This window comes from Ovis aries, chromosome 1, assembly GCF_016772045.2.
Source record: "Ovis aries strain OAR_USU_Benz2616 breed Rambouillet chromosome 1, ARS-UI_Ramb_v3.0, whole genome shotgun sequence".
Lineage (NCBI taxonomy): Eukaryota > Metazoa > Chordata > Mammalia > Artiodactyla > Bovidae > Ovis > Ovis aries.
The window spans coordinates 19,037,039-19,522,095 of NC_056054.1; the positions used below are offsets into that span (position 1 = coordinate 19,037,039).

Below are 485,057 nucleotides of genomic sequence, written 5' to 3' on the forward strand. Positions count from 1 at the left end.
ATTGCAGTTAACATGTGTCCAGCTAAGGGATTTGCTGATTATATTAACTAGTTTTAGTTGAACATTTTCATAGAATGGACTGATGGTTTTAAAAGATTCCTACAAAGAAAACATGACTTTTAAATAATACTCCCAAAATGCAAGCCCAAGCAATCACTTCTATTCCTAGTAGGAGTTCTTAGTCAGATTATCAGATTAAAAACAATTACAAGTTTATCAAATTTGACAAGAAGTCATCAAAAACTTTAAAAAATTATTTAGAAAAGTAGAAGAGTTTGTGAAATATGGGTTTACACAATCATTACAAAATTTCCACTATTGTACCTTGATATATTAGCTAAGAATAGTAATCTAGAAATAAATATCTTAAGGGGGTGTGTGCTTTTTTCTTAGTAAGTATGCATGGTTAAGAAATCTGGAGATCACTATTTTAGCTTGTCTGTGGCTCAGGTCTTGTCAAAAATAATTATTGTTTTTCAGAATAGTAATAAAACTTCATTTCTCTTAATTTGTGGTATGTTATCTAGTGTCTGACTGTCATTTCCTATCTATGAAACCTTGTACAAGTATCTCAAAATTTTCTGACCTTTGCTTTGCTTACCTATAAATCATTATAAGGTTATCTTAGGGATTATATTAAAATGTTTAAATGTCACTCACATTGTGAGTGTGAAAGTTGCTCAGTCGTGTCTGACTCTTTGTGACCCAATGGACTGTAGCCTGCCAGGTTCCTCTGTACATGGAATTTTCCAAGCAAGAATACTGGAGTGGGTAGCCGTTCCCTCCTCCAGGGGATCTTCCCAACCCAGGGATCGAACCTAAGTCTCCCACATTGCAGGTGGTTGTTTACCGTCTAAGCCACTAGGAAGCCAGCCCTTGGTAAATAGTTGGCATCAGTACAAAGAAAGAGATTGCTAAGCCAAATTAAGAGGATTAACAAATTAATAGGATAAACAATATTTTAGCATGACACTTTTTAAAAACTTATTTTATGGAAGTATAGCTGATTTTCAGTGTTGTATTACTTTCTGCTATACAGCAAAGTGATTCATTTATACATATTTTTCATATTGTCCTTCATATTCTTTTGCATTATGTTTTATGTCAGGATACTGAATATAGTTCCTCGTGCTACACAGTAGGACCTTGTATTTCCATTCTATATATAATGGTTTGCGCCTGCTAATCCCAAACTCCAGTCCCTCCCTCCCCCTCCTCCCTCTCCCCCTTGGCAACCACAAGTCTATTCTGTATGTCTGTGAGTCTGTTTCCGTTTCAGAGATAAGTTCGCTTGTGTCATATTTTAGATCCCACATGTAAGTGATATCATATGGCATTCGTCTAATTTGCCAAAGGCTCTGTGGTCCAGAGTTTGGAGCTGGGCTGCCTGGGTTACTGCAGCAGCTGTCTGACTAGTCTCCCTGCGTTCAGTGTCCTCCACTGTTTCCTAACTTCAGCTTCCATTTTCAAGTGACCAAGACACCAGTCCTCCTCTTCACTTTCATCACTCATTTCCATGCCTGAATACCTTCCATGGCTCTTTTGTCCTAGACAATTATCTGCCTGTCCTGTACTATCTTGTCTTGTTCAATGACTTTTCTTTGTTAGACTTCTCTTCCCAGGTAAAACTCTTCTAGTTAGCACTTAAAACTTACAAATAAGGAACTTCAAGTTGCCCTTGAGAGACTTTAACTTAATCAGCAGGTGATGAAAGGAACCCAAGTTCTCCTAGGCCCCTTGGAACAGTTACTTGATTTCTAATCAGTGGTATTAACACACCTAAAGAAAGGAAGCTTCAGGATGGTCTGCAATATAGGAAAGAGAGGAAAGGCAGAGGAATAAACTTTGGCTGAATGCATCCAGCAAAGTCCATGGGAGAAAGTTATTGGACACAGGGGAACCTGAACACTTCAGTCATTAGTCTTCAGGGCTGCTACTTCCTCCACCCAGGAGAGGTCCTGCTCCACTGTCCCTTCTACTTCCCTAGGTAAGATACCCAGCATTCTTCTCATCTGTGACCTCCTGGGTGAAAATTCCCCTCTTTTAATTACAGTCGACCCTTGAACAATGCAGTGGTCACTGGTACTGACCCTTCATGCAGCCGAAAATCTGTGTGCAACTTGTAACTGGCCCTCCAACTACAAGTTTCTTCCGTATCTGAGGATTCATACCCACAGATTCAACCAACTATGGATTATGTAGTGTTTTCTATCAAAAAAAATCAGCAAGTAAGCGGACCCATGAAGTTCAAAGCCATGTTGTTCAAGGGTCAACTGTACTAGTTCTGAGAATACCCTCAGCACACCAGTTTACTAATTCTGCTTCCTATGTACCTCCAGAGAGAGATGGAAAATTATATCTCCATTGTTTATGTGAGTATGATAATCAAAGTTTGGTAATCTTAGTTTATGTAAAGCTGATAATTAGATAAGGATCGAAGTGAAAAAGATGAAACTTATAGACCATGAGAAAATAGTGCAGAACATTTTTTAAAATCTTGCAGTTGACATGTTCCTTTTAAGTAAGACATAACATGTCGATACTGTAAAGCAAACATTTAACTAAGGAAGAAAATTCAAATTCTATACAAAGGAAAACACTGTAATTCGAAAGATGTTATGGACTGGGATTACATATTTGCAATATATAGGATAAATAAAGGATGAAGATCCACAATATATGAACAGAACTTAATAATGAATAAGGAAAAGGCAACCCAATAGAAAAATGAGCAAAGATATGAATTAGGAAAGTCGCAGAAAATACATCCAATATTAATATGTCTCACAGGCAGTTGAAAATGATTCAAGTTCTCTTTTAACTAAGGAAATGAATTTTAAGAAGCAGTGATATTTCCCTTCCATAAGATTGATATATAATTTTTTAAAGATATGAGAGGGGTGTAGAACTAGTATTTAATTGAAATTTTTATAATGTCTTTAACACAATTGATGAGGGTGTGAGGAAACAGGTATTCTCAAAATACTGCTAGTAGGATATCCATTGGTACAGCTACTTTTTGAGGATCATTTGGAAGTATTTATTAAAACGTGACTCTTGTGGCCAGCTTCCCTGGTGGCTCAGATGGTAAAGCGTCTGCCTGCCATGTGGGAGACCCAGGTTCGATCCCTGAGTTGGGACAATCCCCTGGAGAAGGAAACGACAACCCACTCCAGTATTCTTGCCTGGAAAATCCCACGGACAGAGAAGCCTTGTAGGCTACAGTCCATGGGGTCACAAAGAGTCGGACACGCCTGAGCGACTTCTCTTTCTTTCTTTTCCTGTGGAACTTCCCGGGTGGCCCAGTGGCTAAGACTTTGTGCTCCCAGAGCAGGGGACCTAGGTTCCATCCCTGCATCAGTTCGATCTGGTCAGGGAACTAGATTTGCTGCAACTAAATCCCAGTGCAGCCAAATAAATAAATAAAAATTTTAAATGTTACAACAATAAAATGTTACTTTTTAATAATACAGTTGAAAGACAACTTGCCTAAAAATGGGTTGCGTTTTCTCCCCCTCAGAACCCAAAGTCCGTGGCTCTATTGCTTTGTGATGTTGCGTGTTCCTTTAGTTCTTTTATCCCGGCATTTTCATTCATCTCTTGATGGGTTTGATTTCATCTTAAGTTTTTGTTTTGTGTTTTGTTTTCAGGAAAGGATTATATGTTCTTTATTCCCTAAGTTCTTGCTTGTTTAAAAATATGTGTCTTGGTATGTTTATTTAAATGATAAGTTGACCAGATATGATATTCTTGGGCTCACTTTATTTCCCTAGAAAGCTTGCAGCCATTGAATCTGGTGGAAAAGTCTGAGATCTCTTTTAAGTGACCTGTTTTTTCTGCCTGAATGCCTGAGGAATTCCTTCTTCCTCCTTAAAGCTGAAGGACTTAATCAAGATCTATCCTGGTTTCAGTTGTTTGTAACTGGTTTTTCTTGGAACACAGTATGTCCTTTTAATGAGTACATTCAGTTCTCCATAGGTCATATCAGGAAAAATTTCTTCTGTTATACATTAAAACACATTTATTTTTAACTTGTTGCATTCTCTGAGAACATCAATTTTCCATAAGCTGTATCATCTTTATGTGTCTCTCATATTTTTAGAAATCTTATCTCAATTTTTTTAATAAAATTGCCTTTTTTCCTCTGATTCACCAATATTAAACCAAGAATCATTTTGTTCCTTCTTGTTTTACTTAATTTATAAGTTATACAATAGTGTTCATTGAGTCTCTAATTTTCTCTGCTCTATATACCTCTTTTCATCTCATTCTGTTGTTTTATCATGTTACCTTTGAATTCTTTTACTTAATCTATGCTTTTAGAAATTTCTTTTGTAGCATGAACCATTCATGGTCAATTTTCTTTTCCTCTGGTTATATTTTCCTCAACAGTGTGCATTCTTTGTTTTTTGCATGCCATATTCCTTTCTTTCTTTTTTTCTTTTTTATTTGCCATATTATGATTACACATTTACCATGCTATTATTGTGGAGGAATTCCATATATATATATATATATATATATATATATACACAACATTGTATACTTGAAACATCAACTATTGTACATCAACTATTACCTCATTAAAAATAATATCTTCTTAAAAAGAAAATGGTCATCATAACAGCTAAGCATCCCTCACCGTCCTTGTATGTTCTCAGGCTTCAGATATGTAGGTACGCTACCCCAATCCTCCCTAAATTGTAGCTCTTAGGGAAAAACAAATCTCAATTCTAGCGTCATCTCCTCAGAAAGGTTTCCTCCAATGACTCTTTCTTAGAGTACCCACACTCTGGTTACTCTCTCAAAGCATCTAGTTTTATGTCTTCAAAGTGTCCATCACTATTTGAGATAGATTACAGTGACCAGTCAGGGTGAAGGTGGTGGGGGTTCTTACAAAGAGGTGAAGAAGCAGCGGACTTCTAGTGCCACTTAGGAATTTCTCCTCGCCTGACACTACATAGGGGTGAGACTATGAGCAGACATTACTGGGAAGAGTTGCGGGGAAAGTACTGAAAAGAGAGCCAGGTTTAGATAAGACAAGAAGCAGAAAGAACATTCAGAGAAGTGACTGAAGGCATAGAGGACTTGGAATTTCCAGAGGGCTAAAGGAAAGTTTTAGCATGGAAAAGAAGGGGATTTGATTAGGCTGAAGAAAGGGTAGCACATTTTAGGCATGACACTCCATAGAGGACAAATTTAGGAGGGCAGCAGATACTTTTGCTTCAGTCTTTGATCTATGAAAATAGGAACAAAGCTTGGCAGGTTTGGTCACAACTGACTTTCATGCATTGGAGAAGGACATGGCAACCCACTCCAGTGTTCTTGCCTGGAGAATCCCAGGGACGGGGGAGCCTGGTGGGCTGCCGTCTATGGGGTCACACAGAGTCGGACACGACTGATGCGACTTAGCAGCAGCAGCAGCAGACCCATGGAAAACAGTGGACACGGGGCTTAATAAAAGTCGACTATGGTCTGGAAGGTTCTGCAAGTGCTTGTTTTTTTGTAGACATATGATTAGTCACAGCAGATGCAGCAGAGGTGAGCGGTGGGAGCAAAGAAGCTTGAAGTTCAAGGCTCTTTGAAGGGAGTGGTGAAAAGCTGACCTAAGAAGATGAAACTCTTGGGCTCAGTATCCACTGGTGTCCTATTTAATCAGAGGTTGGAGATCTTGGTGCTTGCGGGTGGGGTGTATGGAGGGGAGGGACTTAGTAGTGGCCCAGGAATCTAGCCTAGATTTCCATGTGCAGATAAGGTTTAGAACTTCTATTACAGCACAATCTTTATTTTCATTCTCCACATATAGAAATTATACCTAAACTATTACTTTAAAATATTTACACTTTCAGGCTCAAATTTTACATGATTTGGGCCATTTCCCCCCCCAATTTCTTTATTTTAGCTTATTATTTGCTCAATTTTTTAATTAAAAATTTTTAAAATTTTCAACATTCATGGCATTGGGTCCCATCACGTCATGGCAAATCAATGGGGAAACAATGGAAACAGTGACAGACTTCATTTTCTTGGGCTCCAAAATCATTGCAGATGGTGACTGCAGCCATGAAATTAAAAGATGCTTGTTCCTTGGAAGAAAAGCTGTGGCCAACCTAGACAGCCTATTAAAAAGCAGAGACATTATTTTGGTGACAAAGGTCCATCTAGCCTAGTCAAAGCTATGGTTTTTCCAGTAGTCATGTATGGATGTGAGAGTTGGACTATAAAGAAAGCTGAGCACCAAAGAATCGATGCTTTTGAACTGTGGTGTTGGAGAAGACTCTTGAGAGTCCCTTGGACTGCAAGGAGATCCAACCAGTCAATCCTAAAGGAAATCAGTCCTGAATATTCACTGGAAGGACTGATGTTGAAGCTCCAATACTTCAGCCACCTGATGCAAAGAACTGACTCATTGGAAAAGACCCTGATGCCGGAAAAGATTGAAGGCAGGAGGAGAAGGGGATGGCAGAGGATGAGATGATTGGATGGCATCACCAACTTGATGGACATGAGTTTGAGCATGCTCTGGGAGTTGGTGATGGACAGGGAAGTCTGGCGTGCTGCAGTCCATGGGATCGCAAAGAGTCGGACACGACTGGGTGACTGAACAGATTTTTTTTAAATCTGATTAATTTTTAATTTAAAAATTGGGAGTTTAAGTTAAAATTTCCAACACAAGAGAAGTCATGGAGTTAGAAGTCTTAACAAAACTTAAAGTTGTCATGTTTAAGGGGGGAAGTATAAACCTTAATTTTTAATTTGTTCCTTCTTACAACACCTTATAGAATCAATAGGAAATACATTAGCAGAACTAGGCTAGAATTATACACAGTGAGGCTCCTTGTGACTTCTTGCTCCACTAAACTTCTGGGATCCTTTTGAATCCAATACTCGAAGCTTTTTATGGGTATATTCCATTATTTTCTCACTGTGGAAGTTCTTTATTTTTAACCCACATACAATCACTCCTAAGATACATATTTTCCACATTGTGGAAAACAGTTTTGATATAGGGATGGAAATTCTTTGATTACATGAACTGTAGTACTTACTAGCACATCCCCATAAGATAAGTCCTGACACATAGCAAGCACTGAACAAATGTTTGTCTGTTGTTTGACTAATACGTACTTTAAGAAGGGATCATTCAATTCTAATTACTTCTTCAACCAAACTTTAACTAGACCTCTGGCATTCCTTCAATCTCTTAAGGTCCCTAAGTCTTTAGTCAATGAAACATTAGATTGTTAAAAAAAAAAAAAATAGAAGGAAGAAATAATGAAAGTGTAATTAGTCAACTGCTTTTATGACTTTTAAATGGACTTAATACTTGGTAGGTGTTCCATAATAATACCTACCTTACTTTTGTATAGGATTTGTCACCAAAGCCCTCCTATAATACAGGTAGGGAAAAAGAGTAATAAAGCATATGATTCGCTCAAGTTCCACAACTAGTCAGTGCCTTGCATTCCTGGTTCTTTTCACTAGTCTGTGTTGTCCCATGGAAAGGCAGATGGACCGAAAGCATTCTTAAAGGAAACTCATTTTTGCAGAGGGCTTCTTCAAACTGATTGCCATGAAGTGAAATTCAAACTGCACATGTGCTGTCGCCTTCATCTCTTTCTAGTCTACAACAGAAAGCGTGGGAGAAGATACCGCAGAGCTAAAGCATAATTGCTTATTAGGCATCATTCAATGAGGGAGGCAGTAAAAAGCGAAACTACTATTATTGCACAGTAAAGAGCGCCTTATTTAGCTCTTGGGAAAGACTGAAGGATACTTACTGCTAAAATACAATTTTCACTCACTTTGAAGAAATTATCACAAGCGTCAACTCCTTTTCCAACTTAGCACCTTTAAGTCATTCTCATGAAATGTTTATATTCATTTGTCTTGCATGGCTCTTCTGCACACTCCTCCTCGTGTTCCTCCACTGCTTAGCTTCTGTTTGACTTTTGCAATAGTTTTCACTTCTACACTCGCATTTCCAGGCTCTCCTTAGGTTATCCCTTTCCTGCTCACGTGTCACTGCAATGATATATTATCTGACATCCATTTTAACTAAGATTAACTTCCATTTGCCCACAACCCTCTCCGGTATTCTCGCCTGGAGAATCCCAGGGACAGAGGAGCCTAGTGGGCTGCTGTCTATGGGGTCGCACAGAGTCGGACACAACTGAGGCACCTTAGCAGCAGCAGCAGCAGCCCCTGAATATTTGATTTTTCTCTACCTGAGAGCTTGTTTTGAAGCCAGAAGTGTCCCAGTATGGAAGGGTCTATTTTCCAATTTTACTGAAGTTACTTTTTGGATTTAATTCCCTCTTGGGAAAAACAGAGTGCCTTTCAATGAAGGTCACTACTCCAGAAAATAATGGGCACTGATTCAACAGGTTACAGCAAAGGAGCCTGGTAGTAGCGGTTGGCCTGCACTGTGGTCAATCTATCATACTGGTGCCTTATCTCTTCCTTTCTACCCAAACTGCTTGCAAGGCACCTCCAGTGACTTCCAGATAGTTCTGCCTTTGGCTTGTTTTTTCCAATTATTTGTTTATATTTCATTATTTTTCCTTTTTAGCTATGTTTTAGCTAAATTTTGAGCAGGTTACTTAATCTGAGCATCAATTATTTTAACTGCAAAATATAGATGAAAATACCTACCTATAGGGGGTTTTGTAAGAGTTAAGTGACAGCACTTATTTAAGAGCAGCTAGCTATTTCATTTCATAGTTAACTCCTCAAAAATGTCCCTCAGGTCAGTACATTCCTTCACTATTTGCAACCTGAAATCACTCTGATCCCTTGCCATGCTCTTGTCCTAAATATTCCTCTCCTGAACTCATTCAACTTTTCCAAATTCACGTGGTCTTCTAGTAGACTGACCATATAATTTATCTGGACACTTTTTGAGAGTATAAGGGGGAGGGAACCATCAATTGTTATGCTAGGACAACAGGTGTCAACTGGGACTGTCCTAAACAAATTCAAAGGTCACCTATTCATTAGCCCCCTTCTGGCTCCAGCAGACTGCCTCCTACCCTGGGAAATATCTTCATGGTTGTCCTTTCAAGTCTCAGTTGCTTCACTGACCTTCCTACTCAGTAAATTTTTCCTTCTGTCACCACTGCTGTCAATACCTATGTTAACAACTGCATATGTTTATTTCTAAACCACCCTCCAATACCAACTTCTCCATTTCTACTGAAGGCTAGACCATAGTTCAGAGTTATCTTTGGCTTTCCATATTCATTCATATCCAGCTGGCTGGCAGAGTTTGTCAAATTCAATTCTATAAACACTTAATGAGCGTTTACTTTGTTCCAGGGACTAAGTGAAGGAGTAAGGATATAAAAAAAAGACACAATCCCAATGTACAAGAAGCTCACATTAAATAATAAACATGTAGATAAGCAATTGCTATTTAGTATCTGAAGTCCAAAAATAGAAGTAGTGTTTTCAGTAAAGTGATGATGTCAACATGGAAGTTACCAACTTTGGGGGTTCAAGAAAGTATTTACAGAAATAAAGATGAAGTTGGCCTGTGGCTTATTATATGAATGAATTAATATTTTATTAACTATAATTTGCTAAAGTGCTATGCTATACACTGCCCTTCAAAATCTTCAAATTACTGGACAGTTGCACTCATTTCCCATGCTAGTAAGGTTATGTTCGTGCTTCTTTTGTGCTTACTCAGTCGTGTCCTACTCTTTGCCACCCTTTGGGCTGTAGCCCAACATACTCCTCTCTCCATGAGATTTTCCAGGCAAGGATACTGGAGTGGGTTGCCATTTTCCTTCTGCAGGGGATCTTCCTGGTCCAGGAATCAAACTGGGGTCTCCTGCACTGCAGGTAGATTCTTTACAAGCTGAGCTACCAAGGAAGCCCCAAGCTATGTTCAAAATCCTTCAAACAAAGCTTCAGCAGTATGTATTCCAAGAACTTCCAGATTTACAAGCGGGTTTAGAAAAAGCAGAGGAACCAGAGATCAAATTGCCAACATATGGTGGATCATAGAGAAAGCAAGGGAATTCCAGAGAAATTTTTACTTCCTTGACTACTCGAAAGCCTTTGACTGTGTGAATCACAACAGACTGTGGAAAATTCTTAAAGAGATAGGAATATCACCTTACCTGTCTCCCAAGAAACCTGTATGCGGGTCAAGAAGCAACAGTTAGAACCTTATATGGAACAACTGACTAGTTCAAAATTGGTCACCCTGTTTATTTAACTTATATCTAGAGTACATCATGTGAAATGCCAAACAGGATGAGTCACAAGCTGGAATCAAGATTTCTAGGAGAAATATCAACAACCTCAGATATGTAGATGATACCACTCTGAAGGTAGGAAGTGAAGGAGAACTGAAGAGCCTCTTGATGAGGAACCTCAACATTCAAAAAGCTAGGATCGTGGTCTCTGGTCCCATCACCTCATGTCAAATAGAAGGGCAAAAAGTAGAAGCAGTGACAGATTTTCCTTTCTTGGGCTCCAAAATCACTGTGGACGATGACTGCAGCCATGAAATTAAACGCTTGCTCTTTGGAAGAAAAGCTGTGACCATCCTAGACAGGGTATTAAGAAGCAAAGACATCATCTGTATAGTCAAAGCTATGGTTTTTCCAGTAGTCATGTGAGAGTTGGACCATAAAGAAAGCTGAGGAATGAACAACTGATGTTTTTGAATTGTGGTGCTGGAGAAGACTCTTGAGAAGCTCCAATACTTTGGCCACCTGATGGAAAGAGTGAACTCATTGGAAAAGATCCTGATGCTGGGAAAGATTGACAGCAAAAGGAGAAGAGGGTGACAGAGGATGAGACGGTTAGATAGCATCACCAACTCAATGGACATGAACTTGAACAAACTCCGGGAGACAGTGAAGCACAGGGAAGCCTGGTGTGCTACAGTCCGTGGGGTCATGAAGAGTCAGACACAACATAGCAACTGAACAACAACCAATGCTATGGACATGGAATACATTGATAGATGAGAAAGGTATGACACTTGTCCTCTTGAAGCTTATAGGGCTATTTACTAGGGAAGACAGACAGTATAATGGTGATGAGTATTAGAAAAGGGGGGGCATCATGTGAATACATAAAAGGAGAACTAACCAACTATGCAACTAAGTCCAGAACAGTTAAGCTGAAATAAGAAAAGATGAAAAGAAGTTAGGTGAAGGGCAGAGATTGATAGGAGCGGGAAAGAGACCAAGATCTTGAGGTGGAGAGAATATGATGACTTAAAACACTGAGAAGAGATCAACATGACAGGAGAGGAAAGAGGAGTGGGGGAAACGGACATGGCATGAAATTGGAAATGCAGGCAGGAGTCAGAACTTCTAAGACTTTGTAGACCCTATTAAGGACTGCGAACTTTACCCTAGGTCAATGGGCAGCCATAATCTAAGCACGGAAAGTGATGTAAACAGATTCACTCTTTCTAGAAGGAGGCTGGAGAAGGAAATGGCAACCCGCTCCAGTGTTCTTGCCTGGAGAATCCCAGGGACGGGGGAGCCTGGTGGGCTGCCGTCTATGGGGTCACACAGAGTCGGATACGACTGAAGCGACTTAGCAGCAGCAGCAGCAGCAGAAGAAGAAGGCTGTTGCAGCAGCTTAGAGATGATGGTAGTAGAAATGGAGAAAAGTATGATTTTTAGAAATATCTAGAAGGCATAATGACAAAATCAGTGATTGATTTGTTATGAAAGGTGAAGAAGAAATGATTGAGGATGGTTCCCCAAACAGCTGGCACTGTTATTGACTGAGGTAAGGAACATCAGAGAAGGACCAGGTTTGGGAATGAAGATAATGAGTCCAGGTTTAGATATGCTGAATTTGAGGTACCAGCAAAATATTCAGGTGGGGAGCTCAGTTGGATCCGTTTGTCTGGAGCTACTGATTTGGCAGTTTTAGGTATATCCGTGGTGATACAGCCGGGGAGGTGGATGCATTTACGTTAGGAAAAATTCAATTGTGGGAAGAGATGTTAGAAGAGAATATGTAAAACATTTAATGGTTGCATGAAAGAAAATCTATCAAAAATGGTTAAAAGGGAGCAGCTAGAGAAGAAAGAAGAAAATCCCAAACATGTGATGTGACAAAAGCCAAGGAAGAAAGCATTTAAAAGAGGGAATCGTGAAAAATGAAACTGGAAGGTCTTACTGAGGACGGTTTTCGAGAAATGGCAGGTGCAAAATCCAGATTAGTGGGTCTAGGAGTGAGCGGGAGGTGAGAAAATAGAGGCAGAGTATATAGGTAACTCGCCGTAAGTTTGGGAAGGAGAGAGGAGAGCTGAAGAAACATGTAGATGAAGAATTAAGGGGGTCTTTCGTGTCCTGTGAGAGCTACTTGAATACATTTAAATACTGAATAGAAAGAACCGCTAGAGAGGAAGACTGGAAACAGGAAAGAGACAAACCAGTGCAAAGGTTCCCAAAGGTAGCCAGGGCTCCAAAGCACAGATGAGAGTCCAGCCTTTAAAGGCGCAGAGGGGCCTTGTCCTTCCCACCCTCTCTGCAATAGGAGAGAACAAGAAGAGAGAGGTTCAGGTGCAAGTAGGAGGCGGGAAGTGAAGTTGTTTCCACTTGATGGCTTTTCACATTTCAAAAACAGGTGCTCAATAAATATTTATTCAATCAATGACTAAATAAATGCAAGTAACAGGAATCTGAAATCTGCAAAGTTCCCTGCTTTCCACTAGAAGCATTCTATTGTCTAGAAAATTTTGGAGATGACTGTAGAGGTGAGAGGATTCAGAGTACTTGTTCAGTAAGAATAGCTTTAGGAAGAGTACTTTTAGGAAGGAATGTCTCAAATCAACAATAAGGATACTGAAGTCTTACTCCAAATGGAAACCAGCAGGGGAAATGCTGCTCTGTTGGACAGAGTGAAAGCAAGAGAGCGGGTGACCTGTTCTCTACAGGTTTGTTTTTTACTTTTTTTCAGTTAAAGCAATCTTTTTCAATCCCTAGAAGTTTCAGACTACAAACTTTGGCTTTGAGGGCAGAGCAAGGATCTATCAGCCACTGAGCACTTATTTGCTACAAATGGTGAAGAATAACTCCCCACACTGGAGAGTAATCAATAAGTGGTAGCTGCTGCTGCTAAGTCACTTCAATAGTGTTGGACTCTGTGTGACCCCATAGACGGCAGCCCACCAGGATCCCCCGTCCCCAGGACTCTCCAGGCAAGAACACTGGAGTGGGTTGCCATTTCCTTCTCCAGCGCATGAAAGTGAAAAGTGAAAGTGAAGTCGCTCAGTCGTGTCTGACTCTTCGTGACCCCATGGACTGCAGCCCACCAAGCTCCTCTGTCCATGGGATTTTGAAACAGGATCAATCTCAGACTTTGTCTTCACTCATTTTTAACTGCAGAGTTCTACTTCCACCTCAGATTTTAATAACTCTTACCATTGCAGTCTTTACAGTGCCATCATGAGTAAATTGTTTCTCGACAACAATGCCATGGGTGCTATTTTTGTGATGTTTTGCACTCTTCAGTATTCAAATCCTAACTCCTTTAAGCCCTACTTAAATCCCACCTTCTCCCAAAACACTTCAGGACACCTGAAATCCTGATGGTCTCTCTGGCCTTTAAAATCATATGACAGTCTGCCTGTGTTACTCATTCGATAAATTTAATCTGCATACAATTGAGTTGGATATTATTTAACTTTTCTTTGATTATGACTTGGGCTTCCCTCGCCGCTCAGATAATAAAGAATCTGCCTACAATGAAGGAGACCTGGGTTCAATCCCTGGGTTGGGAAGATCCCCTGAAGAAGGGAAAGGCTACCCACTCCTGTATTTTGGCCTGGAGAATTCCATGGGTTGTATAGTTCATGGGGTCGCAAGGAGTCGGACATGACTGAGTGACTTTCACTTGATTATGGCTTAACATCACAAATCCATAAGCTTCTCAGAGGATAGAAAATGCATCTTATTATGTCTCTTTTTTTGGACATCTTTTAAAACTTTGTCCTAATGCCTTATCCATAGTATGCTGCCAGTAAATATTTGTTGATTGATTGCTGGGTCCGTCTCATCATCAATGTTGGTTGAACATCTCTGAGAGCTGTCTGCAACCACTTCAGAAAGTTTCCTGTTGATATCATTCTGAGAAATGGAGGAGTTTTTATTTCTGCTGTGGATTTATTTTTTTCCTTTCTGGTTATAAAGCTGGGAATCTCAAAAAGACTATTGGTTTGTATGTGTGTGCAGGGGGGTTCCTTTTGAAAGGGAGTATGGAAAAAAAAAGGCAGACTTTTTATTTTGTAAAGGTTTTTTGAAGCTTACAAGTTCTCATAAAAAAGTCCAAATTGGTTGAACTTGAAGTTCCCCTCCTCCTTTCTCCTCCTGCAGAGCCTTTTTCTAAACCTACTTCCCTTAAAATGACTTTTATTGATTTTCACTCATTGAGAGTTATTCTTCAGAATGAGGATGGAGGGGTCAGAGAGAGAAATTTACCCTGTGCTACCTGTGGAATAGGTGTACCTCCGTATCTAGTCTTGCTTTATTTGTTCTGTTTCCTGGATCCAGAAACCTGCACGCTGGGGATCATTAGGTCCTCTGTGTCTTGGTCGGAACTTGAGTACAGTATACTAATAGATCAATTTATGTGTTCATTCATTCAGCAAACATTTATTGAGCAGGCATGTCCTAGGCATTGGAGATACTAAGATGAATAAGACGTAATCGCTGCCCTCAGTGACCTCCAGATGTACATGGAGGCACCAGCGTAATGGGGGTTGGGGTCAGAGAAGGCTTCCTAAACGAGGTAACTGAATATCCTCTGTTTGACAATCCTAAAAGAAGGAAGAAATCAGCCCTGTAAAATAAATATAAACATTTAATCAAGTTAGCCAATTAGAAAGACATTTCTTAAGACAGTATTTTACCAGTATGTCCTATGTTTCTTTTGCAATTTCCCCCTAATTTCTTTGTTTCCCAGGTGGCGCTCGTGCTAAAGAACCTGCCTGCCAGTGCAGGAGACATAAGAGACATGGGTTCGATCCCTGGGTCGGGAAGATCCCCTGGAAGAGGGCACAGGCAACCCACTCCAGTATTCTTGCCTGGAGAATTCCCATGGACAGAGGAGCCTGGCAGGCTACAGTCCATAGGGTTGCAAAGAGTCAGACATGACAGAGCTGCTTAGCACACATAGTCTATGTTTAAAATTGCCTCTAACCTTATTTTTCTAAACCCTGATCTGATCCTGTCATCCCTGTCTTGAGAATTTGTAATGGCTACTCATTCATTCATTCTGCATATTCATCCATCACCTACTGTGCTGTGTCAGGCGAATACTGTTTGGGATGCAGTGTTTGTGAGCAACCAGTTCCTCCCTTCAAGAAGCTTTCGGTCTAGATCGAGAGACAGACAGGTAAGCAGACAGTATTGGTACAGTCTCATATTAGCAGTCACAGGGTAGGCGCAAGATTCTGTGGGAGTACAGAGAGGAGCGCCTTATCCTGTCCCTGCTTCCTAAGTCTTGTCCTCAGATTTAAATCAATGCAGCCCAACAGATACCAGTATCTATTGTGCTAAGTACTATGCAAAACAACTGCTTTTAAGCAGATCAAAGTCTAGTGGAGGAGCCTGAGAATTTAATCAATAATTCCAGCACAATGTGGTAAGTGGATAGATAAATGCATTGGATGCTAGGTTAACAGCGGTTGAAGAGGAGAGAGGACTGGTAGACAGCAAAGCTTCCTGGAAGAGACCATGCCTAAGCCGAGTCTTGAAGTACAAATAGGAGTTAGCTAGACTCTGAAGCATCCAGTCCCTTAGCGTGACAAACAAAACCCTTCACAACCTGTTGCTTCACATTTCCACTGCACCCTATGTCTTATATACCTTTGTTTTTCAAGTTAGGAACAAGAATCCCTAGAGGATCATTTAGTGTTATACATCGGATACAAGGAAGCCCTGGGTAAATGTGGTGCATCTTTACGGGGCATCAGTTTTACCAGATGATAAATAATTTAAAGTATTGTTTTGTATGAAAGCACAATATATTTGTGAACTTGAAGGCAACATTTCCATTGTTTTTTTAAAAGATAAAACAAGATACATAGAAAGTCATTTCAAGCTTGTCCTCAGATACTACCTCTTTCTTGTGGAAAAGTTTGAAATGCAGTATTTTAATGTGCCAAGAACTTTCAGGTCTCTGAGGCTTAGCATATGCTATTCCCTTATCCTGAGTGCGGTCCTTAGTTTCTCCCTAGGTAAACCACTCAAATGGCAGAAAGTGAAGAGGAACTAAAAAGCGTCTTGATGATGATGAGAGATGAGAGTGAAAAAGCTGGCTTAAAACTCAACATTCAAAAAACTAAGATCATGGCATCCAGTCCCATCTGCTGCTACTGCTAAGTCACCTCAGTCATGTCTGACTCTGTGCGACCCCATAGATGGCAGCCCACCAGGCTCCCCCATCCCTGGGATTCTCCAGGCAAGAACACTGGAGTGGGTGGCCATTTCCTTCTCCAATGCATGAAAGTGAAAAGTGAAAGTGAAGTCGCTCAGTCATGTCTGACTCTTCGTGATCCCATGGACTGCAGCCTACCAGGCTCCTCCACCCATGGGATTTTCCAGGCAAGAGTACTGGAGTGGATTGCCATTGACTTCTCCGATCCAGTCCCATCACTTCATGGCAAATAGATGAGGAAAAAGTGCAAACAGTGACAGATTTTATTTTCTTGATCTCCAAAATCACTGTAGATGGTGACTGCAGCCAAGAAATTGAGACACTTACTTCTTGGGAGGGAAGCTATGACAAATCTAGACAGTGTATTAAAAACCAGAGACATCACTTTGCCAACAAAGGTCCATGTGTTCAAAGCTATGGTTTTCCCAGTGGTCATATATAAATGTCAGAGTTGGACCATGAAGAAGGCTGAGGGCTGAAGAACTAATCCTTTTGACTTGTGGTGCTGGAGAAGACTCTTGAGATTCCCTTGAACTGCAAGGAGATCAAAGTAGTCAGTCCTTAAGGAAATCAACCCTGAATATCCATTGGAAGGACTATGCTGAAGCTAAAGTTCCAACACCTTGGCCACCTGATGTGAAGAACGGACTCATTAGAAAAGACCCTGATGCTGGGAAAAGACTGAAGGCAAAAGAAGGGGGTGGCAGAGGATGAGATGGTTGGATGGCATCACCAACTCAATGGACATGAGTCTGAGCAAACTCCAGGAGATGGTGAAGGATAGGGAAGCCTGGAGTGCTGCAGTTCATAGGGTCACAAAGAGTCAGACACGACTTAGCAACTGAACAACAAACTCTATTTACCCTTCAAATTTCGATTTAAGTGTCATCCCATAAGAGTCATTTTTTAACAGTTTAAATGTCATCCCATACAAAGTTACTCTTTGAACATCCACTTACATTTTGCCTCCTTTCCTAATAGTGCCAGGCAGAGTTCGGACCACCCTCCTTTGTGTTCCCACCACCTTTTACCCAGAGTTTCGGTTACAGCACTACTCACATTGTACAGCGCTGCTCACTGTTCTATCCATTTCTGCTGCTGCTACACTGTAAGCTTCTCGAGGGCAGGGACTAGTTTTAAATTTATCTTTGTCTCCTTAGTGACTGGCTCTTGCTAGAACTTCAATCAATATTTCTTGAATATTGAGTTTACGGACCATCTCCTCTGCATCCCCTCTGCTCTTACATAAAGTAATATCTCCTCTCCTTCTCATCGTTAGGGAGTGATGTGTTCCACAAAAGTCTATTTTCCAGGCAACTGAAATTTACTTCCTAAAGTATCAAAACCTGCTTTCAGTGGGAATTTATTTTTTTAAGTTTTCACATGCCTCCTCTCTTAAGTAAAATATACTAAGCATAATGTGTTCCTTGATGACTTATCCCTGAAAGCACCAACCTTATGCTGGTTTGGAATCCATGACATCCTCTGGGGACACTGATGGGATAGGACTTCTTGCCTGCACACCAAATAACTCCATCCTCTTCTGGGTTGAGAGGTCTTATGCTCGATTCTTGTGTTTTGGTCACGACTTGGCATCAGTGTGCTCCCTCTAACAACACTGCCTTTTGTTCCTATTTTGTCTTTTAATGAATATTAAAGTTATAAAAGAATATGTTCACTGACACAGAAACAGAAGCATTCCAAGTAAAAACTCAAAGTCCTCCCTCCTTCTTGGCTCCCCACCTTGCCCCTCCCCCACACCCACACTCACTCTCAAGGTACAACCATTGTTAGCAGTGCCATGTGTATCCTTTCCGGTCATTTTCTGTCCATGCATATGTATACTCGTGTATACACAAATATCAAGTCAGCTTCTGCACAACGTTCTATAACTGGCTTTTCTTCCCACTCCACAATACAATAGGTATCTTTACATGTCAGTATATTCGAGTCTATCTCATTCTTTTTAATGGCTGCCCCCTTTTAATTTGACAATCTTAATCAGCTGTGAATGGGAAAGCCAAATAATCAAGCTTATTAGAATTGTACCTAAGAAAGAGTAAATCAGCTCTGAGTGAAGGCTTGAGGAATTCTCCTAGGGGTAAAATGTGTTAACTTTAGTGCATGGTCTTTGTAATGTTTATTTTGGCTATTCTGGGACCCCTTTTGCTTATTTCCTGGTTCACTGTGTTTTGGATAGCTGAGGTTGCTGGACGTATGCCCTGTGAATTAGTGAGGTATTGCATATTCGATTTTGCATTATAGGATAATACTATGGTTTTGTGGGAGTTGTGCATTTGATTTTTTAATTTAGATTGTCTTTGTAGACAGGGATTATTTCTTCTGATCCTAAGTACTTACATCATAGTGCAGATGGTAGAATATGGTAGCAATTAGAATGTTTGGCTTGGTGATTGACATGGGGCTTCTTATCAGTATCATCTACCTGCACTGGATTTGTGGGAACTCTGTAAGCTCATCTGAAGAAGCCTTTTATTACTAACGGACATTAAAGTACTGATAGCATCTTGCCCTATGATAATAAAATACTATTTAGGATTTATATGGGGTTTTCTGCTTTCATCAACTATAGTAAATGGCTAAATCCTGTTAATTCCACCTTTTAGATTTCACAGTAATTTGTCCTCTCTTCTCCATTCCCACAGCCCCAGTGCCTTGGTTCAGGCCCTATTACATTCCAAGTGAATTACCTTTAACAGACTCCTTAATTGGTCTCCCTACCTCCAGTCAAAACTCTACTCTGCTCACATAGTAACTAGTGCTCTTCTTACCAAAGAAATTCTATCATGTCACATCCCTGAAAAACCCTCTAGGTGTTTCTCATCAGCTGTAGCATAAGTCCACAGTCCTTTGCCCCACTTCTCCTGATTTTCTCTTGTAGTCAGAGCTCATACTACAAGTGGCTTATAGTTTCTCCAACACACCACACAAGAAAGTTCCCAATAAATGCTTGCTAAATTAATGAATGAAACACCTCACCTAGTTAGAGTGACCATTCAGTTCACTTGGTTCAGGATTCCCTTCCATCCCAGCCTAATGATTAATAGTGCTTTTCCCTATTAAACTTGTCTGAGGCCAATAAATTACATGGTCCCCTAATCACAGCACACATCAAATTTTTTTCTAACTCTAGTCCTACCTACTAGATAATGGAAGCAGAAATTTTGTTCATTTTACTTGTATATCTTCATTTATTCAAATAAGAGAATGACACTGTTAGATGCTGAGGTATAATGCTAAATAAAACAAACCTGATTCTTGCCTTCATGAAGCTTATAATCCAGCAGGAAAGACTAATCTAGTGGGAAGAATAGTGCCTAATACATTAAATGCTGCTGTGTGAATGAATGACTCAACGTGGAGACAGATATAGTCATAGCATAGAACTCTAGGTTGATCAAATTAACTATTTAAAGAGTTGCTAACTAAAAAAACTAAACACAAACAACACATACAACACATTAAACATATATAATATTTTTAGATGCTACTTTAATGTGTAAGAAATTGTGAGGAAAAAGGAGACCATGAAACAATAGCAAGAATGAGACTGTGAGGGCTCTTTGTTTTTTATGTAAGCAATTTGTAATCCATGTGGTTCTTTGGAGGACAGATTATCAGTATGCATTCTACCCCCGGCCTTTCTTTTTGAGATGAGAAATCTGTGGTTTTAGAAACGAGCCACAAAAGAAAGGAGTGATGCCATAAACTGGGGTTAGATTTTGGTTGGGTTTCACTACTTGCTATCCTAGACTAGTTACCCATGTTCCCATGGACAAGTTACAAAACCCTTTCAACCTCACTTTCCTCTTCTGTATATAAAATAGTGCTAATATTATGTCCAGAATTGATCTAAGGATTAAATGAGACTATGTAAAGGCATTTAGTCCCATAACCCAGCTTCTAGAAGGCACTCAGGGAATGTTAGTTCTCTATCCATTTCTCCTATTTATCTTTCTGTATGTGGTGAATTAAAGGATGATATAAAATTATTTAAAAAGAACGAACTGTAAATATAAACACCAATAACATTTTTTATTCTCAAATATGGGTGCCAACCCAGGCCCTCTCCATCCCTTCTGCCAGTACCAGTTTTATTTATATTCATTTATTATCTTATTTTTATAGGCAAAGACTCAGAGAAGCATTCCAGGAGCAAGGCGATAGGCAAGATTTTTCTGGGAAAAAGGCAGAGTTTATGAGGGAGTCATTCAGCTGCAGTGGGTGTCTGTTTTAAAGATAACCATTTACTCTTGATCGCTTTTGGTTCAAGAAAGGAAGAACAGTCATCCATCCACGGAGATCTTTCAGTGGTGGGGGTAAACGTGAACAAAAGCAGGATCTCTCTTCTCGCGACCCCAGGACTTTCCAGCTCTTTCGCGAGTGTCCTGGGTCTGGACTCCATTTCCCAGAGTCCCTTAGTGCCCTAATGTATTCAGGGCTCAGAGTGCCTGTATGTGTGTGAGTGTGAGAGAATGTGCGCGTGTGTGCGTGTGTGTGTGTGTGCGTGCGCGCGTGTGTCTCCGAGTCCCTGGGAGAGTGGAGGCTCATTCACTGATTAGAGCCAGCGCTGAGAGGCAGCACTGCTCCTTCTCTCACACCAACCAAGTCTCTTGATCTGTACATGCAATCCCAGGCAGCTCGCGAACACAAACCCGGGGCCAGCCGCCTACTGCTGCTGCCGCCGCCGCCGCCGCCTCTGCCTCCGCCGGCTCTGCGCACCCGGGACTTTTCATGCACCACACTCACAGCCTCCTTCCCTCTGTGTCCTGAAAAGTGCGACCGTTCTCCCAAGGAATTTCCACGGCAAGTACGGAGACCAGAAAAGGGTGTGGATGCGTGTGCGTACACCCGAGGGGTGGGTGCGAGGGCGGCCGGCTGTCTCAGGAACCCGGCTAACTTTCCGGGTCGCTTTCCTAGGGATTCGGGCGGCTCCCCGGCGATAGGGGCAGGGGCTGGGACCTGGACTGGCGCGTCTCGGATCTTCGCGACGGTGCCTCCCGGCATCGGTGCCCTGCGCACTCAGTGCGCTGCCTCACTCAAACTTTCCGTCTTGAGTTTTCCTTAATGTGTTTTATTTGGGGGGTGCGAGGGGGAGGGACCAGGCGCGGGAATTGGACAGGCAGGGAGGGTGAGGGGGCAGGGGCAGTGAGGGAAGGGAGCAGGACTCTTTTTCTCCATCTTTTAATAAGCCACATTCCCACTTTGTTTGGGTCGAGCGCCGGAATGCCCTGTCGCCCGGCTTCCCCGTGGATCCCGCGGTGATTTCCGGCGGGGCCGGAGCCGGGTGGTACTCAGCGGGGTGCCCGAGGCGGCTGGCGGGATGGGAAAGGGGCGATCCGAATGAGAAAGGACCTCGACCGCCCCCACACAACACGCGGCCGGCCCGGGTGGGGTGCTCGGCGAGAGGCTGGAAGCCTGGGCCCCCCGGGGGCTCGGCTTACTTTCCTGGAGGGGGCGGGGGTGAAGGGCGTGGAGGAGGTGGGGGTGGGCTGGGGGGAGCCGCCGCGAGCAGCAAGGAGGCAGGTGCTGGCCCAGAGGTGGACCGCTCGAAACGCAGCCGGTAAACTCGCGCTCCGCCCGGCCCGCCGGCCTGGCCTCAGAGCAGCCCGACCCGTGGAGGCGGGGGGGTTGTCTCCGGGATTTCCCGGGCCGGGACTCTCTCCCAGCGGTTCCACCGAGCGGGGTGGGAGGACCGCGGCACAGACAGCAACGCGTGGCTCTTTTTGTAGTTTTATTTTTAATCTTAGACTTGCCTTAAACTGAGTAACAATTTCTCTTCCTCCGACTTGAGAACAAAACTTTTCAGCGAGCACGGCGGGCATTGCAGTCCTGCGGCCGCCACAGCCGCGCTCGTCAGCCGCGGCGGACCGACCTTGTCCGCGCGGAGCCTGGCCCGCCACCGCGCTCCCGAGCCTTCGGCCGCCCCCTCCCCAACCCCGGGCTTTTCAGGGCTCCGCCTGGGCGTTTCGCCTTTGTGCTTTGTAAGGGAAAACCTTTTCTTCCAGGGCACAACAAACTTGGGCGGAGAGCTTCCGTGTGGCCCCCCGGGCGAGGCCGCCCACGGTGGTGAGGCCATCTGAGGGGATGCCCGGTCTGTCCTCCGCTCCAGGAGCCCCTCCAAGAGCTAGAGACCCGGGTGGACCCCGGCCGACGGGAGCCCAGAAGTAGCCGGGGCTCGGGCTGCTCGGAGGCAGGGGAAGAGCTCTCGCTTCCCGATCAGAACGCGCTGTCTCGGGCCGGGCCGCGGCTCCAGCGGAGGGTCAGGGCCCGGGCCCCCAGCCGGGCGCGAGTGGCACCGGGCGCGGGTGTATGGGGCGGGGGCGCTCGGCGTGGGGCTCAGCTCTGCCCGGTGGGGCCGGGCCGGCAGTCTGGGGTTCCTGGCCTCCTGCCCCGGAGCAGCTCAGAAGGAAAACTCTCTGCCCACGATGCCCACCAGCCACGTCTCTCCTCTCGTCCTCCCCAACCAGACTCGGCTTGATGGGCAAAGGGGAAAGAAAGGAAAAATAAAGAGGAAAAAAGGGGCGGGCCGGGAGGAAGCTGCGGGTCAGGCTGGAGGGAGCAGACTGGGCAGGGGTGCCGGCCTCCTCCTCTGCCCGCCTCAGGGGTTCTTCCCGCAAATGGAAAATGAGCCGAGGAGGGAAAGGCAGGAAGAGCGTCGAGGAAGAGCGACGAGGGCGTCTTCGGTGCCGATCCCTCCCGGCCCGCGGAAACCCGGCAAAAGTGGCGTTGAGTTCGCTCGCGGCAGTCCGGGACGAGCGGGGAAAGGCCGAGGACAGGGCGGCGCCGCGCCGCCGGTGACAGAAGGTGTCGGGGCCGTGCACTGAGCGAGCGGGGACACACACCTGTTCTGCGAATCGCGTCGTGTGCGGCGGCCGAGCGGCCGCGGCGCGAGAGGCGGAGCCCTCCCTCCCGTACCCCAGGCCCGCTGTCCGGGAACCGGGAGGGCCCGGCTGCCCCCGCGCCGGCTCGCCTAGGCAGGAGCCCCGCAGTCCAGGAGCCCGGGGGCTGCCCTGCGAAGCGGTGGCGTGCGGCGCCGGGACCCGGCTGACCCGCGGGGCGGGGCTGTTCAGGGGGCGAGGTCCTTGCACTCTGATGGAAGGTAGTCTCCTCCGAGCTGCAGCCCCGCAGGTCAGACCCAGCCGCGCACCAGGGCCCATCGCATTTAGCGGTTCTTCCCCGGCCGGAGCCCTGGTTCCCCAAAGTTACAAACATGTTTCGTGCGGAGGTTGTTGGGATCTAAAGTATTCTTTGTGCAAAGGCAACCGAGAGGTCAGGCCGAGGACTGGTGGGCTCGGCTCTGCGTCGGCCCTAAGTTTATGTAGGTTTCGCCTTTACTTCTTCCTTTTCCCTAAATGAGTTGGGTTTTCCCGGTGAAGATGTAGCGACCGAACTGTGCACCCGCGGCCCCGCGGGCCCGCACTCTCGGACTGGCCAGATGGTCACCCGCCGGCCAAGTCCGACCTGAGTCGGGATCCAAATCTGGGACGGATACCCAGCCACGTCTGAACCGCAGGCGTTGGCCCCAGCCGTGGAACCAGGTTAGCCTTCTGCTTCCTGAGCTCATGCAGATGGCGGTAAAATTTCTGCAAGAGCGGTGTTTCCAAATACCCCCCGGGCATTTAGTGTGCGGGAATTCTCTTCCAGCGAAGCAGTCTGTGAACTTAAAAAAAAAAAAACTTTCCTGAGTTCTTAACAACCCCCCACTACCCTGGCCCCATTTCCCATTGTTCTTTGCTTTTTAAGTTGCCTGTTAATTTTTTAAAAGTTTATTTATGCAAAGGGAAAATATCGTTTAATTTGTTCTATTATTTTAATTCTTGGCTTTTGGAAATGGTTCAGACCACAAAAATGTCACCTGTTGTAATAAGCAGAGGAGGGTTGTGTGTGCGATTTAATTACCGGCAGAGTCGTAGTTTGGTGGGCGTTCAGAGCTCGGGCTCCGGGAAAGAGGCTTTTGCAGCTTTCTTTGTGGCAGTCATTTACAAGTGGGTTTGGCTCCGGGCTGCAGCAGGAGCAGCAGCAGCGGAGCTTCCTTCTACGCCGATCCAGGGCGCGGGTCAGGAAGCCCAGACCCTGGACAGGGATGGTCAGAGGCTGGGGTGGGAGATTGCCCGCTCTCTGAGACTTTCTCTCTGGCTTTCGGTTTTTCAACGCGAAAGTGGCTAGTTCGCGCGGGAGAGCGAGGAGCGCTGCGCATCAGCCCAGTTTCAGACATCTTCACATTCCAAACGTCACCTTCTTCGTTTCATTTGTCTTGGTTCTGGCATGTTTAACAACGCAGTTAGTAATCTCACTAATTATTCAGTTAGCTGGCGTTTTGTAATCACTTTAAACCAGGGTCGGATGTGTGATTTAACAAACTGCCACACAGACACTCCTAAACCAAAACCATCACGTCAAGGATTTGAGATTTTTAAAACTCAATATTTGTTGGTCCCTCAGTCCAACCTCACTGCCTGCTAGACAATTTATTTAGCTTCGTGAATTGATCCCTCCTCCTTGTTTAGTTAATTCAACAAAGACTTTTTGCAATCTGTTTGGAGTTTGTCTGATGCCGTGGAAAAGTAGCTGATGATTTATTTGGTTGCTTTTCGATTTCTGTCTTCAGCCCTTCTTTCTCCTCCTTTCAGCAGGGATGTCAGCTGTTATTACTTCCTATTGATCCCTTTGCAAAGTGAGAAGTGAACTAAAATTAATGTCAATTCCACTGCTCGGATCAATAGCTGGAGTTATTTTAATCTGGATTTGCACGAAGTGCTAAATTAAAAAAAATCAGCATAGAGGCAGAAAAGTAACAGTTACTTACTTTCCCTTTGCCTGGCTCTTTACAGTCCCCCAAATGCTCCATCAAGCTGATTATCTTACAATCCATATTTTTTTAATTAAGAGGGTCAGTTAGTTTTCTTATTTGGGGTTCTGTGTTTAAACCCATGACATTTTGACATTGGGAGTGTATTAACTATAGATTTTCATAATGACTGTGGTCTGCTGAAGCCTCATCTATACAAGTTGTTAATGTGAAGAGGGGGGGAAGAAAGAAAAAGGAAAAGAAAACCGGCACCCCCCCTTCCCCCACAGAGACCAACACCCACACAGTAGAGTAAAAGAGATGTGGCCTGGGAAAATATTGTTGATTTATTTTCAGTATAATGAAGTTTCAAATGAATAACCAGGTTTGAGTGATTCACCGTGTTCTGTTGGAGTGTCCGGTGCTGTCGCCAGATTACTAATTTATGAAACTCATTTAACATAATGAGGTGATCCAGGAAGTAAAAATAGAAGGGCGAATCCTCTGGGTGATGGTTATTTTTGGGGAAAAAAATCCCACCCCTCACCCCTAGTGTATTATGTTTGCCCTTTTCTCCAGCTTGCCTCATGTAGTATTGCCTGTGTGACAGACAAGTAGTTCGTTATTTCTTTTGTGAGGAGCTGCTTAGAACCCTTGGAACAGCCCTGGACCCACTTTCAGAGCATCCATGTTGTATGACCATTAATCTGACTTGAAAACAGCCAAGAACAGTATTCCCAGACTTGTCAGGCTAACTGGCTGTCCTTGGCAGATCATTCCCTGCACTGCTATAACTTGACAGGAAAGTTATTTAAAATTTGGAAGAGAGAAAAATCCGTTAATGTGAGATACATAATCTGGTAATTTAGCAATGATGTCTATAAGGAAAGATGCCAAATGAGGAAGCAGTCTGATGGTGTGCACTCATCTTCCCAATTAATAACAGTCATTGACACGTCTGCTACAGGATGGGAGAAGGAAATACTCTCTATGCACTGCATTAAGCCGGGAGGATTCATCTAGTGCTTAGCTGAGATCTCTCTGTTTGAGGGAATAGCAAAGATACTCCTTTATCTAGATGGTTTTTTTTTTTTTTTTTAAGGAAGGGGACAAATTTTATTTGAGACATGATTGTTAGTTTAGAGGTTATAATTTGTAACAGATGGTGCTTTTTGGTTACACTTTGAGTTTCATTAAGTTTTTATTTAGAGTATATTTCTGAAGCTAATAAGTCCTAGTGTTCATCTTATGTTATCCTGACTCATCTACAGCCCTTCTCACACCCTTACTCAAAATAAATTTTGCAACAGGATCAGTGTCTATGAAAATGTACAACCTAAATTTAAAAGGGAAATTGAAGGAGGTCTTTCTGAACTCCAGTTTGTTCCAGGGGCCTTCAGCGGACATCAACTCTGACTGGGCCAATAAGCAGAGGAAAATAAGTCAGAAATTTTGTTAACATTTTGCTCTAAATGTTAATGGCAAATTCAAGGCAGTTTACAAATCTACTTAAGAGTGAGTGCATTAGTAACTAAAATTACCAATCCGTTCTTTGCTGCCCCTGGAAGACAGACGTTTCCCCGCAACATATGCCAAAGGCACCCATTATGTTTTTAAATATTGTCAGAGATGGCAGGCGCTTTATTGATGAAGGTTTTGTTCCTTCTCAGAAAAGCGAAAGCCTATGTGATTAAAGAGGGGTGTGGATCAAAAATAATGCTGCTGTTGTTTCTTCACATAGTACTTCTTTCTGGAAAGAGACTTAGATGATACATGAAGATGTGTGTTTATGTATGTGCCAATATGTGTGATTTATCCACACATACAATTTGTACCAACTAACATGTGGAGATATTCATGGTTTAAATGTGCTTGATTTAGGGGTTTTTCAGTCTCCGAGCATTGTTAGGGAAGATGAGAGGATGCAAATGTAGAGGGGTCTTATAGTAGAACCTGGCCTCTGTTTGAACATCAGGCCTGTCATGAGTGGTGTATGCAGGTGCAGGCCCTTTAAAATAGAGACCCCACCTCATCTACTGGGTGGCTTGGCCTTCCAAAGCTCATTTGCTCAGGGAATATTGTATTTGGAGGTTTTATGATTTTTTTTTCCTTTGCTGGGCTCAGGCGCATTTCACCCGGAACGTGTAGGGACCAAAGTCAGCTACGCGTACATCACAGTAAGTTGTCTATTGATTTTCCTGAATGAAAATGGTCTGATGCTGCTGCCCACTGGCTCCTAAAGCCTGTGGTGTCTCATGCCCGAGCATCTGTAAGCCAGAAGGATGGTGTTTCAATCACTTGGGGTTTCCCTTGTCTTTCCTCCCCCTGACCTTCCTCCCCCCTTTTTTTTCCTCTTTGCTGTTTCCACAGGTCTTAAAAGGGGACGATGCCCCAGTAATACTCCCTGCCCTGCTCCCAGGTGCCACTCCCTCCCAGGGAAGACTGCTTCTTGTGTGACGCGGGCCATAGAGAGAGACTCCGATGGACTTACACCGGGCAGCCTTCAAGATGGAGAACTCATCCTACCTCCCCAACCCGCTGGCATCCCCAGCCCTGATGGTCCTGGCGTCCACGGCTGAGGCCAGCCGTGATGCATCCATCCCTTGTCAGCAGCCACGACCCTTCGGTGTACCTGTCTCAGTAGACAAGGACGTGCATATTCCGTTCACCAATGGTTCCTACACCTTTGCCTCTATGTACCATCGGCAAGGTGGGGTACCAGGGACTTTTGCCAATCGCGATTTTCCCCCTTCGTTGCTACATCTCCACCCGCAGTTTGCTCCCCCAAATCTAGATTGCACCCCAATCAGTATGCTGAATCACAGCGGAGTGGGGGCTTTCCGTCCCTTTGCTTCCACTGAGGACCGGGAGAGTTATCAGTCAGCCTTCACGCCCGCCAAGCGACTTAAAAACTGCCATGACACAGAGTCTCCCCACTTGCGCTTCTCAGATGCAGATGGCAAGGAATATGACTTTGGGACACAGCTGCCATCTAGCTCCCCCGGTTCACTTAAGGTTGACGACACTGGGAAGAAGATTTTTGCTGTCTCTGGCCTCATTTCAGATCGGGAAGCCTCATCTAGCCCAGAAGATCGGAATGACAGATGTAAGTACCTTGGTGCAGCCCTCCCCTAACCCCAGTAGGCCCTGCCTTACAGTAGTATTCAACAGGTCGGTGGCATTTTTCATGCTCCTCGTAATGGGAAGGGCTGACTCTCCCATTCAGGAGCTGTGGAGTGCTGACATTTACTTGTGTCTTGTCAATGAGCATTGATAGTTCTTGTAGGAAACGTTTTTCTGAAGGTAGCTGGAGGCATGCTGGCCTGCACTGCCCTTCCTTCCGGGGCACGAGTGGCTTATTCTCTGGGGACTCTGGAGTGGAGGGGGGTGCCGTACATATACCGGAGTGAATGTCATTTCATTAGTAAGCATAGGTTCCTAGGGAATTTGTGTGTTGGAGGCGGGCCGCTGAAGACACCCGTCCATCCCTCTTCCCTTTGCTCTCCTCATTATGTTTCTCTGACCTCGGTATTATTTTTTAGCTTTTCCATTGTACCACATCTAGCAGACTCCACGTGATTTTATTTTCACAACTCTCAGCCCTTGTCCAAATCAGGCTATTTTTCAGAGAAGGACAAAGGTGTCGTCAATCACCATAAAGCATTTCAAACAGCTGTGTTTTCCTTGCAATCGTGAGGCTAGAAAGCCAAGTTCTCTTGGGATTTAACAGGTTTGCTGGGTGCTTATCCTGGGGCTCCCTTGTAGAACTAGACAGGTTGGTCTATGTGACTGCTGTTTTTGTTTTTTTTTTTTTTCCTTTTGTTGATGCTCACAACTGTTACCAATTTCTGCTTAAGAAACAGCTCTGTCATATTCTCCAAGGGCCTTGATGGGCTCTGGCTACACTCACTAATAGTTGGGGCTAAACCTTTGCTTGGAACTTGTAGACTAGGAATGTTGAACCCTGCCATCCTCACCTCTCATGTAATCAGAAAATAATTGTGTTTTGAAGCTTTTGGACTATGGGTAGACCCCCACAGGGCAGTTTTCTTCAAGCCTGGTGAGAATTTATGAACTGGGGATGTTTTTTTCCAACCAACCCTTTGTTCTAAGATTTGCTCCATTTTATTTTCTTAAGAAAACTACATTTGAGGTTTGCTTTCCCTCTTCTCGGTTTTTTGTGCTCCCCAGTCCTCTCTATAGCCACCATCACGAATGCCATTTTTTTCTCTTCTCTTTATGACGCCGAGGAGAGTAATAGAGACGTTGCTGCTCTCTCCCCTGTCGGCACTGCTTCCTCAGGCTGTCTCCTTGAATTAGGCACTGTGTTAACTTTCCTGCGCTAAAAGGCATCTGCCTAAACCCAGCGTACCTTTTCAATAAAAGTCATCATAAAATCAACCTGCCTTGTAAATCCATCGCTCTTTGGTTTTGAAATATGTTGCGAGTGTGTCTTTTATGTCAGCGTCTGTAAGCCTGAGACCTCCCCACTTCAGGGAGAAGGCTGTATCTGACAGCACAACTGCCTGTATTCTGTCTTTTGCTTTAGCTCCTATTCCCCCTTTCCCCCTTTCTGTACAGCTGACGTGTGTGTGTGCGTGTGTGCGTGCGTGCTCGCAATGATCCTGCTTTGGGCATATACTCGCTGAATGCCGTTGTGTCTGTCTGTTTCAGTTTAGTTGAGTTTTCATTTGTCAATGTGCAAGTGATCAAGGCGAGCTTTAACCTGACCTCTGGCCAAAACTGCCCTGGTTTCGGGTGTGACCAAGTCTGCTCCTTTTTTTCTCCAAACACAAGTTGAAAATGAAACCCTCTCAAAACTAACATGCCACAAAGTAACACCTGGAGATCAAGAAACCTTTCTTCTCTCCTAACAAATCCAGCTTGTCTCCATTTTTCCATTTTTTAGCCCAAACCTGTATCAGACCCCCAGAGTAGGAGGAAGCTTGTTAGTCGAGTCAGAACTCACAGACGCGGATATCCATTCCCCTCCGAGTGTCAAAGCCATAACTCTTCTGTTTGCCTGGTTCGCCTCGTGTGGGGGTGTCATCCCCCATGGAGATGGATCCCTCAGACAGGAATACGCCTGGGTGGAGAAAAATTAAATGAGTCTGTCTCCCAAAGTGAAATGGAATTCTGACCTTGAAATTAATGAGATTCTGATCAGAAGGGTGGGGAAACTTCTTTATTTCAAATTGTAGTGTTGTATAAATTTGAGCCCTTCCCCCTTTTGTTTAAAACATCCTTCCTTTAGTGAGTATTTTGTGTTCTCTTTTTTCCTCTTAAACAAATGTTAGATCTATAGGCATGCCTGAGTGTAGAATGTCTGTCCACTCACATTATCTAGAGTTGCATTTGTGACTGATCTTAAATGAGAAATAAAGGCACAAAGTGCATGGGAGAGTGTTATCTTGTGATAACCCTGGATTTGTGTTCCTTTCTCTTTTCCTTCTCTTGGGTGGGGTAGCAACCATCACAAGGGTTGTCCTGGGGAACATTTGTGCTTCGGATTTTGAGTTTTGGAAGGCTGGGAAACATTTTTCTGTAGGGAAGGGTCGAAGAGGCACCGTGACCAAGTCTGCTGCAGCCTTCTTGCCTGCTGTCATATGCCGACGTGTGTCAGAATATTTATGGTCTGTTTTATGTAAATACATATTTAAGGGCCGTTAGAAGGCCTGATTATTCCCACTAGATGCCTTTCAGGTCCTCCCTACAGAACCGTTTTGAAATAAGTAATATTTCTCAGATAATCGAGTGACAGTATACAAGACTGCTTCCAAGGGGAGCGCTTGAGGGGCAGATGGGGCAGTAAGGGGGCGGGGGTGGGGAGGCAAGAAAAGAGAGGACAGAAAGTGTTCAAGAGCACAGTGATAGGATACTGTGGCTTTTTGCCCAGATTGCCAAAAATTAACCATGTATATTTTAGGTTTTGTAATTCTTAAAATTTAGAGCTAATCCTTGATATAGTTGACTGATTTTTCAGTTCTCTTCATATAAATAAAATTTTTTTCACAAACTGTAAGAGAAGCTATAATTAAATCCAACAGTAAATCTCCTAAACAAGCATGTAGCTTGAGGGTTTTGTTGAGGGGGCGGGGTGAGTACGGGTGTGTGTGTCCCTTAGAGTAGAAGTTTTATGACTGAGTTTTAGGTCAATGAAAAAATCAGTTTTACAATGGAAACACTGACAGTTTTTACTGTCGCAGCCACCCCCTGCTCACACACTGCATCCATATGCAGATATGTCCACATCTGAGAGCATTTGAAAGAAGGGCCTGCAGACATGGTGTAATGCTCACGTGTTCTTTCCTTCAATCTGGGTACTGATAGGAAGGATTTCTTTTGTGGTTAAATACCTGTTTTTGTAGAAAGCAACACAGCTCCTTGGGTAAAGTATTATCTCTCCTAATAGATGATTCCATTTTGCTGTTCATCTACCTGGCATCACAGGTGATTCCTGAGGTAGGTGTTGGGCTCTATGGAAAAAAGAAGGCTTTACTCAACAGGACTGACTTATTTCCCCTGGAAATAGAAGTATTTGATGAGAAGCCATTCGTGGAGGATGCATGATTCCCCAAGAAGGGGACTGAGGTAACTCCTGTTTATTGTCATTCCCTGAACCCAAGGCTCCTTGTCCATGTCCTGGGAAATGATGCGAAAATTTATGGACCAATTACAAATAGTCCACGTGTGTCTTATATACCAAGTGTCTACAGATATGTTTCCCAAGGCTTTTAAAATAAACATTTCCTCATTAAGGAAACTTTACAACAAAAGGGAAAATAGGTCTTCTTTGCTGCTTTGTACTAGAATCTATACATATATGACCCCCTGAGCACTCTGGCTCTTATCCTGTGCATTTCCTGATTGTTCTCTATAGGCCACTCCAGGGCCCAATGCCTGTGGGAGACCCAGTCTTTGGCCAGCCTGCCAGTCTATCCACTCAGCCCAAATTGGAATTGGCCAGGATGCATGTTCACCCTGAGGGCTGAGAGGGACAGGAACTGCCCTTGGGGAGCCATGATGGGCCCTGCCTTGTGGCTCACCTCAGAGGTGGGTACTGGGCACTGGCTTCAGGTGGCCTTCTTTCCTGACCCTTCCCTGTGGTCAGGGAGCCTGGATGCTCCCAGATGCAGTTTCCAGATGTTGTGCTTTGCTCTCATCTTTGATATATTTAAAAAGTCACTCAAATCTGAAAAGCGCCGAGAAGGAGATGGTATTTTGTACTCTGAGATGTGTCTTTCCAAAGGCACCTATCATTGAAAACCCTATGTTCTAAAAGAATCACGTCAACTGAACCCACATAGGCCCAGGGCAGCCTGAAAGGAGCTGGCTGGCTGCATCATTGGAGTGTTAGGGGGCTACATCCCAAGGGCTCTGGGACTGGGGTGGGTAGGGACCCTGCTCTGAGCTTTTAAGAGAATTGCTCTTGGTGGAGAGGATGTTTGGGGGCACTTCTCAGGTCACTGGGCTCAACTTCTGGATCGTTGCTGGAGCAGATGACCACTCTGAAAGGGCATGGACATCATCAGAGATGGGTCAGATGGTTCCCGCTGTGCTGACTGCCCAGACCTAGCCCAACTGTCGACTGTCGGCTCAGCTGCACCCGGCTTCTCCCGGAGTCCCTATTCCTTACCCATCTGGGGTGGGGGGAGGGGAGGGGCAAGAACTCCTGTGATGTGTGTGGTTGTTTCTGGTTGTTCGCTCCCAACACAGTCATGGAGACTCCTTTTCATGCTGCTGGGTTTAATTGTCTTGTTGGGATAAAGAAATGTTTGCACAGCTAAAGTGGGGCCGGGCTGGACGGGAGCAGTCCCTGATGGCTGCAGAGCCATCTGGCCTGGCTTGGCTTGGCTCGGCGCGCCGCTGGCCCGCCCGCCCGCCGGGCGGCTGGGCTCGCTCCCGCTCCCGCTCTCTTCCCCTGCCCTCGCTCCACGCCGCGCCGCTCTGGTCGGCGGCCGCCTCCTCGCACGGCCGGAATGCCTAATCACCATGGTGAGAAAACGGACACCGCAGCCGTCCTCCCTCCTCGCCTCGCGCCCTCCCTCCCATCAATTGTCATGCAGAAGTGATCCGGGCTGCCGTTTCCTCGCGGCCGCCAGCCAGCCCCTCGCCGCTCCCGGCAGAAGGGTGGCTGGTAATTGATCGTTTGGGGGGAGGGGGCGCGGAGAGGCGCGAGGCCGGCCCGGGGGAGGGAAGAAGGACCACAGAGTGGGCCCCGTTGGCTCACTTGAAAAGGACCCCCCTCCCCCAGCCTCCGTCACGGAGATGGCGTTCAAGTGGTTTCAGAAATGTTGGTGACCTCGCCGTCGCTCGGCCGGACTGCGGGAAAACTCCGGGAGCTGCCCCCGCGGGCCGGGTCCGGGGGCCGCGCCCCGGGGGCCGCCGGGTCCCCCACCCCCGCTCCGCCCTCCACGCCCAGCGCCTCCAGGTCGCGCTGAGAACCGAGCCCCAGGCGGGTTTCCCAAACGTCGTCCGAGCAGCAGAGAGATGGGGTCGGAGCGAGGGAGTGGGCGGGGGTGTAAACCTAGGAGGGGGCGCGACCACGCGGAGGTCCGGGTGATCCAGGACCCGGCGGGAGGTGCAGAGGGGTGGGTGGCGGAGTGAGGAGGCTAGGGGACACTGCGAGGGGAGGGGGCTGGGGGACGAGGCCAGGGGAGGCGGGAGCCGGGAGGATGGACGTGTGTGCACGCGCGCATCTGGACCTAGCGTTGCCCTCGGCACCCTAGGACTTGGGGTTTCTCACGTAGGTTCGAAATGTTTTCCGCGTTCGTCTTGCTTTTCAAGTCGGGGAATGTTTTCCCAAGTCCCGGGGTTCGTGAATCGCCAGGATGGCTGGTATTCGGGCGAGGCGAGTGGACTTAGCCTCTGACCGTACGAGGCTCGTAGCCAGCACAGCGGGGTTCGTTAATGTCGCGGCAATTTCTGGAACTCTTCCCACGGGAAGTTTTCCGGGGCTGCCTTCCGGTCAGCGGCCCCAGGTTGATTATTTGGTGGCCCTTTTTTGTTTGAAAACAAAAAACACACATTGTATCCAAATAACAAAAGTTGCTCTCCCTCCCCACCCCCTTTCCTCATTAGGCAGGGAAGAGGAAACTGAAAAATAGAATTATATTTTTATATTGGTTTTCCTTATATTTAACCCTTATTAACTTCACCCATCTGGTTAATAAATATTGGCACACGTTGAACTAGTTTTTGTAAATACTCAGAATTTGGACTGATAGTACATTTAGTCGAGTTATATTTTTATGATGGATTTTCATATTTTTAACTCTTTAACCACATCCATCTGGTCAATAAATATCAGAATACATTTTGGAAGGTACTCTTTATAAATACTTGAGACTCAGAGTGATGATACATTTTATTGTAAAACCCACAGGATTTCAACACCAAACTAACAATAATATTTGGAATCAAATCTTCCCTTCAGACAGTTGAGCTACATTCTCCAGTGCCATTTCACCCTCCCTAAAAAGAGATGCAGGAGAGGCTGGTTCCATCTCTGGGTGGGGAAGACCCCCTTAGGGAAGGAAATGGCAACCCACTCCAGTATTCTTGCCTGGGAAATCCCATGGATAGAGGAGCCTGGTGGGCTACGGTGCACTGGGTCGAGAAAGAGCTGGACATGACTAAGCAACTGAACAGCAACAACAGAGAGGGATGAGCTGCAGACCTCAGGATAACATTGCTATATAGCAGCTAAAATGCCTTAAATCCTTTTTTTTTTTTTAAATGTCATTTAATTTGTGGCATTTGTGGTTGAACAGAGTGTGATTTTATCCTTTGGAACCTCAAAGTATGTGCTCCAGGGTGGAAATTCCTAAATATCTCTTTCTTTGGGGCAAGGAGGAGAATTTTCTGCAAAAGAACTTTCACCTACTTAGTCACTTTGTTGTGCCTTTTCCAGGAAAAGATCCTGAACTGGGGCTATGAGTTTAGGCCTGGAGAAATGAGAGGCTGTGGTATAAATCAGTCAATCTAGTAGATGCTAAGTAAATAGGAATAATTCATACCCTTACAGCCTTACCCAATGGATCAGACTTTTCTATTATCTCAATCACATTTTACTGCTAGTGTTAAAAAAAATTTACACTAAATCAGTACCAATCACAGCAAAGGGTTCAGTGTTAGTTGAGTATTGAATAAATTGATGGCGGTGATTATAATCTGATTTCTAAAGTTTTCATCAATTTGTCACACTTCAGCCTTACTCTAGATAATATCCAGAAAACTGGGCTGTCCCACAGGTATAGTGGTTTGAGGAAAGGAAGAATTTATATGCCTTGAGATTTGATAAGGATAAAGGTAGGTAGGCAATTTTTCAAGACATATGTGCAATTACCTTTCTCAAATATAGATTTATTTTGTTGATTATTTTGGTTAAAAAAATCTTTCATAACTTAAAAAGTAGTTTAAAATTTGCTTTTCTCTCTTTACTCTAGAAACCTAAGATTAGAGTCTATCCCCTTCCCAAATGTTTTCCCACAGCATCACATCCCCTATCATGGAGTCCACAAATACAGATCTGCTTTGTGTGTATTTTAGGAAAAAAAAGTTTCTACCTGGATCCTGACTGGAGCTGGAAACAGACAAGTGATATGTGGGTTTTGTAAACACATATAACCATCTGGCAATTCAGACATTTCACCGTCAGTTTTCTCTGTGGAATGTGTTCTGATCGAAGATGACCTAGAGGAAATGAAAGCTGTGTTTTGGGTGGGGGAACGTGGCGCTGTGTCCAGTGCATTCTGTTCAGCAGACAAGGAGCTTTAGGAAAGTCTAGACCTGAATGTGTGAAGGAGGAACCTTTTGGTACAGTCTCATGAGAAATCAAGCCCAGTAAGCCTGAATGTGACTCACCAGATGAGGGTTGTCTTTTTCCACTGAAATTCATTTGTAGGCTGAGACTTATGGCTTTGCATCCATCTTAGAGCAGCAGACAGTCAGAAAGCTGTAGGGAGGGGGCAAGGGCCAGCCCTGGAGAGACCTTTGCTTTATCTTCAGGTATATGATTCCCATTTAGGTGCTAGCTAATCCTATACTGCTCTCACTTGATCTTGCTTTTCAGGGTTTGATTTAAACTGAATCAGAATGGCTTAGCATAATAAATACCTGTTAGAGGGATAAATGCTGTGTTTGCCCCTTTGAGCCTCAACTTGAAGCTGTTACAGATCAAAAGTAGGGACGCAATATAACATAGTGGCTATGAGTTCAGCCTCTGGAGTAAAATCATGACCCTTTAGCTTACTTGCTCTGTGACCCTAGGCAAATTATTTAACCTCTCTGGGCCTCAGTACTGTTATCTGTAAAGTGGGAATTACACAGCCTAAAAGGGTTGTTGTGAAGGACTGAATGAGATTAAGCAAACTAATAATGCTCAGAACAGTTCCTCACACATACTAAGTGTTCAATACATAATGACTATTATTATTTCAAGGACAATCTGGTGGTATAATCGTCCTTGTTAGAAGCACTGATGTAGTCAAACACAGGGTCATTAATGGCTAGCATGTATGTAGGATCCTTTCATGCACTCATGGCTTATGGTGCTGTGGAAAGAGGGGAGGGAGAGAGGCTCAGCTCTTTTCTGTGATAGCAGCTGCTTCACCTCTCTGCATTATTATCCATCCACCAGGATTAGCCCTGGTGGCCCTCTGACCCCTTTCTCCCTTCATTTTATTGAGAAACAAGGTAATATTACAGTTAAAGAAACTGAGTCTCTGAGCCAGGAAGGGACTTAACTAGGGCTAGATATCTAACCTAGTGGCCCAGGTTAGAAAATCCAAATCTCACCAGATTGTCTTATTCTAGAATTTTGTATTATCAGATATTATTTGAAATAGATGGGTCATTAGAATTTGTGTGTGCTAGAAATTTGGGCCATATATAATCAGATTTGCTATAATGGTATTTGACTAGTACTAGAATTCAAAGTCCCAGAGTTTCTAATATTTCCTCAGATTTTAAGTTATACAAGCACTTTCTCCCCCTCTCGCCTATGTGAGAGAAATCTGTGAACCTTCCCCCATCTGTGTGTGTCACAGTCCCACAGCATGATGGATTGTCTCTGCTTGGGGGAGGCTTAGGATGGGGCTTGAAGGGGCCTTGTAGGTCAGGAGAGAAATACAGCAGCAGGACTCAGCTGGGGGGGCTACTGGGGAGGGATTAGCAGGGGAAGGGGAGGGCAGAGTTGGGCGGGGACAGACCTCTTCCATAGTGTCTGTGTGCATTCTCCTAGGAGTAAAAGAAGGCTGTCCATTACCCTGAGCGCACAAATAAACTCAGTGTTTTTCTCTTTGTAGAAAGAAAGCCCCAGGGGACTTGGGAACACCAGAAGCTGACCGCCTGTCAGTGGGAGAGTTGGGAAGTAGGGGGATAGGAGTGAGAAAGACTGACCCTCTGCCTGAGGACCTTGGATTTGGGTCTGTTATCTGAATATAACAGCTCAAAGTTGAAAAGGCTTCTGTTCAAATACGTGTGTAGCAGAAATAGCCATTGGAGGCCAGTTGTCCGATACCTCAATCCCCATCAGTTCCTTCATGGCTCCGTTTAAGAGAAGGGGTTCTGGTCACTTTGAGGGCCATAATGTCTCCATAGATCATGGAGCACCCATTTTCCTCTCTCCCAGGCCCCAGTTCTTTCTACTCACAGACTTGGAGGCATATGGGAAGTAAGAAGGGAAATGTTGAATGTTAATGTTCAGTTTTTAAAGAAGGGGAGAAAAGTCTGGGATTTAGGCTCCAATGCCATAGTCATGGTTAGGAAGGAACTCGAGGAAAGGAAAGAGTTGGGTCTGAGAGGTAGATAGGGAGGCGAAGGCAGCAGTGCATGCGAGGGTAAGTAATCAGCAGGACCGCAGTTAGGGCCTAGGCTTTGGCTTCCTTCCTGAGCAGTAAAATGTAAAAAAAAAGCCTTAGAACAACAAAAGTCTGGACGCATGGGCTTCCTTCCTGACAGGCCAACCTGGTGGGGCTTCATTCAGCCTGAGCAGCAGTCAAGGCTGATTTACGGGTAAGAGGTCCAGACAGACATGTGTGCTTAACCCCTTCCTAGCTGTAGAGATGACTCCTTGTAAACGCTACCCTCCTCTCCCAGCTTCCCTTCATGGGGCGGGTAGCTCTTTATTGTTATTGTTTCTTTATTCGAAGAGAGTCCCTGCTGCTGAAGGACCCAAAATCATCTTCATGAAGAAGCTGGGTCTCTGAGAAACTGAATGACTTGAAAGAGATCTTACCATCCAGCTGGTACTGTGGCTTCTGGCAAGTGTAACTAACAGGCTCTCGGTGATGTTACATTGACTTTGGAATGTTGTGTCCTTCTTAGATCATGGGAAGTAGCTTCTGGAATCTCTATTGGGGTGATCTGTGAGTCTCTGTTCCACATCTGTAAAATACTGGTACTGCAGAAGGAAGGGTGCTGCTCATCGAGGGTGTTTTTAGGTGGCACTGTGGATAAAACTGAGGCTTCCAGGTGGCGCAGTGGTAAAAAAAAAAATCTGCCTGCCAATGCAGGAGATGCAAGAGATGCTGGTTTGATCCCGGGTCGGGAAGATCTCCCAGAGGAGGAAATGGCAACCAACTCCAGTGTTCTTGGCTGGAAAATTCCATGGACAGAAGAGTCTAATGGGCTACAGTTCATAGGGTTGCAAAGAGACAAGACTGAGCGCCTGAACACTCATGCATGTGGATAAACCTATGGCAGAGTACAGGAGGCATGGTTCAGTTTCCATCTGATAGTATGATATGTTCATTAGTTTATTTAATCATTCAGGTATTATTTTCTGAATACCTGTGTCCTTCCAGACACTGTGCTGGGTGCTGGTGATATGATGATGGGCAAGACAGATTAGAGTCCCTGCCTTATTGGAGCTGGAAGCTTAACAACCAATTGCAGGATGTCGTGAAAAGTACTCTAATAGAGGAAATGTAAAATGCCATGAGGTTAGAATCAGAAGCACCTAATCTTGTCTATGAGTCAGGGATAGTTTTCTAAAGGGAAACTATGGGATAAGCTGATATCTTAAGATCAGGGGGTCACTCAAAGAGGCTAGGTGTGACACTTTGGTTTTCTGGACAAAGTATGGCATCTGAGTGTGGAAGAAAGAGCTCCAGAGCTGCCAAGCATTACTCATAATGGTGAGTGTGTGTGTGTATGTTAGTCGCTCAGTTATGTCCAACTCTTTGCAACCCCATGGACTATAACCTGCCAGGCTCCTCTGTTCATGGAATTCTCCAGGCAAGAAAGCCCCATGATGGTGAGTAAGAATAGGATTTCTCTCTGCCAGGGCCTCAGAGCTGACTTTGGATCTCTATTATATTTCATCCTATAGCCAGGCATTCTTGAGACTGTCTGTCTGGTGCTTATATGGTTCTGAGGCTCAGCATCATGTAGGATCTTTCTTGTAAAGTAGCTTTCTAAAGATCAATCACTAGCAAATACTTTCTGATGACATATATCTTAAGAACCATGAGCACCCACAACCATGCTTGGGATGGAGCAGCCACTTGGGAAATATTTGCCAAATGCAGGACAACCTTGACCCTAATGGTGTTTAGGGGGTAGGTCAAGGGCCCTAAGTTTTATCCTAGAGTTCCTGTTCGACTCTATACTTGCCTTGCCTGAAGACTTGATGGGTCTCAAGATCCTGAGTACTCCTGGCCGTTAAACTAAGCCACATAGCACCCAGGATTCTTGGCAGGATTTCTTGGCAAAGTTTCCTGTAGGAGGTGCATTGCACAGACTTGACTTTCATGACGGAGGTTAGGAGTATAGTGCCAAGACTATTGAAGGAAAGAAAGAAGGCGAAACCAACCGTTGTCCTTGCCTGGCACGCGTAGGCATACTAACATCAGTTCCTTTCAACCGGGGCCGCGGGACTCTGCTGTCTCTGCTGTGGTTTTCTTTCCCCCAAAGCCTCTTATCACCATCGTGGTCTATATCCACAGCATTTCCTGAGCTCTGTATGTAGAGCCTTGTGCTCCGCGCTGTTTGCAAGGGAGTCAAAGAATCAGGAGATGATACTTCCTCTTTTTGAGGGCCTTATGGTTAAGGTGCGTAGTTAACATGTACATGGGAGGAAATAAACGATAATGTAAAATAACAGACAGATAAGGCTCTGGGATCTCAAGAGAAGGAGTAATTCCCAAGGCTGCTTTCTTAAAATGGGATCTAAGGACCACCTGCGTCCTGATCACTTGCCAGTGTGAAGGAGGAGTGGGTGGCCTGGCGTTGGGGTGGTGGTGAATGCGATTTACAATGCAGATTCCTAGGGCCCACACCAGACCTGCCAATCAGAATCACAGGGACTATGCCCTGGAAATCTGCATATTGAACAAGTAGGTGATTTGCCTTAAAGTTTATGAACCCCTCTTCCAGGGTGAGAATACTCAGAGGGAAGCTTTGGCAGAGGAGTGTGACTTTGGAGGAAGGGGAATCAAAGCTAGGCAGTGGGGAGGGAACAAACGCAGGGGGCCAGAGGTGGTAAGGGTGAAGACCCGGGGTCTGCCCACAGTGGTACCTTCTCCAGTCGCCTGTTGTGGATGAAATCTGGCCAGCTGCCTCCGGGTACCCCCTTTGCCTTCGCTCCTCCTATGGTTGTTTCCCTTTTCCTCCTTTATTGGCGATCAGCTAACGGTATGGGCGCAGACCTCCCCTTTCTTGGGCGGCATTGTAATTATGAGGCAGCCCAGCGGAGGGGTTGGCGGTGCTTAGCCAGATGTGAGGGAGGCCGGTGTGCACTTCAGTGCTCCTTGGGTTCCAGCCAGCTCATCTTCCACTGCTGTTATACTGCTGAGAATGGGCTGGAGAGTATTTTTTTGCCAGCCTTCTATCTCCTCTCCCCCAACCCCGAGGCTTATTTCTTATGCTGAAATGCTCGTTTGTAAGTTTGTAAGGAAATAAGGGTGAGAGGAATTTCGCAGTGGCAGCATTGGTGATCAGTACCTGCAGGCTGGCTCTGTGCTTCAAGCTTTAACCCTTCTGGGGGCAGCTGCCAGTGGGCAGGAGGTTAAATGAGCTAGACATAGGGGCCTGGTTCAATGTTTAGGTGGCTGCAGACACCTGTACGCTAGTGGTTGCTCTCGGCCCTGCGAATGGGCTTGGGGTGGTGTTCTTTTCCAACATACTCCGTCCTTCTTAAGCATTCATCACTTTGTATTGTAATTATTTGCTTAATTGTCCTGCCTCCGAGGATTCCTGTCCATCTCCTTGTGTGATTCTATCCACTATTTCTCCTCGTGTAGCACCTGGCTTAATAAATATTTGTTGTGAGAGTAAGTGAACCCTGGATCTCTGTTTTCTGGGCCCAGTTATGCTGAGCATTACCATCTGGCTCTATGCATTGACAGTCTGAAGAACCACACAGGATCCACCGAAGGCTGAGCACCTCGTGGCTCATTTTCAAGTGGGAGGTGATGACAAGCAATAGAGGCATTGGGAACAGCTCAGCAGTAGGACAGGATCACAGAGCCAGATTCTCTGTCTTGTCATTTACTAGTGTTTGACCTTGGGTAAGTTGCTTCATTTCTCTGGGCTCCAGCTCCTATATATTATATACCATGAGAGGTGACAGACAATCCTTGCCCTACTGTAAGTGTGTGGGCAAGCTAAGTCGCTCAGTCATGTCCGACTCTTTGCGACCCCGTGGACTGTAGCCCATCAGGCTCCTCTGTCCGTGGGATTCGCTAGGCAGGGATACTGAAGTGGGTTGCCATTTCCTTCTCCAGGGGATCTTCCCGACCCAGGGATCGAACCTGCATCTCTTGCATCTTGAATCAGAGAAGATAATACAGATGTGTTTTGGTTTTCTAAAAGTAACCATATAAATGACATACAATGTATTATGGATATATATATATACACACATATGTGTGTGTGTGTGTATATATATATATAATATATACCTCTTCCCCTTCCAAGAACATCTGTCTAAAGAGAAGACTGGCCATAGGAAACCAAAGTATCAATAATCTATGAAGTACCTGAGTGTTCGGCCTGGAGGGAGCCCTTTGACACACTGTTCCTTGAAGTTGGCTCCAGAATAGGCTGCACTCCCTGACACTGGCTACAGCTGTTTATTTTCCTAGGAGGTTTGGGACAAAAGTTGTGTAGACGTTTTGCGAACGTAGGTTGGCAGGCCCCTTTCTGTCACAGATCTGTGACAGCTCCACTGAAATTTTATCTTGCCAGATTGCCACTGAAAGGAATGTGCCTTCTGCCTTTCTTCTCAACAAAATTCAAAGTGCCTTTATTTTTTGGTTTCCAGGGCCAGTGAGTCTGTTCCTGCTTCCTGGAGGGAAATGTTTTGGCTCAGAGGCATAATGCCCTGGCCTAAGGAATGATGGGCAGAATCAAATTGAAGAGGGCTTTGCCCTGGAGACCTTTCCTAGGCTGCGAGAACAGCCCTGTTCTCCAGGCGTTCTCCAGGCGAGCAGGACAAGATGAAGAGGCCCCTGTCAGATTGGAAGGATTTGGAAGGGCTTGCCCTTAAGGGAGAGCTTTAGAAGTCAGAGCTGGGCCAGGAGGATTGGAAAGAGCAAGCATTTGAAAAAGGCTTTACTTGTGCGGTAAACTTCATTGTGTGATTATTTAATAGACTATTAACAAGCAGATTCATTAACAAGATCTTAATTAACAAGTTCCAGGGTTATTCCTCCAAACTCCCAAGGGAACTGTTCTCCTTCTATTTAGTCCCAGAGACTTCCTATCCTCCTTAAACTAACCGTACCAGATGCGTTTAAATTCAGTCTTTTTATTGCGAGTGGAATGACTGCGGGCCCAGACAGGCACAGAGGCTGCTCCTAATAAGAATAATAACACTTTTGGAGCGCTTTCTAGGTGTCAGGCCCAACTCTGAGTGCTTTACAGGCAATTGTTTATTTAATCCTAATAAAATCCCTATGGGATGGATATTGTTATTTCCATTTTACAGATGAGGAAACTGAGGCCCAGTGTTTAAGCAATATATTCATTGTCACAACAGCAAGAAATAGCAGAGATGAGATTCACATCCAGGCAGTCAGGCTCCAGAGCCGATGAGAAGGAGGATAAACCCCAGGAGAGGGAGGTCTGTGGGTTAGATTTGTGAGGGAATAAGAATCCTTGAATCCTGCTCACCCATGCGGGACAGTTCTCAGCACCACACCTACATCTGTCAGGCTGGGTCCTTACTCAAAGTCTCCTGTAGTGAACAGCCCTTAGGCACCATCTGCTCGGCCCTTCACAAGCCTTTGTCACTGTGTCTACCCTGTGAGTTCTGTGAAGTGGTGACTGTGTCATCTCTGTTGTCAGTGCCGAGTGTGTTGCCTGGAATGTACTAGTTATGGTTCAAACCAAAACAAAAACCAGTGTGTCCAATGTTCCGCTTGATGGGAAGGGGAAGATGTTTCAGCATCTGCTGAGTCCTGGTGCTTCTTGCAGTGTAGGCCCTGCTTTGGGGATACTCTGCACTTTACAGATACCACAATTCAGAAGAGCCAGCTCCTGAGACAGGACAGTGACATCTCACCCTTTTGTGCCTCGGTTTCCTCAGGGTAAAGTGGAATTGGCACTGTATCAGTCCCCTTTTAAAGACGCTTACTCCTTGGAAGAAAAACTGACGAACCGAGATAGTGTATTAAAAAGCTGAGACATCACTTTGCTGACAAAAATCTGTATAGTCAAGGCTATGGTTTTTCCAGTAGTCATGTACGGATGTAAGAGTTGGACCATAAAGAAGGCTGAGCACTGAAGAATTGATGCTCTTGAACTGTGGAGTTGGAGAAGACTCTTGAGAGTCCCTTGGACTGCAAGAAGATCCAACCAGTCCATCCTAAAGGAGATCAGTCCTGGGAGTTCATTGGAAGGACTGATATTGAAGCTGAAGGCAGAAGGAGAAGAGGGCAGCAGAGGATGAAATGGTTAGATAACATCACCGACTCAATGGACATGAATTTGAACAAACTCCAGGAGATAGTGGAAGACAGAGGAGCCCGGTGTGCTGTAGTTCATAGCATCACAAAGAGTCGGACACAACTTATCACTGAACAACAGCATCAATCCCCGAGGGTTATTATAAGGGTTAAATGAGTTCATATAAAATATAAATCAAGTCCTAAGACAGGGCCTGGCGAAAACTAAGCCTTTAATACATGTTAGCTAGAATCACTGTTACCAGGGCTTGAGCACAGATGTGGAGTCTCTTGAATCAGGCTCTTTCCCTCCACCCCACACCCTCAACCTCTGCTTTTGGTAACATTACAGGGATACTGATTCTGGTGAGCCTTGATCTCTTATGGGTTTGTACAGATTGTGACAGGTCTTTCTATAGCCGAAAGAAATTCCTGATTGATATTCCTGGTACCCACAATGTTGTCCCTCCTTGACTCCACTTAAATGGGGTTGGGGTGAGGAGGGCTCGAAATCACCTGATGATGATTCCCCTTTTTAACTACCCTCAAAGGCTTAGGGTGGAAATAACTAGAACTCCTACCCAGGAAAGGACAGTGAGCCATCAGGACTTTCTTTTGGGATCAAAGGTTTGGTTACTGTTGTGTTGTTTGTTTTTTAATTTTTGGCTGTGCAGGATCTTATTGCTGTATGTGGGCTTTCTCCAGTTGCAGCCAGCAGGGGCTCCTCTCTAGTCAAAGTGTACGGATTTCTCATTATGATGGCATCTCTTGTTGCAGAGCAGAGGTGCTAGAGTTTCAGTAATTGTGGCACACGGGCTTAGTTGCCCCATGGCATGTGGGGTTTTCCCAGACCAGAGATCAAACCGGTGTCCCCTGCATTGCAGTGTGGATTCTTGACCAGTGGACCTCCAGGGAATCCCTGGTTAGTCTTGTTCTTGGCCTCTGCCCTGCCAGTCACTGAGATAGCGAGCCTCTGGGCTCTTTGCCAGCTATATTGGGGAGAGGAGAAGGGAGTGGCAGAATGCCTAGAATCATTGGGAAATTTGAGCTAGGAAGGAACTATTGCAGGTTGCTTGATTTATTTTATTGTCTAATTACTTACATGAAGCTTAAGACTGATTGATTTCCCTTTGGTGTGCTAAGTCTCTTCAGTGTGTCCGACTCTTTACAACCCAATGGACTATAGCCTGCCAAGCTCCTCTGTCCATGAGATTCTCCAGGCAAGAATACTGGAGTGGGTTGCCACACCTTCCTCCAGGGGATCTTCCCGACCGAGGGCTCGAACCTGCATCTCTATGTCTCCTGCATTGGCAAGTGGGTTCTTTAGCATTAGTGCCGCGTGGGAAGCCCAATTTCCCCTTTATCCTAAGGAAAAAATATTCCTTTATTTACTATCCAGATTTTCATCCCATTTGTAGTGTACAAATATCCTCTCTTCAATCTCAACTGGAAGACTTGAAGACTTCTGAAAGCCCCATTCTCACCGCTGGCCACTTTTGCTCCCACTTCAGTCTCCACCATCATCTGTAGTTAAGGATATATTGATGCTCATAAACCCCCAAACTGGCCTCCCTCTTCCCAACTTAGCATCTTTGTGTTCTTTCTAAGTAGCTTGGCCACAATATCACTTTCTTAGCAGCATTCTAACTTCTAAGAAGCTTAATAGGCAAGGAGATTGTGGGGTCTTTGACTTTCTCTGAGCCTCAGCCCTAAGTGGTTTATTCTATTAAGCTGATTCCTGATGGTGCATAGGGCTTTGCTGGATAAGAAGTTGGGGGTAGTGGCGGATGGTGGGTGGGGTTAGAGGAACAAGATGCTTTCACTCCCTCTTCCATTCTGCCCTACCATCCAACCCATTCCTACCCCATGATTCTGTTTTCAGAGCTCAGGAGTGAAGGGAATGGTGATGAAGCCAAAGTATAGAACTTTTCTTAGAGGACTTAAGTTGGCTTTTTCCTGAGCTGTACTTTGCCCCCTCCCCACTACCCTTCCTGCCCATTTGTTCCTGTGCTTCGATGAACTGCTTTGGGATTTTTTTTTCTCTCTTTCTTTCCTTCCACCTTAACTTTTGCCTCCATTCCAATTCTAGCCACACACACACAAAAGAGTAGTGAATAAAAAATTAAGAACTGTTGATTCAAAGGGAGGAAATCCAGGTGTGGAATATAGGAAAAAATAACAGATTAAGTTCTAGCAAGGAAACAATGCAGAATTCTTCTTGATGTTTTTTTCCCTCAGAATTATGGCAGGATGAATTTATTCCTTCTGATATTTTGATCCAGGTTAAAGATTTTTGAGTTTCCCTATTAACATGCCTTATTGGTTCTGGATGGCCAGCAGGTTGAGAGAGTAGAATAGTCTGTTTTTTCTTTTCTTTTCTTTCTTTTTTTTTTTTTTACTGAATCATGATGAGCTGCAGAGAAACTTTAGGGGAACTTTGTGAGCATAAAAAATGAAGTTGTAAAAAAAAATGAAGTTATTAGTAAAGTGAGGAAAGGGTATCAGGAGTATAAATGTAGAAAAAATATAAGACAGTTTTCACAGAGGGAGGCAGGAAGAAAACGGAAAGTGACCAGAAAGCAAAAAAAGAAAGAAAACCTGAAGAAGGAGGCAGGAAGACAATGGAAGTTTTGAAGCATTTCAAGGAATTACATGTCTTGTTTGTAACATAGCCACTGATGAAAGTATGGGGAAACAGGATCCCATACACAGCACTGAGTGGAGTATAAAGTGGTATAGTCTCTTGGGAGGGCAGTTTGGCAATATTTGCCTATGAACATTTTAAATGCAAATATCCTTTGATGAGATTCAACAGTAAGAAATTATCCTACATGTATTTGGTCAAGTACATAAAGAAGTATGTACTTTATTGTATTGTTTGTAATTTGAAAAAAAACCCAGAAACAATGTACACTGATGCATTTATTGGTAAAATAAATTATAATACATCTATATAATAGAATATTAGGTAGTGGTTTTTTAAAATGAGTTAGGGCCATATGTGCTTATATGTAAAACAAGGTACAGAGAAGTATATGACCCCTTTGTATGGAAAAGAAGAGCCTCTGTATATATCTTTGTATATGCATATAGAACTCTTGAAAAAGAAATTACTAACAGTATCTCCTTTGAGGAATATGACTGAGATGGGAAGTAGGATTAATACTTTAATTATGTTCTTCTGTAGTATTTGAATAGTTAACGTGCATACATTACTTTTATGATTTAAAAATCTGATTTATGATTTAAAACAGATAATTTGGAAGCAGTGGAACAGAAAAATTTGTTGTTTAGTGGCGAAGTTGTGTCTGACTTTTGCAACCACATGGCCTGTCCTCTGTCCATGGGATTTCCCAGGCAAGAATACTGGAGTGGGTTGCCATTTCCTTCTCCAGGGTATCTTCCTGACCTAGGAATCAAACCTGCATCTCTTGCATTACAGATGGATTCTTTACCACTGAGCCATGGGGAAGCCCTTGTTAATGGGAAAAACTCATTAATTTGAATAAAACTCTAAAAATTTGAATAAAATATAGACTTTAGTTAATAATAGTGTATTGATATTGGCTCAGTAATTATGACCAATTACCATACTAAAATAAGATGTTAATATTGATAATAGGGGAGACTGAGTGTGAGGAATTTGGGAACTCTCTGTACTCCCTTTGCAATTTTTCTATAAATCTAAAAGCTATTCTTAAAGGTTTATTTTTAAAAAGACAACCTGGAAGACTATATTATGGGACAGACCCATAACCTAGCGTCTAAAGATTGAATCTTGGAGAGATGAATTGATAAAATTGAATGATTCCTCTGGTTCTAGAACTAATTACTAATTGGTTCCATTTCTTTCATGGCCAAATGGTATGGGATATATAGTCACAATTTCTGGGCAAGTGTCTGATTTCTTGTTGTTGTTTATTAATTTTCTTTTCTGAATTAGTTTGTAAAAAGTTTAACTGATGGTTGTTTCAGTTTCAATGTCCCAAAAGTATAGACTGGTCTGGGAGCTATATGGGGACAGGGGTTCAAAAATGAAGAGACTTAAAGGTGGTCTGATGATGCCGCTTTCTTTAAATGAGCAGGGTGGGGTGGACAGAGGACAGATGTGAGTGGTACGTGGAGTCCCACTTAACTGTCTCTGTTTGTGGCCATTTCTGTAAGATCGGCTCCTCTTGTGGGGCACTGTGGCCACATAGGAGCGGGCCAGAAGACTCTATCCTTCACCATCCTCTAAGTGGGGTCTCTTTCCTCCATGCGCCATCAGGGCCCTTACTGTCCACTGGCAGTTCTTTGCAGCTTTAGGGTCTAGAAAACACACCTACCATTGGCTCAATATGTGTCCACATCTGTCTTTCTCACCGATGATAAGAAATGGTAAAGACCACACATAAGATGACCCGAGGGATGGTTCAGGGAGGGAGGTGAGAGGAGAGTTCAGCATGGGGAACGTGTTCGCCTGTGGCAGATTCATGTTGATGTGTGGCAAAACCAATACAATAGTGTAAAGTAATTAGCCTCCAATTAAAATAAATAAATTTAAATTAAAAAAAAAAGTAAAATACAGCTTCAAAAAAAAAAAAAAAAAAGAAATGTTTCCTCTGAATTAGTTTACATGGCAGCCAGAGGAAGGAGGCCTTGGTTTTCCCTTCCCATGGAGTGGAGGGAGGTCTCTGGGCCCTCCCATTGGCCTTGGCACCTGCTTCACGGGAGGGGTCCTCTATAGTACTGGATGCAATTGATGACGTCATCCTTCTTGGAACTCCCCTCCCTTGGCTTCTGGGACATGATACTCCTTTGGTTCTTTTTCTACTTCTTTAACCCTGTTTTTATTCCCATAATACCTGGTTTTCCCCCTGTTGCAGCATTTTTTATCATGATAAGATAGTGAAGTATGCATTTGTGAGGGGAGTAATTTAGCTATGTTACCCTATAGAGGAATTTTAAAACAACAATCAACTAAAAGTTTATGTACTTTTAAATACCAGGCTGGCAGTTTTAAACAATGTTGATTATAAAATGGTTCTCTCAGAAAGCACCTTTTGTCGGTCTAGGATTTGAAAGATTGCTGTGGTTCTTGAATTTTAATCTTACATATGTAAATTTCAGGGCGTCCAGGTGACCCTAGTGGTAAAGAGCCTGCCTGCCAATGCAGGAGACATAGGAGATGCAAGTTCGAACCTTGGGGCGGGAAGATCCCCTGGAGAAGGAAGTGGCAACCCACTCCAGTATTCTTGCCTAGAAAATCCCATGGAAAGAGGAGCTTGGCAGGTTACACAGTCCATAGGGTTGCGAAGAGTCGGACAGGATTGAAGCAACTTAGCATGCACACACGCTTGTAAGTTTCAAGTCTGCACCTTTTCTATTATTCATTCTTTAATAAACATTGTGTTCTATAAGGAAGACCTGGGAGAACTTCCAGTTACACTGTGGGCCCCAACAGCTGTAGATTCACTTCAAGTGAAAGCACCTAAGAGCTCAGCAACATCTGCGCTCACTCAGGGCAGTTTCTATTCCCAAGTCCTATATATACTGCATATTCTGCATGTGAACAGCATATTCACAGTAAACAGTGAGAGCATGTTAATTGTTATTTCAATTTTTTGTGACCACTTGGTGTTTTCATTTATGTTTAAATTTTGGAACAGTGAAACAAGCTGTAAACTGAGGTGAGTGACGTTTTTGTTTGGTCTGTGCAAATTTTAGTTCATCTAGTGAACAGTTTACTGAGCTAGAAAATCTTTAAAAATAAAACATTCTTTTAAAATTGTTAATCACTTATATTAAAACTAAAGAATTAATCAAAAAATAGTTTGTGCCTGATTATGACATGATTGTTATAAAAAAAACTATGCTGTGTCAAATATGCCTGATATACCTCTGAAGGTGATGTTTAAATTGAAATATGAATGATGATTAGGTGACCATCACACAAGTGTTTGGAAGCAGAGTGTGTTGGCTCATTGAAAGAGCACAGAGAAAGTTGGAGGGCTAGGATGGGGTGAACTTGGGGGAATACAGAGGAAATGAACTGGGGAGGGGCTCAACTTCAGAATCTTTTAGATCATTTTGTTCTAGGAGGCCACATGCCTCCTATGCCATGCAACAGGAGGACACAGTGTTTAAACAGTAAAATAACCATGTTGTGATTTATCATTTAAAAAGATTACTCAGGCTGCCGTGCTATGCGAATAACCAATTGAAGGAAGGTAAGTGCCAATAAAAGAGGACCGCTGTCAAAAGGCAGTAGCCACAGTAGAACAGGGGGCAGGAATCATGTCTTACAGTTCTTGAAATCGCCACAGTGCCTTTCCCATAGTAGGTACTTAATAAATACTAAATAAACAAATGTATAAAGCACTGTCTTTAAAAACCGCAAAACTGCAACCAAACAGATGCTGCATGACAGGATGTTAGGCCAAGAACATTGACGTTGATGCTTAACAGATTGGGTTTTAGTTACAGCTTGAGCACTTAATAGCTGTGCTGCTTTGGTGCAGGTCATTTAAACTTTTTGAGCCTCAGTTTTCATGTCTGCAAAATGGGAATAGCTAACTCATGTTTTTGTTTTCTTGAACAAATGAAGTGAGATAATATATTTATAGCATGGTACCTGATCTGGTGGCTCAGACAGTAAAGAATCTGCCAGCAATGTGGGAGACTCAGGTTCGATTCCTGGGTTAGGAAGATTCGTGGAGAAGGGAATGGCAGCCCATTCCTTTATTCTTGCCTGGGAAAGCGTATGGACAGAGGAGTGTGGGATTGAGCGACTGATACTTTCACTTTCACCTGATATACAGTAACCACTCACTAAATAGTGACTATGATGGTTAGCGGGCTTCCCTGGTAGCTCAGCTGTAAAGAATCTGCCTGCAATGCAAGAGACCCTGGTTCAATTCCTGGGTCAGGAAGAACCCTGGAGAAGAGATAGACTACCTCCAGTGTTCTTGGACTTCCCCCATGGCTCAAACGGTAAAGAATCCACCTGCAACGCAGGAGACCTGGGTTTGATACGTGGGTTGGGAAGATCTCCTGGACGAGGGCATGACAACCCACTCTAGTATTCTTGCCTGGAGAATCCTCACGGACAGAGGGGCCTGGCAGGCCCCATGCAACAGTCCATGGGGTCTCAAAGAGTCAGACATGACTGAGTGACTAAGCATAGCACATGGGATAGCAGGACATGAGACAGTGGTTACTGGAGCTTTGATGTAGTTCCAGCCTTGAGAACAGGGTATCTGAGGGTACCTTAGGGTGTTACAAACACTTTGAATCTTTTCACAGTTGAGATCCTGTCTCCTGAATCTAAACTTTCACTGACTCTTGCGTAACGGGATTTTCAAATCTAAAGATGAAAAATAAGAGAACTCTGGAAAGATAAACTTAGATATAACCCTAAATATTATCCTCTCAGCTAAGTTCTTCCCTTTGATTTTGCTGTTTGGTTGCTAAGTCATTTCCAATCTCTTTGCGACCCCATGAACTGTGGCACAGCAGGCTTCCCTGTCCTTCACTCTCTCCTGGAGTTTTGCTCCAACTTCTGTCCATTGAGTCAGTGGTGCCATCCAACCATCTCATCCTCTGTCACCCCCTTCTCCTCCTGCCCTCAGTCTTTCCCAGCATCAGGGTCTTTTCCAGTGAGTCGACTCTTCGCATCAGATGGCCAAAGTATTGGTGCTTCAGCTTCAGTATCAGTCCTTCCAATGAATATTCAGGGTTGATTTCCTTTAGGATGGACTGCTTTGATCGCCTTGCTGTCCAAGGGACTCTGAGGCATACTTCTCCAACACAAGTCAAAAACATCAGTTCTTCAGTGCTCAGCCTTCTTTATGGCCCGATTCTTACATCAGTACATGACAACTGGAAAACTCTTTAATGTTAGGAGGAGTCAAGTCTCCTGTCACTTCATTCCCAAATGAAACAGTGAAATCCTAAGGTAGGTGCTTCCTTCGCGTGCACCATAGCTACTCCCCAAAGCAAGTTTCCAGTTTTCTCTGCAAAAGCTCCCTGGAGCACCGGGATCTCTAGTCTTGTACCTAGTTAAATGCCCCTATTAAGGATGTAATCATAGCTGTTTGACTCTGTGAATCATTTGAGGCCCACCTGGAGCATTCCAGGTCTCTGAGACTGCAGCTGTGGCCATTCAGAATCTCTGAGGACAGGTGGAGTGGGGCACTGCTTTCATCCTCAGTGGAGAGGTGAGAGCCACTTCTTTGGGGGTGATATAGCTTTCTTTCTCATAAGGTTTTCTTGCCAAGATATGTGTCTGTGCATGTGTGTGTGAAAGAGAGAGTAAGTGAAAAGAAGTGAAAAGGGGGAACGGGCCAACAGTGTACAGAAACTGTTAGCACAAAGGCCAGGGGAGGGACTTGCCGAGGAAGACAAGGAAGTGATTTTGCCCAGTTTAAATCCCACTTGAACCGTGTGGTTTCTGAGTCCTGAACCTTTTGAGGTTCAAGTTGAGTGCACTCTCGACAAAACGTGATTTTCTGGTTCACATCAAAAAGGCTTTAAAAGACTTCGAAGTCTTTTCCTTGGGACATCAAACAGCCCTCCACAAAGCAGGGTGCTGATGAGATGCGTGCAAATGCACAGATTAAACTCTCCTGTGAGGATTAGAGGCTCCTTAAGAAGCATGTGAAGTCAGATACACGGGAGCGCCGCCAAACAAACTCCCACGCGGGGACCCGGGAGCCCTCGTGCCTGTTTACCCTCAGTGCCTCCTGGGCCTGGAGGCTGACCTTATTTGTTATCAGGTTCACATCGAAGCACCCAGGGAATTAGGAGCTGGAAACAAACTCTTCTGTATTCTCTATCTTGCCTAAGGCAACACTTAGGTCCCCCAATAAAAGGTGCAAATTAACTTAGAAAAGATAGGTCATTCCTTTGAAAAATTGTCAGTTGTCTAGGTAGCTTAGAGCAGAATTTTGCTTATTGAACCAGCCCTAATCTTTAGAGAAATAAGGACTTAAATGTCTGCTCCCTTACGGTAAGTGGACTGGCCGACTTTGGGATTAGGGTAGCAAACCAGTGGGGTAGACTCTATTTCAGAGCCAGCAGCAGATGCTATCTGCATGGACGCGGCTGTGGGTGGGTCTTCGGCATTTACATCGTCTCTGAGCTGAGCAACTAAAATATTAATGATTAGCTTTAAGGTGAAGCAACTCAAACTGAGGCCCCTCTCTTGAAGAAACCATAATTAGCAATTAAAGCATATTTAAAGAACTGTTCCAACCAGCAGCTTCTAAATAAATAATTGTCACTGCTGATTGAACTTGTTTTCTTTCCTTGTGTTTTTTCTTATCTTTCCCCCCCTCCCCTTGCATAACTTACAACCCTGTAAATGCTCAGTAGCTTTTAATATGATTCTGTCAATACGTTTACCATGGTGACTTGGGCTGTATTTGGCGAGCATTTGAAGAAATCAGTCACTGGTTGGAGGGAGGAAAGACAAGCTGTCGATATCCAGGGAGAAATGCTAATAACCCTGGTGACAAATCGTCCTCTGGATTCTCCAAGGGTTAAGGAAAAGCACCTCTTAGACATGGGAGCTCAGGGCTAAGTGGTGGCGACTTGTTAGGAAGCACAAACATTAGCTGTCACGAACCTGCAATGTCCTTTTCATCGTCTTATTTTGTATCTCTCGAAGCCGTGGATGGATTTTGGACACAAATGGACCTGGATTTAGGTCCTGATTCCCCTGTTTTTTTAACTGTGTGACCTTGAGTGACTGCCAAACCTTCATTTTCTCATCTGTGAGTTAGAAATTGCAATACCTAGCGTCAGAAGGGGGTGGGAGAGGCCTTGCACAAAGATGTTGTTCACTGCTTTTCACACTCTTCTGGGAAAGGACACAGATGATAGAAGAAAGTAAATTTCTGGCCCCAGCATTGTAAGGGTGAATAAAGAGTAAAGCTTATTTAGGAATCTTTCATTATCTTAAGTTTTGTGAATTACACATTCTGGCTTTAATTTGTCAATATTTAAATATGCTTTATTGTTAACAGAATTGGTGTTCTGGTATGATGCATTAATTCGACACATATTTATTGGATGCCTATTATGTGCTAGGCAGTTATAAACACAGAGGATGCTGCGGTGAATAAAACAGGTAAGGTCCAGATGACCAGAGAGTCTACAGCTGCATCAGTCAGGACACCTAGTACTGGATAAATCTGAGGTCCTCTGTGACCCACGTGAGAGAACATCAAACCCTGCACAAGAGAATCCCAGGGAGGCCTGGCTAGTTATCATGATTTTAAGCAGGGAGAAATAGTGAAACATCTTCACTGAACTATTAATATTTTGGCATATATCCTTCAAGATTCTTTTTATGAGTAGATAGATAAGTTGACCAAAAGTTTTTATCAAAGTAAAATTATATTAACATGCTGGCTTGTGACTTTCTTTTCACTTTTTCATTTATTTTAGATAGTGCTCCATACTGGTAAATACAGATCTAAATAGCACCACTCTTGATAGTTACTCAGTATTCCATAGCAGGGATATATTGTATTTTATTTAACCAACCTCTGATTGTCTAATTAGAGTGTTCTCAGCTTTTCAGTATTATAAACAACACTTACAGAGAACATCTTTATAAATTCACCTCTGTCAAATGCCTGGTCATTTTCAGAGGATATATTCCTAAAAGTAGACTGCTGGATAAAAATATGCTTATGTCGATTTTTGTGCTTCTTGCCAGGTTACTTATCAACACATGCTCTTATCAATATATTATGATGCAACTTTTTAATCTTTGCCAATTTAATAAGCAAAAATGGTATTATGTTCATTTAATCTGTATTTATTACTAGTAAAGTTAAACATTTTTAAATATTTTTGAGATTAGTTTTTTTTTTCTTTTCTTTTCTGGATTGCCTGTTCATTTCTTTTATCCCTGTGGTGCCCATTTTTCTTTTACTGATTTTAAGCACTCTTTTTATTAATACTTTTTTATGTATACATTATGTTTTATATTTTTTCCCAGTTTATCATTTGTCTTGATATATTGGTGGGGCTTTATTGTTGTTTATTTTGCGTATATAATGAGACATTTTATTATTCCTTTCCTATTTCATTTCTAACTTTTAGCTTATCATTTCTGGGCTTCCCTGGTCACTCAGGCAGTCAAGACTGTGTTCCTGCATTCCAGGAAACCTGAGTTTGATCCCTGATTTGGGAAGATCCCCTGGGGAAGGGAATGGCTACCCACCCCAGTATTCCTGCCCAGAGAATTCCATGGATAGAGGAGCCTGGTGGGCTACAGTCCACGGGGTCACAATGAGTTGGCCAAGACTGAGAGACTAACTCTTTCACTTTCGCTTTGAAAGGTATAAGGCACACCTAATTAATCCTTAAAGCTTCCAATCTGTAGAAATTGCCTCAAAGATAATAGTTCCCAACCTGGAAAGGGTCTAAATCCTAAGGTCCCATGGGTGTCCACTCAAAGGGAAGGTAAGAAGTATCTATACTTGAGAGAAGACATTTGTAGGGCCCCAAGAACACCAATGAAGTTTATATCCTGATGGAAAATACAAAACAGTAATTTTTAAAAATGTGTTAAGTGATATTGTAGGAGAAGTGTAGAGGATGCTATGGAAGTAACAGAGAAGAAACTGAACTGGGTCCAGGGTCTTAGGATATGCATCCTGGAAGAATAGATGTGAAGCTTGAACTTTTAAGACTAAGTAGAAGTTAGGCAGGTGAAGAGTGGGGAAATGACAAATGCAAAGATTTACAGTTTAGAACTCTTTAAGTTATGATAGCCGCTAGCCATATGGAGCTATTTAAATTAATTAAAATTGAAGAAGATTGAAATTTTATCTCACTGATCCCATTAGCTACATTCAAGTGCTGACTACCCCCACAAGGCTATGGATATTTTAGTGGGCTGCTTTAATATGGAGATTTTCCTTTTCTTTTTTTTTTTTTTTTTGCCACATGCGCACCTGTGGGATCTTCATTCTCCAACCAGGGAATGAACCCAGGCCTTCATTAGTGAAAGCAGAGTCCTAACCACTGAACTGCCAAGGAATTCCCTAATATGGAACTTTGTCATCCTGCAGAAAGTTCTTTTTATTATTATTATAGAAAGTTCTATTGTACCATTTCTGTGAAGAAAGAGCTCTATGTGTTCAGGGAACTGAAAAGAGTTCATTCCAGCAGGTACATACTATGCAAGGGAGAAGGGCGAAAGATGAAGAGGACATAGCAAAGAATGGAGGAACTTTGTCAAAGCTGACCCTGGGGTTGGGGCTGATGCTCCCAGCCTGTTATGGAAGAAGTGAAAGGGAAACCGGGATTTCCCTGTCTCAGTTCAGTTCATTCGCTCAGTCGTGTCTGACTCTTTGCGATCCCATGGACTGCAGCACACCAGGCCTCCCTGTCCATCACCAACTCCCGGAGTTCACTCAAACTCATGTCCGTCGAGTTGGTGATGCCATCCAACCATCTCATCCTCTGTTGTCCCCTTCTCCTCCAGCCCTCAATCTTTCCCAGCATCGGGGTCTTTTCAAATGAGTCAGTTCTTCCCATCAGGTGGCCAAAGTATTGGAGTTTCAGCCTCAACATCAGTCCTTCCAAAGAATATTCAGGACTGATTTCCCTTAGGATGGACTGGTTGGATCTCCTTGCAGTCCAAGGGACTCTCAAGAGTCTTCTCCAACACCACAGTTCAAATGCATCAGTTATTTGGTACTCAGCTTTCTTTATAGTCCAACTCTCACATCCATACATGACTACAGGAAAAACCATAGCTTTGACTAAACGGACCTTTGTTGGGAAAGTAATGTCTCTGCTTTAGCAGTATGAACTGCTTCTGTTAGGTCCATACAATTTCTGTTCTTTATTGAGCCCATCTTTGCATGAAATGTTTCCTTAGTATCTCTAATTTTCTTGAAGAGATCTCTAGTCATTCCCATTCTATTATTTTCCTCTGTTTCTTTGCATAGATTACTGAGGAAGGCTTTCTTATCTCTCCTTGCTATTCTTTGGAACTCTGCATTCAGATGCTTATATCTTTTCTTTTCTCCTATGCTTTTCACTTCTCTACTTTTCACAGCTATTTGTAAGGCCTCCTCAGACAGCCATTTTGCTTTTTTGCATTTCTTTTTCTTGGGGATGGTCTTGATCCCTACCTCCTGTACAGTGTCACAAACCTCCGTCCATAGTTCATCAGGCACTCTGTCTATCAGATCTAGTCCCTTAACAACCCTTCAGGTAGATATATCTCCATTTTATGGACTCAGAGTATTTAAGACACTGACCAATACACAGCTAGTTAGTGGCAGAGCTGGGATTCAAAGTCAGACTTGTGCTGATGCCAAAAACTCATGCTCTTTTCCTGTATCTCTGCAACAGATTGCAGAACTCTCTGCAAAATTCTCTCTTCAATCAAGGTAAAAGGGATTCTGACTTAGAACAGACTCCTTTTCAACATGGTCCTTCTTCTGTTGAGGGAATGTTAATCATGGGTGAGCTTGGGACCCCACCTTAAAGTAAGTGTAAGAGAGAGCTTAGAGGCAGAGTATTTTCTGGAGTCTTGGCCTCCTGTTCTTAGAGTCTGAAAGGAAACCTCCTTTAGGTTCCTGAGAAGCTTTGACATTAGCCACATTCAAGGGGGAGCTCTCCCCAGGGCCCGCCCCTCAGACCCACGACAGTGTTGCCAAGGAGAGCAGCCCACTTGGAGCATCACATCTGAAGCCCGGCAGAGGCATTTCTATATAGCATAATGTGTGACTTGATTCATCCCCTGCCCTAGAGCCTATTGTGGCCACTTCCAAGGTTCTATCTTTAGAAAGAAAGAGTGCTTGTCCCCCTTTTTAAAATGGGAAGTCCTTTCCCTAGTACAATTCCATTTCATCCAGCCGTTGAAAGATGTGTTAGGCTATGGCTGCCCCAGCCCTAAGCAGCCATGGAGACCAAGGCTTTTAGTCTGCTATCACAACTCCAGGGATTTTCTGAGCCTGTGAAAGTCATGCATGACAGGATATTAAAGAGAATTACCATCAGTATGTGAATTCTAGATTAGTCTGTTTCCCTAAGTATAGCATCTAGTATTTTCCAGGGTGAACATGGTACCTTCACATCATCTGAGCTGGTGTGATTATGAATGAGGGGAAGATTAAATGTATAATCATTCAGAACAGGAATAATGAAGGATGCAAATCTGAGGAAGAAGTACGAGAGATACGGTCAAGGTGATAGATAAAGGATTAGCCTTGGAGATGAGCAGTTATTCTGAGAAGGGTATGTCAAAATGAGAATGTTATAATTAGAAATAAAGAGGTAAAGAATATTTCCTTCAGTTAAATAGTATAATTGGAACTTTTAACTCTTAAACATAGCTTTTTAAAATGCATGGTTGATAATTTTATTTGTTGTCAATAATGAATAGCTTATTAATGTTTTCCTCACCTCTAATAGTGAATTTTAAATTGCAAAAAATTGGCCAGTAGCTTTAATTTAAAAATAAAACTAGATATTGAAATAAATTTGATACTTAAAAAAAAATAATTTTAATTGATAGGGAGAAAGATTCTAGTGGCCTCTACATTTAAAGTAGGAATTAGAGATCTGTGGAGGAAAGGACAGAGTAGCAGCTGGAAGCTTAATACATGGAGAAGGTTTATGGTCTCCACTGAATATAATGCATAGACCACTCTAGACATGATTATAAGGGGAGCAAGCAGCATTTCTTCATTCCACAAATTTATGGAGTACTGTACTGTACCTATTATCGGAGAAGGAGATAGCACCCCACTTCAGTACTCTTGCCTGGAAAATCCCATGGACAGAGGAGCCTGGTGGGCTGCAGTCCATGGGGTCGCTGGGAGTCAGACACGACTGAGTGACTTTACTTGACTTTTCACTTTCATGCACTGGAGAAGGAAATGGCAACCCACTCCAGTGTTCTTGCCTGGAGAATCCCAGGGATGGCGGAGCCTGGTGGGCTGCCGTCTATGGGGTCGCACAGAGTCGGACACGACTGAAGCAACTTAGCAGCAGCAGCAGTACCTATTATAGGGACGTCCCTAATGGCACAGAAGTAAAGAATCCACCTGCTGTGGAGATGGAGGAGACGCGTGTTTGACCCCTGGGTCAGGATGATCCTCTGGGGGAGGAAATGGCCACCCATTCCAGTATTCTTGTCTGGGAAATCCCATGGACAGAAGAGCCTGGCGGGCTACAGTTCACAGGATCGCAAAGAATCAGACACAACTGAGCGACTGAACATATACACAAACACACTATACTACTATACATTGTGAACTGGTAGGTCATAATAATCCAATTAAACAAGACTCAGCTTCTTTTCTTCAAGAAACTTACAGTTGTGAACATAGATATATAAGTAGTCAAATATGTTACATTGTAGCAAGTATTTTAAGACAGATAAGTACATGGTATAGTTCACAGGAATTAGGTCAAGGAATCCTTTTTTTTTTTTTTTTTCAGTTTTATAACTTGATTTCACAGTCAGTCATAAATTCTCACCAATATTGACTGCAGATTTTTTAAAGCAGTATATAGATATCTGGCGTACACAGTTTATTTGGTAAACTTCATTCTCAGTATGTTTTCTAGACAACCACACCAGAATGGCTTCAGTATGCTGCTGCTGCTGCTGCTGCTGCTAAGTCGCTTCAGTCATGTCCGACTCTGTGCGACCCCATAGATGGCAGCCTACCAGGCTCCCCCGTCCCCAGGACTCTCCAGGCAAGAACATTGGAGTGGGTTGCCATTTCTTCTCCAATGCATGAAAGGGAAAAGTGAAAGTGAAGTTGCTCAGCCGTGTCTGGCTTCAGTATAGAGCATTCCTTATTCCTTTGGCCCAGACAAATTTATTGAGCCTGGTATCAGTGCACTCATCTGGAGTTGTTTTTTTTTTTTTTTAATGGCAAATTTCCAGATCTGAGTGCCTGAGGGATATACTTCTTGAAATCTACACCGTGGTGGTGGTGGTTGTTCAGTTGCTAAGTCATGTCCGACTCTTTGTGACCCCATGGAGTGTAGCACATCAGACCTCCCTGTCCCTTACTATCTCCTGGAGTTTGTTAATGTCCATTTGAGTCAGTTAATGTCCATTGAGTCAGTGATAAGCCCTGAATTTTACAATAAGGAGCTCATGATCTGATCCACAGTTGGCTCCAGGTCTTGCTTTTGCTGACTGTATAGAGCTTCTCTATCTTTGGCTGCAAAGAATGTAATCAGTCTGATTTTGGTATTGACCATCTGGTGATGTCCATGTGTAGAGTCTTCTCTTGTGTTGTTGGAAAAATGTGTTTGCTATGACCAGTGCGTTCTCTTGGTAAAACCCTGGTAGCCTTTCCCCTGCTTCATTTTGTTCTCTAAGGCCAAACTTGCCTGTTACTCCAGGTATCTCTTGGTTTCCTACTTTTGCATTCCAGTCCCCTGGATGAATAGGACATCTTTTTATGGTGTTAGTTCTAGGAAGTCTTATTGGTCTTCATAGAACTGGTCAACTTCAGCTTCTTTGGCATCAGTGGTTGGGGCATAGACTTGGATTACTGTGATGCTGAATGGTTTGCCTTGGAAACAAACCGAAATCATTCTGTCATTTTTGATGTGCCTGTAATTGTTAATGGTGTAGTCTGTGGTCACTACCTCACTGATGCCAGAACAGTCCTCATTCACTCCAGCCTTCTTTGCAGGACCTAGGTTGGAAAGCAGGGAATCCTTTATGTTTCGATTCGCAGGTATCTTCTATGTGAAGCCTTTTCTGATTTTTAATTCTCAACAAAAATAGCTTTTCACTTATAAATGCATCTAGCAGTATACTATTGTTAATGTGCCTCTTGGTTTTTTCCTAAGTGCCTTACTTTTTCTTTTATATTGTGAAATATAGATTCCCTAGAGAAAGGTTCACAAAACATATGGGTACAGTTAAACAAATAATTGAACACTCAGTGAAACCGCAGCCACCCCAAGAAACAACACTTCCAGCATCCTAAAAGTCCTTGTATCCTTTGCCTTGATCACAACCCACCCCTCCCTTAACTGGATATTCACTCCCTTCATTTTTCTTTAACTCTGTTTGTTTATTTGGCTGTACCAGGTCTTGTTGTGGCACTCGGGATCTTCAGTCTTCGTTGTGGCAGGCGCGATGGTTAGTTGCGACATGTGAACTCTTAGTTGCGGCATGAGGAATCCAGTTCCCTGACCAGAGGTTGAACCCAAGCCCCCTTCATTGAGAGCTCAGAGTCTTAGTCACTGAACCACCAGGGAAGTTCCTCCCTTGACTTTTATAATGATTCCTTTCAGTTTTTCTTTATAATTTTATTACATATATCTCTATCCCTAAACAATTAGTGCTTTTGGATATTTATATGGGTAAAATTTTTGCCAAAGTGAAAACAACACCTAGTTGTGGATGTGACTGGTGATAGTAGTAAAGTCCGATGCTGTAAAGAACAATATTGTGTAGGAACCTAGTATGTTAGGTCCATGAATCAGGGTGAATTGGAAGTGGTCAAACAGGAGATGGAAAGAGTGAACATTGAGATTTTAGGAATCAGTGAACTAAAATAGACTGGAATGGGTGAATTTAACTCAGATGACTGTTATATCTACTAATGTGGACAAGAATTCCTTAGAAGAAATGGAGTAGCCCTCATAGTCAACAAAAGAGTCCAAAATGCAGTACTTGGGTGCAATCTCAAAAATGACAGAATTATCTCCAATCATTTCCAAGGCAAACCATTCAGTATCTCAGTAATCCCAGTCTATGCCCCGACCAGTAACGCTGAAGAAGCTGCAGTTGAACGATTCTATGAAGACCTACAAGACCTTCTAGAACTAACACCCAAAAAAGATGTGCTTTTCATTATAGGAGACTGGAATCCAAAAGTAGGAAGTCAAGAGACACCTGGAGTAACAGGCAAATTTGGCCTTAGAATACAAAATGAAGCAGGGCAAAGGCTAACAGTTTTGCCAAGAGAATGCACTGGTCATAGCAAACACCCTCTTCTACCAACACAAGAGAAGACTCTACACATGGATATCACCATGGAGAGAGGTTTGTGACATTGTATAGGAGGCAGGGATCAAGACCATCCCCAAGAAAAAGAAGTGCAAAAAGACAAAATGGTCACCTGAGGAGGCCTTATAAATAGCTGTGAAAAGAAAACAAGTGAAAAGCAAAGGAGAAAAGGAAAGATATAAGCATCTAAATGCAGAGTTCCAAAGAATAGCAAGGAGAGATAAGGAAGCCTTCCTCAGTAATCTATGCAAAAAAATAGAGGAAAATAATAGAATGGGAATGACTAGAGATCTCTTCAAGAAAATGAGAGATACCAAGGGAACATTTCATGCAAAGATGGGCTCAGCAAAGGACAGAAATGGTATGGACCTAACAGAAGCAGAAGATATTAAGAAGACGTGGCAAGAATACACAGAAGAACGGTACAAAACACATCTTCATGACCCAGATAATCACGATGGTGTGATCACTCACCTAGAGCCAGACACCCTGGAATGCAAAGTCAAGTGCCTTAGAAAGCATCACTACGAACAAAGCTAGTGGAGGTGATAGAATTCCAGCTGAGCTATTTCAAATCCTGAAAGATGATGCTGTGAAAGTGCTGCACTCAATATGCCAGCAAATTTGGAAAACTCAGCAGCGGCCACAGGACTGGAGAAGGTCAGTTTTCATTCCAATCCCAAGGAAAGGCAGTGCCAAAGAATGCTCAAACTACCACACAATTGCATTCATCTCACATGCTAGCAAATCGATGCTCAAAATTCTCCAAGCCAGGCTCTAGCAGTATATGAACCGAGAACTTCCAGATGTTTAGGCTGGTTTTAGAAAAGGCAGAGGAACCAGAGATCAAATTGCCAACATCCATTGGATCATCAAAAAAGCAAGAGAGATTCTGAGCCTAGTATGGTGCCGAGCGCAGCAAGCTTTGCAGGCAGCGGTGGCAGCGGTGGCGGCGGCGGCCTGAGCTTCGGGGCAGCCCGCTTCCCTCCTCCCAATCGCTTCGCTTCCTTTCCCCGCGGTCTGCATGAAAGCCTTCAGTCCAGTGAGATCCATTAGGAAAAACAGCCTTTCGGACCACAGCCTGGGCATCTCCCGGAGCAAAACCCCGGTGGACGACCCGATGAGCCTGCTGTGCAACATGAAGGACTGCTACTCCAAGCTCAAGGAGCTGGTGCCGGCATCCCCAAAACAAGAAGGTGAGCAAGATGGAAATCCTGCAGCACGTCATCGACTGCATCTGGGACTTGCAGATCGCGCTGGACTCGCACCCCACCGTCGTTAGCGTGCACCACCGTCGACCCGGAGCCAGGCCTCCAGGATGCTGCTCACCACCCTCAACACCGACGTCAGCATCCTGTCCTTGCAGGCTTCTGAATCCCGTCTGAGTTAATGTCAAATGACAGCAAAGCGCTCTGTGGCTGAATAAATGGTGTTCATGACTTTTTTTTCCCCATTTGCACAACAACAACAAATCCGAAGGCTCTTTTAAGGCGCTGAACTTATTTTTCAACCATTTCACAAGGAGGGCAAGTCAGATGGACATTTTAAAAAAAAAAAAAATGGAAGGAAAACTTAAGAAAGATCAACTTCCCCAGGGTGTTTTCTGACCTGGAGTGTGATATTAGTTATTTATGAAAAAGTCTTTTAAATGCCCTTTCTGCAGTTGGAAGGTTTTCTTTATATACTATTCCCACCATGGGGAACGAAAACATTAAAATTACAAGGAATTGCCCAATTTAAGCAGACTTTGACTTTTTTCAAAGGTGGAGCGTGAATACCAGAAGGATCCAGTATTTAGTTACTTAAATGAAGTCTTTTGGTCAGAAATTACCTTTTTGACACAAGCCTACTGAATGCTGTGTATATATTTATATATAAATATATATACATACTGAGTGAAACCTTGTGAACTCTTTAATTAGAGTTTTCTTATTTAGTGGCAGAAATGTACATTTCTGCATACAAAGTGTAATGATGTACTTATTCATGCTAAACTTTTTATAAAAGTTTAGTTGTAAACTTAACCCTTTTATACAAAATAAATCAAGTGTGTTAAAAAAAAAAAAGCAAGAAAGTTCCAGAAAAACATCTACTTCTGCTTTATTGACTACACCAAAGCCTTTGACTGTATGCAGTTCAGTTGCTCAGACAATTCTGGCTGTTTGCTACCCCATGGATTGCACACGCCAGGCCTCCCTGTCCATTACCCACTCTCGGAGTTTACTTAGGCTCACATCTATCGAGTCTGTGATGTCATCCAACCATCTCATCCTCCATCATCCCCATCTCCTCCCACCTTCATTCTTTCCCAGCATCAGGATGTTTTCCATTGAGTCAGTTCTTCGCATCAGGTGGCCAGTGCTGAGTTTCAGCTTCAGCATCAGTCCTTCCAATGAATATTCAGGACTGATTTCCTTTAGAATTGGCTGGTTGGATTTCCTTGCAGTCCAAGGGACTGTCAAGAGCCATCAACACCACAGTTCAAAAGGATCAGTTCTTTGGTGTTCAGCTTTCTTTGTAGTCCAGCTCTCACATCCATACATGACTAGTGGAAAAACCATAGCTTTGACTAGATGGACCTGTGTTGGCAAAGTAAAATTCATAAAGAGATGGAAATACCAGACCACCTGACTTTTCTCCTGATAAATCTGTATTCAGATCAAGAAGCAACAGTTAGAACTGGACAAGGAACAACAGACTGGTTCTAAATCGGGAAAGGAATATGTCAAGGCTGTCACCTGGCTTATTTAACTTATTTGCAGAGTACAGCATGTGAAATACTGAGCTGGTTGAAGCACAAGCTGGAATCAAGATTGCCAGGAGAAATATCAATAAGCTCAGATATACAGATGACACCACCCTTATGGCAGAAAGTGAAGAAGAACTAAAAAGCCTCTTGATGAAAGTGAAAGAGAGTGAAAATGTTGGCTTAAAATTCAACATTCAGAAAACTAAGATCATGGCATCCAGTCCCATCACTTCATGGCAAATAGATGGGGAAACAATGGAAACAGTGTCAGACTTTATTTTGGGGGGCTCCAAAATCACTACAGATGATGACTGCAGCCATAAAATTAAAAGACTCTTGCTCCTTGGAAGAAAAGTTATCCCAAACCTAGGCAGCATTTTAAAAAGCAGAGACATTACTTTGCCAATAAAGGTCCATCTAGTCAAAGCTATGGTTTTTCCAGTAGTCATATATGTGTGTGAGAATTGAACTATAAAGAAAGCTAAGTGCCAAATAATTGATGCTTTTGAAGTGTGGTGTTGGAGAAGACTCTTGAGAGTCCCTTGCACTGCAAGGAGATCCAACCAGTCCATCCTAAGGGTAATCAGTCCTGAATATTCATTGGAAGGATTGATGTTGAAGCTGAAGCTCCAGCTGATGCTGGAGCTGGGAAAGATTGAAGGCAGGAGGAGAAGGGGACGACAGAGGATGAGATGGTTGGATGGCATCACCGACTCAATGGACGTGAGTTTGAGCAAGCTCTGGGAGTTGGTGATGAACAGGGAAGCCTGGCGTGCTGCAGTCAATGCTGAACTTGAACTGCAGTCAAGTTCAGTCGTGTCTGAGCGACTGAACTGAGCTGATGGGTAAAATTGTGGTTTTGTACTATTGGGTCTCAATTCCTCTGTTCATTATTAAGAATATAGGATTTGTCCATATTATTGCATGTAGCTAGAATTCATTCATTTTTATTTCTATGTTATAGTCCATTGTATGAATATACCCTGATTCATGTATCCATTCTAACGATGGTATACATTTTGGTATTTCCCATTTTTCTTCTTATGAAAAGTACTACTGTAAATATTTTAATATTTGTACTGTTAAGTGCCCTGGTGTACAGGGTATAAGTTTCATTAGGGTAGAAATCTGGACGTAAAATTGCTGGGTTCTGAGATAAGAGCTTCTTCAATTTTATTAGTTAACATTGAACTGTTTTCCAAAGAGGTTCTGCCAGTTTATTCTACTACCAACATGTGCATAAGAATTTTTGCTTTTCCACATTCTCACCAGTGCTTGGTATTGTGAGACCTTTTCATTTACACCAGCCTTGTTGATATATAATGATGACTCGGTGTGGTTCTTATTTACATTTCCCTGGTTACTGGGTAGAGTACCTTTTCGTATCTTTATTGGCCATTGCATTTTTTGTGTGTGTGATGTACTTATTCAAAGTTTTGCTCATTTTTCTGTTGAGTTTTCTTTAACCTGATCTCTTCTCGTAGACTTAGTATTTCTCTTTCAATTTCCATATAAGACTCTCCTACAAATATATATATTTGTGTGTGTGTGTGATCTCAGCCTGTGGGATCTCAATTCCATGACTAGGGATTGAACCCTAGCCATGGCAGCAAAAGCCCAAAATCCTAACCACTGGACCACCACGGAACTCCCAACCTGCAGATATATTCTGTATATTCTAACTGCTCTCCTTATCTCTAACTCCATCCTCTTCATTGCTGTCAGAGTTCCGTTTCAAGACAAGCCCTGTTCTTGTAACTCCTGTGCCTGGAACCCTTCGGTGACCCCCATGGCCTCACAGGCAACACCACATGGAAAGCCCTCCATCATCTGCCCGCTGCCCGACAGGTCTCAGCTCTTACAAGTTCCTCTTAACCCTTCCTCCCTCCCTTTTTCCTGTAACCTCCATCTCTACCAAATTGCTCACAGTTCCTTGAATGCATAAAATTGTTGTACATCCGTCTTCACCAGTTATCCTTTTTCTTCCTTTTGCCCTCAATTTGGAAAACACTCTTTTTTGGGGGGGATGGGGAGGGAAGTAGATAAGAATAGCTTTATTACTTTGCCAAGCAAAGAGGGACACAGTAATATCAACTCGTATATATGGAATTTAGAAAGATGGTACCAGTGATCCTACATTCAGGGCAGCAAAGGAGACACAGCAAAGGAGATACAGGCTTTTGGACTCAGTGGGAGAAGGCAAGGATGGGATGATTTGAGAGAATGTACTGAAACGGAGATTCAGTTCAGTTCAGTTCAGTTCAGTTCAGTCGCTCAGTCGTGTCCAACTCTTTGCAACCCCATGAATCGCAGCACGCCAGGCCTCCTTGTCCATCACCAACTCCCGGAGTTCACTCAGACTTACGTCCATCGAGTCGGTGATGCCATCCAGCCATCTCCTCCTCTGTCGTCCCCTTCTCCTCCTGCCCCCAATCCCTCCCAGCATCAGGGTCTTTTCCAATGAGTCAGCTCATTGTATGTAAGATAGATGACCTGTGCAAGTTCCATGCGAAGCAGGGCACCCAGAGTCAGTGTTCTGGGACAGCCCAGGGGGATGGGGTGGGGAGGGAGGTGGGAGGGGGTTCGGGATTGGGGGAAACACATGTATACCTGTGGCCGATTCATGTTGATGTATGGCAAAACCCATCACAATATTGTAAGGTAATTATTCTCCAGTTAAAATAAATTAACTAATTTAAAAATAATTTTAAAAAAAGAGGGACGCAGTAGACTCCTGTCTTGAAAAACTATGTGTTTTTAAAACTCAGTTCAAAGGTTACTTCCTTTATGAAACCCCTCCAGCTCACCTTCTCATCTCTCATTAACTTCTCAATCTCTTGTCCTTCTCAACACACTATTATTTTTTCTAGCAGGGCTAGAATATACAGTTTAGTATACAAATTAACCATACTCTATCGTTATGTTTAGTCTGTATACCTGTCTCCCCCATCAGATTGTATAAGCCATAAGCCCTTTGAAGGCATGGGAAACCCCCAAATGTAGAGAAATTTCTCATTTCTCTTTTCATTTTCAGGGCTTAGCACAGTGTCTGGCACAGAGCAGGTGGTGGTAAATAGTACAAATTGTTGTTAATGTTATAACAATTATTATAGGTACATGTCAATCTGTTTTCCTTATTGTGGACTCTTTGAGGGGCCTGGCACTTGGGTGGCATGCAGTGACGCTTGTCTAATGAATGAACAATTTATAAAACATCTGAAAACAGCCATTGCTTTAAAGCAATATTTGAAGTAGCAATAGAGACGTCATGAGTATTAAACTTGCAGAGAAATGAATCTGATGTATATCCATCTCATGAAGATGAAAATTTTAGCTTAAACTAATTCAAAGCAAAATTTCATAAGAAGAAATATAAAATGTTATGCTTCAGTTAAAAATTTAAGCTGTAAAAGTAGAAAAGGCCTAGGTTGTTGGTTCATATGGAAAAGGAGTTCGAATCTATTATGTGATACTGTCCTTCATCTCAAAAAATTAAGTTGCTAACTCCTGCAGCTCAATTCCAGAAAAATAAATGACCCAATCAAAAATGGGCCAAAGAACTAAATAGACATTTCTCCAAAGAAGACATACAGATGGCTAACAAACACATGAAAAGATGCTCAACATCACTCATTTTCAGAGAAATGCAAATCAAAACCACAATGAGGTACCATCTCATGCTGGTCAGAATGGCTGCTACAAACAATAAATGCTGGACAGGATGTGGAGGAAAGGGAACACTCTTACACTGTTGGTGGGAATGCAAACTAGTACAGCCACTATGGAGAACAGTGTGGAGATTCCTTAAAAAACTGGAAATAGAACTGCCATATGACCCAGCAATCCCACTGCTGGGGATACACACTGAGGAAAGCAGTATTGTAAGAGACACGTGTACCCCAATGTTCATCGTAGCACTGTTTATAATAGCCAGGACATGGAAGCAACCTAGATGTCCATCAGCAGACGAATGGATAAGAAAGCTGTGGTACATATACACAATGGAATATTACTCAGCTATAAAAAAGAATGCCTTTGAATCAGTTCTAATGAGGTGGATGAAACTGGAGCCTATTATACACAGTGAAATAAGCCAGAAAGAAAAATACCAATACAGTATACTAACACATATATATGGAATTTAGAAAGATGGTAACGATAACCCTATATGCAGAGACAGCAAAAGAGACACAGATGTATACAGAACAGTCTTTTGGACTCTGTGGGAGAAGGCGAGGTGGGATGATCTGAGAGAATAGCACTGAAACATGTATATTATTCATATGTGAAACAGATCGCCAGTCCAGTTTCAATGCATGAAACAGGGCGCTCAGGGCTGGTGTGCTGGGATGACCCAGAGGTATGGGATGGGAAGGGAGGTGGGAGGGGGGTTCAGGATGGGGAACACATGTACACCCATGGCTGATTCATGCCAATGTATGGCAAAAACCACTACAATATTGTAATTAGCCTCCAATTTAAATAAATTTTAAAAATAAAAATAAGTTACTGAAATAGGTTATAATTTGCATACAAGTGTGGCTGGAAAGATGAAAAACTAAGGAACACAGCGTCAAGAGATTATCCTTTGATTAATACTTACGTTTTTTGTCTGAAAAGCTGTCATTGTTACAATGAAACCTTGTATGGCCCAGCTAAGACTTTCTTTGCTCAACAAGAATGCCTGTTTCTTTCTAAAACCATTTTGAAGATGACACAGTGGATAGAGTTCATGTGCCTGGCACTCCGTCATAGACAAACCTACAATGATGTACAATTTCTGATCCATGAGCTCTGCTTCCACTCTTTCTCTCCCCACCTTCAGGAAAGCATATCATAACGCAAGTGAGCAAAAGTGACGTTATTTATTATAATGATGACCTTGATCTGTTCCGAATTATATTTTCTAAAAACTCAATCATTTCTCTGAACTTCAATAGTAAGAAATTACTATATTCCTCATGGTTGACATCTTGGTTGAGAACCAAGGTGGTATATTTGTAGGAAGAAGAGAGATTTTGGAACCACACCAATAATAATTCGGATTGCACTTCAGTCACTGCCATGTGATCCTCAGCTAGTTGCTTAATATCTCTGACTTCCATCTGAAGGATGGACCACTTTATAAGTTCCTGTCAGGACTATAAATAATTATGTAAAACACTCAGCATGCTGCCTATCTCCTAAATATCTTTCAAGTCTGTATATAGTAGTATATATATATTTATCTTCTGGCTCCTCACCTCTCTGTGGCTGCATCCCTGTTTTAAGCCACTAGTATCTGTGTTCCAGATTACTGCAGCATTCTTCTTGCTGGTCTTTCACTACCCCAGCCTTGCTTGCCCTGTTTTGTTCAGAGCAAAGGATATTCTACAAGGCTGACTTGAACCCTTAACCCCTAACACGTGGAGATGGATATGTTGCTGCCATTTATTGAGCACCTATCACACGACAGGAGCTGGCCTAGTATCTTATGTTTTATCTCATTGAATCCTCACAATAAGATCGTGATGTCAGTACCATCATTCACCTTTAAAGAATTGAAAGTTGCAGAGATTGAGTGACTTGCCCACGGCCACTCTGCTAGGAAGTAAGGGACTCTGTGTGTGTCCAGGGTTCTCTGGTCTCAAAGTCTGTGCTCTGCTCCTGTTTCATGCTGCCTCTGTATCAGGCTCAGAGCCTGGTGCTGTTAAACCTCCTCATCTCGTGACTAACGCCCCGTGTGCTGGTTCTGGGCTTACCACATGGTCTCCCAGGAGTCTGGCTTTGCACGTCACTTGGCTACACACTTTGGGAGATGGCTGTCACTTGGCTGCACATCACTTGGCTACAGGGAGAAGATGATGGCAGCAAATATCTGGTCATATATTAATGAACTGGTACTCTAGTTTTAATCTTCAGTTTTTTACGACTTAGTGAACATACAGAAACCCCCCTAGGTTCTCTCAATTCTGGACCACTTGATCTCATGAATAGCCATCAGCAACCTCAGTCACAACATACCCAAACTGATTTTGTTAACTTTCCCTCTTTGGAGAGGCAGTATAACCTGGACCAGTAAGGCTGAGGGCCAGGGTCTGGACTTTGATAAATTTGCCAGGGGAAGTACCACCTGGCATGGGTCTTCTGGCAGCCAGCCTGCTGCTCCAAATTACCACTTTCCGATGTCTACAATTAACCTTGATGACATTGATGAAAAGTCTTGTATTTGATTTGAGACTTGACTGCTTTTGTAGAGTTTTAGCTGGTAACAGAAATGTAGACTCTGTCTGCATTTGGTTTTATGAGACAGGCTAGTCTTTGTGAATGGCTGCTCATTTCCTAATGTTTTCTCAAGCATTCAACCAACAAACATTCCTCAAGCCCTATAACAAGGGGAAATACAAAGAAATTTAGCATTTTAAGATACTTACAGTATAATGGGGACTATTAGACACAAAAATAAGAAAATAACCAGCAATTAAAAATACAAGATCCCAGTCCTTTCACATGATAAGCATTCTGTGAATCAAATGGGTTTGAAGTGAGTGTTTGATGTAACATGTGCCTGGAGCTTATGTGGAAGCTCAATAAATATTTGTTGAATGTTCACCTTCCAGATGCCACTCCCATAGAAAACTAATCCATATCTCTAGCCCTGACCTCTTGACAAAGCTGCAGACTTGTGACATCCAGCAACCCACTGGACCACTTGATCTCATGAATAGCCCATCAGCAATCTCAGTCACAACATATCCAAACTGATTTTTGTTAACTTTCCTCTTTGGAGAGGCAATATAACCTTAGAATACTCTGAGCATGGAGTCTGGAACACTGGCTTCAACTGCAGCTCCCATACTTAATGGGTAAGTGACCTTGGGAAAGTCCTTAGCTCTTCTTCCCTTGCATGAGAGAAATTTAAGGCTTTTCTTAGGATTCAGTGAGATAATGGATTGTTGTTCTTGTTTAGTTGCCAAGTCATGTCCGACCCTTTTGTAACCCCAAGGACTATAGTCCTCCAAGGTCCTCTGTCCATGGGCTTTCCCGGGGAAAAATACTGGAGTGGGTTACCATTTCCTTCTCCAGGGGATCTTCCCAACCCAGGGATCGAACCTGCATTGGCAGGCAGATTCTTTACCACTGAGCCACCAGGGAAACCCGAGATAATGGATACAAAGCATTTAACACAGTGGCTGCACACAGTAATCATTAAATGTTACCTATTGTCACAATTTTCCCCACATTTCCTATTTTCCTTATTTGGTACTGAGAGCAGTTTTCACTCCAACCCTCTCCTTCACCCCATCACATCTAATTTGTTACCAAAAACTGTATGTTCTACTTTTTTATTATCTTGCAGATTATGATGCATTCAACATATACTTAACATCTGCTGAATGCCAAACACATTTCTAGGCACCAAAGACTCAGAGATGAATACTTACCAGTCTCTAGTTATCAGTTCTGTTCAGTAGCTCAGTTGTGTCTGAGTCTTTGCGATCCTATGGACTGCAGCACGCCAGGCTTCCCTGTCCATCACCAATTCCTGGGGCTTACTCAAACTCATGTCATCAAGTGGGTCATACCATCCAACCATCTCATCCTCTGTCGTCCCCTTCTCTTCCTGCCTTCAATCTTTCCCAGCATCAGGATCTTTTCAAGTGAGTCAGTTCTTCACATCAGGTGGCCAAAGGATTCGAGTTCCAGGTTCAGCATCAGTCCTTTCAAAGAATATTCAGGACTGATCTCCTTTAAGATTGACTGGTTGGATCTCCTTGCAGTCTAAGGGACTCGCAAGAGTCTTTTCCAACACCACAGTTCAAAAGCATCAATTCTTCAGCACTCAGCTTTCTTTACAATCCAACTCTCACATCCATACATGACTACTGGAAAAACCATAGCTTTGTCTAGACAGACCTTTGTTGACAAAATAATGTCGCTGCTGTCTAAAATGCTGTCTAGGTTGGTTGTAGCTTTTCTTCCAAGGAGCACGTGTCTTTTAATTTCAAGGCTGCAGTCGCCATCTGCAGTGATTTTGGAGCCCCCCAAAATAAAGTCTCTCACTGTTTCCATTGTTTCCCCATCTATTTCCCATGAAGTGATGGGACTGGATGCCATGATCTTAGTTTTATGAATGTTGAGTTTTAAGCCAACTTTTTCACTTTCCTCTTTCACTTTCATCATGAGGCTCTTTAGTTCTTGGTTTTCTGCCATAAGGGTGGTGTCATCTGTATATCTGAGGTTATTGATATTTCTCCCAGCAATCTCGATTCCAGCTTGTGCTTCATCCAGCCCAGCATTTCACATGATGTACTCTGCATATAAGTTAAATAAGCCAGGTGATAACATACAGCCTTGACATACTCCTTTGCCGATTTAGAACCAATCTGTTGTTCCTTGTCCAGTTCTAACTGTTGCTCCTTGACCTGCATACAGATTACTTAGGAGGCAGGTCAGGTGGTCTGGTATTCCTATCTCTTGAAGAATTTTCCACAGTTTGTTGTGATCCATACAGTCAAAGGCTTTGGTGTAGTCAATAAAGCAAAAGTAGATGTTTTTCTGGAGCTCTCTTGGTTTTTTGATGATCCAGTGTATGTTGGCAATTTGATCTCTGGTTCCTCTGGCTTTTCTAAATCCAGCTTGAACATCTGTAAGGTCACAGTTCACGTACTGTTGAAGCTTGGCTTGGAGAATTTTGAGCATTGACTTGCTAGCGTGTGAGATGAGTGCAATTGTGCGGTAGTTTGAACATTTTTTGGCATTGCCAAAATCTTTGGAATTGAAATGAAAACTGACCTTTACCAGTTCTGTGGCCACTGCTGCGTTTTCCAAATTTGCTGGCATATTGAGTGCAGCATTTTCATAGCATCATCTTTTAGGCTTTGAAATAGCTCAGCTGGAATTCCATATTTATGGAGGCAGACATATATATGGTTGCAGGCTTTAGTTGTTAGCCTATGGTTGTGCGTAATGGAAATGCATAAAGTGTATTCAAAAGAGCCTGAAAGAGATATATCTTCAAAACCAGGGCTCTCACTTAAGCTTATATCACCTCTTACTGTAGATATTGCAGGAGGTTTTTTTTTCTCTTTCTTTTGATTGATTTTGAAAATTTATAGGTAAAACAGAAATATTTGCTCATTATAAAAATAATAAATTACAGAATACTAATTATAAAGTAAAAGTCTCTTTTACTTGACTTCTTTAATCTTACTCCTCACCATAAAGATAAATACTGTCTACAGATTAGTTTGTAGCCTTCTAGACCTTTGCCTGCTTATACATGTGAACGTTTATATATTTTATGGTAGACAAAAAATCTGGATTTTTACACAAATGGGATCAGATCATAAACATACTTCTTGCTTTTTTCGCTTAATGATGTATCTTTAAATTTTTTCCACGTCAAAACAAAATAGAATTACCTGGTTCTTTTCACTCCTAAATGTTATTCCATATTTTGTAACTACTGTGAGTTATTTAGCTGTTTGTCTGTTGGAAGCATTTCAGTTGCTTCCTGTTTTTCACAATTTCAAGTGCTATGGACATGTGCAATAATTTATGCAGGTAAGTTTCTAGTAGTAGAAGTGCTGGGTTAAAAGATATGAGAGTTTAAATTTTTGTTAGAGTGTGCTCAGTTATCCTCCCAAACGACTACCATCCGACAGTGAATGGGAGTACTCATTTTCCCACATCTCACCAACACTGGATATTATCAGTCCTTCAATTTTTGCAAATTTAATGAAAAAAAGATGATGTTTATATTTTATAGATTTGTATTTCTGTGGTTACTAGTGAATTCGAGCATGCTTTAATATGTTTATTGATCATTTGTATTTCTTTTTTCAATGAATGTTATTTGCCAAGATCTCTATTAGGTTGTTATCTTTTTCTTATTGATTTGAAGGCTTGCATCATTACATTGTGATATTAGTTCTTTCTCTGTTATAGGTTACAAATATATACATATATATTTGGTCTATTGTTTGTCCTTATTTACACTGTCTTACATACTATAAAAGGTTTTCATATGTAGTAAAATTCATCAGCCTCTTTTATTATGGCTTCTGGGGTCTGTGTTTTACTCCTAGAATATTTTAGACATATAATCTTTTTCATCTCAATACTTTCCTAGTTTTATTATCCAACTTAGATTCTTAATACAATTAAAATTTATTTTTGCCAATTAGTGTGAATAAGGATTTTAATTTTAGTTTTTCCCTAAGAAAATTTCTAATTGTCTCAACACAGTTAGCCTACTTCTTTCCAACTGATTTGAAATGTCAAGTTGTACATGAGTCTAGTTCTGGATTTATCCTTATCCCTGAATTTTGGGTCCATTTTTGTACCAAAGCAACTGTTTACATTATTGTAACATTATAGAATGTTTTTTTATACCTTCAGTTCTGTTCAGTTCAGTCGCTCAGTCGGTCCGACTCTGTGACCCCATGAATCGAAGCACGCCAGGCCTCCCTGTCCATCACCAACTCCCGAGTTCACTCAGACTGGGACCCAAAACTACATTTACTATCATTTTTCCTTGGTCTCATTGTTTTTCTTACTCATAATTTTCTTGAATGCTTTTATACATTTTTTTTCCTCCCAGATGAATTTTAGAATACATTTTCCTGGTTCCATAGGTACCTTATAAGTATTTTGATTGGAATTTCATTAAATTTATAGCTTAATTTGAGTCTAATCCAAGAACATGAGATAGTTTTCATTTATTTTTGTCTTCTCCCAAGAAATTAAAAGACGCTTACTCCTTAGAAGGAAAGTTATGACCAACCTAGACAGCATATTCAAAAGCAGAGACATTACTTTGTCAACAAAGGTCCGTCTAGTCAAGGCTATGGTTTTTCCAGTGGTCGTGTATGGATGTGAGAGTTGGATTGTAAAGAAAGCTGAGCACAGAAGAATTGATGCTTTTGAACTGTGGTGTTGGAGAAGACTCTTGCGAGTCCTTTGGACTCGCAACCAGTCAATCTTAAAGGAGATCAGTCCTGAATATTCTTTGAAAGGACTGATGCTGAAGCTGAAACTCAAATCCTTTGGCCACCTGATGTGAAGAACTGACTCACTGGAAAAGACCCTGATTCTGGGAAAGATTGAGGGCAGGAAGAGAAGGGGACAACAGAGGATGAGATGGCTGGATGGCATTACCGACTCAATGGACATGGGTTTGGGTGAACTCCGGAAGTTGGTGATGGACAGGGAGGGCTGGCGTGCTGCGGTTCATGGGGTCACAAAGAGTCGGACACGACTGAGCAACTGAACTGACTGACTGACTGAATGTCTTACAGTAAAGTTTACAGTTTCTTCATATAAATTTGAACATATTGATCAGTTTGTATGTGTGCTCAGTCTCTCAGTCATGTCTGAGTCTTTGCAACCCCGTGGACCATAGCCCACCAGGCTCCTCTATCCATGGAATTTTCCAGGCAAGAATAGTGGAGTGGGTTGCCATTTCCAACTCCAGGAGCTCTTCCTGGCTCAGGAATCAAACCTGCATCTCTTGCAGTTCCTGCATTGGCAGGCGAATTCTTTACCACTACACCACCTGGGAAACCCCACTGGTGAGTTCACTCACAAGTATTTTATAATTTGCTTGATATTTTAAATATTTTTCATTAAGCATTTTCTATTTTGTTATAGTTGGCTTAGGGATGGCTACCAGGTGGCTCAGTGGTAAGGAAACTGCGTGCCAATGTAGAAGACTCAGGTTTGATCCCTGCGTCAGGAGCAGTTACTCTGCGGTCTCCCTGGAGGAGGGCATAGCAGTCCACTCCAGTACTCTTGCCTGGAGAATCCCATGGGCAGAGGAGCCTGGCATCCCCAGTCCATATGGTTGCAGAGAGTCAGACAGAACTGAAGCAACTTAGTATACACACATAGTTGGTCTATAGGAAAAGGACTGCTTGCTGTGTTGATCTTCTATCGAGCTTTTACTAAGATTTAATATTAGTTTTGAATTTTTACAGTTAATTCTTAGACTTTCTGAGTTGAAAATTAAATCACATGTAAGTTGTGATAGTTTTAATCTGTCTTTGTAATGCTCCTGTTTCTTTTCCTTGTCTTATCACAGCAGCTAGGACCTCTAGTGCTGTGTTTAGTAGTTGCAAGAATAGCAATGAAACAGGTATCTTTGTCTTGTTCCTCACTTTTGTGGGAATAATGAATGCCCTTCATGGCACAGAGGTTAAAACGTCTGCCTACAATGTGGGAGATACTGGGTTCGATCCCTGGGTTGGGAAGATCCCCTGGAGAAGGAAATGGCAACCCACTCCAGTACTCTTGCCTGGAGAATCCCATGGACGGAAGAGCTTGGTGGGCTACAGTCCACGGGTCGCAAAGTGTTGGACACGACTGAGTGACTTCACTTCACTTCATCAAATTAAATAAATTTTCTTCAATTACTGGCTTGCTGAGAGTTTTTAAATTCTTGTTTTGTTCAATAACTTCCTCACACCTTAAAATCAGAAATGAACATTAAAATGTATCATTTTTTAATGTGGGGTGATCATGAAATTTTTCTCCCTTAATCTATTCATGTAATGGATTATATTAGATTGTATTAGTAGACTTCCTAATATAGAATCATCCCTTACATTTCTGGATAAATCTTATTTAGTCGTGAAAATTATTTGTTTTAAGAACAATTAAGTTTAAGATATTTGCATTGATGTTCTTAAGTAAACTGGTAGTTTTCTCCTTTGTCTATTTTTCCCATTGGAGTAATATAAGTTTAGTATAATAGTTCTCAAACTTTTTGATCTCAGGACACATTTGTACTCTTAAAAATTATTGAGGATTCTCAAAGAACTTTTGTTTATTTTAAAACACAAGAATGTACCCGGGACTTCCCTGGCAGTCCAGTAGTTAAGACTCTGTGCTTCCCCTGTGAGGGGGGCAGGGGCACAGGTTGATCTCTGGTCAGTTGGGGAACTAAGATCCAGGATGCTGTGTAGCACAGGCCAGAAAAGAAAGAATGCACAAGCATATGTTTTATTAATTGTCAGAGCAGTGACATCATCACACAGCATTCCATTGGTCTCTAGAAAACTCCACCATACATGTGTATGAGAGAATGAGATTAAAAAAAAAAAAAACCGAAACATCTTAGTATTGGTACAGAAATAGTTTTGCCTTATGGACTCCCAGAAAGGGCTCCAGGGACCTTCAGGATCCCTAGACCACACTTTGAGAACTGCTAACATAGCAGAATGTTATAAGTTTTCCATATTTCCTCTATACTAATATAAATAACAGCAATTATTTTTGTCTTGAAGGTAGAACTAATCTATAAATTATTTGAAACTGATGGTTTTTGGAATGGTGTATCTTTGCCTACCATTTCAATTTCTACTATGGTTATTGGCCTACTCAGGTTTTATATCTCTTCTTGAGTCAATTTGTACATTTATATTTACCTAGAAGGTCATGCAATTTCAGGTAGATTTTTATCTTTAAAGTATAAAGTTATACTTAAATTACAATTTTTACATTTTCTTTATGTCAAAAATTAAAGCCCCTCTTTTATTTTCATTATTGTTTGCCTGTGTGTTTTCTTTTTTATTCTTATTTGGGTTGCTAAAGGTTTCTTTGTTTTAAAGTCAGATTTATTGAGGTATAATTTATATACAATAAAATTTACCCTTTGCAGTCTATAGTTCTATGAGTTCTGACAAATCAGTACAACCAGGTAACCACCCACACAGTCCAGTTGCATAAGAAATCTACAGTTCTCAGAAATTCCCTCATTTCCCTTTGCAATCAAACTTTCTTTGATCCCCAGTTTTTGGCATCCTATTTCCTATTTTAGTAGTTTGTTTCTTTTTATTTCTGAGTAGTATTCCATTATATGGCTGTACTACAGTTATCTATTTACCAGTTGAAGAATATTTGGTTGTTTCCAGTTTGGGGTGATTATGAATAAAGCCACTATAAGCATTTTCAAATAGGTTTTTGTGTGAACATAAGTTTTAATTTTTCTTGAGTAAATACCTATGAGTGGGATTTCTAGGTCATATGGTAAGAATTTGTCTGACTGTACAAGAAACTGCTGAATCATTTTCCTATCATTCTTTGTTTACTGGATTTCTGTTTATTTTGTTTTTTCCTTTGTTTCTGGTCAAATCTCTTTTTAGAATGTGAGTTTGGTCTCCTCACACTGATTCACCTTAGCAAGGGCATGCTTCACAAATAAAGTGCTAGGGAGGACACCTCAGTGACAAGGCTTGGGAAGTGGTTGCACAAGGTGATATTATGTTTTCTGAACTGAGACACCAATGGGGGATCATAGGAGGGAGGAAGGAAAATGGGATAAATAGAAAGAGAGAGAAAGGAAAGGAAGAAAAGAAATTTAAACAACCTGATGCCTAAAAGGGGAGTGATGTGTGCTACCCTGTAATACCTTTTTTTTTTTCAATTTTTAAAAAAAAGAATAAAAAAAAAGTACTTGACAAACAAAAAAAAATAATTTTAATTTGAGGATAATTGCTTTATAGTGTTGCCTTAGTTTTTGCCATACAACAATGCAAATCAGTTATATACGTGTGTGTGTGTGTGTGTGTGTGTGTCTGTGTGTGTGTATCCCCTCCCTCTTAAGGTGCTTCAGACTCCTGTAATACCTTAATGTAACATTATGAGTCATGGCAACCTACAGAGAGCACTAACCTTGAGGGCAATAGGGTAGGGGAGGTGGGCCAGGAACCACTAGTACAGATCCTGAAGGCTTATGGTTCCAAAGTTCTATTTGAGTAGATAGGTGAGCCACTATGGGCTTTGGAAAAGGAGAATGATCCTGATCCAGTTGGGGTAGGACTGTGTATGTACATGCTAAGCCACTGCAGTCATGTCCAGCTCTTTGCAACCTCATGGGTTATAGCCCACCAGGCTCCTCTGTCATGGGATCCTCCAAGTAAGAGTAATGGAGTGAGCTGCCATGCCCTCCTCCCAAGTCTCTTATGTCTCTTGCATTGGCAGGTGGGTTCTTTACCACTAACGCCATCTGGGAATGGGATTAGGGTTTGGGAAAAGGAAAGAGGCTGGAGATGGGGCAAGCAGTGAGGCTGCTGTCAGTCTTGGGGGGCTCATGGTGTTATCAAAGGAAAGAGAGATTTGTGAGGTGGGAAAGTATGGCAGGCACCCAATAAATACTCATTTAATTAATTAAGGAGCTTGCTATTTCAAGTTGATTGCAAAAAATAGTCGTTTGGTAGAACTGCAAAAGAATGAACTGGAGATGATGAAAACATTGAAAACAATGTGGAAAAGTGAGTAGATTGAAAGGAGAAAAGAATCTTGAAAAATTAATTTAACAGTCTGGGACAAGGAAAGGAGCTGGCAACAGAGTCAGAGAATCAACTAGTCAGAAAACTATGACTATAGCACAGACTTTTGGGAATAAACATGGAAACCTGAGTTCTCTAGCTCCAGCGTCTGACCATCTGTCCCTGTTTGACCCAAGCTCATCTGGACACCCTGAAGCCAGAGAGCTAAGTGATGATAAGCAAGGTTCCTGAGAGGTTCTCAGCTTTGGGGTGGGGTGAGGGGCAAATTAAAATGACCCCGAAGGACCTTTCTATCCTTGGGATCTTGTGATTCTAGTGAAAATATTGCTCAAGTGTCATATTCCCAGAAGAAGGACTTGATTTGAAGAAAGGCCCTAAGACCTTCAGTGGGAAAGAACAAGTAAAGGCTATTGGGTAACCCAAGCCAAGACAATTTCCATCAATCTCTGAAGGTGTTTAATTTGGGAGAGAATGGAGCTCTTTCCACTGCAGAATTTATGGAATTTTTTGTCCAGCGCTCCTATAATGAGGTATGGTTACTACATGTTGCAAGAGAAGGAAAAATAATAAGACAAATAACATGGTTTTTATTTGGTTTCAATGGCACATTAAGAAAGATATCAGTTCCCCCTTTACAAGAAAGGCCATTTACCTCTCGGAGCATTGAAAAGCCCATGGAGTTGAGTTCTACATAAGAAAATAGTGTAGAGTGAAAACTGACATGGTAACATTGCATTATTTAGGTAACATTGTTAGCAACCTACTAAGAGCTGGGTGCTGCAGTTCATGCAGTCACAAAGAGTCAGACATGACTTAACAACTAAACGACAGAGAAGAGATGGATCGTCTTGCCACCCCAACCTTCTTCCAGTTTCTCAAACTTGTCTCCCTTCCTTCTGTCTCTGGGTCTTGGTACCTACTGTTCCCTTGATCCAGAACACATGTCCTCCCACCCACCTCTTTGCCCCTACCTACTCCTGCCTCCAGCCCACTTTGCCTAGTTAATCCCATTGCCTTTCAGATCTGCTCCTAAGTTAACACCTCAGTATTCTCAACTGGTTGCTTTTTCCTGCCCCTCTCGTGGTAGCTCATGTCTACTTTCCTTTGCCCTCTTCCTTTTTCCTTTCCTTCTTCCCTCAAGCATTCAACAAATGAACACAAAGAGAAACAGAAAATGGTAAATTGCAATAAATGCTTTGAAGGAAAAGAACAACTTACTTCAAAAAAGACATATATATATAGGGCTTTCCAGGTGGTGCAGTGGTAAAGAATTCGCCTGCCAATGCAGGAGACTCTGGTTTGATCCCTCAGTTGGGAAGATCCCCTGGAGTAGGAAATGGCAATCCAACCCAGTATTCTTGCCTGGAAAATCCCATGGAGAGAGGAGCCAGGCGGGCTACAGCCCATGGGTTCACAAAGAGCTGAACACGATTGAGCAACTGAGCACACACAGCACAGATATATTTATTGGTTCATTATTCACACAAATAGATGTTCAGAATTTTGTGTTGAATAAATGAATGAAGAATAATTACGAGTAAGACCTCTCACTGGAAGAGGTGGTAAAGAGAATTCCAGGCAAGGAAAATGACACCTGCAAAGATACAGAAGCATGAATGAGTGTGAAGTAATTGACAAATCACTAGAAATACGAGTAAGTGGATGGGTTGAAGATAAGATTGTAAAGGTAAGCAGGATCCTGTTTGTAACTTTGGCTTTTTTCCCAGTTGGGAGAGAGTAGGGGAAATCAAAGGTTTTTAAGCAGGAGAGTGTTATATTCAGATTTGTGTTTTAGAGAGATAACTGATTCTTCATCTATTGCTTTTCCATCCCTGAAATTTTAAATTCTGAAGCTTAGCATGGCTCATATGGTGATTAATCAAAATCAGTTAAAGTGGAAAATCATGAAAATTATATATATGAATAATATATATAATTATTATAGTGAATAATTACTATATATATGCATATTCAAAAGCAGAGACATTCAGTTCAGTTCAGTCGCTCAGTCGTGTCCGACTCTTTGCCACCCCATGAATCGCAGCACGCCAGGCCTCCCTGTCCATCACCAACTCCCAGAGTTCACTCAGACTCACATCCATCAAGTCAGTGATGCCATCCAGCCATCTCATCCTCTGTCGTCCCCTTCTCCTCCTGCCCCCGATTCCTCCCAGCATCAGAGTCTTTTCCAATGAGTCAGCTCTTTGCATGAGGTGGTCAAAGTATTGGAGTTTCAGCCTTAGCATCATTCCTTCCAAAGAAATCCCAGGGCTGATCTCCGTCAGAATGGACTGGTTGGATCTCCTTGCTTTGCCAACAAAGGTCCGTCTAGTCAAGGCTATAGCTTTTCCAGTAGTCATGTATGGATGTGAGAGTTGGACCATGAAGAAAGCTGAGTGTCAAAAAATTGCTGCTTTTGAACTGTGGTGTTGGAGAAGACTCTTGAGAGTCCCTTGGACTGCAAGGAGATCCAACCAATCCATTCTAAAGGAGATCAGTCCTAGGTGTTCTTTGGAAGGAATGATGCTAAAGCTGAAACTCCAGTACTTTGGCCACCTCATGCGAAGAGTTGACTCATTGGAAAAGACTCTGATGCTGGGAGGGATTGGGGGCAGGAGGAGAAGGGGATGACAGAGAATGAAATGGCTGGATGGCATCACCAACTCGATGGACGTGAGTCTGAGTGAACTCCGGGAGTTGGTGATGGACAGGGAGGCCTGGCATGCTGTGATTCATGGGGTTGCAAAGAGTTGGACACGACTGAGTGACTGAACTGAACAGATATATATATATATATATATATATATGTTTTCAACGTCTTACTCTAATTTAGAACATATAAATCCACAACCACTTCAGGTTCCCTTAAGTGCAGAGTCTGATTTTTGAATGACTGCATCCATGTAGAATTATCTGTGGACTTAGCTTCAAAATAGAACAAGAACCTTGTTGTTCAGTCGCTAAGTCATAGCTGACTCTTTGCAACCCCATGGACTACGGCATACCAGGCTTCCCTGTCCTTCACTATCTCCCGGAGCTTGCTCAAATTCATGTGCATTGAGTTGGTGATGCCATCCAACCATCTCATCCTCTGTCTCCCCTTTCTCCTCCCACCTTCAATCTTTCCCAGCATCAGGGTCCTTTCCAATGAGTCAGTTCTTTGCATCAGGTGGCCAAAGTATTGGGGCTTTAGCATCAGTCCTTCCAACAAATATTCAGGGTTGATTTTTTTTAGGATTGATTGGTTTGATCTCCTTACTCTCCAAGGAACTCTCAAGAGTCTTCTCCATTACCACAGTTTGAAAGCATCAATTCTTTGGCGCTTAGCATTCTTCATGGTTCAACTCTCACATCCATAGAAAATTAAATATTTCTTATAAAATAACCTCGGCACAGAGTCCATGATTATGATACTTTCAGGTTTTTTACATGATATTATAGTGGTTAATACACAGTCTCCCAAACCAGACTGCTGGGTTCAAATCCTGTACCACTTCCTAACTCAGGCGAGTTGTTAGCTTCTTTGTGCCTCAGTTTCCTTAATACTCGCTTCAGAATGTTATCATGAGGCTCAAATGATACTTTACATAAAGGCCTAATGTAGTGCCTGAGACATAGTCAACATTCAACAGGTGTTAACTATTTTCAAGTTGTCTCTCCCACACCCAATTCAATATAGCATTTTAAAAAGACTTTCTTCCATGGGGACTTTCCAAAGCATTTAGTTCAGTGTTCTTAGGAACAACAATTCTCTTTCTTTTTGTACCACTGGCTTACATAATATTTAATTATGTAAATACAGTTACCACTTCTATTGGCAAAAACAAACTTTGGCACAATCACAAAGACTTATACTCAACCCGTGGAAGTAGATGTGGACACGCCAGAGGGTAACCTATGAGTGAGGACCATGCAGGGTGCCGTGGCCATTAAGCAGGGTGTTTTACAGTGGGATTGGAGAGTCTCAATGAGCCCAGTAGATCAGTAGAGAAGAGATCAGTTAAGAGAGCATCTGCTCGTGGGTGACAGCCTCTATCCTGCTTGCATCCTTTCTCCTTTGCTCCTATTACAGCTATGCTTTAATTTCATCAACTCCCCAGGCCTAGGCCAGACCTGTAATCTTTCTAAGCATCAAAAAAGAGACTGCTCTCCTATGACATTTAAAATAAAAGCAATAGTAACTTGTAAAATAAGCGTTAGAAAGTCCAATAAAGGTCTGACTTTTCCCATGGTGTTTATTTTGGTGTTTTGTAAAAAAATTTCAGATTCTGTCCCCAGAATTGTAGCAGGGGTTCCCTTTACTTTGCTGGGGACTTGAGAATGTGTTTGTCTATTGGGTAATCTAGCACTGCATTTGACTCCCACATTTTCCCCCAACCTCTCAACCTCTGGCTAGAATCACTTTCCTCACTTTTAACTGCTTTCTTGCCAGAAACTTTTATCCCATCTCCTTATACAGAACCCATCCAATAGCCCCCGAAACATTGGATATATTGAATTTGATGTGACTTTCAGCTCCCAGGTAGAAATGTCCAATAGAAACTTGAATGTAAAAAGTCTGGAACCCAGGAGAGAGACCAAAAGTAGATAGATTTTAAAATCTGCAGCACAGGGACATCCCTGGTGGTCCAGTGGTTAAGAATCTGCCTTCCAACGCAGGGGATGCAGGCTCAATCCCTGGTTGAGGAACTAAGATCCTACATAACACATGGCAACTAAGCCCTGTGTCACAACTAGAAAGGTGTACATGCTATAACCAAGACCTAGCACAGCCAAAAGGTAAATGAATAAAACATTTTTTAAAATAAAATCTGTAACATGTAAGTGTTAATATCTCAGTAATCTAATGTAATCTATGTCCCAACCAGTAATGCTAAAGAAGCTGAAGTTGAATGGTTCTATGAAGACCTACAAGACCTTCTAGAACTAACACCCCAAAAAGATGTCTTTTTCATCATGCGGGACTGGAATGCAAAAGTAGGAAGTCAAGAGATACCTGTAGAAACAGGCAAATTTGGCCTTGGAGTTCAAAGTGAAGCAGGGCAAAGGCTAATAGAGTTTTGCCGAAAGAACGCACTCTCATGGGTCATAGCAAACACCCTCTTCCAACAACAAAAGAGAAGATTCTACATATGCACATCATCAGATGGTCAATACAGAAATCAGATTGATTATATTGTTTGCAGCCAAAGATGGAGAAGCTCCATAAAGTCAGCAAAAACAAGACTGGGAGCTGACTGTGGCCCAGATCATGAACTCCCTATTGCAAAATTCAGACTTAAGTTGAAGAAAGTAGAGACAACCACTAGACCATTAAGGTATGACCTAAATCAAATCTCTTATGATTATACAATAAAAGTGACAAGTAGATTCAAGGGATTAGATCTGATAGACAGAGTACATGAAGAACTATGGATGGCGGTTCGTGACATTGTATAGGAGGCAGGAAACAAGAACATCCCCAAGAAAAAGAAATGCAAAAAGGCAAAATGATTGTCTGAGGAGGCCTCACAAATAGCTAAGAAAAGAGAAGCTAAAGGCAAAGGAGAAAAGGAAAGCCATACCCATCTGAATGCAGAGTTCCAAAAGAATAGCAAGGAGAGATAAGAAAGCCTTTCTCAGTGATCAATGCAAAGAAATAGAGGAAAACAATAGAATAGGAAAGACTAGAGATCTCCTCAAGAAAATTAGAGATACCAAGGGAACATTTCATGCAAAGATGGGCTCAATAAAGGACAGAAATGGTATGGACCGAACAGAAACAGAAGATATTAAGAAGAGGTGGCAAGAATACACAGAAGAACTGTACAAAAGAGATCTTCATGATCCAGATAACCACAATGGTATGATCACTCACCTAGAGCCAGACATCCTGGAATGCAAAGTCAAGTGGGCCTTAGGAAACATGACTACAAACAAAGCTAGTGGAGGTGATGGAATTCCAGCTGAGCTATTTCAAATCCTAAAAGCTGATGCTGTGAAAGTGCTGCACTCAATATGCCAGCAAATTTGGAAAACTCAGCAGTGGCCACAGAACAAAGAATGTTCAAACTACCCACACAATTGCATTCATCTCACATGCTAGCAAATCAATGCTCAAAATTCTCCAAGCCAGGCTTCAACAGTACGTGAACCATGAACTTCCAGATATTCAAGCTGGATTTAGAAAAGGCAGAGGAACCAAAGGTCAAATTGCCAATATCTGTTGGATCCTCAAAAAAGCAAGAGAGTTTCAGAAAAACATCTACTTCTGCTTTATTGACTATCCCAAAGCCTTTGACTGTATGGATCACCACAAACTGTGGAAAATTCTTCAAGAGATGGGAATACCAGACCACCTGACCTGCCTCCTGAGAAATCTGTATGCAGGTCAAGAAGCAACAACAGACTGGTTCCAAATCGGGAAAGGAGTATGTCGAGGCTGTATATTGTCACCTGGCTTATTTAACTTATATGCAGAGTACATCATGAGAAATGCCAGGCTGGATGAAGCACAAGCTGGAATCAAGATTGCCGGGAAAAATATCAATAACCTCAGATATGCAGATGACACCACCCTTATGGCAGAAAGCCAAGAAGAACTAAAGAGCCTCTTGATAAGAGTGAAAAGGTTGGCTTAAAACTCAACATTCAGAAATCTAAGATCATGGCATCCAGTCCCATCACTTCATGACAAATGGAAACAATGGAAACAGTGAGAGACTTCGTTTTTGGGCTCCAAAATCACTGCAGATGGTGACTGTAGCCATGAAATTAAAAGATGCTTGCTCCTTGGAAGAAAAGCTATGACCAACCTAGACAGCATATTAAAAAGCAGAGACATTAATTTGCCAACAAAGGTCCATCTGGTCAAAGCTATGGTTTTTCCAGTAATCTTATATGGATGTGAGAATTGGACTATAAAGAAAGCTGAGTGCCAAAAAATGAATGCTTTTGACCTGTGGTATTGGCGAAGACTCCTGAGAGTCCCTTGGACTTCAAGGAGACCCAAACAGTTAATCCTAAAGGAAATCAGTCCTGAATATTCTTTGGAAGGACTGATGCTGAAGCTGAAACTGCAGTCCTTTGGCCACCTGAGGCCAGGAACTGACTCATTTGAAAAGACCCTGATGCTAGGAAAGATTGAAGGTGGAAGGAGAAGGGAGCAACAGAGGATGAGATGGTTGGATGGCATCACTGACTTGATGGACATGAGTTTGAGCAAGCTCTGGGAGTTGATGGACAGGGAGGCCTGGTGTGCTGCAATCCATGGTGTCACAAAGAGTCAGACGTGACTGAAGAACTGAACTGAACTGAACACATAAGTGGGATTTGAGCCCATGTGTGTAGGTCACATAACCCAAAAAGGACATGTCGAGAAGGAAGAGCAATGGCTGAGCTGAGAGCTCTGAGGAATATCACAGTGTAAGGGCCAGGTGGAGCAGGAGCTGCCAATGAAAGAGTCAATCTCGACATGCAGGGAAGCCTGAATCCAAGGCAGGAGGGCTTTAGGAAGTGATGGTTACCAAGTGTAACAGAGAGGCAAGGTAAGAATAGACAGTGACTGGCACCTGGTACTCAATACCTATGTGTTAACTGATGTATTGAGGTGAGAGAGAGTGAAATATTTCAAGATGCTTGGCTGAAAAGAGAAGTTAAAAGCTATATCAGTAGGCTGACTCTATGGAGGGCAGGAAAGAAGGGCAGAATCTAATGGAAGATCAGAACCTCCTGCTGATGGTCATTGAGGAAATTCTCACTTCCCCTTCTTGGTTAGGATGAGAAGTAGTGAACTGCTCTAACTACTCCCGCTTCAGGGTCCTTCTTCATCTTCCTTAGATCAACCACCAGTGTTTTTTCTGCTGGGTTTTGGGATCTGGGTTTTCCACTGAAGAAGTCCTGCTGAGTCCTCCAGTTCAAGGTCCCAGAGACCCTAAACCTGAAAAGCCAGAGTAGCCTGACTGCAGGAGATGAGCACCCTGGGGCAGGAGTGGAGCCCAGTGGCCAGACTCTGAGCCCCTGGAGAACCAGAGGGTCTGCGGAGAGCTGCTTCTGGGGGTTCTCCACTGACTGGCTCCTTGCTTACCTAGCCTTCCTCTCTCATGTCAGCAGATCACAACAGCAGTTGGTTTGGTTGGGGGATAAAAGTCAAAACCACAAAAGAAAAATTCTGTGCCATTCTTCTAAAGTGTGGATCTTTATTTGATGGCTGTCTAGCTCAGCAAAAGCATTAGCTTATGAGGGCAGGGACTGTATTCACTTTAGCACTATTGTATCCTTTGTGCCTGGGACATAATCAGTATTCAATCAGTGTTTGCTTAATGGGGGAAAAAGCAAGTAAAGCTTTCTACTGATGGTGCCTAGACCAGTAAAAAACTGAGATTTTTGTATCCCCCTGAAAGTGGGTTGTCTATGAAGCTAATCCCTTATGATTATACAGTGAAGAAAGCTGAGCACCGAAGAATTAATGCTTTTGAACTGTGGTGTTGGAGAAGACTCTTGAGAGTCCCTTGGACTGCAAGGAGATCCAACCAGTCCATTCTGAAGGAGATCAGCCCTGGGATTTCTTTGGAGGGAATGATGCTAAAGCTGAAGCTCCAGTACTTTGGCCACCTCATGTGAAGAGTTGACTCTCTGGAAAAGACTCTGATGCTGGGAGCGATTGGGGGCAGGAGAAGGGGACGACAGAGGATGAGATGGCCGGATGGCATCACGGACTCAATGAACGTGAGTCTGAGTGAACTCCGGGAGTTGGTGATGGACAGGGAGGCCTGGTGTGCTGCAATTCATGGGTTCGCAGAGAGTTGGACACGACTGAGCGACTGAACTGAACTGAACGTGGGTTGTCTATGAAGCTAATCCCTTATGATTATACAGTGAAAGTGAGAAATAGATTTAAGGGACTAGGTGTGATAGATAGAGTGCCTGATGAACTATGGACGTAGGTTTGTGACACTGTACAGGAGACAGGGATCAAGACTATCCCCATGGAAAAGAAACGCAAAAAAGCAAAATGGCTGTCTGAGGAGGCCTTACAAATAGCTGTGAAAAGAAGAGAAGCAAAAAGCAAAGGAGAAAAGGAAAGATATAAGTATCTGAATGCAGAGTTCCAAACAATAGCAAGGAAAGATAAGAAAGCCTGCCTCAGCGATCAATGCAAAGAAATAGAGGAAAACAACATAATGGGAAAGACTAGAGATCTCGTCAAGAAAATTAGAGATACCAAGGGAACATTTCATGCAAAGATGGGCTTGATAAAGGACAGAAATGGTATGGACCTAATAGAAGCAGAAGATATTAAGAAGAGGTGGCAAGAATACACGGAAGAACTGTACAAAAAAGATCTTCACGACCTGGATAATCATGATGGTGTGATCACTCACCTAGAGCCAGACATCCTGGAATGTGAAGTCAAATGGGCCTTAGAAAGCATGACTACAAACAAAGCTAGTGAAGGTGATGGAATTCCAGTTGAGCTATTTCAAATCCTGAAAGATGATGCTGTGAAAGTGCTGCACTCAATATGCCAGCAAATTTGGAAAACTCAGCAGTGGCCACAGGACTGGAAAAGATCAGTTTTCATTCCAATCCCAAAGAAAGGCAATGGCAAAGAATGCTCAAACTACCACACAATTGCACTCATCTCACACGCTAGTAAAGTAATGCTCAAAATTCTCCAAGCCAGGCTTCAGCAATACATGAACCGTGAACTTCCAGATATTCAAGCTGGTTTTAGAAAAGGCAGAGGAACCAGAGATCAAATTGCCAACATCTGCTGGATCATGGAAAAAGCAAGAGAGTTCCAGAAAAACATCCATTTCTGCTTTATTGACTATGCCAAAGCCTTTGACTGTGTGGATCACAATAAACTGGAAAATTCTGAAAGAGGTGGGCATACCAGACCACCTGACCTGCCTCTTGAGAAACCTGTATGCAGGTCAGGAAGCAACAGTTAGAACTGGTTATGGAAGAACAGACTGGTTCTAAATAGGAAAAGGAGTATGTCAAGGCTGTATATTGTCACCCTGCTTATTTAACTTCTATGCAGAGTACATCATGAGAAATGCTGGGCTGGAAGAAGCACAAGCTGGAATCAAGATTGCCAGGAGAAATATCAATAACCTCAGATATGCAGATGACACCACCCTTATGGCAGAAAGTGAAGAGGAGCTAAAAAGCCTCTTGATGAAAGTGAAAGAGGAGAGTGAAAAGTTGGCTTAAAGCTCAACATTCAGAAAACGAAGATCATGGCATCCAGTCCCATCACTTCATGGGAAATAGATGGGAAACAGTGGAAACAGTGTCAGACTTTATTTTGGGGGGCTCCCAAATCACTGCAGATGGTGATTGCAGCCATGAAATTAAAAGACGCTTACTCCTTGGAAGGAAAGTTATGACCAACCTAGACAGCATATTCAAAAGCAGAGACATTACTTTTCCAACAAAGGTCCATCTAGTCAAGGCTATGATTTTTCCAGTGGTCGTGTATGGATGTGAGAGTTGGACTGTGAAGAAGGCTGAGCGCTGAAGAATTGATGCTTTTGAACTGTGGTGTTGGAGAAGACTCTTGAAAGTCCCTTGGACTGCAAGGAGATCCAACCAGTCCATTCTGAAGGAGATCAACCCTGGGATTTCTTTGGAAGGACTGATGCTAAAGCTGAAACTCCAACACTTTGGCCACCTCATATGAAAAGACTCTGATGCTGGGAGGAATTGAGGGAAGGAGGAGAAGGGGACAACAGAGGATGAAATGGCTGAATGGCATCACCAACTCGATGGACATGAGTCTGAGTGGACTCCGGGAGTTGGTGATGGACAGGGAGGCCTGGCGTGCTGCAATTCATGGAGTCCCAAAGAGTCGGACACGACTGAGCAACTTAACTGAACTGAACGAAATTTAAACTTACAGGCCCCTTGTTTGCATAGGCTCCTAGGAGAGGCCTTTGCAATACTTTTGTTGTTGTTTTACTCACTCAGTCATATCTGACTCTTTTGCGACCCCATGGACTGTAGTCCACCAGGCTCCTCTGTCCATGGGATTCTCCAGGCAAAAATATTGGAGTGGGTTGCCATTCCTTATCCAAGGGATCTTCCCAACCCAGGGAAAGAACTTGTGTCTCCTGCTTGGCAGGTGAATTCTTTACCACTGAACCACCAGGGAAACCCAACAATATTTTTACATGGTCACATTTTTTTAATTTGCAAAAAATAAGATACCTTAATCAGAGTTTAATATGATTGCTGTTTCTTTTCTGACTCCGTACTTCCTTTCCTGTGAAGTGGTTTGAAGCAACTGTGGGTGTTTGGGAGACCTGGTTAACGGGAAGCTGATCTGGGGATATAGCTTGTTTATTTGGGTTTGAAGGATCTGTTTATGTGGTTTGCAGTCTCCTCTGTGCAGAGTTAACTTACTATTGGTTGTCCCAGTGTAGAAATGTCTCTCAAGAGTCCTGCTACTGCCCACCATGCTAACTCACAGGGGGTCAAGACACAAAGATACATGGCCAGAGCTTGTAGGGACATAAATGTGCCCTAGGGTGCCCTGCCATGGAAGAGAAACAAGGCTTAAAAAGGTATGGATCAAGAAACTTGTCATCACATATGTGAACAATTGTAAGTGGAAATTTGGGGTTTTATTGATGCTTCATCAAAACAGAACCTCTCGCTTATTAGGAATACACTTCTTATGCATTATATATAGTGATAAGTGTATTATATGTTTTCTTTTTTATGGGAATCACATGAGATAGTTTATTAAAATTCCTATGTTTATAGGGCATAAACCTGTAGCAATACTACTACTAATGAGTGCATTCTTATGTGAATTTATGTTTCACACATCCCTAAAATACTGACAACACTGAAGATAATATAAAACTAATACGCACTATAACTAGGACATCAATAATAAATTGGTAAAAGAGTGTCAGTAAAGTCCAAGAATATTCAGGAAATTTTGAAATGCCCTGCAATATTACAACTCCTATGTAAAAGAAACTTGATGGATGTTCATAATAGTCCTTTAAAATTTATATAACAATACTAACAGGGAGTTTTGAAACTGGAGGAAACATCTCTAAGTTATCAATAATAAAATTTGATCAACAGTGGTAGATGAAAGACTGAATTATATTTCTCCTTTCTTTACAGAAAATTACACTTAAAAATTGTTGGCCCTATGGAGAGTTAAAGCACCTGGAGTCCAAAACTCATAGGAAATAAACACTTAGGGGGTGTAACAGACAATTATTTTTTAAATTGTTATTCAAAAATTTATGTCATGCTCATGATTTTCCTCAGCTTTTAAAATTTTATAATTTGTTGCACTAGCGTTTGTCATTCCATATAAATACTCACTTTTGAACCTAATTTTACATTTGTAATTTAAAAATATTTATTTTTATTTATTTATTATTTGACTGTGCCAGGCCTGAGGGCATGTGGGATCTTCAATCTTCATTGCCAGGATGTAGGATCTTTAGCTGAGGCGTGTGAACTCTTAGCTGTAGCATGTGGGATCTAGTTCCCTGACGAGGGATCAAACCTGGGCCCCCTGCTTTGGGAGCACAGTCTTAGCCACTGGACCACCAGGGAAGTCCCCTTGTAATTTTTTCAAAGAGGGTTCTCGGAATTGTACATGTGAAGTTTCAGATGCCACAAGACATGGATCTGCTCCTGTATCCTCCATCTTCCTGGCTTTGGGTGGTTTTGGATGGGAAGCAATAGTATCATTGGAGTCCCAGCTGTAGGCAGTTGGTGTATGACTGGTTCCCATGTCAACATTTTAGATGGCACCTGACCTCTTTTTTTGATTTATAGAATGAATTTCCAGAATTAACCAGGAGCTGATGACCACTCCTTTCTGATACACTCATGGGGTTGAGTTTCAACCTTACGTAGCTTCTTAATTCCAGAGTCTCTCTGAGCCCAGGCTCCTGGGACAGATTCCTTCTTCCTTTGCCATTTGGCTGACTCTAGAATGGAGGCAGAGTTGAAGGGGAAAAGGGGGAAGAGGATCACAGGCCTTCAGAATTCTATTTTGATGTCTTTTTGTAGGGAGTGCCTCCTTACTGGTCTCAGTTGGTATATCTCACTAAGAAATCTGACAGAAATGAGAAAGAAGGCGTATGATGACTGATTGAAGGAAGTGGTGATATTTAGCCTGGAAAAGCAATGTCTCTGTTGGAGACCTGTATCAGGAGTCTGGCCGCAACATAGAGTAGCATATCTACTCAAAACTCAGTGCCGTAAGATAGCGGGTATTTGTTTCCTGAATGCACAGGTATGTGGATCACTAAGGGGCAGCTGATCTCAGCTGGCCCCAGCGGGACCTGGCTCCAGGCTATGGGTTAGGTCCAGCTCTGCTCTATGTGTTCTTTGATTCCCTTGAACCAGCAGCCCCCAGAGGTGTGCTTTTCTCACGGTGAAAGGCAGGAGCCTAAGGCAGGAGCCGATCGTGCAAGCACATTTCTATCCTCTGCTTGCTTTATGTCTGCCAACATTTTACTGGATGAAGCACATTAACGGCCAAGCCCAAATTCAAGGGTGAGAAAATCATCCCACCCTGCTTTGAGGGCAGAGCAAGCCATCTGGGCAAGACAGCATCAGTGGGACAGGGAAGATGGAGGTGGAAGGGTACAGGAGTGACTGTTCAGTGACTGATCATGTAGTATACCTGAAGAGCTATGATACCAAAGGGGGAGGAGATCTCCTCATATCTGGGTCCTCAACCCAGTAGAATCTAGCCTCATTCCCTGCTTTTACCAAAATCACTAACGTATTTTGCCCCCTTATATCTAGAATCTGATTCTTCTCATTTGTTCTCACTGAATTGCTTGCCTGCATTGCTGCTATAGTCTGCTAACTGCTCCCCTTTCTCCTTTCCTGATTCATCATCCACAGAGCTGCCAGCTATTATCAGTATCTCATCAGCATCATCATTATTATCTATTTTGCATTACATTTACTGGTTTACATGCCTGGCTCCTTCATTACATTGACAGCCTCTGGATGGCAAGAACTGGGCTTTATTTATCTTTGACTCTCCAGCATCCTGCCCTGGGCATGATGTGTAGTAAAATTCCAATAAGTAAGCATGAGAAGAGGGAAGCAAAGAAGGAATATGGGATTGCAGTTTGTCTGTATGATCTTAAAGCCTAAACTCTTTCTACTCTACCCTAATTTAGCCTTAGTCACAGATGTGTTGCTGATGAAAACAAGGATAAAGCTACACTGTAGGAAAAGCAGGCTACTTGATCTAGATTAACTAAAGATTGTTTCTCCCATAATCACAATAATCCTTCCTGATCCTGTTTCTTCAAAAGTGGAAAGGTCTAGAAGGCACAAAAATTTGTAAATGGCCATAAGCACTTTAACGATATGAAAAGATGCTCAGCTTCACTCTGAGAGAAACACTTATGCCATTTTTTTATCAATCTGATTGGCAGAGATCAAAAAAGTTTTAACATGTACTGGTGAAGGGTGTGGAAAGAGGTCCATAAATTGCTGATAGGAGTGTAAATAGGTTCAATCTCTACAGAGGGCAATTTGGCAATCTGTCAGCTCTTTTGTACTGATACGGAAAGGTCTCCAATATACCCTGTGTTGTAAGTGAAAAGGCAAGATGCAGAACACGGAGTGCAGAGTTACCTTTTGTGTACATGGAGGGAAGAAAATCAGATATACCTATGTGCTCTTATTGCTCAGGCAAGCTCTGGAAAGATATGTAAGAAATTGTTAATAAGACTCCTGTCTGGGGAGGGGGAATTGAGCTGGAGAACAAGGCTGAGAGGAAGATTTTTCATTGTATATTCTTTTGTATCTTTTAAGTTTTGTTGTAGATAGAACAGAATTGTTTAGATGATGGAAACACTATCAGAAGATAAACAAACTGGAAAACATATTTGTAACATAATATGGCAAAGGGCCAATTTCCTTAATCTACAAAGAATTTATAAATCAGTTAAATTAAGAAAGAGGGAGGGGAATTCCGTGGAGGTCCAGTGGTTACAACTTGGCAGTTTCACTGCTGGGTCCTGGGTTCAGTCCCTGGTCAGAGAACTAAGATCCCACAAGCTGTGAAGTGCAGCCAGAAGATAAAAAGGGAGTGGGGAGAAGAAGGGGGAGAAGATATAATAGAAATACAAATGGCCAATAGTTATATGAAAAAGACTCTTAACTCATACATTATTAAAGAAAAATCAGAAGTCCTTCAAGAACTGAATTCTATTACCAGATGTGCTTAAAGGAGAGATTAAGTGACCAGTTATTAAAGTTGTTTGTTGTCTCTTTCAAACATCTGGTAAAAGAAAGGTTTCTAGCATCCAAAGGAACTAATTTTTTCTAATCTTTAGGGTCTTTAAATCCTTCTGGTACCCAGTGGAGGGATGTTGACAAGGCCAAGCAAGTCAGCCTAGGGAAAGAGGGGAAGGAAAATAATGAAAATTCACCTAAAAGCAAAAAAATCTCAGAAATGGAAGGGATCTTGGAGCTCATCTTTCAACCTCCCACCTAATGCATTGTCTCTTGGGACACAGTCCCAGATTTGCCACTTAATAACATTGAGCAAGCTTATTACCAAATCATTCATTCGTTCAATAAATATTTACTGAGTTCCTTCAACGTGTCAGGCACAGCCCCTGTCCTCATGGAGACAGACATTAATCAAATATTTATTCAAACAAATGTAAAACTGCAACAGTGGCAGGCTATGAAAGCCTAAGGGTGTGATATGACCCAGACGGGGATTTTAGGAAAGTTGAGCTGATTAGGCTGATAGGAATTCAACTGGGCACCAAAGGGAAGGGAAACATGCTAGACAGGCCAACAGCATGTGCGAAGGCTGTATGTTTCAGGAGGGCTTAGGACAAGGCCTAGGACAGAAGAGACTGGAAATGGTGATGAGCACGTGGTATGAGGCGAGGCTGGGAGCTGGGAGTCTGTCATTGGAGAACTCACAGATGTTTGGGGTGGGAGAAACAGGGGACCAGCGCCTTGATCAGATTCGCATTTTGAAACATGGATCTGGCTACTGAGTGGAGAATGGATTGAAGTAAGAGCAGATGGGCACAGGTGAGTTAGGAAGCAGGTGCGCTAGACTAGAGAGGATGGTGGCTCAGATGAGAGTGCTAACGGTGGAGCAATCTGGGAAAATGTGCAGGAGGCTTAAGAAGGAAAATTGACCAGACTTGATGGACTAGATCTGAAGAGTGACAGAGGAAGGAACCTGTAAATAATATTTTGTTGTTCAGTTGCTAAGTCTTGTCTGACTTTGTGACCCCATGGACTGCAGCACTCCAGGCTTCCCTGTCTTCACTATCTCCTGGAGTTTACTCCAACTCATGTCCCTTGAGTCAGTGATGCCATCCAGCCATTTCATCCTCTGTCTTCCTTTTCTCCTCCTGCCTTCAATCTTTCCCAGCATCAGGGTCTTTTAAAATCAGTCAGCTCTTCTCAGGAGGTGGCCAAAGTACTGGAGCTTCAGCTTCAGCATCAGTCCTTCCAATGAATATTCAGGGTTGATTTCCTTTAGGACTGACTGGTTTGATCTCCTTGTTGCCCAAGGGACACTCAAGAATCTTCCCCAACACCACAGTTCAAAGGGATCAATTCTTCGGTAATATTAATATTTCCTAAGGAGAAGATGTTGGTACCGTTCACTCAGACAGAAAAGAATGGAAGACAACTAAGTTTAGGAGGAAATCTCAAGAGTTGTTTGGAATATGCCAAATACGAGATGCTTTTGAGAGGACGTATCAATCAGTCGGCAGCATTTATTTATGCAGTGTGTACTGTGCAGCTGGCAGTGGAATATACGGGTTTGTTTATTTGTGAAAAAGAGAAAAAGGATAAACACAATTCCCCCCTTGTCGAGAACTTTGCTGTTCGACAATTATATTGTCGTTCCTTCTTCTGACATTTGTCTGACTCTCTAAACTCCTTGTTTGTGGGATGGAATGATCCAATACCTGACATGTATAGCTTCTTGTCCTATTAATTTCTAAAGACCACTCCATTTTACTGCCTAGTCCCATGGCCGTGCTGTGAACCTTATCTGTCAGAACCCATCAACCTTGAACTCTCTTTACTTTCGAACTGTACCCTCCTGTACCCTCCATCTCTCCCTTTGTTTCTTCATGTCCGTGTCCTCCTCTACTTACTGTCCCATTTCTCTCCTCGTTATTCCCAAGCTGTTTAGAAGGACTTCCTCCCTATTACAGTCTGACACATAGCAGACATAATGTAATAAGTATTTGTTGAGAAAATATGTCTCCACTTCCTTATCTCCCATTAACTCCCCAACCCATCATGGTCCAGTGTTGACCTCCATCACTCCACCTTTAGGCCAATAAGGTTTCCTAATTACTGAGCCCACTGGATACTTTTCAGCTTTGTTTTACCAGACCTCTCTTCAGCATCGCTAACATTGCTGCCTTGCTTTTAAAATTCTGTTTCCTTGAATTCTGCATTTTCTCTCTTTATGACCACTTTTTCTTCATTTCTTCTGAGGGATCTTAACCCTCAAGAATTATCTTCAGCCTTCTTTATTTCTCCTTTTTACATTTTCCCTAAACAATTACATCCACTCTCTGTTGTTAATACCAAAATATCAATGTCCAGTTTAGAACTCAAAGACTGTGTCTCCAACTGCCTACTGGATATTCCCACCAGGCACCCAGTAGGTGTTTTTTAAATACTTGTTAAATGAATGAATGAAAATTCTGTAAGCACCTCACAGTTGCCATGCCCCAAAAAAGAAATCATCTTTTCCTTTCAACCCACTCCTCATCTTTTTACATTTCCTATTCTGATTAATGGTAGCATCACAATCTAATTACCAGACTCCTTACTAATGCAAGGAGATCTGATTATTTTCACCCCTGAATGTGTTTGAATCTGTCTTCTCCTCTCTGTGCCCACTGCTGCTATCCTAATTCAGGCCCTCATCAGATCCCACTGGCTTTTCCTTTCTCAGTCTTATCATAGCTCACTTAGATTATGCCAATAGGTTTAAAATTAGTCTCTCTGGCTTTTATCTTGCTCCTCTTCAGTCTTTTTTAAAAAATGAAGACAAAAATTCACATAACATAAAATTAATCATTTTAATAATCTTGACGTGTACAACTCAATGGGTTTTAGTACACTTACAGCATTGTACAACCATCACTACTATCGAATTCCAGAATGTTTTCCCTATATTTCTGAAAAAAAAAAAAAAAAAGCCCTGTTTTTCCCAGTTCTCCCCCTTCTTCTATCTCTCAATAACCACAAATCTACTTTCTGTCTTTATAGTTTTGTCTGTTCTGGACATTGCACATAAATAGAGTTGTATAACATACGGCCTTTTGTGTCTGGCTCCTTTCACTTAGCATAATGTTTCTGAGCTTCATCCACATTGTAGCATATATCAGTACCTCATTCCTTTTTATGGCTGAATAATATTCCATCATATGGATGTGTCACGTTTTGCTTATCCATTCATCACTTGACGGGCATTTGGGTTGTGTTCACTTTTTGGCTATTGTGAATAATGCTGTCATGAATATTTGTGTCCAGGGTTTTTGGTAGATATATGTTCAGTTCTCTTGGGTATAGACCTAGGAATAAAAATGCTGGATCATATGGTAACTCTGTGTTTAATATTCTGTTGGATGGCCAAATAATTTTCCATAGTGACTGCAACATTTAGGGCCATCATTCCCGTCAGCAGAGTATGAGGATTTCAATTCCTCCACATCCTGGACAACACTTGCTGTTTCATTTTCTGTTTGTTTTTTTTTTAATAGCCATCCTCATGGGTGTAAAGTTGTATCTCATTGCAGTTTTGATTTGCATTTCTTTAATGACTATTGATGTTGAGCATCTTTTCATTTTTTTTTGGCTGTTTGTATATCTTATTTGGGATACAGAGTCTTTAAAAAGCAATCTCTACAAACTATGATGAAATGCAAAACATTAGGAAAAAAAGCAATCTCATCACATTACTTCAAAAATTTTAATCACTCCTTATTGTAGAAATAATGAAATAAAAGTTTCTTAATGTAGTACATAAGGCCCTTTCTGTTCAACCTCTTCTGTCACTCCCCTCCTCACTCTTTATGTTTTAGCCACATTGAAGTAAGGAGAGGTAGGGGGGATTTAACTTTTGTTTACATTTTTGTCAACTCAGTCTCCAACAATAGAGGATGTTCAACCAATGTTAAGGAAGTCATCTGCCCAGTGGAATGATGAGGTGGGATTAGGATGCCTGCAAATCTCTGCTGGTTTCTCCTTTCTAACGTTTATCTTTCTTGTCTTGCTTCTTGGCAGCACTTACTTTGCCTTAACCAAGCCACATAAGTCCTGGACAGGACTACATTCATGTCTCTAGATCTTTCTGGAAGGTTCTAGCTTTTAGGTCTTCCTGGGTGTGAGGTGTGTATTTCCTCCTGTCCCTCCGCTTTGTTGAGACTATACAACCCAGGAGGAGGCAGGTAGGCAGAGGAGAGGAGGCAGTTTGCTCCACAGGCCCTTTCCTTCTCTTGTCTTGACTGCAAAGGGCTGGAAAGTCAGCTTCTATTGTGATTAAGTTATAATTTAAGGCAGTGAACATGTGCTCTGCTGGCGGCTATAAAGATTCAAATCATAAAGTTTTACAGTGGAACGGTTTCTGTAAAAGCATCGTTAGGAAGTGGGAACCATGCCTTTAATTCTTATGACATATGGGACTGCCTGGTTTGTTTTGGTTTCAGTGGAGTTTAGCAGGGTGATAGTCTGACTAATTAAAGTCAGGCCCTCTTCCTCGCCACAATGCTGTGCTTCATCCGAGGACAATGTAGGAAGGTGGAACTTTCCTCCCCACTCTGTTCCTTATCTCCACTTCCTGGGGACACAGAACTCTTAGAAGTCAAGAGTAACCCTTCACCTATGAATCTTTTAACATCTCCAACCCATCAGGCTCCATTCCTTGGGGGCTCCATGTCTTCCTCTGTCCCTTACTGATCCAGGAGTAAATCTAGATAGTGAACCAGGCCAGAGATGTTTTCCTCAAGTGGGGATCAGCTGAGGAGAGAGGTGGCCAAGTAACTAGGTCAATGGTAGAAACAGAGAATAATAGTATAATAGCTCTCTTCACTAGCTCTGCCTAACTGACTAACCAAGTTAACCAACACTCTGCTCTGTAAAACACGCTAACTAATGTCTCCAGTATACTCTCGCTTAACGGTTCCTCTCAATTTTGCTGTTAGACAGTATGGCCCCTCGCTGCTTCTCCCACCAGCTAACTTGCATGCTTATCAAAACTCAACTGTACTTGTTCCTAAATCTATGTCACTAAACTCAACACTATAAAACTGGAAAGAAGTGTTGTTTGTTATTGTTTTTTTAAGAAAGTCAAGCTGAAAATTAAAGTGAGTTTTTAAAATGCTATTGAAAGAGGTGTGGGTAAGACATATTGAGTAAAAATATCACAACAATCTAAGAATGGGCACTCTGATTTCTTTAAGTTCTTGTTCCACTATAAAAAACTAAAACCAAGAATTGTAGGCAATGTATTAGGAGTGTGATTTATGCAGGAAAGATCTGGAAAGCCAGTCAGCAGCACATGCCTTGGCCTTACATCAAAAACTTGGAGACTGAATCCACATTTATATATTTTAAGTTAAAATGTTTCAGGTAAGTATATATCTTTTTAAAATGATATTCTGCTGTACAGGGCTTTTTGGATAATCAGCCAGTGCATTGGATGAGAAGGTTTCTCTATAATAGGATTTATCATTTATTGGTACCATTATTGACTAGGTTAAATCATTACAGAGAAAGGCATTACTGTCCCCATTTCACAAGTGAGGAAACTGAGGCTTGGAGTGGTTAAACTTGTCCTAGTTCACTCAGAGTCAGCGACCATCCCAGGTCTGTTAGCTGTAGAACCGAGAGAAAGAAGATGCAAAAGCTAGTGTGGAGTACATGAGCAAATGGAACAGTGGAAGAGGTATTTGTGGTTGATCTAAAAAGTAATATTAAATAGAACATGATAAACTGTTGGGCATATAAATTGTTATTATCGCTTTGGAAAAACATAGCATTATCTGCGTTTATTCAGTCGGTGTCTATTGAGACATTGACTGTGCTGAGCACTGTTGTAGGTTCTGGGCATATGACAATGAAGAAAACAGACAGAAATCCTGACTTAATGTACTGTAACTGCCATTCTTGTAGACCTGAGTGTGTTTATATCCTATGGCTGAGCAGTACCATCCCTAGGCATATTCCCTAGAGACACTCTTGCTCATATACGCCAAGAGATGTGTATACAAGATGTCCACAGCAGAATTGTTTGTAATGGCAACAAAACAAAGCCTGTAAATAACCCCACATGTCCATTAACAGGAGAAAGGATGAACAAATTGTGGTATATTCATATAATTGAATACTATAAAGTGGTGAAAATGAAAGCACTTCAACCATATGAATCAATACAGAGAACTCTGAGAAATATAATGCTGAGGAAGAAAAGCTATGACAAACCTAAACAGCATGTTTAATAGCAAAGACATCTCTTTGCTGACAATGGTCCATATAGTCAAAGCTATGGTTTTTCCGGTAGTCATGTACAGATGTGAGAGTTGGACCATAAAGAAGGCTGAGCACCAAAGAATTGATACTTTCAAACTGTAATGCTGGAGAAGACTCTTGAGAGTACCTTGGACAGCAAGGAGATCAAACCAGTCAATCCTAAAGGAAGTCAATCCTGAATATTCATTGGAAGGACGGATGCTTAAGCTGAAGCTCCAATATTTTGGCCCCCTGATGTGAAGAGATGACTGATTAGAAAAGACCCAGATGCTGGGAAAGATTGAGGGCAGGAAGAGAAGGAGACGGAGACAGAGGATGAGATGGTTGGATGGCATCACCAACTCAATGCATATGAGTTGGAGCAAACTCCAGGAGACAGTGGAAGACAGGGAAGCCTGGAGTGCTGCAGTCCATAGGGTCACAAAGATTTGAACATGACTAAACAACAACAACAGGAAAAACCAATTGCAGAAGAATATATACAGTATGATACATTCATAAAATTCCAAAGAAAGCCATATACTGCTTAAAAGATACACTTTGGGTAAGCTATAAAGAAAGATAAGTATCTGAGGAAGAAAAAATCTGGGATGGTGGTTACATTGGTGAGATGGAGGAGACAGAAAGATGGAACTGAGAAGGAGTGCATGACTATTAGTGGTCCTGTTCTATGTCTTCAGTTGGATGGTGGTCCATAAATGTTCATTTACTATTTTGCTTCATATAATATATGATATGATGTGTACATATCATATAACTCATATATAACATTTAATAAAATATTAAGCCTTGCAGAAGAAAAAGTAGAAAAATATAGAAATTGGAGGTCAAAGATCTTGACTTGGAGACGCTTGGGGTTAGGAAGCCAGAAAGCCAGACCTCCAGAAATAATTCACTTAGCTTGGTAGATTTGTACCAGGATCAAGGCTTTACATTTTCTCTCCTCCCCTCCCTTACAAGAGGGCTTCCACGCTTATAAGAGACCCTGCTGTGGGCTCTCTGTTTCAGAAATATTGCAGAAACTGATACTGGAGCCTTGCAGCAAGAGTAGCAAATGCTCCTGGGAGGAACCTAGTGGTGGCTTGTGTGAGTGCTCAGTTGCTCAATTGTGTCCTACCCTGTGATTCCACAGGCTGCAGCCGCCAGGCTGTTCTGTTCATGACATTTTCCAAGCAAGAATACTGGAGTGGGTTGCTATTTCCTACTCCAAATTATCTTCCCAACCCAGGGGTCAAACCCGCCTCTCCTGTATCTCCTGCATTGGCAGGCAGATGCTTTACCACTGAGCCACCTTGGAAGTCACAGAGGTGGCTTGGGGAAGGTTTATGTTGGAATCACCAGTGTGCAGGCTTAGAGCCTTGGGCTGATGATAACCTTGGGCCTCAGGTTTCTGCCATAGCTTTGAACCAAGCTCTATGTGTCTATTTTTGTGGGTCGGTTTATATTTTGGGAGCAGATAGAATACACCAACCAAAGTTTGTGAAGAAACTTGCCCTGGCCTTGGCAAAAACAGCAGATGGCCTCACCTGCCTCTTTGACCTTGAATCATAATATTTGTCCAGAAGCAACCAGACACAGTAATGGGCAGGGAGCCCACCAGTTAGACTGGTTGATTTGGTAACCAAGAAGGCAGTCTACTTCCTTGGGAAGCACAGCTCATTAGGAAGGGAACAAAACAATTATTATTAAAAATAAGAATGAAGATAAATTGAATTTCATTTTTAAAACTGTGTTCTGAGTAGTCCAAAGAGTACATATACCAAATGTTCCCCAACATATCTTTTGATAACATGCTGGGGCTTCCCTGGTGGCTCAAACAGTAAAGAATCTGCCTGCAATGTAAGAGACCCAGGTTCAATCCCTGGATCTGGAAGATCCCCTGGAGAAGGAAATGGCAACCCACTCCAGTATCTTTGCCAGGAGAATTCCATGGACAGAGGAGCCTGGCAGTCTACAGCCCATGGGGTTACAAAGAGTCGGACATGACTGAGAGACTAATACTTTCACTTTTCATGCATCAGTCTTAATCCTAACTTTGAGAATAAGTTAGTGAATAAATGGACATGGTCCTTTTCTTTACAGGCTCAACAGTGGGGGAAAACAAGGAAATAGAAATATTTATTGTTACAAATGAGGATGAGGATTATGAAACAAATGGCAAAACAATAATTGGATAATTGGATGACCTACTAAGGGTGGTCTCTGAAAAAAATGCATTTAAATAAAGTTCTGAAGTTAAGACCTGCAATGAGCAGAGGCATGTTCAAAAAGAAGGAGTGGGTTATTTTAACAGTCCTGAGGCAGACAAGTGCTTGTTGCATTTGAAGGATGAGAAAGAATCAGGGGCATCAGTGTTTTGAAGAATAAGAAAGAACCAGTTAGCTATTACTACATAACAAACCACCACAAACATCTCAGTTGGATACAGCAGTAGCACTTACTTCTCCTGCATCTTTAGGTTGGCTGATCTAGGTTCTGCTTGGCTAGGCATCTCTGCTCCTTGCAGGAAGTTAAGCTCTAGTTTGATCCATGGATGTTCATTCTGTAGCTTCTGCTGAAGAGAGGGCGGCTTCCTGGGGAGAACTCTTTCCTCAGGAGGGCCAACCACACAAGCATATTTCAAGGCCATATTTTGAGTCATTGCTGACTCCATATACCATTGGCCAAAATAATCTCATAATTAAGTCAAAAATCAAGCAGCAGGAAAGTAAACTCCTCCATGGAGGTGGCAGGGGAATAACAATTTCGAACAATAATCCAATCTATCACAACCCACCTCTTATTTATTCACATTCCTCTCACCTGTAAAATACACTCACTCACAATCCTAAGACTTCCCCCTAAATCATTGTTTCTTGCTTAAAGGATCATGTCAGTTCTAATTATGTTTTTTCTTAATCTAAAGACCTAAGAACTGAAGTATATATACCTTCCCCCATTCAACATATAGTGGTGGAATAGGTACATGATAACAGCAATACATTTTTTTTCATTGAAAAGGGAAGAACTAGATTGCACAGAAATCATCAATCCATAGCAACTCTGAAATCCTACTAGCAGGTGTCAACAGGTCCCACCATGCTGGGAGTTGGGAATGTTCCCTGATTAGGCCTGGTTCTGTTTCCTGGGTGTGCATCTCCAATTCCTTGTTCTCCATGGCTCTTGGTTGTATCCTCTGAAAGTCCTTCCTTTTCCACCACCCTTGGATATTTCTGAAGAGGACATTGACTAGCATGCCTTTTTTGGATGACCGAGCAGCTCTTTCAGTGTAACGCCTGGCTGTAGAAATTTGGGGAGTTGGAGATCTTTTTAACATGTTGAACAGTCTCAGTCTGAGACTGTTGGTACTGGCAGTGTACTTGCCAATACAACTCTCTTACAAGCTGTATGAGTCCTGCATATCAGGACTGTCTGCCACAAGCCATACCTACAATTTATATAAGACATGATTTATCCAGACCTAATTACTGGTACTCTTGAGTATATCAGGCTGCTATATAACCAAACTCATAAGCTTTCTAGAAGCCTCTTTTCCTCCTGAAAGATGGAAAAACACTGCCTTACTTTTTTAAGTGCTTAATGAAGATTCTTGATTGTGAATTCACCTTGAAACTATATCTACTGGCAGCACCATGGATTTGATCGTTAGTCTAGGATGAATCTTAATTTGAAAATCTTTTACTAGAGAGGCTGGAGATGAGAAAGTTTTGTTTTTGAATCTAATAAGTTCTGGGTTCTCTCTATTCCTGCTGTACTCTTCTTACAAACCAGCCAGTTGTCTTCAAGTTTCTCTCTTTCTTGCTGCTGCTGTTGCTGCTAAGTCGCTTCAGTCATGTCCGACTCTGTGCGACCCCATAGATGGCAGCCCACCAGGCTCCCCAGTCCCCGGGATTCTCCAGGCAAGAACACTGGAGTGGGTTGCCATTTCCTTCTCCAATGCATGAAAGTGAAAAGTGAAAGTGAAATCGCTCAGTCGTGTCCGACTCTGAGCAACCCCATGGACTGCAGCCTACCAGGCTCTTCCATCCATGGGATTTTCCAGGCAAGAGTATTGGAGTGGGGTGCCATTGCCTTCTCTTTCTTGTTAGTGCCTCATCAAATGTAGGTAAAGCAACCAGCTCGTGCTTTCAGTATGTTGCCATGAAAATCTCCTCTTCTAAGGGTTCATTAGATGTATTTTCTACCTTCCAGATTGTTATTGCTTGGCCAAATGCTTACCACTAAAACTACAAGTTGCTATTATGCCTGACTTTTATATCAGCTTCCTTGCTGCCCACTATCTGCTCCACAGCCAATGCCATATATTTCAGAGGTTCTGCTGTTGTTGTTTTTTTATAACACCACCTCACTATTTAAAGTGATTTAAAATGATGAAATCACTGAGGCAAATAATGTAAAAAGGAGAAAATAAAAGGGCACAGATCCAAGCCTTGGAGAACGCTAACATTAAGTATTTAATAGAAGAAAAGAAGAATGGAGCCTGAGAAAGAGTGGACGGAGAGAGATGGTAAAACCAAGGAGCAAAACCAAGGGGATTGTTTTTATTTTTTTATCTTGAGCAAGTAATTTATTTTCAGAAGCCCCAATGTAAACATAATACACTGATAATGAAGCAAAATTATCTAAGTTCATTGTAAACATGGTTCAATCAAATTTGGCTTAAATCAAAATGGATTTCAGGTCTGTATTTTTTTTTTTTTTTACTGGAGTATAGTCTCTTGTGGAAGTGTTTTTGAAAAGAGCAAATGGTGAGTTTGTCAAATGCTACTGAGAGATCAGAGAAAGGGACGTGTCTTCCAGATTTGGCAATATGGAGGGTGATTGGTAATCATGAGAGCCATTTTAGTGGAGTAACAGCACAAATACAAATTGACATAAAATGAAAAGTTAGTGGGAGGTGAGAAAAGGTACACAGCAAATGTAGACAGTACTTTGGAGATGATTGGCTGTAAAGAAGAGCATAAAAATGTGATGGCAAGTGGAGAGGATGTAGGTTTAAGTCAGGGATTTTTTTTTTATAGGAAATATCAGTGCGTATATATATGTTGATTGAAATGATCCAAAGAAAAAGACTGATAGTACAAGAAAAAGAGATTATGATAAATGAAGCAGGTTTTAAAAGTCAAGAAGGGATGAGATCGAGAGTACGTGTGGATGACTAGACTAATAGGAAGAAGGTCATTGTCTCAGTTGTAACACGAGGAGACAAGGAGAAGATGGGCGTTAATACAGAGATAGGAAATGGAACAATGATAGCTAACATTTCTCGGGTGCCTTAGACATCATGCCAAATGTTTACATGTGATACTTCAGTTCTGTAAACTTGGTGTTTTTTTTTAAATTCCTGTTTTACAGATAAGAAAACAGAGGCTTAACGAGGTTACATAATTTTCCTCAGTCTTACTAACTTATAAATCACAGCTGAAATTTGAACCCAGTCGATCCAGCCCTGAATCCACACTCTTGACTTCTGTTCCAAGTTAGTTCAGTTCATTTTTCCAAGGAGGAATAGTAATTTTTTTAATGAGGCTAAACCAAGAATACACTACAAGTCAGAACCAGAAGTGGTCTAACCTAGGTCTCTGTATGCTCCGCTCTCGCATGAGCAGGAGTGGGGAGAGAGTACTGCAGGGAAGACTTTCCAGGAGAGGAAGGAGACCAGACTGATGCCAGTCTGTTCCCCTGCGTGTGCTGCACTTTTGATTCCTTCTCTCCGTGAGTAGTGCATGGCGTAAACGGAACTAAAGGGCTACCAGTAGGAAGAAAAGGAGCTATGTTCCAGTAGTCATAGGTACTTGAGTTCTAGGGGATTTGAATTGAGAGTCTTCCTGTTTCATAGTGCAGCCCTTGGCACGGCCGATTGCTAATCTCAAGCATAGTGTTAACATACACCTTTCTAGGGGTGATTCCCATTTCCTTGGGGCCAGTTAGCTCTTTCCTACCTTTCTCAGTGCCTGAAGCCCAGTTTTCAAATCCCTGCTTGTTGATCAGAAAGAAAACTGAAAGGAAGTATGTAGAGGACTGTCTCCAGTTTCACGGCACCACTTTAGAGTAAGGAGAGTCAGGAAATAGATTCATCATATTAACACATGCAAAGGTTGGTGCCGTTCATCTAACAGATCCTGAGCCAGGACTGAGTTCCTGGTCCTGAGCTGGCTGAAGGGTTACAGAGCCGCATGAGGCCCTTCTTCTGACCTTGAAGAATCCCCAAGCCATTGGGCAAGCAGATCACCCTGAGAAGGTATTTGTTGAAACTGGGTCCAGGGAGCTATGAAAGAAAGCAGCTCCAAGACAAGGGACCAGATCAAGGTGGGGGGCAAGGGGACAAAGATTGTAAGCAGCGGTACAACTTGCTCCAGTTTGAGGTTATGATTTCAAGTTTGCTTCCACATACATGATGATTATTCCATTTGAGTCACATCTTCACATATTTTAGCTTTACCACCTTTTTTCCCTTGAGCCTTCCAGAGCCTATCAGAATGAGACTTGTCAGGTGTGTGAGGGTCCGAGGAATCCTCACAGCTGTGAGCAGCCTCTTCCAGGTTCGGCCTCTGAGCTCACAACTGGCCTTGGCTGTCCTAAGCCCTTTATCCCGTCCAAGTGCTGAAATGTGTCCCAAATCTGCTTTCCTTAGACTCCGGGTTCTCCTTCCTTGTTCTTCACAAACTGAGGAGCCTCCAAGGAAGAGCTTGAGTCATTTCATTCACAGGCTTTATTAGCCAAGAGAGGGTAATGACTCCATCAAACAAAGCCTGTTTAGAAGGCAGCTTCAAGGTGGTGATTGTGGAATTCGGATTTGTCAACCCTGAGGGTTCAGAACCCTCTGCTGTGGTTTCTAGCTGGTCCCTTGAGAAAGGGCAGCTGGAGGAGCAGGCGGGGGATCTTCACTGGCCCCGGGGAAGTGGCCTGCATCTCCACCTGCACTCCAACGAGCAGAGTCCCATCACATCTCAGGGCGAGGGGAGCTGGGGAAGGTAGTGCAGCTGTGTGCCCGGGAAGGAGAGGAGATAGGCCTGGACTGGGGGTGGGGGGGCTGTGTACAGTGAGCTCAACTGCAGAGTGGGGAGCTGACAGAGTAGACTGCTGTGCGCTGGTGACGACAATGACAATAATAAGATCCACCAGAGTCTGGAGACCTAGCATATTTTAATTCAGCTTTGAGGTTAGGATGGCCAGGAGAGGCACTAGCCACCCACTAATGAAAAGCTTGTGCATGTGGGTGGCGAGTGACTGGGAACCGCTCTGACCCAGACAGGAGCTGACTCTGGACTGGGAGGGGGCTCCCTGCTGGGGTCTCTAAACAATGCTGGAGCCATCTGATGGTCTCTCTTCAGCCTTTTTCAACCAGGGTGAGCACAGATGCGCTAACAACACCCCACACACACACCCTGAAAGTAATAAACGGACGTCTTTCCCATGCCTCTAGAATGTACCGTCTAGATGTACTCGTGGTGCTATCCTTGGGAGAACTAAGGAAACAGTTACTCAAGTAATTTTCTGTCTGTGGTTCAGTTGAGGAACCTCGCTGAGAAGTACTGCCTGGGGAGATGCAGACAGCATTTTTATATTTGAAGCAAATGCTCTGGGCTCTTTCCCTCCTCCCCCCAATCTCCTGCCCCATGAAAGGAAGCAAACTGATGTCAGAAGAAATTCCTTTGTAATAACAAAAACAAATGGGAGGTCTCAGGGGGATTGTTTGCATGGAGAGACAGTGGTCGTTTAAGAATGAGAAAATGGTGACTCCTGCTCAGAGTTCTGGTTAAGTACCGGGTAGAATTTTTCCAACATCATTTTGAATCAAGGGAGACAGGGAAATCGCTTTAGTAAAATCTCTGAGTGGGGAAAAATGTAAAGAAAACCAAATCCAACTAAGGCTGCTTTTCCCCAGGAAAGGCATTAGTCAGGCAGCCGCTGGAGCCAGCCGCCTCTCAAGAGCCTGTTTGTCAGTGTCACTACGGTGACTCTCCATGCTCTGGGTTTTAATTCTAGCCTCTAATCTCAGTTGCTTCTGTGATAAATTAATTGTAATGATAGAGGCCCCAGTTACGAGGTCTGCACCGTTTGCTTGTAATGTGAGCGACAGGTTTAGGGCCGGCTTTATTTAAGATGCTGGGGTAATTACATGGGAGTTAGCATATGCAGGCCGAGATATGATTCATTCTTCCAGCCGCAAGCATGACACAGCTGTTTGCGGGATAAAATAGGGGAACCGTGTTGTTACAAAATGTTCCCCTTATTATACCTCATTAAAAACAAGGCTGTGATAAGTCAGGGCTGGCAATGAAGAAAATCTATGGCCCCTCTGTAAAACCTGATAGGAGAGGGGCTCGGAGCTGTGCGGTGCTGTTTTATTTTTTATTTATTTTTATTTTTTTATTTTTTTGTCCTTTCTCTGACTCTTTTCTCCCTGTTATTCAGTAACTCACTGAATACTCAGGGAAAGAGCAGTCTCTCAGACCCTCTTCCTTTCTTCTTATGAAAGAGGGTCTGCCCTTTCCCTTTCTTAGATAAAGCTGAGAATTTTTCAGAAAGAGAGAGCATTCACTCAGAACAAAGGAAGGGGGGGTCTTTGGGGTGACCTGTCCCAATTTTGTCCTCATCACCTTCAACAGGAGCCCACGGGCTGAGAAAGCGCCCAGAGCAGAGAGAGCTCAGAGCCTCCAGCGGGGAGCAGCACTTCAAAGTCAGAGGCAATCACGGGCAGGAGACAGAGGATCCTACCTTTTAAGAGACAGATGTGTGCTGTCTTCCCCCATCATCTTGCTTTTTAAAAATAACTTTAAAAATTGGGGTGAATTTTGGCCTCATTTTCCTCCTTCTTTTCTCTCTTTCGAAGGGAACTAGTGAGAGTTGAAACCAACCTGCAGATTAACACTGAACTACAGATCCAGGGCCAAATAAATTAGGCTGTTCTTGATCAAAATGGGTGGTTATGAAAGATAGGAGCCACAGCATGGAGGGCATCCTTAGGGCAATAGATACCCAGGGCCATTTCAGAAGAGCTGTTTCATGAGCCACATCTGTGTCTGTTCAACAGTAAAGCTAACCTGGGAGGCCAGAGATCTTAGTGGTTAAGAGAATGGGCTGGGAAGCTAGATGGCAGGGTTCAAATCTTAATTCTATTCCATAGAAATGTTTATTTGTGTTAGGTAATATCTGTGAAACAGAAACAGACTCTCAGACGCAGAACAGACTTGTGTTTACCAAGGGGGAGGCAGGGTTGGTGGAGGGAAGGATTGGGAGTCTGAGATTAGCAGATACAAACTATTATTTGTAGATGGATCAACATCAAGGTCCTACTGTATAGGACAGGGAACTATATTCAGTATCCTAAAGAATGCTCAATCTACCACACAATTGCACTCATCTCACATGCTAGTAAAGTAATGCTCAAAATTCTCCAAGCCAGACTTCAGCAATATGTGAACCGTGAACTCCCTGATGTTCAAGCTGGTTTTAGAAAAGACAGAGGAACCAGAGATCAAATTCCCAACATCCGCTGGATCATGGAAAAGCAAGAGAGTTCCAGAAAAACATCTATTTCTGCTTGATTGACTATGCCAAAGCCTTTGACTGTGTGGATCACAATAAACTGTGGAAAATTCTGAGAGAGATGGGAATACCAGACCACCTAACCTGCCTCTTGAGAAATCTGTGTGAAGGTCAGGAAGCAACAGTTAGAACTGGACGTGGAACAACAGACTGGTTCCAAATAGGAAAAGGAGTACATCAAGGCTGTATATTGTCACCCTGCTTATTTAACTTCTATGCAGAGTACATCATGAGAAACGCTGAACTGGAAGAAACACAAGCTGGAATCAAGATTGCTGGAAGAAATATCAATCACCTCAGATATGCAGATGACACCACCCTTATGGCAGAAAGTGAAGAGGAGCTAAAGAGCCTCTTGATGAAAGTGAAAGAGGAGAGTGAAAAAGTTGGCTTAAAGCTCAACATTCAGAAAACAAAGATCATGGCATCTGGTCCCATCACTTCATGGGAAATAGATGGAGAAACAGTAGAAACAGTGTCAGACTTTATTTTTTTGGGCTCCAAAATCACTGCAGATTGTGATTGCAGCCATGAAATTAAAAGACGCTTACTCCTTGGAAGAAAAATTATGACCAACCTAGACAGTATATTCAAAAGCAGAGACATTACTTTTCTGACTAAGGTCCATCTAGTCAAGGCTATGGTTTTTCCTGTGGTCATGTGTGGATGTGAGAGTTGGACTGTGAAGAAGGCTGAGCACCGAAGAATTGATGCATTTGAACTGTGGTGTTGGAGAAGACTCTTGAGGGTCCCTTGGACTGCAAGGAGATCCAACCAGTCCATTCTGAAGGAGATCAACCCTGGGATTTCTTTGGAAGGAATGATGCTAAAGCTGAAGCTCCAGTACTTTGGCCACCTCATGCGAAGAGCTGACTCACTGGAAAAGACTCTGATGCTGGGAGGAAGGAGGCATCCCAGGGGGCAGGAGGAGAAGGGTACAACCCAGGATGAGATGACTGGATGGCATCATGGACTCGATGGACGTGAGTCTGAGTGAACTCCGGGAGATGGTGATGGACAGGGAGGCCTGGCGTGTTGCGATTCATGGGGTCGCAAAGAGTCGGACATGACTGAGCGACTGAACTGAACTGATAATAAACCGTAATAGTAGAGAGTATGAAAAAGGGTATATAAATATATATCTGTATATATATGTAACTGAGTCACTTTGCTGTACAGCAAAATTAACACAACATTGTAAATCTACTATAAAAAACCTTAGCTCTACCACTTCCTAGCTGTGTGGCCTTGGGAAAATTGAGTCAGTATCTATAAACTTCAGTCTCCTCAACCTATAAAATGAAATTGGTAATAATATTACCTACCTCTAGGGTTATTGTGAGGTATAATAAATAAGATAGTATATGAAAAGAGCTAAAACAGTGGCTAGAAAACAGCAGGTACTTAATAAGTGCTATCTATATTATAAGTAGCATAGTTAACAGCAGCTGGCTGCTATGAACCAGGCTATGTGTTAGATTTGAAAGGACTTTAAAATAAAATGTGGTTGCTGAAACAGAAGTAAAGACTCTAACCTGACCCTTCCTCAGCGTTTGGACTTGGAGACAACGTTTCAAAATTTCAGTTTGAGAAAACAAGGAGGGAAATTTCTGGGCATTCTTAGTTGTTTGAATTTTAAACCAAAAACCTGCTCAACTTGGTAAGAGGGGTGCCTTAGGTCTTTTAATTTTTTACACTGTGATTTACAGTAAGAAATATGTTTTACAGTGTGACTCAGTACACACCCACCAACTAAAATAAAAGTTTCACAAATGTAATATTTATCTGTCCTTCATGCAATGAACTCTGCCATTTTCTATCTTACTGTATTTTACTGTATATCATTTAAAAGTGCTAATCATCACTCTTAAGTTGATATCATCCTCCACTAATGGATCTCACTTTGCAAGTGATGGGTACTTGGTTAGTTCTCAATAAGTGAAGTATTCTGGAGGAGGGTGTAGAATATGGAAAGAACAAAGACAAGTGTGTATGGTGTATGCAGGGTACAGCAAGTTTTAAAATACTGCTAAAAGGATAAAAGTTGAAGCTGAAGAGGTAGGGACAGATAATATAAAACTTTATAAATAATACCAGTAATCGGGTCAGAAAAGCATTAGATCCTAAGAGAAGAGATCATGCAGTTTCAAAGATAACTATAAAACACTGTGAGAACAATTCTGAGAAGCTGTGCGAGTTCAGAGGCACGTGAGATGGCTTTTAAGAATTCCTTGTTTTCCTCAGGATTCTGTTCTCCACCGTGTTCATATATTCATTTGTTCAGTGAATATGTGTTGAGTTCCCACTATGTGTCAGCACTCTCCCTTGGCTCTCCTCCATCTCCCTGGTTTCAACCACACGAGCATGACTTGGATTAGGTCAACTGCCTATTAGGTATTTTCCAGCATGTAAAAGGAAAAGTCTTTTTTCTCAAAGCCCCAGTTAAAAGTCTCAGTGAATGGCTTTGACTCCCATTTCTGAACCAATTACTGTGGCTAGAGCAATGTAATGTTCTGATTGTCTTATGTCTGGGTCAAATCCGTCAGCCTGGAGTGAGGAGTAGAATCTGCTTCATCAGAATCTCATAGACCAAGGATGAGGAAAAGGGTGGTCTTAAATACCCTACTTTGTTGCACAACTCCAAGTCTTCAACGCATACTATTTCCACTGCCGGGGAAGTGGTCTTTCATTATTTTGCCTGACTAAAGAGTTATTATTTGTCCTTAGACACCCTGCTCAGTAATTATCACCATTGTGAAAGCTGCTCTGCTAGACAGAGCTAATCACTTTCTTTTCTGTATTCTTTTGTACTTTAAATATAAGTCTGTCATTGAATTTATCAATTCATAATTGTCTGTTTCAGGGTCATCTCTCCCACTGTACTATGAATTACTTCAGTACAGAAACTGTCTTAAATATTTTTTATTCTCAACCTTCAGCTTGAACATACTAGTACTCAACAAATGTTTATTAAACGAAACTGTTTTTCATAAGACTAGTTAGGCAGCAAAACGCAACATCAACTAGAAAGGCAAATATTGGATATATTTTTTAGGGATAGTTAAAGACAAATAATGAAGGATCAAAGAAGAAATCAAAAGGGAAATTAAAAATTGAGGTGAATGAAAATGATAACATCACATCAACACTTATGGGCTACAGCTAAAGCAGTGCTCAGAGGAAAGTTTATAGCTATAAACACCTATATTTAAAAAGAAGAAATATCTCAATTCAATAACCCAATCTTTTAACTTAGGAAACTAGAAAAAGAAGAGCAAACAAAGTTAAGTCTGAAAACTCAAAGTAAGGAGAAGGAAGGAAATAATAAAGACTAGAGGGCTTCCCTGATGGCTCAGACAGTAAACAATCTGCCTTCAAAGCAGGAAACCTGGGTTTGATCCCAGGATGGGGAAGATCCTCTGAAAAAGGAAACGGCAACCCACTCCAGTATTCTTGCCTAGAGAATTCCATGGACAGAGACTGGTGGCTAAAGTGCATAGGGTTGCAAAGAGTCAGACACAACTGAGCGACTAACACTTTCACTCTAACAGAATAAATAAGTGAAATATAGAAATGAAAAAAGAGAGAAAAAAAAAAAAAGTTGGCTCTTTGGAAAGACCAACCAATGGAGAAATCTTTAGTTAGACTGAAGAAAGAGAGAATATCAAATTGCCAAAATTAGGAATGAAAGAGGAGACATTACTACCAGTCTTATAGAATTAAAAAAAAAAAACATTATAAGGGAATACCATAAACAACTGTGTGCCAAAAAATTAGGTAACTTAGAGAAAATGGACAAATTTCTGGAAAAAAATGTAAACTACCAGCAGTGAATCAAAAAGAAATAAAATCTGAATAGACTTATAACAAGGTGAATTAGTAACTTGGAAACTTCCCACAAAGAAAAACACCAAGCCCAGATGGCTTCACTGGTGAATTCAAACAAACTTTTAGAAAACAATTATACTAATCCTTCACAAACTCTTATACAACATAGAAGAGGAGAGCTCTTCCCAAATTATTCTGTGAGGCCAATATTATTCATACCAAAACCAGACAAATACACCACAAGAAAACAGAACTACAGATCCCTTACAAATATATGTACAAAAATCCTCAAAAAATATTTAGCAAACCAAATGCAGCAAGATCTAAAAATGATTATGCACCTTGACCAAATGAAATTTACCATGGGAATGCAAAGTTGGTTTAACATATGAAAGAAATCAATGCAGTACACCATAGTTATAAAATAGAGAGCGAAACCACACGATCATCTCAATAGATACCAAAAAATGACAAAATTCAGCAACCCTTCCTGATAAAAACTACTCAACAAACTAGGAATAGGAGGGAACGTCTTCAGTGATGAAACACTGAATGCTTTCCTCCTAAGTTCAGGAACAAAGCAAGATGTGCATTCTCATCACTGCTGTTCAATTTTGAGGTTCTATACAGAGCAGTTAGACAAGAAAATGAAATAAAAGACATCCAGATAGGAAAGAAAGGAATGAACTGAATAATAAAAAGAATAACTCAGTGTTAAAATGGGCCAAGGATATGAACAGATATTTCTCTAAAGAAGATATGTGAACGTTCAATAAACACACGAAAAGATGCTCAGTATCATGTTATCAGGGAAATGCAACACAAAACTCAGTGAGATTCTACTTCTTACCCACTAGGAAGATTATAATCAAAAAGTCAGGTAATAACAAGTATTGATGAGGATTTGGAGAAATTGGAACACTAATGAACTCCTATTGGGGATATAAAATGTTGCAGCCACTTTGGGAAAGAGCCCAGCAGTTCCCCCCAAAAGTTAAATATAGAGTTACCATTTGATTCAGCAGTTCTACTCCTAGATATTTAATCAAGAGAACTGAAAACATATGTCCATACAAAAACTTGCACACTGATGTTCATAGAAGCATTATTCACAATAGCCAAAACATGAGAACAATCTAAATATCCATTGCTCTGTGTGTGTGTGCACTCAGTCATGTCTGACTCTTTGCAACGCTATGAACTGTAGTCCACCAGGCTCCTCTGTCCATTGGATTCTCCAGGCAAGAATACTGGATGGAGTGGGTTGCCATTTCCTCTTCTAGGGGATCTTCCTGATCCAGGGATCAAACCCATGTCTCCTGCATCTTCTGCATCAGTAGACAGATTCTTTATCACTGAGCCACCAGGGAAGCCCTTCCACCATCTGATGAATAGATAAACAAAATGTAATTTTTCTGTAGGCTAAATAGTATTCATCCATAAAAAGCAATAAAATACCAAACATTTAAAGAAGAGTTAATATCAATTCTTCTCAAACTCCTCTCAAAAAGTGAAGAGGGAGGAATACTCCCAAACTTATAAGAAGCCAGCACTGCCCTGATACCAAAGCCAGATAAGGACACAGCAAGAAAAGAAAACTATAGGCCAATATCCCTGATGAATATAGACCTGAAAATTCTCAACAAAATATTAGAACACTGAATTCAACAGCACATTGAAAGAATCATACACCATGATCAAGTGGAATTTATCTCTGGAATGCAAGGGTGGTTCAACATATGCAAATCAATAAACATGATACACTATATTAATAGAAAAAAATCATAGGACTATCTCAATAGATGCAGAGAAAGCACTTGACAAAACACAACATCCTTTTATGATTAAAAAAAAAAGAAAACTGTTGAAAACTTTCTTATAGAGGGAGCACTGCTGCTGCTGCTGCTGCTGCTGCTGCTGCTGCTGCTGCTGCTGCTGCTGCTGCTGCTGCTGCTGCTGCTGCTGCTCCTGAGTCGCTTCAGTCGTGTCCAACTCTGTGCTACCCCATAGATCGCAGCCTACCAGGCTCCTCCATCCATGGATTTTCCAGGCAAGAGTACTGCAGTGGGGTGCCACTGCCTTCTCCAAATAACATCATACTCAGCAGTAAAAGCTTGAAATCTTTCCTTCTTTTATGAATAAGGAAAAGGTGCCTATTCTCACCATTCCTATTCAACATAGTGTTGTAAGCCCTAGCCATAGCGATCAGATAAGAAAAACAGCAGGAAAGGCATCCAAATTAGAAAGGAAGAAGTAAAACTGTCTCTGTTGACTGATCATATTTTATATATAGATGCTGCCAAAATGAAACTGCCAGAACTAATCAACACATTCAGAAACTTGCAGGATACAAAATCAACATACAGAAATCTATTATATGTCTATACACTAACACGCTAGTAAAGTAATGCTCAAAATTTTCCAAGCCAGGCTTCAGTAATACATGAACCGTGAACTTCCAGATGTTCAAGCAGGTTTTAGAAAATGCAGAGGAACCAGAGATCAAATTCCCAACATCCACTGGATCATCTTTTTCGAGAGTTTCAGAAAAAACATCTATTTCTGCTTTATTAACTATGCCAAAGCCTTTGACTGTGTGGATCACAATAAACTGTGGAAAATTCTGAAAGAGATGGGAATACCAGACCACCTGACCTGCCTCTTGAGAAACCTGTATGCAGGTCAGGAAGCAACAGTTAGAACTGGACATGGAACAACAGACTGGTTCCAAATAGGAAAAGGAGTACATCAAGGCTGTATATTGTCAGCCTGCTTATTTAACTTATATGCAGAATACATCATGAGAAAGCTGGGCTGGAAGAAGCACAAGCTAGAATCAAGATTGCCAAGAAATATCAATAACCTCAGATATGCAGATGACACCACCCTTATGGCAGAAAGTGAAGAACTAAAGACCTTCTTGATGAAAGTGAAAGAGGAGAGTGAAAAAGTTGGCTTAAAGCTCAACATTCAGAAAATGAAGATCACAGCATCTGGTCCCATCACTTCATGGGAAATAGATGGGGAAACAGTGGAAACAGTGGCTGACTTTATTTTTCTGGGCTCCCAAATCACCACAGATGGTGATTGCTGCCATGAAATTAAAAGACGCTTACTCCTTGGAAGGAAAGTTATGACCAACCTAGACAGCATATTCAAAAGCAGAGACATTACTTTGTCAACAAAGGTCTGTCTAGTCAAGGCTATGGTTTTTCCAGTGGTCATATATGGATGTGAGAGTTGGACTATAAAGAAAGCTGAGCACAGAAGAATTGATGCTTTTGAAGTGTGGTGTTGTAGAAGACTCTTGAGAGTCCCTTGGACTGCAAGGAGATCCACCTAGTCCATCCTAAAGGAGATCAGTCCTGCGTATTCATTGGAAGGACTGATGTTGAAGCTGAAACTCCAATACTTTGGCCACCTGATATGAAAAGCTGACTCATTTGAAAAGACCCTGATGCTGGGAAAGTTAGAAGGCAGGAGGAGAAGGAGATGACAGAGGATGAGATGGTTGGATGGCAGCACCTACTCAATGAACATGGGTTTGGGTAGATTCCAGCAGTTGGTGATGGACAGGGAGGGCTGGCGTGCTGAGGTTCATGGGGTTGCAAAGAGTTGGACACGACTGAGCGACTGAACTGAACTGAATACACTAACAAATATCTGCAAAATAAAGAAAGATAGCCGTGCCATTCACAATAGCATCAATAACAATAAACTACATCAGAATAACCTTAACCAAGGAGGTGAAAGATCTATACACTGAAAACTGTAAGACTTTGATGAAACAAATTGAGGAAGACACAAATAAATAGAAAGTTATTCCATGTCCATGGATCAGAAGAATTAATATTGTCAAAATGTCCATAAACCATCTATAGATTAAGTGCAAATACTAATCAAATTGCAATGGCATTTTTCACAGAAATAGAATAATCTTAAAATATGCATGGAATCACAAAATAATCCCAAGGGAAAAAAAAAAAGCTGGAGGTACCACAATTTCTGATTTCAAAGTGTACTATAAAGCTATAGTAATCAAAACAGCATGGTATTGGCATAAAAATAGACATGTAGAGCCATGGAATAGAATTGAGAGCCAAGAAATAAACCTTCATATACATTGTTGTTGTTCAGTTGCCAAGTCATGTCTGACTCTTGGCAACCCCATGGACTGCAGCACCAGGCTCCTCTGTCTTCCACTATCTCCAGGAGTTTGCTCAAATTCATGTCCATTGAGCTGATGATGCTATCTAACAATATCATCCTCTGCTGCCCTCTTCTCCTTTTGGCTTCAATCTTTCCCATCATCAGGTTCTTTTCCAATGAGTTGGCTCTTGCACCAGGTGGCCAAAGTATTGGAACTTCAGCATCAGTCTTTCCACGGAATATTCATGGTTGATTTCCTTTAGGATTGACTGGTTTGATCCAAGGGACTCTCAAGAGTCTTCTCTAGCACCACAGTTTAAAAGCACCAATTCTTTAGCACTCAGCATTCTTTAGGTCCAACTCCCACATCTGTACATGACTACTGGAAAAACCATAGGCTTGACAATGTGGACCATTGTCAGCAAAGCGATGTCTTTGCTTTTTAAATACACTTTTTTAATAGTTTTACTTCCAAGGAGCAAGTGTCTTTTAACTTCATGGCTGCAGTCACCATCCACAATGATTTTGAAGCCCAAGAAAATAAAATCTGTCACTGCTTCCACTTTTTCCCTTTATATTTGCCATGAAGTGATGGGACCAGATGCCAATATCTTAGTATTTTTTAAAATTAATTTATGGCTGTGCTGGATCTTCGTTGCTGCAGGGCCTTTTCTCTAGTCAAGGCAAGTGGGGGCTGCTCTCCAGTTGCACAGCACAGGCTCCAGGGCACTTGGGCTTCAGCAGTTGCTGAGAGTGGGCTCAGTGGTTGCAGCTCCCAGGCTCTAGAGCACAGGCCCTGTAGCCGTGGCCCAGCTGCTCCGAGGCCTGTGGGATCTTCCTGGGTCAGGAATCAAACCCGTGTCTCCTACACTAGCAGGCAGATTCTTTACCAGTGAGTCACCAGGGAAGCCCATGATCTTAGTATTTTAATGTTGAGTTTTAAGCCAGCTTTTTCACTGCCATCTTTCACCAACATACATAGCCAACTAAAAATTGCAAGGGATCCCAGAATACTCATCAGAGAAAGGATAGTCTCATCAATAAATGGTGCTGAGAAAACTAGATGATCACATACAGAAGGATGAAACTGGACCCCTATCTTACACCACTCACAAAAATTACCTCTAAATTGAAGAATGAAGTGAAATTACTCAGTCGTGTCCAACTCTTTGCGACCCCATGGACTGTAGCCCACCAGGCTCCTCCATCCATGGGATTCTCCAGGCGAGAATACTGGAGCGGGTTGCCGTTATCTCCTCGGAGAAAACATAGAGAAAAAGCTCCCTGACATTGATTTTGACAATGACTTCTTGGATATGATAACAAAAGCACAAGCAACAAAAACAAAAATAAATAAGTGGAACTACATCAAACTAAAATGTTTCTGCACAGTAGAAGAAACAATCAACAAAATGTAAAGGCAACCTATGGAATGGGAGAAAATATTTGCAAATCCTATATTAGTTAAGGGGTTCATATTCAAATTTTATAAGGAAGTTACACAAGTCAATAGAAAAAAAAATTGATTAAAAATTGAGCAGAGGGGAATTTCCGAGGTCCAGTGGTTGAGACTCCATGCTTTCACTGCCGATGGCCCAGATTCATTCCCTGGTCAGGGAAGTAAGATCCCACAAACCACACAGCATGGTATATCACCCCCCCCCAAAAAAAGGGGAAAAAAATGAGTAAAAGATCTGAGTAGACATTTTTCCAAAGAAGACATATAAATGGCCAGTAAGTACATGAAAAGTTGCTCAGTATCATTAACCATCGGGGAAATGCAAATCTAAACCACAAAGAGATAGCACCTAACACCTTTTAATGGCTATCATCAAAAAAGCAAGAGATAACAAATGCTGGTAAGGATGAGGAGAAAATGAAAACCTTGTGCCCTGCTGATGGAAATGTAAATTGGTGCTGCTACTATAGAAAAAAGTATGGAGGTTCCTCAAAAAATTAAAAATAGGACTTCCCTGATGGTCCAGTGGTTAAATCCACCTTCCAATGCAGGGGACATGGGTTTGATCCCTGGTCGGAGAACTAGATCCCGCATGCCATGGAGCAACTAATCCCATACTTGGCAACAAAAGATGCCACATGCTGCAACTAAGACCCAGCACAGCAGTGAGTGCTGAAGAATTGATGCTTTCAAACTGTGGTGCTGGAGAAGACTCTTAAGAATCCCTTGGACAGCAAGGAGAGAAACCAGTCAATCCAAAAGGAAAGCAACCCTGAATATTCACTGGAAAGACTGATGCTGAAGTCCACTACTTTGGCTGCCTGATGCAAAGAGCCAGCTCACTGGAAAAGACCCTGATGCTGGGAGACATTAAAGGCAAAAGACAGCAGAGGATGAGATGGTTAGATAGCACTGCCGACTCAATGGACATGAATTTGAGCAAACTTCAGGAGATAGTGGAGGACAGCCTGGAGTGCTGCAGCGCATGGGGTCGCAGAGAGCTGGACACAACTTAGCAATTAAACAACAACAACAATTAAAAATATAATTAGCATATGATCCCTCAGTCCCATTTCTGGGGATATATCCAAAGGAAATGAAGTCAGGATCTTGAAGGCATATCTGCACTCCCATGTTCATTGCAGCTCTGTTACTATAGCCAAGACGTAGAAACAACCTGAGTGTCCCTTAATGGATGAATGGATACAGAAAATGTTATGTGTGCATATACAAAGTAGTATTACTTAGTCCTTGAAAAAGAAGGAAATCCTGCCATTTATGACAATATAGATGGACCTTGAGAACATTATGCTAAGTGAACTAAGTCAAACAGGAAAAGTATGATATCACTTATATGTGGAATCTAAACAAGCCAAATTCATAGAAACAGAATAGAATGGTAGTTGCCAAAAGTTGGTGGGTGGGGGAAATGAAGAAATACTGGATGAAGGGTACAAACTTCCAGTTATAAGATGAATAAATTGTGGAGATCTAATGTACAACATACGTTTATACTGTATTATACAGTTTTATAATACTGTATATATAATACTGCATTATATATAACATAGTATTATAATAATATAGTATTGTGTTATAATTATTATATTATGTATAATATACAGTATTGTACATAGTACTGTATTATAGTATATTGTGATTCTATAATATCATGTATTATAATGTGTGTGTGTATGTGTGTGCTCAGTCATGTCCGACTCGTCTTGACCTCATGGAGTTACCCATTAGGCTCCCCTGTCTATGGGATTTTTCAGGCATGAATACTGGAGTGGGTTGCCATTTCCTCTTCCAAGGAATCTTCCCAACCAGGGATTGAACCCACAAATCCTGCATCTCCTGCATTGACAGGCTGATTCTTTACCACTGAGCCACCTGGGAAGACCATGTATCACAATACTGTATTATATATTGGAAAGTTTCTAAGGGAAAAGATTTTAAATGTCACCACAAAAATGAAATGGTAATTATGTGAGGTGAGGGAGGTGTAAACTAACCCTACTGTGGTAATCATTTTGCAATACCTGTGTATCAGATCAACACATTGTACAACTTAACTTGTACAGTGTTATATGTCTATTATATCTCAATAAAGCTGGGGAAAAGCAGAAATGAAGTATTGATACATGCTATAGCATTGATAAAGTTGAATACATTATGCTAAGTAAAAGAAAACAGACACCAAAGGCCATGTGTTGTTTGATTCCATCTATGTGAATTGTCCAGAACAGACATCTATAGAAAGAGAACGTGTATTATTAATAGTAGTCTCCTAGGACTAGAGAAATAGGAGGATTGAGGGGATCACAGCTTAAAGGTATGGAATTTGAGGGGCAATGAAAATGTTCTAAAATTCACAACTCTCTGCATATACCCAAAACATTGAATTTTATACTTTTAATGGATCTATTATATAGCATATAAATTGTATCTCAATAAAGTTGTCTTTAAAAAAGATATCATGAAGACTTGAACTGAAACAGTAACAGGATAGAAAAGAGGAGTACTCTGATGAGCCACCTGCCCTAAACTGGGACCCTCTTCAACTGTTGCAAAAAGAGATTCCCAGCTCTTCCTGAGCCCCAGACTGTTAGAATCTGGAAATGATGCTGTAGTCAGGAGGGGTCTTCTCCCGGAGCTTTGCTTCTCTGTCGATTGGGCATACATAAGACTTCAAAGCTGTCTTCCATTCTGTCCATCAGATCTCACAGGCTCACTCTGGCAACACACCCTTCTGCTCTGGACTGAATGCTCTGTGGGACACAGGACAGAAACCCAAGCTTTTCCATCCTTGAGGAAAGATCAGTCACCATTCTCCTTCTAAGGGTTGAGAGCTGCACTAAGATGACAGCCTCACATGGTGACTGAACACCTGAAATGTGCCCAGGGTGCTAGGGAACTAAATTTTACATTTTATTTAGTTTTAATTCAAATTTAAAAACTGAAAGAAAGAAAAGGGGATAGGCTAAAGAGAGATCACACAACTGGAGAATCTATTGGACTTACTAAAATTTTGTTTTATGGACAAGTGAGATTCATGATAAATTCAGGATAAAATTTCTAAGTTAGGTGGCTGGGAGTAATGGGTAACACCATTAATAGAAACGGGAAATAAAAAAGGAAGTTCGGAAGGCAAGATAAATATTTTTAGGCTTGCATAGTACCTGGCCTAAAACAGATGATCATTAAATATCTGTTGAATTCAACAGTGCTAGGCTCTAAGTCGGAGAAGGCAATGGCACTTTACTCCAGTACTCTTGCCTGGAAAATCCCATGGGCGGAGGAGCCTGGAAGGCTGCAGTCCATGGGGTCGCTGAGGTCGGACACGACTGAGCAACTTCACTTTCACTTTTCACTTTCATGCATTGGAGAAGGAAATGGCAACCTACTCCAGTGTTCTTGCCTGGAGAATCCCAGGGACGGCGGAGCCTGGTGTGCTGCCGTCTATGGGGTCACCCAGAGTCGGACACGACTGAAGTGACTTAGCAGCAGCAGGCTCTAAGTATACGACAAGATGGATGTCAAAGACTGATTTCTAAGAATATATTGGCTAATGGGAATACAGACAACTTGAAAAGTAGTTACAACAAAACATGGCAAGTGCTTTGATGGGGCTGGTACAAGTTGCTTTGGCAGCATAAAGTTAGGGGAACCTAACCTAGTCTGGTAGAGAAGGCAGTGGCCACCCACTCCAGTATTCTTGCCTGGAGAATCCCAGGGACAGGGGAGCCTGGGGGGCTGCTGTCTATGGGGTCACACAGAGTCGGACACGACTGAAGCGACTCAGCAGCAGCAGCAGCAGCAGCCTAGTCTGGAGGGCAAGAGACCTGAATGAGGAGTTCAGTAGGCAAGAGGGGGTTGGAGTAGTGACACATTTGGTGGAAAAAACACAGTGAACTTTCTAAGCTGAACAAATCTTGTACATGTTGGCCCAGAAGTGAGAGGGGAACAGAGAGTAAATCATGATGGCTAGCGCTCTGAGATGGGCAGAGGTCAATTTTGTTCACCTCTGTGTCCCAGCATTTAGAATAGTGTCTGGATTGTAGTGAGGTGAAGTCGCTCAGTCGTGTCCGACTCTTTGCGATCCCATGGACTGTAGCCTATCAGGCTCCTCCATCCATGGGATTTTCCAGGCAAGAGTGCTGGAGTGGGTTGCCGTTTCCTTCTCCAGGGGATCTTCCCGACCCAGGAATCGAACCTGGGTCTCCCGCATTGCAGACAGACGCTTTACCATCTGAGCCACCAGGGAAGCCCAAGGTAAGAAGCACTCAATACATGTTCACTGAGTGAATGGATAAATGGGACAATGGCAAGACATGATACTGGAGAGGCAAGCGAGGACCAGTCATGTGGGGCTTTTAGAAGCCCTTTTAAGAGACTTGGGCTGAATCCTAAAGACAATGGGAAGCCATTGAAGAGTTGTAAGTAGGGCAGAAATATGAGAATTGCGTTTTAGAAGGAGCAGGATGACTGCAGGATGGAGAATAAAACATAACTCTGGGAAAAACTGGGTGACAAGGTGGACAAAGGGACCATCCACTGAGATGGAGAGACGAGTGTAAAGGGAAGAGGGAGTGAGTTCAGCTTTGGACATATTGAATTTTAGGCGCTTGCGGGAAATCCTGGTGAAGTGAGGGGTACAGTTCTACCAGGTGGAACTGAGGAGAGGGCTCCCGGATGGTGATACAGTCACTAACATTTGTTATTGTTGTTTAGCTGCTAAGCCATGGCCAACTCTTAGGACCCCATGGACTGTAGCCCACCAGGCTCCTCTGTCCGTGGGATTTCCCAGGCAAGAAAACTGAACTGGGTTGCCATTTCCTTTGCCAGGAGATCCTCTCAGCCCAGGGATTGACCCCAAGTCTTCTGCATTGGCAGGCTTTACCTTCTCTTTACTGCCGAGACCCCAGGGAAGCCCCACTAACATTTTTATAGTCACTAAAGATGTGGAAATAAATGAGCTATCCCTGGAATAGGGATGTCTAGGCAGAGAATGAATGAATGAATGAAATACATAACCTGCTCTGACTAGTTTTAGTTAAAATCCTGCAGGATGAGGAGTGCTGCAGAGAGAGAGAGAGAAAAGGAAAGTGAAGTCCTTCAGTCCTGTCCGACTCTTTGCGACTCCACAGACTGTAGCCTGCTAGGCTCCTCCATCCATGGGATTTTCCAGGGAAGAATACTGGAGTGGGTTGCCATTTCCTTCTCCAGGGGATCTTCCCGACCCAAGGATCAAACTGGGGTCTCCCGCACTGCAGGCAGACTCTTTACCATCTGAGCCACCAGGAAGCAGAAGGAAGGGAAGGCTTAAATTATGATCCAGTGCTTCCTCCCAGCCCCGAGGTGCAGGGCTGGGTGTGAGGGAAGAAAGCTCTGTGCCCTGGAGGAGGCAAGGGAGACTTGCCACATCACCCTTGCCCTTTGCCACCTTGCGGATGACAGGGCTTTCTAGTCCACTGTGGTGCTGCTGTGTGATAGGTTTCTGTGATGTGGCCAGCGGTCCAGAGCGCAGCTCCTTTTGTTTGGCTGCATCAGGTCTTAGTTGTGGCACTCAGCATCTCCCTTGCATCATGTGCAGCATCTCTTTCGCTGCAGCTCAGACTCTCTAGTTGTGGCTCGTGGGCTTAGTTGCCCCGCCGCCTGTGGGATCTTAGTTCCTCACACAGGGCTGGAACCTGTGTCCCCCCCCCCCCACTGCAAGGCAGATTCTTTACCACTGGACCACCAGGGAGGTCCCCAGAGCCCAGCTTTTATCCTAACTTGTCCTTTCCCCCAACAATGAAACAGCCTAGTTCACCTAGCAAGTTGCTAAAACTAAAGCATGTTTACCTGGGGATGCTGAGCACAGGGAACTTCTGCGACAGACGGTTACAGCAAAGAGAGCTGCAAGAGGTGCCTCCACTTTGTTGCGGTCCCTCTCCAAACTCCTGATGGCCAGAAAAGCTCTGGTGCCTGCCTCCTGCCCACCTGCCTATTGCTTCAAAGGTGAAGAGTCCTGGCTTTCATGATGCTGGCCTGGAGGTAAGGGCAGGAGCGCCAAGACAGTTGTTCCTCTGGCCAGTCTGCCCTTTCTGTGGATGCAGAGAAGGAAACTAGTGTCACCTTTCAAATGAATTCTGGGTCTTAGAGCCCAGAATACCTGGAGCATCTCTGGAGGTTCCTTTAAACCACTGCTGTTACAACAGAGACATTTCATTTGTCTGTCTCATTCTTTCTGATTGTTCCGTTATCCACAACCCAGATAGTTTCTTAAGGGTCTTGTTGGTTGCAGGCACATATGTCCATGATAATTCCTCCCATCCCCACCCCCCGCCAGTGTTCTCCCCTACAGTTAGAGATCAAGCTCTTTCTATGTGAAGTCATCTGCCCTTATGCCCTTGGACACTTACCCGTCTATGTGGGATAATCTCCTGGAATCTTGAGTAAACGCCAGGTCTCATGAGTTCATGATCAGACTCCAGTGTATAGCACTGCCGCATCCGCCTGTGTGTGGTAAGCTGTATTGCCGCACCGCCACCACGTGATAATCCTTCTCTTTGGTCTTGGTGGTGTTCTGTTGAATGAGATGATCTCCCCCAATCAGTCTTCCTGCATAAAGGCCCAACCTCGTGAATACATGATCATTTTCATTCCCTCTCCCCAGACCATTGATAGTCCCTCCACCCCCCAAGTCCAACAATTCCTCTTACTCCTGCCTTCATTTACTAACTACATTTATTGAGCACATATTATTACTACTCCCAGGATCCCCTTTTACATGCCCCCTTTCTTTCTGCTAGAAGTTGTCTCCGAAATTCTCATTGTTTAGTAACTAAGTTTTGTACGACTCTTTTGTGACCCCATGGACTGTAGCCTGCCAGGCTCCTCTGTCCATGGGATTTTCCAGGAATGGGTAGCCATTCCCTTCTGCAGGGGATCTTCCTGACCCTGCAAAGCCAAAGCTAATGATGTTCCTTCTCTCATCTGAACTTCCAAGGCATCTGAACTGGACCTGAAGGCCAAGATGACTGATATATTGTGCTTCTACAAAAATAGAAGTGAAGTGAAGTGAAGTGACTCAGTCATATCCGACTCTTTGCGACCCCATGGACTGTAGCCTACCAGGCTCCATCCATGGGATTTTCCAGGCGAGAGTACTGGAGTGGGTTGCCATTATCCTTCTCCAGGGGAATCTTCCTGACCCAGGGATTGAACCTGGGTCTCCCGCATTGCAGGCAGATGCTTTACCGTCTGAGCCACCAGGGGAGCCCAGCCAGTAAAAAGCTTGGCCTGGCTGAGGAGCTCGCTAACTAGAAGCAGTGGATATCAGCCAGCCATTAACTTGGCCTCCAGAGCAGTTGCTTCCCTAGACCCGAGCATGCCAAAAAGAAGCCAATACTTATTATGGAGTATATTTGGTGGACAATACACATCCCTATTTTTTTTCATTCATGGGGCTATCTATCCTCCAAAACTACACTTCTTCTGGATTTCTAGAAGAGAAGGACACCTTAGCAGGTGCGAAGTGGATACCCCAGAGGTCCACATGCCTCTGAAAATATTCTCACATCTTCTGCCCCAGAGTCTACCAGGACCAGTGTCTCATGCTCCCTGTTGATTTCACTCACTACAGAAGCTCCCTGATTTCCAGGAAGCCTTCATCACCTGAACTGTTATCCCCTTAGGACCCTGAATGTCCCATATCTAGTGGTTCTCAACCTTGCCTGCATATTGGAATCACCTGACAAACTTTAAAAATACTGATATCATTAAGGTCCCCCTCCCTGCCAGATAATAATTTCACCAATTCTGGAGCACAGCCCTGACACCTGGGGTTTTTAAAGCTCTCTGGGTGATTCTAATGTTGGGCAGCCACAGTTGAGAAACACTGCCCTAATTTGACCCTACTCTCACCCCTCCTCAACTCTGTAATCCATCAAAATCCCCTACACTGAAACTCTTGAATGTTAAAATCGTTGAATCAGCCAGGAGAGCTTGTTAAAACATAGTTTGCTGGGCCTTGCATTCTGAGTTCTGACTGTGTAAGTCTAGAGTGCAGCCCAAAGATCAGCATTTCTAACAAGTTCCCAAGGGTCACTGATGCCACTGGTCCAAGGACCTCACTTTGAAAACCATTTCCAGTATCCTGTTCTCTTACTTCCTTGACCTTCTTTCCCCTAGTGATCTTATCCTCCACCCTACCTCAGTCATGAATGCTAATATTCATCCCCCAAACCTTGTCATTACCAGTGACTGTGCACGTGTGTGCGTGTTTAAGTTGCTTCAGCCAACCTTATAGACTGTAGAGCCCGCCGTACTCCTCTGTCCAAGGGATTCTCCAGACAAGCATACTGCAGTGGGTTGCCATGCCCTCCTCCAGGGGATCTTCCCAACCCAGGTGTCGAACCTGCACCTCTTATATCTCCTGCTTTGACAGACAGGTTCTTTACCACTAGCACCACCTCGAAAGCTCCAGCAATGAGTGTACCCCTTTGTAATGTCCTGCCTTTCTGCCACCTACTGGCTTTTTGCATACTCAGTCACTCAGTCATGTCCAGCTCCAGGACCCCATGGACTGTAGTCTGCCAGGCTCCTCTGTCCATGGGATTTCCCAGGTAAGAATACTGGAGTGAGTTGCCATTTCCTTCTCCATCTAGCTCTTTGTTGTTACCCCAGCAAAGCGGGGTTACCCGAATTTTAACCCCAGTGGGATTACGCACCTGTGATCCTACCAGCTTCTTGCTGTCACCCCATCATGACCTAACTTCTCCCCTAACTCAGCTTAGGTTCCGTGACCCACTTTCATGTTTATTCCTTTGCATACATCCTCAATTCCCTTGTCCCTTTTTCTTTCATCATCCTGTCCTTGCAAATCTCCAACCCTAGTTAAGTCCACCTCTGGCCTTGTCTCAGCTTTATTCTTGCTTCTCATTTAATTGAGAAAATGGAACAAACAAGATAACTTTGACTTGCTCCCACCCTGCTCTCCCACCCAACCCATTTATGTCTGGACCATTAATGAGCTTTCTTTCCTGTTGCTCTGGATGATTTGTCATGCTTCTCCTCCAGAAGGAGAACCACTTACACTCTGGATCCCAGTCTCTCTCACTTCCTGAAAGACACAGTCCCAGTGATTGTCTCCCACACTTACATCTTGTTGTATGTTCTCTGTCTACTGGATCATTCCTGTCAATACACAAACGTGATGATAGCTACCATCTTTAAAAAATTTTTTTAATATTTACTTATTGATTTGGCTGTCCCAAGTCTTAGTTGTGGCACACAGGATCTTCGTTGTGGCATGAAAACTCTTAGTTGCAGCATGCAGGATCTAGTTCCTGAAACAAGGATCAAACCTGGGCACTCTGCATTGGGAGCGCAGTCTTAGCCACTGGACCACCAAGGAAGCCCCTACCATCTTTTCTAAAAAGCTTCCATCGGTCCCCTTTTTCCTTTTAACTGCTTTGCCATTTCTCCATTCCCCCTGTTTCTACACTTGTTGTCAACTTCCTCTCCTTTCATTCTCACTTGAAACCTCACTAGTCAGATATTCCCCCATCTTTCCTCCAAAATGACTCTTGTTAAGGTCACTAGTGACTTCACCTCTTGCCAGATCCAATGGCCAATCCTCAGGGCACATCATGCTCCACCAAGTCCCTCCTTGTAAAGCTTCACTTGTTTCCAAGACAACGCTCTCTCTGCGTTCTCCTACCTCACTACGCGCTCCTCTTTTGCTGGTTCTGACCTCTAAACTTTGTTGTGCCTTCAATTTGTTCCACGGATTTCTTCTCTTTTCTATCTAATCTTGTCCAGTGGCTTTTATACCAGCTAAATACAAGTGACTCCCAGATGTATATCTCTAGCCCAGGTTTCTCCCCTGAACTTCACAGTCAGGTACCCAGTTACTTCCTGGATGTCTCTGGTGGGATGTCTAATAGGCAGCTCGAATGTATAAGCCCAGCACTGAACTCCTGATTCTTCTAACTGCACTGGCTCCCATGAGTCCCTTTATTTCTGCCATCTCAGTAAATGGTGACTTCAGTCTTCCATTTGAATCAGGCCCCAAACCTTGTAGGCCTGTCCTCAATTCCTTTCCCTCACACCTTCCATCAGCAAATCCTAGTGGCTCTACCACCAGGATATACCCCAGATCTGACCACTGCTCTCCATCTCTCCTGCAGTACCCTGGTCCAAGCCGCCATTCTCTCTCACCCGGATCATTACAACCATCTCCTAAGCTCTCCTACTTTCTACTCTTGCCCTAGGACCTTTTATTGATAAAGCACAAGTCAAATGCTTTGACTTCTTACTCATTCAGAGTAAAATTGAAACCCCTTATCAAGGCTTAAAAGACCCCACAGGATCTGGCCTCCCTGCTCCTCTCTCATGCTGTTGGGTCTGCCCTTTGATCTCTCTGCTTCAGCCTCTCTGTTTATCAACAGTTTAGGGGCCTTTGCTCTTGCTGTTCCCTCAGGCTGGATTCTCCTTTCCCAGACACACCCCATGGAGGTCTCCATCTAAATTTTAATGATATCCCAAGGCCTTTACAGGAGAAGGCAATGGCACCCCACTCTAGTACTCTTGCCTGGAAAATCCCATGGATGGAGGAGACTGTTGGGCTGCAGTCCATGGGGTCGCTAAGAGTCAGATATGACTGAGCGACTTCACTTTCACTTTTCACTTTTATGCGTTGGAGAAGGAAATGGCAACCCACTCCAGTGTTCTTGCCTGGAGAATCCCAGGGACAAGGGACCCTGGTGTGCTGCCCTCTATGGGGTCGCACAGAGTCGGACACGAATGACTTAGCAGTAGCAAGGCCTTTACAACAAGCCCACCAGTCCCGCCCCGTCCCGTAACCTAACCCCCACCTGGCACTCTCTTCCCCTTTTCTTGCTCTACTTATCTATATAGACTTATACTTGAAATATTAATATGATGTATTGATCATATTTGTTAATTGTCCGCCTTGATCACTAGAATGTGAGCTCTGTGAGGAGGGACTTTATTTTGTTTGCAGCCATTTCCCCAATGAGCATATGGTAGTTGCTCAATAAATACTTGTTGAATTAATTAATTAATTGAAAATGGTTCGGGTCTTTACTCCCCAGTGGCTGCAGCCCTGTTCAGGGAGGTGTCCCCAGGCTGCCTTTCTCTATTCTCTAATAGCCTCCTGACCACCGCCTGGGCCCCCTCCCCTCCCCGGGGCCTTCCAGACCATTCTAATTGCTGAGGCTGCAGAGGGAGGGAGATCTTCACTAAAGAGGGAGAAAGGGGGGAGGAGCTCCATCTGGTGTCCAAGAAAATAAGGGAGCAAGCCAAGGTCTGCTGTGCTAGGTCCACCGCGAGGCCATGACGCAAGTCTGGGGGGCTATGGGGCCCAGCACTCTTTAGGCCTGGACTCTTGACTTTTTTCCTCTCCTGTCAGAGGGTGGCCCTGAGCACCCCCCCTACAGAGGCCCCAACTTCCCTTGGTTTGGCCAACGAAGCTGGGCCCAGCTTTAGGCCTCCAAGCTACAGAAGGCAGTGGGGGTGGGGGTGGCGGGAGACAATGGAGAGCCCAGAGCCAGCCCTCCTTTTCCACCAGCCTGAAGAGATACAATGATACAAAGGGTGAGTCTTGTGCTGGGGGAGGGGGTGGGAGAGCCCTTTGTCCCGCTGTTTCATGCATTGCTGGGGGGTGGTGAGGGGTTGGAAGGTTGGTGGGAGGGTGGGTTGGTAAGCGGCTGTCAATATGGGGAGGGGTAGAGAGTAGAGCAGAGGCCCTGAAAAGTTTTTGAATTTCAATCAGGTTGGCTTTGAAAGAGTTTGGCTTTTGTTGAAAGAGAGAGAAAGGTTAACGCTAAAGTTGAGGGGGAGGGGGTCGGTTCTGAAGATAGAGTCCTGTTTGCAGGCCAATCAGCTGTGGGACACCCAGACAGGCAGAAAGGCTGGGATGGGGGAGCAGAGAAGGAATGGGGTGCCATCTCCCTTCCCAGGACCAGACTGAGGCACGCCAGTCAGTCCTAGAAGCATCAGGGTGACTACAGATTCGGGAAGGGAAGCACCAAGGAGCAGAGCCAGGCGACTGCTCTCTTCCTTTCACCATCCTTACAGAGCCTTTGACTTTTTAAGCCAGCGAAGAATGAAGTTCCCTCCCTCTCTCCCGTCCTTCCCATACACCCATGCTGGACTGACTTTGTGACAAGTGCAGGCTTAGGTTTCACCAAGAAGGGAGACAAGGCTGGCTTAGGACCTCCTGGTGGCCAAAAATCAGCTGTCTTCCTGCTCTTGGCCTCTGCTGACCCTCCTCTGCACCCTAACTCTCCCAAATATAAAACAAAAATATGAAACTATTGCAGTCTTTGGAATAGGAGAAAAAGAAGGCATGTGGGAGCCATAGCCATGAAACAGGCTGAAGATCTGCAATTTCAGGTCAGGGTGTAGGGGCCTGGCCTTGCCCAGCTCAGAAGCACCGACGTCTTCAGGTCTTTCTCCTCCATGGATTTTAGACACACACATACACACATTTTAATAAGGCTCCTAGCTAAGGCTGAAGTATGATCCTGTGTCTGGGGAATGGTTCTGCAGAAAGCTTCTGTGGTGATCAGTTCTCCAAAACGTGTTCTCCACTATGTGTTCTTGGCTTCATGGATTATAGACCTGCCTATGACACCCCCAGACCAATCCCTGAACCCCAGCCTAGAAACACTTCAGCAGAAAAGGTTCTGAGAAGAAGAGAAAGAAAATTGGGGAACGGGATATTTCTTTTACTAAGCATCCATACATACTGTTAGGCCTCATCTTCAAGGAGCGAGTATTTGTTCATTAAATATTTGTTAAGCATTCCTTGAGTTAAACGTTATGCCAGGCCCTCCAGGACAGAGGGAAGAACTGTTCTTGCCCTCAAAGAGCTCACCGTCTAGAATAGAAAAACATACAAGACACAAAGAATTATAATCCAATGAGATAATAATAGCCCCATGTCACATCGTCGGCTCAGATAGTAAAGAATCTGCTTGCAGTGCAAGAGACCTGGGTTTGATCCCTGGGTCAGGAAGATCCGCTAGAGCAGGAAATGGAATCTCACTTCAGTATTCTTGCCTGGAGAATTCCATGAACAAGGGAACCTGGCGGGCTACAGTCCATGGGGCCTCAAAGAGCTGGAAACAACTGGGTGACTAATGCTTTCACTTTCACGTCACATTTGTATATTATAACATAAATTACATCTAACTTCATTTGACAAGAGAATTCTATGGAAAATTGTGTGAACCAAGTTTTAAGATTACATTCACATTTTTGTCTTGAATTTTAGTACATTTGGAACATTTGCAAAGGAAAAGCATTGCGGACATGAACATTTGCCCCAAGCGAGAAAAGACTTGGGTTCCAAATCCAGTCTAAGGGAAAAAGAAGACTGTGTCAATTTTTGTACGCACACAAATGAATATGCTAGAAGATGTCCATAGATACGCTGCCCTTCACTGGAAGCACTTTCCTGATTTTGTTCTTTACCTGGTTTGCAGCCAAAGAATAATCCCGACTTCCCACTTTCACCACCCCCCATCCCCTCCTCCCAAAAGTCTTCAGTTCATCTTTCAGGGCCAGATCTGAGGTGAGGAGAGGGCACTGGGAAGCCAACAGAGGAAGATTTCTAGGCCAGTGTTCTCAAAGCCTGGGCCCTGGGCTAGTAGCATCATCATCACCTGGGAATTTAGAAACACAAACACGCAGGCCCCACCCCAGACCCAGTGAACTGGAAACTCCATATGCAAGGCCTAGCCATTTGTGTTTTAACGAGTTCCGTAGTAGTTTCTGATGTTCCCTAAAGTTTTAGGGATGCTGAGCAATATTGCAACTCTTAGTTAAATAGTCCTGATTCTCCTCAAAATTAATTTGCTCTGGATAGGAGTCAAGCCAGTATTCCAATCTAGCCCTGAACCTGTCTTTAAAGCTAGTTTAAAACTCAACATACAAAAAACGAAGATCATGGCATCCAGTCTCTTCACTTCATGGCGTGTAGATGGGGAAACAATGACAGACTTTACTTTTCTTGGGCTCCAAAATCACTGCAGATGGTGACTGCATCCATGAAATTTAAAGACGCTTGCTTCTTGGAAGAAAAGCTATGACAAACCTAAACAGCATATTAAAAAGCAGAGACATTACTTCACTGACAAAGGTCCTCCAAGTTAAAGTTTTTCCAGTAGTCATGTATGGATGTGAGAGTTGGACTATAAAGAAAGCTAAGCACTGAAGAATTGATGCTTTTGAAGTGTGGTGTTGGAAAAGACTCTTGAGTCCCTTGGACTGCAAGGAGGTTAAACCAGTCAATCCTAAAGGAAATCAGTCCTGAATGTTCATTGGAAGGACTGACTTTGAAGCTGAAGTTCTAATACTTTGGCCACCTGATGTGAAGAACTGACTCATTGGAAAAGACCCTGATGCTGAAAGATTGAAGGCAGGAGGAGAAGGGGACGACAGAGAATGAGATGGTTGGATGGCATCACCAACCGGGAGTTGGTGATGGACAGGGAAGCCTGGAGTGCCGCAGTCCAAATGGGAGCACAGGAGCCTAGCAGAGGTACCTAGTGGCAATCCAGTATGGTGGATCTTTTTGAGTTCCTCTCAGGAACCCAGGCTTGGAATAACACCAACACAGTTTGATTCTTAGGGGTTTCTGGATAGGCATGGATTATGAAGGGTTGGTTAGAGTTGGAAAGGGAAACAAAGAATAGAGCAAAGTTCCTACTTTCATGTTTGATTTTTCAGGTAATATATCAGAGGCAGGGCTCAGGTACCTGTATTTCCTTTGTATCAGTATCTTTCTTGGCAGAGGTTGACAGTTTCTTTTTGGAAATAAATCCCTTTGCCAAATCACATGACCATTTTTGTCTTAAGAAGTTGGCATCTCTCCTTTTCTCAAATTGGTCTCTCCAGCCTCTTTAACCCCTCCTAGTTTTCTTTTTCACCTTGAGCTAGGAAATTTGGTGTCCTCTGCACCATTTCAGGTTGCTCTCACCAAGTGTCTATTAAAATGAAGCAAGAATTCCTTTCAGAGGGAAAGAAAACTTAGCATTCTGTAAATATGAAATGCCAAGCAGCATGCTCCTAGCTTTACATAATTCATCTCATTTATCCTCATAGCCACCCCGTAAACTGTTATCTCCCCTTTTATTAATAAGGAAACTGGAGTATGGAGAGTTTGTCGCTGTGTGGGGTTGCCTAGGTTTGAAGTAACATCAGGATTTGAACCCAGATCTGTTCATTCCTCTTTCCCACACCTTCTCAGGAGAGTTCCTTCAGGTCCTGACCCCTTCCAGACAACACCAAGGATACAGGGCTCTGGCCAAGGCCCCTGGCTATGTCGGTCCTGGCTGGATTCCTTCTTGGTTAGGCTCAGAGTCAGGCCTTACCTAATTTCTGTCCTTCTCTTCTCCTGGCCAGCTGGACCCGGTGCCCTCTTGGCCCTGCCTGGCACCTGGGGGAGAGGGCAGAGTGAAGCCTGGACAGGGTGAGTGGGCGCCCTTTCCACCCAGTGTTAACCCCTGCGGCTGGCCCACAGCAGGGAAGCCCTCTTGCTGAGCTCTGCACCAACTGCTTGCCTGCCTGAGTTTGCATTATTTATTTAATGTCTTGTACCGTAAATAATGGTAACTTTATGGTTATTAGGAACGGGTTAAGGTACATGCGGGTAGCACCAGGCTGCCTTCAAAAGGAACAGTCCTGGCATAAAATGTTGTGATAATTGCTTTACTGCTGAGTGTTGGTCTTTATTTTGTGTCTGATTTGTCCCTTAAGCCAGCGTAACATTCTCCCCACGGCAGGAGAATGCAGAGAGCAAATTGAAGGGCTGAGCATGAACAATGCGACATGGCGCACTGCTGGGTTTTTCTTTTTTCCTCTTTCTTCGTTTCTCCCTTGACCTCCCTCCAATCCTCTCCGCTCCCCTCCCCCCATGCCCTGCCCAGTCTCCGCCCCACTCTGGTTGGTAGGATCTTTCTCCCCATCCTTGACACCTCTGGAAGGTATCCCATCTCACCCCCTTAGTTTGAAAATTAGGTTAAAAAAGCACTCCTCTGTCTTACCTCTTCTCTGGGCAACAAACAAGACAAAAGAATAAACAGAAACAAGGAGGCTCTTTTGCCTGGACCCTGTACCAAGCAGTGCCCAGGCATCTCGGCTCAGAGGTGGGTGCCCCTCATTTCACACAAAGAGGCTAGTTCCTGGCATGAGCCCACCTCACCAACTTGACAGTCCAGCCCAGCACTGCAGCGGTTGTTGGTAGGGGGTGTGGGGGGGGTGGAGGTTAGGTGTGCCAGAGAGCTGGGTCTGCCAGCAACTTCCTGATAGTGGGACAGGGAAACAGCTTCCAGTGGCCACTAGGACTCTTCCTTTTCTGGTGCCATCACACCCAGACAGGAAGACCCCTGGCCCCACCTGCTATGTGTCCAATGGAAGCAGGCTGCCATCACAAGCCATGGAATGGAGCAGCAGGCAGGATGCCACGGGCCCACAGGCTCAGCCTTTTGTTTTCCCAGAGGTAGGCACTCCTGGCCTTCATCATCGCCCAAGATCATCTCTTAGCCTCTCACAGTGCCCCATAGACTGGGATGGTCCAAGAAAAGTAAAACCTCTGCCCCCTGTCCGAAAGAGCAGGCTCAGAGGAGAGAGGGCACCAGGGCCTACTCTGGACCTCAGAGCATTCAAGGGAGGAGAGCACTGAAGCAGGAGCCGGGAGATCTCTCTTAGTTTCCCACCAACTTGCCAGGTGGTAGTAAACTTGTGGGAAGGGAAGATCCTTGGAGTCTTTCTATCTCAGTTTCATCTGTACAGTGAAGGCAAAAATACCTGCCTTGTGGGATGATTAGGATCAAAAGGAGAGAATGGCTACAAACCCAGAACAAAACGTACTAGGTTTATCATGGAGGCTCCGCTGTGCCTTCACGCTCTCTAGCCAAAGGCAAAAGGCTGCTTCTGGGTAAGGAAGAAAAGGAGGTGCTAGTGGAGGAGAACTGGTGGGGGCAGTACAAAGACGGAGGAGGAGTGTAGCAGACACCCCCCACCCCCTGCCCCAGAGCTCTCTGCGGAGGAGATCACTGTTGCTCTTTCTCCACCCGATGGGCATCCCGGCTGTGCCCCGACCTGGCAGGACACCCTGCAACCGGCAGCGGGATCTCCTCCCACCCCCAGCCCCAGTCCCTTCCCCTTGTCTGGTTCGTGTGCCTCCACCCCTTGCTTTCCCCTCTAGGGTTCCTCCAGCAGAGGAGACCGCACAGCCCCAGCACGCTGACAGCACTGACTCTAAGCCATCGGAGACTGAGGGGATTTGTTCTTCTCTCCACTCACCCCACCTCTCCAGAGCCTAGTAACTCATCAATAGCGGAAATTTGAACAAAGTGGAGAACCTGGGATGAAAGGAGAAAGGCTGCGGTGATTGGGGTGGGGGCAAGGGGCAGGGGGATGGCTTTAATTAGGGCTCCTTGGCCTCTTTAGTCCTGGGGCTGGTTGGGGTAATCCAGTTAGAGTCCTAGGCTTTCATCTCAGCTGGCTGGCCTCTCTGGGGCCCTGTCAGAGCCTTTAGGGGGCAACAAGTAGCGGGCAGGCCCCGAGTGCGGTGGGGGTTGGTACCGCGCTCACTTCCAGCTGGACGCAGAGGGGGGTGCGGAATGAAGCCCCGCCAGCACAGCAGTTGGTGGTGGGCAGTGAAGTGGCCGGCGCGGGGCGGCTTGGGCGCTGGGCGGCTGTCTCCTGACACCAGAAACTCTCTTTATGAAAGGATCAAGTCGGGAGCATTGTTCTCCGGGCCAGGGAACCAAGGGCTCAGAATGCTCTTTTGTGTGGAGGTGGCCCCCCCCAACACACTCCCCCTTCTTTTTTCTCCCTTTGAGCCACTGCTGGCTGTGCCTCTGCCCCCATGCTTGGGGGGAGCGATGGATGGTGGAGATGGGCTCGGGACAGACAGTCCTGGGGGAGCCATCTGTGCTGGGGTGGGATCCACTGGAGCTGAAAAATTAAACAGCATTTTCAATTAACTTTTCCTCTCTTGTTTGGGGGTGGGCGTGGTGGGGGGAGGCGTGGAGCAGGCTGGTTGAATTTAACCTTTGAAAAGCTACTATGGAGAGAGGAGGAGGGAATGACCTTTCTTCATGAGGCAGGGGTGGGCAGGGGTGGGCAGGGATGGGGAGCAGCGAGACTGTTTCCTCAGGCCAAGCAGGGGACCCTCTCCTCTGGGGAATAGCCGCAGAAACTCTCGGTGTCTTTGGCCAAGGTCCCACCTGTGTAGGGTGAGTTTGTGCGTGCATCCCCAGAGAGCACACCCCAGGGAGAGATGGGGAGAGCAGCTCAGGGTCAGCAGGTGGAGGGAAGGCTCAGTGCTGAGCAGGAAGAACCTTGTCTACCCCTTAGTAACCCCGCTAATGGTTGACCCCCTTCTCCACACATCTTCCCTTTTCCTCGAGAAGAGTTGCCTTTTCATTTCACCTCTTGGGATGGGTGCCCCACAACGTGGAAGAACACCTGTGGAAGGACTTGGCTTCGGATGGCTGACCTAGATGCGCTCCAAGGCCTCTCCAGCCCTGTCTGGTTGGCAGTGTGGAATATGACCAGAATATACAGTGGCCAGACATAAGAACCTGCCTACAACATGGGAGACCTGGGTTCGATCCCTGGGTTGGGAAGATCCCCCGGATAAGGGAATGGCGACTTACTCTAGTATTCTACCCTGGAGAATTCCATGGACTATACAGTCCATGGGGTTGCAAGGTCAGACACGACTGAGCAACTTTCAGAAATCAGAACCCAAGAGTTGAGGTTGTACCCTTCTCACATCCCCAGGACTGCATCCCATGGCCTTCTCCATCTTCCTTGGGATCTGGGAGCAGGTCTCCATCAGGCTCCACTGCTCTCTTCCTCACTCAGGGCCTCACCTCTTCCTGGGTCTTCAGTGTGAAGACTTCTCTCACCATAATGAATATTAACTCCTGAAGAGCTGTCTGTAATTTTCAAAGGATTCATGTGAGTCCTCACTTAGTTTGTGGGATGGATGGTTGGGAAACTAATGAGGAGACTCAAGAGAGATTAATTTTAAAAAATGGGGCATCTTTTGGACAGCACAGCAGCATCACCGAGGGTCCCCTTTCAAATTGCCCATCCAGGACTCTGACCACTCCTATCCTTGCCTTGACTCCAGAACAGAATTGTTTAATGAAATTGCCTCTTGTGCATTTTCTGTTAGCAAAATACAGCGGCCCATTTACAGGAGAGAAAATGAGGAAGGCTACTCATGTCAGCTGAGGCAAAAGAGGAGATAAATCCAATGGTTTCCCTTGCTTCTTCACCAGCCCATCTTTCATCAGAGAAAGAGGGGAGGATGATGCTGGGAAACAGACATGGGAATAAGTTGTCCCCCAACCCTCCTAGGGCACAGTGGAGCATCACCCGCCCTCCCAAGCCTGTTCCTTGTCTTGAAGATTTCATGCTCAGTTAAGGACACTATGCTCAGACCTCAGCTCAGGGCCCTCTCCCATTCGCTACCTATGTTCACTCAAACTGCTTTTCCTTTCATTCATCAAATGCACCAGCTTTCCTTTCCAGCATCTTAGAATATACTTCATCCAGTTTTTACCCACTTTTCCTGTCTCTGTGGATTTTTCTGCTCAGAAGAGCCTATTCTGTCCTCTGAAAGTGAATTTTCGTCCTCTGATTTTACCTTCTCATAGCACTCTACACGTCCTTGATATAGCAGATCATGGTTCAGAATCATCCATGGAGTTGAGGAGTGCTAACGACTCCTCCACTAGACCTGAAGCCAGTGAGAGCAGGCATCCTGCCACTTTGTCCACTACTGTATTCCCAGGGTTGGTGGTAGGCACTCAGGGACTTAACACACACTGACTGAATGAATGAATGAATGGGGAAAGGCAACAACTCTCAGACAAAGTGAGCAAAATGAAAACTGACTTTCCCCAGAAGTATAGGTGAGGACTGATGATAGCTTTGACATCTAGAAAGTGAAGTGACGTTGCTCAGTCGTGTCCGACTTTTTGCGACCCCATTGACTTTAGCCTACCAGGTTCCTTTGTCCATGGGATTTTCCAGGCAAGGATACGTGACATCTAGAAAGTTCCTTTAAAACCCTGCAGTGGAAGTCAGTAGGTGTGAATGGTGCAGAGGACATTTATAGAGCAGCAGATGGGAAAGAACGGTGATGGGCTTTCAGGTGAGGCAGGAAAAGCAAGCAGTCGACTTCCATTTTCCCCTATATTTCAAAAAGGCAGTCCATTTTTGGAGTCCTGAGGAGGAGAAGGCTAGAAGGAGAACGCTAAGAACCGTATCCAGTTGTGATGAGGAATAAGAGAAGAGGCCTTACCTGCTGGATTTGCTTAGGGTGAGGCCGCCTAGTTTTCTGCAAAATAAAGGGATTGTTTTCAGGCAGCAGCAGAGGATAGATCCTGGGACTGTGAGCAAGAGGATGAACCAGAGGAAATGGAGAGAAGCTTGAACTAGTGAAGGGTTAAAGGGAATACACATGTTTAGCAGTATATTGAGGGAGAGGGGAAGGGAAAGGGGGGAAAGACCAGAGGCCTATAGACCGCTAATAAATGAAGAGAAGAGGGAGATCCATCTTACCTCCTACAGGGCAGAGATACTCGGCTCATTTTTTAGATCCATCTTTAAGAAGAAAAATGGCAAAAAGGAATTTGGATAATTAGGAAGTAAGTGCAGACTGTGCAAAAATCGTTACTGATAGAAAGCAGGTAGGAGAATCCTCAGGAAAATCAGCGAGGCTGGATGACATCCATCATGGGGGGTTAAGGCTGGTGTTCTGGGGACGTGCTGCGCGGGGAGCTGATGGAACCACTTATAATTATGTCTGGAAAATCATAGAAAGTAAAAGCAGCCATCAGGAGCCCAGGGAAGTGAAACGACGTGACTCCTGTCTTCTGAAACACGGTGCAACAGTCCTAAAAATGTTCGCCCAGTCAGTCTGGGAGATAGAGACAGTGACGGGGGTGCGGGTGATGTCTGTCATCTTGGGAAGAAAACTAGAGTCTGAGCCCTGTGTGTGTGTGTGTGTGTGTATACATACACACACACACACACCCCCAAGGGCCGAACCACACCAAACAGAATAACACCAAGTGATCAAATTGGAAACAGAGAAACAGATGTGCTGTAATGGGTGTGCCACCAGTGGCAGTTGTTAAAACAGGTTCAGGTTCTCGCTGGTGGTGTAGGTATGTAAATGAAAGAGGCGCTGAGAGGAAAATCAATGGCAAGGAATCCTTCCGGGAGAGGGACACTTTTCTGGTGAGCAGAGGACCGGAGCCTCTTCAGCAAGGTCTCATCTGGGGCTTTCTCATCTGGAGAAAACTGCATGGAGCTGAAGAAGCTGATAGATGGGTGTGGCTGAGAAATTGCACAGGGACCCAGAGACGTCACCCACCAGCATGAGCACCTGATGCTGTGTGTGTGTGTGTGTGTGTGTGTGTGTGTGTGTGTGTGTGTGTGTGTGTGTGTGTGTGTGTGTGTGTGGTGGGGCTGCGTTGGAACAAATGACCATGTCTGGGGGAAAATGCCCCCTGCTTTTCCAAGAGGCCAGAGGAAGGCCCTGGAAGCTGGCTTGTTCTGGGAGCTGTGTGCACAACATTTGGGTGTGGAGCTCTTGAGCCTGGAAGGGAGGTGATGCCAACACCCTGAAGTGGTTTCCAAAAGGAGGAGAAGGCCCCCTGAGGGAGCTGGCTGAGAGGGAGTGGCCTCTCATGGTAATGATCCCGTGGACTCTGCAGCCCCAGCGCCTGCACGCTTTTACAAGGTTAAAGCAACAGCTTGAACCTGTATGGGGCAAGCATTTGTTTCCTTTCCAGATTGCCAGCTAATGAGGAAAGATTAAAGGAGCTAAATCTGTTTAGCTTGGCGAAGTGACGACCGAGGCGGCGGGAATGGAGAGGCATGCTGGGCCTGCCGGGCCCAAGCGAGGGGTGTGATAACTGACTGCAGATTTCAGAAAGGTGTCTGTCGCTCCAGCGCAGGAAGAGCGGCTGTCTCGGGTGGGCAAGGGGCCTCAGCCTCCCTCAGTGGGAAGAGACCCAGGGAGGGTTTCCCAGCTGTGAGCATGGTTGCTCATGGTGCAGTAGGTCAACCTGCCGAGAAGAGGTCAGGGATCAGGACATTCTGGCTCAGCTAAAGGAGGGACCACCTGTCCCCAACCAGCAGCCTTCACTTGGCCCTCTGCTAACACCACCTTCCACCTTTGCGAGGGTCTTCTCTCGCCCACTGCTGTCCCCACTGCAGCCAGGGCCTTAGGGGTTTGGAGTCCAAAAAGGTTACCCCACTTGCGGGCCTATGGCAGATGTTCTTAGTAACTGGTTTGGGGATTCATAGCCAGGCTATTCTTTGATGATGTCTTCAAAGAGAGTCTTCCAAGCCTGTGCGATCAGAACCTTCTAAGAGCAGAAAGAATCTTCCCTTGGGGGGAGGGGGGGTCTAGTATCCTGGTCCAGTGACCCAGGGGTCCCCAAGCCTAGACTCTTGGAAGAGCTAGGCTGCCTCTCATCCTGCTTCCTGTTGGCAATCTCACAGTTAAACACTTAAACAATCTTTCTTTCTCCTGCTTTCTCTCTCCCGCTCTCTCTCTTTCTCTCCCTTCTTTTCAGAGTTGACAGGGGCCAAATAAAGGCCCTTTTAAAAAAAACACACAAAACAATTTTGTTCCTTCTGAAAGTGATGGAGTGAAAGTGAGTGTAGATTATAGCCCTGTGAGGCGAGGGCCTTCGTGATGGGGGGAGAAGTAGTGACATGATGGGAACCTAATGGCAGTAATTGGCCTTGGCTTTGACAGGGCCCATATCACAGCTCAGGAAAAGAGAGATGTTTAAAGTAAAAATTTACACAAAATTATATGTTTTCGGGGTGAAAAGACTGTTTGGATTTCATTTTTTTTCTTCCTCTTCTTCCCCTCAGGGCATCGTTCCTGGGCCTTCTGCCGGGGTGTGCCTGTGTGCATGTACATGCCTCTGTGTGTGTGTGTGTGTGTGTGTGTGTGTGTGTGTGCATGTGCGTGTACGCACTTGGCCATGAAGCTGTCCCACAGGTATATGTGCATTTTAGCCCTGCGTTGTCAGTGCCTTCTGTTTTCTCGCTTATTCAAGTGGAGACACTGCTCAGCTTTGGAAGTTTCTCATTCCGAAGTAGGAAGAGCCTAAGAGAAGGAAGAAAAAGAGAACCAGTCCAAATAATTTAAGAGGCCACCCTTCATAATTTCACCAAAGCAACGCTTGCTCAGCCTTAACACAGTCAACTAATATCTTGTATTTATTTATCTTTGTAGTTCTCAGTCCTCAATAAGACCGAGGAATAGACTGGGTCATTGTGTCTGTTCAGTGTCTGATTCCCATTCCAGAATGTGAGCCCTTTGAGTGCAGGTCTCTCTTTATCTGGTTCAAGGCCACAGTCCCAGCACCCAGCACAGCACCTGGTGCATAGCAGGCTTCCAGCACAAGTTGCCCAGGATACCCGAATTCTGTTGAGACAGAAGCTAGGCTGGAAGATCATACCTTCCTGAGGATTAAATGCTGATAAATCAGACTTTTGTCTCAGGTACTAGACTATTCAGATAATTGAGTATTTTTTTTTTTACTTAATTTTTATTGGAGTTTAGTTGCTTTTCAATGTTGTGTTGGTTTCTACTCTGCAGCACAGTGAGTCAGCTGTACATATACATATATCTCCTCTTTTTTGGATTTCCTTCACATTTGGTCACCACAGAGCACTGAGTGGAGTTCCCAGTGCTATTCAGTAGGTTTTCATTAGTTATCTATTTTATACATAGGATCAATAGTATGTATACATCCATTGCAGTCTCCCAATTCATCCCACCCACCACATTCCCCCTTGATCAATATGTTTGTTTTCTACATCTGCATCTCTATTTCTGCTTTGCAAATAAGACCATCTATGCCATTTTTGTAGATTCCATATACATGATTAATATACAATATTTGTTTTTCTCTTACTGGTTTACTTCACTCTGAGTGATAGTCTCTAGGTCCGTCCTCATCTCTTCAAATGACCCAATTTCATTCCTTTTCATGGCTGAGTACTATTCCATTGCCTACATGTACCACATCTTCTTTATTCGTCTGTTGATGGCAGATAATTGATTCTTCATTGCTTATTAGAAAAGCGACCTGACAGGAAGACATCCACAGTGGCAAGGCAACGAGAATATTAGGTGTTCATCCCTTGTTGTGAGCAGTCCTAGAATCTCTACAGTCAAACTCTGATCAACTCTTTAATACTAATGACCATTCCCAATGTAGCATGGTCTATGTGGGGCCTGCAACTTGTACTGCAGCTCACTGCTTTACTTGGATTTAGACAAAGTGTATGGGCTAAGATGAGGTCTAGTCAGCTGTCAGTCTACTTCTGAGCTTTCTAAAAAAAAAAAATTCCATTTGACTAACATAATAACAAGATGCACAAATAAAGCTAAATTGAATGTTTTTTCAATGCGAGCTCAAGATGAAGTACCAGAATCACAGAATCTCAGGTTGGGAAGTGTCTTTAGAATTCTGAAGTACATCCTTCACTAGTTGCCTTCACAGCCTCTACAATAACTCTCAAGTTCCAGTTGTGAAGATTGGTGTGTTCAGCCAGGAAGCAGGGTTAAGAAATGCAAGAATTAGGAGCTGGGCTGGGCAGGAACCAGTCCTAGGGAATCGGTCAGTCGTGAGGAACAAAGGGGAGACCCAGCAAGGACTGTGCCAGCAAGTTGCTGTGGAGGTGGGAATCCATTCTGAAAGGAGAGGTCTGAAGGTTGGTGTAGAATGGGAATGTATAGGTATTGGGAACAGGGCCAGGCAACTTTCTGTGACCACCCCCCTCCCCCGTTTTACCTCAGTGTTTGAAGAGAATTTCAACCCAGGCAACTCAGGATGTTCCAAGATCTCTAGGGGAATCCAGAACACTAGGTGGGCATTGCTGGGGGTGGGAGAAGGGCAGCAGTGTCTAGAACCAAATGAGAATGATGCTTCTAGAGCTGTGGTAGTCACTGAGATGTTGTCAAGTGATGCCAGTATAATTCAATGCATGGTTCTTGAATGACACAGTGTTCTTGAATGGTACATGTAGTTAGCACTGAGTTAGGTAAGAGCAGGTGATTCTGTACATGATTCGTAGGATTGCTGTGCTCTAGAAGTGAAGAGCATGATGTGATCACTTATGATCAGAATATAGGTTCTCAAAGAAGAATTGAGGCATTTAGGGTTTGGGAACCATTCTTTTGTACCAACATTTATGGAATGCCTACTCTATCGAAGTATCATATCTGATGAAAGCCCTTCAGGCCTACTACTTAATTTGAGTCACTTCCCTTTTATTTTCCCTCTATATACTGAACTGAGATTGTAAACAAAGAAAAAATTGGTTGGCATTCCATCCAAGAAAATCACAATATGTGAGAAGGTTCTCTTACAACCTCAGAGCTCTCCAAGTTCTGTAGACAACCCAAGAGCCTAGGGGAATGGCTGCAGCTCACAGTTTTCCTCTTCTGGCATTTGGTACAGAGATGGTAACCTTGTCCTCCTGTATTCCCTCTGTATAGAAATATTAAAATTGTAAATTGCAAGCATTTTCCTAAAATACAGTCCTTTCACTGCGATCTGGAATAATGGCTTGGATGCAGGTGTCCCTGGGTACCACTTGACTTGCCAGTCAGTGCAGTGTGTTGATGTGAAGATGAGATGCTAAACCCTTCTAGTCTGACCCCGTTGGACCTGACGTTAGCTGTAACAGTATACCTTCCTAAAAGGATAAGCAAACAGCTTTTTCACTCATCTAAACTTTCTACTTAAATTATGGACACTCCGAACCTTCTTGTTGGTGAGGCAGCATTTTTTTCAATAGACTGCCTAGACTAAGTTAAATGCTGGAGATACAGAAGTTTAAAAACAGTGTCTGTTTAAAGGAATTCTTAGGTCACTGAGAAGACATCCCAGCCAAAGAGATTGTTTCACTATACTGTAAGTGCTAAGATAGATGTCTGAGCAGGATGCGGCACCACTGAGAAGAAGCAAGCCCCTCAGTCAGCCAGAGACCTTAGGAAAGGCTCCACCTTTCAAGCTGGCAAAGCTTGAAATGATTCTTTAGGGAGGAAGAGAATTTTGCTAAGCAGAGGAAGAGCAAAGGGTAGAGTGTTCCAAGCAAAAGCTATAGCATGACTGTTGAAAGCATGAACTCATTTTCTCTTTCGGCCTTGCCATGCAGCGTGCGTGATCTTAGTTCCCCAACCAGGAATCGAGCCCATGCCCCCTGCATCCCAGCACTGGAAGCAAGGAGTCTTAACCACTGAGCCACCAAGGAAGTCTGAAGGCATGACTTTTAAGTCAACTAATCCTGGTCCGTGATTCCTTAATAGGCTTAGCAGTTTCTAAGTTTATGCTGCTCATTTTTCTGACAATTATGTGCTGTGCAGAGGGAGAGTGAGAAAGGGAAAGAGCCTGAGAGCCACTAAGAGAAAGGAAGATGGGAATAAAATAGAGAGGGAGGAAGAGAAGGGAAAGGAAACCATATTTATTGGGTGGTTATTATGTGCTGGGTGGTTTTACATGACCTCATTTCCTGTTGTGGGTGCCATTTTCTAAATTAAGAAGATGTGGTTCAGAGAGACGGAGGAACTCCTTCACCCCCACTTCACTTTTCAGGCCTCTCCTGCCCTCCGTTCCCACTGTAACTCTGCCTTCCTGTGAATCCCCTGCTGCACTTCACCTCCACCACACGGATGCCTACTAGATGCTCCATCCAAAATGCTGCAGTCATTTCCCACCAAACCTGCTCCTTCTTCACTCTTCCTGTATCACCTCCCCACCCACTTACTTGCTCAAGGTGGAAATTCAGAATCACTCACTCTGTGACCTTCCCCTCTTCCCCAGCTCTGCTTCTGATGCATCACTCAGTCCCGACCACTCTACCTTCAAAACGTATCTCAATACGTTCACTCTGCCCAGCTTCTCCACCACCACCTCAATCAGGCCATCATCACTTTCGAATCATCCATCACACTCAAATAGTTTACTTGTTTGATTTCTCTTCCCTTCTTGCCACTTCCAATCCACCTGGCAACCCATGACTCTTTTTAAGATGCATGGCCCCCTGTCCGTGTCCAGTAACATTTGCTTCCTGTCTACCTCAACTCCCCTCACCTCTGGGCCTTTGCATCCTACTCAGCTTACTGTACTTGACTTTCTTCACATGGCTTGGTCCTTCTCATCCTTTAGATCTCCCCTTAAATGTCGTTTCTTCAGAGACCTCTTCCCAGTCTAAAAGAGATTTCCCCCTTTTTTCTATTTCTTTATGAAAAATTATAGTGATGTATTTGTTTACTGCTTATCTCCTCCACTAAGCACAAGCTCTAAGAGGGTAGTCCTCTGTCTTTCTTTTGTTCACCATTGAATCATGAAAACCTTGCATGATACCAAGCACAGAGCAGGCATTCAATACATTTTAAATTCTATATTTTCTGTTAAAAATGAGTATTATGTGAAACTGATGCCGGATAAAGAACTTTAACTGAAACCTACCTCTTCCTGCAGCCAAAGCCCATGAACTTTTTCCTCCATCATACCACCTTCCTGAGGGTGAGACCCAGCCTGGGCAGTCAGACTGGAGTTTGTTTCAGAGATGGGATGGAGAGGAACCTGCAGAAGCTTGATCCTGACTGGACAGTGAGCTCTGTGAAGCTAAGGGCCATGTCCTCAGTGTCTAGGAAAGTGCCCGGCACTGGGTAGGTGCTTAATAAATGATGAGTGAACCAACAAACGTGCACTGAGAAGCTCTCAGCTTTTCATATGATCTAATGGATAGAGGTACCATTTACTGAGATGGAGAAGGGAGAGGAGGAGCAGAGTTAATGGAAAGTGGGGAGAGCTGGGGAGAAATGAAGAGCTCAGTTTTAGAATGACATATACAGTGAAAGGCACAGTTGTCAATAGGCATGTGTTTCAGGAATAATGAGAATTTTATTCATTTAGTCATTTATTCACTTAATCACTCAATCAACAAATGTCTCTTAAAAGCTTGGTATATAGCAAGCACTATGTTAGGTGCTGAAAATATGGCAATAAATCAGATAAAGTCAAGTGAGGGAAATGGTTAAGAAAACAGATATTCAAATCAGAGTGATTGGTGCCTTTGTAAAAGCAAGCACACACAGCTGTGGGCCTTAGAGGTGGTGGCAGAAAGACCTGGATACATCCTGAAGGATGGAGGAACCACCCTGACCAAATGCCAGAGAGTCTTTCAAGCAGAGGAAGTAGCACGTGCAAAAGCCCAGTGGTTAAAAAGAAAACAAAAGAGAAGCCTTCCAAGGACTGTACACAGATAGCTCAGTAGGCGGGAATCATGGTGTTGGGAGCAGGATGCTCTGTGGAAAGTAGGGAGACACCCAAGCTGTGGACCTTCTCCCCATCCCTCCATTTCTCCATGTAGAGAAGATAGCAGGAGCTGAAAGTCACACACAGATGTGAGTCACTGACTCACAGTCCCAAGTATGAAGTAGGTAGAGAAGCAGCGAGGTTGGAATCATAACCTTGGACCAAACTAGTAAGAGTTTCAGTTGCCATAATAAAGAGTATGACTTCTAGAGACAGTTGGCAATGATAGAAAGTTTTTAATCAGGAAGGATGATGGTGGTGGTGGGACATGATCAGATACATGTATTAGAAGTAGTAACTCATGGCTAAGTGTGAAAAATTAATGAATGGAGGTATAATCAGAAGCTACCATATTTTCTTCAGATTGAAAAAATAGAATGGTAAGAAAATATCAAAGTCCAGGATTGTGTGTGTGTGTGTGTGTGTGCAAGAAGCTATCTACATTGGTCTCAACTGTGACCTTCATGAACTACTTGCCATTTGCCTCCTCATCTTGAAGTTTCCACCCTGCCTCTTGTCCATCTTAAACTAAACCATCACTACTTTAGGTCTCAGTTCAAGTCTTTCTACCCCACTCCCCTCACCAAGACAGATTTTACAATTCTGTTCTCTGGGCTGCCACATCAGTCTGGCCATAACAACTGTTTTAGAATTCCTGTTGTTCTCGGCTCTCTCCCAAAGCAGACTGTATGCTCCTCAAGGACTGACTGTGCAAGTTTCTTTGTATCCTCAATATCAGGTACGGTTCATGGTAAACAGTTGTTGTTCAGCTGCTCAGTCATGTCTGACTCTTTGTAACCCCATGGACTGCAGCACACCAGACTTCCCTGTTCATCACCAACTCCTGGAGTTTGCTCAAACCAAAGTCCATCGAGTCGATGATGCCATCCAACCGTCTCGTCCTCTGTCGTCTCCTTGTCCTCCTGCCTTCTATCTTTCCCAGCATCAGGGTCTTTTCAAATGAATTGGCTCTTTGCATCAGGTGGCCAAAGTACTGGAGCTTCAGCTTCAGCCTCAGTCCTTCCACTGAATATTCATGGTTGATTTCCTTTAGGATTGACTGGTTTGATCTCCCTGCAGTCCCGGGGACTTTCAAGAGTCCAACACATTTCAAAAGCATCGATTCTTTGGCATTCAGCCTTCTTTATGGTCCAACTCTCACATCCGTACATGACTACTGGAAAAACCATAGCTTGACTAGACAGACCTTTGTAGGCAAAGTAATGTCTCTGCTTTTTAATATGCTACCTAGGTTTGTCATAGCTTTTCCTCCAAGGAGCAAGTGTCTTTTAATTTCATGACTGAAGTTATCATCTGCAGTGATTTTGGAGTCCAAGAAAATAAAGTCTTTCACTGTTTCCATTGTTTCCCCATCTATATGCTATGAAGTGATGAGAACAGATGCCATGATCTTTGTTTTTTGAATGTTGAGTCTTAAGCCAGCTTTTTGACTCTCCTCTTTCATCAAGCAAGCTCTGGGAGTTGGTGATGGACAGGGAAGCCTGACATGCTACAGTCCATGGGGTCGTGGGGAGTCGGACACAACTGAGCGACTGAACTGAACTGAACTTTCATCAAGAGGCTCTTTAGTTCCTCTTCACTTTCTGCCTTAAGGGTGGTATCATCTGCATATCTGAGGTTACTTGTATTTCTCCCAGCAATCTTGATTCCAGCTTGTGATTCATCCAGCCTGGCATTTCACATGATGTATTCTGCATATAAGTTAAATAAACAGTGATAATATACAGCCTTGACATACTCCTCTCCCAATTTGAACCAGTCTGTTGTTCCATGTTCAGTTCTAATTGTTGCTTCTTCACCTACATATAGGTTTCTCAGGAGGCATCCTAAGGTGGTTTGGTATTCCCATCTCTTGAAGAATTTTCTGCACACACAGTTTGTTATGATCCACACAGTCAAAGGCTTTAGTGTAGTCAATGAAGCAGAAGTAGATACTTTTCTGGAATTCTCTTGCTTTTTCTATGATCCAACGGATGTTGGCAATTTAATCTCTGGTTCCTCTGCCTTTTCTAAATCCAACTTGAACATCTGGAAGTTCTCAATTCATGTACTATTGAAGCCTGGCTTGGAGAATTTTGAGCATTACATTACTAGCATGTGAGATGAGTGCAGTTGTGTGGTAGTTTGAGCATTCTTTGGCATTGCCTTTCTGGGATTGGAATGAAACTGACCTTTTCCAGTTCTGTAGCCACTGCTGAGTTTTCCAAATTTGCTGGCACATTGAGTGCAGCACTTTCACAGCATCATCTTTTAGGACTTGAAATAAGCTCAACTGGAATTCCATCACCTGCACTAGCTTTGTTCATAGTGATGCTTCCTAAGGCCCATTTGACTTCACACTCCAGGATGTCTGGCTCTAGTGAATGATCGCACCATTGTGGTTACCTGGGTCGTGAAGATCGTTTTTGTATAGTTTTTCTATGTATTCTTGTCACCTCTTCTCAATATCTCATGCTTCTTTCTAGGTCCATACTATTTCTGTCCTTTATTGAGCCCATCTTTGCATGAAATGTTCCCTTGGTATCTCTGATTTTCTTGAAGAGTTTTCCAGTTTTTCCTATTCTATTGTTTTCCTCTTATTTCTTTGCATATTTACTTAGGAAGGCTTTCTTATCTCTCTTTGCTATTCTTTGGAACTCTCCATTCAGATGGGTATCTTTCCTTTTCTCCTTTGCCTTTAGCTTCTCTTCTGAGCTATTTGTAAGGCCTCCTCAGACAATCATTTTGCCTTTTCACATTTCTATTTCTTGGGGATGGTTTTGACCACTGCCTCCTGCACAATGTCACAAACCTCCATCCATAGTTCTTCAGGTACTCTGTCTATCAGATCTAATCCCTTGAATCTATTTGTCACTTCCACTGTATAATTGTATGGGGTTTGATTTAGGTCTTACCTGAATGGTCTAGTGGTTTTCGCTACTTTCTTCAACTTAAGTCTGAATTTTGCAATGAAGAGTTCATGATCTGAACCACAGTCTTGTTTTTGGTGACTGTAATAGAGTTTCTCCAACTTTGGCTGCAAGAATATAATCAATCTGGTTTCGGTATTGACCATCTGGTGATGTCCATGTGTAGAGTTGTGTTATTGGAAGAGTGTGTTTGCTGTGACCAGTGTGTTCTCTTGGCAAAACTTTGTTAGCCTTTGCTCTGCTTCATTTTGTACTCCAAGACCAAAGTTGCCTGTTACTCTGGGTATCTCTTAACTTCCTACTTTTGCATTCCAGGCCCGTATGATGTAAAGGGGAGAAGGCAATGGCACCCCACTCCAGTACTCTTGCCTGGAAAGTCCCATGGACGGAGGAGCCTGGTGGGCGGCAGTCCATGGGGTCGCGAAGAGTCAGACACGACTGAGTGACTTCACTTTCACTTTCCACTTTCATGCATTGGAGAAGGAAATGGCAACCCACTCCAGTGTTCTTGCCAGGAGAATCCCAGGGACGGGGGAGCCTGGTGGGCTGCCATCCATGGGGTCGCACAGAGTTGGACACAACTGAAGCGACTTAGCAGAGAGCAGAGCAGAGAGATGATGTAAAGGACATCTTTTAAGGGTGTTAGTTCTAGAAGTTCTTATAGGTCTTCATAGAACCATTCAACTTGAGCTTCTATAGCATTACTGGTTGGGGCATAGACTTAGATTACTGTGATATTGAATGTTTTGCCTTGGAAATGAACTGAGAACATTCTGTCATTTTTGAGATTGTACCCAAGTACTGCATTTCAGACTCTTTTGTTGCCTATGAGGGCTACTCCATTTCTTCTCAGGGATCTTTGCCCACAGTAGTAGATATAATAGTCATCTGAATTAAATTCGCCCATTCCTGTCCATTTTAGTTCACTGATTCCTAAAATGTTGATGTTCACTCTTGCCATCTCCTGTTTGACCACTTCCAATTTACCTTGATTCATGGACCTAACATTCCAGGTTCCTTTGAAATATTGGTTAACAGTAGGTAGTTAATAAATAGTAAATGAATTGGAATGTAGTAGGATATAGACAATCCCAGTTTACAATGGTAATACATGGTTTTTGGGGGGTTTTTTCCACTTAATGATGGTAGAAAAGTGGTACACATTTGGTAGAAACCGTACTTTGAATTTTGAATTTGATCTTTTCCTGGGTCAGTAATATGTGGTGCAATACTCTTTCCAGTATTGGGCAGTGTTTGGGAGCGAGGTACAGCTCCCAGTCAGCCAGGCCATTCCAAGAGTAAACAAGCGCTACACTGACAGCAGTTCTATAGCCAGGCAACCTTTCTGTTTTTCACTTTCAGCCCAGTATTCAATAAGTTACAAGAGATATTGAAAACTTTATTATAAAATAAAGTCTTTTTAAAGACGATTTTGCACAAATGTAGGCTAATGTGCGCTGAGCATGTTTAAGGTAGGTTTGGCTAAGCGATGTTCAGTAAGGTAGGTATTAAAATTTTAAAAATGCGGTATTAAATGCATTTTTGACTTAGGATATTTTCGACCTAGGATGGGTCTATCAAGATGTAACCACATTTTAAGTTGAGGAAGATCTGTCCTAATAAATTGGGATGACCTCATAAAGTGAAATGTAACACATGTAAATTCCTGCACTTGGATCCCAGCCTTCTGCACCAGGAAAGGAAGGGAAAGCAAGATTATACACTCAGCAAACATCTGTTGAATAGCAAGTACATGCCAGGTACTGTACCTGGACATAGAGCAGGCAACCAGGGAGATGAGTTCTCTGCCTTCATGGGGTTTACGGACTACTGAGATGACATGTTTTAGACGAGTAACTAAATGTAAGTGAAATGCCACAGAAAAGACACAGAGTGCAATGGGGATCCACCTTAGTCTGGAGGGTCAAGGAGGACTCGATAAGGAAGTGATATGTAAGCTGACTGAAAAGATTACTGGAGTTTTCCAGGCAAAGTCAAGGTTGATGGGGCCCAGGGGAGGGTTGGGTAGGAGATATGGTTTTTTAGCAGATCTTTACTCTATTATCACTTCCTTAGGTAAGCCTTCCCTGACAACAACACGGATCGTAGCAACACGGATCGTGCTTACAGAGCTTCACTGTTGTAGATTCCTACTTCTCTCTGTCATTACTTGATTAAGGCCCATTACCCCACTAGACCAGGCACAGTGAAGAGTCCCTTTTTCCTTACCAGTGTATTCCCAGGAGAACAGGTTCTCAACCGATGTCTATGTGAAGGAAAGAAAGAATAAATGAGTGAGTTAATGGATGAGAGGTGGGCATTCCAGGAAGAGGGAACAGGCACTGCAGACTAATATGTCTGGGAACATATTAAGAAAGAGAAGGAGTGTCTGAGAAAAACTAAGCATCAACTCCATATACAGTAACAAAGTGAGGCAGCTGCAAACTCGGGCTTCGTTAAGAAAAATCATCTCTCTGACTACTCCTTAAACTATCCCTATATAGTACAGTGAAGTCGCTCAGTTGTATTCGACTGTTTGTGACCCCTATGAACTGTAGCCTGCCAGGCTCCTCTGTCCATGGGATTTTCCAGGCAAGTATACTGGAGTGGGTTGCCGTTTCCTTCTCCCTAGGGTGTGGTTTTCTTTCCCAGGGACCACATTTGAGAATGAACTGTGACAAACATTTGCAGAACTTTTCCATGTGGGAAGCTCTGTCCCATGATGGAAAAGGGCATGGGATTTCTGACTCAGACCTGAGTTGAAATTTCACCTCTACCACTGCTGGCTGAATCAATGAAACACTTAATTTCTCAGAGCCTATGTTCTTATCTATAATACAAAAATAGTACTATCCACATTCTGAAAGCTAAATAGAATGACATGAAAAGTGCCTAACGTGGTACCTGGCATACAGTAGGCCTCCAGTAAATTCGAGTTCCCCCCTCAACCAATTTACTAGAAGAAAAAGAACTCTGGGCTCTTTGAGTTCAGGAAGGCTTCTTGAAGGGGGCAAAATTTGAGCTGACTGCTTAAGGACTGGGGGATTTTATTTTACTGAAGAAAAGAGAGGACCTAGTTGGGGGTGGAGGGAGGTTAATGGTGTTGAGCTCTGTGCATAGACAGAGAATCAAGCAGAGCCCAGTCCTAGCTCCAGGCCAACAGATTCCCTCCTTCCATCCCTGATCTCACCTTCCCAACAGGAAGTTAGTTAGTGCCCCGGGTGCCTCTGACTAGGGTGTGTCTTTTGAAAAGTAGGGAATCTACAGCCTCATTCAGCATTTCCTCACAAACTTAGCCTCTGAGAGCCTGAACTCTGAGCTTATGTAGTACACACACTCCACTAAAGGAGGTTTGAGCGAGTACTGGTGTGTGTGTGAGTGTGGTTGTGAGTGCATGCCATGTGCACACACCAAACACGCAGCAAAGCCAAAACAAAGAGTGCTCCCCACCCTGGCCTTAGGGCCTGGCAGTAGTAAGTGACAGCAGCCCATCTAGAGGGTGGTTTGGGGTATGGAAGGACTAGTAAGGGAGAAGAGGGGTGAGAGATGGAAAAGAACACATGTTCAAAAATAAACACTGCCTCCTGCTAAATGGTCTAGAAAGCATCTGTGAGAGGGGGCTCTGGGCTGTGGGGTTTCCGAGGATGGTTAGTGCGGGAATGTTTTGTCTGTGGGTCGGGGCTGGGGGCTCCCACATCCTGGCCCTCCGCCACATCTGGGGAAGTCATCTGTGCTGGGCTGATAGCCCCCTGAGCACTCCTGGTTTAATGGCTCGTGGTGCCGCAAGAAGTGGCCCTGTAATGGCCATTCCAGGCCGCCCTGGGAAGGGCCTGGGGCTAGCCCCTGGCAGCCTGACGGCGTTTCTTCTGCCCCAGGCCATCTGCCACCTCTCAGCCCCTCTTGGCCCAGGTGGGCTGGCCTGCATCCTGGTTGGGACTGTGAGCCTCGGACCGGCTGTGGAGCCGCAGCGGGACTAGTGGTGGTGGTTTAGTCACTAAGTCGTGTCCAATTCTTGTGACCTCATGGACTGTAGCCCACCAGGCTCCTCTGTCCATGGGACTTTCCAGGCAAGAATCCTGGAATGGGTAGCCATTTTCTTCTCCAGGGGATCTTCCCTGACCCAGGGATCGAACCTGGATCTCCTGCATTGGCAGGTGGTCTCTGCATCGCAGGCGGATTCTTTACCGACGGAGCCACCGAGGAAGCCCCCTCGGGGACTTGGCACTCGGAGCGTGGAAGGATGTGGTCTCCCTCTTCTGAGCGCCAGTCCCTTGAGAAGGCGCTGCCTCCTGTCTCCATCACGGTCTTCCCTCTTCTTTTGATGCAGCTCTATCTCATCTCTTTGCAAAAGGGGGAGGTTCAAGGTTATGGGGTCACTTCCAAGACCAAACGGTGCAGAAAGGGCAGGCACAGCACATTGAGAAAGAACTGCTTCTCCCTGTGAAGCAGGGGATCAGGAGGGGATATGAAAGGAACAAAGCAGAGAGCCGTGTGGAGGGTTCCTGCCTTGGCTGTCCCCACAGGCCAAGGAAGACCCCCTAGTAATTTCTGCCCGCACGCTCCAGTGTAGCCTCATCCTAGAGCCAGTCCCTCAGCTTGAGACGGGGAACTGCAGGTGCAGGTAAACCTGCTGACCAGGGAACTCTGGAATGGCATGTGTTAATGGCATCGTCCCCTCGCCTTGCTGACAGCTCTAGACAATTACCGGGAGGGCCCAAGAGAAGGAACTTTGCGTGTAGCTACCCGCAGGTTGCAAGGATGGAGTAAACGGGCTGTGGCTTCAGCAAGGGTGAGATAACTAACTGACCTCCCTATGCCTCCGCAGCAGCCTGAAACGGGGCCCACAAGTGCATGGGGAGAAGCTGGAGGGACAGAGGAGAGGGGAGGGCTTGCTCCTCTCGGCAAAGGGCTCGTAAAGCTGCAGGTGTGAGATGTTGTTATTTAGTCTAGAGCCTGGTATGTGACAGCCCGGACCCTCACTCCTGCGACTGCCGCCTCCGCCGCTGCTGGCCAGATAATTAGTCCATTACGACTCTCCCACCTCGGGTGGGTGGGGGCAGGGTGAGAGCCCACCCTCAGACTCCTTGTAATTCAACTTCCTGTGTTTTATGGGAGCAGGCTGTTGGGGGCAGAGAGCGAAAGGCCCTCCCTAGGCTCAGCCAACCCCTTGCAACCCTCCCAGCCCCCACCTCCCTCCTTCCACCCAAACCTCGTTGCCGTGGTGATCAAATGTTATTTCCCAGCTCCCTATTCCAACTAATTTGTAAAAGTTTCTTAAATCTTTTACCTGCCTGAAAAATGAATGTAAGACAGGTCTATCTCTTCCCAAGTCTTGCTCTGCCTGTCTCTCTTCCCCTGCATCTCTCCACTGTCTCTCTCTATTTTTATTACACGCTTATCGCCTTTTTCCCTCCTGCTTTTGAAATTGATTTCCTTTCCTTTCTCCCCCTATTCAGGACCTAAACGCTGAATGTTCGATATTTCATTTGAGACCGCTAATCGCATTACTGCCCTTGACGTTTTACAGATATCATATTATGGGCGCAAATTTGGCAAATTATTAGCGCTGTAATGTATAGCTTGTCAGAGGTATTTAAGACGCTAAGAGCCCAAGGCTTATCGGGGTTAGCAGAGAGCTCTCGTTGAGCTTTTGAAATGCAGAGAGCCAGTTATAAAACACACTGTGACTCTCTCTTCAGCTGGTGAAAAAAAGGAAAAGAGAAAAAGAGAAAGAAAAAGAAAAAAAAAATGTCACCCGTCTATCAGAGGCTTCCAGGGCTGATAACAAGCAAAATTCTTCTCTGTGGGTTTCACTGGAAATGTGAGAAGCTTTTAAAACATTTCTCAAGCTGTCTGGAAAAGGAAAAAAAAAAATCTTTATTGAAAGGATGTAGCGGTCTTTTTTACTGTGGCCTATTTATCTCTGGGGAAAAAGCTGTAACAAGAAGATCCCCTGCCGACCATCAGCCGTGTCGGGGCCTGCCTGGCTTTGGTGGCAGGACTTTGGTGTGGGGGGCTTGCTGAGAGACAGTGGGGCCACCTTTGGCAAAAAGGGGAAAGGCTGCTGGCTCTAGCGCATTCCTGCAGAAGAGGCAGCCTCAAGCACAACACCGAGCGCGGTGCTCAGGGCTCAGCGGACACAACCCGACAAACCCTGTTTGAATGAATGGATGACTGAACCAACAGCAAACCAGACCAGCAGAGCCTTGAAGCGCTGCCCCACTTTGGCCGGCACAATAATGTGCTCCGTACCTGTGACCCCCGAGCGCTGTAAGCCGTGACTCCTGTGCGTCCGCACGTGTTCTTCGGCCTCCCACGAGCCTCCTGCTCTCTGAGGCTATGGGGTCCTCTCTGTCCTCCTGTCACTGTCATCTGCTGACGACATCTCTCTGCATGGTCCTTGGCTCACTCTCCCCCTGCTCACCCCGTTCCTGCCTCCATCTTGGGAATGTCCACGCCCACATGGACCGTCCGCATCCCGGGCCTCTCGACTCCAGTCTCCTTCACTCCTCCAGCAGAAGTCCATAGCAGTATGGCCACACTCTCCATCTGACCGTCTCCCAGAATTTCTTCACCTCAGAAATCCCACCTTCCAACCAGAACCTTTATCCTGCAGCTGTTCCACTTCCTCATTCCCACAGAATCTGCTTTTTGACCTTATTTAGACCTTCCATCCTTGGGCCGTTCCTAATTTAACAAGCCCATCATTCCTCTCCTAGCTTCACTTCCTTTCTTACCCAACCTTGACCCTTTAATCAATCTGTTGAAAGCGTTTCTTCGTTCAATTTCCTTACCCCTGTTCCTTTCTGCCCCACCTATCTGCCTTTCTCAGCTCCAGATCCATATCCCCACTTGCTTTCTCCTCCACTTCTGGCCTGCAATGCTTGACTAAGAAAATCACACAACCAGGCCTCCTGGTATCAACCTAGCCAGGCCCTGAACGCATACCACCAGCCCCTTGGCTTGTCCCACGATGAGGTCTCTCTTTCATTTCCCACAGCAATTGTTTTAAGCCTTTTCCTCTCTCTAAAAAAATGTCCTTCCTTGCCTCTGTTTACCTCATTCTCCATAGATGACTTTATTTCTTGCTTTACAGAGAGAACCGAGGCCAACAGGCTCAACTTTCTCCCCTCTGACCCTCTCATTGGCCCTGGTGGTCACCGTCCCTGCTTCACTCACTGCCAGTCCTCCCACCGTTCGTGCCCATCTCTCCTGCCCCTTGAGATCTTGCACCATCTCTTCCGTTGTGTGTTGTTTTTTTATACTTATTTTCTTTTTGGCGGTGTTGGGCCTTAATTGCAGCTTGCGGGATATTTCTTTGTGGTGCACAGGCTCTTCATTACAACGTTCCGCTTTCCCTCTAGTTGAGGCATGTGGGCTTAGATGCCCCACAGCATGTGGGATCTTGCCAGACCAGGAATCAAACTTTCATTCCCTGCATTGGCAGGCAGATTCTTGATCACTGGACCACTGGGGAAGTTCCTCTTCCCTTGCATTTTAAATGCCCCACTTCCGATCAGTACCTTTCCTTCTACCTTTGAGCACCCTCAGATCTCCCCTTTAAACATTCTTTTCATGTTACCTTCCAAGCACATTACTGTCCCCATGTTCCTCTTTCTCTTTACTGATAAACCTGTTGAAAAGCAGTCTCGCTCTTAGCCCCTCTACTTCTCAATTTCCAATTCACCCAGCCCACTATAGACCATGTTCTGTCCCTACTGAAACTGTGATCACCTCTTTCTACTTCAGCCTATTTTTCCATAGCTTCTCATTTGTTTGGCTCTTACCTACTCCCTCTTATTCTCATTTTCTAGCTTCTCCACCACCAACAGGGTTGCTGCTTAGAGTACCCTGCTTCTCTTCTCACGTTACACGTCTGCCCTGGCTAAGCTCCTTCAAGCCTGTGGTGTCATACACCATGTGAACACTGATGACTCCCATGTCTACCACCTCAGCTTCAACCTCTCTCCTGAACATCATGCCCGTATTCCAACTGCCAATTCACTATCTCCCTGTAAACCCAGAGCACCTCAGACTCAAGATATTCAAAACAACATATTCACTATTATATTTTTTTTCAAGTCTACATCTTTAAATGATCCTTAAGCACCATCCAATCACACATACAGAGAAACCTTGTTCAACATAGATTGTTTCCTCTTTCCTTCCTTGTATCTGTTCTCTTTTACCTAAAGTGAAGAGAAATTGGGGTGGGAATCAGAGAAGCAGGGCGTCCCAGGTGGCTCAGTAGGTGAAGAATCCACCCGCAATGCAGGAGACATCGGCAAAAGCCTGTTCGATCCCTGAGTTGGGAAGATCCCCTGGAGGAGGAAATGGCAACCCACCCCAGTATTGCTGCCTGAAGAGTCTGATGGAGAGAGGAGCCTGGGGGGCTGTAGTCCATAAGGTCACAAAAAGTGGAACATGACTGAAAGTGACTGAGCACACACATGGAGAAGTAAGTCCCTTGCGTTGCAATTCATATCAAAATTAATTCTAGATGAATTTAGTAGTTAAATGCAAAGGATAGAGCCACAACTAGATCTGTATCAGATATAAGTACGCAGCTGGTTAAGGAAGGATCTTCATCAGCTCAGGTCAGTCACTCAGTTGTGTCCAACTCTTTGGGACGCCATGGACTGCAGCACGCCAGGCTTCCCTGTGCATCACCAACTCCCAGAGCTCACCCAAACTCATGTCCATTGAGTTAATGATGCCATCCAACCATATCATCCTCTGTTGTCCCCTTCTCCTCCTGCCTTCAACCTTTCCCAGCATGAGGCTCTTTTCCAATGAATCAGTTCTTCACATCTGGTGGCGAAAGTATTAGAACTTCAGCTTCAGCATCAATCCTTCCAATGAATATTCAGGACTGATTTCCTTTAGGATTGACTGGTTTAATCTCCTTGCAGTCCAGGGGAGTCTCAAGAGTCTTCTCCAACACCACAGTTCAAAAGCATTAATTCTTCGGCACTCAGCTTTTCTTTATAGTCCAACTCTCACATCCATACATGACTACTAGAAAAATCATAGCTTTAACTAGACAGACTTTTTTGGTAAAGTAATGTTTCTACTATTTAATATGCTGTCTAGGTTGGTCATAGTTTTTCTTCCAAGGAGCAAGTGTCTTTTAATTTCATGGGTGCAATCACTGTCTGCAGTGATTCTGGAGCCCCAGAAAATAAAGGCTCTCATTGTATCCACTGTTTCCCCGTCTATTTGCCATGACGTGATGGGACTAGATGCCATGATCTTAGTTTACTGAATGTTTTAAGCCAGCTTTTTCACTTTCCTCTTTCACTTTCATCAAGAGGCTCTTTAGTTCTTCTTGGTTCTCTGCCATAAGGGTGGTGTCATCTGCATATCTGAGGTTACTGATATTTCTCCCTGAAATCTTGATTCCAGCTTGTGCTTCATCCAGCCCAGCATTTCACATGATGTACTCTGCATATAAGTTAAATAAGCAGGGTGACAATATACAGCCTTGACATACTTCTTTCCTGATTTGGAACCAGTCTGTTGTTCCTTGTCCAGTTCTAAATGTTGCTTCCAGACCTGCATACAGATTTCTCAAGAGGCAGGTCAGATGGCCTGGTATTCCCATCTCTTGAAAAATTACCCACAGTTTGCTGTGATCCACACAGTCAAAGGCTTTGGCATAGTCATTCAGTTCAGTTCAGTTCAGTCGCTCAGTCGTGTCCAACTCTTTGCGACTTTTCTTGCCACCTCTGCTTAAGATCTTTTGCTTCTGTTAGGTCCATACCATTTTTGTCCTTTATTGTCTCCATCTTTGCATGAAATATTTCCTTGGTATCTCTGATTTTCTTGAAGAGATCTCTAGTCTTTCCCATTCTATGTTTTCCTCTATTTCTTTGCACTGATCACTGAAGAAGGCTTTCTAATCTCTCCTTGCTATTCTTTGGAACTCTGCATTCAGATAGGTACATCTTCCCTTTTCTCCTTTGCCTTGCACTTCTCTTCTTTTCTCAGCTATTTGTAAAGCCTCCTCAGACAACCATTTTGCCTTTTTGCTTTCCTTTTTCTTGGAGATGGTCTTGATCGCTGCCTCCTATCAGTTCAGTTCAGTTCAGTCGCTCAGTCGTGTCCGACTCTTTGCGACCCCATGAACTGCAGCACGCCAGGCCTCCCTGTCCATCACCAACTCCCGGAGTTCACTCAAACTCACGTCCATCGAGTTGGTGATGCCATCCAGCCATCTCGTCCTCTGTCGTCCCCTTCTCCTCCTGCCCCCAATCCCTCCCAGCATCAGAGTCTTTCCCAATGAGTCAACTCTTCGCATGAGGTGGCCAAAGTACTGGAGTTTCAGCTTTAGCATCATTTCTTCCAAAGAAATCCCAGGGCTGATCTCGTTTAGAATGGACTGGTTGGATCTCCTTGCAGTGTAAGGGACTCTCAAGAGTCTTCTCCAACACCACAGTTCAAAAGCATCAATTCTTCAGTGCTCAGCTTTCTTCACAATCCAACTCTCACATCCATAAATGACTGCTGGAAAAACCATAGCCTTGACTAGACGGACCTTTGTTGGCAAAGTAATGTCTCTGCTTTTGAATATGCTATCTAGGTTGGTCATAACTTTCCTTCCAAGGAGTAAGCATCTTTTAATTTCATGCCTGCAACCACCATCTGCAGTGATTTTGGAGCCCAAAAAAATAAAGTCAGACACTGTTTCCACTGTTTCCCCATCTATTTCCCATGGAGTGATGGGACCAGATGCCATGATCTTCGTTTTCTGAATGTTGAGCTTTAAGCCAACTTTTTCACTCTCCTCTTTCACTTTCATCAAGAGGCTTTTAGTTCCTCTTCACTTTCTGCCATAAGGGTGGTGTCATCTGCATATCTGAGGTTATTGATATTTCTCCCAGCAATCTTGATTCCAGCTTGTGCTTCTTCCAGCCCAGCGTTTCTCATGATGTACTCTGCATAGAAGTTAAATAAGCAGGGTGATAGTATACAGCCTTGACATACTCCTTTTCCTATTTGGAACCAGTCTGTTGTTCCATGTCCAGTTCTAACTGTTGCTTCCTGACTTGCATATAGGTTTCTCAAGAGGCAGGTCAGGTGGTCTGGTATTCCTATCTCTTTCAGAATTTTCCACAGTTTATTGTGATCCACACAGTCAAAGGCTTTGGCATAGTCAATAAAGCAGAAATAGATGTTTTTCTGAAATTCTCTTGCTTTTTTGATGATCCAGTGGATGTTGGCAATTTGATCTCTGGTTCCTCTGCATTTTCTAAAACCAGCTTGAACATCAGGAAGTTCATGGTTCACGTATTGCTGAAGCCTGGCTTGAGAATTTAATGTCACACATCTCAGTCCATAGTTCTTCAGGCTGTCTATCAGACCCTCATAGCATAAACACAATGGAAAAAGTCACCAAAAAATTTAAATTGCTATACCACAACAACAAAATCCCATCATAATAGGCAAATGACAAAATGCCAGTTTAGAAACAAAAATTTACAATAAACATAGAACGTATACTTACCTTAATATGTAAAGAGCTCTTACAAATCAATAAAAGTTCTAATAGCTCAATATAAAATGAACTAAGGCATGAACAAGCAGTTCACAAAAGAAATACAAAAATCTTCAAAATAATAAAGCTAACATAAATTAAATAAATGATAAAACATTTGGCCTATATAAACTAGCGTCTTTTAAAATTATAAACTTCAGTGCTTATTTAATAAGGATAGCGTTAGACAGTCTTATATACTATTGGTAAGATTATATATTTGTTCTAGAAGCAGTTTTGTAATGTATAGCAAAAGTCTTTAAATATTCCTATTATTTTTCAATAATTCCCTTTTTGGAATCTACTCTAAGAAAATAATATGAAATGTAGCCAAAGATTTATGCATAAGGATAATCATTTCCGTATTATTTATAACAGGGAAAATCTGGAAACAAGCTAAATGTTCAACAACAAGGAAAAGGTTACATAAATTATAGTACAATCGTGTGATGAGATATGGTACGGCCATTTGAGAAATCTGGTTTTGAAGAATATTTCAGCAGAGATTTTAAAACAAAGTTAAGTAAAAACTATGCATAGACAAAAATGGAAGGAATTATACCAACACATTTTAGTGGGTGCTACGCTATGGGTCACTTCGTTTACTCCTTTAGAGTTCTCTTGATTTTCTAAATGATCTACAATGAGTATATATTACTTTTACAGTCAGAAAAAAAACCTTTAAAGATATTGATCATATAGTCACCAATCATCCTTTCATGCTTGTGCTTCTACTTTCTATAACCTCCTAATATTTCAGTCCTTTCTTACAGCGCTTGCCAATGACGTTTTACAGACACGGGTGTCACTCTTCTTAGGGTCCACCCAGGCCTCCTGGAACCCTCGAGGTAACTTTAAGGTCCTCAGTAAGTTGCACTAAGTGCTTCACACCCCAGCAACAACCTATTTCCTCAGTTCCCTTTCCCACTTGCCTCAGCCTTCCCTGAACGTGCTCTGCTTTTGCACAATTCCATGGCATTGCATATCTTGTGCCATCTGCCTGTTGTTTTCTTACTTCCCTTTTCCAACTATAAGAGTATTTCTTCCAAACTCAGCTCAAGAACCCTCCCTGTCCCAAGCACCTAGTTATTCTTTCTGTCATGCACCCAAAGAACTTTCCCAGACCTCTGTCATAGCAGTTAACCCCACGAGACTCTGAGAGCTCAGAGGCCAAAGACTTTTCCTTATTTTTGCTTACTTTCTCAGCATCTAGACAAGGCCTGGCATGTAGTAGATATTCAGTGAATATCAGATGAGCGTTTAGAGTGAGGACTTCTGACTCTTCCTTGTACCTTTGATAAAGAAGGAGAGAGCCCCTCTGGCCATGACATTTCAGGGTCAGAAGAACTCTGGTCCTAAACTCCATGTTTGAATTCTATTAGGACCCATTATCATCATCCAATCTCTGCTTGAATACCTCTTATGAGAGGGAGCTCATTACTTTTCAATGTGGTCCTTATTTGGATAGCTCTGTTAGAAAATACTTTTCTTAAAATGAGCCCAAATCTGATAACCTGTACAAGAAAGGAATCTAAAAAAGAATGAATATATGTATTGAATGTGTGTATAACTGAATCACTTTACTATACATTTGAAACTAACACAACATTGTAAATCAACTATATTTCAATAAAATTTAAATTAAAAAAATATATATTGATATAAGCCCAAATCATTTTTGTTGTTCAGTCGCTAAGTCATGTCTGACTCTTTGCTATCCTGTGGGCTGCAGCAGGCCAGGCTTCCCTGTCCTTCATTATCTCCCAGAGTTTGCTGAAATTCATGTCTATTGAGTAAGTGATGTTATCTAACCATCTCATCCTCTGCCTGCCCTTCTCTACCTGCCCTTCTCTACCTGCCCTCTCTACCTGCCCTGTCTACCTGCCCTCAATCTTTCCCAGCATCACGGTCTTTTCCAATGAGTCGGCTCTTCGCATCAGGCAGCCAAAGTACTGAAACTTCAACTTCAGCATCAGTCTTTCCAAATCTTATAACCAACCTAAATTACCTTTAACTTCTACCCTCTTTTCTTGGTGTTTCCCATGGGGGACATGCAGGAATCACCTCCCTCTGTCTTCATCAGCTTCCTTTTTACAAACTGACAATCCCCTTTCTTTCTATGGTGCTGTTTCCCAGCCTCCCTTGCAGTCCTGTCTCCTCCCCTCTGAAGTCAATACAGATTATCTCTCTGTGTGTTATTATTAGAATGATCTGCTGATTCAAAACAGTGGCTTACGTGTGTGAAAGCGCTGTGGTTTACAATAGGCCTTCACATATATTGTTATTTGAGGCTGTCAAAGGATGGTGCCCAGACCTGCCCTGTGAATGCAGGTGAATATCACATTAGTTGCTAACTGAAATTGAGCTTGTTATCAGTTAAAACCCCAAACTCTTTTCACTGCCGAATCATGTCTCTTTTATCCTATTCCTATGCTGTTGGGTTTTTAGATTCAAATTCAAATTTTCCCACTTATTGTTATTATTATTATCTTTTATAACTTATTGAGTCCCTACTGTATATAGAGGCTAGACATTTCAGATGTACACGTATATGGATATTATTTATCAAATGTTATATTTCTTAGTAAAGCTAGGATGGGCATTATTATTTCCATTTTAACAGGTAGGAAACCTGAAGCTCAGATAGGTAAGCAATTTTCCTGAAGTTGAATAGCTTTTAAGAGGCAGAATTTTGTTGACTAAAAAGCTCATGTTCTTTTTATTATTTTTATAAATATGTCTTTCAGTGGGGAAGAAAGAACAGGACAGTATCACCTGAGTGCTTGTTGTGTGATTGACACAGTATTGGAAACCTTACATCAACAATCACAGTGAAAGGCATTTGTAGGTGGCTTGCTGTATACCTAAGTTTCCTGCAAATGGGAACAGCCCAAAGCAGAGCAGATGCCTGGGCTTTCTGCTCAACAGTCCCTGAAGACCCACTGACCAAGGCGTGGGAGGAAGAATAAGCTCCAGCATGCTGGGGAATGAAAGGGGAGGCCTGACGGACCTGCTGGGTTTGACAGGACTGAGCCAGGATGGAGTTGTCCCTGGACCTGCACCTGTAAGAACTAGTCTCAAAGGAAGGAGAAAGTGAATGGCAGTAAGGTAGAGGACTTTCAGTATCACAGAGATGGGGGAGTTTGCCCCTTCTCCCTGGTTTGGAGGGGACCACCTGGCTTTGAATGCCTAATGCATGCTGAATTAGTTATTGTTATCTGGAGAATAAATGAAAGTCCATGGAGACCTCTGGTCTGGGGAATTCATGTAAGCTGAACGCTTCAGTGCAAGCTGGTTCTCCCAAACTGTGCAATAAATAAATAAAAATGTATTAAGTAGTCTGGTCTCAGCCAGACTCTATGCCAGGTGCTGGGACTCAAAGAATAAGATACCAGTAAGACACCTACTCTGAAACAGTTCAAAAGCTACTGACTGACAGTAAGGCAGAGCTGAAGTACAGGCATGTAAAGGGTCACCTAGATCAGATCAGGTGGAATGTCAGAAAAGGCTTCTATAGGAGATAATGCCAGGCCCAACTTGTAAGGAGTTGGCTGAAAAAAAGTAGATGGGCCTTCTAGGCAGAAGGATCAGAATGAACACAGGCAGAGGTATAAGAAAGCATCCTTTGGGAGGGGCGCCTAGACTCAGGTCAGCAGTGCAGGGGCATTTGGGTGAGGGACAGAGCACAGAAGGTGAGGCTGAAGAAGGAGGCGGGTTCATGGAACCTCTTGTAGCCTTAGCTAAAGAGCCTGAACTTGATTCTTTCCACCTAACAGTTGCACCTAAATCCCAAATACCATTTATTCGCTTTTGGACTCTGCCAGAGCATTGGAATTTAGTCTAATTCAGAGACATGAATCACCCTTTGGCCCACCGTTCTCTCCTTCAATTTGGAAATCCGAACGAGGTGGTCATTCCTTTATCATCATTGCCATCATCGTCATTATCATCAGGGTGTTATCAGAATAACCAAATAATAACACATGGAACTGTGTATGGGACAGAATTGTCATCCTCCATTTCATCAACCTAGAGTTGGTGATACCTCAAAGCGTGTTTCTGACATTAGAAAATGGTCAAGTGGTCCTTCTCTGACCATTTATGATCTGATTCAGATATACAGTTAAAAGGTATAGAGAATTAAGACAATAAAGTACCTATCTAGAACAGAAAGTGATGACATATTCAAGTGGAAGATGTTACTCCAAGGGGGGATTGAGTTGTCGGCATATGACTACAGGCGAGTTACAGCGTCCTCTCCTGTTAGGAGTTTGGAGTTTTCTGGCTTCATGCAGGTGGGGGTAGTACCAAAAGAACCCCTTCATATATTTTCTTCCTTCCATTTGAGGAGGGCCTTCTTCTATACCCTCCTGTCAGGAGGTCTCTGCTTCTGAGAAGTTTGTGGAACTCCTACAGGTATTGCCTCGCCTTGTCTACCATTAGGGTTCCTTGGAAGGAGCCAGGAGTCCAGCTCAGTTGTGTTCAAAGTTTGAATTTCATCTGTAGCACATCCACTGTGCATCATTAAAGGGATATAACTGTTGGGAGGGGTATAACTGTCTTCTGGTCCATCGAGACAGCACAGAGCACGGCGGAATCGACTCTCTCCCTCTGATAGCGAGCTGCTAGAGTGATGTCCCCTTACAGCTCCAGGATTTTGAACAGAGCCTGGTTAAGTCTTCCAGTCAGAGAGCTCCTTTTTAAGAATCAGCTCCTTCAACCCTGTGGCCCATTGCTGACAGCGAGGCTGTTGGGAGCCAGCCATGTGCTGTGGGTGTAGGCAGTGCAAAAGGGATCTTGCTGGGAGAAGGGGGTGAGCACGCTGTAAGTCTTCCTTCAGTCTGGGGAGGAGAGAGAAAGGGTGAAGAAGGGTGATAGGGCCCTGAAGCTTCTTCCTGCTTCCTTACTGAACGAGGGGACTCCTAAATCTAAAAACTGAGAAGGAGGCCCTGTCTGTTTCCTGACTCCAGCACTATGGTGGCCTTTACTGTGCTTGCTGGTGACGGTGGAGCAGTGACCTCAAGAGGTGTGGCCAGGACCCAGTAGACTAGATAGGAAAGCTGGGGCTTCCCTCACTTTCTCTTAGCGTCTCCCAGAGCACTGAGTAGGGGCTGGGTTTCAAGAGTAGCTTAAGGGTACAGAGGCAGAAGGGGACTCTGCCAGAAGCACTGATCTCCAAAACATCTTCCCAGAATCAGGCTGCCTTCTCTAGAACTCAGTATGTAAGCACTTCAGGGATAAGGCAGTGGGGCCAAGTGTTGCTTTGAACTGGGTCACTCTGGAAGGTTGGAGAGCAAGTGGCACAGATTTATAAGACCTCATAAAACAGCCATGAAACTGATACAGGCTTCTGTGCTCAGAAGGTTCTGGGCTGTCAAAAGGGCTGCGGGCCCTGTGTCTCTGGGGCCCGGCGCTGCAGGCCTGCAGCACCCCTGGGCTCTCTCCTCCTTGCTTTCCTCCTGAGCTGCTGAGATGGGGAAGGATGGGGTCTCTTTGCTTCACTCTCATGAAATGGCGCATCAGTAAGTGCTACTTAAGAAAACACATGGTCTGCCCCTCGAAAAGGCCCCCCTCTGCTGCCTCCGCCACCAACACCTTTCTTTATTCCGCCCAAACCTCACCAAGGGGAATTCGAAACAACTGTGGTGATAAATCCGCCTGCAGATAATTGGCAAGAAAACAACACTTGTGCAGTATATAACGTTTTATGGTTGTTTCATGTACTTTATTATAATACTAATGAGCAGTTATATATCAGGAGCTAACTGCACGCCGGATTAGCTTGTTAGCATGATATGAAATGGCAGAGCAAACAGTCCAGGCCCCTCGCTCCCTGCATGCCTCCCCCCCTCCCCCCCTACCCCTCGGTCCCATTTGCACTCAGTAATTAGTATGCAAATTAGGCCCCGGGACCACACAAGTTCTAGTATATTACAAGGGCTTTATTATGCTCTTGTGAGTACATGATGGAAACGGCCCATGACAGTGTTTATCTCACTACCTCTGTCTTGCCTTCTCCTTTATCTCTCTCTCTTTCTACCCCTCTGTGTGTGTGTGTGTGTGTGTGTGCGCGCGCGTACACACACCTTCCTTTACATGGTCTACAACCAACCTCTTCCTGAGTCAGACCTCCAAGCTTAATACAGATTTAACTAGGTTTTTCTACCTTTATTTGAAAATATCCACTAATAGGAAGCCTACTCCTTTTGGAAGTGTGGTTCCATTCCTGTTGCCATACTTGAAAGAAAAATTTCCCTTTTTCTGTGATTGTTAGTATGTGTGTGTATATGTGTGTCTCACAGACCCCTTTAAGAGTTTGTTGAGGGACATTCCTGGTGGTCCAGTGGTTAAGACTTCACAGGGGGTGCAGGTTTGATCCAGTCCCATGGACAGAGGAGCATGGCAGGCTATAGTTCATAGAATCTCGAGTGAAGCAACTTAGCATGCAGGTATGTACAGGGAGCTAAGACCCCACCTGCCTCATGACCAAAAAACCAAAAAACATAAAACAAAATCTATAGTGTAACAAATTCAATGGAGACTTTAAAACATGGTCCATATTTTAAAAAATCTAAAAAATAAAAAAGAATTTGTTGAAAAAAAAAGAAGTCACGATCTCATACATATTCACATATACACAACATTTATATTCAGTTTTAGGAATCCTAAAACCCAGGCAAAGAGGAGGATCCATTGATTTTTTACCTCATATAGAGCCAAAAGTTGCCTTTATTTAATTCCCACCGTGGAATTAAAGGTCTGCCCTTTGAATCTCTTCAGAGGAAATGTATTGTTTTTTTTTTTTTGACTCTGTGATAAAGTGGCAAATACTTAAGAGTTCCTCTCACATTTCTCAATGATTCTTTCCTCAGCCTCCCCAAGAAATGATCATAAGTCGTGATTTCAAGACATCTTTCCATCGTCACCAAATCTGCCCTCATCGCCAGTGCCCCCCAAACAACGTGAAGGCCAAGTCCAAGTGGAATCTTCCCACTAGGTTTATGGCGTGACTGGCTCCTTTGTTCTGCTCACTGTGTCTCTGCTCATGTGGCCGAGGCCTTCAGAAGCCTTCTGGTGGATGTACATTCACCCCAAACTCCCAGGTCTTCTTCCCATGAACTCTTCTCAAGGCGTAACTCCTCCAGCCTACACTTTGAGGATTTATTTTTAGCCTATGTGTAGAATTGTTTTTCAGTCACCAAGTTGTGTCCAACTCGTTTGCGACCCCGTGGACCATAGCCCGCCAAGCTCTTCTGTCCATGGGATTTCCCAGGAAAGAATACTGGAGTGGGTTGCCAGAATACTTAGCTTTTTCTGTTAAATTCCACTAGCCTTCCAACTTATGGAAGGAACTTTTGAATCCTGATTCTGCGTTCCATCTTGTTGGCTTGTCCCTAGCTTGTCTCACTGTAAATTTGTCAGCCATATTGTTGCAAGTTGTTGATCAAAGTGCTAAACAGGGCAAAGGACAAAATCCTGCCCTATGTCACTGAAGACCTCTTTTTCAAACGCTGACTAGTAGTCTCTGGGAACATTTATCCAGCCAACTCTGGATCTGCCTTTTTCTCTGCTATGTCTCCTCTATTTCTCTCTCTTTTCTGTCTGGTTTATGCTGCAAGTGTTTTAAAAAGGTCCCCTCCTTCCTGAAAACATCTCTCCTTGATACTGTATGTCTCCTGAAGCTACCCATAGTTCTCTCATTCTCTTGCATTTCTCTGCATTCTCTGCATTTCTTGAAAGACGTAAGCCTCCACTTTCTCAATTCCAGTTCCAGAAGTGACCTGGCTGGTCTGGCCTCTGCCCTCACCACTCCAATTAAACTGCTTTCACAAATTCAGTAACAACCTCTGAGTTGCCAAATCCTATGTACACTCTTCTGTCTCTGTCTTATTTAATTTCACTTTCATGCTTGGCACCGAAAAATCATTGCTTTCTTCTTCAAAAGCTCTATTCCTGTGACCTGCCATGAGCCCGTGATGTGACCCAGATCTTCCCTAACTTTGAGTGTTCCCTTGTCAGTCTCTTGGGTTCCAGTTCTTTCACCTGCCACTAAGTCCCTCTGCTTTCTACCAATGGTTCTGTATTTCCTCTTCTTTTTATTTGACCATTTGTTTGTATGCTTATTCAAAGTAAGTACCACTGAGTAAGTCTATGTGCCATGCATGATATTAGATGGTAAGATACAAGGATCTAGCTAGCATGGGCACTAGCTTCAAGGAGCTTGAGCTAAGAATCCCATTTCAGTGTGATGAGTGCTTGAAGGGAGATATGAAAAGGGTATTATGGGAGCCAAGAGAAATGAGTGAACCAACTTGGAGAGGGTAGAAATTATTTCACAAAAAAGGCAATGCTAAAATCACTCTTAAAGTTTGAGTAAGGCTTTACTAAGCACTCCTAATAATCCCTCATTTCTGAATTCACTATTTTATTATTTTTCATCTGTATCACTGCAACACTCTTCCAAAATTTTCTGATTCCCATCTCACTCCTTGCTCCCTCTAACCTGCACCCCTCCCAGTCTGCCTTCCATCATGCAGAAGAGTCGAAAATACAAATCTTATTCTTTGTAAAATCCTTCATTGACTTCCTTTGCTATAGGCTAACCTCCAGCCGCTTCTGCATAGTATGCACAGTCTTTCTTATGAATCTGGCCTCTGTTTAACCTGCCAGCTCTCTTGGAGGTGTGGAGTGGGGAAGGTTTGGTTGATTGGCAGGTGATCCTGCCCACTGTGCTAGGGTCCATCACAGATGGCCATGAGAAATCCAGACTATAAAGACATCTTCCCACACTGACTTCAATTAAACTTTGAAGAGTGCTCCCCCTTCCCACCCAAGCTCAAAGTCTGTGATAATGTGTATCACAGGCCCAAGTATCCTGATGGCCTCCCAAGGATACCTTCCAGCCACCTTCCTCTCCTGCTGGTCCACATCCCCTTCCCATGCAACAGCAAAGAAAGCCCACAGGATAAGAAGACAGGAGAGAGCAGGGCAGGAGCTGCCCAAAGGAGAAGGATCAGAAAGGAAGAATCTGTAAAGCATGAGCACAGAATAATGGGCTTCATGAATACTTAGCATAAGGAACAGAGGAAAAAAAATCTGTGTAGCAGGCAGTTTTTGTAAAGCGTTGAACTGTACCACACATCACCCCCTGACAGGCCCTGATGTTAGCTCCTGGAATGGATCGCAAGAGACTCATTAGAAAAAACAAATATTATCGCACGCTGAAATGATTTATGGAGAAAAATGAAAAATTTGGTGTTGTTGCGTTCCCTCTCACTCACTCCCCCTCGCCTCTGCCTTCTTATGGGGAAGTTATTTATGGCTCCAGACCCTTAACAAGAGAACAGCAAAGCTCTGAGCTGATCACTCCTGCAAACTGCCTACATTTGATTTTTATTAGTGACTTAAAGCTTCCTTTTTTTTCTTTATTGTCCTGGGCGAAACAAAATGCATTTTAATGCCTGCTATTCAGGCCAGATAAGAAATGTGTATATGCCTCCCCCACAAAGCAACCAGGGCAGCGTCTCTGTCCAGAACTGAGGGTGATGCAGGAGTGAGGTGGGAGAAAGACCATACTCCTTTAATGGATGAGCCAAGTGCCGTGAATAGGGGCACTAATACATCCTCCTTTTGTGGTGGCCGCTGGGCCCAAGTTCATGTCCATTGATTGGGTGATGCCATCCATCCATCTCATCCTCTGATGCCCTCTTCTCCTTCTCCCTTCAATCTTTCCCAGCTCCAGGGTCTTTTCCAATGACTCGGCCTCATGTACTTCCTTTTATGGAAGAGAAACTTCAGAGAAGTCAAGTAACTTACTCGAAGTCACACAGCTAATATCAACTGAGCCAGGATTCAAATCCAAATCCATCTCACATGGTTGTCTAGATTTTTTCCTCTGTATACACCCTCTTAGAGTGAATCATGACATCTTTAGAATCATAATTTCTGAGCACTAACTGGAAGGCTCCTCAGAGACCTATTTCATAGGCCCATCTCCTGCCCACCACAGAAGCTTTCCCATTTCTATGCCAGACAGGTAACCACTGTGCCCCTGCTGGAAGCTGCTCTTTTCTAGGGCATTCCAGGGCACTGTGGAACAGCTCCAGAGGGTCCCACCAGCTTCTCACACTGAATGGTGATGGGTGAATCTTCAGTATGGTGGTCAGATGCCTTCCCATTCTGGATGCCTCACTCTGCAGCCTTGTAGCTGTTAGCCTCCTCCTTACCAGGCCTCTCCTGGAGATGGGTAATTTTATAAAATGAAATCTTGAGAAATCCCTCTTGAGAAAAATTTTAGCCTTTGATGTCCCTGGGTGGAGGGTGGTCTTTACTTCCCACACTGTGGCAACCAGGGCTCTCACTACAGGAAAGTATGGGCTTGACCTAACTAACCTCACTAACTGACCCACCTAACCTGCCTAACCCTGTTTCTGCCTGATCCCCAGGGTCTCTGACCTCTGTCTCTGTACCTGGTCCTTCCAGCCCTAGAGTCTCTCCAGCCACTTCTCATACAAATGATGGCAGCTCTTGGCCAAGAACAGAGTGGGAACCAGTGCAGACTCCCTTGGACCCTGGAGGCAACTTTGCAGTAACCATCATTTTTCCTTTTCCAAGTTATTTCCATTCTAATTCAGCAGTGAGCTCCTACTGTGGAGCAGACAGTTAACAAAGATGCAGGAGAAAACTCAGTGGGCAGGAGCTGACCAGGTCTTTCATCTGTATCTGGGCACCAGGAGTCTGAGGTTTCTGCCTTGCTGAGGACACACTCAGGGGGTTACAAACTAGCCTTGGCGGCTAGCCCCACTCGTGCCTCTGGATTTTAGGTTGTCCGGTGGGTTGGGGAGGATGCTGGCAGTGGAGAAATGGTCACCAAGGAGTAGGGAACCCCTGCCGGGAGAGCTGAGGAGCCCATCCCCAGCCAATCCTAATCTGTGCTTTCTGCTCCACAGCTGGTCTGGGGCAGGCGGGGTTGTGGGGAGGAGGGAAGCTAGGGTCCCGGCAAGAGGATGGGGAACCCCAGATGAAAGGCCGTGGGGGCGGCACTTCAGTGTGATCCAACGTAACTCACTCTGACATCTGAACAGAAGGAAGGGCCGTTGACTAAAGTGTAGCCCACTCACCCCCACCCCCAACCTCTCCTGAGTCCCCAGAGGACTAGGAGCCCAGCCTGGGGGCATCGCTAGCCCTTCCCCCTGGGCAAATCAGGCTGGGTCTAGGGTGTCCGCAGAGAGGAGCCAGGGAGGGCTGGAGAAAGTAGGGGCGCGAGGCTGGAGGGTCTGAGCCTCCCGCCCTGCCCCTGCCCCTCCCGGGCCTGCTCAGGCCGGCCATCCTGGGCCTCATTCCTGCAGGGCCCCGTCTCTCAGCAGTGTTGCTAGGTGCGGTGAGCCCGGGTGCCTGCCACCCGCCGGCCCCGGCTCCGCCCGGAGACCACTGGGGAGGCTGGGAAGAAGGAGTCGCATTATTTGGTCAATCCCGCCCTCCCTCCCTCCCTCCGCCGCAGCACAGTGAGCTTTCCGGAGCGATGGTTATGAGCCAGCCCATCCCCAGGCCTTCCTCTTTGTGCAGAGACCTCCCCGTCAGACCCCCCACCTTCGCTCGCTCCCCCCTCCCCCTTCCCTCTGGTTCAGCAGAACCAGAGTTAAGCCCGGGGTTAATGCCCAGTGACACCTGCAGGTTGGCTAGTGTTGTTGACATGGGGGTGGGGGGAGGGGAGGGGTGGGGGGAGGTCGTTGGTGGCTTTATTATGGAGAACTCAGCAGGCCTGGGGCCTTCTATTGTCCAAGTGGCAAATAAATAAATAGGAGAAAGTAAGTCTTCCCCATGGCTTACCGACGGGAGGTTAACAGCTGGACATGACATGACAAATTGGGCATTTTTCTTTGGGGACTGATCCTTACAGCAGCTAGCAGGGAGAATGAGAGCGCAGGCTGGGGGGAGTTGAGAGAGAGAGAGCAGGCGCACAGAGCCCTCTAGTCACCGAAGTCCACGTGGAAGCCGAGTGTGCATGTCTGTGGGGATGTCGCTGGGGTGTGCAGGGGACATGCCATTATCTGTCGGTTATTTGTGTGGGGTGGGTGGGTGAGGGTGCGGGAAACGGGCGTTTCGTGTGACTGCCTAGGGAATAAATCCCAGAGCCCTGGAAGCTGGGTGTCTGGCTGTGGAGAGAGAGATCTCACCCCTGGGATCTGTCTCCTTGGATCCCCTCCCCGCCTACAGCCAAATGGACAACCAAAAGCTCAATACTGGCTCAAATCCTAAAGGGTCTCCTCCCTCCAGTTGGGTAGGATTACTGGGCAGTTGGAAGCAGTGGAGCAAGCAGTGGCCTCAAACCCAGACTACCAACAGGGTCTTGCAAGTATGCCCAGTTGATTGGAACTGGTCCCAGCTGAGCATCCCACTTGTATCTGTAGCGGGGCCAGGGAGCAGCAGCTCTCCAGTAGTTCTCCCTGGACCCCATCCCGCCTCCTTTCTCTTCCCTAAGGAGGGCCTAGCAGCAGGAAGTCAAGGGGCCCAAAGGAGATAGTCGCTCCCAAACGACCTCAGTTGCCCTCTGTGAATTGGAGGAGATGGGGATAAAGGACAGAGCGGGGCAGAGAATGCTTGCAGAGAATGCTTGGGCAGAGAATGCTTGGTCTCTGCCAGGGCTCCAGAAACCTTCAAGTCCAGGCCTGCCCTCCATCACCTTTTTCTGAAGCAACAGCAGGTTCATCGCTCAGACCTGGGATCTCATCCTGTCCCTCCTCTTCTCAGCTCTGTGATCTTGGCATGTTATTTAACTTCTCTAAGCCTCAAGTTCCTTATAGATAAAATGGGGATAACACTGCCCTTTCCTCATAGGCTGATGTGAGGTCTAAAAGAGTTGATGCATGAAGTTCTGAGCACAGAGGCTGACGTGTGATTAATCCTTTAAAATGCTACTTAAGGTTGTTCTAGGGGTAGCCAGCCTTTTTCTCCCTTTTGCCCTGTGTCTTAAATTGACTGAGGCCGGGTGAGGGAGTGGGGGGAGGCTACAGAACAGTCCTCTGAAAAGGGAGGGGAGTGTATATCCAGTTCACATTCACAAAACTTAGAATTGCACCATCTCCAAAGGTCTGCATCCAGCCTAGAGCCTCCACAAAACCTCTCCTGCAAGAATCGCACTCTTCCCTTCATTCTCCCTGAACCTGGGTTTCCAGCAGTGAGTGGCAAGGAGAATCCCTTCTGGTGGTGACTCTGCTCCATACTTGCTCCATGGGGGGAAGCCGGGCCAGCATTCCAAGGACATTTAGAGGGAAGAGAGGATGCCTGACTTTCAGGAGGGTTTGTGGTTTGTTCTTCTGGAAGGCAGACTCTCTGTTCTCCCCCTGGGACCAGGGAAAAACTAGGGGAAAGTGGTGAGAGGAGCTGAAGTAATTAATTCATTTAAGAAGTACTTAATGAACACTTACCAAATGTCAAGCCCAGCTCCAGGCGCTGGGAATAGGGCCATAAACAAAGCAGGTGGAAACTCCTGTCCTCCTGAAACTTACATTCTGTCTATAAGAAAGGCATTGCAGTGTCAAGGCACCCCAGAGGCACCTCCACCTCTTACCTGTGCCTCTCAGCCAGGGCCATTTGTGATGTCTGATGCTCTTCCTGTGGGACTCTTATCAGGCATGCACAGGAATCACAAAGAGAGCCTGGGAGATGTTCAGGACGCCAGCAAATTGCGGATGGAACATCTGGTACATGTGGTTGCAGGGAGGGCAGCTCCCAGTGATTCACCAAAAGCTTTCTTACAGGGAGATTTGAGAGGAGGAGGAGGAGGAGGAAGAGAAATGTGGAGGAGGAAGCTAGTGTGCATGTTTTGCAGGCTTACTTCGCACCAGAACCCCAGGCACTTGACAGTCATTGTCCAATTTCATCCTCCCAGGCACCCTGCAAAGCATTTAATGTTATTCCCCCAGACAGATAAGGATGCTGAGATTCAGAGGAGGAAGTAACTTATCCAAGATCCATATCTGGTAAATGACAAGAATGGATTTTGATCCAGAGCTTTGGTTGTTTCCTCTGGCTCGCTCAGAAAGCCCCACCTTGGTTTGCTGGAGAAAGCCTGCCAGACGGTTCGTAGGCACCAGCGGTAGAGGAGGCGGAGGCTGGGCCAGCAGGATGGAGTCTGGAGGTACTCGAAGGGCAGAGGAGCGGACAAATCTAAAGAGGCCTAAAGAGTGGAGGAGAGCTCAGAGGCTCCCCAGCAGAGCCCGCTGCGGCCCCTCATCAGAACACCTCTCAAAATGCTCGTCCGTGTCCTTGCCCCCACCTCGTTCTGCACTAGGTGAAGGGCAGTCTGGACCTGACAGAAGATCATTACCAGGCCAGAGGACCGAAGAGGTGGAAAGTTTATAGCCGGCAGTTTGAAGCTGTAGGGCCTTCCCATATGACACAGGCAGGAAGCACATGGTGGCAACTCACAGGCATCTCAGATGGGCGTCTCCAGCAGGTTGTGGGGGGCACTGCGGGGCTCCCTCGCAGCCCTGGTGACTGTGACCATTCAGCCTTGTGACAGTCAGTGGCAGAGGCCCAGTCCCCGATCCTTCTCCGCAGGCCCACAGCCTCAGCCCAGTGGCCTCAGGCCTAGCCCAGGAGTTCCCACAGCCAGGACTTCTACCTGGAGAATCGCTCCACTCTAAGCATCGGAAAGCAGGAACCACACGGGAGCTTTCATCTTCCAGGAAGTCCCTTCCCCCAGCCCCCTGCTACTCACTCCCCTATATAATATTCCACGTTAGAGCTCATAAATGCTGCTGCGGGTCCCCAGCCTGATTGAATTTGGAAGCCATTGTTTACAGACGTCTGGCTGTACAGGGGGATTTATTGAATTTTCCATGAAATGTTGCTCCCCTAATGCTGTAAAAGGCAAGCAGCCCACATCAGAGGAGCCCTGCGTTACAGGATCATGTTACCCCGAGATGGAGTGCCTGCTTCAGAATCGTTGACGCACCAGCCCTGGCTGTGAGCAGGCAAGAGAGGCCTCGGGCATCACTCCTGACCCCCGCTGGCACCGCAAAGCTGAAACTTCTAAGGCAGCCTGGGCTCCTTCCTGCCCCTCAGCCCTCTTCCAGTCAATCTTGAAGCCCTGGAGTCTCCGTCTCCAGCACACCCTTCAAGTCCACTCTCCTCTCGTCCATCCCACCTGCCTAATTCAAGCCACCGCATTGCTATGGTTGCCTCCGCAGTCTTCCCCTGAAGTCCTTTCTTGCCTGTGCTAACCCCTGTGTTGTACCACCCAAAGCAGATGACGCATAATAAGTGTTCCATCAATGTTTGTTTTGGAAAGGAAGAGGAGTCAGGGCAGAAAGAAGGGAGGAGAAAGTCAAGGTGTTGGGTGAGTGTCCCAGGTTGAAGGGGGGACCCCTCCTCCAGGGTCACTGGTGCACTGGCCCTGGGGATCTCTGGATACAGGAGGCCCCAGGACAGGGGTGGGGCATGACCAACAGCCCTGTGAGATGGCTAATGTGGGGATGGTGCTTGTGTGTATCACGGAAATGCACTCAAGACAAGTTTTCCCCATTAAAAAATCTCTTAAACCCTTACCACATGTTACACTTCCATCCCCTTCACTGTCTTGCTGCTCAAAGGTTTATTTATACTTAACCACCTCACTTCCCACCCCTGGCTCACTGCTGCCATCATCCTACTTCCCTATTGAATCCATTCTCTTAAAGGTCATTAATCTGAATCCCCAAGTCTATCTTAGTCCTCACCCTCCCCAGCATCTCTTCAGCTAACCCGCTGGCCACCTCTTGGATACCCTCCTCTCGCTCTGGTACCATGTGCCTAGTTCTCCTTACAGACAGCTCCTTCTCTGGCTCTTTTGCCCTCCTCCCACCCGAAATAAAAGTAGGTGTTTTCTCGTGTTCTGTCTTTGACCCTCTTCTCTCCGTGCACACTTTAATCTGATGATCTCATCCGTCCCTGCAGCTGCAGCTTTCATCTTTATTTAGAGGACTCCTGAATATGAAGCTCCAAATCTGACCTCTTGCTGCTCTGATCCCATTTTTCCAACTGCCTGGTGAATATCTTCCGTGCTCCGTCCCACAGACATTGCGAAATTGAATCCATCATCTAGCCCCCACCCCATCATAATTCACCTTCAGCGGTCCTTATTTCTGTTGATGACATGATCATCCTTTCAATTACCCAGTCATGAAATCTTGACGTGATCTTTGCTGTAGATGCTCTGGACTCATAAACCCACTACATCCTGTGAATCTCCACCTTGATGGTCAAACCTGTCTTTTAACAGCCATTATTATGCCTTAGCACACACACACCTTCTCTTTTCTTTATTTCTCAATGTGAACACCATCACTCTTCTTCTAGGCACCTAAACCAGAAACCTAGGCATCCTTGTTAGATTCCTGATCATCCCTTTTATATGTCACCTTGTCCCTAGTTCCTGCTACTGACTTAGTTGAGGTCCAAAGATGTCTCACTTATGTTATCTAAAAATCCTCCCAATTGGTGTTCACCATCCAATCTTCTATCACCCATCCTCCACTCGACTGCTGCTGCTGCTGCTAAGTTGCTTCAGTTGTGTCCGACTCTGTGCGGCCCCATAGATGGCAGCCGACCAGGCTCCCCCGACCCTGGGATTCTCCAGGCAAGAACACTGGAGTGGGTTGCCATTTCCTTCTCCATTGCATCAAAGTGAAAAGTGAAAGTAAAGTCGCTCAGTCGTGTCCGACTCTTGGCTCCTCCATCCATGGGATTTTCAAGTCAAGAGTACTGGAGTGGGTTGCCACTACCTTCTCCGCCACCCCACTGCTAGCGTGATCTTGCTAAAATGTCACTCCAGTACCTGTCTACAACTCACCAAGGACTCTTGATTGCTCCTAGGACAACATCCCAGCTCCCTAAGGCCGCCAAGCGTCTGCACACACTATTCCCTTTACCTGGCCCTCTCTCCTTCACCCAAGTTCCCCACCCTGATGCCTTCATTCAGCCTCTGCTCAGTACACTCTAGATCCTCTTTAAGACCCAGCTCAGAGGTCCTCTGCTTTGTGAAGTATTTGCCAACCCCTCCAGATGCAGTGGAGCCCTTCTTTCCGCTGAGGACTTTGCTTATGCTTCATGTTCTAGCAGAACAGATGAGATGTCACTTGTAATGCCCAGTATATATGAACATCTTCCCCAGCCAGGCATATCTGCTTTGTTCCACCAGCCCCAGCGCCTAGCACGATGCCTTCCATCTAGGAGGCTCTCTGAATGGTTGCTAACATGCTGTGCTAAGTTGCCTCCATTGTGTCCAACTCTGCAACCCCATGGACTGTAGCCCACCAGGCTCCTCTGTCCATGGGATTCTCCAGGCAGGAATACTGGAGTGGGTTGCCATGTCCTCCTCCAGGGGGTCTTCCTGACCCAGGGACTGAACCCAAGTCTTTTATGTCTCCTGCATTGGCAGGTGGGTTCTTTACCACTAATGCCACCTAAGAAGCCCAAGGGTGGCTAAATACAGGTCAAATTTAAGTAAAGGAAGCTCAGCATGCCCAAGGAAGCTTCCTCTACAGTGGGGTTTTTTCTTTCCATCTTTTCTATAGTCCTCAAAAGGGATGGATTCCAAGGGTGACCATCTCTTTCTTGTGTGGCTTGTTCCTAAACTGATCCAGGAGTGACCCATGGTAGGAGGGCTTCACCAGCTGTGAGTTTTGGAAGTCTTGGAACTTCCTCTCTCCCCCAGCCTTGACCAGCCTCATCTGCCATCCTTCCCAGTTCTGCTTCCCCACTCTAGCAACCCCTACCCCTTCCTTTCTCTGCCTCTTAGCTGGGGGAGCCTGGCCTTTCCTACTCCTGCCCTCCAGTGTGACTGAAGGGCCTTGGAGGGAAAACAGTGATCCTCCGGAGAGAGCATGTGTTCACCACGTTAGGAAAACATGTCAAGCTGCAGGGGCCAGCCTGACGGAGGGGGCTCCAGGCAGGGACACAGAGAGTCCCCGCACCAGCCTCTCAGCTCCCAGACAATTCCAGCCTCACTCTGCATCGGGGTGGGCAGTGGCTCTGGAGAGAAATAGCAGGACGGTGTTTTCTCAGATTTAATTGGTTTATTTATCTTGTGCCTGGGCTCCATCTGTCCAGCCTCCACAAAGAGAAGCAGCAAGGACTCCAGCTACCACAGGAGCCCTGTCCTCAGCCCGCAGCTCTGCAGGGACCTGGAGCCAGCTGAGAAGTTTGCAGTATGTCCCCTGCAGGGCTGAAACCTGGGACAGCCTCAGATCCTAGGGCCCAATTGCCCAGAGAGATCAGAAAGAGAGCAAACTGATCAAGAAGAGTACATAAGTGCAGGCCCAGGCCCTCCTGACTGCTGATTGGTGTCCCTCCATGGCCTCTCTGTCAAGGCCAAGAGGCCCAGGGGGTTTGGAGAGGTGGCCCAAAATGATTCTAGAGAAGTCCAGAGGACCTAGGTCTGGTCTCTCCTACTGGAGCTGGGTGAGACGGCTTTGATGGGAAGCCAGGTGGAGATTCCTGGGGTGAGGGAGACATCCCCCAGCGTAGGCTACCAAGTGCCAGGGGCAGGTGCATGAGCTGGAAAGGCCACCAAGTGCTGGCGGCTGCCCTTGATTTCACAGCATCCTGGAAGCATTCAGTTCCTTGAACTCAGGGCACAGTGCCTCCTCTGGGTGCATAGGGAGGATCTAAGGGCTTGTCAGCAATGATGAGCTGATGGGAAGAATAAGGCCTGGGGAGATTGGAAAGACCAGAGATTCTAAGAAGATGCAGAAAGGTTACTTTTCTACCCTTCAGAATAGGAAACTCTCCAGAGAACAAAATCATTCCTGCCCAGGACTTGCCCCAAATTTGTGCTCTACCTGTCCCAGCCCTGAGGTTAGGCCATAGGAGCTCTACCCAGGTATCACAGAGCCAGGCTGTGAATGATGGTTCTAGCCACCCCTTCTGGCCCTGAGCCGGTAAGTGGCTTCAGCAGCAACTCAGTGAAGCTCAGGGACTTCTTGGCCCTCCTTGTAATGCTTCCCTTGGTCAGGTTGGCTCCCTATTCATCTCATCCCCACTCTCCATCCCTGAATGTGTGCATGCTCCTAGCATCACATGCATACTTAAGCCGTGATTCCCAGAGCTGCAGGACTCTGAGGCCAGCCCAGATCCATCCCTCAGACTGTTCATGCAACAGTTGATACCCTCTGTCACCTCTGTCTCAGCAGAGGAGAGGCTGAAGTCAGGTCTTCCCCTAGCCTCCACCGAAATTGGTCCCCTCTCCTATCTTCTGTACTTCTGGAAGTGGTAGCAAAGCTTACTGCCATCTCCAGTCCCTGACCTTATCACCTGTACCTGATCAGACAACAGGTCCTGTTCATACTTTACCCTGTCCTTTCCCTACCCACAGCAACTGCCCCTCACCCGTAAGAGCAGGGGGAAACATGTTCCCACCTCCCGGGATAACCACTACTAACCATCTGATGAGACTTCCCTGGTGGCTCAGCAGTAAAGACTCTGCCTGCAGTGCAGGAGACCCGGGTTCAATCCCTGGTTGGGAAGATCCCCTGGAGGAGGGCGTGGCACCTCATGCCAGTATCCTTGCCTGGAGAATCCCATGGACAGAGGAGCCTGGCGGAGTACAGTCCATAGGGTCGCAAAGAGTCAGACATGATTGAAGCAACTTAGCATGCATGAATGCAAGATAGGATTAAATGAAATGTAAGGAAAGTGCTTCACACAATGCCTGACATAGTATGGCTCAAGAAATGTTAGCCATAGATTTACAAAAACATTAAAAAGATATTAAGAGCATAGAGAGTTCCTATATGCCCCTCACCCAGTTTCAATCACCATGGTACATTTATAAAAGCTGAGAAATTAACACTAGTGCGATGTTATTATTTAACTAAATTATTAAACTGCTATTAACCAAAGTACAGACTGTATCTGGATAGCCCCTGCTTTTCTGCTGACGTCCTTTTTCTCTTTCAGGATTCAATTTAGGATACTTCATTCCATTTGTATCATGATTTTTCCACTTATCAATTACATTGTGAGCATTTTTCTAATTCCACTAAGTATGCTCCCAAACCCACTTTTCCAATTCTGTTAAAATATTTCATCGTTTGAAAAACAAACATGTAGGTACAGAGAACGGAGCAGTGTTACTGGAGGGGAAGTTGGTGTAGGGCCAAAATGGGTGAAGGGAATCAGTGACATGGTGATGGATGGAAACCATAGAAATAGAATGCTATATATATGAACTTTATATCATGCTATAAACTAACGTTACCTCAATAAAAAATAGATCTGAAACTTAAACAAAAGTTTTTACATGCCATAAAATTCACTAAAAAATCGATATTTCATTGTTTAGTGTATTTTAATATATTTAGCCATCTCCCTTTAATGAGGAGGGCTTGGATGGTGTCTTCTTTCTTTTCACTGATGAACATTTTTGAACATATGTGTATTTGAGAATTTCTGATAATTACCTTTGAAAGTATTGGATCAAATGTTATGAACTTTTTTAAAGTTGTTGATACATATCAATAGACAGCATTCTAAAAGAGGTTATACCAAGTCACAGCCTCACCAGCAGCAAATAATTATACCCATCTTCTTTAGCATATTATACCCGTCTTAATAATTATACCCATCTTCTTATCCATATTATCAATTTTAAAATCTTTGCTGATTAGCAAAAACAAACAAAAAAACACAACAAATGAAAAGCCGCTGTCTGCATTACTGTAGCGACCTCCCCATTGTTCTATTGGCCTTCCTACCCTCGGTTCACCTTGCACATCACCATCAGGTCATGCATCCTAAGGTTACAGTTTCATCATGCTCCTCCCCTGCTCAGACTCCTCAGTTCTGCTCCCTGACTTGCCTGAGGTTGACATTCTACAAGCCAAGCTTTATATTTGTCTCCTCTCCCATACACCTCCATTTTACCCCCTCCAAGGGCCTGACCCAGAGCTGGAACTAGTTTGCTGCGTGCCCACGGAAGTCATTGCCCTCCAGGGTCCCAGAGAGCCACCAACGGACAGGCTTCAGGTTGTTGAGACAGGAAGGATGGTGGTTGCTTGGTGGCTCTACAGACCTCACCCAAGACAATCTCAGGGTGCTCAGAGAAAGAAGCCCAGCAGCAAGCTCAGAGCTAGTGATCGGGAAACTCCAGATTTTCCTGGCTTCCTTAAGGCTGTCCTCAGACACATCCATGTTGACATCTCCTCAGGAACAGAAATGACATTCATCTTATACCTCCTGCCAGACCCGTTCCCCTTCTCTTCCTCTGCTTTCCATCTTCCCGGTCACCTATGACAGAAATGGGAACAGGTCCTGCCTCTTCTGTTCTCCTCATCTTCTCAGCATCTCTCGCTCACCAGTCCAGGTTTTATCAAGTCTCACTGTCCCTCTCCCTGTCCCCATCCAGGCTATCAGATCAGCCTCTGAGATGGCTCCCTGCTCCCATTGTGCCTCAGCCAATCCACTCACCACGCTGCAGCCAGTTGCTTCAGTATGAATCTGATCATTTCCCTTCCCTACTTAAGAACCACCAACGGCATCCCCCATTGCTGTCAGAACCAAGCCTAGACTCTTTGATACACTCTAGAAGGCCATATAGGATCTGGTCTCTGTCTCCTTCCGGCCTAATCTCTCACCACTCTCTCCTTTGATCTACAAACTCCAGCCATACTGAGTTACTTTCTGTTTTCAGAGACACCAGGTTCCAACTCCTTGTTTTTGCACATACTGTTCCCTCCTCCCTCTCCTTCTCCCCCACCCTCCATGCCTGTCAACTCCAAGATTTCCTCCAGATCTTAGCTTAGACTCGTTTCCCTGTGAAGCCTTCTCTGCTCTATCCACCAAGATTAGGATAAGTGCCACTTATATGTATTTCCACATCGTGCTGTATTCACCCCCCTAATAAGGTTATCTTATTATAATTCCTTGATTACTCATCTGTCTCTCTAACAAAATTATGTGCTCAGTGACACTGGGATTACGTTTTGTTTACTGGCAATGGCACCCCACTCCAGTACTCTTGACTTGAAAATCCCATGGACGGAGGAGCCTGGTGGGCTGCAGTCCGTGGGGTCGCTAAGAGTTGGACACGACTGAGCGACTTCACTTTCACTTTTCACTTTCATGCATTGGAGAAGGAAATGGCAGCCCACTCCAGTGTTCTTGCCTGGAGAATCCCAGGGACGGGGGAGCCTGGTGGGCTGCCGTCTCTGGGGTCGCACAGAGTCGGACACGACTGAAGCAACTTAGCAGCAGCAGCAGCAGCAGCAGCTTTAGCCTCAGCACCTAGCACAGCATCTAGAACGTGGTAAGTGTTCCACAAATATTTGCTGAATATAAAAGAATGAATGAATGAATGTGCCAAGCCATACAGCTACCCAGTCCTGGCATTCTCTGGGTCTCAATTAAACTTCTTTTTAGCCATTGCACTCTCTACAAAGCTGTAGGAGTAAACATCTAGGTAGAGTGAAGAGAAGCTGCCCAGCCTAAGAGCACAGGATTAAATTTCTGTTTGGATTCTCTACAGTCTGCCCATCAACCCAGCAGGGAGAGGCAGCTTCTTATTAATATAGTACTGAAAGGCCCATGGTAGACAAAGTAGGATGGGATCAAAGAGGACTTGCTGGAGCAAATATACGTCCAACTAGTGTCATATCTCTGAGGATGTCTGTTGTAGTGGTCAAGGTTCTAGCAGGGAACAGAGGTCCACAAATGGAGTAACTGAAGAAAGGTTAATGAAGGGACTACTTACAATGAGAAGGTGAAGCCCAGCAGGGAGCCGTTACCACCGCTTGGCCTGATGGAGCATTGACCAGATCCCAGAAAAAGCTGTATCTACGACTTGCCTAGGAGCTGTGACCTTCAGAAAAGGAGGAAGGAGCCAGGATATTTTTTATTCCAACTGCTTCTCTCCTGTCCTCCAATATACTGTGTGTTGAACCCAATAGGGATTCTGAAGCCAAGGGAGGCTGCTTGAGGCGGTGTATAGAAGTTGCCTTCTGGAGGACAGGACAGGATGGGGAAGGGTGATGTGGAGAGCTGGAGGGGCAAACAGAAAAGAGAGGCAGGATGGAGTGGCAGAATGGGGTCTCCTTGTCCGCTCAGGCTGCACCCAGCACAAACAGCAAGGGCCTCTGAAGATGCAGAGCCCAGCATTTGGGCCTCTGGCAGCCTGGTGGGCACTGAAGACAGACTTGGGCCAAAAATCTAGGAACTCCTATCACTGTGCAGGGAGTATCTTTCTCACCTGTCCCCACTCCTCGGTTGTCCCCCTCCCCTAGCATACTGCCAGGTCCTGATCTTAGATCAGGTGGGACCCCTGATAGCTATTTCAGATTACATTTCCTGAGCTAGTCATACCCAACAAATCTCCTTGTTCTGAAGAGCCAAGAACCTGCCAAAAGCATCATCAGCATGTGTAGAGCGAAGGGCTCCAGTGTTAGACCCAAGAACCAAAACCGTTGGGTTGGGAAGGGGAGGGTGGAGGGGCATGTTGAGCTAGGACTTGGCATCTGCTGAGAAGAGAATGGAGAGACAGAAAGATGGACCTTTCCGTGGAAGTCATCTGAGGCACAGCTGGGGTCCAGGGCACCCAGTGCCCTGTAACAGAGCAGTTCCTTCTGTGCAGCCGGGTGGGGAGCCAGCCTAGGTCCCCACTGGAATTTCACAGCCAGCAGGTAGAAAGCTTCCGTGCTAACCTGCCCCATGCCCTCTTCACTCTCTTTTGATCTCTTCCTCGTATCCCCACTCTTTCCATTGTTTTAGCTCAGACCTGTCCTACCACTTCCTCCTAGATTTCTTTTCTTTATCTAATTTTTATTTTCCGTTAGAGTATAGTTGATTTACAAGGTTGTGTTATTTTCAGGTGTACAGCAGAGTGACTCAGTTATACATGTACATGTGGTCATTCTTTGTCAGATTCTTTTCCCAAATAGATTATTATAGAATATCAATATTCAGTGATCATTTTCTCCTTGTGCTACACAGTAGGTTCTTTTCTTAAATTAATATTTTTTTACTGAAGGAGAATTGCTTTATAGAATTTCATTGTTTTCTGTCAAGTCTCAACATGAATCAGCCATAGGCGTATATTAGACAGTAGATTCTTACTGGTTATCTATTTTATATATAATCATAGTGTATATATGTTAATCCCAAACTCCTAATTTATCTCCCCCCACCCACTTTCCCCTTTGGTAATCACAAGTTTTCAAAGTCTATGAATCTGTTTGTGTTTAATAAATAAGTTCATCTGTAGTTTTTTTAGATTCCACACAGAAATGATATCATATGATATTTGTCTTTCTCTGTCTGACTTACCTCCTAAATTTCTGTAATAACTTCCTAGCTAATCTCAACTCTGATTCCTTAATTCTTCCTCCACACTGTTTTGAGAGTGGTACTTCTAAATTGCAAATCCAACAGTGTCTCACCCCTTTCTTAATTCCTTCAGTGGCTCTTTTTGGCCTGGGGACCAGGTCCAGCCTCCTGAATGTAGCGTTCAAAGCCTGCTATGCTCTACCCACCTACTTCCCTGGTCTCAGCCGCGATGGCTCCTCTCCACATACCCTAAATCCCAGTTGTGCTGAAATACTTCCTTGGCAAATACTCTTCTATTTTTACCTCCATGGCCTTCCCTCTGCCTAGAATTCCCTCCATCCCTTCATCTATCTACCTGTTGAACTCCTACTCATCTGACCCAGCTCAACTGACACATCCTCCTTAAAGCCTTCCTGATGTCACTGATCACTCCCTCCTTTGTGCCTCTACCCAGAGCTTATTTCTATCACTACACCATTTTTTAATAATCTGTTCACATATTTTTCTCCCAGACCCCACCGTGAGCTTCTTAAAGACAGATCTCCTTAGATATAGCACAGTGCCTGGCACGTAAAACATGATCCATAAAGAGCCAGTTCATGACAACCTGAATGAACAAATGACTCCCTTCTCTGTCTTGGGACTTGGCTGCTGTCCTCTGTTAAACCTGCCCCCTTTTTACTACAGCTCCCCCAGATGGCTGATTTATGATACCTCCTTGCCTCTCTTGTCTCTTTCTGGCTGTTCCTGATGTTCATTTTTAACCAGAGTTCCCCTCCGCCAGAGGGAGGGAGTACTCAGGGAGCTCAGAGCATGACTGAGCTGTCCTTGTCCACTAAGAAGCCCCGAGGCCAGAAATGGCAGCGATGATCCCAGTGTTAATGGGGAACCATGGGGCCTCACTCTGCATCTCTCTAAGCGCTGAGCGGAAGGAGCTTCTTTCTGCTTGGCTCTAAAATCTACCAGTTATTTTGAGTCTCAGATTTGAGATCTACTAGAATCCCTGTCTGCCCCTTTCCATCTCAGGGCCTGATTGTCATAGGATCTTGAGGGTCTTGCCTTGAGAATTCTGACCCTGCTTTTATTCTCGAGGGGAGCCCAGGCTTTCCTTGGCTGTTCATCTGTCACTATGGTGGGGGTGCTTGGTGGTTTAGTCGCTCAGTCGTGTCCAACTATTGCGACCCCATGGACCGTAGCCCGCCAGGCTCCTCTGTCCATGGGATTCTCCAGGCAAGAATACTGGAGTGGGTTGCCATTTCCTTCTCCAGGGTATCTTCCCAGCCCAGGAATTGAACCCGGATCTCCTGCATTGCAGGCAGATTCTTTACTGACTGAGCTATGAGGGAAGACCAACTATTTCCCTTCCAAATAACTTCTCATTCTCCCTCTGTCTCTCCCTCTCTCTGTCTTCCCCACCTCCTTCACTGTACTATTATCTGAATCTAAACATGTCCTTTATTCTCTACCCCCAAATTTTGGGACTTGTCATTCCTTCTTTTCTGGTACCTTTATGTTCTTTCCACTAGCTAAAACCCAACTTGTTCTTCAAGGCCCATTTCAAATATCACCTTTTCCATAAGATCTTTTTTCATCCCTATTCCAAGCCCCACAGACTCCCTCCCTTCTTTGAGTGCCATAGCCCCCTGCACTTTTTCTTGCAGCCCTCACTATGTCCACCCTGTGTTGACAATGTTTTCTCTAATCCTCTTATAAAAGTGTAAGCTTCTGGATAGAAACTGTTCAGGTTTACATCCTGCACAATGCTTTGTCAGAGTAGGTGCTCCATGAATATTTATTGCATTGGATTGAAATGCCTTGAGAACCACTATCATCCATATTCATTCCTTCATTCACTGAACAAACCCTGATTAAGGAACATCTATGACTCCGTCTTTCATAAATTTGTCCAAAGACTTTCAAATTCATTTATGTTTTCTGCTAGACCCACCACTTGGCTTAATGAATGTCTTGGGTTTACTAGCCCCTGTGTAAAACAGCAGTCACCTGTGTTCACCCCAACTGTGCTCAAGTTTCAAAGCAAACCCACTTTGCCTAGGGTTTCAGGATTTCATGAGTAAGTCTCCAGTCACCTTCCCTACGCTATTTGTGATTTCCTGCACGTCCCCCAGCAGCCCTCACGTATGCAGACTGGAGAGCGAGTCATTTAGCCTTTCCTACCAAGGAGATTTTGCAGCCCTGGGTCTCCTCCAGGACAGGACAGAATGACACAGAGGAGCCCTGCAGGTGGGACTGCCCCAGCTAACCACCTTGAGCAGTGTGTGTCCCTACTTTAAGGTCTTATTCACGGTTCTCTTCGTCTCCTGGCCAGCAGCCTCGGGGAACTGTCTAAATGAAGAAGAATTTTCAGGTTCTTTGCCAGAACTGTGGCTGGCCATGCAGAGTGCAGTACTGGAGACGGGGTTTTGATGTGTTTATCACAAAAGGCACTGTCTTGCACTTGCCCACATTTAATTGAGTCTGTACCCTTTTGCCCTGAAGTCTTCCTGCCAACTAGGTCCTGGAGGCTTCTGGAAAACAGCATCTCATGGCCCGTACCCCACCATATATACATATACACTCCCAGGGTCATACCTTTGGCTGGGTGCCCGGGGTGCTTTACTGGGAGAGTCCTTGCACCCTGTAAAATAGCATTCTCTTTCATTTCTCCCTGTCCATCTGATCAGACACAAAACGTGTAAGACTTTGTCTACACCTTCAAAGACACAGCAGTAAGCTGGTGGGGGTGGGGGTGGGGGTGGGGGTGGGGGTGGGGTGGGAAATAGACATACATGATAGTACTATCAGCCTAGCCTTTACTGCTGATTGAGCTCTTTGTCAGGTACTTTACATACATTTATTATACTGAGGATCAGGTTTAACTCTTACAACATCTCCACAAGGTAAGTATTTTAACCTCATTTTACAGATGAAGCCAAGGCACAGAGAGGTTAAATAACTGCCCCAAGATCACATAGCTTGTAAGTTCACAGCTAGAATTTTTTCACAGGGGTGTCTTCTTCCCACGTCTGCGGTTTTTGCCACTGTGTTATGTGGTCTCAGCACACAACATGGTCAATCGCTGCTCGTGTTTTCCTTTCCTATCGGAAGGCAAGCACAGAGGGCACTGTTTGGCTCCCAGCCCCATGCACAGGGCCCGGCACATAGTAGATGTTCATTAAACTCCCATTTCTTAGAATATCTCCCTCGGAGAGCTTCGCTGGATTTCCAGCCCTCCCTCCTCCCCGGCTCAGGGCAGGACACCCCAGGCCAGCCCTCCTCGGCCACCTCCACCCTGCTTCTGGAACTTCCTCCAGTGGTGACACTCCCGCATCCCCTCACTCCTCAGCTCTCCCAGCCCTTGGCTGTCCAGAGTTTCGTTTGCATTTTGGAAGCAGGGCAACGCCTCAGCCCCAGCAGGGCAGGGTGCTGACAGGAGCAGCCGATGGCCAGGATACCAGGTTTCCCCTTGCTAAGCTTTTTCCTAGGAATGATTTAAGGCCCCGAACAGATAAGTGAAGAGCAAACCCGCAATGAAGTCAGCACTCTGCTTATTAAGTGGAAAAAGCTGTGCTCGGCTTATTGAAATGTTCATTAGACAGATATATAGAGATGGGAAGGAGGAAGGAGGGGCGGGCGGCACCGCAGGATCAGGCTGTGCACAGCAGGCAAGGCAGGGGCTTCTCCGGGGAGACCTGAGGTCGGCCCAGAAGGAGCAGGAGTGGGGGCCGGAGCAGGTGGGCAATGCCTGCGAGGAAGAGGGGCCACAGCTCTGACTCACAGAGGAGAGCCGAAGGAAGGGGGTTGCCAGCTGAACTGCTGTCTCTGTGAGGGGTGCATGGAGAGGACTTGGCCCACGGAGTCGAGGCACCTCCAGCTCACTTTTGGGAATGCCTGTTTCTCTGCATCGAGTGTCACTCTCTTCGCCCAGGGACCCAGTTTCTGAAGCACTCCGGCCCTGTTCACTTGTCAACTGTGAAGGCAAGAGGGTGATGTGCTTTGTCAGGAAGACTGGGCCTGTACAGGGAAGTGCGCTAGAGCTGCCCCATTGCTGCCCCTGGAGAGAGCCTCCTCGGGCAGAGCTCCCCACCCCCCGCCTTGGCTCCATCAGCCCTGAGCTCCCTCCAGGAAGGGCTGCTCCTGGGGTGGGGGCTAAGGCTGGCTGGACCCTCAGACCACACAGAGCCATGGCTGCTTCACGCCCTCCAGGATCCCGGCTCCTTCCCCTTTAGCACCATCCAGGTAGCCCAGGCAGAGCTCAAACTCAGGGTGGGATGGCCCTTCAGAAGGCTGTGGCAAGCGGGAGCCTGCCGGGGGGTCTGTGCCCCCAGCACTAGCACAGAGCCTGACCCTAAAGAGGGCTTTTTCCATGGCAGGTTGAGTTGGTTGCTGATTGAGTGAAAATGCTGCACCCCTGTCCCTACTTTCAGATAGTGTAAGAATCATGGTATGATTCAAGGACCAGGCACTGTTTCAAAAATGGAAAAGCTGCCCCAAGAATTTCTAATATCTTCTAATTCCTTTTTTTGCCTTTGTTAGTTTGGCAAAGAATAGAGGTGATGGTGACCATAATGATAAAAAGAAAAAAAAAAAGGACTCTGGCACGAAACTTGTGAGAATAGAAGGATAAAAATAGTATCTGTAGTATTTCAGAGTGTCTCCACAGACTTTATCTCATTTAATCCTCATTCACTTGTTCAACAAACACTTGTTGAGCTCCTTTCCCATGTCAGACACTGCCCAAGCACTGGGGCCACCTCTGTGAGCAAGACCCAAGCTGTCCCCCCTCCTCCGCCCCCCGTGTAGCATATGGCCTTGTGGAGAACAAACTGCATAATAATTCTGCATTGATTCTTTCATCCAGCAAACAATGATGCCAGGCTAGATTCCTGGAGCTGGAGAAATAAATCAGACATGACTCCTGCCCTGGATATGTTTATAGTCTATGAAGCACATGGACTAGGAAACACAATTATCAAACTCTGCAATGAATGCTGGAGAAGACGATGGCACCCACTCCAGTGCTCTTGCCTGGAAAATCCCATGGATGGAGGAGCCTGGTGGGCTGTAGTCCTTGGGGTCTCTAAGAGTCAGACACGACTGAGCGACTTCACTTTCACTTTTCACTTTCATGCATTGGAGAAGGAAATGGCAACTCACTCCAGTGTTCTTGCCTGGGGAATCCCAGGGACGGGGGAGCCTGGTAGGAGGCCGTCTATGGGGTCGCACAGAGTCGGACACGACTGAAGCAACTTAGCAGCAGCAGCAGCAGGAATGAATACACTGAGGTTAAGGAAGCCGTCCTGAAGAAGGCTGAGCTGAGTCCTTAGAAAAGAGCATATGTTTATTGGGCATTCAAGGAGAAGGAACTTCTAGGCAGACAGAACATCGATTTGGGGGAAATTCAAATCATTCCCAAGAGGGACATCGTGGAAATGGTGTTAAAGAGAGAGGCCCAAATCCAGAAGGAATTTCCATGCTAGGCCAGGAAATTAGTTAGACCCATTCTAAAGGCTCTGGGGGGTCACCAAAGAGGAAAAGTCCCCTGGGCAGCAGTGGGAGAGGTTGTCTAGAGAGGCCGAGCAAATGCAGGGCCCATTTGGGGCCATCTCTGCAATGGGCTGAATGAGAGTTGGCACCATCTGACTGGGGTGGTGGCACCAGGAAGGGGTGGGTTGGGGGAGGATGGGGTGGCTAAAGACCTGCTGGATACAGGGACTGAAGGACTGAGAGAGGCTGTCTCCATTCACAAAGTGGGGAGAGCGCAGGGCCCGTGCCCGACCAGGGCAGACCCCGGGTGAGGGTCAGGGGCACTGCAGGGAAATGTGGCTGCTTCAGCCCACCAGGAAGTCCCCACCTCTGCTGCTCAGGCAGCTGACACCTGCTCCTGGGCCTTGATGACTCCATTTCCCAGCTCCCTCCCTCTGCCTCGCTGACTTTGGAGGTGATTAGTAATAAAACTTTAACAAGCATCCATAGGTGCGTCTCGCTGTCACTTTTATGAGGCCATTTCCTGAGCAAAGATATAGGAGTGCCTTCAGCCTCTCTGAGCTGCTGTTTCAGTCTCCGCCTCAGCCTTGGCAGGTCCCAGACAGCCACGGAGGCCAAGTGGGGGTGCCTGGAGGAAACTAGATCACAAGTAGTTCAAAGAAGCCGTGAAAGGCAGGTGCCAGCTCCCTTTACGCCCCCAGGGTTTCTTCTTAGGGCTGGAAATTGTCGCTGGAAAGCTGGGACCACTTTCCCTGCTTGGAGCATTCCAAATCCAGAGGGGCCTCGCTTCTCCTACTTTTCCTTCCCTACCCCACACAGCCCCTTCCAGCCTTGTCCTAGTGCTTCACTTTCTTGATTCATTCAATCTGTGTGTATTTATCCAAAGACACCATAGAAGGAAGTCAGGGAGCCAGTGAAGAGCCACAATGGCTGCTAACCCTTGGGCAGCAGGTGGCCTGATTGGGGCTGGAAATGTCAGATACCTACCAAGCAATCAAAATACACATGGTCAAAGTTCTCCCAGGCATGAATGAAGTGCAAAGGTGGGAATCCAGAAAATGGTACACACTACACTTGAGGAAGCCAGGAGAGTGGGGAGAAGATGGGTAGTATTTCACCAGGAACGGGACAATGGGCCCAGGCCTCACCAAATAAGAAGGATTTTGTGAGCTGGGGCAGAGAGAGCAGCCTTTTCTTCCCTGGTAAGGTCCCCTATCCGCAGGGGCAAGGCCAGGCTGGGCTCGTCCACCTGGAGCAAGCTCTAACTGGGCTGAGCTGAGGCTGAGCAGGGCCCCACACTGTGGGCCTCCTGCTGCAGGAGTGGCTGCAGTGGCGCTGTGATTGTGGAGAAAAGGGCCCCATGCACAGCAGCCGAGGGCTCAAGGGAGGCAGTGCTTTCTTCCCAGCCCTGACAATGCCTGTCCCAAGGCCATTCCAGGGGAGCGAGTCCAGAGGAACAGGAAGAGGGGAAGCCACTGCACTTGACGCTTTGATTCCTGCTTTGTCCTCAAAACGCCCCATCGCTGGGTTCTGCGTCCCATTTGTTTCCTGTAGTATGACCTGGTGCACAGACGCCTGAGATTGGAGAGACCCAGTTGCAAATCTTAGCTCCGGAATTTGAATCACCTGATAACACCCAAGGCAAGTTACACTCTCTGAACCTCCATCTGTAAAAGAGAGATAGAGCACCTACTTCAAAGGGTTGCTGTGAAGTTCAAATGAGATGATAGCTGTCAGGCATCTGGGACAGCATGGCAGGAAAGCTGACGGCTTGTTTGCCCTGCACCACCCGCTTCCCCTCCTCTCTGAATGCCCTTCAGTCTTGTTCTTGTGCTCCTTTTCTTCCACGAGCCCCTCGGGGTTCCCCAGGGCTAATGCCCACCCACGTTTGTGTGTCCTCCTATCTCTCTCCTGAGACCCACAGGTCTAGGCGCCTGTTAGATTCAGTTAACTCACCTTTTATTAGATTTTTGTCCTGGGAGAACTCTAGTGGCCCCTGTAGATTCAGAACTGGTGCCTGTCCTCAAGGACTTTTCTTTTAATCCCACAGAGTTTTACCTAATGGCCTCGGTTTCTTCGTGAAGTTATAATCGAGGTCGTCTGCTAAGAGGGGTGGGTGTGGGATACCAGAGTGTTAACAGCAGCTATAGGAGAAACAGTTCTCAAATTTCCTCTCCTTTCCACCCTTGTTATTGCTCCTCCTGTTCAGATCGCTACTACTCCAGTTCATCTCCCGCCTGGAATGTTGCTGCTGCTGCTGCTGCTATTGCAGTAGCCTTCTAACTCAGGTTTTCAACCTTGGCTGAATGTCTGAATCCTGTGGTGGAGATTTTTAAAAAATCTAACGCCTGGATCTTTCCCCAGAAAATCGGATTCATTGATCTTGATGTGGCCCAGACATCAGCATTTTTAAAGCTCCCCCATTAATTCTATTACACAGCCAAGGTTGAGAATCACTTTCTTGTCTTCCTACCTCTGTTCTCATCCGCTCTAATCTGCTCTCCAGCCCCATGGGTGGTCAGTGCGTGAGTGCTAAGTCACTTCAGTCGTGTCCGACTCTGTGTGACCCTGTGGACTGTAGCCTACCAGGCTCCTCCATCCATGGGATCCTCCAGGCAAGAATACTGGAGTAGGGTGCCATTTCCTTCTCCAGGGGATCTTCCTGACCCAGGGATCGAACCTGCATCTCTTATGTCTCCTACATTGGCAGGCGGGTTCTTTACCACTCGCACCACATGGGAAGCCCACGTGTGGTCAGGGGGATCATTATAAAACTCAAGTTTGGTCGCGCTGTTCCCTTGCTTCTTTGCCCTCCGATTTTCCCTTCTTCCATCCCTGTGACTATACCTGAATGAACTTTGTATCCCAGTCCCTCATTGGAGAGTGCCCAGTTAGTATTCAGTGAATGAGTGAACTAATGAATCCATAATCAACAAACCAACAGATAGTGATCTGCTCTGTTCCTAGGAATATGTTGGTGAATGCCTGCAGTTCACCAGTGAGCCAAGAGGATAAGGCCAGTTAGATACAAATCTGGAGGAAAGCTGGCCGGGGGAGAATGGGAGGGAGGGAGGAGGCAGTGAGAGGTCAGAAAGGCAGAGTTTCCTGAGAGGTGAATTATCAGAGGGACCACCACGGGTCGGCCAAGCACCTCAGCCAGGGAGTAATGGAGTTAGGGAGGAAGGCCCAGCAGAGCCAGAGAGCGATGGGAGCTGCTTAATCTGCCCCCAGGAAGTGCAGGCTGGGGACAAGCAGGCAGGAGGTAGCAGGCCATTCCTCAGCGGCTAATGCCCCCAGCCTAACGCGATTACCCCTTCCTTCTCCCTCGGCCCAGGCAGGGGGGAGGTTGCAGGGAGGGCAAGCATGCCCCGCAGCTCGGGAGGGTGGGGGGCAAGGCTGGAGAAATCCAATCAAGAGTTCCACTTCAGTATTAGCCCGAGCGTCCCATTTTAGCTAGAGGGGCTGGCAGAGCCTGGGTTAGGACCTGGACAGAGATGCTGATGGGAGGTCTGCGGAACCCTCCATTCCCTGCCCCTCCCTGGGTGCCAGTGGGACTTGATCCAGAGACTCCCATCCTTACTGTGTGACCCAGTCCTCTGGGCCAGCAGCCTCACCTCTTCTCTGAGGCCAACAGGCGACCTCGGGACTGGCCCCCGTCGCCACTCCTCACTCCCTACCTCAGCAGCCTCTCGTCCTCCCTCTGTTCCACATTGATATAAATGGAGGCTTCGGCTGCCTTTAAATAGTCCGATCTATCAGAGGGGCACACGCTGCCCATAAATCTGCCGGGGCTGATGGCTCCCTAAGTGGACTGATAGGAGCTATTTCCGGCAAGGTGTTCAGTTACTGTGCCCCTCCTGGCCCTCCCCCCAGCTTGCCCTTCCCCAGGGGCAGGGACCCTTTTTGTCATCTGATAATTGGCATTTTTTCACTTGCACTTGGTTCTACAGAGAGAGTGCAGCGCCCAGCCTGGCCCCTAACCAGATTAGCATTGGCTTTCAGAGAAGGCCCCTCTGGAGTCGACCTTCTCGTTCAAGGGATCAAGATCGAGCTGTTGGCTCAACAAGGAAGGGGGCTGAGGTGGGAGGAGAGTGCCCCGGGGAGCCGAGACTAAGTGGGGGGCGGGGGGGTGGCGCAGGACAAATGAAGACCCCAGTCCTGCCTCCATGCCTCCATGTCTCCAGCTAACCCTGCCTGTTTCCAAGGCCTGGGGCCTGCAGGGCATGGGAGGGACCAGATGATAGGCTCAGAGGTGAGGGTCTCCATCTTAACTATTAGATCCATCTCCCCCTGGCCATCAAGGCTGCTTGGGGCTAGCCTTGAGTTTTTCCGTCTAGACATGACCTGTATTGAAGAGGGGATGGGGTGTCTCCAGATAAGTGGTATGGATCTGAGATAGAAAGCTGGGGAAGCCTCCGGGCTGGCTGTTACACAATAAGGGGGTCTGGGGAGCACATACATAACCTTAATTTGGAGAGTAACTGCTAATGGATGGATTTCCCTGAGGGAGGCTGGAGGACTCTGGAGCTCTGCCTGGCTTCCTGGCCCCATGGCCCTGCCTAGGGAGACATAGAGAGGCCCTTAGAGGTCACCCAGGTGGCCTCTGGTCAAGAGGTCACTATGGCCACTCAGAGAACATCACGAACATAGCCCTATTTCCCATCCCATCCTCCTGTTGTTTTTGGAGGGCAGAAAGCTGAGCCTGCCTGGTCACACAGGCCCAGGCTCTTGCCCCTGCCAACGACTCCTAGAGTATTTCTAAGGTTCTTGGGTCTAAAGAGGAGACAAAGCCAGAGATGGTAAAGGGCAGAGGAGAGCTAGTAGAGAATTAGCCTGGAGTGTGTCCAGGAGACACTCATCAGGACTTCTCTCCTGAAGTTTGGGTTCTCTAGAATGCGATCAAGTGGGTGGGACAGAGCTCCTTACCAGAGTGCAAGAGGTTGGGATGCTCCTGCTGTGGACTCAGATTAGGGAACCAGGACGATTCCATAGAAAAGTCTTGGAAGTATTATTTGGAACCGAACAAGATTTGCATATTACAGTGACCCTATTTCTGACCAGCTATATGGGACAAAGACCCAGCAAGAAGGTGAAGGGGAGGACCTAAGGGATCCTGGACAGGCAGAATCCTGGAACAGGGACACAGAGCCTTGAACCTGAAGGGTACCTTTTCTCCTGCTACAAGGAAGGGCCAAATACTCAGAGCAGTGACGGATTCACTCGCTTGTTCATTTGCTCAGTCAGTGCACTCTTGCCGTCAGCAACTGTAATCTGCTTTGGGCTGATGGCTGAAGGTGGGAATCTTAACCAGCCCAGTTCTTGCCCCAAGGAGCTAGAGTCTAGCAGGGAGAAACAGACTTGTAAACAGATGATGAAATCCAGCCTGAGAGCCCAGAGGTCCCAGGTAAAAGCAGCCTGGAGGGCCCACCTCACCCTGCAGCTCCAGACTCCAGTCAGACCGCTGGACATTCCCACCTGTTTGACCTTCACACTCCTCAGATTCTACTTATCCAAAACTGAACTTGCCATCTGTTCCCCCTCCAGTGTCCCCAGCTCAGTGAATGGCACCACAATGAATTGGTACTCAGCCCCCACAGCCAAAATTCCTTGATTCCCTCCTAACCCTCAATGTCCACATCTAACTAGTGATTTGTCAGAGTGTCCACTTTTCCCAAGGTAGATAACACCGTGCCACTCCTCTGCTAATCCATCCGTTAGCAGTTGCCCTCCAAATTAAGGTCATGTATGTGCTCCCCAGACACCATACTGTGTAACAGCCAGCCCCGAGGCTTCCCCACCTTTCTGTCTCAGATCCATGCCACTTATCTTTCCTCTCACTCAGGGTGACATCTTCACTGTGGCCACAGGGTCCTACAGGTGCCATGTCCCCCCACACACACACACACACTCTGCTCCAGCCAGACTGGCTGCCTGGCTGTTCCTCAAACATTCAATAATGCTAACAAACTCTTACTATGACATAGTATGTTATTTACACACAGACATTTGTGTACCTGTTCTTGACTCTGCTACTGTGATCTTGAGAACACTGAATTTATCTTAACTCTTGTTGGATAACTCACTTCTGTAACCCTGGTGCCTGGCACATAATAGATGCTTGTGTCACTTCCGCTGAAGAAATGAATGGGCAGATACGAAATGGGGTATCCCTGGATGGAGAAAGAGCCTGGAGAGGTGCGCTAGTCCAACTACTCTGCAGAACCAGGAAAGTGTTTCTGTCGGGCCTGTTTTCTCCTGGACCTCTATCCAGATCTATGACAGTTGGAGACAGGGAGAGTTCAAGGCCGTGTCACTAAGACTGATAAGCAATGACTCCATGACTCAAGTGTGCCCCAGCATCTGAGCTGGGTCTTGACAGATGAGGAGGACAGTGGCCAGGCTGGGAACGAGTGAGGAAGGAGCTGTAGAGGCCGGCGAGGAGAGGTGTGTGAAAGGTCACTAGGACTGAGTCTCAAACTCTCTGGCAGACACACTGTGACTTGGAATCAGTCATCTCCCTCCCCTCTCTGCCCTTTTTTCTTTCCATTTTTGGAATGGGATGGGGGATTGGATGAAAAGGTTTCTGAATGCCCTTTCTTCTTGAGGGCTTCCCTGATAGCTCAGTTGGTAAAGAATCCGCCTGCAATGCAGGAGACCCCAGTTCGATTCCTGGGTTGGGAAGATCCCCTGGAGAAGGGATAGGTCTACCCACTCTTGGGCTTCCCTTGTGGCTCAGCTGGTAAAGAATCCGCCTGCCATGTGGGAGACCTCGGTTCAATCCCTGGAGAAGGGAACAGCTGCCCACTCCAGTTATTCTAGCCTGGAGAATTCCATGGACTGTATAGTCCATGGCGTCGCAAAGAGTCGGACATGACTGAGCGACTTTCACTTCACTTCCTTCTTGAATATTCTAGGATGCTATAAAAGTGTTTGGGTGCTGACTGACTGGATCAGGAAGCTCAGCAGAGGAGCCTGGCTTTTTGCTCTTGCTGTCAGAACAGTTTCTGAGGCAGAAAAGTTGGCCTCAGAACTTAGTCCATTTTAGGACTAGAGGCAAAAACTTCCTTCCTGCCCTCCAAACAGACTTTGAGGTTTTTGAAAATTGATGAAGATCAGCGACTTACTTGTGGGCAGTCTAGGGGCGTGGAGCTAGAGAGAGGTGACTGTGGCAAAGGCATTGTCCCCCCAAGGGAGGCCCTGGAGAGAGGCTTTTGTCTGTTTTTTAGACTAGCCTCTCTCCCCGCCCCGCTCTCCCCAAAAATTATTATAAAGAATTATTGCCATTAGTACGTCTTTCCTACTGAAAGGAGAAAATCGCCTCATTCATAATTTATACCCTCAATTACTATTAATAAAGAAATATTTCAGCAGAAAATCGCCTGGGAAAATTACACGTAACATTGCATTAACATTCTATTTGAACATTTTCATCACATTTGTTATAGAGTTAATAAGAGGGATACGGTCCCCTGACTTCTTCATGAAATTATGGGCTGACGATGATAGTTTAATCTTTTAGACTTTATATAATATATTCACTTTACTAATTGAGCTATCCAAGGAGCAGTTAGAGATGTTCTTAAACGTGGAGACAGAGGAATCAGGGCCATGACTTTGCTGCCAGAGGCACCGCCTGGCAGGGTGGGGCCCTGGATGAAGCCTGCTGACTTAGGCGCTAGCTAGCTGAGACCCCACCTGGCTGAGCCCAGGATCTTTGCATCACCTCCAGAGGCAGCATCCACCCTGGACCAGGAGAAAAGTATGGGGGATGCTGAGGAGGAACAGAGAGAAGGGGAGAAGGAAGGCCATGGGAGGTGAGAGGAGAAAAGGAGACAGAAAGGGCATTCCTTTCTAGACTCTTCATTCCACAGTCATTGACTTCCACGCTTTCTGCTTTCATTGTCCTGGGCCCCAGAGGGAGCTCACGCCCTAATGGTTTGTGAGATGGCACCTGGCGGTGGTCCTAGGTACCAAGAGCTCCTGGAAGGTCTGGTGTTCTTGGGATAATCCTAGGAAAGCCGTCGAGGTGGGGGCTGGAGAAAACGGTGCCCCTGAGGGCCATCCTAGCACAAAGGAAGGAAGATGGGTTTGTTTCAGGTCTTAACAGAAATGATGGGTGTATGTTTTGGGTAATGAGGTGGGAAGTAGAGCCAAGTGAAGACTGTCACTTGTAACTGCTTTAGTCAACGTGCTTTTTTATCCGTTGTCTCTGTGAACACCCAGCAATGCTGGGAAGCTGCCCCAGTGAGGCATGTAGTTCCCGCTCCCAACTCAGCTCAAATGTCAGGTCCATGGGGGCTTTTCTTACTTATCACTTTCCTTGTCACTCTCTGACTGATTTGGGGGATAACATGTATCACTTCTTAAAATGGCTTCGTTTTCTCCGCTGCTAGAGTTTAAGTTCTCGGTCAGTGCCATTCACTGTTAAGCGCCCAGCACCTAGAACAGGGTGTGTGTAGAGTGGGCACTTCATACGTGTTTGTTAGACTGATGGAAATGAGGTGTAGAATGGCCAGATAATGAGCTGAGACCACATGGTTCTATCCGAGCCGAGAATAAACTGATTCTCCTTCCTTTCGAATTCACTTACGATGCTCAGCACCTCTTTTAATCTTACTCACCCACTATATCCGCCAATGGGAAGGCGTTCAGACCACTTCTCATCACCTTCATCGCTTGTATGGTGACACAGACCACCATCAGCCTTCCTTATACAACTGCAGTGGCCTCCCGGCTTCCTTTCTTGCTCTCCTACAATCTGTTCTCTATACAAAAGCCAGAGTAATCCTTTAAAACATAAATCAGATTAGATTAATCTCTTGCTGTAAACTTTGCCAGGCCTTCCTATCACACAGAATAGAATCCAGAGTCCTTATCTGGGCTCACAGGACCCCGTGGTCTGGCCCCTGGCTTTCTCTCCACCTCCATTTCCTGCCACTCACGTACATGTTCCCTTCTCTCTGGCCACATAGCCTGGTTGCTCCTTTAGACACCAAGTACATTCCCCACCAGGGCCTTTGAACTTGGCTCCTCTACCTGAAACACTCTTCCCACAGTTTCCCGTGATCCTGTTGCTCAGTTCATTCAGACCTTTGCTCAAATGTCACTTGTACAGAGAGCTGCTACCTGACCAGCTGCCATCACACTGGGCATCTCCTTCCCCTCCTTTCTTCATTGCACTTGTCCCTTTCGGACCTCCTATTATATTTTGTTTGTTGGTTGTCTGCCTCCACCGGTAGAAGGGAAGTTCCACATTCACTGTTGTATTTCCAGCACGTGGAACCATGCCTGGAACATGGTTAAGTGCTCAATACATTTACTAAGTGAATGAGTGAATGTCTGCTCCACTTTTCTCTGCACACACTGTGGGTGGCCTCAACCACGCCCATGGAAGAACTACTCCAATATACCAATGGCTTCCGAGTCTAACTTTCATCCAAATCAATCTCCTGAGGGTCCAGCTCCCTTTCTAACAGCCTACTGGACACCTCCCCATAAAGATAGCTAAAGTGCAATTCAGCCAGTCCCCTGTATCCGTGGGTCCCACATCCACAGATTTAGCCAACCTCGGAATTTGTGTATACTGAGGACCTATTGTACTTTGCCATTTTACACCGTTTTACAGAAGAGACTTGAACATATATGGATTTTGGTATCCGTGGGGGTTCTGGAACCAGTCCCCCATGGATACGAAGGGATGACTGTCCAGAATTGAAGGTATCGTTTTTCTCCCTGCTTTACTTCCCATTTCATGAAATGGCACCACAATCTTAGATGTCCAGTCCAGAAGCCTGGATTCATTTACTGACTCCTCCTTTCTCACCCACACATCCAAATCTCCAAATTCTATTTATCCAACTCTTTAACAGCTCTCAGATCTCTTCACTTCTCTTCATCTGCAAGGCTCCTAGCCTAATCCAGGCCATGGGCATCATCTCTCCACAGAATTACTGCATCAGCCTCCAGCTGGTCTCCCTGCCTCCAGTCTTCTTTCCTTCTAATCCATCCTCTACAAGAAGTTTTATGTTTTATCTAAAACGTAAATCTTAGAGTCAGAGATAAGGTACAGGTTTCTAGCTTGAGGAATTAGATGATAATGACTCCTATCACGTTAAATGGAAGAGGAGGCGGTCTGGGGACATGTGACATTTGACTGCCTTTGTGGCATTTTTTACTTTGACTGTCTCCTCCCACTAGGTGGCATAGATCATCTCATTCATCTTTGCATCCTCTGTGCTCTCAGCACCCAGCACAGTGCCTGGCACAGACCAGGTGCTCATGAATGTTTATTGCATGTGACTGTCACCCTGAAATTCATTAGAGAAAGGACTCCTTTGACATTCATGCCTCGATGGCACCCACCACTACTATTATAATATTTATCACACTGTACTGTAATTCTTGTGTACTCGTGATTCCTCACTAAACAATGAGCCCCTCTTTCACAGCTAAGTCGTCAGTCCAAAGTGAGTGCTCAGTAACATTTGTCAGCTAAATGACAGACTGACTCTCTCCCTGGGACATTGTAACATTTCATTTACTGGTCCTTCTAACTCCTCCTGCCCAGCCAGCCTCCATGGCAGCGAGGCCAGCCATCCTGCCTGGCTGACCTTCTCTGTCTCAGCCATTTCCCAGCTCTCTTGATGTCTGTGACTCACTGCAACAAGGGTAGTTTTTGATCTCTACTATTGGCAACCATCACGGAGAATCTTCTCACCCCTTTTTTCTACAATATCAAGTAACCATGCTGTCAAGAGAAATGTCTGTCCATAGACTTTTGTCCTGTTGCTCTGCTTATGGAGAGATGTTCATGAGGATGGATGATATGGAGTTCACCAAGTAAACCATAAAGGGAAGAGTCTTCCCAATGGAAATCACACTAGATGGAATGTACAAGGACTGGGAGGCTTGAAAGGAGTTTTCTGGGACCTTATGGGAGAGAGCACGTGGGAGAACATCATGAAAGAAGTCTAAAGAGAGATACAGCAGAACACAGGTTGGGGTGTGCGAGAACTTATGTTATAATAGAAATTTGGCACTTCCCAGGTGGCACCAGTGGTAAAGAACCCGCCTGCCAATGCAGGAGACCTTAGAGATGCAGGTTCAATCTCTCGGTTGGGAAGATCCCCTGGAGAAAGAAAAGACATCCCACTCCTGGAGAGTATTTCTGCCTGGAGAATCCCATGGACAGAGGAATCTGGAGGGCTACAGTCCATAGGGTCACACAGAATCGGACACAACTAAAGCAATGGAGCACAGCACATAATAGAAATTATATAATTATTAAATTATTTAATAGTAAAAATAGCTGTTATTCATTGAATGCCAAAAATACCTCAGGTGGTGTGCCAAGTGCTTTACATGAATTATCTCATTTGCTTTTCACTATTGGAGAAGGCAATGGCACTCCACTCCAGTACTCTTGCCTGGGAAATCCCATGGACGGAGGAGCCTGGTAGGCTACAGTCCATGGGGTCGCTAAGAGTCAGACACAACTGAGCGACTTCACTTTCACTTTTCACTTTCATGCACTGAAGAAGGAAATGGCAACCCACTCCAGTGTTCTTGCCTGGAGAATCCCAGGGACAGAGGAGCCTGGTGGGCTGCTGTCTATGGGGTGGCACAGAGTTGAACACAACTGACACGACTTAGCAGCAGCAACAGCAGCAAAACTCTGTGAGTTAGGTGCTAAGGAGTTTGAACTTCATTTTGTTTATCTTGAAGGCATGGGATTCATTGAGGGATTTGAAGAAGAAGAGCTGCTTGTTCAGATTTGTCCAGAGCCTGCACATGGAATGTTGCATACCAAAAAAGGAGATGTCAGTGAGAACAGACTGATGGTTGTCAAGGAGATGGGGGGTAGGAGACTGATGGATTTCGAGTTTGGGCTTAGCAGATGCAAACTGGTATATATAGAAGGGATGAACAACAAGGTCCTACTGTATAGCACAGGAAACTATATTCAATATCCTATGATAAACCATAGATATCCTATGATAAACCATGATGGAAAAGAATATGAAAAAGAATGTAAGTGTTATAGTGAAAGTGAAAGTCACTCAGTTAGGACCGACTCTTTGCAACCACATGGACTATACAGTCCATGCAATTCTCCAGACCAGAATACTGGAGTGGGTAGCCATTCCCTTTTCCAGGGGATCTTCCCAACTAGGGATCGAACCCAAGTCTCCCGCACTGCAGTCAGGTTCTTTATCAGCTGAACCACCAGGAAAGTCCAAGAATACTGGAATGGGTAGCCTATCCCTTCTCCAGAGGATCTTCCCGATCCAGGAATCAAATGAGGTCTCCTGCATTGTAGGTGGATTCTTTACCAGCTGAGCTACCAAGGAAGCCATATATGTTATATATGTATTCAAAAAGCAGAGACACTTTGCCAACAAAGGTCCATCTAGTCAAAGCTATGGTTTTTCTAGTAGTCATGTACGGATGTGAGAGTTGGACCATAAAGAAGGGTGAGCGCCTAAGAATTGATGTCTTTGAATTGTGGTGCTGGAGAAGATGCTTGAGAGTCCCTTGGACAGCAAGAAGAACAAACCAGTCAGTCCTGAAGGAAATCAACCCTGGATATTCATCAGAAGAACTGATGCTGAAGCTGAAACTCCAATACTCTGGCCACCTTATGAGAAGAGCTGACTCATTGGAAAAGATCCTGATGCTGGGAAAGATTGAGAAAGGAGAAGAAGAGGATGACAGAGGATGAGAGGGTTAGATAGCATCACCAACTCAATGGACGTGAGTTTGAGCAAACTCTGGGAGATACTGAAGGACAAGGGAGCCTGGTGTGCTGCAGTCCATGGGGTCACAAAGAGTCGGACATGACTTAGCAACTAAACAACAACAGCATAACTGAATCACTTTGCTCGACAGCAGTAATTAACACAACATTATAAATCAACTATACTTCAGTACAGAAATGGAGGGGAAATGTCAAGATCAGGAAAACCATGGGGTCAGTCCCATGGGAACAATAGGCCAGAAAGAGGAAAAGAGGTGAGAATCCATGGGAAGAAGCTAAAGGTGGGCATCATGGTGGGTAGAACCTCCATAATGAACCAGGGCAGAAGCCTGAACTAGGATCAGGAACAAGTTTGGAAGGAGATCAGGAGGAGTTCTATTGGACTGTTTGAGTTTAAGGAGTTTATATCTGCTGACAGTTGGATATAAAAGTTTGATACTCCCAAGAAAGTTCAAAGATAAAAACAAAAGTTTATAATCAACAGAATGTAGATGGCAGTTGCTTCTATGGGAATGTATCCCCATTTGGAACAAAGAACTGGACTTCCCAGGTCCTTCATCGTGTAACCTTGCCTGCCTCTTGGGGATTATCCCTCAGTGTCCCCTCAAGAGTTGCCCTCCCCTCTGGTTTACTGTAACTCTTAGATTTTCCCAGCTGGACAATGCTCTTTCACCTGCAGGCCATTTAGTGGGCTTTCCTTTCTGGGAAAACCATCTTCTCCCTACTCCTGCTTCAGACCAGATGAAGCTTTAAATTGCTTGCCATTGAGAAGGTTGATGTACTAAGACCAGGAGAATGTATATTTATCCCGTGCTTCCTGCAGCCCATAAGTACACTGTCTCACACCCTTTCATGCTCCAGTTTAAGAAGCTTGGGTAGCATAGACAGAAGCTTCCCAAGGCGTCACATGACTCAATGAATTTACCTAGGGAAGCCAGATCCAGCCACTCACTGGCCACAGTGCTCAAGAGCCTAAGGCCTTGCCCTTCAGTATTTGGGGAGGACAAGAGAATGAGACCACCCAGGTCAGCCTGCCCCTACTCTGCCACTAGTGATTCTGCAAGTCCATTCTTCCTTCATCTAATGAGTACATTTATTTACTGTGTCCTAGATGCTGTTGCCTCAGAGAAGCCTTCCCTGGCCTCTTGCCCAGGGAGATGCTTCCTCTGTGCTTTCTCAGCCCCCTGCTCTCCTCCTTGCCATAGCATAGCTCTCACTGGCTTTTTATTACCTGTCTCTCCCACTAGTCTGAGAACTTCTTGAGAAATATTTGTATAATAGATGGAATAACTGTGCCCCCACTGTGTGTCATGCTCCATGATGGGCCCTGGGGCCACCAGGGTGACCAAGTTGAGGGCCCTGCCTTGAACAGCTGCCAGTCTAGAGTTTGGAGCTTCATCCCTGGAGATCAGTTGTTTGACTTCAATGAATCGCCATAGATCACTCCATCATAGTTACAAATGCTTTTCAAGTCGTTGCATACACATAATTCCCTTTGATCCTCAAGCAGCTTTGAGGGGGGTGGTAGATAAAGCCGAGATCAGTTCCCAGACTTTGGCTACCAGGAAGAATGGGGGGAGGGGCGCCATCTTTGTTGTTCTAAGTTCACCACTTGAAAGAACAGAAATGGAGGCCATGAGATTCCGGCATTTCTCCTTTCTCGGGGGCTCCTAAGGGCAGAAATGTGGCTGTGGGGCCAGGTCTTATTCTCTTCACTCCACCTGAAAACATCACCATCCGTGGCCCTTGGACGTGTCGGACCCCTAGCCCTACTGCTCCTCAGCCTGAGATAGAGATTGAGGAGCTCTGGGCCAGGAGAGGCCACTGGCGGGGCTCTAACTCGAGCTCCCGACCCAGCGAGAACAGGATGGGCCCCAGTGTAAACCGGATTCGCCTTGTAAACAGCTGAGCAGCTGGGCTCCATCTTGGCGGAGGAACTCCAGCCACAAGCCCAGCAGGACAGCCCCAGCCCAGCAGGGCATTGTCCAGAGAAAAAGGAGGGGAAAAAAGCTGAGTAAACAAAAAGGGCTGGCCAGTATTTTGGTCTCTGACTTGTTATTTCAGCCGGACAGTTGCTGTGCTGACCACGGGGCAGGGTTGGGCTGGGTCAGAGAAGCTGGGCTGAACGGAGCCGGGCTAACGCCCCAGTCAGCCTTCTCACTTCATCTCTTCATCCCTGCGCTGGGCTCACTTCTGGGAAAGGGCCAAAGATGGAGACTGCAAACCTGTGGGGACAGGCACTAGGAACTGACGAGAGGGTAAGGAGTTGGGTGCTTGCCAAGTTTCCGTGTGTACGCAGAGGCGTAGGCAAGGTGTCGGAGAACGTAAAGCAGGGATGTGATTGGTCAGGGCAGCTTGAGTGACACTGTCTCGCATAGCCCCGCTCTAACCCTGCAAAGCGCGCTCAGTCCAGCCTTCCACATGGAAGCCTAGGATTGTCATCACCGTCAGATTTCACCTCCCAGGCTTCCTTGGTCACTGCCCAGGTACCATCCCTGCAGCCTTCTCCCCAGTGTTTTCATCCCCAAACCACTGTGCACTCCCTCTCCTTACCGGTGGCCACCTCCCCTCCCAGCTCTTTCCCTCTGCCACCTGCAGCCCCAAACCTTGGCTTCTTAATATTCCCTCTACTTCCCAACTTAACTGAAATTCAACTCTCTGCAAAGCCCTCTGTTTCTCCTGTAGCTCTATACAGGTCATTCATTCTCCCAAGATACCAGCTTCCTTCCCTTCTCCTGCACCACTTCTAGACTGTCACGAGTCTATCCCCAGGTAAAAAGAAAATCCCCTTCAAACTCTGGTCATTTGGCTAGACCATGCTTCGCTGGCTCTCCTTGTCATCTACCAGCTTTTCTGTTGTTTTCCAATATGTATACCTGTATCAGTCTTCTCTACTCCATCTCCCACCCTCATCTTAGGGGTGAGCCACCCAGCACCTCGCTTCTCAGGTCTTGATCACCTCAACTGCAGTGACCTTTCCCACTACTTTATTTGTCTATCCCTGATCCAATGTCACTGATTCATTTCACACATTTTTATTAAGCATCTACTGTGACGCAGTGGTAAAGAATCCTCCCGCCAGTGCAGGAGATGTGGGTTCTATCCCTGGGTTGGAAAGATTCCCTGGAGAAGAAAATGGCAACCCACTGCAGTATTCTTGCCTGGGAAATCCCATGGACAGAGGAGCCCAGCAGCCTACAGTCCACGGGGTCACAAAAGAGTTGGACATGATTTAGTGACTAAATAACTTTAGCCTCAGCAGCAAGTTCAGTTCAGTTCAGTCACTCACTCGTGTCCGACTCTTTGCGACCCCATGAATTGCAGCACTCCAGGCCTCCCTGTCCATCACCAACTCCCGGAGTTTACTCAAACTCATGTCCATCAAGTTGGTGATGCCATCCAGCCATCTCATCCTCTGTCGTCCCCTTCTCCTCCTGCCCCTAATCCCTCCCAGCATCAGAGTCTTTTCCAATGAGTCAACTCTTCACATGAGGTGGCCAAAAGTCGGCAAAGTGGTGAGCAAAAACCCTGTTATCAAAGAGCTTTTGCTTTAGAGGCAGGAAATGGATAATGAAAAACATACAAGATAATTAAGAGAGTGTCGGTATTATGAAGGAAACAAACAGCATGATAAGAGAGAATGTGGTAGGAGGGACTCCTCTATGTAGGATGATGCAGGAAAGGACTCTCTGTTACATGTAACACTCCAGCTGAGAACTGATAGATGAAACGGAGTCACACGTAAAAGAAGGATCCTGAGAAAGGGAAGAACTGAACAGAATAGATCCGATAAGGAGGACAGAGTAGCTAGGATATAGAAAGGGGAAAGTGGTACAAGAAGAGGTGGAGACAACAAAAAGACAGAATACATGGGCCTCAAACCCTATGGCAAGAAGTTTGGATATACAATGGGAAGCTACTTAAAGGTTTTAGATAAACTACGTCACCTCTGAAAGTTCACTCCAGCAACTCACGCTTTCCCCTCTCACAGCATACTCCCACATGCTCCTTCAGCTGAAGTACAGTTGATTTACAGTGTGGTACCAATCTCTGCTGTACAGCACGGTGACTCAGTTACACACATATATACCGTCTTTTTTAATATTCTTTTCCATCATGGCTTATCACAGGACAGTGAATATAGTTCCCTGTGCTATACGTTAGGACCTTGTTGTTTACCCATTCTAAATGAAATAGCTTGCATCCACCAACCCCAAAGCCCCAGTGCATCCCTCTCCCTTCCCCCACCCCACTCCCTTGGCAACCATAAGTCTGTTCTCTATGTCTGTGAGTGTTTCTGTTTAGTAGATAGGTTTATTTGTGCTATATTTTAGATTCTGCATATAAGTGATATCCTATGGTATTTGTTTTTCTCTTTTTGGCTTACTTCACTTAGTATGATAATCTCGATAGCAGCAGAATAACAACAGAGTTCTTCAACATGCGTTGTGCGTGTGTGTGTGCCTGGCCTCTTTCATATAGCGTGTTTTCAAGGTTTATCCATGCTATAGCATGTGTCACTACTGCATCCCTCTTCATGACCAATTAATATCCCCTTGTCTGGATATTGGCGTTGTTGTGCCATCACCAAGTCATGTCCAACTCTCTGCGACCCCGTGGACTGCAGCACGCCAGGTCTCCCTGTCCCTCACCATCTCTCACAGTTTGCCCAAGTTCATGTCCATTGAATTAGTGATGCCATCCAACCATCTCATCTTCTGTCACCCTCTTCCCTTCTGCCTTCAATCTTTGCCAGCATCAAGGTCTTTTCCAATGAGGTGGCTCTTCACATCAGGTGGCCAAAGTATTGGAACTTCAGCTTCAGCATCAGTCCTTCCAATGAGTATTCAGGGCTGATTTCTCTAAGGATTGACTGGTTTGATCTCCAGCTGTCCAACGGACTCTCAAGAGTCTTCTCCATCACCACAGTTTGAAAGCATCAATTCTTCTGCACTCTTGTCTTTTTTATGGTCCAGCTCTCACATTCTTCATGAGTAGTGGAAAGACCATAGCCTTGACTACACAGACCTTTGTTGGCAAAGTGATGTCTTTGCTTTTTAATACATTGTCTAGGTTTGTCATAGCTTTCCTTCCAAGAAGCAATTGTCTTCTAATATCATGACTGCTGTCACCATCCACAGTGATTTTAGAGCCCAAGAAGAGGAAATCTGTCAATGCTTCCACCTTTTCCCCTTCTATTTGCCACGAAGTGATGAGGCTGGATGCCATGATCTTAGTTTTCTTACTATTAAGTTTTAAGCCAGACTTTTTACTCTCCTCCTTCACCCTCATTAGAGTGGTATCATCTGCATATCTGAGATTCTTGCTTTTTTCCCCAGCAATCTTGATTCCAGCCTATAACTCATCCAGCCCAGCATTTCACATGATGTGCTCTGCATATAAGTTAAATAAACAGGGTGACAATATACAGCCTTGTCATATTCTTTTCTCAATTTTTAATTAGTCGGTTGTTGCATATAAGGTTCTAACTGTTGCTTCTTGCCTGCATACAGGCTTCTCAGGAAACAGGTAAAATGGTCTGGTATTCTCATCTCATTACGAGTTTTCCACAGTTTGTTATGATTCACAGAGTCAAAGGCTTTAGTGTAATCAATGAAACAGAAGTAAATGTTTTCCTGGAATTCCTTTGCTTTCTCTAAGATCCAACGAATATTGGCAATATGCTCTCTGGTTCTTCTGCCCTTTCCAAACCCAGTCTGTACATCTGGAAGTTCTTGATTTAAGTACTGCTGAAGCCTAACTTGAAGGATTTCGATCATAACCTTACTAGCATGGGAAGTGAGTGCGATTGTCCAGTAGGTTGAAATTCTTTAGTACTGCCCTTCTTGGGAATTGGTATGAAGACTAACCTTTTCCAGTCCTGTGGCCATTGCTGGGTTTTCCAAATTTGCTGACATATTGAGTGTAGCACTTTAATAGCATCATCTTTAGGATTTTAAATAGCTCTACTGAAATTCCATCACCTCCTCTAGCTTTGTTCATAGTAATGCTTTTTAAGGCCCAGCTGAATTCACACTCCAGGATGTCCAGCTCTAGCTTAGTGATCATACCATCGTGGTTATCTGGGTCATTAAGACCTCTCTTCGTACAGTTCTTCTGTGTATTTTTGCCACCTCTTCTTAATCTCTTCTGCTTCTCTTAGATCCTTGCCATTTCAGTCCTTTATTGTGCCCATCAGTTCAGTCCAGTTGCTCAGTTATGCCTTTGTAATCCCATGGACTACAGCACACCAGGCTTCTCTGTCCATCACCAACTCCTGGAGCTTACTCAAACTCATGTCCATTGAGTCAGTGTTGCATCCAGCCATATCATCCTCTGTCGTCCCCTTCTCCTCCCGCCTTCAATCTTTCCAGAATCAGGGTCTTTTCCAATGAGTCAGTTCTTCACATCAGGCAGCCAAAATATTGGAGTTTCAGCTTTAGCATCAATCCTTCCAATGAATATTCAGGGCTGATTTCCTTTAGGATAGACTGGTTAGATCTCCTTGCAGTCCAAGGGACTCTCAAGAGTCTTCTCCAACACCACAGTTCAAAAGCATCAATTCTTTGGCACTCAGCTTTCTTTATAGTCCTACTCTCACATCCATACATGACTACTGGAAAAACAATAGCTTTGACTAGATGGACCTTTGTTGGCAAAGTAATGTCTCTGCTTTTTAATATACTGTCTAGGTTGGTCATAGCTTTTCTTCAAAGAAGCAAGTGTCTTTAAATTTCATGGCTGCAATCACCATCTGCAGTAATTTATAGCCCGCCAAAATAAAATCTATCATTGTTTCCATTGTTCCCCATCTATTTGCCATGAAGTGATGGGACCAGATGCCATGATCTTAAGTTTTCTGAATGTTGAGCTTTAAGCCAACTTTTTCACTCTCCACTTTCACTTTCATCAAGAGGCTCTTTAGTTCTTCACTTTCTGTCATAAGGGTGGTGTCATCTGTATATCTGAGGTCATTGATATTTCTCCCGGCAGTCTTGATTCCAGCTTGTGCTTCATCCAGCCCAGCATTTCACATGATGTACTCTGCATAAAGTTAAATAAGCAAAAAAAAAAAAAAAAAGTTAAATAAGCAAGGTGACAATATACAGCCTTGATGTACTCCTTTCCCGATTTGGAACCAGTCTCTTGTTCCATGTCTGGTTCTAACTGTTGCTTCTTGACCTGCATACAGATTTCTCAAGAGGCAGGTAAGGTGATCTGGTATTTCCATCTCTTTAAGAATTTTCCACAATTAGTTGTGATCCACACAGTCAAAGCCTTTTGCATAGTCAGTAAGCAGAAGCAGATGTTTTTCTGGAACTCTTCTGCTTTTTCAGTGATCCAGTGGATGTTGGCAATTTGATCTCTGGTTCCCCTGCCTTTTCTCAATCCAGCTTGAACATCTGGAAGTTCACAGTTCACGTGCTGTTGAAGCCTGGCTTGGAGAATTTTGAGCATTACTTTGCTAATGTGTGAGATGAGTGCAATTGTGCAGTAGTTTGAACATTCTTTGGTATTGCCTTTCTTTGGGGTTGGAATGAAAACAGAGCTTTTCCTGAGCCAGACCTGCCTTTGAGTGTTTGAGTATGGAGGTACAGGTCAGCAGTAGCCTGCTGCAGGGGCAGGGGCTCTGGGTACAGCAGACCTGGGTATGGCATAAGCCCTTTTGGAGGAGATTGCTATTAACCCCATCACAGAGTCAACAGAACTTATACACAGGAATGGGGGAACAGACTCTTGGAGGGCACAAGCAAAACCTGCACACCAGGGTCCTGTACACCAGGACCCAGGAAAAAGGAGCAGTGATCCCACAATGAACCAGACTTGCCCAGGAGTCTCCAGGAGTCTCCAGCAGAGGTGTGGGTCAGTGGTGGCCCGCTGCAGGGTCAGGGGCACTGAGTGTAGCTCTGCCTGCATGGGACCTTTTGAAGGAGGTCGCCATTATCTTCATTACCTCCACCATAGTTTGGCCTCAGGTCAAACAACAGGGAGGGAACACAGCCCCACCCATCAACAGAAAATTGGATTAAAGATTACTGAGCTTTGCAGCCAAAGATGGAGAAGCTCTATACAGTCAACGAAAACAAGACCAGGAGCTGACTGTGGCTCAGATCATGAACTCCTTATTACCAAATGCAGACTTAAATTGAAGAAAGTAGGGAAAACCACTAGACCATTCACGTATGACCTAAATCAAATCCCTCATGATTATACAGTGGAAGTGAGAAATAGATTTAAGGGCCTAGATCTGATAGATAGAGTGCCTGATGAACTACGGAATGAGGTTCATGACATTGTACAGGAGACAGGGATCAAGACCATCCCCATGGAAAAGAAATGCAAAAAAGCAAAATGGCTGTCTGGGGAGGCCTTACAAGTAGTTATGAAAAGAAGAGAGGTGAAAAACAAAGGAGAAAAGGAAAGATACAAGCATCTGAATGCAGAGTTCCAAAGAATAGCAAGAAGAGATAAGGAAGCCTTCTTCAGCCATCAATGCAAAGAAATAGAGGAAAAGAACAGAATGGGAAAGACTAGAGATCTCTTCAAGAAAAGAGAGATACCAAGGGAACATTTCATGCAAAAATGGGCTCAATAAAGGACACAAATGGTATGGGCCTAACAGAAGCAGAAGATATTAAGAAGAGATGGAAAGAATACACAGAAGAACTGTACAAAAAAGATCTTCACGACCCAGATAATCACGATAGTGTGATCACTCATCTACAGCCAGACATCTTGGAATGTGAAGTCAAGTGGGCCTTAGAAAGCATCACTATGAACAAAGCTAGTGGAAGTGATGGAATTCCAGTTGAGCTCTTTCAAATCCCAAAAGATGATGCTGTGAAAGTGCTGCACTCAATATGTCAGCAAATTTGGAAAACTCAGCAGTAGCCACAGGACTGGAAAAGGTCAGTGTTCATTCCAATCCCAAAGAAAGGCAATGCCAAAGAATGCTCAAACTACAGCACAATTGCATTCATCTCACATGCTAGTAAAGTAATGTTCAAAATTCTCCAAGCCAGGCGTCAGCAATACATGAACCATGAACTTCCTGATGTTCAAGCTGGTTTTAGAAAAGGCAGAGGAACCAGAGATCAAATTGCCAACATCTGTTGGATCATGGAAAAAGCAAGAGAGTTCCAGAAAAACATCTATTTCTGCTTGATTGACTATGCCAAAGCCTTTGACTGTGTGGATCTCAATAAACTGTGGAAAATTCTGAAAGAGATGGGAATACTAGACCACCTGACCTGCCTCTTGAGAAATCTGTATGCAGGTCAGGAAGCACCAGTTAGAACTGGACATGGAACAACAGACTGGTTTCAAATAGGAAAAGGAGTACATCAAGGCTGTATATTGTCACCCTGCTTATTTAACTTATATGCAGAGTACATCATGAGAAATGCTGGACTGGAAAAAACACAAGCTGGAATCAAGACTGCCGGGAGAAATATCAATAACCTCAGATATGCAGATGACACCGCCCTTATGGCAGAAAGTGAAGAGGAACTAAAAAGCCTCTTGATGAAAATGAAAGTGGAGAGTGAAAAAGTTGGCTTAAAGCTCAACATTCAGAAAACGAAGATCATGGCATCCGGTCCCATCACTTCATGGGAAATAGATGGGAAACAGTGGAAACAGTGTCAGACTTTATTTTGGGGGGCTCCAAAATCACTGTAGATGGTGACTGCAGCCATGAAATTAAAAGACGCTTACTCCTTGGAAAAAAAGTTATGACCAACCTAGATAGCATATTCAAAAGCAGAGACATCACTTTGCCGACTAAGGTCCATCTTGTCAAGGCTATGGTTTTTCCTGTGGTCATGTATGGATGTGAGAGTCGGACTGTGAAGAAGGCTGAGCGCTGAAGAATTGATGCGTTTGAACTGTGGTGTTGGAGAAGACTCTTGAGAGTCCCTTGGACTGCAAGGAGATCCAACCAGTCCATTCTGAAGGAAATCAGCCCTGGGATTTCTTTGGAAGGAATGATGCTAAAGCTGAAACTCCAGTACTTTGGCCACCTCATGTGAAGAGTTGACTCATGGGAAAAGACTCTGATGCTGGGAGGGATTGGGGGCAGGAGGAGAAGGGGACGACAGAGGATGAGATGGCTGGATGGCATCACTGACTCAATGGACATGAGTCTGAGTGAACTCTGGGAGTTGGTGATGGACAGGGAGGCCTGGCGTGCTGCGATTCATGGGGTCGCAAAGAGTCAGACACAACTGAGCGACTGAACTGAACTGAGCATGGCCCCTCATCAGAACAAGACCCAGTTTCCCCCTCAGTCAGTCTCTCCCATCAGGAAGCTTCCATAAACTTTCTATCCTTATTCACCAGAGGGCAGACAGAATGAAAACCACAATCACAGAAAATTAATCAAACTGATCACATGGACCATAGCCTTGTCTGACTCAATGAAACTATAAGCCATGCCGTGTAAGGTTACCCAAGACGCACGGGTCATAGTGGAGAGTTCTGATAAAATGTGGTCCACTGGAGAAGGCAGTGGCAAAGCACTTCAGTACTCTTGCCTTGAGAACCCCATGAACTGTATGAAAAGGCAGAGAGATAGGAAACTGAAAGATGAGCTCCCCAGGTTGGCAGGTGCCCAATATGCCACTGGAGAACAGTGGAGAAATTAAAGAATGAAGAGACAGATCCAAAGCAAAAACAACACCCAGTTGTGGATGTGACTGATGATGGAGGTAAAATCCGATGCTATAAAGAACAATATTGCATAGAAACCTGAAATGTTAGGTCCATGAATCATGATAAATTGGAAGTGGTCAAACAGGAGATGGCAAGAGTGAACATTGACATTTTAGGAATCAGTGAACTAAAATGGACTGGAATGGGTGAATTTAACTCAGATGACCATTGTGCCCATATTTGCATGAAATTTTCCTCTGATATCTCCAATTTTCTTGAAGAGATCTCTAGTCTTTCCCCTTTTGTTTTCTTCTATTTCTTTGCATCGTTCATTGAAGAAGGCCTTCTTGTCTCTCCTTGCTATTCTGTGGAACTCTACATTCAGTTGGACACACCTTACATTTTCTCCCTTGTTTTTCTGCTTCTCTTCTTTCCTCAACTATTTTCAAAACCTCAGACAACCACTTTGCCTTTGCATTTCTTTTTCTTTGAGATGATTTTGGTCACTACCTTCTGTACAGTATTACAAACCTCTGTCCATAGTTCTTCAGGCACTCTGTCTACCAGATCTAATCCCTTGTATCTATTTGTCACCCCCACTGTATAGTCATAGGGGATTTGATTTAGGTTGTACCTGACTGGCCTAGTGGTGTTCCCTGCTTTCCTTAGTTTAAGCCTGATTTTTGCCATAAGGAGCTAATGATCTGAACCACAGTCAGCTCCAGATCTTATTTTTGCTGACTGTTTAGAGCTTCTCCATCTTTGGCTACAAAGAATGTAATCAGATTTCAGTATTGACCATTTGGTGATGTCCATGTGGGCAGTTGTCTCTGCCCTCCTTCATTTTGTACTCCAAGACCAAACTTGCCTATTACTCTGGGTATTTCTTGACTTCCTACTTTTGCATTGCCCTGTGATGAATAGGACTTTTTTTTACAATGTTAGTTCTAGGAAGTCTTATAGGTCTTCATAAAACTGATAAACTTCAGCTTCTTCAGTGTCAGTGATTAGGGCATGGACTTGGATTACTGTGATGTCAAATAGTTCGCCTTGGAAACAAACAGAGATCATTCTGCCATTTTTGAGGTTGCACCCAACTACTACGTTTTGGACTCTTTTGTTGATTATGAAGGTTACTCCATTTCTTCTTAGGAATTCTTCCCCACATTAGTAGATATGATGGTCATCTGAATTAAATTTGCCAGTTCCTGTCCATTTTAGTTCACTGATTCCTAAGATGTCAGTGCTTACTCTTGCCATCTCCTACTTGACTACATCCAATTTACTTTCATTTCTCAGTTGAAAGGCTTTTGGCTTGTTCCACTTTTTACTATGATAAATAATGGTATGAATATTTGCATTCATGGTTTTGTGTAGAAGTATGGTTTCCATTCTTTTAAATATATTCCAAGTGATAAGTATATTCCCATCAGCAAATAATGGAGAGTTCCAGTTTCTCTATATCGCCATCAACACTTGTTACTATCTTTTTGGTTATAGCCTTCTGAGTGGGTATAAAGTGTTCTGACAAATGTTTTTTAACCTAAATATTAATTCAGGGATTCTCAAGGAACGTTATCATTAGAGTTAGGTCTTGAAGGAGTGAGAATGAACCAACCAGGTAAACAAGGAGGACTGAGACACCCAGCTGCCAGGCAGAGACTGTGTCCTCTCTCTGCTGGCTCTGAACTATAAAATCTCATAAAGGGCCTGAAACTATGTTGATGAAACCTGCAGAAGACACAGCCCAAGGAGGAATATCAAATGATCTTGACTGTATCAAATAAGGGGTAGAAACTTCCAGCTAGATAAAATGCAATCAGGATAAATATCTGAATTTGAGTACATGGAGAGGGAAGGGAGACAAAGCTAAAGAAGCCCTGCAGGATTTTTGATAGTAAATTCAGAAGAATCTAGCAAGTATTATGGCTACCCCCCACGTAGCTAGTGTCATTTGGATCCCAGAACAATGGAGGGGACAGATAGTTCCACTCCATGCTGCACTGGTCAAGTTAACTTGAGGGCCTGTATCCAGTGTGGGAGACTAGGCGCTGATCAACAAATCTAATTACCCCCTCAGAACACAGAGCTTGACAGCTGGCCAAGAATGACACATCCTATTAGTTAGCACCCATGACCTTCACAACTGTCCTGGGAGTGAAGTAATAATAATGGCTAACAGAGTGCTTATCATGTGCCCAACATGTTTTGTTCCGAGTTGCACTCCTAAAACGACAAAAGCCTTGTAATGACCCTGAGGTAGGTGACTTATTTGCATAGTTCAAATGAAGAAACAGGTGTAGAGGGTTAAGTAATTTGGCCAAGGTCACACAATTAGCAAGTAGTTGGATCAAGAGTCAAAGCTGAGCAAGCCAAAGAAACAGAGGCTTTATGGGAATCAGCACTAGTAGCTTCGGCAGGAAGGCCAAGTCTGGATCTTAATCTCTCCCCAGACTTGGGGAGCCCTAATCTGAGCATACACACTTCAGTTCTGGTGCTATGGGCCCCGCAAGGGGAGTGGCTTCATCACTGAAACAGCAGCCTTGTCTCAGTTTGAGCATGAAGGGCAAGAATGGGAACAAATTGCATGCTTGAAGCTGTTTACAAGAATTTGGGGCGGTTAGTTCTGGGGCACTTGTCTGGGACAAGAACCTATTTATGAATATTGTTTACTCTTTCTGCCCCTCTCCCCATCCTGGGGCCTATGTGGACCTCCTCTGCTTAGGTAGGTCTCCACTAAGATCCTGGTCTGCTCTTGGACCACATCCTGAAGTTCCATTCAGTCACTCAGTCGTGTCCAACTCTTTGCGACCCCATGAACCGCAGCACGCCAGGCCTCCCTGTCCATCATCAACTCCCAGAGTCCACCCAAACCCATGTCCATTGAGTCAGTGATGCCATCTAACCATCTCATCCTCTGTCGTCCCCTTTTCCTCCTGCCCTCAATCTTTCCCAGCATCAGGGTCTTTTCAAATGAGTCAGCTTTTCGCATCAGGTGGCCAAAGTATTGGAGTTTCAGCTTCAACATCAGTCCTTCAAAGGAACACCCAGGACTGATCTCCTTTAGAATGGACTGGTTGGATCTCCTTGCAGTCCAAGGGACTCTCAAGAGTCTTCTCCAACACCACAGTTCAAATGCATCAATTCTTCGGTGCTCAGCTTTCTTTACAGTCCAACTCTCACATCCATACATGACCACTGGGAAAAAATAGCCCTGACTAGACAGACCTTTGTTGACAAAGTAATGTCTCTGCTTTTTAATATGTTGTCTAGGTTGGTCATAACTTTCCTTCCAAGGAGTAAGCATCTTTTAATTTCATGGCTGCAGTCACCATCTGCAGTGATTTTGGAGCCCCCCAAAATAAAGTCTGATACTGTTTCCACTGTTTCCTCATCTATTTGCCATTTGGATGCCATGATCTTCATTTTCTGAATGTTGAGCTTTAAGCCAACTTTTTCACTCTCCACTTTTACTTTCATCAAGAAGCTCTTTAGTTCTTCTTCACTTTCTGCCATAAGGGTGGTGTCATCTGCATATCTGAGGTTATTGATATTTCTCCCAGCAGTCTTGATTCCAGCTTGTGCTTCTTTCAGTCCAGTGTTTCTCATGATGTACTCTGTATATAAGTTAAATAAGCAGGGTGACAATATACAGCCTTGACGTACTCTTTTTCCTAATTGGAACCAGTCGTTGTTCCATGTCCAGTTCTAACTGTTGCTTCCTGACCTGCATATAGGTTTCTCAAGAGACAGGTCAGGTGGTCTGGTATTCCCATCTCTTTCAGAATTTTCCACAGTTTACTGTGATCCACACAGTCAAAGGCTTTGGCATAGTCAATAAAGCAGAAATAGATGTTTTTCTGGAACTCTCTGCCTTTTTGATGATCCAGCAGATGTTGGCAATTTGATCTCTGGTTCCTCTGCCTTTTCTAAATCCAGCTTGAACATCGGGAAGTTCATGGTTCACGTATTGCTGAAGCCTGGCTTGGAGAATTTTAAGCATTACTTTGCTAGCATGTGAGATGAGTACGGTTGTGCGGTAGTTAGAGCATCCTTTGGCATTGCCTTTCTTTGGGATTGGAATGAAAACTGACCTTTTCCAGTCCTGTGGCCACTGCTGAGTTTTCCAAACCTGCTGGCATATTGAGTGCAGCACTTTTACAGCATCGTCCTATAGGATTTGAAATAGCTCAACTGGAATTCCATCACCTGCACTAGCTTTGTTTATAGTGATGCTTCCTAAGGCCCACTTGACTTCACATTCCAGGATGTCTGGCTCTAGATGAGTGATCACACCATCATGATTATCTGGGTTGTGAAGATCTTTTTTGTACAGTTCTTCTGTGTATTCTTGCCACCTCTTCTTAATATCTTCTGCTTCTGTTAGTTCCATACCATTTCTGTCCTTTATTGAGCTCATCTTTGCATGAAATGTTCCCTTGATATCTCTCATTTTCTTGAAGAGATCTCTAGTCTTTCCCATTCTATTGTTTTTCTCTATTTCTTTGCACTGATCACTGAAGAAGGCTTTCTTAGCTCTCTTTGCTATTCTTGGGAACTCTGCATTCAAATGGGTATATCTTTCCTTTTCTCCTTTGCTTTTCGCTTCTCTTCTTTTCACAGCTATTTGTAAGGCCTCCTGAAGAACTTATTCCAATGGGAAAGTTGTCTCTCTATCTAGTGTTATAATAGAGAAATGAAGTCTCCAAAAGGTGAAGTATCTTACTCAAATTCATATTGCTGTTAAATAATGAGGCTGAGATTTTGAACCTGCACTGTGACTCTGGATGCTTGCTTTTTCCCCTTTATCATTACAGGCTTCCCTCTCCCACCATGACAATAGAAAATGGGCAGAACATTCTCAGTGGAACAGAACTGGAGTGCCTATAGGTTATGATTCTTGAAGTTAGGTCATATTGGGAACCATCAAATGGACTAGAAATGCTCGAGCTAGAGAAAAGAAAACATCAGGGAACATTACTAATGTTTTTGGATTCCCAAAAGGCTATTGTGTAGAACAGAGATCAAACTTTTTCTGTCTGAACCTGAGGAGTTATATACAGACCAATAGGTGGAACTTTTAAGGAAATAAATTTTAGTTCAGGCTGTATATGAATTTTCTAAACAGCTGAAGGTCTCCAGAGCAGACATGGTGCCTGGGGATGTCTAGAGTCTCTTGGTCTTGGAAGTGTAAGATGGGCTGGACCATGAGAACTTTGAGGTTTTAAACAGAATAATCTGGGGTTCTAGGTTCCAAGTCCAGCCTCCCCCGGCCTTCTGGAAGCCTCTGAATACCACACTTACCCCCTAGCCTGCTCTCCCTATTTGTGTGTCCTTCCTCCATCTTCACACACCCTTTTTGCATTCTCTTTACATCATAATCCCTGTTTCTGTTCTGGCTTTTTAGACTAATTCATTGGTACTCTTTAAATAGCCACCAAATCTCATTGTATAGTCACCCACATATTTTGATCTCTGTTGATTCCAAGGTTGGGTGTCTCTAGTGGCTCAGCAGTAAAGAATCCACCTGCAATGCAGGAAATGCGCGCGAGTTTGATCCCTCGGTAGGGAAGATCCCCTGGAGAAGGGAATGGCAACCCACTCCAGTATTCTTGGCCTGGAGAATCCCAGGGACAGGGGAGCCTGGTGGGCTGCCGTCTATTGGGTCGCACAGAGTCGGACACAACTGAAGCGACTTAGCAGCAGCAGCCTGTCCAAAGCATCCTCCGACTTCTCCGCAAGACCCGGGGGAGAAGACCAGCATGTCCCGGGCCTATTGGGTGGGTGACTGCCTCCTCCAGGTCTTGCTTTTCCTCTGATGTTGGATAGAACTTCCTAGGCCAGAAAGTGGAGCCAAGGCCAGGTCCAGAGCCAGGGACTGTGCTGGGGGAACATCCTGGGAGAAAGGTTTACCTGTACTCAAGAGCTGAGGTCTAAGGCCTAACTGGCTAAAGGAGGGAGTGTCCTGGAGAACTGGCTGTCTGGGGCTGAGGAGGGAAGGCTCATTTGATGACATCTTCATTAGGATTTTCCTCTCGTCATACAGACTGTGCACCACACTCACACACATATATAACTATTGGAAAAACGATTTTAATACCCATGGCACATTGTCCTTGTGTGATATAAAATCCAATGACATGTGGCATTTGGAAAAGGTCACTTCTCCCATCAGGATTCATTAGCCTGTTTCAGCCTCTACGCCTGCAGGACGGGTCCCAGCTGCTTGTCCCCTGTAGCAGGGCCAGCTGGACAGGTGGAGCCCACAGGGACCCTCCTGAGAGAGCAAAAGGACTCTGCAGGGTGCTAGCCAGGGAATCCTCACTTTGGCCACGCTCCTTCTCACACATGCCTGAGGAGTCAGAAGGGGTGGGATCCAGAGAAAATGAAGTCTCTAGCTGGGCAACCTTGGCTTGGGGTCTGGAGTGCATGGGAAGGGGAAAGACAGACCCATGGTCTCAGTATTCTCTTAAGAGTATCATCCTCTGAGCAGAGGGAAGGAGGGTTGAAGGGCTCTGGAGAGAGAGCTGAGACTACAGAGCGGGGGAAGGATGTGGGGGAAGAGAGAGGCTTGGGAGACCACAGTAGGCAGGACCCAGAGCTCTCCTTAAGGACCCTGGATAGAACCTGGGGTCTCCTAGTATTTTATTCATTCCTCTTTGCCCAAGTAGGGGCCCAGGCCTGGCTTCTTACTCTGCACTTGCGTCTTTCTGGTCTAGTCTTGGATTTCATCTCCAGGTGTGAAGCAGCTGTCCCACTAGCCAGATCCACAGGAATGGGCACTGTGTGTTCAAGACCCTGGCACTGTTAGCGCCGGCATTGGTGTGGCCAAGGAAGAGCCAGCCAGCACCAGCGTCCATGCCTTCTCTGCTTCCTGTGTGTGGCCTGTGCTGATGCCGGGTCTGCATGAAACGCTCAGCACTCGCCTTGAGAGGTGATCCCCTCCCAGCTAAATGGGAGCGGCCTGATCCTGGGGCTCTTGGCTTGTTTGTTGGGAGTTACCAGTAGGTCACAGAGGAAGTCTAGTGTCAGAGTAGAAGAATGAGGACAGACAGAGGAAGAGAGATGACTCTGAAAACACTAAAATGGGGGGCTGCTGAGCTTGGATGAGAGGAACAGGAAAGAGATACTCCTGAGCAGAAGCCTGAGAAACCAGCATTCCAGCATAAGCCAAGGGCCCTGGACACTGAGCATGGGGTTGACCCACTTACACACTCTTGCACACCTTCTCATGAACCTGTTCTTTTTAAAATATTTATTTATCTCTTGATTTGGCTGCACCAGTTCTTAGTTTTCATTGCAGTGCATAGGCTTCTGTCTAGTTGCGATACTTGGGCTCCAAAGCTCAGGGGTTCTGTAGTTTGCAGCAAGCAGGCTTAGTTGCCCCAGCATGTGGGATCTTAGTTCCCTGACCAAGGCTCAAACCTGTGTCCCCTGCATTGGAAAGCAGATTCTCAACTACTGGAGCACCGGGGAAATCCTCTCATAAATCTATTCTTGCACTCCCGAGTTTAGAGGATGGGAAAAGGAGGGGCCTCCAGCAAAGAGACTAAGAAGGGGTGTCCAGTGAGGCAAGAAGAAAACAGGAGAGTGTGCTGTAAAGGAAGCCAAGGGATCTAAGTGATTAAGAAGGAGGGAGGATCTGCAGTGAAGTTGCTGCCAATAGAATCGATGAGGATTACTACTGAGACTTAAACGTCGGAACTGGCAAACCAGGCATCGTTGGCCATCCTGGCAAGAGCACTTTCGAGAGAGGACTGGAGGGAAGGAAGAGACAATGATGAATATTAACATCTCTTTTGAGGAGTTTTGCAACTAGGAGCAGATATATACATTCACAGGAAGATTCATTTATTCCTTTGAAACACATTTATTGAGGCCCTAATCTCTGCAAGGTTCTGTGTTAGGTGCTGTGCACCCAGAAGTAAGCAGCACAGCCCTTGACCTTGGTGGCCTCACACAGTGATCAGTGAATGAATGAGATGAAGCTTCTATTCTCCCACTGACGATTTAAGCTTCATTTCCCTAACTGTTCAGATAGAGATGCTAAACATCCCTGCCCTCTCTGCTTACCAAACTCAACATGTCCTAGATTTTCTAAACTGCCCCAGTTCCAAATGTTTTGACCTGTTGTCACACCAGGCACTCACACTGGACTCTAATTTTTGATTTAGAAAATGTGGTCATTATGGGGTTGTTGTGAGAAACAAAAGAATTAATCACATGATAGTATCCATGACCTGCCAAGTGCTGCATCAGTACAAGGCATTATTCAAGCTGGCTTAGACGAGAGAGGCAGCTGAGTCACTCCCTTCTTTGTGCTTTCAGAGTAATGTATACATCCCTCCTCCCCAAGCACTGATTTCCCTTAATTTTTTGTGTGTTTTAAGGTGTGTGCCTCTCATGCCAAATTGTGTCTGACACAGGGTAACTTCTCAATGAGGATTTATTGGATTTCTGAATGAATGGATAAATGGTGAGAGACATAGACAAGTAAACAAATTATGACATAAGCAGAATAAAATGATAATTGCATAGTTAACACTTAACTGAGGACTAATGCTAATTTCTTCACATGCGGTATCTTTCATCCTTTCCAGTTACAGTAGGAGGTGATAATGATGAAAGTCACTCAGTCATGTCTGATTCTTTGTGACCCCATGGGCTGTAGCCTGCCAGCCTCCTCTGTCCATAGAATTCTCCAGGCAAGAATACTGGAGTGGGTAACCATTCCTTTTCTCCAGGGGATCTTCCAGACCCAGGGATCCAACGGGGGTCTCCTGCATTGCAGGCAGATTCTTTACCATCTGAGCCACAGGGAAGCCAATAAGAGGTAGAAGGTATTAATCGCTCTTATGATGAGGCTCAGAGAGGTTAAATGACTTGCCCAAGATGCAGAGGTCCTGAAGGCCTGGGAGCTCCAACTCAGTCCAGCCTGCTCCAAGCTTATAGAAAGTGTCCTTTGGCCCATGGATGGATGGTCCCTCCTTTGACCCACTCAATTTAGAGTCCAGACAGTTGGCCATGAACCCACCCACCACTGAAATCTTCCCTCCTTCACCAGGCCGGCCAGGCCAGGCTAGTCTAACCCTGAGCAGCCTCTAAGGCAGGGGCTGCCCAGAGCATTCCTCTTTTACGGCCCTTGTCAAATTCCAAAGCAAGTTGTAAATTCATTAACCTCGAAGGGATTAAGCTGTACAGCTTACTTAGCACCATAAACAAGATCATTGGGATGTTGATTTTCCTCTTTTATTGCTTCACTTGAGGAAACCCTAGCTGGCCCCAGCTCTGGAAATAGAAGTTGACTCCCCTGACAGGGGAAAGGGTGCTGGGCACATCCTAGCTGGCTGGCCCTTAGCAGTTGCTCATACTATCAGGACTGGGGCTTGGGGCTCAGGTGTAAGTCTCTCCGCTGGGGCACAGCCAGAAGTAGCCACTTCGAATCCAGCCCCCAAGCCTCTGGGGCTGGCACTAAGCCTCCTGGGGTAAAGCAGCGGAGAGAAGCTCAGACACCTACCTGCCCTCCTGGCCAACTGGCTCTAAGCAAAGATGGTTGTAAGGGGGCATTTCCCTTCTGGCTCCCCAGCCCCTGGTGCTCTCTGTAGCTCAGTTCTTCCCTAGTAAGGTTGCCATTGTCTGTTTAACCCTTCTCTCCCTCCAACAGATGAATAACCCTCATGGGCAGGAATTGCTCCCTCTCCTGGTGTTTGGGGTCCCATTTACTCATGTCCCCTCCAAGGCCTGGCTCCAGCAATGATCCTCTCTCTGTAGACTCATCTCTCTTCCAAACACTAAAAAGAAACACACGACAGTCATTATCTAGACCCTGTGCCACTCTTGCTCCTGCCTTCTGGTTCTGGAGTGGGTTGTCCACCCTGACACCCATCTATCCTATCTCCCTCCCTTTCACTCCTTAAGTCCCGGTAGCTTCACATCTGTCCCTGCTGCTCCCTGACCCTGCTCTTGCCAAGGTCCAGCAGCTACTCAAACTATCAAGTCCAATAGATGTATTGTCGTCAATCATTTGTACTCTTTTATTCAACAGATACTTACTGGGTTCCTGGATGTGGTGACAGTAAGCAGAACAGAACAGAACAGAGATCCCGAGAGGTTAAACTTAGCATAAGTACAGGCTGCCAGTCCACCTGGGTTCATACCTTGGCTCAGCCACTTAGTAAATTGTATGATCCTGGGCAGGTTCCTTAAGCTCTCTGCACCTGGCTTTCTGATCTCTAAAATGGATCGATCATTGTGAGGATGAAGTAAATCATGGAGGCTCATAGCCATTGTTCTGTCTACAGTCATGATAAATAACTTGCCCAATAGCACACAGCTGGCAAGTGGGTGGGCCAAGCTTTGGACCCAAATCTTCCTGATTCCAGAGCCTTCACAGTGGCATCATGCTCCCTCCCTATTTTCCCTGCCTTCCCCTCACCCCCTCCACCCTGGGCCATCTGGGGTTTGCACATGGTTGTTGCTGTTCATTCGCTAAGCAGTATCTGACTCTTTGCAACCCCTGAACTGCAGCATGCCAGGCTTCCCTGTCCTTCACTATCTCCCTGAGTTTGTTCAGACCCATGTCCATTGAGTCAGTGATGCCATCAAACCATCTCATCCTCTGCTGGCCTCTTCTCCTCTTGCCCTCAATCTTACCCAGCATCAGGGTCTTTTCCGATGAGTCAGCTCTTCACATCAGGTGGCCAAAGTACTGGAGCTTACACATGGTGATTACCTGGAGAATCTTTGCTCAGTGTATTCATTGAATCAGTTTGCTCTGGGTTTAGGGAGGCTAGAGGATCAGAACAATAGTCATTTTATAGATAGAAATGAAGGGGAGGAAAGTAAGCCATTTTGAAGAGAAGATAATTATTTCCACTTACAGAGTATTTCATTTGAGGGGAGAGCAGATCCTCCACAAAGATACCTCCTTTGTGCAATTGACAATTCAAATGGAGTTTAGGATAGACATCTAATTGGAGGCACGCCTGGGAGGGGAAGTTGAAATCCTCAAGCGTGAGAAGATAGATTCTCCCAGAGCAAAGAGCACAGGAGTGAGCTTCAAGTCAGAGGAACTAGGAAGAGGTGACAAGGTCCTGGAGTCAGGTCTGCTGAAGAGGAGGGAGGGATAGGGCGAGGACGGAGCAGGAGCCTTGAGGAAGAGCCAAGGATGCTGTGAGAAGGAACCCACGAGGCCCCTTATTCCAAGGGGAAGATGAGAAGACAGAAAGAAATTAGGGAAAAAGGTCAAGGGAAGGCCTGGTCTTTTTTTTTTTTTTTTTTAAATTTTGGCTGCTCTGGGTCTTCCTTGCAGATGTGGGTTCTTTGTTGAGGGCACAGGCTTTCTCTAGTTGCAGTACAATCTTCTCTCATTGCAGAGCACAGACTCTAGAGCGTGCAGGCTAAGCAGTTGTGCCAAGCGGGCTCTCTAGTTGTGGAGCATGGGTTCCACAGTTGGCCCATGGTGTGTAGGATCTTAGTTTCCCAACCAGGGATCAAACCTGCGTCCCCTGCATTGGAAGGCAGATTCTCAATCACTGGACCATTAAGGAAGTCCCTGGCTGGCTACTTTAAGAGAGAAGTTACACAAGAGTTTGAAAAGAGGAGAAAAATCTAGCTAGGGACAACACACAAGAGCCAAAGAGGCAGATGTGAGGGTGAAGTCCCTGCTGAAGACTGAGGGATGGCTCTCGAGGACAGGAGGCGCTAGGAGAAAAGGAAGAGACTCTGAGGCCTGCTAGATGGAAGGAGCCAAGTAGAGACAAATGGCATTTGAGCTGAAAAGGAGTTGGGGGAGGGAGGATTCCTTGTACATGGACGTCTCAGTGACAGAGGCAATGATGATAATAAAAACAGTTCATGGACTAGCTAAACTTGAGAGGTACAAATTGAAATGCTCATACCCTCCAATCTCTACCAACTACACCCTGTCAAATACCCTTTCTTGGATGGGTGGTTGAAACTTGAACAATATGGGCAAATCCTCCCACTATTTCCGAATTACTTCCGGTTTTAAAAAGTTTATGTAGTGTGACATCCCAATCTCATATCTGGGTTAAGGCGTTCCTCTCCTGGTTTTTTATTCCCCCTTCTAATATCCTCTGGAATATTCCCTCTTCCTCTGAACCAGCCTCCAGCTCCTCTGATGGGAAAGAGGGAGAGGGGATGAGCTGGCCTCTTTGACACCACCCCAGGCTGCTGCAGCCCAGCTCTCCCATGGAATCACTATTTCCCTAGCTAGCAGTTTGGGGCGTGAGGTTCTCTGTCCAGCTTGTAGGTACTCTTGTGGGTACAAATGCTCAGATCACATAACCTGCCTGAGCCTTAGTGTGCTTCCTCTCCTATAAAATGAGTAACACCAGCTCCGACCTTACGGGATCAACGTTAAGGATTAGACAAATGCTTGTAAAGCATCTTATGTACAGTGCTTGCTCCACAAAGGGAACTCGCGTTGCCGGATGCATGAGGCAGAGAGCTCTGGGACATGGGAGTGCACACGTGTCTCTGTCAAAATGTGTGTGTGTGTACCTGTGTGTGCAAAGGAGAGTTATGTGTGGGATGGGAATGGGGCACCCTTGTGAGTCAGCTATTGTGTGTGTCATTGCCTACAGCTGACCCTAGGGCTGTAAATCCTGCCTCTATTCCTGCTAAAGTGAACACTTTATAACCCAAGGTCAGGCCCATGAATCATAAGCGGGGCTGGCAGGAAGCAATCAGACTGGGCTGGGTGGGGCCAGGCCAGGGTGGGGAGCTGGGCTGGAGGAGTGCCCAGTAATAGGACCACTTGGAGAGGAGCCCTGGGCATAGCCTGCAATCCCAGGCCTCAATGAGCCTGGCTGATCTCAGCAGGGTTGCAATTTCCCTGGAGCCTCCGCTGCCAGGGGGCCCTTCTCTATTGATAGCAATGCTCACTCCCAGGATTGGCCTCTTCAGTGTCCTGGGCCCCACACTTCAGGCTAACCTGAAGCTGGAAGATGCAGGGCCCAAGCCCAGGGCTCCCAGCCTGGTGAATGTGGCGCGTCCGGCCCTTTGGGCCAGATGCTTTTATTTCTTCTTTTCCTTTCCAATCTGTCTTGGGGAAAGTGGCCCCAGTAAGGCAGCTCTTTCACTCTGAAACCTTTTTATGACTCCAGCCATAATTAACTGGAGTAATAAAATTTTTCAAATCCAAATAGATATAATTAACATTTAATGCCCCTGGTTGGTGCTGGTGGCTGGGCCCATTAAGAGCGCAGTATTGATTGAGAAGGTGAGCCAGCTGGGCCTGCTGCTGGGCCAGGGGGCAGAGGTGGCTGAAGCCTAGGGCTGCCTATGGGCCGGGCCCCAGCCCAGGTGTGAAGAGGGTGGCAGGTGGCATTCTCCATCCCTGCCTTGGGGACCAGGGTGTGAAGAGTAGAGGGGTTCCATGGAGTCACCTCTGCCACCCATCTCCCATGGCTCTCCCACCTTCAGACCCTGTGATCTCAGGCCTCCCTCGCCACCATGCACTTCTCTATCAGCCCTCACACTGCCTTTCCTGTGCCTGAGGCTGCTTCCTCTCCCAGAATGCATCAGGCGAGGACAAAGCCATGTCTTCTCCCTGAAGAGTCCCCTGACTTCAGACATGCCTCTTCCCACCATTTCTCCTTTCTGACATCCTGCCGGGCTGCCTGCTTCAAGTTAACTCTAAACCCAGGAAAGAATCCTTTCCTGACTCTACAACATGACTTCCATATCCCTACCTCCAACCAAACCACACATTCCCCAAAGCTGGAGAGTGGAACCGTGAGAGGAGCATTCATTCAAATCGCAGCCCTTCCATTTCCCTGCTGTGTGACCGTGGACAAGTCATCAAGCTTCTCTGAGCCCCAGTGTGCTTATCTGTGAAATACAGATAACAAGAATATCCACCTCCTAAAGGTGTAGGTCTGTCAACCTTCATCTCACTTACATTTCCCCAGAGTCACTGATGGAAGGATTGCTGTCTCCTCTTTTCTGACACAGGTTTAAGGAAGATATGTTAAAAACAACATCCACACTGGGAACTACAAAGAACAAGTTGATTCTAAGATCAGACCCCTCACTCAGGGGGCTTCTGGTCTGGTGGCAGTACAGTGCAGGGAAAAGGGGTGTCCACAGTCAGTTGGTTTAAGTTAAGGCTGCAAGGATAGGTGGGCAGGCTGCACACCCTGGTGCAAGTTGGGAGGCAGAATGCTGTAGGAAAAGTGGGTGAAGGCCATGGGCCCAAGGCAAAACCAGATATGAGAACAGAGTTGAACAAAGCATAATGGGGCAGATGTGTGTGGCTATGTGGCCATGAGGGTGCTGGCCCCCACAGTAGGGCACGGTTCTCAGAAAATACATTTTCTCCGGGAAGCCCTGAGCTGGGAAGCAGGCACCTGGTGCCAGGACCCTTAGGCAGTGGATGACATCCCACGCTTCACATCCGGAGGGCCAGCCCCCCCAGGCAATCACCCATACATGCCCTGGGTGGGGTGAGCAGCCCAGGGCCTGCTGGGCAAGGAGTCTAGGTAGGGACTGAGTCCCTCCCTCTGTCCGTCTTTGCTCCCCCCACACCCCTGCTCCCACGCTTACCATCCTCTGCTCTCCGTGAAGTTGTGTATCCCCCATCCTTCAGGTCCTGCCTCTCAAATGCCTCATCCCAACCTTTAGTGGAGCACCTAGGAGCCATACTTTTTTTCGGTGCTCACCCAACCCTATGGGGCCTTCCACCATGACCCAGAAGAATTACGGCTTTAGGCCAGATCTTGCATTGAACTTGAACTTGAGTGAGTCTCTGCTTCCTCCACCAGGCCCCTCCGGAAGGCTTGCTCCCAGCAGACCCAGGGCCATACTCAGCACCAACTCTGTTCTTGCAGCCCAACCCCTTTCCCAGTACTGCTAGCTCAGGAGGCCGTGGGGAGAGGATACTGCTGACCCCAGAGGCAGACTATAGGAAGGCTGGGACCAGCATTAGCCACCCTCCCTGCTCAGTCATTCAACTGACATCATTCACTGTGCCAGGCCTGTTGAGAAAGTAGACCAGTGAGGCGTAACTGCAGTGTGACAAGGGAGGCTGGAGGCTGTGGGGACATGGAGTCCAAAGGTTCGCACAGCACTGCTTCTAGAAGAGCTCACCTTGAAGCTGAACTCTGAAAGGAGGTTTACCAGGCAGAGGGAACAACATGTGTAAAACCAAGAGGGGAGAGGAAATGGCCCGCTTGAGAACAGAAAGAACTCTGTGTGGCCAGAGTGTCGGTGTGCCAGTGAGACGCGGCGCGGTGGGGCTGGCCGGACATGCAGTGGTCTCTACCAGAGCGCCCCTCAGGCCTGGCTGGGAACTGGGCTCTTCAGCTCCCCGCTCCATGGCATGCTGGCGGTGGGGCTTCCTGTATCTCGCTTGACGCCTCTGAATCTCGGTTTCCCTGTCAGTGAAATGGGAGTAATAATTCCAGCTCCCTCACTGGAGCACGAGGCTCAGGCTGCTTCGTGCTGGGCCAGGCCTGGCTCTCAGCATGGTGACAGACACGGCCAAGACATGGCCTTCCACAAAGGACTGTTCTTGTCACCAGCCTCCGTTCCCTGTGCAAGCACCGAGAGGGGCCAATAATATGGAGGGGTCTGTAAGTCCTCCCAGCTCTCACAAGGCAAGGCCGTGTCACCCCTGCTGCACCCTTAGCCCCTGAAAGTAAAGTGAAAGTGAAGTCGCTCAGTCGTGTCCGACTCTGCGATCCCATGGACTGTAGGCTTCTCCGTCCATGGGATTTTTCCAGGCAAGAATACTGGAGTGGGTTGCCATTTCCTTCTCCAGGGGATCTTCCCAACTCAGGGATCGAACCCAGGTCTGCCACATTGTAAGCAGACGCTTTTACTGTCTGAACCACCAGGGAAGTCACCTTAGCCCCTAATGCCTACAGAATGAAGGCCCAGGGAAACCACCAATGACCTTTATCTCCCAGACCTCAATATTCCCTCCATTCTCCTTCTACTCCAGCCACACACACTGGCCCTGCTGGGCTGTCTCTCAGCCTCTGTCTTGGCCATGGTTCCACCCTTCCTTCTCTTGCCATCCCACACTCCAGACCTCCAGCGCCCCCTCCTCCAGGAAGCCCTCCCCTCCTCCACGCCATGACCGCACTCTCCTCCTTAGCTGTTCTCCCTTCAGCCTCTTCTGTGCCCAGCCTCAGAGCTGTGGAGGCAGAGCCGCACTTCTCACCACAACCCCCAGAGCACTGGCTCCCAAACGTGTTAAAAATGAAAGGAGAGAAAGAGAAAGGAAGGGACAGACCAATGGACAGAAGGAAAGAGGGCAGAGGGCAGACTCTCCCTGGAGCATCCCAGCCTGAGCCGAGGCAGTGTTCACCCAGGTCCTCCCTCAGCCCCGCTCCACAATCAGAACCAACAACTGTCACATGGAGCCCTGGCCTGTGACTTTTTGCAGGGCGTGCTGGTGGTGGCAGGGCTCAGCGGCCCGTGGCGTGGCTGGTAACAGGCTGTGCCTGCCTAGGCCTCCCAGCTGCCCTGCTGTCTCTGGCCCTTTTTGCACAGAACCTCCAGCCCAACCCCCATGCAGCTGCCTCCTTCGTGACACTGGCCTGTGTTGTCCTGATGACCACTGACCACTATTCCTGGGGGAGAGCCAGGCCTGCACAGAAGGAGGGGCTCTAGAACCTCCCAAGGCTCCCAGGTGTTCAGCCCCAGGCACTCCCATGCCTGCAGATGCTCCCAGGCAGGTCAGGAAGACACGCCGAGACCTGCCAGTCTCTGGGCTTCAGGCTCTGCCCACTCGTCTCATTCACTTGTTAAAGCAACCTGGGGGGCCTGCGTTATCATCCTCAGTCTCTAGGAATGAGGAAATGAAGATTCAGATCAAGGTACCAAAGTGTGCACGCGCGGCCACTAGCGTCAGCTGGGTTTCAAGACCAGCTCTGCCTGATCCTGATCCCAGAACTCACGTGCCACCTTCCCAGCCTCCTTCCTCACTCTCGCTGCCTATCTTCAGCCCAGCCCTGGCGCTGGGATTCTCCCTACGACTGAGCCACCAGGACAGAAGGCAGAGAGCACAGGTACAGAGGGATGCCAATGTGAAAAGAGATGAGGAGGCCACAGGTGTGAGGGGAGAGGAGGTGTTTCTGGTGGGGGCACTGGGTCCAGAGCTGCCGTGGTAAGTGTCCTTTGGCTGTCCCTCCGGGTCACGGAAGCCCAGAAGGAACCCACAAAACAGACTCAGGAGCAGAGCCTACCCAGTCTCCTCCCCCTCTGCAGACCCCCACATCCATTCCCACAGTTCAACAAAGGGAGGCGAGCCCCTTTCCCGATTCCTTCCCATGCATTAGCCCTAGCAGCAGGCAGGGGACCATTGGACCTACCGTCTTGCCTGGTCAGTTTTTGCCTCTTGAGCAGTAAAGAAGCCACTGGCTAATGCAGGAGACATAAGAGACGCAGGTTCAATCCCTGGATTGGGATGATCCTCTGGAGAAGGGCATCGCGACCCACTCCAGTATTCTTGCCTGGAGAATCCCATGGACAGAGGAGCCTGGTGGGCTACTGTCCCTGGGGTCGCAAAGAGATACGACTGAAGCGCACACACATGGATGACTTTGGCCAGATGTTTTTAGTGTAGTCAACAGAACACAGCACTGGGCTATAGGAACCAAAAGTTTCACTTTTAAGCTTACTAGCAACAGACAAATACTTTTATCTTTCCCTGTCTCAAGGACTCCACACTTTCGCTGCCAGGAGTCCAGGTGGATCCCTGGTTGGGGAACTAAGAACTCATAAGCCTGGCAGCACAGGTTTAAAAAAGACAAAATTGCATCCCTACTTTAAAAATCACAACATGTCAGGGGGTGACCCATTGAAAGGGGTAAATTCTTTGATCCATGTCAGGTAACTACCACCCTTTCAAGAACCCGCTTCTGGAATACCCAGGAGGGCCCAAGCGTAGATGGGGCCTGGGGAGAGGAAAGTTCCTTAAAGAAACCTTGATTTAGAAGAAAAGCCCTAGACGGTGCTTTGTCTGCCTACCCCGCCACTCACCACTCTCTTCACTTCACCCCATACACTCACACGCACACGTACACGCATCCTCCCTGTTCACCTGCAGTCAGGGCTGGGCTAGTGCAAGAAGGTCCTCCCTACCTACCCTACATCCAGGAAGTGGAGTCCTTAGAGCAGAAGACATGGGGTAAAACACGTTTCCCCAGCAGCAAGGGGCCTTCCAGGGAGAGTGAGGGATGTCTGTTCTCAAATGGACTGCTGAGTTGCTTTTCCTCTCTGCCTAGGGCACATGCCTGAGCATTGCTGAGGCCTGAACGAGCTTGATGGAGGCGTATGTCCCCAGATCCTAATGCCACGCTGACCTGGCTCAGGCCAGTATCTAGAGGAAAGTACAGCAGAGGACCTGGAGGTCATCAGAGAGGCCAAGAGGACATTCAGTCTTGGGACAAGACTGAAGCAAGGGATAGCATAAGTGCTGGACTTCAGGGGGCACAAGAACTGGGCTGAGGTTGACAGTGAGATTTAGCTCTGAAGGTGGGAACTGGGGTGATGTGGGGGAATTAGGAATGATTCCAATTTAGACTGAAGTTTAGGATTTGAGCTCAGTTGACTCAGAGGATTGGGCGTAAGTTTTGTTTCAGAGTTTCCCTAGAAACCTACTTTATGCCATCCAGCTGAACCCATCATCCAAAAAAAGCAGGGGGATCCTAATAGTCACCTTTGGCCTCTGGTCTGGGAGCTTTGGCCACCTGATGCAAAGAGATGACTCATTGGAAAAGACCCTGATGCTGGGAAAATTGAAGGCAGGAGGAGTAAGGGGCGACAGAGGATGAGGTGGTTGGATGGCATCACCAACCCAATGGACACGAGTTTGAGCAAACTCCAGGAGATGGTGGACGACAGGAAAGCCTGGCATGCTGCAGTCCATGGGGTCACAAAGAGCTGGACATGACTTAGCAACTGAACAACTGGGAGCTTTACTGAGGAAATAGGAATGAGGGTGAGCATTGGCTTTGGAAAGGAGCAGAGTCAGTATCCCCTGACTAGGGAGCCAGGGAGATTAGGATCTTCCTCCTTAAAGGGTGGTCCACAGATTAGCATCAGCTTCACCACCTCTGTAGAAATGCAAAATCCTGGGACAGGCTCCAGAGATATGGAATGAGAATTTACATTTTAACATGAACTCCCAAGTGTTCCACAGACACCTTCCAGTTTGAGAAGCAGTGGGGAAGCTTTCCTAGGAGGAAGGCCTGAGGTAGGGGTGGGAAAAGTCAAAGGACCCCTGACCCCTAGGCCTGTTCCAGAGCCCCCTGCCTGACACCCCCTCCCAGCGCTGGAGCCACAGCGACACCTACTGGCCATGGGCATCTAGGCCACCCCCTCCAGGACATCTGGGCCCTATGGTCCTGCCCTGCCTGGCCTCCACCCTGAAGTTCTAGGGGTCTGGCTTCCCCAGCAAGTCTGGAGCAGGTGTAGGATGAGCCAGGGCCTCAGGGCGGAGCAGGGCTGTGTATAGGTGGGGCTCTGGGGCCTGCAGGTGAAGAAGGCAGTACAGGTGTGTAGGTGTCCTCAGGCATACAGATCTCAGATCACATCACAGCCTTGGCATTCTCCCCACACTCAATAACACAAAACATGTTTGTCTGCTCTCTTAGGTCTTCAACCAAAAGGGATAGGGTTCCACCCCAGTCAGCATCCTCTGATGCGCCAGAGGAACTTGAGCCTATGTCTAGAGGACTCTTCCTAGAAGCAGGCTGTTGGGAGCTACAATTGAACAGCAACTCAGAAAAGGGGCATTGCTGGAATATTTCTGGTCCAGGGTTGTGGGTACTGGAGGAGACTCACACAACAGAATTCTAGGTCAAAGTGGGAGACGAACACCAAAGGGCAGAGGAGTAAGAGGATAGGGAAGGAAGCCAACCCACCTCCCTGTCCTGGGCTCAGCTAACTTGGCCCAGGGGACCAGGCTGGTTCGGAAGGCCCCCTCTGGGGGCCAGGGCCACCAGGGTCAAGAAAGGGGCCTCCGTCTGGGCAGTAGTCATCCCCACCCCCATCATTCCCAGGCCTGTCATTGTTGGGCCGCCCCACTCCAGTTTGCTCTCAGCTCTGAGAAGGGGTTTGCCTGAGAACTAAATGATTGTGATTACCCACCAGTGTCTGCATTAGTGGTGATTAGTTAAAACATCAGAGTCTAAACAGTCAATTGGTTCTAATAATTAATACTATGGCTCAGCTGTGATTGAGAGAGGGCAATGGAGAGCGAGCGAGAGAGAGAAGAGAGATGGAAAGAGAGGAGAGAGGGAGACAGGATTGGCAGAAGAGCCTCAGCTCTTTAACTACCATTTCTTGACCCCTCCTGCCAGGTATGGTGCCAGGACACACCTGGCTCCTAATTCTGTGTGCTCACAAGATTTTTTAAACAAATTACATCACTGAGTATCATAAACACTCTATTAGTCTCCGTTTCACAGGTAAGAAAAAGGCACAGAAAGGTAAAAGCTAGTAGATGCTCAGTAACAACTTGGTGAATGAACAGATAAATAAATGCATGAATTACCCCAAACTGAAATCCAAACCCAATTGAGCCTGACTCCAAGAAGTCTGAGGGGAAGGTGTATGGAGGGGAGAATTTGCAGAGACAAAAGAAAGAAGAAAACATACAACCACTGTTCTCTCTCCCACCATCTCTCTCCTTAGAAACACATTCCCTCTCACACACATATTCCTCTCTGTCTCATGACAGAGGTACACCCCTCTGTCTCACTCCTACTCTCATAGAAACTGCCATCATTCACCCCCTCCCTACACCTCCCTCTCTCCGTGTGCCCTTGTCCCATGCATACCGGCCCCCGTCATAAGCACTCAGAGAGCGCTTGGGAACTGAAATGAACGTGTGTGCTGTGCCTAGTCTCTCAGTCAAGTCCAGCTCTTTGTGACCCCATGGACTGTAGCCCAAGAGGCTCCTCTGTTCACTGGGGATTCTCCAGGCAAGAATACTGGAGTGGGTTGCCACAGCCTCCTCCAGGGGATCTTCCCAACCCAGGGATCGAACCCAGGCCTCCCACATTGCAGGTGGATTCTTTACCGTCTGAGCCACCAGAGAAGCCCAGATAATAAACATCCCCACCCCTTTCTCTCTCCCTCACACACCCTCCCACCCTCTGTCCTCTTCCAGGAGTCAGGCCCAGAGGCTTCCGGCTGGGCTCTCTCTGGCGAAGTTTGCTTTGAACCGTCCTCAGATCTAGAAGGACCACAGGGGCTGCCCTGCCTGGCTGGGGCGGGGGCTCTAGCCCAGTCTCCTTAGTTATCCTGGAGCAGGCTCAGCCCCTCCCCACCCCCTCCCCAGGTCACGCACAGCAGCAGAGCGGCCAGCGAGCAGGATGGCTGTGTGTGCATTGCTATTAATCACCCCTCCTGGTCCGCTAACGAGGCTAATGCGGTAAGTGACAATAGCCCATCTTGGTTCCTGATTTAGGGGCTCAGGACGGAAGCTGGGCTCCTGGGAGTGAAGACGTGAATTCTCCACGACACTAAACCTTCAAATAAATCTCCTCCAGTCAGAGAAGCCCAGGGCACTAAATCCCACGCGCCGGTAATTGAAACCCTTAGAGCTTTCTTGGGTAGGGAAATTGCTGAGAGAGAGAGAGCAGCAGGGTTCCGGGTTGGGTGGTGGGCCAGCACAGGGGCTGCAGAGGACTCCATGATGGGGAAGCACCAGGAATCTGCCTGTCCCAGTGGGGGTGTCTGTCTGTCGGTATTTCTAGACATGGGATTTCACTGGCTGGCTGGTTTGTGTAGCTACTGCCTACCCTCTTCCCACTAAGTCTACAAACACTTGGTATTTTTCTGGGACAGCAGTTATGGAGCCTCTGCCTTCTGAAACCCTTGCAGCCTCTGCTTCTCTTTGGCTATGAACCCAGGCTTTATTTATGCAGAAAGAATCTTCAGCATTACCTCGATTGCCTTCCTTCCCCTCTTTCATCCTCTCTCACCCCCACCACCCCATCTTTTCCTCCCCTCTGGACATTCCCCTGCTGTCCCTTCAAGTCCTCCTGCATTAACTTAGTCATTGAATCATTCAACAGTCGTTACCACTCTGTACCAGACCCTCTTCAGGGTCCTGAGTGTACCAGGATGTCAGAAAACTTCCCTGCCCTCAAAACGCTCAAGGTCTACCAGGGGAGACGGATGAATAAACAGACAGTTGCAATATTATCTGATGTGTGCCCTAATAGAGGTGTTCAGTTCAGTTCAGTTGCTCAGTCGTGTCCGACTCTTTGTGACCCCGTGAACTGCAGCACTCCAGGCCTCCCTGTCCATCACCAACTCCCAGAGTTTACCCATACTCATGTCCATTGAGTCGGTGATGCCATCCAACCATCTCATCCTCTGTCGTCCCCGTGCCCTCCCGCCCCCAATCTTCCCCAGTATCAGGGTCTTTTCAAATGAGTCAGCTCTTCGCTGACCAAAGTGAAGTGACCGGGTGGCCAAAGTATTGGAGTTTGAGCTTCAACATCAGTCCTTCCAATGAACACCCAGGACTGATCTCCTTTAGGATGGACTGGTGGATCTCCTTGCAGTCCAAGGGACTCTCAAGAGTCTTCTCCAACACCACAGTTCAAAAGCATCAATTATTTGGCACTCAGCTTTCTTTATAGTCCAACTCTCAGTAGAGGTGTAGACCTATAAGAAATATAGCATGAAGAAGAGGAGTTCCCTGTCAGTGAAAGCTTCTGAAAGGACATATTGTCTAAGTGTGATCTTAATAGGAGTTACAAGTTGCCCGTGCAGAGACGGATGTTGTGGGCATTATTGGCAGTGAGAATAACAAGTGGAGAGCTAGGTCTTGCCTAGCCATAGCACACAGTGTTGCTGGAGGGGATATGAGACTGGAGAGAGACTGTCTGATAAGGAGTTCAGGATTTATGCTGTGGGCTTTGAGAGCCACAGAAGGATCTTAAGTAGCTGAATGATAGGATCTGATTTGTGTTTTAGGAATATCCTTCCAGCTGTAGAGATAGAAATGGATTAGAGGGGAGAGAGATGCATTAGGAAATATAAGAGTAGACTGGAGATGATGATGTCTGAACGAGGGCAACGGAGAAAAGAAGATGGTTTGAGGGCACTCAGGAGGTGAAAAGAGCTACGATGCTGATTTATTGGATGTAGGAGCCTGAGTCAAGGGTAAGAGTCTAGACTGCCGACTGAGGGAGTTCGGTGGGTAGTGGTGCCATACCCTGAAATTGAAAGAGCAGGAGGAGAGTGGGTCTAGAGGAAGATCAGTCTCGTTTCAGGCACGTGGAGGCTGAAGAGCCTGCAAGCAGAGAACCTGGCCCACAGTGATAGGTACAGGTCAGGACTGGAGGTACGAACGGCGGAAACGGAGCCACAGCAGCGATCATGCAGAGTGCAGGGAGAGAAGCAGATGATGGTGAGGATGATAGCTAACGTCAGGGGAAGGAGAGTGGTGGAGAGCATGGGCTCCACTATGGCCCTGCCTGAGTGGGAAGCCCAGCACCACCACTCACCAGACACCCATGGCAAGTTACAGAACTTCTTATACCTCTGTGTCCTCATTTATAAAAGGAAGGGAAGGGAGGAATACTACAGTGCTTGGCGCAGAGTAAGCATTTGATCAGTGTTATCACTTCCCTCCCTCCTCATCCATTCAACTCCTACTTATCCATCACATCTCAGCTTGTGTCAGTTCCTCCGAGAAACCTTTCTGGATTCCTCTGAGCAGGGCAAATCTCCATGTTATAGGCAGGACTCTGGTCACCTCTCTTTGACACAACTTCCATGTTACAGTATTTGTATAGTTAGTTTATTGCATGCTTCCTGCTTGCAAGCTCCATAAAGACACAGATTTCATGGTTTCCTTAGACCTTGGTGTAATGCCTAACACATGGAAGACAATACATGTTTATCAAAGTAATGAATGGATATAGCTGCAGTTCCATCATATTTGGCAAATGATGACCATCAAGGATTTATCTGACTGAGAACAGATTGATTGAGAGTAGGGTGGTAGGGGTGAAAATCAGACTGCCATGAGTTCAGAAGTGTTTGGGAGAGAAAGGAGTGTCAGAGCATCTTAGGTGAAAAGGAAAGTGGAAAGAAAGGGCATTAGCTACAAGAGACCATATGGAAGAGAGGGAGGATGCTGTTGATATTGTTGTAATGGGGGAGACAGGGTGTATGTGCTGATGGAGGGAAGCATGAGAAGGGACGGGGGAGGATGCAGGAGAGAAAGGAGAACAGGACAGCTTCCCCAGGGAATGGGATTCTCGGTCCAGGAAAAGAGATTAAGCAAAAACAGGAGGGTGAATACCTCTTGCACTGAAACTGAAAGGAAATAAGGAAGTGCATTTTGGGTCTGGAAGTTGAATTCATGCCTAAGGACTTCAAATTTCTAGGTGAAATAGGCAGTAAGACCACCTAGTAAGACAGAGGGACAGAAGGTGGGGAGGGGGACTCAAAATAATAAAACATTATTGGACTGTCTCTGTGGAAAAGGAGAGACAGAGCTGACCAAGGGCATGGAAAAGGATTGCTTAGCAGTGCTGAGATTGGAAACTGTGAATTTTTATTGGCACATCTCTGCGTGGTTTTGTGATTCTCCCCAGCTGCGTTTAGCCGCCTGTGTGTCTGAGGCAGAGAGGAGAATAGCTGGGTTGTGGAGAAGGCAGAGGCAACAAGGAGGTTGAGTATGTTGGCAAGAGGGTGTTGCAGTGACGCACCCTGGGGTCCAGGCTAGAAGCCATGAGTAAGTGGTCTGGGGAGATAAGAGGAGGAGAGAGAGGGTCCAAGGCCATGAGAGGGCTTGGGGCGAGGGAGTTCTTTCACAGAACAATTTTGGTTGTTGGCAAGGTCCTCCAGGAGGATGTGGAATACAGGAAGAAACAACAGGAGCTGACAAGATCAGGGCAGGTGTCACCTGGGTGACAGGTGAGTGTCAAAGTCCTAGGCAGATATGGAGAAGGCGGATAAGAGCGATGAGGGATGCAGGGTGGTACTTTCCCTCAGGGTCCACTGGGTGGAGAAGCAGTGGTCTGAAAGCAGCAGTAGGCACTAAGCGAGACACTGACCCCACCTCCTGGCCTGAGGAACCTGGAGTTGGAGAGGACACAGGGAAGTGATGTCACCAGGGAATATAAGTGATGTTTCCAGGAAAAAGAAGAGAGGAAGTAAAGGGAGCATCTAGGGAGCAAGGATGCAGAGGAGTTTACTGCCAAGGTACTAGGTCCCAGAGTGCATGGTAGGAACATCGTCAAGAGCCCACTCTGCCCCCTCTTTTCCCAGCATCTCTCCTAGGACCCTCTGCGTCCCTCGCCCATCTCCCTGGCTTGACATCACCCCTCTGGCACCATCCACTCCGCAGTCCATGTCCTGCCCATCTGTTCTCCCATCCCATCCTTGAATCCTTCCCTCCTCTTCCCACACCTCCTCCCCAGTTCTCTCCTCCCCAAACCCTCCTCCTGCCCTGCCCCACCCCAGCCGGCCTGAGTGAGCAGGAACCCCTGCACCTTCATTTCTCAGGTCACTGCTTGGCTAATGGGCTATTAATTTGCTCAATCGTCCCCTGTGAGGCAAACTCAATTTCTGCCAGCCAGTCGTCCCTCCCTGTCGACAGTGTGATTGATTGGAGGAACAGCTGTCACCGCCCGGCTGCCCGCTCCCTGCCTCTTCCGCGCAAGTCCGCGCCACCCCTCCTCCTCGGGCCGCCGCCCCGCGCCCACAGAGGCAGCGCACCCCTGCCACCTGCCCAAGGATCTGTCGCCAGCAATGAAAAATGACAGAAATATTTAAGGACAAATAAGGTTTCCCAACGCAATTGAAAATGATTACAGGCAGCTACAGATGGGGCCAATCTGATGCGCAGCAGCAAATCAAATCGAATTTCCTTATCGGCGTATTATTTTAGGCGTTATCTGGCACGTTGATGCAGTTATCAATTCAATTTCAGCCGCCGGTCCGCTGTTTACTGTCTCGCCTTTGCTGGGAAAAGGTAAACATGCTCAGCCCAGCAAATTAATTTCTGGCCGAAGACAGAGGCTGCAAAGGACTGCTCCGCAGGCCCCGCAGCCCCCACCGTGGCCCTGGGCTGCAGTGGGCCATGCTGACTGGACTGCGAGGGCAGGCCAGAGTTTGCCCAGGGAGCAGAAGCCCCGCTGCTGCTTGCCCGCGCCTGGCCCCAACCCCAAGCAGGATTCAAGGCTCCTAGGAGGCTGAGGTGACCGCTGTTGGCTCTGCGGCTGCTGCCAGGGAGAGGTGAAGGTCTCCCATTAATTTCCAGCTAAAAATGACAAATTCATCTTGGACGACAATTAAATGAAGTCAGTAATTGATGCTAATTGATCTCCAGATGCGAGGGCTCCCCTCAGCCTTAGCAGCACGTGGCTGTCTTGCTCACTCTGCCCACCCCAGCCCTTCTCCTCTACTTCTCTTCCTCTCTTGGCCCTTGCATACCTCCACCCCGCCCCCACCAGGGCTCTGGGTCTCTGCACCCCGCAGGTCTGTAGGAGACAGCTGGCCGGGGCTGGGCTAGCAGGCAGTGCCCGAGGCCAAGCAGCTGGCCCGCTGCCCGTCCCACCCTGCAGGCACTTGTAATCAGTGCCCCAACTTCCCCCCGTGAGCTGAGAAAGCAGGTAACACTGGCCTCCTTGGCGGTTCAGGATTTACTGCCCACAGCTGCGGAGGTTCCCACTTCATTTTTATAAGCCCATAGTCAGAGCCAGCAGGGGGTAAAGCACACTTGGATTTACTTTGCTTTACACAGTCCAGTCCTAACATTTTGGCTTCATGGCAAGGAAGATGCTGGAGGGGAGTGAAGTCTGTGGACATGCCAGGGAGTGTCCGGGTGGACTCAGTCTACGCTTGCATGTATGCCTGTGCTCACATGCATTTGTCTAGATGGGAACAAATACCCACACTTGTCTGAGCACCTGGGTGTGCCAGTGCTCACGCGCACATGTGTGTGTCCAGACATTTGAGAGGATATTTGTGCATGTCCATATGTGGATGTTTTCCTGAACTGGGCCCTTTTCTGCAGTTTATAATAAAGCCTAATCCCAGGGAACTCTGGGAGGCCCACCTGCCCCACCCACCACAGGCCTGGCCCAGCACAGGGCACTGTCTGGAAGTGATTAGCTAAGGGACAAGGGGAAGTTAGCTAAGAGGAGAGAGGCTGCAGTTGTGTCTGGGGCAGCCAAGTTCAGTGGTATGAAATAGCTGTGACCCTTGAAGCCCCGACAGCCTCTAAACAGGCTGGCTGGTGCTCTTGGCTGAAGCAAAGGCTCATGGGGTCAAGGGTTTAGGGTCCATGCCCAAGACTCAGTGAGCTTAACTGTGCCTTGGCCCACAGTCCTTAGCTCCAGCTCCAGCCCACATGCGAGCCTCAACTACCCACAGGCTGACCTCCACCTGGCTGTCTTGCAGATGTTGGCTACTGGCCCCCCAAGAGCCATGCCCCCTCCATTGCTATAGACAGTAAATAGTATCCATCACAATAGGGGTCAGGGCATCAGCGCGGCTGCAGTTTTACAAGAACCTGGAGCTGGCAGGAGGCCATATGGAGCGGGCAATACCAATCTGGGTTTCTGCCAGCAGAGTAGAGGGAAGGGAAGATGGCAAGGGCATGTGGGCATGAACATGTCAACCCTGTGGATCCTGAGTTTATATGTCACCTGTAAGCAACCTGGTGCTGTGAGGGAGTCTTCCCTATAGCAGGAAGAGGAGCAAGTGAAGAAGATCGTGTACAGTAGATAGATGATCAGACCAGGGGCAAGGTAGAGGCAAGGAACCAGATAAAACCTCCACAACATCTCCCAGCTAACATCCGCGCCTTCTGGGGATTTAGCAAGGTCAACAATCATTTATTCATTCATTCAAGGAATATGTATTTGTTTCTACTTAAACTACTAATATTGTCTTACTTTGGGTTACGCCCTCTGCAAAATACTGAAAGTCGAAAGTGTTAGTCACTCAGTCATGTCCGACTCTTTGTAGCCCTCCAGGTTCCTCTGTCCGTAGGATTCTCCAGGCAAGAATACTGAAGTGGGTTGCCATTCCCTTCTCCAGGGGATCTTCTGGGACTATAGCAATAAACAAGTTATTCCCTGCCCACAAGAAATTTAGTCTAAAGAGAGTGACAGATACATGATAGGCAACTGTAACACTGTGTGACCAGAGGTAGCACAGGAAACTATGGGAACACAGAGGAGGCACCTAGTGCAGTCTGGAGGAGTCAGGAAAGGCTCCCTGGAAGAAAGAATTCAGAGTCTTAAAGGATGAGCAAGAGTTAGTCAGTCTGTGCAAACGGTCCCTGCCATACCCTTTTTGGTTGCATGGCAAGCCCAAAGCAGAGACAAATAGGCCTCTTTGCTTCCAAGTGACTCTGGAACTGCTAAAAAATATCACCAGACCACCAGCCACTGCCCTGGGGTCTGGGCAGGAGAGTGCAGAGCTGTTTTCAGGGCATCCCTGGGCACTGGCAGATAAGGATGGGCCATAGCTAAACACACGTCTCTCCTCTGCCCGCCCCACCCCCACCCCCTCGACCAGGGATGCCTATTAATCCTGACAAATGATGACTTACGAACATGTAATGCAAACTGATTCATCATACATTCAAATCCGCCGCCCCGCCCCAGCGGGAGGCCCCAGCCAGACAAGTGTATTACACGGATAATGTATTTGACGTATTAATAAAACCAGCCGCATTGCTCTGGCGCGGGGACTGGGGAATGCCAATATACGATGACAGATCACATATTGATGAAATCCAGATGTTTGGAATCATAGTCTTGGGGCCTTGTTCATATTGACTGAAGGTAAAAAATGCCGTCTGTCAGCAAGTTAACTCTTCCTGTCCCACGCTCACAGAGGCACCAATCACGGTTTTCTGGAGAGAAGAGAAGGAAGAGGCAGACGAGTGAGAGGGGAGAGTGGTGGCTTGGCTGGATGAGGTGGGGTAGATGGTTGTACTGTGGACTCGATGGGTGGAAGAGACACTTTGCATGCCTTATGTTCTTAACCTCTCAGCAGCACGCAACCCTATGGACCATGCTCCCCACTCACCCTTCCCTTCTTGCCTTTGATGACATCACCTTGTTTTCATCCTCCTCTTGGCTGTTTTTAGTCTTCAGTGACTAAAACTTCTTCTACCTGTTGGAATTCCTCAGCCTCTTCTTACTGTACCCTCTCGCCCTAGGTGATCTCCCCTACTCTTAAAACTTTTGTTGAGTATTTACCATGTGCAAGACATTATTCAAGGCACAGAGGGTGCAGTGCTGGTGAATTTCAGTCCTTATCTACATGTCAGCATTTCCAGTTCTATCCTTCTAGCTCTGGCTCACATATAGTGCCTACTGAGCATTTTCACGGAGTATATCTTAACTGTTCCTCAAACTAAGTTCATCCAAAACAGAGCTCATCATTTTCTTCCTTATCAAGCCTACTGCCCTTCCTCCTGTTCCACAAGTCAGTAAATGGTCTACCACCTAGCAGCTGTTCAAGGCAGACAGCTTGGAGCCATCCTTGATTCCTCTCTGTCCTTGAACCCCCATGTCCAGTCCACCTGCTTCTGTTCATCTCATCGTCATCTGTATCATCTAGCTAGAGCAGGTCACCATCATGTCTCACCTCAGTTAGGGAGATAACCCCCTAGATGATCTTCCTGCACTTGGTCTTATCCCCTTAGATCTTTCTCTGATTTGCAGTTAGAATGATCTTTTTAAGATGAAAGTCTGAGATGTCACTCCCCTACTTAAAATTCTTCAATGACTTCTCCCTGTATGTTAAAAATTAATAATTAGCCAAAATCCTTAATATAGTGGAAAGTCCTCTGGGATCTGGCCTATCATCAGCTCTCAGTACTCTGCCCCTTGCTGCTCCAGCCACATTGAACCCTTTTCAGTTCTTCACTGAGGCTTTATTTCTGTACCTTCAAACATGCTGTTTTCTATGTACTATAGATCACTACTCCTCCACTATCATTGCTTGAACTGGTTCCCACTCATCCTTCAAGGCTTTGCTTAAAAATCACTTCTTTTACCTCCCAGGCAAGATAGTCTACTCCCATAGTTCCATGTCCTTCCCTTGTTCTAAGACCATGCTGGGGATATTTGTTGAATGTCTCTATCCACAATTAGTGACTAACCTCCCTGAGGGCAGAGAGTGTGTGTTCATTATTGCATGGCATCCATACTGTAGCAGACCCATCTTGGTACTCGTTGACATTTGTCAATGATTATTGAATCATAACCTAGGTGATAGGCTAGGTAGGTAGGTAGCCAGGTATTGTGCAGTGGTTAAGAGCACTGGCTTTGAAGTCAGACAGACCTAGATTTAAATCTTTGCTCTGAACCTTCCAGCTCTGTCATTTCATTGTTCTGAGCTCCATTTTCCTCATCAATATGATACAAATAGATTATACCTACCTCACAAGACTGTTGTAAAGATTAAATGAAATAAAATAGATACAGCATTAACCTGTAGCCTAACATATAGTAACCTTCCATAAACAGTTATTATTATTAGGGGGCAGATAATGGATAAATGGATGAATGGTTATATTGACAAACAAACAGGTAAATAGAATGTGGGTATGGATGGCTATGAAGAAGTAGCTCCATGGAAGCTGAAACGCCCAAGGTGCCTACTGAGTGGTACACAATCTTGATCATAGCAGGGAAGGAGGCTGAATACAGAGCAAGGCCAATCTGGTGTCAGGATGGGGTAGATACAGACACAAACAGCAACACTGTGCCAGGTTCTTACTAGAGATAATGGTGACTCATCTCTTGCACACAGCCCTGATTTAACTAGAACCTCACGAAGGTGCTGAGTAAGTTATTATCATCCTTGTTTCAAGAAGAATCTCCAACTCAGAAGTGTTAAGTGATTTTCCCAAGGTCTCACAGCTAATAAGAGGCAATCCTGCTCAAAGACTCTTGGTCATTGGGAAGTGGAAGCTCTTCTACTGGGACAGCAAGAGGGGAAGGGCAGGTCACACGTGTGTATATACAAACACACGTGTATACACACACGTACTCTTTTTATTATTTATTTGGCTGTGTTGCGTCTTAGTTGTGGCATACACCGATCCTTCGCGGCAGCGTGTGGGTTCTGTAGTTGTGGCTGGCGGGCTTCATTGCCCCAAGGTATGTGGGATCTTAGTTCCCCCACCAGGGATCAAACCCACGTCCCCTGCACTGGAAGGCAGATTCCTAACCACTGGACTACCAGGGAAACCCCACATAGGTACTCCTGAAAGTTCCAGCCTCTATTGCCATATATCATTCGAGTTAGCCTCCCCCTCATTTTAACCCTCCCCATTCTTAAATCAGACACCAGGCAGTCAAACTCTGCCTTTTGTGTTCTGTGGAGAAAAGATGATGAGGTTGGGGTTTGCTCTTTAAACAAGCAGAGAGGAAAGAATGGAACCCACAGGCAACAGAACTGGGACGAAACCAAACGGGCCAAGCTGGAGAGGCAATCGCAGGGTGGGGAGTTGCAGGGCGGGACGTGGGTTAGGGATCGAGGAAGAGTGGGCTTTCTCTTTGAATGGGACCCTCATCCTCCAGGGCCCAGTTCTGCACCAGGCCTCACCATGGATGATGGGAAGGATGGCAGAGAAGTAGCAGCCCAGCCCCTGAGCTGCCTGCTCCCAGTGGCCAGCAGTTCCCAACAGAGGGGGGCAGCAGAGGGCTGATCTGGGACCCCAGGTACTTGAGGCCTTGATCCAAGGCTTGAGGCCTGGACTGGCTGCGGCCTGGCCCAGGCCAGGGAAAAGCTACTTGTCTCGCGGGCTGCTCCTCAGCAGGCCTGTCCCCACTCACAACCACAGGCAGTCACTTTCTGGTGGAGCCTGGCTGTTTTCTGGTGGGGAGCTACCCCAGAAAGGGGAAGGGACCCTCTGGAGGTCCCACCCCTAGGGAGCCTCCAGGCAGGGCCTGTCTTAGCCCTGACTTTCTGCTTCCTGAGCCTGTGGTGCCCTGTGTTAGACTGTGGGTAGGGCCAGGCCCCTCTGCAGCCCTTTCTCCTCTTGCTGGGGGGATACCTGTGGCAGGCGGAGAAGTGGAGGTGGCAGGCACAGCGGCGGTGGCAGCCGCGGCGGCGGTGGGGTGGCGGGAGGTAGGTGCGGTAATGAATGTGGACGGGAGGCGGAATGAGCGATCCATCTTTGCATGGGAGGGGAGGGGGCCGCGCGCCTCCCCCTCGACACACTCACACACTCAATCAGGCGCTGTCAGACCTCCGGCCGCCTGGCATTTTGGTGAAGAATCTCTCAGCTAAAAATTGTTGTCAGTCCCATTTCCTCGTTATCAGTGCAAGGGCTGAGGCAGCGCCCGGGGATTAGCAGAAGCGGCGAGCGCCCGCACCGCCATCCACTGCCGATAACACCCGGCCTCCCGCCTCACCTCCCCCATTCATCATCTTTAGCACTGACAGCCCGTCCTAGTCCCTGTCCCCAGCCCCTCATGCTGCCCACGTCTCCCCACGATGCTGCTCAGCCTGGCTCCTGACCTCCCTGGGGAACTAGGCTTCCTGAAGAGGGAACAGGATTCAACCTAGCACGTCTGACCTGGACCCACCTGTGGCGGAGAGCTTTGGTGGGCTCAGAGGTAGGGGGCCACCGGCTGGAGTGAAGAATGCTCAAGGAGAAGATGCTTTCTGACAGCCTGCCCCTGCTGGGCTGGTCTGCCTACCTGCGATGCTGGCAGTGGTGTTGGAGAAGGCATTCCTGCATCAGACGGGCAGCTGGACTAAGGATTTCTGGAGGCCTCTCCAGTCTGAGACGGACTTCCCAGATTCTGGAAACTGTGGAAGGAGAGCCCGAGGATGCCTCGGAAGAGTAGGGGGTTGAACAGTGCCTTCCCACCCCCAAAGGCCCACAGCCTCCTCCTCTGGGCCATCCCCAGCGGTTTTATGGCCCGTTTTATGGCCACTGTAATGGCCCAGGTCAAAAGCTTCAGGGAGCTGTATTCTGGGAATTATGCAAACGAGGAGCAGGCCCAGGGCCAGAGTATGGATTTTGTCATTAAACCTGGGCAGGCCATGTCGTTAGTGCAGTAAAACCCACGTCATGACCACAGGTCTCAATATAAAATTACAGGGAACACAGCGGCGGCGGGGAAGCAGGGTGCCCATGGCCATGCTGGCACCCCTGAGAACATGGGGATGGGATGCAGGCCGGAGGCTGCGGGGTGCCCAGGCTCATCCCTGTGACTGATCTCCCTGAAGCTGGGAGCCAGGAAGAGGAACTGAGGCCAAGCTGGGAAAAGTAGAAGATCCCTGTGGCAGGAAAGCAGATGGACTGAGCACAGGTATATGGGAATGCTAATGCCTGCTTCCAGGTGCAGAGGGAGGAACTAGGGCTCTGGCAGCCCTAAGAACCATACATGGTACCCCAGGCGGAGGGGGCTAAAACCCTGATATTTCCACCTCAGCTCTGACCTCATGTCCTAGGTCCTAACCTTTCTCTATTCTCATCTCTCACCATTTCCCCCTTTTGTCCTAGCCCCTACCTCAATGCTCGATTTCAACAGCCTTGTCAGTTGTCCCTTAGTCACCCTCCATGCCTGCCAGCAAGCATTACCACCCTCCTCTGGCCCCTTCCTGCTCCCCCCCATCACCACCACCACAAGCACCCATTCCTGCCTCCCTCAGCCCTGACTAAGGCTGCACGGACTGCAGTCACTGACCTTCGTTCCCAGTTTTCTCGCTGGTTTGTGATCTTCTTGAGGCCAAGACTGTGTTTTCTTTATCTCTGAGCCCATTTCTCCTAGAATAATACATGACATAGAATAATTGTTTGATAAATATTTGATGAATGAATAAGTAAATGAAGCAATGAGATCATGAGCCAAGTAGAGGGGTCCCTGCCCAGTTCTGAGCCTCAGTTTCCCCATCTGTAAAATAAAGATAATGGCTTGAAGAATTTCTAGGGTCTCACTCACCTCTGAGATTCTCTGGCTGAATGAAGATGATTATAGAATGAGTCTAGAATCCTCACCTCCCTACTCCTAGACCAGGGCCACATCTGCCTTTTTTACTCAGAGCTGCCTTTCAGCTGTCCCCTGAATATCTGGGGCACAGCTCCCAGGGCATATGATCAGTAGACCCCTTCCCCTCCTCAGAGACCTAGCCGCACTGACTAGAGCCACCCCTACCTGACCCTGACACACACAAAGCCTCCAGAGCAGACATCCCAGTTCTGCAAAGGTCATCTGGCTTCTGGGACAATCAGCTCTTCATTTCTACCTCTCTTCCTTCCCTTCGTCTTCTCCACTATTTTGTTTCATCACTGAGAATCTAATCTATGCCAGGTCTTTTTTCAACTGTCTATAAACTAAAAGATGACTAAGAAATAGTCCCACCCACAAGAAGCTCACAACTCAATCATTCATTCATTCATCACTTTGCTCCCATTCTCTGCCTGGAATTCTTCTTAGGCGCATCTTAAATTTTGTTTCTTTGGTTAAGCCTTCTCTTTTTCCACTTCTCAAAACACATATCTGGGATGAATCACTCCCTCCTCTGAGCTCTCAGTTGATCTAGTCTGGGCATCCAGGAGAGCTATACTCTTGTGTCAAAGGGAGATAGGTTTTTGTGTTCAGCCTAAATGGGGAACTCCCTCAGACATAGGGTTGCTAGACCTAGCAAATAAAAATATAAGACATTCAGGTAAATTTGAATTCTAGAAAAATAATGAATAACTTTTAACATAAGTATGTCCTGTGCAATAGTTGAGACATACTAAAGTGAAAGTCACTCAATTATGTCCAACTCTTTGTGACCCCCTGAACTATACAGTCCCTGGAATCCTCCAGGCCAGAATACTGCACCAGGTAGCCTTTCCCTTCTCCAGGGGATCTTCCTAACCCAGGCATCAAACCCAGGCCTCCTGCATTGCAGGTGGATTCTTTACCAGCTAAACCACAAGGGAAGCCCAAGAATACTGGAGTGGGTAGCCTATCCCTTTTCCAGCATCCCAACCCAGGAATCGAACCAGGGTCTCCTGCATTGCAGGTGGATTCTTTACCAATGAGCTATCAGGGAAGCTACAAAATGCCCAATCGAATTTCACATAAACAATTAATATTATTTTTAGTATAAGTTTCCCCCTTTTGCCATGGAAAACTTACACTAAAAATAATATTGTTTATGTGAAATTCAACTAAGCATTTTGTATTTATCTGGCAACCCTACCCAGTCAACTATCTTAGTCATCACTGGTGTGGACTTTATCTCTCTAAAAGCTGATTTTGACTCTCTCCAAGCATCAGAGGAAAGAAGAGGCAGGGAGAAAGATCTGACCTTAAGCTAAAGAAGCATTCCTTCCTACAATCAGAGTTTACATGGATAGGGATGTTTCTAGATGAATAGAGCTCCTCAACCCTGTGCCTATAAGCAAAGGCTAGGGGAGCATTGGCTGGGCAAAGTGGCAAGGGTGGGAGTTTAGGAATCCCATGAAGTGCACTAGGCAAACTTCAGGCCCCTTCCTAGCACAGTGAGCTCTGGTTACCATCAGGGACAGAGTTTAGGCTCCCAGGGGGCCCCCAAGTCAGTATAGCCAGTGCTAGATCCACGTGTGCTTGTGTATTGAGGGCACACAATTTGAAGGGCATTTTGGAGGGGGAAAGCTCAGAATCTGCTAGACTCACAGCAGCCAGTGAGGTTAGCCGAGTGAGGAGTGAGACCTGAACTGGGAGAATGTAGAGTCCAGGAATACTGAAGCAGAATGGACAGGACTTGGTGGTTAAATGAATGTGGGAGGGGGAGTAAAGCAAGGAACGGGCCGAGGGCAAAGTGAAGGTTGCTGGCTTGAGTGACCAAGTCTTTCACTGAGAAGAGCACTGGGTCTTTGCTGTCGCACATGGACTTTCTCTCGTGGCGAGCAGGGGCTGCTCTCTAGCCGTGCACAGGCTTCTCATCGCAGTGGCTCCTCTTGTTGCTGAGCTGGGCTCTAGGGCACATGGGCTCAGTAGTTGTGGTGCACAGGCTTGGTTGCTCACCAGCATATGGGATCTTTCCAGACCAGGGATCAAACCTGTGTCCCCTGCCTTGGCAGGTGGATTCTTAACCACTGGACCACCAATGAAGTCCAAGTATTCGATTCTAGATGGTTGAGTTTGAGATTCTTGTAGGACATTCAGGCATTGGTGTCCATTAAGTATTTGGCTATAGGGGTCTGGAGAACATGGGAGGGATCTGGGGCAGAGAAATGGATGTCAGCAGGGCACAGGTGGGAGTGAGAGCCAGTAAGAATACACAAGATGGTCCCATAGGCAGAGAGAGGAGAGGAGAGGCCATGGAAAGGAGCATGGGGAAAAGAGAGGGGCTGGGAGAGAATGCTACCCTGGTCCTTTTCGGTCTTTCCCACCCAACTGTGAGTACCTCAGGGCAGGGACTAGATCTGTGTCCCCACTGCTGTGCACTAGGCCTGGTTCAGCACAGACATCAGACAATGTTTGTTGAATGACTGCAGGAATGATCCCTTTTCTCCCTCTTTTCTTCCTTCTGCTTTGGAAAGTGTGAAAGCAGCGAGGAAAGGAGTGACAGAGGCGGCCCTGGATATTCCGGGTGACGCTATGATTAAACCAAGACCTGCTTCACTAACGTGTGAAATGAAGTGATCAAGGTTTGATTGCACAGAGCATTGATTGTGTCCCGATAGATTTCCGAGAGGGGCAGCTGGCTGAGGAGGTGCTGTGCACGGCCACAGCCTCTGGAGCCGCAAAGCGGAATAATGTTCATGGGCTCTGAGACCCTCAGGCTCACCCTTCCTCCAGGCCAAGAAGCCCTAGGAGGCAGCAGAGGCTTGGGGTGGAGGATTGGGATGTGGCGTTTCTCTCCATGTATAGCCCAGCTTATATGTCTGTCTCTCCTTCTCTCACCAGGTAAGAAAAAGGCAGCAGCACTGTTTGACAGCCAGGCCCCTATTTGCCCCATCTGTCAGGTCCTGCTGAGGCCCAGCGAGCTACAGGAGCATATGGAGCAAGAACTAGAGCAGCTGGCCCAGCTGCCCGCCAGGTAAGCCACCTGCCAGAGGCCTCCACTCAGGGTTCTGGCTACCAGGTCCCAGCCTCTCACAGGCAGCAAGACCCTGCTGCCATTCTCCACCTGGCTTTCAGCCCTCAGCTCCTCCGGCTGAATGGTGCTGCCTTTCTCTTCTTGCTCTGTTTCTGGAGATGTGAGGAGAGTGAGCCTTACGTCTCAAAAAGGCACAAGAGGACCTGGAAAGGGGAGGAGCCTCAGAGCAGGGTGATGGAAGCAGGGACTGGGACTGGCAGCTCCCCAAGAAGTGCAGCCTGGGGTTGCCATCCACCTTCCCTATGACTCTCAAGGTGTGAAAGGTGACAACCTTGAGACCGTGCTCAGGCGTGTCTCCCTTGCTCCACCCCATCCTCCTTGTCCCTGCCTGAAGGACCGGGTGGAGCCTCCTCCCAGAAGAGCCAAGGTTGTCAAAGGGAGCAGAGAAACAAATTACCCCAAAGCTTAGGGGTTTAAAGCAACCATTTCATGATGCTTATGGTCTGTGGGGGTCAGGAATTCAGACAGAACACAGAGCGGGTGGCTTGTGTCTGCTTCACCCTGTCTGGGGCCCCAGCTGGGAAAGCTTGGTGGCTGGGAGCGGGGATCACCTGGCTCCTTCATTCACACGTCTGGTGGTTGATGTTGGCTGTCAGCAGGGACCTCAGCTGGGGCTGTAACCAAAGCACCTACATATGGCTGCTCCTTGTGGCCTGTGAGCATGATAGCTCACAGTGTGGTAGCTGAAGGCATGAACGCAAAATGTTCCAGCCAGTGAGATTGAAGCTGGATCACCTTTTATTAACCTAACCTCAGAAATCACTTAATATCACTTCTGCTATACTCTCTTGGCAGTATTAACCTACCCAGATTTTAGGGACGGGGACATGTACCCCACCTTTAGATGGAGAAGGGGCAAGCTCCTCTTACAGAAGAGCATGTGGGCTCTAGCCACTCTGGGAAATACAGTCAGCCACTGGGAATAGCCTGCCCCACGATTCCCAGTCCACAAACCTGGATCAGTTCAAGTCAGCAGACTTGACTGATCCTCCTTCCTCTACCTTCTCACATAACCCCCCATGCAGGGTGCAGGGGCCCAGAGGTGAACCAGAAATCGTCCCATGTAAGTTGGTATAGCCACTATGGAGAACAGTATGGAAATTCCTCAGAAAACTAAAAATAGGATTACCATATGATCCAGCAATGCCACTCTTGGGCATATACCCAGATAAAACTATAATTCAAAAAGGTACCTGCACCCCGAGGTTCATGGCACCACTATCACAATAGGCAAACCACGGAAGCAACCTAAACGTCCAGCGAGAGATGGATAAAGAAGAGGCAGTGCATATACACAGTGGAATGCTGCTGAGTCATAAAAAGGAACAAAGTAATGCCATTTGCAGCAATACAGAGGCAACCAGAGATATCATACCAAGTGAAGTTAGAAAGACAAATACCATATGATGCCCCTTATATGTGGAACCTAAAATATGGAACAAATGAACTTATCCACAAAACAGAAACAGACTCACAGAGAGAGCAGGCTTGCGATTGCCAAGGAGGAGGGAGGGAAAGGGACAGACCTGGAATTTGGGGTTGGTAGATGCAAACTATTACATTTAGAATGGATAAACAACAAGGTCCTACTGTATAGCACAGGGAACTATATTCAATCTCCTGGAGTAAATCATAATGGAAAAGAATATTAAAAAAGGATGTGTGTGTGTATATAACTGATTCACTGTGCTGCCCAGCAGACTATATGGTGTACAGCGTGTATTGGCACAATGTTGCAAATCAACTATACTTCAATTTAAAAGAAAGAAAAAAATGGTCCCACCCTCAGGAGCTCCTGATAGGAGTAAGGAGAGCCAGGCATTAGCAACCTTGAGGGACGGAGACCGCTCTATGGGACAGACAGGAGCTGTGGGTTCAGAAGGTACTGAACCCAGCACAGAGCAGAGAAGGCCTCCTGAGGGAGGTGAGGCTTGGGCTGAACTGAAGGCCAAAACACTACTTATCTATTGCTGTGTTACAAATCCTCCCCAAACATCATGGCTTAAAAACAGCAAACGCTTAATATTTCACAGTTTCTGGGGGTCATCAATTCAGACACTGCTTAGTTGGATAGTTGTGAGGGGTTGTGGCTTTTATCTCAGGCTCTCATGAGACTGCAGCCAGGATGTCAGCCAAGGCTGCAGTCGTCTGAAGGCTCCACTGGGGCTGCAGGACCCCTTTCCAGGATGGTTCACTCGCACAGCTGTTGGCAGGAGGCCTCAACATGCAGGACTCTCCATAGGGTTGCTACAGTTTCCCTGAGACATGGCGGTTGACTTCCCACAGAGGAGGTGATCCAAGAGAGAGGCTAGAGAGGGAGCCACAATGCCTTTTATGATCTAGTCTAGGAAGTCATACACTATGGCTTCTAATATATTTTATTCTACTCACTAGAAGCAGGTCAGCAAGTCCAGCCCACACTCCACAGAGGGGAATTAAACACTGTAAGCTCTACCTCTTGAAGGGAAGTAAAGTGAAAGTTGCTCAGTCGTGTCCGATTCTTTGAGACCCCACAGACTATACAGTCCATGGGCTTCTCCAGGCCAGAATACTGGAGTGGGTAGCATTCCCTTCTCCAGGGGATCTTCCCAACCCAGGGACTGAACCCAGGTCTCCCTCGTTGCTAGCAGATTCCTTAACAGCTGAGCTACCAGGGAAGCCTTGAAGGGAAGAGTACCAAAGAATTTGTGCGAATACTGAAAACTACCACAGAAGACTGTACTAATGATGATAATAATAGTCTTGTTGAATGCTGTGTGCCAAGAACTTTATACTAATTTATTCAGTCTTCACAACAACCACTGGTATGTGTGTGTGTGTGCACACGCGTGCTAAGTTCCTTCAGTCCTGTCCGATTTTTTGTGACCCCATGGACTGTAGCCCACCGGGCTCCTCTGTCCATGGAGTTTTCCCAGGCAGGAATACTGGAGCAGATTGCCATTTCCTACTCCAGGGGATCTTCCCAACCCAGGGCTCGAACCTGCCTCTCTTGCGTCTCCTGCATCAGCAGGCAGATTCTTTACTGCACCTCCTGGGAAGGGCTACCACTGGGGTAGGTAATAATTATTAACTCCATTTTACAGACGAGGAAACTGAGATACAGAGAGGTTAAGTGACTTCTCTAAGGTTGCACAGCCTGTAAAGTGGCAAAGATAAAGGGTCAAAACTAAGCCCATACTTTTAACCACTCCCCTTTCCCTCAGCAACACACACCCAGGACTAGCCTAGAACAGAGAGCGGAAGCAACATCCTTCTACAGCTGAGTTCCATACCTTGGCTGTGCAGGAGTGCTTCTGGGTGGAGGACTTCTCAACAGAAACTGAGAACAGAGGCAAAGATGGAGGGACACCCACCCCCGCCCCCCACCCCGCGCAAGAGTCTGGAGAGTCGGGGCCCGAGCTCTCTTTCTGCCTCCTCACTGCTGGCCACACCACAGCCTAGCCCCTGTGGCCCCATCCACGCACTGCCCAGGGCATCCACTTGTGCCCACAGAAGTGTTCCACCCCCACCCGTGACCCTCCGGCAATCCCTCCTGCCCCACAGCCTCTCAGAGGGTCCCCTACTTTCAAACCTTTTGGCCCTGGTGCATTTCTCCGCTCCCCGCCCCCCAGCCTTCACGGGTGCCCCACGCCCTTACTTCTGTGCCCCTCGTGTCCAGGCCCAGCCCAGCACCCCCTAACCCCTGGTACGTTTCCCCCCCTCCTCAACCCGGTGTCTGACAGCCGGACAGCGGGATCTGCACAGCAAGTGAAATTCCCGTCGGATCGATAAAGCCGAAGCGCTGGCGGCGACGGGTCGATGGTTTTATCTGTCTCGGCCCCGCCGCGCCCGGCGCGCTGACAGTCCGACCGGCCGGCAAAGGCGTTCAAGGGCAGCCGCGCCCGCCGCCCCCTCCCCTCGCCTATACGCCCCCCCTCCCTGCTGCCGCTGCGCCCACCGGACTGCAGGCTGGACCTCCCCGCCGCCGCCCTCGTGATTTATCTGGGTTTTTAATTGGAAAAAATTTGCGAATTAATTGATTTCAGGAACTTGCCAATTAACATTGTAATTGGGTGCGTGATAAATTCCCAAGGAGCGTGTCAGCTCCCTCCGGGCTGAGGGCCGTGGTGCCCGGGTGGGCGGGAAGGGCCCCCAGCCTTGGCTGCCCTTGCCCCGCCCCTGCCCGCTTTCCGGGAGACCGGAGCGGAGGAGAGGAGGTTGCGAGGGCTCGGAGACCCCCTCCCTCCTCTTCCCCACCTCAGTTCCGACCTGACAGGGGCCTTTGACCAGGTTATTTCACAGACGGGGAAACCGAGTCCTGCGGGAGGGCAGAGCCTGTGCGCGCATCGCTCAGAGTGTTCTGGGCAGAACCCAGGTGAGGGCGTCCCCAGCCACTGTGGCCTCCCCAGCTCTCTAGTCCGCCCCTCTGTCCCCTTCTCGGCTCCCGGCTCCCGTCCTTTCTTTCCTCTCCTCTCCTCTCCAGCTGTCCCCTCCCCCTCTCACCCTCCTCTGCCTCCTTTGCCCCCACCCCCTTCCCTCAGCCTGGCCAGCTCCCGAGTCTGTGGATGCTGCTGCCAGGGTGCCCGTCCTTCCATCGCCCTCCCACAGGGTCAGTCCCAGAGACGCTCCTCTGGGTGGGCCTGGTTTGCGCTCTCTGCCCCCTTCTGCCCAACAGCACAGAGCATGCCCCCCACAAAGCACACTGCTGTTTTAGACACACCTAAGGGCTCACACTGGTTGGGCTTCCCTGGTGGCTCAGCTGGTAGAGTCCACCTGCAATGCTGGAGACCTGGGTTCGATCCCTGGGTTGGGAAGATCCCCTGGAGAAGGGAATGGCTACACAGTCCAGTATTCTGGCCTGGAGAATTCCATGGACTGTATAGTCCACGGGGTCACAGGGACACGACTGAGTGTCCCAAACTAGGGCTGGCTGGTTTTCACAGACACCAACACAAATGTATGTAGACAACATACAGGCACACACCCTCCCCCATTCCAACACATATACATGTGCTCACACCTACCCCCTCAAAGAACCACTTCCCACGGATGCTCATCCCCACAGGCACACAGGCAGATAGACCCAGGAAGAGGAGTCAGAACTTCTGCTGGCAAAGCACTCACACTTCTCAAAACACTTGTACATTCGAGATCAGAAGCCGTGCCCCCACACACTCCCTCACCTCATCCTCTCTCTTTACCCCTCTCAGTCCTGCACAGGCATTCCAGCTGACCCCAGGATTCAGCTAGCTGGACCAAGAACAGCAAAGTTAGATTGGGGACAGATAGTAGAGAGCCTTCAGTGCCGGAGGGTCACCTTAGGGTGGGGGAATTAGATCATCTGTGAGCTGGAGAAGCTTAATCAGAGAGCTGAGCTGTAGGAGAATCGCTGTGGAGGTGGCATGGAGCAGAATTTGGGGGAAGAAGCAAGGAAGCAAGTGAGGAAGTTAGGCAGGGTCCAGGGGACAGATCGTGAGGCTCACCTAGGACAATGGCAGTGGGAACAGAGAAGAGAGGGAATGGTGAGAGACTGGTGGGGGACTAAGCAAGAGAACTCAGCTGATTACTTGTGGGGCACTTACTGACTTCGCTTTCTGACCTGACTCACAGGAATGGTGTCGATGGTAGCGAAGCAGGTATCGGAGGGAAGGAGAAGACTGTAGACAGAGCTCTGGGTGCCCTGAGCTTTCTCTGGGATGGTGATAGTGTGGGGAGTGGACGTGGACAGACAGACAGACAGGCAGGAACATAGATGGGAGCTGGAGATTGATGGGCAGGTTGGACAGTGGTCCCCAAACTTCTCTGTGGCCCTCAGACAGGAGTTTCTACCCAGAAATAGAAAAAAACCTTAGACTCTTTCAGAGATCACAGAGAGCTGAAACTGAGACTTGGCTTGGAGGGCCCTGAGCTCGGAGACCTTTTTCTGGTGGCTTCCTCAGCCACTCTGAGATCTGGTTTAGTCAGTGTTTTAAAGGGGCTGGAAGGAGCCAGAGGGAGGCTGGGTGACTCTAGAGGAGAGGCGGGGTGTGGAGATGGCAGTGCCCCCACCCCCACTTAAGCCTTATTTAAGGCCGGCCTCGGTGTTTGGTTGGGTAATGAACTAGATAAACAATTCCCCAAATAGATTAAAACGAAGTGTAACTTACAAAGGCGGCTGGTGATGATGGTTTATTCCCGGGCAGCATACCATTTCTTTATTTCCAAGGATAATTCAGTGTAAATCACCTTAATTAAAAGTGTCAGCCCAGCCCATGAATATTGTACTTAGGAACGCGTTTCCTGGGTCCCAGTTATAATTTAAAACCCATGGATCACTAGGCAGCGAGTGACTGAGAAGGGAGGAAATCGTTGGGGGCGGGCTGCGGAAACTGGGAGGGACGAAGGCAGAGCCGAGTGGATGGGCTGGGCGGGAGCCTGGCTGACAGCCGCTCGGGGCTCGGGGCTCGGCGCTCTCCTCTCCAAGGTGGGCCCCTCACCAGACTCCTCTCTCTGGGGGAAGCAAGCACACTTGGAGGTGATCAGGTTGTTGGAGGAAAGGTAGGGAGGGCGGGGGGAGGGAGGTGCTTGCTCAGGGAGAGGGAAGGAGTCTGACCAGTCCAACTGGAGGGAAGGTGGAGAGGATTGTAGGAAAAGATCCAGAGGACTAGCCAAGGGAGAAGCTGGACATCCTGGCCCTGAATGTCTTCATTTCTGTTCACCGGCAGAGTAAACAAAAGCTGAGTCAGCAGAGCCCTCCCCAAAGTGGAGAGAGTAAAAGAACTCAGAGCTCAGCCCTCCATCCTGAGTGTCTTTAGGAGGCAGTGGGGCCAACAGAAAAGTAGCACTCTGGACGCTTGTCAGATAGGAACGCAAATCCCAAACCCTGCCTGGGCTGTGTGAGCAGTGAGGTGTCCCCCGGCCCACCAGTCAACTCTAAAGTTTTTGTGAAGATCAAAGCGATGACACACTTGAAGTTCCTAGCCCATGCCTGTCGCGTGTGGTGGGTGCACAACAATTGTCCAGTCTTTCCTTTTCCATTTCACCCTGATTCTGCTCAGAACGCACTCAGACCTCAGTCCAGGGGCCTGGTGGGAACAGTGTCATATAGTTCCCTCATTTCTCTACCTGTAGGTCCCGGAACGGTGCTGGTAGCCGGGCAACAACAGCACCTGGTAACAGAGTGAAGGGAAGATAACAGTAACAGGCTCACATCTAGTTGTTCTTAACGGCAGCTCAGTTTCCTCTCTGTATCCCTTGCGCCCGGATCAGGAGCAGGAACATGGGAACCATTTATGAACAAAATGCCACTGAATGGAACCCAGTTTGGTGGTCTTTTCCTGTCTGTGATGCCCCCACTGTGTGATCAGACAGGCACACAGCTGGTTTTTAAAATATTTTTAATATTTTGGCCACATCATGTGCCATGCAGGATCTTAGTTCCCTGACCAGAAATCAAACCCATGCCCCCTGTACCCCCACTCAGATCTTAGTCTCAGCCTGCTGCCAAGCTACCGGCCCCTTCACTATGACGTACGTCTGCTTCTGTGGGTGTGTCCATGTACGGCTGCATTTGTGGGTACCTGAGTGTTGGGCATGTGTCAGCACACGTGGGTGTCTGTACCTGTGCATGCTTGTGTGAAGGTGGGCACGCGAGCAGCTCCTCATCCAGGCCTGGGTGACAGTTGTGAATGTCTTTAAGGACACGGCCCTGGGAACGCGATTCTGCCCGCGCCTCTGGGTGCATGTCTGAACCTCGGTGTGACCACACGTTGACAGAATCACAGAGACAATGGATATGCGCATATCCGCCTTTACACCAGGGTTTCTCAACCTCAGCACTATTAACATTTGGGCTGGGTAGTTTTTTGTTGTGAGGGGCTATCCAGTACCCTCTAGGATGGTTAATCCCTTGTACCTGCTACATGCCAGGAGAAAACTGCCCGCTCCCAGCTGTGACGATCAAAAACGTCTCCAAGTGTTGCCAGTTGTCCTCTGGGGGGTAAAATGGCCCTGGATGGAGAACTACTTTATCCAGAGCTGCCTATGCCTTCGCTCACACATTAGGTGTGTTTATGCCTATCCCTGTGGGTGTTCCCTGTCCACACAGCTTGTGTGGGCCCTGGGTGTCTGCCCTGGCTCTGTCTTTTGTGCTGTATGGATCTCTTGGGTGTGCTCTACCTAGACTGCTTGTATGTGCATGGGAACCCTATGGGAACCGGCTGTTTCTGCCTCCTGCCGTGTTCCAGCCGGCGCCTGTGTGTGTGCATGTTGTGTGCATGTGCTAGCACGTGCGTGAATGTGTGAGCACAGATGTGGTGAGCATAGAGGGGGCAGCAGGGCGGGAGGGACAGGAACAGGGATATTAATGTTTCTGAAGTGGATCTGATTTGATACGTCTTGTTCCATTGTCAGCATCTGTTTAGCGGGGATTTGTAATACTTTGTGGCTCTGGATCACTCATGCTTAGCGCTGGGATGTGGCCTTGCATACCAATTTTGTTATTAAACACAGTCCTCGCCTCCCCCACAGCCCATCCATCACCTCCCCCACCCCAGCCCCCGCCTGCTCCGAGCCACCCACCATATTTCAGGGCCCAGCTCCCGCCCGCCTGCCGCGCCCGATGCCGGAGGGCCTGGGGCTGACAAATTGAATCAGGAGGAGATCATTCCTGGCCTAACGCAGTTTGCAGCATGTTGGAGGGAGAAGTGACAAGAGCCATGGCAGTTCCATCACCCCCCTCCCATAGGAGCTGAGTGCAGGCTGGGGACAGGGGGTGGAGGGGAGGGGTAGGACAGGCGCAATCCTCAGGGCTGAGAGCATGGGTCAGGTGAAGCCCCTTCCCTCAGATCCACAAGGCAGCCTGCCACGCCTTGTGTCTGCCCCCCGCCCGGGAGCCAACTCTGGCCCCTGGCCCCTGATGGAGGCTGAGCTGGCTGGGTTGGGCTTGGCTGAGCTGAGCCGGGCAACACGGGCTGTCTTCTCCCCCTGGGGTCTTCTTGCTGTTCTCTTGCATGCCCTGGGCAGCAAGTGGAATGGTCACCCTGTTCTCTTCTTTCTTGGCAGCAAGAATTCCCTTCTGAAGGATGCCATGGCTCCAGGCACCCCCAAGGTAGGTGGACAATTGTGTGCTTTTTCCCACCCCTCCTAATGTCGGCCCACCCAGAACTGGTTCCTGAGAAGAAGGAGCTCTTCTTGGATCCCCAGCTGTTTTCAGGGTTTGATCGTCAGCCTGGGGTCTCGGGCTGCCCCGTGCACTCGAGCACATGCGTGCAGTCTGAGTGGGAGCTAGAGTGTGCTCATCTGACTCCCTCCTCTTCCAGACAGGATGGGGTCAAAGCCAAGAATGAACCGGGGGAGTGGGGGAACCAGACACTAAGTCTGGAGAGACTCAAAAGGAGGAAGGTGAGCTGCAGCAGGTAAAGAAAAATATAGACATGCAGGTCAAGACAGCTAGTGCAAGGCCTTAGAAAGCCAGCCCATGGGATGAGAGCATGTGCTTTGTCCTGAGGGCAGCAGGGGGCCAGAGAGGATGTGGGGCTCATTTGAGACCATCTGACTCTCTGAACAGACACTATGAAAGGGAAGCTTGAAAGCATCAGATGGAGAAAGGAAGAGTGAAGGACAGTGGCTCAAAAGAGGGGCCAGAGGCCTCAGCAGGATGGCATGACTTGAACCGAGAACTCTTATAGGTGGCCACAGAGGTAGACAGTACTGCGTCCCCAAGGGGGATGATGTTTTGAAGCAGTGGGGACCTGGGGAGGAAGACTAAACCGTTACTCAGAGTGTCCTCTTTCCCCCACCCCTCAGTACAGTGACATCCTGTCTTAATAAATTCTCACAATGACTTGTAAAGGCAGGTATCCTCAGCCCTTTCTATAGGGAGTGAGGAATGAGTGCTGAATGGATGAAACTTACTTTCTGGCTGTGCCGCAGGGCTTGTAGGATCTTAGTTCCCCTACCAGGGGATGAACCTGCACCCTTGGCAATGAAAGTGCAGAGACTAAACCACTGGTCTGCCAGGGAATTCCTCAGAATGGATGAAATCAGTCAGTGAATGTGTGTGGCGTGATTAGAGCAGAAGCCAGGAGTCTGGGACTCCTGTGGGGGTGGGGTCAAGAGAAGGCCCCAGAGCCAGGGAAGGAGCAGAAGAGGAATAGTGATGAGTGAGGAGGGGCACAGGAGAGCATGGTGTCCTGGGGTCCTAAGGGAAAAAAACCCCAAACTGCCGGGGGTAGTCAGATGCCAAACAGGAGGGCTGGAGAAGGAGGCTGTCATATTTAGATGTCTTATAGGCACCGGTGACCTCTAAGAGGGCACTTGTGGGAAAAGGAACCAGAGTGACAGTACTACTTCCAGGGGGTTGGCCCGTCTCCCCTGCCGGCCTGTCTAAAGGAGTGAACTATGCACCTTCATGCACTCAACACAGCAAGGTGGACAGAGGAGGGGCAGGGGACCTAGCCCAGCCCTGGACAGATACAGGCCCTGGCCAAGAAAGCAGAGCCCTCCCAGCCCTAAAGGGAAAAGATGTGGGGGGAGAAGTCACACTGGCTAAGCCTGGCCCAGCCTGCAGTCTTCAATGGCTGTGGTTAAGGAAGACAGGTCACCAGGTCAGGCACAACCGCTGACCTGACACCTAAGCGCGGCTGGCAGGGCTGGGGACTTGACCCCAGTGAGGCCTGTGTTCAAAGCACAAACACAGACACAGACCACATCCATACTTGGCTCCCCACATGCACCGATGCACACCCACTCACCTACCCCTAGCCCATCAGAATACTTACACAGGAAATCTTAAACCTGTGCAGATTCCTGCAACCAGCGACGTGTGGATTATTGATAATCAGATTTGGAGGCAATGGCCACCACTTACTCACTTCTAGATATAAGTTCATGCCCCAAAGCTGAGCGTTTCAGGGTCTGTCTTCTGCCTTGACCCAGGCTTTAGGGAAGCAGGTCATGGGTGGAAGAAGCACAAGGTATAAGGTTCAAGCAAGAGACTGAGAGGACAGGGAGAAGGAGGGAGGGAGGAGGAGGAGAGGGCGAGGGGGCCTCAGACAAGATTGATGGCCTCGTTGCCATTAAGAAAAAAATTAGCCGGTGGCGGCTATCATATTAAAGGGTGAAGAAGCCGTGAATTATTTTCTTAAAGATCTTATCGCTTACAATGATAATTTTACCTTCCAAAAGGCCACTTTTAATGAGGCGAAGAGCCAGGCAAAAAGTCATGATTTAATGCCGGGATTTTTTTTTCAAAACACATTTTACTGCTTTTTGGTCCATGTTTAAAAAGCGCCAGTGACCTTTTTTTATTCCGTTTGCCCCAGGTGTAATTCTGAGGCCTCTCAGGGCTTCTAACCTAGAGAGAATGAGAGAGAGCGCGCGCAAGCAAACGAGCTCAAGCTTTCTCCTGATGGAGGGGCGGGGGCCCCACGATGTCGTCCCTCCTCAGCATCCTCCTTGGGACCAGAGGAGGAGGAGGACATTGCCTGAAAGCCCACCTCTTCTCTGAGCTGGGAGCTGAGGCACTCACTAGGCCTCCCACTGGGCCAGGGTGGGTGAGGAAGGGGCTCCGAGTTGCAGGGAATCCCACCCCAGACCCTGCCGGCCTCCTCCCCGATCCAGCTCCTGGGCTGAGGCCGAGTCAGGGAGCCCTGCCAGACCAGCAGCTGCCCCCTCCCCTCCCAGGGCCCTCAGGCGTGAGGATGTGCAGCGTGGCCACCGCATGCGGGTCACATCCTAAGGCTCAGTCGGAGATGAAGGATAAATGGCTGCTCCATCTTTCCCAGATTGCTTTCTTTGGGCTGTCACTGGCGATTTGGCATGGTTTTCTAGGCTGGGGAGGCCTCCGAGGGAATTGTATGCTTCCGGCTAAGAGCTGTGCAGGCTGGAGAAGGTGGTGGTGGGGGGGGCGGTGTGGGAAGTATGGATTGTTTTCAGGCCTCCAGGCCCCCAGTTTGCAGCTGAACAGGCCTTGGCACAAGCCAGCAAGAGCAGGCTGAACGTGCCATGTGGTATTTAGAATTGCGGAGCTCGCGCAATTTAAAGCAGACAGTTTATTAATCTAAACTGCGGGCGTATGTAGAAGAGGCCGTGCAGGATTGACACGGGGGGGATTAGTTTTGCTGTGGTTTTTGCTGGGGTCGCCACCACAGCGCAGGGAGAAGTGGAGCCGGCGCACATCCCTAGCTGCATGGCGGAAACTCATACATACTATTTAATTTACTGTCTCCATAGCAGGGCTGCCACCAGCCTATATTAGGAGCAAGCAGAGTGGCAGGGATGTGGCTCTACCCCAACCCTTCAGGGTCCCAGAGTCTCTGCTCCCTACGGGAGAACAAAGCCTATATAGCCCCAGCCCCCTGGGAAGCCTGCCCCACGGGGACAGAGATTAGTTGGGGTGGAGGAGACTGGACCCTCTCCAGGGGCTTCCACCCATCCCCAGGATCAAGCCATCCTCTCCCACAACCAGACTCTGGGGTCTGACCGCATCCCTTTAGAATCTCAAGTGTAGCCTCCACCCCTCTGCCTCCTTTTCTCTGCCTCTCTCCTAAAAGCTCCATAGGACCGGACACCCTAGGGGATGGACTTTAGGTCTCACTCAGCCTGAGGCCATGTGTCCTTTTTCTTCTTTCAGTCCCTCTTGTTGTCTGCTTCCATCAAGAGGGAAGGAGAGTCTCCAACGGCATCACCACACTCATCAGCCACCGATGACCTGCACCACTCAGACAGATACCAGGTGAGCAGGGGCAGGCTGGGCACTTGGGTGAGTCCTTCAGAGTTAACCCACAGTTAACTCCTCCTACCCCCAGAAGACTGGGGGGGGGGAGGGGGGAGGACTGAACTATATTTGGTTCCCCTTGCATCTAGTGACACTAAGTGAACCAGAAGGCACAGGTATCATAGAATGTGCCTTACACAGACGGACCTTAGGGAGAGATGCCAAGGTCATCTGGGCCTGGGTGGGCTCTTCTGAAGCATCCCAGCCATCTGCCCTCTAGGGTTCAGTGTCATCAAGGACCCAGGGATGTGGCCCAGCATCACCTAAAGACGTCACACTTCAAAAACCAGAATCCCCTGAGCAAAGAGCCATCAATTCTGCCAGACCATAGTGTTGGGCATTGGCGGGGGGTGGGTAGAATACTGCCTGTGAGTGCCTTGGGCAAACAGGATAAGAATAACCATACAATTCTCAAGCAGCAAAGCAGGAGGGGACTTAAGGGGAACATTCCAGCTTATCCAGACCTTCTTTGTGGAGGGAAGGAAAAAGGGCTTCCCTAGAAGCTTGTGTCTGAGAAGAGACAGAGCCCCACCTGCAGGAGCCCCAGTCAGAGGGTGTAACACAGAGCCTGCTCCAAGGAATATGTGCCTAAATGGCAGTGGGGCTTCTCATGGAGCCGTGATGTGAAAAGGGAAACGCAGCCCTGACTGATGCAAAGAGACAAGGCGGCAGGGACCTGTCATCTGGGGCACAGAACCAGGGTCACTGCTGGCACTCAGGAAGCCTTTCCTGGAATTTGAGGTCTTCTCTCTGGGTGCCTCTTCCTCCCCACTGACACAGCTTGGCATCAGAGTACAGAGCTTGGTTAGTGAAATACCACGTACAGACTGTACACCAGCTTCCACTGGCACCTCCTCTGTTCAATGCTTCTGCATGCGACTCAAAGTACAGAGCCCAAAGTTTCAGCTCTGGGGAGGGATCCCTACTCTTGTGAGCCCTAGTTTAAGAAAGGCAGTCAGTCCTCACCTAGACAATCCTGCTTCGAGATGGAGCAATAACCCAACTTGAGGGAATTCTGGGATAGGGAGATAGGGCTCCATCCGAGAATTCCACTCCCAAGGGAAACAGAACCCTGCCTTTGGAGGCTCTTCTCTCTACTTCAGCCACAGCATCAGCCCCACTATTTGCTGAATCAGGGAGAGTAACCATCAGGCACAGACATGGCATGCTAGACACAGGCTAGGTGTGCTAAGGAATGGCACCAAGGCCTCCAGGGCCATACACGTTATTTTAGATTCAACCTGTATTTCCAGCTTCCATTCCTAATACTGCCTTCTATGAATCCTGTGGTCTATGCTCGCCAGATTAATGCTAACCACTCCTTGGCTGTGCCATTCCTTTCTTGCCTCTGTGTGTTTTTACACATGCTGTTTTTAATGGGATTATTTTATCCCACCCTATCAAATTTCTATGTATTCTTCAACAAACTGCCCCCAATCTCCTCTGCTCTAGGAAGCCTTTCTGGATTAGCATTCTCTTCTCATGACCCCTGCATATCCCTGTCATTACTCTGATCATCCTATACTGTGATCACCCATTTAATGTTTCCATTATTTACAAGTATATAACAAGCCATCCCCAAACTTAGTGGCTTAGGACAACTTTGATTTCTCATGATTCTGTCAGTTGACTAGACCTTTCCTCATTCATGAAGCTCATTCAGCTGGAGGACTAGCTGGGCTGGAAAGTCCAAAATGGCCTCACCACATGTTGGGAGATCAGGGATCTTGATTTTCTTCCATATGGTCTATCATTCTCCAGTAGGTTAGACTGACTGCCTTACTTGGCAGTCTCAGGGTAGTGTCATGCCAAGAGGGTGAAGGCCAAAGCTGCAAGGGCTCGTGAGGCCTAGACTCTGGAACTCACCTATCACTTGGCAGAGCAAGTCACAGGGCTAATACATAATCAAGGGATGAGGAAATGCAGCTCATGATAGGAGGAACTGTGAAGAGTTGTGAACATACTTTATCTATCATGATGAGACTCACTGTTGTATTAGATTGGGGGGGGGGGCACGGCTCTCTAAGGCAAAAACGTCTTATCCTTCTTTACTCCCTAGCTTTACTCAACCATTTATCTAGTATTCATGCTCAGTTCAGTGTCCTTGCCTTCAAGGGGTTAATTTGCAGATAGATAATTTCTAAATACTTTAAATGCTATGATGGGAGTGTAAATAAGTTTCTAGGAGAGCACAGTGGAAAAAGAAAAATCAGAATAAGATTCACGGAGGAGGTAATGACTGAACAGAATGAGCAGGAGTTCACTTTGGTGGACAAGGAAGAAAAGATATTCCCCACCAAGGCAACAGAATGTGCAAAGGACACAGAGGTGTAACACAGAATGATGTATCTGGGGACCCACCAGCAGCTCAGTTTTGTTAGAATGAAAAACACAAGGGGAACTGGTAGAAGGTGAAGCTCGAATTCCCTGATCTATACACAATGCCTGGCATGTAGTAGTTGCTCAATTATATTGTTTAAAAAAATCATCAAACTTGGCTTTGAAATCAGAGGGGACTGGTTTCTGCTTTGGATTCCCATTTACTTAGCCCCTGCTGGGTTACCTAACCCTTTAACCATTACCTCACTTTACCCTCATAGCAACTGTGCAAGCTAGGATTCATTGCCCTATTTATTGCTAAGGAAACGGGCCTAGAGAGAAGTGACTTTTCTAAGCACACATATATGTTAAGAACCAAGTCAGGCTGAGTCTGTCTGGCCCTGAGTCCTAGATTGCTTCCCAGCCCTCCAGTTGGGCTCAGGAACTTCCCTCATAAACATCCTCCTCTCCTTCCTACAGATTTCTTCTGCATGCCAGACCCTGTGCTGGGTGACTGCATGGAGATGAGCTCCCAGGGAGAAGGGACAGGTCCAAACAATCAAAATATCCAAATTCAAAGTGAAGCCAAGGGACTGTGAAAACTAAAGAAGAAGCAACTAACCCAACATTGGGGGAAATGTGAAGTCTTCCCACCCAGAGTCCTGTAGCATGAACAACAGTTAACCAAGCAGGTTAACCGGTGCATGGAGAATATTCTACCCCAGAGTGCAGAGAATGGCGTGCTCAAAGAGCTACGTAGCTCTGCAAAGCTGAGTGTCAGGAAGGCAAAAGGAGAGAGCAGGAATGGTAGAAGAGAAGTCTGGAGAAGCAGGCAGAGCAGATCAGAGATGACCTGTATGCAGATCATCTCAGTGGAGAACCACTGAAAGATTTAAAAGGGAAGAAGGAAAGAGGGTCAATTTTGCACGATAGGAAGATCACACTGCATGTACTGTTAAGGATTGGGTACAGAGAAAAAAGCTGGAGATCAGAAAGCCAGATGGGTGACAGCTGCAAATTTAGAGAGCTCAGTAAGATTATGAACTACAGGAGTAAATCCAAGATAGGTATAGCGACTGAAGAAACACAGGGATGTCTTGCCTATGCCAAGTGCTGTGCCGAGCTCTGGGTTCACTCATGACTCACACAAGGTCCCGTCCCTGGAGTGGTTTGACAAAAATCTGTATAATAAGCCATACTAAGAGTAGAGATGAAGTAGAGAGGAAATGATATTTTTCAAACAGGTCTAGAAGGATACGTAGGAGATACACAGAGGTGGAGATGAGAAGGTTTAAAAGACCTTTAAAGGTAGACTCTCTGAGATGAGAGAATTGAGCGCGAGAAACTGAAGGAGGGTGGGATCAAGTACGACTCACTTCCAAGTTTCTGGTGTGGGCACACCAGAGTGGATGGTGGTATCCCGTTAGGAACTGAGAATCCTGGAGGAAAGCACTTGTTTGAGGGATGCTGGGTTCCAACTCGTGGGTGTGCGTTACCAGTAGCAGCTCCAGGGGTTGTCCAGAAAACAGCTGAAATGTCTGGAATCCTCTAGTGTCCAGACTGCTGAAATGCTAGGGACTGGGGGCTGAACAGTTGGGACTTACGGTGGCATGACCCGCGGCTATCAGGAAGTCCTACGCCACCTCCCCAGCAAAGGGGTAGCGGCGCGGGAGGCGGGAGCCGGGCGGGGCTCCGGGACGGAAGAAGCCCCGCGCTAGGAAGGGGCGTGGAGTTGGGTGGGAGGACCTCGCAGCCGCTAAAACCGGGGCGGGTTGGTTTTGGCGGGCGGTGGGAGGAACCCCTGGGCGGCCTCAGCCTGTTGCTGCCCGAGTGCGAGCAGCTGTTTCCTGGCAGACCCACCCCTCCAACCCCCACTTCTTGAACTTTCACCTGCGGCGCGCGACGGCGGCGGGTCACATGACCAAGGCCAACATGGCCGCCGCCGCCGCTGGGAGCTGAGGTGCCGCCGCCGCCGGGCAGCCGGGGGGAATCCGCCCGCATCGCCGCCCTCGCCGGCCGGGTGGCCGCGGGGCCCGGAGCGCCGGAGGCCGGGGCTGGGGCGGCACCGCGTGGCGGCCTCCGGGGCCCGCTAGAGCAGCCCCCGGCGGCTATGCCGAGGGCCCGGAGCGGCCGGCGGAGCAGGGGGGCCGGCGGGAGGGAGGAAGTAGGTTTGTTTACGGGCTGTTTGGGGCGGGGCAGGCCTGGACCGGGGTCCGGGGCTGGGGCGGGGGCTGGGATTCCCGGCCGCGCTGACGCTGTCTTCTCTTTTTTGCATCTGCCCGGGATTTTCTCCCAGACCTTCTTGCGAGTGCGAGCCAACCGGCAGACCCGACTGAATGGTGAGTCTTGCGCAGCCCCTCCCTTCGCCCCACCCCCGGCCTCCTCCCTCCCTCACTGCCTGCAGCTCCTGGCTTGCCTGGGTGTCTTCAACGTTAGGGCCCGTGGGTTTCCTCGCAATCACAGCGCCTCAGTATGTGCCGACCGAGGCTGCCGCCCTCAGTTTCCCCATCTGTTTAATGGAGGTGATGGTTGCCAGCTCTTGCGTGAGCCTCTCTAGGCCTTGAAGAACCCTGGGGGGCAATAAGTGGCAGAGAATGAGGAACAAGCCACACAATTCCACTTGGGAGCTCCGCTTTGAATTTGCAAACTGCTGGGACCTCACTGTACCAGCTGGCAGGGCGCTGAGAATGTTTTTCTTCCAGTTTTTAATCAGTGCCCAGTCGTGTGAATACAGCCTCTCTGCTGAGACTTGACAATGCAGTGAGATCTGGAGTTCCCACGGCAACAGGAACTAACTCATCCCAGGGCTCTTTGAGTTATCAGTCAGCCCACATTTCACAAAGGTGATCAGCGTGGGCTCAACAGCTCTTAGAGGCCTTGTCTGAAAGCACGCTGTGTATGCACTACCTGGCAGCCGCCCCCCTCCCCCCCCTTTTTGGATTCAAACCTCTGGAGCATTCCTGTTTGCTGAACAAACTGGATGATCTAGTTTTTTGTGCTGACTAGGGTGTGGTATATCTGGGGGTTGGCAGTAAGGGGCTTGAGGGTCTCTGGACCAGCTGTTAAGGCCATCGATGTTCAAGATCCTGGGTTCCTGCCACTTGGTTTCTGCTACCAGGCTGAGTCCCAGATTGGGGAAAGGAGAGCATTTATCATGGGCCAGCCGCATGTTAAGCGTCTTTATCATAACTAAGAGGGAGTGTTAACACTCCTTTTGTAGATGAGGAAACTGAGGCTGGGACAGGTGAAGCGATTTGTTGAAAAACACACAGCTGGGATATGGCCGAGCCATGGTTTGAACCAGTTAACCCACTCTAGTATTCTTGCCTGGAGAATTCCATGGACAGAGGAACCTGGTGGACTGTAGTCTATGGGGTTGCAAAGAGTCGGACAGACTGAGTGATAAACACACACCTACCTCCAGAGCCTGTGCTGCTTGGACCATGCCATGCTGCCTCCTTGGCAATACTTTGACTTTTCCTGTTAGTGGAAGCTTCCAGGTAGGGAGCACACTTTTCCGTATCATGCTTTAGTAAACTTAGTTCAGGACTTAGAAGATGGATGGCAAGAAAATAACCAAACCAAACCTGCCTTGCTTATCTGAGAATTTCCAGGTGATGCCCAGTCCATCAGGGTGCTTTCCTGGGACCACAAGGAGTTTTCTGGCATGGGTGGCTTGGGCGAGGAGAGCATCCAGTGTCCTGCCTTCCTTGGCAATCCTGTGAGATTCACCTGTTTATTCAATTATCAGTGTCTCTCATAGTCTCCTTCTTACCAGAGAGGCACTCTAGGCAGGTTAGGGGACGCACCTTTGTACTGGAGCATGGCTCCATACAGCCTTCTTGAACTCTCAGAGTCACTTGCTCAATGCCTTTCTGATATCTGGCATCCCTTCTCCACCCCAGCCCTGGCTCTAGAGTGTCAAGGTGGCTTGAGCCTGAGATTCCAAGGGTTAGGGCAGTCAAGGTGAAAGAGTCTAGATTTTTGTCCGCAAAATCGAGTGGGCACCGGAACATGGTCACATCTCCTGTAGTGAGAACAGCGGAAACAGAGGAGATGGGCCAGGCTGCGGGCCAAGGTTTCTCAAACTCCATGCTCAGTCCTTGTGGGATGGTGGCTTTCCTGTTGATTTGGGTCCTAGGGCTGCTCTGTTCTGGGGTAACTCCCTGCTTCAGGCCCTCAGGCAGGAGCTGGGGTTCCAAGTGTTGCCCTAGCACACTCACAGGATCCGTCTTTGTTGATACTGATCAGTGGGGGGCACTCTCGGGACAAGAGAGCCTTTGAAGCTATGGAGTAAGGCATGGTTTCCTGTCCTGCCTTTGCCACTTTTTAGCTACCTGGGCAACTGCCTGATTGAGCTTTAAGTATCTTTATCTGGAAAAATGCTTAATGCAACCTGGTTTCCGGATATGGAATAAAATGAGCTTCCTTGTGTAAGGCAGTTAAATCTTAACACACAGTTGAAGCTCTAAATTGTAACTTATCAGCTGTCACCCGCATCACCATTCACCAGTGTCTCACTCCCTAGCCTGCATTGATGAGACTTCCACTAGGGTCAGTATCCATGAGAAAGTTCCTTCTGGCCTTGCAGTGGGGAACCCTTCCTTCCTTGGCTGGCTCCACCCCCGCCCTAATCAGTCTGGTCTCAAAGTGGCTAGCTCTGCATCAAGGGAGGGGATAGAGGAAACAGAGTCCCTTGTTTTGACCCCTTCCTGCTTCAGTGACAGGAGGGCTGCAGAGAGGGATTAGTGAGCTAATTAGAAATGATTGCATCTCTCAGCATTAATTAGCAGTGCTGTGGGCTTGCAGTGTGCACTTTGGAATTGAGCCCCCTGTGGGACAGCATGGCAGGCAGCCCTCTGCCTCGGGGGCCTGCCAGCCCCTCTTCACTGATCAGAAATGATGGAACAGGTTCGGGAGGGCACAGTAAGGGCTACCCTCTCAGGATATCCTGGGCTGTCTGACTCAGTCCCTCTGTACCTTTATGACTGGGCCTTGATCTCCTCTTCTGTAAAATGGGACCAGTGGACCTGAGAGAAATCCTCCCTGGGATGATTCTATATAGGACACTGAGGGCTGTACCTCGGGCCTGCTGGCCCAGGAACAAAGTGGTTTTAACTGATAAGTGAACAGCTGGCCAAATCAGGCCCCTGGAGAGACTTTGGATTCTAGCCAAGAGGTGATCTCTAAAGTTGTGGGTCTTGACTCTAAAAGAGCCTGTGATCTTGGCCTTCTGGGGAGATACCTAGTAAGTGCCAAGGGGAGCATCTTTGCTCACTGGACTCAGTTGAGCACCGCAGGTACACAGCTGTGGCCAAAGAGTGGACACTGGCTGGCCTAGCACCAGTCTCCTCCCCAGGCGCTCGTGGCAGGGCCCAGACCCCAAAGGAGCTGAAGGTGCCACATAACAAGGGCGAGATTGGGCATGAGCCAGAGGGCTAATGGCTGGCAGGAGGTCAGGATATGTCAGTCCCTCTGGGACCTTGGGAGCGCCAGTGACCGTCTGCCTGTTCTGTGCTTTGTTTTTGGTTTCTCCATGCAGCTCGGATTGGGAAAATGAAACGGAGGAAGCAAGATGAAGGGCAGGTATGTCCCCTGTGCAGCCGCCCCCTGGCAGGATCGGAGCAGGAGATGAGTAGGCATGTGGAGCATTGCCTTTCTAAGGTAGAGGGGCCATCACCACCTACCCCGCCCCCTTCCCCTGACACTAGCTGCTGACTGCCTCCAATCTCTGGGCTGTTGGGTTCTCCATGTGGTCTCAGCAGCAGCTTCTTCTCTGTTCTTTGCCCTCTTCCTTTGCTTTCACTCTCCCACTCCTCCCCTGGGGCTCCAGTGGAAAATTATTGGGAAAAAGCCCAGGTCTTTGACCTCTCGATTGGTTTACTTCCAAGGAGCCCTAGAGCCGGGGGCCTGTGGGGCACACTGCAGCTGGGGGCCTGGGCTGTGCCTTCCTCGCAGGCCTTGGGGAGCAGGTAGGGACAGCCTGGGACCCGCATGATCCTGCTCTGCTCTTCACAGAGGGAAGGCTCCTGCATGGCTGAGGACGATGCCGCGGACATCGAGCATGAGAACAGCAACCGCTTTGAGGAGTATGAGTGGTGCGGGCAGAAGCGGATACGGGCCACCACTCTCCTGGAAGGTGGTTTCCGAGGTACAAGCAGCCGACACCTAGGTAGTGGCACTGTGGTGGCCAGGCCTCTGCTGGGTAGCCATCTGTGGGAGCCAAGAGGCCAGGGCTGGTGGCTGGTCATCCATTCAGCCACGTGGGAACTGCTGCTGGCAGGGCTTCTTTGTGACCGTGCTGCCTGCCTGTGATGTGCATATTAAAACGGATGTATTTGGGTGGGGAAATGGAATTGTGAGGCTGCAAGCTAAGAGTGACGAGGGGGGCTCTCCGCCTCGGGTGATGCATTGAAGGTGACAGCCAAGCCGCGTTAGCACCTGCATAAAATATTAAAGGGACGGTTATGCATTTATCACTCCATCCCTCTTAAGGCTGATAAATGAGAATCCAGCAACCTGCTGTACACCTCCAGCACTGGGGGCCCCGAGGGCTTCCAGGCAAACACATTGGATTTTCCTCCTCCTCCTCCTCAGCCCCACGTCAGGGAAATCAGTTGCAGAGGAGAGAGTGAGTTATGGCAAAATTTGACCTCCCATGAGCTTCATTGGTGAATCTAATTTTACCTGTGATCCCATCCCTTCTCCCTGGGCGCCCTCTGCCCTGAAGCAAGAGGGGCCTGTGCCCAGCTGCTCCTGCTTCCCTCGGGCTTGCTGCAGAGGGCTCTACAGGGACCTCCCCAGCTCCACTGCCCACCTGGATCCTTGGAGACAAATGGTTTGGCCCAATGGAAGTCTCCCACCCCCACCAGGTTAAATAGCAGACTGGTAGGAACCCAAGAAGCGTGTCCTCTTGTTGATGCTTCCTGCCTTGGGCAGGGTGAAGGGGGAGCTGTCTTGCTTCCCAGCCTCCAGCTCATCGCTCTTTCTGTGCACAAGCACAGCTGGCACTGCAGCTTGTGGTCATTAAGTGAGCCAATCTGCTTCCCATCTGCCTCCAGTTCTCTGGGCAGCTCCCTTGGGAGTAGTGCTGTGTCTGGTCCCTTGGGAATATCGCGGCAGCTCAGAGGAGGGTCTCTGCCTAACTGGGGCTATGCTTCTAGGGCTGTTGATGAGAAGTGGTCCCTACAGTGCCATCCAGGGCAAACTGGCTCCCTGAAGAGGCCACAAGCCCAGGTGTGGCATTATGCCTCCGGTCTTCTCTCACATTGGCAAAATGTAAATGAGAAAGGTTAATCAGACCAAACTGAGGACTGAGCTAGAGAATGTCCATTGGCCATTTCCCTCTGGTCCTGTCCTAGAGTTTCTGAGGCCCAGAGAGCCCTGAAGCTAGGGATCCTGTGACTTGTACTCACAGGTGTCCCTGGCCAGTTCCAGGATACTGTGCTGGGTTCGCTCTGTTGGTGGCTGCAGATTTTCATGTCTTCCATTGCTGTGGCAGCTTCTTGGTGAGGTTACTGATGGCTTCTGGGCTCCAGACAGGCTTAGGAAGATGAAGCCGCATGGGGCCTGCTCATACAACCATGTACTTCCCAGGCCCTGGGACCTACTTGCAGAGCGGGTGTGAGGGGCTCTTCAGCCCTGGGCGGGTGTCAGTTTTCCCTGAGTGTTTACATGGTGAGGTGGTTCCTTTCAAGAATTCCTGAGAGGAGTTCAAAGGGGGTTTTTCTTTGAGCGATTTGGAGAGCGAGAATGAGAGTGAGACTTGAAGAGGGAACAGGGGCCGGAGGTGCCTTTATCTGCAGAGAATTGCTCCCGCTTTCCTGATAGAAGCTGCTGCCGCCTCTTAAACAGCTTAGTGCAGTCAAAAGACAGACAGACTTGAAAGGCTGTTTTACAGCGAGATCAGCAGGGGCCACGAGGCAGAGAGCAGGGCGCAGTGGAGCGGAGGAGGCTGAGGCTCCTCGGTAGGGGGGTGCTATCAAAGGAGGCCCTGGCTGATCCTGACCGCCTCTGCCCCTGAAACCTTGTCTGCAGAAGCTGACCATCTGTCAGTCTACCCTTCTTGGCCAGGACCGAGAGGCCTCAACTCTTGGGGGGTTGGGTGTGGCCCCGCCAGGCGGCCTGGTGTCAGTGCAGCGCATTGATCGCCCGCCGGGCGGGCTGGGCCGCAAGCCGGGCAGCGCGTGCTTAATGTGATTGAAAGGCAGTTAAAATGGCGGTGACCTTTTCAGGAGGAATTAGATTGCCTGCCAAGACCGGTTAGAGGGAGTGATAACGCCAGTTGAAGAAGCTGCCCAGCCGGCTTCAGAGAGAGGGAGCAGAGGCAAGATGAGCAGGCGAGCGGCGAGGCCCATTTAAGCCACTGTGCGTGCTGACAGAACAGAGATTGCTGTCCTTGTTAGATATGAAAGAATTGAAGAATTGCACATAAGTTCCTGTATCTGATCATCACCTATCCCTCCTCCCAGACCAGGGCCCCTTCGTCCTCAGCATGGCTTCCCATCAGGCCCAATGGGGGCTGATCTGGTGGAGCAGATGAGTTCCTTTGAATGTAATGTGCCGCAGAGCCAATGAACAAGCAGGAATTTTTGGTGGGATACTTGACTGAGGAGAATGGGCCTTGGAGATGGGACCTGTGATTACTGAGACCCAGAGAGCTCAGGCCTGGGAGGGCTTGGAATTGGTATTGTAGGACCAAATGAAGGATCAGACAGAACAGGTAAGGACTGGGATAGGTCCAGATAGACGTGGATCTTCAAGAGCCTAAAAGAAGAGATACTGAAAGGTTTCAAGAGAGTAGTTTGAAAGAAACGTTTGTTTAGGAAACATGGTGGCCTTCTCAGTTCTAGGGGACACCCTGGGCTGTGTGCGTGAGGTGTGGGTTGTCCTCTCTGAACCTTGGGTTTGCTAGCCTGCTAGTGCTGTTTTTGCCCACTCAGTTATAATTGCATAAAGGGCGGCGCACAGACCTTAGTGCTTCACCAACATTTCCCTTAAAGAGTTCAGCATTGGCGGGGGGAAAGACACTCTTCAGGCACCCCATGCCAGCCCTGGGCAGAGCAAGGGGCCTCTAGGTTGGGCCACAGTGGGAACCAATTATACAACCCCTGGGGACAAACCCGTGCCTGCCTGAATTCCAAGGAGGTATGTGACAAATGAGCCCGGCTTTCCTCATTGCCTATCCCCAACTCCTGGTCTCGGACAAGAGACCTGTGATGGGAGCCTTGATCCTTCCTCTGTCTTGTTTGCCAGTGAATGTTCACTTTGCTGGATTAGGGAGCCTAGAGCTCATTATCTCTGGGATGGACAGGCTGGTGAAAGGACATGGAACAGTTGGCTTCAGATGACGTGACAGTGATGTAATGGGCCTTTGGGTGACAAGGTGGAGGGATTTCCCAGGAGGCAGCAGGAAGTGGAAGGTGCTGCAGCTCAGTCTTGCAGCCCTGGAAGGAACTGCGTCCCTGGAATCCAGCATTGAGCCCCTTTGAATCAAACAGGTGGAAGGGTAGAGACAGGGACGCTACTAAGAGAAACCGCTGTCCAGGCCTCTGCCCTGCCCCGATCTTCGCCTAGGGACTGCATCTTACTTGAGTTCTTGCCTTGGATTTAGACTGGTTCCATGTGGCCTGGAATGAGATACCATGGGGAGGAAAGGTGGGGCAGCTGTGGCGCAGATCTGTTAACTGGCTGTTGCTTGGTAAAACTTCAGTGCCAGATTGTGGGTCAAGGGGTTGAGAGGTGTTGTGAGTCCAGGGCCTGGAGAAATTGGCCTGGCCTTAGCTGCTGCCTCCTTATGCGTGTTGATTTCCAAAAGATGGGAGCCCCAGATTCTCAAAATGTCCCCCAGGGCAACCCTGCTGCCTGGTATAGTCAGTGACAGGTGCTAGAACAGCCAACTGCTGGAGGCAGTCTTGGAACGGAGTGTGTCCAGGCTGCCGCTTTCTACCTCCTTACCACCCTGAGTTAGAACTTGTTTGGTGGGAGGAGCAAGGAGGGGTGGCAAGGAGCAGGGCACCTTCTGTCCCCTGTGGCAACTGACGGGGATTTAATCGCCTTTTGGAAACACAATTGTTAAGCCGGGACAGAGGGAGTACAGGCAGAAGGAGCAAGTATCAATGGTTTTAAACGGCGTCTGTCTCTCTGCGCCTCTCCTGACGTGAGGCAATGAAACGCGTTATCGAGGAGGCCCGGAAAGTGGCTAAGTGCGTTTGACACACGCCAACTCCCTGCCTCCACACTGGATAATTGCATTGTCAACTGTTCAGCGAGGTGGCAGGTGACACTGCAGGCCGATTGATTGTCCCGCATCGCAGCTCCCCAGACTGTCAGCTCCCCAATCGATGGCGTTTACACAAGACACCGTAACTGCATCTGTAACTAATTCCAGTGTAAAACTCTCCGGAAGCTGCTGCTGCGCACCCCCCCTTCTCCCCTCCTTTGGAGAGCACGGGCTTCTGGAGGCCCCAGGACGCCTTTCTCCCTGGGCTTTGGTTTTGTTGGGAACAGCAGGTGAGGAAATCGATGGCTCCTTTTTTGTGGTTTCAAGTTCCAGGACGTTACTGCCCCTAGTCAGTGGGCATCTCCAGTTTCACAATCGATCATCTGATCAATTGATCAAATTAACGCTGATTTTTTTTTTTCCTTCTCTCTTTGTGATGACCCAAGAAGAAATGAGTTTATGAGAGATGGGACATTTTTATAAAATTTAAGCTTTGCTTATCATTTATGCGCTTAACCCTCTGCCTCTCTATTGCTAAGTATCCACTTGGAGGGAAGAGGTTTTTTTTTAACTGCCCGCCCTCCCTAGACCAGGCCCCCACTGCTGAGCATCACTGATCATCAGGGTTAGTTTGCCTGTGGAGAGCACCCAGCCCTTCATGGGTCTGAGCCACAACACGGGGACTCCCCGGTGACTGAAGAGTGCTGTGGGTCATCTTGCGGGGTCTGAAGGCAGTCCCTGCCCTGGATAGGAGCAGCAGGAGTGGCAGCTTGCCTGTTACTCTGGAGCTTCACAGAGCAGGAGCCAGAGGCTTGGGAAGGCGTTCTCTGTGCCATCTTGCTTCTGAGTACTGGCTTGGGATATTCTAGCAGCTGAGAACATAAAATGACTGTGGAGCTTTCTCAAAGTATGTGTGGGAGGGGGGCAAGCTGGCGGGGGCCCTGTCTGCATAAAATGGCTTTATGGCTGTTTCTTTTTATTATGATTCTGCCAGAAGTCAGCAAGTGACATTTCATTAAGAAAATAAAGTTTAATGTGCTGGGAAGGAGGTTGGAGTTGGCTGGGGCAGCGCAGGAGTGAAATTGGCAGTGGCAGCCTGTTCTGAACACCTGAGGGGTAGGGAGAGGCTCCCAACATCTGTCTGCTGGAGGAGGGGGTCAGGTCAGAGTCGGCTGTCTGACCAAAGGCAGGCCTTTTCCTTGGCGAACAAGATGTGTCGTGCTCTCCATCCTGTTAGCGTGGTCGGAGAAGGAGATTGTTGCCCACCTGAGAGATGGGGTCTGAGAGGTGAGGTTGTGGCCAGAGAGGTTTCTACAGGCCACCAGCTGATCAGGCCTGGGCCTGCCTCTGGCACAGGGCTCCCAGCACCTAACGGAACAGCACCATCAGCATTTAGCTGTCACTGCTCGGGGGTGTTACGTGGCACCTGTCGTGGGCTCGGCCAGCTCTGTGCTGGGTGATGCTTAGATCACAGACTTAGGCTTTTAATCTGATGAGCAACAGTGACAATACATGGTAATACATGTGAATTTGGAGTTGTACAGAAGCCTGGGTGGACACCACAGAAGGGGCCCCCTCTGTAGAAATGTCTAGGGAAGTCTCATCTGTACTCAGCACCTTGAGCATAGGAATCAGATCAGGAAACAACGTCCTCAGTGTCAAGCCAGGCGGAGGATGAGTTCAATGAAGTTTGAGAGAATGTTGAAGCAAGTTCACTCAGGAAGTATTTAAAGAGCAACTATTATGTGCAGGCACCATGAATGGAAGGCATGATTGAGAAGAGTCAGACTTGCAGAATGAGCAGGAATGTGTTCCGTAGACCAAGAGGGAGACGTTTCTAGGCAGAGATAACAGGAAGTACAAAGGCCTAAAGTGAAAGTGAAGTGAAGTCTCTCAGTCGTGTCCGACTCTTCGCGACCCTGTGGACTGTAGCCCACCAGGCTCCTCTGCCCATGGGATTCTCCAGGCAAGAATACTGGAGTGGGTTGCCATTTCCTTCTCCAGGGGATCTTCCCAACCCAGGGATTGAACCCAGGTCTCCTGCATTGCAGACAGACACTTTAACCTCTGAGCCACCAGGGAAGCCCAGGGACATGAGAAAACACAGGCCCTGGGAACCAAAATAGCTGTGTTCCACCAGACTACAGAGACCTGGTCCAGGCCTGGCAGGCAACGAGACTGCAGAAAGACTTCTGGCCACTGGGCTGCTTTACGTGTGGCGAAGCCTGGACTTTTCCTGGCAGTTTGAGAGTGCCCCATTGTCTCAGGTTTGCCATGGGAGCCACTCTGGGCTGAGGAGTGGTGCTAGGATTCTCGGCTTTGCTTCTCACGCACCCACCAGGCAGGGCTGGGCAGGGTCTAGCCAAGCCGTAGATGTGAGGCTGACTGCTGAGCTGCATGCGCTTGGGCGGGGGCTGCTTGGCAGGGCTCGAGGGGTACAGGCTCTAAGTGAACCTGATGGCTACATTCTGATTGATGGCGGAGTTTGTCTCCCAAACTGTCAGAGGGTTTATAGAGGTGCCACTCACCCACAAGGTGGGAATTGCTTGTCAGGACACTTGGCTGTGAATAGGAGACAGAGCTGTAACTTGGTGTTTTCTCAGCTTAATGGCCCCGCTGCTGACCCGCCTGCTGCCTTGAGTTTGTTTGTGCCTCAGTGTGGAGGGCAGATGAGGACTGGCAGGCAGGGGTGGAGCAGGGCAGTACCTGTAAGCTCTCTGTTTCCCTGGTGCTGCTTACTTCTGGGATGGGTGGGCCCGTTGTGAGACCAGAAACCGGAGGTGTAGGATAGAGAAGGATCAGGAAGAAAGTGCATTTGAAACGGGCTTGAAAGATGGAGAACATTCCAGATGGAGAGAGAGCATGAGCCAGACAGACAGGGTGACTCTGGAGGTGGAGTAAGTCTGTCCGTGTATATGGGACTTAGGGAGCGAAATGAGAGAAGGTGAAGAAGTGGGGGCATCCAGAGCGTAGCAAGTCTGGCTTAAGAGTAGGAATTGGTCGCAGGCACAGTGAGGAGCCGCAGGCAGTGCTGGAGCAGGGGAAAGAAGGGTCTGGACTCTGTGGCGACAGGACGAAGCAATAGATGAGAGGCTTGGCAACCCACTACAAGCCTGTTGCCTTCATGAATGTGTAAGACGCTGAAAGTGGGAAGAATGGACAAGAAATTTCTGAGATCATTGGGCAGAACTCCGAGCTGCTTTGCATCGATTCCACTCACCCCAGACCCCATCGCTTTCAGTCCTTTTTGTCCCCAGCAGGGCTACTCCACTGGCTCATGTGATGTGGTCCGAGACCAGAACCACTGGGAGAAGGCAGGGGCAGGGAGGGAGAAGCTGCTTTGTGGTCCCTGGCCCTGGGCTATCAGGAAGGGTGGTTCTGGGAGTCAGAACATAAAGCAGGTGAGTGGGCCTGGGGCAGCTTCAGCCACTCAGCCCCTTGCATCACCACCACCCCTCCCACCACTGGCCAAGAGTCTGCCTGTTGCTGTGCCAGATACACCTTGGTGGGGTCAGCTGCCTGCCCCGCCCTTGGCCCTGCCTCTGCCCAGCTGGGTTGCCTCCAGGGACTTCTCTGAGAAGCAGGTGTGCATGCCTGTCCTCCCTCGGCTGTCCCTTCTTAATCCCTTTATAACTGCACTTGTCCAGGAATCTGGGCTGAGTGAGGTGGGGATGAATAATTAATGTCAGGCGCTTCAGACACCAAATATTTGAACAGCTGCCTGGTGTTTTTGCTGGCAAGGACCTGCCGGCCAAAATCAGGACATTGGCTGAGGGTTCCGCTGTATGGCTCTGACAGGCCTTTGCCAGCCTACTCTCCCCTCTGGTAGTCTTGCCAGGCTGGACAATGGGACATGGGATGCCCAGGTCCTGGGTTGGGGTTGTAGACCTGTCTGTCCTCTTCCCACTCTTCTTAGATGTGGAAGACAGGTAGACAGCAGGCCTAGACTAGGTGTCTCCTGAGAACTTGACATAATGTACGAATGGGCTGCTTTATGAGCAGAGATCATGGAGCAGCAGGCAGTGCAGGAAAGGCTGAGGTATGCAGAGTGAAAAAGAACTGTAATGTCAGAATCAAGAGCACCCAAGCACGCTCTATTCCCCAAGCCCAAGTTTCTGCCGGGCCTTACCTAGCCCCAAACCTGACCCCTACCTTAGGAAACAAGGGGGATCCTTGGCCTCGTCTTGCTGGCCCCGGCCCTCCTCACACCCTGCTTCCCACAGGCTCTGGCTTCATCATGTGCAGCGGCAAAGAGAATCCAGACAGTGACGCTGACTTGGATGTGGATGGGGATGACACTCTGGAGTATGGGAAGCCACAGTATCCTTGGGGCACTGCGGGACAAGGCGGGACTGGTGGGACAGACCAAAGGGAATAAGAAAAGTCACAAGCACCTGGAGTCACTCATCCACACCAAAACTCCCAGGGTCAGTGTCTCAACTTGGGCCAGGGGCAGCCCTCCTGGGGATTCAACCCTCACGGCCCACCACAAACTAGGATCCATTGTCCTTGACCACCTTGCCAGATACACGGAGGCCGATGTCATCCCCTGCACAGGCGAGGAGCCTGGCGAAGCCAAGGAGAGAGAGGCACTGCGGGGCGCAGTCCTAAAGCAAGTGTGGGCACAGGCTTGGGCGGGTGGGAGAAAGGGAAGGGAGGCCCTGAGGCGAGGGTCCACCCGGTGCCCGCCCTCAGGGCTGTCCCTTCGGGGCTCACTTTGTCCTTCCTCCTTCCTTCCTCTAGTGGTGGCCCTCCCAGCACACGCATCACACCTGAGTTCTCTAAATGGGCCAGTGATGGTAAGTCCTGACCCAGGTTAGCAGGGGCAGACGGGGGTGGCCACTGATTCAAGCCCAACCGCTCATCTGTGCTGCCCGTCTGGCCAGAGTGTGAGTCCTCTGTCTGTCCCAGCAGAGATGCCATCCACCAGCAACGGTGAGAGCAGCAAACAGGAGGCCATGCAGAAGACCTGCAAGAACAGCGACATTGAGAAGTGAGTGGCCAGCGGGGAGACCGACTCCAGGGACCGCGGCTCCGTGGGAGGGAGGGGGCCCTTCGCTAACAGGAAGGCCTGCTGCCCTGGCACACAGCCGGCAGTGGGGCCCAGCTGGTGCTGAGCGTGACTCTCTGAATTGATCACTAGGCCATGGCCCCGGGAGCGTTGGTGGAGGGAGGAGCAGGCGGCCTGCCCGCCTGCCTGCTGCAGAGGCCTCCACCCGGGGAATGTGATGTATGGCCGCCCAGCCCAGCCGGCACACTTGATTCATCTCCAGTTTCTGTTTCTTAATCGGGAGCTAAATTGGTTTCATTTTTCTTGTCCCGGGTGGCGCTTGCAGTGTGGGTTTTAGGCAGGAGTATTGGGTCTCATCACTTCTGGTAGGAGTTTTCGGCCCGCATTCTCTGGCAGCGGAAAAGGAGATCCGTTAGCACTTCCCCCAAGGTTGGGCCATCCCTGGCCTGGATCCCCAGAAGCCACCAGGATTCGAAAGCAGCAGCACACCTTACTGCCTTTCCAGTAGCCCAGGCAGGCCAGTTCTGGCCCCAGGAGGTGGCACTGTCCAGTTCTGGCTGCCTGGAGCTGCTGCCGCTGTTGGCCATTGCCTAATTCCTCACACCTGCCCCTCCCTCCTCTGAAGGCTAGGTTGCCTGGGGTTAAAAGGCAGCCTCTTCATTCCAGGGCCAGTGTTCCATCTTGCCTCCTGCCAGGAGAGTGGATTGCAGGCCAGTGCAGGGCCGGGTCGGCGGCCCAGGGTCACCTCCCATTTGTTTCCCTCCATTTTGTGTTGTCATAAATTCATTCCAGCCCGTTGTGGTTGATCAGTTTATCTCGGCCAGGGCCGCGAGTGCTGCTGGCATGATGTATGGGCCGCGGCGCGGGGCCCGGCTGCCCATGAATCACCGCAGCTGCTCCGTGTCAGCGCCGGAGCGGGCCGCACGGGTTCGGTGCAACCAGCTTGGGGGGAGAGGAATGACGTATGGATGTTTATTTAATAATTCTCTCCTACTCCAGCTGAGCGGGGCGGGCGGGGCTGTAAGGGGCGCCTACCCTCATCTGGAGGGGCTGCTCATAAATCAGAAAGACAAGATCATTAATCAGGGATGGCGCCGGAGGGGGAGGTGGGGGCCGGAGCCAGTGGCCATCCAGTGGTCCTACCCCACTGAGGGCTGGGGAAGCTGGGCTTTCTGTCCCACCTGTATGAGCACGAGCACCCGTGGGCAGGGCCCTCGGGGATGAGTTGGGGGCCAGCTCAGTCATGTGCAGAGATCTTCGACAGGTCTGGCCCTTCAGTCCCCGTGACGTCTCTCCCAGACACGGTATGGGTTCCCATCCTGGATCTTCTTCACATCCAGGGGAAGGAGAAACACAGGATACATGGCTTCTTCTAAGAAATTCTCCACCTCATGCCTTCAAGGGGCTCTGGAATAGCTCGCAACCTCCCTGAATCGGGGGTCTGGAGGATTGGGTGTTTCGCTAGAGCAAAGAGTAAAGGCCAGTTATGTGCTGAGCAGATCCACCATGGGGATGGAGAGGCCTTGGAGATGGGAGTGGGAAATGGCTCTTCTGGACTCATGGCTTTTGCCTTCCTAGCTCTAGCTCATTCTCTGGTTTAGGGTTTTCGAGTTAGTGTTCTACTCTGGGGTAAGCTGCCCCCAGTTCCAGGCCTTGGTTTCCCAATCATTGAAGTAACCACACAGGATCAGCCTGGTCCTTGGAGAGAAAGGAAGTATAGCTACCCATCCTTGTCTCCCTGCCAGGAACATACCAGCAATCTAGATGGGGGTGGCACATACCGCATTGGGCAGACTGCCAGGGGGAAGACTCAGCTGTGCAAGTGCGTGTGAGGAAGGAGAGTGTGGCAGCGGCTTTCCAGAGCTGGAAAGCTGAAGGGATGCTCCCAGGAAACCCACCAGTGCCAGAAGGAGTTGTAGTCAGAGCCTTTCTCAGGTTGCTTGGAGAGAGGCAAGGCAGAGAGAGCCATGGACTGCTGGAGTGATGGATCTGGAGCGTCTCTGATCAGGGACACAGCCATCAGGGCAACGCATTCTGTGTCACTGCTGGTGCCCCTTTAAGAGAGAACGGTCAGAGATCAGAGTTCGCCGCTGCCCATTAAGTGTTTCCCACCATCCTCACATGCCCCCTGTTACACCTACGCCCAGCAGGGACAGACTGCCTGGAAGCTTTCAGGCTTTCTGGGCCTGCTGCACCCCCAGGCTGGCAAGACAGACCACCCCCTAGGAGATGGTCCTAGCCCACATACCGCCCTTGTGATTCTACCTCAGCTGACTGAGTACACCTTCTAAACCTCAGCTCTTACCCTTTACAGCCCTCCTCCAATATCCTCAAGTACTTGCTGTAAATCGAGTGTAAGATAAACTTCCTTTTCTGATTGTGGCATCTGGGGTCGTCTTGGACACTGGGTTCCCAGTGTAGCAACCTTCTGCTTGTCCACAAGTGAGTCTTCCAGCCAGATGGGGCCAGGGGCCCTTGGCCTTGGTTCCCACTGTTTTCTCAGCCTGGAGGCCTATCTCCTGGTTGCCAGTGTAGAGTAATGGCTATTCACGCTGTTACTGGTTGATTCCAGAATCAGTCTGCCGGGGTTTGAATCCCATCTCCCCCGCTCTATGTGAACCTTGGGTAGTCTACTTAAGTTTCTGTGCTCTTGTTGTCTTTGTAGAGTTGTGTCTGACTCTGCAGCCCACGGACTGTAGCATGCCAGACTCCCGTCCTGCACTGTCTCCCAGACCGTGTCCATTGAGGCAGTGATGCTATCTAACAGTCTTTGCCTCCCCCTTCTCCTTTTGCTTTAGTCTTTCCCAGCATCAGGGTCTTTTCCAGTGTTCCTTCATATATAAAATGGGAGTGTTAGGATCTCCCCATGGGGTTTTTGTGAGGTGTAAATAAGATAATTTTTAATCCCTCAGTAAAATTCCTGGCATTTAGTAAGTGTTTAATAAATTTTAGCTCTTTTATTTGTATTATGTCATTATTCCCTGAAGCTCATCTCCAGTACCATCTTTTCTACTCCTCCAGGAAACATTCCTCCCCCTGTAAGCTCTTCTGGGTTCTGTTGACTTGTTTTAGGAGTGGTGGGAAAGATCACTCCTTAGAATTGTCCGAGCTGTTCCCTGTTCAGTATCACAGCTCAGAGAGTTCAGGAAGTTGCAGGGCTTGTGCAGGGATTGGACAGCAGGTGAGGACCACCAGGACATCTGACATGCCTAGGAAGAAACAGCTAGGAGCTGTTGATGTAGGCTAGACCTCCAGCCCAGGGACCTAGATTATGTGGGCCCCCTCAGATCACCATCGCTCGCTCTCCCTGGGGGTTAGACCTGCTGTTTCTCCAGCAGGTGTTTACTCACGCCCCCATGCCTGGAGTGGGGCTGATGTCCAGAGTCAGTATTGGTGGAGTGATCATCTCGCCCTCGGGGAAGCGAGTCTGGCAGAGGAGACAGGCATTTGCAGTTGTACTACTGTAGTGCCGTCCAGCACAGGGGCTGGAAGAGCACAAAAGGGGCAGCCCCACCAGTGGTACTGGCCGAGGCTTGGAAAAGGTTTCTGGGAGGAGGTGGGGACTAGGCCTGAATGATGAGATGGAACTAGAGAGTTAGGAGGTGGGGTGACCCAGAAGCAGCAGAAAGTACTTGAGAGGCCAATGAGTGAAAAATGCTGGGGCGTGTGGAAGAACTCCAGCATTGGACGTGGATGGAACGCGAGGCACGTGGTAGGGTGCTGAGGCACATGGCTGGTGGGGGCAGGCCAAGGAGGCCCTCATAAGCTTGTAGGAGTTTGCTAGAGCTTTATGCTGAGATAGACGCTGAAATGTTGGAAATGTCAGTAGAAGTGGTCGGGCTTGCAGAATCGTAGGTGCCAGAAGAATGGAGGCAGAGGGGCCATTCGGGTTGGTATAATGCACAGAGTCATGAGCACCTGAACTACAGGTGGCAGCGTGGAAAGGAGTGGAGATGCCAAAGATGTGAGGAGCTGGATGTCAGGGGTGACTGGGAAGGAGTAGTTTCGAGAATGGTTCCCAGGTGTCTGGTTTAGAAATTCACCAGGATGGAGGTACAGGAGCCAGGCGGGTGAGGGGCACAGGTCTGGAATGTGGAGTTTGTGGATCTAGGATGTGAGTGGGATTGGGGAGCAGGGAGGTCTGAGAGACATGGGTACATGTGGTTCTGGAACTCAAGGAAGGTGTGGGCTGGAGGTTCAAATTAGAGATGCCAGCCTGCTGCCTGCGCAACTGTGCCATCCTCCTCACAGAATCACCGAAGATTCAGCTGTGACCACGTTTGAGGCCCTGAAGGCTCGGGTCAGGGAACTTGAACGGCAGCTATCTCGTGGGGACCGTTACAAATGCCTCATCTGCATGGTGAGAGGAAGGGAACCTCGCATGTCCCTGCTTGGGCCTCAGTGCTCCCTGGGGGTTGGAGAGGGTCTCTGCCCAGTGAACTGGGCCCTTCAAAGGGTGGGACGCCTCAGAGTGACCCCTCCCTTCTCTGCCGGTCTTCTCCCTAGGACTCATACTCGATGCCTCTGACGTCCATCCAGTGTTGGCATGTGCACTGTGAGGAGTGCTGGCTGCGGACCCTGGTGAAGTGGTCTGGGGGTTGGGAGTGGGTAGCCTTTCGGGTTACTGCCCAGAGGTCCATGCTAATGCTTGAGCCTCCCTCGGGGGGAGGAAGAACAAGGAGCAGGCAGAGCAGAACCACAGACCACAGCCTGATTCCAGGATACTCATCCCCAAGCTCATGAGCCTCTCCCCTCCCCCACACCAGGCTTATCCAGTTCTCCCCAACCATGGGGTCTCTGCTCCCTTTCCCAGCCCCCACCCTGGAGGGCCCCCGTGTTACACATAGCAGTGAGATCCCCGGTCAGGAGGAGGCTGGGTGTGGGTAAGCAGGACCAGGGCCTCAGCCCCTCCCCCTCCCATTACTAAGCTCCTTCTGCTCCTGCCCCTGTTCTTCGCTCAGGAGCAGCCATTAAAATGTCGCCCGGAGACAGCAATAAAAGGCCCGGACGTGGGCTCTGTGTCCTGATCAAAGGCCTCGTGTAATCTCGTTAGGGCCGCGGCAGCCACAGCTGGACCCAGCCTTGTTCTCATTACCGGGGCTCCCGCTGCGGGCCTAGCCAGGCGGTTTGATCCTGGCGTCCCCCCAACACAGGAGCGTGCCTGCCTGCTCACAGAGGCTGCCCAGGCCTCCCCAGCCCTCGTGGACAGGACCAGTCCAAAGTCCCAGCACACATCGGGTGCAGGGAGACATGGCTGCAGGCCTGGGTGCACACGATCAAATGTGTGGGCCGGGGTCTAACCAGAGGGCCCTGCCCTGCCCCATTCTCCCCGCAGGGCGCCAAGAAGCTCTGCCCCCAGTGCAACACCATCACAGCGCCTGGAGACCTGCGGAGAATCTACTTGTGAGCCGGCCACCCCAAGCAGGCCTTGCTCCAGCGCCACGCCTGCCCCACCTGCGACGAGACGCCCCCTTGTACATACTTGCACACAGGTTCCCCATGTACATACATGCACACACATGAACATGCACACACACAGGACTCTGGAGCCAGAATGGAGGCTGAGGCCCAGGCCCTGCCTGCTGGCTCCCACCAAGATTGGGGGTCATACCTGTTCCAGGTTCTGTTCCCAGAGTGGGGCAGGGAGGTGGGGGTGGGGGGAGTATTGTCAAGCAAGGCTCCTGAGATCCAGCCCCCAGACGGACAGACATGCAAACACCAGACTGAAGCACATGTAATATAGACTCTGTATGTTTACAATGTTGTGTATAAATGGGACAGCTACCCCCCCCCCCCCCCGCCCCTTCCCCATCCCCTGGTTGTATGATTTTCTTCTTTTGTTAAGAAGGCCTGGAGGCAGCGCCTCCTTGAGGGCTGGCTGGGGGCTCGGCCCATCCGCCTTGGGGTGCCTGCCTCACTCCTTCCCAGTCCCTCCCCTCTCCCATGTGCTCGCTGTTCAGTGGTGTATATTTCTTCTCCCAGACGTGGGGCATGTGCCCCAAGGGACGTGATCCTCTCCTTAGTCTTAGCTCCTGGGGCTCTTGGTAAGGAGTTGGGGGAGGGGGGAGGCACAGGCGTGGGAACCGAGCTGAAGCAGGGGCTGAGACTGGGCTGGACAAAGGGTGCTTCTGGCTCCCCAGCCTTCCGCAGAGAACCTTTCCTGGGATTAGAGCTGCTCTTCCCGGGAAAAGTGTGGTCTTCCCGGGAAAAGTGTGGTCTCCCCTGCCCTGTGGGCCCCATGGTGTGATGCTGTGTCTGTATATTCTATACAAAGGTACTTGTCCTTTCCCTTTGTAAACTACATTTGACATGGATTAAACCAGTATAAACAGCTGCTGTCTCTGTGTATGTGTACAGGGAGGGGAAGATGATGAGGTGGTAGGAACAGAGGCAGTTAAGGGGTTAATTCCTGGCAGCCATGTGGGGAAAAGGACTTGGCTATGGCTTTGTGAGGCAGTGTGGGGTTAGTCTGTTCAGGGGCCCTGGAGCCTTGTTGGGTGTGGGGGGGTGGGGCCAGGACCTGGACTCCTGACTATTGATGGGTAGGGGCTCCAGGTTAATTCCTTATCGATGCAGAATCGTCAGCTCATTAATCACAGGAGAGGTCAGAGCTTGGGGGTACCGAGGGGATGCAAGCTCTATCCCCTGGTCTAGGGCTGGAACAGGCTGTAAGCTCAAGTGAAAACATAATCCCCAAACCTCTGTCCCTTTCTAGTCCCTTGAAGTGATCCAGGGACCAAAGTCAGCATCTTAGTCCCCTGTGGCGGCGTCTGCTTTCCATCCTAGTGACCACTGCCTGCTATAGCTACTGCCCAGATAAACGAACAGTAAGAACCCCCTTTATCCAAGGTGGACCCTCAAGTCAGGGAACTGAGGCTGGACAGCCAGCACTTAAGATGGAGCTTGGTCAAGTGGTGATCCCCATGGCTGACCAGTACCAGGGAGTGAGCAACTGGGTGCTCGGGCAGGTGCTCAGAGCTGCAGAGGAGGTCTTGCCCACCACAGAAAGCTTGTTTTGACAGAAGATTCTGCTAAAATTCAACACCCCAGAGTATCTTCATGACTCCAGACTCCTTTCTTTCACATGTTCTCACACACCAGACCCCGCCTCCCAAATCTTAGACACACCCATCTCTGGGATGCGCAGTGAATACTATAGAATCAGGTCCAGTTGCCAGTTCCTGCCCACCTCTGCACCCAAAAGACAAATCACCCTGGTTGGAGTCCAGTGAAGGCCCTTCACAGTGCCAGGCCCAGCTTGATGGCACCAAATATTCTGAAAGCAAGGATCCTGGAGCCCAAGTCTCTAGGAAAATGTATGTGGCCTGAGCAGAGCAGCTCGTGACAGTAGAGGGTTTAGAAGAGAAGTGGACGCCGCCCAGTTCCCATCAGGCTGGCTCCTATCGGATTTCTACTCTCCCCTCTCCCTGCCTTGGACTCAGTAGGTCCTTGATGGCTGGTTACTTTCACCCCCCGGGGCCAAATGCTCTCTAATAGAAGACATTAACCCAGAGTGAGGGCGTGAAACCTGCCCTGCTGTGGGAGCCTTGAGTTCCATCTCATGGCACAGGCAGCACTGCCACCTGTTGGCCATGGCTAGGAATGCAGCCACACAGAAGGAACGGGCTGCAGCAGCTGAGGGGCCATCCCACAGGGCTGAGGCCATGCAGGGAGAGCTGAGCTTTGGAGACAGAAGGTGCATCAGCCCTGAGACTGTCAGGGTCAGCTCCCACACAGAGCTCTTCCAGCCATCTCCTTCACTGACTGTCAAACTTTCAAAGCCCGTCCCTGGCCCCCAAGTCCCTTGATCACCACAGTGTGCTAAGTCACTTCAGTCATGTCTGACTCACTGTGACCCTATGGACTGTAGCCCGCCAGGCTCACTCCTCTGTCCATGGGATTCTCCAGGCAAGAATACTAAAGTGGGTTGCCATGCCTTCCTCTAGGGGATCTTCCCGACCCAGGGATGGAACCTGCACCTCATGTCTCCTGCTTTGCCAGGCGGGTTCTTTACTACCAGCGCCACCTGGGAAGGGATCACCACAGTAAGCTCAATCAATCAACACAAATTTATTGAATGCCTACTATGTGCCAGTATTGTGCAGCAGTGACTTACAGGATGATAGATGATACAGAATTCTAAGGCTGAAGCCACTGCTCCTGTCTACAGAGGATCCAAGTGGGTCTCCCTCAAGGAGATGAAGGCCAATGGTTCTGGTCTTCAGAACTCCTGACTCAGCTTGTCCCAGCTCCCATCTGGGGCTGCTGTCTTCCTGCTCCCCACACCCTCTGCCCACTCCACACACATCTTGCAACTTCCCTGGGTCCAGTGGCTTTCTGGCAAAGTGTAGTAGATCTTGGACAGATCCCCCACCTGTCAGCTCCCCATATGGCTTCCACCTCAGACTCCCTGGCAATGAGAAGCCTGAGTGAACTGCCAAGTGGGATCCTAGGGGATTTTGCTCCAGGCTTGGGGGGGCTTTGCCTGCCCTTCCAGGTCCTGGGAGCACAGATCACAGCCCCTTCCCCTACCTTCTGACACCTCCCTGCAAAGCTCACCTTCCATTCAAGGAATCAAAGATCAATCAATGCTGGGGCTTAGCCTCACCCCACCCCCAGCTTTATTAACCCTTCACAGCCTAAATGCCACAGGAACCAGCAGCCTGACTGTTGCACTTAGCAAACACAAGAGCTGCAAGGCTCCTGCGGAGACCTGCACAGGCACTACTGCCCCCAGGATCTTGGGGTAAACAGACCGACATGGTCCCCCAGGACAGAGGGACCACAAAGACCCCGAGAGCTGCAGGGAGCTGTACCAGCAGAGGACCCCACCCATGGATGTAGGTTGTGGGGAAGAGTCAGGCATTTATTTCTGGAGCAGAGGTGAGGTGGGGAGGGCAAGGACCTGAGCAGTGGACACAGCTGTGCATGAAGTTGACACAGAGGGTAGTGTAGTAAGTAGGGTAGTCGCGGAGGTGGCTGACGTGTGCAGACGACACGAAGTCCACAGAGCGCACCAGGACCTGGTGTGCCAGGCGTGCCTCCACCATGCGCTCCACGTCCCGGGCCAGGACCACCTCGTCAGCCCTGGAATAGAGGTAGAGCTCGGGCCAGCGAGAGGCTGCATCGAGCAGCCTGTCATAGAAGTGCGTGTGGAAGAGGGCGGTGAGTGGCGCGAGCAGGACATGGAACAGGAAGGCCACCAGGGCGAAGGCCACCAGGAGCAGCAGGCGGAGCGCAGCAGGCCGGTGCTCTAGGACGACCGCCAGTGCCCGCAGAGCCCCCAGCAGGTTGCTGTCACCGGGACCGCTGTCAAAGATGGTGCCCACTACACGCAGGTGACAGAAGCGCCGGTGGGTCTGCAGCAGCTCCAGCACATATCGGTACAGCATGACGCCAGCGTTGCTGAAGACGTGGAAGAGCAGGGGCTCCTTCTCAACCTCGTAATCAAAGAGCAGCTCAAGCAGCTTCTGGGCCAAGACACGAAGTGAAGGGATGCCCAGGGTCTCGGAGAAGAAGACCATGTGCCAGGGGGCTGTGTATCGGATCACGATGCAGCCCTGGGGAGAGGAGAGAGGCCCGGTTGGTCCTCGGGAATGGGATTGGGAGGAGAGGCAGCGACCAGCTAAGGTCAGAGGGGTCCAGCAGCTCTCACTTCCACAGGCCCATAAGCTGGAAGTCCTCCAGGCCCTGCTGCAGCCTAGGTGCACGCTCACCTCTCCTAGACACAGGTGCCTCCCAGAGGGGAAGGGCCACTCCAGGCCCATTTGTGGAATAATCGCTTCATGCTGGCCAAGCCCTTGAGGCCTAGAGCCCAGAGCTCGCTTTGGAGGCCTCTGGGCTGACCAGAAGGAAGCCTTCTCACTTTGGTCTGCTGTCTCCCTCCCACCCACGACCTTGTACCCACATCTGATCAACTCTGGCAGACTTAAGGCCTCACTGCCTGGCAACACCCTGCTGCAGCCACTCTGCTCTGCACGGTCCCTGCCTCCCAGGGACAAGCAGGTACCCCTAGGAGACCCAGCACCCAAGACACGCCTGCAGGCCCAGCCTTGACCACTAGAGGCCACTCATGAGCTGGGCCACAAGGCATCAGTCTGGCCACTGCCACCTTCCTCGCAGGGTCCTGTCTGGTTCTGAAGCCTGGGATCACTCCTCACTCTCCCTGAAATTCCAAGTACAGTAAACACATTATTCCTCAAATTCTAAAATAGCTAAAAATCTCTAGGCCTCTGTATCCCTCGACGCCTGGGTCAAAGAACACCTCAAGGTCCTCACCCAGATCCCCTTCTAGGCCAGTTAGAGAAGGTGACCAGAGCCACCCTGAGTCCTAACCCTCTGCCATTAATGCGTGCCAGACACACGGGGCTCTTTGTCAGGGGACTCTGAGTTAGGCAGGCCCTGGGGTCAGACAGTTCTGGGCTCAGTTCCTGGGACCAGCATCTATAAACAAGTATAGATGAAGAGCAATTTAACTCATCTTTCTGAGTCTGTGTTCCCTTCTGTAAGCTGGGACAACATCCAATTCATGGGATTACAGTATAATTAAATGAAGGAAAAAAAAAGTATCTCCAGTGCCCCCAAACAGCACTTGGCACAGAGTTCCAGCTAAGAAGAGCAGTCATTAGTGGTGGCAGGAGTAATAACAAGGAGAAAATTATATGGGCGCAGTACCTGAATGACCCAGAGCCAAAAAGACAGTCAGCGGAGGTTACCCTGCCACAGCCCCCTGACCTCCCCTCTGGCTGACTGAGATCACGTGAGCCACGGGTCCTCCTGGCTGTGCTGTCGCCAAGGCCCTAGCGGACCTTACCACTCTTCCCAAGACTGCACCGAGGGGTCGTGGGTGCCACCTGGCCCCTCAGCTCTGGAAAACTTCACAAAGCGCTCTGCTCCAGCTCCCCAGGGGAGTGTGAAATGTCTTTCCACTCACCTTCAACCTACACACACACTGCCAATGAATACAAACACACTCCACACCACCACCACACACACGCAACTCCTGGACTAAACACAGCCTCTCTGTCTCACACCCCTTAGATGCAGATGCCCATGACTCCCACCATGCACTAGGGTGCCCACTGCACCACGTGTGAAGTGCAAACAACTGCCAGAGCACACCCGCAAGCACATACACCACCTTCAGGAATGCACACACACACGGGCACATACACGCAACACACACACTCCTCCCCAGAAGCATTCCCATGCAGAACTACCTGTTGGCGTAGGCATGAACTCATTCGTGCCTGTGACTGTGCCGTCTGTGAGGGCATGCGCGCTCTCTACCTCCAGGTTGCCGGTGGGAGCACACACACAGCGGGCCTTATGAACGCCCAACGCTCCTGCGCAGAGTGTGCACATGGAGCCTCCCTGGGCCTCACTTTGACGTTTCCACCTCTGCTGCTTCTAGTCAGATGCTCCCAGAAGCCCCTGCGCCCGTCAGATCCCAATCTCCTGTCTCTCCCTGGAAGCCACCCATCTCTCCACCTCCACACTCGCTCACTCCCAGCCTGCTCCATTCATCCTCACCTCCTGTATCCTCAGTCTCTTCCTCAATCCAGATTCCTGCACAAACCGATCTCGTTAATAAAAAACACTAAAGCCTCTGCCTTTACATCATATTCCTCGCTAAATCTGTCCCACCCTCTCTTCACCTTGCTAGACAAACCTTGACAGTCACCCTCTCTCCTTGGTCCCCCTCCCACGGACTCCACTCTGACAGCTGCGCTGCTGTTACCAAGGTCACCCACATCCTCCCGAAGTGCTCCATCCCATGACGCCTTTCAGCCCCTGTTGTACTTTCCTTCCAGCAGCATTTGGTATCACAAGCTCTTAGGAAGACTCTCCGGCACCTCCTTGGTGGTCCCGTGGTTAAGACTCCGCACTCTGAGGAAGTCATTCTAGGGTAGATCTCTGGTCAGGGAACTAAGATCCCGCATGCCATGTGGTGTGACCAAAAAAAAAAACAACTCTCTGGCTCTTTAGTAACAACATCAGGAAAAAATGGACTGTTCTAGACAAAAGAGGTTTACGGAACAAAATGACAAGATGCAATGGGTGATCCTGGATGCTGGTGGTTCAGGAAAATCAGCACTTTAAAGGACACTTTGGCGACTATCAGAGAATCTGACCATGGACTGGAGACTTGATGAGATTAGAATATATTAACATGGGACAGTGGAAATCATAGTCCAAAAAAAGCAGGATACAAAAACAGAGTATTCAAGAAATCTCATTTAGGTAAAGAAAAGACACACAGAAGAAAAGCTGAAAGGACACATACTGATGCTAAATAGAGGACATCTCTGGGGGGTAGAATATAATGCTTTTATTTTCTTTTAAATAATGAAGTATTAGGAGTTGGGGGTTAGAAAAATTTCTTCTCTACCCCCATTCATCCTTCCGACCAGAAGGTAAAAGTACCCCTTCCTTTCCCAGGTGACCCCCAACAAGCAGCCCTGCCCCCTCAACCTCTTTGCCTTCCCTGGGATCCTTTCTTCCTCTCCACTCCATCACTTCCTCCCCATGCCTTCCACCCCAGGAATGTCCTTCCTGTCTCCCTCGTCACCGGCCCATTTCCCTAAGACTCCCTTCCTCTGGATTCAGTCATGCTCCCCTGAGTTTATTTCTCTTCCTGTGGCCTCTCCTCCTTCCCACCGTGGATCCTCTTTATCTCCTGCTCCTCAGAGCTTGGCCTCTTCTCCCTGCTCTCTACACACTCCCTGGAGGAATCTCATCCAGCCCAGAGCCTAAGGCGTCTCCTCTAGTACTCCCTGTGTCAAAGGACATACCCACCTCTACCAGGGAGCAGCTGCAGCTGGAAGCCTGGCATTACCCTGGATCCCACCTATGCCCAATGCCCACTCCCAGTCTCTCATCCACCGATCACTGTGCCTCCTAACAAGCCCCTTGATCTATTAACTTCCCTCCACCGGCACCATCAGCCTCAAGGTTCCAGCCACTGCGACAATCCCACTTCACGACCTCCAGCCCTGGCCTCCCCAATCCTTTCTCCACTCAGCAGGGAAGGACTCTGAGAAGCACAAGTCTAACATCACACCCCAGCCTAAATCCCCAGAGGACCCTCCCAGACTCTTCTCTTCACACTTGCCCTTCCTTTTGTCCTCTGTTCTGGCCATACTCACCTATTTCTTGGCCTCCGCCTGCCTTCAAGGATCTTAGTCTAATGGAGAAGCCAGACAATGTAGCCTCGCCCAGGGAGTGGAATTCAGAAGCAGCTGAAACTACTTAAGGAGTAAGGCGATGCCAGGGCACCAGGCTTGCTGGCTGAGGGGAGGCCTCCAACTCCCGTCCTATTCCAGGGCCACCACGCACCTGGGCACAGCGCAGACCTGGGTCAGTAGAGGGAGGCTGAGGGGAGGGGGCCCTAGCTGGCCCTTCTCCCAGGTGATTGCCACACCTCCTCAGTGCAGGGCTTCCAACTGGCGGCTGGAGTGGGGTGGGGAGTGGTCTGTACTGCCTCCCTCCCTTGGGAGGCCTGGGAGAGGAGGGCAGGGCCAGGCCAGTGGCCAAAGCTGTGAAAGGGGTACTCAGGTATAAGAGGCCCTCCCAAGGCTCGCTCCAATCACGGCAACCTCTATATCCAACTCTCGTGAGGCCTGAGATGAAGCAAGGAAACTTCAGGCCTGAATTCTTCTCTAGAAGACCCTTCTACCCTGGAAACATGAAGGTGCCATGCTCAACCCTAAGACAGAAACTCTCCTGGTGAGACAAGGAGGCCCCAGGAGTTCACACTATGCCCAGCACACCCGGCCCAGCACACACCCAGAAAGGCAGCACCAGCCCAGAAAGATTTGAGGTCTGGGCTGACGCCTCAGTCGGGAGCACAGTGGGGATGATCTGCCACCTTGGGGCTTGGGGAGGAAGGAAGCGGGAGGTCAGGGGGCTGGAGGGGACAGACCAGGCCACAGAGTTGGCTGCAAAGGGTGATAATCCTGCCCAAGTCCCCATGGGCCAGCATCTTCCTCACAGGCCAGTCCTGGTGCCATTCCCAGGCCTGCCCGGCCCCTGACTGGTGGTCACCTTCCACGGCAGCCTGGAGATGAGGGCAGCCTGGAGAGGAGGGCAGCCAAGGCTGAGAGCGCCCCTCCAGAGGGGGCCCAGAGCACTGGGAGTCCACACGCCCGCAGTACTCACCCTTTTGTGATAGATGGCGCTGTACTTGGCCAGGTTCTTGTCGGCGCAGCCTCCCCAGCCCAAGAGAATCACCAAAGGCAGTCGAGCCCCAGCCTCCTTTCCACCTTCGTCGGGGCTGTCGTCTGAAACACAAGCAGTGTAGGACGGTCAGCTGTGCAGTTAGCGTGTGGGATGGGGTGACTGGCCCATCCAGCGCTGGTGGCAGGGAGGCGCCAGGGGCCAGGCCTAGGCATCCTTCCAGCCCCTGTGCCTCAGGTGCCTAGGAGGCTCCTTCCTCTCTCCTTCACTTCCGCTGGCTTTCAGGCTTCTCAGATGGCACTGCAGGGTAACCAGAAAAAGCCACCTGAAGGCCCCTTTCTTTTCTTTCAGAGACACAGCCCAGGTGAGAAAAATGAAAAAAACACTTCCTCCATGCAATTTCACCTTCTAATCCTGGGATCAGCATACCATAGATATTAACACAAGCCATGGGCTGAATTCACCCATGATCTGTTTTCATATGACCTTTGAGCTAAAGATAAAAGTGCTTTTTACATTCTAAAATAGTTTTAGGAAAAAAAATCAAAAGATTTTATGGTGTGAAAATCATGAAATGTAAATGTCCACAAATAAAGCTTTATTGGAACACAGCCCAGCTCATTCATTTACATAATGTCTACGGCTGCTTTCAAGCTGAAACAGCAGAGTTGAGTAGCTGCAACAGAGACCACACAGTTCACAAAGTCTAAGGTCTAAGGTACAGCCCTTTACAGAAAAAAAGTTGGCCAGCCCCTGTTCTAATTCCACGGACAGATGGAAGAAGAGGGTTTTAAAGAGAAATCGATAGGGCAGTGCAGGTGGGGAAGTGAAGCAGACCGACTCTGGGGCCCCCTACCAAACCAAACCCTGTCCTGAGAGAGAATAATAACAGTTAGTATTTACTGAGATTTAATCCTCACAGCACACTACAGGGACTATTATTACAGATGAGGAAACTGAGGCACAGAGTGGTTAAGCTGCTTGCCTAAGGAAACACAGGAAGTGCAGAGCTGGGAAGCCGGCCCCGACTCCCCATCCTAACCCACTGGAGGTGCTCTGGGCCGCCAGCCCCGTCCACCACCAGAAGTACATCTCCTCCCCTGATGTGCCAAGGCACAAGCCAGCTGCCTCCTCCATGGCCGCTTCTGGAGGCCTCCCCGCAACCATGTCAGTCAGGCCTCCTCTCATTCTCCCCACCAAGGAAGTACTCACACCCCTCGGGGTGACTTCTGTCCAGGGACTGTCTGTTGCCAGTTATCTGTCCTCCTGAAAGGGCCAGAGTTTACTCTTCCAAGGATCAAGCCACTTGGCTATGCTCAGCTGCCACTGAGATTTATAGATGCTGGTGGTGACCTGGCAACAGTAAATTTCAAGGCTAGTTAAGAGGATGGTAAACATAAATCACTAACCTTTGGACAAAAGGAAGACAACAATTTCCTGTGGAAATTAATGTGATTGAAAAGTTCAGTGTTTCTGCTCTCCGGCGGTGGCGACTCTGGCCTTTAGAGATTAACTGCCCGCGCCCACGGGGATCCAGGGTTGGGCTACAATTCAGCCTGGAGCAGGAGCTGCCAGCGCCTCAGTCCCATGCTGACCCCTGCCAGCCCTCCCAGGCTCCCCTGACACTGACCTCGGCCTCCAAAAAGAGGGATGGTTCCACAGCTCTAAGTCAGGCCACTCGAAATACTGTCTCCAACTGTCTTGGCCTGGTCCTTGGCCAGGGCAGTGGTTCGCCTGCACTGGCCTTTCTCTGCAGAAGCCCAGCGTTGCTGGTGATGGCTACCCACAAGGCTCGGGCTGCAGCCACCTCACGGGTGGTGATCGACAGCTACCATTTGGATCTACCTTTGACCATCTGAGGTCCAGCCACTGGATCTCTGAGACCTGCCCCAGGGAGACTCCCTAACTTCCATGCAACTGTCTGAGTATGGACTCCCCTCCCCCAGCACTTCCCTATGGTGCTCCCCTCCAGGTACCACCACCAAAATATCAGCAACGGGTTAGGGGGTTCATCTCAAATAGAGAGAAGGAGGCTGAGCGAGGTCACATCCCCTGGTGACTGCCCTGACCAGCAGGGGTGGCACATTTCCAGACAGGGAAGGTTCAGACACTTCCATTGGCTCTCTGACCTGCCCCTACCACCACGGCTGGGCTCTACAACTCCACTTTGTTCCACCTCAGATTTTCCTGACACCCTTGGATTCACCAACTCAGGTAGGAATGACTTCACCAGACACGCCTCTCATGAAGAAACTCAGAACACGGACACCCTGGACACGCTGCCTCTTCCCAGAGCCCAAGCTTTTCGTAAGGTTCCTAAAAGGAGGGAATTGGTGCCCCCACTCCAGCCAGGCACTCAAGGCCGCCTCTCCTGAACCACAAGGTGCCCCTCCTACCCACGAGCATCTCCCGTTCCCCCAGCACAGTCTCCTCCCAGGACACCCCTCCTAACTTGGAGCTCTGTCATGACCTCCTCCCACTGGAGCCACGCTACCCATTCAGATTCTAGACATGAAGTGTTATCATCCAGAAAAGTCCAAGGTGCTCTGAGACCACGGCTGAGAGAGTGATGGTGACATGTTTGCTGTGCTGGTCTTGAAGGACCATAGGAGCATGCCAGGTAGAAAGAGGGCATGAGCAGGGGCAGGAGGTGATGGAGATGTTACAGTCACTCTGGAGCACAGCAAGCAGTCCTGGGAGGCTAGAAGCCTGGATGAGGGAACAACAGTGGGCAGGAGAGCTGCTAAGAGTGGGAATGGGGGGCCTGATCCTGCAAAGCCCCCAGGCCATGCTTATGAGTCAGGATTTTATTTGGAGCAGTGGAGAGCGAATAGATTCTGGAACCGGGGGCGGGGGGGGGGGGGGGGGGGGGGGGAGGTGGCAAGATCCAATCTATACTGATTAAAGACTTGCACAATTATTTGAATAACATCTGTCACCCCTCAGCCAGCAGGGTCCCTGAAGGCAGGAACTGGGTTCGTCACACTTATTGCCACATTCCTGGTGCCCAGGACTGTAGCTGGCGTGTCCAGGCACTCAGCAGAAACGTGCTGAATGAATGAACACGTGCCTGCAAAGTGAAGGATGGATCCAAGGAGAAAGAGCTGGCATTCCTCTTGTTACCCGTTGCCCTTTCCAGAGTAATAAAAGTAATTGCTATGGCTATTGTTATTTATTGCCACATCCAGATCCCGTGATTCCTCCACCCTCTGTAGGAGCCCCTGCTCCTTTTATGTTCCTCCCGTTGGTCACCACCCTCTCCCCTTCCTGCTGCTGACATCTCCCAGCCTCTGACCACTGCCCCTCAGGCACTGAATACTCAGGCACTGGCCCCCATCTCCCATTTCTACACCAAGACTGACCGCAGCCCTGCACAGGCAACCAAACCCACCTCAGTCCTAAACCATCAAAAACTTCTCTGAATTTCACATCTCCTTCTGCCCCTCTTTCCCATCACCAAGAAAAACAATAACAGCAAAAAGAGAATTGTATCAGATACTATTCTAAGCACTTTAAATATATATATATATATATATATTTGGCTGTACTGAGTCTTAGTTGCAGCATGTGGGATCTAGTTTCCTGACTAGGGATCAAACCCTGGCCCCCTGCATTGGGAGCACAGAGTCTTAACCACTGGACCCCCAGGGAAGTCCCTAAGCACTTTATATATCAACTCATTTAATCTTCACGACAATCCTATGAACAAGGTAGATAATAAATAATTGGTCAAAGTTACAAAGCTAATAAGCAGTGGAGCTAGATTCCAAACCCAGGTGGTCATCACCATTATCCCGCTGGCCCCCTGGGTAAAAAAACAAAACAAAACAAAACACAAAGCCCCCCAGTCTTAACCAAATCTCTTTCCATTTAGCTCCAAACTTGTATACTTGGTTTTCTCTGTACATCAACAGATCCAGCACTGACCTCTTCCACCTGCTCCTCCTCACGGACTGGCCACCAAAGTCAGAACCTCAACACACGCTGCCTCATTTGGTCCCTCCACCATCCTAGGAGTTAACTCTTATTGCTATCCCCATTTTACAGATGAGAAAACTAAAACACAGAGAGAAGTCTCTCTCCCCAAAAACATAGAGCCAGGAAGTGGCAGAGCCAGCATGCACCTCTGAACCACCACACCACATTGCCCCCTGCCTCCAGGACTGCACGCACGCTCCTCACTCCCAAGCCCAGACGCTGATAATCCATGTTTATGCTTTGCTAATGCCCATGCCCCCTGCTGACTCAGCTCACTGCTGACATCCAAGAAGTTCCCCTTGATGCCGTCTCCAACCCCTTCTCACCACTCCCCTAAATCACTAGACAGGGCTAGATGCCCCTCGTCTATACCATCACAGCACCACCACCACCACGCCACTGTGTTCATCCACTGCGCTGAGAGGTCCCATTAGGAAAAGTCAGAGATGACTGTAACACGCAAAACAATAGATGGTAAAGGCCTGAACCAGGGCAGTGGGAGACAAGTAGGAAGGGGAGGGAAATGAAAGGAAGAAAAGAATCACAACAATTCTGGTATGTGTAGCAAAAGCCTCAAAAACATGCAATCTTTGACTTAGCGATTCCACTTCTATGAAAGAAAAATGCTTAATCTATGACAGAAATATTCAGGACTCTCTTAAGCAGACCACAGACATAAATGTAAAAGCTAAAACTATAAGACTCTTGGCAGAAAATGTAAAAGTAAACCTTTCTGACCTTGGATTAAGGAATGGTTTCTTAGACATAACTAAAAGAAAAAGGAATACAAGAAAAAAAAAAAAAACACAGACAAACCAGGACTCCACCAGCATTGAAAACTTTTGTACATCAAAGGATACCATCAAAAAGTTGAGGAAAGTGACAGAATGGGAGAAAATATTTGCAAATCATATATCTGCAAGGGTTTGTATCCACGATATATAAGAACACTCACAATTCAATAACGAAAAGACAAATAACTCAACTTTAAAATGGGCAAAAGATTTGAAGAGACATTTCTCTAAAGACGATGTATAAATGGCCAGTAAGAACATGAAAAGATGTCCAACATCACAGTCATCAGGGAAATGAAAATTAAAACCACAATGAGACAGTATATTAGGATCCACTAGGATGGCCATAATCAAAAAGTCAGGTAACACCAAGTGTTGAGGATAAGAAGAATTCAGAACCCTCATATACTGCTGGTGAGCGTGCAAAAAGGTACATTCATTTTAGAAAGCAGTTTGGCAGTTCCTCAAAAACATTAGGCATGGAGTTTCCATATGAACCAGTACTTCCACTACGAGGTACAAAACCCAAGAGAACCGAAAACATATGTCCATACAAAAACGTGTACATGAATGTTCATTGCAGCAATATTCATGACAGCCAAAAAGTAGATACAATCCACATACCTATCACCTGTAAATGGGTGAATAAAGTGTGGTATATCCATTCAATGGAATACTACTCGGTGATAAAAAGGAATGAGGCACTGCTACCACATGGGTGAACCTTGAAAACATTTGCTAAGTGAAAGAAGCCAGACACAAAGACCATACATTATATGATCCCATTTATATGATTTATATGAAATGTCCAGAATAGGCAGATCCATAGGGCAGAAAGCAGATGAGGGGCTGCCAGGAGCTGGAGGCAGGGGGAAATGGGGAGAGACTGCTAATGGTTCAGGGTTTCTTTCGCAGGTGATGAAAATGTTCTGAAATTAAATAGTGCTGCTGGGTATACAATCCTGTGAACATACTAAAAACCAATGAATCACACATTTTAAAAGGGTCAGTTTTACAGAATGTGAATTATATCTCAATATTGTTATTATTTTAAAAATTAATAATAACACATTAAGCAAAAAAGTGAGTTGCAAAGAATATGTACAACAGAATCCCATGTACATACATACATGCACACCTATACATCCTTAAGCATAGGAAAAAAGCATCAGATATTGATAGCAATTATTCCTGGGATTAGAGGCAATGTCTTGTTCATGATTTTTTACATTCACAATCTAAAAATCCATAGGTATCACTTTTGCAATGAGAGTTAAAAAAAAATTTTTTTTAAAGGTTGGGGGGTATCCAGCAGAGTCAATAGTGGTTAAGAAGTCAAAGAGATCATGGATGCCCAGAAGTTCCTTGGCAAGGCTTCTCAAGCCTGACACTTCTTAAGTACCCCACAGAACAATTTAATCGCAGGGGCTCTCTGTCCTCTGGACTTTTCTCAACAAATGACACTGACACTGATAATACAAGAATTACAGATACATACTATATTGTACAACAGTTCAAGTCATAAAACTAGAGCATAAATTAGATTGTGTATATCCCAGGGGCATGTGGGGAAGACAAAGGAAAAGGCTGACAAAGAAAAAGGATTTGTGGAACACTATGTGCTTTTCATCAGCAAGCAGGACTCAGAATACAAAGAACTATGTTTTCTTCTTTTTTTTTTTTTTTTAGAACTATGTTTTCTTCTTAAAATGCAAAGAATCAAAGGATCCTCAATTTCCCTTACTCCCAAGAAATACTTTCTAGAGTCTTAGAGTTCCTATATTTAATCCAAATTACTTCATTTTAAATTTACTTTTTTTTAACCTTTTGGAATAATAGTACAGAAGAGTAGCATGGTATCTAGGACTATCTATCGTATAAACCCTGCTGCTAAGTCGCTTCAGTCGTGTCCGACTCTGTGCGACCCCAGAGACGGCAGCCCACCAGGCTCCCCTGTCCCTGGGATTCCCCAGGCAAGAACACTGGAGTGGGTTGCCATTTCCTTCTCCAATGCATGAAAGTGAAAAGTGAAAGTGAAGCCGCTCAGTCATGTCCGACTCTTAGTGACCCCATGGACTGCAGCCCACCAGGCTCCTCCATCCATGGGATTTGCCAGGCAAGAGTACTGGAGTGGGTTGCCATTGCCTTCTCCAATATAAACAAACCCTATCTGGGTTCAAATCTCTGTCTCTGCCACTAATAACCTTGAGCTAGTTCTCTAAGCTTTAATTTTCTTAACTGTGAAATGAGGATAACAGTACATAAGACTAAACGAGAAAATGACTACTGAGGGCTTAGCATTTTTACCCTAGCACAAAGAAAGAGTTCAATGCATTGAAGTTATTACTTCATGAGGAATGCATGCTCACTGTAGAAAAAGTAGAAAATGAATATCTTATACAATTGGAATCATACCACTTTGTAATCTGCTTTCTTCCATTTAGCAATATATGTGAACATCTCTCCCTGTCGGTTTATATATTTCTACACCATTCTTTTTTAGTGGCTGCAGAGCAGCTATAGATATTTCGTAATTTATGGTGACCAAGCTCCCATTATTGGACACGATGTTGTTTCTAATCTTTTGCTGTTACAAAAGTACTTTAATGGATATCTCTTTCTTCGTGCATGTCCTTAACTGTTTCCGAGAAATGGAACTGTATTCAGGCAGCACTTCCTGATGGCAACTGAAATATGCATACACAGGCTTTGGAGTGAGGCTCCTGAGTTGGAACCTGGGATGACTTGGGGCAAGACACTTTACCTCCCTTGAGCTCCTGTTCCTCATCTGGGATAAGAGTACTCCAGACTTCACAAGGTGGTCGTAAAGAGTAATAAAATCATATGAGGGGTTCTTGGTGAACATGGCGTGTTAGCAGGGCATGGTCAACAGTGTAAGCCCAACAGAAACCACAGAGATCTCAGGCAAACGGTCCTTGAGGTCTGAAGCTCAGATCCAGGGCCTAGCATGACACTTGGCATAAAGCAGACAAATTAGGAAGGGTTTCTATTAATGAATGAAAGAAGAGAGGTCACGATTCAAAAAATGAACAAAACTCCTCTGTTTAGAAAAAAAAAAGCACCCCTGTGGTTCACACAGACCAGAAGAGTCTAGTTCAACTCGGCACCCGGGCCTGTGAGGCCTCTTTGGTGTGACAGCTCTTGAGGTTTTCTCTCACCCCTGCTCCAGAAAGCACACCTCGGCCTCCTGCCAAGGCCCCACTCCTTTGGGCCAGTCTCAGTCCCCCAGTGCCCCAGCTCTGCACCTTCTGCTGCTCCCTATCTACAGCTCCAGGTCCAGCGTGGGCCACTCTTCTCCAGGAAGCCACTGACCCCTGCAGCCCACCATGGTGGCCCAAACTACGGTCCACCCCATACTGTTTCCCTGGCGCTGGGAGAAACTTCCTGGGGGTCAAGACAAGCTCTTCAGTTCTTCAACCCCAGCCAGCGCTCAGCCCAAGGGTAGACTGACAATGAAGCCTGGGCTCACAGCAGACCTATTGCTTGCCTTCTCTGTGACTCCTCAGAAGGCTAAGAGTGAGCCCCTTGTCTCAGCCCCATTAATTCTGTAAATCAATTATTTGTAAAAATGTTTACAGAACCTGAGAGCAACAGGATGCCTTTAAGAAGTGCCTGCGCAAGCCGCAGACAGGCCCTGGGGCAGGACTTGGCTGACCAGTCTCTGGCTGGGAGGAGGGGCAGTGCAACCCTGGACTGGATGGCAGAGCACCTCGGGTGGGGCCAGAGCACTGCCAAATGTCTCCCTTCAGCTCTTCGGGCACATCTTCCTTGCCAGGCTCCCGCAACAGTGAGCCAAACCCTCCAAACAACACAACAGGGATCCCTGCACTGGGGGTCCTGAGGACAGAACCTTCCCCAAGGAAATGAGAGAATACCCAACTCTCATTAGCAGGGTGAGGGGACCACTGGTCAAAGAAGAGTGGGTGGGGAGAGGGGAATGCCAGGCCAAGGGATCAGCTTCGGCAAAGGACCAGGCAGATGATCCTTGTTAGGCCCAGTCAGCCACAGATAACTGCCTGGTGGGAGTTCCAGCAGGAGGACCCTGAGTGATGAAGGGCCCCAGATCTGTAGCTGCCTTCCCGCTAACTGCGTGCCAGCGGCAGCTCTTCGCCTCTCTATCAGCTCACAGCAGTGCCAGGCTCTGTGGCTCTAAAGCTCAGTTATGGGGGAAACGCAATTCCAGAAACCAAATATGACCGTCCTACATACTTCTGCACCTTTAAACAGTGAGTGCAAAAGAGAGACAATCTCCGGACCCCCAAAGACTCTCGCTCTGTGAAGCCACATCAGCCTAGAGGGGAGCTCTCTACAGACAGGAAGCAAAGAGATGTGCGGGGTCACAGTGCTGCCACTTCCTCCTGAGGGGTCCTACAGCCTCGAGTTTGGCTCTGGGGTACGCACTTGGAGAAGAAAAGGCATGATGACCCAAAGCCAGTGCAGAAGGCAATCATAAGGAGAGGGTTATTAGAACCTCACCAGAGGAGGAACAGCTGAAGGCCCTGGGGGTATTTCCCTTGGAGAAAAGAGATGAAGCTGTCATCTTGAAAAGAGAGGAAGACAGACTACCTTGCTCTGTCTCCACCACGACCTCCGAGCCCTGCAGTCACCACATCATAGTGAAACCAGCTGCTTCTAAATCCTCAGTCCTCCCTGAAGCACAGGTCCTTGCAGGGAGTCTGTGTGTGAGTCACTTCTGAGGAGACCAGCAACTAGCCCATGGCCAGGACACAGCAAATGCTGAGCTGAAAGCAGAAGTGACAGGAAGGCCTATTGTGGCTCAAGGAAGGGAAGCTTTCTAACAATCCAGTTGCCTCCAACAGGCCAGGATATGTGGGAGGAAGGATCCTGTTCGGGAAGGGTCTGGTGCTAACAGCAAGCTCTCATGACAGGAGAAGGATGCAGGACAAAATGGCCCCCTAAGATTTCTTCCAATTCTAGGACCCAGCCCCTTGAAGCAGGGGGGAGAGCCACAAGGGGAAGACATATACGGACAGAGCACGCGTCAGGCAGCACGCACAGGAGCACACATACCTGCTCCACGTCAGTCACTACTTCATTAACCCTCACAATGCCTCTTATCACTTCCATTTTACAGTTGGGGAATCTGAGGCTCAGAGAGGTTCAATAACTTGCCAGAACCAAAGAAGAGCAAGAGGTAGAACTGAAATGCAAAGGCTGCCCACTGGGGCTGAGGAACAAACTTCTGCCCTCCTGGCCACACAGAAGGCAGCTCCAGGCCTTTGCAACTAAAGGTGCTCCAAGGGCAATAATCTTTAAAAAAATTACTTTAAATAGTTGTTTGTTTTTTTTTTTAACATTTTATTTATTTGGCTGTGCCAGGTCTTAGTTGCAGCATGTGCCAGGTCTTTAGGATCTAGTTCCCTAATCAGGGACCGAACCCTGCCCCCTGCACTGGGAGCCTGCAGTCTTAGCCACTGAACCATCAGGGAAGTCCCCAAGGGTAATAATATTAATCGACTTCATCTCCCACTGATGCCAAGACTTTTCAAAAGGATTTTTACATCTATAAGCCCAAGAGCCCTTGGCTAACAGATCTGGCTCTAGTGAAATACAACTGGTCTGGGGCTACCTGCTCTGTCAAGAGCCTAGGGGTTGCACTCCCCTCTTAGACCCCATCCAAGGAACACAGCTGCTATGCAAGGGGTCTGGGAAGGCTCTCTTGAAGAAAGTAACACCTGAGAGAAGCGTTAAACAATGAACCAGACATGGGAGCGGGCAGAGTGAGGCAGCAGAGAGGAAAAGGCATTCCAGACAGAAGAAACAGCAGGAGCAGAGAAAAGCAGGAAGAGTGTGCAGAATCACAAGCAGCTTGGGGAGGCCGAAACACAAAACTCAACGTGAACAGGGAAAGGACACAGTGAACAAAGAAGTAAGCAGGGGCTGCTAAATGATGAAGAACTTTGAATGCCATGTTAAGGAATCAGGACTTGATTTATCCTGAGGGCAAAAAAGTCACTGTAGGGTTCTAGCTAGGATAGTGATAAGACCAAAGCTTTGCATTGGGAAGATGGCTGGGGTGGCAGGAGAAGAGGTGAGGTGGGGCTGGTGGTGAGACTGGAGGTGTGAAGGTGATGTGGAGTAAGACAGGCAAGACCTGCAGCTTGAGCTGGGCTGTATGACAAGGCTCCTCTACCATAATTCACTCCCAATCCGGGCCAAACTTTCCATTCTCTGGAACCCCAATCCGACTCACACTGCCTGGAATCCAGACCTGCTCGACAGGCTACTAATTCTGTGGCCCTGCCACACTCCTTTCTCTAATATGACTGTAGGGAAAAAATAAAGCTAATCACGAAAATGACTCAGTGCCAAGCATTATGCTGGGTCCTGTACACAAACAATCTCAGTTGTGCAACCAACCACCGTCGGAGGGAGGTTACTGTTGGTACCCTAACTGTGCAGATGAGGGTATCGAAGTTAAGAGCTGGAAGCCTACCAACGGTCACACAGCTACTGAAGGGAGGAGTGGGGATTTGAGCCGACTTCTAACTCACAGCAGAGACGGCTCTGCTAACTATACTGCCAAAGAGAGTGCAGAGGAGGGAAGGGTGAAGGTTCTGTGTCCTGGGCTTCTCCATGGGCCCTGGGGAAAACAGTGGATGGAATATAACGAGTGGAACCACCTAAGCACAACCGCCAAGAAAGGATAGCAGTGGGAAACCCGACTCCAAACAAAGGAATCAGGATGTCCCCTGTCCTCGGCAGCCTTCAGTTACTGGGAAGGAAGGGAAAGCTTGGACCTGAGAACTAAAGAGACAGAAAAAAGGGCCCCAGCCTGGTCGGGGGTGGGGGTAGGCGGGGGGCGTGTCGACTCCGAGGGGCGGGTCTGGGACAGGGAAAGCGCCCTGCGGGCGGGGCTTACTAAGGGGCGGGGCTCTCTGGACCCGACAAAGTCTAAGGACCTGCGGGACCCTATGAGGAGGTGGGCCGCGGGAGGGCGGGGCCACAAGTGGGGCGGGGCCACAGCTGCGCTTGCAACCCACAGACTCCTTAGGTCACCTACCCACGACTGGACCCAACCCTCGTTCCATACCCTGACTCCGGCAGGGCTGATCCGGGATCTCGATGGTGTAGTCCAGCTGGGCTGAAGCCATGGTGAAGGAGCCGGCCCTCAGCTTGGGCCTCCGGCCGGAACTCCCGCTCGCGCGCCTGCACCTCACCCAAGCCTCTCCTGGGCACCGCCCAATCACCACCCACCTCCCTCGACGCTACCCAATCCCTGAGCCGCGCTCTGTGACATCTCTTCTTAACAACTGCCGAGTGTCTCCCGGAGCCTCTCGCCACACCCCGCTTGCTAGGCCCTAGCAACCATGCCCCGCCCGGCTCTATCTCTGACCCTCGGCCATTGGTTAATTCGCTTGGTCTGGATTAGGTATTGGCCAGCTAAGGCGCCAGTCAGGAAGAGTCCCCACCCTCCCGTGTAGGTAAGGGGGTCTGTGGGAGAGTTGCGTTTTCTGGGGATCAGGAGGGTTTCCTTTCTTAACCGCGTCTTATCCTACCGGACGGACAACAGTGCCCTTTGACTTGCATCATCTAGTACTTCCACCGACCTCTACCAACCGCAGCTCCGAGGGCTGGAGGTAGAAAACCATACGAAACGGCCACAGGGGTGCGTGCCAGCCCGTGGTCCACCCAGTTGGTCGAGGCTTATTTTGAATGGTGGGGTGGGTAGGATGCAAAGGAGGTGCTATCTTCTGGAGAAGACTTTAGAGAGTGCCCTGTTCGTGCGCAACATAAGGGGTTAGGGAGTAAAGTTTTCTTAAATTTATCCACGTACTTAAAAATATTTACTTACCATCTGTTACATAAGCGGACTCTAGTTAGGATTGTTTTTGACCCTGACTTCCGTAAGTCTCCTGGAGAAGGGAAAGGCTACCCACTCCAATATTCTGGCCTGGAGTATTCCCTCTACAGTCCATGGGGTCGCAAAGAGTCGGACACGACTCAGCGACTTTCACTTCGCTTCACTTCCATAATTCTTAAAAGGAGAGGGAGAGAAACCGTGCATGAACCAGCTCTAATACTATGGGAGGGATAAATACTACAAGAAGAGTAGACCCTAAGGATTTTAGGAGCTCAGAATTAGAAGGGGAACTTATAGCAGTGCAGATGGCTCTTGAGCTAGGCTTTGAAAGACTTGTGGAGACATGAGTCCTTGCATGGATCAAAGAGAAAAGTGAGGGGTTGGTGCCAGGAACTATGAGCATCTTCTGGCCAGAGGAGAGATTAATGGGAGAGCAATCTTGGAGGAATAGGTAGGCCCAGACTCTGGAAGGTCTTTGATGCCACACTCAACCCTGAGCTTGTGGGTAGATCTTACTGATGGAAAAATATTTCCAATGCATTTTATGCCACCAAGCACCAGAGCTTAGACTTTATCCTAAGGACAATGGGGAGGCTGCAGAGGTTTAAACAAAACAGTAACAATCAGATTAATGTTTTAGAAAGATCCATGAAAAGAATGGATTTGAGACTGGGAGAAGGAGGGAGACCAGTTTAGGAAGTTGTTTCAGTCATGTGAAAGGATAATGGTGGCCTGAAGCATGGAGAGGTAACAGAGTTGAAGAGAAGGATGGATTCCTTAAACACTTATGAGTTTAAAAGAACTGGACTAGAACTGGACTTGGTGACTGGTTGGATGTGGGGTAAGTAGGAAACGTGAAGAATGTCTAATTTCCTGCCTTGGGCAAACAGAAAGGAGAGTTGTTAGGAAAGAGTCAGTTCTGGGCATGGTGAGTTTGAGGTGCCAGTGGGATATCCAAGTGGAAGTGTCCAGGAGGCAGCTGAGTATGCCTGACTGGAGTTTGCAAGATAAGGCTAAACTGGAAATTAAAATATTTAGTCTGTAGTGTCTTAAAGATGGCAGCCACACACTGGATTGATTTGTTTGGCTTGCCTGGAGAGACTGTGTAGAGAAAGAAGAGAAGAGGGGACTTCCTTGATGGTCTAGTGGCTAAGACTCCAAGCTCCCAGTGCAGGGGACCTGGGTTTGATCCCTGGTCAGGGAACTAGCTCCCACATGCCGCAATGAAGAGTTCTCGTGCTGCAACTAAAGATCCCACATGCCACAGCTGAGCATGCGGGAGTTTATTTCTTCAGGCAGCTGAAGAAATAAACATTTTTAAAAGAAGAAGAGGAGAGAGCCTAGGACAGAACCCTGAGAAGCACCTGTGTTTGAGGTTCTGGCAAAGGAGAATGAACCTGCAAAGGTAATTGAGGTGAAGTGTCTACAGTAGTTCATTAATCAGTAGTAGAACATGCTTTTCCAGTAACCAAGGAGGAAAGTGTTAAAGGCTGATTACTAATCAAGATAAATAAAATCTAAAAAGATTCACTGAATTGAGAAACAAGGAAGTGGTTGTAAAGGCAGTTTCAGTGAAACTGCAGGAGCAGAGGTCAAATTACATTGAGCTGAAAAGTAAGTGGGAAGGTGAGGAAGTGAAGACTATACTTTCAAGAAGTTTGGCTCTTTAGAAGAAGAGAGAGAAAGTGATAGCTGGAAGGAGAGATGGGTTTTTATTCATATGGGAGAAATGCTGTCAGTATAGATCCAGCAAAGAGGAAGATGAGAGGGAAGAGGAAATAACAGAGAGTGGTGCCCCCAGGTAAAGTATAATGTTGGGGATCCAAAGCATTGGTGGCAAAATTCACTTCGAGCAATATCTGCCTTGTGACAGAAAGGAAGCATGTGAGACTAGTACATTGGTAGATTTGGTAGCAGGAAGTTGAGAAAATTCATGTTTGGTGGATTCTATTGTTTCTGTGTAGTAGGACCATGGTATTAGCCAGGGAGAGAGAGGTTGGAGATGGAGTGCAAGATTTGAGACAAGCAGAAGATTGAAATAGCTGCCATGGAGAATGGAAGCAGGTTGACTGAGCTAGCCTACAGATTTCTGGGCAGTTATTGGCACTGTTGAGGTTCAGTTCAGATCAGTTCGTTCCCTCAGTCGTGTCCAACTCTTTGCAACCCCATCGACTGCAGCATGACAGGCCTCCCTGTCCATTGCCAGCTCCCAGAGTTTACTCAAACTCATGTCCATTGAGTCGGTGATACCATCCAGCCATCTCATCCTCTGTCGTCCCCTTCTCCTGCCTTCAATCTTTCCCAGCATCAGGGTCTTTTCCAAAGAGTCAGTTCTTCACATGAGGTGGCCAGAGTATTGGAGTTGCAGCTTCAGCATCAGTCCTTCTGTTGAGGTTGGAGACCATTAATTCATTGCAGCTGCAGTCTGCGTGGTTGTGTGCTATATATTCTTCCCCCAACAATATTTGGCCATCTGCTGGTGGGTGCAGAAAGGTGAATTGAGTTGATCTCAGTTTGAATTTTATCAGGTGGATAAAATGGAAGGACAAAGGATGAAGTTGAGAATCCTGGCAAAAGAGTGATTGAGATGATGGACCACAGACCCTAAACTGCATGCTGCTGATGCTAAGTCACTTCATTCGTGTCTGACTCTGTGCAGCCCCACAGACGGCAGCCCACCAGGCTCCCCCGTCCCTGGGATTCTCCAGGCAAGAACACTGGAGTGGGTTGCCATTTCCTTCTCCAAGGCATGAAAGTGAAAAGTGAAAGTGAAGTCGCTCCGTTGTGTCTGACTCTTCGCGACCCCATGGACTGCAGCCTACCAGGCTCCTCCATCCATGGGATTTTCCAGGCAAGAGTACTGGAGTGGGGTGCCATCGCCTTCTCCGCCTAAACTGCATAGGAGAGTGTAAAAAGTGTTATGGGCTGGAGGTCCCGGGGAAGTCAGAGAACCCAGATCTTGGAAGCAGTTGAGTGAGAGAATTATGATCACAAAGTGGGGCAGTGAAGTTTGAGTAGTTTCAGCTGATGACAAGGTCCGGGGTGTGGCCACGGCAGTGGGGTGCCAAACTGGAGTACAGAAGGCAGCCAGGATGTTGATGTGGCCATTGAAATCCCCCGGGTGGTGGCAAAACTGGAAGGGGGGAAAGGGAGGAGGATGCTTGTGAGCCAGGCACCAAGGTCCTTGATGAATACAGCAGGTTGTTCTGTAGTCTGCAGATGACAGCAGGAGGAGGGGCAAAGGTCAATACAGCTGAATGGCATGACGCTAAAGTAGCAAGTGTTTTCACAAAGAACAGGTAGAGTAGGAACTGAGGTGGGCTTTGGTAGGGAGACCCTAGCCCCTGTCCCAGCTCTGAGATCCCTGGGATGTAAGAGTGTAAGCAGCCTTCTCCAGGATTAGCTATGCAGAAATGGTGCCCTGAGGAAGACCCAGCTTTCGGGGTTGGCTGGAGGTGGGCAAAGAAAGTGTGGAGCCACTAAGGGGCTAAGGGTGGGGGAGACTTTGCTGATCAGGAACGAAAGTTTTTGAGGGCAAAGTGAGAAGGTTGGAAGGGAAGGAAAGACAAGAAATCAGGTCCAGAGGATGAAGCGTAGAGCAGAACTTGGGCAAGAGACTCTGGTGGACCTAGATAATTTACATTTTGTGGGGAGAGCATGAGGGCAGGCCTGTAGAGTGGAGCCAGAGGCAGAATTGAGTCCGGGATGAGGAAAAGGAGGTCTGTGGGTAGAGAATGAGGATAAGTCTGGGCAGCTGGTAAAGGCAGAGGGTTGTGCAGGAGAGCGATAGGGAAAATGGTCTGTGGAGAGAGGATGGAGGGAATGGCAGCTGACAGTGGGAAAGAGATGGGGGCGTATGGAGTCTGTGGGGAGCTGGGGGGCAGCAGAAGGGGTGTGTGAAGAGAGTATGAGTAGGGAACAGGAGGAAGAACGTGCATGAGGAGAAAGTGACGAATTGTCGTGCATTTGGCCCTAAGGGAGAGGTGAAGGCCAGGACACCCTGGGCATGAAGTTTGGAAGGAGAATGTTTCTCTCTCTCCCTCTCCCTCCGTCTTCTCCCTCCACCTCTCCCTCTCTGTCTCTGAATGAGGAGCTGAGAGTGAGGAGTAGGACTGGGAGAGGCCTCTGTCCATTCTGCAGGTGGAACCAGCAGGAACAGGAGAGAACGGCTGCCTTGTCTCCAAGGCCTTGTGAGGACAGGGAGCCAGGCTGGCAGCCCATGTCCTGGAGGCTTCTTGCTTTTCGAAATATGTCTTTTGATTTAGGAGGACAAAAAGAAGCCCTCGGAGAAATTTTATTTAGAAACGAGACCTAGTGACCTTCTGATTTTTAATACCTCTTCTCTCTTGTTGTTAAGGACCTTTGGCTTAGTACAAGAGCTGGGGGTTTTCAGGTTTCTATGATTTTCGTTTCCCGGCATGAAGAAGAACCATTTGGCTGCTATAGAAATGATTTATGGGTGAGTCTAGATTTATTAATCACCTCTGAAGATGGAGAGGAAATTAAAAACAAAGAGACCACTCTGGGCTGAAGACAAAGTAGGTTTGTCGTCCTTGCAGAAGACCTTGCCAAGGTTAGAAGGCCACAGACAAACCAATTTGGATGGGGGCTCCTAATCCAGATTTTAATTTCATGTGCTTTGATTTTTTCAGACCATTTTCTCTCCAAGGTAAAATAATGACCATTTTAATTGGCTGCCACTTACAGAGAGATTCCAATAAGCATGATGGCACACGTGTATTTTTCTCTGGCATTCCGGGTATTTTTTGGTTCTCATGATCAAGCTGGTGAAACTGACTTTTACTGCAAGCTGCATGCCATGATCAGTTGACTATAAATTAAATCCTCTTCTCCAAAAGCCATTTTCCATTAGCGCTAATTTGTTTGCTTCTCATTTCTACTGATCGTTAGAGTCTCTGGTTGTGAGCACCAAATTGGAAATGATTTCTTTGACATTTCAAAAAATTTTCTCCTCTTCTTGAATGCCATTTGGCTGCAGCTAAAGAACATTATGGTTTGCAGAGGAACAGTTCACTCCAATTACAATTTAACTGACCGTTCATGGCACTGAATCCCTGTCCTTAGTGTCCAAAGATGACACCGCTGCTGACATTGCTATCTCCTGTCGTAGCTGTAAAATGCCTCATAGACTTTGCACCGGCCTTCTTGGATGGGAATCTGCCACTCTGCACATGGCAGCTTTGAGAAGTTGGTAATTTTATGGACCTACATATCATGAACATTCAGACATAACCATCTAAACGGGAGCTGGCTGATTTCTTCACTCATTCATCCAGCGAGCACTTATTAAACATCTACTTTATGCCAGGCCAGGCCCTGGGGACAAAGAGACAGGGAGGACCAATCCCTGCCCTTGAGGAACTCACACTCTAGTGGGAGCGATGGTGAAGTTTTATAGCATAGCAGAGGAGTGGCATACGTAGAACCACATGCCGAAGAACCCCTAGCTGTCTTGGGAAATTGTGTCAGGGCAGAAAGGAGCCTAGCTATTCCCTGATGGCAGAGCAGGGTTGAGATACAAGAGGGCCCTGGAAGGGCCTGGGGAGTTGAGAAGTCGGTGCTGGTTGCAATGTGGAAGTGATTGTTCGTGAGGCTAGGCTGCGATCAAGTTTTGAAGAACATTTTATGCCACATTGAGTATAAACTTCATTCTGTAGGCCAGAGGGAGAAATCTGAAGATAAACATGGGAGGAAGTATAGAAGTTTGAAGGAAAGTCTTTGTTTCTGTTTTATGTTGGGGTTGGCAAAGATTGGAATAAGTATAAGAGAAATCAGAGGAGGTGGAGAGACTGAAGATAGAGGAGCAGAACCTAGCACAGGCAGTGAAGCTGGGTGCCCGTGCGGTGAGGTTAAGTGTAGAGGGAGAGGGAGCTCCCTGGTGGCCTAGTGATTAGGAGTCCAGGCTTTCACTGCCATGGCCTGGGTTCAGTCCGTGGTCCAGGAACTGAAATCCCACAAGCCATGTGGCACAGCCCCCCAAAAAAAAAAAAAAAATGGAGGGAGAGGAGGGAGTTGCTCCTGATGGGCTCTGTTTTCTCTGTGAAGCAGGAAGCAAGGTTATCTGGGCATCTTTCCTGACCCCTCCAGCTTTCATACTCCAGACAGTCACCAGGTCCTGCTGCTCCAACCTGTATGACATTTCTACTTCTCTCCAGCCCTAGGGTCATCAGCATCTTTTGCCAAGATTATGGAAACAGCTTCCTAACTGCTGCCCCACCTTTAGTCTTGCCCCCTCCTCATCACCTTTCCGCACTGCAGTCACGATGGTATCTGTCACTCTTGACTTGTTGTTGCTGTTTAGTTGCTACATCATGTCTGACTCTTTTGCAACCCCATGGACTGTAGCCCACCCAGCTCCTCTGTCCATGAAATTTCCCAGATAACAATACTTTAGTGGGTTGCCATAACTTCCTCCAGGGGATCTTCCCAACCCAGGGATTGAACCCCATGTATCCTGCATCTACAGTCCATGGGGTCACAAAGAGTCGGACACGACTGAGTCACTTCACTTCACTTCACTTCACATCCTGCATTGACAGGAAGATTCTTTACCGCTGAGCCATCAGGGAAGCCCGCCACTCTGGACTTAAAGCCCTTCAATACCCTCCTGTTTCCCAAGGGTTTCCTATATGCTAGGCAATTTGTTGACCCTTATGAGAGTCAACTCTTATTATCCTCTCTTCTCAGGTAAGAGAAGTGAAGCCTGGAGAAGTTAAGTAATCTGCATAAGATAACGCAGGCAGGAGGTAGAAGATCATCCAACTCCTGTGTCTGTGTTCGTAGCCACTACACTGCACTGCCTCCCACTCACAATTCTTTAAATATGCCTTAAACTTGCACACCTCTGAGCCTCCACGTGTTTTATTCCCTCTGCCTGGAATACAATTTCCTCACCTCTTCACCTGGCCAGCTGCAGATGCCTTTCAGCCTGGTTGGCATCTCCTCTGGAAATCTTCCATAACAGCTGGGTTAGGTGTCCCGTGCTCACATTCCTGCAGTATCCTGTTGCTTGCCCCATTCTAGCACTTACTACGCTTATTGGACTTAAAATTGCTTATTTACAGGACTCTATGCCACACGTAACCTTACCCACTTAGGGCAGGAACTGTGTCTTTCTCAGTTATCTCTAGAGGGATGGGGCTTGTGGGATGAGATACACTTGTCTCCCACTATTTGTTGAATTTCACATTGAATGGAGCTGCTGACAGTGAAGTTGGCAGTGGGCCAGAAGGATTCCTAGTCACACCTGAGACAATTTACTGAGGATTTACTGAAAGACAGGGCAGAGAGAGGCAGCAGCCTGGGATGCGGGCTGTCCAAGAGAAGATGTCGGGGTGGAGAGGCATGAGGGAAGAAAGCCTTTTGAGCAGGAAAGGTGGCCAGTGATGTTAGTTGTTGCCCGAACAGGACAGGTGAGCAAAGGACTAAGATTGACCTGCTGCTGCTGCTGCTAATTCACTTCAGTCGTGTCCGACCCTGTGCGACCCCATAGACGGCAGCCCACCAGGCTCCCCCGTCCCTGGGGTTCTCCAGGCAAGAAAACTGGAGTGGGTTGCCATTTCCTTGTCCAGTGCATGAAAGTGAAAAGTGAAAGTGAAGTCGCTCAGTCGTGTCCAACTCTTAGCGACCCCATGGACTGCAGCCCACCAGGCTCCTCCGTCCATGGGATTTTCCAGGCAAGAGTACTGGAGTGGGGTGCCATTGCTTCTCCAAGGTTGACCTGCACCTCTTCACTGACCTGCACAATTAGGAGGTTATCAGACATGGCTGAAGTAATGCAAGTTGTAGGAGTAGGGGTGGCAGAGAAACAGAACTGTGGTGAGTTGAGGAGAAAATGGTCTGTGGAGGAACAGAGAGTGTGTAGAAGCTTTGCTGTGAAGTGAGAAAACCAGAAAGGTGACTGGAGGGGGACAGGAGGTAGAGATAAGTGATTTTTGTTTTCTTTTTTTGCTTATTTTTATTTTAGGCTTGGTAAGAATTAAGTAAGTTAACAGAAAAATGCCTAATTAAAGAGACCAGTTGAGGACCCAGGGCAATAGGGAGTAATGGATGGAGTGAGGACCCAAAGGAGACTGGTTTGGTAGGTGCGGAGCTCTGGTAAAGGGGTAAAGAAGGAAAAGAGAAGGATGGATATTCATTCCATAACACGAGAAGAATAAAGAGACTGTGAGGACATTCTTGCCTAATGGCCTATAACTTTTTGCTGAGCCCACAAGTAGATCTCCTGAGAACAGAGGGGAGAGGTCGAAGGGTAAGGAGCTTGGAGTTGTAAATTTCCCAGGCCATTCACAAAATTTAGGCTGTGGACCGTGAGTATGAATGCCAAATTGGACGAAGGTCACCAGAGTCCAGATCACGTGCCTTTCCTGTGAGCCCCAACATATCACGGGTTTAACCTCATCAGGGCACTTTGTACTTTTCAGTAAAATCACCTGGTTGCCTTTCTCTCCGCCTCATCAGTCAGCAAGCACCTTGAGAGCAAAGAATATATTTGTTATGTTAACCGCTACCAGTCCTTGTGCCTGGCTAGGACTGGCACCCAGGACATCTGTTTAATTAATTACTGTGTGGAGTTTAGGAAAGTAAAGTGCTCGTTATGAACACAGTGTGTTGAATGGCAATTTAAATAACACTTGTTGAATATCGTAATGTGCCAGGGATGACGCTGGCCAAAATCATGAAAATGGAACAGGTTGATGTTGGAATTGCCTGGCAGCTTGTGGGCAAACAGGAGGGCTTAGTGCAGGAGGGAGTGGCCAGGGAATCAGCACTGGGTCAAGGCAGAGGGGGAAAGACAGGAGGCCTGACCTCAGAGGAAAGGAAGTGACTGAGAAACAATATGAAGACCTTAGAGAGTAGTGTGTAAAGCGGGGGGAAGCTAGCAGTCTCCTCTTAATTCCCACTGGAAGCATAATGTAGGGGATGGACTGGTGCTGGGGACAGAGTCAGATCTCAGTTGTGGAAAGATGTACATGGAAGGCGTTCTTTGGCCTGAGATGTTTGAAACTTTATCTTGAGGATAATGGGAAACAACTGAAGGGTTTTAAGCAAATCTGCCTGATTTGCATTTTTTAAAAGAATCTGACATCACTACATGGAGAATATAGCCAATATTTTGTAATAACTGTAAATGGAGTGTAACCTTTAAAACTGTATTAAAAAAATGAACCACATTTTATTGTAATGATTAAAAAAAGAAATACTTTCACATCGCTGTGGAGATTAGGATGGGGTAAACCTGAAGATCAGTTAGGAGGCTGAAGCAGGGATCCCCGTGAGGGATGGGGGTAAACTACAACAGTAGCAATGGAGATGGAGATACACAATCTGAGGGAGGATTCGATGGTCTAATTGGCAGGAGTCTGGCAACAGTTCTGATGAGGAGGGCAAGAGAGACAGCAAAGATTTCCCTTGAGTGACTAGAGAGTGATAACAGGCACTGAAATAGGACCAACACAGGCACAGGGGCAGGTGGGAGGCCTTGATGATGGGACTCATTGAAGGGTGTATGAAGCCTACCAAGGAAGATGTCATTTAGTCATGTTCTATGGTTTTTCCAGTAGTCATGTATGGATGTGAGAGTTGGACTATAAAGAAAGTTTAGCGGCGAAGAACTGATGCTTTTGAACTGTGGTGTTAGAAAAGACTCTTGAGAGTCCCTTGGACTACAAGGAGATCTAACCAGTCCGTCCTAAAGGAAATCAATCTTGAATATTCATTGGAAGGACTGGTGCTAAAGCTGAAACTCCAGTACTTTGGCCACCTGATGCAAAGAACTGACTCTTTGGAAAAGACCCTGATGCTAGGAAAGATTGAAGGCAGGAGGAGAAGGAGACGACAGAGGATGAGATGGTTGGATGGTATCACCGACTCAATGGACATGAGTTTCAATAAACTCCAGGAGTTGGTGATGGACAAGGAAGCCTGTCATGCTGCAGTCCATGGAGTCACAAAGAGCTGGACATGACTGAGCGACTGAACTGATGGATTTGGGAGTCATAAAACCTACAGATGTAATAGGAACTCGAAATTGGTACATTTCTCCCCCATACCCACTGTTTTCTTTAATTCTTTTAAAATTTGTACTTACTGTTTTTTTCAATCATCACCAAATCTCTCTTTTTTTTTTTTTTTGTGGGAACACCAAGTGGCTTGCAGGCTCTTAGTTCCTCCGCCTGGGATTGAAACCCAGGTCCCAGCAGTAAAAGCACCAAGTCCTCATCACTGGACCATCAAGGAATTCCCATCAAATCTTATTTTGAAGAAAAGTTGAGACAAAAATAAATAAGTGGCTGGAGTCTCTTAATTGAACATAATTGCCCCCCTTTACTTCCCCCTACCTCTCAAAACTTCACGGATTTAACACTAAAGAAATATTAAAAGAAACACAAAAGCTCAGAAAAGGAGGTAGTAGCAGATGAAAGTCAACAGATACTTGGAAGGCAGAAGGCAGGTGGCGAAGCATTACCTGGAGAGAAACTTTGTAAGAAATTACAGACTAAGTGCCAACCAGGGGAGATTACCAACACGAAGCAAATCAGTTCCCCCAGTTTAACCTCAGAGAGGCTTAATGCTTGGGAAGCATGAGTTACCCCAGAAGGTCAGCTTGGAGGCACAGGGTTAAACCCAGGCAATTGGCTGGAGTCTGTGTGCAGAGCCCTTTGTTGCGGCCCCAGAGCTCTGCTCTCAAAAGCCAAAGAATTCTATGGACTTTCTTGGTGGTCCAGTGGTTAAGGATCCGCCTGCCAATGCAGGAGATCCCTGACCCAGGAAGATCCCACATGCCTCAGAGCAACTAAGCCCATGAGCCACAACTATCGAGCCCCTGTTCTGGAGCCTATGCACTGCAACTGCTGAAGCCCGAGGGGCCTAGAGCCTGTGCTTTGCAACAAGAGAAGCCGCCACAGCGAGAAGCCCTCGAACCACAGGAGTAGCCCCCTGGCCCCTGCAACACGAGAGCAGCAATGAACACCCAGCACAGCCAAAACAAAGCCAAGCAACTCTATAAACTGCCTTGCTGCATATGGAGGAACTCTGGAGGCTTCCATACTCAGGGATCTCAAGCAGGGTTTGAAGGGCAGGGAAGAGGTACAGGGCGGAAAACTGCAGGGTGGAGGGAAGATCTATCTACTTCATAGTGACAGCCCCAGGCCCTCCCCTACGCTTCCCCCCAGGATGCCAGCCTCCAGGCACTTAGCACCCGTACCCTCTCATCCTCCCTGTGAAAGTAGAAAATTCTTCTCCAGAGGCCCTGAAAACCCCAGGTGGGGATAGGAAAAAAAGAAAAAACCTCCACTGACATTTAAGGGTTTCTCAATGACAGATCTAGTTGTTGCCTGATAAAGAAATTTTTGAGATTTTTCTATGGTGATCCAGTGACTGGGACCCAATGCAGGGGGCCCAGATTTGATCCCTGGTCAGGGAACTAGATCCCATATGCCGCAACTAAGAGTTCACCTGCTGCACTTAAAGATCCTATGTGCCACAACTAAGACCCTGTGCAGTCAAATAAATAGTTTTTTAAATCAACTTCCTAAAAAAAATTTTTTTTTCAAAATTGAAGGAGACAGCACCTATTGAAAAGAGCCCACCAAAGTCTCAGTATAATAAATGAAAAAGACCTGCACCAAGGCATATCGTCATACAATTTCAGAAACGGTTTTCAAAGCAACAGGAGTGGAAAAAACAAGCCACAGACAAAGGCACAGGAATCAGAATGATGTCAGATTTCTCAGCAGCAAGCCTAGGGAGGCTCAGTCTAAGGAAGCTTGTTGCTAACCTGGAATCACACACCCAACCAATCTGACATGAGGTCAGAATACTTTCAGACTTTCAAGAACACAGAAAAAATTTCCTTACTAAGAAGCTACTGGAGAATGTGCTTCAACAAAATGAGAGAGTAAACCAAAGAAGATGAGGTGGACCCAGAAAATAGGGCGATGGACAGAGAAGACTAGAAAAAGGAAATCCCAGGACAACATTTGTGTACCAGGCTTAGCAAACAGTCAGTCCAAACTGGAACAGAAAGACAAAAAGTTCATGAGAGAGAGGTCTTCAGGGGAAAGATGGGACTGATCAGTTAGAGGTTGAGCATTTAGGAAGATTGTTGCTATGTGTTTGAACTATTTGGAAGAAAACAACTCTAGTACTTAGAAAATTAAACAGTTGAAAAAATAATTACTAACTCCAGATAAAACCAGCTTTGAGAAGGAAAACATAATAGTAGTTTACAGCTTGAGTGAACAGTGTTTATATACATGATCAGTAATGTAAACACTATATATAGATTAACTATAAATTGTGGAAAACTATATGGTGAGAATGAGGGGAGGACAATAGGGCTTAGAGTGGAGTAAGAGAGCTAACTCCTCAGAATTAGAAATAAATATTGCCTAAAATTGATGAATCAGGTAGTAGTAATTATTAGTTTGTGAGAGCTGCCCTGTTACAGAGTAACACAGACCAGGTGGCTTAAACAATAGAAATTTGTTCTCATGGTTCTGCACCTCAGATAAAGGTGTCCAAGATCAAGGTGTCAGAGGATTGGCTTCTCCTGAGGCCTCTCTCCTTGGCCTGATGGCCACCTTCAGGCGTCTTAGATGGTCTTCCCTCTTCACATGTCAGTGTCCTAAGCTCCATTTATAAGAATACCAGTTATGTTGGATCAGAGCCCACCCCAATGACTTCATTAACTCAGTTACCTCCTTAAAGACCCTCTCTCTAAGGACTTCCCTGTGGCTAATCCCAGTGATTGAGACTCCACACTTCGACTGCAGGAGACATGGGTTCAATCCCTGGTCCGGGAAGTAAGATCCCGCACGCCACATGGTGCCACCAAAAAAAATAAAGAAAAAATTAAAAAGCAAACAACAACAAAAAATGCAACTCTGATTTGGAAATAAGTAAATAAATAAAAATAAAGACCCTGTCTCTAAACAGAGTCACATTCTGAGGTACTGGGAACTAGGGCTTCGACATATGAATCTGTTGAATTCAGCCTGTAGCAAGTAGTATAAACTCATTATTTGGACATATAGAGGTGGCACCAGAAGAAATAACCAGAAGAGTTGAAAGTGGTTGCCTCTGGAGTGAGACTGAGGATGGCAAAGGGGGAGGCAAGTGTTATCACCTTTTTACTTTTTACTAGATATCAGGTGGGCAGCCAGGCCTTGAGCCCAGTCTGGCTCTAAACCCAGTGTTCTTCCCATCTACCATAAGGTTAGGAGCTCCTCCAGGCCACGGCCGTGCCTCATGCCTCTCCTCGCCGCCCTCAGCACCTTGCACAGCCCTTGACTACATGGGTGTGACTTACAACTCTATCACTATAACCGTTAAAGCCACTGGTGACCTAAACAGAAAGGAAATCTTAAAAAAGAGTATATATGTATATGTATAACTAATTCACTGCACTGTACAGCAGAAATTAAGACAGCATTGTAAAGCAACTATCCTCCAATAAAATTTTTTTTAATTTAAAAAGCTGCCATTTGTCAAGTTCTTTTCCTGTTTATAAAAAAAAGAAGAAGAAACTGGACACAGCGCTGTGAGCTGGGTGCCCTGGAGCAGACTTAGCTATGGAAGGTAAACCATTGGTGATATCCGAACAGAAGACTGCAGTGGTGTATGGAGTCCCCACCCAGCTGGTTTGCACAGCCTTCAGCAGCCGCATCCTGGTGATGGTGACCCAGTTGGGGAAGATGGGTACTCTGGTCTCCCTGGAACCCAGCAGTGTGACCAGTGACATCAGCAAGCCTGTGCTGACCACTAAAGTCCTCCTCGGGAAGGATGAGCCTCCCATCCATGTCTTCACAAAGAGCCTGGTGGCATTTCTTTCTCACGAAGCTGGAAAACAGTGCCATTCTCCTCGCCCTGGCCATGAAGGACGAGAGCATGGAGGTGATGAAGACCCTGAAGAAGGTGATACGGACACGCCAGGTGTGGTGACCTTGGAGCGGCGCCCCCTGCTGTCCAGGAGGGCCACGAGGCAACTCAGACACCTCCTCAAGGATTTGAAGGCCCTGCTTTAGTTAGAAGGAGGAACTCTCTCTGGCTTTGGCCCTTGAAGGTGGAATAAACACAAACATCTCTGGCTGACCTTGGTTTGGAGGCTGACGTCCCCCCTGGAGGGAGGACGGGAAACATGTCCTGAGAATGTTGTGAGTCCTCCTCCCCAGGTCCAGACAGCTGCACATGTGTGAGAATTGATGGAATGAGTCATGGACCTCAATTGTTGGGGGAAACTTTTTTTTTAATGAAAAATAAATGCATCCTCCCCCCTGAAAAAAAAGAAGAAGAAACCAATAGAGGAAGACAGATCCAAGGAAACCTAAAGGGACCATAATGTGGAGCGTCCAGCTGAAAGTTTCCCATCTGCAGTGTTCTAGAATTGCCGGGTGCATCTCTGATAGCACTCTGAGTTTTCATCCTAGAAAGGGTCCATCCACGGCAGGGGAGGGGCACGAATGTTTTCCTGCCGATGGCGGTGTTTCAGCCCCTCCCTCCTGGGGTCTAGTATAGCCAATGCATCCCCATTTACTTGAGGCCAATTTGGCTGTTAAAAGTGGCCGTGGCCTCTGTAAGTTATTCTCAGACTTGGGGCTGTAATGTCATTCACAGTGATGGATGCCTGATCCCATGAGAGGTTTTGGTCATTTTTGTGTTTCAGTTGATCCACAGTTATTCACCTGGATGTTAATGCTGACCGGCTATCTTGGTTGACTCCATCCCTGAGACTACGTGGACGCCCTTCCTGGAAGAACATACCCAGTGCCCTGTGGGGTGCAGTGGAGGTTGGTGTGTATGTATGTCTGTCTTAGCAGGCCTCAGATTATTGCTTCCTAATAAAATTCTGATAGCTGGGCCCCATCAATATCTCAAATACATGTGAGGAAACGTTAATTTAGAATCAATTTTAGGATGTTTCAGACTGTAAAGTCCTTTTAACTAGATCTCTGGCGAAGATGTAGGAGCACTTTATGGGACTGTAAATTTCATGTTGAACCGTCTTCGTGAAATACACATCTCCCCTACCCACAAGCTGTTCTCTCCATATCAATCATGGCCCTGCAAGTAATGTTTCACAAATATTCTGTAAATCACAGAAAACCCCATGATAATGTGAAATATGACTTTCACTTGTCTGTTAGACAAAAGAATCACACATGCCTCTCTCCCATCAGCACTAACATTTGTTATGGATAATAACACTTTCAATCACAACTATTTTTGGAAAACGGGTTTATTTTAAACCTTCCCTCCCCCACTGAAAACACTCTCCCAAGGACACAGACTCCTACAAACCACAGCCCATTAATCCAACTATGGAATGAGAACTTTTTCTTCCCACTAACTTAAAAAAAAAATATTTTTAAAAGAGTTAGCCTCAAAGCCAAGGCATAAGGTTGAGTAGCGTTTTACCTTGGCTGATTGGTGTAAGAGGGGGCTGGGCCTCTAAAGGCCCAGTCTCTGATGCTGTGTGCAGTGAGGGCTAAGAGAGGCCAGATTTTCCTCCAGCAGCTTCGTATCCACTGAAGCCTGTGGTCCTTTTAGTCACTGGCACCAGCAGAGAAGCCAAAGAGCTGCAAATGTATTTTCTTGACTCCATGACAAGACAGCTGGATCCTCCCTGCTTGAGCAGCAGGTGGCCAGTCCAGAGGTGCCTGCCTCCAGATGACTGCTAGGAAACCAAACCTCCAGCATAACTACAGGCCTTGCATGGTTCTGAATACTGTGGTAACCTGTCTGTTTTCCCTTCCTGTAGCCAGCTTCAGGACTGATGGATCATGACTTCTATAAAGGAGCAGGCAGCAATCAGCCGGCTCTTGAGTTTTTTACAGGATTGGGACAACGCTGGCAAAGTCGCCAGGAATAACATCCTCAACAATTTCATTGAAGCCAACCAAGGCAAGACTGCCCCTGAGCTGGAGCAGGAGTTTTCCCAGGGAGCTAGCTTGTTCCTGGTCCGCCTGACCACCTGGCTGAGACTCACGTATCCTTTGCTGAACAGGAAGACAGTTAGGTGATCTTCAAAAGAGAAAAGGAATGGAGACTGTTGGGGAACGCTTGCCCTGACTATCGCTCAGATTTTAGAACAGGACATAATAGTGATCAAAATACCGTCCCCGAAATCAAGAACTCCCTCAGCATCCTGTCTTTCCAGCCTATAAATATATCCTCATTCTCTCTGCTAACCTCTCTTGCTCCCATCAGAGCTGAAGTGGGTGTTCTTTGTCTAGGATCAATCTTCTATCTGTACTATGCTTGAATCCCCTCCTGTCTCCCCAGGGATTTATTCATTCTCTCCTATAGACTTTACTTTTGCCTCATTACCAGGTTTTTACAATATATATATATACATATATATTTTTTTAATTTATTTGGCTGTACTGGATCTTAGTTGCAGCATTTGGGATCTTTAGTTGTGGCATGTGGGATCTAGTTCCCTGACCAGGGATGGAACCTGGGCTCATTGCATTGGGAGCACAGAGTCTTAGCCACTGGACCACCAGGGAAGTTCATCCTTACCAGCTTTTTCATCAGCATTTATGTGTGCTCAAATCTCTTCTAACTTAAAAACTGAAATTCAGTCCTTGCTGGAACCTATATTCCACCTTGCTTCTGCCCTTTGTGCTGAAGCTTGTGGAAAAGGCTGTTGACCTTCCCCACCTCCTTTCTCCTCCACCCACTGCAGTCTGACTTCTGACTCCTCCGCTCCACTGATGCAGGTCTTACCAAGGTTACCAATGCTTTTCTAACTGTGAAACCCAGTGACCACATCCTCAGTCCTTATACAAGACCTCTCAGTGGGATTTGTCACACAAACCATTCCCACTTCTCAAAACACTGTTCCCTAAAACTAATGTAATGTTTATGTAAATTGTACCTCAATTTTAAAAAAGGAAAGAAAAAGAAGCCTGTAGACCACATCACCAAACACACACACACACACACTCACACACACACACACTCTTCCTGTGGTTTCTGTGATACCAGTTCTCTTGGTTTTCTCCTTTCTTTCTGTCCATCCTGCTGCTCTTCAGCCACCCCTTAAACTTTGGTGTTCTATGGGACTCTAGGCACAGCCATCTTCTCTGCTCACTCTCAGATTCTCCCGAAGTGATCTAACCACTGTCAGGATGTCGCCATCACTCCAGTTTAAGGACTCTCAGTTGTGTCCCCCGCCCACATTTCTCTGGAATCTGAGTTTCATATCTTTTAACCTAACTGCCCCCTCCACTTGTCTCCCACAGAAGGACTCTCATGTCTCTGGCTTGGGAAGCTAGGTGAATGGGGTGTCATTACATGGGAAGAAAATACAAGGAGAGGAATGAGTTTGGAGTGGATGTGTTTGATTTGGGACATGTTGTGTTTGAGGTGCTGTGCTCAGGAGCCCCAGCAGCAGATGGGGGCCGAAGACAGATGTAGTCCCCATCACGGTGATAGTTTGAGTGGCGGGTGGCAGCACTCCACGAATTCATCTCAAACCTTTTCTTTTACTTATTTATTATTTATGGATTTTTGGCTGAGCTTGGTCCTCCCTGCTGTGTACAGGCTTCCTTTTCGTTACGGTGAGCGGGGGCTACTCTTTGTTGTGGTGCACGGGCTTGCCATTGCCATAGCTTCTCTAGTTGTGGAGCACAGGCTTTAGGCACACAGGCTCAGTAGCTGCAGTTCACGGGCTCTAGAGCGCAGCTCAGTAGTTGAGGTGCAGGGACTTAGTTTCTCCATGGCATGAATCTTCCCAGATCGGGGACTGAACCCATGTCCCCTGCTTTGGTAGGTGGATTCTTATCCAGTGTACCACCAGGGAAGTCCTCAGACCTTTTTCTTATGTATTTTTCTCTTTGCCTGAACCCTCTCCCTTAAACCTCCTCTTTATTTGACCAATCCCTCTCTATTATTCAGGTCTCAATCCAGGCATCACTTTCTTAGGAAGCCCTTTTCAGAGTCCCAGACTAGTTTATGTTCCCCTGTTAAATATATTCATGGTGCTTAACGTCTTATTATTACCTGAGATATTGATCTCTCTTCCTCCACTGGACTGTAAACTCGACAAGGGCAGGAATTGCATCTGTTCTACTCATGTCTGTATTTCTAACACCTAGCACATGCCTGGCACATAAAGGGTGCTTAACACATGTTTGTTGAACAAGGGAATGACTGAACCAGAGAACCTGCAACTAAGCAGAACTAAAGACTTAGGTAACCACAGCTTTCTTTTTTTACAATTAATCATTGATAAAATTATTAATCAGACTCAGACCTAGGACAGAGTCCAAAGGGAGTCCTCTGAATACATCTTTGGGTTAACCCCAACGTTCTTAGACATTAATGTGCATAAAACAGGTTTAAAATGCAGATAACAAGTCTACTCCCCCCACATGACCCCCAGGTTTTGATTTAGTAGATTGAGGGTGAGTCCTTGGAGTCTTGGTCAAAAAAACGCTGGGTGACTCTGATGCCAGTGATCCACAAGTGGTGTTTTGAAAAACATCAGCACTACCATCTGACTTTGTCCCCTCAACTCGTGGCACTAACCTCACCAAGGCTGTCACTAACCTGACAACATTTTCCATTCGACCAAAGGGTGACGCAAGTAAGGCAGAGTCATACGTGTTCAGAGTCAGATCCTAGCTTTATTTAAAACTGTGATATTGATTGATTGATAAATGTGGGCCATTTTTAAAGTCTATTGAATTTGTTACAATGTTGTTTCTGTTGTTCGTGTTCTGGTTTTTTTTTTTGGCCATAAGGCATAATGGCATCCTAGCTGCCCCACCCGGGACTGAACCCTTATCCCCTGCATTGGAAGGTGAAGTCTTAACCACTTGACCACCAGGGAAGTCCCCAAACTTTAATTCTTTATTCATCGTGGATATTTGTATTATTTTTCTTTTTTTTAATAGTGCAGGAAATATTATTTGGTCACTGAGTCTTTTGATAGCCCCTTAAATTTCATACTTCAGGGAATTCCCTAGCACTTAGGTTAAGATTCTACACTTTCTCTGCCCAGGGTGTGGGTTCAATCCCTGCTCAAGGAACTAAGATCCTGCAAGCCACATAGCATAGCCAAAAAAAAAAAAAAAATCCTACCAGAAGAAAGTGAACCACTCACCTCATACCCAAGCCCTGGCTCTGCTTGATCACTGCCCCTTGTAAAGCTCTCCTCTCCTCTCCCTTCTATCACTGTTTCTCAATAACCGTTACAGAGTCTTTCCTCAGCTCAGTTCAGTTGCTCAGTCGTGTCCAAATCTTTGCAACCCCCATGGACTACAGCACACCAGGTTTCCCTGTCTATCACCAACTTCCAGAGCTTGCTCAAACTCATGTCCATCAAGTCGGTGATGCCATCCTCCGTCATCCCCTTCTCCTCCTGCTTCAATCTTTCCCAGAAACAAGGTCTTTTCCAATGAGTCAGTTCTTTGCTTCGGGTAGCCAAAGTATTGGAGCTTCAGCTTCAGCATCAGTCCTTCCAATGAATATTCAGGACTGATTTCCTTTAGGATTGACTGGTTTGATCTCCTTGCAGTACAAGGGACTCTCAAGAGTCTTCTCCAACACCACAGTTCAAAAACATCAATTCTTTGGCACTCAGCTTTCTTTATAGTCCAACTCTCACATCTATACATGACTACTAGAAAAACCATAGCTTTGATTAGACAGACCTTTGTCAGCAAAGTAATGTCTCCACTTTTTAATATGCTGTCTAGGTTGGTCATAGCTTTTCTTCCAAGAAGCAAGTGTCTTTTAATCTCAAGGCTGCAGTCACCATCTACAGTGATTTTGGAGCCCAAAAAAATAAAGCCTGACACTGTTTCTACTGTTTCCCCATCTATTTGCCATGAAGTGATGGGACCAGATGCCATGATCTTAGTTTTCTGAATGTTGAGTTTTAAGCCAACTTTGTCACTCTCCTCTTTCACTTTCATCAAGAAGCTCTTTAGTTCCTCTTTGCTTTCTGCCATAATGGTGATGTCATCTGCGTATCTGAGGTTATTGATATTTCTCCTGGCAATCTTGACTCCAGCTTGTGCTTCATCCAGCCTGGCATTTTGCATGATATATTCTGCATCTAAATCAAATAAACAGGGTGACAATATACAGCCTTGATGTACTCTTCTCCCAATTTGGAACCAGTCTGCTGTTCCATGTCCAGTTCTAACCGTTGCTTCTTGACCTGCATACAGATTTCTCAGGAGGCAGGTCAGGTGGTCTGGTATGCCCATCTCTTGAAGAATTTTCCACAGTTTGTTATGATCCACACAGTCAAAGGCTATGGCGTAGTCAGTAAAGCAGAAGTAGATGTTTTTCTGGAACTCTCTTGCTTTTTCAATGATCCAGTGGATGTTGGCAACTTGATCTCTGGTTCCTCTGCTTTTTCTAAATCCAGCTTGACCATCTGGAAGTTCTACCACCCCTTAAATGTTAGTATTTCCAAGAATTCTCTCTTCAGCCCTCTTCTTTTCTTCCTCAATCATTGCGCTGGTTAACTGAGGCATTGTATCATTTTTCTCCATATCCTAAGTATCAATCAGTGCACCAGACATTTCGTGGACACTCAGTCAATGCTTATTGAATGAACAACGTGTTTGTTTGTTTGTTTTGTCATGCTGCACAGCTCGTGGGATCTCATTTCCCCACCAGAGACTGAACCCAGGCCACAGCAGTGAAAGTGTGGAGTCCTAACCACTAGGCCACCAGGGAGCTCCTGAACCACGCTTTTAATATATAGTTGTATATTCAGTTTCTACACCTGAAATTTATAATTTCCTAACTTTTTGCGACCTTGTCACACAACAGAGAAAACAGACTGAAGACACATAGCATTTTGAATCAGTGACCCCACCCCTACCCCACTACTCTCCAGCCCTCCAGTCATGGTGGATTTGAAGGAAAACAAATCAGTATAACTTCATCATGTTTTATAGAATTGACTGCCACCTCCTTCCACATTAGCTTCAAACCCCTTTTTGAAACTTGAACTTCCAGAACTGTTCAGTAAAACTAAGGATGTATATATTATAATGACAAAAATGATTAGTCACTATATATTGAGTCTTTTTATGCTCTAAGCACTGAACTCTGTGTACCATATGAATATCTCATTTGAGCCTCATAGGTGATTGGTATTGACCCATTTTATAGATTAGAAGGATGAGCCTTGAAAAGGTTGAATAATTTACTAGTAGGCACAGAGATGGGGAGGGCATGGCAACCCACTCCAGTTTTCTTGCCTGGAGAATCCCCATGGACTGAGGAGCCTGGAGGGCTACAGTCCATGGGGTTGCAAAGACTTGGACATGACTGAGTGACTAAGCACAGCACAGCACAGCTACACAGATAAACACTGGCCCCAGATCCAGACACCATCCACTGTACCTCAGGGTCTCCCACGGTCCCACTTCCAACACCATCTAAGGAGACCGTCCGGGCAGGATGGCCTGACAGTAAGAACTCGGACTCTGAGTCAGGCTGCCTAGGTTCAAATACCAGTTCCATCAGTGAACCTGGGGACCTTGACATTATAACCTGTCTGCGTTACCTCCTCATGAAGAAAGCAGAAACACTGATAGCATCCACTGCAGGGTGCAGTGGCAGCTAACTGAGACCAGGCAGGCAAAGCCGTTAGCACAGGGCCTGGCACACAATGAATGCTTAGCACTTGCTAGCTCCCGCTGATAGCTTGGCAGAAGTGGCAAACTTCTGGAACTAATTGCTGGAAATAATGGACCAGAAATACATATAGTGAGTGGTTATGATAATAAGGCTAGCCTGGGACAGAGGAAAAAGAAGCTGCCAAAAGTTGGTCACCCCGCACTGAGGAGGCATGGGGCAGGAATGGGGGCAGGGGTTTCAGGGAAGCAGGGTGATGAGCTGGTAGCCTGGCCCCCAGCTACAATGGCAGCAGGCAGGGGAGCCTGGCTCCAGAGCAAACACTGTTTTTGCAGTAAAGAGCCTTTCCTAATGAGCCAATCTGTCTCTACTTCTATTGGCACCCTGGGAACCAGGGTGCAGCAGAGATAATTTGCCTCATGCACCCTCCCTTCCCAACAAAGCACCATTACCTCCAACCCATTACATTAGCCTTTATCAGTCTTGGAAGCTCTCAGTCATCCTCCATGAGCTGCAATAATTTCAGCTAATTTCTTAAGTGTTCTAAGAGCCCGTGATGTGTTATGAGCCTAGTAATTGTTGACTGGTTCCTCTTCTGTTGTGGCTTGATTTCATACCTTGCATCCAAGCTGATGCGTGCTCTGGGTACTTTATTACACTGAAGCTTTTTGCAAAAGCTCACATTAAAAAATAACATTAAGTACTGAGGTTCTTTTAAATCAGAGTTTAATTTTTTCCACCATCTCCTATTGTTTTTATTAGGAAGACACACAATTCTTCATAAAGATAGTGACCTCCAGTATAAAGCTTTGAGCAAGGCAAAATTGAAAATTAATGATGAAGCTGATTATTTTTTAGAGAAGTCCAAGAATGAGGCACAAAGTAATGAACTGTGCTGAGACCCAAGGGTACGATGGTCATGGCATAGGGAGGATTGTGAAATTGACCCCCAGCATTCTTCCTACACCTTCTATTCATCAGAGCCTCTTACTCTCTAGAGAGCCCATCAGGGCCAGGGTGGTTGAACTGCCCCAGAAGAGCTTCCTGGAGAACCATGAACACACCTGCCAGCACCCCTCATCCACCTGTTCCTTCAGCCTAGTAGTCCCTCTCAGATGAAGGACACAGTTCAGCTGTTGGTCATCCTGGGCCATAGGTGGTGTCAGGGGTCAGACATGGGATGGAAAACCACCCTGAAATTCACTCTTTAACTTGTCGTACAGCTACATGACTGGTTCGCCTTTAGATAAGCTGCTCAGGTCCATTGGCGTCTTCTTATCAGCTGTAAGCAGGTGAGTTCTGTTCTAGAGGGATTCTGGAGTCTCAGTTGCCTACCAGGCTCATGGTGTCCTTGGCATTCCCACCCCAGGGGACCTTGACTTCCTTTTATCAGTGGGTACCTAGTAGCCCTCAAAATGGACCCAGAGGTGGCGGCACCTGTGGTCCTGGTCTAGTTGCTTCTCCATCTCATGTGCTCCATTGATACTTTGCTAGTCAGCATCCTCTTGGTTGTTAATTACAGGAAACTAACTCGTACTGGACCTGGGCTTCCCTGATGGCTCAGATGGTAAAGAATCTGCCTGCAATGAGGGAGATCTGGGTTTGATCCCTGGGTTGGGAATATCCCCTGGAGGAGGAAAAGGCTACCAGTATTCTGGCCTAGAGAATTTCATGGACTATATAGTCCATGGGGTCGCAAAGAGCTGGACACAACTGAGTGACTTTCACTTTAACTCATACTGGACAAGGAAAATGTAAACATTATTAGCCCACTTAACTGAAATGTCTGGAGGATAGAAATCCATTTTTCCAGGTTCACTAGATCCAAGGGCTCAAAAAATATCAGTTGTTGGTCACTCCTGCTTTTTCTTCATTTCTCAGCTCTGTTCTCCTCTATATTCATAGACCTGCATGTGCTGTGGTCTTCAGACGCTCCAGACTTGCATCCTTCTAGCTCAGTCACATCAAAAATAGAGCATGTAGGACTTCCCTGGCTGCCCAGTGGTTAGGACTCCATACTTCCAATGCAAGGGGGCACAGATTTGATCCCTGGTCAGGGAACTATGATTCCACATGCTATGAAGTGCAACCCCCCAAAAAAATTTTTAAGACAACATGTGAAAAAAAGAAAGCATGTAATTCCCAAGGGTTCCCAAGAAAATCCTGAGCCTCACTGGACCAACTTAGGTCATATGCCTGGCCCCAAATCAATTACTACAGTCAGAGGATGACATACTCCTTGTCATCTGCTCACCCTCCGAAAACCACATGGCTCATGAGAGGTGGAGGGGTGATTCCCCAAGGGAATCTTCTTTCAAGAAGAGACACAGATGCTGGAAAGTCAAGCACAGGAAATGGCCATTGTATTTGACTTTCACATTTCCTTCTGGGAGGAATAATTTCCTAACTATTGTATCACTTTATCCATGAACATTTCCTGGATAGGAGGACTATATGAAGAAAGGTCCTTGAGATCTCTTAGAAAGGTTCAGTTCAGTTCAGTCATGTCCAACTCTTTGCGACCCCATGGACTCCAGCATGCCAAGCTTCCCTGTCCATCACCAAATCCCAGAGCTTGCTCAGACTCATGTCGAATCAGTGATGCCATCCAGCCATCTCATCCTCTGTCGTCCCCTTCTCCTACCTTCAATCTTTCCCAGCATCAGGGTCTTTTCAAATGAGTCAGCTCTTCACATCAGGTGGCCAAAATATTGGAGTTTCAGCTTCAGCATCAGTCCTTCCAATGAACATTCAGGACTGGTTTCCTTTAGGATGGACTGGTTGGATCTCCTTGCAGTCCAAGGGACTCTCAAGAGTCTTCTCCAACACCACAGTTCAAAAGCATCATAACCTTAAAAAGGTTAGTGCCAAGGAACTTGACAAGTTTCTTATTTCTACTTTTCTATTTCTCTGGACAGTAATCGATACCTCATAGAGTTTCTTGAGGTTGGAGGGGTCCTAACACTCTTGGAAATACTTGCGCTCAATAAGATCAAGGAGGAGGACAAGAAGGAATCCGTCAAGCTACTTCAGGTGATTGCAAACTCCGGCAGGAAGTACAAGGAGCTCATCTGTGAAAGCTACGGTGGGTATCGTGTAGGATAATGGTGTCATTCCCTCCCATCTCCCTGGGGATCCCCAGAACTGCTAGAGGAAAACGCCCCAGGTACCTGGTTGCACAGGAAGCATTCTGTAGAGTGGACTCACTTAGCTCCCATCCATATTCACCACCAGAAGACCGAGATTTATGACTTTCCTGATTCATCATTTGCTCAAATCTTTTTGTGGTGGTTTTGGAAATACTTCATTTCAAATATATCCTCTTTCATGCATCCATTCAGCAAAGAGTTATTGAGTCATTTGTGAATAATTCTAGAAATAAAATTGAACTAAAATTTTTAAATATGGTACTAGGTATACACTAAATTGGGCTTCCCTGGTGGCTCAATGATAAGGAATCCACCTGCGATACAGGAAATGCAGGTTCAATCCCTGGGTTGGGAAGATCCTTTGAAGAAGGGCATGGCAATCCACTCGTTATTCTTGCCTGGAGAATCCCATGGACAGAGAGAATCCCATGGACAGAGGAACCTGGTGTCGGGTTGCAAAGAGTCAGCCGCAACTGCAGCAACTGAGCATGCATGCATGCACTAAGGTGCTGGGAATACAAAGCTAAATAAAATGCAGTCCTTATCCTCAAAGAGCGTCAAGGGCAGTTCAGATAGGAAGTCACCCAGTCATTTCAGGATGTTCCCCAAGCACTCTGCTTGAGACATGCCCAGGAGAGGCTGTCTCCACGCACACCTCTCTAAAGTGCATCCCTCACTGCCCTTCCCTCGTGTCTTTCTGAGCTTTGGTGTATTTATTCATAAAGTGGGACTAACACCTCTCTCTCAGTGTAGTTTCCAGGACTAAATATAATAGAATTTGTTAAAACATTTAGTGCTGACTGCTACCTATGTGTTAGTTATCATACAACCATCAAACAGGCAAGTTTTATTTGTGCATTTTGCAGAGCCATTTTAAATTTGAAAACAGATTTTGACAAGCTAACATGCCTAGGTTGAAACAAAATCCTCCGGACACATAACCATTAGATGAAAAAAACAGTGATGCAACATGAGAACAGAGCCTCGATTTTGCTTTGAACAGGACTGGTTAAATAGATCTTATTCCTATTATCTCATATTATATAACCTCAAGTGAGGATACTTTTCATAAAGCCCTTCCCATCTAGCATCTCCTCTCTCCTTTGCTCAGGTGTACGATCCATAGCAGAATTTTTGGCAAAGTCCAAGTCAGAAGAAACTCAGGAAGAAGTGCAGGTCCTGTTGGATTCTTTGATCCACGGTAATCCCAAGTACCAGAATCAAGTGTACAAAGGCCTGATAGCTCTGCTGCCCTGTGCGTCCCCGAAAGCTCAGCAGCTGGCCCTGCAGACACTCAGGACTGCCCAGGTAAGCCCAGGCCGCACGCTCCAGTGATTCTGATTCCAACTCAGTAATCTGACAATTACCTTCCACAGTTGCGCTCCACACAGGGATGAGAAACGGAGCTTGACCTCCCACTGCCTATCGGCTGTTCAATCAGCGTTACTTCCAGAAGGCCAGAGCAGGGCAGAGAGTTCGTGTCTCCCAGCAGACTGATTTATCCTGTTTATTTAAGGATAAGAAAGATGTTGGCAGACTTAAAAGTGGTTGAGACAAGCAACAAGGATGATGGAAGGACCGTAGAAAAGATTAAAGGAGTCAATTTGATAGGGAAGGAAGCAGGGTGCCATTGTAGGCCGCATGTAAGTGAAGAAAGGAGCCAAATCTCCAGTGCATGGGAACACTCCATTTCTTTCATTGGCTCCTGCCTTCCTCTGGGTGCCCTGGCATACAGAAAAGTCAGTTTTGGGGCATGGTGATGAGCCCATGAAGACACCATGCCTAGTGAGCTGGGGACACCATGCCTCCAAGAGAGGTTTTGAGATGAACCATCTAAAGCTCTCAGTACAGCTCCAGGAGGGGCTGCAGGCAGAGAGACAACTAAAAGATCAAAGAGGGATTTCTCTGGTGGTCCAGTGCTTGGGACTTCACCTTTCAATGCAAGGAGTGGGGGTTTGAGCCCTAGTTGGTGAACTAAGATCCCACATGCCTCATGGCCAAAAAGCAAAACATAAAACAGAAACAATATTGTAGCAAATTCAATAAAGACTTTAGGGAGTTCCCTGGTAGTTCAGTGGTTAAGAATCCGCCTGCCAATGCAGGGGCCGCAGGTTCAATCCCTCGGCCATGAGGAAGCCACATGTCTTGAGGAGAGTAAGCCCACGCACTACAACTACTGAGTCAGCGCTCTAGGGCCCTAGAGCCACAACTACTGAAGCCTGTGCCCCCTAAAGCCCAAGCTCTGCAACAAGCCACCGTAATGAGAAGGCCAAGCACCGCAACGAAGAGTAGCCCCAAACTCAGCACAACTAAAGAAAGCCCCACATCCACGAAGACCCATCACTCTTAAATGATCCACATTTTTAAAAAAATCTTAAAACAAAAAAGAAAGGCCGTCAAGAAGACACCAGTTTTGGACTTCATGGGTGAGTTGTATGCCACCAAGAGAACAGGAAACATGGCTTTGATTTGGGAGGAGTTAGGTTTTGACCCAACAAACTTGATGAGTCTCAATGTCTCCCAAGGGCCCATGTGAGCAGCAGGCCAAGTTAGTTGCAAAATATATAGATGGGTCACTTGTGCAAATGATACTAAATCCTGAGCCCCGCTGCCAGAGAATCTGACAGCTTTCAGGGGGCCTTTACGTTTTCCCAGGCAATGATGATTCCTAGCTGCACTGAGGAATCACTGCTGGGGACATCTGGTAGAGATGCCCTCAGGACAGCAGGAAATTAAAGTCTGAGGCTCCAGAGAGACCCGAAATGAAGATGGCCTTTTGTTGGAGTTTCTGAGTGGAGAAGTGGTATCTGAAAGAATAGAAGTAAATAAGGTCACCCAGGTAGAGTGTAGCACGTAAGAAGAGAAGGAACACCACCAACATTTAAGAGATGAGCTCAGGAAGAAGACCAGTAAAGCATCTGATTAGCATCATTATTTCCAGTTGCCATGTCTTAAGTGCCTCCTTCCCGGTGCTCGGGGCTTTACTTACACTGTCTCTTTCAGTCTTCACAATGGCTGATGGAGACAAGGACTATCAACCCCTTGATGGGTGATGGAACCAAGCCTTAGAAGGATGTTCAGTGACTTATTCAAGGCCGCACACAGAAAATATTTACTAAGTGACTATTAAATCCAGCTCTACCTCAAGACCTTATTCTCTCCATATACCATGCTGCCTCTTTGAAAAAGAACCAGAAGCCATAAAAGGAGAACAGAAAAACACAGATCTGTGAAAATGAATGGAAAGAAGTTTCAAGAAGCAAGACATGATCGGCTGGCTCAAATACAGTAGAGTGATTGTGTGGGTACAACAGAAAGCTGGGCCCAGCAGGAAAAGTTTTGGTGAATTGGGGGACTATCCAATGGCAGGAAAACAAAAATTATAGCCTCCTGTCAAAGGATGCATGGAGGACAGAGACGTGGCTTCCCCTCAGAAGCTTAGGTGTAAAGAGGCAGCGAGCAGTAGTGAGAAGAGACAGAGTTGAAAGACAGTTGCATTGAAGCTGGATGAGCGTGAGGATGTTTAACACCGAAGCACAGGAACCCTACGCACAGGCAGGGGGGAGATGCAGAAGGGGTGGGGGCTGCCTGATTGTTGAGGTCTTGCTGAAGAGGAGACTTAGGATCTTGGATGAGTTCCCTTCTCTCGGGCCTGTGCTCATCCCAGATGGCCAACTGGTGTCTGCTCTTCTAGCAATTGCCAGCTAGCCTCCACCGAGTGCCTCCTGAGCCAGGCGGCCCAGTGGCAACCTTGGCAGATTCTAGGGAGATTTCCAGCTGCCCATCTCCACCTCTCCTCTCCAGAAGAAATGAACCTCTTCAGTGTGGGGGCCAAGGCCCCGTGACTCACTGCTGCTCACCCGTACCCCCTAACTCCCCATTCAGCCAGGCTGCCTGGCTGTTTGGAAGTCAGCTTTTCACTTCTCCCAGGTGGACTAGATGGAAAGAGTAACCACCTTGTCCCCCTGTCTGTCTTGCCAGTCAATCATTGGGACCACACACCCCAGCATCGTGGACTGCGTGCTGAAGTTGCTATGCACGATGCACTTGGAAGTCCAGTATGAAGGTAAGGGAGATGGCCGGGTCTGCTCCAGATGGCCGAAGGTGGCCATGAGAACTGGGCAGACTGGCTCTGAGACGTTTTCTCCTATTCACAAAGAGCCTTATTGAGTGTCTGAGACAGCCTCGGCAGACGGAAGGTGCTGCCTTGGTACTGATGGGAGAGTTATACAGAAAATGACAGTCATGTTCTGCACTAGGAATCAGCCACATGCTCTTGCAGTTGTTAAAATCTTCCTGGGTCCAGGGCTGGCTCTGGTTCCCGGACTTACGTGGCACATCCCCTCCAGTAGAAATCACCCTGAGGACTGTTCTTCTAAGAAACTAGATTGAATAATGGTAGTATTAATAGGTTTTTATTTATTGGGGTCACCTATGCACCAGCCACTTCCCATGCATCATTCCATTTAATTCTCAAAATAACCACAAGAGTATAGATTCTGGCACATATTAGATATTCAAATGTTCAAATGAATGAATGGTGGGGTTTGGCATTTTTATATTTTTCAAGCTAAAGCACTGAAGCACAGAGAGATGAAAGATGCTGTTATACACGTTTATACAGCTAACCAGATTCAAACCAGAGCTGTCTGACTCCAAAGCCTGTGGTTTTAAAATGTAGCACATGGCAGGTGTTTATAGGATATTATTTTTCTTCCCTGCTCCTACAATGGTTCAGAAAAGGGAGATTCTGTTTTCAACAGAAGAAATCAAAGAGGATTCTCTGAGAAGGTGGTATATGAGCTGAGCCTTCAAGATGGGAAGGATTAGGGAAGGTAGAAAGGGGAGAAGAGCATTCTGGAAAGGAGCCTGGTGTAAAGGCCTAGACACAGGGAAGTACAAGATGTGTCTAGGGAATGGCAGGGAGGCCATTTGGTGGAGGTTTGGTAGAGGTCTCACTCCAGGAAGACCTAGGAAGGTAGGCCAGGACCAGATCGTGGAGTTCCTAGAATGCCAGGTGGCATCGCGAGCCAGCCCTGCAGGGAGACTAGAGGCTGGAGGCCAGCTGGAAGGCCTTTGTTCAGACAGCAAAATGGACTGTGCTGATCTAGCTGGGCACAGAGGCCCCGGCAAGAAAGAGGAGGGGGACTGGGGACCACCTAGGTGTGGAGAATAAAATGGTACATGAGAGGGAATGGGCCTGACCAAGGAGGCCAGGGCAGGGAGGCCCGCCAGACAGTAAGAGCTACCTGTGTCCAGGAGGACAGGCTGAACCTCCAGGTCCAGGAAGCCTGGGGGTTGGGGCAGAAAGGGTATTCAGGCACTGGGGTTAAGGTATGCACGTGACATCCTGGGGTTCGCTCCCAACCTAGATTATTTTTTCAGAAGCAGTGTTGAAATTGAATGTCTGTCTTATCTTGCCTTCAGCAGCACTGTCTACTTTGTATTTGTTTGACCCCTGCAGGGATACTTGGGCGCCTATGTTGATTAGCAGTGCCATGTTGGAATTGGTTCCAGCTGGAGCAGAGTCTCCTAGCTGGGGAGGAGTCACCGGTGAGGGAGTGGAGTGGTGGAGGCACCTAGGTCAAGGTCAGGCGCAGTAGAGAGTTGTAGCTGGCACTGGAGCAAGGGGGTGAGCTGGCGGTAGAATCATGTCAGGAGACTTAATCATACAACCCGGAGAAGACTAGATTGTGTGGCTCTGTGACCTCCCTCCCCTTGCCCCACCTCCACGTGGCCAAGTGACCACTCCCACTCATCTATCACTTCCCAGCTTAAGCTTTCTTCACTGAGGCCTTTCCAGACCTGTCTTCAACCCTATCCAAACGTCAGCCTGCTTCCTTTTTCCCACCTGGCACCCCTCTCCCCTCCAGCACCTCCCTCCCTTGGAGCAGTTATCTCCAGAATATACTGCCCTTTACATAGACAGTGAACAGTTTTCTTGTAGCTCACATCGCTTGCTCCTAATACCCTCAGCACAGTCCCCAGTGTAGGTTAGGTCCTGGGTACGTGTCTGCTGAGTAGATGAGAGAGGGAGTCCTCCCATGCACACTGTATTAGCGAGCAGTTTCAGGCCTGGGATGGGGTCTGATTCATCTCTTTCTCCAGCTTAGGGGCTGGCAAAAAAGGGTGGTAGGCACTATAAGTTTGTTGAATAAATTTATCGAAAAAATGGCTTAGCTTCAGTTTTTCCAATAAAGCCCTCCAGAGCTGAACTGGCCTAGCTTCTTCCTATATTGTACCCCATCTTGAGTCCCTGTTTTTATTACATAACAACCTACTCTGTCAGAGGCCGCAGGGACCTGAAGCTCTGGACTGCCTTCTTGGTTTGATGTCTGCTGGTGTGATAACAGCGAAACTGTGCACCTCAAAATAATTTCAGATAAGCCAGACTCATAACAGGGTACAAGAAACGTCTGTTGAATGAAACAATTATTCTTCCTTTTTTTGTTTTTTTACCAGGCGCCTTCAAAACTGTCTTTGTGTCCCTGGGAATTCAGAGCTTGCATGTGCATTGATTGTCCACTAGGGGGAACTCTTTCACAAGATGGGTGGAGCGGAAGTTAAGGGCAAGAATACAATTCTCTGGAGAAGGAAATGGCAACCCACTCCAGTATTATTGCCTGGAGAATCCCCATGGACAGAGGATCCTGGCGGGCTACAGTCCATGGGGTCGCAAAGAGTCCAACACGACTTAAACGACTTAGCAGGCAGGCATACAGTTCTCAGTTTCCACAGCAACTCCACCAAGGGCAGGGGCGGGAAGGTCTGACGGTCCTTAGATGGGGCCCTAACAGCAGTGACTTGGATAGAACGACCAGAGATTAATTTCTCTGAGTTTGAGGACACCAAATTGCATGGCCAAGGTGGAGCACTCCCCACCACCAACCCCCGCGCCCCAGGATGACAGCAACATCAGGGGACACAGATGATATGGCTGAAGGGACTAACCTTTGTAAGGGTAGGGTTGGTTTAAAAAAAAAAAAAAAAGTATTGATTGAACACCTGTGGGGTGCCAAGTACTATCCCAAGCCCTGGGGTTTTGTTTGTCTTTGTTTGTATTGGAGGAGAAAAAGGAATAGTTTGGAAGGAGGAAGGTATGGAGGCTGTGCTCTCTACCCTGCGTGCTGTATGGCGGACTGTGGAGGTAGGGGGAGGACATCCTTCCCTGAGGAGGCTCCACGGGAAGAGGGCTCTCAGGGAGAGTCCCACTGAGAACAGGTGACGAGGCTCAGAGGGCCTGGTGACCCTTGCCGTTTGCCATGGGTGTTTGCGATGGAGGAGCCAGGGGATGACTTCACCTCCTTTTACACTGAGAACCCCACCTTCCCACCTCCAAGCCTACCAACCTGCCTGGCAGGTCACCCACCTTCTCTCTTCTCTTTCCCTTTCCAGCCGAGTGTCCCTGGTCCTGTCACAGGCCTGCCCCGCCTTCTTCTGCTTGTTCTCTGAAGCACATTCCCTCAGACTTCTCTTCTGAAGCTGCCCCCTCCCTTTTTCTCTGACAGTTCATCTCCATTCACATGTAGACATGCTCTGTAGATGGCAATTATTCATCAATAAAGCAGATAAAGTTTTTAAATATTTTAAAAAATAGGCTGCATATCACCCATCTTCAAAATGAGTCCCTCCTTGCTAACCTATGGATTAGACAATATGTAAAAGACATAATCCCCCCACCAAAATAAGATTAATTTATCCTGTTTAGGAATGCACAGTTCCAAGTTCCTTGACTTCAAGTTCCCCTCCAGCTCCATTTTTCCATTTGCTTCCTACATGATCTCACAGTCGCTTTTGACCCAGTTGGTCAAAAAACAACTCACTCTCTTCTCTCAGCTTCTGTGATACAACTTTGAGTTTTCCTCCTGCGATCTCGTTTCGCCAAGTCTCCTTTGCTGGTTTTTACTATTTCTCTTACTAGACTGTTGGGTCAGCCTATGTCCCACCTCTTTAGCAACACCTTCTCCCTGTGTGGTTTTGCCTGTTGCTGTTTAGTCTCAGTCATGTCTGACTCTTTGCAACCCCATAGACTGCAGCATGCCACGCTTCCCTGTTCTTCACTATCTCCCAGAGTTTGCTCAAACTCATGTTCATTGAGTCAGTGATGCCATCCAACCATCTCATCCTCTGTTGCCCCCTTCTCCTCCTGCTCTCTGTCTTTCCCAGCATCAAGTTCTTTTCCAATGAGTCAGGTCTTCACATCAGGTGGCCAAAATATTAGAGCTTCAGCTTCAGTATCAGTCCTGCCAATGAATATTCAGGGTTGATTTGCTTTAGGATTGACTGGTTTGATCTCCTTGCTGTCCAAGGGACTCTCAAGAATCTTCCCCAGCACAACAGTTTGAAAGCATCAATTCTTTGGTGCTCAGCCTTCTTAATGGTCCAACTCTCACACCTATACATGACTACTGGAAAAACCTAGCTTTGACTAGATGGACCTTTGTCAGCAAAGTGATTTTGTCTAGTCCCATGGCTTTACACGCCACATGTATATGTTATGTATTCAGCTACCAAGTCTGTACGTCTGGCCTGATCTCTCCTCTGAAATCTCCATGAATGTCTAATAACATCTGAAATGTATAGCCAAAACAGAACTCTTGATTTTTGTTGTAGGAGAATGAGAGAATGATCATATCCTAGGTCTGTGGAGAATCCCTGGGACAGGGCACCAAGTGAGAGTCCTTGGCTTCTCCCAGGAAAGAATTCAAGAGTGAGTCAAAGTAAAGTGAAAGCAGAGATTTGAATTCCATAGGCAGAATATAGTCAGACTCAGAAAGTTTGAGCCTCCCTTGGGTGCAGGAGGGGTTAGTTTTTATGGGCTGGGTCATTTCATAGGCTATTAAGTGGGAGGATTATTTATTTGAGGGAAGGAGTGAGGATTTCTAGCAATTGGGCCACCACCCATTTTTTGACCTTTTAAGGTCAGCCTTGGAGCTGTCATGGGGCCTGTGGGTGTATTATTTAGCATGTGCTAATGTATTACAAAGGACAGAAATGGTATGGACCTAACAGAAGCAGAAGATATTAAGAAAAGGTGGCAAGAATACACAGAAGAACTGTACAAAAAGATCTCCATGACCAAGATAATCACGATGGTATGATCACTCACCTACAGCCGGACATCCTGGAATGTGAAGTCAAGTGGGCCTTAGAAAGCATCACTATAAACAAAGCTAGTGGAGGTGATGGAATTCCAGCTGAGCTATTTCAAATCCTGAAAGATGATGCTGTGAAAGTGCTACACTCGATATGCCAGCAAATTTGGAAAACTCAGCAGTGGCCCCAGGACTGGAAAAGGTCAGTTTTCATTCCAATCCCAAAGAAAGGCAATGCAAAGAATGCTCAAACTACCGCACAATTGCACTCATCTCACATGCTAGTAAAGTAATGCTCAACATTCTCCAAGCCAGGCTTTAGCAATAGGTGAACCATGAACTTCCAGATGTTCAAGCTGGTTTTAGAAAAGGCAGAGGAACCAGAGATCAAATTGCCAACATCCGCTGGATCATCGAAAAGCAAGAGAGTTCCAGAAAAACATCTATTTCTGCTTTATTGACTATGCCAAAGCCTTTAACTGTGTGGATCATAATAAACTGTGGAAAATTCTTCAAGAGATGGAAATACCAGACCTGCCTCTTAAGAAACCTATACGCAGGTCAGGAAGCAACAGTTAGAACTGGAAATGGAACAATAGACTGGTTCCAAATAGGAAAAGGAGTATGTCAAGGCTGTATCTTGTCACCCTGCTTATTTAACTTATATGCAGAGTACATCATGAGAAACGCTGGGCTGGAAGAAACACAAGCTGGAATCAAGACTGCCAGGAGAAATATCAATAAGCTCAGATATGCAGATGACACCACCCTTATGGCAGAAAGTGAAGAGGAACTAAAAAGCCTCTTGATGAAAGTGAAAGAGGAGAGTGAAAAAGTTGGCTTAAAGCTCAACATTCAGAAAACGAAGATCATGGCACCTAGTCCCATCACTTCATAGGAAATAGATGGGGAAACAGTGGAAACGGTGTCAGACTTTATTTTTTGGGGCTCCAAAATCACTGCAGATAGTGATTGCAGCCATGAAATTAAAAGACGCTTACTCCTTGGAAGGGAAGTTATGACCAACCCAGACAGCATGTTGAAAAGCAGAGAGACGTTATTTTGCCAACAAAGGTCCATCTAGTCAAGGCTATGGTTTTTCCAGTGGTCATGTATGGATGTGAGAGTTGGACTGTGAAGAAACCTGAACGCCGAAGAATTGATGCTTTTGAACTGTGGTGTTGGAGAAGACTCTTGAGAGTCCCTTGGACTGCAAGGAGATCCAACCAGTCCATTCTAAAGGAGATCAGTCCTAGGTGTTCTTTGGAAGGAATGATGCTAAAGCTGAAACTCCAGTACTTTGGCCAACTCATGTGAAGAGTTGACTTATTGGAAAAGACTCTGATGCTGGGAGGGATTGGGGGCAGGAGGAGAAGGGGACAACAGAGGATGAGATGGCTGGAGGGCATCACCGACTTGATATACGTGAGTTTGAGTGAACTCCGGGAGTTGGTGATGGACAGGGAGGCCTGGCGTGCTGCGATTCATGGGGTCGCAAAGAGTCGGACACGACTGAGCGACTGAACTGAACTGAACTGAATGTATTACAATGAGTGTATAATAAAGCTCAAAGTCTATTGGAAGTTGAATCTTTCACCATCTTGGGCCTAGTAGAGTCTAACCAGCTCTTGTCGAATCCTGTTTTTCTCAACATCCATGTCATCCTTTAAAAGTTGTGCCCTGCCCTCTTCCCTCCTGTCTTATTTCCTTCCCCAAACTTGTTCTTTCTCCTGTTTTCAGTAAAAGCTACCACCACCAACCCAATTGCTCAAGAAAAAGTATAGGACTGATACCAGATGACCAACTTTCTCTCACCTCCCACCCATTCCATCCTTGTCAAGTCCTCAAGGCTCTGCCTCCACTTACCTTCTCTGTTCCCACTGTGATCACCTAGGCTAACCCACCATCCTGTTGATAGCTTATGGTGAATGGTGTCAGATTTGTGATCACTAAAGAAGAAAATTTCACTTTGGGACCAGGGACCAGGATTGATCACTCAAAAGGTTTTTGTGAAGTAGAGTTTTATTAAAGTGAGAAAGGGACAGACAAAGCTTCTGATGTCGACATCAGCAGGGGAGGGAGAGTGCCCCAATCCCTAGTCTTAGCAAGGAAATTATATACTTTTTAATTGGTTATTACAATAAAGCAAAAGAATGTCTCAAGGTTGTAAAAACCTTACTAGACCCACTCCCATAATATACATTTTAAGATAATAGGATTAGTCAGAAGGTGTTACGGAAGGAGAAACATGTCCTCAAGCAGGGCATTATTGTTATATAATCCTTACTAAGGAATGTAGGAAAAAACTTTTGTCCTTTCCTCCTCCTTGAGAATTCCAGACCCCTATCTCCTCCTTGAGAGCCCCAGACCCCTTTCTCCTCCTTGGGGACCCTGGACTTCTCAATCTGCCTAGGAATTGACTCTCTCATTCCCCCTTTTCTTTTAGGAGAATTATGTTGCCAAGGGAAAGGAGCGTCATTTCGTTCCATAACTACTTCCTTCCATCCCTAAATTGTTGAGGCAACATATTCTCCTAACCCTCATATTGAGAGTCTCTGATCCAGGGGCCCCAAGTAATAGTTGGAGGTGGCTGCGGCACTCACAGGAGCCTGGACAACCGTTTGTAACTTAAAAGCTTTCAGACAGTTAGAAACAAACTGTTTTGCAGTTACAGATATAAGGCAAAATAGTCATTAAGCCAAGTTAAAACTTAATTAAAATCAAAAGTCACATTATGTCCATAGTTAAGGTACAACATGTTATACCAGTCCCTCTTAGGACTGTTAGATGTCAGCAGATCAAGAGGCATGACATATGACTGTTGTTGGTGAAGGCATCTTCAGAGTTGGAGGAAGTCCTTTCCTTGAAGTGGAGAAACCCACACAGGAAGCCTGCCACTGATGAAGAGGGGAGTGCTCCGCAGACCCAGCAGTTAGACCGACCGTGGGACGCAGCATAGGAGTGAGCCCAGGACAGGAAGGCATTATCTTGAGGATCAAACGGCAGACCCAGGATTTTTGGAGTCAGCAGAAGCAGGCGGACATAGATTATCAGGCCCATTTGAAAAGTACAAAGCCAGACCATAGCAAGTAAAGACATAAAATGACATCATTTAGTTCTGGCCAGGGTGCCACCTCTTAACTCGAGTGTGATGTACCCACAAATCAATTCCTGGCACTTTGACTGCTGTGGGAAAAGAAAGAATAACCTGGCAAGGGCCTTCCCAGAGGGGCTCGAGGGATTGGCCCCCAGATCCCAATGTTTTTATCAGGGCCTCAGTTCCTGGCTCAAAGAGAGGCTTGCTTGACTCAGAGACTGGGTCAGGAGTCACCTCCCAGAGTTCCATTAATGCCTGTTGAAAAGCTGAGAGCTGAGTTACATAATTAGCTAATTCCAAGGCTTAAGGGTCTATAACAATGTCTGTGCGTAAGAAAGGTCTTCCATAAATATATTCAAAGGGGGACAGTTCCTCCTTTTGGGGAGCAGTTCAAGCCCTCATTAAAGCTATGGGTAGAACTTTAAGCCAATTGTCCTGCATCGCTTGAGTTAATTTGCGCAGATGTCTCTTAATAATGTCATTAGCTTTTTCAACCTTTCCTGAGGATTGGGGTCTCCAGAAACAGTGTAAGTAATATTCTATTCCTAGAGCTTTTGACACCCCCTGAGTTACAGCAGCTTTAAAGGCTGAGCCACTGTCACTCTGAAGGCTCTGCGGCAGCCCAAACCTGGGAAAAATTTCATGGATTAAAATTCATATAACCTCCTTAGCCTGTTCACTATGACAGGGAAAAGCCTCGATCCATCCAGTAAGCAAGAATCCACCCAAACCTGTAAGTAAGAATACCCATTAGCTTTTGGCATATAAGTAAAACCAATTTCCTAGTCCTCTCCAGGATATTTTCCACTTCCACTTCGTCCTCTCCAGGATATTTTCCACCCAGATTTTGCTAGCTTTTCAGTGTTTGAGTTATTTTTCTGACAAACCTCACATCTTTTGATAATGTTCTTTAAAGTTTTCATTACACTTCCACCTTCAAACAAACGAGAAGCCATCTGGTAAGTACTCTCAACACCTAAATGAAAACTCTGGTATAAACCCTTAAGAATTTTCCATTGAGCATTTTCAGGAATTATTAATCATCCATCCTTGGACTGTAACCATCCTTTATCGGTAATCTTTGCTCCTCTTTTCTCATATCTTTTAAATTCTTCCTTAGTATATTGTGGTTTTTCCTGTTCCACAGGACCTGTTCAGATCAAAGGCGTCTGCAGTGAGGCGGTTTCACAAAGCACCGCCTTTCTGGCTTGACAGTCAGTCAGCTGATTACCTTAGGCTGCTTTACTCCCATCCCTGCTGTGCCCTTTTCAATGGATAACAGCTACTTCTTTAGAACAATATATACCATTAAAAGTCTCTCAATTTCTCTGAAATGCTTAATAGGTTCTCCTGTTGCCATTTTAAACTGTCTTTCTTTCCATATTGCAGCATGAGCCTGTGAAGTCAAATAAGCATACCTAGAATCAGTGTAGATATTTACTTGCTGCCCTTTGCTTAACTCTAGAGCTCGGGTCAGAGCCACAAGCTCTGCTAGCTGAGCACTCATTTCCTGGGGGAGAGATTTTGCTTCTAAAACCTGTTCAGCCATCACCATGGCATAACCTGCTTTACACTTCCCATCCCAGACAAAAGAACTGCCATCTGTAAATATTTCCATGTCAGGATTGTCTAATGGGGTATCCATCAGATCCTCCTGAGCTGCATAGTTTAAAGTTAGAAATTGGGAACAATCATGATCAGGTGTTTCATTTTCTTTCTCAGGGAGGAAAGTGGCAGGATTTAAGTTTCCACAAACTTTAAGCTTAGTTATTGGTCCTTCTAACAGCGATGACTGATATTTAAAAAGCCTACTGTCTGTCATCCAAGTATTAACCTTAGAGTTTAAGATTCCACTCACATCATGAGAAGTCAGTACAGTAAGATTTCACCCACTGATTATTTTGAGAGCTTCAAGTGTTAATAAAGCAGTTGCCGTGATTATACTTAGTGTGGCCACCCAGGTGACACTACATCTAATTCTCTGCTCAGATATGCTATAGGTTGCTGGTGAGGCCCTTGGGGTTGTTTGGAACTCTAAATGGGTGGTCTGAATCTCAGTTTGGGCTTTTACTGAGACCAAGGCAACCCTTCCTGGGGGTGTTCCCTGACTTTCAATTTGCTCAGTTTGGAGCCTCGGGTATGGCGGCAAAGTAGGAGGACCAGAGGAAGCTGAAGGTTTCATATCCAAATCTATACCCTTAGGACATAAGTCCGCCATGTCTCGCAGAGAGAAGGGCAACATATATGCTACTTCTATCCATTTCCCTTCTTTTCTACAGAACAATTCAAATTGTAAAACAGTATTATAATTAAGAGACCCTCCAACCAGCCACCATTCACCATCCTCCAATGGATACCGTGGCCATTCAGTATCACAGAAGATCAGGCAAGTCTTTTTTAAACTCTGGGGATCAAACTTGTCCCAGTTTTTCAAGATACAGTTCAAAGGAGTGAGGCTGGAATTGTTAGCTACCATCTGTAAGAGAGAAAAAAAACGACCAGTGCATCTTTCTACCGGAGGTATCCCTCCCTGCTCTAGATGGGGGTATAGACAGACTTTACACCGAAGCTTTCCTTCCCTGGTCGGACTTAGTCTGTCCCTTACCAATGCAGGCACCATACTCGTCCCCCCTGGCTCTACCACCGAGATGGGGTGGAGCTGCGCCAGGGGTAGACCTGATAGCATCCCTGACTGACATCCCGTTCCTCACCATTAAAACCTTGCTTACCTCTGTTGCCACCTGGGGTGCAATCAGAGTGACCTTCCAGAATGCCTCCCAAGCTAAGGCTGCTGGGAGAAACATTCATCTCCTGAGTGCCTGTGCATGACCCTGAGTATATTCCTGACCACAATAAAACCGGTACAAACATAAAACCAACATGTTCCTTCCAAGCATCACCGCACCAGTATAAGTGATAGCAAAAGAGATGGTGAAGGGCTGGCCAGTGAGGAAAAAGTTATTTTTGTCCTTGAGTTATTAGAGTCAGTCCTTCCAGTTCATTCCAACAGATTCCACAGAAAGAATATCTAAGGAGTTGGGACAAAAGCCACTGAAGAGCCTCCTCTGGTCCACTAAGAGCTAGTGCTACCATAGGAAGACGCCCATTGCACTTTCAATCTGACCAGATCCTGCAGTTCCCAACCTGTGTCCTCAAAAACCTTATGATCACCAGCAGTGCTTCTATCCACATAGATCGGAGGCACAGCCATAACAAAGACTCACTTTTAGGTTGCTGGCCCCTGAGGCAGGCAGCCAAGAGAGAGACCTCTAGCCTGAGAGACATTCCTGGAGCTAGAGCTCTGCCTCACTCCCAAATGGGCTCTTGTAATTTTTGGCTCCTAGCAAGGCTAGGCGCTTCCATACATGGGGTTGTAAGTAAAAGTACATAGTAACAGCATGGATCACAAGTCCCTTGAAAGTCCTAATCCGACAGATTAGGTTAGCAGTTCTAATTCCCCAAGCAATTACGAAATGGTCAAAGAGACCAGGAAAAGGTGACTGCGAAAGGAAAGTTCGGTCCACAAGCTTCACCCATTTCTGGCAGCTCTCCTCACAGGGACCTTGGGTATCTCTTGGCATTGGCAGGTTGGATTAATCTCCCAACAGAGTTCTCCTTTCTGGGGCTGCCTTCAGTCATTAGGAGGCACCGCAAAACCACAGAGCAGGGCTCATCACTTGCTTTAAGCAGGGCGTGTCATTCGTTCACACAGGCACGCTGTAGAGTTAGTAAAGTAAAGCAGAAAATGTGTATACTGAGAAAGCAGAGAGTCTAGAGCTCTGAGTGTTCTTACCTTGTTCTGAAGATCCCGGATGAGTACCCAAGATGATGATTTACAGTGAATGGTGTCAGATTTGTGATCTCCAAAGAAGAAGATTTCACTTCGGGACCAGGGACCAGGCTTAATCACTCAAGAGCTTTTGTGTAGCAGAGTTTTATTAAAGTGAGAAAGGGACAGATAAAACTTCTGACACAGACATCAGAAGGGGACAGAGAGTGCCCCAATCCCTAGTCTTAGCAAGGAAATTATATACTTTTTAATTGGTTATTACAATAAAGCAAAAGAATGTCTCAAGGTTGTAAAGACCTTACTAGACCCACTCCCATAATATACATTTTAAGATAACAGGATTAGTCAGAAGGTTTTCCAGAAGGAGAAACATGTCCCCAAGCAGGATACATTATTGTTATATAATCCTTACTAAGGAATGTAGGAAAAAACTTTTGTCCTTTCCTCCTCCTTGAGAATTCCAGACCCCTATCTCCTCCTTGAGAGCCCCAGACCGTTTTCTCCTCCTCGAGGACCCTGTACTTCCTCTCAACCTGCCTAGGAATTTGCTCTGTCAATTCAGTTCAGTTCAGTTGCTCAGTCATGTCCGACTCTTTGCAACCCCATGGACTGCAGCATACCAGGCCTCCCTGTCCATCACCAACTCCCGTGATGCCATCCAACCATCTCATCCTCTGTTGTCCCCTTCTGCCTTCAATATTCCCAGCATCAGGGTCTTTTCCAATGAGTCATTTCTTCCCATCAGATGGCCAAAGTATTGGAGTTTCAGCTACAGATCAGTCCTTCCAATGAATATTCAGAACTGATTTCGTTTAGGATGGACTGTTTGGATCTCCTTGCAGTCCAAGGGAGTCTTCTCCAACACCACAGTTCAAAAGCATAAATTCTTTGGCACTCAGCTTTCTTTGTAGTCCAACTCTCACATCCAGACATGAATACTAGAAAAACCATAGCTTTGACCAGATGGACCTTTGTTGGCAAAGTAATGTCTCTGCTTTTTAATATGGTGTCTAGGTTGGTCATAACTTTTCTTCCAAGGAGCAAGCATCTTTTAACTTCATGGCTGCAGTCACCATCTGCAGTGATTTTGGAGGCCCTCAAAATAAATTCTCTCTGTTTCCATTGTTTCCCCACTATCTGCCATGAAGCAATGGGACCAGATGCCATGATCTTAGTTTTCTGAATGTTGACTTTTAAGCCAACTTTTTCATTCTCCTCTCTCACCTTCATCAGACGGCTCTTTAGTTCTTCACTTTCTGCATAATGGTGGTGTCATCTGTGTATCTGAGTTTATTGATATTTCTTTCAGCAATCTTGATTCCAGCTTGTGCTTCATCCAGCCCAGTGTTTCTCATGGTGTACTCTGCATATAAGTTAAATAAGCAGGGTGACAATATACAGCCTTGACATACTCCTTTCCCAATTTGGAACTAATCTGTTGTTCCTTGTCCAGTCCTAACTGTTGCTTCCTGGCCTGCATACAGATTTCTCAAGAGGCAGGTCAGGTGGTCTGGTATTCTCATTTCTTTAAGAATTTTCCACAGTTTGTTTTGATCCACACAGTCAAAGGCTTTGACAGTCAAAGGCTTTGGCATAGTCAATAAAGCATAAATAGATGTCTTCTGGAACTCTCTTGCTTTTTTGATGATGCAATAGATGTTGGCAATTTGACTTCTGGTTCCTCTGCCTTTTCTAAGTTCATTGTTCATGCACTGTTGAAGCCTGGCTTGGAGAATTTTGAGCATTACTTTACTAGCGTGTGAGATGAGTGCAATTGTGCGGTAGTTTGAGCATTCTTTGGCATTGCCTTTCTTTGGGATTGGAATGAAAACTGACCTTTTCCAGTCCTGTGGCCACTGCTGAGTTTTCCAAATTTGCTGGCATATTGAGTGCAACACCTTTACAGCATCATCTTTCAGGATTTGAAATAGCTCAACTGGAATTCCATCACCTGCACTAGCTTTGTTCATAGTGATTTTTCCTAAGGCCCACTTGACTTTGAATTCTAGGATGTCCGGCTCTAGGTGAGTGATCACACCATCATGACTATCTAGGTTTTGAAGATCTGTTAGTATCCCTTAGTATCTCTAATTTTCTTGAAGAGATCTTTAGTCTTTCACATTCTATTGTTTTCCTCTATTTCTTTGCACTGATCACAGAGGAAGGCTTTCTTATCTCTCCTTGCTATTCTTTGGGACTCTACATTCAAATGGATATATCTTTCCTTTTCTCCTTTGCCTTTCGCTTCTCTTCTTTTCTCAGCTATTTGTAAGGCCTCCTCAGACAACCATTTTGCCTTTTGCATTTCTTTTTCTTGGGGATGGTCTTGACCCCTGTCTCCTGTACGATGTCACGAACCTCTGTCCATAGTTCTTCAGGCACTCTGTCTATCAAATCTAATCCCTTGAATCTATTTCTCACTTTCACTGTATAATTGTAAGGGATTTGATTTAGGTCATACCTGAATGGTCTAGTGTTTTTCCCTACTTTCTGAAATTTAAGTCTGAATTTGGCAATAAGGAGTTTATGATCTGAGCCACAGTCAGCTCCCAGTTTTGTTTTTGCTGACTGTATAGAGTTTCTCCATCTTTGGCTGCAAAGAATATAATCAGTCTGATTTCGGCATTGACCATCTGGTGATCTTCATGTGTAGAGTCTTCTTGTGTTGTTGGAAGAGGGTGTTTGCTATGACCAGTGTGTTCTCTTGGCAGAACTCTGTTAGCCTTTGCCCTGCTTCATTCTGTACTCCAAGGTCAAATTTGCCTGTTACTCCAAGTATTTCTAGGGCTTCCCTTGTGGCTCAGCTCGTAGAGAATCCACCTGCACCTGGGTTTGATCCCTGGGTTGGAAAGATCCCCTGGAGAAGGGAACGGCTACCCACTCCAGTATTCTGGCCTGGAGAATCCCATGGACTGTATAGCCCTTGGGGTCACAAAGAGTTGGTTGGCTTTCCCTGGTGGTTCAGACAGTAAAGCATCTGTCTGCAATGCGGGAGACCCAGGTTCGATCCTTGGGTTGGGAAGATCCCCTGGAGAAGGAAACAGCAACCCACTCCAGTACTGTTGCCTAGAAAATTCCATGGATAGAGGAGTCTGGTGGGCTACAGTCCATGGGGTCGAAAAGAGTTGGACATGACTGAGCGACTTCACTTTTCACTTTCTTTCATCAGGTATTTCTTGACTTCCTACTTTTGCATTCCAGTCCCCTATAATGAAAAGGACATCCTTTGGGGGTGTTAGTTCTAGAAGGTCTTGCAGGTCTTCATAGAACCATTCATCTTCAGCTTCTTCAGGTCAGGGCATCGACTTGGATTACTGTGATATGGAATGATTTGCCTTGGAAATGAACAGAGATCATTCTGTCGTTTTTGAGATTGCATCCAAGTTCTGCATTTCAGACTCTTTTGTTGACTATGATGGCTACTCCATTTCTTCTAAGGGATCCTTGCCCACAGTAGTAGATAGAATGCTCATCTGAGTTAAATTCACCCATTCTAGTCTATTTTAGTTCGCTGATTCCTAAAGTGTTGATGTTCACTCTTGTCAACTTCTATTTGACCACTTCCAGTTTACCTTGATTCATGGACCTAACATTCCAGGTTCCTATGCAATGTTGCTCTTTACAGCATCGGACTTTACTTCCATCACCAGTCATGTCCACAACTGGGTGTTGTTTGACTCTCTCACTGTCTCCTAGTTTATCTTTCTGCTTCCATTCTGGGCCCCTGCAGTCCATTCACCTACTACAGTCACTGTCATTTTAAAACATAAATTAGGCAACATCACTCCTTAGCTTTCCATTGCACCTGGCCTGAACTGTATACTTGCCATGGCTTGCAGAGCCTTAGGCCTTGAATTGATGGTCAGCTTCTCAAATTTCAAGGGTCATCTCAGACGTCACTTCTGAGAGAGGCCTTCCAACCACTCTCTCTGAGCTTCCCCGTTCCTTCCCACCATCCCTCTAGGTCTTTCTCCATCATCTTACATCATAGCATTTATCTCCTTCAAAAATGATCTCATTTATTTATTATCTGTCCTCTGTTAGAAAGTCCATTCCAGAAGAGCTGAGACTTCATCTTCTCTGTTTACCGTTGTATCCCTAATGCCTAAAGGGTGCTGGCAAGAGTAAGCTCTTAAATATTTGTTGAACCGAATAAATTGAGATGACTGAATTGTGTATACCCTAATTTGTACTAACAGTCATGATAATGGGAATAGAATTTGAAATACCTAGTTTTTTCAGCCTAAATGGCTACATGGAGGCTATGTGTCTTAAGTGACTCTTTCTGAGAGTTCTTAGGAACAAGGCACAGGGTTCAGAAGAGGGAAAAGAGAAGGAAGATAGGAAATGGTAAGATTCTCAGGCAGAGGATGGGTATTCTGGTTACCTACTTCTTATAACAAGCCACCCCAATCTTAGTGTCGTAAATGATCACTATTTTATTGTCACATATTATGTAGGTCAGGAATTTGAAGGTGATGGAACAGAGATCTCTGCTCCATGATATCCAGGGCCTCAGCTGAAAGACAGCGGGGGCCACAACAGGGACTAGAGTGAAGCTAGAGAGCATCACTGATTTTTCCTTATCTCTCAGGCTCCAGTGTGGCTCCATTGTGACACTCTTACTGAAGCTGTTTTTTTTGTTTTGTTTTTGTTTTTATTTTTGGTTGCACTGGGTTTTCATTGTGTTGGACTTCCCTTGTGGTTCAGATGGTAAAGCGTCTGCCTACAATGCAGGAGACCCAGATTTGATCCCTGGGTCAGGAAGATCCTCTGGAGAAGGAAATGGCAATCCCCTCCAGTACTCTTGGTTGGAAAATCCCATGGACGGAGGAGCATGGTAGGCTGCAGTCCATGGGGTCGCAAAGAGTTGGACACAACTGAGCGACTTCACTTGGACTTGGGCTTGGGTCTTCGTTGCTGCGCAGTTTTCTCTAGTTGCAGCAAGCGGGGGTCTTCGTTGCAGTGTGCAGGCTTCTCATTGCGGTGACTTCTGTTTTGGAGCTCAAGTGTCAGGCACATAGGCTTCAGCAGTCGCAGCTGGTGGGCTTTAGAGCACAGGCTCAGTAGTTGGGGCACAAGGACTTGCTCTGCAGCATGTGGGATCTTCCCAGACCAGGGATTGAACCTGTGTCCCCTACATTGGCAGGTCATCCACTGTACCACCAGGGAAACCCTTTATATAAAAACATGCTGATAGGTTGTTCATCATAAATTGTTTTGCTTTTTTTTTTTTTTTTTTTTTTGGGCTGCACTGGGTCTTCACTGAAGTTCACAGGTTTCTCACTGTGGTGGCTTCTCTTGCTGCAGAGCACAAGTTCTGGAGCACAGGGGCTCAGTCACTGTGGCTTGAGGGCCTCTCCACTTGCAGTTTAAGGAGTTAGTGCTCCTCAGCTTTGTGGGATCTTAGTTTGCTGATCAGGGATCAACCCCTCGTCCCCTGCACTGGGAGGCGGATTCTTAACCACTGGACAACCAGGGAAACCCCTTGCACTCATTTTTTAATTGCATTCAAAAGTGTCTTTCTTGGTTACTGGGTTTTGGCCCCTCCCTTCAATTTTGCAGCACAGGCAGATGCCTCCCTTGCCTTGCCCTAGCCCAGCCTTGAGCTGCACCAGCAGACTGGGACTTGTGCTGGGTCTTGAAGGTGGGACTCAGAGCTGGGCCTGTGCCCTGCAGCGCACCTTCATGTGGCCTCTCCCTGTAGCTCTGTGGCTTAGGCTTTTCTGAGCTCAGTGGCCGGATTCCGAGAGGGGGCAGCCTGAGCAAGCTTCCAAGATATTCCAGACCAAAGCTGCATAGCATTTCTTGACCTAGCTTCATAAGTCACATAGTGTCACTTCCTGCCCAGACTCAAGGGAAGCAAGCAGCTTCTACCTCTTGATGGGAGGAGGATCAAATAATTTTATGACCAAGTTTTAAAACAACTGCAGTGGGACGTGTGGCACCTGGGGCTGGCTCTATGTCTGTCTAGGTGAGATAAGCTTCTTTCTTCCTCTTTCTTCCCTCTCTCAATATTCTCATGCAGTTTCCTGAAATATGTCTGTCTGGCTGAGCTGGATTTTGTAACATTACGCCTACCCCACAGCCATGCAGGGGCCCTGGGAGGAGCTGTGGTTCAGGGAGCCCCAGGAGCCCCGTCTTGAAGGTTGTGGGGAATGCCTTGCCCTTCCAGGTTCTTACAAAGAGTGGAAGAGGAAACCTGGGACCAAGTCATGGGTTTCTGGTCCCCACTGCAGCAGACTCTGATTGTCCATTCTCATCTGTCATTCACTTTCTCATAGAAATAACCAGGGAAGAAGTTCTGACACCTACATCCACTAATTTCTGAGGATTTTTTTCCCCATAGAATTAAGATTTTAGTATTTTTTTTTAATAATGATCCCATTCAACCTAAAAGAGTCAAAATTAAAATTAAGGGGGGACTTCTCCAAAGTGGTCCTGCCTGGAATTTATCTCCATTTATAATGACTCTGAAGTGAAAAATGGCAGTTTCCTCCCAGGGAGGATTGCTATTCCAGGAATTAGTGGCAGATGGGGACTTAATCATCACTCACTGGTCTCCCTCCCTGAAGAAGAGAAATGTCAAAGTCACAAACTTTTTTGGAAGGAGAAATTAATTCTGTTGGGAATCTGAAATATATATCTGTGTGGGTAAATATATTAGTATCTGTTACAAATAAATTATTATCTTAGGATCATAAAAATTACTATGTATGACTTAATAAGAAACTGACCCATCACTGTAAATTAATTTGCCAAATGTATGCTTACCCAAAAATCAACTGGCCAGATGACCAATTTGCTGAGTGCCCAGTTCACCAAATCACCAACTTACTGAAAATATGTTTACTTTAAATATTTAAAGTATAAGGACTTCCCTGGTAGTCCAGTGGTTAAGAATCTGCCTTCCAATACAGGGAACACAGGTTTGATCCCTGGTTGGGGAACTAAGATCCCACATGCCGTGGGGCAACGAAGCCTGAGCATCATAACTAGAGAGGCCCAAGCACCACAATGAAGACCCAGGGCAGTCAAAAACAAAAAAAAGCTAAAGTGTATAGCAGCTCCTCTTGGTTGTATTGGTAGGGCCTAAGAGAGCTGGGAGAAGCCGGAACTTCTGAGTTTTCAGAAGTTCTGTCCCTCCATACCCACTTCTTACCCTTTATTGGCCCCCTTCTCTGGCCCTTGTGCTCCCTTTCTCTGCTGAACCCCCTCCCACCCCCTCTTCTCTCAAGGATGGGCAGTCTAGGCCATGTAGCATGGTGACTTCCAGCAAGTTCTCTCATCAGGTCTCCCCTCCTTGCTCCTACCCACTGCCACTGCAGCCTCAGAGAGCTCAGGCAAGGACAAGTGAAAATTCCTTAAAACTGCTGCCATGAAGGCAACATGAAAGACGTTATAGTCAAACTTTGCAGAAATCCACAAAAGCTGTTAAATCAATCCATCTATATTCATTACCTATTGCTCATATAGTAAGTCACCCTAAAATCCAGTAGCTAAAAAAAAAAAGATGAACGTTTATTATCTCCCACAGTTTTTGTGGATCAGAAATCTGGGAGCAGCTTAACTGAGTGGTTCTGGCTCCAGGTGTGTCATATGGTTGCAGTCAGGCGGTCAGCTGGGGCTATCATCACCCAAAGGTGTGACCAGGCCTGGAGGACCCACTTCCAGGGTGGCTCACTTACTCACTTGGCAAGCTAGTGCTGGCGGTCGGCAGGAAGCCTCTGTTCTTCACCATGTGGATCTTGCTATAGGGCTGCCTGAGTGTTCTGACAACATGTCAGCTGGCTTCTCCTGGAGCAAGTGATCCAAGAGACAGCAAAGAGGAAGCTCCAGTATCTTTTATAATCTAATTCTGAAGCTGCATATGTCACTTCTGTTTTACTGTCTTCATTGGAAGGCAGTCACTAAGCTGACCACACACACAAGGAGAGGAGAGAATTGGGCTCCACCGCTTGAAAGGAGACATACTGAAAACTTTGTGGACATATTTTTTTTTGGCCCGCACCTTCCGTAAGCAAGATTTTAGTGAACTTTAGTCCAACTTTTTGCGACCCCATGGAGTGTAGCCCACCAGGCTCCTCTGTACCTGGGATTTCTCAGGCAAGAATACTGAAGTGGTTAGCCATTCCCCAGCGCTACTAGAAAGGGAAGCAAAGCTCTGTATGGATGGCACTGAGGTGGACTTCTTAAGTGTGACCAGTAGGTGGCAGTCTTGCCTGGGTGTGAAGAAAAGGACAGGACACTGGTTTTCGCCGGCTCTAGGAGCACAGTCGATGGGGTCGCTAAGAGTCGGACTCGACTGAGCGACTTCACTTTCACTTTTCATTTTCATGCATTGGAGAAGGAAATGGCAACCCACTCCAGTGTTCTTGCCTGGAGAATCCCAGGGACGGGGGAGCCTGGTGGGCTGCCGTCTATGGGGCCGCAAAGAGTCGGACACGACTGAAGCGACGCAGCAGCAGCAGGAGCAAAAAGTTGTAAAAACCAACTTCATCAGAGCTGAGAGCGCTGGAAACGGTTGCCTGACAGAGCCACAGTTCCCAGATGCAGTGCCATTTCTGAGACACACGAACGTGAAGCCTGCTGCTACAGCTCTGTGTCCTATTCACTGAGATCCCCCGGGGAAGTCTTTGTTCTGGGTTTCTGCATCTATCAGACAGGTGATCACAGATCTTTCTTTCGGTGCTGACAGGCTATGGGCTCTGTGGTTCCTCTTTGGATTGGAGGAATCCTTCCCCTTGCACCGCAGTTTCCTTCAAGCGTTGGTGGCATGCTCCTTGCATGTTTTGTTTACTGCCAACTCAGTCAGTGCCAGCGCTGTGGTTGACAGGTACCCAGTGTGTTACTTGTCAAATTAATGGGCATGGGCCCTGCAGAGCTTCTTCTCAGCCTCACTGGGCATGAGCTCTCAATTCCAAACCCTCCTGATCACATCCTCCTCCCTGAGGACTCTGATCCCTTCCTTCCCAGACCCACACTGTCCCAGGCTTCCTCCTTTCTCTCTGGATTCTACTTCTTAGCCCTTCAAACACTCCTGTTCTTCCACCAGTCCCTTAGGTATTGGTTTCTTTTCCTCCTAGGAGTCAATCCCAGGTTGTCTTCTCTTCTTTACTTTTGGTTCTGTGGCACCTCACCCACTCCCGTGGTTTTAATTACCATGTATAATGATAGAAATAATAGCTCTTGGAGCAGGAAATGGCAACCCATTCCAGTAGTCTTGCCTGGGAAATCCCATGGACAGAGGAGCCTGGCAGGCTATAGAAGGGCCTTTTTAATTTATTATTTTTTTAGAAGAGGCTTCTTTAAAAGGTTGCAAAAGAGTTGGACACAACATAGGGACTAAACAAAAACAACAAAGTTTAATTAAAGGGAGTTATATGCATACTGATACTAAATATGTTGCTTTTCACGGCAAAGTTCTTTTGGTACATATTTACATTTCAAATATACAAAGGTAAGATAATCCAGTAAGCTTAGATTCCAGGGAACATCTCTTGGTCAGAAGGTAATCATTTCAGTCTCATTTTATACACTTGAGGGGTTTGAGTACGATGGGAGAGTAGCCCCCTTAAAAAAAAAAAAGAAGGAAATAATAATAGCTCACAAATAGATGGGGGAAAAGTGGAAACAGTAACAGATTTAACTTTCTTGGGCTCCAAAATCACTGTGGATGGTAAGTGCAGCCATGAAATTAAAAGATGCCTGCTCTTTGGAAGAAAAGCTATGACAAACCTAGATAGCATATTAAAAAGCAGAGACATCACTCTGCCGACAAAGGTTCATACAATCAAAGCTATGGCTTTTCAAGTAGTCATGTATGGATGTGAGAGTTGGACCATAAAGAAAGCTGAGTGCCGAAGAATTGATACCTTCAAATTGTGGTGCTGGAGAAAACTCTCGAGTCCCTTGGACAGCAAAGAGATCAAACCAGTCAGTCCTAAAGGAAATCAACCCTGAATATTTGCTGGAAGGACTGATGCTTAAGCTGAAGTTCCAGTACTTTGAACAACTGATGTGAAGACCCGACTCATTGGAAAAGACCATGCTGCTGGGAAAGATTGAAGGCAAAAGGAGAAGGGGAAGACAGAGGATGAGATGGTTGGATGGCATCACTGACTCAATGGACATGAGTTTGAGCCAACTCTGGGAGATAATGAAGGACAGGGAAGCCGGGCATGCTGCAGTCCATGGGGTCCCAAAGAGTCAACACGACTTAGAGACTGCACAACAATGACACCTTTAGATAGAGTTATTAACTATATGCTAAGTACTGCTCTAGCTCTTTCCTCATTGAGTCCTCACAACAAGCTGATGAGGCAGGCATCACTATTACTTCGGTTTTGTGGTTGAGGGTCAGAGTGGTTGGGTGGTGCTGTGCAGCTGAAATCTCTCCTGAGCCTGAGGACCTGATGCTCATATTCACTTGCCTTCTAGACATCTCCCCTTGGATGTCACTGACCATGTTCAGAATTAGAATCCTGATATTCCTACTCCAAACCTTTCGTTCTCTGAGGTCCAGTCTCAGCAAAACAAGTACCCAATCAACGCAGGCTAGACATGTGGGTCATCATCATCTCCTCTTGCTTCCCACCTTCAACCAACTTCTAACAAGACCAGTCAACTCTAACTCAGTATCATTCAGATCTGCTCCCCCTTCATTCTGTCTCCACTGCTGTAATTCAAGTCTTTGTATTTCTCACATCTACACTGACCTTCATCTCTCCCTCATGGTGCCCACACAGTCTCTTTTCCTGGTCCTCCACCAAAGAGGATGCAGTGGGGCTTAATTTAATGGAGAAGAATATGAGTTTTGGAATCCAACACAGTTATACCCTGTGTGCCAGCCACACCTCCCAGCTTGCCTGGCCACCAGGGTGGCACACACTATCCAACATGGTACCCGCCACATTCTTCCTTCCTTCTCGTCTCCTCATGGCCTTGCTAGTTCTCTGCCACCATGCCCTCTCTGTCAACATGCCCTCACACCAGCCCAGCTGTTCCCATGGCTCTTTTAACACATCATAAATGCCAGTTTCTTTACTGGTATTCCCCATTGAACTGTGTCATCCCTGAGGGCGGGGATTTTATCTTAGGCCTCCTGATAACCCTAGCACAGGGATCTGGCACAGAGAAGATGCTCAAGAAGTATTAAATCCACGGCAGCGTCAATTTAGGCCAGTTGGATGTTGTCAGCACCACAGGCTTCAGGCAAAGCTGCCAAAGGTCTCCTGTTCCTTCTGCTTTCTGAATGAGTCCGATACAATGAGTAACTAGTACAGGGTACAGAGTTGTAACTGGCTGTGGTTCTTTAGGAGACATTGGGCAGGAACTAGCACTGCACTTTGGGTGTAAACAGTGACAGCTGTGAAATTTAAAACTCAATCAAAAGCGGTTCAGTGAATAAATTTTTTTTTATTTTGTAAAGGATCTACATGCATAATCAAGGAGCAGATACAGAATCAGTTAAGCCTCAAGCATTCGTGTAAAGTGAACAGACAGAACCAGATATTTGTCTCCTGAAATGCTTGGTCCCACGTGGGTGGAGAATGCCATTGTTGGTCAGGGAAGCATCACTGAAATATCTTCATCTATTCATTTTTACCCTGAATGTTCACCGAATCACTTCTCAATGCAGGAAGAACTCTCTGAGGTACAGGGAGGCAGTTTTCCCAGGGCATCCTGGCACTAAGGTGCCACCAGCTCGTGCCTGCCAAGTACCCAGCTAGTACTGAGAGCTGTGCTGTTGCTGACCAGGCCCCTGTAGTCAGATATAAGGAGGAAATAACTACTCAAACCCCAAAACCAAGCAGCACTAATTCAAGAGAAAGGAAGAAAAGGTTTCATCCAAACAATAAAAGAACAAATGAGAAAGACTTGGGGATTGTGGCACTAGGCTGGAGCTGCCAAATGTCCAGAGGCATGCCAGGCTTCATTTTTGTCCAAGTAGAAAAGTGTTTGGGGGAATCCAGGGAGGCTCAGTGTGCTGGTGGCTTTCCTTCCACACTGTTGCTGTCTCTGTGATCCCAAATTAGAACCATACCTGAGTAATCAGAGGTTGGAGTGAAGCATAGCTGGGATTGCAAGGACTACTTCAGTAGAACTGGATGCAGGAGAAAGTGCAGAAGCAGTGGCCAGCTGTTTCTGAATCAGGTTGGCCCACAAGGGAAAAGGGCTGCCCCAGAAGGCCTGCCCCCAGACTGCCAAGAACTGGAAGAGGTAGCATCAGACATTCTTGAGAATTTTACTCCTGGGAGGATAATTCTTTGATTCTGTGACTGGGAAAAACAGGCTGAGACCAAGTAAGGTTTATTCCGACAATGCAAGGCTGGTTCGATATCCCAAAATCAACCAATTTAATCTACCAAGTTAACAGGCTAAAGAAGAAAAATCACATTATTAGATCAATCAGTGCAGAAAATGCATGTGACAAAATTCAACACTCATTTGTAATTAAAAATTCTCAGAAAAATAGGACTAGAGAAGAGCTTCCCTGGGTATTACCTGGCAGGACAGTGGTTAGGACTCCACACTTTCGTTTCCAAGGGCCTCAGTTTAATCCCTGGTTGGGGAACTAAGATCCGGCAAGCCACATGGCATAACCAAAAAAAAAAAAAAAAAACGGAAAAGAGAGAGAGAAGAACTTCCCAACTTGATAAAAGGCATCTACCAGGAAAAAAAAAAATCTATAGCTAACATACTTAATAACGAAAGACTGAATGCTTTCCCTGGAAATTCAGGAACAGAGCCAGTATGTCTGCTAAAGGATTACTTCTAGCGGAAGAAAAATAATCCTAGGAGACAATTCCCATAGAGACAGGTCTTTCACATTTCTGCATATATTGTAAATGACATACTTACTGCTCTTCATTCCAGACTACATTTTCAAGGATGTTTGTTTGGCAAACAGCTTTGGAAAATAAAGATAGTTTCCCCATTTATAGCAAAGGGCAAGCATGCTTACTGACTACTATATAGCATTCAGGTTCTCTGAAATCAGGATTCCTCTTTGTAATGAAATCCATCTGTGTTACTTCCATGCTATATGAGGGCAAAGGGAACTGATACAAAAAAAAAAAAAAAAAGAAAACCCATAATATCAATCTTAAGAATTTAAAAGGTAACATCATTATAGATGGTACATTCATTAAAATGATTTTTAATGATATAATGAAAACTTCTTCCAATATGTTGAAAATTTAGATGAAAACAGCTAGAAAATAAAATTTACTAAAACAGACTTAGAAGTAGAAAACCCAAATAGCCCTCTAACTATTAAAGAAAATTAATCAGTAATTAACTTTTCCATAGGATCAGAAGCTTCAGAGAATTCTATCAAACATTCAACAAAAAAAAATTCTAGGTTTACACAAATTCTTCCAAAGATTAGAGAAGGATAGTACATCTTTTCCAAAATTTTCTTTTACAGATTTTCCTGGAGGAGAAGGCCATAATAGTACAGGAATAGATACCAGTCCTGGGAGAGTTATAATCAGTTAAGAAAACAGTGGCAAATGTAGCTAAGTGTACTCTGGTTTCTCTTCAGATGAGTTATCTTTTACTCTTTACTAAAGATTTCCTGGAAAGGAAAGTGTGGGAGGTTGCCTTATTTCTCATCCAAAAGGGAACGTTTCCAATGTTTCATCTATTAGGTATGATGTTTGTTATAGCTTTCTATAGATAGGTCTTATCAGATTGAGATTTAATTTTGTCCAACTTTTTTTGTCTATGAAGATGATATATGTGCATTCCCAGATGGCACATTATTCTTTTTACATACTGCTGGATTCAACTTGCTAATATTATGTGAAGAATTTTTGCACCTATGTTCACAAGTAAGCTTGCTATATAATTTCTGTAGAAAAAAAGAAAAGTAAAAAAGTCACTCAGTTGTGTCCGACTCTGCAACCCCATGGATTATACAGTCCACGAAATTCTCAAGGCTAGAATACTGGAGTTGGTAGCCTGTCCCTTCTCCAGCAAATCTTCCCAATGCAGGAATTGAACCGGGGTCTCCTGCATTGCAGGTGGATTCTTTACCAACTGAGCTATCAGGGAAGCCCAATAATGTCTGTAGAGCCTCACTTAACAGCTGAGGGCAGGGAACCAGACAGCCTATTTCCCAAACTACAGCTTAAACTTGAAACTGCCTTCTAATGCAAGTTGGTCCTACCTTCTACTTTTCAGAACCTACTTGTATTTCTACACATCAGGAATTGTTGTTCAGTTGTTGAGTCCGACTCTTTTGTGACTTCATAGACTATGTAGCCCACCAGGCTCCTCTGTCCACAGGATTTTCCAGGCAAGAGAATACTGGAGTGGGTTACCATTTCCTTTTCCAGGAGATCTTACCCACCCAGGGACTGAAACTGTCTCCTTGGCAGGTAGATTCCTTATCAATCAGCTACCTAGGAAGTCCACAAAGTCTACATATTTAGCTTCAAATAAGTAAAACCTCAAAGGATCACACCACCAGTCTCAATCGTTCTTTTTCACAAAAGTCTTTGCTAAGACACAAAAGGTAACCAGAAGAGAAAGTGAACCATGAAAGCATGTATTTCTCTACCATCAGTGCCCATTCTCCCAGATACTCCCTTATGACGCGTGGCGCCTTTGCGCGTACCAACAAAAGCCTTTCTTCCACTGTAGAGAATTATCCCTAAATGTGTTCTTACTTCCCTGGTTAACTGTCAGTAAAGAATCCGCCTCCAATGCAGGAATCAGCCTGCAATGGAGGAGACCAGGGTTCCATTCCTGGGTCCGGAAGAAGGAATGTCCCTGGAGAAGGAAATGGCAATTCTTGCCTGGAAAATCCCACGGACAGAGGAGCCTGGCGGGCTCCAGTCCATGGGGTCGCAGGAGTCGGACACGACTTGGCGACTAAACCATCATTACCACCATTCTTACAGGGTAAGATGTCCTAACAAGGAAACAAAACGGGTAACTTTAGTCATTAAAACAGATAACATAACGTTGCATTTTGATATGCAAATAAGCTAATCAGGGAAACAACTTTGCGTCTCTGAGTAAATGGAGAGACTGGTGGCACTGACTCTCAAGCTGAGGCAGAGTGCATTTCTGTCTGTCACGCCGCAAGCCCCGCCGCACCCCACCCCACCCGCCGTGTTTATCCGGCGTACCGCCGCATTACCATCCAGCTCTGTCTCCCTCTGGTTCCTTTTCCTTACAAAAATATTCCGCCCTCCGCCATCTTCCCAGGTACTCCCACAACCCACGGACCAGTTTGTCACCAAACTGGTCTCGGGGCACAGTAGGCTTCCTATGCAGATTGGCCGAAAGGCTGAGTCAAAGCTGGAATGACTGGGAAGTAGCTACAGAAAGTCCCCTCAATAAAGTCTAGTCCCCTCCCTCCTTCCTAACCCAGTCTTTCCCTCCTTTTGCTTCTACCACTTCCTAGCTGTGGTACCCTAGGTAAGTGCTTTAGCCCTCTGTGCCTCATCCCCTCAAATGTAAAATGGGGATAACAGTCGCCGTGCTGGTGCAAAGCGGACCTCGTCGGTCCCTGCCTGCGAGCGGCAGCGGGATACCGAGAGTGCTCAGCACAGAGCCTGGGCAAACTAGGCCTCGACAAGGGTTCGTCAGAAACTCAAAGTTTCTCTAAACTTCTGTCAGCCTTGCCTCTTTTCTCATCTTCTGCCACACATCCCCACCCACCTGCTCTGTGTCCTTCTCACCCCTTGTTTTTCCCCGTCCTGTCTCCTTCTGAAGACCCGACCCCTCCCTCCTCCACAAAACCTGCTAGATTCCTCAAAGGCGGAAGGCGGGCCTGCCTCTGCGCGGCCTTCAGCTTTTTCAGCCTCTAAGCCTCAAACCCTTCCTCTTCCCGCTCGAGCTGCTTCTGTGAATCCCCGGAGACCTCGGCCCCCTCCTCCCTCTCTTTAACCACCAGTTCCAGGAGGGCAGGGCCAGCTACCCCCACGCCTGGCACATTGTTGGCCAGAAAGAGGTGCTACGAAAGGTCAATAAAGAAGGGGGAGGGTGCTTCCTTGCGGGGATGGGGCGTGAGTGCAGCGGCCGGCCTCTCCAGCGCCTCTGCCTTCCCCAGCCATCGAGCTGATCAAGGACCTGGTCAACTACGACGTGTGCCCAGCGCTGCTCAAGGGCCTCGTAGCGCTACTGATACCGTCCTTCAAGGAGACCAGCAAACTGCAGTCCCAGATCGTCAGCGGTAGGGATCCGCTCGGATTGGGGGGTGGGCGCCGGCGGGACAGGAGGGAGAACCGGGTTCCTCCCAGTCTCACGGCCACTCCCTCCTCTAGACTCGTCGGTCCTCGAGCTCACCGCCCACCTGCCGCTGTTTTTGCAGCAGGCCGCGGCCGCCAAGGCCATCGGGTAAGCGGGCCGCAGGTGGTGGGCGGATGCGGCAAGCCGGGCTCAGCGCTGCCCGGGCGCTGGGGAAGGGCTCCGGTCGCCGAAGGGTCCCACCCTACCACCGCAGCCCGAATCCCACCCCCACCCCCAAACCACCCCACCCCCGCCCAGGATCCTGGCGCGCCACAACACGACCCTGGCCGAGGAGATGCTGCACCTGCGAGTGATACACAGCCTGATGGCCGCCATGGGCAACACGGATCACAGCAACAGCCAGCGGCAGGCCAGCCTCACGCTGGAGGTGCACGGGGCGGCTGGGCGGCGGGCGGGCAGGGCGCGCGGGCACTGCAGTCACGCCCCACCCCCGCCCGCCCACCGCAGTACTTCGTGCAGTTATTCCCGGTGGTGGAGGAGAACGTGCGCAAGACCATGGGGGAGGAACTCTACAAGCTCTTCCTAGTAAGTGGGACAAAACAGTGGCCCTGCGCGTGCTGCAGCTCACGCCCTCCCCCCACCCCCATGGACACCCCACACAAGATCTGGCTGGGGCGGGCGACAGAAGGGACTGCCCTGCTTGGGCTTCTCCACCTGGCACCCTTCCGTTCCCTTTCCGGCCCATCCTGTCAGGCTAAGAGCCTGACTGCAGCCTGCAGCCTCCCTCTGCCCACGCCCAACTCCAAGTCCAGGCTGCCCTGGCATCTAGCCAGGTTTCCCTTGCTTCTGTCTCCAGAGCAATGCCGAGAATCTGTACATGAATATAGATAGCATTCAGGCGGACATCTTGGCAGCCAACAAAGTCAATGTCACCAGAGGTGAGTGGCGAGAGAGGGGGCCTGGGCCAGAGGGGCAGTGACACCCAGTCTCAGGCTCATCTCCCTGCCTCCAGTGCTGCACCTCAGCGGCCTCTCCTACAGCAACATGAGCTTTTACTTTGGCCATTCTAATGAGGATCAGGTGGCCTACATCACACACTTCCAGAAGGAGGACGTGGAAGAAAAAGAGTAAGAGGAGGAAAAAGGAGCCTCGGAGGCAAGCCAGGAAGCCAAGGCTGTGTAGCAGGGAAGCCTGGCAGAAGCGAGGAGTCACAGCCAAGCTCCTGTCGACTCCTCTTGGCCTCGGTGGGAAGCTGGGGGTTCTGCCCTCCGGTAGGGGAGAGAGCGAGCCGGCTGGGAAGTCTTCAATAAACAAGTCTTGCTGTCTGTCTGGTGTCCATGTGTGGAGGGCAGAGGGAGATCCAGTGAGAGCTGCGATGATGGACCTGGGCGCCTCTGCTCATCAGGGAAAAAAGCTGGTCAGAAGGGCAGGACCACCAACCTCCTAGAAGATTCAGGGAGGTAGTGTGAGGAGTGGGCCTCACCTCCAGTCCCTCCTGGCCTCTGCACTCTCACCTCCAGGACACCAGACCCACCTGGGTTCTCTCCTGCTTCTCTGGTTGCTTTTGTCCATTCTCTTTGCTGATTGATCATGCATGCAGGCTCAGTCGTGTCCACCTCTTTTTGATCCCATGAACTGTAGTCCGCGCCAGGTTCCTCTTTCCATGGGATTACCCAGGCAAGAATACTGGAGAGGGTTGCCATTTCCTCCTCCAGGAGATCTTCCCAACTGTGTCTCCTGCATCACAGGTGGATTCTTTACCACTGAGCGACCTGGGAAGCATTTTTATGGGTTCCTCCTTTTCAACCCAGCTTCCTTCAAGGTGGAGGGAGGCAGGACTTTGACCTTGAGCCTCTTCTCTATATTTATACCCTGGTGATTCTATCACTTTATTTTTTTAACTTGTATTTATGTATTTTTAAATTTTTTTGGCCATGTCATGAGGCATTCCCTGACCAGGGTTAGAACCCGTGCCTCCTGCAGTAGAAGCATGGAATCTTAACCATTGGACTGCCTGAGAAGTCCCTCTATCACTTTAAATACCACTTATATACAATGACTCCCATATTTCTCTTTCCAGCTAAACATTTCCACCTCATTTTGTTGTCAACAAAAAATTTAATCAGTAGATCTAAGAAAGAAATGGAAAGTTTTATTCTAGCCAAATTGAGGATTATAAACTAGGAACAGCCTCTCAGAAAGCTCTGAGAACTGTTCTGCTTGTTAGAGGTAAAAGCTCAGTTATATAAGTTTTTGAGACAAAAGGCTCAAATTAAATGATGTATACAATGCCATTCACGCTTACAATGCAAGTAGTGGTCCTGGGTCCTCATGGCCCCTTACAAGATCAAGAAGGAAGGTTATCTCCTAAGACGTTATCTTAGCAGGGGCTACTCTCCAATCTTGAGGCTTCTCATTGCAGTGGCTTCTCTTGTTGCAGATCCTAGGCTCTAGGACTGCAGTAGATTTTGCACATGGGCTCAGTAGCTGCTGTTCCGAGGTCTTAGAGCATAGGCTGCATAGTTGTGGCGCACAGGTTTAGTTGCTCAGGGGCATGTGGGATCTTTCTGAACCAGGGATTGAATCTGTGTCTCCTGCACTGGCAGTGTGTGGTTCTTGAAAATGACAAACAAGCTCATGATTTAGGACTTTTGTGCAAGCTTTTCTGCTGAACACTTGAGAGAGGTTCTGTTCCTAGAACTCTCACCCCAGGTATCTGTATGGCTTCACTTTCTTTTACACAAAAGTCAGCTTCTCAATGAGGGTTACTATTTTTTTTAAGTTGCATCTCATACTACCAGTCCCTGTACTCTAATCCCTAACCCCTGCTACTCACCTATTTATTTCATATCACTTATTTTTTTATCTGTCTCCCCACCTGAATGTAAGCTCCAGCAGGGCAGGAATATTTGTTTTCATTACTGATATTTCCCACATGTTGAGAATAGTGTCCTGGCACACATGAATGAATTACTGAGGTATTGTGAGGGAATTGTCCCTCAAGGTCAGAGGAAATAAATCAGATGGCAGTAATTCTTTAGGGTGCCACAAGAGGGCATCACTGGCCCAGATGTTGTCGGTCAAAGGCTGCCTAGCCTTACCCTAACTGGGATTTTGAGCCTCCTCTTTCCTCTGTTTGGGCAGAGAAAGGAAAGAAAAGTTAACAAAATATCCAGCATGTTTTCCTTAAAGCTAAATGAATTTCCTATTTTAAAGACATGTCCTGTCCTTTGGTGTCAAGTCATTCTTACTGTTTTTAGTCTTGAAATAGCCTTTCGTTCTATAGAATTATTTTAAAAACAGTACCCCATAAACTTTTGGAAATTTTAATAATTAGAAAATAAAAAATACAGGAAAAAATCCAAAACTCTTGTATAATAGTTTAATAACAATGGAATGTTTTAAAATGAAATCTTAAGTATACTACAAATATCTGACAAATATACATTACATGAAATTTATTAATATACATTTATTCCCCCCCAACTTTTAACTTTCAAAAGTTCAAAATTACCAAAAAAAAGTTAAAAGAATAATACAGTGAATACCGATACCCTTTGACACATTTTCTTTTATTTACCGGGCTATTTGGAAGTTTCAGATATGACGTTTGACAACTAAAAACTTGACTACTAAAAACTTCATGTTATATTTCTACTAAGCATAAGGACATCCTCCTACATAATTACTGTATCATTATTGTGGTAGTCTAAGTAATGGCTGAGTGAACTCCGGGGGTTGGTGATGGACAGGGAGGCCTGGCGTGCTGCAATTCATGGGGTCGCAAACAGTCGGACACGACTGAGCGACTGAACTGAACTGAACTGAAGTAATGGCTTCCAAATGCACCTGCATCCTCCTCCCAAGAACCTGTAAATGTGTTACTTCATGTGGTAAAAGGAATTTTGCAGGTGTGATCAAGGATCTTGAGATGGGAAGATCCTCCTGGATTATCTAGGTGGGTCCCAGGTAAGTACAAAGGTCTTATACAGCAGGACAATCCATAATTAGTTAGGAGATGACATAACAGAAGCAAGAGGTTTAGAGTAATGCCTGGAAGGTGGCACAGGCCAAGAAATGAAGGCAGCTTTCTAAAGGCAAAGACAGATTCTTCCCCCGACTTCCCAAGCTTCTAGAAAGAATGCACCCCTATCAACACCTTAATTCTAGACCTCTGACCTCCAGAACTATAACTTTGTTTTTTGTTCAGGATCCAGTTAAGATTTGTGTTAATGTATCGCATTTGATTGTCATACGGTTGGTGACAGTGGCTTAGTTGGGTCCAACTCTTGTGACCCCCATGGACTGTAGCCTGCCAGGCTCCTCTGTCCATGGGATTCTCCAGGCAAGACTACTGGAGTGGGTTGCCATTTCCTTCTCTAAGGGATCTTCCTGACCTGGGAATTGAACTTAGGTCTCCTGCATTTCAGGCACATTCTTTACCAACTGAGCTATGGGAGAAGCCCAACTGTCACGTTCAGTTCAGTTCAGTCGCTCAGTCGTGTCCGACTCTTTGCGACCCCATGACCTGCAGCACACCAGGCCTCCCTGTCCATCACCAACTCCTGGAGTTCACTCAGACTCACGTACATCAAGTCGGTGATGCCATCCAGCCATCTCATCCTCTGTCGTCCCCTTCTCCTCCTGCCCCCAATCCCTCCCAGCATCAGAGTCTTTTCCAATGAGTCAACTCTTCGCATGAGGTGGCCAAAGTACTGGAGTTTCAGCTTCAGCATCAGTCCTTCCAATGAACCCCCAGGACTGATCTCCTTTAGAATGGACTGGTGGGATCTCCTTGCAGTCCAAGGGACTCTCAAGAGTCTTCTCCAACACCACACTTCAAAAGCATCAATTCTTCGGCTCTCAGTTTTCTTCACAGTCCAACTCTCACATCCATACATGACCACTAGAAAAACCATAGCCTTGACTAGACGGATCTTTGTTGGCAAAGTAATGTCTCTGCTTTTGAATATGCTATCTGGGTTGGTCATAACTTTCCTTCCAAGAAGTAAGTGTCTTTTAATTTCATGGCTGCAGCCACCATCTGCAGTGATTTTGGAGTGCAAAAAAATAAAGTCTGACACTGTTTCCCCATCTATTTCCCATGAAGTGATGGGACCAGATGCGGTGATCTTAGTTTTCTGACATGTAGTATAAGCTTATTTTTAAAGTTCAAATTTATAGCAATAAATTTTTTATCTTGCTGTCTTGAGCCACATAAAAACTAGGAATTACAGATAATCTTGAGGATTTATATTTTTCGGTTGTGCCACACAGCTTGCAAGACTTTAGTTCCACAACCACGAATCAAACCTGTACACCCTACAGAACCATGATACCCTAACCACTGGACCATCAAGGAACTTACAGGATTTCCTGTTTTGAAGCCTATATCAAGTGCACTAATTAAAAACCACAGCCCCAGAGTGAGTGGAGTCTTGCCTGCCTGCCATGCTCAAGTATCCCCCCTGTGAAAATTGTGAACAGATATGCCCAGACCTGAACTTTAACTCAAGGCCTAAACAAAACCAGATTAACCGGGCCCAGAAGACCATACTACGTAGTAAGGCTAACAATCTTTGAACGACCAAGTTTTAAACAGTATTAGGTCCCGCTACAGTAACACACCATGTAAAGACTATCATCTATTTTTAAACACACCTATAAGCCTCGCAAAAGCAAGGCCTCAAAAAATTAGTTTAAGACTCAGAATTGTTCCTCTCCACGGAAATCTTTAGTAAAAGGCGAAAGATTTATGCGATCTGAAGAGAAACCAGAGTATGCCGCCGAGTTCCGGCACACAGTCCTCGGTTAACCATAAGTCCTAAGTCAGCAGTGGTAACTATATGCCCACCCAAAAAGCGAGTAAGTATCTGCCATTGCAGATAATTCTATTAAAATATCCTAATTTTTCAGAAGTAGGAGAGAAATCAAAAGGAAAAAAGGATCTAGCCTTTAAAGTAGGCACGATCCTGAATGCAATGCATTGTGGGTATGTAAATGAAGTTGACTCACCAACTTCGCACACGGGGAAATGCTTTAAAATTTAAGGCATTAGGTGGCTCGGTCTAGAGCCACCACTAGGGGGCGAAGCAGAAGCCAGATCGGCAAGAGTATAGACGCGGGGTCCAACGAGAAAATTAGATTTTATCTTTTTTTTTAAGGCACGACATCTATTCCTTTCCCAAATGTTACAGTAAAACCAAGAGGGAGGGAGAAAAAATGGTTTTAGCAGTCAGGATAAAGAAAAGTACCAATCTGGGGTTTGGCCAATAAAAGTTATTAACAACAATGGGAGGGAAGTAAAGAAAAAGACAAGACGTTATTTCACGTTACAGACCTTCCCCTAACCCAAAGTTTAATACTTGCTTACCAAGTAGAAAAAGAGACACAGTTGATTCACAAATTGGAGGTTTGAACTTCAGTTAAGACACTTATAAAAACCTAGACAGGGGCCGTGTCCTCCTCAGCCCAGGTGTCGCTAGTCTAAAAACTCAAGGGAAGGCAGAACACTCAGGATTTGGGAGTGTACCCACCCCCACATCTCGCTCAGGAATTTGAGCAGCAAACATAACCTACTTGGAAAGAATTGGGAAAGAAAACCAGCAACTGCCTTCTTCCTGGGGGGGGACAGGGAAGGAGGTGGGCTAGGGCTAGGAGCATTTCCCATCACTAACCTAACTTGGGCAACTGCAAGGAACCATCTTAAACTGGTCTTAAGAGGAAGGCCAGATGGATGATGGGAGAATCCATAGGAGAGAGAGGAGGAGAGGGAATGTGCCTAGGGGGCAACAGCTCCTTCCTTTCTGGGCACAGGAAGGCAGCCAGGATCCAGGCAGTGACCTCACAAGGACAACACAGCTCTTGCAGCTTGGAGATCACCCACCTGTCCCAGAATGAAACAGCTATTCATTCTGTTTCCTCCACGGTATAGGCTCTGCGGCCTGGAGCCCTTCTCTTCTGTGTCTCCTCCTTTGGGAGGCAGCATTAGCCTCTGCCCCTTGGACCTCAGGCTCTTGGCTCACAGGGGAGGCAGCAACCTTTCTTCCTGAGCAGTGCCTTCTTCGCTGTAAGTACCAGATCTCTGCCTGCTCCTGCTCTTCTTGTGTGGGTTGAGGCAAGACAAATCACCTCACCCTCCTTCTGATTTCTCTTGAAGGACAGGCTATTCAGTTTGAAAGATTTCTTGAAAGAGAATTTCTTCCTCTCCTTGAGGGTCTCCTTGAGGGGGATTGTAGGGCCCAGTGTGCTAGCGGCACCACATCACCGCTCAGCTCTGCACCAGAATGCCTGTTTTTTTGTTTACTGAAGTATATTTGATTTATAATATTATGTCAGTTTCAGGTGTATAGCATACTGATTCAGTATTTTTCCAAATTATACTCCAGTATAGATTATAGATAATGGCTATAATTCCCTGTTATACAGTATATCCTTGCTATGTCTCTATTTTAGATTTTAACACTCAAATAAAATTGCTCTTGAATTAAAAAATTAAAACTGAACTTTTTAGATGCCTGAAAATAGTTTTCATACATTCATGCAACAAAAATGTATGGAACACTGTGTCAGACCATGTGCTAGGCCCCATGAGACAAGTGTGTGTGATGAGCACTGATGACTGTTTTAGTGACACATAGGCCAAGCAAGAAAGGATCCACAGGAGTAGGGTGGCGAGGGTGTTCTCAGCAGAAAGGCACTTTGAACAGTGTGAGCCTGAGTGGTGAAAGGACAAGTGGCTAAGCGACAGGGACCAGATCAGGTCCAATGCCAGTGAATGACCTTGGATTTACCTTGAGAGCAATGAGGGCTCTCTGAAAAGCTTTCAAGGAGAATCAGTTCAGTTCAGTCCCTCAGTCTCGTCCCACTGTGACCCCACGGACTGCAGCACACCAGGCTTCCCTGTCCATCACTAACTCCCAAAGCTTGCTCAAACTCATGTCCACTGTGTTGGTGATACCATCCAACTATCTCATCCTCTGTCATCCCCTTCATCTCCTGCCTTCAATCTTTCCCAGCATCAGGGTCTTTTACAATGGGTCAGTTCCTTACATCATGTGGCCAAAGTAGGAAAGGAGAATAATATGATCAAATTAGTGTTTTGAAGCGGCATCAGCATCATCTGGTACTATCAATATTATGAGTTGAATTGTGTCCCATCCCCTCTCCCCCACTAAATTCATATGTTGAAATACAAACACTCAGTACTCAGAATGTGACTTCATTTGGAAATAAAGTCATTGTAGATGTAATTAGTTTAAATGAGGCTTCCAGAGCTCAAAAAATTTCTAAGCCACCAAATTTGTAGTGTTTTGTTACGGCATCCTAAAATATACACCTAATTTACCTGGGTGTGTGTGTCCAGTCACTCAGTTGTGCCCAACTCTTTTTGACCCCATGGATAGCAGCCAGCCAGGCTCCTCTATCCATGGAATTTTCCAGGCAAGCATACTGGAGCAAGTTGCCATTTTCTATTCCAGGGGTTCTTCCTGACCCAAGGATCCAACATCTTGCATCTCCTGCATTCACAGACAGATTCTTTACCACTGGACCACTTGAGAATCCCAATATACCTGGGTGTTTGTTAGAAATATAAATGATTGGGCTATACCTCAGACCTACTGATTCAGAAAATCCAGGTGAGACCCAGGTACCTGAGTTTTAACAGTCTTCCAGGTGATTCTGATGCAGGCTAAGTTGAGAACCACTGGACACTTATTCTGGCTAAAGTATGGAGATGGTATGGTGGACAAGAAGTTTGGAAAAATGATTTAGGACTGAGCACTAAAGCCAGAGAGAAATAACAGGCAGCCTGGACCAGGGGATGGTCAGGACTGCTCAAGGAGAAAGAGTGCAAAGTAAGGAGAGAAAACAAGGCTAGACTAAGTCCCTAGAGAACCATGGTTTAAGGGAGGGATGCTGCAGAAGCAGTGAAATTAGGAAGGCCAGAGGAAAAGCAGCAGTGTGGAGAGCTTAGAAATCAACAGCAGCAAAGAAGAGATCCATCAGTTCCGTCAGATGAGTGATCAAGTGAGGTGGGGACTGCAAAGTTCATTTAGTAGGGATAAGGTTAGTTAGCTCAGAAATCCCAACAGGGTGTTTTAGATAGGGAGGGAACTTTAGGGGGCTTTGGGAGACCATAGTAAGTTAATGATCACTTAAGAAAGCAGGCTTGCTTAACCTTGAAACTGAGCAGGCTGGTTTAGCAACAAAACCAGGGAACAGAAGCATGGGACGTGCTCCCAAGCAATAAAACAATGGTGGCCTGAGACCCACATTCTGCCCAGTGAGCCCAGTAAGTTACTGACCCCTAGGACATGCTCTCTGCACACATGAAAAACAATAGTTTATGGAAAGGTGACCTTTCCATAGTAAGTAAAGACCTTCACTGTAACTAAGATCTGAAGTAATTTTTCCATAGTGCCGTTACAGTCCTGACTTGACCATGTAGGGACAAGAAAACTCCCTTGCCCATCCTGGAGGAGAAGCTAATGATGGAAGTGTGACACCTACTCAGGAATGAGGAAGAAGCTGTTTTTTCCCCCCTCCCTACTTTCCTCTGGTTTTAAAACTGTAGCCCACTAAGTTCCCAGGGCCTCTCGCCCACCCACTTGTAAGCTTCCCAGGAGTCCTATTCTGTTAATAAGAAGTCACTTCTTATCTATCATTTTGCCTCACTGAATTTTTTCTGCCCTGAGACACAAAGGACCGGAGTTCCTCAGAGCCCTCAAAATGCCGCCTAGTCGTCTCACATTGGATCCAACAGCAGGGCCGTTGCTGGTGACCCGAGTGTGTAAACAGAGGGCATTGATGGAAGTCCAACTGCTGGGAGCCGTTGAAGGAGGCCATGGAGGTAGAGAAAGCAAGCAACTCTTCAGAGACATTGGCCCTGAAAAGCCAAACAGAGACTGTAGCTGGAAAGGGTTTGGGATTAAAGGTAGCCTCCCTCCATCTCTTTTGTTAATATTGTATGTGTTCTCAGTCACTCAGCTGTGTCTGACTCTTTGCATCCCCATGGACTGTAGCCCGCCAGGCTCCTTGGTTCATGGGGATTCTCCAGGCAAGAATACTGGAGTCGGTTGTCATTTCCTCCTCCAGGGATCCTTTTCAACCCAGGGATCAAACCAGTGTATCCTGCGTCTCCTGCATTTCACACAGATTCTTTACTGCTGGGCTTCTCTGGTGGCTAATATGGTAAAGAAACTGCCTGCAATGCTGAGGACCCAGGTTCAATCTGTGGATCAGGAAGATCCCCTGAGAAGGGCATGACAACCCACTCCTGTATTCTTGCCTGGAGAATCCCATGGACAGAGGAGCCTGACAGGCTACAGTCCATAGGGTCACAAAGAGTTGAACACGACTGAAGTGCCTTAGCACGCACGCATGAGCAACCAGGGAAGCCCTTTTGTTAATGTTAGGAGAGTGTTAAACATGATTAAACCCCTTGGAAAGGAGTCAGTACAGATGGAGAGAGTGAAGATCTGAGAGAGAGGAATTACAGGACAGATAAGGGGGACTGAGGAGTGAGACGGGAGGAGGATGGAGGTCGTTAGGTAAGATGAAGGATCCCGACTCCCTGGTGGCAGGAAGAGGGGAGCAAGAGGATGCAGTATTAACTTCACTGCAATGGAGATCTTTACGGAGCGGGTCCTCCACCCAATTGCTCACCAGCAGCTCCTCCCCTCACCACTCTGACCCTCAGATTCCCCTCCCTTTTCAGTATCTACCCTGCCACAGCTGAACTACTGGAAAAATCACACAACTGAGCCAGGCCTCTGATAAAGTTCCTGCTATTACTCAACACGTCTCTACTTGGCTCTGCTTCCCACTCTCTATGTACCTTTTCTCACCGAAACCATCCTACACCTCCTCCCCAGCTCTGGTGCTCAGCAGATGACCTCACTGCAGAAGTTGCTGAGAAAGCAGAAGCCTTTGCCTTATCTTCCCACCCTCAACCTAACAGTGCCCATCATCTGCCCCTTCCTCAGCCCTCCTCCCATCAGAGACCATCCCCATGCTGCGCTGCTTCCTCTTGGTCCCTCTCAGGGCACCAGCTGTCTCCTCCCCATCGGTTCCTCCCTGGAGACCAAGTAGCCTCCATCAACTCCTAGCTGAAAAAGAAAGTGGGGGCAGGAAGTGGGGAGGAGGAGAGGGGAGGATGAACCTGCAGCACACGCCAACGGCAGTCTCCTTTTGGAATATAGCAATCAACCACAACAGAGAAAAAACTTTGTATTTTTTTATTTCAGAGAAAAATTCTGGCAGAAATATTTTTTTAAAAAAACAAACTTTTCTACCTCCGCAAGAGAACAAGTGGAACTTTCATTCTAAATAATGTTTCCACTGAGCCTCACCCTCAAGAAGCTTAGTAACACTTTACTGCGGATGCATTTACATCAACTGGTACCATTTTCAATTAGTTAATTTTCACACTAAATTTTTTAATGACTTTTGTAATTATCTAAACAATGCTTCACAAACCTTGAAATTGATTCAAATGACAGAGACACCAGGTTACACTTAAGTGAAATAATTCCTGTATTAAAAGAGTTCCTAGTTTTTCCCCCTTGTCTCTGCTTCCTCACTTCTCATTCTTTTTTATAATCTTATTTATTTTTGGCTGTGCTGGATTTTCTGCATGGCGGCACGGGATTTTCTCTAGTTGTACTGAGCAGAGGCTGCTCTCTAGTTGTGCTCAGGCTTCTCATTTTGGTGACTTCTCTTGCTGTGGACAACAGACTGTAGGGCTTCAGGAGTCAGCACACAGCTGTGGCTCTAGAGCACAGTTTTTATGGTGTGCAGGCTTAGTTGCTCCAAGGCATGTGGGATCTTCTGGGATTAGAGATCAAACCTGTCTTTCCTGCATTGGCAGGTGGATTCTTTACCACTGAGCCATCAGAGAAGCCCTCATTCTTTATTATTTTAAAAATTCATCACGAACTATTTCTAACTCCACAGAAAAGTGTAGAGGACAAAAACATACCTGATACTCAGACTTAATAGATACGAACACTTCTTCAGATGTGCTTTAGATATGTTTGGAAAGTAAAGAGAACTTTACATAGCTCCCCTTCCTCTGTTTTGGAGGCTGTAGAGGCCTGCTGGGAACAGGACTTTAAAATGATGAATATGTCCGGAAGGCTTTGTGCAAAGCCATTTTTGCGGGCTCTAAGCATGGTCTCGAATCAAAGAGAGCACACAGCTCTTCAGAAAACTGAAAATGTTTATGCTCAGGATGAAACCAAATTCTCCCTAAGCAAGAGAAGTCCTTGTGTGTACAAAGCAAAGATAGCACAGTGACTCCTGGTGGCAAACCCAACGAATGAGAGAAATCAAGGAAATGCAGTTTGTGCCCACGAAATCTTGGTTCCTGCCAAATTCTGAGGCAACATTCCAGCTAAGGCCGTTAAACACACAATCTGTGTGATGCTGTACTACTCAAGAATTTAAACTTATTAAAATAAATCAAAGTGTGAATGTTTGCTTGTAAAAACAAAACTAGAACCAAAACCTTGTCTATATACAGTTGAAGCCTGCATTTGTTCCCCCCCAATCCCCTTTGGTCCCCTTCTACCCACTAATACCTACTATTCTGAACATGGTATGTCTTCCATCCACCAACAATATCAGTCTTGTGTTTTTAAAATTTGTGTAAATATCATACCTTCCCATCCTGCTCTAACTTCCTTCCTCTTTTTGGCGGGGGTCGGGGCTGGTGGTGGCGGTGCTGAGCTGCTGGCCTCGCTCTCAGGCCAGATTGAACCCAGTCCCTCTGCAGGGTTTTCCCTGAAACTTCCTTTTTCATTCAACATTACATTTTTAAGATTTATTTGTGTTGGTATCTGTAAACCTAGTTTCAGCTCATCCACTTTATTTCCTGCACAATATTCCATGCCTGGGACATCCAACAAAGGGACATATACTGACATTACTATATATATTAAAGAACAACAACTACCACCTCTCTCCAATCCCCATCTATTTATTCTAAGGTTTCTTAGATTTTTTTAAACTTTTATTTATTTAATTTTGGCTGTACTGGGTTTTTGTTGCTGCGGGGCTATCTCTAGCTGCCAGTTGCCATGCAGAATCTTCCTGGACCAGGGATGGAACCTGTGTTCCCACCATTGGCAGGTTGATTCTTAACCAATGGACCACCAGAGAAGTCTGATTTCTTAGGTCTTTTGCTTATGAAAACAAAAACAGGACTAGAACTGGTGACAAACTGTCTCACTCTCTGTAAGCCAACTGAAAAATAAAAGTTTGCTCATCTCATTAGGAGATGTATTTCCAATAAATTTTTACTTTTTAGGTTGAAAATTCTTTTTTAAATCAATCATGTACATGGGATGATAAATAATTCAACCCAGAAGATGTGTGTTAATACTCAGAGACTTAAGGTTACAAGTAATCTTTTAAAACATACATAGAGAGAAGTACATGTGAGTATCGTCTCATTTATTGGTAATTCATTTTTCCCACCCCAGGAACTGCCTGTTCTGGTCGTTTATCCATTTTTAAGTTGTTTTTGTCTTTTGCTTATTGACTTATAGGGCTTCCTTGATAGCTCAGTTGGTATTTCTTACTCTTCATATTCAGAAAACTAAACCTTTGACAGTTTATATGTATTGCAAGTTATTTCCTGTAGACTGTCAGTTTTTTAATGTTTATTATCATACAGAAGTTTATTTAATTCATGAATTTTCACTTTTTAGTTTTCCATATTTTAAGAAATCTTTCCCTACCCTCATGTTATAAAAATATACTCATATTTTCTTCTAAAAGTTTTTACAATTGAATTCCAAATGGCCTAGATTTTTTTTTGTCTGCATGATGTGAAATAAGGACCTAATTTTATTTCATGGAGCATTACCTGCAGCATCCTTGGTGAGGGGAGGGGGTTGGAGATAATTTGATATCCATCAGTAGGAGATCAGTAGGTAAAATGTACTATTATACAACAGTTGGAAATAATGTGTTAGATGTTCATATTGCATTAAAAAAACAGGATGTTTAGGGATTTCCAGGGCAGGGCAGTCCAGTGGTTAAGACTCAGCACTTCCAGTGCTTCCACTGCAGGCGGTGTGGGTTCCGTCCCTGGCTGGGGAACCAGGATCCCACATGCCTCGAGGAGTGGCCAAAAGTTTTTTTAAAAAAGAATGTTTAGTGACAAAAATAAGATGCATCATACAATATCATTAACATAACTTTAAAAATCCATGCACATAAATAATTTGTTGTTGTTCAGTCATTTAACTCATGTTCCACTCCTTGCAACCCCATGAACTGGAGCATGCCAGCTCCTCTGTCCTCCATTATCTCCTGGAGTTTGTTCAGATTCATGTCCATTGAGTTGGTGATGCTATCTAACCATCTCATCCTCTGCCACCCCTTCTCCTTTTGCCTTCAATCTTTCCCAGCATCAAGGTCTTTTCCAATGAGTCTGCTCTTCGCATCAGGTGGCCAAAGTATTGGAGCTTCAGCTTCCACAAGAGTCCTTCCAATGAACAGTCAGGGTTGATTTCCTTTAGGATTGACTGGTTTGAACTCCTTGTTGGCCAAGAGACTCTCAAGAGTCTTCTCCAGCACCACAATTCAAAAGCATCAAAGTTTTAAGCACTCAGCCTTCTTTATGGTCCAACTCTCACATCTGTACAACGTCTACGGAAACTCAAACAAGGGGCTCTGTTTCAACCTGGGTGGGATGGGGAGAGAGATGGGAGGGGTTCAGGATGGAGGGGATAAATGTATACCTATGGCTGATTCCTGTTGAGGTTTGACAGAAAACAAAATTCTATAAAGCAATTATCCTTCAATAAAAAATTAATTAATTAAAAAAAACACAGAGGGATGGTTGCCTGGGAGAAGGCGGCAAATGGGAGAGGGATATGAGAATAAAATAAATAATGAAAGATAAACAGATAAATGAGTAAATAGCAAGAAGAAACTTCTACAGATCACTGATGATAATGTCATGAACCCAGGAGTAAAATCATCTCATGGGGGCCAATGATAGACAGATAGACAGACAGACAAGCAGAACTGCTATGACATGTGACAGAAAGAGAGGAAGAGAGGAGGCAGGCAATAGGAAAAAAGGAAAGTGAAAGGAGGAGGCAGGCTGACAAATCAAACTGAGTTGCCTTCAAAGAGCACACAATCCAATAAACAAGGTCCTACTGTATAGCACAGGGAACTATATTCAATATCCTGTGATAAACCACAAGGAGAAAGAATATGAACACACATACATACATACATATATATATATATAAAACTGAGTCACTATCCCACTATCCCGTACAGCAGAAATTAACACAGCGCAAATCAACTATACTTCAATAAAACTTAAAAAAAGATCACACAGCCTAGAGGAAATAATTTGTGTGCCCAGAAAGATATAAATGCTGTAATCATGATACAAGCAGTGGAAGAAAGTGGTGTAAGGGTGTTGTGGAATCTGGAGTCGCAAAACACCTCGGAAGACACTCAAGACAGTGGAGAACAGTTTGTTACACAGCGGGTCCAAGGGGAATCAGTTCCCAACAAGGACCCTGATGTTTCTGAGAGGCCCAGTTTTATACCCCCCACTATATGACTGGTTACATGTTAGCAACCTCTTTGTTGTATATGATTGAGTTTTACAACAAGTAGGTGCTAGGAGAACAAACAATTAAGGTTAAAGGGTGGGAACAATGATATACATCAAGCAGGGATGTCTCCATGGTTAATCTAACGGGGCAGCCTGACCTCAACTACAATCTCCGTTTGTCATCTGCAGGGAGGGAAGTCTCCAGGAGACCTGGTTTTCGCTAGCAACAGTTTCCTTACTCTTGGGCAGTGTTCAGGCCCAGTTCACATCCTGTCTTTAATACAGATGACAGGCTTCAAGATGGAGTTTCTCCTGCTTTCTCACACTCCCCCCAACAAGGGAAGGTGTGGTGCTGAATGGGAGCTGAATTTCTTCTCAGGAGTCCTAAACTGTAACACCTCGACTTGTCCCTTCATGGGCTCTATCAACATCTCCAGAAGCAGTGTCTGGCGGCTCAGATGGTAAACTGTCTGCCTGCAATGCAGGAGACCCAGGTTAGATGCCTGGGTTGGGAAGATCCCTGGAGAAGGAAATAGCAACTCACTCCAGTACTCTTGTCTGGAAAATTCCATGGACGGAGGAGCCTGGTAGGCTACAGTCCACTGGGGTCACAAAGAGTCAGACATGACTGAGCTACTTCACTTCACGTCACCACCACCACAAGCAGTATTCAAAGCAGAAGGCAGATAGTGCTAAATAGCATTAAACAAACAAACAAACAAACCCTGTTACTTTTTCTCTGCATCCCACCTCACACCCATTTCTGTTATCAGAAGCAACTACTGTCAACTCTCAGATATTTCTTCTGCTGGATATAGGCCTATGTTTCAGAATAATGACTATACTGTTGCCTCTTAGATCACTAATTGTATTTTTTTTTAATTGTTAAAAAATTTAAAATTTTTTATTGACATACACTTGATTTACAATGTTATATTAGTTTCAGGCATATAGCAGTGCCTCAGTTATAAATATATATTCTTTTTCAGATTCTTTTCCCTTATAGGTTATTACAAAATACTGAGCATAGTCCCCTGTGCCATACGGTAGGTCCTTGTTGGTTAAGTCACTAATTTAAACATAACTTCTTGATTTATATTAAAAGACAAAATTCAACTGAGTAAATTTTAATGATCTTATTGGTTTTTTTCAATGATTCATGAATTGAACACTGTCCAAAGTAGTTAATAGTAAGAAGTTCGGAGGAGCTGTACAAGATGAAAGACTTAAAAAAAAAAAAAAAAGATGAAAAGACCTTTATAGGCAAAAGGGAGCAGGAACAAGGAAGCTGTACTAGGCCAAAAATTGGGTTGGTTTGTAGTAAGGTTTCTTTCCTTTAGGGGAGGGCAGGGGTCTATCACGAAGATGATCTTACTAATGCTGATCAGGCAATTCCTGATTGACTGGTTTAAGATTCCAGTTCTGGGAGAGCCCAAACTGTAATTAAGTCTCAGTTTGGGGTTTAGCACAAGCCATTACATTTTAGGCATTATGTCTTGTTTTTGACACTTAGCATCATGCTAAATGAGGTTGTTTTCTCCCTCACATCCCCTCATCCCCATGCCCATCATCCTCATGTGATTATATTTTAATATTCAATACTGTTTGAGCCAAGCCAAGTAGACTTCTATGATTACCTTTCTTACCATATATAACTTTTTATTTTCCTGGAGTCAGAAAGTACTCCATTTTTTAAATCTATTTTTTCTATTTTTAAATTATGAGGTGTTTCATACATAAAAGAGTATATTAAACTTGTATTCTTGGAGCATAATACTAACAATAAAAAGCTGAATATCCCCAACAAAAATTAAGAAACAGAACTTGACTTGTTCTATTAGCTATTCCCTGACCACTCCTCTCCAATCCCATCTCCTGCCTCTCTGGTCACGCAAGTAACCAGTATCCTGAAGTTCAGTTTTCCTGTCCAGTATCACTCTGTTGTTTTATTTGGCTTTGCTGGGTCTTGACTGCTGTGTGCAGATTTTCTCTAGTGTGGCCCATGGACTTAGTTGCCTGAGGCATGTGGAATCTTCCCAGACGAGGAATCAAACCTGTGTCCCCTGCATTGGCAGGCGGATTCTTAACCACTGGACCACCAGGAAAGTCCACAATTAGCTTTTAAAAATACTTTTTAAAAATTTCTTTTTCACTTATTTCTTATGTTTCCCCTCTCTTATTTCTTTGAATCTCAACTTCGTAATCCTTTTTCAAATTATTGAACAAGGCATCAGTTAGGAATATTTTAGTTAGGTATGTTTTCTGTTGCTGATTAAAGAAAACATGAATAATGGTGGCATAAATAAACAAGTGGAGTTTCATTTTGCTTTGTTTTGTACTTGCATAGCAAGGAATCTGATTGGTAGGTGGCTGCTGGCATTAGTTCAGCTGTTCAGCCACCAAGAACCTTCTTGGGCTCTTCCTGCCTTCCTACTTGGCTGTCCTGAGTATGATGAATTTTTTTGAACTGATGACTAGCAACCTACCTCATGATCACAGAAAGCTGTCACAGCTCCAGACAAGGAGCTTTCTTTCTATATACAAGGCAAGTTAAAAAGGGGAGGAGATATAACAAGCAAAGGATCCTCATTGCAGTCCCTTCTTTTTCAATCTCCAATGTGGATATGAGTAAGGGAGAAGGGGGCGGGAATGACTGTGGGATTACCACCAACAATGTATGTCACAGACAATGAGCTCATTTGTTTTCTATTTTTTTGTTTTCTTTATCCCTTCCTAATGCCTTTTGGATGAATCCTCACCCTGATCTTATTGCTCATCATTTCGTTTTGGCTGTAACTATTCTGCTATTCAATCCATGTATGGATTTCAACTATTAAATTTTTCATTCCCAATAGTTCCAACTGATTCTTCATCTTATTTGTTCTTACCTTAAGTTAACAATCAGTCAGTTCAGTTCAGTCATGTCTGACTCTTTGCCACCTCATGGACTGTAGCACTCCAGGCTTCCCTGTCCATCACTAACTCCCAGAGCTTGCTCAAACTCATGTCCACTGAGTCAGTGGTGCCATCCAGCCATCTCATCCTCTGTCGTCCCCTTCTCCTCCTGCCTTCAATCTTTCCCAGCATCAGGGTCTCTTCCAGTGAGTCAGTTCTTCACATCAGGTGGCCAAAGTATTGGAGTTTCAGCTTCAGCAGCAGTCCTTCCAATGAATATTCAGGGATGATTTTCTTTAGAATTGACTGGTTTGACCTCGCAGTCCAAGGGACTGGATGAAGCACAAGCTGGAATCAAGATTGCAGGGAAAATATGAATTACTCAGATATGCAAATGACATCACCCTTATGGCAGAAAGCAAAGAACTAAAAAGCCTCTTGATGAAGGTGAAAGAGGACAGTGAAAAAGCTAGCTTAAAACTCAGCATTCAATAAACTAACATCATGGCATCTGGTCCTATTACTTCATGGCAAATAGATGGGGAAACAATGAAAACAGTGACAGACTTTCCTTTTTTGGACTCCAAAATCACTACAGGTGGTGACTGCAGCCATGAAATTAAGACACTTGCTCCTTGAAAGAAAAGCTATGACCAACCTAGATAGCATATTAAAAAGCAGAGACCTTACTTTGCCAACAAAGATCCATCTAGTCAAAGCTATGCCTTTTCCAGTAGTCATGTATGGTTGTGAGAGTTAGACCATAAGGTTGAGCGCCGAAGAATTGATGCTTTTGAACTGTGTTGTTGGAGAAGACTCTTGAGAGTCCCTTGGACTGCAAGGAGATCAAACCAGTCCATCCTAAAAGAAATCAGTCCTGAATATTCATTGGAAGGACTGATGCTAAAGCTGAAATTCCAATACTCTGGCCACCTAATGTGAAGAACTGACTCACTGGAAGAGACCCTGATGCTGGGAAAGATTGAAGGCAGGAGGAGAAAGGGACGACAGAGGATGAGATGGCTGGATGGCACCACTGACTCAATGGACATGAGTTTGAGCAAGCTCTGGGAGTTAGTGATGGACAGGGAGGCCTGGTGTGCTGCAGTCCCTGGGATGGCAAAGAGTCAGACATGACTGAGTGACTAAACTGAACTGAACTGAACTGCACTGCACTATTGAGGACACTGATCCTTTGCTTATAATGGTCACTGTCACATTTCTCCATGTATAGGTAAGCTTTCCCTTTGCAAAATATTAACACAAATAATCTGTGGAGCAATGCTCTGGCACCAGACAAACATCTTGTACTCAGTAACCTTTTACCTAGCATCCACTGAATCACTAATTGGAAACTGCAGTACATACTGTTCCAAAGGTTTCTTTATTTCAGTGGGTGTATTTTAAAAGCTTTTCCAGGTGTCTTTTTTTTTCATATGTCTGTTCTTTTTTACACATTGCTCTATCCTTTCACAAAGATTTTGTTATTTTTTTTTTATGTTAAACATAAGAATTTTATGGGCTTCCCAGGTGGCACTAGTGTTAAAGAACCCGCCTGCCAATGCAGGAGACATGAGAGACATGGGTTCAATCCCTGAGTCGGGAAGATTCCCCTGGAGGAAAGCATGGTGACCCACTCCTGTATTCTTGCCATGGACAGAGTAGCTTGTCAGGCTACAGTCCATAAGGTCACAATGAGTCAGACATGACTAAAGCGACTTAGCATGCAGGCATGGATACCAGTTTTATAGACTCCAACTGTTCTACTACTAGTTTAAGGGAGGGCTTCTTTTTCTGTAGTGGTGGTATGTCTATGGTAATATGCTGGAGACCCTGGCATATGTAAGCATCTCCAATTTAATGGTTTGGTGTTTCCTAAAGTTCTACAGGTTTCATTATTCTCATACCATGGGACTCTCCTTGGTCAGTTCCCTTTGTTGCTCTGATTACTCTCTTCATTTTTGGCACAAAAGGAATTCTTGATTTTGAAAACTCAGCATTTGCTGCAGTTTTTATTGATTTTGAATCACTCGATATTAATTCCTTGATTTCAGGTTCCTGTAACAGGAGAGTATTGGAATCAGAAACAAGTAATGAGGGCTAGAGTTTTATCACCCATGTAAGATCAGGAGAAATTCACTAGGTCTGCGGAAGGTTGAGGAACTGGAAATAAGGGCCCCTGCAAAACTCTTGTGCCCCAAAGCCTTGGGAAGCAGCAAGGAAGTTTGCAACTACCTGGACCAACAGGTAGAAAAGAAAAAAAGGTGGGGATGGGTCGAAATTTACATTGCCTTCCTAATTCAGGAGGCACAGAAAACAACATCATGAATACCATGTATACTCGTGACTCACGTAAAAAAACAAAATTTCTATTTTGTTGAAGTACCCCTGTCCAATCATTTTACTCTCTCTTCCAGAGGCAGCTGCTCTCCTGAACCTTAGTGTTTATCATTCCTAAGCACACTTTTATTCTTTTATTGTGTATGTATGTATCCCTAAACAATATCCAACTTGTCTCTCTAGTCAGACTTTCATTCTCAGCGCTTCACCAAGACTGCTCGAAGTCACCAATGACTTAGATGCTGGCAAATATAAAGGATATTTCCAAGTCCTCATCTTGCCTGTCCTCACTGCAGCTCTCCAGAGTTACCTCCTCCGACATTCCTTCTTCTGCTTGCTACTCCCTGGTTTTCCTCATCCCTTCAAACCACCCTCATCTCATTCCTTTGCTCTTCCTCCTTTGCCCTCCCTCAAGATGTTGGCATGCTCTGTGGTTCCGGGATGGTTCTTCTGATCTCCATCTATACTCTCTCTCTAGATCATATTTAGTCCCAGGACTCTGAATGTATCTACCTAAAATGACTGCCAAATCTCTATCTCTGGCCTGGATCTCTCCCTGAGTTCCTAACTTGCCTATCCAACTGCTCACTGACACCCCCACTCTGAGGTCTTCATATCTCAGACTCAACATGACTACAGCAAAACTTTTTACCTAACTCCCCAAACTGTTTCCTTTATAACTCCACTTCCCTACTTTAGGTAATGGTCCACTGCCTACCCAGCTACTCTAGCCAGAAACCAGCAGTCAATCACGATTATCCTTTCCCCTTCACTGGCACATCCAACCTGTCCACCTAGAGGTAAACCAAGGCAGACTCAAGTTATCAGAAACTGATTTGCAATTTGAGAAACACATGCTGTAGCAAGATACAAGCAAGTCCACTGAGGGTTTGGATGAGTTGTATTAATGGGCCAGGAGAACAAAGAGTAGGAAGATTGGCCAGAGTCCCAAAGTATTAAGTTCATTGGCTTGACAATGGAGAGTAATTTTTGGTGGATGTTCCCTTGATCAGGAAGTGTTTTTTTCTGTAAGCCAGGCAATTATGGGAAATTAGTCTCTAAGTTCCATTCTGTGGAGGGTGGCTGTGTGAGATTCTCCATTTCATATCCTCCTGTTTCATTTAAGACTGAAATCTTTTCACAAATCTCATCAGCAAAATCCATTCACTCCACCTCTCCAATAAGGTACACTTTTAATCCATTCTCTTGGCTACATTTCCAGTATTACAACCACAAGCTAGGCCAGCATAATCTCTTGCCTACTAAATGGTCACCTCATTTCCAGTCTTGCAACCTTCAAATTAATTCTCCAAACAGAGCAAGCCCAATAAACAAAATCTAATGTAACTCAGATCATGTCACTCCTCTGCTCAAAATTCTTCAGTGATTTCTCATGAGGATAAAAGTCAAAATTATTAGTATGGGATCAGTTCAGTTCAGTCGCTCAGTCGTGTGGAGTCTTTGCGACTCCACAAGATGCTAAATTGATCTCACTCCTTTTCCACTCACCTATTGCCTTCCAGCCACGCTCTCTTCTTTCTTCAAGACCGTTGATTTTGACATTCCTTCTTATTCTCTACTCAGGTTATAACTTCAAAGATTTCTCCCCTGGCCATTTTACCTAATGTAGGTTCCTCCATTTTTCTGTATTCCAGTTCTGTTTCCCTCAGAGCACTTACCACACTTCGTTACTTACTTGTAATTTACTTCTTTTTGTTCCGTTTGCGTTAGAAATGTTAGGTCGAGGGCAAGAACTATGGGTCCTGTTCACAATTACTATTTCCAGCGCTTAGCACGTGATAAGACACTCGATAAAACCTAGTGAACCAGGTCTTCCAGGCACTCCAAACGTAGTCCCCCATTATTAGAACTTAGCAATAATATCACAAGGGAGAATCGCGCGAAGAAGGCAAGTTTAACTTGTATGAGGTCACTGAGTAGGCAACTAATGGAGCTGAGGTTCGAACCCATGACTATAAGACCTCAGAACCCTCCCTCTCTCACATCACCCTGAGGTTTCTGAGTTTAAACGACCCCAGCGGCGATGCCACTGGTTGAACTCAGGGAAAAAGAGACCTCCCAGAGGGCGGGTTCCCAAAGCTCCCGACAGGCCCTGCGTTCAGCGGTCTGGCCAGACGAGTGGGCGGTTCCAGACGCCGGAAGGCGTCCCGGAGACTACGTATCCCAAAAGGCTCCGCAGAACGCCGCTGATTGGCGGAAGGGAGACCGGCGACAGCGTGATGACGTTTCGGGACGCTGGCGCGCGGGATTTAAACTTCGGCGGTTTACACGGCGTTAGGATTACCAGAGTTGGTTTTCTGGCCTTTCGCGTGTCCGTCACTGGAGCTCCTTCCTGCCCATGGACTCGTCGCTTCAGGCTCGCTTGTTTCCTGGTCTCACCATCAAGATCCAGCGCAGTAATGGTGAGGGGCGGGGTCCTGAGACCAAAGGGACCCGTGGGCTGAGACGACTGAAATTACCGCCCCTCCCCAAATGGCAGGCCCTGAATCACTATTAAGGATCCCCCCACACCCCTGGTCTAGGTCTCCTCACTGGCGGTCAGTCTTCCCTACCAACGGCCAGGGGCCTCTGCACTGGCCATGCGGCCCCTTTCCGTCCTCTAGGAGTGAGCGGAGTCCCCGTGTCACTGGACCTCTGCGGGGAGTCAGGATTCCCTTCCCCTCCGAAGGTCTCCCCTGAAACTGCCCTGCTCTTGCAGGGACCTCGGCTCTCTGACCCCTCTACTCTCCCATTAACACTGAGCACTTAAAATATGTCAGACACTGGATTCAGGGTAATGGGACAAATGATTAGATCCCTGCTCTTCATTCAGGAGCTTGCAATTCTGCCCTCTCCTTTCCAGTTCAGCAGGTATCCCAACTGTGGTAGGTCTGATGATACCAGTATCATTAGAATGGTCAGACATAAAGGTCAGGAGATAGGAAAACCTGAGGGTGCTAGAGCCTCAGTGCTGTGTTGAAGAATGGCTCACCTAAGCACTAGAGACTCTCCTGCCCAAACATACCTTCACCACGCTGTAGGTTCTCTTTTGAGTCGGGGTGAACCCTTATCCTCTGCAACTCAGTTTTAAGAACTGTTCCTGCCTAGGTCACTGAGGGATATTCCAAGGGTGGGGTGCCAAGAGGTTTGTCTGCTGGGGTTAGAAAGAAAGTCAACTGTCCCTTCCTTCAGGTCAACTTGACATTTGAGCCTCTGGGATCCTAAAAGTGAAAGAGATAGGTTAACTCTGGCCTTTTCATACTTTAGGCATAATTCACAGTGCCAGTATAAGCACTGTGAACTTGGAGAAATCCTGCGTTTCAGTGGAATGGAAAGAAGGAGGAGATACAAAGGGCAAAGAGGTGGGTTCTATGAGTGTGCCTCTACCACAGTTAAAAAGACATGTCTGGAAATGGAACTTGTGTCAGCCTTGTTTTCGATCCCGACTTGTCCTCCCCAATCTTAAATATGGTCCTCTTTGAATGCTTTGGGACTCTTTTTAAGGCAGCCTTGTTCTAAATTGAAGCAGTCAACAGTTTCTGGTGTGTTTGTAGAAAGCAAACCGCACAGAATTCTAAAACCTTACCCAAGCTAGCTTCTGAGTGCACACTACCTATGATACTGATTTGGAGAGTAAAATTGATCATCTCTTTGGGGAGACAAAAGTATGTTTCTGAAACATCCAATAATAGAAGGCAACTACAGATGGAATAATGCTAGAGCAGCTCAGAGATGGAAACTCACTGAAGATGAGCTTGTGGGGGTGGGGCCAAAGACACAGTGAGGTGGTCCTCATGGGGACTGGTAAAGAAACTGGCTCCAGGCACAGAGGAGGGCTTATTATACTTGGCAGCAGCAAAAAGACTGGAAAAGGAGACTAGAAGACCTTTGTCTCCGGCACTAAGATGTTTAAGATCTTATTCTGCAGACAGTGGGAGCCTTGGAAGGATTTTGAGAAGAAGGAGGGATATGCCTAAGACATTTATGTTTTAGAGGCATGTGGTGTAGTGAAGAGGTCACCAGGCTGAGTACGAAAACCTGGATTCTAGAGTCTGGCCCTGCCACTACTTAAAGTGTTCTCAAGCACATTTCTGCTCCTATGAGAAATTCAGCTTCCTCATTAATGAAATGAGGATGATAATAATATCTACTCATAGGGTTGTTTGAGGACTTATTCAACAAATCCTTTTGTACTGGTTCCAAAATGCCAGCCGGTGTGTCTGGTATACAGAGGATGATACAGAGGTGAATAAGACAAACCTAGACCTGCTTCCGTGAAGCTTAATGAAATAACACAGGTAAAGTGCTTGCTTAGCATAGTGCCTTATAGTAGGTACATGTTTATTTAGGTGGTATATTTGAGAAATAGAAGAACTGAATTCTTTATATTATCTGTCCTTGAATCAAGAGGTTCCTAGAATCCCTTTCAACTATCTATTAGCAGTTCCTTGTGACTTGTTTTTGTTGTTTGTTTAGAAATACAATTCTTATTGTATCTTAACTCCAGCTCAAATGTTGCCTGTGGAATATTTGTTCAGCCTTCTTAGTGAGGCATTCAAAGCCTTTTCAAGATCTGATCCCAATCAACTTTAATCCTTTTTACCATACACTCCTCCCAAAGTATCCTGTGCCAGGGACAAATGGGGCAGTTCCCCACTCTGTGGTCCTGCCCAGTGCCTCGCTGTCTCCACACTCTTAGGCCTGCCTGAATCGTTAATGTGAGAATCAGTTAATGTCAGAACTCTGGTCTCCTGCATTGTTTATGCTCTCTGTAGTTTAGGGATTGGAATCGGGGTAGAGGGGTAGTGGTAAGGGTTTGTAGCTGTCCCAAGAAAGATGAGTAGAAGTGTGACTACTGAAGTACTTACCAGCTTTTGCACTTGATAGTTATGTTCTCCTTGTCTATCCCATGCTGCTTGGGTTTCCAGCCCTTTATGTGACGGCTTCTCTTCCCCACTAGAATATGAGCTCACTGAAGGCAAGGGCAATACATGTCTTTTTAATTTTTTGGTTGCACTGGGTCTTCGTTGCTGCATGTGGGCTTTCACTAGTTGAAACGAGTTGAGGCAGCTCTCTAGTTGCAGTGCATGGGCTTCTCATTGCAGTGGCTTCTCTTGATGCAGAGCATGGGCTCAGTACTTACGACTCTAGAGCTTGAACTCAGTAGCTGTAGCACATAGGCTCAGTTGCCCCCCAGGATGTGAAATCTTCCCAGCCGTCCAACCATGGGACCGCTAGGGAAGTCCAATACATGTCTTAGTTCACTTTTGAGTACCTTCCCCCTACTTCCTTACTCATGCCTAATAAGTGTTTGAAGAATCTGTTAATACATAAAAATTGCATATGTAGGAAGTGACGTTCTCACCTTGGAGTACATGCGGCAGCTCTTTCACATTTTATCACAAATGTGAAACACAAATAATCAAGTTGGTACTATTTTGGTGTGTTTGAATCTGCTGTGCAGTATGCTGATGAAGCCTGAGTTGTCCCTAGAGGGTTTGAGGACTCTGGTGATGTAAACCTGGAATTGTGACCTCATTGCAGGTATGCACAGGAAGTAGAGAAGGCATGAGTAGGATGCTGTGACTGGGGAAGAAGTTTCTGGGCCCAGTAGAAAATGTAGGTAGATTTAGGACTAGGTAACAGCTCTCGGGAACTTGTCCCCGCCCATAAGATCCTGAAGGGCCCTCCATTTGACTATCAGTGGGACAGTTAGAATTGTTTCCCTCTTGGTGGCAGGCAGCAAGAGGTGTTCAGGGGGCTGTGCCCAGCAGGACCCCACTGCCCCACAGAGCAGTAGGGAGCCAAGTGGCCAAGATCTACTGTGGACTATCTGACTGTTGGCCTTCCTCTTCACCTCATTCTCATCACTAACGTCTACCATTGGCTTGGAAATCAGAAACCAATATCCGTCTAGATGGTAAAACACAATCAGGGAATAAATATTTGTTTATAGCTGTTAGTACTTGGCGGAACTTAAAGTTTATAAAATATGAATTTAGGGGTATCCTTGATTGCAGAAATGCAATTGAATTGAACAAGCTATGTTGTTTACAGAAACTTTTACTTTCTCCTTGCAGGTAGATTTTGATGATGTGGCTGCAATAAACCCAGAACTCTTACAGCTTCTTCCCTTACACCCGAAGGACAATCTTCCCCTGCAGGAGAATGTAACTGTTCAGGTAGCTGCCAGTCATCTGACTTCAGCCAGTGCACAGAGGATGCACTTGGCTTGTTTGGGTCTTTGCTGGTTTGTTTTCTGGGCCTGCTTAGTACTTCACTACAGCACAGGATAGGCCCCTGAGAACTGATAAGACCCATATGTTGTGGTGATTTGTTTTGTTTTACAGAAACAAAAGCGCAGATCAGTCAGCTCCAGAATCCCTGCTCCAAAGGAAGGTAAATGGATTTCTGCTGGCTCACTGTCATGGGGTTTGTGCCAGAAATGATGTTCTTGAGGCTCAGGAAGCTGAGTAGACTCATGGTTCCAGTTTAGAAGACCGCTACTGTATAGGCTGAGTCCTGCTCTGTGTTCCATGCCTCTTTCTCAGTGAAGAAGAATTCAACCTTCAGGGAGGAAGAAATGGAGAGGTGTTGGTCAAAGGGTACAAAGTTTCAGTTAGGGAAGATAAAAAAGTTCTGGAGATTTAATGTATATCATAGGGCCCATCATCAATGAGTGTATTGTATACTTAGAAATTTGCTATGAGGGTAGATCTTATGTTGAGTGATTTACTACAAAAGGAGAAAACAAAATATAAAATGAAGGGTACAGGGGGAAACTTGGAGGTGATGAGTAGATTTATAGCATTGATTATGATGATGGTTTTATGGGTGTATACTTACCTCCAAATCCATCAAGTTGTACACATAAAATACCTCCAGCTGTTTTTATGTCAATCCTACCTCAGAAGCAGTTAAAAAAAAGAAAAAGAGAATTCAACCTACAGCTCTTAACTTAGACCAGTCTGTTTGGATCTGGTGCATTTGGGAAATTTGCTAACTGGCCTGGAAGCCTTTCCTGTGGAATCCAGAGCACTAATCAACCATGGTGGGCTTGTTTTCTCTCCCTGGGGAAATAACATGCCTTGGAGGGAGGTGGTAAGTGGGCTGTCAGAAAAGCTAGGTCAGGGCCATTTAGAGGTAGAGTTGGTAGTGCTGTGGTGATCTGGGGATAGGGTGGGACTGGACAAATAATGGCAGTACTTTGAACTCCAGGAGAAAGGCTTTCTCTGCAGGAATCAGCATAAACCTGCTTTAACTATGGTAGGCTGTGACAGGTGCCTATATGCACAAGCTGCCCAAATAATCCAGTTTATAACCCAGAGCCAGCTATACTTTACAGCCTGCACAACTGTCCCGGTTGAGGGGTTATCACTGTCCATAATCCAGCCACCCTGGGCTCACAGACTACTTGACTGGAGCTTCAGGTTTCCCAGGGGCCCAAGGTGGGGTGGTTTTGAGCTTGAGCTAGGCAGGAGTGGTGTAATGCTGGCCCTCACTTGCTGGCTGTACTACTCCAGTGGCCTCCAGGAGAAATATGGGTGGCAGTGGTCTCTCTCCACATGCATGTCCCAAAAGGATATTGCCACTCTTCCTTTTTTCTTTTTTTTTTTGACTATGCCACCTGGCTCATGGGATCTTAGTTCCCTAACCAGGGATTGAAGCTGGGCCCTCGGCAGTGAGAGCATGGAGTCCTAACCACTGGACCCCTACCGCTCCTTTTAATAGGAAAAAAATAATGATTCATTATTGAATGAATGATAGTGAACAGTAGAAGTGAAACACAAGATCACAGATCTTTTGAGAAATAGGAATATTATAATAACTCATGCTCTTTATGAAAAACATAGATTGAGTATATAGAGCCATCGTATCAGCCTAAACTTAGGAAACTCAAATTCCATATAGATTGATACTTGTTTATATGACGCTAGTGTTTTATTTCCAAATTGGAGGGAAGCAATATAGATGAGTAGAAATTGACAGGAATTAAACTTGTTTAAACAACTTAATTGTATAAACTCAGTTAAATTGTTTCTGTCAGTTAAGCATTCTTTTAAGATTCCAGAAAAATCAGTTGCTGGTCCCATGGCTTCTGATGATGTGGCCCAGGTCTGGCTCTGTAAAGCATCTTGGAGCAGTGGAAAAAGCCCTGATCGTGAAATCTGGCAGTCTTGGGTTCACATCCTGACTCTGACACTTACTAATTGAGTGACACTGGGAAAATTGCTTAATTTCTCTATGCCTTAATGTCCCCTTTTATCAATTGGGAATACTGGTATTTACCTCTGGATGTTTGGGAAGATTGTAGAATGGTAGGTGCTGCTGCTAAGAATAAAATGCTTCTTTCCTGGGATTAGGTCTGTGTCTCCGGAAATGATCTCAGATTGTCTGTAGGTCCTTCCATTTACTCCAGACAGATGCTCTTATGGGAGCCTTCAGGAGCTCTCAGACCGCAGAATGTAACAAATTAGTTTTGGGGTCACTGGTACTTGGCCTTTCTTTCCTTGGATGGAAGGAATGGGAAGTGGGTGGGCTGCTTTCCAGGTATCGGGACCCATCTCACCCTGTATAGAATCTTGAAGGGTTACCCTTGGCCGTCTCTCTATCTGTTTTGCTCTCCTGATCACAATGCACTGACTGGCCGTGGCCCTTGGTCCTTCAGGTCTCCGAGGCCGTTCCACTCGCATGTCCACTGTCTCAGAGGTTCGAATCACTCAGGAGAATGATATGGAGGTGGAGCTGCCTGCATCTGCAAATTCGCGCAAACAGTTTTCAGTTTCCAGTGAGTAATGAATCTATTCTCCCTGTTTGAGGCCTTAGAGCAGCTCTTCACACATTGCCCTGAGCCTGTTTTGGAATATCCTAGGATTCCTATGCTCCCTGGCTTTCATACCGTTCTGCTCCTGCACCACTGCTCCCTTATCTGAAAATCATCTCACTTTACTTTTTAAACTTTAAACATTATATATATACACACACATATATATACACATATATATATATATATATACATATATATATATATATATATATATATACAGGAAAGTAAACCTATCATTGACTATATAGTTCACAAAGTAAACACACTAATATAACTGACATCTAGATCAAAGAGCATTACCAGCACTCCAAAAGTCCCCTTCAGGCCCCCTCCCAATTCCTAAGCCCCAAGGGTATCTATGTCCTGACTTTGGATCACATAAATTAACTTTCTCTTCATTTGGACTTTATATAAATGGGAGTTTAAAAACATTTTTAATTGTCAGTTTGTACTAGTTATTAGTAAATTAAGTGATTTAAAGTCAAGGTAAACAAAAGGGTCATGGCCAGCTATGGGAAGTTGCTGTGGGTTGTACCTCTCTAGGTTGAACCAGGTTCCCATTATTCCTAGTTTTCAGTCCTTCCTCCTATTAACCACTGGGGTTCTGAAGTCAGAAATTTTTCCCAAATGAGCTGAAAGGCCTGGCCTGGCCTAAGAACCCTTACTTGATCAAGCCCAAAGAGGTCAGACCTTTAAAGGCTTTTCCCTTCATAGTGAAGCTCATACTGAGCAACTTACATAACCTTTAAGATTTCTTGACACCAGGAGCCAACCCCTGTGGCGGGGCTTACTGGGTTCAAGGTGTGGATTGAGATGAAGGGAAAAGCCTGAGCTCTGCTTATATAGTAGAACCTGAGCCCTTGATGAGCTGGCAGTCAGTAGCCATCCTCCTGGCCTGTGACCCTCTAGGGCTCAGATGAACACAGCTGCCGTATGCCTACCTGCTTCTCCAATGACTCTTGTTCCCCCGCAGCTGGCCCCTCTAGGCCCTCCTGCCCTGCAGTGGGTGAAATACCATTGACGATGGTCAGCAAGGAGGTGGAAGAGCAAGTCCACTCCATCCGAGACAGCTCTTCTGCAAACTCTGTGAAGTCAGGTAGACACACTGAGCTATTTGGTACCCTGCTTCTGGTGCAGGATAGGAATTACAGCCTGTCCCAAACCTGGCTTGCTTGGTACCTGAGTTCAAACCATGTCTGTCACATGGGGACATGTTGCCCTGTGGCCACAGAATCGATCTTTCACAACTGGTGACCCTGTCACTCACTGCCAGCTCGCAGAAGCTCTCTGATGTAACTGAGGTGTTGTTATAGCTAAAGTCTTGGTCAACACCTGAACAACAGCCCAGAGTGACCACCAAACAGGGACAATCTCATCTCTACTCATTGTTGAGAAAAAGGCCGCAGAGGCATAGAGAGAGCTTGGGTTAGACCTGGAGTGCTCATATTAGCAAGTTTCTTGTCAGCTAGGCCATCCCAAGAGTCACAGCTGGTGCTTTCTCTCTTTGCATGTGGTGATATAAGAGCAAAGGTCTAGAGAAGGTCTAGCCATGAGAAAGGCCCAGACTCCACACAACGGCCAGAGAAGAGCAGGCTGGTAAAAGAGACAGGTAAAAGAGAGAGCTTCTTTTTTTTCTCTTCCACTAGTTCGGAGGAAATCATGTATTGTGAAAGAAATGGAAAAAATGAAGAACAAGCGAGAAGAGAAGAGAGCCCAGAACTCTGAAATGAGAATAAAGCGAGCTCAGGTACCTTTCTTGGGAAGCAAGGGCAAGGGTTTTTGGACAGACATTCTTAACTGCAACCTTGTCAGCAACAGAGATAGATAACGGTTCAGCCCCAGCATTTCTGAGGCTCCAGTTCTGATAACCAATAATTTTAACCAATTTCTCATCAGGATTCAGAGAACAAATCATTCAGATATTTTTCTGAAGACCTTCAGATGATGAATATCTCCTACTGATTATCTAGGGGGCATGCCCATCACACAGTGCACTGGCAGTTGCCTGCTTCCCCTGACCGCCTAGTTGCGCCTATGTGGGGTGCCACAGTGGAGTTAAAGTTTGGATTATTTCCCTTTGGTTGGGTTAATGGCACTGGAGAATCCCAGCCTGCTGGTCTCCTAAGACATGGGGCAGTGGCTCTTGCCCCGCTTCCTAGAATGGTTGCTGCATGCCTAGGCCCCCCTGCCAATCTTGTTCCCAAAACTTGTGCCTGGATTCTCTGCCCAGAGCCAGAGTCAAGGGCAATGAGATCGTGTGAGGGTTTTGTCAGCCCTGAAGGGGCTGTGTGCATGGGAAGGGCTGTTGTTGCCACTGCCTAGCACTGAGGCCTGTGAACACCTACACCTTGGCAGTCAGTCCTTCTTCAATCTTACCCCAAACAGGAGTATGACAACAGCTTTCCAAACTGGGAATTTGCCCGCATGATTAAAGAATTTCGAGCTACTTTGGAGTGTCATCCGCTTACTGCGGCTGATCCAGTAAGTAATCCCAAAGGGCTTCTATCTCTCCTTCCTGAATAGGCATACAATTTTTTTAAAATATAGTTGATTTCAATATCATGTTAGTTTCAGGTATACAGCAAAGTGATTCATTTTTTAATATATATGAAAAGATTATTTTCCTGAGTAGGCATATAACTGAGAAACAGAAACATCTCTTAAAGGAATGAGAGCATACAGGAATCGTCACTCACCCTCAAGGGGTTTTTAAATACCCTTTGGTGGGCTGGAGCTAGCAAGGGCTAGATAGGAGACTCTGATCTTTATAAGCTCCCTTCCAGCTCCTATCCTCCCTGCTTCAGTAGATTGGCTAAATTCTTACTACTAATCATGAAAGTGTGCTGAAACCTCCTATAGGCAGCAGAGTGAGAAAACTGAGAAGAAAATTCAGAGCTTTTTTGTGCTCTAGAGTAACTATGAGCACAGTGGATCCCACTGTTAGGTCTCAGCCCCTGACTGGGCCAGACATATGATTAGTAAGGGAGGGGTTCTGGACAAGCTTGCTTTCAATATTACACTGACATTTCACTGACGGTTGTCTTCTCTCCTCCTCCTGAAGATTGAAGAGCACAGGATATGTGTCTGTGTTAGGAAACGCCCACTGAATAAACAAGGTAAGTCCCACCTTACCTTAGCCTCAAGGTAAGTTCAGTCAGAATGAGGCTTCAGACTGAGGGTCCCCCGTGTCCAGGGAGCAGCCCCTGAAATACTGTCCTTCTGCAGAGTTGGCCAAGAAAGAAATTGATGTGATTTCCGTTCCTAGCAAGTGTGTCCTCTTGGTCCATGAGCCCAAGTTAAAAGTGGACTTAACAAAGTATCTGGAGAACCAAGCATTCTGCTTTGACTTCGCATTTGATGAAACAACTTCAAATGAAGTCGTCTACAGGTTAGTCCCTTGCCTCTGTTTCCCCCCTTCCTCCTGACACTTTCCTTTTTCCAACGTGGGACATTGAGGTAACACTTGCACTCTCAGGCATGCTGACTCTGAATCCCTTCCTGGCCTCCTCTTGTGTCTTCTTTGGATGGACCATGATGCAGAGCTGGCTCTGGCTTCTAGCACAAGGAAGGTCCTGTTGGGGCTGTCACATCCTATGTTTCAGCTTTAGTGGCCCATGCTTGAGTAGACAGAAGAGAAATATTCCCACTGCCCTCTTTGAGGCTGGGCTGGGCAAGCCCCAGGGGTTCCTCCTGTGTCTGTGTCCTGTACAGCCCCCATTACCCACTGGGCTTAGCAGACTCAGCAAACTCTGGAGCTGCTTGGTCCAGTACAGTTCCCCCTAACTTCATGTGACTGTTTAAATAAAAGTTAAATAAAATTAAACGTTCAGTTCTTCAGGGGCTTCTCTGGTGGTCTGGTGGTTAAAGAGCTGCACCTCCCGTGCAGGGGCATGGGTCTAATCCCTGGCTGGAGAGCTAAGATTCCCACGTGCTGTACAGTGCGGTCAAAAAAACTCAGTTTTTCAGTTACACGAGCCACATTTCAAGTGCTCAGTAGACGTGTGACAGTGGCTACTGTTGGACAGTACAGATAGAGATCATTTCCAGTATCCATCCTCAGAAAGTTCTATTGGACAGCGCTGCTCTACACTAGAGGTTGATAAACTGTAGTTCATGGGTGAAAGTGGGCTTGCACCCCCTTTTTATATGGCTCTCAAATTAAGAGTGGATTTTGTGTTTTCAAAGAATCATTAAATATATATGTGTATTTCGGACTTCCCTGGTGGTCCAGTTTCTAAGATCTGAGCTCACAATGCAGGGGGCCCAGATTCGATCCCTGGTCAGGGAACTAGATCCCACATGCCACACTATGCTGCAACTAAAGATTCCTCTTGCCGCAACTAAGACCCAGTGCAGCCAAATAAATAAATTTTAAAAATGTATATATGTATACTTACGTATGTATATATATGGAAGAGACCTATGTGGCCCACAAAGCCTAAAATATTTTAGGCTTTTACTTTAAAGAGTTTCTTCGCTCTTAGTAGTGTATCATATGCTGGAAGGCGGCTGCTAAGCTCAAGCTTCCCTCTGTGTCTCCAGGGTAGAGGAGGTGCTGGTGGCTCAGTTAGAGTATGGACCAGCCTGCTCCTGGCCTGTTGGTCCAGCCCTTCCCAGGTGGTTAGGATAATTTCAGATTTATAAGTGGGCGTGGGGTCAGGTAGGACCACTTTGCTTAGAAGGAAGCCCCCAGGAATCCTGCTTTGGAAGGGTAGCAGAACCACATTCTAGGAAGCACATTTAAGCAGAGATATGCATGCTTCCCCATCCTTTCTCTTAGGTTCACAGCAAGGCCACTGGTACAAACAATCTTTGAAGGTGGAAAGGCAACCTGTTTTGCGTACGGCCAGACAGGAAGTGGCAAGACTCATGTGAGTATTCAAGCCTGGCAGAGAGTGATCCTGCCCTTAGTGCACCTCTGGGTCTCTGAAAAGGAGGACAATGAGTTTCTTGCAGAAGGTCCCCTTGGTGCAGATGCCCCACCTCCAGATGCTCTTGCTGTGTCAGGGGCAAGGAAGGGCCTTAGCAGGTCCAGATCCCCTCCTGGCTGTAGTATGGCCCACGGTGATGGTAGAGCCAGTAATGCTCTGGCCTAGGCCAAGGGCCCTTTAGCACAGTCTCCTATCCTTTCCCTTTGCAGACGATGGGTGGAGACCTCTATGGAAAAGCCCAGAATGCATCCAAAGGGATCTATGCGATGGCCTGTAAGTAGTATGTTCTGCCGCAGCAGGGTTGGGCACAGAAGGGCAGGTTGCTTACTTAATCCAGGTTCTCCCCACAGCCCGGGATGTCTTCCTTCTGAAGAATCAGCCCCGATACCGGAAGCTGGACCTGGAAGTCTATGTGACATTCTTCGAAATCTATAATGGGAAGGTAGCTGGCAGGGAGCCCTCTGTGTATGCTGCTGGGGCCCCTGAAGTTTCTAAAATCTTGAGGTTGGCTAGAAATTGTAGAAGACAAACACCCTGTGTGTTGTCACACCTTTGGGCCACTTTGCCCAAATGTGTGGGAGGTTTTCACCCGATGGTGGGACGGGAGGCATGCTCAACAAGTAAGCAGGAACACACCTCAGGGCTTCCTCCCAGACGGGAGGTTTACTTGTGTGTGTGCCCTGTGCTCCCTCCATGCACCTCCCTCTTAAATCTCCCTTCTTCTCCTGATCGCACACATTCATTCTCATACTCGTACTCTCTATATATTTCTGTGTATCTCTCTACGCTTTTGGAGAGTCACCTTCCCCGAGTGGGGTCTAGATAATAGCTAATTTGGCTTATTAACATGTTACTAGGTACTGAACACTATTCTAAGCACTTAACTTGTCTCAGCTCATCACCACAACCCTACTAAGAAGTATCACCGTTATTATCGCTATTGCACAAGTGAGAAATGAGGCTGGGTGGCTAAGTGCCTTCCCAGGTCACACAGCTAGTAAAGAAGCAGGGTCACATCAAACCCAGGTGGCCCAGTTCAGCTCCCAGGTGAACTGCTTGCTGCTCATCTGACATCACCCAGTGTAGCCTCTCCCGCCTTTCCTGTTCCCAGCCATTGTCTAAGCTGCGACAGGCTCTGAAGCGGGGAGGGATCGGTGGGTGCCTGGCGCCTGACAGCCTTGGCCTTGTTCCCCTACCCGGCACAGCTGTTCGACCTGCTCAATAAGAAGGCCAAGCTGCGCGTGCTGGAGGACGGCAAGCAGCAGGTGCAGGTGGTGGGGCTGCAGGAGCGCCTGGTGAGCTGTGCTGATGACGTCATCAAGATGATCGACATAGGCAGTGCCTGCAGGTCAGAGTTTGGCCGGAGGAAGGGGCCACCTTCTAATGCCAAGTTAGGTGATAGATGAGCACTGAGCCCTTTGCTGTTTCCACAGAGCACCACTTCCCCCAGCTTGGTGAGGGCTCTGAAGGCCTCTGCCTTAAGCGGTCGCAATGGGGCCGATGACCCAGGGTAAGACTCGTCAGGGGCGAGTCAAATCATCTTGAATCTGACCAAGGCAGGCTTTATTACCAGACTCTTATCCAGAGGCATGCTTCCCAACTTCTCTGAGTTTCTCCTTGCTGTTCCCTCTCTCTGTGGTAGGGGACAGAAGCTCTGGGTATGTTCTCGCTAGAAATGATGGGACCAGAGCTCCTGCGTAGAGGGAGGAAAGTGCTCTTCTCTCAGGGCCCTCGGCGTGGTGCAGTGGGTGCTGAGCAGTACATAGAGGACCAGGGAGGGGCTATCTCCCCAGGGTCCTTGAGTTTAGCATGTGGTTCATGACAGCCCCTCCTTCCCTGTGTGCCCTGCAGCAGAGGTAACTCATGCCTCCCCACGGCCTATGGCCCAGGGTCTGGCCAAGGCCCTGACACAGAATTCAGTACTTTGGCTGCCAGGGTAAGCCATGCCCAGATGGCTGGAGGGAGGGCTGCTGCCCAGGGAAGGAAGGACAGAAGTGGGACAGGATGACGCAGAACAGTTTTCCTCCTGGAGAACTGACTGCATTGAAGCCTCAGGTGCCATGGTGGCTGGTGACCGCCCCACCCCCACCCCCACCAGGAGCTCATAGCCCTTCTTTGTCCTCCTTTGCCACAGGACCTCTGGGCAGACATTTGCCAACTCCAACTCTTCCCGCTCCCATGCCTGCTTCCAGATTCTTCTTCGAACCAAAGGGAGAGTGCATGGCAAATTCTCTTTGGTGGATCTGGCAGGGAACGAGCGAGGCGCAGATACTTCCAGTGCTGACCGGCAGACCCGCATGGAGGGTGCAGAAATCAACAAAAGTCTCCTGGCTCTGAAGGTAGCTGGGCCCAGCTACAGGGGAGCAGGTGGCCCTGGTGGTCTGCTGGGAGGAAAGGGTGGGAGGGAGAGGGCATCTTAAAAGGAAGGAGGGGACCTCAGCTTCCCCTGCTGTCCCTCAGGAATGCATCAGGGCCCTGGGACAGAACAAGGCCCACACCCCATTCCGCGAGAGCAAGCTGACACAGGTGTTGAGGGACTCCTTTATTGGCGAGAACTCAAGGACCTGCATGGTGAGTTGGGTCCTTTGGAGTGGTGCAGTCCTGTCCCTGGGCAAGAGGCTCCGTATTCTTGGCTAGCTGGGTTTCCAGGCTCTAATTTAACTGGGCTTCACCCCCTGCTTTCGGGCAGCAGGCTCCTCTTTGCCTACACAAGCAGGGAGGAAAGGATCTTCTCCCTTCACTGTGTGTCTGTGCACCTCTTGGATCGGGGAGGTCGTTCCTCCCATACCTGATGAAAAGGGGGCTGCAGGATTCAGCAGGAGGACCTTTGGGGAAGCAGGGGAGGCAGTCCTCGTCCCTCTGTGACTTCCCTCAGGGGTCACTGGCTCCCAGCCTAGGAAACTGGAGAGGGCCTCAGCCTTGAGTGACTTTCTGTCCCCTTATTTTATCCATAATGCTTTCTAACTCGGATCTGCCCTCCTTCCTCACCAAGGAAGATCCTCTCTCCTGCCTGCTGAGGAAGGTGGGAATTTCTGACTAAGCTCTAAACCCCCCTCTCCCTAAGGCAGTATCTCTGAGCCCAGGTGAACTAAAGTTTCCAGCAGGAATCACAGAGTCTTGCATTGTTGTCTCGGTGAGAGGAACAGGTCAGTAAAGAAATAAAGAAGCAGGAGTAATTAGATAGACCAGCAAAGACAGGGGACCAATTTTTAAAGAACCTTAGTTTGCAGGGCCCATGGGGCAAGTTGCCTGGCACACGGTATGTAATGAGCTCTCCCCCCAATTCCTGGCAGCCTCTCCAAGAGCACCCTTACCCTGGGATCCTTGACCATTAACTGCCCATTCCTTCTTTTGCAGATCGCCATGATCTCACCAGGCATAAGCTCCTGTGAATATACTTTAAATACACTAAGATATGCCGACAGGTACTGGTACCTATGCCAGGTGGGATGGGAAGGGGCAGGGTTGGGGAGGAAATGGCAGTGATGAGAGTGGGGAGGGGGCTCTGGGGACTCAGTGCCTATTGTCTCCTCTGCTGTGACTTGCTAAGTCTGAGGCTTGGGAGTTCATATATGATGCTACTAGGTTTTTTCCTGATCCCCTTCAGGCTCTGGTGGGGAGCAGTGTGAGTAAGAATCTTTCTAGGTCAAAGCAAAGCCACTACTCCATCTCCTTGAAGTCTCGAAATCTGAGTGGTGCTGCCAAAGAGGCTGCTGTGGGAGCTGCGACCTTCTTGTTTTCTCAGGGTCAAGGAGCTGAGCCCCCACAGTGGACCCAGTGGGGAGCAGCCAATTCAGATGGAAACAGAAGAGATGGAAGCCAGCTCCAATGGGGCCCTGAGTGCAGGCAATGTAAGGGGAGGTGGGCCAGGCAAGAAGGGAACATGGCCAGCTGAGATGGGGACCAGGCCACACTGTTATGGGTCTCCTTTTGCCCCCTTAGTTCTCCAAGGAAGAGGATGAACTGTCTTCCCAGATGTCCAGCTTCAATGAAGCCATGACTCAGATCCGGGAACTGGAAGAAAGGGCCATGGAAGAGCTCAAGGAGATCACACAGGTGGAGAGCTGGCCCTGGGCTCCGCGTCAGTCCTGAATGTGACCTGGGCTTTACGTGCACACATACACCCCTCCTCGGGTCTTCTGGCTGGGGTGGCAAGAGGCAGCCTTCTGGATCAGCATTTCTTAATTCCCCAGTTAGTTATTCAGCTGCTCCTATAGGGCAGCTAATTACCGCACCTCCTTCTCCAGCCTGGCATACATAGGCTTTCCCCCATCCTCCTGGCTGGAGCTAGTCTCTCTCTCCTGTGCTCCTGACTGAGGGTTTGGAGGGTAGCCAGGTCTCGTTTGCTCATGAATGTTGGTGAATACTTTCTATATACCATCAGCTCCTGTGCTGAGACCAAGGGCCAAAATCATGAAGTATGGATAACAGGCCTAAAGAAAGACTTGATCAATCCCAACTCTTCTATTTATGAGCCAGTTTCCTCATGAGTGTCATTGAGGCTCACCTGGGCCCCAAATTCATCATCTCCAAAATGGTCAAGACAAGATGGTTACATCTAAGGATTAAGTGATATGTTGTTAAACACTCAGCCTTCCCCAGCATGTGGTCAGCGTTTAGAAGGTGATAGATGCTACCACTGCCGTGATCCCTGCTGTAGAAGTGCAAGTAAGGGAGAGGCCTGAAGGGCATTCTAACAGTGGGGCACTCCAAGTGTGGAGCAGAGAGGGCAGCTCGGGGCCCTCTCTGAGAGGGCTGAGGAGGGAACGTGCAAGGTCAGTGTCTACACGAGTCCTCCCTCCCTCAAGTGCTCAGGGTCCAAATGTTTGAAAGGACTTGGCACTTTCAGGAAGAGTGATAGGTTCACTCTGGCCATAGCAAAAGGTATGAGCAGGTGAGGGAGGGAGATCAAGGCTGTGGGCGGGTCAGCCGGGACCTGATGCTAAAGGACATTATGGTTCACACCAAAGGCCTGGACTTCGTTATGAGGGCAGTGAATGCCTTTGAAGGGAGTAAAGCAGAGTGGTGCCTTGGTCACGCTTTTAGGGACCTTACTGTGGCCACAGCACAGAGCCTGGCTTCAGGACCTGGGGAGAGCGTGAGTAGAAACACTTAGGAGTTAAAAGCAGTTAGGAGATTAGTAGAGTTCAGGAGAGACATTGGTGTCCACACTAGCTGTGACCACGGTCTTGGGATTGACAGGAAGGCATGAGATTTAAGAACCATTTCAGGGGTGCAGTTGTTAGGATTGGGGGACAAGGTGAAAGAATTTTTGCCCAGATTTCTGGCGTGGGCATCAAGATATGCATTTGATATCAGGGACAGGGACAAGTTTTTGGCAGGCAGGGGAAGGACAGTTTCAAGCTGAGAGTTATGGGGGAAGGGTCAGGAGTCAGGGTCAGGGCCATGGCTAGAGGAACAGGCATCTGCATTGCAGATGGTAGAGCCCTGGGAATGATTTGCTAAATTGGTTTGGTCATTATTGACTTGACAATGTCCGTCTGTGTCGCTGCAGCTAGGGCCGGGCTGGCTGGAGCTCTCCGAGATGGCTGAGCAGCCAGACTACGACCTGGAGACCTTTGTGAATAAAGCAGAGTGTGCTCTGGCCCAGCAAGCCAAGCACTTCTCAGCCCTGCGAGGTGGGTGCAGCCGGAGGGTGGGGTCTCTGTGGGTGGTGGTGGCTCTGCCTGAGGGAACAGGGTCTCTGAGAGACCTGCTGACTTCAAGTGCACCACCCCTGCCTTCCAGATGTCATCAAGGCCTTGCGCCTGGCCATGCAGCTAGAAGAGCAGGCCAGCAAACAAATAAGCAGCAAGAAACGGCCCCAGTGACGACTGCAAATAAAGATCTGTTTGGTGTCGTACCCAGCCTTTCCCCTCCCCTTCCCTCCTCAGCAAACTCTGGGCACCTGATGGGTCTGAGCTGGGACAGGCTTTGGTAAATGCCAAGTATGGGCGCATCGGGGCCCAGGGCAGCTGGGAGGAGTCAGTCAGTGTGCATGGGACACAGCTTTCCTTTTCCTCACTTGCAGCCATGGAGGGAAAAAGGATGGAAGGAAGGAGCTTTTAGTTATCCTGTGCACTGTCCTTCTCTCCAAGAGGGGAAGGCTCTCCGTCGTAGAGTTTTCCCGTAGGCAGCAATCTGCCCGTGCGGACTGGCTGCTGGGGGAGAGCTTCCTGGGGCTGTCCTGGCTCTGCAGGGAGAGAAGGAGCCTATAGTTTAGCTCTGCTGGCTCTGGCCTGCCTTCCACACCCTTGGTCCAGCCACTAATATATGTTGTACTTAAAAAAAAAAAGTTTCCTGGGGCCTCTTCGTTCCCTGCTGGTTTTTGAGGCCCACGAGGATCCATGCTATTTTCTGTTTTATGTGTTTATACATTATGTCTAATAATAAAGAGAAAAAAAATCAGCCTGTTGAGTGGTGTGTGGGAAGAGCTTCTGGGACTCAGACACCACCGCAGGGTGGTGCTGATGCTGACTCTCACCAGGAGGCCACATCCACACCTGCGGTTCCAGTGACATGGTGAAGACGCCAACTTCTGCCGTGTTCAATGCCGACTAGGTCCTAGGCCTTCTCCTGGACACAGGAGCTCTAAGCAGAAAGGAAATGGTGCTCTGTCATTTACAGTCTGCTAAAGATATGTTAAAAAATTCTGTGGGAACACGGACGTGAAAGCACTTGCCTTGCTAGACAGGAAAGGATCTGACAGGTTAACACATTTGCTCTTGAAAAATGAGAAGTTTGCAATATAAACTGAGGAACCAAACACAGGGTATGGAGGGTTTGGGAACCGGAAGACTCCAGATCCCACATCACAGAACATGAATCAGGTAAATGGTGTGTGCTTAATCGCTCGGTCATGTCCGACTCTTGGTGACCCCACAGGACTGTAGCCCACCAGGCTCCTCTGTCCACGGGATTCTCCAGGCAAGAATACTGGAGTGGGTTGCCATTTCCTTCTCCAGGTAAATGGTAGCACACCACTAAAAGGTTTTTAGCCTAGCGCCACACAACCAAATACATGTTTTAGGAAGGCTTCATTCAGTCAGGGAGACATGACATAGGACACATGGGCTGCTGCAGAGACTCAGGACTGGGATCAGGTGGGCCAGGTTCTAGCCCTCTTTCTCAGCCTCAAGAACTTCATTGTAGGGGCATTCTCTATCTTGTGAGAAAATCACATGAGTGAGGTGCCATCAGATAACCAAATAGAGGACCTAGATTCAGAAATTCACCCTGGACTTCCCTGGTCATCCAGTGCTTGGGGGTCTGCCTGCAAATGCAGGGGACACAGGTTCAACCCCTGGTCTGGGGAGATTCCACATGCTGTGAGGCAGCTGGGCCCATGCACCACAGCAGCTGAGCTCACGCCCTAGGGCTCGTGTTCTGCAACAAGAGACATCTGCAATAAGCCCACAAGTAGCAACAAAGTCCTAGCACAGCCAAACACTAAATGAATACATTTTAAAACATTCTGTAATGACATTTTAAAAAGAAATTCCGCTAAATCAGTTTGACAGAGCGCTCACTTCAGCAACACGTGTACTAGAATTGCACTACAGGAAGATTAGCGTGGCCCTGGTGCAAGGATGCTAGGCAAGTTCATGAAGTCCATATTTTTACCTGTGGTGTTCAATAATGAACCACCACTACTAACCATGATTAAAATTAATGAAATGAGAAATTTAGTTTCTCAGACATGCTAGTCACATTTTAAGTGCTCAAAAGTTACATGTGATTGAAAAAAAAAGTTTGACAGAAATGGCACTAACTCAAGGCCTTAAAAGCTTTCAGCTTGCCACATCTGTAAAATGAGGCCCCCTATACCCACTTCAGAATTGCAAAGATCCAATGAATGCCACCATCCCAGACCTGACCACCTTCCCTAACTAGCCCCCTATCTTGAAATCTTGACTCATAGAGACCCATTCTCCCCAGCCAGTCAGAGGAAGCTTTTAATAAATTCTGAATGCCCTCCCATGGCATTAGACCCCACCTGGCACCTGGTCAGCTCCTTTCTGTTGGTCCAGTGGGAACATAACTTGAGCAGAATGACTTGGAGACTAAGAGCCCAGCTTCTGAAGCCATAGTGTAGGGTATGATCCAAGATCTGTGACTGTAGAAACATAAATGGGTTATTTAACCTCGTGCTCTCTGTAGAATAAGAATAATGCTGGTATAGTGTTTGGGAATTCTCTGCCTATACAGTCATTAGGACTCAGCACTCTCACTGCCAGGGGCCTGGGTTTGATCCCTGGTTGGGAAACTAAGATGCAACACTGTTAAAAAGAAGAAAGTTGAGTTCATACACCCAGCAGTAAGTACAATGTCTCACATTTAATAAGTGCTAGCTATTTAAGCACAGAAGAACAAAGATTTTTGTTTTAATATTGTATCTACAATATCTTAAGCATACAGTGTGTATATATCAAATGAATAAATGAACTTTTCTCTAACTTCTCATGATTCTCCAACCACATTGGTCTTTCTTTTTTTCCCTTTTTCATAGTTTAATGTATTTTAATAGCAAACTTACAGGAACAGCACAGGAGAGAGACAACATTAAAAACATGTCTTTCCATGTAGGACAACTCAAAAAAGCATAGTGAATGGATGGAATCTACTGTGTGATAAAAATGCTACAAGCAGCATTTCAGTTCAATACAGTCACTCAGTCGTGTCCGACTCTATGACCTCATGGACTGCAGCGTGCCAGGCCTCCTTGTCCCTCATCTCCCAGAGTTTGCCCAAGTTCATGCTCATTGCATCAGTGATGCCATCCAGCCATCCTATACTGATGCCCTCTTCTGCCCTCAATCTTTCCCAGCACCAGGGACTTTTCCAATAAGCCATCTGTTTGCATCAGATGACCAAAATACTGCAGCTTCAGCTGTAGCATCAGTCCTTCCAGTAAATATTCAGGGCTGATCTTCCTTAAAGTTGACTTATTTGATCTTGCTGTTCAAGGGACTTTTAGGAGTCTTCTCCAGCACCACAGTTCAAAGGTATCAATTCTTTGGCATTCTGACTTCTTTATTGTCCAGTTCTTAGAACTGTACGTGATCACTGGGGAGACAGTGAAAGTGAAGTCGCTCAATCGTGTCCGACTCTTTGCGACCCCATGGGGTGTAGCCTACCAGGCTCCTCCATCCATGGGATTCTCCAGGCAAGAGTACTGGAGTAGGTTGCCGTTTCCTTCTCCAGGAGATCTTCCCAACCCAGGGATCGAACCCGGGTCTCCTGCATTGCGGGCAGATGCCTTACCATCTGAGCCACCGGGGCCTTGACTATATGGACCTTTGTCGGCAGAGTAACGTCTCTGCTTTTCAACACACTGTCTAGGTTTGTTATCGCTTTCCTGCCAAGAAGCTATCGTCTTCTGATTTCATGGCTGCAGTCACCGTCTGCAGTGATTTTGGAGCCCAAGAAGAGGAAATTCATCACTACTTCTACCTTTTCTCCTTCTATTTGCCATGCAGTAATTGGAGCTGGATGCCATGATCTTAGCTTTTTTATATTTAGTCTTAAGCTGGCTCTTTCACTCCCCTGTTCACCCTCATCAAGAGGCTCCTTAGTTCCTCTTCACTTTCAGCCATTAGAGTGGTATCATCCGCATATCTGAAGTTATTGATGTTTCTCCCACCTATCTTGATTCCAGCTTGTAATTTATCCAGCCCAGCATTTCTCATGATGTGTTCAGCATATAGATGAGTACGTGTTCTCCTTTCTCGATCTTAAACCAATCAGTTGTTCCATACAGGGTTCTAACTGTTCTGGACCCACATACAGATTTCTCAGGAGACAGGTAAGATGGTCTGATAGTCCCATCTCTCTAAGAGCTTTGCACAGTTTTCCATGATCCACACAGTCAAAGGCTTTAGCGTAGTTGATGAAACAGAGATGTTCTTCTGAAATTCAATCTTTATCCCAATCCCGAAGAAGGATATACCAAAGAATGTGCTAACCATCAGACAATGGCACTCACCTCCCATGCTAGTAAGGTCATGCTTAAAATCTTGCATGCTGGGTTTCAGCATTATGCGAACCAAGAACTTCCAGATGTCCAAGCTGGTTTTAGAAAAGGAAGAGGAACTGGAGATCAAATTGCCAATATTCGCTGGATTACAGAGAAACCAAGAGTGCCACCGTACCAGGCATGTAAAGATGAGGTTCTTAACTGCTCCAGTAGAGGGCGCACTCTTGCGAGCGGCTTTTGTAGCCAGTCGCTCGGCGAGCTAGAGGCGGCCCTAGCGTTGGAGAGCGACGGCGGCGCGGCGGCGGCTGCGAACACTGGTCTTTATTTCTTAACTATGCCAGGGCTTTTTAATTTTTATTTATTTTTAGGGCTTAAAAAAATAATAGCTGCTTTATTGAAATGTAATTCACATAGTATAAAATTCACTCTTTTCAAGTGTACAATTTAGCGGGCTTTTTTAGTGTACTCATTTATCACTAACTGGGTAACCATCACCCCTAATTCCAGAACATTTTTATGACTCCCCCAAAGGAAATCCTGTTGTACATCAACGTCAATTAAAAAAAAAAACATTACCCATGAGCAGCCACATATACACCACCACTCACCTCTCCCTAGAGCCCTAGGCAACCACTACTCTATTTTTCTTTCCCTATGGATTTGTCTATTCTCGACATTTGGTATAAACAGTATCATAACATCAAATGTGGTCTTTTGTGTCTGGCTTCTTCGTTTAGCATATGTTTTAAAGGATCATGTTGTAGCATGTATCACTTCACTCCCTTTATGGTCAAATAACATTCAAATCAAATGGCTATAGCAGTTTTTGTTTATCCTTCAGTTGATGAACTTCTGGGTTGCTTCCACTTTTTGGCATAATGAATAGACCATTTGTGCTATCAGTACTCGTGTACAAGTTTTTGTGTAAGCAAAACTTCAATTTTCGATTCTCTCATCTATATTCAAGCCCTTTGTCCGTTTTAAAGTTGGCTTGTCTTTATCATTGACTTGTAAGAGCTATTTATAAAACATCTTCTAGATACGGACCTTTATCAAATTTATAAGTTACAGATAGTTTTCCTGACACCATGGGTTATCTTTTCGTGTTCTTGATGGTATCCTTTGAAGGATAACAGTTTTCAAGTTCGATGAAGTCTTAACTTTTTGTTGTTTTGCTTGTACTTTTGCTGTTATATCTGAGAATCCTAGGCCAGATCCAAAGCTGTGAAGATTTACTCTAATGTGTTCTAGTAAGAGTTTTGTGGTCTTATGGCCACTGATCCATTTTGAGTTAATTTTTGTAGCCACTGTGGGGTAGGGTTTCAAAATTCATTCTTTGCATGTGGATACCTAGTTTTTCTAACATCACTTATTTTAAGACTGTTCTTTCCCTTATTGAATTGTCTTGACAACCTTCTTGAAAATCAATTGATGGCACGGGGACTAAGGGATTGAATGAAGGCAGTCAAAAGGTAAAAACTTCCAGTTATGAGATATATGTGTGTTAGAGATGTAATGTACAACATGATGAATATAATTGACACTGCTGTATGTGGCACATGAAAGTTAAGAGTAAATTCTAAGAGTTCTCATCATAAGAAAACATTTTTTTCTAATTTATGTTTATATGAGATTATGGATGTTCACTAAACTTACTGTGATAATCACTTCATAATATATATAAATCAAATCATTATGCGGTACAACTTAAACCTATATAGTGGTATACCTCAATTATAGCTCAATAAAACTGGAAGAAAAAATAAACATAAATGTTTTTAAAAGAAAATGAGGACTTCCCTGGTGGTCCAGTGGTTAAGAATCCGCTTGCCAATGCAGGGAACACGGCTTTGATTCCTGGTCTGGGAAGATTCCATATGCTGTGGGGCAACTAAGTCACAAGTACTGAATCTTCATGAAACGATTACTGAAGCCTATACTTCCTAGAGGTTGTGCTCCACAGCGAGAAGCCACCACAGTAAGAAGCCTGCACAGTGGAAACAGAGAATAGCCCCTGACCCACTGCATCTAGAGAAAGCCGGAGCAGCAATGAAGACCCAGTAGAGCCAAAAATATATTAACGAACTTAAAAAAGAGAATGCACTTATTTATGAGACTTTAAATGCCATTCCATTAGTCTTTGTGCATGCATGCTCTGTTTTGACTGACTCTTTGCGGCTCCATGAACTATAGCCCACCAGGCTCCTCTGTCCATGGATTTTCCAGGTAAGAACACTGGAGTGGGTTGCTATTCTCTTCTCTATGGGATCTTCCTGACCCAGGGATTGAACCTGGGTCTCCTACATCTCCTGCATTGGTAGGCAGATTCTTTACCACTGAGCCACCTGGGAGGCTCTTCCATTAATCTATATGTCTATTCTTATGCCAACACTTCACTGTTGGTTACCGTAGTTTATATTTTTTTCTTTTTTGGGTCATGCTGTGTGGCTTGCAGGATCTTAGTTCCCTGACCAGGGACTGAACCTGGGCAATGGCAGTGAAAACTTGGAATCCTAACCGTTAGGCCACAAAGGAACAACCATAAGTTTTGAAATCGGGAAGTGTGAGTCCTCCAACTCACACTGTTCTTTTCCAACATTGTTTTGGCTTTTTGAGGGCCCTTGCAATTCCATGTGAATTTAAGGATCAGCTTTTCCATTTCTGCAAAAAAGGCTGATGGAATTGTGGCAGGAATTGCATTGAATCTGGGTTGTATTGCCATCTTATTATTAATCCAGGAATGCAAGATGTCTTCCCATTTACCTTGGTCTTTAATTTCTTTCAACAATATTTTATAGTTTTCAGTGTACAAGTCTTTTACTTCCTTGGTTAAATATATTTCCTAAGTATTTTATTCTTTTGGATGCTATTGCAAAACAGATTGTTTCTAAGTTCCTTTTCAGATTGTTCATTGCTGATATATAGAAACAACTGATCTTTTGTGTGATCTTTTTTTAAAACTTTTTTAAAAATTGAAGTATAGCTACTTTACAACGTTGTGCTAGTCTTAAACGTACAGCAAAGTGATTCAGATATATATACTTTACATATACATATATTTATATATATTGTATGTAAGTGTTCAATTCAGTTCAGTTACTTAGTCGTGTCCGACATCGTGTCCGACTCTTGGCGACCCCATGAATTCCAGCCTCTCTGTCCATCACCAACTCCCGGAGTTTACTCAAACTCATGTCCATCGAGTCAGTGATGCCATCCAGCAATCTCATCCTCTGTCGTCCCCTTCTCCTCCTGCCCCCAATCCCTCCCAGCATCAGAGTCTTTTCTAATGAGTCACCTCTTCTCATGAGGTGGCCACAGTAGGAGTTTCAGCTGTAGCATCATTCCTTCCAAAGAACACCCAGGACTGATCTCCTTTAGAATGGACTGGTTGGATCTCCTTGCAGTCCAAGGGACCCTCAAGAGTCTTCTCCAACACCACACTTCAAAAGCATCAATTCTTCGGCGCTCAGCTTTCTTCACAGTCCAACTCTCACATCCATACATGACTACTGGAAAAACCATAGCCTTGACTAGACAGACCTTTGTTGGCAAAGTAATGTCTCTGCTTTTGAAGATGCTATCTAGGTTGGTCATAACTTTCCTTCCAAGGAGTAAGCATCTTTTAATTTCATGGCTGCAGCCACCATCTGCAGTGATTTTGGAGCCCCAAAAAATAAAGTCTGACACTGTTTCCACTGTTTCCCCATCTATTTCCCATGAAGTGATGGGACCGGATGTCATGATCTTCATTTTCTGAATGTTGAGCTTTAAGCCAACTTTTTCACTCTCCACTTTCACTTTCATCAAGAGGCTTTTTAGTTCCTCTTCACTTTCTGCCATAAGGGTGGTGTCATCTGCATATCTGAGGTTATTGATATTTCTCCCGGTAATCTTGATTCCAGCTGTGCTTCTTCCAGCCCAGCGTTTCTCATGATGTACTCTGCATACAAGTTAAATAAGCAGGGTGACAATATACAGCCTTGACGTACTCCTTTTCCTATTTGGAACCAGCCTGTTGTTCCATGTCCAGTTCTAATTGTTCCTTCCTAACCTGCATACAGGTTTCTCAAGAGGCAGGTCAGCTGGTCTGGTATTCCCATCTCTTTCAGAATTTTCCACAGTTTATTGTGATCCACACAGTCAAAGGCTTTGGCATAGTCAATATATATACATATATTTTTCAGATTCTGTCCCATTACAGGAAAAGACTTTTGAATATAGTTCCTTGTGCTAAACAGTAGATCTTTGTTGTTTATCTTATATTTAGTAGTGTGTACATATTAATCCCAAACTCCTAATTTATCTCCTCTCCTCCCTGCCCCCACTGACTGTTGATATTGTACTTTGCAACTTTGCTGAATTCTTTTGTGGTCATGTATGGATGTGAGAGCTGGACTGTGAAGAAGGCTGAGTGCCAAAGAATTGATGCTTTTGAACAGTGGTGTTGGAAAAGACTCTTGAGAGTCCCTTGGACTGCAAGGAAATCCAACAAGTCCATTCTGAAGATCAGCCCTGGGATTTCTTTGGAAGGAATGATGCTACTGAAGCTCCAGTACTTTGGCCACCTCATGCGAAGAGCTGACTCATTGGAAAAGACTCTGATGCTGGGAGGGATTGGGGGCAGGAGGAGATGGGGACGACAGAGGATGAGATGGCTGGATGGCATCACGGACTTGACGGACGTTGAGTCTGAGTGAACTCCGGGAGATGGTGATGGACAGGGAGGCCTGGCGTGCTGCGATTCGTGGGGTCGCAAAGAGTCAGACACGACTGGGCGACTGAACTGAACGGAACTGAATTTTTTTTTTAGTAAATTCATTGGGATTTAGTCTATTTAGGATATCATCTGAATATAGATAGTTTGACTTCTTCCTTTTTAATTAACATTCCTTTTATTTCTTTTTCTTTTCCTTTTATTTCTAATTTCCCTGCCTGAATAAAACACCCATGTCATTCTGAACAAAAGTAGTGAGAGTGGACATCCTTGTCTTGTCCCTGGTCATTCATTATGATGTTAGCTGGGGGCTTTTTGTAGATGCCTTTAAGAGGTGAAGAAGTTCACTTCTGTTTCTAATTTGTTGGGTGTTTTTATCATGAAAGGATACTGGATTTTGTCAAATGCTTTTTCTGTATTTTGAGGTGATCATACATTTTTCCGCTTTATTATTAATAAGGTATATTACATTAATTGATTTTTCAGATGTTAAACCAACCTTGAAAACCTGAAATAAATTCGACTTGCATGTGGTGTACCGACTTTACTTTTTGCTTGTGCAGAGCTTGGTCAGTCATCTCTCACTGACATTAGGGGTTTTTCAAGTCTCCTGGGTATGTAATCATTCCTGCACACACATGACTTTCTAAATTTTCTAGATTTTCAGGAAAACATGGGAACTTAAAAAATTCCCATATTCCTCTATTTCTCCTTTTTTAAAATTTTTAATTAATTAATTTTTGGCTGTACCGCATGGATCTTATCTCCCTGACCAGGCCCCCTGCAGTGGAAGTGTGGAGTCTTAACCACTGGACCAACAGGGAAGTCCCTATTTCTCTTTAAATTAAAAAAAGTTTTTAATTATTTTCTTTATCAGCCTCTTGTTGACCCCAACTTGGTATTTTGAAAAGTAATTTATTTTCCAGTAATTTCAAATTTACAGTTTTACATACATAAAAGCAAGTCTTGTATCTTGATTAAATATATATTCCTAAATATTAATGTTGACATTATTTAAAATGAAATTGCTTTCATAAATTTTTTCTGATTATTTATTGCTGCTGCTGCTGCTAAGTCGCTTCAGTCATGTCCGACTCTTTGCAACCCCATGGACTGCAGCCTACCAGGCTCCTCCGTCCATGGGGTTTTCCAGGCAAGAGTACTGGAGTGGTGCCATTGCCTTCTCCAATTTATTGCTAGTGTATACATATAAGATAGAGTGTGTGAACTGATTCTACCTCTTATAACTTTGCTGAATTAGTTGATTAGCTCAAATAATTTTTTGTTATGTGTATGTATGCTCATTCAGTCATGTCTGACTCTTTGCGACCCCATGAACTGTAGTATGCCAGGCTCCTCTGTTTGTGGAATTTTCCAGGCAAGGATACTGGAGTGGGTGGCCATTTCCTACTCCAGGGAATCTTTCCAATCCAGGAATCAAACTTATGTCTCTTACATCTCCTTCATTGGCAGGCAGATCTTTCCCACTGTACCACCTGGGTTATAGTAAGTTTTATATATAATATGATGTGATCTGTGTTCTGTGAATAGACAGTTTTAATTTTTCCATTCACACATGGATGTCTTTTCTTTCTTTCCTCAAGACTTTGGGTAGAACTTCCAGTATACTACTGAATAACAGTGGTGAAGACCAGCTTCCTGGCCATCCTGATTTCAGGAGTGAATCTTTCAGCCTTTAACATTAAGCATGATGTTTGCTGTGGCTTTGTATACTACTCTTTTCCATACTAAATAAATTTCCTTTTATTCCTACTTGGAGTGTTTGTATTATGAAATAGCACCGGGTTTAAAAAAATATTTATTTAGTTGACTGTGTCACGTCTTCGCCATGTCACGCAGGATCTTTCATTGCAGCAGCTGGGCAGGCTCCAAAGAGTGCAGGTTTCAATAGCTGTGCTGCACCCGGCTTAGTTGCTCCTAGTTACTCCAAGACATGTGGGATCTTAGTTACTAGATCTAGGATTGAGTCTCCAGGACTGCAAGGAGGATTCTTAACCACTAGACCACCAGGCAAGTCCCAGCACTGGATTTTAATGTTCAAGTGACATAGACTAGTTGATGGGGTGGACACTGGGTTAGGTGGATAGAGTGAGGCCGTGGTGAGTGGGGGTGGGAAATATCAGTCCCATTCTCTTCCAAGCTTCAGACTCATCTTTTCAACTACTTACAATACAAATAGCACTTATATGTCCCACAAGCAATTCAAACTTATCCTAAGATTGCCTTTCTAGAAACCTGCCTCTCTGGTGTTTTCTAGTGATGTCACTCCACCATTAATGTGTTTTCCCAGGGGAGGAGCCTCGCGTTGCTCTTTTGTCATCCCTATAATCTAGTCTATCACAAAATCCCATCACCCAACAAGTGTCTTTGATTCCAACTTCTCCTTTTTATGTCCAGCACAATCGCCTTTTCTTGTGCCAAGGGACTGGGAGTAGAGAGATGTATGACATATGACTCTTAAGATTTCAACCTATTGGTAAAGCCCACTGAACACAATGTAGTAAGCAGAAAAGTAAGTTGCTCAAATATTTGAGTACCACTCAAATATTTATTGGGTACGTATTAAATGCCAGGCATTCTAGGTGTTGGAAATACAGTAGTGAACACAGTTCCTACTCTCATGCTTACTGTATTTTAGTGGGAAGACAGATAATAAGCATGTAAAAACAATGTTAGTATAGTGTTGCTACTTCACAAAGCAGGCTCAGAAAAGGTCTATGGGAGATAGGCGTGGTGGTGAGATTCTGAGCAGAGACTTGAAGTGAGGAAGGAAGCCAAGCTAAGACCTAGGTGAAGAGCCTTTTCAGTCAAGAGAAGGAAAGCCTGAAATAGGAACAGCAGGGAGAGAGTGCCTGCAGGTGCGGGAGGGGAACAGGTAGGAGATTAGGTCAAATTGATAAGGCAAGGGATAAGCAAGGGTCCAATACCCCTGGGTCTCCTAGGCCATAAGGAATTTAGATTTTATTCTGAATGTGCAGGGAAGCCATGGAAGCTTGAAAATACAGAAGAGAGAATGGAATAATGCTGGGAGAATCCTTTCAGCATGGGATGGGATAGGATCTGGAGCCAAGTGCAAAAGAGTCTTATCAGGCAGTTTACTCGATTGAAAAACTTCCCTCTGCTTGAGTTTCTCTTCAGCCTTCTCTTTAAAGTTATACTTCTTATAAGAATTATCTACATATACTGTATCTTTTTAAATTTCCTGTTTGAATTTGAAAAATCCAGTTTCCCACTCCAATATAGCGCTCAACCCAATAATCACTAGTGAGAGCTGGACTATAAAGAAAGCTGAGCACTGAAGAATTGATGCTTTTGAACTGTAGTGCTGGAGAAGACTCTTGAGAGTCCCTTGGACTGCAAGGAGATCAAACCAGTCAATCATAAAGGAAATTAGTTTGAATATTCATTGGAAGGACTGATGCTGAAGCTGAAACTCCAATACTTTGGCCACCTGATGCGAAGAACTGACTCATTGGAAAAGACCCTGATGCAGGGAAAGATTGAGGGCACAAGAGGAGAAGGGGATGACAGAGGATGAGATGGTTGGATGGCATCACCAACTCGATGGACAGGAGTTTGAGCAAGCTCCGGGAATTGGCGATGGACAGGGAAGCCTGGCATGCTGCAGTCCATGGGGTCTCAAAGAGTCAGATACGGCTGAGCTTACTGAACTGAACTGAGTCCTCCTTCTAACTAGATGTCACGGTAGCATTAGACAGTGACCTCACCCTGTGCTGGCTTTCCTCTGGCCGCTCTAATTGCTCCCTCCAGCTCCTTTTCTCTACCTGGCCTTAAATGTTGCCATTCCTCAAGCCTTGGTACCAGATCCTCCTTGTGTGCCACCAGTTGGCACACTACTGTATGCTGATGGGGCCCGTGAACTAAGAATAGTTTTCCTGTTTTTGTTTTGTTTTTTAACATCTATTTATTTGGCTGTACCAGGTCTTAGTTGTGGCACTCAGGATCATTTGTTACTGCGTGCAAACTCTTATTTATGGGTTGTGGGATCTAGTTCCCTGACCTGCGTGGGGAGCACAGAGTCTTAGCCACTGGACCACCAGGGAAGTCCCGGTTTCTGTTATAAATGCTGGGATAAAAAAAATCAAAAGTACGTTTCATGACAGGTGAATGCTAGTATCCCTTCAATTTTATTGACACACAGTCACATCCATTCGTTTCCTATTGTCTATGGCTGGGTTCACACTACAACAGCAAAAGTGAGTAGTGGTGACGCAGAGCCTAGAGTATTAGCCAAAGTATTAGCCACAGAGGCCAAAGTATTAGCTCACCGTTTCCAAGAAAAGTTTGCTTTATGCTTTCTCCCTAGGTTCCATTCATTCTGGTAGCTTTGGTTACCATGTATATGCCAAGGAGTCCCAAGGCAGCATCTTCGGTCCAGATCCCTTCTCCACGGATGACCAGACATGAACATCCAGCTGCCTGTCATTCCCTCGTGCAGGAGTCACCAAGAGACCAGAATGAACAAGACCAGACCAGCTCCTACCTCAGCGTACCCCTTTTCGCTAAGTGGCACCAATATCCATCCAACTGGTCACGTGAGGAATTCGGAATCCTTGACACACCTCCTTTCCCCTAAATCAAACGAAACCTAAGTCCCCCTCTTCTGTCTTCAACGCACCCGCATCCACAGCTGTCACATAAAACGGGTCTTTTCAAAACGTAAAGCCAGGCAACCCTCGCCGGCGTTTGTGCCCTGGAAGCAAAGGCGCTCGCGCATGTCAGACACCGCGAGATCCCCGCGCGGCCCTAGATCGCCGCGCAGCGTTCCCAGGACCCTCCTAAACCCGAGGCCTCGTCGCCGCCTCAGAAACGTAAGCAACACCGCCCTCCCGCCCCAAGCCGCTCTCTGCGGCGCCCGGAAGACACGTAAGGAGGCGGGGCTACGTATTACAAACCGGACCGTGACGCGCTGCGTTTTCTCTTTCCAGCCAGCGCCGAGCGATGGGTGAGTGGCGCTCTGCTTTGGGGCCGGGATCGGGGAGCGAGCTCAATCCGGTGCCATCCTGCTTCGGGGCCCAGCCGGCAGCGCGGGCTCCCGGGCCCCCGGACACGGAACCCCCGCGAGGACGGTGGTGCTCGGGCTTGGGCCGCCGGGACCGTTCCAGGGGCCATTCCTGGAGCCGCAGGACTCGGGGCCGCGAGCGGCACCATCATGGCTGCCGGGGTCGGGACGGGAAGGGTCCAGGCTGCGTCGCACGTGCATGATGACACCTTGGAAATGCTGTGACCTCCCGACTGCGCTGTGGGGGAGCTAACCTTGGAGAGCTGAGCGTGCGACCGCCGGCGTGGGGCGTTGGGCTGGCGGCCTCGGCTCCGGGCTCCCTGCCTCAGGCTCCCGCCCCCCGCTTCCACACGCAGGCATCTCTCGGGACAACTGGCACAAGCGCCGTAAGACCGGGGGCAAGAGAAAGCCCTACCACAAGAAGCGGAAGTATGAGCTGGGACGCCCCGCTGCCAACACAAAGGTGCGTGCGGGTCCTCACGGCCCGGGAGGTCGCTCCTGCGGCGTCGGTTGAATCTTTGTGCGGCTCTGCGAGTTGCTGTGGGGACTAGGCGGTCTCCTCGCCTTCGCGTGTTGGGTAGATACTGAGAGGTCGTATGAAGACTGCTGCCGTGTCCTAGTAGTACCTGCAAGGGCGCCCGGAGCGAGTGGGCTTCTCGGCGCACCGAGCCTTACGTTTCAATGGTTGGAATCGGGCTTTGTCTCTTGGAGGTGACTGGAATGATGAAAAAGTATCCTTAGGCGTGGTTGTGGCCGTCTTGGTCACCTATGTGCCACTTGCCAATGCTAGGGCTTGTCATAGTTACACTGACTGTTACCTCCGTCGCGCCCGGGTTCCCTTCTCTCTCTTGCCTCTCCTTGATAACCTAGATCCTGTCTCTTTGTGTTTTCTAGATTGGCCCCCGCCGCATACACACAGTCCGTGTGCGGGGAGGCAACAAGAAGTACCGGGCCTTGAGGCTGGACGTGGGGAACTTCTCCTGGGGCTCGGAGTGTGAGTGAAGTCCTGCAGGCGTGGGTGGGAACTCAGCACCTAATCCTTGTTTTCAAGCACTTCAGTAAGTGCTTTTAGCAGGAAGTCCATGGCCTGGACCAAGATACTAAAGTTCTCCTGTTGAACACCTTTGAGGTTGTGGAGACTTATCTCCAGTCCTGTCCTGCCACTTAACTCGAATAGCCTCAGGGATTGGAGTTGAATCTGGAGACAGTGTGAGTGCCAGCCACGTCTGGAAAGATAGGTTTGTGGAAGATGAACTGTTGCTCTATGGCTCGATGGAGGCTTAGAGTTTCCCTTCTTAGGCCTTACTAGGGTGGGGATGGAAGACTGTTGGCATCAGGTTTACTTGGCTTGATTCTGGATTTCTTCTGTGAGCAGGTTGTACACGCAAGACAAGAATAATCGATGTTGTCTATAATGCATCCAACAACGAACTGGTCCGTACCAAGACCCTGGTGAAGAACTGTATTGTGCTTATCGACAGCACACCGTACCGACAGTGGTACGAGTCCCACTATGCACTGCCCCTGGGCCGCAAGAAGGGGGCTAAGCTGGTGCGTGTTTGGGGAGCAACTTCCTGTAGGGGGTGCAGGGGGAGGCCAGCCTGATTCCAGCCTTCTTGTGATGAAAACTCTGTCCAGTTCTGCTACTGAAGGGAGAGAGATGAAAGCCTTTAGTGCTGAGGAAGGTGGCAGGGCTGTGGGATGTGGCATTCCTGAACTAGGGTTTGGGGAGCCCCCTCTAAGCCATCTGTATTTCCTTTATTCAGACTCCTGAGGAGGAAGAGATTTTAAACAAGAAACGATCAAAGAAAATTCAGAAGAAATACGATGAGAGGAAAAAGAACGCAAAAATCAGCAGTCTTCTAGAGGAGCAGTTCCAGCAGGGCAAGCTTCTTGGTAAGATGACTTCTGCATTTGGGGGAGGAGGCATCTCAAGATATGGTGTGCTCTCTGGAGTCTAGAGAGTTCACCAGAAGGGTTTGATAACAGTGCACAAGCACAGATCAGAATATTTGATCATCTGGTTAGTTTGAAGCGGAAATGGAAGATAGTGGGCAGGAGCCTAGAACTTGGTCTAGGCCTCTGAGTTTCAGGAGTATCTTGAGAACTCGTTTGTGTCCAGGCTGAGGGGATTGTCTCAGTGATGATAACTTTGTCCAGTTCTGCTACTGATTTTCAAAGTGATGATAAAGTATATCTGAGGAGACTTTGGGCTTCGTGTCTGCCCCCAGGATACCTGGACCAAAGTGGGCGCTTAAGGGTATACATAGGTATGGGTAGGGCCACAGTGTCATTTTCTTGAGGACCGCATACTTTCTTGCAGCATGCATCGCTTCAAGACCAGGCCAGTGTGGCCGAGCAGACGGCTATGTGCTAGAGGGAAAAGAGCTTGAGTTCTATCTGAGGAAGATCAAGGCCCGGAAAGGCAAATAAACCCTCTTCCCTCCTGTCTTAGCTCATCTAATAAAGGCGTTTACTGTTCTATGCCATGTTCATGTTCTGAGAATACTTCATTGTTTGGCACGCTGTGGAACGCCCCAACTCCCCCTGCCTGAAGGCCAGGCCTGTTACTGGGCTGTGAGTCTAGCAGGAGGAACAGTTCTCACTCCTGAGGCTGAGTTTCAGTGGCAACAGGGATGTGTTGTGCAGGCTGAGCAGAGACTATGAGGGAGGTAACCCAGCTTGGGGCCCCTGCAGTACTGGACTGTTGACTGGACCATCGTTGGAACCAAAGCCATGTTGCCTCCCTAAAGTTCTCTTAGAGACCCTGTATGCAGACTTTGGTTTGGGGTTTTTTTTTTTTTTTCAGGTTCCTGGTCTAGAAACCTTGAAATTGTATTCTACATTTCTGCATTGTTGAGCAAGTTTTTTCTCTTGAGCTCTAATCCTTTCCCCTCTCCTTAATCAAAAGTTAGTTTGTTAAATTGTTGAATTGGTTTCTTCAGCTTTCCCTTTTCATAGTTCCTCAGTTATTTGATTGTAGCAAGTGGTGGTCTTTTAGGTTAAAGACAGGTTAAATCTTAGGTTATCCTTGGGTCGTAACTCCCACATCAAATGTCACCAAATTTTTTGTGGTGCTAGTGGTAAAGAACCTGCCTGCCAGTGCAGGAGGCATAAGAGACGCAGGTTTGGTCCCTGGGTTGGGAAGATCCCCTGGAGCGGGGCCTGGCAACCCATCCCAGTATTGCCTGGAGAATCCCATGGACAGAGGAGCCTGGTGGGTTGCAGTGCAAGGGCTGAAAACAGCTGGCAACCGAGCACAAAGCACAACTGCTGCTCTGGTCTCTTTTCTGCATCCTGCTTTGCTCTTCTGTTGTCTCCAACACAATCCTGGCTCTCTGTGATCATTTTAAAGAGAAGATTTTTTTTAACTTCTTTTGGATACGAACCATTTTTAATGGTCTTTATTAAATTTGTTACAATAATGATTTTGTGTTTGGTATTTTGCCTGCACAGCTTGTGGGATCTTAGTTCCTTGACCAGAAATCAAACCTGTGCCCCCTGCATTGGAATGTAAAGTCTTAACCACTAGACCACCAGTGAAGTCCCTAAAAGATAAATTTTTTTACACAGCATCCCATCTCAAAGTTGCAACCAGAAACTATGGAACTCAGTGAGACCTAATCCCTTCTATGGTGACTGCCGTCCTTACATGTGTTCACTTACTATTCTTTTTATACTTTCTGTCATATGCCCACGTGGCTCACTCCTTTTAGATCTTTGTCAGTCCCGTGAGTTCCCTGATCACAGAATTTTAAATAGCACTCCCTTCCCCTTCCATGCTGTATCTTTTGCCCCTGTTTTTTTCCTTATTTGGCATAAATTTTGTTTGCTTATCTTATTTTGAACCCTCTATTAAAATATATTTATTGGGGAAACGGGTACGTTTATTGCTGCATCTCTAGTACCTGTAAAGTGGCACAGCACTACAACAATCAAATATGTACTTTAAGGAGTTCTAAAGAAAAGGTTTTATCCAATTTAAAGTGGTTGAAAAGCACTTCTCTTAAATGAGCTACAAGTCTAAATTGGTTCATCAACTTGGCTAATTGCAGACTTCTGTAATTCCAACTTCTGGCTAAACGGTTAGAAAGGGTGGACCACTGAGACCAGCCCTTTACCATTGACTCTGAGGAGACCTGACCTCTGCCTTCCCACCCAGTGATCTGATAACACCTGGTCATTAGCTGATGTTTGCTCGGAGAGCTGTGTGTTGGGCATGGCACAGCAACAAAAGAGCCTTGAATGCATGTACATCTCTACTGCTCTCCCTGATGAGTACTCAACCTGAAGCAAGGCCTCCTCTCTCAACCCTTCCAAAACACTTCGGGTGCCTTCTGAGTGAGTGGTGACCAGAAGGTGCCTTTTCTGGACAGTACAGGTTTGTCAACCAAGGCTGAGAAAAGTTTAGCATCCTGTCACCCAGCAGGAAAGCAGAACCCAGCATTGTAATCCTGTCAACAGTGCCAGAGGCTGCATGTCCTCAAGCTCTCCCTACATACACCATGCCTTCCGTTTTTGAGTTTTGGCATTTGTTTACTGTAAAGCATCTGTCTACAGTGCGGGAGACCCGGGTTCGAGCCCTGGGTTGGGAAGATCCTCTGGAGAAGGAAATGGCAATCCACTCCAGGACTATTGCCTGGAAAATCCCACGGACAGAGGAGCCTGGTAGACTACAGTCCATGGGGTCGCAAAGAGACAACTGAGCGACTTCACTTTCACTTTCCTTTGGCTTTAACATTCAGCTTTGGCATTCACCAGTTGTTTAGAAGGCAGGAATCTTAGAGAAACTCAGTTTAGGAGCAACTCTAGTACTCTGTGGGGCTGTTTTCCAAAGGCCCACTCTTAACTCCTGAGTGCCCCAGACCCACCACAGAGATGGGACATGCAGTTTTCACCCCTTAAATTGTCCTTGCGTTGTTTGATGGGAGCAGAGAAGGGCTTGTTCAGATGCTGCAAGTCTAGGCTGGGTGCCTTCACATCTCAGTGTCAGCTTTCAGGGCAGACTCTCAAACCCTCTTTCTCCCCCACCCCCCAAACCCTTATCTTTAGCCACTTCAGAGTATGCCAGTTCAGTTTTAAGCAATTTTAATTGCACAAATAAATGAATACATTCTCATTGTAAACAAATTGAACATAACAGATAAAAGTACCCAGTACACACTTTGGCCCCTCTTCAGGGTGAGGTTATCAGAATAAGGTATATTCTAAACATCTTTTTATGTGACCCTGGGTGCAGCAGCAGCAGCATTCCCTGGAAACCTACTAGAAATATGCAAATTCTTAACCTCCATCCCAGACTTATCAATCAAATGCCGGGGGTGGTACCCAAGACTTTAACCAGCCCTTCAGTGATAACTGATGCTCCGTCTAGCCCAAAATCACAGCGGAAATAAACTGCACCTGGGCTCCAGTCCTCTGTGCCTCGCTCTTGTGTCCTAGCTTCACCTCCAAGCCAACGTGGAAGCATCCTCTACCCTGATTCAGGCCCTTCTGCCATCGGGGGCGGTCCCTAGGTGCCCGGGCTTAGGGCACGTAGGAATGCTACTCTAATAGCTCCGCAGGGCCTGCAAAGTGGGCGGGGGCGGGCCTGGGGGAGGCAGCTGGACTGCCCGCCCCGGCTGGTTTGGCTCAGGGCTGCTGGGTCTCGTCCCCTGACCCTGACGCCTCCTCCTCGATGCGGTCCGCTGCCTCGATGTCGCCACCCTCTTCGGCCCGGAAGCGCAGCAGATGCGGGGTACGGGGGGCGCGGACGCGGCCGAAGTTCCGGAGGCTGATGGCTGGCGAGGGAGCACCTACGCCCAGGAAGCGGCCGAGCAGCGGGGTCTGCGCGGTCACCGGCCGGGCTGGCCCAGGGGACGCCTCCACCTGCAGGCTCTGCTCGGGGTCGTCGCTCATGCTGCGGGCAGGCAGGAGGGCTGCGTGAGCAAGCTTCTGACAGCAGGTGGACCGGAAGGGACCGAGTCCTGGGCGCCAGGAGGGTGGGTGGGTGGGGAACTGGAGCCTGGCTATTGACTCAGGTTCTGACTCGGCCTGGGCTACTCACCGCAGGTTGAAGGTGGAGCCCAGGAAGGAAGGCCGCAGCGACTCGGCCACCGTGGCCACCGTGTAGGGCGGCTGCGCCGAGTCCTCATCCCAGTACGCGTCCTTCTCCGTGGGGGGCAGGTTCTGGTACATGTCATCGACGGAGAGCAGGGATACCTGGGAGCAGCAGTTCACAAGAATCCCCTTCTCCTCTGCGAACCCGAACTGAGAGCTGGCAAGGAGGGAGAGCCCGACTGCCAGGGAGCTGCCACCAGACCCTGAATCACCTGCAAGTTGCGGTCTATAAGCTGGTTGGTTTCAAAGTCGTCGTCATCCTCACCAAAGGGATTGATGATCTGTTCTGCCACCTGCAGGTGGTAAGAGAGTGTTTTCTGGGCTCAGAGCCCTACTTTCTAACCCCACAGTGTGGGTGGGTCCTGGGTCCAAATCTCCTCCCCCTGAAGTGCCCACCTTGAGCCAGCCAGCATAGAAGAAGAACTGCAGCAGAGTGGTGAGAGGCACATACATGTCCAGGTCTCCTACGGCCTGCCCTGGCTCCAGAGGCTCCCGAGGTTTGGCAGCCCCTGCCACTGGCTCCACAAACTGGCGGCCCACCAAGGAGAGGGCAAAGAAGGAGTATACCGCTATGGTCACCACCTGGAGGAGGGATGCCAGACTGAGTGGGACAGGTTAAAATGCTGTCTCTGCCCCGAGGGTCCGTGGTAGATCTAACAAGTAATTAAAACATGTAGCGGGGACTTCCCTGGGGGTGAGGTCCCAATGTGGGGGGCCCAGGTTCGATCCCTAGTCAGGGAACTAGATCTCACATTGCTGCACCTTGAGTTTGTATGCGCCAACTAAAGCTCCCCCATGCTGCAAATAAGACCCAACCCAGCCAAATAAATAAATATTTTTAAAAATAAATTTAAAAATAAATACAACATATAGCAAGGTGTGGCAGCACCAAATGGGAGGGGATCATCTTAGTGAGGGCCCAGGGAGGCTTTGAGGATAAGCCCTTGGCTATTTAGTGTCTCACTGGACTGAACTGCCCCCGGGCAGGTACCATCTCTAGTTCTTCTCAGTGTCACACACAGCACAGGACATACAGTAGGCACTGGGACTGGGGAGGTGAGAGGCAGTTACTTGGGTGTAGACGAGGGGGATGCTGATCCAGTCATAGTGGAAGAGCATGCTGCACTTGGCCCGGTACTTATTCAGCTCCTGGTGGAACAGCAGGAAGAGGAAGTCAGTGGAGACAGAAAGGAAGAAAGGAGAAGGGGACGGGGAGTCCAGTGCACATTAGGCCTGGGCTAGGTCTCATTGTGCTTTCAGAGGTGTTGTCAGGCTGGGGTGCCTGTGATGGAAGGCAGTTTAGCACAGTGACTGCAAGGACAGACCCTGGAGCCAGAAGGTCTGAGGATGAATCTCAGCTCCACTAACTAGCTGTGTGACTTGGGCAAGTTTGTTTTTTCCGCTTCTTGCCTCAGTTTCCTCACTTCCTCACACTTGCTGCACTACATATCGACACCATGTAGGTGTTAAGCACTGAAATTATGGTTGCAGTAAGCAAAACTAGGGGGAGGAGGGCAGATGGGCCCAGTCCTAGGCTGACTCACGTCCAGGAGCAGGCAGAGAGCAATGTCATCACGGATTCGCCCATCTTTCCGGGCCTGGGCCGCCAGGTTGGTGAACCAGACGCAAGGAATCCAGTACTTATTGAAGTCAGATTTCAGGCTCTCAAACTTTTTCCTCTCTTCCTGCGACATAAAACCTGCAGGGATTGAAGAGAAAGAAATGAAGTATCATCCTTGGCCTCCAGGACTCACCGCTCTGGGGTCCTGGAGCTCCCCCTGGTGGTCAAACCTCCCCGCCTAGGAGACCCTCGGGGCAGGTCCGGTCCAGTCCCTCCCGGGGCTCCCTGAGCGCGGCACCTGCGTCCACCACATGCTCCATGGTGGGAAAGCGCTTGAGCACGCGCGTGCTGACAGAGCGCAGCACCAGCACCGACGCCAGGTTGGCGTAGCGGATGAGGGTGCGGCGCAGCAGACGGCCACGCTGGTCCACGCCGTGCACGGTGGCCGAGATGACGCACATCAGCTGGTCCGGCAGCGGGATGCTTGTGTACTGGGCCCACCAGCGGTTCACCACCATGGTGACATAGAAACCTGGTCGCCGCCGTGGGTGGTGGGGACAGGAAGGGAAGACGGAGGGCTTGGAAGTCAGTGTGTCCTGCCCGCAACCAGAACGCCTGGTCCAAGCCAGGTGGAACCAAGGCAGGGGGAAGGACACATTGACTCCAGCACCCTGCCTCGCTTGTCAGAGGGACAGCCTCATCCTCTGATCACGCCCTGAAGGACCAAACCAGGCAGGGAGGAAGAAGACTGCAGACCTCCTCAGGCAGAAGAGATGTGATGGTTCAAGTCCAGGCAGTGGTTAACTCTGAGCCCTGCTTCCCATGAGAGTGTGGAGGGAGGTGTCACCTCTCTCCAGTTCCCCTGAAGGACGAAGAGGGCTGTGAGGCCAGCAGCAGGTTGGGGCTGTGTTTGGAGTGAGGGTTGGGCTGGTGATAGGCAGGGCTTGCTGCTGCTGCTCCTAAGTCGCTTCAGTCGTGTCCGACTCTTAGTGACCCCATGGACTGCAGCCTACCAGGCTCCTCTGCCCATGGGATTTTTCCAGGCAAGAGTACTGGAGTGGGTTGCCATTGCCTTCTCCGAGGGCCTAGTCCTCTGGAAATCCTGGACCCGACACACAGCTCCCACGTCTGCTGAGCCTGCTCTGGTTGACCTCCAGATGTGCCGCTGGGCTAATTCTGACCCTCAGAGCTAGCAGCCCAGCCCAAAGGTCAGGAAAGATGGCTAGGAGGCTGCAAGCAAGAACCCCTTGTCCTTTGAACTTACCCAGTACAAAGGACAAGGGGATGAGGTCCGCAGAGCGGTTGCAGTATCGGGCCACCTGAGCATACACGTGCTTCTGCTCCTGGGTCAGCAGCAGCCTGGGGAAGGGCAGGTGGGGCCTGGGTTAGAGGGAGGTGGGCAACCTAGTCCCCCGCAGGCCAGCCCTGAGACCCTGCCCTCACCCTCGCACCGGTAGGTGACGCTGAGCAGAGCATACAGGGCGATGAAGAGGAGGAACTCCTTGTAGAGGAGCTTGTAGATGCTTCCCCGCCAACGGAGAAGCAGGCCAGAGAAGCCTCCGAAGCGGGCCTCCGCCACTTTGAGGGTGTAGGAGACGGTCATGGTGCTGGCGGCCTGGGGCAGAAGGTCGTGAGAGCTGCCCTTGGAGCTGTCCTTCTCTCCCCACAAACCTCCTCCTTAGCCTGCCTTCTCATCACCCAGCTTAGGTCCCCAAGTAACCTCCCACAACTCTGGTCCCCCCCGACCCCAGCCTTCACCCTTTCAGTAGGAAGGAAGCAGACAAGTGTACAGAACACACCTCCAGCCCCCTAGGCTTAGTGGCACATGGGTCAAACCAGGATGAGATGGGGCAGAGGGGAGCTGAGATCTACATCCTCTCCTGCCTGAGGCTGCCCCAAGCTCCTCTTCCACTTGCAGGACTAGGAGGAACCCCTGAACTGCTGAGGACAGGAGACTCAACTGTCGCCCAGCCCCACACACCGTGGGGTCTTGCTCTCGAAGCTGATAGTTGGTCTCTCAAGGCGCAGGGCACCCTGACCCCCATCCCACACCTACCTGCCTGCTCTGGACAGCAGCCTGTGCCGAGGAAGGGGAACTGAGCTAGCCTTCACCCCACAACACTTAAGTACCTCCTGGGCCCATAAAGTTTGGCCGGACTGAGGTTATCATTGATGGATTGAGGCTGCCACCCGGCTTCCCCTGGTGCTGGGAACTGGCTGTGTCTTCCTGTGCCTGCAGGGCTGGGCTGGCCTTTGAGTGCTATAAATGCCTCTGCATTGACCCCACAGCTCACACCATGTCCTTGGAGCCAAGGTGACAGAACTGACTGTCCCACGCTCCAGGTGAGAAGATAGAGGCATGATAAAGCGTCATAACAGCTGCTGATGGCAGAGCACTGACTAAGTGGCAGGCACGGTGCCAGAGCACCAGTCCATCAAATCTCTGGCCTGTCCTGGGAAGCTCCCTCCCCACGCTGCGAGCTGGTTCTCCCTGCAAGTGGTTCCTGAAGAGAGGAAGCATGGAGAAGTGGTTAGGAACATAAGTTTGGGAGGCCGACACACCTGGGGTTGAATTCTGCCTCTCTGTGGCTTTATCCAAGATACCTAATCTCTCTGAACTTCAGTTTGCTCCTCTGTAAAACAGTATCAATAACTCCTTCCTCACAAGGCAGTGGGGAATATTAAGAGCAAGAATGCCCGGAGCCTGGAGCATGCAGGCATTCATCCTGGGCAACTATCACCATGAAAAGCCAGTCTTTTCCCTTTGGTTTCCACCTAGCGGTCCACTGTTGCTTCTCAGAACCTGGGATGCCTGGCCAGCCTCTCCCCAAGCCAAACAGTGCCAGGTCCTGGCTTTTAACATGGCCTATGAGATGCCCCCACTTCCATCTGCTGTCATCAGCCTCTGACCTCGCTCCTTTTCACTGCTCCTTTGAGGTCCTCTCTCGAATCAGTTAGTCATATCACCCTAAAATCTTCTACAAAGAGGTCTCCCCTCCAGCGCACAAGACCTTGGACAGGATTACATCAGATTCATCTCAATAAAGCTGAGGACTTGAACCCAGGCAGGCTTTTCTTTTCTCTTTCTATTTTATTAAAAAAAATTTAAAATTAGAGTACAGTTGATTTACAATGTCGTGTTTGTTTCTGCTGTACAGCCAAGTGAATTATTTATGCATATGCATATATCCACTTTTATCTAGATTGTTTTCCCATATAGGCCATTACAGAGTATTAAGTTCCTTGTGCTATACAGCAGGTCCTTATTAGTTATCTACTTTATATATAATAGTGTATATATATCAATTTCAATCTCCCAATTTATATCCCTTCACCTCCTCCCCCCATAACTATAAGTTTGTTTTCTACATCTGTGATTCTATTTCTGTCTTGTAAATAAGTTCTTTTATACCACTTTTTTTTTAGATTCCATATATAAGTGATATCATATATTTGTCTTTCTCTGACTTCACTTAACATGAGAATCTCTAGGTCCATCCATGGCATTATTTAATTTTTTATGGCTAAGTAATATTCCATTGTATATATATACCACATCTTTTTTATCCATTCTCTGATGAACATTTAGGTTGCTTCCATGTCTTGACAATTGTAAACAGTGCTGCTGTGAACACTGGGGTGCATGTATCTCTTAACCTGAAAGACATCTGGTCCTCTCCCCACTTTTTGTAAGAAACTCCCTGAATGAGCAAGGTCTGAGAGCCAACTCATAGCCTGACGAGTTATGTTCTCCTTCCCAGGCTCAGGGGAGGTGTCCATATGTAGAAAGAACAGGACTCTGTGTGTGTTTGTCCTGGAGGTCTGGAAAACCCACGAGCTGACCTGCAAAAGGGCAAGATACCAGTTCTGGGGCCTTAACCCCCTGGACTTGCAGCCCCTTCTCACGCTCTGATCTGTGGCTTTCCTAGAGCATTCTGGACTGCTTCTCTTAAAGAGTCTCTGGTACCTGGGGAGCTCGGGCCCTGAGGTCCTATCACTTCTCTGACAGTGCTTCCAGTTGGCTGTGTTTTAGTCCTTAGCTCCCATCCCCATCTGAGGCTGTCTCACATCTGCCTGTTACCCAACTCTCTGGATCCCTGGCCTGTGAATTTCCCACAGAGCCATGGGTAAAGGTACAGAACCTGAAGCCTTGCCCCAGGAGGGAGCAGTCCCCAGGCCCCACCCTGCCCCTCCTTCCTGAGTCACTTTATCTCCCTTCCCAGTTGCTGACAGGTCCCTTTGGTTTATGGTCAAGGAGAGGGAACCACTCCACCTGTAAATCATTTTCCCCACCCTTCTCTATCCTCCCCTAGCTCTTGCCCCCACCTCTCTTCTGGTCCTAACCACCAGTGCCGCTCCCCTCCTCACAGCTGAGAGCTGATATATGACTTGGCAGTTTATTGCATGGAGTCTGGAGCCAGAGTGCCTAGATAATTTTTTTTTAAGAGCACGTTTTATACATTTATTTATTTTGTTGTTCAGTCGCTAAATCGTATCCAACTCTTTGTGACCCCTTGGACTGCAGTGCAACAGGTTTCCCTGTCCTTCACTGTCTCCCAGAGTTTGCCCAAACTCTTGTCCATTGAGTGAATATTTATTTATGTGTTTGGTTGCACCGGGTGCTAGTTGCAGCATGCGGGATCTTCAGTGGCAGCATGTGAATTCTTAGTTGTAATACATAGGGTCTAGTTCCCTGCCCAGGAATCGAACCCAGGCCCCGTGTGTTGGAAGCATAAAATCTTAGCCACTGAACCACCAGGGAAGTCCCTGCCCATATTTTTAAATCCAGACTCCACAGTGAACTACCTTTGTGACCTTGTTCTTAAGCAAACTGTTTAACCTCTGTCGTTAAGTTCCCTGTGGGGAAACAAAGATAATACCTATCTCACAGAGTTGTTGTGACTATCAAATGAATTAATATTTATGCAGCGCTTGGTAAGCACGAAATGCTCCTGTAGATATTAACTTCTCCTTTCTGTTGCAGCTCTTGTACTTCCACCTCTGCACCTACCAAGGACACTTGAGATCTCTTTGTTGTTGAATCCAGTAGGCGTCTCCTGAGTCCTCACCTTACTTGGTATCTTTCACTATTTTTTTTTAAATTTATATATTTGGCCACACAGACATGTGGGATCTTAGTTCCCCAACCAGGAATCAAACCTGTGTCCCCTTCATTGGAAGTGCAGAGTCTTAGTCACTGGGTCACCAGAGAAGTCCTGCATCTTTCATTCTTGAAAGACTCCCTTGACCTCTGTGACCTGATACCCTCAAGAGATTCTGACTCTGAGCTGCCAAGGGGTAGGCATTTGGGATAAGTGTTCAGCTAGGAGCAGCAGGTCTGAGAGCATCCTCTGGGAGATGGAGACTCAGAGAGCTCAGAAAAACCTCAGCTTGGTCAGAGGTTGTGAGTACCTTGTGGGGAGGAGAAAGGGCACTAGTAAGAGGGACTGAGAAATGAGTAGAATAGGAGGACAGATGCAAGGACAGAGAACTAGTGACTCCCAGAAAAGTCAGGCAGGGGAATTCGCTGGCCGTCCAGTGGTTACATTTCCACTGCAGGGGGCACGGATTTGATCCCTGATTGGGGAACTAAAATCCTCCATGCCATGCGGCCAAAGAATAAATTAAAAAGTCATGCAGTGGTGAATAGTGGGGTCAGGCATCTTGGGTTCAGGTCTTGGCTCTGCCTCTTAACCTTGGGCAAGAGGCTTAGCCCCATGAGCCTCAGTTTCCTCATCTGTGAAATGGAGATAATAATCCCATGACATCATAAGGTTACCGTGAACAGTCCAGAAGATAAATGCTTAGCCCATGCCTGGTTTGTGGCAGTGTATAAGATCCATTAATGGCAGCTTATGTGACACTGAAGGAGGAGGCAGAGTCGGCTGGCAGGCCCTTCAGTTACAGCATCCAGGAGGATGTCCTCCTGATGCCTGGGCTCCCGGAGGAGGGCTCCAGAACGTTGTTAACCTTCCAAGGGGAGGAGACAGTGATGGCTAACAGAACATGCCACCCCTAAATGTGCCACTTTGGCATATTGGTTACTTTGAGCTAAATAGGCACTTGAAAAATTGCAAATGCAGGGAGAGGCTTTCTCTGAACTCACCTTATCTGCCTGAAGAGGGAGCCTCCAAAGAAACTCAATCATCACAAATCCCCTTCCTGGGAGTTTCATCTCATATCACTGGAATTCTATATCACATCCAGACCAACTTTGTCATAAACTATCATATCTCCCATCCATTCGTCTAAGGGCCCATACCTCTTTCCTGTAAATTATTTACTCTCCCCTAAGAGGCCTACATTCCCCTATCCCTTTCTCTATTCAGTTGGTATTTAAACCTCAATTCTAAGCCACATGGAGGAGTTATTCATTTTCCCCTGGAATATCCCCCAAGTATAGGCTTCCCATACTGTTCATGGGGATCTCAAGGCAAGAATACTGAAGTGGTTTGCCATTCCCTTCTCCAGTGGACCACATTTTGTCAGAACTCTCCACCACCATGATCCATCCATCTTGGGTGGCCCTACATGGCATGACTCACAACTTCACTGAGTTGCACAAGGCTGTGGTCAGTTTGATCAGTTTTCTGTGTTTGTGGTTTTCACAATCTGGTTTCTGTCTGTCCTCTGATAGGTAACAATAAAAGGCTTATGAAAGCTTCCCGATGAGGGAGACTGACTGTGGAAGAAACTGAGTCTTGTTCTGATGGGCTGGGCCATGCTCAGTATGTAGGTGTTGCAAGAGGGCATCAGAGGGCAGACACACTGAAACCATAATCACAGAAAACTAGTCAATCTAATCACACTAGGACCACAGCCTTGTCTAACTCAATGAAACCAAGCCATGCCTGTGGGGCCACCCAAGACAGGCGGGTCATGATGGAGAGGTCTGACAGAATGTGGTCCACTGGAGAAGGGAATGGCAAACCACTTCAGTATTCTTGCCTTGAGAACCCCATGAACAGTATGAAAAGGCAAAATGATAGGATACCAAAAGAGGAACTCCCCAGGTCAGTAGGTGCTCAATATGCTCCTGGAGATCAGTGGAGAAATAACTCCAGAGAGAATGAAGGGATGGAACCAAAAACAATACCCAGTTGTGGATGTGACTGGTGACAGAAGCAAGGTCCGATGCTGTAAAGAGCAATACTGCATAGGAACCTGGAATGTCAGGTCCAGGAATCAAGGCAAATTGGAAGTGGTCAAACAGGTGATGGCAAGGGTGAACGTCAACATTCTAGGAATCAGCGAACTAAAATGGACTGGAATGGGTGAATTTTACTCAGATAACCATTATATCTACTACTGTGGGCAGGAATCCCTTAGAAGAAATGGAGTAGCCATCATGGTCAACAAAAGAGTCCGAAATGCAGTACTTGGATGTAATCTCAAAAACGACAGAATGATCTCTGTTTGTTTCCAAGGCAAACCATTAAATATCCCAGTAATCCAAGTCTATGCCCCAACCAATAATGCTGAAGAAGCTGAAGTTGAATGGTTCTATGAAGACCTTCAAGACCTTTTAGAACTAACACACAAAAAAGATGTCCTTTTCATTATAGGGGACTGGAATGCAAAAGTAAGAAGTCAAGAAACACCTGGAGTAACAGGCAAATTTGGCCTTGGAATGTGGAATGAAGCAGGGCAAAGAGTTTTGCCAAGAAAATACACTGGTCATGGCAAACACCCTCTTCCAACAACACAAGAGAAGACTCTACACATGGACATCACCAGATGGTCAACACCGAAATCAGATTGATTATATTCTTTGTAGCCAAAGATGGAGAAGCTCTATACAGTCAGCAAAAACAAGACCAGGAGCTAACTGTGGCTCAGATCATGAACTCCTTATTGTCTAATTCAGACGAAATTGAAGAAAGTAGGGAAAACCACTAGACCATTCAGGTATGACCTAAATCAAATCCCTTATGATTATACAGTGGAAGTGAGAAATAGATTTAAGGGACTAGATCTGATAGATAGAATGCCTGATGAACTATGGACAGAGGTTCATGACATTATACAGAAGACAGGGATCAAGACCATCCCAATGGAAAAGAAATGCAAAAAAGCAAAATGGCTTTCTAAGGAGGCTTTACAAATAGCTGTGAAAAGAAGAGAAGCGAAAAACAACGGAGAAAAGGAAAGATATAAGCATCTGAATGCAGAGTTCCAAAGAATAGCAAGAAAAGATAAGAAAGCCTTTCTCAGCGATCAATGCAAAGAAATAGAGGAAAACAACAGAATGGGAGAGACTAGAGATCTCTTCAAGAACATTAGAGATAGCAAGGGAACACTTCATGCAAATATGGGCTCGATAAAGGACAGAAATGGTCTGGACCTAACAGAAGCAGAAGATATTAAGAAGAGGTGGCAAGAATACACAGAACTGTACAAAAAAGATCTTCACGACCAAGATAATCACGATGGTGTGATTACTCACCTAAAGCCAGACATCCTGGAATGTGAAGTCAAGTGGGCCTTAGAAAGCATCACTATGAACAAAGCTAGTGGAGGTGATGGAATTCCAGTTGAGCTATTTCAAATCCTGAAAGATGATGCTGTGAAATTGTTCCACTCAATATGCCAGCAAATTTGGAAAACTCAGCAGTGGCCACAGGAATGGAAAAGGTCAGTTTTCATTCCAATCCCAAAGAAAGGCAATGCCAAAGAATGCTCAAACTACCGCACAATTGCACTCATCTCACACACTAGTAAAGTAATGCTCAACGTTCTCCAAGCCAGGCTTCAGCAATACTTGAACCATGAACTTCCAGATGTTCAAGCTGGTTTTAGAAAAGGCAGAGGAACCAGAGATCAAATTGCCAACATCCGCTGGATCATGGAAAAAGCAAGAGAGTTCCAGAAAAACATCTATTTCTGCTTTATTGACTCTGCCAAAGCCTTTGACTGTGTGGATCACAATAAACTGTGGAAAATTCTGAAAGAGATGGGAATACAGACCAGCTGACCTGCCTCTTGAGAAACCTATATGCAGGTCAGGAAGCAACAGTTAGAACTGGACATGGAACAACAGACTGGTTCCAAATAGGAAAAGGAGTGTGTCAAGGCTGTATATTGTCACCCTGCTTATTTAACTTCTATGCAGAGTACATCATGAGAAACGCTGGACTGGAAGAAACACAAGCTGGAATCAAGACTGCCAGGAGAAATATCAGTAAGCTCAGATATGCAGATGACACCACCCTTATGGCAGAAAGTGAAGAGGAACTAAAAAGCCTCTTGATGAAAGTGAAAGAGGAGAGTGAAAAAGTTGGCTTAAAGCTCAACATTTGGAAAACGAAGATCATGGCATCCGGTCCCATCACTTCATGGGAAATAGATGGGGAAACAGTGGAAACAGTGTCAGACTTTATTTTTGGGGGCTCCAAAATCACTGCAGATGGTGACTGCAGCCATGAAATTAAAAGACACTTACTCTTTGGAAGGAAAGTTATGACCAACCTAGATAGCATATTGAAAAGCAGAGACATTACTTTGCCAACAAAGGTCCGTCTAGTCAAGGCTATGGTTTTTCCAGTGGTCATGTTTGGATGTGAGAGTTGGACTGTGAAGAAAGCTGCTGCTACTGCTAAGTCACTTCAGTCGTGTCCGACTCTGTGTGACCCCATAGATGGCAGCCCACCAGGCTCCCTCATCCCTGGGATTCTCCAGGCAAGAACACTGGAGTGGGTTGCCATTTCCTTCTCCAGTGCATGAAAGTGAAAAGTGAAAGGGAAGTCGCTCAGTCGTATCCGACTCTTAGCGACCCCATGGACTGCTGCCTATTAGGCTTCTCCATCCTTAGGATTTTCCAGGCAAGAGTACTGGAGTGAGGTGCCATTGCCTTAAGAATTGATGCTTTTGAACTGTGGTTTTGGAGAAGACTCTTGAGAATCCCTTGGATGTAAGGAGATCCAACCAGTCCATTCTGAAGGAGATCAGCCCTGGGATTTCTTTGGAAGGAATGATGCTGAAGCTGAAACTCCAGTACTTTGGCCACCTCATGCAAAGAGTTGACTTATTGGAAAAGACTCTGATGCTGGGAGGGATTGGGTGCAGGAGGAGAAGGGGACATTAGAGGATGAGATGGCTGGATGGCATCACTGACTCGATGGACGTGAATCTGAGTGAACTCCGGGAGTTGGTGATGGACAGGGAGGTCTGGCGTGCTGCAGTTTATGGGGTCGCAAAGAGTTGGACACAACTGAGCGACTGAACTGAACTGATGCTCAGTAATCTTTAAGGCAATTTTCTGTTTATGGGCAGGTTGTTTTCCTTCCCTATTGTTTGACCTGAGACCAAACTATGGTGGAGGTAATGAAGAAAATGGCAACATCCCTCAAAAGGTCCCGTGTAGGCACTGCTACACTCAGTGCCCCTGACCCTGCAGCAGGCCACTGGCCCACGCCTCCACCGGAGACTCCAGGACACTCCGAGGCAAGTCTCTTGTGAGGTCTCTGCTCCCTTCTCTTGGGTCCTGGTGTAGGCAAGGTTTTGTTTGTGCCCTTCAAGAGTCTGTTTCCCCAGTCCTATGTAAGTTCTGGCGGCTCTATGGTGAGGCTAATGATGACCTCCTCCAAGAGGGCTTATGCCACACCCAGGTCTGCTGCACCCGGAGACCCTGCCCTGCAGGGCCGCTGCTGACCCGTACCTCCACAGGAGACACTCAGACACTCAAGGCAGGTCTGGCTCCGTCTGTGTGGGGTCTCCTGGTGTGCACAAGGTTTTGCTTGAGCCCTCCGAGTGTCTCTGGTGGGTATGGGATTTGATTCTAAATGTGATTTTGCCCCTCCTACCATCTTGCTGGGGCTTCTCCTTTGCCCTCAGACGTGGAGTATCCGTTTTTTTTGTTTGTTTGTTTGTTTGTTTTTTTAGTGGGATCCAACATTCTCCTGTCAATGAGTGAGAAAGTTGGCTTAAAATTCAACATTCAGAAAACTAAGATCATGGTATCTGGATGGGAAATAGATGGAGAAACAATGGAAACAGTCAAAGACTTTATTTTTTTGGTCTCCAAAATCACTGCAGATGGTGACTGCAGCCTTGAAATTGAAAGACACTTGCTCCTTGGAAGAAAAGCTATGACCAACCTAGACAGCATATTAAAGTGGAGACATTACTTTGCTGACAAATGTCGGTCTAGTCAAAGCTATGGTTTTCCCAGTAGTCATGTATGGATGTGAGAGTTGGACTATAAAGAAAGCTGAGTGCTGAAGAATTGATGCTTTTGAACTGTGGTGTTGGAGAAGACTCTTGAGAGTCCTTGGACTGCAAGGAGATCCAACCAATCAATTCTAAAGGAGATCAGTCCTGAATATTAATTGGGAGGACTGATGCTGAAGCTGAAATGCCAATACTTTGGCCACATGAGACTCATTGGAAGAGACCCTGATGCTGGGAAAGATTGAAGGCAGGAGGAGAAGGGGACGACAGAGGATGAGATGGTTGGATGGCATCACCGACTCGATGGACATGAGTTTGAGCAAGCTCCAGGAGTTGGTGAAGGACAGTGAGGCCTGGTGTGCTGCAGTCCATGGGGTCACAAAGAGTCAGACACGACTGAGCGACTGAACTGATGGGCTTCCCAGGCAGCGCTAGTGGTAAAAGAACCCGCCTGCCAATGCAGGAGATGTAAAAGACGGTTCTTTTATGTAAATGCAGGTTCAGATGTGAAATGCAGGTTCAATCCTGGGTCAGGAAGATCCCCTGCAGAAGGGCATGGCAACCCACTCCGGTATTCTTGCCTGGAGAATCCCATGGACAGAGGAGCCTCGTGGGCTACAGTTCATAGCGTCATAAAGAGTTGGACACCACCGCAGCAACTTAGCATGCACACACATCCCGCATGTATACATAAGCTCTGCATGTTAATAAACTTGCTTTGGGGGACTTTCCTGGTGGTTCAGTTGTTAAGAATCCGCCTTCCAATGCAGGAGACATGAGTTCGATCCCTAGCTGGGGAACTAAGATCCCACATGCCACAGGGCAGCTAAGCCTGTGCTCTGCAACTAGAGAAAAGCCCACACTGCAATGAAGACCCAGTTCAGCCAAAAAAAAAAAAAAGCTTTTAATTAAAATAAAATAATCCTTTAAAAAAATACATAAACTTGCTTTTTATTGTTTTGTACTTGTTATCTCTTTGTTGAAGAGTCCTATTTGGGTTAGCTTGATTTGGGAATCCAACTTTAGATAGTGTAGTTAAGCCAGAAAAGATAAGAATGAATAAGTCATAAGTAAAGACTAGGGGAAAAGTATTCCAGGCAGAGGGAAATGTGCAAAGGCTCAGAGGCAGGAACAGTTCTATTATGTGTGAGAAAGACAGAGAGAAGGCCTCTCTGACTGGAGCAAAGCAGGCAAGAGGGGATTGTTTAGAGAGGTCGATAGGGCCTGACTACGGGGAACTTTATAGACCATCTCAAACCATCTCAAGGATTCTGAATTTCATTCTCAGACTAAAGGGACACCCCTGAAGAGTTACTTGTAAGAAATGTACCAACTAATAAGATGATGATAATAAAGGAAACTTTGTGTGTGTGTGTGAGGGGGCCATGTGGGAGAGTATATGGCAACTCTGCACAACCTGCTCAATTTTTCTGAAAAACCTAAAAGCATTCTTAAAAAAAAAAAGCCTACCAATAAAAAATACAAAACTGAAAATAAAGAGCCCTATATGAAAACCTAAGATGGGTAGAGTTTTGACTTCTGCTAACCCCCAGTACCTTAGAATGTGACTATATTTGGAGATAGGACCTTTAAAGAGGTAAGTAAGTTAAAACAAAGTCCTCAGGTAGACCCTAATCTTATCTGACTGATGTCTTTAAGAGAAGAAGTGATTAGGACACACAGTAAAAGATCATGTGGACTTCCCTGGTGGCTCAGGCACGAGTCTACACTGCTACTGCAGTGGGCACAGGTTCAGTCCCAAGGAGGGGAAGAAAGATCATGTGAAGCCAAAGGGAGACCGCCATTACAAACCAAGAGAGCAGCCTCAGAAGAAATCGACCTTGTCAATAGCTTATCTTGACCTTCCAGCCTCTGGAGGTAGGAGAAAATAAATTTCTGTCGTGTAAGTCACCTAGTCTGTAGTAATCTTTTTATGACAACCCTAGAAAACGCATACAAAGGCATTTCGCTTTAGTTTCCAAATACAAAATGGCAATATCGAATAGCTTTGTCAAACTATACACCCTCAGCCCCATTTCCCCTGTGGATTTGCTTTTCCTGGCCTTACGTCTACCATCTCCCCATCTGGAAAAGTGTTGACCTGTAGAATAAAGACCAAACTCCTGAGGATGGCACTTAAGGCCTTCCTGCCCAACCGCCCGCTCTCTCCCTCTCCACATTTCAGGCTGGTTTGGTTCTCCCTTCAGGGGACATGGAAGACAAGGTTAGAGAAGTAAGCTTTTGTGGGCCTGGTGAGGGATGGGATGGGATGGTCATATGGTGGGAAGATGAAATGGAGACCAGTAAGGTGCTGCAGCAGTAATCCTGATTTGAGAGACTGTGACCCAGATTAGAGTGCTTGGGGAAGATGGAGTGAACTGCATAGATTTCAGAGATATTTGGGAGATAAAACTGACAGCAATCGAGTACTAAATAAATATTTGTTGACTTTCCTGGCCACTCTTTCTAAAGTAAGCTCTTTGGTTACTCTCCTGTTTACTTCCTTCACAGCACTTTTCACAGCCTGCAATTACTTTGTTTATATTCTTGCCTATTGTCTGTTTCCATTAAGCAGAATGTAAACTAAATGAGGGCTGCAACCTTGACCAACCTTATACACACAGTGCTTGGGCACTGACCAAGGGCTCTCAGATCTTTGAGGACTGAATAGGTTAATAAGTGATTGGATGGTACAGAGTGAGTACAGAGAGGTGAAAGGTCAAGGCCAGGAAGAAGCCTGTAATCCTGGGATCCAGAGGGTTTAAGACTCCACCTTTTGTACCACCTCACATGGGTCAGAATGGCCATCATTTAAAACTATTATAAAAAATGCTGGAGAGGGTGTGGATAAAAGAGAACCACCTTAAACTGTTGGTGGGAATGTAACTTGGTGCAGCCACTATGGAAAACAGTATGGATGTTCCTCGAAAAACTAAAAATAGAGTCGCCATGTAATCCAGCAATCCTGCTCCTAGGTATATATCCAGAGAAAATTCTAATTAAAAAAGATACGTGCACCTTAATGTTCATTGCAGCACTATTTACAGTGTGGCCAAGACATGGAAACAACATATATGTCCACTGACAGATGAATGGAAAAAAATGTGGCACAAATATACAGTGGACTACTGCTCTGCCATAAAAAGAATGAAATAATGAAATGGCACCCCACTGCAGTACTCTTGCCTGGAAAATCCCATGGACGGAGGAGCCTGGTAGGCTGCAGTCCATGGGGTCGCTGAGTCAGACACGACTGAGCAAGTTCACTTTCACTTTTCACTTTCATGCATTGGAGAAGGAAATGGCAACCCACTCCAGTGTTCTTGCCTGGGGAATCCCAGAGACGGGGGAGCCTGGTAGGCTGCCGTCTATGGGGTCGCACAGAGTCGGACACGACTGAAGTGACTTAGCAGCAGCAGCCACACGGATGAATCTAGAAATTATCATACCAAGTGAAGATTATCATACCAGAAAGACAAATTCCGTATGATATCATTTATATGTGGAATCTAAAATATGACGCAAACTTACCCATGAAACAGAAACAGACTCACAGACATAGAAAACAGACTTGTGGTTGCCAAGGGGGAGATGGACTGGGAGTTTGAGATTAGCAGATGGAAACTATTACACATAGAATGGATAAACAGTACGGTGCTACTGTTATAGCACAGGAAACTATATTGAATATCCTGTGATAAACCATAATGGAAAAGAATATGAAAAAGAATGGATGTATTGATATATGTGTAACTTAAGTCACTTTGCTGTATGATAGAAATTATACAACATTGTAAATCAACTATACTTCAGTAAAGTAAATAAATTTAAAAAGGCCCCATCTCTCTATCTCTGGCCCTGTGAAAGGTGGGCATGGACCAGAGGTTTAGGGGTTCAGGTGGCCCCAGGACCACCTGCCCAGTTGTCCTTTGCTAGATTTTAGAAAATACAAGTACCATTCTTCACTTTCTGGCCTCTGGCTGTGGACGTAGGGCCGTGGATGTTTTCAGGGAAAGAGAATAGGCACCCCTCCAGAACATGAGATCTGCCCCTTAAGGGTGTGGGTGTAGGGGTAGCAGAAGATGTGACCTAGCTCGTTACAAAAGCCTTGAATGCCTGGCTGTTTGATCTCAAGACTCAGCATAGGAGCTCAGGCTTCCACACTCCCTACTCCAGGCAAGCCCAGCTGGGAGTATGCAATTCCTCTCAGCCCCTAAAGGGGGCAGCACTGGCTCGGACCTGCGGTCTCTGGCCAAGAGAGTGGGACGAACGCAAATTCCCGCGCACTTAAAGGGTTGGTGACCAACTCGGGCAAAAGCGAGCGGCTTCCCTGCTTCTGCCCTCCAGGTTGGAATGGTGGTCCATCTAGTTGCTGAGGAGACTCCCCATACGCCCAGGCACCCTCGGACTTCAGCATAAGCCCCCAAGAATGGGGGGCGAAAGGACCCCCATTACAAGGACTCTCAGTCACCAGGACGAGGTAGGAGGGCAGGAACAAAGCTGGCTCTTACATCCTGATGGACCCCCACATGGTGACTGGCAGTATGGCTGCGTCTTGAAGGCGGGAGCAGGAGGCTTGGCCTCTGGGTGCGCGGTTGGGAGGAGGAGCTTCTTCTTGACGTAAGGCCTGATGAGGGGCGTGGCTTCTCGATGACTCGCATGAAGGGGGCGGGCTCTTAATGATAAGACGCCGGGGAGGGGGCAGGCGTTCATTGATAAAAACGCTGGGCTCTCTGGGGCGCGAGCGCGGCGTAGCAAATCCTGGCAGCGCCTCGCGCCGTCGGGGCCTGGCGGAACCCAGAAATTAGCCCGGCCGGCGCTGCGCCGCACCGCCCGCATGGAGCCTGCGGCCGGCTTCCTGTCCCCGCGACCCTTCCCTCGTGCGGCCGCCCCGCCAGCGCCCCCCGCCGGACCCGGGCCGCCTGGAAGTCCCAAGCCTGGATCTGAGCCAGAGGTGCTGGCCGAGACTCCGGTACCGGACCCTGGGCGCCTCATCACCGACCCGCGGAGCGGCCGCACCTACTTCAAAGGCCGCCTGTTGGGCAAGGTGAGCTGGGGAGTGGTGCCAGCGAGGGTAGGGGAGCCCTGCCGACTTCTTTGCCCTCGCGGAGCGGGGCGGGGCCGTTTGGCCTCGGCATGGGGACGTCTGCGGGCCAGACCTGCCTGATGCCTTCTCCTCATAGGGGGGTTTTGCCCGCTGCTACGAGGCCACTGACACAGAGACCGGCAATACCTACGCGGTCAAAGTCATCTCGCAGAGCCGCATTACCAAGCCGCATCAGCGTGAGAAGGTGAGCCAGGGCCCTGGCCCAACGGGCGACGGGTGGGGTGGGGACGGTGACGAGGGAGCCCTTGACGGATGGTAACCCCGCGCCGCCACTGCAGATCCTAAACGAGATTGAGCTGCACCGCGGCCTGCAGCACCGCCACATCGTGCGTTTCTCGCACCACTTTGAGGATGCTGACAACATATACATTTTCCTGGAGCTCTGCAGCCGAAAGGTGAGGGATGGTGGAGGTAGGGGAGGAAGTAGGGACCTTAAGACCCAAAGTTGGAGCCTTGTTCTTCCTCGGCGAGCACACGAAGGGAGGGTCGGGGAGGGCGGACGAGGAGCTGAGGCCTCCGCTCTCTGCAGTCCCTGGCCCACATCTGGAAGGCCCGGCACACCCTGTTGGAGCCAGAGGTGCGCTACTACCTTCGGCAGATCCTTTCCGGACTCAAGTACTTGCATCAGCGGGGCATCTTGCACCGGGACCTCAAGCTAGGTGAGAATCCTGGGCCACCAGGATGGGGGGCTGGGGAGGCAGAGAAAAAGGCGTCTGACACATTTCTCCGCCCCTGTTCAGGAAATTTTTTTATCACTGAAAACATGGAACTGAAGATGGGGGATTTTGGACTGGCAACCCGGTTGGAGCCCCCAGAGCATAGGAAGAAGTGAGTGTTTGGGTTGGGGGGTGGGGTGGCCACAGTCTGTGTGACACAGATGACGTGAGTGACAGACACTGAGTATATATCTGTAGGAGGCATGATGATTGCCTGATGTGACTGTGTGATTGATGGGAGGGATGATTGGGCTGTGTGTGTGTGTGTGAAGGTGGCGGTGGCAGCCTGGGTTCCTGGGAATGGTGGAGAGGCTGTTGGTCCTGTGTGTGCCTGAGTCCTTAAGACGGATGGGGTGTAAGGATTCTTGAAGGTGTATGACCAGTCCTGTGTGTGAATGTGGATGGTGACATAAGCAGTGTGTGTGTGAGACAGACTGAGTGTGGAGATGGTGGACATGACACCCTGTGTGTGTCAGAAAACCCTGCTGTGGTCATGAGGATTGGGAGTGTAACACAGCATGTGTAGTGTTCATGGGGGATGTGACAGCTGATGTTAGTGTGTACAGCACAGACCACAGGAGGTGACAGCCTGTGAGCCTGTGGTGGGAGTAGGGGAAGGAGGAAGGCATCAGTGATGGACCCTCTGTTGACCTGCAGGAGGGGGCTGGGATAGGGGTCAGGAACTCCCCCGTCCTGCAGAGTCGCTGAGCAGCTGGGCCAGGCGGGTGGGCAGGGACTCAGCTGCCATCCCCAGCTCCATTGTCTCAGAACAAACAGGAGTTCTCTGGCCTTTGGTGACAGGCAGCTGCTTTGTCTGGATTCTCAGTGGGGGTAGGGATGAGGGGCCAGTCAGGCTGCCTCTGAACCTTGCCCTCTCCTCCCCCCTCTCCCGTCAGGACCATCTGTGGTACTCCCAACTATGTGGCCCCAGAAGTGCTGCAGAGACAGGGCCATGGCCCGGAGGCAGATGTGTGGTCCCTGGGCTGTGTCATGTGAGTGCCAGGGTCATGTGTACACAGAGGGTGTCCAGGGAGCCTATGTTCCACTTTACTCCTGACCACCTTTTCTCGGCCCCACAGGTACACGCTGTTATGTGGGAGTCCCCCCTTTGAGACCGTTGACCTGAAGGAGACGTACCGCTGCATCAAGCAGGTTCACTACACGCTGCCTGCCAGCCTCTCACTGCCTGCCCGGCAGCTCCTGGCCGCCATCCTTCGAGCTTCACCCCAAGACCGCCCCTCAATTGACCAGATCCTGCGCCACGACTTCTTTACCAAGGTTTGTGGCACCCCAGACGCATCCAGTCTGCAGATTCCCCAGGGATTGAATTGGGAGCAGGTGACAGGACCCCTGGGCTGCTCTTCTCTACTCATACACTTTCTCTCTTCAGGGCTACACCCCGGACCGGCTCCCTGTCAGCAGCTGTGTGACAGTCCCAGACCTGACACCCCTTAACCCAGCTAGGATTCTGTTTGTCAAAGTTACCAAGAGCCTCTTTGGGAGAAAGAAGAATAAGAGTAAGTCTGAGACATCAGCGGACTTGAGGGTACAGAGCAGCAGGGGGCTTGTCACATACATGTGGGGGTGTGAGTGTAGGGCCCCTGGAGACCCCTGGGGATAGCATGCATTACACAGGCACTTGGCTATGCCTGTGTCATCTCTTCGGGAAGCAGGGGGTCTGGGCAAGATTCTGAGGGTTCTATCTCCCCCCACCCAGATAAGAACCATCCAGAGGAGCGGGATGAGGTCTCCTGTTTGGTGAATGGCCTCACTCGGACATCCATTGGCCATCAGGATGCCAGGCCCAAGGTGAGGTGCTCACGTGGATGGTGTTCCCCTGACTCACCCCCACCCTAGCAGCTGCAGGAAGCCTGGGATAAAAGAGGCTGGTGAAGCATCTAGCCTCGTGGTGGCCTAATTGGCTGCGTCTCATCGGTCAGGCGGGGTGACCTGGGGTGCCCTGGGTGCCAGGACAGGGTGAGCCATGGACTCTCAAGGATCTGGATTTGGGGGCCTGTCTCACTCCTTTTCCCTAACCCAACCCTCTAGGCTCCAGCAACTTCAGGTGAAGCCCCCCTCAGCCTGGTAGAGACAGCACCAGAAGACAGTTCACCCCGTGGGACACTGGCAAGCAGTGGAGATGGTGAGCCACCAGGAGGGTGAAGCCTGCTCGAGGTTGCGGGGGCTGAGACCAAGCCCGGAGGGAAGGGGTGGGTGGAGAGTCATTACCTAGAGCTTGTGGGACTGTTGCCTAAATCTCAGTGCCCTGTTCTCTTCAGGGTTTGAAGAAGGTCTGACTGTGGCCACAGTGGTGGAGTCAGCTCTCTGTGCTCTGAGAAACTGCCTGGCCTTCATGCCCCCAGGTGAGGCTGGGGCCTGGCACATGTCAATGGTGGTGGGAGTTCTTTGGGAAGCCAGGAACAAGTCCTCACTCCTACCTCTTCTATGACAGCTGAACAGAACCCAGCTCCCCTGGCACAACCAGAACCTCTGGTGTGGGTCAGCAAGTGGGTTGACTACTCCAACAAGTTTGGCTTTGGGTATCAACTGTCCAGCCGCCGTGTGGCTGTGCTCTTCAACAATGGCACACACATGGCACTGTCGGCCAACAGAAAGTAAGTGCTATGATGGAGTGCCTTGTATCCAGGCCTCTGTACTCAGCAGTGCTGCAACACTGCTCCTGGGCTCCTGGTCCTACAGTCTCTGAGGAGGGGGTGTGGGTGCTGGGCTCTCTGACCTCTGTCTCTGTCTGCTTCCTCCAGGACTGTGCACTACAACCCCACCAGCACTAAGCACTTCTCCTTCTCTGTGGGCGCTGTGCCTCGGGCTCTGCAGCCTCAGCTGGGTGTCCTGAAGTATTTTGCCTCCTACATGGAGCAGCGCCTCATGAAGGTCTGTGGACTGGGTCCGGGGTTGGGGGGCGGGAGTTGGTACATTTAGGACTAACACATCCTGATCCCCTCCGAGTCCCCTTTGGGCGTGGGTGGACAGTGGGCTGGGTGTTGAAGCTAGAAGCTGACCTTCTAAGGGAGACATGAATGGGGAGAGGACTGACTGGTGTCAGACAAGTGACCGGCCCCTGTTCCCAGGGTGGAGATCTGCCCAGTGTGGAAGAGGTGGAGGTGCCTATGCCCCCGCTCCTGCTGCAGTGGGTCAAGACCGATCAGGCCCTACTCATGCTCTTTAGTGATGGCACTATCCAGGTAAGAGCTCTGCCTGGAGTTGGGAGTGAGGGCTGGGAGGTCCAGGGTGCTGGGGAGGAAACGATCTGGGCGCTAGGCCCTGATCAGTGCCGCCCTCCTGTGCACAGGTGAACTTCTACGGAGACCACACCAAGCTGATCCTCAGTGGCTGGGAGCCCCTCCTTGTGACTTTCGTGGCCCGCAATCGCAGTGCTTGTACTTACCTCGCTTCCCACCTTCAGCAGCTGGGCTGCTCCCCAGATCTGCGGCAGCGGCTTCACTATGCTCTGCGCCTGCTCCGGGACCGCTGCCCCGTCTAGGCCACAGTCTGCGGGCCCGGCCACCACTCAAGCCCTCAGGCCTGAGGTCTGGGCCTGTCAGGCTCTGGCCCTCACCTTTGTGGCCCTCCCTGTTCCTTTGGTGCCTCACTGGGGGCTCTGGGCCGAATCCCCCAGGGAATCAGGGACCCGCTTTACTGGGGTTGGAGGCAGCCTCCCACCCCTTCTCCAAGAAAAGCCTGAGCCTTAGCCCCCCGCTAGGGGACATTATTTATGGACCACTTTTATTTATTGACATTTATTTATTGGGATGTGAGCCCCACGAAGGGCCTCCTTCTGGGATAATAAACCATTTTTGCATAACTCGAGGGCCTCCTCACTCGCAGTAGAGTCCGTGGACCGTGGCCACGGCGAAGAGCGAGGCGTTGGTGACGGCAGCCGAGGCCAACCCGTCGCGCGCGGCGTCCCAGAGCGCGCGGCTGACCACGCGGACGCCCTGGCCGACGCGCTGCCCCAGCACCACGCTGCACACCAGCTTGTAGCGTGGCGGGCTGAGCTCACGCAGGCGCATGCGCACCAGCTCACACAGCTCCTGCGCCAGCCGCCCGGCCTCCGCGCCTGAGTAGCACGCGTCCCGCAGTCCCTCGGCCAACGCCGCCTCCAGGGCCTGCTGTGCGCGCGCGGCCTCCCAGCGCTCCCCCGGCGCCGGCTCCGTGCGGTACGAAGGCGCCATCCGGCGGGCGGGCGCCAGGGGCAAGCCAGAGAAGCTGACCCGCGAGCCTAGAGGGGGCACGGGGCCCAGGGATGGGCGTCGACCCCCAGGGCCTGCACTTGGCCCTGCCAGCGAGTTGCGGCGTGAAAAGGACAAGACCGGCCCTAGCACGGAGCCACGGCGGGAGGCCGGGCCCAGGCCAGCTGATCGGGTTTCATCGATGCTGGGCAGGTGGCCTAGAGGCCGCGCTGCTGATAGTTTCAGCCCATGGTCTTTGGCCTCCTCCTCCTGGTGTCCGGGGGGCACAGGCCTGCCAGCCATGGACCTGCCGGCTGGAAGACCCACACTTGGATGGGATGGCCCTTACTGGCTATCTTTGTACACCATCTAGTCTCTTACTCAGTGATGAGTTTTTACCCTCTAATCCCTCCTTACCTGTGTTTTTCGGACCGGTGAATCAAATAGTTCCCGGCTGCGTGGGTTCCTGGGTGCTTAGAGGGTTAAGGGCTGTTAGGGACAACAAAGGAAGAGACGCTGCTCAGACTACCATCTCTCTCCCTACCCCCTGAGCTTCACTTCACCTGAACACTATGGACGTTAGACAAGTGCTGCGCCTAGACAGTGGTGCCTCCACCCCCTAACCAGAGGGAGGGACAGACAGATCCAGCTCCTTCTAGCCCCTGTGAGTCTTGAATCCTGCCATCCTCCACCCCCTCCCTGCTCTTAGGGCCTCTGGCAGAGCCTGGGGCTAGGTGACTCAGGATGATCCTTCAGCCTGTTTTTGGCTTCTGGCCCTACCTCCGGAGTCAGTTCTGGGATGGCTGCCCTCTCTTCCCCAAACTCCTTAGGCACCTGAGCCACCTGTGTCCTCCAGGCGCTCTCCTAACAGCCCTTGCCCAACTGGCCTGACTGGCAGGTAGGAGGGTAAGGGCCCCTTGCCTGTGTTGTGGAGTTGCCCTGGGTTGCTGGGCAAGCACTCACTCCTCTTCCTGGTTCCCTCTCACCAGTCCTGGCTCTGGCTTAACCTGGGAGTGTTACTGTAAGCACCTGTTGATTGAATGCCTGGTGGCTGAGTCATCAGGGGAAGGGGATCAACAGGGGGTTAGAGCCTAAGGGCATACAAGTGTGAGTGAAGGGGCAGATGTAGAGGGGGCTCTGGTCAGAAAGGTGTCCCCCTACCCCAGGGCTCTTGAGCCACTGTCCATCTCTGCCCTTGTGAAGGCTGGCTCTCTACTTGTGAGCAAGTCGCAGAGGCCTGGGATATGGAGAAACCCTGAGGTTGCTGGGGTGGCTGCTCAGGAATCAGGATCCGGGCCTACAGGAAGGAGCACGTCATGGCCCTATCGTCTCCCCATCAGCCTCAATTAGGACAAACATTTCCGTTCCTTGTATACAGCTAGGGTGGGGCTTGGATGACTTCCTCAGTTCTCGGCTGGGGGAGGGGGAAGGGAGACCCATTGGAACTCAGATCTGATGCAACAGTGGTGACTTCACTCCTCAGTGAGTCCTGCTGACCTAACTTAAGTGTCCTGGGCCTAGTCACCCGCTGTCCACACCTCTTGTGTGCCCTAGTGCCCAGACTGCCCCCACTCGCACTGTGGTTGTACTTCAGGGACGCCAGAGCCCATGATGCCTCTGTCAGTGTTGACACCTCCTCACCTGAACCCTCTCTGGGAGGCCCAGGACTGCCACCTCCCAAACAAGCCAGCTCTGGACCTTGAAAATGGTCCATGGGGACAAGGACTTTCCCTGTTGATGGGAGTTCTTCAGGTCCGCTTAACCTGTATGCTTGTAGGGGGAGGGGAGAGAGGGGAAGGAAGTTTGAACTCTGAACTCCGGACAGGCAGGGACCAGGATGCTAAGACCCCCCAACTCTGCTTAGGGCCCCTCTAGGGCTGAAGTTTTCCCTGGGCCTGTGGGAGCTGGGCGGGGCCTCCTCTCTGGCCCGGCTCTAGTTTCCGTGGAAACCCACAGGCTTCCCACCCCAGCGCTGCCTGGGCAGGCTCCCAGCTGGGGCCTCATCAGCAGCCAGCCTCTCCTCCCTAGTCCAGTCTGCTCCACCTCGGCCTCTCTTGGTCCCCTCCCCGAGTCCCCAAGCCTCTGGCCTCTTCCACTGGCCTCTGATGCCTTCTGGGCCTCTCCTGCCTCATTCCTAAACTTTAGCTTCTCAGCAAACAGGCCTCTGGATCTCTTGCCCCTCCCTCTCAGGCCTTTCTAGCTCTTCACCAGCTCTAGGGCTCAGCCTGGCCTCTGCTCCTTCCACGTACTGTCTCTCCCACACATAACAAGCCTCCTAGGCTATTCCACCTGCTTAGCCCCCTGCCCCACCCATGGAGACCCCAGGACTGGTTGTGCATGGGGAGGCTGAGCCTTTTTCCACAGCACTCCGGAGCCTCATCAACAACCCCTTATACAGGTGAGAGGGGCGCCTGTCTGTGGGTTTTCCGTAACTGGCTCTGCTGGGACCCATGACTCTGAGGAATCTCTGAGTACAGAGGAAGTGGAGAATTAGGACTTGACCCTTCTCCCGGGTGAACTCAGCCTGGGGAAGTGGAGTGTAGAGGATGGCTACTGATCACGCAGTGTCTGTGATAGCCTGAGAGCCAGAGGTGGGGGCAGTGGGGACTAGAGCTCAGAGCAGCTATGTGACTTCAGGGAAAGGCCTTCCTTTTTTGGACCTTGGGCTCCTGGCAGAGAAAAGCCCTCTGCCCTCTGGATCCTGAGAAGTGGAGTGTAACTTGAGTGCCTCCCTGGGGAGGCAGAGGAACAGACAATCCTATTCTGGGGACTGAGGACTTGTAAGGGGAACAAAGCTCAAGAGACTGAGCCAGAGTCGCAGACAGAAGTAGTTCACATGTACTGCCTGGGGCTTACTGCCTGTAGTGTCTAACCGGGGACCAAGCACAGGGCAGGGCCGGTCAGAAGAACCAGAATGCAGCTTTCTGTCTCCACTGCTTCAGAGCTGGGGTCCTCCCACAGGTTGGCAATTTCTGTAACCCTACTGTTTTGGGTGTCACAGTCTGGTCTGAGCAGTAGACCCCCCCCCACCGGCCCCCCAGGCCTTGGACGTGAGCCTAGAAGGCTCCAGGAAGCTCAGGCTTCATCATCTGTCCCTTACCCGCTGTGCTGTTCAGAGGCCCAGCAGCTGGGGCCGGAAGTATCATGAAAATGGAAAATGTGGTCTGGCTCATGATAGTGTATCACTGACGTGTCTGTTTGCAGTCAGTGCCCTCCACACCCTCCTCCTCCCCCCTCCTGTCTGGAGGAGGCTGAAAAAGCTGAGTTTGCAGTCTGGAGGAGAAGCCAAAAAGAGTTTCCCTTCACCAGAGTCACAGGCTGGGGAGGAGAGGGACATTGGGATTGATCTTGTATCAGCCCTGGTGCCCCCTCAGTGATCAAACATAGCCACCTAATGTTAGCCACCCTAGGGTTTGGGATGAGCATCTTATTTCAGGGATGAGAAACCTGAGAGGCAGTAGGTCAGAAATCTCTTCCCTAGGCTTCGCTGGCCTAGCTGGAGCTGTGATTAGAACCAGGCCTGTGTGACCCAGACTTTTTGCTAGAGGGACTGCCTCTTATATGGCAGATAAGGAAACAGAGGCCCAGAGAGGGCAAAGGCAAAGTCTAGAGTTACACAGAGACTCTAGCCTCTTCTTCCTGGTTCTCTGCCCCTCTCTCCCACAGTGATGTTCGCTTTGTGGTCGGTCAAGAACGGCAGGAGGTGTTTGCCCACCGGTGCTTGCTGGCGTGTAGATGCAACTTCTTCCAGCGACTTCTGAGCTCAGAGCCAGGCCCTGGGGTGCCTAGCCCTGTGGTGCTGAGTACCGTGCCAGCTGAGGCCTTCCTGGTAGTGCTGGAGTTTCTGTATACCAACAGTGCCAAGCTGCAACGCCACTCTGTGAGCCCACTGGGCAAGGGTCTGGGTGGGCAAGTTCTGGGTGGCTGAGGGGCGGGAAGACTCTCTTCTACCATGCCAACCACCCATTCTGCAGGTGCTTGAGGTGTTGACGGCGGCTGTGGAGTATGGGCTGGAGGAACTTCGAGAGGTGGGTTCATGGGTAGCCATCTCCTTTCCCCTGCCTCTTATGGGCTCGGTTCACACCCTGCCTCACACACCCGCTAACCTAGAGAGGAATGTGCACCAATACAGAAAGAAGTATGGGTATCTCTATATAAAAACAGGCATTGATGCATGCCTATATGCAAAAGGATATGTGTGTGCCCTGTGAGGGCATATGGGGGTGTAGATACCGGGATAAGCTAGCCTTGATCCTTGTTCTTCAAAAAGAGATAGGCACAAGAAAAACGCTTAACCCAGTGGCATAAGTGTGACAGAGAAGGGCACATGGTGCTGAGACTGTACAGAGAGTCTCTCTAGTCTCACCATGAGGGAGAAGAGGGGAATACTTCCTGGAGAAGGAAACATTTGTTTTGTATCGGGTAGAATAGGTAAGATTTTTGTTCAGCGGGGAGAGGAAAGATGGTATTCTAGTCACAGAGGCACAAAAGGAACTGGTGAGACATTTAGTGCAGCAGGACTAAGAGGACTAAGAGTGCGAAAGGAAGAGAGGAAGAAATGAGATTGGAGAGGGTGCCAGGAGCTGGTTCCTATAGGGCCTTCAAAAATTTGGACTTCCTTTACCCAGAGGGCAGTGGAGGTTTCAGGTAGTGAGGATTTGGAAGCTAAGAGGAGAAGGGACTGGGAGCCATGGGAAGGGCTCACCAGTCCCGTAGGGACGGGGTGGCAGTGGTTGCCCAGGAAAGAAGTGCCTGCCTTTGAGAGGAGTGGAACTGGCACTGTTCATAGTTGAGCTGCTGTATAAACTGAGGTTGCACTAGCAACCAGTGCTGTTGTTCAGTGGCTCAGTTGTGTCTGACTCTTTGAGACTCCATAGACTGCAGACGTCCCTGTCCTTCATTATCTCTGAGTTTGCTCAAACTCATGTCCATTGAGTCACTGATGCCATCCAACCATCTTCTCATCCTCAGTCTCCCCCTTCTCCTCCTGCCCTCAATCTTTCCCAGCATCAGGGTCTTTTCCAGTGAGTCTGTTCTTTACTTCAGGCAGCCAAAGTATTGGAGTTTTTGCTTCGGCATCAGTCCTTCCAGTGAATATTCAGGGTTGATTCCCTTTAGGATTGGCTGGTTTGACCCTGTGAACTGGCATTACCCAGGGCTTTCCTGGATGAGAGGGAGATGTCACAGATGAATTCAAGTTTCTGGTTAAAATAGTGTCTTTGAGTTCAGAGAAAAGTGTGGAAAAAGATAAGTGTCTTGAAAGAAAAGGAGAGTGGAATTTTCACATGGCTCTTATCTAGTCTGATTAGTGAGGAATGTACTAAAAGGTGGGCTGCTGGGCTTGGCTTTGCTAGTTCCTAGTCTCAGTCCTTGGTGATTCCCTGCCTCCCTTGGCCTGGAGGTCTGCGTGGGCCTGGGGCTGCTAGTAGCCTGGGTGGCTCACTGCTCCAAGGCTGTTCACTGTTTCTGGGCTGGGGCTGGGGCCTTGGAACAGGGACATCTGGGCACAGCCCACCTTCACTTCTGTTCCCAGCTGTGCCTGGAGTTTGTGGTGAAGGCACTGGACGTGGAGCTGGTTTGCGAGGCCCTGCAGGTGGGTGTCGCTGGACAGGCTTGCAGGAGGTTCCAGTGTGGAGGGCCGGGCTGCCCGGCCTCTCCATTTCCAACCTGACTTCCTTCATTCTGCTCTCAGGTTGCTGTAACCTTTGGCCTGGGACAGCTGCAGGAGCGTTGTGTGGCTTTCATTGAGGCCCACAGCCAGGTACTCCCCACTGCATACTCCCTACCCCACACCCCTCGTTCTGCTCCTCCCTGACCCAATCGCGGACCCATAGGAGACCCTCCGGACCCGTGGTTTCCTGGAGCTGTCCGCGCCCGCGTTGCTGCCCCTGCTGCGTAGCGACAAGCTCTGTGTGGACGAGGCCGAGCTGGTCCTGGCAGCCCGGAGTTGGGCGCGCGTGGGCGCTGTGAGCAGGGGCTGAAGGGAGTGGGAGGTGGGGGTGCTGAAAGAGGCTCTAGCTGCAGGAACCAGGAGAGCAGGCGGTTGGGCAGGTGCCCCCGCCCGCCCAGGTTCAGTGCTGACGTCCGTAGGCGGTACTAGAGCGGCCTGTGGCCGAGGTGGCGGCCCCGGTGGTGCGGGAGCTGAGACTGGCCTTGCTGGCTCCGGCAGAGCTGAGCGCCCTGGAAGAACAGAACCGGCGGGAGCCGCTCATCCCGGTGCGGACGCGGGGAACACGTCTCGGATGTGTTGGAGGAGGCGAGGGGGGCGTGGTCCAGGGTAAGGTGGGCACTGCGGGACTCCGCGGTGATTCGCGTTCCTTGCAGGTGGAACAGATCGTGGAGGCGTGGAAGTGTCACGCTCTGCGGAGAGGGGATGCGGCCCGGGGCACCCCGTGCCGCCGCCGGAGGGGCACCCTGCCGCGGGAGCATCATCGTTTTTTGGATCTGCCCTTTAAGTGACCAGTGCCAAGACTTGTGAAGCATTCTGCGCCTCTCTTAAACTGCAGCTCCCAACACGCTCCGCGCTCAAAGCGGGCTTCCGCTCCCAGAATGCTTCGCAAGTCGGGGCGGGAAGGACCAGTTTGCCAAACGCAGGCGCTATGGGTGAGGTTCCGGCGGTGGGCGGGCCTGAACACCGCGGTCTTCCGCGGAGCCTTGGCCTCCAACCCTGCGCAAAGTGGGAAAGCAGTTTCTTTGCCCGCGTGCTCTGGCTCTACAGCCTGTCTCTGAGCACTACCGCTCGCCTCCTTTACTCTTGTAATTCCCACATACCTTTTCAACTGAGCCCCCTCTTTAACTCCAGACCTGGCTCCTGGCGATCTCTCTCCACATGTCCTACAGACACTTAAGACTCAATCCAAAATTGTGCTTCCCCTCATCTTTCCCCAGTTCTGCCCCCATCATGTTTCTCATCTCCATGGGTGCCAAAGCCAGAAACCTAGATGTCATCCTTGTTTTATTCTTCACACTTGCCTCCCATGGCTTCTATTTCTTAAGAGACTGAAAGCAGAATATGCCACCCCAAAATATGCTGTTTTGGTATAGGGTTGTTTTAAGCTGATTATTTTGAGAAAAAGGAGACGTTTTGAAAACAGAAAAGTTACCCTTTTGTAAGGGAAATTTTTATAAACTAAATCTACATTGGTAAGGGTGTCTCCCTCTTTCTACAGAAGGATGACTAATTTACAGGAGACTTCCTGTGAAATCATCAAGATTTGCTTAATAAACCTTCTTGCTTTCGGTGCTTTTTCCTAATGGCCTTCCCATATCTGGCCTCCCCACTTTTCTTTCTTTTGTCATTAGCTGAAGGAAGTATTTAACCAGGTATTTTCGGCCACCTGTGGGAGTTACTGATTTTTCCCTGGGTATCTCCCATGTATATGTGAGATATACATGTTAATAAACTTCCATTTTTGTTTCTCTGATTAAGCGGTCTCATTACAAAGGTCACAGCCAAGAACTCAGAGAGTAGAAGGAAAATTATTTTTCCTTTCCTACACGATCTTTCCAGTTGGTTCAGTTCTCTTACCCCAGTTCAACCAGTCCTATCTCTGGCAGGAATTACTGCCACAGGCTCTTATTAATCTTCTTGCCTTCACTCCAGTGGAGACCTCTTCCCAAACCATTTCCCACAGTGCCTCTCGACCTGTCTAAAATTGTCAGCCCTATGCCCTTTATTTTCTCTATTTACCCACTGCCCTCTGGACAAAATATAATTTGTTTCACTTTTAGAGCACTCAAAATACTGGTGGTTCCAAACATTAGAAAATTTTCTCTCAACTACTACCTTTGCAAAAATTCACTGGTCTTGAGACTTCCTAGTGGCACAGTAGATAAAAATCTGCCTGCCGGTGCAGGAGAAATGAGTTCTATCCCTGGTCCAGGAATATTCCACATGCTTTGGAGCAACTAAGGCTGTGGGCCCCAACTACCGAACCTCAGCTCTAGAGGCCTCAAGCCTGCAACTACTGAAGTCTAAGCACCTAGAGCCTGTGCTCCGCAACAAAAGAAGCTATGGCAATGAGAAGCCCTCATACCCCAATGAAGAGTAACCCTCACTTGCTGCAACTAGAGAGAGCCCGTGCACAGCAATGAAGACACAGCACAGCCAAAAATAAAAATTAATTAAAAAAAATACACTGGCATTCTATCCCTGGATTTCCTCTCTTGGTTATTGAGGACTCCCCATGTTCTCCTTTCATTTGTTGTGCGTTTTGTCTTCCTGAGGATCCAGATCTCCCTGAAGAAAGATCTCTGGGGCCAGGAGTGGAGCCTAATTCATTTCTACTTCCCCAGTCCCTGACACATAATCAGTGCTCTGTAAATGTTCAGTGATGACTTTGCTTTCTTATTTAAATATTATTTTATTCCATTAAGATACCATAAATATGAAATTAGGGACTGACTTTATTTTGGCTGTGCCGCTGGACTTGCAGCATCTTAGTTCCCTGATCAGGGATCTTTTAATAACTGGTGCCCCCTGCAGTGGAAATGGGGTTTTAACCACTGGACCCCCAGGAAAGTCCCTAGTTGACTATTTGGGAAAAAAATAAAGTTACTCTTCTTTCTCATGGATTTTACATAAAACTATGTTGTACATGGGTTAAAAATAGTTATTTGTTATTGTATCTCTCAGGACTGAAAAATATACTGCCTTAGATAATGAAAACTGAAGAAGAAAAGCTATAAGTCCTGGAGGACTGGTTTAATTTAGAGGGCTGGTTAAATTAACTATGGTATAGTCCTTACAGTGATATTAAAAAAAAAAATCCATGGTCTTTGGTGAGCAAAGCACAGTGCAGACCAAGCAGAGCATGATTCCTTTTGCTGAAAGAAAAGATAATATTGGGAGGAAAAGTTTTCCTCGCTGTTAGCTGGTAACATTTGAGGAGGTAAAATGTGTTTGCACGAAGCACACATATGAATATGAATATGGAGTCTGTGGGATCTGCTAATGGCTGTGAATCTAGAGGACACCAAGTATGAGATGATAATCACATAAAAAGTCGCTTCCCTGGTGGTTCAGATGGTAAAGAGGCCACCTGTAATGCAGGAGACCTGGATTCAATCTCTGGGTGGGAAAGATCCTCCCTGGAAAAAAAAATGGCAACCCACTCCAATATTCTTGCCTGGAGAATTCCATGGACAGAGGAGCCTGGCAGGCTACAGTCCACGGGGTCACAGAGTCGGACACAACTGAGCGACTTTCACTAAAATCCACAGGCCTAGGTGATCTCCCCTAGAGAGAATGTAGATCTAAGGACAAGAGGACACATTTGGTAGCTAGCCTTGTTCTCTCATAATGCTGTTTCTGTAGGGCACTTTTCACAGAGATTATGTATTATCTCCCTTTTTAAAGTTCTTGGTTCCACCAAAAAATTAAGCTCCTTAACAGAAAGGTTTAGAATGGAAAAGTGGCATTGAGTGAGTGTTGAACAGACAGTCTGAAGTAAGTCATACCAGACAGCCTCAGCTAATTTTCCTCAGAAAACAACCTCTGGGAAAGGAACCAGGTAGTCTGATGGGACTTCCCTGGTGGTTCAGACGGTAAAGAATCTGCCTGTAATATGGACGGCCTGGGTTCAGTCCCTGAGTGGGGAAAATCCCCTACGAGCCCATTCCAGTATTCTTGCCTGGAGAATCCCCAGGGAGTGAGGTGCCTGGCGGGCTACAGCCCATGGGGTCGCAAAGAGTCGAACACGACTGAGCATACCCTGGTGAGAAAGAGAATTACTGCGTTTACCCTCTTTCTGTATGCTCGCGTGTTTTAGTCGCTCCAGTCGTGTCCGACGCTATGAGACTGGTATCTGCCAGGTCTCTCTGTCTGAGGAATTCTCCACGCAAAAATACCGAATTTAGCTACCATTCCTCTTTCCAAGGCGTTTTCCGGATCCAAGGAGTGAACTTTACGCCATCTGGGAAGCCGTTGGTGCCTTCATTACGTGACTTTGACTTTCCCATTTTATATGCCAGCTTTAAAATGACTGCAGAAATACACAAGGAAAACACGCAATAAAAACCCCACACTTAACAACGCAAATGAAAGAACCAAAGTCGTGAGTACATTCGAAAAACTAAAAACTCCTTTCATAAAGGGTTCATAGCTGTTGAGTTCTAACTTTTAACTTTAAAAAATGTAGCCTCGTTGAAAACGAGGCCTCAAAAAATTGGGTAAAGACTCAGAATTGTTCCTCTCCACGGAAATCTTTAGTAAAAGGCGAAAGATTTATACGATCTGAAGAGAAACCAGAGTATGTCTAAACGCGTCGCTTGGAACCTCCCAGAGCAACGTAACACTCTGTACACTTATGGTTGCTCCGCTCCCGCGCGGTTTGGGCGCCCTGAGTGGAATTTGCATAGACCGTACGTTTCAAACAGGTACTGTCCCCTCCAACAGTGGACAAACCCCCGTGGGGCTGGAATTTAAGCGCGTGAAATCTTCTTTTCGTGGTGCACTATGGGTATGCAAATTGCAGGCGGCTCCGCCGCTGGGTGACGCCACTCACCCGCCGGGCCGGGCGGCGCTGTGGGCACTTCAGGGCTGCAGCTCTCTCTCTTTGCGGGACCCCCAGGAAACCGACGCTTCCTTACCGAGGGTGACGTTAAAGCCCTATCATTTCATACCTGCAGACGTCGAAACGGCATCCAACTTATCTGGAAGGATAGTTCCATTGAATGGGAGGTGGAAACGAGTTCTCGAATAGCCTCTGTGAAGTCGTGGGAGGTGAACATCGAAAGTAATTCAGCCTGTCTGGAGTAGGGTGTGGTGTGTCTGAATGAGGGTGTGAATCTGGCCATTAGCTGTCTTGAGAGAGCTGGGAAGATGGCAGAGGCTAGATCCAGTTAGGCCTGAAAGGCCTTGGTTTTGATCTTGGTATGATCAGCAGTGGGGAGCCATGAAATGGTGTTGAAGTCAGAGGGCTGAGTAGTGTGCAGTGCCACACAGGGTGGCTTGCCCTGCAAACACTGGGACTTGTCCCCAAGACTGGCTGTGGTCAGTGCCCAGGGACTGACTATTCCTGGGGCGGTCCCGCTCCAGTTGGCTGGAATCCTTCAGCTAGTGCCATATCACGACACCGCTCAGTGTTTTAGGTTTATTCACTAAGCATTTGATCAGAACACAAACTTTCAACATAGCTAAAATATCACAAACTACAAAACTATGAGAAACCAGGCCATTTCTTACATGAATATTTCACTTACAATCCTACATGGAAAAACCAGCAGCCTACAAAATGAACTGTAATCTTCCATTTCACAGATGAAGACGCTGAGGCTCAGAGAGGATGTCTGATTTTTACAGCTCACTCAGCTGGTAAGTGGAACTGGGGGTAGGGGGTGACGACATCTTTTGCACTGTTACAGCCTGGTGAGCTCTCCTGCCCTACCTCAAAGCTGCTCCATAGTGACCCAAACACCACTGGACCCAAATCCAGGGTCTGTCTCTTTGGCATACCGGATGCACCCCCTACCCTTGGTTCCAAGCCAACCACCTTCTCTTCTTTGATTCAGTGTTGATTCAGCTGCAGTAGATGTCTCCCCTCTCCACTCCCAACGTTAGGTCAGAACATGATTTTCCAGCCTTTGGCTTGGTGGGGTGGGGTGGGGTGGGGTGGGGTGTGAGAAGGCAGTGCTCTGGGGGTGGGACTGTTCCTGGTAAGTGTGTGGCTGGAGCCCAGGGTGTATATGTGTGTCAGCTGAGACTGAGCCCTGGGATAATTGGAGAAGGACACTAAAAGACCTCTCCCTCCCATCCATCAGATGAGACTACACCCAGGGTTGTGGCCAGAATCATCCAGACCTCTGTACAAGGGGATTGTTCAACCTTTACAGAGCAAACAGCTTAAAGATAGTGCCTCACTGGTTGCTAGTCAAACTATGGTTTTTCCAGTAGTTATGTACAGATGTGAGAGCTGGACCATAAAGAAGGCTGAGTGCCAAAGAACTGATGCTTGTGTCTGTGGTGTTGGAGAAGACTCTCAAGAGTCCCTTGGTCTGCAAGATCAAACCAGTCAGTCCTAAAGGAAATCAATCCTGAATACTCATTGGAAGGACTGATGTTGAAGCTGAAGTTCCAATCTTTAGCCATCTGATGTGAAGAGCTGACTCACTGGAAAAGATACTGATGCTGGGAAAGATTGAGGGCAGAAGTGGGTGACCCAGAATGAGATGGTTGGATGTATCACCAACTCAATGGACATGAGTTTGAGCGAACTCAGGGAGATAGTGGACAGGGAAGTCTGACATGCTGCAGTCCATGGGGTCGTAGAGTCAGACATGACTGAGCAACTAACCACAGCAGCACTGGTTGCTAGTACAACCTCAGTTTCTACAGCCCTACGGATCCTCTGCTGTCTGGACAAAGATGCCTCTGGGGCGCCATGCTGACTACTGACTTGCAGAGGCCTCTGCCTTAGAGATTGGTCTGGGCACAAAATTCCTAAAACACCCTCCCCATCTCTGTTTCAATTGGCCATATATATATATATATATATTTTTTTTTTTTGGTCACATCAAGAGGCTTGTGGGATCTTAATTCCCCAACCAGGGATCAAACCCAGGCCCCTGGCAATGAGAGCACTGGGTCTTAACCACAGGACCACCAGGGAATTCCCTTGGCCACTTGGTTGATCTGCTTCCACTTCACCTCTCACCTGTTGCCTGACTGTGTCCCTCTGCCCATCCCCCCAGGCTGCTGAAACAGGAGCTGGCCAATGAACCTGGAGAGGAACTCGAGGCTGGACTGTGATGGCTCTGAAAGCCGCACAGTAGGGTTTCGACACCAAAAACGTGTATCATTTTGTGTACTAAGCACTTCAGCCAGACCATGTTACCAAGTATGTGACCAATGCATTTGCTGCACGTCATCTTCATTTGCCAGGTGAATAAACACACAGGACTAGAGGGCTAGGACCTCAGGCCCTGACACTTCTATGTGCAAACTCACAGCTATACAGACACAAAGCACCAACGTCAATTGAGATGAGTTCACATAGAATATATTTCACTCTTTTAAAAATAAAACTTTCAGCGTAGCTAACATCCAAACTACAAAAATAAACATCTCCATATAAATAATTTATGTGGTGAGAGATGGGCGGGGATACAGAGCGCCTCCTCAGGGGTCACCAAGCAGCGGGGACCAGGCCCAGCAAAGGGTGCTAACGATCCCTCAGCTTGGTCTGCTGGGGGCAGCAGTGTCAGAGGGGAGGGGGGTCTGGGCTGCACTGCAGCCTGAAGTGCTGGCTTTTACCCGACCCAGACACAGCCCCAGGCCCAGAGGAGCCGGGCATGCAAGGCTGCTCACAGCCTAGACAGTGGTGGCTTTGTGTGGATTTCAGGGAGGTCTCCGATGGCCTGGTCAGGGGAGGGGATGAGGTGGCAACAGCAGCAGGGCTCCCCAGGAGTCCACCCTGTCTTCAGGAATGCCCCACTGCTTCCCAATGACTTCATGTGGCCTCAATAGAGTCTCCATGCTTCAGCTGCTCTTTCACCCGGTGGCTGGACACAGTCCCCTAGAGCCGAGGTTGCTGGGGCCATTGGCAGCTGGTGTGGCAGCAGGCGACCAAGTAGGCTCCTCAGAGGCTGGGTGGATGTAGGCACCAGGCAGTGGGGGTGGGTGGAGGGCCACAGTCATGGAGGTAGTCACTCTGGCAAAGCTCTGGGGCAGGGTGGAGGGTACCCCCCACCTAAGCCCTCCTCCCTGCGGAGCTGGGGGGCTCAGGACCTCTGCGCTCTCCTTGTACATCTGTACCACCTGGGGGGGGGAAACAGCAGCCCCAGTGAGCCTGGGGGCTACTGGGGACTCAGCCCCCTTCAGCAACTTCCTGGTTGGGAAGCTGGGGTCTTTGGTGGTTCCCAGCAGGAGACAAAAGCTAACAAGGGACAGGATGTTGAGATCAGGGGCCAATCCTGCACCTAAAGGCTAAGGTGGATCTCAGGAAGAAGTCAAGAGGGCTGAAGGGCACGGACATGATGTCTGGGCAAAAGAGGATACTGCTAACTTCAGCTGGTGGTACTTCATGGGGAAGGGGCCCTGTGAGTTGAGCCCTGTCTATTGGCCACTGAGGGTGTTTTGTCTTGGTTCTATCCCACCCCACCCCGTGGGCTGGGAGCAAGATGGTGTGGTCACCTCTGGTGGGGGGCCCAGGATGGACAGCAGTACCGGCAGCAGCACAAGCCCGTGGAGGAGGCCCAGGAGTGTAAGTATTGTCAGCACCACGAAGAAGTATCTGGGGGTGTTAAGAGGGGTCGGCCCGGTCAGGTCCTGTATCCAGTGCAGGCCAGCCCTGCCTCCTTGCTCTGAGCCCTCCCCTACCTTACGATGAAGTCAAAGTTGGAGCCAGCAAGCATGAGCAGACCTAGCAACGTGGAGATGGCCCCATCAGTCACTGGGGCAAATGTGCGCTCCAGGGCCCGGGCAGCCCGCAGGTTCCGGCTACCCTGAGCGGTCAGGAAGCCCTGGGGGAACAAAGTCGTCCTGGAGCTGCTCCTTGACCAACCATGGCCAGCTCATCTATGTCCCCAGGGCTCACTCATGCCTGGCCCACAGAAGGCCAGGTGAACCGAGTTCCTGGGAACTGCGCAGGACCCAAGCACAAGTCCATGTAGGAAACCCTGTACAGATGAGTGAGATGTGCTGTGTGTGCTTAGCTGCTCAGTTGTGTCTGACTCTTTGGGACCCCATGGACTGTAGTCCACCAGGCTCCTCTGTACATGGGGATTCTCCAGGCAAGAATATTGGAGTGGATTGCTATGCCCTCCTCCAGGGGATCTTCCCAACCCAGGGGTTGAACCCAGGTCTCCCACATTGCAGGCGGATTCTTTACCAGCTGAGCCACAAGGGAAGCCCAACCTATTCTGGACATCTCTGTCTCATTCATCTAGCTCAGCTGGTAAAGAATCCTCCTGCAATGCAGGAGACCCAGTTCGATTCCTGGGTTGGGAAGTTCCCCTGGAGAACTGAACCACTCCAGTATTCTGGCCTGGAGAATTTTATGGACTGTATAGTCTATGGGGTGGCAAAAGAGTTGGACATGACTGAGCGACTTTCACTTTCACTTTCTTTCAGGCTAGGTTGGCCATCTATAGCCTGTCCCATGTTTTTGTAAATAAAGTTTTGTTGAAACACAGCCACACCCATTCATGCACCTATCATCTACGGCTGCTCTTGTGCTACACTGGTAGAAAGAACCTATGGCCTGACAAGCCTAAATATTACTATCTGATCCTTTTCAGAAAAAGTGTGCTGATGCCTGGTCTAGAAGGAGGGACACTTCTCAGGGTGGCATTTCAGAGGCTTTCTGATTCTTTCTTGGTATTTTTCTGCATCCTGACTTTTTTGTCCCCCAAGAAGTATATGTTGTTCTTATAATCAGAAAAATAATAAGGATTTTATGGGGGAAGAATGAAGGAAGCTGTTTGTGGGGTCTGGCCAGGTTTGTGTTGGAGCTCCCAGCGGGTCCACTGCCCCCACTCCGCCCCCACCCCTCCTCTGCCGGAGAACCGGAAGCTGTGGGAGAGGCCAGCCCACCTCTGTTCTGCATCTCTGTCCTGGAAGGATCTCGCCTTACGCTCACTCATCTAGCTACCACCCCATCTCCCTGATTCACAGTAAATCCATCCCAAATAACTGTCAGTTCCCATTTTCTCACCTTCCATTCTGTCCTCATCCCATCCTGGTCAAGCCTTTGTCTCTCCTCTCTACTGAAATGGCTGTCTATTCATTTATTTACTTGTTTATTATTTATGTCTACACTCTTGAAGGTAAAGTGTGTCTGTATTGTTCTCATCTCCCCAGTACTGAGCACACAGTATTTGTCAAAAACTGAATCAGCTGGCCCGCCCCTTCCTAGTGCTTGTGCTCACCAGAGCCACGTGGACGGTGAACTCGACACCGATGCCTACGGAGGCCACAAGAATCACCACTGGGATGGCACTCAGCTTGATGCCCAGGAAACCCATGATGCCAAAGAGCTCCACAGTCATCATCGCCAGGACCAGTACCTGGGGAGGGCAGGGCTCACCTAGGGCTCCTGGGCAGGGCAGCTGGGGGAGCTATGAGTCCCTCTAGCCCCACTCCTGCAGGACTCACTATGAGTGCAGCCGTCCAGGGGTTGAGCAGCAGCAGGGCACAGACAAGGAAAGTGCACAGCAGCAGGGTGCAGACTGCCAGCAGGAAGCAGCGCCGCAGGCCCAGGTACTGCTCCCAGAAGAGGAAGGGGGAGCCACTGGGGTAGGCACGCACCCCGGCCCGGCCGGCCTCGGCACACGCTGCCCGGGCCCCCTCGATGGCCTCCACGAAGTCTGCAGTCTTCTGGAGGCCGCGCAGGAGGAAGGGGAACTGGGCAAACTCCAAGGGCTGGGCTGCCGGGACTGTGGAGGGAGGGGGCGGAGGGAGAGGGAGGGGCGGCCGGTGAGCACGGGCAGCAGTGGGCAGGGCTTCAGGGGAGGGCAGTTAGGGCTCCCCCGGGACTCACTGCGAAGATTCTCCCCCGTGGTGTCGTACTTGTCATGCAGCCACTCGGGAGGTGGGGGATAGAAGTTGGCCTGCGAGGCTGCCAGACCCAGGGGGTCACTGCTCACCCACACGGTCAGCCCCATGTAGAAGAGCTCAGGTGGGATCAGCCCTTCCTTGTCCACCAGCTTCTTGGTGGTCAGCTGCAGAGGCAGAGGGGGTCAAGGCTGGGCCCATGGGGCCTGGAGCCCCTCTGTGCTCCCCTGCCCTCCGGTCCTCTTCCAACCTGGCTGAAATCTAGAGGCTCCTGGGCATCCCCGGTCTGGACGAGCAGCTTGTATGCCAGGGCCCCATCCTCAGAGCCATTGCGGTATGAGTGGTGGGTGATGCGCCCAGAAGCCCAGTCCTGGTCAAACGCAGCCTGGATTCCTGGCAGAGGATGGGGAAGGAGTCCAGTTGGACTGTGGGCTCTGCGGGATCCTGCCGGCCGCAGCCTCCCTGCCCATCTCCTCGCCTCTCACCCTGTAGCCAGTTGCGATAGTAATGCAGCCAGGTGCGGGGTGCCTGGGTGGCTGGTGGGGGCAGCACGGCCTTGAGGGAACTGAAGCGCTGGTGCAGATCAAAGAGGGCGCGTTGGGAGTGGGCGTAGTCAAAGCCACCCTGTGTCACCAGAGCCACCTCGTACAGAGAGAAGTACCTGAGCTGGGCGCTCAGGAAGGCATGCTCCTTGGTGCCACGCGGCACCACATCAGTCAGGGCCAGACCGTCCTGCACCAAGGTTGCTCCATAGAGGCTCAGGCCCAGGAGAGCCCCAAAAAGTACCAGTACTACAGCCTGTGGGAAAAGGTGACTAAGCTGGAGGCCCAGAGACATCTAAGAAGTCTGTGCCGCGTCCCACCTCGACCTGCCTGGGCCTGGAGGCTTACCTTGGTGTGGGACTGGAGCAACAAGGGTGCAAACTGAGAGCGGGCGAAATGGGCAAGACTCCAGCGGGCACAGGGCAGGGACTTGCAGGCTGCCTTCTGCCCTGTCCCCTCCTCCTGTCCTAGAAGGTCCCGTGTGGACCCTCCTGGGCTGAAGAGCTCAGAGCCCAAAGGGTCAGAAGGTGGTGGCACCAGGTGGGCTTGGGGAGGCAAGATGGTGACCACATGTTGGCTGCTGGCTTCACAGTGGGCAAAGGCTTGAACCGTGGCAGTCAGGTGGGCAATGCCCACTGGTACCGTCCCGTTCCCCAGCTCCTGAGGCAGAATCTGAATCACCCGAGCAGAGCAGGGGCTGGAAGAGGCAGAGAGGGGACGAGGGTCTGGAAATGGTGCCAAGGGGACAGGACGGGATGGGGCTCAGGAGGGACGGCCCGGTGGGACAGGGGTACCTAGAGAAGCAGCAGAGCACGTCCAGGCGCTGGCAGTGGCGCCGGTGCAGGTCCAGGCTGAGGACCGCTGGGAAGACAAGCATCACGGCTGCAAAGTTGCAGCCCACCACTATGGCTGCCTGCGGGGTGGACAGGAGGGGCACAAAACCTGGGTGAAGCCCACCAGGCTCCATGCCCACCCGAGTCTGGGCCCCATGGGTGAGGCCTCACCTGCAAGGAGAAGGCCCGCAGTGCAGGGATGGGAACTAGGGCAGCCATGAAGAAGGCAACCATGTTGTTGATGGACGTGAGTGTGACGCTGGTGCCCGTGCGCTGCAGACACTCCCCCATGCGCTCCTGCCAGGACAAGGCCGAGTGAAGAATGGCAGGGGAGGGGCAGGAAGCACACAGCAGCTGACATTTATTGCCCTGTTCTAAGCACTCAAATTACCGATCCTCACCACAACCCTTACCACACAAACACTATGATTACCCCTGTTTACAGATGAGGAAGCGAGGCACAGAGAGGCTTATTACCAGCCCAAAGTCACTTAAACCAAGAGGCTCTGAGCCCCTCAGCAGCATGGCCTGGGATGAACCCAGGCAGGAGGACGAGGCCTCACCTGGAGAGGGGTGCCAGGTGGAGCCTCTGTGAAGGCGTGTGCCAGCAGGAATATGTCGTCCACGCCGATGCCCAGCGCCAAGAAAGGCAGCACCTGGAGGGGCATGGGGGCAGGCAGTTGGAGGATCTGAGCAGCCCGGGCTGTGGGCCCCAAGTCTGCCTGTAGACCTGGCCTACCTGGGTAGTGGCAGCGTTGAAGGCAATGCCCAACAGGGCACAGAGCCCCAGGCCCGAGGCCACCGCCAGGGCCACCAGCAGCACCCCAGCGAGGCCCACTGCACCCTGGGACTGGGCACAGTCCCACCGCAGCATCGTCACGCAGGCATAGGCTAGCTGTAGGGAGAGAGGGCAGTCTGGGATGGGGGCTCCCAGGTGGGGCTGGTGGTAGGGGACAAGGCGCCAAGAGGACCCACCATGAGCAGGTAGCCCCCCACCACGCGGGCAGCGCTGACTTCAGAGAAGGCATGCAGGATGTCGTCCAGGGTGGTAGAGGAGAAGGCATGGATCTGCTGGGACGCATTCTCGGGCAGGGCCTCCTGGGCCAGCTGGAGAGACAGGGTGGTGTGAGGCGCAGGAGGAAGCAGCGTCCTCGGGCGCTGCGCTCGTTGGCTCCATGCTGACCTGCACAAAGCGTCGCTGCCAGGCCTGAAGGACCGTGCCGGCCTGCTCCTCGCTCCAGCCGATGTCGTGCGTCTGGTAGTCACCCCGGAAGTGCTCGTAGAGCTGGCGGGGGCTCATTAGCAGGAAGGTGCTCTGCAGGGCCTCTGCCCTGGCGGTGGTGTAGGAGAAGCAGGAGTCAGGGCTGGTCTCAACGACCAGGAGGGTGTGTGCCAGGGGCGTTTGCGGGAGCTGCCTGGCATCAGGGTGTGGCTCCCCATGGCAACTCCCGGGGGGGTGGTGTACCTCAGCAGCTGTCCTTGGGGGTCTCTGGCCATGCCTCCCAGCAGCAGCTCCTCCTGCCAGTGCATAAACTTGTGGGAGAAGCCATGGCAGCCCCCACTCAACTCCTGAGCCACGTTGGGAGCCTGGAGTGGGTGGAGAGAAGCTCGTTACTCCAGGTCCTACTTGTGGGTAACTAGGTGTCTCTGGGCGGGCACCTCTAGGAACCATGCTTGCCACGGAGCTCTGTGGGCCTGGGGTGTATATACTGTTGTGCTGAGCCTCTTGCATGCCCTGTAAGCTAACAGCTAGAGTCTGGCAGGGAGGAGGCCACAAGAGGGAGCAGAGGCCTAGAAACAGGCTGCAGGGAGGAGCTGGCTGAACTTTGGTGGTTTTGGGAAAAGGTCCACATTCACAGGGCCACACAGACAATCAGGAAACCGGGTATGACCCCCATGCTTATCTAATTTGTCTTGTCTCTCTGTACACATGTGTTTTGATGAAGTCCAGCCTTTCTGGGCTTAGAAAAAGCCAAAAGGATTCATATGCTACTTGAGGAGTCCTTAGGAGAGCTGAATGGGAATAGAAAACTCTTAGGTGTCGAGTGCAGTGTGGAGAGGGTAACAGTGTCCAGGAAGTATGGGGCAGAGCACAGGGCAGTCTGTTGTCTCCAGGAAAAGGGGAACATGAGGGGAAAGGGAAGGAAATAACCTTTCCCCAGCAGACCTGGCTGGAACCCACCTGCCTGCTGTGATGGTTAGGGGCACTAGGTGGGCAGTGGAGGTCGTCAGGGTGCAGACAGGGCCGCCCCACGTAGGCCTGGCCCACCTGTGCCTTGTCTAGCAGCTCCCGGAAGCCCTCAAGGGAGGCAAAGGGGCCCAGCTCCTCCAGCAGCTGCTCTGGGTCCAGGTTGGTCCATTGGATGTCTGGGCGGCCCCTGCAGGGAGAGCTTGTGGTTGGTGAGGATCAGGGATCAATGCCCATTCTCCAGACTGCTGCCATGGGGCCCATGGGGTACCCACCCCACTCCTAGCTGCTCATCTGTCCCTCTCTGTGGAGGCTCAGTCCAGCAGGTTGCTGCAGTGAACTCTGAATGGATACAGGAGCTGAGATGGAACTCAAGACAGATGGTACTTAACACAAGGAAAAGACCCACAAAAGCCCCATTTCATTCCTTCCCAAACTGTCTATCCTTGGTTCTCATACATAACCATACAGCCGCCTGCCTGTAACAGGTTTTCTTTCCAGCCTGGGCAACAGCTGAGTTGACACCTAGCTAACTTTCCCTGGCAAATTCTCTTTCTGGGGATCTTTTCTTTAAAAAAAAAAAAACAGCAAAAAAAAACTTTTGATTTTATATTGGAATACAGCCAATAATAATGTTGTGATAGTTTCAGGTGGACAGCAAAGGGACTCAAGCATACATATACATATCCATTCTCCTGGGGATCTTTTTTCTCCTTTGTTCAGATCTTACAGATCTTCGTGTTTTATCTAAATAAGACAGGCCTGCCTTTCCTTCGGAGGTGAGGAGAAGGGGGATGAGGAGAGAGCCCTAAGGCTGCCTGTGCTCTGACCCTGGCCTGGCTGGTAATCAAGCCCTGGTGAGCTTTTGCTCACCATCCCTCCTTTCTGTTGGGGAAGTCCTGGCAGGGGATGAAGCAGGGCCCGGGAGCAGCAGCAGCGGCACTCACGGCAAGTAGGCAGAGCCCCCTTGGAGTTTGGCTCCCTCCCAGAAGCAGTCGAGGGGGGTGAGGATCACGCAGGGAAACAGCTTTTCAATCATCTGCCAGGGACATCCCAGGCCAAACATCAGTCCTGCCCCCGCAGTGCCCCCTACTCCACCCATCCCCACCTCCCCTACTGCAGAGAAGGCTCCACTCTACCCTGTCTCAGAGAACAGTGCAGGAGACTCACCCGCTCAATCATTCCATTTTCAATTAGGGGAACTCCTGACTTGTAGCAGATTTTGTTCAGATCCCAGGACCTGCAATAGCCAGGGGCATAGGACGTCAGTAGAAGAGGCCGACTCCGGCTCCAGCCCTGCTGTGGCACCTCTCGCTCCCAGCTGCTCGGGGGCTCAGCCAGACTCACTTTCCATAGAGGGATACTTGCACTTTACTGGCGGTGAGGGCTGCCTGGAGGTGGAGGTCAAGTGCCTCGGGCGTGAGGACGTTCTCCCCCTCCTGGCGCGGGGTCTGTATCAACATCTGGGAGGTATACGCAGCCTCCTCCCCCAGCTTCTCCTTGGTGTATTCCAGTTCCTGGCTCACCCGGCTGCCCACTGCCAGAGCAGAGAGAGAAAGCTGGGAGGCAAGAGCCTCGGTGGATCCAAGCTCCAGGGAGTGTGAGACCCCAACTCCAGAGGCCTCCCAGGACAAGTGGGAAAAACTTCTCCTTGATGGCCACGCTGAGGCCCCAGGCTCCTGGCCCTCGTTTCAGAATCTGGAGTGGAGAGGCCCAGCTGTGTGGCTCTTTGGGACTCTTGTGAGACTTAAGGTTTCAGCATGAACCCGGCTGGCTGTGTTTAGAGCAAATAACTTAAAAGTGAGATCCACAGGAGCGGGGCCAGGGTGGAGCTTTGGGGGTCCTGGTAAAAGGGCCCCCACTCAGTCTCTCTGTTCTGGCGGGGAGGACGAGGGGCAAAGGGGCCAACAGGGAGGCTGCTGTTGGAAGGTCTCCTGAGGAACAGGTCTAGTGCTGGGGCTGGCTCCTAGTTCAGGTTGTTCCAGACAGTGGTTTATATCCATGCACCTTTCTGCAAACTGCTCTGTAAAGAGGGTGGGTGGCTGGGGCAGTGTCGGGCAATAATGGCTCTGTAGCGGCACAGGTGAGGGGGGATCACATGGCCTTTCAGAGCGGCACTGCCAGCAGACTGCTTCCTCCCAGGAAACAGCTCCAGGCCCCTGGCAGAGGTGGCATCAAAGTGGGCTGGGGGAAGAAGATACCGTTCACCAGTTTCTCAGGCCAGACACTGAGGAATCCCAGGACCAGGTCTGCCTCATCTTCTTGATCGAGTCCTGCATTAGCCTGGCTGCGGAGGCTAGCTCTGTACCAGAGGCCTGGGAAGGCGGGGAGGTTTGCGGGATGCTATGACTTGACTGTGGTTTGGGGGAGGCAAGGGCTAAGGCCAAACCACCCCAGAGGCTTGGTGGACTTGGCCTGGTCTTAGGCTCAGTTCTGCTTTCCCCGATCTGGGGCCTCTTCCTGTAGGTCACTGCCGCCCCTGGGCCCACTGGACTGCTTTTCCAAGACTCCAGTCCCACTTGGGATCATCATACCCCCCCATCTCTTTCAAATCCACATAATCCTCTCACTCATGAGAGCCCCAAACCCTTGGTCATGTTCATCACAGATTCACTCCTTTGCTCACCCCCGCTCCCAGTCACATTCCTGACCCTCCCCTCATGAACAGTCTCACACAGCCATTCTGCCTTCTCTGCTGTCAATTCCACATACTTCTTTTCTTCCTTTCCTGACTCCCCTCTTCTGCAGACCTGTACCGCAGTGTTTATTTCACCAGGCTTAGGCCAGAGCTGCCACAAGGAGGGACAGGAGTAGAGGGCAGAAATAAGCTCCCCAGAGTAAGGGAGTTTGCTGAGGGGACTGAGGTTTGGGAGAAAGAAGCAACCAGACAGAGCTAATGAGAAAGCAAGAGAAAGGGACAGGCATAATTTAAAACAGTATCAAAGGACTTCCCTGGTCGAGTGGTTAAGAATCTGCCTTCCAGTGCAAGGGGCATGGGTTCAGTCCCTGATCGGGGAATTAATAAAACCCCACATGCCTTGGGGCAACTAAGCAAGCCCATTCGGCTCAATGAAAGATCCTGCATACTGCAATGAAGATTCCGAGTCCTGCAACTAAGACCCGACACAGCCAGGTAAATATATGAATGTTAGAAATAATAAAATATAGTATCAAAGAGAATAAGGAGTCCTCAGAGAAAATGAGGAAGAGAAAGCTATGTTTTGGCTGACAGTGATGGTGACAGTTATGAGGACAGATGAACGGGGTGTCCTGTGCAGGCCAGAGGAGACAGCAGGTGTCGGGGAGCACAAAGGCTTCCGAACAGACCCGGCTTTGGGTCTTGGCTCTGATGCTGGGGATACTTAGTCTCTCTGACCTGCAATTTCCTCATCTGAGAAATGGGGACAATGCCCACCTTGGTGGACTGAGAATCAATGTGATGGGATTTTCCTGGGGGTCCAGTGGTTAAGAATCTGCCTGCCAATGCAGGGCACATGGGTTTGATCCCTGGTCAAGGAAAATTCCACGTGCTTCGGAGCGACTAAGCCCATGTGTCACAACTACCGAGCCCACACCCGAGAGCCCACGCTCTGCACGTGAGGAATCGCTGCAACGAGAAGCCTGTGCGCCGAAACTACAGAGTAGCCCTTGCTCCCCGCAACTACAGAAAGCCTGTGCATAGCAACAAAGACAGAGTGCAGCCAAAAATAAATGAAGACACAGAACAAAACATGAGCAAAGTACTTAGGAAGTTGTCCAGGACCCAAGAGGCACAGATATGGAATTATTATTCAATAGTTGCTGGGACAGAAATGATGTGACAGACACATGAGAAAGAACTGAAGAAAAAAAGAGACTGTAAGTAAGTGGGGAGAAAGGCAGAACAGGGGAAGGAGACACAAAACCATCACATCTGTTAAAGACTTTACAAAAGGGATAATATAACTGGTTAGAGCATGGATAGAGTCCACTTTATAGGTAATCCAATAAATGCAACTTATCATCTTTCAACCGTCTTGAGATAGCATCACGACTCAGTGGACATGAGTTTGAGCAAACTTCAGGAGATAGTGAAGGAACTTCAGGAATGCTGCAGTCCACGAGGGTCACAAAGAGTCGGATATGACTGAGCACACACGATATTGCAATATGTTTCAGGACCCACAGAAATGTTCACAATCTTCGGTCTATAAATTTCACATGTAAGGACCTATAAGCTTTTGTAGGGACTCAGGCTGTATCTGTATGAAATGGGAGCCATGGGAGGTTTTGAGCAGAGAAGTTGAGATGACCTGGCTTTTTCATCACCTAATATACTCCAGAGCTGAACTGTGAATGATGAACAGGAGTTGGCCAGGGTAAGAAGCCAGGGAAAGGGGTTCTGGACCAAGTGTGTGCAGGTAACTGTCAGGGGCTCAGCATTGCTGGGCTGCTAAGAGTGAGGGAGAGACAAAGCTGGGTAAGCAACCTACAGTGTGCTTCTGGTGCTGCTAAGTCGCTTCAGTCGTGTCCGACTCTGTGCGACCCCACAGATGGCAGCCCACCAGGCTCCCCCGTCCCTGGGATTCTTCAGGCAAGAACACTGGAGTGGGTTGCCATTTCCTTCTCCAATGCATGAAAGGAAAAGTGAAAGTGAAGTCGCTCAGTCATGTCTGACTCTTAGCGACCCCATGGATTGCAGCCTACCAGGCTCTTCCGTCCATGGGATTTTCCAGGCGAGAGTACTGGAGTGGGGTGCCATTGCCTTCTGCTAGGGGGCTTGAACTTGATTCTGGAGACTCCCTGGAAGCCAGTGGAGAGTGGTGGAAGGACTCTGTGGGCATGTGCGTGCTAAGCCACTTCAGCTGTGTCTGACTCTTTATGACCCCATGGACTGTAGCCCACCAGACTACTTTGTCCATGGGATTCTCCAGGCAAGATACTGGAGTGGGTTGCCATTCTCTCCTCAAGGGGATCTTTCCGACCCAGGGACTGAATCCGGGTTTCTGGCATTGCAGGCAGATTCTATTAAGGGGTCACCGTAGCACTAAGTACCAAGGGAAGCACTAAGCAGAGACTGACTGACTTGGTCAGATTTAGATGCACCACAGGAGGGAGGTGTGGAGGCAGATTTAAAGGTGAGGGGAAAGGGCAGTCCCTTAACAGACCTAGATTTCCTGGGCCATCCTCAGAAAGGCCTAGTGATTCAGGGCAATTGGGCCCCTCCCCAGCCTTAGGAGCTGGAATTTGATGAGTCTAAGAAGTCAGTCACTTATAATTCCACTGTCTTTGCCAAGTGAAGGAGTTAGACATAGGATGCTATACAATTCTTGCCAAAATAACCAAATGGGAAGTCTGTGGGGGTGAGTGGTGGGAAGGGGTGGGTAGTAATATTTTCTTCACTTTCAAAAAAGGTGTGCAAGATAGGCATGCCTTCCCTTTTCCACCATGGCAGCAGCCACCTTGGGAGAAAGTGTGATAAACCTGAGGGCAAACGCCCAACATACAGAAGAAGGCAGAGGAGAAAGACAAAAAGAACTTTTTGCCGATGTCCTTAGGTTGCTGAATTATCCATGGTGGAACTTCTCTACTCTCTACTGCTAGACTTCGAGGAGGGAAATAATAAATCAATCCTCTTCCTTTCTCCCTCTTTCCCTTTCTCTCTCCTTAATGTGGCTAAACACATTCTAAATGATACAGTAAGGACTGTACTGCCAGGCCTTAGCTAGAGCAACTGCTACCAGGTTGCGAAGAAGGGATCCCTTATGAGAGAGGCTGAGAAGGAAGAATTTTAATTGTTTAGTAACCAATTAACTGAGTAAGAAGAACTGAGACTGACTCTCAAGGTTTCAGCCTCGGGAATCTGAGTGAATACTGGTTCCACCAATTGATACATGGCTGTCACCTGCCTTCTAGACAGAAGGGCTCTATGTTCCTTATCTTCAGGGACAGCTCCAATTTCAAACCATTTCTATCACTGTTTCTGAAAGTACTAGTTGGACTCTACGTTGTGATTTTTCTTTGCTTTCTTGTTATTATTTTTTTGGCTACACCACCTGGTTTGCAAGATCTTAGTTCCCTGACCAAGGACTGAACAGGGCCCTCGGCAGTGAAAGCACAGAGTCCTAACCACTGGACCACCAGGGAATTTCCTGGGATTTTTATTTTAGAGAATTTATCTCTGAGTCCTTCACCTTTAACACTGACCAGGAAGGAGAAGTCACATGCCAAATCTCACCATGGCAAAGCTGGAGAGTCCAGAAATCTCAGAGCTAATGCCATGCTTCTCTCCTTGCTTTCTGTATTAGCAAAATAGGAAAGGAATGGAGAATACCTTTCAGTCCTCATTGCCGAAGGTATTGCTGGAAGAAGCCTCAGAGAAAAGTCCAGGTCAGGATCACTGCTTCCAACTCACCTCCAGCCCCAATAGAGAGCAGAGTGATGTTCCAAAACAATGGAAAAAGACCTAGGAATTGATTCCTGCCCTCTTATATGACCCTCCCACAAAGATCACCAAAAATCCAGTGAGATCAAGCCTGGCCTGTGCTGGAATGCGAGAGAGAGGATGAGGAAACATGGAGGTTCAAGCAGTGTTTAGACTGGGAAGGTCTGGGGAATGGAGAAGCAAGAAGGGGTGGGAGACAGCCTCTATTGTGGCAGGAAATCCAAGAGTCATGTGGGACCACCCAGGCAGCAGTGGTGTGGGTGGGGGTAAGTGTCTGTTCCTGTATGCACATGTTTGTCCTGGGGCTGGGGGCAGGCAGGCAGGCAGGCACAGAGAAACATCTGCTCTGGACCCCAGGGCTGGCCTGGAGTGTGTATAGATGTGAGAGTCTGCAGAGGGTGGGGGGTAGGGTAGGATGAGGTGTGGGATCCTAACAGGCAGACAGGCTCCAAGAAACATCTGCTCTGGATCCTCAGGAGTGCCAGCATTTAAAATAACTTAGGGGTGTGAGAGTCTAACCTGGCTCTGCCTTTGGGTGTGGGCCAGGGCTGGGGGAGGTTCAGGGGAGCCCACAAATGCAAATTTCCCAGGAAAGAACAGAGAGGAGTTTGATTCTGTTAAAGGGTTATCATACCAGACCCCAGGAAAGGAGAGTTGTGTCAAAACTATTAATAAGAAATCATTTTAATCTAATGCTTCCCTTAGGAAGTGAAGATCTGGTTCCATTTGACTCCACTGTTGCCTCAAAGTGCAGATTCTGTGACACTTTTCCGCTAAACGCTTGCAGGGGGCCTTGGTGTATGGGACCTCTCCCTAGAGGCCTGCCAGATGATTTATCAGTTCCCCCAGCCTTCTAGTTCTAATACTTCTATTTCTCCTAGTCAGATGTGATCTCTCTCTGCCTTCTCTTACATGACACAATTGTTTTCTGCTTTGTATTATATTGTATCACAGCATATATTTTACTTTCCTTGCTGCTGAAAGATGGGTTTTGTTTTAGTTGCCTTGCAGACACTGCAGTGCAGTCAAATACATATAAAAGATTGCCAATAAATGCTAAATAAACACACATACACTCACAGGCTCCATATGCCTGCTCACCAGGATCCACCATCTGCATATGTCCGTTTATGGGTGTGAGAGGAGCAGTGCTCCCAGATGCCCAGGCTCTGGCAGGCAGGTGCCCCCTCCACCCAGATCAAAGCCCACTAGAACTCAATAGCCAGCTTCTCACCCTATTCCTGTCTTGCACTTACCACATCCAAGCAACTACAGCCAGTGCCCACAACTCACCTTCCACCCAGAGCTGTTCTAGGTCTGTCTCAATGATGGCCACGCGGAGACCCAGTGCTAGGGCCCCAAAGGCCAGCAGTCCCAGGAAGAGCACTTTGCCACAGTGTCTCTGGATCCCGCAGCCCAAAGAGAAGAGCAGGCCCTGGAAGTAAGCACGGAGCCAGAGCGGAGCCTTCAGGCTCCCAGCTAGGATCTGGGATAGAAAAAGAAGGGTCAGCCAGGCGTTACTGCAACCACCCATGAAACCTTTCCCTTTTCTCCTTATTCCACCCTCTGCCAAGCTCTGGCTTCTTGGTTTCTGGATGCAAGACAGGGAGGACCTACACAGACACAGGCCCAAACTTGGAAAAAATTTAACTCCATTCCCTGCCTCCCACCCAATACAGACTTGAAGAAGGCATAGATTCATTTTCTGAGATAGGATACACACACACACACACTCACACACGGGTTCTCAGTGGACTGAGGTCGACACAGACACCCTCTCTCTCACCGGGCAGATGCTGAGGATACACACACACACACACACACACACACACACACACACACGCACACACACACGCACACACACACAGTTTTCCCAAGATTTAGGATTTACACTTTGCAGACCCGGTTCCTTCTTCCGCCTTCCCCTCCACTCACCTGGGGTGTTGCAGGTCGAGCTGGGGGTGTGTAGCCCGGGGGCAGCTCCCCGAGAGGTGGCGGCCGAGCCATGCTGGCGGGTATGGGGGGGCATGGGCGCCCCCAACCTGCGTTATCTGGGAGTCCCCATAGACTGGCCTGGTCCGGTATACCGCTGAGCTACGAGTCGGAATTCAGCCGCGCCGTTAAGACGCGGGTACGGGTGTGCAGTCGTGTCCGCGAGCGTGAGGAGTGGGGCAGTGCGGCTCGGGGAGCACAGCCGGAGCCGAAGTGGGTCCCGCGTGCAAGAACTGGCCCGGCACGGCTGGGGTCGGCGACCGCAGTGCCGAGGAAGCGTCTGCAGTCCTAGAAAAAGGGAGCGGGCTGGGGATACGCCCTCCCATTGGCTGAGTCTCCCGCAAATTACCCGGAGCCTAGCGGCCGGATCTGCAGCTAGGCAACGGGGCCGCGGGGGGGCGGGGCAGGAGACCACCCAGGCAGGGCCACCCTTTGCCTTGCTTCCCCGCCCGCGCGTCCGCCGGGCCTTCGGGGAGCAGAAGGGAGGGAGATCTTGGAGAGGCGAGGCGTTGGCCAAATGTAAGTCAGGAGAGATCAGTGCTAAGAGGTGTCGACCCAGCCAAGACCCAAAGACTTCTTTCTACAGTTCTCTGCGTGCATTCTTTTCCCATTCAGTTCCTTCTCTCCACTGAGGCCATAGTCATCTCTCTAAAATGCAAATCTGATTATAGCTCCAAAACACAAAGCCCACGTGGAGTACAGGGCCCTGCAGGATCTAAAATCTTCTCTCCCATAGTTCCTTCACACCCACTCCGTGTTCCTTCCAGCCCTGCAGAGTTACACGGAATTTCCTAAATCCACCATGTTATGCCATGTTTTTCTGCCTTTGTACATGTTGGGGCCCTTTTGCTTTGGCAGACCGTCTTCAAAACTGAACTTGAGGGAACTCTGTGGCAGTCTAGTGATTAGGCCTTTGCACTTTCACTGCCAAAGTAACGGGGTTCAGTCCCTAGTGGGGAACAGGCTCAAGTGGTGTGGCCAACCTCCCAAAACCAAAAACCAAATCAAAACAAAAAAACTCTGAAACTGAGATGAGTTAACCATGTCCCTTTGAAGCCTTTCTTGATTCACACCACCCTCCTAACAGATAGTTGCATCTTTCTTTGTGCTCCTTATAACACTTAATTTATATATTATTGCATTTGATACAATTTATGTACTTGAAAGTCTGCCTGCCGCACTAGATAATAAGTAGGTGTTCAATACTTGTTGACTGAGTCATTTGAGAGTTGCAGAAACTAATCTTGGAAATGACTTGGAAAGAGAAAATAGTCCCTTTATTAAACTTTCATCAACTATCTGGCCTTTGAGCATGCTGTTTCTGCAGGTTCCTGACTTATTAACCCTGAATGGCAGAGGAGGGTAAAATCAATATACCACCATGTAAAGTCTGAGAAAGATAAAAAGAATCTGCAATAAATGCATTACTGTAACACAACTACTATTATCTCTGGCCAATATCTTGGTCAATTCTTCCAGATTTGTTTATGATTACATCATAAACATTTCATATTACTGCATTGTCTCTGTATCAATCATTTGGAGAATGTCCTTAGGACAGATTCCCAGAAGTGTGTTGGGTCAAAAAGTATGAACATTTTTATGGCTCTTGCTACATATTGCCAAACTGCTTCTTGAAAACTTGTGTCAACTAACATAATCTCCCAGGAGATCTCTCCTCAGTTCTGGGAAAGGGGAATTTTAGGCCGAGGGAGTGAACACTAGTGGGTGTTCATCCAGCAAAATGCCTTGGAGGAACTAATACATGTGTGATGCTGTTGGCCAGGTAGTGACTACATGGTAAAAACAGCATATGTGCATAGCACTTTGTTCCTCACTGTCATAGAGAAGACGGTCCTGTTATAGATAAAGAAAGTGCACCCGAGGGAACTTCCCTGGTGGTCCAGCAGCTCAGTGCTCCCAGTGCAGGAGTCCAGGTTCCACTCCTGGTCAGGAACTAGATTCCACATACTGCAACTAAGAGTTCACATACTGCAACTGAGAGTTCACGTGCTGCAACTAAATACCAGTGCAGCCCAAAAAATGCACCCCCCCCCCAAACAAACCGACATTTTTTTTAAGCATACATACCCTCAGCAATTCTCTAGAAATAGAAATAGCCTCTAAACTAGGTTGTATGGGCCCTTAGATTGTTTTTGCTGTTCCAGCAAAAGATGGGTATGGCTGGGTGTCATCAGGACTAGAAGTAGAGAGGATTTGCTGTAAGTAGTTCTTGAGACTTCCTTCTTGCTAGATTTGCAGACATAAAGGCCATGGAGAAATAGATTTATAGTCATCTGGGCCTTGGGACTCTGTTTCCACAGCAGGCCCACCACTGCTAACAGTGGTAAAGTCCAGCACATCCGTGGATGCTTTAATGGCAGCGCCTGCCTCCTGAGAAAATTTCTTGCTTTGTAAACTCCAAAGACCAGGGTGAAAGGAATTGGTCTGCAATTCTAACAGTTCCAACCAGGGCCTAGTGCCCTCTGGCTGCTTTGAGCTCCAAAGTGACCTTTCTTCTCCCCAACAAAGTGAGTTCCTAAGCATAGCTGAGCTCAGCCAGTGGTGATCTAAAGCCACAGACCCCAGGGAACCGGGAGGGAAGAAGCTTCTCTTTTCTCTCTATAAGCAGCTTGCTTCAACTATGGAATAGCCTGGTTCACAGTCACTTCCACTGGACCTGGGTATGTGTCTTTGGCCCAAACCAGAGAAATTCTCCAAAGACAAATAAAAGAGAAAAGCAATCCTTCATCACCACCAAGGAGTAAATCTAACTACTGATTTATGGGACAAACATTCCTTAAGGTCTCTTATGGATCCACCCTTTTCTAAGCTCTGAGGTTGTAGGGTACCTGCTTTGTAAAAGTTCATAGCCTAAGAGGGAGCACAGAGACCACAGGGGAAACCACTGTGAGCTAGATTACTCAGGCAAACTTCTAGAAGTGAGAGGAACTGGATGGGAGAAGTGGGAGGGTGACAGAATCTAAAAGGAAAGGACATGGTTCAAGGTCTGGACCTTTCATTTACTGGCTATGAGATCTTGGGGAGATTACATAGTGTGACATTTCCCTAAGGTTTAAAGGAGATAATATATGCAGGCTAGGAGCAGTGCCAGGAAAGGTGAGGCGAAACACACAGTCATACTGTTGGGGAAAGTGGTCAGCCTGGCTTCAGAGTAGGGTCCATGAGGGCGGAGTAGGTCAGGCTTTCTTTCCCTGCCATTCCCCAAGCTACTCACTCGCCACGCTTTGGCTTTGGGCTGGCTTCTGTTATCTGGGCCAAAGTCAATAACCCTGATATGTGGAGGAGAGAAGTAAAGGCCCTAGCAGCCCCCCACTATGTTTAGAGACCACGTCTAGGACTGTATGCCCCTTCCCTCTAGGCAGATTTATGCCAATAAGACCTGCCAAGTCTCTAGTGCTAGAGGATGCAAGCAGAGATCAGAGAATGGCCTTTTACCTTGATGGTGATATAAAGAGAGAGGATTAAGAATCAAAGTAGAGGTACTTTCCTGGTGGTTCAGTGGCTAAGACTTTGTGTCCCCAGTGCAGGGGGCTTGGGTTCGATCCCTGGTCGGGGAACTAGATCCCATATGCCACAACTAAGATCTGCTGCAGCCAAAAAAATAAGAGTAGAATTTCCCTGTTTATCCACGGCAGAAAAACCCGTGATGGAAGCCTTCTGAGTGGTGGCAGATAGCACAGGTTGAGGACAGGGGATCCTGACCTCTAGTAGAATGTGTTATCTTGCTTAGCCTTTTTCCCTGTCAGCTCCATCAGAGCTGAGCTTTCTAGACCTTCTGTCTGGGTGGTCCTTCCCACACCTCTCTCCCCTTTCCTCAGACACATTTAACTATTTAGAAAGCAGTATACAAAGACCTGGCTTATGTATTAATACTTCCTTAGGGGGACGGATGCTTGTGGATTTAAAAATAAAAGTATATTCTTTGCAATTCTCTGCAAACAGAAACAGCTTCTAAACTAGCCTGTGCAGACCCCTAGATCACTCTTGGGGGTCTAGCTAGAGAGTTTTCCCCACACTTTCCCATGCAGATGGAAGTGGGCTAGTAAGAGTAATGTGGTGAAGAAGTGGGAAGAAGCTCAGCTTTTGGCCTTGGCAGTCACTCCCTTTATAGGCTCAGGGAGCTCTTGCTAGCAAGTAGGGGAAAGGTGTTACTGGGGGTGGGGGCGGGGGTTCTTGGAGCAGTAGCCATCAAATTGTGTCTGATCTAGCAAGCTCCCAGAACCCCGTTTCTCAACACCTCCTCAGAGACCTCCTTGATTTGCCATTAAAGGCTCCCTGCCCCTCTCCTTCATTCCCCTCATGCAGCACTACTCGGAGAGGCAGGGCAGAGCCTGTCAATTCTTTTGCCTGCCTAGCCTTCTGGCTTCTGTCCCATAAAGAGGTAGCTGGTCAGTGGACATTCAGTTGCTCATTCTATTTCAAACCTCTGGAGATGTTGCCAAAAGAAAACAAAAACTGTCCTGCCTTCTGGCGGACAGAGTGAACAGAAGAGAAATCAAAGCATCTTGGGCACCCAGCCAGTTTGGGAGTTGGTGGAGACAATAGCAGCAGTGTCCCAAGCTGGGGGCTGCTCCCAGCTGGGACTCAAACTCAGCAAAGGCCTTCCCCTAGGGAAGGCTCCCTTCTTTCCTTGGAGCAGGAGCAAGGGAAGGCAGAAGAGAGGCCTTTTCCTCTAGCCAAAGGCTCAATGGGGAAGATCAGAAAGGAGAGTGGGAAGGTTCTGGGACAATATAACCAATCCTTCCCATTCCCTGACTCCACCCTTCCTCCAAACCCACCCATCTCTAGCCATCTCTGCACCTGGACCCCAAGCGTCAGAAAGCTCTGAGAGGGGATAAACCCTGAGATTAAAAGGGCCCTTAAAAGTCACCCAGTTCAACTTTTCCATTTTGCAGGTGTGTAAACTTAGGGGCAGAAAGTGACCTGTCCAAAGCCAGACTACATTCCAGAGCGCAGGTCTTCTATCCAGGCCAGAACTGTCTCCAGCACCATCGCTGCCCCACACATTTAATTTCAGCTCCAAAAGGGATCATCTTGGGCATCACCACAGCTCTTTATTTCCATCTCCCCACAGTCCTCTCGGTTTCAACCACTCTGCTGGGACATTTCCGCTTCTCTCTGATGAGGGCAGACTTTCAGGAACCTTGTCCTGACCAGTGGGGAGAATGTGGAGCTCTAGAGCAATCCAGAAGGCTGGTGGAGGTGGAGCCCCCCCAGAGGAGGAATGCTCAGTTAGTCTCTCACAAGTCCAATGAGAGCAACTAAGATTCAGGCAGGATCACTCAAATGAACTTGAGAGACTTCAGATTTTTGAAGCAATGTAGAAACCAGTATTTCAAATCATTCTTTATAATTACTGCCACCCACAGTGAACACATCAAGAGAAACCTTTACTTTGATAACTCTAGGAGGTGAAATCTCACCCCAGGAACCACTTTCATCTTCCAGCGAACACCTGCAGGAGGTAAAAGTGGTGTAGGGAGAGGCAGGAGCGGAGTAGAGCATCTGGGAGCGGGGGCGGTGA

General features: G+C 47.1%; 10 protein-coding genes, 2 long non-coding RNA genes, 6 other non-coding genes and 2 pseudogenes across 60 annotated transcripts; 12 read left to right on the forward strand and 8 right to left on the reverse strand.

Moving 5' to 3' along the window:
- The first annotated feature begins 20,992 nt into the window (after positions 1-20,992).
- RNF220 (ring finger protein 220) lies at positions 20,993-290,436 on the forward strand. Of its 16 annotated transcripts, none has more exons than XM_027969098.2 (15): positions 20,993-21,253; positions 27,605-28,340; positions 253,625-253,757; positions 262,839-262,884; positions 266,410-266,511; positions 271,169-271,211; positions 274,415-274,536; positions 274,891-275,044; positions 283,318-283,414; positions 283,620-283,706; positions 283,838-283,893; positions 284,006-284,087; positions 288,357-288,465; positions 288,612-288,686; positions 289,441-290,436. In XM_027969098.2, exons 2-15 carry the CDS (start codon positions 27,716-27,718, stop codon positions 289,510-289,512), a joined length of 1,803 nt encoding a protein of 600 aa, XP_027824899.1. In that variant the 5' UTR covers positions 20,993-21,253; positions 27,605-27,715; the 3' UTR covers positions 289,513-290,436. The 16 variants fall into 16 exon arrangements, with proteins under 16 accessions (XP_027824899.1, XP_027824900.1, XP_027824903.1 ...); XM_027969099.2 differs by having other exon boundaries at positions 284,009-284,087; XM_027969102.2 differs by having other exon boundaries at positions 274,891-275,023; positions 284,009-284,087.
- LOC105607771 (DNA-binding protein inhibitor ID-2-like) lies at positions 63,103-81,327 on the forward strand (annotated as a pseudogene).
- Positions 222,817-270,855, reverse strand: LOC105607754 (uncharacterized). 2 transcript variants are annotated; one of them, XR_001028529.5, is made up of 5 exons: positions 270,249-270,855; positions 250,427-250,506; positions 249,431-249,542; positions 227,397-245,622; positions 222,817-226,534 (listed from the first exon to the last, which is right to left on the reverse strand). It is a non-coding gene; the product is annotated as an uncharacterized LOC105607754 (long non-coding RNA). The 2 variants fall into 2 exon arrangements; XR_001028543.5 differs by lacking the exon at positions 222,817-226,534 and having other exon boundaries at positions 245,324-245,622; positions 249,317-249,542.
- Positions 290,437-292,156: 1,720 nt separating the features above from the next.
- TMEM53 (transmembrane protein 53) lies at positions 292,157-310,281 on the reverse strand. The gene is made up of 3 exons (XM_027969131.3): positions 310,131-310,281; positions 298,266-298,387; positions 292,157-293,665 (listed from the first exon to the last, which is right to left on the reverse strand). Exons 1-3 carry the CDS (start codon positions 310,189-310,191, stop codon positions 292,964-292,966), a joined length of 885 nt encoding a protein of 294 aa, XP_027824932.1. The 5' UTR covers positions 310,192-310,281; the 3' UTR covers positions 292,157-292,963.
- Positions 310,282-310,490: 209 nt separating this feature from the next.
- On the forward strand, positions 310,491-369,199 carry ARMH1 (armadillo like helical domain containing 1). 6 transcript variants are annotated; one of them, XM_042239994.1, is made up of 13 exons: positions 310,491-310,521; positions 325,588-325,711; positions 326,683-326,910; positions 333,758-333,826; positions 335,453-335,619; positions 336,795-336,991; positions 339,665-339,749; positions 367,735-367,857; positions 367,949-368,021; positions 368,172-368,301; positions 368,382-368,459; positions 368,731-368,812; positions 368,887-369,199. In XM_042239994.1, exons 3-13 carry the CDS (start codon positions 326,705-326,707, stop codon positions 369,003-369,005), a joined length of 1,329 nt encoding a protein of 442 aa, XP_042095928.1. In that variant the 5' UTR covers positions 310,491-310,521; positions 325,588-325,711; positions 326,683-326,704; the 3' UTR covers positions 369,006-369,199. The 6 variants fall into 6 exon arrangements, with proteins under 6 accessions (XP_042095928.1, XP_042095924.1, XP_014947419.3 ...); XM_042239990.2 differs by having other exon boundaries at positions 310,516-310,706; XM_015091933.4 differs by having other exon boundaries at positions 310,516-310,677.
- On the forward strand, positions 310,516-325,581 carry LOC114114626 (proteasome assembly chaperone 3-like; annotated as a pseudogene).
- A 4,341-nt stretch (positions 369,200-373,540) lies between the features above and the next one.
- On the reverse strand, positions 373,541-373,656 carry LOC114110972 (U5 spliceosomal RNA). Its single transcript, XR_003587096.2, has one exon. It is a non-coding gene; the product is annotated as a U5 spliceosomal RNA (small nuclear RNA).
- A 5,443-nt stretch (positions 373,657-379,099) lies between these two features.
- On the reverse strand, positions 379,100-390,806 carry LOC106990837 (uncharacterized). 3 transcript variants are annotated; one of them, XR_001433719.4, is made up of 4 exons: positions 390,211-390,806; positions 388,269-388,419; positions 386,355-386,709; positions 379,100-382,569 (listed from the first exon to the last, which is right to left on the reverse strand). It is a non-coding gene; the product is annotated as an uncharacterized LOC106990837 (long non-coding RNA). The 3 variants fall into 3 exon arrangements; XR_009597744.1 differs by lacking the exon at positions 388,269-388,419 and having other exon boundaries at positions 390,398-390,806; XR_009597748.1 differs by lacking the exon at positions 388,269-388,419.
- A 192-nt stretch (positions 390,807-390,998) lies between these two features.
- KIF2C (kinesin family member 2C) lies at positions 390,999-408,867 on the forward strand. 3 transcript variants are annotated; one of them, XM_004001903.5, is made up of 21 exons: positions 390,999-391,124; positions 391,969-392,063; positions 394,782-394,883; positions 395,052-395,100; positions 397,370-397,489; positions 398,502-398,624; positions 399,175-399,275; positions 399,914-400,009; positions 400,590-400,644; positions 400,754-400,916; positions 402,309-402,399; positions 402,669-402,732; positions 402,810-402,901; positions 403,665-403,807; positions 404,594-404,798; positions 404,920-405,030; positions 405,817-405,884; positions 406,205-406,310; positions 406,402-406,515; positions 407,975-408,098; positions 408,208-408,867. In XM_004001903.5, the coding sequence occupies exons 1-21, from the start codon at positions 391,061-391,063 to the stop codon at positions 408,288-408,290; spliced, it is 2,169 nt and encodes a 722-aa protein (XP_004001952.1). In that variant the 5' UTR covers positions 390,999-391,060; the 3' UTR covers positions 408,291-408,867. The 3 variants fall into 3 exon arrangements, with proteins under 3 accessions (XP_004001952.1, XP_060258862.1, XP_011978605.1); XM_060402879.1 differs by having other exon boundaries at positions 407,975-408,867; XM_012123215.4 differs by lacking the exon at positions 398,502-398,624.
- Positions 408,868-422,129: 13,262 nt separating this feature from the next.
- RPS8 (ribosomal protein S8) lies at positions 422,130-424,684 on the forward strand. The gene is given in 6 exon segments (NM_001280697.1): positions 422,130-422,139; positions 422,553-422,659; positions 423,091-423,190; positions 423,572-423,747; positions 423,963-424,092; positions 424,520-424,684. Coding segments are annotated over 6 exon segments (627 nt in total). The 5' UTR covers positions 422,130-422,135; the 3' UTR covers positions 424,630-424,684.
- On the forward strand, positions 422,391-422,470 carry LOC114111281 (small nucleolar RNA SNORD55/SNORD39). Its single transcript, XR_003587362.1, has one exon. It is a non-coding gene; the product is annotated as a small nucleolar RNA SNORD55/SNORD39 (small nucleolar RNA).
- On the forward strand, positions 422,910-423,013 carry LOC114111284 (small nucleolar RNA SNORD46). Its single transcript, XR_003587367.2, has one exon. It is a non-coding gene; the product is annotated as a small nucleolar RNA SNORD46 (small nucleolar RNA).
- LOC114111283 (small nucleolar RNA SNORD38) lies at positions 423,811-423,880 on the forward strand. Its single transcript, XR_003587365.1, has one exon. It is a non-coding gene; the product is annotated as a small nucleolar RNA SNORD38 (small nucleolar RNA).
- LOC114111282 (small nucleolar RNA SNORD38) lies at positions 424,332-424,402 on the forward strand. The gene has a single exon (XR_003587363.2). It is a non-coding gene; the product is annotated as a small nucleolar RNA SNORD38 (small nucleolar RNA).
- Positions 424,685-427,267: 2,583 nt separating the features above from the next.
- On the reverse strand, positions 427,268-432,093 carry BEST4 (bestrophin 4). 2 transcript variants are annotated; one of them, XM_042240057.2, is made up of 10 exons: positions 431,987-432,093; positions 431,308-431,471; positions 431,121-431,215; positions 430,155-430,388; positions 429,840-429,994; positions 429,367-429,444; positions 428,692-428,877; positions 428,508-428,588; positions 428,243-428,397; positions 427,268-428,095 (listed from the first exon to the last, which is right to left on the reverse strand). In XM_042240057.2, the coding sequence occupies exons 2-10, from the start codon at positions 431,457-431,459 to the stop codon at positions 427,828-427,830; spliced, it is 1,404 nt and encodes a 467-aa protein (XP_042095991.1). In that variant the 5' UTR covers positions 431,460-431,471; positions 431,987-432,093; the 3' UTR covers positions 427,268-427,827. The 2 variants fall into 2 exon arrangements, with proteins under 2 accessions (XP_042095991.1, XP_042095989.1); XM_042240055.1 differs by lacking the exon at positions 431,987-432,093 and adding an exon at positions 431,913-431,954.
- A 13,674-nt stretch (positions 432,094-445,767) lies between these two features.
- On the forward strand, positions 445,768-450,671 carry PLK3 (polo like kinase 3). 2 transcript variants are annotated; one of them, XM_027969143.3, is made up of 15 exons: positions 445,768-446,072; positions 446,209-446,316; positions 446,411-446,527; positions 446,662-446,791; positions 446,873-446,960; positions 447,745-447,840; positions 447,928-448,126; positions 448,239-448,365; positions 448,566-448,657; positions 448,898-448,991; positions 449,128-449,211; positions 449,301-449,463; positions 449,611-449,740; positions 449,938-450,051; positions 450,159-450,671. In XM_027969143.3, exons 1-15 carry the CDS (start codon positions 445,863-445,865, stop codon positions 450,348-450,350), a joined length of 1,944 nt encoding a protein of 647 aa, XP_027824944.1. In that variant the 5' UTR covers positions 445,768-445,862; the 3' UTR covers positions 450,351-450,671. The 2 variants fall into 2 exon arrangements, with proteins under 2 accessions (XP_027824944.1, XP_027824945.1); XM_027969144.3 differs by lacking the exon at positions 447,745-447,840.
- On the reverse strand, positions 450,576-451,922 carry DYNLT4 (dynein light chain Tctex-type 4). 2 transcript variants are annotated; one of them, XM_027969146.3, is made up of 3 exons: positions 451,873-451,922; positions 451,456-451,527; positions 450,576-451,352 (listed from the first exon to the last, which is right to left on the reverse strand). In XM_027969146.3, the coding sequence occupies exon 3, from the start codon at positions 451,339-451,341 to the stop codon at positions 450,685-450,687; it is 657 nt and encodes a 218-aa protein (XP_027824947.2). In that variant the 5' UTR covers positions 451,342-451,352; positions 451,456-451,527; positions 451,873-451,922; the 3' UTR covers positions 450,576-450,684. The 2 variants fall into 2 exon arrangements, with proteins under 2 accessions (XP_027824947.2, XP_011979076.3); XM_012123686.5 differs by having other exon boundaries at positions 451,819-451,922.
- Positions 451,923-453,069: 1,147 nt separating this feature from the next.
- Positions 453,070-458,462, forward strand: BTBD19 (BTB domain containing 19). 5 transcript variants are annotated; one of them, XM_042240077.1, is made up of 8 exons: positions 453,070-453,436; positions 454,705-454,922; positions 455,083-455,188; positions 456,565-456,631; positions 456,731-456,799; positions 456,873-457,004; positions 457,129-457,254; positions 457,363-458,462. In XM_042240077.1, the coding sequence occupies exons 1-8, from the start codon at positions 453,351-453,353 to the stop codon at positions 457,495-457,497; spliced, it is 939 nt and encodes a 312-aa protein (XP_042096011.1). In that variant the 5' UTR covers positions 453,070-453,350; the 3' UTR covers positions 457,498-458,462. The 5 variants fall into 5 exon arrangements, with proteins under 5 accessions (XP_042096011.1, XP_027824946.1, XP_042096006.1 ...); XM_027969145.2 differs by lacking the exon at positions 455,083-455,188 and adding an exon at positions 455,013-455,066 and having other exon boundaries at positions 454,705-454,918; positions 456,572-456,631; XM_042240066.1 differs by lacking the exons at positions 453,070-453,436; positions 455,083-455,188 and adding exons at positions 453,443-453,999; positions 455,013-455,066 and having other exon boundaries at positions 454,705-454,918; positions 456,572-456,631.
- A 2,713-nt stretch (positions 458,463-461,175) lies between these two features.
- LOC114110971 (U5 spliceosomal RNA) lies at positions 461,176-461,292 on the reverse strand. Its single transcript, XR_003587095.1, has one exon. It is a non-coding gene; the product is annotated as a U5 spliceosomal RNA (small nuclear RNA).
- Positions 461,293-464,020: 2,728 nt separating this feature from the next.
- On the reverse strand, positions 464,021-479,776 carry PTCH2 (patched 2). Of its 11 annotated transcripts, none has more exons than XM_042240101.1 (22): positions 479,453-479,776; positions 478,811-479,003; positions 472,462-472,630; positions 472,264-472,333; positions 472,041-472,132; positions 471,088-471,283; positions 470,371-470,492; positions 470,089-470,236; positions 469,881-470,012; positions 469,645-469,800; positions 469,469-469,561; positions 469,077-469,202; positions 468,867-468,985; positions 468,421-468,769; positions 468,016-468,328; positions 467,781-467,923; positions 467,517-467,697; positions 467,132-467,412; positions 466,906-467,043; positions 465,356-465,498; positions 465,170-465,269; positions 464,021-464,794 (listed from the first exon to the last, which is right to left on the reverse strand). In XM_042240101.1, the coding sequence occupies exons 1-22, from the start codon at positions 479,522-479,524 to the stop codon at positions 464,528-464,530; spliced, it is 3,603 nt and encodes a 1,200-aa protein (XP_042096035.1). In that variant the 5' UTR covers positions 479,525-479,776; the 3' UTR covers positions 464,021-464,527. The 11 variants fall into 11 exon arrangements, 10 of the variants coding, with proteins under 10 accessions (XP_042096035.1, XP_027824949.1, XP_027824950.1 ...); XM_027969148.2 differs by having other exon boundaries at positions 471,175-471,283; positions 472,441-472,630; XM_027969149.2 differs by having other exon boundaries at positions 468,016-468,103; positions 472,441-472,630.
- Positions 479,777-485,057: the final 5,281 nt, after the last annotated feature.

What these genes read in the sequence shown, in the direction of transcription:
- RNF220 (XM_060402964.1), top strand. Translation starts at nt 27,716, where the DNA reads ATGGACTTACACCGGGCAGCCTTCAAGATGGAGAACTCATCCTACCTC. An exon ending in AGAAGATCGGAATGACAGAT is followed by an intron (nt 28,341 to 253,624) that starts GTAAGTACCTTG and finishes TTCTCTCACCAG; the next exon opens with GTAAGAAAAAGGCAGCAGCA. An exon ending in CTGGCCCAGCTGCCCGCCAG is followed by an intron (nt 253,758 to 262,838) that starts GTAAGCCACCTG and finishes CTTTCTTGGCAG; the next exon opens with CAAGAATTCCCTTCTGAAGG.
- TMEM53 (XM_027969131.3), bottom strand. Translation starts at nt 310,191, where the DNA reads ATGGCTTCAGCCCAGCTGGACTACACCATCGAGATCCCGGATCAGCCC. An exon ending in TCAGCCCTGCCGGAGTCAGG is followed by an intron (nt 298,388 to 310,130) that starts GTATGGAACGAG and finishes CTTGTGTTTCAG; the next exon opens with ACGACAGCCCCGACGAAGGT. An exon ending in GCGCCATCTATCACAAAAGG is followed by an intron (nt 293,666 to 298,265) that starts GTGAGTACTGCG and finishes TCCTCTCCCCAG; the next exon opens with GGCTGCATCGTGATCCGATA.
- ARMH1 (XM_042239994.1), top strand. Translation starts at nt 326,705, where the DNA reads ATGACTTCTATAAAGGAGCAGGCAGCAATCAGCCGGCTCTTGAGTTTT. An exon ending in GCTCATCTGTGAAAGCTACG is followed by an intron (nt 335,620 to 336,794) that starts GTGGGTATCGTG and finishes TCCTTTGCTCAG; the next exon opens with GTGTACGATCCATAGCAGAA. An exon ending in CAAAGTCAATGTCACCAGAG is followed by an intron (nt 368,813 to 368,886) that starts GTGAGTGGCGAG and finishes CCCTGCCTCCAG; the next exon opens with TGCTGCACCTCAGCGGCCTC.
- KIF2C (XM_060402879.1), top strand. Translation starts at nt 391,061, where the DNA reads ATGGACTCGTCGCTTCAGGCTCGCTTGTTTCCTGGTCTCACCATCAAG. An exon ending in ACACTAAGATATGCCGACAG is followed by an intron (nt 405,885 to 406,204) that starts GTACTGGTACCT and finishes TTGTTTTCTCAG; the next exon opens with GGTCAAGGAGCTGAGCCCCC. An exon ending in GGGCCCTGAGTGCAGGCAAT is followed by an intron (nt 406,311 to 406,401) that starts GTAAGGGGAGGT and finishes TTGCCCCCTTAG; the next exon opens with TTCTCCAAGGAAGAGGATGA.
- BEST4 (XM_042240057.2), bottom strand. Translation starts at nt 431,459, where the DNA reads ATGACCGTCTCCTACACCCTCAAAGTGGCGGAGGCCCGCTTCGGAGGC. An exon ending in CCCCTTGTCCTTTGTACTGG is followed by an intron (nt 430,389 to 431,120) that starts GTAAGTTCAAAG and finishes GGCGGCGACCAG; the next exon opens with GTTTCTATGTCACCATGGTG. An exon ending in TCCCCCTCGTCTACACCCAA is followed by an intron (nt 428,878 to 429,366) that starts GTAACTGCCTCT and finishes TCCCTCCTCCAG; the next exon opens with GTGGTGACCATAGCGGTATA.
- PLK3 (XM_027969143.3), top strand. Translation starts at nt 445,863, where the DNA reads ATGGAGCCTGCGGCCGGCTTCCTGTCCCCGCGACCCTTCCCTCGTGCG. An exon ending in AGCCGCATCAGCGTGAGAAG is followed by an intron (nt 446,317 to 446,410) that starts GTGAGCCAGGGC and finishes CCGCCACTGCAG; the next exon opens with ATCCTAAACGAGATTGAGCT. An exon ending in GCCACGACTTCTTTACCAAG is followed by an intron (nt 448,127 to 448,238) that starts GTTTGTGGCACC and finishes TTCTCTCTTCAG; the next exon opens with GGCTACACCCCGGACCGGCT.
- DYNLT4 (XM_027969146.3), bottom strand. Translation starts at nt 451,341, where the DNA reads ATGGCTGGCAGGCCTGTGCCCCCCGGACACCAGGAGGAGGAGGCCAAA.
- BTBD19 (XM_042240077.1), top strand. Translation starts at nt 453,351, where the DNA reads ATGGAGACCCCAGGACTGGTTGTGCATGGGGAGGCTGAGCCTTTTTCC. An exon ending in TGGTTTGCGAGGCCCTGCAG is followed by an intron (nt 456,632 to 456,730) that starts GTGGGTGTCGCT and finishes TTCTGCTCTCAG; the next exon opens with GTTGCTGTAACCTTTGGCCT. An exon ending in TCATTGAGGCCCACAGCCAG is followed by an intron (nt 456,800 to 456,872) that starts GTACTCCCCACT and finishes GCGGACCCATAG; the next exon opens with GAGACCCTCCGGACCCGTGG.
- PTCH2 (XM_027969147.2), bottom strand. Translation starts at nt 479,524, where the DNA reads ATGGCTCGGCCGCCACCTCTCGGGGAGCTGCCCCCGGGCTACACACCC. An exon ending in TGGGGGGCTACCTGCTCATG is followed by an intron (nt 469,801 to 469,880) that starts GTGGGTCCTCTT and finishes CTCTCCCTACAG; the next exon opens with CTAGCCTATGCCTGCGTGAC. An exon ending in TCAACGCTGCCACTACCCAG is followed by an intron (nt 469,562 to 469,644) that starts GTAGGCCAGGTC and finishes ATGCCCCTCCAG; the next exon opens with GTGCTGCCTTTCTTGGCGCT.